Below are 560,477 nucleotides of genomic sequence, written 5' to 3'. Positions count from 1 at the left end.
ATGTTAACAGCATAGTTTTTATTTTATTTATTTATTTATTTATTGCGGTGCTGGGGATTTGAACCCAGGGCCTTGTGCTTGCGAGGCAAGCACACTACCAATGGAGCTATATCCCCAGTCCCAACAGCATAGTTTTTAAAGCAAAGAATTTTACCAGGGAAAAAGAGAGTCATTTCATAGTGAAAAAGGGGTCAGTGCATCAAGAAAGCATAATTCTTTTTTTGTGTGGGGGTGTGTACCAGGGATATCCCCAGCCCTATTTTGCATTTTATTTAGAGACAGGGTCTCAGTGAGTTGCTTATTAGCACCTTGCCATTGCTGAGGCTGGCTTTAAACTCGCAATCTTCCTGTCTCAGTCTCCTGAGCCACATGCGCCACTGCACCCAGCAATAATTCTTAATGTTTATATATCACTCTATTTATAAATTTTTAGATAAAGAATTTCAAATCATACAAAAGCAAAAACTGGTAAAAATGAATGAAAAGGGCTGGGGTTGTTGATCAGTGGTAGAGCACTTGCCTAGCATGTATGAGGCAGTGGGTTCCATCCTAAGCACCACATAAAAATAAATTTAAAAATAAAAGGGAGGGCTGGGGATATAGCTCAGTTGGTAGAGTGCTTGCCTCACAAGCACAAGGCCCCAGGGCTCAAACCCCCAGTACCGCAAAAAAAAATAAAATAAAATAAAATAAAGTATTGTGTTCATCTTCAACTAAAAAATTTTTTTAGACTGAATGAAGAAACAGACAATCCATAATCAATTAAAGACTCATACTTTACTCTCAATAACCAACAGAACAAATCACAAAAATCAGTAATGATATAGAAGATTTAGATAAGGTTAACCACACGACTTAATTGACTTTTATAGAACACTCTGCAAGATCAGCAAAATATTCATTTTTAACTACTCAGGGAATATTTATTAAAATAGACCATCTTCTCAACTAATAAGTTTCAATAACTTTTCAAGAATCCACAAAATACAAAATATATTTCTAAATGTTAGAATTAGAAATCAATAACAAAGATATCTGAAAAAATCCCAAAATATTTAGAAACAAATAGCAAAGGAAATTGCAAAGTGTCTGGAATGGAAATGAAGACATAATATCAAAATTTTGTGGGGTGCAGCTTAAACAGAGCTTAGAGGGAAACTTACAAAATACTTATATCAGAAAAACATTTAAAAATCTAAAATCAATGACCTACACAACTCATTCGGGAACAGAACATTTCCAATGAGGCCAGCAGTACCTTAGTACCAAAACCAAAAACATGAGAAAAACCAGACCAATGTCACTCATGAATGGACACAAAAATCCTTTTATAAATCTCAAAACAATGACTGAAGTTTCTATTTTAAGAGACTAGAAAAAAGAGCAAATACATAAATTAAGCAGAAAAATAAATAATAAAGAACAGAAAAAATAACAGAAAAATATTAGAATCAGTGACAACAAAAGTTGGTACTTAGAACAGACCAATGAAATTGATAAACTCCAAGCCCAGCTGATCCAGAAAAGGTGAAGACAAATTATCAGTAACAGGAATGAGAAAAAAGATAATTATTACTGATGCAGAGATATTTCAAGATAAATATTGTAATTTTTTGTCAATAAATTCAACAACAGATGAAATAGACAAAAGTTTTGAACATGCTACCAAAGTTCACTCAGAAGGGGTAGCAAGAATAAAAATAAAATAGGCAATCCAAATGACCACAAAAAGATCCAGATAGGGCTGGGATTGTGGCTCAGTGGTAGAGTGCTTGCCTAGCATGTGTGGGGCACTGGGTTTGGTCCTGAGCACCATATAAAAATAAGTAAAAAAAAAAAAAAAAAAAAAAAAGATACAGATAATTTTAAAGAAGGGTATTATTTTTCCATCATGTAACTATGCTCACCATCATGGCTCAGAAATTTCAAAACATTTCAGGTTATTTCTAAGTTCCTAACCCCAACACTGTAAACTTTTTGTCTTTAAGTTCCTTGTAGCAGCCTAGAAATTCTGCTTCTTCTTTGTACACTTAAGGCAAATGATAGTTTAACGTTTTTTTGTTTTGTTTTCAGTACTGGGGATTTAACCCAGGGGTACTCTACCATTGAGCTGCACCTTCACCCCTTTTATTTATTTATTTTTAATTTTGACACAGGTTCTTGTTAAGTTGCTCAGGAAGTCCTTGAACATGCCACCCTTCTAGCTCAACCACCCAGGTAGCTGAGGTTACTGGCATGCACCAGGCCAGATAATCAATTTGTGATGAGGCTCTGGAATGTATTAAGTGGGGTTTTGAGCAATTTCTGTTACTGGGATTTCCATTAACACAAACCTTTCTAACACAAAGGAAAAGTACTTGTAATGTTTTCTTACAGATCAGTTCTTTTGGTTTATATTCACCACCTCCCACCACAACAAAAAATTCCCAATTAAATAATTTAACTAAGTAACACACACTTTTTCCTTTTCTTTTTTTGCCATGATGAGGACTGATTAAGCATTTCAACTTGACTGTATCATACCAACAATGGTTGAATAGCTTTTTTGAAAGTGCACTAATTAATTGATGAATCATCATTTTGGTTGGCGTTTTTTTGCATGTGTGATGGTAGGGATGGAACCCAGGACTCATGCATGCTAAGCAAGCACTTTGCCACTAAGCCACATTCCCAGCCTGTCCGTGTGTCTGTCTGTTTCTTTCCCTCTCTCTCCCTCTCTCTCTCTCTCTCTCTTTCTCTCTCTCTCTCTCTCTCTCTATATATATATATATAGATATATATATTTATACACACATATATATGTATGTATATATATATTTTTTTTTTTTTAAGACAAAGCCTTTGCTAAAAATAGTAGCTTCTACAATGGTAAAATGTATACATTTCTTCTATTCTTGAAGGTATATTCCCTTTATATTTAGAATAATTCACCTTTAAACTGGGTGTGGTGGGGCACACCTGTAATCCCAGCAGCTCAAGAAGGCTGAGGCAGGAGGATCTCAAGTACAAGGTCAGTCTCAGCAGTTTAGAGAGGCCCTAAAAATCTTAGTGAGACCCTGCCTTAAGTAAAAAAAAAAAAATTAAAAGGACTGGGGATATGGCTTAGTGTCCTCTGGGTTCAATCCTAGTACAAAAAAATTCACCTTTAAAAGTTGAGCAGCTTGATTCCATGCTCTGTCAATAAGCAAATAAAAGCCTCAAAATTAACTTTTACAGAGGCAAAATGCCAAGATTAGTCACTGTATATTTTTTATAGTCGTGTTTTTTTATGAAGTTTGAAAGTCATCAAACTATATTCTGCTGGACACAGCAGTACATGCCTGGAATTCTAGCTACTTTGTAGGTTAAGGGAGGAGGATCGCAAGTTTCAGGCCAGTGTAGACAATTTAGCAAGACTGTCTCAAAACAAAAATGTTTCACATGGATGGGGATGTAGCTCAGTGATAAAGTGCTTGCCTATATATGCAAGGCATTGAGTTCAATCCTTAGCACACACAAAAAAGAAAAAAACTTCATAAATTTTAATTTGAAGAGGAAATTGAGGCTGAAAGGACTGGCCATCAGCCTCAGTTTATTGGGGACAATTAAAACTGGACCCATGGGACTAGGGTTGTAGCTCAGTGCTTGTCTTGCAAGTGTGAGGCACTGGATTTGATCCTCAGCACCACATAAATAAATAAAATAAAGGTATTATGTCCATCTACAACTAAAAACAAACCAAAAAAAAAAACTGGACCATGTAAATTTCTGTAGAACAGTCTTTCTTGTGTCTTTCCACATAACACCATCTTTTGTGTGTACATTTGTTTTGTTTTCTTTTATTCATTCATTCATTCATTCATTCTGGGAACTGAACCCAGGGGTGCTTTACTACTGAGCTACATTCCCAGTTCTTTTTATTTTTTTATTTTTGAGACAGTGTCTTGCTAAGGTGCTGAGGTTGGCCTCTATCAGTGATTGTCCTGCCTCAGCCTCTGGAGTAGCTGGTATAAGAGGCATGTGCTACCATACCTGATGGTTGTGTGCCACTAGTTTTAGGTGTGCACAAAGGCAGAGCTGTGGGTTGGGTTCCACTGATGTGTGAACTATTAATGTATTAATTCAACGGTTACCTACTAGATATCCATGAGCTGGGAATATAAAAATGAACAGAAGCTCTCCCTTCTGTGGGACAACAGGAATCCTCATTTATTCTTGATGGAAAGGAATCTGACAATATCTATAAAATCACAGACATCTATTTCTGGAATCTCATGCACACCTTCACTATGGCACAGGTAACTCTCTGCAGCTTTCTGTGTAAAATTATTAGAAATTACCCAAAGATCCAGTGAAACAGGCAGGATGAATAAACTACAGTAAGAAACAGCCACACAGAGAATACTATGCTGCAGTAAATGGTGCAATTTTTTCCCCTTCCTGGTACTGGGAATTGAACCCAGTGTTGTTCTACCACTGACCTACATCCCTAGCTCCTTTCAATTTTTATTTTGAAAAGAGATCGTTAGATAGCTAGATTACCCAGGTGGCCTTGAACTTGCAAACCTCCTGCCTTAGCCTCCTGAGTTGCTTGGATTACAAGTGTGCACTACCGCGCCTGGCTAACAATGCAGACCTTTACATACCAATTTAGAGAAAGCCTACTGGGTCTTTCACTATGTTGCTCAGGTTGTTCTCAAACTTTTAGGCTCAAGTGATTGTCCTGCCTCAGCCTCCTGAGTACCTGGAACTACAGGTACTCACTATTGCACCAGCAGGACTTCTTTGTACAATGAAAAAGCAAAGTTATCTCTAGTACAAAAAAGGGGAGAGAGAATAACCACACCTATTCCCGTTTGTTTGGTTTTGCGTTTTTTAAAAATTGGAAGTATAAACTACAACAAAACTCTAATGGAGGAATGGTGTATTTCCAGAATACACCATTTTCCATTATTCTTATGTAAAGACGTTGTAAATATTACCTGTATTTGAAAATGCCCTCGAGAGGAGCTCACAATTTTAAGGGCAACACTGTTGGGGAAGGAAAGGTCAGGAAGGGTTCTTGGTTGCTGCGAAGCGAGCAGGAGGATAGGCAGAGGGCAGCGGACACTAGTCGTTGTGTGCTCAGTCGCCGTGTGGAATCCATACTCCTCCCGACAAGAGCCAGTGTGGCCTCCCAGGGGCAGTCCTTAGTGGTCTCGCCACTGTTCAGATTCACTCTGGCTCCCTGCATCCCAGCTGTCCCTCCCAAGCCAACCCAATCCCTCCAGCTGACTGCTTACCATGATAGTTTCCTCCCCGCAGCACGTTGTGTTCTCACCTTCTCTCAATTCAACGCTCCGCGCCCAACTGCCCGCTGCCACGCAGTATGCCAGGTCCCCATTGGATTATCGCCCACAGGACTGCCATTGGCTCCAATAGCTCCAGGGCGGACCCCAGGCTGAGCCCCCAATCATGATTGGCCACCTTCTTTGACTGGCAAAGTGATCCTTCTGATTGGTCTTCATTTTAGGCGGGAAAGTGTAGTGCCTGATGGGGGGAAGAGGTGGGGCTAGGGGGACCAAGGAGGAACTCTGCCTCGGGGAGAGGGACATTTTACAGTTGCCTATATCACCCGAACTCTATCTGTTCATCTGCAAAATCCGTCTTTACTGAGCTTTACTGGGCGTCGGGATTATAAGGGCGGATAACCAGGAAAAGGCTGCGGGTTCAACTTTGTGCAACTACACATAAGGACTACTTGGCAATCTGTTACAAGCGCTGATGATGTTAGTGTAGTGGGCTGATACGAATTTTAAGTCCCTCAGTACCCCCACTCTTGTATGATCATATGATGCAATCACATGATAAATTCCAGGAAAAAAGTAACTGGGAAGCTTTAGCTGGGAGGAAAGGGCTAATTCCGCTTTTCAAGAAACTTAGAGACATGCGGGGGGGGGGGGGGGGGGGCGTCCTTGAAGAAAAATTCTCGAGATTTCCAGTAGCAGGTATGAAGGATGTCCATACATGACCTGTTGTAATTTCTCTGAGGTTTATATCAAGTTTTCCAGTTTTAGCTTGTTAGAACTTCAGGAAGGTCTTAGTTTTAGTTTTGTTTTTGTTTGAGACAATGCCTTACTATGCTGCCCAGGCTGATCTCAAACTCCTGGACTCAAGTGATTCTCCTGCCTCAGCCACCCAAATAACTGGGACTACAAGTATGAGACATTGTACCTGGCTAGTAGTTTTAGGGTTTGTTTTTTTTTTTTTTTTTTTTTTTTTTTTTTTTTGTGGTGGTAGGGATCAAACCCAGGGCCTGGTGTTTGCTAGGCAAATGCTCTGCCATGAGCTATATCTCTAACCCATTAGTTTTAATTTTTAGTGATTCAAAGTCAGAAAGGTGAGAGAAAATGCCAAAATTTTAATTATTGATGAAATGCACAAAATGACAGGTGTCTGTTTATAAAGAGGAAAAAGCTTAAAGTCAGTGCCCATAATATACACGTAAGGTTTAATATACCTAATATGGGTATATTATATGTAGTTTTCATTGAAAAATAATTTCCCCCCACATTTATCTCCCTTATGATCAAATATAATGACTAACTTTTTGTAAAATAAGTTTAGTTTCATTAAGTTTGGCCTGATTATTTACATAAGTATAGCAAGAATAGTTGTTGGGGGCTGTGCCATGTGGGCGGCGCCGGGATCCGCCTGATCACATCGGCAGCGAGGAGGTTAATTGACATAAGCACACTCAGGTGATTTTCTCCTCCACACACACAATGTATGTGCATGTGTTCTCGAGCACTAATTGCCTGCTAGGGAGCGTCTCACCTAATCTTTGCGTAAGAGGCGTGGCCCTGCTCTCCACGTCCTGGAGGTGATATAAGCATAGGCTGAGCGAGACAGGGATGAACAGCAGCCATTACCAAAAAAGCTAGTAGAAGAAGACTCGCGTGGCAGCAGCCAGAGGGAAAAACACGCCACAGCAGCCATTAGCAGAGAAGCAGCTAGACACACGAGGCAGCAGCGAGTAGGGGCAGCGGCGGAAGGCAGATCACAGAATGGAGAACTAAGACGCATCACTAGGGCACCTTAGGTAGACATACCTTTAGTTCACAGGATGCAGGACTTTAAGGTGTAGCAAGTCTCTTCCTCTAAGCTCTAAGAAAAGCCTGTCCTTCTTTCAAAATCTCTCTTAAGCAAAGTCTCTTTCTCTCTGATAAGCAAAGTCTCTCTCTCTCTCCTCTCAAAGCAAGTAAACCTCATTTCCTCTATCCTCTATAAACAAACAAGCAAGAAAGCAGTGCACTAAAGAGAAAGATAGAAGTGCCTCAGTTTCCACTCCACCACCCATAAGACCCGTGCAAGTTGTTGCTGCAGGCGGTGACAAATATCCACGGATTTTGGAACCGCAAAGAGCCAGCGACAAATAGTGATTGATCATAGAGGTTCTTTTTATGTGTGATTTGTTGAACAGAAATAATAAAGAATTTCAGATTGGAGATGAGCATCTATTTTAGGGTAAAAGTCAAGCCACTGATTTGACATGACATTTCACATGTAGTACTTATTTTTTGCGGTACTAGGAATTGAATCCGGGGTGCCCAGACACTGAGCCACATCCACAGCCCTTCTTAAAATATTTTATTTTGAGACAAGTTCTCACTAAGTTGCTTAGGGCCTCATTAAATTGCTGATGCTGACCTTGAACTTGTTGTCCTCCTGCCCCAGTCTTCCAAGTCGCTGGGCCCCTGGCAAAGCTCCAGATATTTAAAAAACTCTTATAATGAATTTAGTCATCATAAACATACAAGATCCTCTATTTTGTTTTCTATTTTTTCAACTTTTATATCTTTTCAGTTCTTATTTGATTCATTCTGAAACAACTTTTTTTTCCACATTTTTTTGGGGGTGGGTACCAGGGATTGAACTCAAGGGCACTCAACCACTGAGCCACATCCCAGCCCTATTTTGTATTTTATTTAGAGACAGGGTCTCACTGAGTTGCTTAGTTCCTCAACACGTTGCTAAGGCTGGCTTTGAACTCGAAATCATCCTGCCTCAACTTCTTCCCTAGTGGCTGGGATTACAGGGGTGCACCACCATGCCCCGCTTTTTTTTTTTCTTTTGCAGTGCTGGGGTTTGAACCCAGGGCCTTGTGCTTGCGAGGCGAGCACTCCACCAACTGAGCTATCTCTCCAGCCTTTCCCACAATTTTAATTGGTGCATTATAGTTGTACATAATGATACGATTTGTTGGTACATATTCATACATGCACACAACAATATAATTTGGCCAATATCACTCCCCAGCACTTCTCTCCACCTTCTACCCATCCCACCCCTTGGTCCCTCTGAAACAACTTTTAAATAAATCCTTTAAATAAAACAAAATTACTCTTTTCTTAACAAAAACATCTTTCACATCATATAGGTTTCCTTGCCAAAATATATCTTATTCTTCTTATACTTTGCACAGAGTTGTTTTCCTTTATTATCTCTAGTAGTTTTAATTTTATATGCATTAATTGGAATTTTTACTCTTAAATAACCTAAATTTCTAGTGAAAACTAGGAAACAAGTAATTATGAACTATCACGTATGTCATCATTTTATAGACTAACACCATTTTATGATTTCTAGAAACATGTTTCTTCATACCATAATTTATCAGTATGGCACAGGACATATTTGTTAACGGACCCAAATATATTTTGTTCTTCTGTAATAAGAAGCTAAAAGTAGCCAGGTGTGGTGGCACATACCTGTAATCCCAGTTACTTGGAAAACTGAAGCAGGAAAATGGCAAGTTCAAAGTCAGCCTCAACAATTTAAGGGGAACTTGTCCCAAAATTTAAAAAATGAAAAAGGGTTGGGGATTCAACTCAGACATAGAGAGCCCCTTGGTTCAATCCCAGTACCAGAGGCAGGGATAGGTGGGAAGAAGAGCTTAAAATAACCAGGCATGATGTTGTATGCCTGTAATCCCAGCGACTTGGAGGATCCCAAATTCAAGGCCAGCCTCAGGACCTTAAGTGAGGCCCTAAGTAACTTAGTGAGACTGTCTCAAAATAAAAAAAATAAAAAAATAAATTAAAAAAAAAAAAGGGCTGGGAATGTAGCTCAGTGGCAAAGCACCTCTGGGGTAAATCTCCAGAACAAGAAAAAAAAAAAAAAAAAAAAAAGGTAAAAGTAGATAAGGTTAACCTTATGTTTCAGAATTGTATCTTATTTAGAAAGGATCTAGATCTGGTGCTCTGGCGCAGGCCTGTAATACCAGCAGTTTAGGAGGCTGAGGCAGTAGGATCACAAGTCCAAAGTTAGCCTCAGCAACTTAATGAGGCCCACAGCAACCCAGTGAGGCCCTATCTCAATATAAAATATAAAAAAGGGCTAGGGAAGGCTGGGGATGTGGCTCAGTGGTAGAGTAGTTGCCTAGCATGTGTGGGGCACTGGGTTCAATTCTCAGTACCACATAAAAATAAATAAAATAAAGGTATTGTATCCATCTACAACTAAAAAAAAAATTTTAAAAGAAGGGCTAGGGGTGTGACTCAGGAGTTAAGTACCACTGGATTCAATCCTCAGTACCAAAAAAAAAAGCATCTAGATATCCAACAAATACCATCCAATTTAACTCCTAGATATTCAACAAACATCCAATATTTATTTTTACTTAGTAAAACATTAAGGTTTTATATTATCAAAAAGATTTTGGTCGCTGATAAGCGGATGAATGACACATAATCAGGGGGTGCGAGGGGGGGCAAGAATGGAGGAAGGAGGGGCTGTGTAGAGGAAAAAAAGGGGTGGGAGGGGTGGGGGGAAGGAAAAAATAACAATGAATTAAACACCATTACCCTATGTAAATGTATGATTACAAAAATGGTATGCCTTTACTTCATGTACAGAGAAACAACATGTATCCCATTTGTTTACAATAAAAATAAATAAAGATTTTGGAAACTATTTTTATGTAGACATATTTTATAAAACAGAATCAAGTTGACAGCAGTAGTGGTGCACCTGTAGTACTAGTTACCAGATCGGCCTAGGCAGGTTGCCAAAACCAGTCTCTAAAAGCAAACAATTGTTATTTAAAAGTTCATTTACAAACTTCTATCCCATTTCCATTTATGTTAGCTTACTTTAACAATTTAATTTAATAATTATAAGTTAAGTTCTACTGGGTCCTTTTTTTTTTTTTTAGTTGTTGATGGACCTTTATTTTTGTTTATATGCAGTGGTGAGAATCAAATCCAGTGCCTAACACATGCTAGGCAAAGGGCTTTACCACTGAGCCACAACCCCAGCCCACCTCCATCCTTCTTAACCCACACTCCTTCACCCAGCCCTTGCAGCCAGTCCAGTCTGCTTGGTATTCACCACCAGGGGCAGACACAACCAGCACCACAGCCTCAGACGCCCTTAAGAAGATGCAGATGCTGAAGCTGGACAAGGAGAATGCCATTGACCATGCTGAGCTGGCTGAAACTGACAAAAAGCAAGCTGAAGACCACGGCGGGCAGCTAGGGGAGGAGCAGCAGGCCCTCCAGAAGAAGCTAAAGGGGACAGAGGATGAGGCGGAAAAATATTCTGAATCAGTAAAGGATGTGCAAGATCAAACTGGGGTAACCTGATCAAACGATGGTAACGGGAGGACAGGACAGATGTGAATCAAAAAGAAAAACTTTATTGAGACGGCTCCCAGCGAACCAACAGTCCAGCAACGTGCTGGACAAGAGAAATCGCATGTGGCCCGGATGGGGCGGTGTTTTTATAACCCGGGGTAGGGTGAGGGAAGCTTGAGGACTACGTATCCTCCTGGGATTGGCTGGGGACGTTTGTCAGTGCCTGATTGGTTGCCCCTTTGGGCATGCGCAGGCTACATTGTTTCTCTGTGCCTGTGCAAGCTGCTTGATGCCCTGCCCCCATCCAGCCGCCTTGAACCGCTCTAATAGGATGCCCAAAAGAAACTGGCTAAGAAGGCCCGTGTCACTGAGGCATTTGTGGCCTTCCTAAACTGCAGCATCCAACTGGTAGAAGAAGAGCTGGACCGAGCACGGGAGCGCTTGACTATAGCAATGAAAAGCTGGAGGAGTCTGATAAGGTTGCCGATGAGAGTGAGAGAAATGAAGGTTAATTGAAAACCAGGCCGTGAAGGATGAGGAAAAGATGGAGCTGCAGGAGATGGCAGCTGAAGGAGGCCAAGCATACTGCTGAGGACTCAGACTACAAATATGAGGTGGCCAGGCCGCTGGTGATCCTGGAAGGAGAGCTGGAGCACTCAAGAGAGAACCGAGGTGGCTGAGAGTAAATGTGGGGACCTAGAGAAAGAGCTGAAAATTGTTACCAACAACTTGAAATCCCTGGAGGCTCAAGCAGTCAAGTATTACATCAAAGAGGACAAATATGAAGAGGAGATCAAACTGCTGGAGGAGAAACTGAAGGAGGCTGAGACCCGAGCAGAGTTTTCGAAAGGTCTTTGGCAAAGTTAGAGAAAACCATTGATGACCTGGAAGAGACCTTGGGCCGTGCCAAGGAGGAGAACCTGGAGGTTCACCAGACCCTGGACCAGATCCTGCTGGAACTCAACAGCCTGTGAGGGCCAGCCCTGCCTGTAAGCGCAAAAGGACAGGAATCAGACTTCGATGAATTCAGAGAAGTCTTTATTCCTTCGCAGATTCGGGTGCCATTCGGTCTCATTTTCCAGATGAGAAAATGACCCCCAGTTACAGAAGGGATTTTGGTTTTATAGGTTGCAATGATGTAATCATTGGGAGCTGTGTATGTGCAGTTTTGACTGTCAGGGACTAGTTGAACAGGTTAAAACTTTAATTTAGGAAGGTAATTGTGAAAAGGTTGAAACTCAGTGTTGTCTGGGGAGATAAGAATCCAGATCCCAGGGATGAGTACTCAAATCTTGCCCATTGATATTTTCTGTGCTTCCGTTTAGGACTAATTAGCCATGGGGTGGGGGAGGTCATGGTGTAGGGCCTAGCATTCAGTATCCCGCCCCTTTCCCCAGGGCCCATTGTTCCTTTGCTAGTTTTCCCTCCCTCCTCCTAAGCGGCACCTCTCTCCATTTTTCTTTGGGGGCTATGTTGCAGGAATATTATTTTCCATAACCCCTCATTGCCCCCAGCCAGGTATAGTTGTCACCTCAACCCAGTGAAACTGATTTACCAGAAAAAAAAGAAAAGAAAAAAAAAATATATATATATATATGAAAAGTTATTTATGAAAAACTTCATGATACATTAAAAAAAGCTGCTCATTATCTTAATTTTGCTGACAAATTTTGTTATGTACATGATATATCATGTTTATATATATATCATGTTTATATATATATTTATTTATATATATCAATGTTTATATATAAACATTGAAATAAAGCACCTAAAAAGTTAAACATTAAATTTTTTCTTTTGGTTTTTCTTTTTAAACCCTTAAAGCAGGTATAGGGATTGATTTAGTTTACTCCACAGATATTTAAGTTTCAAATACATGGAAATAATATTTTCAAGAATGTGAGTTTTGGGCTCGGGTTGTAGCTCAGTGTTAAAGTGCTTGCCTAGCATGTGTGAGGCACCGGGTTCAATCCTCAGCACCACATAAAAATAAATAAAGAAAAGGTATTGTGTCCATCTACAACTAAAAAAAAAAAATGTAGGTTTTCTACAAGAAGGAGTTTGGGAGCATTATGTTTATTCTTAGAGATCTAGGGTAGTAGCGAGATATTTTTGTTATTTTGTGTTTTGCATTGGTTTTTTGTTTTTAGATTTTCTCCAGATGTGGAACAGGGCATGGTTCCCATAGTTCACATGGTTGCTAGACATCCATTTTCAATATAATTTGGACTGAGGCAGGATTTGGAGTTCAAAGCCAGCCTCAGCAAAAGAGGCACTAAGCAACTCTGTGAGACCCTGTCTCTAATTAAAATACAAAATAGGGCTGGGGATGTGGCTCAGTAGTTGAGTGCCCCTGAGTTCAATCCCTGGTACCACAAAAATAAATTAAATAAAAAAAAGTTGGACTTTCTCATGCTAGAAGTCTCAGTCACCATTGATACAGTTTCCAGTTCTATACATAACCCAGTCCCTCAATGTGGAAAAGCCAGATATCTGCCTTATATGTCTGCTCCCTGGTGACCACTTCCCTATAGGACAGCTAAATACAGTCTTCTAAAATGACCCTGCTTACCCTCACACTTTATTCATGGATTGCAGATATGCAACAGTGACCACTTCTGTGTTAGTTAGCTTTCCATTAGGATAACAAATAACTAAGACAATCAGTTTATAAAGAAAGAAAATTTATTGTGGCTCATAGTTTTGGAGATTCCAGTCTGATGGGGCAGATCTACTGCTTTTAGGTATGGAGGGGGCACATCACAATAAGAGCAGATGGAACAAAACTGTTCACCTTGTGGTGGAGAGACAAAAGATAGAGAGGAAGGGGCTGAGTCTCTGTAACTCTTATAAGGGCATACCTTTAATGACTCTCAGTAACCAGAAGACCGCCCACTAGGCCTCACCTCTTAAAACTTCCACCTCCTCCCAATAGTGCCATCTTTCAGTCTTTAGGGGACATTTTAGATGCAAACTGTAACAACTTTTCAGTCACAGTGTGAGCTCCTTTAACTCTTGCCTGCTTCCTTTAAACCCACCAACAGAAGCTCCCCACAGGAAACCCGTTTAGATAATGACCTAGGCCCAAGAAAGAGGTTGGCCCACACACTCTGCCTGTGCTCCCTGACCTCTGTGTTCATAGCCTCTAAGCATGCAATGTACCCCTCCAGGACCTGTAAATAATAAAGTCTTTATTTCTATTTTGTGTGTCTCCTAATCATTGAAAGGATGCTCTCCATCTTAAAGATTCTAAATTAAGGACTGGGGATGTAGTTCAGTGATAGCATGCTTGCCTAGGAAGTGCAGATCTGGGTTTGATCCCCAGAACTGAAAAAGAAAAGGAAAAAAAATCTAAATTAAAACAGTGCAATGAATGTTTTCTTTCTATTCTTTTTTTTTTTTTTTTTTTTTCTGTGTGTGTGTGTGTGTGAGAGAGAGAGAGAGAGAGAGAGAGAGAGAGAGAGAGAGAGAGAGATATTGGGTCAAAAATACAGAAAGAATTACAGGTGATGTAGTTTGATTACTGAGCCTCAGTAAGTAGGAGGATATTTATGACACAGTAAAACAAGCCTGGTTGCATGTTCTTGGAGTCTGTCGGGCTCATTTTCTGGCTGTCAGCATTTACATTAACAACCTATATATCTTGGACCTGGAGTTCAGGCTGTCATGCTTCCTATAAATTTTGCAGGGAAAAGAAAATTAAAGTAGGCATCTGGGTATTTAAAGGATAGTTGGAAAAGTTGGGAGGAATTTTAGGAATAAGAGGAATTTGCTAAAGAGATAGGACAAGATTTTGAGAAGATGTTTGATCTAGGGACCCAGATATCCAAAAGATCTTCTGGGGAGATCAGAAGTAAAGGGGAACATAGGTGGGCAGAATAGAATTTATGGTGGATATGAACTTTAACTTTTGTTCTATATCTAATTTTTGTTCTTTAATTTTGCTAACAGACTCCCTAAGGCTAACTGTTAGAAATAACCAGATGTCTCAAGAAATCAAACGTGCTCAAAAGTGGGTGGGTAAGGCAAACCTTTACTTCTGCCAGGAGGGTATCAACAGGAACCTGGCTAGCAAACACAACTGGGTGCACATTCCTACCAGTTTATATAACTAACGCCACGCTGCCCTTCGCCCTGTTCGGAGAGGAGAACTCAATCTACACAATTGGCTAATTTTAGAAATAGGGTGAGCTAAAGGGAAGAGCTACTACAATTGGATCTAATTAAGACTGAATACTATGTTCTGAAAATGGACCGCTAGACTTTCTATTTCCCACATAACCATTATATATTCCTTTGTGTGCTTTTTAAAGTTTGATCTTTCTATATGTACCAATAGGATAGATTTTTGGATGCAAGTGGTCTTAAAAAAAAAAAAAAAAAAAACACTTGGGACTGGGGATCTAGTTGAGTGGTAAAGCATTTGCCTGGCATGTATATAAGATCCTGAGTTTGATCCCCAGCACTACAAAAAAGAGAGAGAGAGAGAGAAGGCGAAGGAGGAAGAGGAGGAGGAGGAGGAGGAGGAGGAGACGGGAGAGAGGAGGGGGAGGAGGAGGGAAAGGAGGAGGAGGAGAAGAAGGAAGGACAGGGAAAGAGGGAAGGAGGAAGGAAGGAAATGGGCTGGAGGTGTAGCTCAATGGCAAAACATTTCCCTAGCATGCATGAGGCCCTGGGCTTGATTTCTAGCACTGCATAAAACAAAGAAAAACAAAAACAAAAACAAACAAAAAAAAACCCCACAATCTTTTAGATACAAAAGGCCAAATCTTCAAAGATATACTTCTTTGTGACTCAAACCAAGTGGTCTTCTATGGCTCAACAAACTGTGGACACAAGAAGTGCATTCCAAAGTGCAAAAGATGCAGTCTTCTTTAAGATCCAAAAATCTCTCCCAAAATAGCCTAAGAAAGCAAAGACCCTTATCGTTAACAAGGCAAGGAAGGTTGAGATAATTAAGACAAACTCCCCTGAGATCTGACACCTTTGGACAAAGAGACCCTTTGTGTTATTGATTTCAGCTGGCTAGCTGCCTGGTATCAGCCTGACAAGCTGCACCCCTTAGCTGGTGAAGACCAGAATGACATCTGCTTTGGTCACAAAGTCAAGATCTCCTTAAGACATAAAACAAAACAAAAGGAGAATCTTATCTTTTCCTGCTCATTATATAAACCACAATAGAAATCATAAGAGAGCAATTCTTTACTACATAGGAGTTGCCATTGTATATTATTAAACATGTCACACCAAGTAACTGATGATGGGCACAGAGGCAGGGTGTTCCCATGGGAGAAGTTTATTTCCTACATAACATGGAGTCTCAGAGCAAAATGGAGTCTGTTTAGTCATTTCCCTCAGAGTTTGGCCTATAACATTCTCATGGAGTCAGATCTGTCAGCCCATCACATTCCCTACTGGTTTTATGTACATAATCATATCATTGATTTATTAGTAGTGCATAGATGATTGTAGTGAGTGTGCAACCCCATTAGCTTAAAAGACTGGATTCTATCCCTAATATATTTAAGTCCAAATCTATTTGTCTACTTAAAGTTTTGAAATTCTGGTTTCCAGTAATCAGGGCAGTGGTTCCTACAGCTGTGGAGTCCATTATACCTATTTCCACTAGGAGGGGAACTAAGACAGGGGCTGCTTATTTAGATATTAGCCCCATATGTTCCTTTTATTCCTCCCCATCATAATAGTATACAGAATTTAGCCTATTTGGCAATCTCAAAAAGTTGAATGGTTAAGCACAGAGTTATTCCTGATGTAGTTCAAGCAAGAGAAAAAACACGATTAACATTTTTTCAGTCTTATCTTTAGATGGTGGTTGGGGTCTCTGAGGGCTGTCCATTTTTCTGTTGTCTTAACTCACATGTGATGAGCTCATGTTGTGAGTAAGGTCCCTTCCATTTCAGCCAGGTGTTAGTCCTTTCTGGAACAATTTGATGTAGACATAGTTTTCTGACTGAAATGGGGGTTGGAAATCAGTGGTCTCTTGGGACTGGTTCTCTCATAAGTTGAACCTGTTAGACTTAACAACAGGTTAGAACAGGAGCAGGTTCTTGGTAAGGGTGGAGGAAGGACTCTGAAAGCATTAATCTTTTAATCTCTCAGAGGTCATTTGCCTCCAACTTTCTGGACTCAAACTGGCCCTTCTAAACCCCCAATTTTTAAGACTAGTTGTTCTAGATAATAAAACTTAACAGATACAATGTTAAGGGTAAACTAATGCTTTCAGAATTATTGGTCATCTTAGTATATGGACTGAAATTTGGTTTATACAGTACATTAATATTTGACCTTAGGAAAAAAACCTTGAATAGTTTTAAATTGTGTTACTTACTTATACATGTAAACCTTTTAAAATTTACTCTTAATTAACATTTTTTAATCACTTAGACACTCTTGTTTACTTAGATGTATTACAGCCTTATTTTATCACCTAAAGACTTTTTTATCTAGAAACATTTTTATTAAATATATTTTTATATCTAAAACCTTGTAATGTTTTAATTTGTTGATCCCTTTTTTAAAATTTATATTCTGAAACAACCCTTTTAAATTTCTGAATTCAGATAAATTACTCCATTTTAATCTGATGAAATACTTTGTTACTTACAGAACTCTATTTAAATACAGTTGAAACTTTTGGACCCTTTATATAGAATAATACCTGTTAAGACTTTTAGTAACCATGTTTTCAGTGATAACATAAAGTAAATTTAAACCCTTTTTTTTATTTACCAATTTATAAAAACACCAAAAATGTTTTAAGTATGTTACCGTGTGGAATTTAAGGAGTTAAGAGTACTTGATGTTATATTTAACAGTTAGCATTTTAACCTTTTAAACCAATCAGATGTCTCCAATAAACACATCCACGATCAATTCCATATATGTTAAATCTAATTAAGTTATTTTTTAAAAGCCAAGATAACAGAGAATTTTATTGAGCCATATCAGTCATTTCTTTCCTGTTGAAGAAAAACCTAGAAACAATGGATATTAGACATTTTATGAAACTAACATTTTATTTATTTTTTTACCACCGGGAAACAAAACTGTGTTAGTAACTTGAAAGCCATATTTTTATTTACCCAATTTAAAAACCTTTTAAATTATGTAAACCAAAAGCATTTAGATCCATTTTTTAAATTTTTAATTTATGAGCTCATATGTCAATTTTGGTACCAAATATATGTAGACATGACAATACACTGGTGTACATATACATAAAATAAACAGAAGGACAAAGACTTGTAGCTTATTTTTTAAAACCCATTAGATTGAGAGTTAACCCTTGTAAACTGGCCTTTGAATGAAACAGAGCATTAAGAAAACTTTATAATTGGATAAAATAGGTCTGATCAAAAATTAACCCAGGCACACCAGATCAAAATTATGAACTCAAAAAGATAGAATTTTAAAGTCTTTGGCTTCCATCCTGATGTGGTCCCTCTTATCAGAGATGAAAAGGAATTAAGAGAATATAGACAAAGGTTATGCCCTATCCTTCCCTGAGTTTCCTGAAGAGACAGCTTCCATTGGTCTCCTTGGGAGAGCCCCCTCAGGTTGGGGTCTTGTTCTAAACTGGTTTTTCTGGTCTCTTGGGTAGCAGCCATCAAAATTTTAGCCTGGCATTTTGGTGGACCAACTCCAATATTTGGAAGTTCCTATTGGCAGCAATTTACATTTTAATGTAAGCTTTAGTGAACATGGTTAAAAACCATTTTAACTATTTTTTTTTAACCCAAATTTGACTATAAAACATTTGATCAGGGTATCCAGGCTGCCCAGAGACAATTTGGTGGTCTCCTGAGGAGGCCATCTGACCTCAAAAGTTGGTCATTCTCTCTCACAGAATTTAGAGAGAGAAAAGACATTGCAGCCAGTTCCATAGTCACTGACTCTCTTCTGGAATTCCTGGAAATTAGTTAACATGCACTGGAGAGGAGTACATGACTGACGTGAGGGAGACTGACCCATGCTTACACTTAAAGGCAACAACAACAACAACAACAACAACAACAAAAAGACAGAAAAGGACAAACAAACACAGAACAGATAAAACACCAAAGACAGAGACAACTGGCCACTCCAGATTCTAGACCAGAAGAACTGAGCAACATCTTGCCAGTCCCGGACTCGGGAAGTAATGCTGCGTCCAGCCTTCCTCAGAGTCCCCAGAGGTGGATCCACCAGAAACAGACTTGCCAGTCCCCCAGGGGTGCAGAAATAGGTGATTCTCTTGGAGAATTTAGTTCAGTCCTGAGGCGGGGCTCCACAGACCGTGCAGCCTGGGGCTGAGGAACGTCTCTCAGAGGCCTTCCCCTAGGAGCAATGTTGTGGCCTCTCCCCTCTGCAGGAGTTCCCAGGTCAGTGGTGAGCGGTGGTTACCCACCAGGCAGCGAGGCCAGCTGACTGTCTCACACAATGCCCCAAAAAAGGCTATTGGGAGAACAGCCCCAACCACAGGGTTGTAGGGGTTCTTATACCAAAAATCACATTAATCATAAGTATTTGTTGCTGTGATTCTAAATTACACATTAACATCATTAGATCATCGACAGAGGGGGACGTGGGTCAAAACGACCCTTACCTAGGTATAAACTAAAGAATGGTTGCTAACATTCACACAATCACTGTTCACATGGTACATTGTTTAGGAGCAATAGGAATCAAAAGAGAGCAATTCTTTACTACATAGGAGTTGCCATTGTATATTATTAAACATGTCACACCAAGTAACTGATGATGGGCACAGAGGCGGGGTGTTCCCATGGGAGAAGCTTATTTCCTACATAACATGGAGTCTCAGCAAAATGGAGTCTGTTTAGTCATTTCCCTTAGAGTCTGGCCTGTAACATTCTCATGGAGTCAGATCTGTCAGCCCATCACATCTGTAATATGTTTTCTTCTCTTCAGTTGAATGATAACATATCTATCTAAAAGGGACATGCAGATGCTGGGCCCAGGAAGTTCCAGTTTCTTTTTTTCTTTTTCTTCTTCTTCTTTTTTTTTTTTTTTTTTTTTTTTTTTTTTGCTAGGGATTGAATCCAGGGGCACTCTACCACTGAGCTATATCCTCAACCCTTTTTATTTTTATTTTGAGACAAGGTATTGCTGGCCTTGAACTTGAGATCTTCCTGTCTCATTCTCCCAAGTAGATCAGATTACAGGTGTGTGCTACTGTGCCCAGCTTTACCAAGCAGTTAACACATGAATCTTTGAGGGATACTTATCCAAACCATAGAACCAGTTTTTGTGTATTATGATTAACACTGCTGTGAAAATTTATGTACAAGTTTTTTATGCACATGTATTTTCATTTCTTTTGGATATATATCCCTGGAAGCAAATGGCTGGATAATAAAGAATCTTAATGTTTAACAATTTGAGGAACTACCCAACTCTTTTTCAAAACAATTGCATTTCCATCAGCAGTGTATAAGGGTTCTAACAATTGCATTTCTTCTCCAAACCTTATTATCTGACTTTGTTACTCTAGCCATTTTAGTATTCACTACTAAGTTTTTATTTCCTTAATAATTAATGATGTCAAGAGTCTTTCTATGTGTTTATTGGATATTTGTGTATTTTCTTGGGAGAAACCTTTCTTTCAGGTCCTTTGCCCACTTTTGGATTGTACTGTTTATATTTTTATTGCTTAATCTGAGTTCTTTATATATTCTGGGATATGATCACCCTATCAGATATATGATTTGCAAACAATTTCTCTTGTGCATTAACTTTTCACTTTCTTTTTGCAGGGGTGTGCTGGCTTGATAACATGCTAAGCCTGTTCACTTTACACTTTGAAGCTCAAAAGTTTTCTATTTTGACAAAGTTCAATTTATCTACACTTTTCTTTAGTTGCTTAAACTTTTGGCATCATATTCAAGAAACCATTGCCTATCCAAGGTCATTGAGACAAAACCCTATTTTTTTCTAAGAGTTTTATAGTATTAACTTCTATATTTAGATGATATATTTTGATTAATTTTTGTGTGGTAGGAAGTAGGGGATTCATTTGCATGTGTACAATTTGTTGAACAGACTATTCTTTCCCCTACTGAATTGTTTTGGTATTCTTATAAAAAATTAGTTGTCAGCGCTCAGGATGTAGCTCAGTGGTAGAACACTTGCCTAGGCACTGGGTTCCATTTCCAGAACCACACAAAAACAAACAAAATGTACTGTGTCCATCTACAACTAAAAATATTTTTTTAAAAAATTGTCCATCAAGAGAATGAGAAGGCAAGACACAGACTGGTAGAAAATATTTGCAAAAGTCACATATGATAAAGGACTGTTATCCAAAATATACAAAGAATTCTTCAAACTTGATAATAAGACAATGAACAACCTGAGTCTGAGGTTGTAGCTCAGTGGTAGAGCATTTGCCTCGCACTTGGGAGGCACTGGGTTTGATCTTCAACACCACATTAAAAAAATAAATAAGGGCTGGGGATATAGCTCAGTTGATAGTGTGCTTGCCTTGTAAGCACAAGGCACTGGGTTCAATCCCCAGCACTGCTAAAAAAAATAAATAAATAAACTAAATAAAGCAAAGTTATTGTGTCAGTATACAACTGAAAAATACCTTTTGAAAAATGAATAACCTATCAAGTCATATATGGTGCCATATCCCTGTAATCCCAGCGATTTGGGAGACTGAGACAGGAGGATCACAAGTTTGAGGCCAACCTGGGTAACTTGAAGAGATTCTGTTTCAAAAAACAAACAAAAAAGGCTGGGGATGTAGCTCAGTGGTTGAGTAGCCTAGGTACAAGTCCCAGAAGCACATAGAAAGAAAGAGAAAGAAGAATGAGGGGGGAGAAAAAAAATAAATGAACAACGAATATAAATTGAACAAAGACAAAAAATCTGAATAGACATCTCACCAAAGAACATACACAGGTAGCAAATAAACATATGAATAGATGCTCAACACCACATGTCATTAGGAAAATGCAAAATAAAACAAGATACTATCATATACCATATATCTATGAGAATAACCAAAATCCAGATCACTGATAATACCAAATGCTGGTGTGGATGTGGAGCAACAGGAACTCATTGGTGGTGGCAATGCAAAGTGGTACAGATACTGAGGAAGACAATTTGATAGTTTCTTAGAAAATTAAGCATAGTCTTTTTTTCAACCTTTATGTTTAATTTTTTGTGGTGCTGGAGATTGAACCCAGGGCCTTGTGCATGCAATGCAAGCATCTGTCAACTGAGCTATATCCCCAACCTTTATTTGTTTATTTTTTTATGTGGTGCTGAAGATTGAATCCAGTGCCTCTACATACCAGGCTACCACTCTATCACTGAGCCACAACCCCATCTCTAAACATACTCTCAATATTCAATCTAGCAATCATTCTTCTTGGTATTTACCTAACTTAGTTGAAAACATATCCACGCAAAAGCCTGCACATGAATGTTTATAACAGCATTATTCATAATTTTCAAAACCTGGTGACAACCAAAGATGTCCTTCGGTAGGTAGATGGGTAACTAAATGATAGTATGTTCAGATGATGAAATATTATTCAGTATGAAAAAGAAATGAACTATCAAGCTATGAAAAGGCATGGAAGAAATTTTTTTCTGTACCAGGGATTGAACCCAGGGGCACTTAACCACTGAGCTATATCCCCAGCCCTTTTTATTTTTTATTTTGAAACAGGGTCTTGCTAAGTTGCTTAGGGCCTCCCTAATTGCTGATGCTGACCTTGAACTTTAGATCCTCTCACCTTAGCCTCCCAAATTTCTGGGATTACAGGTGTGCACCACTGTGTCTGATGGCCTGAAGGGACTTTAAATGCATATTACTAAGTGAAAAAAAGCCAATCCGAAACTGGCATTGTGGTGCACACCTGTAATCCCAGTGGTTTGGGAAGCTGAGGCAGGAGGATCTCGAGTTCAAAGCCTCAGCTGACTTTGAACTTGTGATTTTCCTGCCTTGGGAAGGGCAAGGAGCTAAGCAACTCAGTGAGACCCTATCTCTAAATAAAATACAAAATAGGGCTGGGGATGTGGATCAGTGGTTGCGTGCCCCTGAGTTCAATTCCTGCTACAGAAAAAAAAAAAAAAAGCCAATCTGAAAAAGCTACACACTGTATAATTCCAACTATATGACACTCTGAGAAATGCAAAATTTATGGACCTTTATTTTGTTTATTTATTTATATACAGTGCTGAGAATGGAACCCAGTGCTTCACACATGCTAGACAACTGCTCTACCACTGAGCCACAACCCCAGCCCCTAAACTATGGAGACAATAAAAATGATTAGGGGTTCCCAGGGATTGAGGGGAAGGAAGATGACTAGGTGGATCACAGACAATTTTTAGGAGAGTGAAACTATTCTGTATGTTACCATAATTATATAAATGTGTTGTTATACATTTGTCAAAACCCACAGAATGTGAAACACCAGGAATGAACCCTAATATGAGGTGTGGACTTTGGACTTTTATTAATGTGTCAATATAAGTTCACAAATTGTAACAAGTACACCACTCTGGTGCTGGATATCAAGAGCAGAAGAAGGCATGTATCTGGGGACAGGGAGTGTATGGGAACTCTCTGTACTTTCTACTCAGTTTTACTATGAGCTTAAAATGTCTCTGATAAATAAAGCCCATTTTTTAAAAAATCAACTGTTCATAAACCTAAGGATTTATTTCTAGATTCTCAATCCTATTTCATTAATTTCTATGTCTACCCATATATCAATACCACAGTCTTTTTTTTTTTTTTTTTTTTTTTTGGTGGTGCTGGGATTCGAACCCATAGCCTATATGCTTGCAAAGCAAGCACTTTACCAACTGAGCTATCTCCCTGGCCCCCCACAGTCTTGATGACTGTAACTTTGTAGACAATTTAGAAATCAAGAATTGTGAATCCATCAGCAATGCGAAGAGAGAGCCTACAGAGTGGGAGAATATCTTTGCCACTCATACTTCAGATAGAGCACTAATTTCCAGAATATATAAAGAACTCAAAAAACTCTACACCAAGAATACAAATAACCCAATCAACAAATGGGCTAAGGAAATGAACAGACACTTCACAGAAGAAGATGTACAAGCAATCAACAGATATATGAAAAAATGTTCAACATCTTTAGGAATAAGAGAAATGCAAATCAAAACTACACTAAGATTCCATCTCACCCCAATTAGAATGGCGATTATCAAGAACACAAGCAACAATAGGTGTTGGCGAGGATGTGGGGAAAAAGGTACACTCATACATTGCTGGTGGGACTGCAAATTAGTGCAGCCACTCTGGAAAGCAGTGTGGAGATTCCTTAGAAAACTTGGAATGGACCTACCATTTGACCCAGCTATCCCACTCCTCGGCCTATACCCAAAGGACTTAAAATCAGCACACTACAGAGATACAGCCACATCAATGTTCATAGCGGCTCAATTCACAATAGCCAGACTATGGAACCAACCTAGATGCCCTTCAATTGATGAATGGATAAAGAAACTGTGGTATATATATACTATGGAATATTACTCAGGTATAAAGAATAATAAAATTATGGAATTTGCAGGCAAATGGATGAAATTGGAGAATATCATGTTAAGTGAGATAAGCCAATCTCAAAAATCCAAAAGAGGAATGATCTCACTGATAAGCGGATGATGACCCTTAATGGGGGGGTGGGAGTGGGACAAGAATGGAGGAAGGAGGGACTGTATAGAGGGAAAAGAGAGGTAGGAGGGGTGGGGAGGAAGGAAAAAAATAATGGAATGAATCAAACATCATTACTCTATGTAAATTTATGAATATGCAAATGGTATGCTGTTACTCCATGTACAAACAGAAACAACATGTATCCCATTTGTTTACAATAAAAATAAATAAAATAAAATAAAATAGTTTAAGAGAAAAAAAAAGAATTGTGAATCCTCCGATTTTGTTCTTTTTTAAAAAATTTTTTAGTTGTATATGCTTTTACTTTATTTTTATGTAGTGCTGAGGATTTCCCAGTGCTTCACACATGCTAAGCAAGCACTCTACCACTGAGCTACAGCCCTAGCCCCCAATTTTGTTCTTTTTCAAAAGTGTTTTGGTTATTTTGGGTTCCCTGCATTTCAATATGAACTTTGAGATCAGCTTGATACTTTCTGAAAATTAGGCATTTGGGATTTTTTTTTTTTTTTTTTTTTTGCAGTGCTGGGGATTGAACCTGGGGCCTTATTGCTTGCAAGGCAAGCACTCTACCCACTGAGCTATATCCCCAGCCCAGGCATTTGGGATTTTGATAGGAATTGCACTGAGTCTGGACTAATTTGGGAGAATACTGCAATCTTAACAATAAAAAGTCTGACACTTGTGCTGGGAATGTGGCTCAGTGCACGAGGCCCTGGGTATGATCCCTGATACCATGGAAAAAAAAGTGAGAAAGAAAAGAAAAAAGTAGTAGTCAGAGAAGAAAAGTCTTCCAGTCTATGAACATGAATGTATTTCCATTTTTTGACTGTCTTTAATTTAATAATGTTTAGTAGTTTTCAATGTACATATTTTACATTTATTTTGTTAAATTTATTCTGGTTTCCCCCACCCTAACTGGCACTGGGGATTGAACCTAGGGAACTTTATCACTAAGCTATATCCCTATTTATATTTTGAGACAGTTTATTGCTAAACTGCAAAAGTTGGCCTGGAACTTGCAATCCTGCTGCCTCAGCCTACCAAGTAGCTGGGATTACAGATGTGCATGACTCTGCCCAGCATATCATTAGTATTTTTGTAAATAAATACATTCTAGGTATCTTATTCTTTTTAGTGTAATATGAACAAAATTGTTTTCTTAATTTCATTTCAAACTAGTTCATTGCTAGTGTATATAAATCTAATTAAAACAAGTGCTATGGTACACACCTGTAATCCTAGCAGCCAGGAGGGATGATTGAGAGTTCAAAGTCAGCCTCAGTAACTTAGAGAGGCCCTAAGCCCCTCAGTGAGACCCTGTCTCTAAATAAAATATTAAGAAGGGCTGGGTGGCTGGGGTTGTGGCTCAGTGATAGCGTGCTTGCCTAGCAGGTGTGAGGCCCTGGGTTTATCCTCAGCACCACATAAAAATAAAATAAAGGTATTATGTCCACCTACAGCTAAAAAATATATTTAATAAAAAATAAAAAAATAAAAAGGGCTGAGGATATGGCTCAGTAGTTATGTGTCCCTGGATTCAAAATTGCTCCAAAACCGCATTCTAGCTCTAACAAGTCTGTTACTAAATATCTGGGGGAACTCCCATTATAAAATTGTCAAGCCTCTTGTTCTGAAATATGCTTTTCTAGACTTATGTGGAGGCATTTCAGGACAAGGGAAATCTGCTCAGTTAAGTTTAGGCAGTACAGAGGTGGGTTAAAGGAGATATCATCTCTACAGGAAGTGGGAGACCATTTGAACAGTTCCTCAAGACAATAATATCAGGCAAATATCTGAATAGACCAAGGCAGTTCACTAAAGCAAAGTGTTCCAAGAGGCATTGCCTTGTCTGGGAGTCCACTATCCTGTCACTAGTCCACCATGCTATACAGGCAGCAAGCAGAACTAAGATCCAAACTGAAAACACATAAAAAGTTCTGCGGGGATGCTTGCTTTGCAAAGTTCTGCTTGGTTTGGCTGGATTGTTATCATTTTGCTGGGAACAAGTTAATACCTTGTACCTTATTACACCAACTTTTTCCTCTTTCTTTTTTTCCCCCCTTTTTCTGTAGTGGAGATTGAACCCAGGGCCACTCTACCATTGAGCTACATCAGAAGCTCCCCCTCCCCCCCTTTTAAGACAGTGTTTCCCTAAGTTGTTGAGGCTGGCCTTGAACTTGTTATCCTCCTTCCTCTGCCTCCCAAGTTGATTCTTACAGGTGTGCACCACCACACCTGGATCCCCAGCCCTTTAATTTTTTTCTGACAGGATCTTGCTAACTTGCCCATGTTGGCCTTGAACTTTTGATCCTCATACTTCAGCCTTCCAAGAGTCTGGGATTAAATTTTTCATTAAGAAGTGAGCACAAAACAGAAGGAAAAAGTCTCCTTGGACCCAGGAATAAATGATCCTGAAAGGAGTCTGATGGTAACACATGGGTTTCCTCATGGTGTGGCAACTAGTACAAGGCACTCTTGAGGGCAGAGTTGCCATTAGGGTCCCCCACGGTTCTCCAAGGCCTACCAGGTGCTCCTTGACTAGGAGAGACTGCTATTGGCATCTGAGGGGCTTTAGGAGTACCCCCAATGGAGGACTGCTGATTGCCTCTGGAGGCTGCTTGCCTACTTACAGGACATTATCTGTAGCTGGAGGCTCAGAACAAACAGTGTGAATTTTGCCAATTTACAGAACACTCCCAACAGACTGCACTCTCTTGTCAAAGCATGGGGGTAACTTCCTGCCATTTGTAGTTGAGAGGTCAGGGATTACCCAGGGCCCCTCAGCCAGATCCATGACCTCATCTCACAATGTCAAAAGATGCAGACTTCACATCACCTTGTGTTGGGGGGCCTGGATGATGCCCAGCTGGATGGAGTACATGTGCTGGGGTGAATGATCAAGAACTGTATCTGATGCAATGGAAGCAGGGTAGGATTCTTACCTGGGGACCAACCCTTGGCCCTCAGTGAAGGCGGCTAGTCACTTATCTTGTGGCTTGGACTTTCTCATCTGTGAATCAGTGATAGAGCTATTCTAGAACCCAGTGAGCTCTGCTCTTGATCATGTGAAGTACAGGTAGGGTGGGATGTTTGGGTGTGTAATGGCAGGTGAAGCCGGGTGCTGGGTCTCCCAGGGAATGCGAGCGGTGGAGCAGCGTGTTGAATCCAGCGCCTGGGGGCGGGGGAGGGCCCTGCGCGCAGGCGGGGTTAGCAGGAGGGGCGGGCACAGAGCTCAGAGCGGTGGCTGCGGTGGCGACAGCAGGTGGGTTGCAGCGGGTTTTGCGCGGATGGGCTCAGGCCTTAGAGCAGGTGAAGGCTCGGATTTCTGGGCAAAAGGTCGCGCGTAGGTGGCTGGGGCGGCCGCGGTAGCCGCAGAGGCTGAGTGTATCAGCGCCAGCAGGTGCACCCGGTCTCTGCTCCGGATCCGGGGCTCAGGGCCCAGGGAGCCCCTGCCTCGCAGTCGCGAGAGCTAACACTCTGGCCTGGCAGGTGAGGGTGATCGCCACCCTTTGAGGCCAGGTGGTCTCTTCAGCCCCGTCCCGGGCTGCACAGCTGCTCCTGTTCCGGGTATCGACGTCCTGGCCCAGCTCCCAGGAAGCCTCCCATTTCACCTTGCTCTTGGATCTCAGACCACTGAGCTCTTCCCAGAGTCTCTGACTTTCTGAGGCTTCCTCCTCCCTACCCTTAGGAGTACCTTGCTGGTATCCATGGGCTTTGCCTTACCCCCTCCACTGCCCTAAAGGCAGACAGGACCGCCAGGCTTCCTTGTAACCTCCTGTCCTCTGACCCTGACTCCTGACCCATCCTAGCCTTCCAGCAGGCCCATGATGCAGGTGTCCTAGGTCCCCAGAGCCAAGACAAGGAGAGCACTGGGGGTAAGCAGTACAGAAGGAACTGAAGGTTGGCTAGTACCTGACTGAATACCTTGTCATTGCCCTCTGTATGGCCCTACTAGGTACCAGTGGCTAGTTTGGTGCTCCTCTTAGCCACCCATTATGGCCTGGGGACTGCCTAGTGCTTCCATCCTGGCACACTTCTGCCAGAAGCTGAATCGACTGAAACCTCTGGAGGAGTCCAGCATGGAGACATCTCTGCAGCGCTGCTTGTCCACGCTGGACCTGACCCTGCTGGGTGTGGGTGGTATGGTGGGCTCAGGCCTCTACGTGCTCACGGGTACAGTGGCCAAGGACATGGCGGGCCCTGCTGTACTCTTGTCCTTTGGTGTGGCTGCTGTGGCCTCCCTGCTGGCAGCCCTATGCTATGCAGAATTTGGAGCACGTGTACCCCGCACAGGCTCTGCATACTTATTCACCTATGTGTCCATGGGTGAGGTGTGGGCCTTCCTCATAGGCTGGAATGTGCTCCTAGAATACCTCATTGGGGGTGCTGCTGTGGCCCGAGCCTGGAGTGGCTATCTGGATGCCATCTTCAGTCATGGCATTCGCAACTTCACTGAGTCTCAAGTGGGTGTCTGGCAGGTGCCCTTCCTGGCCCGCTACCCAGATTTCCTGGCTGCTGGTATCCTACTTCTGGCTTCTGCTTTTGTCTCCTGTGGAGCCCGTGTTTCCTCCTGGCTCAATCACACCTTCTCAGCCATCAGCCTGATTGTCATTATCTTCATCATCATCCTGGGCTTCATCCTGGCCCAGCCCCACAACTGGAGTGCTGAGGAGGGTGGCTTTGCACCCTTTGGCTTCTCTGGTATTATGGCTGGCACTGCCACCTGCTTTTATGCTTTTGTGGGCTTTGATGTCATTGCTGCCTCCAGTGAGGAAGCCCAGAACCCACGACGGGCTGTGCCCATGGCCATTGCCATCTCCCTTGGCCTGGCAGCTGGTGCCTATATCCTTGTCTCCACTGTACTAACCCTCATGGTGCCCTGGCACAGTCTGGACCCTGACTCAGCACTTGCCGATGCCTTCTACCGGCGGGGCTACAGCTGGGCTGGCTTCATCGTGGCAGCTGGCTCCATCTGCGGTAAGGGGCCCTTTTGGGTAGGGTGGGAGGGAACAGGGCAGTGGGGTCCTATCCTGAGCCTCTTAGAAAACCTCCGTACAGGTCTCAGTCTTACCAATTGCATAATGGGCCTGGGAAAGGGCTAATTATTGGAGACTTTCTCCTAGGCTTTTTGGAGGGACTTCTCCTTTGGGGCTCCTCCCCCAAAATTGTACATAGAGTGTCAATTTTGGGCTTGCACTTACAAACCCTTTCCTTGGCAATGAGACTCAGTTTTCACCATCATCAGATTCTCCAATGGTCCTATGACTTAAACTGGAGTGCCCCATTCCTGGTTGGGATGATGATAATCCAGTACTCCACACACAATCATACTGAAAGCCCAGACAAACTCATACCCATGTCTCCAAAGGAGCCACCTATGCCCCAGACCCCAATAGTGCCCCTTGATGGGCTTAACCATCATGATGACTATTGTCCTACCCTCTGCTACAGCCATGAACACTGTTCTACTCAGCAATCTCTTCTCCCTGCCGCGTATCGTCTACGCCATGGCTGCAGATGGGCTCTTCTTCCAGGTGTTTGCGCGCGTGCACCCTCGGACACAGGTGCCCATGGTGGGCATCTTGGTATTTGGTGTCCTCATGGCTCTCCTGGCACTGCTGCTGGATCTTGAGGCACTGGTCCAGTTCCTGTCCATTGGCACTCTACTGGCCTACACCTTTGTGGCCACCAGCATCATTATTCTACGTTTCCAGAAGGTTTCTCCATGCAGCTCCCCAGGACCAGCCAGCCCTGGCCCCACAGCCAAGAAATATGATTCCTTCTCAGACCATATACAGCTAGTGGGTGCTACGCAAGCCTCAATTCCTGAGCCTGGGCAACTGAGACCAGCCCTGAGGCCCTTCTTGGGCTTCCTTGATGGGTACAACCCTGGAGCTGCTGTGACTTGGGCACTTAGCATCTTGGTGATCTCAGCCATCACCCTGGGCTGTGTATTAGTCTTCGGAGACTCCGCCTTGCACCTCCCACGGTGGGGCTACATCGTGCTTCTCCTGATCAGCAGTGTAGTGTTTCTGCTTTGCCTCCTGGTCCTCGGGGCTCACCAGCAACAGCACCGGCAAGACACTTTCCAGGTACCTTCCCCAGTCAGGACCTGCTCAGTCTTAACCCAGCCAGCTCCCTTTGCCCCTTCCTCTTCTGCCATTCCATAATGAACAAGGGCTCATGAGGTTGGGGAGGCCAATCCACCCATCCTCACCCTGTCCATCTTTCCTCATGGTGAGGAAGTACATTACCTCCAAATTTTCCAGAGACAGACACAGGCTCTGTGAAATTGCTGTGAAGTCAGACTCTGGACTGGAAGGTCTTTCCTGCCACCCATCTGAGCCTTGTCCTTATGCCCGCAGATCCCCTTAGTGCCTTTGACTCCAGCCTTGAGCATCCTCCTCAATATCTGCCTCATGCTGAAGCTGAGCTACCTGACCTGGCTGCGCTTCTCCATCTGGTTGCTGATTGGTGAGTGGGGGTGAGGCTGGGACACCCAAGCATGCTACAGTGGGAGGACAAAGAAGGCAGATAGGTCTGGGACCTATCTCTCAGGCTCATTCCAACCTTGCAGGACTCACTGTGTATTTCGGCTACGGCATTTGGCACAGCAAAGCGAACCAGCAGGACCCACCAGAGCTGACCACCACACGATATGTGGTATTCCCCAGCGGCAGCCTGGAAGAGACAGTGCAGGCTGTGCAGCCCACTAGCAGGGCACCAGCTGAGGAACCTGGCTGCATGGAGTAGCTGACCAGTCTGTGAGGCCAACTCATGCTTATTTTGCTCTCCCCATCTCCTCAAGAGGCCAAAAGAGCTGGGAGCTGCTTCTGTCCAGGGCAATTTGGGTTTGTAGTTCTGCCCAGTCTGATGGTTCTCAGGACTTTAGGACCCTAACCCAGTTACTACATTTCTCTGGTCTTCAGATAATGAGTCTTGGCCAGTGTTGGTACAGTGGACTCTTTGCCCAACACCTTCCTGTTTCTGATCAATTCCAGCCATCTGGGTGGTGGGTAGGGTGGGCAGGGAAGAGGTTGCAGTCCCAGGAATTAATAATAACTGTTCAGCCAGCTTTATAGTCAGTCACCATGTCCATTGTGGAATTCTCTGTGCTACTGAGTCCTCACTTGCCTTTGAGAATCAGGCAATTGTCAAAATCCATAGCAAAGACTAAAATTTCTACAAAAGTCACCCTGGGACTACCCTGAATCAGGGACACAGCCAGGCCTGGGTTCAGGGATTCTCCCTCAGGCCAGTACTCTCTACTTGGCTTAGAGAGAAGCCCCACACACCAGGCAAATAGGGGATCAAGGAGCAGAGCCTGGCCCTCAAAGAGGTTGCCTAGAGAAGGCAGTGGGGTTCTAGAGTTCTCTTGGTTTTTCAGGGCTCCCATAGAGCATAGCATATTCCTGAGGCCTACCTAGGAACATCAAAGCACACCTGCACAAGGCATATACCCCTTTGGGACAAACACACCCTCAGGCATATGCCTGCATGGCTCACATGGATATCCTGCACGCCCATGTGCAGACTGAAGCAACAGCTGTTTCCAAACTCAGGCCCAGCCCACAGCTCACTTGTCTCTCCCTGCACACTCTGCCAGGGTTTTGAAATGAAGACTTGAGATGGTGCACATATGATTAGTTCACATGGATGTTCACAGATGCATAAGAACCTGGGCCTGCCCTCACTACCTTCCAGTCCACTTGGTGGATTATGGGAGCCCTAGCCTGGGAAGGACAGAGTTCCAAGAAAGGCCCTAGATCCACACTATACCCTCCACTGGGGCTCCCTGACTGTCCTATGCCTACTGTAGTTGCATCCCCCTTCCCATTTTTACTTGTAAGGACCACATAGGAAGCTTCTGGCTTTTGCAAGCTTTACTCCAACAGTGACGTCAGCTTTCTCTGGACCTTGAGAACAATCAGGAACATGTGATTCACCTCTGATAATCAGGCTTCATGAGCCATGCCTTCCCAGTCTACCCCTTCGAAGCCCACCTGCCCATGGAACTACTGCCCTGAGGATTGAGAGGCAACAGGGACCCCCAAGGACTGAGGCCAGATGACTCCAGGTGCTAGTCCAACTTCAGCCTTAGCCTTGACCTTCTCATGATAAAGGCATCCATTATAAAGCAACCCTTAACCTCCCTTAGGTGAGTATTCCCAAATCCCTGCCATACCCAGGACCAAGAGAGGTCTTGGTTCCTGCAGCCCTAATCCTCCCATCCTGACCTTGGGCCCTAGGGAAAATCTCCATCAGGCAGAATTTAGGCCCCCCAGGAAGATTCCACAACCAGAACCTGGTCAGCCTTCAGGGGACCTCAGTGTCCTCTATTAGGGACATTCCTTACAGCCACTGTTCTCTGCCTGGGGTCAGGTTTAGGGCCTCCTGCATACATATGCCTCAGGCTAGGGTGGGCAGGTACCCAGACAGGTTACTAGGTATGACTTAGATGGCAGTAAATTCCAGATATACAACCTCCCCACCTCCAGGACTCCTGGGAAACCTGTTGATCAGATTCCAGGGGGTTAGGCTGGGTGATCTCCAAAGGAATATTTAGAAGAACCAAAAGACTCAGGGACCACCAATTTAGTTCCATTGTCCTCTTCTCCCTGTTTCGGCCCTTCAAAGCCCAAAGACTGTCACAGGGAACTGACAGGTGGGTGTAAGCTGAGCATATGTGGGACCTCTTTCTATGATGTAATGAAGATGTCCCAAACTCACCCCACCTCCATGGCTTGTGTTCTACATATGTCTCTAAACAAAACTGGCTTCCATGGCTCCCCTACTAAGGCTGGATTCAGGAGGGAAAAATCTTCCTGGGACTTTAAGAGTTAAATTATCCTTCCATTCCCTACTCCAGTTCTGTTAGACTTCTCATCCTTAAGGTCCCCAAGTCAGGACCTCCATCCTTCCCAGCCTCCAACCCCCAACCAACAGGCTCTAGGCCTCAGGAATAATCAGAGTGGGTCCCAGAGCCCAGACAGAACCACTCCAGCAACCATGTCTGGCTCCCAGCAGCAGCAACCATGAGGGCAGGTGCTGGCACTGTCTAAGGCACCTGGGCAGTGGGGCTTGATGGTGTGAAAGCCGATGTGGTCCACTCAGGATTGGCAGCCTCCTTTGGTGCTTTTGCCTAAAGACAAAGACAGCAGGTCAGGGATCTGGCCAACATCACCTAAAGCAGAACCCAGTGTCGAGACAGAGTGGCCTCAACTCTGGAACCCAGGCGGGCCCTCACTCACCTCCTCATACTTTGTACTCCAGTAGAAATGGGCTTCTCTATCCACATACAGTAGCAACAGGTCACAGAGGAAGGTGATCTGGGAGAGTCAGTGCCCACCATGTCCTGGTTCCCCAACTTCTCCTGCCACCACCCAAACCCCACACTGAGACACAATGTGCAGGCTCAGAGGGCTCTGGCAGACCCAGGCAGGTGCTCACTATAGCCGGAGGGAGCCCGTCTGTGGTAATTGTACTTACCACACCTAGCCAAGCAGCTCCAGTGCCCACTGTGATGGCTGTGGGGATGAGTCCAAACTTCCCTGCCTGAGAAAGACCTGGGCTGAGCTTCTCAGGCCATGACTGTTACCTCAAGCTTCTTCCAGGCCCATCTGCCTGCCTTCCCCATCCCCTGGATCCATCCCTACCTGCCCAGTGACAAGAATGTCAAAGCGGATCCCGTAGAGCTTGAGCAGGCTCCGAGCTTCCACACCTGGGGCTTTCCACCAGTGACTGGCTGTCCTGGGGTCAGGAGAGAGGGCTCTGGTGGTCTGTGCTGCCCATTCCCAGTTTGGGCTGGTTTTCCCAGACTTCCACTTTACTTATCTGTTGGATCCATAAACCCCATGACCAAGCCTGAATCCTGGGTCTTGGCCCAGCATAGTTACTAAGGACATAGGGAAAAAGCAAACCAGGACTGGACCCAAGGAAGCTCCCTGCCTGATCGGGTGTGGGGGTCTCAAAATAGACATCAGGAATGGGAGGAGTAAGGGTGGGCAGTGGGATGAGAGGAGGAAGGAAGGGTGGAAAAGGAGGAATGAAGAGTGAATTTGGAGGCAGGCCCAGTACTATGAAAACCCTGAGGCGGGAATTCACTTTCCCCTGGGAACTGGAAAAGAATGTACCTGCAAATAGTTTCCCAGTGCTCAAGGAGTTCTAGAAAGAGAAAGTAGGGCCAGCGAGAACCCATGGGTGGGAGGAACAGGACAGGAGGGGAGCCAGCCCCATAAAATTCCCAGCCCTCTGGGAAAGTCAGAGAAGCCAGACAAGGGTACAGTGAACTGTGACAAGAGACATAATTCCCAGTCCTGATGGCTATGTGCACACATAGGTGTTTCTGTGTGCACATCAAGGTGACACTAGGTGAGACAGAAGGATCCAGGGCAGGGGGAGGTCTGTGTAGGAAGACAAAAACATGACAGTAAGTGCAATTTAAGACCCTTGAGTGATTCCTGAATTGGAAAATATAAAGTTTTTTTGGGGGGGGGTACTGGAGATTTTAACCCAGGGGTGCTTTACCACTGAGCGACATCCCCAGATTTTTATTGTTGTTGTTGTTGTTTTATTCTGAGACAGGGTCTCATTAAGTTGCTTAGGGCCTTGCTAAATTGCTGAGGCTGGCCTTGAACTTGGGATCCTCCTGCCTCAATCTTCCAAGTCTCTGGGATCACAGTGTACTCTGCCACAACTGACTTGGAAAATATAAATATTTAGCACATTTTTGGCACATCTGGGGAAATATAAATATTAGATTTAATCTGTTAGTGTTCAATTTCTTGGGTATGACAATAGAATTGTGGTCACATGGAAAAGGTCCTCGTGCTCAGGATTGTGTTAAGAAGGGTGAGTATCTATCTTCCATTTTCAAACAGGTTTTTCATTTTTTTTGGTGGTGGCAATGGTGCTGCTGGGAGTCAAACCCAGGACCTTGAGTGTGCTAGGTAAGAGTTTTGCCACTGAGTCACACTCACAACCCAAAATAGTTATGTCTGAAATCTATCTAAATATATCCAGCTCACTCTAGCACACACATAAACTGGTAAGGCCCGGAGAAAGGTATACAGGTGTTCACAGTACTGTTTTTTTCTTTGAACGTTTCTTTAATTTTTTTTGACAAATTTTAGGTAAAACCATAAGTGGAAAGAAAACATCCGCCCCCCGCCCATGCCATGGAAGGAAAATGCTGGAGGCCAGGTGGGTGGAGAAGGAACCAGAGTCTATAAGTAGAGAGTCCACACTAAGCAGAGGGTTGGGGACATGGGATGGAGGATTCAGGAAAAAGGCTGAATGAAACCTGTGCTGGAGGATGAGGAATTGAGAATACCCTCTCTTGCCCATGGGACCCCCACTCACAAACAGAGTGGAGTATCCAGAGGGCTGAATAGGTGGTAGTCTGTCCTCACATTGGCCTGTGAACAGCAAGTAGGCACTAGGGACTGTGGGGGTCATACCTGAAGTTGTAACTCCTCTCCTGCAGCTGGAAGGAGTAATGGGGCCAGCAGTCAGAGCCCCCAGTATCCAGGTCACAATCCCAGTGGACGCTGATGCCCACAGCACCACCCTGCACACAGCACATCTCTGTTGACACAGAACTAGGGAGTGGGCCCAAGACCCTCTCCATTAACCCTTAAGGAACCCTGTCTCCAAGAACCCACCAGCAATGCCAGGTCCTCAAAGTCCCCACCAGCTGCGGTTATAAGGTCTCCTATGCCAAATACTGGGCAGTAGGGGCTGGAGAGTGCATCATAGCGACAGTGCTTGAAATAGGCGGTGTCCCAGGTATCTAAGGCATTGGTCCTGCAAGGAGTAGGGATAGGGATCCAATGATCTAGGGGGTCATGGAGGACCTGGTGTTAGCCAGCACCTGCCCACACTCACTTGGAAAAGTTGAATTTGCTGAAGGTGACAGTGTTTTTGATGAACAGTGTGAAGTTCTTGGCCTGGATCAGCAGGGGCCTCCTGTAAGTAGAAGGTACAATGCTAGAATTTTGCCTGTGCTATTGCCTTGCTTTGGGAGTCAGAGGAGACTTACCTGGGCACAGTACCACTCTCCACTGGACACCAGCTCTGGATCTCACAAGTCCTGTGGGTCCCGTTGAACACCACACACTGACCTGTTTTTATGCCTTGAAAACAAAAGATGTACTCTAGGCCCTCAAATCTCCATAGGGCCCGGGGAGGACGTGGAACAGAGGGTTGTTAATAGAACCACACCAGAGTCCCCTCCCACCCTCTGCCCTGGTGGAGGTACTGAAAGACAGAGCCTACAGTTACCATGGCTGTGTGTCCCTGTCTCCCCTTCAGGACAGTCTTCATTGACCCAGCAATTAGCCAGTGGAATAGAGGGGTGCTAAAGTAGACAAGAGACTCCAGTTACCCAGAGCCCAGCAGGGGTGCCTTCCCTCAACCCTTCTCCCCATGTTAGCTTCCCATGATACCCTGGGTTTGGAAGCACACGGCAGAAATGTGACCAAGGACTGGCAGAGGAAGTAGGAACCCATTTGAAGGCTCTGGCAACCTTACCTCTGGGCATTTGCCCTGAACTTGAGCTGGCGTCACAAGGAAATTGGTGACCAAGAAGAACACGTTCTCTCCCTAGGAGGCAAATCTCAAGGTTGATCCCTACTTGGTTCCCTCACCTGTGGAGGCCAGAAGCTGATAGCCTGGTTTTGTTTGTTTAGGTGGTGCTGGGAATGGAACCCAGGGCTGTGCACATGCTAGACAAGCACTCTACTGCTGAGCTATATCCTTAGGTTTGGAAGTCTAGTTTTTGAGGGGAGAGTTCTTGGTCCAATCTAGTAACCAACACTGCCCCTCAGGAAAATGCCTCCTCTAGTGAGGCAAGTACAAACAGAAAGCTGGCTGGGTTTCTGACCATTTCTGAACCCAAGGATCCTCATGCCCATGTTCATCTTTTAATTACCATTTTATTTCTCACATTCATTCTCATTCACTCAACTGAAATTTTCCAAGAGCTTCCTGCTTCTAGGCACTAAAGACAAAGAGGTAAGTTGAAGAGAGGTGGACCCCTTATCACATGCACATCAGAGCTGGCATGGCAGGGGATTGGGGAAAGCATATGGTAAACTTGGCCTGGGGTCAGAGTGACCAAGGACACTCAGAGGTGCTGCTCCTGAGAGCATGGTGCACTTATGGAAAGGAAGAGAAAGGCTAGGCAGAGGGAAGTGGGGCATGGCAACAGGATATGGAGGGACTTGATGGTCACCATCATGGGAGAGGAGCGTTCCCTCGGCAGGGAGCAATGGTTGAGGCTCTGATGATGTTAAGTGTAAAAGTTCAGCCTGGCTGCTTCGTGTGTACACCTGGGGGCAGGGAATAGGGGAGAGAAACAAAGGGCCCACTAGGAGACCAGGCATGGTAGAAGCTGTGGTGAAAAATATTGGGACAGGAAGGTATGTGGCTTTAGCCCTGGTGGATATCACTGCTCTCATTAGATGAATAGAAGCCAGAATGCCAGGAGAGGTAAATGATTTATCTTGGGACATGGTGGGTGAATCTGGAATCAGCTTCTATTAAGGCAGGTGGTCACTAGGGCTATAATTTGACCATCAGTGGAACAGAGGTGTAAATTGGGAATATAGGCCAGATGGGTGGAGGGATAAGGGAAATAAGAAGGCAGAGGAGGAACACCTGACAGTGGTGCTTCAGGTGAGGAAGCTTAGGCTTTGGACCCAAAAGACCCTCCCATCTCATCCTCAAGCTCAAGCCTTGAGTCCCAAACACCACAATCCTTTCCAGATATGACCTTTATCAAGGAAGTTCTTTGGCTTGGCCTCCCTTCTTGTTCACCAGGAAACCTCCTACACAATTCCCAAAAGCCCCATATAGGCAGATCTACATGACCCTTCCAAAACCAGATGCCCTCTGGCATTACATGCCTCTCTTGTGCATAATTTGTATTACAGCTGTCAGTAGGGGAAGGACTCCTGCTACCCACAGCAGCGCTAGGAACTCACCTGTGGTGGTTTCACAAAGTCAGCCACATCCCATAGCCGGTTCCCAAGCTCCTTGATCTGAGTCACAGAAACCCCTTTGAGTTTGGTGATGACGGAAATCTGGGGGTCCAGGTCCCGTTCTTGGTAGCCTTTTTTGGCAAGGAGGGCCCATCTGGGGAGTAAGTGATGAACAGTATGGTATAACTCTAGCAAAAATGAGCAGTGGAGGAACTGGATCCTATAGGCTCCCCATACTCCATAGGCTCCCAGCTCAGCATCAAAGGCTTCTGACTTCTCTCCACCTTCCCCTGTCATCCCAGATATCCTGAACAGACCAGAAGCTCTGGACAATGAGTGGAGAGTCAGCATCTACCACAGTGACTTTTACCAGACAATATCCCTACCCCTACCCCAGCTAGACACAGCTCCCTTCTTAAAGACTCCTCTGACCCCCAGCTAGAACTGGTGGTTTCTCTAGGGGGCCTCAGTGCTCTAGCTCTCATAAAATGTCAAGGACAACTACCTCCTGCCTCACCAGGGTGCCTCCTAGGCAGGGATGGGACTAGGAATAAGGCCCTGGAAAGGAAGCATGACCAATATGGGACTAGGAATAAGGCCCTAGAAAGGAAGCATGAGGGCAGGCAGGAACACAAACCCAGATATTGTTCTGAAAGTCTCTGAATGGACAAAGATTCCCTCCTTCTGCTTACTCCCAACCCTGTCCCAACCTGCCACCCCACCACCAGCAGCCTAGCCCCTGAAGTGCCAAATTCAATACCCTCAGCCCAACAGGACCAGCCATAATCCCTTCAGCCAATATGGCCAAAAACTATTCTCTTACCCCACCACGTAGGCCACAATCCCGAGCTGTAGCAGCCTCTGCAAGGCACCCACCCGCCAGTTCCTGGTCATCACATACTTCTCTGTCTTGTAATCCAGAAGCCCCCAGCTTGATGAGGTCCCTGAGGAGCCCATGCCCCCAGTTTCTGCTGGCTATTGGGGCAATGAGTCAGCACAGAAGCTGCAGCAACAACTGAACCGGAGGCAAAGAGTGCGTCCAAATGGGCCAGGCCAGCTGTTGTTAAAGGGACACCTCCACTTAGGGCAGGAACTAGCCTCCACCCCTGAGTCCTGGACTCAGTCCCAGGCCCCAGCTGTCCTGGGTCTCTCATAGGCTCCAAAGGCCCTTTGCTGGTCCCTAGGCACTCCAAAAGGAGCAGCTCTGCCCCTGCCCTCTGGCTTCATTTCCTTATAGGAATTGTTACAAGGATTGGGAGAGGGTGGCATGGGTTCAGAAAGAGCCCAGAAGAGGGGCCAAGGAAAGTTTCAGAAAGAAATCCTTTCCAGGTCTGGGTATGTGGCTTAATGGTAGATTGCTTGCCTAGCACATCACTGAGGCACTGGGTTTGACACTCAGCACCGCATAAAAAATAAACAAATAAATAAATGTATTGTGTCCATCTATAACTTAAAAAAAATTAAAAAGAAGAAATCCCTGTGAGCTGATATTTGCAAATTCTGAAATGCTGCAAGAGAAATTGGGTAGAGATATAGGGTGGAGGGAGCAGCATAGCAAAGGCCAGAGCATGAGAGAGAACTGAGAGCCTCAGAGTGAGAGTGTGGTTCTGACTCCAGAGAGGAGGGTAACTGAGCTCTGAAGGTTCCCCATGCCATCCCATAGAGATGTCCCCCAACCCCCAAGTATAGTGACTAAAGCATAAGCTCTGGGAACTGGTGCGTTTCCCTTTCGGTGAAAGGGGGAGATGATGGAACCTCATAGGGCAGCAAGAATGAAGAATACCTTCAAGGTTCCTACCCCTATGCATGGCCAATGGAGAGTGCTTTTGTCGCTTCTGGCTAGGGGCCCACTCAAGGTCTCCTCAGGCCAGTAGCTGTTTCTGCGGCAACCAAAACACAGGGTTGCCCGGCAACCGCCTTTGGGGAGTGCGCCTGTATTAGCCGAGGGGAGAGTCTGTTGTCTGTATACAATATTCCATTGGTCAACTAGGCCGTAAGATCCGCCCACATTCCCGGTTCGACGCTGAGTTGGAGCAGAGGATTCGTTCACTTTCTAGGTGCGGCGCTGAGCTGTCCTGGCCTCAGAGCTCGCCTCTGCAAAATGGTCGTCCCCCTGAGAGGTCCTTGTGAGAGGACTGGGGAGAATAAAGATCTGAAGGAAGAGGCGATAGCAGCCGCAGGGTGTTTTGCAGGGATCCCGGAGGCCGACAGGGGTTCAGACGCAGATTTGGACTCTGACTCGGAGACAGAAGGTGCTCTGAAGCAGGGGGCTTGACTCCTCACCTCGGGGACTTCTTGGCAGATGTGGAGGGTGGTGGGCTGAAACTGAGTGGGAACTCACCCTTCTGTAGGGTGATTTCAGGGCAGCGGGTGGCCCTTCAGGTCCATGCCCACCGCTCCTGGCGACATTCAGGAGGTCCATCATGAAGAACATGCTTCCAACAGCTGGGGATGTGACAGTGGTAGAGTACTTGCCTCGCATTCATAAGACCCTGGCTTTAATTCCCAACACTGCAGAAACAAAACAAAACAAGAACATGCTTCCAGAAGGAAGAAATGCAAAATCCCACCAACGGTGTAGGAAGAGGCAAATACTAAAATAAGTTCAGGCTCCCAACCCTAGGAAAAACTAAGCTGATGGATGTTTAGAATTGTTTCATAAACTGTACATAAAACCTTGGGGCAGGGGGTGGGAGATAGCATGCATTTTGGCATCAGACAGGCTGTTCTAATGCTATATGTTCCTAATTCTGTCTCTGACTAGTTGTATGATTTTAGGGGAAAAAAATTGCTTTCTCTGAGCTTTGATGTTCTCATCTTTAATAAGAGGAAAATAGTCCCACCAGTATGGGAAGAAATGCCTCTAGAAGGGAAATAGACAGGATAGTAATGGAGGGTAGGAAGGAGGCAGGTGGCTGTGCTAATGAAGGAATACACATTTACCCCCCTTGTCTCCTTCTAGGCACCCACAGACTTAGAGAACCAGTCAGGGATGTCTTCTACTTGGGGTCTTGCCAGACCCATAGCATTGTGCCCACCATCTGTTTTCTCCACCAAGGGTGTGCAGAATTGAAGCTGAGGCACCGTGGTCTGGGACCCCAGGTACCTGTGGAGGGACATTGGAGTCAGGTTTGAGGGGGAGCAGGAGATAGTAGCCATGGGAGTGCCTCTCACTGAAACCATCCCACACACTCACTCCCCAGCTGTCCTTTCTGCCAGGCATGTCCCATCCCCCACATCTGGATGACAGATAAGATGGAGGCTGGGACACATTAGCATGAAGGTTGGGGAGCCTACAGGCTCCTAACCTGCTGGAGAGTCAGAGAAGACTCTAGGATGTGAGATCTGGGTAGAGCCTAGAGGGAGAAGAAGGTGTCCCCTCAGAATGTGGGAAAGAGAAGGCTTTTGGGTTGGAGGGCACTGAATAGGCTGAGCCCTGGGAACATGAGCCAGAAGATGGCTAGATGTGTTTGGTGCCTTCAGCCATGAGAAGAACCAGACCTCTCAGGCCCTTCTGCTCTGTTCCAGGGGGCACGGGCTCTGACTTCCACGTTGACCTCCAATCCCTACATTAAGCGGCTGGATCTTCGGGACAATGGGCTCTGTGGGGCTGGTGCAGAGGCCTTGGCAGATGTCCTGAGCAAAAACAGAAGCATCTGTGGTAGGTGCTGAGCCTGGGGCAGGTGGGCAGGCATGAGTTCTCCCTTTTCTCAGTGATGTGCCCCGCCACAAGTCAGACCTTTTGGGGCCTACTGGTATTGCTGGTTGAAGGGGGTGGTTATCACAGGGTGGGGCACATGAGGGTGGAGTTAGACCCTCTAAAGGTTCAGCCTGTGGAGCACTCAATGCTGGATGCCATTCCTTTCCTGACCACGTCTACCCTATTTACTCCCCTCCTCCACTGACCAGCAACCCCCCCTCCAGTATAGGGTAGACTCCCAGTGCCTGAATGTAGAGAGAGAGGCAGGGACTAGACTGTGCAAGAAGCAAGAGGGCAAGGTAGGAATTCATTGAGGCTGGATCCATATACCACTCTGAGGGAAGACCTGGGCAAGCAACTCAATCTTGCTGAGCCTGTTTCCAGTCTGTGAAATGACCCCAACAATACCACTTAGCTGTCAGGTTTTGGTGAGTATTAAATAAAACTGGGTATGTGAAGTGGTCAGCAGACTATCTAGTCCATGAAAGAGCTCCCTTTCTGGCCACCTGGGCTAGTATCATCAGTCCCTGGCAATAGAAGAGAGACCAGGACAGAGATCAGTTAGCAATGTGGTGGCTATTCCTCCAACAACATTATCCACAGCACCACAAGGTAGGTGAATTTAACCCCTTGGCAGAGAAGTTTATAGACATGCAAGGCAGGAGAGGTCAGGGGCCCAAGGGGACCTAGCCAATGGGTGGCAGAGCTGAAACCCTAGGATAGTCCAACCACAAAGTTCCTTCCTCTGCCTTAGGCATGGAGGTTTGAGAGATGTAGGAAGGTGGATAAGGGTAATCTTGACTTTGGATCCCACTGACTGAGGAATGATGCTGGCCCCCAGATGTGGATCTGTCGGAGAATCAGCTTGGAGTGGCAGGAGCACAGGTCCTCTGTGCTGCCTTCAAAGTGAACCAGGCTGTGCAGAAGATACAGCTGGCAGGGAATGGCCTGGAGGAGAAGGCAGCCCAGTACCTTGCTGAACTTCTGCTGGTCCACACGGGCCTGAAATCCCTGGATGTCAGCTATAACCAGTTGAATGACCAAGCAGGTAACCCCTGGTCTGGGCCACCATGGGACATGATGGCTCATCTTCCTCTGGTGATAGGGGAAGGAGGTGGCAGGACCACATTGAGCATTCATGTCTGCCTTCTGCTCCCTATATATACCTTGGTTCACTCCTTGTCCACTCTAGGCACACAGAGCCCTTAACTCATTCCACAAATATCTCATTACCCACTGTTGTGTGTACTTGGTATTGATTTAGCCACTAAGGATCTAGAAGTTAAAAAAACAAAGCCCCTGTCGTCAAGAAACACATATTAACATAAGATAATTCTTAGTCATTATTGGTGCTCCAAAAGAAACAATGTATGCTTTAGAGAGATGGCCAGGGAGTTCTCTTCGAATAGGTGATATTTAGGCTGAAATGTGCAAGGTGGGAAGAAGACATTGCAAAACTAGAGGGAGAGAATTTCAAACAGAGAAACAGTGAGTATGTAGGCCTGGATATGTTGGTAGATACCAACATGATTTAGTCTAGTGATCTAGGGGAGAGTGACTAGGTTATGGTATAGACAAGAGAGGGCTGCATGGCTGAAGGTCATGGCAAAAGGTGTGAAATTTTTATTCCAGGTACTGTGAAAAACATAAGTGGGATTGCTTGACCTTTTCTCTTTCTTTCATGCCCCAGGGCCTTTACATGGGCAGTCTGCTTTGCCAGGAATATACACTTCCACTTATGCCTGTTCCCAAAGGTTCCAAACAATTGGAAGAATCATCTATAAGCAGGTTGGGGATGTAGCTCAGTGGTGGAAAGTTTGCCAGCATGCTCAAGGACCTGGGTCTGATCCCCAGCAGCAAAAAACAAACAAACAAACAAAAACCAAACAGAGAATCTCCTAGAAGCAGGCACAGTGGCACATGCTTGTAATCCTGGCTAATCATGAGGCTGAGGCATGAGGATTGCTTGAGCCCAAGAGTTTTGAGACATCTTGGGCAACATAATAATACCCCCATCTCAAAAGAAAAGAAATGATAAAGAATAACCTGGGATCCTGGACCTGTTGAATCAAATTTTGCAGGAATGCATATGTATTTCCACTTTAATAAATGCCCCAGGAGAATTGTCTCATTTGGAAAGTTTTGGAATTAATTGATAATCTGTCTTAAGCTGTTAAATGGGGTGGCACTAGCCTTGGCCTGTGAGAATCAGCCCTGGAGTTTAACTGCCACTCAGTTTGCCTTCTAAGAAAATCTTATTGTGGGAAGTCAGTGAAATTAAAGGATAGGCTGGTTTCTGATTTTGACAAAGTATAGGTGTCTTTCTAGACCTTCACAATTAGGTGGTATATTAGTCAGTTTTTTATTACTATAACAAAAATCTGAGATAATTAACTTATAAAGAGAAAAGATGTATTTTGGCTCAGTTTTAGATATTTCAATTCATGATGAATTGTCCCATTAGTTTGGGTCTCTGATGAGGCAGCACATCGTGGCAGGGGCAGAACTACTCAACTTATGGTCACAAAGCAAAAAGGCTAAGAGGAAGAGGCCAGGGTCTCAAAATCCCTTTCAGGGCATACACTCCAATGATCTAAAGACTTCCCACTAGGCCCCACCTCTTAAAATCTCTATCACTTCCCAGTAGTGCCACTGTGGATATCAAGCCTTTAAAACATGGACCTTTGGGGGCCACTTAAGATAGAAACTATACCAGAGGTCGAGCAGCAGAGAGGTAGTTGGAATGGAGGGACTGTAAGCTGAGGCCCTACCAAAGTGATACAAACATATGTACACAAGGAAGGCAGAATGGGGCCTGGGAAAAGAAAGGTCATTTTGTTTCTCCAACTGGGGACTTAAGGGTATGGCTGACTCCCTTGAGTGGTGAAGGAACTTCAGTCTCAGTCTCCACCTCAGGTGATGGAGACCAAGCATTAGCTATTACAGATGTATAAAAGAAAGAACCCTCTCACCCTCCAGCTATTCAGCAAAGAAGTGACTGCCATAAAGTGAATGACTACCACCCTCCCCTCCCAGCTCTGGAAATTTCTGAGGAAGGAAGAAGTACCCATATCTAAGAACCTGGTGTGTCAACACTGGAGTTGGATGCTGAGTCTGGCTCTTGGAGGGGCAGTGTTTTAGCGCTCACACCTTGGAGCTCTCCAAGGTGCTAAAAGTGTCTGCCACTGTGTGTGCACATACGGAAAGCTGACTGAGTGCTCTGATTAATCCATTTTTTCCCTCTCTACACCTCTTTAAACCAGCCTTACAAGACATGTACCAGGTGCTGGGATCATGGAGAGGGGTCAAATTCTTATCCTCAAGGAATTCCTAGGCTGGTGGCAGAGATTGGTCAGACAGAAAGAGATCTAGTGGCTAGAGCTTGGAAGGATCAAAGGATTTTTAGGGTTCCTGGGTTCCAGGGAGGCCCAGACCAGCCTGACCAGGCAGGAAAGTCTTCTTGAGTCTATGAAACAAGATTAGAAGGATTAGAGCTATTAGAAAAGTAAGGAAGGGGATTCTAAAATGGGGGATGACCAGGAGACATGTCAGGGCTGGTACTCTGGAGAACTAGGAGCAGATAAGACTGGTCAAGTACTGACAGATGGAGAGCAGTTTGTGGGGTGGGGTTCTTTCCATTCTACATGCTAAATATCCCTCAGGATTTTCTCCCTACACAGCCACTTCCTTTCAATATCTCCCTGGCCTCCTCTCCATCACAGCTGTGTCTGCCTTTTCAACTCTTACCTTCAGTAGGTCACCTGACCTCTGTCTTTGCTGGTATCTATCATCAGACACTAGGAATCTTGCTGAAATGCTATTCTAGCCTTCTCAAACTCCCTGACTCCTTGGCTTATTATAGGGCAGAGTCTGAGTCCTGTCTTTGGCTTAGAATTAAAGACTTCTGAGCCTTTCTCAAGTACCATCTACTCCCTAACTCATTGCACCTGCTTCCTCAATCACCTGCAGACATAAGTGTGTTTCTCAGGTGTCTCTGCACATCTGCTCTTTCCTGTGTCTACTGTATATTATGCTTTCATGCATGAGTGGTGGATGTTCAGTTCAGGGTTATAATCACTTTCATGACCCCATCAAGGCCACCACTCTGTTCTCACTCCTCCCTGTTTTAGTTTATACTAGTTTATACTAGCTTGCATCCCATTAATTTGTATTTCTATCTCCTGTTAAATGTGAATTCTGTGAGGGCAGGGAAGGCCTATGTTGACCTCATATCTCTTCAATTCTGCTGCCCAATAGAGAGTCAGGCATCAGTATCTTTTTTTTTTTAAGGAATGAACAGAGTGAATAACAAAGTCTATTTTGGTGTTCTAAAGGAGAGACACTTGGACCAGCCTTGGCAGAAAACCCAGGACTAACAGAACTTAACATAAGCTGGAATCACCTCCGAGGTCCAGGAGCCATAGCGTTTGCCAGGGGACTAGAGGTATGAGACCGCCACCCAGTCAGTTCTTGGGGTGTCTCCTTTGGAGGAGGTCACTCAGGTGACAACTCCTTGTCTTTGTAACTTTTCAGATATGAATCTTAGATATTTTTTCTTTTTCTTTATTTTTAGGGGGTGCTGGGGGTAGAACCCAGGGCTTTGCACATGCGAGGCAAGTGCTCTACCACTGAGCTAAATCCTCAGTACAAAATTAGAATTTTTAAGTAGAACTTTAAAGTGAGTTTGTTTTAGGTAACTTTATTTTCCTGGCCCCATCTGCTGATTACAATACACTGGGCCCACTATCATGTCATTTACTGCAGTGTCCAGATCTGAATGTCTTGTACCTTCTCCAGATATAACAAACTCTTGGCTAGTAGGGAACATCTGTCAAGTCTAGAGACATGTTTACTATTTTATTTTTTTAAACTGATTTGTAGATGAATACATTACATTTACATAATTTATTTTTATATAGTGCTGAGAATAAAATCCAATGTCTCACATGTGCTAGGCAAGTGCTCTACTACTGAGCTAAAAACCCAGACTCACATATTTACTATTGACAAAAACAGATGCTTTCCTGAGAAGACATCTTTGCAACCTTGGATGCCTGCACACTGACTCAAACATCTCACTTGCTCCCCTACATTTTGAGGTTTATGACAATTGAGAATAGAGCCTCAAGTCATGCTGGGATGGCACAAGGCATATTCAATGTTCCCGTAACAACTACTCTCATAGAGGACATTCAAGACAAGGTTGTAGGTCAGGATTTTTCTTCTCAGAGCACCGAAACATCTCTTCCCATCAGACACTTGGAGGAAGATTTTATCCAACCAAGCTTTGCTGGACTCCAAGGTCCCTGGGACTGCTTTATGTCTCAGGGTCCCTGATATTAAGAAAATCCTACATGACCAGGTGGGGTGGTGCACACCTGCAATCCCAGTGGCTCAGGAGGCTGAGGCAACAGGATCCTATTCAAAACCAGTCTCAGCATGTTAGTGAGGCCCTAAGCAACTTAGCAAGACCCTGTCTCAAAACAACAACAACAACAAAAAAAAAAAGAGCTGGGGATGAGGTTCAGTGATAAAGTGCCAATGGGAAAGTCCCCAACACACACACAAAAAAACCCTTCCCACGTGTACTGGGATCTGATCATTGTGTCTTGGGACCCACTACTGCCTGGTCTCTGAGGGTCCAAACACCAGGGTCTAGAGTTCCAGCCTCCTCTGTTGTGCTTGGGACTGTTCAGCTCCATTAGTCATCATCCTCTAAGCCAGAGCTAATGAGGGTCAGTACACCACTTTTCCTCATCTCTGCCCTTTTTCCTTTTGTCCCTAATCTGCACCTCAGGCCTCCTGGGTTCTGAGAATGTGGCCCCCAGGCTTCCTGCACCATCAGATGTGGTCCCCAGCTTCATTCTTTATGTTCTAGGCAAACATCTTCCTGAAAGTCCTAGACATCTCTTTTAATGGTTTTGGAGATTCTGGAGCCTCTGCAGTGGGTGAGGCCCTCAAGGCCAACAACGTGTTGGAGGAACTCAACATGAGGTGAGAAGTACAGGGGTGTCATGCAGGGACCAGGGCACTGTGATTTCACTGCTGTTCATTTCTGATCCTATGGCAGTCTACTCAGGAAGGGGTTTGGCTACAATCCTAAGACATCCAGCTCCATCCGTCTCACTCAAGATCATACTTATACTTTGGGACTTATAATTCCCGCACTGAAGGCAGGTAGTTAGGGATCCCAAATGTAAATGTGAACAACATTCAGAAGGCATGGCACAGGATGGTGCCCTGAGAGAACTTCCCTCCCTACAGTGGAGCCTATTCTGGATGGAGCAAGGCCAGGCTCTGACAAGTGGCCCCATGGGCATGCTTTGGTCAGCACACAGCTGCTATGGGCCAGCTTATGAGGTTCTTCTCCAGGCCAGGCAGCATCCCAGCCTTCTACAGGTATATGCAACAGAAGCTCCAGAAGAGTCACTGGGGCAATCAGCCCTGCACAGCTGTTTGGAAGGCTGCAAGATGAATGGTCTTTTTGGTGGGGGTGCTATCATGCCTTAATTGTATAAAGCAATGGGGTTCTGTGTGATACTTCCATACTCACACTGACCAATTCCAATCTTTTTGTTCCACCTTCCCCCTTCCATACTCTTCCCAAACTCTAGTAATCACTAACCTATTTTCAGGTCAATATTTCTTACCTTCCACACATGAGAGAGAACATGTGATATTTGTGTTTCTGTGTCTGGCTTATTTCACTTAACCAGTGTCCTCCAGTTTTATCCATTTGCTACAAAGGACAAGATGCTGTTCTTCTTTATGACTGAATAATACTCCATGGTGTATATATACCACGTTTTCCTTTTCCATTCACCTGTTGATGGACACCTAGGCTAATACTATATCTTAGCTATGACTCATATTTTTTATTTCAGCAACAACCGAATCTCTACCATGGGAGCCCAGAGCCTGGGATTGGGCCTCCGGGTCAACCAGACACTGAAGATTCTTGTTGTGAGTGCTACCCTCAAGAGGGAGGCCCCAGCACAGACCTGCCCTACCACATGCCCTACCATGTCCCCCACACCATGAACACTGGATGGGCAGGAGTACACACAGGCTCAGGGCCCGGATGGGGTCTCTGGGAGGATTACTTTTGTTTTGTTTTTTTGTGGTGCTGGGGATCGAACCCAGGGCCTTGTGCATGCAAGGCAAGCACTCTACCGACTGAGCTATCTCTTGTAACCACTTCTTCCTTTTGCCATCCACTCTCCCACCTCTGGCCTGACCCATGCTGAGTTTCATACTCCTCTTTTCTCCACCTATCCCTCCCAGTACCACCTCCCTCACAACATCTTGCTGACTTTCCTCCTTTTCCTTTTGGGGTGCTTCTCTGTGGATAGTTGTCCAAGAACCCCTAGCTTGGCATGCATCTCCCCTGCTCTTCCTCTCCCTTACTGGAACCCAGGGTCAACAAAGGTGTACTGATTTGTCACTGCTCAGACCTATCTGAAGTCTTTGTGTCCAAAAGGAATTTCCTTCCTCCAGGGTTGCAGATGGGGAGAAAGCCACTGAGCAGGGCTGATAGTGGAAGATGAAGGGAGGGAGCCAGGCAAATGTGGAGAAAATTTCTGAGGACTGTTGTGCCAACAGAATGTGCTAGGGGACAGTATCACCAGCTCTGGGCATGGGGTCGGCATCTGACTGTCAGGCCCTCAGCTCCCCATCTTCAACCTTCCCAGTGCTTCTCTCATTCACTCCTTGTCCCTCAGAAACTATGATCTCTCTCCCAAGCTTACATCTACCTTTCCAGTACTGATAGTCCCCAAATCACAATGAACTCTTGAGAGTTTATCGTGAATGCTTCTAAGGATTACCCCTCAGTGGGAGAAACCGAGTCAGAAGATGGAGGCAAGAGCCTGACCATTCCTCCCTTCCCCACATTTCCCCTCCAGTATCACCTCCAGTAGAGTGCTCAGACTGTTGGTTCTCCCTTTTCTCAATTTCCCAGGTTCTGTTATGCTGTTTTCCCAGTTCTGTCCTTCCTTCTCATCTGCTGCCTGATCATCTTTCTAAACCAACACATGTCCCTGTCAGTTCTTTCACTTCTGATAAATCCAAGCTTTATAGCACATCATTCATAGTACATCATAGAGAATCTGGGCTCTGCTAAACCCTGCTTCCAAGTTCACTGCTGTCCCCCAGTCTCTTCAGAATTTGCATTCACACACACACACACACACACACACACACACACACACACACACACGCAGAGGATGCTCTTTCCCGCCTTGGCTTTGGCTCCAGTTTTTCTTGTTGATATGCCCAGATCCATATCTACAACTGTAAAGCTTGGTTCTGGGGTTTTACTCTCCAGTGACTACCTCCCAGGTGGGATTGGCATGCACCTTTGCTTGAATTTTTTGAACTGAATTTTATATTTCTTTTGCCTCACCTTCCCTGAGCAACTGAACTATTTAAAAGTCCAATGTGTTTTGTGTCTGTTTCTTTGGCTCCCAGCACAGAGCCAAACACTGAATAGGTGCCTGAACAGCATTCACTCCATTCCTCTCTTGCCCAGACCAGTATTCTTACCCAGGGCAATATGGCACACAGAGACACCAGTCGAGACAGTCGGGCCTTCCTACCACACTGTCAGAGAAAAGTTTCCCCCATTCCCTTGCAGGTCCCTCTCAGCCTCCCTGGACTCAGCTTCTCTTAGTTCTTTGGTGTCTTTCATAGGTATCCAGGAATCCTATGCAAACTGAAGGCTGCTCTCATCTCCTCAAGTCTGTCCGGGACAATCCAGCATCTGCACTAAATCTGCTAGATTTCTCTGTAAGAGCTTTTCTTAAGCCATTTTCTAATCCTCCCAACAGCCCTGTTTTCACCTCCATTTTAGAGGAAAGCAATGGGAATTACAGAAATAAAATGCCCTACCCAGATACACCAGTGGCAGGTGAGTTCCAATCCAGGTCTGAATGTAGGTCATGACACCACTCCAGCTCTGCTCCCACTCTCGGCTGGCATCTTTAGCCTGTTCAGACCTTGGGCTCCTGACTGTGTTCTTCCTTGGATGAAAGAGAAGAGGTGGAGTTTGGGGGCACCATGCTTAATATGCATGGATGTTTATATCTACAGGTTCAGCATTTGGCAAGGCTTCTTCCCTCCCCTAACTCAGCCAGTACTGATGCCGGTGGACTGTAGTGCTAGAAAATTCATTTGTGTGTCAGTGAGGGAACTAGGACCCACTTTTTCATTCTATTTTTTTTTTTTTTTGGTAGATGGACAGCTTGCCTTTATTTTATTTGTTTATTTTTAAGTGGTGCTCAGGATGGAAATTAGGACCTCACATGTTTTAGGCAAGCACTCTGCCACTGAGCCACAACCCTAGCCCCATTTTGCTTTTTTGATTTGGGAAAGAAAAGTCAATCTTTTCTATTCTATGTCAACTCATCCTTAAGGAAAGACTACAAAATCAATGTGTGGTGTGTGTGTGTGTGTGTGTGTGTGTGTGTGTGTGTGTGTGTGTTGTGTGTGTGTGTTGCAGGGGATGGAACTCAGGGCCTCACACATGTTAGGCAAGCACTCTACTACTAAGCTACATATCCAGCCTGGCAGAATATGAAGTTTTAAAAGTCTGGTTACCGGGGCTGGGATCATGGCTCAGTGGTAGAGCACTTGCCTCTCATGTGTGAGGCACAGGGTTTGATCCTCAGCACCACATAAAATGAGTAAAATAAAATAAATGTATTGTGTCCATCTACAACTAAAAAAATCTTAAGCATAAAAGTAAATAAAAGTCTGGTCACCAATCAGTGCTTATTCTAACCTAGATTATTTTTATTGAGTCAAAGTCATACCAGAAACACATTTTGTGTTCTAGTCTTTCTAGATTGTCCCTACAACTCTAAAGCCAGAAATTAACATGACTTAACCATATTCCTTCAGTTCTGAAAATGCTTTTCAACACTGTAGCCAATCATTCTAAAATAAGGGGGGAGGATAATAAGTACATTCTCCTGCCAAATTACACATTTATTCCATACAATACATGGTCATTAGCAGAGGCCTCTAATATAACAGAAATAGCACAGGTTTTGGAATCAGTTCATGCCTGGGGCCAAATCCTGGGTTCATCAGTGTGGGATCTTGCATGAGGTTCTGAACCAAAGAATCATCTCATGAGCCTATTTTCTAATTTTTAACTGTTACCTTATCCTGTTTTGAGGGGTATGCTTATGACTCTTTGTAGTTGAAGTAAACCCCTTCCCAGAGCTCAGCCTTTTCTTTATGTGAAATGGGGCTAATACCTGCTTCTCTGAGGCATTGTGGACATGGGATGAGAACCAAGTGTAGTCGTGTGCATCTGTAGTTCCAGTTACTCAGGAGACTGAGGCAGGAGGATCTTTTGAGCCCAGGAGTTCAAGGCCAGGATTGGCAACACAGTAAGACTCCATCTCAAAAAAATGATAGTAAATTTTAAAAAATTTAAAGTGAAAAAGATAGGATGATATGACAGACCCTGTAGATAGGACTTGCACAGAGAAAGGCTTAATTAATGTGCTGGTTCTCTTCTCCTCAGCCCTTTCCCCAAAAGAGTTCACAAAGATTAAGGGTGGATCTTAGGCAGCATACACCCATGCAACTCTCCCCCTACATCGAGAAATAGAGCATTCCCCTAAAAGCTCTCCTTGAGTCCCTTCCCTTTTCTCTTTTCATACTTTGGGGAGTGTGAAATTGTCATCCAGGGAGCGAAACTGCCCAGAGGAACTTCTTGGAGACCTTGTATGCAAGTAGACACAACCAAGTTCTCAGAAAGTAAGAATGCACTGTCTTGTCATGGGTTTTTCCTTAGGATATGCAGGTGAACAGAGAGTTTGATGACCTTGCTAGCTCAGTGAAGGTGATTCTTCCAGGCCTTTACATAAAGACTGGCACTTGCAGAGTGGACTATAAGAAAGAGTTGCTACCAGTCTTCAGACCATCCCCACCAGCATCTGCTCCTAAATAACTTTGGAGTATGGCTTCCTCATCTCCAGTAAGCCACTTCAGTTTCTGCACTGTGGACTATTCGACTCTTGACACTTGTACCTTCCTCTCTGCTCCATGGACCTATAATCTGGGCCTTTGTCTGCCATGTTCATTCATGTAACACACCGATGTGGACACGGTGAAAGCTGTCCCTGTTTATCCTCCATATGTTCCTATTTTGGTGACCTTGGGAGACAATATATAAGGAGGTGTACTTATCTCACTCCCAAACTGTACTTGCAAAAATGCAACCTGTCACAGTCTTTTGGGAAGGCAATTTGTTATTATGCACTGAGAGTCATCAAATTGTCTGTCCTTTTTGATCCAAATGTTTGCATAATCTGGTCTACAGAACTAATCACAGATGCACAAAAAATTGTTGCCTGAAAATGTTCGCTGAAATGCTGTTCATAGTAATGAAAGCTGGAAGTAAGTTAAATGCCCACTAAGATTTGGAGCTCTGCAAACGTTAAAAGTCCCATCTCAAAGAACATTAAAGAATTCATGAAAATACACATGATTAATCTTAAATGAAAACATCAGGATCAAAATCTCCTATGGTTTTTGTTTTCCTTAAGAGTTTAATCACAGAATTACCATTAATTCCATCTCTAGCTATATACTCAAGCAAAAGGGAAGCATATCATGCAAAACCTTTTTCAGGCATTGTTCATTGCAACTTTAATCATAATAAAGTGGAAATGTACATACAATATGGCATATCCACACAATGGAATGTTATTCAGTAATAAGAAGGAATTATGCATGGAACTGTGGCTCTCACCTATAATCCTAGCTACTTTGGGAGACTGGGACAGGAGGACTGCAAGTTGGAGGCCAGCCTATGCAAGGTAGCAGAAACCCTGTCTCAAAATAATTTTTTAATGTATTTTTTTATTGTAAACAAATGGGATACATGTTGTTTCTCTGTTTGTACATGGAGTCAAGGCATACCATTTGTGTAATCATACATTTACATAGGGTAATGTTTGATTCACAATTTTTTTATATTTATATTTTAGTTGTAGTTGGACACAATCTGTTTATCTTTATGTGGTGCTGTGGGTCGAACCCAGTGCCTTGCACATGCTAGTCGAGCGCTCTACTGCTGAGCCACATCCTCAGCCCCAAATAATTTTTTAATATATATATATATATATATATTTTAGTTGTCAATTGCTGTTCATCTTATATATTTATTTATTTATTTGTTTGTTTATATATGGTGCTGAGAATCAAACCCAGTGCCTTATATATGCTAGGCAAGTGCTCTACCACTAAGCTACAACACCAACCCTCAAAATGTTTTTTTTTTTTTTTAAAGCTGGGGATGTACCTCAGTGGCAGAGCACTTGCCTAGTATGTGTGAGGCCCTGGGTTAAATCCTCAGCACAACACACACCCATACACAAAAAGTCCTGGGTATGTAGTTCAGTGGTAAAATGCTTACATAGCATGTATGATACTCTGGGTTCAATCCCTAGTACTAAAAAAAAATGAAATTTGTGTGACAAAAATTTTCTTAAATTGATTTTGGTGATGGGTATACAACTTGTGAATAAACTAAAAGCAACTGAATTGTATACAGTACTTTGAGAGAATTTTATAGTATGTGAATATTATCTCAATAAAACTGCTTTTTAAAAAGGAAAAATATTGATACATGCTACATGGATGGAACTTGAAAACACTTAATTAGAGAAGATAGTCACATATATTGTGTAGAATATACATGTGATTCTGTTTTTTTTTTTTTTTTTTTTTGTACAGAGGATTGAACCAGAAGTACTTTTCCACTCAGGTATATCCCCAATCCTTGTATTTTTTATTTGAGACAGAGTCTCCCTAAGTTACCAAGGATCTCATTAAGTTGCTGATGCTGACTTTGAATTGACAATCCTCCTGCCTCAGCCTCCCAAGTCACTGGGATTACAGGCATGCACTAGTACACTAGGCTATACAATTCTATTTGTATAAAATGTCTAAAATAAGCAAATCTTCAGAGAAACAAAGTAGATTATAGGTTGCCTAGGATTAGGGTAATGAGGAAATTAGGAATTGAAAGTTACTGCATATGGGTTTCTTTTGGGAATGATAAAAAAAAAATTCTAAATCTGATCATGATAATGTTGTGCAACTCAACAATGTTGTGGAATCAAGCCTAGTCCAGTGGTCTCAGGGAAGCTGATAAAGGAAGATCACTTGAGCCCAGAAGTTTGAGACCAGTCTGGTCAACATAGTGAGACCTCATCTCAAAAAGAGACAACAACATGGATATGGATTGTGGCAGCGTTCAGTGGTAGAGCATTTGCTTAGCACATGTGAGGTACTGAGATCTATCGTTAGCACCACATAAAAATAAATTAATTAAATAATGGAACTATGGACTGGGGTTGTAGTTCAGTGGTAGAGTGCTTGCCTAGCATGTGTGTGGCATTGGGTTCGATCCTTAGCACCGCATTAATTAAAAAAAAAAAAGCAAAGGTATGCAGTCCATCTACAACTACAAATAAAAAATTTAAAAATAAATATATTGTGTCCATCTACAACTAAAAAATTTTTTAAATCAAATTATACAATTTAAATGAGGGAATTGCACAGTATGTCAATTATATCTCAAGAAAACACTTAGAAAAATATTGTTTGATTTCAATCTTATGCAAAAATGTATGAATGAATATACACAGGAAAAAAGATAAAAACAGACCCACAGAAATATGAGTAATGTGTATCTCTAGATTGCGGGTTTATGGATGGTTTTTATTTTCTTTATAGTTTTTGGTCATTTACACACTATATACTCTGAATGTGTTAATTTAATAACCAGAATAATAAATATTATTTAAAAACACAAAGTGATACAGACCACAATTAAGTTACGAGCATAATAGCATTGCATCTTTGAGAAAGGTGGGTGCTGTAGAGTGGATTGAATTTTGTCCCCCCTGTATGTTGAAGATCTATCTTCCTACGTGACTGTATATGGAGATGGGTCTTATAAGGAGAGAATTAAGGTTAAACAAGGTTTCAGGGTGAGGACATGGTACAATAGAGTTGGTATCAAGAGTTCACAGAATTTGTATGCTTCTCCTTATAGATAAAATGACAAGGTGGCTGTTCGTTATAATATAAGGATATGGTAAGAAGGCGGCTATCCAATATGATGCGAGGACATAGAGGGTAGCTCTCTAAAAGACAGGAAGGGAAGCCTCTGGACTTTCTAGGCTTCATAAATGTGAGAAAAGAAATTTATTTTGTTTCAGTCACCTAGTCTATTATAGTAGCTAGGAGATACCAAAATGATCTTTCTAAGGACACAACTGAGCCCACAGTTCAGAGGCTCCCCGTACATTGAGAGAAGTCTGAACTCATTCAGTTTGGTCTGTCCCATTGGTATCAGAATCTCCTATAAAGAGGGAAAGTCTGGTTCCATTACTTTCTAAGGAGATGCCAGAGCAGTAGTTTCTATTCTGGTAATAAGCTGAGAGTACACCTGGACTCCTCCTCACATGCTTTTTCCTAAAGTTAATACATATTGGGTTCTAAAGGAAGTTGAGATAATCTTTAAGAGAAGAATCTGATGATGGTTCCAAAGTCCTCCAAAATGAGGAATGGGTCCCAACCCAGCTCTTCCAGGTTCAGAGTGTACCCACCTCCATCCCCAGAAACACACTTGTCAGGAAAGAAGTGTTCAGTTGGGATGATGGCTCAATTCTGCAATTCCAGCTACTCCCAGCTACTCCAAAAATGAGGCAAGACAATCTCAAGAACTAGGCCAGAAAAAAATAAGGGCTGTGGATGTAAATCAGTGGTTAAGGGTTTACCTAGCATACACTAGATTCAATCCTCACCACTACAATAAAAAAAAAAGAATAAACAAATCCATAAATGAGGGGGATGTCTAAATTCTGGCCCATTATGGTTCAGGGGTGCTCAATGGGAATGGACTTTCTGCACCAGGAAGGGGTAAAAGAGGGCACGAAGGGAGTTTGGTGATTGTGGGTAATGGCAGGGGACGCCTCTAGGTATAGACCCAGTTTTCGAATCCTGAATAAAGAGCAGGGTGGCCAGAAGGCATAGAGCAACCAAGAAAAGGTCTGAAGCACTAGGTAATCCTCTCCTCATTTAAGATTCACAAGCCAGGGTTTTACTTGCTCAATGATGTCCTGTATCCCAATGTGGAAAAGCCCAGGCTGTCCCAACCTCAGGATCTGAAGATGATCCAGAAAGCCACAGACCCACAGCAGCTGTCAGTGATTCTGCAGCATTCCCGCCAAAGCCCCATCCAATTGGAAAGTGCCAATAGTTAGAGTCGAGTAACTGCCAATCAGAAACGGGATCTGGGGCCCAGGCCCGCCCTTAGGAGTTCTGAACCAATGACTACGTTGGCAGAGGCGGTTTAATAATCACAGCTCGCGCACTGCTGGGGTGGTTGGGCACGCTGCGACAGTTGAAGTCAGCTAGAGTATTGCGGCAGCATCTGCGGAGCTCACCATGGTGAGGTCGGGGACCTGTGGGGGTTGCTGAGACCAGGTGGGAGGGCATACAAAGCCAGTGGCCAGGCAGAGGGATCTGTCCCAACACCGAGTGTTTGGGTCTGGGCAGGGACAGGAAATGGAATCAGGAGATCTATGGAGGACACATGAACACGTTGGCCAGTCCTCTGTTTTCATGCCACGAGTGCAGGGATGTAACCCTCATGGAGGCATATACAGAGTTTCCAGAGCATGAAAGCCCACTTACAAGTATCATCAGCTCCCCAGAGTTGCGATGTAAAGAGCCAGGATAGCAGCCGGGTTGTTTGAGGGAGGGTTTTTGTTTTAGAAGATGTCCGTGGCTTAATTTTTCACAACAGAGATGGGAAGGCGATCTCTAATAGAACAAACATACTGCTGGGGAACTACAGACAGAAGGGCAGTTCCACAGCTTTCTGATCTAGGATCTTTGCTACAATACTAAAAATTATTGAGGAATTCAGAGACCTTCTGTGTGACTAATAGGTACAGATGGTTGTCATATTAGAAATTTAAAAAGAGAATCTTTTGAAATATATATTTGGGGCTGGGGATATAGCTCAGTTGGTAGAGTGCTTGCCTCACTTGCACAAGGCTCTGGGTTCAATCCCTAGCACCACACAAATACACACACACACGCACACTATATATATATATATATATATATATATATATATTTGCATAAAAGGAATGCATGATAAAATAAAAAAGCAAGTAACCAACATTTGTCAGTTATTATTATTTTGTTTTCAAGTGAAAGTAGTGTTGTAGGTTGGGTGTCAATAGTCCAGTCTAATCTGGAAGCTGAGGCAGGAGAAACACTTGACCCCAGAGGTTTGAGACCAGCCTGAGCAACATAGCCAGCCCCCTCCTCAAATTTAACACACACACACACACACAAAACAATGCTATACTATTTACTATTTAAAAAAATGGCACTTCAGCTTGCGATTAACTCAAGTGCCTTTTCTCAAGGAAACTATATAACGAGAACATGGTTTTATATAACAGTTCATTATGCTACTTAAGAACAGAAATGTAATAGAATTAGTAGTTTTAAAATCGCTTCCTCATGCACACTCTTCACTGAAACTGATTTTTTCCTTTTTATTCTCAAAGTGTACAGGATAGGGCCACTGCCCTGACAACTGCTAAGGTGTCAGCAGTTTTACCCACCTTTGTGCACCCACTAGAGACTGGGGAGTTCCACTGGGGACTGTTTTGGAAAAGGAGGTCAGTAAAAACAAAAAAGTATTGATTCGAGGAGGCACAGCTTTTATTGTAAGTCAAAGGAAGGGCGGTTTGCAGATTTGGTGGCAGGAAGGGATACACTTGCATAAGTAGGAAACAAGGTCAACTCCCAAGAATATAAAGTCAGAAGATTGGTCTGGGTTTGAAAACCTTAGATGAAATTTCAAATAATATTTTCCTGCAGTGCCTGGGATTGAACCCAGGACCTCATACATGCTAGGCAAGCACTGTACCACTGAGCTACATTCCCAACACTCAAATAATTTATTTTCAGAGGAGGCAGAGCTGACCAAAGAAATGTAAAGTTTAAAGGTGAGTGCGAGGGTGGCAATGATGAATTTACATGGATTTCTCTTGAAAGCAAGGGTGGATTTTCCTGACTGCTTGGATTAGTTTCATTGGTTAATGGAAGATGGAAGTGACCTCTCAGACCACTGAGTGGCTGTTTTCATTTTCTAAATGAGGAAATTAAGAGGGCTGGGAATATAGCTCAGTGGTAGAGGACCTGCCTAGCATGTGGGAAGCACTGGGGTTCATCCCTGCATAACAACAAAAAGGAGAGGAGATGAGACCGGAGGGGAGGGGAGGGGAGGGGAGGGAAGAAAAAAGAAAGGAAGGAAGGAAAAGAAAAGGAAAGAAAAGGAAGAAAAGAAAAGAAAAACAAAAGTAACTGGGAGATTTGCCAAATCTGATCTTGTTGGTACAGGGTGAGCGGAGTGCCAGTGAAGTCATTCTGTGAAATACAGAGTGTCCGGATTTCAGTAAGGGCAAATACTGCATCGTTGGGTGGCTTTGAAAGGATTTTTCCAAGAGTGCTAAGGAGTTTCCTCAGAAGAGCAAGTTCTTATGTTCAAGGGAAATTTCTTGGGGGCTGGAGTTGTGGCTCAGTGGTAGAGCACTTGCCTGGCATGTGTGAGGCCCTGGGTTCGATTTTCAGTACCACATATAAATAAATAAAAGATCCATTAGCAACTAAAAAATATATTTAAAAAGGGAAATTTCTTGATGCGGTTAAATTATGTAGAGTTTATTTGAGCTAAGGAAACATCACCTGTATAGTTCCCAAAACCAGAGCAGGTTCTGAGAACTCTGACAACATGATCTGAGAGCATGCATTGAAAAACTGAAGTGAAACACACACACCAACTTAATTGACAATAGCCTAGTCAATCCAACAGCGAAGTGGTTGCAGTTTAACCACTTACTTGTTTATAGGCGAGTCAGTCAACTGACTCCAGGGACTTCTGCAACCAGCCAAGGATTAATTACTGAGATTGAATCCTGAATTGGGTCGGTCTGTTGAGCCGACTGCAGGTGCCCGGTTCAGATGTGTGGCCTCCTACAAAATATCCTTTAACACTTGGCATTGGAGAAGTTCTTCCTGGAACTGAATGCTCCCTTCAAGGATGATGGGGGATTGTTTTACCATGTTGATTTTTCATGCCCCCGCCAACTCTGAGATTTGGTGCTCCAATAATAGGAAATAACATATAGAGTGGATATAGTTCCTCAATTTTATTTGATCTCCTCTATGTATTTGTAAGGGTGACTTGTTTAGAGTTGAACAAGTAGCTAGTGAGTGTGCAGGTAGCCTCCCTCAGGAAATAGGTGCTTCATTTAAAATAGGTGTTTTTCATAATGCGGGGTGGGAGGGGGGCAAGAATGAAGGAAGGAGGGACTGTACAGAGGGAAAAGAAGGGTGGGAGGGGTGGGGGGGAAGGAAAAAATAACAGAACGAATCAAACATCATTACCCTATGTAAATGTATGATTATGCAAATGATATGCTGTTACTCCATGTATAAACAGAAACAACATGTATCCCATTTGTTCACAATAAAAGTAAATTTAAATAAATAAAATAGGTGTTTTTGTTTTTTGAGAAGATTCTAAAAGGGTACAGTTGATATAGTTATGGTGAGGCTTTTTATTTTTTTGATGGTAAAGAAACCATCAAACGACTGTAGTGTAACAGCACTTGTGATATCTGGGAACCATTTGACTCCTAGACTTGAAGGAGAGGGGAGGGAATGATTACTAGAAGTGAGAAGGTACCTTTTTGAAGAATATTGACTGTTGAAAGTAAGTTGTGGCCTAGATAAAGGGACTCAGGCAGTCCATTGTATCTGGCAGGGAGGGAGCATCCTGACCACACTTGCTGTAATCTGAGGTTCCTGCCACTACTTGCTACTGGACAAACCAACCAGAAGCCATAGGGCAAGAGGTGAAGATGTCTCAGTATCCAAGCACAGTGGCACATACCTATTATTCCAGTCACTGAGGAGGCTGAAGCAGGAGGGAGGCAAGTTTGAGTTCAGTCAGGGCAACTTATTGAGAGCCTGTCTGAAACAAAAAAAGAAAAGTGTGGGGTTGTAGTTCAGTGAGAGAGCATCACAGGGTTTAGTTTCCAGTACCCCACCCCCACACACACAGAGTCTTAACCTCTGTCTTCTAAAGTATCAGACAGGTAATGCTACCTACCCATGAACCAGAGTAGTAGGTGGGGTGGTGATTGACAGAGGGTCAATCTGTGTAGGCAGATGGAAGACACACAGTGACTACCTGGGCTTAGGCCATGGTAATGTGGAACCTAGTCAATCTTTGCCTTGCTTAACTCATTACATTATACATTGCCCAGTGCACAGACGAACTGCTATATATTCCACAGACATACTGTAATAGGCCACAATCAGAAGTTCAATATTGGCATTACTTGGTTTGCAGGATTCTTTTTTGGCAGTGCTATGGATTGAACCCAGGGTCTTGTGCTTGCTAGGCAAGCACTGTGCCAACTGAGCTATCCCCCCAGCCCCCGAACTGCTATATATTCCTCAGAGATACTATAATAAGCCACAATGAAGAGGTCAATATTGGCATTACTTGGTTTACAGGATTTTTTTTTTTTTTTTTTTTTTTGCGGTGCTACAGATCGAACCCAGGGCCTTGTGCTTGCTAGGCAAGCACTCTACCAACTGAGCTATACCCCCAGCCCGGTTTGCAGGCTTTAAAAAGAATCTGGTTTTGCATAAAGGCTTTAGGTTCTGTGGCTGACTCTGCCACTTAGCCCCTAGAGTGGTGTAGAGCAATTCAGGTGGCACAGGGATAAAGGGGTAGAAATTGAAGTTTATGAAAGTGCTAGTCACTGAGGTATTTGAACAGTACCTCAGTAAATTTTAATGTTTTGCATCCTATGTGGTTTCTTTGGTTTCATGTTTTATGTTCTGGTTCCCAGCGCGAGTGTATCTCCATCCACGTGGGGCAGGCGGGTGTCCAGATCGGCAATGCCTGCTGGGAGCTGTACTGCCTTGAACATGGAATTCAGCCCGATGGTCAGATGCCAAGTGACAAAACCATCGGTGGCGGGGATGACTCGTTCAACACGTTCTTCAGCGAAACCGGGGCTGGCAAGCACGTGCCCAGAGCAGTGTTTGTGGACCTGGAACCCACTGTGGTTGGTAGGTGCTCAAGCCCACAGGGAGGCCTTCCTGGGAGGGTGGGAGAGCCTTGGCAAAGCCCCACATGGACTTCTTGAATCCCTCTGCAGAAAGGAGGGATGTTCAAGCATATGCTCCCAACATTGCTGGGTGTGAGAAACTAACTGGTGTGGGACCGCAGGTTCTTGGCTGTGGGACTCAGGCACCTACATCAGGAAACCTGCCCTGCAGAGAAAAGCTGCTTAGCCAGCAGTAAGCTGGGCTGTGGAGAGAGTCCCTCCTGGCTGGCTGTCCTGATCAGGTGGCTCCCGTGCACACCCAGTGCAGGATTTACAGCCTTGGTTCCCTCCTTCATGCCACACACTCTGATATGCTGGCATACTACAGTCCTGCCCTGCGTGTAGATGTGGAAAAGTAAGTGTAGAAGACTTATCAGGTTCCTCTAGATTGGAAGTCTGAGGTGGTTTCCAATAGGAGGCGGAAAAAAGAGCACCTTTCATTGCCCCCCCCCCCCAGGACATAAAAGAATACCCGTTTTCCATCCTGTGTAACCTGGGCCACATACAGTGTCCTGATGGCCCCATCCCGCTGAAGTCACGGTGACCTGGTGACTGCCAGGGTTTTAATCATTCCCTTGATGTAGCTAGGGGTAGGAAAGAAAGATGTACCTGCAGAATCCCCCACATGGGTATGTGAGAGCATTTTGCCTTCGGTGGGAACTGGTCCTGCTGGCATTTGTACAACCTTGACTCTCCCTTGCTAGAGCCATAAATGACATTTGTGGTTTGTGTATCACACAGAGATTTTCCAGCATGTGCTTTGTAGATTCAGCCCTTCCCTGGCCCTGTCGATCTTTAGTGAGTACTGTAGGCCTGAGAGACTGTCACTCAGAACACAGGTTTTTTTTGGTAGATGAAGTGCGCACCGGGACCTACAGGCAGCTCTTCCACCCAGAGCAGCTGATCACCGGGAAGGAAGATGCAGCCAATAATTATGCCAGAGGCCATTACACCATTGGCAAGGAGATCGTGGACCTGGTCCTGGACCGGATCCGCAAACTGGTAAGAAGAGCGCCGAGAAGCTTCTTGAAAAGGTTCCCAGGTCGGAGGGTAGGTCTCGGATTGTGAAGGGGAGGTCATTTGGGCAGGTCTTAAGTCAGATTCGGGCACCAGAGCCAGTTTGCAAAGTTATTGCATGGTGTCTGCTGTGATGCCTTTACAGATCTCTCTTGTCTGCTTTGGCTTCTGAGTTAATGCCTGCTGCTTAGGGACTTTATCTGAGTCCACGTGAACTTGAGGGAAGTACAGAGAAGTGAACCTGGCCTGCTGTAGGTTGGTGGGGTGTCTTCTGCAGACATTGGCTCACATTGTATCCTTTCTTTTTTTCTCTCTCTTCTTTCTTTATTTTGCAGTGTTTATGGGCTGTTTTTATTTGTTTCTGTTAAGTCTTGGGCTGTTTAGTGAAACGTACATTGTATGGTTTGTTGCAGGCGGATCTGTGCACGGGACTGCAGGGCTTCCTCATCTTCCACAGCTTCGGGGGCGGCACCGGCTCTGGGTTTGCTTCCCTGCTCATGGAGCGGCTGTCCGTGGACTATGGCAAGAAGTCCAAGCTGGAATTTGCCATCTACCCAGCCCCGCAGGTGTCCACGGCCGTGGTAGAGCCCTACAACTCCATCCTGACGACCCACACGACCCTCGAACACTCTGACTGTGCCTTCATGGTGGACAACGAAGCCATCTATGACATCTGTCGGCGCAACCTGGACATCGAGCGTCCCACGTACACCAACCTCAATCGTCTGATCGGGCAGATCGTGTCCTCCATCACGGCCTCCCTGCGGTTCGACGGGGCCCTGAACGTGGACCTGACGGAATTCCAGACCAACCTGGTGCCATACCCCCGCATCCACTTCCCCCTGGCCACCTATGCCCCGGTCATCTCGGCGGAGAAAGCCTACCACGAGCAGCTCTCGGTGGCTGAGATCACCAATGCCTGCTTTGAGCCGGCCAACCAGATGGTGAAGTGTGACCCTCGCCACGGCAAGTACATGGCCTGCTGCATGTTGTACAGGGGGGACGTGGTCCCCAAAGACGTCAATGCGGCCATCGCCACCATCAAGACCAAGCGCACCATCCAGTTTGTGGATTGGTGCCCCACTGGCTTTAAGGTATGACTGGGTGCTCTCTAGTCATCAGGCTACTCATGGAGCAGCAGGTGCAGACTTGTGCTGACCCTCAAGACACACCTCCTTAAGGGAGCTTGCCTCTTTTCACGTTAATGAGGCTGCAAGGAGAGCAAGTTTAGTGCTTAATTTGCTATCAGCCTCATACTTTGTCAAATACATTCTGTGCACTCCTTTCTTTAAACCACCCTTTAAAGTTGATGGTGGGATTGGTGTTACCAGTTTCTCAATAGTTTAGAAGACTGAGGCTGAGACCCTTTTAAGTGTCCAAAGCCTCAGGGACCCAAAAGTGGTGGGAAAGAGAATTAAGAGATGGTCTGACTACAGACCCTCACCCTGCTGGCTTTAGAGATTTTTCAAGGCCTATGATTCCATTTGGGGTGGTCAAATGGTAGGGTTTTGGTTTTTGTGGTTTTTTTTACTTTACTTGGCATTGCTCACTTATTGTCACTGAATTTTAGGCATTACTTATGTTTTTGTAAATGGATTGTTAAATGTGTATCACAGGGTTTAAATGTGGGGTAGGTTGCTGTTGCCTCTCCAAACCAGTGTGGGATCTTTGCCTCACACACAAAATCACACTGAAATTTTCATGGCCCCTTAGGCATGTTTTTAAAATATATATATGCACACACATACATAGGCAAACACAATACTTTTATTTTTATGTGACGCTGAGGATGAAACCCAGGGCCTCACGCATGCTAGGCGAGGACTCCACCACTGAGCCACAACACCACCCCGCCTTTTATGTCATAAGGAAATGTCTACTACGGGGAAAGCACCCTGTATGTGGAAGCCAGATCACAGACTATCAGGCTGTAACACCTGTTGGATTACCAGACTAAATGCTTCCCCATTCCTGTGTTCCTCAACTCTTTGCCCTCTGCTTTGTGGATATCAGTCCTTATCCACAGTAGTCTGTAGTCCTCCATTGAGACAAAGCTCTGGGCCCACGTTTTTTTTTTTTTTTTTTTTTTTTTTTTTTTTAAACCGGTAATTGAACCCAGGGGCTTTTAACCACTTAGCCACAACCCCAACACTTTTTATGTCGTATTTTGAGACAGGGTCTGGCTAAGTTGCTTAGATACTCGGTGAATTGCTGAGGCTAACTCTGAACTCAGTCCTCCTGCCTCAACCTCGCAAGTTACTGGGATTACAGGCATGTCACCACCAAGCCCAGCTGGGCCCTACATTTGTAAGCCCTGATGCATTCCTGAGGTGTTGGGGGAGGTAAAGTTCCAGAGTCATTCCAGATTGAAAACATCACAGGAATCTGTGCTAATCTTCTTCTTCTGATATGGAATGGCCATGGCTTGCCTGTTACAGGAAACTTTTTGAAACCTCTCATCCCCGGTTCTCAAAGTCACCTGCACACAGATTATCGGTAAGAGGGTATTTTTAATTTGACATGTTTAAAGTAACTCATGGAAGCAGGTAAAATCTGCTACAGACTTTACTGACCTTGCAGTAGTCATCAAATCTTATATAGAGGTTTGCAGACCCTAATCCTGTTTCTAATTGTTAAGCCTTTGGTTTGAGCAGAGAAAACATTTTTCAGTAAGTGAGACATTTGGGAGTTGAGGACATATAAAGCAGCCTCAGTTGGGAGGGGATGTGCAAGATGCTTGCCCAGGTTTCCCATCCTGATGGTTCAGTGAGCCAGCAGGGAGGCAGCTCTGCGGGAAAGTGTATGTCACAGCTTCTGTTGTCCCCCTCCAGAAGACCACACGGGCCTCTTCCTTGCTCTAAGTTCCTTTTTTAAAAAAAAAAAAACAACTTTTTAGTTGTTAATGGACCTTTATTTTTCATATTTATATGTGGTGCTGGGAATTGCACCCAGTGCCTCACCCATGCTAGGCAAGTGCTCTACAGTTGAGCTACAACCCCAGCCCTGTAAGTTCCTTTTTGTCAGTCACAGTGTGACCTGCACCCATTCTCTTGAAACATTTCCTGAGGGATACACTATTTTTAAGGAGTCTCTTCCCTGCTTAAAACCATTTGGCCTTTTTATTATAAAAAATTGGTGACAAAAATATTAAAACAACGTGGAAGGCTGAAAAGTCAAAATCCTCGTTCTCTTCTCCTGAGCTTTGTTGTCCTTTGAGAGATGTCTGTGCCTCTACAAGGCATGCTATGCCTCTTGTAATACTGCTGGCTGACAGAGAGGTCACAGACATGGGCAACAGAAGCATGTTTCTTTCCTGTAGATGGTAGACCCAAGTGCCTGCATATAGGTGGCCACACCAAAGGGGAATCTGGAGCACTGCCACTTACAAGCGCTAGTTGGCTGGGCTTTAAAGTTGTGGGAGGGCACCCCTTGATCAGGGTTTGAGCTCCTGTGCCCTTCCCTCTACCCCTTCTAATTCCTCTGGAGCCTGGCTATGTGTCTAGCTACTGCTAACTACCTGATCACCAGGGTAGTGTAGGGTCACCGACTCAACACACTCCCAGGTATTTATGCTCTTTAGTTTCAGTGTGAGTTCCCCTAGCCTCTGAGGCTCTACTCCAAGTTTATTGCTAACCGCATAGGTTTCCCTTCCCCACACACATAACTACATAGATTCAACTGACTCTTTTCTTTAGTGAGTGTACATCGAACCTTGAACAAATTGATATACCTGAACCTGGTTCTCATTCATTTTCATGTTATACTTTAGAGGTGGAATTCAATTTTGCTGGTTCCCTATGATGGGGGTTCATTTCTAGTTTTGCTATTAAGAAATAAGATTCAACTCTGTACATAAACACCTCCAACATCTTTTTTGTGCTCTCCTGTGGGTGAAATCTAAAAGGAGTATTGTAGGGTCAAAGTATATTAAATGTTGACAGTTTATGCCCAAAATGCTAGTACCAGTTTTTACAGGGCATTTTGGTTGTTTTTAATTTTTTTCCCTAAGAATTTAATCTTTATTTATTTGTTTTTAAGTGGTGCTGAGGATAAGTGCTCTACCACTGAGCTACAATCCCAACCCCAGGGCATTTTTTAAACTGGGACCTCTGCTCCAGTTTTCAGTAAACTATCATTTGTGAGACCAGTGTCGGTTTCACTCAGTGTTCCTCTTCTCTGGCAGGTGGGCATCAACTACCAGCCCCCCACAGTGGTGCCCGGAGGAGACCTGGCCAAGGTTCAGCGGGCTGTGTGCATGCTGAGCAACACCACTGCCATCGCAGAGGCCTGGGCCCGCCTGGACCATAAGTTCGATCTCATGTATGCCAAGCGGGCCTTTGTGCACTGGTACGTAGGAGAAGGCATGGAGGAAGGGGAATTCTCAGAGGCCCGAGAGGACCTGGCAGCACTGGAGAAGGATTATGAAGAGGTGGGTGTGGATTCTGTGGAAGCAGAAGCTGAAGAAGGGGAAGAATACTGATTGGGAGAGTGTGAGTGGCAACTCTCCCTTTCTCTCGCTCTCTCTCCCGGGCGCACACACTGTAACATTTACAGGATATATTTACCTATTAAAAATTTGTATATTGAGTCATTATTTGTCCTGTGTGCTGTACTTTGATCAAACTCCCTGTCTAGATGCCTGCCTTTTCCAGTGGATTCCTCGGGGGAAAACATACCCATTTGTTTCTTCTAAGAAATTGGTAGGCATGTCTATGCTTAGTTACTGCATTTCTCCCAGAAAGGCTTCTGAAGGGTCGCCCAAGGGAATTAGAAATGTCTTAAAGCATTCTTTAGTCCCTGGCATTCTTCACTGGCAGACACAAACATTGGTTTGTTTCCTGGATCTTCGGGACCGTTAGTCATTTGGGGGTGAAGTGGACTCGGCCTAGACCGTGTGCCCAAGGGCTGTGTAAACGCATTTCCTATCTTCCATTTCCACAAACGTCCTTAGCCTTCCTCCACTACTCGCATGCTGCTGTGGGAGGTGCGACAGAACCTCCAGACCTACCCAAAGTGTATTCAGAAGCCACAGCCCGCGTGAACCCTCTCAAACCCTCGCCCCTGGCAAGATGATTCAAGTTTCGAGCACGGGCTTTCTGTTGGGTGGTTTTTCCTCACAAGAGTCCTAGAACCGTGTGTGTGTTGTGTGCGTGCGCGTTCTTGGATTAGAGAGTTTTTCCTTCGGGTGATGGCGTTGCGAAGATCCCGGGGCACCGTGGGCGCGCCATACCGACCATCGCCGGGAACCGCTTCAAACGAATGCGGCACTTTACGAAGGGTTAACCTTGGACAGAGGAACGACCCAAGACAGCGACGAGTATCCCAGGGAGTTAGGGTGACGCAGGCGCGACAGAGGACACGCCCGCAGCTTCCGGCGCCAACCCGCCCCAGCTCGCGAGCGCCGTTCGTTCCCGACGCTCTATGGTACGGACTTCCGCTGAGCTGCACCACTCGCGAGAGTTCCGCGACGCAGCAATGGCGGGACCGTGAGTGCCGCTGACGGGACTCAAAGGAAACGGGCTGGACGGGTTTGGGACGAGATCGGGCTACTAGGGTCCCTACGGGCCATTTTTCCCTGGAGGGTGTGGCGGCTGGGGTCGTGAAGCCACTGTGGGGCCCGACGGCCGCCGGCGACCTAGCTCCCGCCTCTTCCCCAGATGCCTCGCCACTGCTCTGCCGCCGGCTGCTGCACACGGGATACGCGCGAGACGCGCAACCGCGGCATCTCTTTCCACAGGTCGGCGCGCGTGCGTGTTAGTGCGCGAGGGCTGGCTAGCGCATGCGTTTTGTTTTCCGCCGCTTGGAGCCGCGACGGCGCCTTCGTCCCTCCTTCCTCAAGGCCTGTGAGGCTTGAACCTGTGGGTGGGAGGGTGAAGGGGTCGGACCGTTTGCGCCTGAGTCCGGTCCCGAAAGAAAGACGGGCCGCCTACCAGGCTTCGACTTGGTCCTCTCTCTTACCAGCCAGCTGACGCTCAGCACGCTGCCTGCTTTCTCCAGGGCCCAGTGTTATCGTCTGTGCCAGGGGTAGCGGGGATGCTTCTCCGCCAGGGTCAAGGGAGGTCTCCTGGCGGCATGTGCAGGGCCTACTCTTCCTCCCTGGGGAACTTGAACAGCATGAGCCCAGGGGCTCCGGCAGCCTGGTTCTCACAGGTTTGTGGTTCTGCAGACTTCCCAAGAAGGACAATCCGAGGCGTAGCCTGTGGCTGGCCAACTGTCAGCGCCTGGACCCCAGCGGCCAGGGCCTGTGGGACCCTGCCTCTGAGTACATCTACTTCTGCTCCAAACATTTCGAGGAGAACTGCTTTGAGCTGGTGGGAATCAGGTGGGCTTCCTTGCCAGCCAGCCTTGGGGCAGGGTGTGGGGTGTCAGAGTAGTAGACAGCAGGACAGCAGTGTCCTGAAGAGGCAGTCGCTGAGCAGCAGCCATGAGGACAGCTTGCCAGGTGGACAGGCAGACATGATTCCAAGAGTGTTTCCTCTTTCCCTTTTGTGTACAATAAAGCCTACTTCCAGGATCACTTTGCCAGTGACACCAGAGAAAAATAGCTGTTTCAGGGAGTGTCGTCACCGAGGCCTCCCAGCAAGCCCACAAATAAAAATTCTTTTTGGCTTGTCCACTCATCCCTGTTGGTGGAGCTTCTTCGCCCATCTCAGCTTTTAAGAGATTGGCGGGAGTCTGCCTAACTTGGCATTTTTTTTCAAACTTGTTAGTTGTGTGCCTTCCATCCTGCCACCATCCCAGTACTGGGGAACCCATGTTGGGTACCAGGGGGAGATGGCCCATGTGGCGGCACTTGTTCTTCAGCTCACTGGGGCTGCTTTTCCCCACAGTGGCTATCACAGGCTGAAGGAAGGGGCGGTTCCCACCATATTTGAGTCTTTCTCCAAATTGCGCCGAACAACCAAGACCAAGGGACACAGTTACCCACCTGGGCCCCCTGACGTCAGCCCGCTCCGGAGATGCAGGAAGCGGTATGTGCTATGGGTGTTAGATGTTCCCCACTTTCTCCCACCATGAGACTGAGGGAGTGGGCTTTAGGGTGTTCGCCAGCATTTAGGGTTCTTACTGCACTAACTCTCTATTGGGTTTCATATGTTAGGGCATTTCTTTGAAATGAGGTCTGTCTGTCAGTCCCTTTTTCTCTCTCCTCTGCAGTTGCCCTGAAAACCGAGGACCCACAACTCCATTTTCTCCACCTCCTCCTGCCGATGTCACCTGCTTTCCTGTGGAAGAGGCCTCTGCACCTGCCACTTTGCCTGCCTCCCCATCTGGGAGGCTGGAGCCTGGCCTTAGCAGCCCCTTCTCAGACCTTTTGGGCCCTCTAGGTGCCCAGGCCGACGAAGCAGGCTGTAGTGCCCAACCCTCGCCAGAACAGCAACCCTCCCCTCTTGAACCTCGGCCTATCTCTCCCTCAGCCTACATGCTGCGCTTGCCCCCACCTGCTGGAGCCTACATCCAGAATGAGCACAGCTACCAGGTAGGCAGTGCTCTCCTCTGGAAGCGGAGGGCTGAAGCAGCCCTAGATGCACTGGACAAGGCCCAGCGCCAGTTGCAGGCTTGCAAGCGGAGGGAGCAGAGGCTGAGACTGCGATTGACCAAGCTGCAGCAGGAACGGGCTCGGGAGAAGCGGGCACAGGCAGATGCTCGTCAGACTCTCAAAGAGCATGTCCAAGACTTTGCTATGCAGCTAAGCAGCAGTATGGCCTGAGGTAATGGCCACCATCAAGACTTCGTCCTATTTCTGCCTCAAAATCTGCTTGGAGATCACCTGATCTGAAGTGAATCTACCAGACCACTAGATACCATAATAAAGTGGATTCTAGAAGGTGACCCTGCTGTCTGACTCAGCTTTGGGTACCAGGCTAATTCCTCCAGTGTCTTCAGGCTCCAGAGGGCTCAGACTTGGGTTCAGACTCTGGATGTGGAGAGCTGAAAGTCTGGTTACTAACCACCCCTCCTTGCCACAGAGGCAAACAGGAGGCAGGTATCCCTGCCTGTGCAGCTCTTTGCCCTACAGGGTTCTCTGAAAGACAGAATAGTATTAGCATAGGTGCCAGTATTAGTAGTGCAATGCTAGGCACCCTTCCTTGGATCCCGAAACAGATTTGACTTAAGAAGCCAGTCCCTTTGAGAACATTCATAAAACCCTGCCCAGACTTGATCCTTATTCAGGGGCATAGCAGGCTTCTGTACACATCCAATCTACCTGGGAGTTTAGAAAGTTGTTCCAGCCACCATTGGATCTATCTACATCAGAAAAAAATAGGATGATGATGATTATCACTGACCTCTTGGGGCTCCTCGGTTCAGCTAGTAGTGAAGCCTATCAAAGAATTTTATATCATTGAAATGTAGAAAAAAGTGGGTAGGTCTTGGGGACAAACATGCAAATCATGACTTCATTGTTCTGTTTTTTCAACTCATGGAAACCTAGAAGGCTTCATACTGAATTTGACTGTTATGTATAGCTGAGAGTACACAGGCTAATTCTCATTGACAGTTTGACCTTCTCCTTGCTAGTCATTGGCCATACAGTGCAAGGAGCACACCTGACTTTATTCCCATATCTGGCACACAGTTCTCAAATTCATTTTTTCTACAGTCCATGGTGTTTAAATAAGTTTATTCACATCATGTTTAGAGGAGATAGTCAAGGGGCCATTTGTGGGTATACATAGAGCAGGGTTTGCAAATTATTGTTCATAAAGTTTGAAGTCCCACCACTCCAAGACGGGGTTTGGATGAGGCTACCTTGGGGACATGACAAGACCACGTCTGATGTAAACTGCGAGGATGACTGGCGTACTGATTCACACCCAGCCTTTCTTGCTGCCCAACCCAGGCTGCCTAGTGTCTTCTGGCTGCTGATGTGTATCCCTTCCATGCTCCCCACCCCCAAAAAATTCTAGCCTATGGCCCCTCAGCTCCTGCTCCACGCGCCCCTCACCTCTCAGCTCATCTTGTACTAGGTCCCTTCCTGGCTGGCTGGTTTTATGGATCTGCTACACCTGGCTAAGGAGTAGTCAACCTGCCACCAACAACCCCCACCATCACCTACTTGTAGCCATCTGGGTCCCCATGGCAGGGTGGAGCCAACCAGAGGAAGGAAATGTCCCCTAAGACCAGAAAGAGAACAGATGTTTCTCAAGGTGAGTTCTGGCTTCCTGACAGGACAATGCAGATCCTGTAGTCTGGTTCCTGCAAAAGCACAACTCTGCCTCCTCCCTCAGAATGGATTGATACAGGTTGTAATCTTGGGTAATAGGAGAAAATTCCCTGAACTTTCCTTCACTTCTTGCCCAGGCAAGAGGGGAGAGTCTTCCTTGGGACCCAACAGAGATATGCAGGAGACAGAGAAACCCCACTGCTAGGCTCTCAGAGAGGGGCCGGTCTGAATGCCTCCTATACTTTTTTCCACCTTATGAATGGGTGACACCAGGTAGTGTCAGGGAGTTGTGGATAGAGAGGCAAGACTGACTGAACCTGTGTTGGGGGGTCAGCCAAGCCATCAGGCTGCCACACAGCCTATGCTGCACTGTGGGAGGGCACAGAGGCTGAGAACCACAGGCTAGTGTTGGAGACTATGCCAGCTTGGCACGTGTAGGTAGCACTGCTTTGGCTTTACTGGAGGCATGTCCATGACAGAATAAATACTTGGGGACATCTCTGCTGACTTCTCCTTTGCCCAGATGTACACAGAGATGAGCTGGGAATCTGCAACCCCTCTGGAAGCCAGGCCCAGCCCAGCATGACTGTGCTGTGCTGGGAACTGACCTCTGGGCTCATCACTCCAAAATAAATCTGCGGAGTCAGAGCAGACCTCCTGTCATTGGTCTGTATTCACAAGCTCCTGGGGGGTGGAGGGTTTCCTTACACAGACTACTTGAGTGTTGTGGGGCTGTATGTAGAAGGACTCCCTTATACCATAGTAATTCTACCAAGCCCCCTTCACCATATCAGAGGGGCCTGTACAACAGGAAATCCATGACACCAAAGGGGCAAGGCTAAGCCTCCCAAACCCTATGCCCAACCAGGAAGTCATACTCCCAACCTAGGAGATGACCATGTCCCTTGCTTCCTATAGTTTCCTGTAAATGCTGCCTTCCAATCAATGAGGGTTATAACTGAAAAGGGTGATATGCTTCAATAGTATACCCCATTGCTCTCTTGTCAGAATGCCCACCCCTTTCAACATTTACAGACCTTTATTTGGACTTCATCCAGCTGATGTGTTTAGAACCCTAGGTCTCCTCTTTGTTTTAGGAGCACTGTCATTGAGAAACTCCCACATGCATGGGAATCTGATGACTGTCTCTGGGTTCTGATTTCTGAATGGTCTCTGAGGGTCCAGAGCCCAGGGTCCAGAGTTCTGGCCTCCTCTGTTGTGTTTGGGAATGTTCAGCTCCGTTAGTCATCATTCTCTAAGCCAGAGCTAATGAGGGTCAGTACACCACTTTTCCTCATCTCTGCCCTTTTTCCTTTTGTCCCTAATCATGCACCTCAGGCCTCCTGGGTTCTGAGAATGTGGCCCCCAGGCTTCCTGCACCATCAGATGTGGTCCCCAGCTTCATTCTTTATGTTCTAGGCAAACATCTTCCTGAAAGTCCTAGACATCTCTTTTAATGGTTTTGGAGATTCTGGAGCCTCTGCAGTGGGTGAGGCCCTCAAGGCCAACAACGTGTTGGAGGAACTCAACATGAGGTGAGAAGTACAGGGGTGTCATGCAGGGACCAGGGGCACTGTGATTTCACTGCTGTTCATTTCTGATCCTATGGCAGTCTACTCAGGATGGGGTTTGGCCACAATCTCAAGACATCCAACTCCATCCGTCTCACTCAAGATCATTACTTATATACTGGGACTTAAAATTCCCACACTGAAGGCAGGTAGCTAGGGATCCCAAATGTAAATGTGAACATTCAGAAGGCATGGCACAGGATGGTGCCCCTCCCTTACAGTGGAGCCTATTCTGGATGGAGCAAGGCCAGGCTCTGCTCGGCACATAACTGCTTGGGGCCAGCTTTGCATGAGGTTCTTCTCCAGGCCAGGCAGCATCCCAGCTTCCACAGGTAATGAATGGGGTGGGGGCAAACCCACTGGTTAAAAGAAAAACAGAGGTCAGTCAAGTCATAGGCTGTTGCAACAGAACCCCTCCCCAGAGGCTGCACCCTGCAGGCAAGAGGTCCCACTCAGTCTAGCATACCTTTCCTCCCCATGGGAAGGGTCAGGGTTGGAGGCAGCCACAAGAGATGCTGAAATTCATGGCACAGCCAGAGCCAAAGTGTGAGAAGTCAGAAGTGGCCCAGAGTTGAAGCCTAAAGGTGGGTTTAGCAGGAGGAGAAGAGAGGATGGGTGATTTCCCATAGCAGATGCATGGTGATGGGCATGTACTATGGAGCAGAACACATGGGGGCACTGGCTAAGCTAAAGGGCCAGGGAGTGACAGCTGGTCTCTACCACAGAGAGGGACACTCTGACCTGCTTTCTGGGTGATCTTCCTGGAAATGGAGGTACCCATGAGGCAGCATTATACTCATCTTTTACATCTTGACTTGCTTGGAAAGCTTAGGCATGAATGGAGGGTTGGAATGAGAAGCTAAACCTGGTGGATGCATCCGAGCTCCAGAAGAGACACTGGGGCAATCAGCCCGGCACAGCTGTTTGGAAGGCTGCAAGATGAATGGTCTTTTTGGTGGGGGTGCTATCATGCCTTAATTGTATAAAGCAATGGGGTTCTGTGTGATAGTTCCATACTCACACTGACCAATTCCAATCTTTCTTTTCCACCTTCCCCCTTCCATACTCTTCCCAAACTCTAGTACACTAACCTATTTTTAGGTCAATATTTCTTACCTTCCACACATGAGAGAGAACATGTGATATTTGTGTTTCTGTGTCTGGCTTATTTCACTTAACCAGTGTCCTCCAGTTTTATCCATTTGTTGCAAAGGACAAGATGCTGTTCTTCTTTATGACTGAATAATACTCCATGGTGTATATATACCACGTTTTCCTTTTCCATTCACCTGTTGATGGACACCTAGGCTAATACTATATCTTAGCTATGACTCATATTTTTTAATTTCAGCAACAAATAAATCTCTACCATGGGAGCCCAGAGCCTGGGATTGGGCCTCTGGGTCAACCAGACACTGAAGATTCTTGTTGTGTGTGCTACCCTCAAGAGGGAGGCCCCAGCACAGACCTGCCCTGTGCCTGCCACACAGATCACTCCTCTACCACATGCCCTACCATGTCCCCCACACCGTGAACACTGGATGGGCAGGAGTACACACAGGCTCAGAGCCCGGATGGGGTCTCTGGGAGGATTACTTTTGTAACCACTTCTTCCTTTTGCCATTCACTCTCCCACCTCTGGCCTGGCCCATGCTGAGTTTCATACTCCTCTTTTCTCCACCTATTCCTCCCAGTACCACCTCCCTCACAACAACATCTTGCTGACTTTCCTCCTCTTCCTTTTGGGGTGCTTCTCTGTGGAAAGTTGTCCAAGAACCCCTAGCTTGGCATGCATCTCCCCTGCTCTTCCTCTCCCTTGCTGGAACCCAGGGTCAACACAGGTGTATTGGTTTGTCTTTTGTTACTTCTCAGACCTATCTGAAGTCTTTGTGTCCAAAAGGAATTTCCTTCCTCCAGGGTTGCCGATGGGGAGAAAGCCACTGAGCAGGGCCCAGAACCACACACACACACACACACACACACACACACACACACACAAAATTGCGAACAGAGGTGGAAGATGGAAAAGGGAGGGAGCCAGGCAAATGTGGAGAAAATTCCTAAGGACTCTTGTGCCAATAGAATGTGGTAGGGCACCATTCCACCAGGCCATGAATCCCATGTAAACTGAGGCTGCTCATTTCCTCATGCCTGTCCAGGACAATCCAGCATCTCCACTAGATCTGCTGGTTTCTTCTGAAAATCTTTTCCTAAGCCATTTTCTGATCCTCCCAACAGCCCTGTTTTCACCTCCATTTTAGAGGAAAGCAATGGGAATTACAGAAATAAAATGCCCTACCCAGATACACCAGTGGCAGGTGAGTTCCAATCCAGGTCTGAATGTAGGTCATGACACCACTCCAGCTCTGCTCCCACTCTCGGCTGGCATCTTTAGCCTGTTCAGACCTTGGGCTCCTGACTGTGTTCTTCCTTGGATGAAAGAGAAGAGGTGGAGTTTGGGGGCACCATGCTTAATATGCATGGATGTTTATATCTACAGGTTCAGCATTTGGCAAGGCTTCTTCCCTCCCCCAACTCAGCCAGTACTGATGCCGGTGGACTGTAGTGCTAGAAAATTCATTTGTGTGTCAGTGAGGGAACTAGGACCCACTTTTTCATTCTATTTTTTTTTTTTTTGGTAGATGGACAGCTTGCCTTTATTTTATTTGTTTATTTTTAAGTGGTGCTCAGGATGGAAACTAGGACCTCACATGTTTTAGGCAAGCACTCTGCCACTGAGCCACAACCCTAGCCCCATTTTGCTTTTTTGATTTGGGAAAGAAAAGTCAATCTTTTCTATTCTATGTCAACTCATCCTTAAGGAAAGACTACAAAATCAATGTGTGGTGTGTGTGTGTGTGTGTGTGTGTGTGTGTGTGTGTGTGTGTGTGTGTTGTGTGTGTGTGTTGCAGGGGATGGAACTCAGGGCCTCACACATGTTAGGCAAGCACTCTACCACTAAGCTACATATCCAGCCTGGCAGAATATGAAGTTTTAAAAGTCTGGTTACCGGGGCTGGGATCATGGCTCAGTGGTAGAGCACTTGCCTCTCATGTGTGAGGCACAGGGTTTGATCCTCAGCACCACATAAAATGAGTAAAATAAAATAAATGTATTGTGTCCATCTACAACTAAAAAAATCTTAAGCATAAAAGTAAATAAAAGTCTGGTCACCAATCAGTGCTTATTCTAACCTAGATTATTTTTATTGAGTCAAAGTCATACCAGAAACACATTTTGTGTTCTAGTCTTTCTAGATTGTCCCTACAACTCTAAAGCCAGAAATTAACATGACTTAACCATATTCCTTCAGTTCTGAAAATGCTTTTCAACACTGTAGCCAATCATTCTAAAATAAGGGGGGAGGATAATAAGTACATTCTCCTGCCAAATTACACATTTATTCCATACAATACATGGTCATTAGCAGAGGCCTCTAATATAACAGAAATAGCACAGGTTTTGGAATCAGTTCATGCCTGGGGCCAAATCCTGGGTTCATCAGTGTGGGATCTTGCATGAGGTTCTGAACCAAAGAATCATCTCATGAGCCTATTTTCTAATTTTTAACTGTTACCTTATCCTGTTTTGAGGGGTATGCTTATGACTCTTTGTAGTTGAAGTAAACCCCTTCCCAGAGCTCAGCCTTTTCTTTATGTGAAATGGGGCTAATACCTGCTTCTCTGAGGCATTGTGGACATGGGATGAGAACCAAGTGTAGTCGTGTGCATCTGTAGTTCCAGTTACTCAGGAGACTGAGGCAGGAGGATCTTTTGAGCCCAGGAGTTCAAGGCCAGGATTGGCAACACAGTAAGACTCCATCTCAAAAAAATGATAGTAAATTTTAAAAAATTTAAAGTGAAAAAGATAGGATGATATGACAGACCCTGTAGATAGGACTTGCACAGAGAAAGGCTTAATTAATGTGCTGGTTCTCTTCTCCTCAGCCCTTTCCCCAAAAGAGTTCACAAAGATTAAGGGTGGATCTTAGGCAGCATACACCCATGCAACTCTCCCCCTACATCGAGAAATAGAGCATTCCCCTAAAAGCTCTCCTTGAGTCCCTTCCCTTTTCTCTTTTCATACTTTGGGGAGTGTGAAATTGTCATCCAGGGAGCGAAACTGCCCAGAGGAACTTCTTGGAGACCTTGTATGCAAGTAGACACAACCAAGTTCTCAGAAAGTAAGAATGCACTGTCTTGTCATGGGTTTTTCCTTAGGATATGCAGGTGAACAGAGAGTTTGATGACCTTGCTAGCTCAGTGAAGGTGATTCTTCCAGGCCTTTACATAAAGACTGGCACTTGCAGAGTGGACTATAAGAAAGAGTTGCTACCAGTCTTCAGACCATCCCCACCAGCATCTGCTCCTAAATAACTTTGGAGTATGGCTTCCTCATCTCCAGTAAGCCACTTCAGTTTCTGCACTGTGGACTATTCGACTCTTGACACTTGTACCTTCCTCTCTGCTCCATGGACCTATAATCTGGGCCTTTGTCTGCCATGTTCATTCATGTAACACACCGATGTGGACACGGTGAAAGCTGTCCCTGTTTATCCTCCATATGTTCCTATTTTGGTGACCTTGGGAGACAATATATAAGGAGGTGTACTTATCTCTCTCCCAAACTGTACTTGCAAAAATGCAACCTGTCACAGTCTTTTGGGAAGGCAATTTGTTATTATGCACTGAGAGTCATCAAATTGTCTGTCCTTTTTGATCCAAATGTTTGCATAATCTGGTCTACAGAACTAATCACAGATGCACAAAAAATTGTTGCCTGAAAATGTTCGCTGAAATGCTGTTCATAGTAATGAAAGCTGGAAGTAAGTTAAATGCCCACTAAGATTTGGAGCTCTGCAAACGTTAAAAGTCCCATCTCAAAGAACATTAAAGAATTCATGAAAATACACAAATACACAGGATAACCTATTTTTTCCTGTTTTGGATATTAAAACCAGCGGTGTTTTACCACTGAGCTTCATCCTCAGTCCTTTATTAAAATATTAACTAACTTTTATTTATTGACAAGCTCTAGCTTCGTTGCTAGGGCCTTGCTAACTTGATGAGGCTGACCTTGAACTGTGATTCCCTGCCTCAGATTTCTGAGTTGCTGGGATTGCAGGTGTGTGCCAACATACCTCGTTTATAAAATTAATTTTAAGTAAGAAAATCAAGATTGCAATCTCATAGGCTGGACTTGTGGCTTGGTGGTAAAGCACTTGCATAGCATGTGTGAGGCACTGGGTTTTATCCTCAGCGCCACATAATAATAAGTAAAATAAAGGTATTGTGCTCATCTACAACTAAAAATATTTTTAAAAACTCGTGTTTTTTGATAGTTCCTCAAATGGTTAATCATAGAATTGACATGTGAAGCAGTAATTTTATCTCCCAGGTATATACGCAAAAGAAACAAAAACATATGGTTCATGCAACAACTTGTACATGAATGTTCTAGCTGAGTGGTATGGCACAGGCCTGTAAACCTAGTGATTCAGGAGGTTGAGGCAGAAAGATCACAAGTTGAAGACCAGTTTCAGCAATTTAGCTAGAACCTCGGCAACTTTGCAAGACATACATCTGCTTAGTGAGACCTTGTCTCAAAAAAAATTTAAAATAAGGACTGGGGAATGTAGCTCTATCATAAGTCATCCCTGGCTTCAGTACCCATTATAAAAAAATAATGTTTATAGCAGCATTACAGAAAGTGGAAATATTCACCCATGGATAAATATAATGTGGCATAATCATCCAATTGAATATTATTTTGTAATCAAAATAAAATTTTTAGTGAGCAAAATAAAATTTTTAGTGAGCAGAATGTTAATTGATTTTGGTTATGAGTACAATTCTGTGAATATACTAAAAGCAATTAAATTGTATACAGTGTCTTGAGAGGATTTTATGATATTTGATTTATATCTCAATAAATCTGTTTTTTAATAAATGTGAAGTCTTAACACGTGCTATATGGATGAAACTTGAAATCAGTATCCTAAATCAAAAAAGTCAATCACAAGACCACAAATCATGTGGTTCTATTTATATGTAAAATCAAGGACAGGCAAATCTTTAGAGAGAGCACATTATGGGCGATTTAGGGGTTGGCAGATATAGGATATGGGTTTCTTTGGGAGATGATAAAAATATTCTGAAACTGATTGTGTTCAGGTTGCACTTGACTAATAAAAACCAAGTCCAGTATGGTGGTGAGTGTCTTTAGCCTCAGCTACTCAGGAGACTGTGGCAGGAGGATGACTTGACTCAAGGAGTTTGAGACTAGCCTGGGCAACATAGTGAAACCCCCCATCTCAAAAACAAACAAACAAAAATTATTGAGTTCGACACTTTAAATGAGCAAATTGTACAGCCTGTGAATTAAAATTCCAAGAAAGTGGTTAAAATGACAAAAACAGCTCCACTGAAATGTTAAACTAATCTCTACAATATGGATGATTTTTTTTCTGTTATTCTGCTGTTTCCACACTTTCTATTCTGAATGTTTTAATTTTATAATCAGAAAAATAATTATTACTTTAAAACATAACATGATACAGACTACAATTGAGGTACGTACATGATGCAGGTGGACCCTTGAAGAAGGAGTGTGCAGTAAACTGAACTGAATGTGTTCCCCCAAAATAATATGTTGAAAATCTAATCCCCTATGTGCCTGAATTTAGTGACAGGGCTTATAAGTAGAGAATCAAGGGAAAATGAGGTTAAAAGTATGAGGGGCTTATAACCTCATTTACCCTTAAATAATACAAAGGATTAGTGTCAAGAGACCAGATATTTTGCATGCTACTATTTGAGAACACGATGTCAAGTGACCATGTGCTACCATATGAGTACACAATGAGAGAGTGCCTTTCTACCAGAGAAGTCTCTTTTCCTTCTACCGTCAGGACCTGTGGGAACATAAATTGCTCTTGTTTCAACCAGTCTATGGGTATTCTGTTATTGCGAGCTGGGGCTGACTAATAAAGAATTTTCTCTCCTTAATAGAAGAGGAGGGGAGTACCATAACTTTTTGCTTTCCCTCCCAATCATCAGACCTCCCTCCATCCTCCTCCTTGTACCAAGGGGATATTTCTAAAGGTACACCTGATGGTATTGTTCAGAGGCTCCTCTTCAGGAAAGTCCCTAGTTCTTGATCTGATATACTTCATTGCAATGGATGAGTTCCAAATGCTTTTTTAAACAGAGAGTTAAAGGTTTACCCCATCACCCTATCAGGAGACACCAGGAGGCTCCCTTACAGTGATGAGTAGGGGATACACCTGAATTCCTCCTCTCATGCTTTTCCCAAAAGTGAACGCATACTGGATCTTAAAGGAATCTGAAATGATCTTTAAGAATCGAAGTATTGATGATTACTCCAAAGTTCCCAAAAAAGGCACTGGGTTGCAACCTAGATCTTCAGCGTGGAGGGTGTACCCTCCCTTCCCTAGTGCCTGGAAATCCATCTCTTCTTTCACTAAAGAAGTGTTCAGAGGATCCAAGATGGCAGACTACAGGGAGGCTGCGTTCCTTGTCGCTCCGTAACTCTGGTTTCAAGCAGAGGATATCTGTTTCTTGGGGAGGCAGTTTTTTCTGCTTATCGATCCCCTGCTGTTTACCCCATTTGTCTTCTGTGATGACCTGCAGTCTGCCAGCATATTGACACCTTTTTTGAGTGCAGATTATTCACTGTCAGGAGCCTATCATCCCCCATTTGCCTGCCTCTCACCTGTCCATCGCCTGCCTTACACCTGTCCATCACCCAACACATGAGGTTCACCTCCTGATCATCCAACAACAGTCAGCAAAACGATCGCCAACCACCAGTGGAGCACCAGCTGCCTGCTGTTGCCTGGAAGTTCTCTGTCACAGTACCTACAGGTTTGATTACACGTGGCTGCCGCCATTTTGAGACAACAGCCAGGCCCCATAGGACCCCTGGCCAGACTGACTGAGCCCCGTCTCCAGGATCCCTCAGCCCACCCAATCACTCCCTGCCTCTGGGGCCCTTACATCGACTGACTGCTCCCTTCTGCCAGGAACCCCAGACCAACTGACTGAGCCCTATCACCAGGACCCCAGACCCACTGATTGCACCCAGGCTCCAGGATCCCACAACCACACCAAACACACCTGACCTCCAGGACCCCTGCCTGACCAACCGCACCCCGCCTCCAGGACCTCCAGCTGACCAAATCCACACCCTGAGCTGCAGCTCCCCATTTGCCAACACATTTTGAAGCCAGAGCAGCTATCTTGGATAATCCTGGAAGCCGTAGCTCTGATTTTTAGGTGGGGCAAATCCCATCCTGAGATGCCTGCTGGAGACTTGAAGCTCATTGTCAGGTATCTCTCTCTCTCTCATGCATCAGGCTACTGAACACTGCGAGGTTTCATTACTATATGACTGTTATACTGTAGATTTTTTTTCTTCTTATTGAAAAATTTTAAGTTCTTATTTCTTTACTTTTCTTGCTCTCTTTTCCTTTTGTTTACCTGTTCCCTCAGAGTCTCTTTCTCCCTTTTTTGCTAACATCCAATTTCTTTTGCTTACACTTTCACCCTTTCTATTATCTAGAACTTCTGTATATTCTTTTCTTATCCCATTAACAGCTACATTCTACATCCCTCTGCATCCTCCTTGTCCTCCATTAGAAACTGCAGACCTTATTGCAAATCTGTTTGTTTTACTGAAGATAATATTGGAACTCATTCTGTTTACTATGACAATATTGTCATTGTCATCATAGGGGCTATTAGGTCTAGGATTGCATAGTATCTGAATTGGTTACTGCTAATATTGATCTCCCCTTAAAGAAAGAGTTTTGGAAACCTATAGGGCCACTATAAGCCTATAGGGGTGAAACTGTAATTCCCCAGATCTGCACTGCTAGAGGGGAAGATACATGAACAACATGAAAAAGCAAGGGAAGAAAATGATCCAAACAAATCTAGAGTCTATATTAATAGAATCCAATGACAGTATGATAGAAGAAATGTCAGAAAAGGACTTCAGATTATACATAATTAAGATGATTCACGAAGCAAAGGATGAGATAAGAGAGCAAATGCAGGCAATGAATGATAATACCAATAAGCTGAAAGAGCAAGTGCAGGAAGCAAAAGATCATTTCAACAAAGAGGTAGAGATTCTCACAAAAAAACAAACGGAAATCCTTGAAATGAAGGAAACAATAAACCAAATAAAAAACTCAATGGAAAGCATCACCAAAAGACTAGACCACTGGGAAGACAGAACCTCAGACAATGAAGACAAAATATTTACTCTTGAACATAAAGTTTCCCAAACAGAGAAGATGGTAAGAAATCATGAACAGAATCTCCAAGAACTATGGGACATCATGAAAAGACCAAATTTAAGAATTATTGGGATTGAGGAAGGCACAGAGATACAAACCAAAGGAATGAATAACCTATTCAATGAAATAGTATCAGAAAATTTCCCAAACCTGAAGAATGAAATGGAAAAAATACAAAAGGCTTACAGAACACCAAATGCACAAAATCACAACAGATCCACACCAAGGAATATTGTAATGAAAATGCCTAACGTTCAAAATAAAGATCGGATTTTGAAGGCTGCGAGAGAAAAGCATCAGATTACATATAGGGGAAGACCAATACGGATAGCAGCTGACTTCTCAACCCAGACTCTAAAAGCTAGAAGGGCCTGGAACAACACATTTCAAGCTCTGAAAGAACATGGTTGCCAACCAAGAATCCTATACCCAGCAAAACTAACCTTCAGATTTGAAGATGAAATAAATCCTTCCATGACAAACAAAAGTTAAAAGAATTTACAAATAGAAAGCCTGCACTACAGAATGTTCTCAACAAAATATTCCATGAGGAGGAAATGAAAAATAAAAATGGAGGTCAGCAAAGGGAGGAACTACCTTAGAGAAAAACCACTCAAAGGAGAAACCAAGCCAAATTAAAAACCAAAAATAAGCCCAAATGACTGGGAATACAAATCATATCTCAATAATAACCCTGAACATTAATGGCCTAAACTCATCAATCAAAAGACATAGACTGGGGCTGGGGAGATAGCTCAGTCAGTAGAGTGCTTTCCTTGTAAGCATAAGGCCCTGGGTTCGATCCCCAGTACCCAAAAAAAAAAAAAAAAAAAAAAAAAAAGACATAGACTGCAGAATGGATTAAAAAGAAAGACCCAACAATATGCTGCCTGCAAGAGACTCATCTCATAGAAAAAGACATCCACAGACTAAAGGTAAAAGGATGGGAAAAAACCTACCATGCACATGGATTCAGTAAAAAAGCAGGGGTTTCCATCCTTATATCAGATAAAGTGGACTTCAAGCCAAAGTTGTCAGAAGGGATAAAGAAGGACATTTAGTACTGCTTAAGGGAGACATAAATCAGGAAGACATAACGATAGTAAATATTTATGCCCCAAACAATGGTGCATCCCTGTATGTCAAACAAATCCTTCTCAATTTCAGGAATCAAATAGACCACAACACAGTAATTCTGGGTGACTTTAATGCACCGCTGTCACCATTAGATAGATCTTCCAAAAAAAACCAACCAAAGAAACCATAGAACTCAATAACACAATCAATAACCTAGACTTAATGGACATATATAGAATATTCCATCCATCAATGAGCGGATTCACTTTCTTCTCAGCGGCACATGGAACCTTCTTGAAAATAGACCATATGTTATGCCACAAAGCAGCCCTTAGGAAATGCAAAAAAATAGAGATACTGCTTTGTGTTCTATCAGATCATAATGGACTGAGAGTAGAAATCAATGACAAAATAAAAAACAGAAATTACTGCAACACCTGGAGACTAAATAATATGCTCTTGAATGAAACATGGATAACAGAAAACATCAGGGAGGAGATAAAATAATTCTTAGAGATCAATGAAAATGACGATACAATGTATCAGAATCTCTGGGACACTATGAAAGTGGTACTAAGAGGAAAATTCATTGCATGGAGCGCATTCCAGAAAAGACTGAAAAGTCAACAACTAAATGACCTAACATTATAGCTCAAAGCCCTAGAAAAAGAACAGAATAACAGCAAAAGTAGTAGATACAGCCACATCAATGTGCATAGCTGCTCAATTCACAATAGCCAGACTGTGGAACCAACCTAGATGTCCTTCAATTGATGAATGGATAAAGAAACTGTGGTATATATATATACAATGGAATATTACTCTGCCATAAAGAATGATAAGATTATGGCATTTGCAGGCAAATAGATGAAATTGGAGAATATCATGCTAAGTGAGATAAGCCAATCTCAAAAAACCAAAAGACGAATGACCTCGCTAATAAGCGGATGATGACATATAATGGGGGGTAGGAGGGGTTAGTGTTAGGGTTAGGGTTAGGTTCAGGGTTAGGGTTAGGGAGGGTGGCAAGAATGGAGGAAGGAAGGACTGTATAGAGGGAAAAGAGGGGTGGGAGGGGTGGGGGGAAAGGAAAAAATAACAGAATGAATCAAACATTACCCTATGTAAATTTATGATTACACAAATGGTACGCCTTTACTCCATGTACAGAGGAAAAAACATGTATCCCATTTGTTTACAATAAAAATAAATAAATGAAAAAGGAAAAACACCTAGCTCATACAAAAGAGCCATTGGTAATATAAAACAAAATGGGTTATTACAAAAATTTCATAGGAAATGTATTTGCCTCCATTTTATTGAAATTTTATTCAGGAGGAGGGAGGAAGAGGTTATTTAAAAGTTATATGCATTACACCCAAATGAACCTTAAGTATTTTACAGGGCTTTCCCAAATCCTGTGTCATGTACCTAAACTGTTACCTGAAGTTTCATGGCTCAGGCTGCAGCCAGTGAACCATTATCTGTGTTCTTAAGGAACACCTGCTTGGTTTCCATCTTCCCTGCAAATGCATAACTGGTTAAATGTACACTGAGATTTAGGAGAAAAGAACAGGGAATCAAGAGAGCTATACATTAATTATTTTATTTATCTCCATTTTTCATTAAGTATAACTATGTATTTTATACACACACACACACACACATACCCTGGCAGGAGGATCATAAGTTCAAAGCCAGCCTCAGCAACTTAGCAAGTTAACTTATCTCTAAGCAACGTAGTGAGACCCTGTCTCAAAAAAATAAAAATAAAAAGGACTGGGGATGTAGCTTAGGAGTAGAGTACCCCTGGTTAAATTCCCAGTACCTAAAAAAAAAATTATACAAAATATGTAGGTAAACATGCACTAGTGAAATTCAAACACATTATCACTTTCTGACTAAAATGTCTGAAATAAACTTAAGAAACTTCAGATTAAAAAAAAGTAGTAGAAGACAGGACATAATTAAAATCAGAGCTGAAATCAATGAAATTGAAACAAAAGAAAAAATTCAAAAAATTGACAAAACAAAAAGTTGGTTGTTTGAAAAAGTAAACAAAATAGACAAAGCCTTAGCCACACTAACAAAGAGAAAGAGAGAGAAAACTCAAATTACTAAAATTCGTGATGAAAAAAGAAATATCACGACAGACACCACTGAGATACATAACATAATGAGAACCTACTTCGAAAATCTGTATTCCAACAAAATAGAAACTACCGAAGACATTGACAAATTTCTAGAGACATATGCTCCTCCCAAACTGAACCAGGAGGACATACACAATTTAAACAGATCAATATCAAACAATGAAATAGAACAAGCCATTAAAAACCTACCATCCAAGAAAAGCCCAGGACCAGACGGATTCTCAGCCAAGCTCTACAAGACCTTCAGAGAAGAACTCATTCCAATACTTCTCAAAGTATTCCAGGAAATAGAAAAGGAGGGTACCCTACCAAACTCATTCTATGAAGCTAATATCACTCTCATACCCAAACCAGGAAAAGACACATCAAGGAAAAAAAATTTTAGACCATAGATGCAAAGATCCTTAATAAAATATAGGCAAACCATATCCAAAACCATATAAAGAAAATCGTGCACCACGATCAAGTGGGGTTCATCCCTGGAATGCAAGGATGATTTAACATCTGTAAACCAATAAACATAATCCATCATGTCAATTGACTTAAGGATAAGAATCATATGGTTATTTCAAATGATGCAGAAAAAGCGTTCAACAAAATACAACACTCCTTCATGCTCAAAACACTAGAAAAAATAGGGATAGTAGAAACATGACTGAACATTGTAATGGCTATTTATGCTAAGCCCATGGCCAACATCATTCTCTTTTTTTTTTTTTTTTTTTTTTTTTTTTTTTTTTTTTTGGTGCTGGGGATTGAACCCAGGGCCTTGTGCTTACAAGGCAAGCACTCTACCAACTGAGCTATCTCCCCACTCCCCAGACCCCAACATCATTCTTAATGGAGAAAAACTGAAAGCATTCCCTTTAAAAATGGGAACAAGACAGGGATGTCCTCTTTCACCATTTCTATTCAACATTGTCCTCAAAACTCTAGCCAGAGCAATTAGACAGACTAAAGAAATTAAAGGGATACGAATAGGAAAAGAGGAACTTAAGCTGTCACTATTTGCTGATGACAGGATTCTATATTTAGAGGATCCAAAAACCTCCTCCAGAAAACTTCTAGACCTCATCAATGAATTCAGCAAAATAGCAGGGTATAAAATCAACACACATAAATCTAAAGTATTTTTATACACAAGCGACGAAACAGCTGAAAGGGAAATGAGGAAAACAACTCAATTTGCAATAGCCTCAAAAAAAAATAAAATACTTGGGAATCAATCTAACAAAAGAGGTAAAGATCTCTACAATGAAAACTCAAAACATTGAAGAAAGAAATTGAGGAAGACCTTAGAAGATGGAAAGATCTCCCATGTTCTTGGATAGGCAGAATTAATATTGTCAAAATGGCCATACTACCAAAAGTGCTATATAGATTCAATGCAATTCCAATTAAAATCCCAATGGTGTACATTACAGAAATACAGCAAGCAATCATGAAATTCATCTGGAAGAATAAGAAACAGAGAATAGCTAAAGCAATCTTTAGCAGGAAGAATGAAACAGGGGGTATTGCAATACCAGAACTTCAACTATACTACAAAGCAATAGTAACAAAAACAGCATGGTATTGGCACCAAAATAGACAGGTAGATCAATGGTACAAAATAGAGGACATGGACACAAACCCAAATAAATACAAATTTCTCATACTAGACAAAGGTGCCAAAAATATGCAATGGAGAAAAGATAGCCTCTTCAACAAATGGTGCTGGGAAAACTGGAAATCCATATGCAACAGAATGAAACTAAACCCCTATCTCTCACCCTGCACAAAACTCAACTCACAATGGATCAAGGACCTTGAAATCAGACCAGAGACCCTGCATCTTATAGAAGAAAAAGTAGGTCCAAATCTTCAACTTGTTGGCTTAGCATCAGACTTCCTTAACAGGACTCCCGTAGCACAAGAAATAAAAGCAAGAATCAATAACTGAGACAGATTCAAACTAAATATCTTTCTCTCAGCAAAGGAAACTATCAGCAATGTGAAGAGAGAGCCTACAGAGTGGGAGAAAATCTTTGCCACTCATACTTCAGATAGAGCATTAATTTCCAGAATATATAAAGAACTCAAAAAACTCTACATGAAGAATACAAATAACCCAATCAACAAATGGGCTAAGGATATGAACAGATACTTCACAATAGAAGATCTACAAGCAATCAACAAACATATGAAAAAATGTTCACCATCTTTAGTAATAAGAGAAATGCAAATCAAAACTACCCTAAGATTCCATCTCACCCCAATTAGAATGGCGATTATCAAGAATACAAGCAACAATAGGTGTTAGAGAGGATGTGGGGGAAAAGGTACACTCATACATTGCTGGTGGGGCTGCAAATTAGTGCAGCCACTCTGGAAAGCAGTGTGGAGATTCCTTAGAAAACTTGGAATGGACCCACCATTTGACCCAGCTATTCCACTCCTTGGCCTATACCCAAAGGACTTAAAATCAGCATACTACAGAGATACAGCCACATCAATGTTCATAGCTGCTCAATTCACAATAGCCAGACTGTGGAACCAAACTAGATGCCCTTCAACTGATGAATGGATAAAGAAACTGTGGTATGTGTGTGTATATATATTGTATGTGTGTGTATATATATACACACACACACAATGGAATATTACTCAGCTATAAGGAATAATAAGATTATGACATTTGCAGGCAAATGGATGAAATTGGAGAATATTATGCTAAGTGAGCTAAGCCAATCTCAAAAAGCAAGGGACGAATGATCTCACTGATAAGCAGATGATGACACATAATGGGGGGTGGGAGGGAGGCAAGACTGGAGGAAGAAGGGACTGTACAGAGGGAAAAGAGGGGTGGGAGAGGTGGGGGGGAGGGAAAAGAGGAGTGGGAGGGGTGGGGGGGAAGGAAGAAATAACAGAATGAATCAAACATCATTACCCTATGTAAATGTATGATTACGCAAATAGTATGCTGTTACTCCATGTGCAAACAGAAACAACATGTATCCCATTTTTTTACAATGAAAATAAATTAAAATTTAAAAAAAGAAGAAGAAATGTTCAAATATTGCCCAGTTACCAAGTACTCAATGGGAATGACTTTTCTACACCTGGTAAAGCACAGAAGAGGGGGTTGTCATGATTTTCCATAGTTGGCGGTAAAGCCTCTTGGAGACCATCGTGTTTGCAAAAACTGAATAAAGAACGGGGAGGCAAGCACACTGGGGCTCCCAGCTAAGTGTTGGAGACAGAACATAATTCCCTTTCAGGATTCACAAGCGATCACTTGCACGATAATGTCCTGCTGCACAACGGTGCCAAAGGTGCTCCAACCTATGGATCAGACGCTCTTAAAGGCGCTTTCGCACTGCTGCCATCAGCGACTCTACAGCCTTCCCGCCAAAATCCTATCCAACCAGAGAGCTCCATCTCTCGGCATCGAGTAATTACCAATCAAAATGGAATCTGGGGCCTCGGCCCGCCCTGACGAGCTCTGGACCAATGAACAACTGGGCATTGGGAGGGTTAAGACACCCCAGCGCGCGGCGAGAGTTGTTAAACGCATTTCAACAGTTGAGGTTGGCGGTGTGCTACGAAGGTATCGCGGAACTCAACATGGTAAGGTCCTGTGACCTGGCAGAGGGCAATGCAGACCAGGCGGGAGGGCATACAAAATCTGCTAAGCAACCAGGCGGCTGGGCAGTGCCTAGGGTGAGGGGCTGAGCTGGGAGAAGCGCCAGGAGGAGGACACAAACACATTGGCTATTCCTTGATGTTCTCCGGCCCGAAGGCAGGAGCGATCCGGATGGAGCGAGGTGTGCAGTGGGGAGGTTAGAAAGCGTGCGGTAAATACTTCTGCTCCCAGAGTTGAGCTATATAAGAACCAGGGTGGCAGCGGCGTTTAAGAGTTTTTGTTTTAGAAGAAGTCTGCGGATTCACTTGGCAAAACAGAGATGGGTAGGCAGTCTCTAAGAGAACAAAAATACCAATGGGGTCCTACAGAGTGGAGGGCGATTCCACAGCTTACTGGTCTAGGATCTACTAAAAATCGTGAGAAGCTCAAAGAGCTTCAGTGTCGTTAATACCTACTGAAGTTTCTCATATTCGAAATTAAAACAAGACAAAAAATTGTCTTTAGAAAAAAATTAGAGGTTGATAGACCTTTATTTTATTAATTTATTTACATGTGGTGCTAAGAATCAGACCCAGCTGAGAATCACACATGCCAAGGAAGCACGCTACCAATAAACCACAACCCCAGGCTCCAAGACAAGCTTTTAAGATATTTACATATTTGCTTAAAAGGAACACATTAACATAAATAATAACTGTTTGGTCTGAGTATCAAATGTTCGTCATTTTTCCCCACTCAAATATGGTATCCTAAAAGGGTACCTACAGTTCAATGTACTCGAAGATGAGGCAAGAGGATCACTTGACCCCAGAAGTTTCAGACCAGGTTGAGCAACATAGCCAGCCCCCTCCTCAAATTTAACACACACAACAATGGTATACTGTCAAAGTGGCACTTCAGCTTGCAATTCACTCAAGTGCCTTTTCTCAAGGCTACTGTGTTTTGTACCAGGACATGGGTTTTATATATTAGTTCATTACTCTACTTAAGAACAGAAATATAATAAAATTAGTAGTTTTAAAATCATTTCCTCATGGACATTCTTCACAGAAAGAGATTTTTTTCCTTTTTATTCTCAAAGTGTACAGGATAGGGCCACTGCCCTGACAACTGCTAAGGTGTCAGCAGTTTTACCCACCTTTTTGCACCCACTAGAGACTGGGGAGTTCCACTGGGGACTGTTTTGGGAAAGGAGATCAGTAGAAACAAAAAAGTATTGATTCGAGGAGGCACAGCTTTTATTGTAAAGCAAAGGAAGGGCTGTTTGCAGATTTGGTGGCAGGAAGGGATACACTTGCATAAGTAGGAAACAAGGTCAACTCCCAAGAATATAAAGTCAGAAGATTAGTCTGGGTTTGAAAACCTTAGATGAAATTTCAAATAATATTTTCCTGCAGTGCCTGGGATTGAACCCAGGACCTCATACATGCTAGGCAAGCACTGTACCACTGAGCTACATTCCCAACACTCAATATATTTTCAGAGGAGGCAGAGCTGACCAAAGAAATGTAAAGTTTAAAGGTGAGTGCGAGGGTGGCAATGATGAATTTACATGGATTTCTCTTGAAAGCAAGGGTGGATTTTCCTGACTGCTTGGATTAGTTTCATTGGTTAATGGAAGATGGAAGTGACCTCTCAGACCACTGAGTGGCTGTTTTCATTTTCTAAATGAGGAAATTAAGAGGGCTGGGAATATAGCTCAGTGGTAGAGGACCTGCCTAGCATGTGGGAAGCACTGGGGTTCATCCCTGCATAACAACAAAAAGGAGAGGAGATGAGACCGGAGGGGAGGGGAGGGGAGGGGAGGGAAGAAAAAAGAAAGGAAGGAAGGAAAAGAAAAGGAAAGAAAAGGAAGAAAAGAAAAGAAAAACAAAAGTAACTGGGAGATTTGCCAAATCTGATCTTGTTGGTACAGGGTGAGCGGAGTGCCAGTGAAGTCATTCTGTGAAATACAGAGTGTCCGGATTTCAGTAAGGGCAAATACTGCATCGTTGGGTGGCTTTGAAAGGATTTTTCCAAGAGTGCTAAGGAGTTTCCTCAGAAGAGCAAGTTCTTATGTTCAAGGGAAATTTCTTGGGGGCTGGAGTTGTGGCTCAGTGGTAGAGCACTTGCCTGGCATGTGTGAGGCCCTGGGTTCGATTTTCGGTACCACATATAAATAAATAAAAGATCCATTAGCAACTAAAAATATATATTTAAAAAGGGAAATTTCTTGATGCGGTTAAATTATGTAGAGTTTATTTGAGCTAAGGAAACATCACCTGTATAGTTCCCAAAACCAGAGCAGGTTCTGAGAACTCTGACAACATGATCTGAGAGCATGCATTGAAAAACTGAAGTGAAACACACACACCAACTTAATTGACAATAGCCTAGTCAATCCAACAGCGAAGTGGTTGCAGTTTAACCACTTACTTGTTTATAGGTGAGTCAGTCAACTGACTCCAGGGACTTCTGCAACCAGTCAAGGATTAATTACTAAGTCTGAACCCTGAATTGGGTCGTTCTGTTGAGCCGACTGCAGGTGCCCAGTTCAGATGTGTGGCCTCCTACAAAATATCCTTTAACACTTGGCATTGGAGAAGTTCTTCCTGGAACTGAATGCTCCCTTCAAGGATGATGGGGGATTGTTTTACCATGTTGATTTTTCATGCCCCCGCCAACTCTGAGATTTGGTGCTCCAATAATAGGAAATAACATATAGAGTGGATATAGTTCCTCAATTTTATTTGATCTCCTCTATGTATTTGTAAGGGTGACTTGTTTAGAGTTGAACAAGTAGCTAGTGAGTGTGCAGGTAGCCTCCCTCAGGAAATAGGTGCTTCATTTAAAATAGGTTTTTGTTTTTTGAGAAGACTCTAAAATGGTATAGTTGATATAGTTATGGTGAGGCTTTTTATTTTTTTGATTTTAAAGAAACCATCAAACGACTGTAGTGTAACAGCACTTGTGATATCTGGGAACCATTTGACTCCTAGACTTGAAGGAGAGGGGAGGGAATGATTACTAGAAGTGAGAAGGTACCTTTTTGAAGAATATTGACTGTTGAAAGTAAGTTGTGGCCTAGATAAAGGGACTCAGGCAGTCCATTGTATCTGGCAGGGAGGGAGCATCCTGACCACACTTGCTGTAATCTGAGGTTCCTGCCACTACTTGCTACTGGACAAACCAACCAGAAGCCATAGGGCAAGAGGTGAAGATGTCTCAGTATCCAAGCACAGTGGCACATACCTATTATTCCAGTCACTGAGGAGGCTGAAGCAGGAGGGAGGCAAGTTTGAGTTCAGTCAGGGCAACTTATTGAGAGCCTGTCTGAAACAAAAAAAGAAAAGTGTGGGGTTGTAGTTCAGTGAGAGAGCATCACAGGGTTTAGTTTCCAGTACCCCACCCCCACACACACAGAGTCTTAACCTCTGTCTTCTAAAGTATCAGACAGGTAATGCTACCTACCCATGAACCAGAGTAGTAGGTGGGGTGGTGATTGACAGAGGGTCAATCTGTGTAGGCAGATGGAAGACACACAGTGACTACCTGGGCTTAGGCCATGGTAATGTGGAACCTAGTCAATCTTTGCCTTGCTTAACTCATTACATTATACATTGCCCAGTGCACAGACGAACTGCTATATATTCCACAGACATACTGTAATAGGCCACAATCAGAAGTTCAATATTGGCATTACTTGGTTTGCAGGATTCTTTTTTGGCAGTGCTATGGATTGAACCCAGGGTCTTGTGCTTGCTAGGCAAGCACTGTGCCAACTGAGCTATCCCCCCAGCCCCCGAACTGCTATATATTCCTCAGAGATACTATAATAAGCCACAATGAAGAGGTCAATATTGGCATTACTTGGTTTACAGGATTTTTTTTTTTTTTTTTTTTTTTTTTTGCGGTGCTACAGATCGAACCCAGGGCCTTGTGCTTGCTAGGCAAGCACTCTACCAACTGAGCTATACCCCCAGCCCGGTTTGCAGGCTTTAAAAAGAATCTGGTTTTGCATAAAGGCTTTAGGTTCTGTGGCTGACTCTGCCACTTAGCCCCTAGAGTGGTGTAGAGCAATTCAGGTGGCACAGGGATAAAGGGGTAGAAATTGAAGTTTATGAAAGTGCTAGTCACTGAGGTATTTGAACAGTACCTCAGTAAATTTTAATGTTTTGCATCCTATGTGGTTTCTTTGGTTTCATGTTTTATGTTCTGGTTCCCAGCGCGAGTGTATCTCCATCCACGTGGGGCAGGCGGGTGTCCAGATCGGCAATGCCTGCTGGGAGCTGTACTGCCTTGAACATGGAATTCAGCCCGATGGTCAGATGCCAAGTGACAAAACCATCGGTGGCGGGGATGACTCGTTCAACACGTTCTTCAGCGAAACCGGGGCTGGCAAGCACGTGCCCAGAGCAGTGTTTGTGGACCTGGAACCCACTGTGGTTGGTAGGTGCTCAAGCCCACAGGGAGGCCTTCCTGGGAGGGTGGGAGAGCCTTGGCAAAGCCCCACATGGACTTCTTGAATCCCTCTGCAGAAAGGAGGGATGTTCAAGCATATGCTCCCAACATTGCTGGGTGTGAGAAACTAACTGGTGTGGGACCGCAGGTTCTTGGCTGTGGGACTCAGGCACCTACATCAGGAAACCTGCCCTGCAGAGAAAAGCTGCTTAGCCAGCAGTAAGCTGGGCTGTGGAGAGAGTCCCTCCTGGCTGGCTGTCCTGATCAGGTGGCTCCCGTGCACACCCAGTGCAGGATTTACAGCCTTGGTTCCCTCCTTCATGCCACACACTCTGATATGCTGGCATACTACAGTCCTGCCCTGCGTGTAGATGTGGAAAAATAAGTGTAGAAGACTTATCAGGTTCCTCTAGATTGGAAGTCTGAGGTGGTTTCCAATAGGAGGCGGAAAAAAGAGCACCTTTCATTGCCCCCCCCCCCCCAGGACATAAAAGAATACCCGTTTTCCATCCTGTGTAACCTGGGCCACATACAGTGTCCTGATGGCCCCATCCCGCTGAAGTCACGGTGACCTGGTGACTGCCAGGGTTTTAATCATTCCCTTGATGTAGCTAGGGGTAGGAAAGAAAGATGTACCTGCAGAATCCCCCACATGGGTATGTGAGAGCATTTTGCCTTCGGTGGGAACTGGTCCTGCTGGCATTTGTACAACCTTGACTCTCCCTTGCTAGAGCCATAAATGACATTTGTGGTTTGTGTATCACACAGAGATTTTCCAGCATGTGCTTTGTAGATTCAGCCCTTCCCTGGCCCTGTCGATCTTTAGTGAGTACTGTAGGCCTGAGAGACTGTCACTCAGAACACGGGTTTTTTTTTGGTAGATGAAGTGCGCACCGGGACCTACAGGCAGCTCTTCCACCCAGAGCAGCTGATCACCGGGAAGGAAGATGCAGCCAATAATTATGCCAGAGGCCATTACACCATTGGCAAGGAGATCGTGGACCTGGTCCTGGACCGGATCCGCAAACTGGTAAGAAGAGCGCCGAGAAGCTTCTTGAAAAGGTTCCCAGGTCGGAGGGTAGGTCTCGGATTGTGAAGGGGAGGTCATTTGGGCAGGTCTTAAGTCAGATTCGGGCACCAGAGCCAGTTTGCAAAGTTATTGCATGGTGTCTGCTGTGATGCCTTTACAGATCTCTCTTGTCTGCTTTGGCTTCTGAGTTAATGCCTGCTGCTTAGGGACTTTATCTGAGTCCACGTGAACTTGAGGGAAGTACAGAGAAGTGAACCTGGCCTGCTGTAGGTTGGTGGGGTGTCTTCTGCAGACATTGGCTCACATTGTATCCTTTCTTTTTTTCTCTCTCTTCTTTCTTTATTTTGCAGTGTTTATGGGCTGTTTTTATTTGTTTCTGTTAAGTCTTGGGCTGTTTAGTGAAACGTACATTGTATGGTTTGTTGCAGGCGGATCTGTGCACGGGACTGCAGGGCTTCCTCATCTTCCACAGCTTCGGGGGCGGCACCGGCTCTGGGTTTGCTTCCCTGCTCATGGAGCGGCTGTCCGTGGACTATGGCAAGAAGTCCAAGCTGGAATTTGCCATCTACCCAGCCCCGCAGGTGTCCACGGCCGTGGTAGAGCCCTACAACTCCATCCTGACGACCCACACGACCCTCGAACACTCTGACTGTGCCTTCATGGTGGACAACGAAGCCATCTATGACATCTGTCGGCGCAACCTGGACATCGAGCGTCCCACGTACACCAACCTCAATCGTCTGATCGGGCAGATCGTGTCCTCCATCACGGCCTCCCTGCGGTTCGACGGGGCCCTGAACGTGGACCTGACGGAATTCCAGACCAACCTGGTGCCATACCCCCGCATCCACTTCCCCCTGGCCACCTATGCCCCGGTCATCTCGGCGGAGAAAGCCTACCACGAGCAGCTCTCGGTGGCTGAGATCACCAATGCCTGCTTTGAGCCGGCCAACCAGATGGTGAAGTGTGACCCTCGCCACGGCAAGTACATGGCCTGCTGCATGTTGTACAGGGGGGACGTGGTCCCCAAAGACGTCAATGCGGCCATCGCCACCATCAAGACCAAGCGCACCATCCAGTTTGTGGATTGGTGCCCCACTGGCTTTAAGGTATGACTGGGTGCTCTCTAGTCATCAGGCTACTCATGGAGCAGCAGGTGCAGACTTGTGCTGACCCTCAAGACACACCTCCTTAAGGGAGCTTGCCTCTTTTCACGTTAATGAGGCTGCAAGGAGAGCAAGTTTAGTGCTTAATTTGCTATCAGCCTCATACTTTGTCAAATACATTCTGTGCACTCCTTTCTTTAAACCACCCTTTAAAGTTGATGGTGGGATTGGTGTTACCAGTTTCTCAATAGTTTAGAAGACTGAGGCTGAGACCCTTTTAAGTGTCCAAAGCCTCAGGGACCCAAAAGTGGTGGGAAAGAGAATTAAGAGATGGTCTGACTACAGACCCTCACCCTGCTGGCTTTAGAGATTTTTCAAGGCCTATGATTCCATTTGGGGTGGTCAAATGGTAGGGTTTTGGTTTTTGTGGTTTTTTTTACTTTACTTGGCATTGCTCACTTATTGTCACTGAATTTTAGGCATTACTTATGTTTTTGTAAATGGATTGTTAAATGTGTATCACAGGGTTTAAATGTGGGGTAGGTTGCTGTTGCCTCTCCAAACCAGTGTGGGATCTTTGCCTCACACACAAAATCACACTGAAATTTTCATGGCCCCTTAGGCATGTTTTTAAAATATATATATGCACACACATACATAGGCAAACACAATACTTTTATTTTTATGTGACGCTGAGGATGAAACCCAGGGCCTCACGCATGCTAGGCGAGGACTCCACCACTGAGCCACAACACCACCCCGCCTTTTATGTCATAAGGAAATGTCTACTACGGGGAAAGCACCCTGTATGTGGAAGCCAGATCACAGACTATCAGGCTGTAACACCTGTTGGATTACCAGACTAAATGCTTCCCCATTCCTGTGTTCCTCAACTCTTTGCCCTCTGCTTTGTGGATATCAGTCCTTATCCACAGTAGTCTGTAGTCCTCCATTGAGACAAAGCTCTGGGCCCACGTTTTTTTTTTTTTTTTTTTTTTTTTTTTTTTTAAACCGGTAATTGAACCCAGGGGCTTTTAACCACTTAGCCACAACCCCAACACTTTTTATGTCGTATTTTGAGACAGGGTCTGGCTAAGTTGCTTAGATACTCGGTGAATTGCTGAGGCTAACTCTGAACTCAGTCCTCCTGCCTCAACCTCGCAAGGGATTACAGGCATGTCACCACCAAGCCCAGCTGGGCCCTACATTTGTAAGCCCTGATGCATTCCTGAGGTGTTGGGGGAGGTAAAGTTCCAGAGTCATTCCAGATTGAAAACATCACAGGAATCTGTGCTAATCTTCTTCTTCTGATATGGAATGGCCATGGCTTGCCTGTTACAGGAAACTTTTTGAAACCTCTCATCCCCGGTTCTCAAAGTCACCTGCACACAGATTATCGGTAAGAGGGTATTTTTAATTTGACATGTTTAAAGTAACTCATGGAAGCAGGTAAAATCTGCTACAGACTTTACTGACCTTGCAGTAGTCATCAAATCTTATATAGAGGTTTCCAGACCCTAATCCTGTTTCTAATTGTTAAGCCTTTGGTTTGAGCAGAGAAAACATTTTTCAGTAAGTGAGACATTTGGGAGTTGAGGACATATAAAGCAGCCTCAGTTGGGAGGGGATGTGCAAGATGCTTGCCCAGGTTTCCCATCCTGATGGTTCAGTGAGCCAGCAGGGAGGCAGCTCTGCGGGAAAGTGTATGTCACAGCTTCTGTTGTCCCCCTCCAGAAGACCACACGGGCCTCTTCCTTGCTCTTAAGTTCCTTTTTTAAAAAAAAAAAACAACTTTTTAGTTGTTAATGGACCTTTATTTTTCATATTTATATGTGGTGCTGGGAATTGCACCCAGTGCCTCACCCATGCTAGGCAAGTGCTCTACAGTTGAGCTACAACCCCAGCCCTGTAAGTTCCTTTTTGTCAGTCACAGTGTGACCTGCACCCATTCTCTTGAAACATTTCCTGAGGGATACACTATTTTTCAGGAGTCTCTTCCCTGCTTAAAACCATTTGGCCTTTTTATTATAAAAAATTGGTGACAAAAATATTAAAACAACGTGGAAGGCTGAAAAGTCAAAATCCTCGTTCTCTTCTCCTGAGCTTTGTTGTCCTTTGAGAGATGTCTGTGCCTCTACAAGGCATGCTATGCCTCTTGTAATACTGCTGGCTGACAGAGAGGTCACAGACATGGGCAACAGAAGCATGTTTCTTTCCTGTAGATGGTAGACCCAAGTGCCTGCATATAGGTGGCCACACCAAAGGGGAATCTGGAGCACTACCACTTACAAGCGCTAGTTGGCTGGGCTTTATAAAGTTGTGGGAGGGCACCCCTTGATCAGGGTTTGAGCTCCTGTGCCCTTCCCTCTACCCCTTCTAATTCCTCTGGAGCCTGGCTATGTGTCTAGCTACTGCTAACTACCTGATCACCAGGGTAGTGTAGGGTCACCGACTCAACACACTCCCAGGTATTTATGCTCTTTAGTTTCAGTGTGAGTTCCCCTAGCCTCTGAGGCTCTACTCCAAGTTTATTGCTAACCGCATAGGTTTCCCTTCCCCACACACATAACTACATAGATTCAACTGACTCTTTTCTTTAGTGAGTGTACATCGAACCTTGAACAAATTGATATACCTGAACCTGGTTCTCATTCATTTTCATGTTATACTTTAGAGGTGGAATTCAATTTTGCTGGTTCCCTATGATGGGGGTTCATTTCTAGTTTTGCTATTAAGAAATAAGATTCAACTCTGTACATAAAACACCTCCAACATCTTTTTTGTGCTCTCCTGTGGGTGAAATCTAAAAGGAGTATTGTAGGGTCAAAGTATATTAAATGTTGACAGTTTATGCCCAAAATGCTAGTACCAGTTTTTACAGGGCATTTTGGTTGTTTTTAATTTTTTTCCCTAAGAATTTAATCTTTATTTGTTTTTAAGTGGTGCTGAGGATAAGTGCTCTACCACTGAGCTACAATCCCAACCCCAGGGCATTTTTTAAACTGGGACCTCTGCTCCAGTTTTCAGTAAACTATCATTTGTGAGACCAGTGTCGGTTTCACTCAGTGTTCCTCTTCTCTGGCAGGTGGGCATCAACTACCAGCCCCCCACAGTGGTGCCCGGAGGAGACCTGGCCAAGGTTCAGCGGGCTGTGTGCATGCTGAGCAACACCACTGCCATCGCAGAGGCCTGGGCCCGCCTGGACCATAAGTTCGATCTCATGTATGCCAAGCGGGCCTTTGTGCACTGGTACGTAGGAGAAGGCATGGAGGAAGGGGAATTCTCAGAGGCCCGAGAGGACCTGGCAGCACTGGAGAAGGATTATGAAGAGGTGGGTGTGGATTCTGTGGAAGCAGAAGCTGAAGAAGGGGAAGAATACTGATTGGGAGAGTGTGAGTGGCAACTCTCCCTTTCTCTCGCTCTCTCTCCCGGGCGCACACACTGTAACATTTACAGGATATATTTACCTATTAAAATTTGTATATTGAGTCATTATTTGTCCTGTGTGCTGTACTTTGATCAAACTCCCTGTCTAGATGCCTGCCTTTTCCAGTGGATTCCTCGGGGGAAAACATACCCATTTGTTTCTTCTAAGAAATTGGTAGGCATGTCTATGCTTAGTTACTGCATTTCTCCCAGAAAGGCTTCTGAAGGGTCGCCCAAGGGAATTAGAAATGTCTTAAAGCATTCTTTAGTCCCTGGCATTCTTCACTGGCAGACACAAACATTGGTTTGTTTCCTGGATCTTCGGGACCGTTAGTCATTTGGGGGTGAAGTGGACTCGGCCTAGACCGTGTGCCCAAGGGCTGTGTAAACGCATTTCCTATCTTCCATTTCCACAAACGTCCTTAGCCTTCCTCCACTACTCGCATGCTGCTGTGGGAGGTGCGACAGAACCTCCAGACCTACCCAAAGTGTATTCAGAAGCCACAGCCCGCGTGAACCCTCTCAAACCCTCGCCCCTGGCAAGATGATTCAAGTTTCGAGCACGGGCTTTCTGTTGGGTGGTTTTTCCTCACAAGAGTCCTAGAACCGTGTGTGTGTTGTGTGCGTGCGCGTTCTTGGATTAGAGAGTTTTTCCTTCGGGTGATGGCGTTGCGAAGATCCCGGGGCACCGTGGGCGCGCCATACCGACCATCGCCGGGAACCGCTTCAAACGAATGCGGCACTTTACGAAGGGTTAACCTTGGACAGAGGAACGACCCAAGACAGCGACGAGTATCCCAGGGAGTTAGGGTGACGCAGGCGCGACAGAGGACACGCCCGCAGCTTCCGGCGCCAACCCGCCCCAGCTCGCGAGCGCCGTTCGTTCCCGACGCTCTACGGTACGGACTTCCGCTGAGCTGCACCACTCGCGAGAGTTCCGCGACGCAGCAATGGCGGGACCGTGAGTGCCGCTGACGGGACTCAAAGGAAACGGGCTGGACGGGTTTGGGACGAGATCGGGCTACTAGGGTCCCTACGGGCCATTTTTCCCTGGAGGGTGTGGCGGCTGGGGTCGTGAAGCCACTGTGGGGCCCGACGGCCGCCGGCGACCTAGCTCCCGCCTCTTCCCCAGATGCCTCGCCACTGCTCTGCCGCCGGCTGCTGCACACGGGATACGCGCGAGACGCGCAACCGCGGCATCTCTTTCCACAGGTCGGCGCGCGTGCGTGTTAGTGCGCGAGGGCTGGCTAGCGCATGCGTTTTGTTTTCCGCCGCTTGGAGCCGCGACGGCGCCTTCGTCCCTCCTTCCTCAAGGCCTGTGAGGCTTGAACCTGTGGGTGGGAGGGTGAAGGGGTCGGACCGTTTGCGCCTGAGTCCGGTCCCGAAAGAAAGACGGGTCGCCTACCAGGCTTCGACTTGGTCCTCTCTCTTACCAGCCAGCTGACGCTCAGCACGCTGCCTGCTCTCTCCAGGGCCCAGTGTTATCGTCTGTGCCAGGGGTAGCGGGGATGCTTCTCCGCCAGGGTCAAGGGAGGTCTCCTGGCGGCATGTGCAGGGCCTACTCTTCCTCCCTGGGGAACTTGAACAGCATGAGCCCAGGGGCTCCGGCAGCCTGGTTCTCACAGGTTTGTGGTTCTGCAGACTTCCCAAGAAGGACAATCCGAGGCGTAGCCTGTGGCTGGCCAACTGTCAGCGCCTGGACCCCAGCGGCCAGGGCCTGTGGGACCCTGCCTCTGAGTACATCTACTTCTGCTCCAAACATTTCGAGGAGAACTGCTTTGAGCTGGTGGGAATCAGGTGGGCTTCCTTGCCAGCCAGCCTTGGGGCAGGGTGTGGGGTGTCAGAGTAGTAGACAGCAGGACAGCAGTGTCCTGAAGAGGCAGTCGCTGAGCAGCAGCCATGAGGACAGCTTGCCAGGTGGACAGGCAGACATGATTCCAAGAGTGTTTCCTCTTTCCCTTTTGTGTACAATAAAGCCTACTTCCAGGATCACTTTGCCAGTGACACCAGAGAAAAATAGCTGTTTCAGGGAGTGTCGTCACCGAGGCCTCCCAGCAAGCCCACAAATAAAAATTCTTTTTGGCTTGTCCACTCATCCCTGTTGGTGGAGCTTCTTCGCCCATCTCAGCTTTTAAGAGATTGGCGGGAGTCTGCCTAACTTGGCATTTTTTTTCAAACTTGTTAGTTGTGTGCCTTCCATCCTGCCACCATCCCAGTACTGGGGAACCCATGTTGGGTACCAGGGGGAGATGGCCCATGTGGCGGCACTTGTTCTTCAGCTCACTGGGGCTGCTTTTCCCCACAGTGGCTATCACAGGCTGAAGGAAGGGGCGGTTCCCACCATATTTGAGTCTCTCCAAATTGCAAAACAGGTAAGAATAAAAGACACAGTTATCCACCGGGTACCGTCAGTGTTACCTGATTTTAGAATTCAATAAACTGTATGTGAAGGGATAGTGCTTGCCTATAATCCTAGCAGTTCAGGAGACCAAGGCAGGAGGATTCCAAGTTCAAAGCTGTTCTGAGCAATTTAGCAAGACCCTGTCTCAAAAAAAAAAAAAAAAAATGCATAGCGATTGCCTAATGGCTAAGTACCCCTTGATTCAGTCCCTGGTACCAAAAAAAAGAAGTCAGAAGCAGTACGTGCTGTGGTTAGGAGATTCCCCCCACTTCCACCTCAAGACTGAGCAAACAGGGCTTTAGTGTCTACCCAGATGGTACACTTACGGCACCAACCTTTCCGTGGAGATTTATATGTTAAGTCAGTACTATAAAATATGGTCTGTCCATCTTTTTCTCCTCTCCAGCTGCTCTGATGATGTCCACATCTTCATTCTTTTTACCTCTTCAAGCTGATGTCACCTGCTTTCCTGTGATAGAAGCCTCACCACCTGCCATTTTGCCTCTCAGCTCATCTGGGAGGCTGGAACTTGCCCCTCGCCTTAGCCATGGCAGCCTCTTTGTAGAGTTTCTAGGCCCTTAGGTGCCCAGCCCTCACCAGAGCAGCATTGTTCCTCTCTCAAACTTTGGCCTTTCTCCCACTAAAGTTTTTTGGTATACTTTGCTGCCACCCATTAGAGGCTGTGTTCTAAATATCCAGCTTCCAGATGGGCAGTGTCATGTAAAAGACCCACTGCCAGCTCCATGCTTGCAGGCACAGGAGCAGTGATTAAGGCTGCAGCTGACCAAGCTGCATCGGAGTGGGCATAGGCAGATGCCTGCCAGACTCTGAAGGAACATGTAAAGGACTTTTGCCATGCAGGTGAGTTGCAGTGTGGCTGAGGGAAGAGTCACTCATCAAGACTAAAGCTTCCATCCTTAGTATCTGTCAAGCACATGATCAAAATTGCATCCATGGGCTGGAGTTGTGGTAGAGCTCTTGCCTAGCTTGTGTGAGGCACTGGGTTCAATTCTCAGCACCACATATAAATAAATGAATAAAAGGAAGGTCTATCCATATCTAAAAAATAATGCATAGCGATTGCCTAATGGCTAAGCACCCCTTGATTCAGTCCCTGGTACCAAAAAAAAGAAGGTCTATCCATATCTAAAAAATATATTTTAAAAATTGCATCCAGGGCTGGGGAGATAGCTCAGTCGGTAGAATGCTTGCCTTGCAAGCACAAGGCCCTGGGTTCGATCCCCAGCACCGCAAAAAAAAAAAAAAAAAAAAAAAGTTGCATCCATAGGACCCACCAGATGCCATATTAAAATAGATTCTAGAAGGCTGTCTGCTATCTGGCTCAGCTCAGGGTACAAGGCTTATTCCCACCAGTGTTTACAGTCACTAGAGGGATCCAAAATGTGTGGCTGTGGATAGCTGAGAGCCTGGTTCCTAACAACCCCTTCAGTGATAGGGGTGAACAGGTGTTAGACACTCCTGCTTAAACAATGCTTTGCCCCATACGGTTCTCTGGACAGTGCCAGGCACTCTAACTTGGATCCCAAAACAACATTGAAGCAAGCTAGCCCCTTTAAGAACATTCATAATATACAAAGGCACAATAAGCTTCTGTCCACCTGCCTGGCAGGTCAGAAGGCCATCCCCTGCACTGCTAAATACTGGGTTTTTATCCATAAGGAAAAAGGGAATGATGATGGCTATCACTGACATCCTGTGGCTGCTGTGCTTGGCTGATAATGAGGCCTATCCAAAGAAGTTTTAGATCCTGGAAGTTTAGGAAGAGGTGGGTAGACCTTGGAGGCAGACATGCAGATCCTGGCTTCAGTGACATTTTTCTTTAGCTGATAAGAATTTGAAAGGCTTCACTTTGTGTGTGAACTGGCAAACAGCAAAATGCATGGGCTGATTGTCAATACCAGCATGACCTCTCCCTATTAGTCCTTGGTCTCATAGCACAAGGAGCACACCTATCTTTCTAGTCCCCAAACTGATACATGATGTTCTCAAATTTGCTTTTATTTATTTAATTTATTCATATCTTGTCTGGAAGAAATACTCAACGGTCCAGTTAACAAGGGTCTGCATAGAGCACGGTTTAAATGAGGCCTCCAGGCCTGCCTTTCCAAGACAGGGTTGGCTGAGGCTGCCCTGGGGGTGTGATAGGCCTACATCTGGTAGAAACTTGGCAGGTCACTCAGTGGCACACTGAGTCATTTATACCTGGCCTTATCGCCCAACCCAGGCTACCCCTTCTCAATTCTAGCCTGCTGCTTCTTCATAGGGACTGCCCCTCAGCTCAGCCACCTTCTTCAGTTTCTGCTCCACACCTCCTTCACTTCCCCTGCTCATCTTGCACCAGGTCCCTTTCCAGGTGTCTGGTTTTATGGATCTGCTACACCTGGCTAAGGATACCCCACCTCCACCTACTTGCAGCCACCTGGGGCCCTATGGTAGGGTCATATCTAGGTGGAGCTCAACCAGAAGAAGGAAATGTGCTCTAAGGCCAGAAAGAGAAATGATGCCCGAAGGTGTACTCTGGCTTCCAGAGACACGACAATGCATTCTGGTTCCTGGAAAAGCACAACTGAACCTCCTCCATCAGAATGGACTGATATAGGTTGTAATTTTGGGTGACAGGAGAATTCTCTGATCTTTCCTCAGCTCCTTGCCCAGGCAAGAGGGGAGAGTCTTCTTGGAACCCAACAGAGATGTGCAGGAGACAAGAGAAACCCCACTGCTGGGCTCTCAGGGAAGGGCCCATCTGAATACCTCCCATATTTTTTTCCACCTTATGAATGGGTGACACCAGGTGGTGTCAGGGAGTTGTGGATAGAGAGACAAGACTGACTGAACCTGTGTTGGGGGGTCAGCCAAGCCATCAGGCTGCCACACAGCCTATGCTGCACTGTGGGAGGGCACAGAGGCTGAGAACCACAGGCCAGTGTTGGAGACTATGCCAGCTTGGCACGTGTAGGTAGCACTGCTTTGGCTTTACTGGAGGCATGTCCATGACAGAATAAATACTTGGGGACATCTCTGCTAACTTCTCCTTTGCCCAGATGTACACAGAGATGAGCTGGGAATCTGCAACCCCTCTGGAAGCCAGGCCCAGCCCAGCATGACTGGGAACTGACCTCTGGGCTCATCACTCCAAAATTAATCTCTGGAGACAGAGCGAACCTCCTGTCATTGGTCTGTATTCACAAGCTCCTGGGGGGCACAGGGACTCCTTACACGAAATACTTGAGAGTGTTGTGGGGCCTTATGTAGGAGGACTCCCTTATGCCACAGTAATTCTGCCAAGTCCCCTTCACCATGTGAGAGGGACCTGTACAACAGGACCTTATGCCTGAATCCATAGGACCACAGGGCCTGGCTGTCTCCCAAAGCCCATGCCCAGCTCTGGAGCTACTTTTCTAGTCTCCCCATTACTGATTGGTCCCCAGGTCCCCTGTCTCCTGTAGTATTGCAGTCACTTAAGAATCCTGGCCTCCCACCCAGGAAAAAGTAGCAGCTTAGAAAGGGATCTACTTCACTATTCCAGCCCTATGAGCCCTTCTACATTGATGAAATGAGGCATTTGGGGTCCCCTGCACCTGCTGAGCTCCATTTGGAGGTTCTGACCACACTGATCCTGGACTCCACTGGTACTGCAGGTACATGAATGGCCAGAGCAATGGTCAAGCAATCCGGCATCATTTTCCATGCTGGTTTGACACCAGTGGTGCCCTAAATGTCAGCACCCAGCTCTGCACACTGCTTGTCAGAGATGTGTGAGGCCAGGGAGTCTATAATGTCCAACAGCAACTGCTGGCTCAGTGACCGCAGCGTGGGTAACTTGGAGACCTGTACAGATGACCAAAAGGCCAAAATGAGATAGAACCAGATTGGTATAAGGGCCAGTGTGGTAGCTAAGTTCTTTGGGGGCCCAACTTCTCAGGGCTTGGGCTGACTCAGAACTAGAGTAGTGGCCAGTAAGTACAGACTTTGCTTGGCCCAGCCCAGGCGCACCGCCCCCCCCCCCCCACCTCCATGAAGTACTGATGTGGGTGAGCTCTGGATCCAGACAGACCCTGACCTTGGTGAACTGGTGCACAATGATATGAAGGCAGTGCCGCTTCATGTCCAGTGCCTGTGTCTTGTCAGCAGCCTCCAGGATCTGCAATGGCAGGAATTCTAAAGCACTGTCCCACCTCCCCCACCCACAGAGGAAGAGGTGTGGCCTGGAAGCACCAGGGGCTATACCTGGAGCACATTCTGCACAGTTACGTTCATCTCCAGGTTCTGCTTGCAGTATGCCTGCAGCCGGTTGTTGTAGAAGCCATAGTAGTAGGGGGCAGCAAACAGGTAGCTGGGGACTGGTTAAGGAGCAACTGGCCAAAGGAAGCCCATTTGCCCATCCAGCTGCTCTCTCCATTCTCCCCCAGGAATGTGCTGCAGGAGTCTCACACACCAGAGGCCAGGGCTTCATCCAGATGTAGACACTGGCTTACTCTCTAAACAGGTTCTGAACCACCAAGTGGTTCAAAGGCTCCATTCAAGATCCAAAGAAAACCACAAATCTCATTCTTATATGCATATTTGCAGAACTCCATAACCTCACTGGCTCAACAGGCATTCTAGTACCCCATGTTTAAACCCCACTGAAGAAGCTGGAATGTAGCTCGGTGGTCAGGCACTTGCCTAGAATACATGAGGCCCTGGGCTGGATGCCCAGCCCTGCAAAGAGAGGGGGAAAAAAAGGTTTTGACACCACTGATGTGAAGTAAGAGAACAATGGCCAACACCATTCTCCCAGGCTATGAACCCTGCCTACCAGCTGTCCACCTGCTCTAGAGCCCTTGGAGAGAACCAGGCCCAGCACTAGGCACTGGGTAATCTAGAATGGGGAGGTGGGCCACCCCCATCTAGCCAAGACAGGGCAGAGGGGCCCAAAGTAGTCCAAGGGGTGCTGTGACCCCTCAGTGATGACCAGAGAGTGTCCTCAGAGTTATGAGGATACAGGGAGTCCTCAGGCGGCATGTTGACTTCTCCATAGTAGATGTAGCGCAGCATGGACTCGAAGGCCTGCCTGCTGGGCACCATCTCCCCAATGGAGATGTTTACCTGACCATCCTCAGGCATGAAGGACCGGAACATGGCCTCAAAGTAGCTGTGGGAGGGGGGTGCAAATGCCCATCTCTCAGAAGAAGGAAGCCAACACCTGGGCCCTGCCCTGCCCTTTTGTATAGGCCTTCGACCCACCTAGAGCGGGCTGCCAGGATGGCTTTGTGAGCTGGCCGTGGATGCCCATCCAGCAGTAGAGTGATGTCACAGAATTCTGCACCTGCCCCCTCCAGGTATGCTTTCATGTCCTGGATCAGAGATGTGCCTGGGGAGATGTGGAGGGACCCTGAACAGGTGGCCTCTCCATACCCGAAGCAGATACTGAGCAAAGGGGCTATTGTATATTCTAGCCTAAGGACCTCCACAGGCACTGCCTCTCCATATATCAGCCCACAATGCTGCCCTGCACAAAGCTTCCCAAGGCCAGATGAGTTTTCAGTCTGTTTTCTCCTCTCAGTTCCTCAGGTTGACTGAACCACTACATCTCCAAAGGTAGTCCCGAGGCTGCCACCACCAACATCTGATTTCCCACAACTTGACCACTATACCCTTCTTTGGGCCTATCACTTGACCTCTGATGTCTCCAGATATCACCAAGGACCAGTGGCCAGGACCAGCATGGGCCCCAAGGAACACTGGGAATACAAAGGAGCCTGTGACATCTCTTCCAGAGTGAGAGGGGACAAGAAAGCACTGGAAGTTTATGAGGCTGCAGGATGTTCACAACCCTCACTGTGCCTGAAATAGATACTCAGCAGCTGATCACTGACCCTGAGTCATCAGACCTGACAGCCCAGGCAGAAAGAAGTACCCGTGTTCAACCCAGAAATGGGCTTAGGGAATCCAGGCTCACTGCTGCACAGCCTGCTATGGAAAGCCCTGTAGGTTTTGAGGAAGTCTGCCTTCCCCTGTCCATCCCTGCCCTTGTGCCCAGGAGCACATGGAGCACAGACACACCTCCTGCCCCAAGGGCTTAGCAGGTGCTGTCATGGCTCTGAAGTGTTCTACCCAAGATGAATACCATTCCCTACTCCCCGCTGTACAGGGTAAAAGGGTTACCTACCAATGTCCATGGGCTGGTCTGAGGAGGTGCGAGGGGGTGGCTGCTGCTTCCGCCGCACAATCTCCACAATCAGTGGGGATGAGAGGCGCTCAAACTCCTTCATCATGATCACCTGGTTGAAGTGGGACTCCTTCACCACGAAGTTCAGGCAGTGTTCCTGGGACAGACAGGCCCGGGCAGGCAAGCGGGGTCAGGCCAAGGTCCCAAGCTGGGCAAGGGGCTTGCTGCAGGGAGCAGAGTTGGGACCCAGCCTGAACATGCATGACCCACCCCATCCAATAGAGTCCCTGGCTGGCAGATGGTCCCAGCTGTAGCACTAACCCCTGCCCGCACCTTGAGCTGTCCCAGCTGCAGCCTTGCAGCACTCTCACACACAACGAGCACATTCTGCAGGTCCACCCCTGCCCGCACCTTGAGCTGTCCCAGCTGCAGCCTTGCAGCACTCTCACACACAACGAGCACATTCTGCAGGTCCACAGAGGCCTCAATGTATTGCCGACACAACTGTTCCAGGCGGCATAGCTGGAAACTCAGCGCCAACTTGTATACATCCATGATGAGCAGCACATCCTCCACATGACCTGCACCCAAAAGTCCTTGAGCCTCCGGGATCCCAGAAGGGGAGACCTAGGGGTCCCTCCACAGATGGGTGTGGGTCAGGGCTGCCAGGTGTCAGCTGGGTCACATGCTGGCAGTTGTGATCACAGGTGATCAAGGGTGACCACAGCTTCTGAGCCTCAGGGGGCCGTCTAAAAGGCATGACTAGCATACCCACTTTCTGGCAGTGCTATTCACCCCCTCCCCTGTGACTATACCACCCACACCCCAGGCAGACCTTTCCTTGGGTACTTGATCTTGTCGGTGTAGAGAAACTGCATGAGCACCTCAAAGGGTCGGGCCTCAGCCTCCCGAATGGCCACACGGAGCAGGGGAAGCCGTGTTCCACAAGGGGCTTCCCTGGGAGCAGGAGCTGCCTCCTCCTCCAGCTTCTGAGGGGAAAAGAAGGAAACTCAAGGGAACCCCAGTGAACAGTGGACACAGCTACCCAGTTCAGCAGTGGAGGGGAACCTTACCTGGGCCAATCGCTCACGTGCCTGCATGATCTTCCTGCGGAGCCAGCGGCTCCTTGCAGTGACAATGGCCACATGGCCCTGCACACACTCTTCCTTCTACACAAAGAAGGATATGTGAAGGGTATAAGATCTGCATTTCAGGGGACAAAGGCCAGCTGGCTGGCTAGGACAGTCACCACTATGTAGTCAGCTGGGCCTCTAACAGTGAAGTTCCCACTCTGTAAGCAAAGCAAGTGGGGCTGGGCTTAAGGAAGGGCACCCACCTCTCCCAGCACGAACTCCACATCACAGAACTGGCGGCTCTCCCATAGCCGTCCATAGTCTTCATGCAGCGTGCACTTGGGGTAACAGGAGAACTGCAGAAGAAGACCCCAGCGCTGCCATGTAGGCCAACCCTGAGGCTCCTGTCCAGCCCATGTGAACCCACAGAACCAAAAGGCAGACAGGCCTGGCTGAGGAGAGGGAACAGTTATCTCTCTACCCACAGGCATGCCCTGCTATCCGCCTTGGTGCCTACAACTGCCCATTGGTGCCACACCCACAAGCTACTCTCACTGCTATTCCTTGCCTTAAGCTGGTTCCCCAGACTTTGGCAGGGCTGTGGCATCTCCATTGCCTGGACCCATGTATTCATGCTGGCTCCACCAGCACACCTCTGTCTTCCTCCAGAGAATTGTCCCTTACTCCACTGTCCCATGGACTCCTGCTCTGACCACCTGTTCTTCCAAGTGTAAAAGCTCCCCTGGGAAGCTAGTGTCAACCCTGACTCCTCCAGTCTATGGGTGTCCTGGAGGTCCGAGTGCTCAGTCTAGCCAGGCTGCCTCCACTAGGTCTGCTGTTAGTCCCTCGCATCTCCCTACCCTGCTGAGGCTCTGCCTGGTTCATTCTGCACTGAAGGTGACCTACTCCTAGTGTCACCTCAGCCTTCCCTCAAAGCAGAGCCATCACCCCCACCACTGGCCTTAAAGAGGTTCCTATCCCATCAGGCTCAGTACTATCAACAGGCACCCTTGGACAAGCCCTGCCCCTGCTTCAGTTTTCTATCACTGGGGCTTCTCCATTCCAGCAGGCCTATAAGTCCATGAGCCACATACCTGGAACCTGTACATCTCCCCACTGCGGATGTTGTTGTCCACGGTGCCCCCAAAGATGTACATGGCATCAGAAATCACAGCAGCTGCATGGAAGAGCCTCCCGCTGGGCAGCTGGGAAGGGTGACAAGTGGGCAGAGGGGAGCAGGTGGGGCAGGGTCTCCAGCAGTGGGGTTGGAGTGGGCAAGGATATGGCTGTAAAGGAGAGGCCAAACAGTCCAGTCCCTGAGGTTACAAATTTCCTGGGTGCCAGGGCCATGGTAGATGAGTGGGACAGGATAGGCTCTATGACCCTCAGGATGAACAGACCCTAGAAGGCAAAGTCTGAAGTCCCCAGGGACCACAGTCCAGCCAACAGTGCTTGGACTCCTGGGCCTGTGACTCTCTTTGTGTGTGTGTGTATGTGGTGCTGGGGATTGAACCCAGGGCCTTGTGCATGTGAGGCAAGTACTCTACCAACTGAGTTATATCCCCAGCCTCCCTGTGCCTCCTTTGATGGGTGACCCTAATAATTTTCAGAACTTCCTTCTCCCTACCTGTGAGAGGTTAACCATAGGACCTGCTTCAAGGGGTGATGGAGCCTTAACAAGGGTCCTTGGCCCTTACCTCTGATGCTGGCTGGGTGGGCTGCTTAGGTAAAGTGGTACCAAAATCCAAGCCAAACACATCTCGGGACTTCTTGAAGCTACCCCGCTCCTCAGAGGTCAGGGTGGGTGCCTCCTCAGAAGTGGAAGCTCGCTCAGGCACCTCAGCCCCACCAACCTGGTGGGGAGAAACATGGGCATGTGACCAGTCAATAAGGGCTGCGTAGGCTGTCATCCCTGCCAGAGCATGCTGTGGGTTTAGAAGGAAGGAAAAGGAACAGGATAAGGGCTGTGAAGATGAGCTCAGTCAAAGCAGGCTTCGTCATAAAGATTTGTAGGATAGCAGCACAGCGCAGATGGGATGAAACATGGAATATTAAAAACCTGCAGACTGCAATAAGGGTTAGAGAGTCAAAGAGGCAGGCATTCAGGGGCTGAGGGCCCAGGGTGTCCTGGCCTTGCTCCTCTTGACTGCTTGGAGCCCTGGGAGTCTCCTGAGGCTGTGAGAGTAGGATGGGTGCCATTGGCATCCAGCCATTGGGTCAGGACTCCCTGGAACTCCCACTCCATAGCTTGGCAGTGCTCACCTCACTGTCAGAGCTGGGCTGGACAACCTCCCAGGTCTGGAAGTCCACATCGTAGCAATGCAGTTCATTAGGAAGAGTGTTGTCAGCTGCACCCCCAAATACATATAGGTGGCGGTCAAAGGCCACCATGGTGTGTCCATATCGCCGCTGTGGGGGCGGCGGGGAGCCCCGGAGCAGGTGCTCGGTGGGGATGCGTGTCCACCTGGGGCACACAATAGTAAACCACTACTATGGTAGGTAAGGCTGTTCCTTACCACAGCCTCCCCACAATAGATTCCTCCTATGAAGTCACCCTGCAACTCCTGTGGTGACCAGCTCAAGGTTCCAAGGGAGGGCCTAGGTGTGGGTCCCCAGAATTCCATGCCCTGTTTAGCTTTGGCACCACTAGCCTTGTCCAACTCCATGCGATCCTACACAAGACCCCCTCCCCTTAACAAAAAGCAGGAAGCAATAATGGTATGAGAAGGGTGTCATCTGACCTCTGGGCAGTTTGCTCTCTGGGGAATGAAGTTGTGCATAGATATACATGTGCCACTGTGGGTTGCTGCCCAGACTGCCAAGTCCCTACTCTGGACCCCACATGCTAATGCTGCTCCTACAAATCCCCTCCAGCAAACCCCCTTTTTTGCTAAGTTAGTTGAAGAACCAAAATAGATCCTGGCTATGCCATCTGGCAGTATGCTAACCACCCCCTGCCCATCACCCAATGAGGTTTCCCTCAACCAGGGATGCTAGCCCTTCCTCCTGCTTATCCCTGATCTAAAGGACAATTTCTGAGTCCCCTTCCAAGCCCATGTTTTCTCTCTTCCATTCACTCCCAGGAACAGAAGACAGCACCATCACAGGAGAAAAGTCAACGGGCAGCCAAGGATAGTGTAGGCCACTTCTCAGGGCCTGGGCACCCTTCCCATCTTCTGCCATCACAGGACAGCTGTGCCAGTCACATTTGTTACTGGTGGGACTGACCAAGCCAGTCACAGGGTAGGCGTTGCCCTTTAGAGGGAGGCTCAGCCAGGGACCCTGGACCAGATACTATCTTGCTGAACTACAGTCAAACCTGAGGAGTCTGGTGGGTGTGCCACACATCTCTGCTCCAGGCTGTGTGTTCCTGCTATATGTGAGAACTTGGATAGATGGGCTACCATGGCTACCAGAAACAGGGTAAGGCATTAACCATGCCTCCTCCCCAACCAGGGTGCTTACGTCTTATCCTTGAATTCAAACTGGAAGAGGTTGTTAGTTATCTTGGCTCCACTCTGTCCTGAGAATACAAACATCTTGTCCCGGCACACAGCCACAGGGAAGTTGCAGCAAGATGGTGGGATCTCACCACTCTGGGCCACCTGGGATTGGGGTACAGCTCAGACCAAGGCCCTCACAGGACCTTAGCTCACATTTCTATGTACTTAATGGGGGGACCTTCATTCCTGTAACTTTGTGAATGACGGTTCATAGACCAAGATTTGCTGAACAGCTTATAGCCCATCTCACTTACATGAGTCTGGTTTTTTGACCAGTGGGGGCTAAAACCACAAGGGTAAATTCATTAGAGGTTAAAAATCATATAGAAACAAGGGAAGGAAAGTCCCATGGGAAACTCCAATGATCAGGACACAAGAGAGCAAACTGTCCTATGTTCAAATAAAAGTAGATTAGAGCAAAATAATATTCATCATCACAACACACAGTACTCTGCCCATTCAGAACTCAGTGCACCCCCTTTTAATTTTCAGTGCTGGGGATCGTATCCAGGGCCTTGCACATGCTACACAAGTACTCTACCACTAAGCCACATCCCCAGCCCCAGGACTGAAGAGTCTTCAGTCACTGTGCAACTGTTACTAGAATTGGTCTTGAGGTTCCTAGCAGGTCATGGAGAAGAGTGAAGCTGGGCTTTGGCAAGGGCAAAAAAGCAGACTCCATTGTCATTCTACCCTGACTTCCTGCACCCCTCACCAGCCCTTGTCTTTACCCCAGCAGCTCTCTGTGCCCTTTACCTCCTCCCAGCATGTGAGCTCCCGGTCCTGGAGGCCAATCGTCCACATGTCATTCAACCTGCATTAGGAAAAAGGGATCAGGGGTCTGGCTGTCAGGGTAGACCAGGGCCTGGCCAGGGCAGATGATTGCAGGGAAGAACAACCAGCCCAATCTGTGAAGCTATGAGGTGGGAGCTAGGCTTGAGAGCAGAAACTGCACCAAATCCTTGCCATTCCAATCCCCTGTCCAGCCCAGATAGGAACAAGTAGCCTCATATACAACATCTGGGGCAGTAGGGCAGGGCCACTATTTCCTCAGCCATTCTCCCCCATAGCAGGGAGTGGACTGTAGATATCACAAAAATCACCACTACCACTATACCACTAGGGATTTCTACAATGCTAAAGTTTCGGATAAACACATGCTACTTTTGTAATCAGAAAAATACAGCAAAACTAATTATCTAAAATTAGAAGGAAAATGCTTGTGACATAGGCAGGAATCCAAGGCTGGGTATGCCCTGACACTGCCCACCCACCTAACCCACTGGGCCTCTCAGGGTCCCTCCTCCCTGGGTCCCCAAGTATCCTCATCTGACTAATTCAAGGGATCACAGGGTTCCACTGAATGGCTGAGGGTTCCACTCAGTAGCCCTACCACCATTTGCCCAAATTCCTCTCCCATAACCATGCTCCCTTCAGGGAAACCCCCAGAGTAGCAAGTACTCAAAATCCACCAGGTTGATTTTTCCCAGCCTAAGCCCTCAAATTCCAGGAAAGCTCACTGTGTACCCATGTACATTCATAGGTCGGGTACATAGACCAGGCCACTTCCTACCTGGCATTGCCATCATAGCCAGCGAAGATCCATAGCTTGTCACTGTAAACCGTGGCTCCATGAGCTGACCTGGCAACTGGCAACCTAAAGCAAGGAGGGAGTGAATAAGGAAGCCATCCAGTATAGGACAGAGCTTACAGCCCCAGCTAGTGGGACAGAAACCACAGTTGGGCTGCTGGAGTCACATCTGACTGACAATGGGGCTCTGAGGGCCACTTCTGGGGCACTGGGAATAAGCAACAGAACAGAAGGTAAGTTTGTGAGGCCTGGGTGATAGCTGGATAAGAAATCTAGATGTAAGGTTAGGGATATGGCTCAGTGATAGAACACTTATCTAGGATGCATGAAACCCTAGGTTTGATATACAACATCTCAAAAACAAAAATGAAACTTGGATGTTCATGGAGGCAGAGCATCATCTTTTGGCTGCCACAAAATAGCAAAGAGAGTGCTCACAAAGCAGTACATCAGGACTCTTCTAAAAGAAGGGCATCTAGAACTGAGAGTAGGCCATGGGCACCTGGGGTAAGTGACCACTCCTGGCTACCTGCCTGCTGCATGCCTTCAGGCCTCTCCCAGCCTCAGGCTCCCTGTCTGAAATGTGATAGGAGGTCAAGTTCAAGCCTGTTGCCACCCAGGCCACTCCTGATCCCACAGGTCTCTCACCGGCCTTCAATTTTCCACTCTGTCCACTGGCCAGTTGCAAACTTGTATTCAAAGAGGTCATTTTTATTCTTCAAGTTAGAATTGGAATAAATGTCTCCAGTGTAGCCCCCTGGTAAAGAGAGTGAGAATCATGACATATCTTCAAACTCCAGGAGCTGGGGCAGAATCTGGCCCTACTGGAAATGTACCAACTGGGACTCCACCTATAAACTACTGGACCTGCCTGCCTTGGTGTTGGACTCTAGGGACACAGAGATGACCATGACACTGTTTCCTGCCCCAATCCTCACAGAGGTAGATTACCCAACCCCATGGATTCAGGACAGTTAGGGAAAGGGGTTCTCTGCCCAATAGAGGAATTCAAAGCAGATCAGTGGACAAAGGTGAGGAATGGACAGTACCTGCCAAGTATAGGATATGAAAAGACCCATGTTAGGAGGAGGCTGGCAGGAGGACAGGGCAGCTGTGGGCCCACCAGGAAGAAAGCTACTTACCAAAGACAAACATGCTACTCCCATAGACGACAGCAGAGTGGTGGTATCGAGGGGCTGGTGGGGTGCCAGTGGTAAAGGCCCTACAGTAGGCACAAGGGTGGTATATCACCAAGGATCAGCCAGATAGTCAAGATAGTCCATGTCTAAACAGGGTGGCAACCCTCATGCTTCAATTTTTAAAATGTCTCTTTACTGCCCAGGCTGGCCTTGAGCTTGTAAGCTCAAGAGATCCTCCTGCTTCAGACTTCTGAGTGCTAGGACTACAGGGTATGCCATGGTACCCAGTTTCCTTTTATTTTTGCATTTCAAAGGTGACCACTTGCTGAGCCTGTGATATCAGAGGAACACAAGTTCACGGCCAGCCTGGGCAATTTAGCAATAACCTCTCTCAAAATTTCACAAAAGGATTGAGAATGTAGATCAGGGATAAAGTGACTCTGGCTTCTATACCCAATCCCCAGTACTGTTAAAAATAAATAAATAAATAAATAAAATAAAATAAAATAAAATAATAAAAAAATTAAAAAGTGGCATATCTCTCATAGAAACTTTATTTTTTATTATTTATTTATTTGGTACCAGGGAATAAACCCACAGGTGCTTGCTTAACCACTGAGTTTTACATCAAATTTTCTTTTTTGAAACTTGGTTCTGCCATATATTTCTTTTTTGTTTTAATGGATCGTTTTTATTTTCATTTATTTATTTGTATGTGGTGCTGAGCATCGAACCCAGGGCCTCACGCATGCCAGGCAAGTGCTCTACTTCTGAGCCACAACTCCAGTTCCATTTATAGCAAATTTTGACAAAAAATTACAAAGTCTTCAGAGTGATTTCTGTGCACCCCAACCCTGCCCTGTACTGGGGATTACTGCCAGGGTCTTGCACAGGCTAACCAAGCACTCTACCATTGAGTTACATTCCCCAGCCTTTTTAATTTTATTTTGAGAGAGGGTCTCAGTAAGTTATACAGGCTGGCCTTGAACTTGGAAACATGTGTCTTGGCTTTCTGAGTAGCTCAGATTACAGATGTATGCCACTACAGCTCGCCTTAAGAATGATCTTTTTTTTTCTTTTATCTTTTGATACTGGAGATCAAACCCAGGGTGCTATACCTCTGAACTATATCCCCAGTCCTTTTTATTTTATTTTATTATATTTTATTTTTTGGTACTGGAGATTGAGCCCAGGGGGCGCATAACCACTGAGCCACATCCCCAGCCCCTTTTTTATATACTACTTAGAGACAGGATCTCACCAAGTTGCTCAAGGCCTTGCTAAACTGCTGAGGCTGGCTTTGAACTCATGATCCTCCTGCCTCAGCCCCAAGCCACTGGGATTACAAGCATGTGCTACTGCACCCAGCTTTATTTTATTTTTGAGATATGGTCTCGCTAAATTGCTGAGGTTGGCCCAGAACTTGGAATCCTCCTACCTCAACTTTCCCAGTTGTTGGGACTGATTTTAGCTGCAGCCCACATCCAGCTCTTCAATGATTTAAAAATTAATCAGTTAACAGCTGTATCATAAAGAGAGAAACAACATATCCACTTCTGCAGCTATTCCAAGTGTGACAAGAACTCCTCAGCAGATGGTATGTGGTGCCAAGTGGTGCTGCCCTGTGTGGCTCAGGGTTCTGGCATCTTTTGAACACTGATATTCTCCTCTGCCAAAGAGGACAGAGACCCCACCCCAAAGGGCTGCTGAGGACCAAGGTGATGGCCCACAGACAGTACCTGCCAAGTATGGTCACTGAGAACAGAGTGTGGTCACAATGGGCTCCATGGGTTTGTGTTCCTGTGTGAGCAGATGGTAAGAGTTCAAAAAGCCCAGTATCTCTTGCTCCTAGGATCTATATCTCCTCCTCAGCTATTAGCTGCTTCTAGGCAGCAGCTGGACTGTTACAGATGGGCACAAGTAGGCAGTGCTCAGAAAGGGCATTTGTCTCTCACTGGTGGTCACACAGCTGAGAGAGATGTCTCTGTGGAAGGGGTTGGTCAGGCTGAACATGCTGCCTACTGCAAGTGTGGAGTCTCCTGGCAGACAATGGGCTCCATGGGGCAGGGAGGGGAGAAGAGATGTTGCTGCTAACCTTTGGGTGGCATCCTGCACCAGCACAGGGTCAATTCTGAGAAGACTCATTAACTGATACCCTCCCCTGCCCTTGGTCAGATCTCATAGGAGCCCCGGGTCCAGGAAGTCTGGTAACTGAGGGGCTCTCCTGCAGAATTTGGGGACTCAAAACTAGATAAAAAAAAAAAAAAAAAAAAAAAAAAAAAAAAAAAAAAAAAACACTAGATCAAACAGACCGCTTAGTTTCAATCACAGAACAATGGTAACTAGAAGAGAAACCCAGGAAATGGAAGAAAATACTCAAGAGATTCTGGTTGTGGCACCCAAGGGCCCAGGGGCCCTGGTTCTTTCCTCCTTGATCCTTCTCTCTGATTCTCTAAGCCCAGCTGATTCTACCAGCAACCAGTCCCAGCAAAGCATTGTTGTGTTCCAGGAGGAAGGACAGGGTCTTAGAGCATGGGAAGCTGCCCACCTGCACCAGGAGCAGTCCTTCACATCGAAACGCAGAAGGTCATTGAGCATCGTCTTCCTAAAAGGCAGCCAGAGAGAGGATGGCATTAGCCAGGTGTGCTTTGTGGGGTATTACCCCACCAGGACTCTAAAGGTGGGCACTACATGCAGACCTTGCAGGGGACAACAGAAAGGGTCACTTTGGGCTAGCTCACTGACCTCTGGGACCTGGCCAGGGCAAGGCAACCAACTGATGACTGAGGGACAAGAGTGATGACTAACAAGAAGGCTTCCCAGTTGATGTGGGAACAAGGGCTGCCACACAGGCAAGGCTAACCCACCTGGAGTTAGGACCAAAGTATGATCCCAGCCACCAGGAGCCTAATTAGAGGCTGCCATGAGGACAGATTCATCATTTACCCCAACCTCTAGAACCTCCACTCACTCACCTCAATCCCCCTCCTCTGAGGCTGCACCACCACAATGAGATGCTTCTCTCTGATCTTTCTAACACCTCTTTATTAATTGTAAAACCAGTAAAACAACTACATTAAAGATACAATAAAATCAGAAACAAATTCACTACCCATTGTACCTCCTTACAGGGCTGCCATATTACCACCTAACTCTTGTTAGTCTGAGGGAAAAGAGCAAACCAACAGGAGACCAGCACCAGCTTCAGGTGGAGCCTGTACCAGGTGCCCTCTGCGGTCTTACTCAGTCTACACCAGGTGGGAGCCCTCCCCAACTCCATTTCTTAGAAGAACAAACAGCCTGGGAGATAAAAGGTTGTGCCTCAAGTTATACAGCCAGGAATCCAGGAGGTTGGAAGTTAACCTGGCTAATTATTCCCCCTCCTCATTCTTTTCCCACCTCATCCCCTAATCCTGCTCCAGTCTACAGAGTTGCAATCTAAGGGAGATAAATTTCCTGTTTCCTTTTTTTTTTTTTTTTTTTAACCAGAGATTGAACCCAGGAGCATTTTACTGCTAAGCTGCATCCCCAACCCTTATTATTTTTTATTTTGAAACAATGTTTTGCTAAATTTATGAGGCTGGCCTCAAACTTTCAATTCTCTCATTTCAGCTTCCAGTCAGTGGGACTACAGGCATGCACCACAATGCTTTTTTTGCATCACCACACCTTGTATCCTGTTTCTTAGTGTCTCCTTTGTTAAACAAAATTATGGGAAGCCACTGTTTTGGAATGACCTCCTGTATTAGGCCCCCAACAGACTAAACCAAACCAAAATAGAAAGGTACTTATGCCAAATGTCTCATAAACTGAAACTTTAAGGAAACAGATCTCAATACAGACCAGTTTTTCCTGAAAACAGTTGATTCCAGTCTACCCGATTTAGTGTAATAAGGAAATCCCCTCTGCTTTAACCTTTATAAAAAAGGTAACCTGAAGTAACCTAATGTTAACCAATCAGTTTTTGTTCAGTTTCCTTGTTCCTGCCTTATATGACCCACTGTGTTGCTCTTGTCCAGGGAGAACTCTCATTCTATTCTGTAGAATAGAGGTTGCCTCAATTTATGAATCAAAAATAAAAGCCAAACACCTCTATAATTAATTTGTTATAATTTTATCTTTTTAAAAAAATAGTTTTTTTAATTTTTAAAATATTTTTAGTTGTAGGTGGACACAATATATTTATTTATTTTTACAATATCTTTATTTATTTATCTTTATGTGGTTCTGAGGATAAAATCCAGTGCCTTGCACATGCAAGGCAAGTGCTCTACCACTGAGCTACAGCCTCAGCCCCAATATTTTCAGTTGTTGATGGACCTTTATTTACTTATATGTGGTGCTAAGAATAGAACGGAGTACCTCAAACATGCTAGGCAAGTGCTCTACCACTGAGTCACAACCCCAGCCCTGTTGTAATTTTATCTTTTGATACATCATAGCAAAGACTTTTCTACTTATTGCTCCATAATTGTTACACAACTCTACCTGCTACAGAATACTGAGGACAGAAGTTCCCCATTTCCTATTACCGCCCTGTACTTGACACCAAGGCCTTTTTTGGTTTGGGAAATTCTTGTTAAGTTTCTAATAAATATTGCTGAGTAAATGCCTCTTTCTTATTTCATTTCCTTTTTCAACATTTATTGAGTTGTCTAGGTGCTAGGATACAGGGGTGAAGGGAGCACAGGCCTTGCTGTAGCAGAAGACACAGATCCTAATCAAAATCTGTGTGCTTCAAGGACAAATGGAGGTGGCAGAGGTAAGGGAGGTGAGGAAAGGCTTTACTCAAAGGGAGGAACAGAAGAGAGGAAGAAAGTGTGGGAAGGAGGGAATAGCCAGTGCAAAGAGCTATTGTGGGAGGGGAGTGGGAACAATCTAAAGGTAGCAAGGCAGTCAGCAGGGTCCTGTGCAGCAAAGGAATAGGCAGAGAAACAGTGGCATCACAGACTGTCATGAGAACTTGGGCTTTTACTCAAAGAGGTGGGGAGATATCAGAGGGTTATGAGTTGAGGAGGAATATGCTTTGACTTGCATTTGTAAATAGATCCCTCTGACTGCCCTTTGGAAAAGAGACTGGCAGAAACAGGCTGGAAGCCAGGGGATTATGGCCAAGGAGGCCCTTCTGCCCAGCATGCAGGTTCTGGTAGGATCGCAAATCACCCACCAACCTCAGATCATCTCCCGCAAGGAGTCCTGTAGGACCAGGCTGCAGTGCCCTTTCTGGACTTCAGGCCAGGTTCTGAGGCGTGGGCAAAGCTAGGACTCATGTGCAGGATGGATCATGTACAAACACTCCACTCTCACCACAGGAAAACTAGCTAAACTTAACTGGTGGCAGTTTGTGTGAATGGAAGTATGACCACCAACTGAACATCAGGTCATTATCAGGAGGTTATTTCCCAGGAGCCTATGCAATAATAAAAACCTTCAAAAAAGTGGAAGATGCACAAAATAAATAAAACTGCTCCATACTTTTTGACTACAAAGTAAGCATGTGGATAAAGTCAAGAGGGAAGTTTAGGGAAAGAAGAAACTGGCAGGGCTGGCAGCAAGGATACATATGTCTTTCAAAGCTACATCTACTCATCAAAACAAAAGGGACATTTCCACATACTGAGCATGAACTACCCACCAAATGCTGTGAGGAGGCCCTTGAGGGTAGGATCTCATTTAATTCTCACCACAATCTGGTAACCTCACAGAGGGAAAACTGAGGTTTACAGTGCTTAGCTAACGTCTGGAAAGAGAGCAGTGGTGCTCCACCGGCCCAATCTGAGATCGCACTGCTTCTCCCTACCTGGTCCAAACACCTGATGCTCACACTCACCCGTTGTCCCCACCAAATACATAGATGGCATCTTTATAGGCCACCACTGTGTGCTTGCTGCGCCTAGAAAGAAAGAAGGGGTGGATGGTGGTGAGGCCAGGACACTAGTGGGTAGCACCCAAGGAATGGGATTACGTGCGGTACTGCCACAGAAGTTGGAAAATACCTCTCAACTGACAAGGTCTACATAGACCCCAAAATTCTACCACCACCCCAATGACCCTGCACGTGAGGATGCTTGACACCACCAGAGGATTCTCTGGACTTCCCACCTCAACTCGCAGTTGGTGGGACCCCAGTTATACAGAAACACAACAGCTCTAGGGCCTGCTTAGAATCACCCAACTCTGGGATTCCCTAGGAACTCCCTTCTCTGCCCTGGACACCACCCGCCCCACTACCATATTTCATTCCAGGGCACGATGCCCGAGCCTCGCCCCTAGGCCCGCCCTGGGACCTCGCTCCCAGCGCTTTCAGAATCCCCTGAATCCTGCCGTACCGGGCACCCACGAACTCGTCGCAGGGCGGGAGGCGCCGCCAACGATGGACTGTTTCGAAGGGCCCGAAGTTGAGCGTCAGATATTCGACACTGTCTGAGCAGCTGTGGTCAAAGTCCACACTTGGAGCTACCTTGGAGCGCGCCCCACCTGCCAGGGCCCCGGCCCCGATCGGGCCCCCAGAGCCACCCGGCCCAGCCATCCCTGGTGCACGCCGAATTGGCCACCGGGTCTGCAGGACTTGCGGCCACCGCCCCAGACAGCCAGAAAAGACAACATTTCCCAGGGAGCCCTGCGCCAACGGTGCTGCACTTCCGTCCAGTGTCACGATTACGGCAGCCCACACTTCCGGACAAGTCTAAGCCCTCCTCGTGACTGTGGAGGCAAACACGGATTTTGGTAGCCGACCTGGCCGGGAGCGTTTAACATTCCGGAAAGCATTTCTGGCGAAGTACAAGGCCCAGGTTCCCCTGTCAGTAAATGCGGTGGCCTGATCCCAAATCTGTTAGGACAGCGCTTTCCGGCGCCTGCTAGGTCCACGCCACAAGTAAACCTTAGGCGGAGGCGGACTCGATGTTCCCGGCCTGCCCTGCGCCAACGTGTGGCTCCTGTTTGGATTTTCCGCCGCTCCCGGGATCTCAGATGGAGGGTTCCGGCATCGCAGGCGGCCCAGCTGTTCCCTTCCTGCTTGCTCCCCGAGATCACACGCGCGCGCACCCCATCCCCCGCCACTGCATCTCCCCTCTGGGAACCAAGGCTAGCTCAGAGCCTCTGAATTCTTATTCCCCTTAATAGCAGATCCTTTGCTTCTTCACCGGCAAAATGAGGATTCAGAAAGCTCCAAGTGCTATGAGAAGCGTGGTGTCTGTCTCAGGATCCAGCTCCTACAGCCCCCAAAGTGCCAGGAATGAGCTGCCGCTGATGTTTGAAGAAGTATGTTCTATCTCAAGCCCTTTGCACATGCTGTCCCTTTTTAACTGGAGTGCTGTTCTTTTAAAAATAAAGATCCAAAGACACTTGCTGGAGACACTTTGCCTAACCTTGTGGAGAGGAGGGCATCAGTTGCTACCTCCTCTGGGTGCTCAAACAGGCCTAACTTCCTTGGTTGACCTGTTTATCCTGTGGTCTGCTTTCTTCCTTGTGAACGTTGGCCCAATTACACTGGAAGTCACACAGATCTGCAAATATATGCATTTTAATTTTATGATAATGTCTAACATGTTGCAGGGACCTCCAGGGAACCAGTCCCAACAGAGGGAAAAGAGGCAGGGTTTGTCCCACCTCCAGTGCCAGCTGTCAGTGGCAGCTGAGGCCCTGGTGTCTGAGCATCTTCTGGAGGCAGCAGAGGCCACTCTGGAGGGGAGCCAGGCAGCCAAAGGCAAGCATTGGGAAGGCTCAAATTCTGCCCTGAGGGATGCTGGGAAATTGGAGATTGGCACCTGCCCCCAGGGCTTGGCCTTTGTCCCTGGTACCCCACCGTGCCTGCCCACATCCACTACACTTGAACTCAGGATCCTTTCCCTGTGAGCCAAGACATGTCGCCAGTCCTGCAAGAATGAAGGGAGATATGGTCAGGGCAGAAGAAGGCAAGTTCCCTACTCTGGGCACTCTTCAGAACAGAGGGTGGTCTGTTCTGTCCCTGGTGCCCAGCAGGGAAATGTATTTGGGGTAGATCATTGAGTGGAGGCTCTGGGGTGAGGTGGGAAAGGCTCAGAATGATTAACAGGAAGGACAGAGGACACACGTACTTGCTGTGCAGCATAAACAGCCTTTGCGAAGGCAAGAAGGAGAAACAGAGAAGGCCAGGGAAAGAGCATGTCATTTGTCATGTCTGTTCTTGGTCCCCCATTATTTCCAGCCTAAGGCCTAGCCTGACCCATGGCCTTTGGCACCCTGGTAGCCTGCAGGCCTAGTCCCTAGGAGCTCTCTGTACACAGAGGACTCTCGCTGGCACCATATTGGAATGAGGTTAATGAATGGTGTCCAGTTCTTCCCAGACCCAACCTACGCACCCCACATCTCTATACAGGGTGTGCCCAGGGGCATTGCTAGCTGTGTTTCCCCATCTAGTTTCTTCCAGGTTAAGAAAAACCACATCCAATCAGAGGTCCCAGGGCTGGTGAGGTGTGTGAATGCAAGTGTGGACCTTGACTCCTCCCTCAGCAGTGGCAGTGCCCTGGGACACACACCCCTTTCTCTTCTCTCCCTTCTGAGCACATATAACTAGCTTTCTCCCAAACTATAATTTATGCTGTCTTAGCCCTGGAAACTTCAGATTGATGGGGACCAAGAATAAGGGGAAGGATTATGGATAACAGTGGGGGCAATTGGCTGCCATGACAACTTAAGCCAATCCTTCAGGGTATTTTTTCCTTCACCCCAGACCTCCCAAGCCCACACTCACTCCACCTCCCGCTTCCGGATGGCACGACCAGAGCCCAGCACCTCAGCCACCTTGGATACGATGGGATCATAGTTCATGCTGGCCACAGCGATCACCTCATCACCTCTGCAGAGAGAGGGTGGCTAAGCCTAAATACTGCCTGGCAGCAGCCTTCCTTCTTGAAGACACACTCTGTCCACTGGAACCCAGGGAGGGATCTTTCCTGGGGTAACAAGAATGGCCTAAGCACCTATCCCTCCCTATTTGTCCCAGCACAGGCATCTTTTCTCTAGGGAAGCTCTGATCCTCAGCAGGGCTCAGGACGAGGGTCCTGTTCTGACATCACCATTCTGTGTGGCTTTTCTTGTTGTAAGTGGGCTGTCAACACCCACCTCAAAGAGCTGTTCTGGCCCAATTACTGATCCCTTTCTCACCTTTCCTCTGCAGTGCCTCGTGCCCAGCTGCTTGCCTCCCTTTGCAACTTGGTCCACCTTTGGACTAAGCCCCCTCCTCAGAAGCAGAACTTTTCTGGGTTGATTCTCCATTCCCAACCAAGCAGCTCTGCACCCCTACTGCACCCGATAGTTCTCACTTGGTGTAAAAAGCCACAAATTTCAGCTCTTCCAGATCCCCTTGGATGATGACGTCATCAAAGCCTTCTCCGTAGCCTATAGGGTCAAACAGGTGGGTGATGCCATGTGAGCCAGGAAAGGAGACGGGGATTTCACAAACTCCCCACCCTGTGCCTTATTAACTCCTCTCAGGACACCCTCCCTGCTCCTTTACTCCCTTTAGGTAGTCCCTAGGACTGCCCCAAGAAAGCTGCTAATTTGCTTTTTCCTTGTGTGGTCACGATCCCACCCCTAAAACAGTCCAGACTCCGCCCCATCTGAGGATCTGGTTACCTGTGTAGCGCAGACTCTTGCCGAACATAGCAGTCCACAGGTAGGGCACTGTGCTGATCTCCGCCTCCTGAGCCAGCATGTTCTGGGCCGCCACGCGCCCTGCGGGACCCAGGGCCATGTGAACCCTGACTGTCCTCACCATCTCCACACTGCCTGCCCCAGCACTCTAGGGACCCCTGTCAGGCATGGCTACTCCTGGATCCCCTAGAGGTCCAGAGGTGCATTGTTAACCTAGCTGGTGGCCCACCTGAGGTACCAAGGGGACACCTGGCTCCAAGCCAACCACTAGATTGCTTCTTTGGAAAATTTGAATGACAGACATGTCCTGCCTCTCTGGAAGGTCTGCTCATTGGAGTTGTGGGCTGCCTCATCATTTCACTTGTGTACACACACAACTAATCAGGCACATTAGGACTGAAGAGGGAGGAGAATGGAGACAAGAGTCAGAGAAGCAGAAATGACAGCCACATGCAGGGTCCCAAGAGAACAGCACAGGTGGCTTCTCAGTTTCTGTATGCCCCCACTGGACCCATAGCTGGATATACATCAGAATACCCTGGACCCTCCCAATTTTAAATCCTAAATTCTAATTATATTTGTCTGAGGAATAGCCTTTGTTTCCTTATAATGTAGCAGCAACTTTAGACCTTAAACTTGAACATTTGAACAGAAATCAGCACCAGGAATGGGGTTTCAGGCAATAGACCTTCAGATAATGGCAAAGGCAGAGGAAAGGGAAAGTGAGTGCAGGGGCTAGTCCCCATCTCAAGCTGGGATCTGGAGTTCCTCTCTATGAAGCACTGAGGTGGTTAATTTGCTGGCACCTGTAGCTTCAGTCCAGATCAGGTGTGTGCAATGGGTGAGGTTTGGGGAATTAATGGTTACTAGTGTGAAGAAGGGAAACTATTCCACAGAAAGTACAGTATGCCCACTGAGCCTGGACTAGATGGGGCCTGCACAAAACAACTGAGTTTACAGAGAAGTTGAGTAGTCCAAGGGAGATAGAGGTACTGACTGGGAAGCTGGCCTACTAAATCCCTCTTTCCCTCTCCAGGGTACAGGTAAGTCAGAATTCTGTGGAATGTATCCTTGAGGACAAAAGGAAAGGAGACTAGTGAAGAAAAACTGGAATGGGTGGTTGTCCCTGGCTAAATGGTATATCCACATGGTTCTGGAAGAGGGTCTCTAGAGATGAGCCACAGGGCTTGTTGTGTGAACTGGTTTGATCACCTAGATGAGGCTGGCTGTAAGGCCACAACAGAGCCTTGAATGCCTAACATAGGATCCAGGAACCCAGACCAACTGAGGCATGACCCTGGGGGAGGCTGAGACCCTGGGATAGCCCCCCAACTTGCCTCAGGGCTGGCCATACCCTGGGCATGAGCCATTTGCCAGTGGGGGATGTTCACTTTCCGATTGTTCCTCCAGGCAAGGGGAAAAGTGACAGCATCACCAGCTGCAAACACACCTGGGACATTGGTCTGCATCATCTGTGAGGAAAGGGCCAGAGCTTCATGGGTGGGACAGGGGACTGACCTGGACCTCTAGCCACCCCCAACCCAGCACCCTTCCCAACCCATTCAGCCCCACCTTGTTGACAGGGATGAAGCCTCGGGAATCCAGACCAATGCCACTTTGCCTCAGAAAGCCCGTTGCAGGCACCGCACCTAACAGGACACAGGCTGCCATGTACACACTCTGGTTCCACCCTTATTTGGCCTCACTGCTCTCTATGTTCCACACCCTTCACCTGCTGTACCTGCCCCAGACATCACATCCACGGGCTCCCCACTCCTGGGGCTTCATGCATCCTGTCCCCTTTTGCTTGCATTCTACAGACACCTGTACCTCCCATCAGGCCTCAAATATTGCCTCCTGCAAGAAGCACCCCATGAAGCCCCCTGGAGGGGTCAGGAGGCCATGCTTCTCCAACCCCTGTGCTACTTCCCAGCTTTGCCCTTCTCCAAACTGCCACTTCAGGTGGAGTAGGAACAGTTAGAAGCTTGTTTTGCATCATGCATCCCACACAGAGCATGACATGGAGCTGATTATTAGTCTGCAGCAGTCATTGAGCACATGCTCCATGCTGGGCCTGGGCTAAGCCAGGTACATGTATTTTCCACTGGCCCTAGGAAGTGGGTACTGTTTGGGTCACCATTTTACAGATGTGGAAAGTAAGGGTCAGGGAGGGAAAGAGACTAACTCAAGGTCATTTGTGAACTTGTGCAGGTGGCTTTGATGATTCACGCCCACCTGCCCATCCACTCACCAATGCCCACCACGCAGACATCAGCCCGAATGACCTTGCTGCTCTTCAACACAACCTCCTTCAGCTGTAGGGAGTGGGTGGGTAAGCAGGTAGGCTCAGCTCCTGGGCTCATGGAGAGAAGATAGAAAACAGCAAAGAGACAGGAAAAAGGCCCACCTTTCCCTCCTGAGCCCGTAGCTCTGACACCTCTGTCTGCATATAGAACTTCACCCGGTTGTTCTCAAACATCTGTCAGGGCAGGTAGGCAGGTGGGCAGTAGATGAGAGCCTGGTCAGGGTCTAGTGGACACTCAGGATATCAAGGGGCAAGGGGGTGGGCTCACCTTCATGAGGGCACGACCAACACGCTCCCCCAGGAATCTCCTGAAGGGCGTTTCCTCCAGCTCCACCACAGACACAGAATGGGCCTTCTCAGTTAGATAGGCAGCCACCTCCATACCTGAGATGGTGGGCAGGGGCTGGCAGATCTGGTGCCTGCACCTAGATCCAGCATGCCCAGGGACTGGCTATGAAAGCCTGAGCACCACCCCTTACCCCCAGCTCTCACCCAAGAAGCCAGCTCCCACGACAACTGCATTGCGGCCCCGGGCCAGCCTCACCACACGATTGGCATCCTCAGGCGTCCGGATAGTGAACACATTCTCTACCTCTTTACCTTTGCAGCTCAGGGTCTTAGGGCTAAAACATGGCAGCTTCAGTGAGACCCTCCCATTGTGGCTGGTGCCTCACTCAGTGTACAATGGAGAGCAAGAAAGACACCCTCCCACCTGCTTCCTGGTGCCAACAACAGTTTGCTATACTCCAGCTTGAAGCCATCCTTGAACACGACCTTCTTGTTTCTCACATCCACCGTGACCACCTGCAACCCCCGAAGGCAGGGTGTGGGCCTGAGCATGGACCTGTATCTTTTATCCATTTATGGGTCCTGCAACATGCCCAGAGCCCAACCAGACCTGAGCATGTCTCATGGGGTCTGTTCCAAAAACTTCCTAGGATTCAATCTTGAAGCTTAAAACTTTGCTTCTTCTCAAAGCCCTCTACATACTCCCAAGTCCTACCAGGCTCTCCCATCCCAGTCCTGATCAGATCTTCTCTCTCCCCACACCCTAGGCCCTGTGAGTACTCATGATCATGCTAATAAGAAGGTCCAGTGCTGCTTCCCAGGCCTAGGCAGTGAAACTGCAAAAGGGACAGCACCTCCAACATTCCCAGGTGTCCATATGGCCCAATGCTCTTCATGGTTTCCACTAATCCATTCTCTGGCCTGTTTCTCATCCTCAACCTCGTACCTGAGCTTCAGTGAGCACCTCGATGCCATAGGCTCGGAAGAACTCCTTGGGCCTCAGGGCCAGTTGCTCAGGTTGTGCATCCAGGGACTGCAGGACACAGCCAGTGTGAGACAGGGTCAGGCAACCATTGTTTCATTTTACAGCAAAGGACATGGACCCCAGGAAGGGTGAGGACAGCCCTGGGTTACATGTGGGTTGTAGGACAGAACTCAACACACGGAGATCTTTTGGGGGCACCACAGGTAAGCAGATTTGAGTGTAGTTGGCAGTTGGCAAGTCCCTGAAGAGGTGATAAGCAAAGCTCCCAGTAGGCGTGACAGGAGACCCCAAGGGTTAGGGATCCAGGCCCTGCCTTGTGCTGACTGTCCCCTGCCTGATTGTTATCATTTGCCCTACACCCACACCTTGCTGAGCTTTGGCCGGTCATAGGGGAGATGCCGGTCCAGTGTGCATAGGACGATCCGGTCTGAGAAGCCCTCCTGCCGCAGTGTCTCTGCACACACCAGGCCAGCAGCACCTGAAGGGAGGGAGCCATGGCCAAGAGACATCTTATCTCCTACCATCCACCTCCACCCTCCTTATGATAATCTCAATACTAACCTGCACCCACAATGAGCACATTGGTGCTGCCACTATGCCCAGCACTTGGAGAGATACACTTGGCCATCACCTTGGTCCTTCGCTGCAGCTGTAGGGCCTGGGAGCAGGGGGCAGTTGGGGTCATCTTAGCAGATCAGGTTCTGCTATTCCAGCCCAGTCTCATCCCCACCATGAAGTTCTTCACTCTGCTCCTAGTCACACATTCCGGACTTTCTTGCACTGCAGGGCCTTTGCACATGCTGTTTTCTGAGCTAAGATGACCTCCCCACCTCTGCCTGGGCTCTGAGCCACCCCTCACCTGCTTGCTGGCCCGGACGTACACCTTCTCCTTCTCAATCTTCACCTGCAAGGGCAGTGCTGCTCAGGATCAGACTTCGGAGTGCTTCAGCCCCTGACTCTGTGCCCCCAGGCTCCCACCATGCCACACTCCCAGTCCCACCTGGAACTTGTGCAGACTATCCAGGCCTGGGAAGTCCTCCAGGTCCCCAGTACTGATGTTGAAGCAGGCACCATGCCACGGGCAGCGCACCCGGCCACGGGATAATACTCCTGGAACAGTGTGGTATTAGGTTGGAGCCACTAACATGGTTCCTCTCCAAGGATCCTTGCACCTTCTGGTCTTCATAGCCCAGGAGACCTCACTAATAGATGAGGACCCAGGGCCTATGGAGGAGTCAAGTGGACCTGGGGGCTGGTGAAGCTGGGGCATGGATGGTGCAGGAGCTAAGCCCCCTACAGGGAGGTCCTTCCCCCACCTCCCATATGTACCCTGTACTTCTCACCTTTCACCAGGGGTGCACCGTAGTGTGGACACTTGTGGCCCAGGGCATGGAATTCCCCATTGTCTTTCACCAGCAATACCTTTCCCCAGCCCAGTTCCACTTCCCGCATCCTGGAGAGAGACTGCACTCAGAAATCAGGCCAGACAACAGGCACCTCCTCCTGGGGGCCCCTCTTCTCAGGATCCAGCCTCATAGGTAGCAGGCCCAGACCATCAGAAACCCAAGGACCATGACTCAGGCAGAAGCAGGTCATAGGCCCTTCCAGATCCCCCCACCCTAGTTCACCTCCTCATCCATGGCCTCTCCCTTGCCCTCCCACCTTGGACCTTCTGACCCCTCCTCCCAGGCCCAGCACCCACTGGCCATTCTCCAGGTCCTTGACATGGCAGACAGCAGCCTCCACGCAGTCCTGAGGGCCGGGGTAGGGGTGGGGGGCTGGCAGGCGTTCTTCAGTGTGGAAGTGACGGGCTGTGCCATTGCCCTGGTAGGCCCGGGGGCTGCCTTTCCCACTAGCTGACAGTTCCTCCTTGCCCCGCTCCTTTTCAGGCAGCACCACCTCAATCTTGAGTTCCACTGTGGGTAGGGCCATATCATGAGCCCCTTAGCCCAGCCCATCTTCTTGCCCACCCCAAAAGCTGGGGGCAGAGGCCAGCCCCTCTGAGTTCCAGGAGGCTCAGCCTTCCCCTCAACTTCTCCAGAAAGTCTTTTGTACCCCAGCAAAGCGACAGAGGAAGAAGGGCACCAGAGGGTGGCTTTCTTGGTCAGCTTGAATTCATTTCTGCATGTTTTCTTTTCTTTCTTTCTTTTCTTCTCTTTTTATCCACTGCTGGGGATCAAACCCAGGGCCTTGTGCATTTAGGTAAATGTTCTACACCCCCAGTTCTGCACATTTTCTTTTTCAATGTCAAAATTAATGAGAGGGTTGCAGAACAGTTTCTTCAACCCTGAACCTCCCCTCTGTCCAGGAATCTCTGGAGGAAAGAACCTTGATGTCTTATGTCATGCATATTCTGATGGATGACAATTTCCCTAGAAGCTCAGGGACACATTTAAGGGATGATTCATGTACATTCAAATATGGGGTCCAAAACTGGGTGTAGCTCAGTTCACAGTAAATTCTGGATGATTAGAAATTGAAGATTCATTGTATTATTCTTGTAACTTTCCCATAGGTTTGAATTTTTTTTTTTTTTTAATTAAAGGTTCACAGGGCTGGGGATTTAGCTCAGTGGTAGAGTGATTGCCTAGAGTGTGCAAGGCTCTGATTTCACCACCAAAACACACACACACACATGCACACACACACACACAAATTTCAACTTTTTTTTTTCTTTTGGTATTGGGGACTGAAGTTGGGCACTTAACCACTAAGCATATCCCTCAGTCCTTTTTTAAAAAAAAATTTAAATTTTGGGACAGAATCTCACTAGAGCCTCGCTTTGTTGCTGGGGTTGGTCTTGAACTTGCAATCATCCTGCCTCAGACTCCCACGTTGCTGGGATTACAAGTGTGTGCCACTGTGCCTTGCTTCAACTTCTTAAAATAGTTATTCTCATCAGTTTGAGATTCATCCATAATTTCCCCAAGTCCTGGGTTTCAGTGTCTATGTGCAAGAGTCTAGGGCTCTGGGAATAAATGAATCCCATGAGGAGAAGGAACATGTAGACAGTTCTGGACAGTGCAGAAGGCAAAGTGGACCCCCGTGCATGGCCTCCACACAGAAGACACTTCCTCAGTGTACCCATATGGCCTACTTTAGGAGGTAGCCAAAGACTGTCATTTTCTTCTTTATACTTTCCCACATTTTCCAAATTCCCTATGACATGCCTTGGGTATTTTTCTAATTAGAAGGGAACAGTAAACAGAATTTTTAGCAGTGATAATCCGGCCTCCTGGGCTGCTGCTGCAGGGAGGAAGCTAAGCCCCTGGCACAGCATGGGATGATGTGGGAGCAGGAGGTGCCTCTCTCAAGGAATCAGAGCCTCCAGACCTCTGCTCCCTTCTACTTCAGACCTAACACTCCTGAAAAAAGAACTCAAGAACTAGGGATGGATACTGAGTCACATCCCCTGGCCTTTGTCTGTACCATTTGCTTGACCAGGGCTGCCATCCTTCTAGGCTTTGGCTAACTCCTACCCATCTACTCAGACACAGCTCTGGTGCTGCCTCCCTTGGCAGCCCAGCTCCTGCAAGGCCCTCCTCTTATGCTGAGCTAATTCACTCTGTTTAGACCTCCTGTCCTCCATCTGCATGTCCCATCCCCCAGCTCAGGCCTAGGAGAGGCAGGGGATAGTGGCAAAGGTCAGTCAGTTCCTGACTGGGACTGAGAGGGAGGGTGTATGAGCACATAGCCACACTGAGGCTGTCCTGTCCAGTGGGGAGTTTTCCTCCATTTTCCACACTTTATGTAATGGTGTTAGAATGTTTTTGGAAGAATTAAAAAGAAAAATATTTCAGACTCAGCTGACATCAGCTATGACAGCTGTGAGAGTCCACAGGAACAGCCTGGCGGGAATGCCAGATAACAGCCAAGCCAGGCAGTTTCATCCTCCACCTCCTTCCAGAAAGCTCCAAGGCACACTTACTGATGCACGTCTAATGAGAAGACATTAATTCAGGAGCAGCAATAGAAGGGTGGATGGGGGGTATTTGCTCATTCATAGAATCAGGGTCTTTCTGTTGTCCCTTCTTACCCCAGCTGAACACTCATTCCCACACCCTGAAATTTCCTGGGCTCACACCCGACCTGTCCAGCTTAAGTACCTGGGGACTGAGCCTCCACAGGAGAATCCTGGCAGAAGGAAATCCAGCTCAGAGAAAAAGGGCCGATACTGTTCTACAAGTGTCTCCCAAGTGCAAGGTCCTGTGCTAAGCACAACCTCATTTTATAAATGAGAACAAAGATCAGAGAGGTGTAATCACCTGCCAAAGCCACACAGTCTGGAAGCGACAGTGCTGAGTTGAGGCTCAAGAGCCCAAGTTCTTAACACTATCCCTGGGAAAGTGAAAATGGCTAGCCCTCATACTGGAAGTACTGGGGCCAGGGGTCCCAGGCAGGCCAGCCCTTTGGGGTCTTTTAAAAGAACCTGTAGGTGACATCTTTTGCTCAGGACTTCCTGCCAGCCCAGCAGGTGCTTAGTTTGGGGCCAACTGGCATCTTCCTGTCTATTTCCATGGTAGGAAGGCTAAAGTCAAAACAGTGGACGTCATTTTCCTAAGCCATACTTCCAAAAGAAGGGTAGTAGAACCTGGCCCAGATCTGGGTGTCCATAGCACAGCCAGTGCAAAGGAGGATTGTGGTTTCTGGGGCAGGTGCAGGTGGGTCCCCCTGCCTGGTGGGGCATAAACATCTCTCTTCCCTCCCTCAAGTTCTCCCTTGAACCCAGGAAAAGGAGAACACACTCACAAGTTCCAAGGTAATGGAGCTGATGGATATCAGATAAAGGGAGCCCGGGTGAGCTGGCAAGGGTAAGTTGGCCAGGGCAGGGTGGCTTAGGTAGATGTGGGTGGCACATTGGTTGAGTTCTAAAGGACTCTTTAGGTCTGTTTCTCCATCTGTGACATGTCTGCATGCCCTACCTCCTGGGATGTTGTGAGAAGGTAGGAAGGAAAGTGGGGGCCTGAAGGACAGCCCCACACATAGGGTCTCCAGTGGAAAGTAGATGTGGATTCCCCCAGCACCCTTGCTGAAGCCAATTGAGCTAGACAGGGTAAAGATTTCTTGTACAAATGGTAAAGCATGTCCAGGTGACAGCCTAAGTCTCAGAAGGGGTCAGAAGAGGTAGGGACCTTCTTTGGTAATAACCTGCCCACTGCACCCTCTCAGCAACTTCAAGAGGTCAGGGAGGGTAGAATCATTTCAAAGAGAAGGAAACTGAGGCTCAGAGAGGTCACACAGTAGCCAAAGGCATTCCTAGAGCCCCGCTTCCCTAACTCAGCCATGGGAGGAATCCTTTCCTCCCCTTCCAAAGATCCAGCTGCTATTCCCACCACCAGCCCCAAATAAAGAGAGGCTATTACTGGAGGGGCACCTGGAAAACCTCTCCAGATGCCCCTACCCACCTTCTATCTCAGCACATTAACATTCCGGGCTCCTGCCTAGTCTGACCTACTTTGGAGGCCATGCAGAGTGTAGAGGAGACGGGGAGGAAGGTAGTGGAGGAGGGAGAGAGGCAGGAGGGAGGGAGGAGGCAGTAAGAGAGGAGGAGGTACCTGGCTTGGGCTTGGAGAAGCAGCCGCCCATGGTGAGTGACCTGAGGACCAGCAGGCAGGCAGGGGCACAGATGGTTGGTCTGTCGGAGGTCTAGGGTGCCCCCCATGGGACTGGGTCTCCCGCTGCCCTTAGAAATGCTGGAGTTGGCATCCCAGTTGGAACTGCCTCTAGGACCTGCAGGGGAGACTGGGCATATTAGGACAGGGCTTTCATGGGGTGGGGGTGGGGGTGGATGGAGACAGAGAGACAGAGACAGACTGGGGGGGTTTCTGGGAGAGCCCTACATTTGAGATAAATCTTGCATGTAGGGGACCCTGAAGGGCACCTCTCCTTTGAGGCCTGTTGAGACTCAGCACCCCATGTCCCCCCTCTTCCTGTGCATGACTTATGCCCACTGTCAAAAGACCCCTTCTGTTCCAATGTAAGCCACCCTCTATCAAGTCCCATAGCTGCCTTGTATAAAAATCATACCTGATTTCTGCTAACTGCTCGGGCCCCTAGCCCTTGACTTCCCTTTTCCAAATCCCTTTTCCAAATTTGGGAGGAAGCTCTGGGACCATCTATTTTCCCAGGAGGCCACCATTCTTAGGTCAAACCTTGGGTTACCTTGGGCAAGACAGAGCCTTCCTGGTCCTTGGATTTCTTCTTATTCCAATGCGAGTGACACAGGGTTCTCTCTGGCCTCAGCCTCCACCCTGGCTGGCAGTCCCTGGACACCTACCTCCTCCAAAAGCAAACACTATTCCTTCCTCTTAGCCCAGCAGTGGACGGAAGCTGCTGGGCCTTGAAAGGCAGGGCAGGGTCCAGGAGGTGGCTCAGTCTCTACCCCTCCTCCCAGTGTGAGCTGTGGCCAGGAGGGGCTGTGGCAGGGGTGTGGGGCTAGGCCAGTCCACTGGTCCCCAGGGAAACCCAGCTTTGTGGTGAACAAGAGCGGGCGGCCAGCCCGGGACTAATAGGGTTGGGGGAGAAAGAAGCCAGGCACACAGCCCTGCCACAGTCCGTGCCTAGCAGCCATAAAGGTTCCCCCACCCCCACCCCTGGCCCAGTGGTGCTAAGGTCATGCCCAGCAGAAGTCTGAGAAACTGAGGGGCCAAGGTCTCATCAAGGTCAAGCAGCAGGTCGGGGAGTGGCCTCCCACCCCCTTCCCCACCTTAGTTCTAAGAAGAGCTGGGCTCCAGGATTCCTTATCACTCTAAGGCCCTGTGAAGCATTGGGCTGGGGGATGGGGCACCTATTCAGCCGAAAGATCAGTGCAGCAAAGGTGTACTCAAGGCATAAGGTGGGCCTTCTGGAAGATGCAACTTATGGGTGCACTTTGGAGGGCCCAGGACAAATGTGCAGCTGTCTCGTTTACAAATGACCTTTCCCCAGTTCGTCCCACTGCCACCCTCACCCCATTTCCCCTGGAAGTTCTTTCTGAAGTCTAATTTGAGGTGGGGCTGAAGTACCCTTGGTCTAGTCCAGATTCCACGAAAGGCCTTGGGGGTGCCTGAGAGCAAAGGGAGCAGGAAGAAAGAAGGACAAAGTTGGGGAAGGTCCATCCACTGCCTGGTTTCTGATCTTACCTGTCCTTGAGACATCCATTTCAGGTGAGGAGGCACCCAAAGTCACTGGGTGTACCTTTGCTCTTTCCCCCACTTGTCACCAAGGCATGTCTATAAAACTCAGCTGCCACCTGCTCCACCTGCCCCCTCCCTGGGCACCAAGGAGCCCTTCCTCTGCTTCTGGGTTCACTTGTAGCTCAGCCCTGCCCACTCCTTCCTGCCTGTTCTCAGGGTTCACTCACTGGACCATAAATCCCAGAAATGGTCAGACCTGGTCTTGCAACTGTGCGCTTGACCAAGCTGTTCCCTACTTTCCCAGGTGTCAGGGGTTGAGGCTCTGAGGTGGGCCTTCCACCTACAGTGTGCTAAGCCAGCTTGCCTTTGCCCACTCAAAGGCAAAGGTCCTTGCTATGAGCACGGTAGGAGGCACCCCCAAGTTTTGGAGAGTGCTGTCTCTTGCTTACAAGATGCCCACTGCTGTGAAGTTCCAACCGTGCCCAATGCTAACTACCCACCAGGATCTTGTGTCTTGTCTCAGGGATTCCCATTAACCCCTGAGGGAGGTACTGAATTATCCCTACCTCACAAAGGCGCTCCTGTCTTTCCCCCAGGGCTCCCAGGGTCCCAGAGGGTGCAAGGCTGGGTAGGAACCTCTTTGGATCTTTGGCATAAGTCAGTTCCCACTTCTCTGCTGTCCCCTCTCCCTGGTCCCACTATTCCCGGGTGTGGGCCCACTGCCCAGCTTGGGCCTTCAGGGCTTTCAGGCGCCCGGGGATGGCATCTGAGCTCCTCAGCCCTACATTCAAGTTGGGGGGGGGGGGGGTTCCACCCCCGCCCTTCCCCATGGGGCTCAGGCGCCAATCTGTCCACTCTCCCTGCTTTTGCACGTGCAGTTATCTTGTTCTGGGAATCCGTTTCCATCAGCCTTGCCGGCTGTGTCCCGGTACCGTGCCAGACTCTGCAGCCCAGGAAGAGGAGACTGGCACACAAGATTCTGCTGGGAGCCGGGAGGGAGCGCCAGCACAGGAGGGAATAAGGACGAGGGGTTCTCCAGTCGACCGCCTCTCTGATCAGGGCTTCCGAGCCCCCGCCCCCAACGCACGGGTCCCGCACCCGGGACCCACGGGCGCATGAGTGGGGACGGCAGGACCCGTACACTGGGTGGAGTCGCGGGTGTTTCGGGGGCTAGGGTCCCAGAGGTGGGCACTCACCTGGATCTGCGCGGGCCTGGGCTCTGGAACCGCTCCGGGCCGCGGCTGCCGGGGGTAGGGTGCGGGGGTTGGGGGAGGAGGAGCGGGCGGGGGCGGGGCTGGCGCTGCGGCGGCACTGCGGCCGGGGAGCCCGTGGCGCCCAGCACCGCCCAGCCGGGCGGAGCAGGTGGGGAACCACCAGGGGTCAAGGGTCAGTCTAGGGGCCTTGGAGTCGCGATGGAAGCCTCCGGGCTTGGAGAGGCTGACTAGGGCTCCTTTGGACGTAGACTCTCCTGGCCGCGGAGAGTCTAATGTGGGTCTGCTGTGATCCTTGAGACCCCCACAAGCGACGCCAAACTGGACCGCGTGCCGGGCCTCTAAACCATCCGTGGGCTGCCTAAATTGATTCTCTAGGCGAAACCTTCCCAATCAGGAAAACCTAATTCACGCTTTTCAGCCCCTCAGAGACCTTCACCTGCTTGGGGAGTTAAGTTTCCCAGTTCCCTTCACTCCCTCCAACCCCATCATCACACACCACATACCAGGGTCTGTTTTAAATTCTATTTTATTACATTTTCTTTTCCCACCTGTCATTATTCCAGAAGAACTTCCTGGTTCTCCATAAATAGTGGTACACCCTGTCGTGCTCCCTCCTCTAGGAAGTGCTCCCTGATGAGTCTCTATAGACCTGATCTCAGGCCACCTTGTTCTGGCTCCCAGAACCTGGATGTTTCATTGTTCTGATTATGTCGATCTCTTCTGATCCATCCCCATCCTGTGGTCAGGTAGAACTTGTCCCCCACAGCACAATGGAACCATAGTTACTATTGGAATGAATTAATGAATGACTTCCATACCAGGAAAGTGAGGTCACATCCATCACTAAACACATCAGGACCCAAGAAGTCTGTTGTGAGGCAAGCATGACGGTCCAGCTCCTCCCAACCCATTTTACAGATGGGAAGGTAGTTGGGGCCACAGTTGCTGAATCTTAGCTGGTGGCAGGACCAGGGCCTGCATGGATCACATTCAGGGTAGGTGATATGGGACCTTTGTGGCTAGGCTCAGGACAATCTTTTGTGGCTGTGGATTTTTCATGGTGTGATTGTTTCTACTGCCATAGAATAGGTCCCATCACTGGGTCACTGACTCTGCTAGGGCCTGGTGCCCTTGGCCTTCAACCAGCCAGTCTTGGTGCCTTACCCCCACAACAACCTTCACCCTAGCCAAAAAGACAGTGTACCACATAAATAACATGATGTGACTTCACATGCATTTATTATTTTACCCTTCACAATAGCCCAAGGAGAAAGCCTCTCTTTGTATCATCTCCATTCTATAGATGGGGAAACTAAGGTTCCTTTTGTTTTGTTTTGGCAGTCCTGGGAATTGAACTCAGGGCCTTATACATGCTAAGCAAGTATTCTACTACTGAGCCACATCTCAATCCTGAAACTTAGGGATTCTCCAAGGGCATCTGAATGGGACATGACAGAGCCAAGACTTGAACCCTGTCAGGCTGGTTCTACTGTGCTGGGCTAAATGTAGAGGTGTGGAAGTAGTAGGGTAGAGGCCTTCCAGGGCTGCATGGTCTATAGTGCAGAGTTCAAGTTTCTCTCTGTGATACTGGAGTGAACCCCTTCTGCCCCAGCTTCCCCAGGACACATGGTATAACTGTAGTATCCTCTCCCTGGGACTGCCATCAGGACATCCTCACAGGTGCTGAGCCAGGCATAGAACATAGGGGGTACTCAGGAAGTAGGGTGCAGGCTGCTGAATTTGGGGTGCCAGTGATAAACTGTGGGGACAAGTCAGTGTGGGAGCTGAGGAGGCCAACAACCTCAGGAGACATTCTGACATGGTGCAAGTACAGTCCCCGATATAGGTCAATTTTACCATGACACCATTGGCCCTGGGACTGGGCTTAAGATTCCTGCTGCCCCAAAGGGCAGAAGTTGCAAGATCTTCACAGAACAAAAGCCGTCTAGGAAAAGTGCCTCATAAAGGGTCTTCCAGTTTGGGGTGGTACATGTGGACTAGAGAGCCCAAGAGGACCTAGGAAGGCTCTAAGCCTTGGGCATCCTGTAGTCCTGACCTCACCCCATGGTTAATTTTAGAAAGGCAATAGCATTCTAGCAGCCTTTACAATATTAAACGTGGTAAGGTGACCTGGGGTGGCTGAGAGCCCCCAGATCCAGCAGACACCCCAAAGATATGGTGGGGGATGCTGAGGTTGGAGAAACAATGACAGGAATCAGCATATAGTTTGGGAAAAGGACGAATCCCTAGGCACCTTCAGTCCTGGAGCATGTCCACCATGCAGCAAGCTTGGCCTGGACCTCTTTACCTCTACTCCCTTCTGTCAGTTTCCCCTCTTCCCCACTTCCCTCACCCTAGTGTCTCCAAGCAGAGACATACAAGTCCTTTTTTTATTTTTACTTATTTATGTGGTACTGGGGATTGAACCCATAGGCATTCAACCACTAAGTTACATCCTCGGAACTTTTTTGAGACAGTGTCTCACTAAGTTTCTGAGGCTCAAACTTGCCATCCTCCTGCCTCAACCTCGACAGTTTCTGGGATTACAGGCATTCTCCACCCATAGGATTGCAGGTCTTTTTTTAGCTAAGAAAATAAGGAACTTCAATAGCTGAAGTTGGGATTGACACTAGTGCCCCCTGGAGGCCGGTTTGATGTCTACAAGATCCCAACCTGAGCTTTGGGATCTGGTGGGAAACAAGATTCTGGCCTCTTTCCTAAAGCTGAGGTGGATTTCCAGATGGGAAGATATCATTTTAGCTAACTAATCCCTAGTAAACGGTCAGAGGCTGATACAGCACGACCACCATCTGAGCTATATTGAGTGATGCTCCCAATAGCCTGGTTATTCATTCATAGGTTGGAAGATTCCCCAGGTTGGGGAGATTGGGCCAAGCCTCATCTCCTACCCCAATCCATGACTCCTTGCCTCACCCTGGCTACTGCAGACCAGCTCTTCCCAGGCCAGGTCTACATGGACTGACTACTGTATCCTTAGCACCCACCAGATTCTCTGGAGCTCTCCAACTGGTGCTCCAGGCCAGTTTCAGTTTCACCAACCTCTTTAGCCCAACCTTAGCCTTCCTTGAGTTGCTAGCTTTGTTGCCTAGTCTGTCCTTTTCCCAAGCTCTGGGATAATCAGTCCTAATTCCAGTCCTCTTAGAGGGGTGGCAGGAACTGAGGGCAGATAGGCCTATAGGAATTCATTAGAGAGGAGAAGGCCAGTATGGCAGAGGGAAATGTAGCTCAGTGTTGCAGTGTGGCTGGGTTCAATCCCCAGCACATATATGCATATTGAAAAAGAATATTAATAATATACAGGGGCTGGGGATATAGCTCAGTTGGTAGAGTGCTTGCACTGCAAGCACAGAGCCCTGGGTTCAATCCCCAGTACTGTTAAAAAAAAAAAAAAAAAGAATATACAAGAAGACTGGGGTTGTAGCTTAGTGGAGGAGCACTTGCCTTGTATGTGTGATACACTGGGTTTGATCCAGTAAATAAAATTATTGTGTCCATCTACAACTAAAATTAAAATATACATATATATATAAATATATATATATATATATATGGATGTATCTACTTATAGGTCACTAGAAAGATTAAGGGGGAAAACAGGGCAATTCTAGGGCCAGTTACACATATTCATCTTTTGAATGCTGTTTTTCTTTCAACCTGAATGCCTAAGCAGAACTCCTCAAATTCCTTGGAGGTGTCTTTGAGCTCAGATGAGCTGAAACCCACCATTCCCAAAGGGCTGCCACAGGAACCTGGCTGAGTCCCACTTCTTGAAGCCCTGACCCTTGCTCCTCTTGGCACCTGCCCTGGAGGCAGTTTCTGGGCAGAATATCTACTCTCTCCTTCCTGGACTTTGCTGCTGGGCAGCTTCCCCCTAGCTGACTGGGGACTGTCCTCTTTGGACTCCATCCCAGCCCTCCAGTGCTTGTGCCCATTTTAGTGCTCCCCCATAACCTCCCTTTTTGGCACCAGGATTGAACCCAAGTATGCTTAATCACTGAGACACATCCCCAGCCCTTTTAATATTTTTATTTTGAGACAGGGTCTCACTAGGTTACGTACAGCCTCGCTAAGTTCCTGGGACTGGCTTTGAACCGGAGATCCTCCTGCCTCAGCCTCCAGAGCCGTTGGTGTCACCACAACCGGCTTTAGCGTTTGCAGAGCCTGGCGCTCCTGTGCCTCTTCTCTGATTTCAAGGGCACAGGTTACTTAGGCCTAAGTCTACAAAAAAGTGAAAAGCCAAATGCGATATTCCAGGAAGCTGTGCGAGAGAAGTGCTGGGCCTCACCTCTGTCTCCATCACTTCTCACTCCCTAACCCACCCCACCGGAGGCCCACTGCTACCGGGGACGCAACCTGGCGAGTGGCAGGCTTGCCGGTTCTGCTGGGTTCGAGTGGCGGCTGGACTCCACAAACCCCCATCTCTGCAGCTACCAACGTCTCCCAGCTCCATGGACACCGGGAGTTGGGGAGATTAGAAAACATCAGAGACCAGTCAAATTAGTTCTGGGGTCTGAGGGCACCGACTGAGCATTCAGAAAGAACTGGGCTTCCAGTGCTCGGGCGCCCTCCACCCTCACCCTAAGTCGGGTTGTCCCTATTACTACCCCAGTCCAGGCCAGGGTCCTCCTGTTTCTCCCCATCCAGAGGCGAAGTCATCCTTCCCAGGACCAGCCTCTTGAGATTCTCACACCTTGGCTACCTTGGGGACAGACAACTACAGCTGGATCTGGGGTCTAGGGGCTGAGTGTAAGGAGTCCGAGGACGTGGAGTACGGCATGGAGGTGGTAATCATAAGAAACTTCCAGTGAGTCGGGAGTCTAAATTCGGGTGACATGGGAGCGCCGGGATAGGTGTATTGGTGGAGGTACTGAAGGTGTTTCAGGGACCCAGCGAGTGGCGGCCCACATTCTGTGCAATCCTTCTCATGCCATCCCAAATTAACCCCGTGGATGGATGGTGCTCTGGCTCCCGGGGTCTTCTCCTCTTGTCCCCAATAAAGGGAAGTGGGAATAAGGAGAATGCCTGGACAAGTACCTCGACTTCGTGTGGGGCCAGGATCCAGCAGCAGTAGCCGCATTCCCAGGCCTCCTGCTGAGCCAGTTCAGAGACCTGTGGATCTTGGCCTTGTTCTAAAACATTATGCGGCAAAAGATGAACCACAGCCCCTTGGAGATGGCTTCCATAAGTTTGAAGCAGCATAGAATGAACAGGTTCACTGGCACAGTAGTTCTCAAATTTCATTGCCAATAACTTAAAAACATCCAGCGCTCAGGTCCATGAAATCAGGCTAGAGTGGGACTATGGGTCTCTATATGCTGGGCTGGAAAGTCAGTGGTGTTAAGGTCAAAGGGATGGAGGTCCTGCAGTCTGGATTGTAAAAGAGAAAGGCTCATTAAGACAGCCAGGGTAGCTCCTGGCTGAAGAGGGTTTCTAGGCCTGCATTCCCTGTATTTTCCCTTTTCTGTGCAAGCAAGAATCTTTCTGGAACCAGGATGGACTCCACAGCTCCCCCATGTAGTTTGCGTTTGTGTGCATGCTGTTTAGGGATTGAACCCAGGGATGCTTCGCACTGAGCTACATCCCCAGCCCTCTTTCTTTTGGACAAGGTGCTGCTGGATCTCCGAGCACAAGAGCTTAGGGTAGTGCAACTCCTGTGAATAGGGCCCACCAACTCCCTGCCCTCAAGGGAAAACCAGTTTGTGTGTGAAATACTGCAGTCTGGTCATAATAGGATGGGAGGAATGTGATGGTCTTGGCCGGAAAGAGACTCCCAGAATGAAGGGTCAGGGGGCCCTGTGAGTGAAGCGTAGGGGTGTCAAGCTTTACCCCAATGCTATGGGGTAAGATTTCTAACTCTGGTCACTGGCCTCTGAAGTTAGTACTAACCTAGCCGCAGGAGAAAGGAGGGAAAGACATACATTATTAGATCCACATTCAGGGATTGCCACACAGGAACCCAACATTGTTGGCCAAGACATACCTTTCCAAACTGCTCTTCACAGGTGTCTCTGGAGTATTGTTTCTTCCAGAATTTCAAGACATGTTTTGCTGGTTGCAGTGGCACAGACCTGTAATCCCAGCAACTGGGGAGGCTGAGGCAGGAGGATCGCAAGATCCAGGTCAACCTCAACAACTTAGCCAGACCCTGTCTCAAATTTTTTAAAAAGGGCTGGGGATGTGCCCCTGGGTTCAATTCCTAGTACCAGAAAAACAAAACAAAACAACAACAAAAATACAAGAACAAACTGGGAGCTTACAAGGCTGAGGCAAGAGGATTGCAAGTTCAAAATCAATCTCAGCAACTTAGCTAGGTCCTGAGTACTTAGCAAGACCCTGCCACAAAATAAAAAAAATCTTAAAAGGGGGAAGGGATGTGGCTCAGTGATTAAGCATCTGTGTTCAATTCCTGGTATCATTTAAAAAAAAAAAAAAAACTGGGGAGTGTAGTTCAGTGGTTTAAATCTCTACATTTTAGCAGTGTAGTTCTATATAAATGGTAACTGACTGGCATTGAGTGTTGTTTTTTTTTTTTTTTTTGGTACTGGGAATTGAATTCAGGGGCATTTAACCACTGAGCCACATCCTCAGCCCTTTTTTGTATTTATTTAGAGATAGGGTCTTACTTAGTTGCTAAGGGCCTTGCTAAATTGCTGAGACTGACTCTGAACTCACAATCCTCCTGGGATTACACAGTCTGCTGGGATTACAGGTATGTGCACACCTGGCTTGGCACTGAGGTTTTAACATAAGAAAATTGGACTTTTCAGCAGGCACAATAGCACACACCTATAATCCCAGCAACTTGGGAGGCTGAGGTTAGGAGGATTGCAAATTTTGAGGCCAGGGCACAATCCCTAGTACTGTGTGCATGGAAATATACACATAAAATTTGGACTTCTCAATATAAAGTTATCAGAATAAAGGGGAAGTCAAAAATAACAGGAATGTGGAGGACAGAGCCCTGGCAAAAGGATGTGTAAGCCTTTCAGGGAAATTAGAAGGCTCACCAATATTTTGTGTCCCTTCAAGTTCCCCCAGAGTTCATCAGGAAGATCATATATAGACAGAAACAGAAAAGAATTTAAGCCAGACAGGTTGGGTGCAATGGTGCACACATGTAATCCCAGCAGCTCGGGAGGCTGAGGCAGGAGGATAATGAATCCAAAGCCTGCCTCAGCATCTTAGCAAGGCCCTGAGCAACTCAGTGAGACCCTGTCTCTAATAAAATATAAAATAAAAAAGGATGGGGATGTGACTCAGTAGTTAAGTACCTCTGGGCTCAGTCCCCAGTACCAAAAAGAAAGAAAAAAGAAAGCGGGACAGATATCCCACCCTGCCTGGGATAGGGATACTAGCTTTCCAGGATTTCTGCTTGAAACCATTTAATTCTGGTTAGCTTATGTTCAACAAATACTTAACAGAAACCTTCAGATATGGTTTCCCAGGAGGAAAAAAACCCCAATTTCTCCATGGTGGTACAACCACTATCTTATGCTCAGAAGGCCAAGAATGAGCACCAGGCTCTCCTATAGCACCCATATGCCCTCACAATGGGAGAATATTCTTTTTCTCTTTTGGAGAGCCGACCCAAATATCTGAGTTTGGGAAAGGGGATGTTTTTGCCTGGCAGTAGGGGTGGGAAGGGAGGGTCTCTGAGGAATATCAGGGCTTTCACCACTTAAGTGCTGGGGAACTTGGTGGGGGCTGACTGAGTAGACACTGAAACACCAAAGCTGCCACCACCACGGGCTGATGCAAATTTTATTGAGACAATGTACAAACAGGCCATGGAAACAAGGGTTTTGATGCTGGGACCAGAAACGTAAAATGGAATACAAAAATAAAAAGGCACTAATCTGTTAAGAAAAGACACTCAATGTATTCTAAGAATATAAGTCATTTAATACTGTTAATTTTATAGCACAAAATAAAACAAGCTATGATCCCCAAAAATAATTTTAAAAGCTTACACAGAAAATATTATTGCCTGAAGTTTATGATCTTTAAGTTACAGGTCAAAAGAGTTTTACGTTGTTGTTTTAAAACACACAGTGAAGACCGTCAAGAAGCAAGGCCACTGTTCCTCCTGCAGGGACAACGATCCTGTCTCAGAGAACTGTCCTTCTACTCCTTTAGAATATACAACCAGCTCAGTGTTCACACTGACAGTAGTTACCAGGGACATGGCTCTCCAGTCCCAGTGGGTGGAGTTTGAGGCAGAGCTCAGTGATGTCCACAGAAAGCATTAGTCTTAGGTACTGTGTTAAAACAATCAAGAATTCACTCATTTTAAGAGGTTAATGAACATAATATTAAAGGATTAAATTATAAACACCTGGCACAAAAACACATCATCCCTTTTCAAAAAATAAAATGTTCATATTCCTCTGAGCAAATGTTACAAGAGCAGTGGCCATCTTATCTCAGGCCTGTCTTGTCTGTAAACAGCTGTAAAGGAAGGCCAGTACAGTGCCAGGGGTACAAAGTTCCAAGGAGGGTGCAGCAGTCCTTTCCTCTTTCCATGAGCACAGAAGGTGTTGAGTCTGGGTGGCCAAAGTTAAAATCACCAATGGCAGCTGGTCAATGCACCCTCTTTGTTAACCATATCATTATGTGGTTACCAAACAGTGCACGAATGACAAGGATGACTCCGGTAGTAGAGGTTCTTTCCAGGACAAATACATTTTTAATCAGACTCTCAATACCTTCTAGTACATAATTTGTTTCCTTTCCAGGTGAAAAATCATAGTGAATTAATTTAGAACACAGTATTTTCTATAACACAGGAAAGAAGAGCAAGTACTAATAATGAACGGTCATAAAAGGAAACCCACCCCTGGGTCAAATCTGCAGTGCTCTATGAAGTACTAACGTCTTCCTAGTCTGGTGGCGACCAAGGCACTGAAGCCAAGGCAAAGGTGCAGCTTCCCATTATTTAGTGTGAAAAAACAGAATTTCTCCACCCAATTAAAAACAAAACAAAACAAAACAAAAACCTGATAAGGTTCTTAGTCAAAAAGTTACTTCTTTTGGCACACATCTTGAGAACTCAGAATTCAGGACTTTTGAGCTGACTCCCCTAGGCAACCCTGGAAACATTATCAGCTGAAGTAATTCATTATGGAACCAAACTCCAGGTTTGTGGGGTGTTTTCTGAAGCACTTCCCTACAGGGTGGGTCTTGCTATTGGTCAGTAGACCTGGCAGAAAGGAAACGCTGCTTTCTAAAATGGCCATTTACTGCTTATAATCTGAGCCAACTGCTATAGTCAAAAGGTGCCAAGCCCTTCAGCTATGTCTGGTTTTAAAAGACCTTAGGGTTTGTGCCCTCTCTGATCAAGGCTACACACTCCACTCAGACGAAGATGCCAACAAGGGCAGGGTAGAACCAGGTCACTGGCTAAAAGGCAAGCAGTGTTTTTAGGCAGTTTAGAATTTTGTCATATTCCCACCACCTGTGGGTGTAAAGCTGGGCTGAACTCAGAACAAGCCACTAAACAGACTTAGCCAGAAAGGGCAACTGCCAAGAGATGGCCAGATTTCTCACTGGGTAAGAGGCTGATCTCTTAAGCATGTTCCAGGAAAACCACAGACAGGCAGCCACAGTGGTATTTTTTCCAACTGATTGCTATCAAGACTCTTTAAGATTCTTTAATATGGCAGTTATCAGCCTGATGGAATACTGATTTAAAGAGAAAGTGATAGAGAAATGGAAACACTGGCTATTTTGCTGATTCTGTCACCAGAATATATTGCTCTGAACCTCAAAACCTAAGTGCCTCCAGAGATAGGGCTATAGTTGCAGCAGATGCCCCATAAATGATAGAATTACTTATTAGGTTGCTGCTACATTTCTGCAGTATTCATTTTGAGGTGAAGCTTGTCTTCACCAGAGTCCAGAAGGGAGAGCAGAATGTACTACATAAAGGTTCCAGAATTCTTATCTGCCATGCTCAGCAGAGGAGCAATCAGTTGCACTTGGACCAGCTGGCTTGTATAAATAGGTCTCTTTTAACTAACCGGGAAATACTTTAGTATCAACAAAGTAACAAATGGTTAATGGTAAACTGGTTAAGGGTTCTCCCTAGTCACAACACTAGACCTCAAGTGTATGAACCAATTTCCAGTTTGCATATCCTTTGCTTGGAAGCATCATGGACGACATAGTCTGTGAAATCAACAGCAGCAGCGCCACCTTTCTCCAGCAGTCCAGGAAGGTTGAGCTGGGGCAGCAAGGACTGGGTGGGCTTCAGTGAGTGGAATTCAATGATTCTATGAACCTCACTTTTAAAAGAAATTTAAGTTGTATAACTTAAAAGGGGTACATTTACTAAAAATCGGGACAGAAAATTGGCCAAATGTTCCATTCCCTCACCCTCACTCTTGTCACTGGCAAACAAGGTAAGCAAAGGTTTCCCCAAATCACACCTGATTCTGATGCTTTTGGGGACAAAGTAATCCAACAGGCTGTGCAAATAGCTTGGCACACCATGACTGCTGATTTATTGTGAGTGTTATTTTCCATATGGCAAAACAAGGTACTATTGACAACCAAGATAATAAAGGCCTTCACACTTCAGACTTGTTCTTTTCATATTCCTTTAGTTACAGCAGCTTCAGTTTAGCTCAGAGGCAGTGCCATTCCTTGGACTATCACAAAAATTTAACCTGCTACTTAAAAATCTGTTCAGAACACACAAGTCCAATTAGTCTTCCAAAACCAAACCAAACCAAAAGAAAATGAAAGAAAATCCAGATTTTATGTGTGGAGGGGGTGTTTAGGACAGAATTCTCTCTTCCTTAAGTTTCACTTCCTGTGTTGTTCAGGAAAAACAAGTTGGTGGTGGAGCCACTGCTTTGTAGAACAGCGACATGCAGGATCTCTCGCTATGGCCTCTAGCGATGAACATGACAGAATCGGTCCCAAGTACAAATGGGGCAGCGATGAGAAGGAAGACCCTTTCCTTGTCAACTTCTCTCCACTTGTGTGCTTCCACCAGTATTTCCAGTTTATGATCCAAAAGAACTCTAAAATCGGCTACTCTGACAATACGACTATGATACAGATGTCAGGAGTCAGCCACTGTGTGCATTCCAATGTGTATGAGAGATCATCAGTCTGCAGAAAGCTGGACGCTGGCAATGCAGTGTAACTTGCCTATGAGAGAGAATGCTTTCCCACTTCAAAGACTATGACAGGCAGAACAACAAAGCAGCAGAAAACAGGGCAACAGCAATCACTCATTTTCATCTGGGTTTTGAGGGTCAATGATTTTGACGTGTGTAAAGGGAAAAAGCCCTTTGCGCCCATTCACCTCACCTTCCCACTGGCCATTGATATTCATCCTGGTGACTTTCACAATGTCACCAACCTACAGGGATGGAGAAAGAAAACAAAGTTAGTATTGCTCTGCAAATAAGAAAAATCACAAGCATTATCCAAAGGAAGTGATTAATTTTTCCCCTGACAGGGGTATGTCTTCTCTATTCCAATTCATATCAGATGGGAACTGTTGTCACCAAGACTGAGCAGCAATGATGCCTCCCTGACCTATACATTTCTCACTCCCTTTATGGGAAAATCACTGGGAAAAGCCCAGTTCTGAGCATCTTAAAACACAGGGTGATGGAAATTCTACCTACTGCCAGATGACAGGTCCCAGATAAGGTCTGCTCAAGAGAAAGGAGGAATTTGATTTGGCAAGTGGTTTTCAAATTGTTCTGGAGATCCAGAACAGAGTTCTAGGGAGGTGCTTTAAGGGTCCAACAAATGTCTGTTTGGGACTTCTAATTTTATAAAATTAAATTTTATAAAGTTATTATAAAAGCACATTCAAATTTGCTATAGTCTCTGACATATTAACCTGTGCTGCCCTAGTAAGCTGCTTTTTATGCAGACCCTCCTTGGAAAAAAAAGTTTGTCTTTACAAAACAGCAAGGTCAAAGCTTAAAAAAGCCCCAAATCTACCTTTGTGTTTTGTAAAACAAACAAACAACAAAAACCTACCACCACTTGCAACAAAATAAAGTCAGAAATAAACTGGATGCTAGATGGCAATATAAGACCACATCCCTCTACTACTTAGCTACATTCCCAGCTCCTTCTCATTCCTTTTTAAAGTAATTCTTAGGTTTGGGTAGCTCAGAAGCAAAACACATGCTTATTGGCACACCTGATTTAATTCACAAAACCACCTTAAAAAAAAACAAAACTTTCCATGTCATAATTTGGGATCCATGTAATATTTCATTTTGACAAGAGCAGGTAAGATTTAGAAGTCCACTTGCCACAGCTGGGGCCATTCAGTGTGAAGGCCAGCCCTCCTGGAGCTTGCCACTACACTGCTCTAACACAGGACTTGGGAGGAGTTACACCTGCTTTTCCTCGTTACTAGGTGGGTCACTGCACTTGGAGGGTTAGATTCCAGGTGCCAAAAGGGCATATATCTTGCCTCAAGTTTGTTAATTTCAGTTGGCCTAAGTTACATATGGTAAATCTGAGAAACAAAATAAAACCTGCCTTCCTGAAAATCCTGCCCCAGGCAGCCTTCTCCTATTTCTTGGGTCAACTTATTCCCGCAGCCTAAGTGAATGTGCTCTCACCTCTTGCTAATCATTCCTACCTCAGGTTCCCCCAGACTCTTACTGCCTGGTTCTACCAATCAGTCACCAAGTGTTGAGTCATCTGCCACCATCTATGTCACATCAGCCCAATCATCCCAACTTTCAACCTCCTCTCCTACAACTAAACCCCATATGCTGAATATTGCTCCCATTCACCAAAGCTCTCCTGGTGGTCCAATTCTAGTGCTCTACCTTTATGATGTTCTGTGATGCTTTACATCAAAGATTTCACTCGCCTCCGTCCCTTCCCTCTGCCCCTCTTTTGTGTGGTATTCTGTAAAGTAACCCTACCAGGTGGGATCCCACTGATACTTATAGAAAGCAAGCTTCTGTGAGGTCAGGTCCTTGTCCTCCAAGACATCCCCAATGAAGCTCCATCCTCTGTTCTTCCAGTTACCTCTTCACTCCTAATACACACCACTACCATATGGTAGTCTGAAGGAGGGGAACCCGCTTTATCATTCTGTACTCTGTGTATGTTACAGATCTCTTGTAAACTATTTTCTGGGAAGGTATGCAGAATTAGGCAAAAGATCAGAAACTAGTAAGCCAATATCCCCAGAAGTTGGGGATAGACAGTCAAGCAGTGTTCTCGAGGGCGAAAGTGGCTGGTTTAAGGATGTTGGGGCAGAAAGAATGACCTTTTTTTTTTTTTTTTTTTTGCGGTGCTGGGGATTGAACCCAAGGCCCAAGGCCTTGTGCTTGCAAGGCAAGCACTCCACCAACTGAGCTATCTCCCCAGCCCAGAAAGAATGACCTTTTAACATATAAAAGAAAACCAAATCATTGCTCTACTTTGTCAACCCCCTCTAACTCCTCCTTTCTGCACTGATCTTCATGCTCTGCCTAATCTGGTTCTGCCACCTCATTTCATGCCACTCTGCCCTTCCCCTCCAACCACAATGACTTCTATTTCTCAAACTTGCCAAGCTCTTTTCTAGATACATACTATACGAGAGGTGCAAGGGTATGCCATTATACTTTTAAAATCTCAAGAGGTTAAAAATCACATTTCAGAACTGTGGATGTAGCTTAGCAGTCAAGTTCTTGCCTAGGCGGTATGTCTTAGACTCCATCTCCAGCACCACAAAAAAAATTAATAAAAACCTCTCACATTTCTCGCTTTTGCCTGGAATTGCCAAGCTAATAAAAAGAAATCTTGGATCTGCTCTTTCACACTTCGAAGACAGAAACATAAGTGACTCTTAGCAAAATCAAACAAGTCCTAAAGACTACTCAGAGGTCCTCAATAAAGCCTCTCTTGCAGACAATGAACACAGGAAGGCCCTTCAGGCAACTCCCAGTAGTCTTTGCAAACAAGATGTTTACTCTGCTCAGAGCCCTGGGTTATGTTCTACATTGTGTACTTAGGATACGTAAAGGCACAACTTGAGTATCAGACATATCTAAACAAAAATAAAGATCTAGGATCTATGATTAAAGTATATAAATTTTTGTCTCCTTAGAACAAATATAAGGTAGCACGGTGCAGCAGTCTGTCATGAGCTTTAGAGCATGATAGAATTTCCTGAAAGTTCAGGTGCTGCCATTTTTAGTGGCTACTTGACTATGGCAAACTGCTCAAGTGACTCCAGGTATGGTTCCTTCTGACTTTAGAAGATTCTTACAATATTTAATTGAAAACTACACGAGAACTATTAACTAGAACACCCTACAAAGAAGATGGTAACTGAATAGAGCTCCCTCAATTGGTCATGCCCTTTGGAAGCACCAAAGCAAGAGTCAAGCACAAAACCTTGTTAGTAACAAAGGTCCCCTCAAAAATGACGAGGGGACAGGAAAAATGACAATTTAGAATGAAAGATGACAGGGAGGCCTAAAAACACAAGTCTAATAAATTACTGTGATAGATATAGCAGCTGAAGAAGACAATGGGAAGATGGAGAAAAAGGTGAGCCACATACAGAAACTTGCCAGGAACATTCATATCTCAGTTAATTGCTGATTTTGGCACTTTATAGGATATTCTCCACATAATCCTAACTAATTAATTTAATAAGATTTACTAAATATTTATTGTATGGAAAATGAACGGGTCGGTTCCTATTCTCAATAGGTCGGTTCCTATTGTCCATTGTGGGATGGACAATAAATAATCCACTGTCCAGACATGGCACATACTCATTGTTATGTAACAACACAGTATAAAAACAGCGGTACTGAATTAACACTATAGAGCTCAGAAGCAAGAAGTTATTGCTTCAACGGAGAGAACTTGGACCTGCAACACAGGTCAAAGAGCAGCCTAGGAAAAAAAGACTGGCATGGGGTTTTCTAATAGTCATTCTGGCCTTGCACGAGTTTCTTTCTTTCTCTTTTTCTCTTTTTGGGTGCCAGGGATTGAACTCAGGGTCTTGTGCATGCTACGCATACCCTCTATCACTAAGCTTCACATCTAATCCTAGGAGTTTCCCTCGGTTGGGTCCTTTTGCTATGAATCCAGAAGGGCACTGACTCATACTACAAAAAGGAATAATGAATAGAGCAGCAAGATGGCTGTGAAGTAACCATTTTAGAATCTGAGGTTGAGTGCTATTTGATAAAACTGTGAGAGAAGTTGGTCTATAGTCAGGTCTGCACAGAACTGTGGGCGGCAGGCTATATAACATAGTCAGGAGGACATCTTTCAAGTATGAAACTTACTTTGGAGGGTATCAAACCGGTAAAAGTAAACTTAAGCCTAGACAATGTCACTGACCTTATCAATGGACCAAGAGAAGGCATGTAACTGATGCACCATCTGTATGAACTTTCACCATATAAAACTGGACAATCCTAATCATTATTTGAATTGTCCTAAGGGAAGGTAGCTCCATGGTAGAGCACTAGTTTGCCATACGTGAGGCCCTGGGTTTCATCCATGGCACTGGAAAGGACATGACAGGACAGGAATGTTAAAATGGTATGTTTTTGCTTGACTACACTTAAAATGGGGAAATAAACATTTAAGCATATATACTAGGAGCAAAAGCCCTGTTCTTTGTCTGGTAAAGACCTCGCAAAGAGAAGACAAGAGGGCATGTACTTCCTGCTGTCAGCAATAGTTTCCTTCATTCCTTTAGTCCAGTGTGTCCTAGAAATAACTACTGTATGAATTCTGGCACTTGATTAAAAGAGTAGTCAAGGCCCTGGAAGGCCAAAATACTGGTTGTCCATTTGTTTTTTGGCTTTCCCACCAGCCTCCACATCCCATACTGATATTCTCAGACTGCATCTCTCAAATTACTGAGGCTGGCCTCAAACTTGCAATCCTCCTGCTTCAGCTTCTTAAGTTGCTGGGATTACAGGTATATGTCACCATGATGAACTCTATAACTCATTTTTAATACTAAAAAAAAAACAAAAAACAAAAAAACAAAAAAAACACCATTCACCATTATCCTTCAAGGATCAAAAGGACTGCTTACTGGCTAACACTTCTTGTGAAAACACAGGGATTTTATTTTAGAATTAGGCAGAGGTCAAAGGAATCACAGGACATTATGCTGGGATGTAAGAGAATGTAGGTTTTAAGGAAGAAGTGAAATTAGGAATGGTGGTGCATGCCTGTAATCTCAGCAACTCTGAAGATTGAAGAAAGATTATAAGTTTGAGGACAGTGTTGGCAACTTAGCAAAATAAAAAATAAGAGGGGGGGCTGGGGAGATAGCTCAGTTGGTACAAGGCTTCAATCCCCAGCACCGCAAAAAATAAATAAATAAATAAATAAATAAATAAATGGGGCTGAGATGTAGCTCAGTGGTACAGTGTTGCTGGGTTCAATTCCTAGCACCACAATAAACAAATTAATTAGTTAATTAACTCTATTCAGAGGACACAATCCTACATACATAAATTCCCAAAGATTCCACATGAAAAATATAAAAATAAAATTCAACAAAGTTGCAGAGTACAAGATGAACACACAAATATCAGTGATGATTCCATGTCTAATGAACAATTCCATTTATAATACATCTAGAAGAATAAAATAACTGCAACAAAATGATCTACCTCCAGTAGCAAACAACAACAAAGATGAAGAACTCAAAGTTCCAGATCTCAAAATTATTACACAAGGTTACAGTAACTAAAACAGTATGGCATTATCATATGAGAACTTATACAGAAAAATGCAAAAAAACGGAGTTCAGAAATAAACCATACATATATGCCAATTGAGTGTGTGTGTGGAGTTGAAGGGGGGAGGGGGAGGGGGAGGGGGAGGGGGAGGGGGAGGGGGAGGGAGAGAGAGAGAGAGAGAGAGAGAGAGAGAGAGAGAGAGAGAGAGAGAGAGAGAGAGAGAGAGAGAGAGAGAATGAATATGGAGGAGACAGACACTGGGAATGGAACCCAGAGGCATACTACTACTGAGGTACATTCCTAGTCCTTTCATTTTTTTGGTTTGGGATGGTCTTGTGAAATTGCCAAGGCTGGCATTGAACTTGCAATCCTCCTACTTCAGCCTTCCAAGTTGTTAGAATTATAGAAGTGCACCATGGTGCCTGTTCTTTGCCCATTTTAAAAATTGGGTTGTTTGGGTTTTTTAGTTGTTGAGTTTTAGAAGTTCTTTACATATTCCAGACATTCAATTTTTTGACAGATATGACTTCCAAATGTTTTTTTTTTTTCCATTTTGTAGGTTGCCTTCTCAGTCTCTCAATAATATCCTTTAATACACATTCGGAATCATGCCAAGCCTTCAATTGTTGTTTTAAATGGATGAACCATATGATATGAATTACATCTGACAATTGCTTAAAAAACAAAAAACAATTGAGGAGCTGGGTGCCATGGTGCACACCTGTAATCCTAGCTACTTGGAAGGCTGAGGGCTCAATGGTAGAGCACTTGCTTTGCATGTGTGAGGTCTGGGTTCAAATCCCAGCACTGCAAGAGAAAAAAAAAAAAAAAAAAAAAAAAAAAAAAACCTGGCTCAGTGGGGGCTCTGCCACATACTACCTGGAAGACTTCCAGAGAATGATACAAATCTCAAGTTCTAAGTGTGTAAAAAAATGAGGTTGGTGCCATTTGCCTCTAGGGCAAGAATGAAAATAAAACTGTGAGACCCCTTGCTGATGGTTCTTCTTACTCAGCAGCTATTACCAGATACAGAAAACAGAGGAGGTCAGCATAAAGGACTAGGCTGGCTGGGCATGGTGGTGCACATCTGTAATCACAGTGACTCAGGAGCCTGAGATAGGAGAATTACAAGTTCAAGGCCAGCCTTAGCTACATACTCAGGCCCTGAGCAACTTAGTGAGACTGTCTCAAAATTTAAAAATAAAATAAAAAAGGTTGGGGGATATAGTTCAATGGTAAAGCACTCCTGGGTTAAATCCCCAGTACCAAAAAAGAAAGAATGAATGAATGGATGAATGGACTAGGTTGGAACAGGCCTTACCTGAAACCCAGTAGGGTCCCAACTTCATGGTATTTTCACCCAATTTACACATTAAGAGAAACAAAGATCTTTTGAAAATAATTATCTCTCATCCTGGGGAAGGTATCTATTCTGAGGCTGGCGGTAGGAAGATCACAAGTTCAAGACCAGCCTCACCAACTTTTATTTTGTCTAAAAATTAAAAAAAGGGCTGAGGATGTAGCTCAGCAGTAGACTGCCCCTGGATTAAAGTTCCAGCAGCCCCCCCTACATATATATATACATCTCTGATTCATAACCCACTGAGAATATGATATGCTAGAAGAAAAAAGTGTTATTAAAAACATGAAAAAACAGACAACCCCTACCACCAAAACAAAACAAAACAAAATCCTCAAGAGTCAGGCAATAGTGTTACATATCCAATAGTCTCAACTAACTGGGAGGCTAAGGCAGGAGAATTTCCTGAGTTCAGGAGTTCAAGATCAGACTAGGCAACATAGCAAGATTCTGTCTCTTTAAAATAGAAACAAAACAAAAACACCTAGAACCTTAAACTCTGAAGGACTTTCTGAATATTCTTACTCTTTTTTTTTTTTTTGGTACCAGGTTTGAACTCAGGTGCACTCAACCACTGAGCCACATCCACAGCCCTATTTTGCATTTTATTTAGAGACAGGGTCTCACTGAGTTGCTTAGTGCCTCACTTTTGCTGAGGCTGGCTTTGAACCTGCTTCCTCCTGCCTCAGCCTCCCAAGCTGCTGGGATTACAGGCGTGTGCCACCACACCTGGCAGTATTGTCATCAAGGATACATAAGTACTTTTGGCACTAAAGAAAACAAGTAAATAAAATTCATAAAACTAGATGCTGTGAAGGACAACTGACACATCAAAGACAGAAGGATGGAAGTGATACTTATTCAGTACTGACAAAAAGACCAAGGGTAGGATTGCTGAATCTGTGAGGTGGCAACTACTTGATTCCCAGTGACTTAGGAGGCTGCGACAAGAGACACATAAGTTTGAGGCCAGCCCCCTCAACTTAGTGAGACATCAAAATAAGAGAAGGCAAAGGATGGAGCTCAGTGGCAGAGCACCCCCGAAGTGGGGCGGGGGCGGGGGAAATCACAGGAGCTCTGGATGTCAGAGAATGAGCAAAACACACTACAGATTATTTTCCCCGCCCCCAGTACAAGGGACTGAACACAGGGGTGCTCTACCACTGAGCTACATTCCCAGTCCTTTCTAACCAAATCAAACAAAAAACTCTAAGAAGGTGGTGATCATACATAGGCCTCTGGGGATCACTAGTAAGATGCTTCATAATGACCTTGAAGAGACCTAATATACTATGGAGAATAAGCTATAGGTCACCCAGCCTAAGGAAATCATCTGAGGGGGAGAAAAAATAAATAAATAAAATAAAACAAAATAAAAACCCAACCAGTACCACTGAAATCTAAATTTGCTTTGCAGGCTATCTCATCCCAGTAAGTAGAAACGCAATAAAGAAATGTTAATGTAGGGCTGGGGTTGAGGCACATGTGAGGCACTGAGTTCAATCCCCATCACCCCATTAAAAAAAAAAAAAAAAAAAAAACTAAACAAAATAAAGGATTATGTCTATCTAAAACTAAAAATTAAAAAAAAGAAAAGAAACTGTTAATGTAAATTTAATTCCCACAAATGAAACATTGATTGGTAAAGTGGAAAACTAAGAATTCCAGGACAGAAGTGAAAGAAATTTATACCATAGGACTTGGGAAAGATTCAGAGACCAGTTGGGTGGAGCACATCTGTAATCCCGGCAACTCAGGAAACTAAAACAGAAGGATCAAAGTTCAAGGCTAGCTTTAGCAACTTAGCAAAAATTAAAAAGGGCTGGGATGTATACCAGTGGGAAATTACCCTTGGTTCAAAAAGAAAAAATACAAAAAGAAAAGGGGGGAAAAAATTCAGAGACTACATGCAAATCCAATGGCTAAGGTTTCAAAACTGGGCAAAGACAATCCAAGAAGAGCATACAATCATAGATGACCCCGAGGGGAGCAAAGAGCAAGTATCTTAAGGACAATGCTAAATTCATACTAAGAACCCTGAGAGCCATAATACATACATACACACCTACATACCAAAGATGGAAGGATACTCTTAGGCTGGTAAGGTTAGATATACATTAAAGTGTTGGCAAGCAGGAACCAAAGTCCAAGATTGGTCTTCTGCCACAGAACAATCACTGGTAGACCTAGGAAGGGCTCTCTGTTTCACATCAAAACAGAGAATATGGGCTGGGGTTGTAGCTCAGTGATAGTGTGCTCGCCTAGCATGCATGAGGCCCTGGGTTTGATCCTCAGCACCACATAAAAATAAAGGTAGCGCTGGGGTTGTGCCTCAGTGGCAGAGTGCTTGCTTAGCATATGTGAGGCACTGGGTTTGATTCTCAGCACTGCATATAAAAAAATAAATAAAGGTCATCGACAACTAAAAACATATATTAAAAAAAATTTTTAAATAAAGGTAGTGTGTCCACCTACAACTAAAAAAAATTTTTTTAAATACCCCAGAGAATATAACAAATTCTATAAAAACAAACTGGTCAGTCTGAAATCAAACCTGGACAAAATTCTGGATGTGATCGGCAAACAGATGGTTTATGAGGATTTAGAATGGAAAAAAGGAGTTTGGAAGTAGTATAGGCTCATAACAGACCAACCTCACCTGTCTTTTCATAGATATGTGACATAAATCAGATGAGGCTGCCTAGAAGGACGTTAGTTCCAAAACCTAAATAATTATTTTACAAAACCTGCAGGTAACATAAAATTGAGGGGCTTAATCAACCTGCTACATGATATAATCAGGATTAGAAACGATTCAGAAATGGTGTACATATAGTATAACAAAACAACACAAAAATTCAAGAAGGCCAACTCTAAGATCATGGACTTGATTCCAATCACTAAAGTCAGGCATACACTCCCACTGAAGCAAGAGTTCAGAGTTAAATCAGGTGTGGTGGTGACACTGTGATCTTAGCAGCTCAGAAAGCTAAGGCAGGAGGAGACCCTGTCTCAAATGAAAAATGAAAAGGTCTGGGAATGCAGTTCAGTGGGAAAGCATACCTGGGTTCAATTTCCAGTACCAAAAAACAAACAAAAAGAACACTGGGCTAAGTAAACATAGGAAAGAGGCTGCTTGTAGACTTTTTCCTGTAGATTGCTAGAATGTAAGAACTTATTAACTACTGGAGTCATACAATTCAGAACAAATCACCTTAAGAGATTATAAATTCCAGAAATTCCACAAGGACATAAATATGGTTTTGTTCACTACTATATCCCAAGTTCTAGTCTGCCTCTTAATCAGTACTTGATAAAGCTCTAACGAGTAAATGTTTTAAGAGGTGTCCAAGTTGAGATTAGAGTGCCAATGGATTTTGACATGTATAAGGCTTATGCATTAGGAAAATGGCTAAATGACCTAAAGGGCTTTAAAATTTTAGTTAGCTAGGCAGGGCAGCACATGTCAGTAACTCAGCAACCCGGGTGGCTGAGGCTGGATAATCCCAAGTTTAAGGTCAGCTTCAGCAACTAAGCAAGGCCCTGTCTCAAAATAACGTAGTCCAGTAATACACCACCCCTGGTTTTGATCCCCAGTACAGGGGGTGGGAGATAGGGGATGGGATGACAAACTTGTTTTTCTCCTTGATTTATATCATTCTATCCTGAATTACTTTTTAAAGTTTCACTTGCAGTCTAAGTAATTGTTATTCTCCCTCCACAGAATCTGTTCCACTGACTGATTCCTGCAGACCCCCAGCTCATATCACCAATTATTTTCTTAACTCACAGCATCAGAAATGTGCAACAGACTTTCAATTTAGATACTTGGATACAAAATTTCATACAGTAAACACTCTTTACAAGAATGTGGGTACCCAAGACTAAGCACAATTTTAAAGATGCTAAGAAATTTCTTATTCAGTCAGAAAGCATACTGGAATACCAGTGAGAATATTATTAAAGGGAAATCAAGGATCTGCTGTAAATTTAAAATCAATAAATAAAAAAGGCAAATTGCCTACAAATTTCAGAATTTCCTTCAGTTGTGGGAAACTGGCTGCTTCATCCTGCAAATGAAGGCATTGCAAGAAAATTGTTACCTCCTCAGTTCATGTGGTATGGCAAAAGCCCACTTTCCCCCTTTGTCTTCTGCTTCTTCTGTCCTTTGCCTGGCATGCTGAATGTGCTGACCTACTTGCAGACACTCAGTGGTGTTAATCACTTTCATGCAAGTTCTTCCCTCTCAGGAATGCCTTCCCTCACTTTGCCCAGCTAGCTTCTATTCATCTTTCAAAACTCATTTCAAGCCAGGAGTAGTGGTGCATGCCTGTAATCCCAGAGGCTGGGGAGGCTGAGGTAGGAGGATCAAAAATTCAAAGTTAGCCTCGGCAACTTAATAAGACCCTAAGCAACTCAGAAGACCCTGTCTCTAAATAAAATATTTAAAAGGTTGGGGATGTAGCTCAGTGGTAAAGTGCCCCTGGGTTCAATCCCTGGCACCAACCAACCACCAAACAAACAAAAAAACTCACTTCAAGGGTCATGTCTCCTCCAAGAAGGCTTTCCAGACCGTTATCTACCTACATTGCCAACGTCCCCACCTACTCACACTGCTGGCTTCTGTCTCTGCCCTTTCACTAGATGGTAAGCTCCTTAGTGCAAGCACCCTACTGGGTGGCTAAATAAATGGGTCCTTAATGAACAAACATCAACTCTTAGAGCCAGGCTGCTTTTTAGGTTAGCCTTACATAATTCGCTTAAGATTACGCAAGTAAAAGCAGGTCCACAATATCTCCCTAATCACCTTACTTCTTCAATGTCAGGGAAAACAAAAAACCTAACAACAGCACCCTTCCTACAAGTATTTTCTGCTGGTCAATGGTCTTTTTTTGGAAAGGGCTACATTGCCTTCCTCAGCCTGATAACTTTCTTATAAGATGTGACCTGCTTTTCCTAGGAGACCTTCAAATCCCACTATATATTCAGGGCATTAGAGACCTCTAATGTTTTCTGGGGTAGCAGAGATTGAATCCAGAGGGGCTTAATCACTGAGTCACATTCCAGCCTCCCCCACTTTAAAATCTGCAGGGTTTGTAAAATAATTATTTAGGTTTTGGAACTAACGTCCTTCTAGGCAGCCTCATCTGATTTATGTCACATATCTATGAAAAGACAGGTGAGGTTGGTCTGTTATGAGCCTATACTACTTCCAAACTCCTTTTTTCCATTCTAAATCCTCACAAACCATCTGTTTGCCAATCACATCCAGAATTTTGTCCAGGTTTGATTTCAGACTGACCAGTTTGTTTTTATAGAATTTGTTATATTCTCTGGGGTATTATAAAAAAAATTTTTTTTAGTTGTAGGTGGACACACTACCTTTATTTAAAAATTTTTTTTAATATATGTTTTTAGTTGTTGATGGGTCTGTTTTTATTTATTTACATGCGGTGCTGAGAATCAAATCCGATGTCTCACATGTTCTAGGCAAGCCCTCTACTGCTGAGCCACAACCCCAGCCCCTATTTTTAAATTCTGAAACAGTTTCACTAAATTGCTGAGGTTGGCCCATTGCAATCCTACTGCCTCATCCTTCCAAGTTGCTGGGATTAGAGATGTGCGCCACGGTAGGTGGTGAGAGTTCTGCTGTTCCTAAGGATTGGGGACACCCACCTTGATTTACCTTACACTGGTCACCATGTATTCCCATTCAAATCAATTAACAGGACCAATTCATTTATTGAAAAGCAGCAAGAATGATGACAAGAAAGAAAGAAAGAAAGAAAGAAAGAAAGAAAGAAAAAAAGAAAGAAAGAAAGAAAGAAAAGAAAGGGAAAATGGCTAAACATAGATCAGTTTTTAATTTTCTCTACTTGAAGGAAGATTTTTACAAGAATCAAGGTTTATGAAAAACAGAACAAAATAAAACAAAAAAAACCTTGTGAAATAATTCAAGGACTACAGTTCACCTAAGCCATCCTCCTCTTCTGCAAATACTATCAAGGGGAATAAGGAAACTTCAATTACTGGCACATTTTGTTCTACTGTGTCACTGTTTCTCATTTTCATTTTAATACTTTTCCTGGTAACCTAATTGCATCAGTCCCAAAAGAGTTGTTTTAAACAGGATTAGACATCATTATCCTGATAGTTTTAGAAGATAACATAATCATAGAAACATTTATGTTACAGCTGAGTCTCATTTAAATACACAGAGAAATACCACTAAGTGAAGTGTAGCAAAGGGTTTTTCTTGGGTTCAGTGAAACACTCAGTGGCCCATTATAAAGCTTGGATGACTAGGTTAATTTCATGAGGAGACAGGTGTGGAGACTGACCTCTGGGGTTTTAGAGACTAGAAGAGCTGCGTAATGGCCAAATATGTGGGTTATCTTAAAATATACACTATTAACTAGGCTCTCACTCCTGGGCCTCTTAGTTACCTACTACCTAGGTAACTAAGGTACCTAGGTACCCCATCAAGGTTTAGACCTTGACAATACCTGTTTTCCTCCCTATAACTCCCTTGTACACACTCCAAGGAACACACCCATACAGTAGATACAGGTGTCTAAAATGCATAAAATTCTGACTGAGCACCTCAAACCTCAAGATTCTCATCCTGGTATGCCAACAATCAGTAGTCTAACACACAAGTCACACCTACTCTGAATCCCATGATGAGATGAGAATTCATTCATGTCTCAAAAAGCTGAAACCACAAAGCAAACTGGAAGGTATTAAGAGCCAAGTGTGTCCATTTATTCAAAGCTAATGAAATGTGGACCAGGCCAGGGATAGGTCTATGTAGTGGTAAGAAAGCTGAAGAAGGCCTGCTCAGATAGGATTATCTATGTGTGGAAGCAGCTTATTTTGGATTCTTTCTTGTTCTTCTGTGAAGTATACAAGCATCTGGATCCTTTCCAGTCTCTGATCCCTGTTGCAAGCCCTCAGGTGCTTGTTCTTTCCTTACAGTCAACATGAAAGAGTTGTAATCACCATCCTGAAACAAAGTTTCAGGTATAGTTCATTCAGACATTACTTCTGGTCCACAGAAAACTGAGGACCACCAATGGAAAAATATACATGAAACAAATTAAAGCTAACTTTTCCTGTGTGTAGGCTGTTTGTGGTTTAAATTTTGCTTTCTTGAAGCAACTGGCTCCATTACATCACCCTATTGTGATGCACCAGGGCTCTCTCAATCCTCCCCTATTTTGACCTTCAGGTGAATACAAAGGGTATAGTTACTAACAATCTATTTCTCTAACACATATGCAGTTTGATAATGCTAAAGAAGAGCAATAGCACTTTGTGGTTTAAACAGCATTTTCACAAGCATCATTTTATGTGATCTTCACAATAGCCTACTGAGGATAGCAATAAAAGCAATTTGCACATATTATTTTATTTAATTTTTTTGTAATTTGGATTTTACCGGTAAAGGTCAAGAAACTCAGAGATAGAGTGATCTCCCCCAGGTAAACAATAAATGAAAGACCTAGGCCCACCCCCCACCCCTGTTTTTTGTGGTACTGAGGACGGAACCCAGGGGCTATCACTAAACTACATCCATAGTCCCTGTTTACTTTAAGACAGGGTCTTGCTAAGTTTACCAGGCTGGCCTCCAACTTGGAAGTCTACGGCTTTAGCCTCGGGAGATGCTGGGATTACAGACATGTGCCACTGCTGCAGAAGTCTTTTTTATTATTTTTTAATCTTTTTGATACTGGAGACTGAACCCAGGGCACTTTACCACTGAGTTACAGTCCTATACCTTTTTATTTTGTATTCTGAGAAAGGGCCTCACTAAGTTGCTGAGAGTGGCCTTGAATTTGTGATCCTCCTTTCTCAGTCTCCCAAATCACTGGGTTTATAGGCATGTACCACCACACCCAGCTATAAGTCTTTTTGAAAAAGTAGTTAATGTGGGCTGGGAGCGTACTCAGTGGTGGACTACTTCTTGTGTGTGACCCAGACTCAGCCCCGAACACCATAAATAAGCAAATAAATAAATAGCAGTTAATGTTTACTTAGAAAATCACTCACAGTAATTAAAATGTTCAAGTTCTAGTTCCTGCTATAAATTATAAAATCTATAATAAGCAAGAACTGATATATTTAGGACTGATATATTTTAGTTTTTGCAGTGCTAGGGATTGAACCCCCAAACACATGCTAGGCAAGTACTCTTATCACTAAGCTACATCCCCAGCCCTGATATTAACTGATATTTTAAAACCATTCCGCTGCCTAACTGAAGACAGAATCTAAGAGATTTATCCATATTTCTCAACTGAACCCAGGTGTGCTTTTACCACTGAGTAAGTCCTCAGCCCTTTTTATTTTTTATTTTGAGACAGGTAGGTTCTCACTAAGTTTCTTAGGGTCTTGCTAAATTGCTGAGACTGGTCTTGAACTTGTAATTCTGCTTCAGTCTTCCAAATCACTGGGATTATAGCAAAGCACCATTGCACCTAGCCCAATGTTAGAAATATTGACCCACTCAAGTGGCTATGAATGTGTGTGCTGATTTTGTTCTAGGTAATGGGGGTTTATATGATTATCAAATTTCCTTAATGCAAAGAAAAATAGCCAGGCGTGGTGGTACATGCCTATAATACCAGCGGCTCAGGAGGCTGAGGCAGGAGGATTGACGTTCAAAGACAGCCTCAGCAACAGCAAGGCACTAAGAAACTCAGATCCTGTCTCTAAATAAAATGCGAAATAGGGTTGGAATTGTGGCTCAGTAGTAGAGTGCTTGCCTGGCACGTGTGAGGCCCTGGGTTTGATCCTCACCAAAACATAAATAAAAAAATAAAATAAAAAGTCCATCAACAACTAAAAAAAAATTAAAAAAAAAAAAAAAAAAAGAGAGAGAGAACCAGCTACTGTTGAGACTAAATCTATGAAGATTTAGAAACAGGAAAAAAGAGCAAGCAGGTTAAGAATCCGGGAGATGGACTGGGGATATAGCTCAGTTGGTAGAGGGCTTGCATCGCAAGCACAAGGCCCTGGGTTCAAATCCCCAGCACCGCAAAAAAAAAAAAAAAAAAAGGAATCCGGGAGAAACAGGAAACAAGAATCAGTGAGAAATACTAACAGCACAGCTCCCAAAAAAATCACCCAGTTCTCTAATTTTCATGAATATAATCTTAAATGAGCAGTCATTACTTTCAAGAATCTAAATTAAAACAGGTGCAGTGGTGCACACCTGTAATTCCAATGGCTCCAGAGGCTGAGGCAGGAGGATCACAAATTCAAAGCCAGCAATTTAACAAGACCCTGTCTCAAAATAAAAAATAAAATGGGCTGGGATATGGCTCAGTGGTTAAGCACCCCGGGTTTAATCCCTAGTACATAAAAAACAAAAACAACAACAACGAAAAACCCAACCACTAAAAATTAAAAACCAACGTCAAAGGACCCACAACGTCAATCTTAATATATTTTACCTCTAATGCCAAAGCAGTCTTGTCATAAGCACAGGGTACTCTTTTCTGGATTGCTTTTGCAAAGACAGGTCCATTCTGTGTGGATGGCAAAGGGTTGATCGCTGCTCCAGGAGTACTGGAAACTGCAGGTAGAGGAGTTGTGGTCTGAGGTTGAGCATATGCGTGAGCAGGTTCTGGGATGCCATAACTGTTGGAATTCCTATTTCCATGCTTTCCATGAGGTGAGGACCTCACCAGCTTTTCAACATAAGGGACAGGAATCATCCCAACTCGGCCATCCTTGTTCCGGGCACTCCACCACTGTTCTTCAGGCTTTTCTATTATCACCAGGATCTCACCCTTTTTAAAGGGCAGGTCTTCAGCATCATTCCCAGGAAAATCATAGAGAGTCCGTACATATTCCATATTTTCTTCTGCTGTAGGCAAGTTGGGAGCTGAGACAGATCCCACTGGTGGGCTTGGATACCTTAAGACAGAGAGAAAAAAAAAAAATCACTGTAGAGAAAAATCTTACTCTATACTAGTATCAGTCACATTTAATAAGCCACTCTTCTCTATAATAAGTATCTCCCTCTGTAGTCACAGTAGTTAAGAAGATTCTGTCATACTGTCCTTTCTTCAGTCTTTATTGTAACAAAAGTTAATATCCTGAATGTCTTTTCAAATTACATGTCATGTGCACATACACACACACAAACTCTGTTTTATAAGAACCTTTTATTCACATCATGTACAACCACAAGAATGGAAACCTAATTCGAATAAGTTATACTCCATATATGTATAATACGTCAAAATACACTTTACTGTCATCTCTATCTAAAAGGAACAAATTTTAAAAATAAAGTTAAAAAAAAAAGAGCCTTTTATTTTACATACAGATAACCTGATCTGAATTTATTTTTAAAATCTCAAGTATGATAGCTGGCTTCCTTTGAACCCTGTCACAACCATTACAAACTCTTCCACCCAGCCCTAATCTCATGGCTCACATCCTGCACACTTCCCTGGGCACACAAAAAGATGATGACAAAGGCCTCTGTCTCCTGAAAATAAGAACCAGAAAAGGATTTATATACTTGCCAAATTAAAAAAGTAAGCCACACATCCCATCTTGTACAAGAATTATCACCTAATCTTTAAAATAAACACTTGTACCAGGTGTGGTGTTGCATGCCTGTAGTGCCAGCTACATAGGAGGCTGAGATGGGAAGATCACTTCAGCTTACAAGTTTGACCAGGCTGGTCCACATAGTGAAAACCTGACACAAACAACAAAATAAAACAAAGTTTCACTGCAAATTCACAAGCATGAACTCTCAGGTAAGCATCAGTCCACAGGCACCACCACCTTCACTTTGCTTCACCACCTTCACTTTGCTTATCGATGCAACATGTATTTATTTGCTCAGTGCCTTGCAGAAAGCACTCCCAGAGACAGCTACAAAAGCAAAGTCCCAGCTGGAAATGTAGTTCAGTGCCAAAGAGTGCTACAAGAGTTTGATCACCAGCACTTTCCACATCATCCCCCAAAGGGGAATGGTGACAAGGAGAGGCAAGAGAGAGAAACAAACGTGTAGTTTCTGCCCCAAGGAAACTTCAATTATCATTCCATGTTCTCTGCTCCTAAATTCCAACTGGCCCAGTTTACAGCTTTCTTAAAATAAGAGTCCTGTATATACCTGTGGTGATTTCTCTGCCTAATATCACAGCACAGATGTCTCCACACATTTCTGGCTTCATCATGATCTCTTTTATGGCAAGGAAACATTTCATTCTGTGGGCTTACTCAGTGATGCATCCAAGAATATTTAGTCTTTCTAATTCTCCTTATTTAACCATAATTATTATAAACCCTTTTGAACATTATTTTATTCTTTCTTTCCTTTTATTTCTCTTCCTTGGTGCTAGGGATCAAACCCACATACATCCTCAGGCATGCTAAACAGGCATTCTAACACTGAACTATACCCCCAGTACTGGGCATTATTTTCCCTATAAAAGGCTTTTTGTAAAGCCCAGGTTCCTGAAACTCAAATTACCAGATTAAACAACAAGAACAAACTCATAAATGAATTCAGCAAAGTAGCAGGACATAAAATCTACACCCATAAATCTAATGCATTTCTATACGTAAGCAACGAATCCACTGCAAGAGAATTTAGGAAAACTACCCCATTCACAGTAGCCTCAAAAAAATAAAATACTTGGGAACCAATCTAACAAAAGAGGTGAAAGACCTCCACAATGAAAACTACAGAACACTACAGAAAGAAATTGAAGATCTTAGAAGATGGAAAGCCCTCCCATGCTCTTGGATAGGCAGAATTGTCAAAACAGCCATACTAAAAAAGTGTTATACAGATTCAATGCATTTCTTATTAAAATCCCAATGACATTCTTCATAGAAATAGAACAGCAATCATAAAATTCGTTTGGAAAAATAAGAGACCCAGAATAGCCAAGGCAATCCTTAGTTAGAATAGTGAAGCAGGAGGCATCACACCACCAAACCTTGAACTGTACCACAGAGCAATAGTAACAAAAAAAAAAGCATGGTATCAGCACCAAAATAGAAATGTAAACAACAAAAACAGTGGTGGGCATGGAGGCACATGTCTGAAAGTCCCAGCAAATTGGGAGGCTGAGGCAGGAGAATCCCAAGTTTAAGGCCAGTCAAAGCAATTTTTTAAAGATGCTCAGTAACTTAGTGAGCCACTGTCTCAAAATAAAAAAATTAAAAGGACTGGGGATATAGCTCAAATTACATGTCATGTGCATACAAACACACAAATTCTGTTTTATAAGAACCTTTTTTTCACATCACATACAACCACAAGAATGGGATCCAAAGCACCCATGAGTCCAATCCCCAGTTTTAATGGTCCTTGGTACATATCGTCACATTGCTTTCCAAAAAGCAGCCTTCACAATGTAGCAAAACTTACATCTTTCTTTAAAGCAAGCACCTCAAAGGCCTTGTTTCTTATTAATCAAGGGTCAATTGCTTAATATCAGTCCATCCAAAAAATGGATAACACAAGGAGCAGAAGTACCAATAGTAATAAAGAGTTAATATTTATTATCTGTCAGCCACTATTTGCAGTCTTTGAAGACAATAAATTTAATCCTCATGGCAATCCTAGGAGACAGTTATCCCCATTTTACAGATGAGAAGGCCAAAGCAAAGGTTAGAGTTGCACCCAGGCAGTCTGGTTCAAGAGTCCTCACTGTTTATTTTTATGTGGTGCTGAGGATCAAACCCAGTGCCTCATATGTACAAGGCAAGCACTCTACCACTGAACTTACAAACCCTAGCCTGACAAACTACTTCTCTCAGGTGCAAGAGAATTTGTCATAATGTGTGAAATATTTCCCACAATTCCTAACTAGCATATATGCACATATTCAGGCACCCCTGAAAACACATCCCTCTTCCTATTTCAAGAGCCATAGAGATTCTGTGAAATTTGTTGGGTACCACTGATTGCAGACAATTTGCAAAATGAACAATCAGCTCTATCTCAGAACCTATCCAAGGGTATTTTATTACAATTAATTTGTATAGGTAGAAATATGGTAGAGCCTAGCATGCACAAGGTCTTGGGTTCAATCCCCAGCACTGTCAGAAACAAAATAAAAAACCCACAAAAACAGTTCTACCAGCAGGGCACAGTGGTGCATGCCTATAATCCCAGTGACTAAGGAGGCTGAGGTAAAAGGATGATAAGTTCCAGGCCAGGCTCAACAACTTAGTGAGGCCCTAAACAAGTTAGTTAGACCCTGTCTCAAATAAAAAACAAAGACTGAAGATGTAACTGAGTGGTAGAGTGCCCTGGGTTCAAACCTCAGTCTCTCCCACCCCAAAAAAGAAGTTCTATAACAGATTATTATAGCTTCAGTGAGGATTAAAATAAAATCCATTTGCCGAGGTATCACTGGTCCTACTATGTACTAAGACTTGGAACCAAGTTCTTGATCTCAAAAGACAATTTAGTGCTGTGTGCACATGCGCATGCCTATAATCCCAGCAACTCAGAAGACTGAGGCAGAAGTATCAAAAGTTCAAGGCTAGCCTCAGCAACTTAGTGAGCCCCTGTCTCAAAATAAAAAGGGCTGAGGATGTAGCATAGTGGTATAGTGCCCCTGGGTTCAAACGTCAGTACCCAAAAATAGATAATTCAATAGAGAGTTGGAAGAAAAAGAAAAGCACCTAGTGTAATTAATGGGTATCATGACAGACATCAACAGGATCCAGAGGTACTCAAGTTTTTTGCTAAGGGTCAGGAGAACCAAGTAAGGAGGTGATTCACAAAAAACTCCTAAAAACTAGCCCCACTCTGAAGTTGAACAATTCATTAGAGAGGATATTATGAATTTGGTTCTGCATTAGAAATAAATCAGAGTCCCAAAGGTTGAAAACGTCCTTTCCTGGTCTCCCTATAGACTGCAAAGCACACTGCAGTTTCTCACAGGAACAGACCAAGAGTTCTGCTGGCCAAGGCTTTCCAAAGGTCAAAACTTCTGTGAAGGACCATATGGTACATAATTTAGGCTTTGCAGGTGTCTCTGCCACATATTATTTTTCAAAAACAATTTTTTAAAAAATAACCACTGGGCATGGTGGTACACACCTATAATCCCAGTGACTCAGGAGGCTGAGGCAGGAGGATTGAAAGTTTGAGGTCAGCCTGAACAACTTAGCAAGCAAGAGCCTGCCTCAAAATAAGAAATAAAAAAGGATTGGGGGAGCTGGGGCTGTGGTTCAGTGCATAGAGTGCTTGCCTGGCATGTATGAAGCCCTGAGTTCAATCCTCAGCACTGCATATTAATTAATTAATTAGTTAATTAAAGGTCCATCAACAACTAAAAATAAAATTAAAAAAGGATTGGGGATGTTGCTCAGTGATAGAGCACTTGCCTAGTGTGCACAAGGCCCTGGGTTTGATCCCAACACTTATTAATTAATTTTAAAAAGGACTTGAGGATATAGTTAAGTGGTAAAGTTCCCAAAGATTCAATCCCCAGTATACCAAAAAGGAATATGTGGGCTGGACACAGTGATGCATGCCTGTAATCCCAGCAACTCTGGAGGTGGAGGCAGGAGGATCTCAAATTCAAAGCAAGTCTAAGCAACTTAGCGAAAACCTGTCTCAAAACAAAAAATAAAGAAAAGGGCTAGATGTGGCTCAGTGGTTAAGTGCCCACGGGTTCAATCCCCAGTACCAAAAAAAAGGAAAGGAATACATGGATGATAAAGATGTTTTATTATACACATACATTTGTATATGTATGAAATATTTCAGTTAAAAAAAGTCTTGAAAACACTTGCTAGAGCAATCAATTCCAAAAAGGCTAAGTATTTAGGTAATGAACTGTCCTAGGTAACCATTCTTCATCATTCACTGAATTTATCTTTAATTTTTTTTATTATTATTTTGGGTGCTAGGGAATGAATGCAGGGCCTCTTGCATGCTAAGTACATACTCCATCACTGAACTACATCCCCAGTCACCTTAGTGGCATTTAGTACCCAGTTCCCCTCCATTTTTTCTCTGAGCATTCAGGCCATCACTACCTCCTTCCACAGCTCCTCCTCCTCAGCTCATTCCCAAATCTATATATTCAGTCCCCATCTCTCTTTTCAGTAACAAACCCACCAGATTGCTAAGTAACATCTGGCTCCCTGAGGCTCCTCAAGAAAACATTCTTCCTATTGAAAACAATCCCCTCACCCTAATCCCTTCCCTCCTCTCAAAGGCACCACTACTCAATTCTCTATGAAGTTATACTCTTCTTTTACCGTCTATGTACAATATCCCAGAAAGGTTCTAAGTTCCCACTTCCACATTCCCAGAACAGTTGAGCTTAGTTCAGTTTCTCATGGACCCTCTCTGTTAACAGTCCTTAATTAGCCCCATCCTCTAGACTGTCTCCTACTCAGCTCCAAACCATAGCAGTTTTTAAAAAGTAAAACTGATCCCCAGGCACAGGCAGATGAGTGAGCATGTGACGCACAGACACACACACAGAGTAAAGCTGATTATGACAATGCTTTTTAGAAACCTAGATGATTCTCACTGTTGAACTCATTTACAAGGCAGAGGAGGCCCTTTACGATATCCTTCCTGCCTAGCCTCCTGTTCATCACTCACATTAATTACAACTCTGTCTTTCCCAGCAGGCCTCTTCCACCTCATATACTTGTTCTTATTTTCAAGAATTAGTTGAATTAGAAAAGGCTGTTTCAAGCCTTACCTGAACCCTTAGGTAAAGCTGACCTCCCTACTATGGCATTCTATTTTAATTTTCTCAATAGATTTAGTTTCTCAAAGGAAAAACCATGGTTTACTCCCATATGCCTTAAGTGTATTTTGGGTTTGGTGCACAGTAGGTCTCTATCTTCTGAAATCACAAAAGCTCAGGCATGCCAAACACCTAACTTTAGTTTGTTATACATAAAAGGAGAACCATTGTGTGCCACATGGTGCACCTTCCAAGTCTCTTCACCTTACTATTCTTCCATGGTATTCTCACATGCTTAGCTATCATTCCAGGCAAGCAACTGGGCTGGTGGCCCTAACTTCTTTAAGATCTCAGATCAGAATAATCTTTTCTCCCACTAATAAACAATGTCCCATTTACTTACTAAAAAAATGACAATACTTTAGCCTTAAGGACACTTGTAAATAATCTAGTCCAACAGTTCAAAGTTAAAAAAAAAAAAAAAATATATATATATATATATATGTATGTATGTATATGTGTGTGTGTGTGTGTAAATTAGACTGGGTCTTGCTATGGCTGCCTAGGCTAGCATCCAACTCCCGTACTATTCAAAGTGATTCTTCTGCCTCAGCCTTCCAAGTACTGAGACTACAGGTGTTAGCCATCATGCTCTGCTTTTAAAGTAAAAACTGTTACATAAAAATTCTCTGGATTGGAATCTTTACACACACACACATATATTTTAGTTGTAGATGGGCACGATATATTTTTTTATGTGGTGCTGAGGAACCCAGTGCCTCACACATGTGTGCACGCGCGGCAAGCTCTCTACCACTGAGCTATAGCCCCAGCCCTGGATTTGAATCTTAAACAAGAGAAATGTCATAAAACAAATAGCCTCTGGTATTTTACATGCAATCAGAACACAACTCTACAACTGAACAAACTCCTATTCTCAGCATAATGGCAATGTTCTTGTATCTCACCTGAATCAAATTAAGATGATTTAAACCACTGGTCAAAAGAAATGCAAAGGAGTTTATGAACAGTGCCAAATTCTACACTGACCAAAATTACTGGCAAACCTTCTCTCCTATTCCCAATTATGAAAATTCAGATTTGCGTTTTCAAATATTTAGAACTGACTATATGGGGAAAAGACTTGGTAAGGGCCTGCCCTATAGCGTGAGGCCCCCTGCAAAGGCTCTTAGTTAGACTGAACACTCTCTTCCTCACAGCCACTTGACCATGCATGAAAATGACCTTTTAAAAAAACCCTGGTAGCCAGGTGAGGTAGTGCATGCCTGTAATACCAGAGGTTCAGGAAGCTGAAACAGGAGGATTGTGAGTTCAAAGTCAGCCTCAGCAAAAAGGAGGTGCTAAGCAACTCGAGACCCTGTCTCTAAATAAAATATAAAATATGACTGGAGATGTGACTCAGTGGTTGAATGCCCCCCCCCCCCCCCCCGAGTTCAATCCCCATACCCACGCCCCATACCCACGCCCCATTGGTAACCAGAAAGCCCCCAAGAGCATGAGAAAGACTGTTCAACTGAACATTGGTTCTGTATTACCAAGTATAAGTAATGGTCAACGTTTGTTGAATAAAAAACATGATTTTCTCAAAGGGTCAATTTTCCTGTTCTTTTTTTTTTTAATTTTTAAAAAATTTTTTAGTTGTAAATGAACACAATACCTTTATTTTTATTTATTTATTTTTATGTGGTATTGAGGATTGAACCCAGTGCCAGGCGAGTGTTCTACCACTGATCTACAACCCTAGCCTTCCCTCAGTTTTTAATGGTAAATTTTTGTCACAATTTGTTTTTCCTAGCTTGCATTTATCTACATACTTTAGAACTGGAAAATTTTATAAGCAAAGCAAGCTATACAAAATATACGTTCAAGTTTCTAAACCAGAAGAAATGTATTTCATATCCAAGCAATTCACCCAGAAATCCTTTGAAATATTCCGATTCTGACTGGAAATAGACCATATTAAAAAACACTAGAGCCTACATGAATACCAACTACAACTTAATATTTTTTTTCGAGACAGGGTCTAGGTTACCCACACTGGCCTTCAACTCCCAGGCTCAAGTTATCCTCCTGCCTTAGCCTACCAAGCAAGAGGAACTACAACAGTATGGCACCATGCCTGGCCCTAAACAAAATCTTAAAAATGTTTGTGCCCAGGGCTGGGGATATAGCTCAGTTGGTAGAGTGCTTGCCTTGCAAGCACAAACCCTGGGTTCAATCCCCAGTACTCCCCCCAAAAAGCAAGCAAGCAAACAAACAAACAAAAAGTTTGTGCCCAAAATGAAGGGGAAAATCACCACAGGATTTCTGTTTATCAACAACAAAAAATTACACTAATGTGTACAAAGAGAATATTTTAGGTTCATTCAAAATCAACAAATGCTATCCAACATGATACACTTTTGGGGTAAAATAATTCAAAATATACAATAAGAATTATATAAATACAAAAATAAATTAATAAGGGGGTTAAATAATTTTAAATATACAATAATACCACAGATAAATATAAAAATAAATAAGATGAACCTCGGGGCTGGGGTTTTAGTCTAGTGGCAGAGGTCTTACCTAGCATTCCTGAGACTGTGGTTCAACACCCCTGCCTCCAGAATAATATGAACTGATGTCCTTAGCTTCTCAGGTAGATGTTTATAGTTATGAACTTGAGCAAAGCAAAATGAAGAAAAAACTATTACCCAAGGGGCACGAAACTCAGACTTTAAAAGCTCAGTTTTGATACCTGAAAAGTTAAAACTACTTAATTTATCCTGTATGAAGATATGAAGAAGCACTGCATTAAGTTTTCTGTTTGGCCAAGGCTCTACTAACCACTAGCTTTTTTAAAATTTTTTTTATTTATTTATTTTTGAGTGTCTCACTGGGTGTGGTGGTATACACCTATAATTCCAGCTATTCAGAGGCAGGATTCCAAGGTGTAGGCCAGCCTGAGCCATTTAGTAAGACCCTGTATCAAAAAAATAAAAATAAATAAATAAATAAATAAATAAATAAATAAATAAATAAATAAATAAATGGGTTGGGGATGTAGCTCAGTGGAACAGTGACCCTGGGTTCAATCTCCAATACCCCCCAAAAAAGAAAAAGAGAATTAAAGAGAGAGATAAGGGATCTTGCAATGTTATGTTGCCCCAGCTCATCTGGAAACCTCTGGGATCAAGCTACCCTCCCACCTCAGTTGCCAGAGTAGTTGAGACAATAGGAGTATACCACCACGCCCAGCTTAACCACTAGCTTTATATTAGAGACTAACATGTTAAATCTATTCCTGAATTTCAGACATCCGAGTGGCATGTCAATGATTCAGTACAAAAATAAATTCAGATGGGGTCCAATTGACCATCTTCAGAGTTATCAGGGAAAATGAAAAACAGCAACATGCCTGGGGCAGAGGGCACAGAATAGGAGAAACAAAGCTGAATTTGAGGAGGATAAGGAAAAAGCCCTATTATTTATGACACTAGGAACAACAGGTAGGATTTCAATAGGTGGAAAATAAAGTGGAGTGAGGCAATGAGGAGTCAACAGCTCCAGCAAAGGTGCAAAGGTATAAGTAGGTAAGGATAGCTAACAGAATAGGTGGGCAGCCCTGTAAAGTTTCACTGAAGAGATGACAAAGAAAATTATATCTGGTATCTGAGAAGACATGTTTCCAGGGAATATTGGTTTTGTGGGTAGTGGGATGCCACTGTAGCATATTCCTTTTCCTCCTTCTAGAAGAGGATCAAGCCATTACTTCACTTTTGAAACAGCAATATTTAGGATCTGTCACCTCAATGTAAGCACATGCCTTGCACACAGCATGGCTTAATAAAGACCTGAATTATATTACCAATCTCATTACATTGGGTCTAACTCCTCATATAGGAATTACATTGTGCTCAAAGTTGATTACACTTACCAGAAGCTGTTAGGACCACCAAATTTCAACAATATGATTCTTGGTGTCCTGGTCTTTGTTATTCAGAATTTGATTTATAATTACTTTCTCCCTGTTTTTTTTTTTTTTTTAAGTCCATTTAGATTAGTAGTTAATCTTGAAGTCATCATACTGTCATGTTTTTCTTCCTTATCTCTTTCCCAAAGAAACATATGCTTCCAGTAGGTGCTCTTAATTATAGCAGTTTCTAGGGTTTAAAGTTCAGAGTAATACTTTGTTTGCAAATCTATAAAATCAGAAACATCTCACCCTGAAAAATACATACTAATCCTTTTTAAATAGATGCTTTAAGAAAGAAACTGGGCAGGAAAATAACTTTTATTTAAAAATTCTAGGTTGGAGATGTATCTTAGTGGTAGAAGACCTATGTAGCATGTGCCAGGTCATGGATTTTATCCCCAGCACCACAAAAATAAATTCATTAACAGAAAAATCTAGGCAATTTTTCAACTGAAGTTTGGTATAATTTAAATAAAAGAATTCACTTATAAGACAGCCCCCCCCCCAAAAGCAAATAATCAAATAAAATAACATATTTTACTTGGGAAAAGAATGCTTGATAGTATCACTCTGAGTTCTTTAACTTTAAAACAGACATTAATCTGTTAGACTTAATACAGGAAGTATATATGAAATCGGACTGGTACAAGAATAAGGTAAGTGCCATTCCATCTTGATAATTCACCAAAACGATGTCTCGCCTAGTGATGGTTCACCTCTGGAGGGGGAAATGCAAAGTTTCCTAAAAATGTCATGTCTGAAACCAATGCACCTTTTCGTTTCTTTCTAAGTGTACAGTAAAAAAGGTCATCTGGCCCTTCAAACCTGGCATCAGAACATCAATAAATAGTTCTGATATTTCAATTAAAGGTTTTTGTTTTTGAACAATAAAACAACTGTTTCAAAGGCTGTAGTCCATTTCTTAACCTTGTAGTTGTTGAGATCTCGCCTGGGGTCCAAGAACCCTGCAAGACTTGTATGTGAATTTTCGGGGAGATGGGGTGGAGGCATAACGCCGCAAAATAAGTCTACGAGTCAGAATAGAGTAATTTAAAAACAAACGAAGAAAAAAGCTCTCTATATGAGAGACAGCAAAAGTGACAAGACAAAAGGAAAAAGCTTGCATTTGAACTATGCAACCACCGTTAAATGTTTAAAAAGCATCCTCTCTTATCCAGTGACCCAGATCCTAAACGCCCTCTGGTTCAGAATGGATTCACCCCCGCCCCCTACACTCTACAACAGAGCCCATTCTCAACCCTCCTCAGTAGTTGGGCTGGTTGCACGCCCGGGAACCCCAGGCGCTCGCGTACCTGGGAGCTGGCTCGATTAGGGTGGTGGTGTCCAGGTAGTGGATTTTGTAGAACTCTAGCAATGCCGGCAAATGGTCAAACTCCTGGTCCCCGATCTTAAAACGGCGATTAGGCAAGGAGTTGATGATGTAGTGGGAGACGCGCGAGTTCTCGGATACAGACAGCACATAGTCCCCGGGACAGGTGGAGGAGTCGCGGACTAGGAACATGCCGTGGCGCTGACCCTGGAGCCGGGTCTGCGCCTCCTGGCGAGACACCGGTCCCATGTACCAAGCAGAACGGTCTGAGGAGTCAAACCTGGCGGAGGACATGGTGCCGGGCCGGGTTCTCTGGCGGGTCGGGGCGATGGCTGCTCACGCCTGCTCTGGAAACCTTTGCCCGGCAGACGGCTTTGAGGCCAAGAAAGGGGCCTCTCCGCACACCTCTATGCGAGCTTAGAGGGCCGGATAAGCACCTGCCTCTCGGCTCCGGGCCCGCAGCATCCTCTGCCGCCGCCCGCCTGCTCCGGGGCCGCCTCACGCAAAGAGCCGGCCCAGGGAATGCAGGGAAGAGCCCGGGTACGGGGTGGGCGAAGTCGAACAGCAGCGGAGGCCGCCCCGGGGTTCTTGGGCTGTCCGACGTACCGGGGGTGGTTCCCGGGATCAAGACCTGGAAAGCGCCGGCTCCGTAGCCGCACGGGTCTGCACTGACCACAGCCGTCACACGAAGCACAGGACTCCAGGGAGCGTCGCGCCTCTGGCGAGGCTTTGCCCAGCCTGTTCCCAATAGCCACAGCAACAAAATGGCGGACGCGGGAGAAGCAACCAGCCACCTCCCCCTCGTCTCAGCGCACTCCGTCTGCGCACGCGCGGGACCCCGGCTCCCAGCGGCCGTCGGGGCCCTCCCCATGACGTCGCTCGTCATAGCCAATCAGCAACGCGGTTGCGGAGGTCGGGGCGTGGGCTTCTAGCACCCGCTCCCGCGTTCCGGGAGGAGGCTTAAGGAGGCGTTGACCGCGGACACTCCCTTCCCAGGCCGCTGTGCGCCACCAGGGGCGCTGCCGCCACCGAGTCTCTCAGCGCTGGCAGGAAAATAGCTGGAGCTGAGAGGGAGCGGCGTTCCGAAAAACCTGCTTCTGGGAACAAAGCGTAACGTGCTCGCCGAATCGCGGGCCAGGGAGGCGTGGCACTGAGGTGACCTGGACGACCAAGTGGCCAAAGGGAGATTTAAGGGCGGACAGGCCCTAAAGGGCGGAGATTGCTCTCGGAGATGACGACCCCGGGAGCGAGGTGACCCCTCGATTACTGAGTGACGCACACTGTAGGTGGTCTAATAGGCTAAGAGACTCTGGGTGGTTAGGTGACCCAGCTGGCACAAATGGGGGGTGGGGGAAACGAAGATTGCATTCCCGAGTCTACAGCCTGCTATAACCTGGCCTATATTATAGGCTCTGCATCGCTGCTAGTAAAATGCAAACGCCTCTCGGGCGTGGCCTGAAGGCTTCGCCTGCTCCGGGTTCTGCCTGCTTCCCTCAGTTAATTTCCTCCCATTCACTCCTGCTGCGCTTTCCTAACCTATATCCTCCTCCGACCCCTACTTGAACGTAAATTTTAAGAAACCAGGTATCTTGTCTGTTTTGCACAATGCCTGGCCCTGAGCGGATGCTCAAATATTTGTTGAATGACTGAGTTATGAAAAATCATCAGGCCATTAGTACCCGATTATTGGTAATAACATCCCTGAATTGGACAGACAAGAAAGCATGTCCAGAAAGGGGGAAAGGCAGAAGCAGCAAATCATACTTATATCCCTCTGCCAATGAAATGTCTTTGGCCACTGTCATCCCCCAGGTTCAACAAATTGTGGACTGTAGGGAGATAGATGATGTCCATTCTAGGGTAAGTTAAAGGGAAATGTCAAGGTATAGTGCCTTTTTGTGAATTCGCAAAAGATGCTTTCATGTTGTATTAATCTCAGGTGCAGTTTGAATACCACTGACAATGATGCTGACTACCTGAGTTCAAATCCTGGTTCAGTCGTCTAGCTGAATGACCTTGGGCTATTCAATCATTCTTTGCCTCATCTCGGGGATAATAATAGCACACACTTCATAGTTCAAAGTAAATGTATAAAACAAGCTAATACATGAAAAGTACTTGGAAGAGTGGCTGGCACATATTAAGCATCACGTAAGAGTTTTCCACTGTTATTATTCACTCTCTCCCTGGGCCTCTACCTCCATAGTCTTAAAGTGTGAGCAGATCTTTCCATGGGTGGGGAGAATATTTTCCACTTGATTTTCCAGCTCCTTTTCACAGCTAGATTTACCATTTCCTCATTACCTACTCTTTGCCCACCTTCCTGATTTGGCTTCTACCCTTGCTTTGACTGAAACTAGACTTTTGAAGGTTGTCAGTTATCTCCATAAAAATTATCATTCTCTTTGATCTTTCTGGCCTTTTTAAGTTTCTGTGACAATAACATAACTTTTTTTCTTCCTTTCTAAATATACCTTCTCAGTATCTTTTGTTTTGTTGTGTGGTGCTGGGAATTGAACCCAGGGCCTCATGTATGCCAGGCAAACACTCTACCACTGAACTACATCTCAGGATCTTTCTATAGCATTTTTGTCTCCAGCCACTTAAATGTAGAAGCTCAGTCCTTCACTTCTTTATAGCTTTTCCTTTGGCAGGTTCATAATCATCATGAATACTTTAGGGGTCACCTCTGGTGACTCCAAACACATGTATTCTAAAAATAGAACTAGGGTTGGGATTGTGGCTCAGTGGCAGGGTGCTTGCCTAGCTCCTGTGAGGCACTGGGTTCAAACCTAAGCACCACATAAAAAATAAATAAAGGCATTCTCTACAACTACAAAAAAAAAATTAAATTAAAAGAATAAATAAAAATAGAACAAAAACCACACCTGTGATTACTGTGCCAACAACATTGCAGTCACAGTGTAAATTAATTCTTACCACTTTCATTTCTTTTTTTGTGCTGAGGATTAAACTCACAGGCACTCTACCACTGAGCTACAATCCCAGTCTTTTTTTTTTTTTAATTGCAGTTGCTTATAAATACTTTTTCCTAATCTGAGCATCTTGAGGGTAGACTATAATTTTTTGGATTCCCAGTGCCTGGCACAGTGCCAGTACATAGTATATACTTAAATGGTTTTTTAATGTAGCTGGATAAAGATGGGAAGAAGCCAGAGAAAAATGAAAATTTAGTTTAATAAAGGTAAGGAGATTATAATTGTTTTCAGGTAATAACATAATAAATATATTTTAAAAATATATATAGATAACCAAGTGCACTGGCTCAACCTAATCCCAGCGGCTTGGAAAGCTGAGGTAGGTTTGTGAGTTCAAAGCCAGCCTCAGCAATTTAGCATGGCAACTTAACAAGACCCTGTCTCTAAATAAAATATAAAAAAGAGCTGGGATACAGTTGGGTGATTAAGTGCCCCTGGGTTCAATCCCCAGTACCAAAAAAAAAAAAAAAAAAAAAAAAAAAAAAATATATATATATATATATATATATATACACACACACACATATGGAACTACAGTTTGTTAGTTTATTACCTTCCCCTTTTCTGTCAATAGTATCACTGTTTTCCTAATTCACAGGCTCAAAATATAAGTTATCTTTTACTTAAATAAAGAACTTAATACCTAATTTATATGGCACTTTTCAATTCACAAAATTTCATAGACTCTCGTTTTACTTAATCTAACCAAAATCCCATGAAGTACCCCTTTTATAGTTAATCCAGAGCTGGGCCTGGTAGTACAAGTATATAATCCTAGCTAGTCCTAGTTACGTGGGTGGTAGAGACAGGAGTATCACAAATTCAAGATCAACCCAGGCAATTTATCAAGACCCTGTTTCAAAATAAAAAATAAAGAAAGGGATGGGGATGTAGAGTGCCCCAGGGTTCCTTCCATGGTACCAAAAATAAATAATGATCCAAAGGCTCAGAAAGGCTGACTGACTTCAAGTTATGTAATTTGTAAGAGGCAATTCTGGCAAATCTTGAACCAGGTCTTTTTGATACCTGATCAAAATCTCATATATTTTTCCCCCAGTACTGGGAATTGAACCCAGGGGTTCTTTACCACTGAGTTCTACCCCCCAGCCCTTTTTATTTAATTTGAAGTCTTTTTGTTCTTGTTCATTTTTGTAGTGCTGGGTATCAAACCCAGAGCTTCACACTAAACAAGCATTCTATCACCAAGCTACAGCCCCAGCTCTTTGAGACTGGGTTGCACTAAATTGATTTTAAATTTGTGATCCTCCTGCCTCAGTCCTTCGAGTTGTGGTATTATAAGTATGTACCATTTTGCTTGGCAAAATTCCGTATTTCATTGTAACAAGATTGCCCATGATTTAGTCCATTTTCCGTGAACTAAATCTGAGGCTCTTAAAAGTAATTTTTTGGATTCCTGGGGACTGAACCAGATCCTTGCACATGCTAAGCTCTACCCATGAGCTATGCCCTGACACTTCCTTCAAAGTAAATTCTAGGGCCAAAAAGAATATCAGTCCTACCTGGGTGTGGTGGTGCATACCTGTAATCCCAGCAAATAGGAAGGCTGAGGTAGAAGGTTGAAAGTTCAAGACCAGACTCAGTGATTTAGCAAGACCCTGTCTTTAAAAATAAAAGGGCTGGGGATGTGGCTCAGTGGTTAAGTGCCCCTGGATTTAATCCCACTGCAACAAACAAACAAACAAACAAAAAATCAGTCTTGGGCTGGGGAGATAGCTCAGTTGGTAGAAGTGCTTGCCTTGCAAACACAAAGCCCTGGGTTCGATCCCCAGCACCGCAAAAAAAAAAAAAAAAAAAATCAGTCCTGAAATAAGAAGACTGGATTGGATTTGTGTCTTTTTTTTTTTTTTTTTTTTTTTTTTTGACAGGGTCTCACTGAGTTTCTTAGGGCCCTGCTAAATTGCTAAGGCTGGTCTTGAACTTGTGACCGTCCTTGCCTCAGCCTTCCTAGTTACTGGGATTACAGGTGTGCATTACCATGCCCAGTTGGATTGAATTTCAGATGATATTGCCAAAGTGCCATGTTTCCCTGCTTAAGAATGCTTAAATGCTTAAATATCTTTCCTTTGGTTTCAGAATAGTCTAAAATGGAATAGGGGAACTGTGGCTATGGTAAAGTGCTTGCCTGGCATGTGTGAGGCACTGGGTTCAATTCTCAGCACCACATAAAATTAAATAAACAAAATAAAGGTATTGTGTCCATCTACCATTAAATATGCAAAAAAAAAAAAAAAAAAAAAGGAATCGGGTGCAGGTTAGATAAGGGTAAAACAAGAAGCTGGAATGGAACATGGTGGTGTAAGCCTTTAATCCCAGCAACTTGGAAGTTTGAGGCAGGAGAACTGCAAGTTTGAGGCCAGCCTCAGCAACTTGGCCAGACACTATCTCAAATTAAAAAAAAAAAAAAGAAAAAGAATTAAAAAGGGCTGGGGATATAGCTCAGTGGCAAAGAACCCCTGAGTAAAAAAAAAAAAAAAAAAAAAAAAAATCCAAAAATATACCTAAATGCTAAGAGATAACAAACATGGAAATGAGTGGAGCTATACACAGAAGCATACAAAGAGGGACTGTCATGGATAGGCTTATAATGCTATCTTACCTTGTTCATTCCCAGGTTTTCCAGGTGGTATACCGTCTTCTAAAGTGATTATAGTCTAGACAAAGAACTGACAAGGCATTTTGAGCAACTTCTCTGGATTCCTTACTTCGTAGCTCTGACACTGCCTCTTATAAAGACCACAACTCTGGAACTCTTACTGATTTTCTATTCTTCGTTACCTAGACAGGCCCAATCTTTTGGGAAATGGTTCAGGTCAGACAGTCTTCATAGATTGCTTCCTTAAAGGCAGTAGAACAGGCTAATATCCTTTCCTTTTGCCTTTGATTCTTTTTCAGCAATGATGCTAAAGATAGAGGAGGTATGACAAAATGTAGACATGAAATTACATGATGTATTTACTTTAGTGAGTTGATAAGATCAACAATCCTCATATGCTCTACATAAGGATTTGGTTGACCTGTTTCATTTCTGTTGCATTTACTAACTTGATTCCTTGATTTCTTTGACCCCTGTGCAAAAAATGTTCCCACTTCTCAATTCTTCTCAGTCACTATTACCCATGTTTTGCATATATTTCCTATTTTTTTTCCTGCAGTGCTGAAGGTTGAACCCAGGGCCTCACATGTTAGGTAAATGCTCTATCACTAAGCTACACCCCCAGCACCTCACATATATTTCTAAGTTTAACTCCCTAAAATAAAAAGGAAACTCATTGATGACTTTCTTTCTTCCTTCCTATTATTTTACTACAATCCTACAAAGTAGTGTTCAGATCCCAATTATAATTTCTATAACAAACTCCCAGCTTAGTAATACTTCTGAGCTGAGGATGTAGCACAGTGGTAGAGTGTTTGCCTAGTGTGTGCAAGGCCCTGAGTTCAACCCAGCACTGCCCCCCCAGCAAAAGACAAATTTAAAAAAAATTCTGTTATGGAATGCTGTCTCTGAACTAGGCTTAGCTGCTATATCCAGAAACTCTACTAGAAAGCACTAATCTTTTTTGACCATGGGTTTTGAAGCAATATGGTCATTTTTCAGCAATTAGGTAAATACAAATCAAAACTATATTGAGATTCATCTCATTTCAGTTAGAATGACAGCAATCAAGAATATAAAAAAGGTGCCAAAAATGCATGTTGGAGAAAAGATAGCCTTTTAAACAAATGGTGCTAGGAAAACTGGATATTCATATGTAAAAGAATGAAACTAGATTTCTCTCACCCTGCACAAAAGTCAAATCAAAGTGAATCAAAGACCTAGGAATTAGAACAGAAATATTGCAACTTCTAGAAGAAAACATAGGATCAACACTTGAACATATTGGCACAGTCACCAACTTCTTTAATAAGACCCTGAAAGCTCAAGAAATAAAACCAAGAATCAATAAGTGGGATGGAGTCAAGTAAAAGGCTGCACAGCAAAGGAAACAATAAGGAGCCATGTGCCATAGTGCACACCTGTAATCCCAACATCTCAGGAGGCTGAGACAGGAGGATCTGGAGTTCAAAGCCAGTCTCAGCAATGGTAAGGCACCAAGCAACACAGTGATATCCTGTCTCTAATAAAATACAAAATACGGCTGGAGGAGAAAATCTACTCCTCTGATAGGGGATTAATATCTAGAATATAAAAAGAACTCAAAAAGCTTGACACCAAGAAAACAACCAAATCAAGAAGTGGGCAAAAGAATTAAATGACATTTCTCAAAAGAAGAAACACAAATGTCCAACAAATACATGAAAAAAATGTTCAACATACCTACCAATCAGGGAAAATGCAAACCAAAATTATACTGAAATTTCATCCTACTCCATCAGAATGGCAGTTACCAAGAATACAATTAGTAATAAATGCTGACAAGGATGTGAGGAAAAAAGGTAGACTCATACATTGTTGGTGGGACTGTAAATTAGTGAAAACACTTTGGAAAGCAGTGTGGAGATTTCTCAAAAAACAAACAAACAAAACAAAATAGGAATGAAACCACCAAATGATCCAGCTATTCCACTTCTTAGTATTTATCCAAAAGAACTAAAATTAGCATACTATATTGATATAGCCACATCAATGTTTATAGCAGCACAACTCACTATAGCCAAGATACGGAACCAGTTAAGATGTCCATTAATAGATGAATGGATTAAGAAAATGTGGTATATATACACAACAGAGTTCTAGTCAACCATAAAATTGAAATTATGGCATTCGTTGGTAAATGAGTGGAGCTGAAGAACATCAAAGTAGTTGAAATAAGCAAGACTCAACAAATCTAGGGTCAAATGTTTTATAAGCAGAAGCTAGAACAAAGTAAAGGAAAAGAAGGGGCAATATAAAGATAGGGAAGATGAGTCGAGTAGAAGTAGAAAGGAGGGACAGGAAAGGGAAGAAATGTGGAATAAATTTGACAAAATGGCACTTATATGCATGTATAAATAAGCCACAGTAAATTCCACCCTATGTATATCTATAAAGTACCAATTAAATATTAATAAATATGTCAGGCACAGTGGTGCACACCTGTAATCCCAGCAGCTCACAAGACTGAGAAAGGAGAAGGCCATCAACAGCAATTTAGTGAGGCTTTAAGCAACTTCGTGAGACCCTGTCTCAAAATAAAAAATAAAATGGGTTTAGGATGTAACTGGCATCACAGGTGTGCATCACCCACACCAGGCCTCTAATGTAGTTTGTGTGTGTGTGTGTGTGTGGTACTACGGGTGCTCTACTACTGAACTACATACCCACTACTGGGTATGTAGTTAATGTTATTGTATTTTTATACATTTATTCATTCATTCATTTATGTGGTGCCAGGGATCTAACCCAGTACCTCACACATGCTAGGCAAGCACTTTACCACCAAGCTACAACTGCAGCCCCATCCCCAGCCCTTTTATACTTCATTTTTGAGACAGAGTCTCACTAAGTTGCTGAAAGTGGCTTCAAATCTGTGATCCTCCTGCCTCAGCTCCAAGTTGCTAGGTACAGGCATGGGCCAACACATCCAGTTTCTAGTATAGTTTTAATAGTTATGTCATCTGTTTGATAGGTGTACTATTTTGGGGGGGGGTACTGGGGATTGGACTCAGGATCACTTTACCAATGAGCTATATCCCCAGTCCTTTTTATTTTTGTGGTGCTGGGGATTGAACCCAGGGCCTTCTGCATGCAAGGCAAGCACTCTACCAACTGAGCTATATCCCCAGCCCTCCTTTTTATTTTTTATTTTGAAAGATAAAGTCTTGCTAAGTTGCTGAGGGTCTTAACTGAATTACAGAGGCTGACCTTGAACTTGGGTTCCTCTAGCCTCAGTCTCCAGAGTTGCTGAGATTATAGGCATGCCACACTGGTGATATGTGTACTTCCTTATGCTTAGCTACTTCTGAACTAAAAGGCAAGCTTTTCTTCTTTCCTTTGGTTTCAGAACACAGAAGTGTCATTGGTAAAGTTCTGAGCAGGATGAACCTTCCACTAGGGGACACTGATTCCCTCTCACACTTAATCCACTTCTGTGCATCTCTTTGGAGCAGGGGTTTGCAAACTTTTATTGTAAAGGGACAGTTAGTATCATGTTAGGCTTTATGGCCAGAGCCCACAAAGAACATTACATAGGTACTTGTATAATGGGAAAATTTTCTACAGACTTTTTATTGATTAAAAATAGTTTATTATAAAGCAATTAAGTACAATTGTGTGTGTGTGTGTTTGTGAAGATCAAATGGCCTTGTATATACTAGGCAAGTGCTTTAGCACTGAGCTAAACCTTCAGCTGGGTATAATGTTTTGTAATCTAGATACACTAATGAGATGAATGGAATTTTTTTTTTTTTTTTTGGTTTGGCATCACATTCTGTTTAATTAGTGTTCAAAAATTAGTGTTTTCTACCATTTGCTGAAGTGTATCAATGTTGATCTATAATGAGAGTTTACATGTTTCATCTTTGAAAATGTTTTTCACATAAATGGTACTGCTAATGTTGATAGTCAATCTGTGAGCATGATTTTAACTAAGCATAATCTTCATTGTTGGATGGTATTTATAGGATTGTTAGATTTTCTCTTGATATTTGCCTCTTAGCATATTGCAGATTAATCACCTTCAAATGGAGGTTAGGTGGAAGCTACTCAATTGCACAATTACATGAATTCTGAAATATGGGAATTTCCATTTCCATTGCACTTGGCATCCAGTTCTAAACAATGTCTGTGCAACTGTAGTTTAAGCTGAAAAAATATATATACCACAAAAACTGTGTGAATGGAGATCTTGCTTCTTAGTTTAACTCCGGATAATACAGAAATATTTAAAGCAATTTAACATTGCTTGTGATTCAAAATAATGTTAGTTATCATTGAAATGGCTTTGCTGTAGTGTACATTTTGCATATAAACACTGTTTTGAACCATAATTTTAGGTTGAATTCATTAAGAAACATCAAACTTATCAGCAATGCGAAGAGAGAGCCTACAGAGTGGGAGAATATCTTTGCCACTCATACTTCAGATAGAGCACTAATTTCCAGAATATATAAAGAACTCAAAAAACTCTACACCAAGAATACAAATAACCCAATCAACAAATGGGCTAAGGAAATGAACAGACACTTCACCAAAGATCTACAAGCAATCAACAGATATATGAAAAAATGTTCAACATCTTTAGTGATAAGAGAAATGCAAATCAAAACTACCCTAAGATTCAATCTCACCCCAATTAGAATGGCGATTATCAGGAACACAAGCAACAATAGGTGTTGGTAAGGATGTGGGGGAAAAGGTACACTCATACATTGCTGGTGGGGTTGCAAATTAGTACAGCCACTCTGGAAAGCAGTGTGGAGATTCCTTAGAAAACTTGGAATGGACCTACCATTCGACCCAGCTATCCCACTCCTTGGCCTATACCCAAAGGACTTAAAATCAGCACACTGCAGAGATACAGCCACATCAATGTTCATAGCGGCTCAATTCACAATAGCCAGACTATGGAACCAACCTAGATGCCCTTCAATTGATGAATGGATAAAGAAACTGTGGCATATATATACAATGGAATATTACTTCGCCATGAAGTATGACAAAATTATGGCATTTGCAGGCAAATGGATGAAATTGGAGAATATCATGTTAAGTGAGATAAGCCAATCTCAAAAATCCAAAAGAGGAATGATCTCACTGATAAGCGGATGATGACACTTAATGGGGGGTGAGAGGGGGACAAGAATGGAGGAAGGAGGGACTGTATAGAGGGAAAAGAGAGGTGGGGGGTGGGGGGGAATGAAAAAACGGAATGAATCAAACATCATTACTCTATGTAAATATATGAATATGCAAATGGTATGCTGTTACTCCATGTACAAACAGAAACAACATGTATCCCATTTGTTTACAATAAAAATAAATATTAAAAAAAGAAACATCAAACTTGTATCAAATGCTAACTTTCAAATAATTCAGTATTAATGGTTTAGAATGATGCTTTCCTGTTCTGAAGTCAATTTTGGTCCTGAACTCAAAAAACAAAGAAGTAGGCTAAAGGTGTAGCTCTGTGATAAGAGTTCCTGTTTAATGAACCAATGGTCCTAGGTTCAAATCCCTGCCCCACAATAAACGAGCTGAAATGCTGTGTGTGATAGGAATGTTAAACTTCTATTTCTTATGAAAATTCACAGATCTGAGGATGGTTAAATATGTGAGCAAATGAGATTCATTTGATACTTCTTGTTGAATTACATGAGTGAAATATTTTTTGGAGATTAGTTCCAGATGAATAATATAATGAAAGCTATATTGGCTAATAGAGGTATTTTGAACTAGACAGGGGAGTGAAGGGAGAGGAAAGAGTATGAGGGTAGGAATAATAGTAGACTGAATTGAACATTATTATCCTATATGCATGTATGATTTCGTGACCTATGTAACTACATCACGTACAAGATGAATAAGAAGTTATATTCCATTTATGTATGATGTGTCAAAATGCATCCTACTGTCATGTATACTAATTAGAACAAATAAGAAAAATGTATTAAAAAATTATATGGGCTAAACATCTTACATTTTCTAGAAACTTACAAATTTGTTCAACTAAGTCCTTTTCTATTCACATATTTTTACCACCATCAGTTGTAACATCTTAACAGATTCCAATTCAGATTCCATTTATTGTATTGAATTGGTATTTTCTCAATTTCTTTGGAAATATTATCCACCTCTATAGTTGTTCCAAAGACTGAAGATGTAACTCAGTGATAGAATGCTTGCTAGCATGCTCAAGACCCTGCTGTTCCATCTCCAGCACCATGAAAAAAAACATTAAAAAGGGCTCCACAGTGGCACACACCTGTAATCTCAGCTGGACAACTTAGCAAGACCCTGTCTTAAAAAAATAAAAGGGCCAGGTGTGAGGGGCATGCCTGTAATTCCAGCAGCTCGGGAGGCTGAGGCAGGAGGATTGCATGTTTAAAGCCAGCCTCAACAACTTAGATAGGCCCTAAGCAACTTAGTAAGAACCTGTCTCAAAAAAACAAAAAGTTAAATAAATTAAAAAATAAAGAATGGGCTGGGGAGGTGGCACAGTGGCTGAATGCCCCAGCTTCATTCCTTGGTACCATAAATAAATAAATAAATAAATAAATAAATAAATAAATAAGAGTGTAGCTCAGTGGGAATGCTTACCTACCATGCACAAGGTCCTGGGTTTAATCCTCAGTACCACACCAAAAAGAAAAAGTGTTAACGCTGTTGTTGTTCCATACAGACTATTCAGAGGGGCTTATTTTTTGGTCACTTCAAACTTTATATTGACACCTCAAATAATCAACAACTAAGTCAGGCATGGTGGTGCATGCCTGTCATCCCAGTGACTAGAGAGGTGGAGGCAGGAAGATTAGAAGTTTGAGGACAGCCTTAAAATAAAAATAAAAAGGGCTGGGCGAATAGCTCAGCAGTAAGAGGGCCCCTGGGTGGTTAAATCCCTAGTACTAAAAAAAAAAAAAAAAAAAAAAAGCAGATAAGCAGTATTGATAACATCTACAAACTCATTGATAATCTAGGAAAATCACTCCAAATCTCTTTTCTTATTGACAGTCTTTGATAGTCCTTCTAGTGTCCTTAGGTCTTTGAGAATTGTTCTCACTGAAGTCTAATTAGTCTAAAACAAGTTTATTTTCTCAACACATTTCTTCAACTATAATCAAACACAATTTAATGAACTCATCACCAGTAAGTAAGCAACTTTCTTGACTTGCAAATAGGTCCTTGAAAACTTACTTTAAAACTTCATTTTCATTTTTTATTGCTATGTTGATGAGTTATTTCATTTGAAATTTTCTGATTTTTCTAACTTGCTTTCCTGTATATTAGGAATATTGTGATGACTGCTTAGTTTAAGTGATACAGATATTATTTTAGACATAGAGTCATTCCATAATAAATACAGCATTTTGTCATCTTATTCAATATCACAATAATTTATATTCCATTTTGCCTTACAAGTGTGACATTCAGGGGCTAGAGTTATAGCTCAGTGGTAGAGTGCTTGCTTAGCATGTGCGAGGCACTGTGTTAGATTCTCAGCACTGCATGTAAATAAATAAAATAAAGGTCCATTAACAATTCAAAAAATATTTTAAAAAAAGTATGACATTCAGGCCATGTATGGTGACATGTGCTTACAGTCTCAGCTCCTTGGGAGGCTTGAGCCTAGGAGTTTTTTGTTTATTTTCAAGACATTAAAACAATATTTCTTTAGTTGTGGTTGGACATAATACCTTGATTTTACTTATTTATTTTTATGTGGTGCTAAGGATTGAATCCAGTGCTTCACACTTGCTTACAAGTGCTCTACTATGGAGTTATAACCACAGCTCTAAGCCAGGGGTTTGAGAACAGCCTAGACAACATAGCAAGACCCAGTCTAAAAAATAAATAAAAATTAAGGTGGGCTTGGTGCTTGGCTATAATGCCAGTTACTTAGGAGACTGAGGCAGGAGGACACCTTAAATCCAGGAGTTAAAGACCAGCCTGAGCAATACAGTTAGTCCTATCTCTAAACATATAAATTAAAAATTTTTTTTTCTTAGTTGAAGATGGACCCAATACCTTTGTTTTATTTATTTTTATGTGGTGCTGAGACTTGAACTCAGTGCCTCACATATGCTAGGCAAGTATGCTACTACTGAGCTATAATCCCAATCCCATAAATAAAATTTTTAAAAAGTGTGACATTCAAAGTCCACTCTTTTTTTTTTTTTTTTTTAACTGAGGATTTAACCCAGGGGCCCTTTACCATTGAGCCACTTTTTTTCAGACAGGGTCTCACTAAGTTGCTTAGGGCCTCACCAAATTACTGAGGCTGGTCTCAAACTTGTGATCTTCCTGTCTGAGCCTCCTGAACGGCTGGAATCACAGGCATGTGTCACCTCACCTGACCACTTTTCTTTTGATGTAATGGATGTACACTGGCATTTGAATAAAAAAAATGCTGAGGTATAGCAACAACATGTGGCTTTTTTTTTTTTTTTTTCCTTTTGGTGCTGGGGCTTGAACTCAGGGCCTTGAGCATGGTAGGCACATGGTTTACCACTAAGCTCCACCCCCAGCCACATGAAGCATTTAGAACACTGTTGTAACTGCATCACTGTGACTTGTAGTGCACCAAGTGGCAACACAAAGGGATGAGAATATGGTCTGTGCCACAACTACTCATTATAAAGGGAAAGCAGCCATCAGCAATATGAGTTTATCCCAGTAGGTGAACTTTATTGCAATAAAACTTTATTTATGGACCCTGAAATTTAAATTTCAGGCAATCTTCACAAGTCACAAAATAAGTCTTTTGATTTCCCCCACCAACCGTTTAAAATGCAAAAATCTGCCCAAAAGGCATACAGAAAGAGTCACCATGGGCCATTGTTGGCCAACTCAAGACCAAAAAACTCCCATATTGAATGTGTGCCTTTTGTGCTGCTCTCAGTGTGACTACCGCAAGTTGGTTTTGTTTTTGTTTTTGTTTTTGGTATCAGAGATTGAACCCAGGAGTGCTTAACCACTGAGCCACATTCCTTTTTATTTTTTCTTTTCATGCTTGGCACCTTGCTAATTCACAGAGGCTGCCTTTGAACTTGTGATCCTCCTGTCTCAGTCTTTGGGATTACAGGCAGGTACTACCACATCTGGAGACTACTACAACTTCTAATAGACCTCTTTCCTGAAGAAGGTGCCCAATTATAATCACTTCCCTTATAAATAAATTCAATACTGGTTTGCATTTTACTTCATCTCTGTCTGATCAAGTTCTGTTTCATAGTATTCAGTCCCAGACAGTCTGGCATCTGATCCATGGTAACATTCCATAGCACTGTCAACATCTAACTCAGTTGGAGTTCTCTCATCTAGTTATAGCATTCCATCCATGAGGGGTGACTTGAGTCATCAGGATTAGGTTCTAGAACACAGAGCCAAAAGCTAAATACCACCTATTCCTACAACACAAAAACTTCCTCTTTAAGGGAAAAGAGGGGTGCGAGGGGTGGGGGGAGAGGAAAAAAATAACAGAATGAATCAAACACCATTACCCTATGTAAATGTATGATTACACAAATGGTATGCTGTTACTCCATGTACAAACAGAAACAACATGTATCCTATTTGTTTACAATAAAAATAAATTTAAAAAAAAAACTTCCTCTTTAGCTGGATGGTGCATGATTGTAATCCCAGCAACTCAGGAGGCTGAAGCAAAAGGATCACAAGTTCAAGGCCAGCCTGGGCAATTTAGCAAGACTTTGTCTCAAAAAATAAAAATGGCTGGGGATATAACTCAGTGATAGAGTGCCCCTGGGTTCAATTCCTAGTACCAGAAGGAAAAACAAAACCAAAAAAACCATCTCTCTGATCCTTTGTTTCATTGGAGACTAAGGCATAAAGCAGTGATTCTCCATGCTGACTGAGCATCTCTGATCCCAGAGGCTAACTTAATTGGCTTGGGTAGACCTGAATAATTGTGTGTATATGTATGTGGTATGTATATTTGTTGTTGTTGTTGTTACTGAAGATTGCCACTGAGCTATACCCCAAATCCTTAAAAAAAAAATTATTTTAGCTGGGTGTGGTGGCCCAAGCCTGTAATCCCAGCAATTTGAGAGGCTGAGGCAGGAGAAACTCAAGTTCAAGGCCAGCGTCAGCAATTTATCGAATTCCTAAACAACTTAGCAATAGCTGTCTCAAAATAAAAAAATAAATTAAAAAGGGATGGGAATGTGGCTCAGTGGTTAAATGTCCCTGGGTTCAATCTCCAGTACAAAAAAATGTTTCGGGGGGACTAGGTCTCACTAAATTGCTGAAACTAGCCTTGAACTTGTGATCTTCCTGCCTCTGCCTCCTGAGTATGTGGGATTACAGGCCTGGGCCACCACGACTGACTCTCAGTAATATATTTTTTGGAGAGGTAATGTGGGCCTGAGGATGTAGATCAGTGGATTCATGAGGCCCTGGGTTCAATCCCCAGTACAAAACAAACAAACAAACAAACAAACAAACAAAACAAAACCAAAAAAACTCCAACAACAACAAAAAACTCAGCCATCACCACTAAAATTAAAGGTAGGTAATATAATAATTTATATGGTTCAAGTAGAAAAGTGATACAAATGGTATTCATTGAGAGGTCTTGCTCCTTGGAGAACCCTATAGCTAACCACATTTTTTTTTTCACCTCTTGTGTATTCTTCATGCAGGTAAAAATAAATAAGAATATCTTGATTTTCCCCCTTTCTTGCAGTAAGGGAAACATATCTGTGCTTCTGCATCTTATTTTTAAAAATGTATAATATAACCTGGAACTATTTTCATACTTATATTTTTAAAATATCCTTGATTTCTTTCTTTCTTTTTTTGTTTTTGGTACTAGAGATTGAACCCAGGGCTACTTAGTCACTGAGTACATCCTCAGTCATTTTTATTTTTGAGACACTCACTAAGTTATTGAGGGTCTCACTAATTGTTGAGGCTACCCTCAACTATGGGTCCTCCTGCCTCAGGCTCCTGAGTTGCTGGAATTAAAGGACATGTGCCATAGCACCCTACAGAATGTCCTTGTTTTTATATTTGTATCCTATTCCATTGTGAAGCTATACAATAGTTTATTTAACAGCCTCCATAGGTAGATATTTAAATTATTCTCAAATTCTTATTACATTGCCACAATGTATAGCTTTATGTATATACATAAATATATGTATATGTATTTATACATATGTCATATGTATAAATTCCCACAAATGAAATTGCAGATTAAATGATCCATGTACATCTACTAATATGGTCAAAAGGTTATTCCATTTTTTTATGGTATCATCAATATTAAAGAATATCTGGCTGGGTGTGGTGGCACAAACCTGCAATCCTAGCAACTCAGGAGCCCAAGGCAGGAGGAATCACAAGTTCAAGGTCACAAGTTCAGCAATTTAGCAAGGTCCTAAGCAGCTGAGTGAGCCTCTGCTTCAAAATTAAAACATAAAAATGACTGGGGAAGTGACTCAGTGGTTAAGTGCCCCTGGGTTCAATCCCTGGTACCAAAAAAAAAAAAAAAAAAGAAAAGAAAAAAAAGGCTGGCAAGGGCACTGGGCTGATGCAGCAGTGGCTTAACAAAATACAAGTTTATTTCTGATATGGATAGGGTAAAATTCCTTCATGAAGCGACTCAGTGATCCAGGCTGGTGAAGCTCCATCCTCCTGAGGCTACACCAAATGATTTTTTTTTTTGTACTGGAGATTGAACCTAGGGGTACTTAACCATTGAGCCACATCCTCAGTCCTTTATTTTTATTTTGAGACAGGGTCTTGCTACATAGCTTAAGTCCTCATTAAGTTGCTGAGGTTGGCTTCAAATTTGGGATCCTCCTGTCTCAGCCTCCAAAGTTACTAGAATTATAGGCATGTGCCACTGTGCCCTGCTACACCAAATGTCAACATGTAACTTTATCCCTCTGCAGTTGAATTGGGGAGCAAACTGGGGAGTCCTTATATTTACTAGTACCATCTATTAAATCCTTCAGCCCAGAAGAAACGTGTTAACTCTGCTCACATTTCAAGGACTAGAATGAGTCACATACCAAGCATAAATTCAGGAGGAGCAAGAAATTGTATTCTCCATATTCTCAGAAGTAGAGAAGAACTGAATATTAATAAAATTCTATGTTCAACTTTTAGATTCTTGCCAATCTGGTAGGTGAAAAAATATTGAGTGGTTTTATTTTTTATTTCTCTTATTGTAAGTGTGATAGCATGTTTTCATGCATTTAAGGGCTATCATCAATAGTTTTTGAAGTTTCTAGTTAATACTAATGTGAACCAAGCTTGCACCTCCTTGGGATTTCCTACTCAGTCTAGATTTTCCATTTGAGAGAAATATTCCCTTTGTGATTAGTAGGACAAATGTGGCTGACCCAGTGAGAACTTGTCCTACAGCTGACACCCTGCCTTTTATGTAATAGCAATGATTTGAGTCTTACAATTAAATGTCTTTTGATCAGTAACCATGGGATTCATCCTCTAGCTTTGTACCATAATGGGTGACTGGATGATCATTCTGTAACAGAGTCAGAATCAGAAATCTTTGCCTAAAACCAAGCAAGATTCAATGTTTAGTAAGAGTCCTACATTGATGCCTGTGATCATCTCTATTTGAAGGGCATTACAACTTGGAATTGTCTTCCAAAGGTCCATGTACTAAAAACTTGGTCCCAAACTTGGCACTATTAAAGTCCTTTTTATTTTTATTTTTTGCAGTGCTGGGGATTGAACCCAGGGCCTTAGTGCTTGAAGCACTCTACCAACTGAGCTATATACCCAGCCCTAAACTTGGCACTATTGAGAGGTGGTGGAACCTTTAAGAAGTGGGTCTAGTGGGAAGTTTTAGGTCACTAGGGATAGTGGGATCCTACCCCTTTCCTTTTCTCTTTCTTTGCTGGTTGCAAAATGAAGGGGCTTCCTCTGCTACATGCTCCCTTCTATGAAGGACAGTCTTGCCACAGACCTGAAAGCAATGGAGCCCACCAACTATGGACGGCAACCTCTAAAACTGAGCCAAAATAAATCTTTCCTATTATTAAGTTTATTATCTCAGATATTTTGTTATAGCAACAGAAAGTATTTTATAATTCGCTTTCACTTTACTCATCTCTTAATAAGTTTATTTTAAATAAAATATTTAAAAGATTTGTAATTGTAGATGGGCACAATGCCTTTATTTTATTTGTTTATTTTATGTGGTGCTAAGAATCGAATCCAGTGCCTCACATGTGCTGGGGAAGCACTCTACCACTGAGCTACAGCCCCAGTCCTGGTAAAATCTTTTAATGATTTAGAAAGCAGAATATTTCAACTCAATCTACCTTTCCTAACACAAGACTAAAACCCCAAAAGCTGGTATAAAATAATGAACATATTTTTGGGGGTCCCTATTTACACATTTTTATTTTCTACTCATCATAAAGCTGTTCCTCTGGACATCTTTCCTTCTAAAACCAAAGTTTAAACACTCAGATTATCTAGAGTCCTCCAACTCAATTCCTACTGTCAAGCCTATTCAAAAAGTAGTCATCCCTTTTGTGGTGGCACATTCTTGCACTCTTGTAGTCACGGTGACTTAGAAGGCTGAGGCAGGAAGATCACAAGTTTGAGATTGGCCTCAACAATTTAGCAAGGCTCTAAAAAACTTAGTGAGATACTGTCTCAAAATAAAATAAAAAGGGTTTGGGAATGGGGTGTGGTGGTAAGTGTTCCTGGGTTCAATTCCTAGTACCAAAAAAAAAAAAAAAAAAAAAAAAAGTAATCATGACTGAGGTCAGGGTCTATCCTTCCTGGGATTAGGCAATCAGATTAGTCTATACCTGCAGTACTAAAGTGACTCAAGGTTATCTTACAAAAGTTTACTCAACGTGCATTCATGACACAGTCATCTTCACCAGTCAAAGTATATACTAGCATGATTTTGTATTGGAATATTAGAAACCCCAGTTTGAAAGAGTTGAAGCAAGTAAGGACACATATTCCCCATAACATGAAATCTGTAGTAGGGCTGCACAGAATGCAGGATGTCCAGGCCCTGGGACTGCTTCTGTGTGATTTTCCTGTTTCTAACTTCCTTCAGATTTTGTTCTTATTCTCTGGCTGATAGTTAGAGGGGCTGCAGTCATCCAAGGCATCATTTCTAGTCACAATAATGTCCAGTATGTCCTTAGGTTCTTTTTTCTTTTTGGTACTAGGGACTGAACTTGGGTGCTTTACTACTAAGTTACATCCCCAGACCTTTTTTTATTTTGAGTCAGGGTCTCACTAAGTTGCTGAGGCTGACCTTGAATTTGCAATCCTCCTGCCTCAGCCTCCCGAGTCACTGGGATTACAGACATGTGTCATAATCCCTGCTTTATGCCCCCTTTTAAGAGCAAAGAGCACTTCTTGAGAAATCTTTGAGAGGTCTCCCTTCATATCGCCATCTCATGAGATCACATGACCATTCTTTTAAAAAAATTTTTATTGTTGATGGACGTTTATTTCATTTATTATTTATATGTGGTGCTGAGAATCAAACCCAGTACCTCGCACATGCTAGGCAAGTGCTCTACCACTAAGCTACAACCCCAGCCCCACATGCTCATTCTTAAGGCAAGGAGTAGCAGGAGTGGGGCCACATGTGCTTTACTTAGATCAAATTAGACTGTGGCTTTGCCATCAAGGAAGAAGAAATATTCACTTTTTGGGTAGACTATGAAACAAATGTGAACTAAGACTTCTCCCTGCTTATTTCAAGAAAAGAAGCCCTTCCTAGGATCCTGAGATAATGAACATTTAGATGAATAAACTCATCATACCTGTATTAAGCATCATCTGGGATGTAAGACTGGGGGTGCAAAGGTGAATATGATACACCTGTGGTGCTCAGTCTAGCAGAGGTATAAACACTAAGGAATTTTCTGGGATATCCCCCCCTCCCTCTTCCTTTTACTAGCCATTTGTTTGAGTCAGCTTTTTTGCTACTGTGACTAAAAGATCTGACCAGAGCAATTGTAGAGGAGGAAAAGTTTATTTGAGGGTTCACAGTTTCAGAGATCTTACTCCATTCCTTGGGGCTCAAGGTGAGGCAGAACATCATGGGGGAAGAGTGTAGAGGAGGGAAGCAACTCACCTGAAGATCAGGAAGCAGAGAGACATCTACTTGCCTGATACAAATATATACCCCAAAGCCATGCCCCCAATTTCCAACTCTTCCAGTCACACCCTACCATTTCACTTATCACTAGGTTTATCCCTATCAGGGGATTAATTCGCTGATTGGGTTACGACTTTCACATCCAATCACTTCTCCTCTGAACCTTCTTGCATTGTTTCACACGGGAACTTTTGGGGGACACTTCACATCCAAACCATGATACCAGTATTTCCATCAACTTAGACTCATTTTTGAAATAGGAAATAAAAAGGGGGCTTGGGATGTAGTTCAGTGTAGAGCATCCCTAGATTTGATCCTCAGTACAGAAAAGAAAAAAAAAAAAAAAGACTTGGTGCAGTGACACACACCTGTAATCCCAGCAATTTGGGAGGCTGAGGCAGGAGGATTCCACATTCAAAACCAGCCTTAGCAACTTAGTGAGGCCCTAAGCAATTTAGCAAGACCCTGCCTCAAATTAAAAAATAAAAAAAGGGCTGGGGATGTGGCTCAGTGGTTAAGTGTCCCTAGGTTCAATTCCTGGTACCAAAACAAGGGAAACTTTAAACAAAGCACATTAAACCAATGGGTTGCTATCTCTCCTTCTGGAGATAGCCTGCATTCTAGCCTGCATTCTTCTTTGAGTGCAAATTCCTTGCTTTACCCCCAAGGAATCTCTCTCTCTCTCTCTCTCTCTCTCTCTCTATCTCTCTCTCTCTCTCTCTCTCTCTCTTAGTTGTAATTGGACACAATACCTTTATTTTATTTTTATGTGGTGCTGAGGATCAAACCCAGGGTCTCACGTGAGCTAGGCAAGCACTATCACTGAGCCACAACCTCAACCCAAGCATCTACTTCCTAGATGAACCTCTGTCTATACTTTTGTGGAAAAAAATGCATTACAAAAAAGTCAACCCACAATAGAGGTTGGTTTTGATTTAATTTCTAAGGGACTCAGAGGTGCTCTTGGTTAAAATTTGCATCTGACGTCAGTGGGTGCTATACCCCTTTAAGTGCCACCTCTGTGGGGTGAGTAATTTCTTTCACATCTATAATGACTTGCTTTTCACTCTTCATTCTTAGCCTCTTTTCAAGTCAAGTCCTGCCTAGAATTTGGGACATTCTTTTGGGAAAATATACTTGCCCTAAAGTGTAAAAGATAAATGTTAATTCAGTTTTGCTCTTAGTTCCTCCCTGATCTGAGCTCCAGTTCTGTCAAGTTGACTTTTGCCCTCTGACTCTAGTTAAGGAACCAGACCCCTGCCCTATGTATGCTTTAGGCCAGAGCTCTGACTTCTCATTTTGCTTCCTTGTCTTTGCTAGCTGGTGCAGGGACAGGAGGCCTGCTCTTGAACTCCAACCATGCTGTGGGGCCTTCTCCTACTTGCTGTCAAACAGCCATGAAACTGACTGCTAGAATACTGGAGTGATCAGAATATAGTAGTGGCTAAAAACTCCACTGCTCTATTTTTATAAATCCGATAATTGTAGTCATTACCAGTGTTCCTTAGTCTCTCATCTCCATTGGGTTTGCAATAGTCTATTCCTTATTGATTATATACTCTACCAGCTCTTACCAAGTGCACACTTGCGAAGAAAGTAAAGACCATCCATCTACAAACTTACTGGTATCTCTTAGGAGTTGAATCATACGCCTCCTGACAAATTAATATGTCGATGTCTTAATCCCCAGTACCTCAGAATATAACCTTAATTGGAGTTAGAGTCTTTACAGAGGTAATCAGCTGAAAAATAAGGTCATTAGAATGGGCCTTGACTGGTGATTCAGTCTTGAGTAGGTTATGATTGGTCTTTTCTCCTCTTTCTTTTGGCAGTATTAGAGATTGAACCCAAGGGCTGTATACCACTGAGCTACATTCCAAGCCCTTCTTATTTTTATTTTGAGGCAGGGTCACTGTTAAGGTTTAGATATGAGGTATCCCCCAAAAGCTCATGTGTGAGACAATGCAAAAGTGATTAGATGTGAAGTGATTGGGTTATGAGAGCCTTAACACAATCAGTGCATTAATCTGTTGATAGAGATTAACTGGGTAGAAGGAGGTAGTTTGACTTATTTTGCTCAACATATGGTCTCTTTTCATCCATTTTCCTGAAAATAACATAATTTAATTTTTCTTTATGGTTGAATAAAACTCCATTGTGTACATATACCACATTTTCTTTATCCATTCATCCACTGATAGACACCTAGGCTGATTTCATTGTTTAGCTATTGTGAATTTTGCTGCTATAAAAATGGTTATACATATATCACTGTAGTATGATGATGACTTTATTTCTTCAGGCTAAATACCAAGGAGTGGTATAGCTGTGTCAAATGGTGGTTCCATGCCTAGTCTTTTGAGGAACCCCCATACTGATTTCCATAGTGGTTGTACTAATTTACATTGCTATCTCCACATCCTCTCCAGCATTTATTTGTGATTTTTTTGGAAATTAATGTATTAATTTGCTTTTTATCAAAATTGGGAAAATACTATAAAATCAGTTTTATGTCAGTAGAGTTCACAAGGCCTTTCTTATTGGGACTTGCTGCCTTCCTTGTGTTCTCTCTCAAAAATCAAACCATGGCCTTTTCCCTACTTGAAGCTCCCAAATATAAGCCACCTTGATTTTTTTTCACTTGTTTTTTCCTCTGTAATGTCCTGTGCCTTGTCTCCCCTGAAAAGAATACCTGTGTTCAACCTTCATCATTCCATATTTATAATGATGGTGAAAGATGATAACCTCTAAACCAGAGAGGTTTCTGGGAAATGGGTAACTAGTCCATTGATTGATAAAAACTTCCAAGATGGTCTGGGTTGGCCTTTAGGTGCTTTTGGATCAAGAATTAATTCCCAGACTTATGGTTACATATGAATATGGAGGCAGGTAAAGCTTGGCCTGTTTTCCCATTCTTGGCAGGCTGCAGTGTTGACCAGTAAAGGTAATGGGAGCTCCAAAGGGGAACCAACTTGTAGATTAAAATGGTCAGACATCTTTCTTCCCCCAATCCCACATATGTACCTCTCAGCAAATGGATGCGGCAAACTATGGCCCAGGGGACAAATGTGGCCTGTCATCTGTTTTATACCTTCCAGGTAGTAAGTAGTTTTTATATTTTTAAGTGGATGCAAAAAACCTAAAAGAAGTGTCATGACATGTGAAAATTACATAAAATTTAGATTTGTTTATAAATAAAGTATTGGAACATAGGCACTCTCACTTATGTATTCTCTTTGGTTGCTTTTGTACAATGGCAGAGTCATTTCCACAGAGACCATTTGGCCTGTGGGCCTAAAACATTTGGTCTCTGGTCCTTTATAGAAATTGCTAAATCATAATCTCCACTAACTAGAGGACTCTCACTAGGTAGTACCTTAACCTCACACCTCTTAGGCTCCAAAACCATGAGCTGAATAAACCTTTAATTTTTTTTTTTTTTTTGGTACTGGGATTTAACTCAGGAGTCCTTAACCATTGAGCCACACACCCAGCTCTTTATTTTTTATTTTGAGACAGGGTCTCACTAAATTGCTTAGGGCCTCACTAGGTTGCTGAGGCTGGCCTTGAACTTGCAATCCTCCTGTCTTAGACTCTGGAGTTGCTGGGATTACAGGCATGTGCTATCATGTCTGGCTAAACTTTTATTCTTTATAAAGTACCCAGTCTATTGGACATGGTGGCACACACCTATATCTCAGTTTCTTGGGAGGATGAGGCAGGAAGATTGATATTTTGAGGCTAGGCTTGGCTATTTAGTGAGATCCTGTCTCATATTAACCATTTTAAAAAGGTTGGGTAGAATACCTGAGTTCAATCCCAAATGGCAACAAAACAAAAATTAGTTTAGTTATAGCAACAGAAAGTGGATTAAAACAAATGATTCTAAGAATTTTGTCTTGACCTGTAATCTCAGCGATTTCAGAGTTGCAGGTAGGATTGCAAATTCAAGGTCAGCCTCAGCAATTCAGTAAGATCCTCAGCAATTTAGCAAGACCCTGTCACAAAATAAAAAGGGTTGGGGAGATTGTTCAATCCTGAGTACCCTCCCCCCAAAGAATTCTGCAGTAAGTTGGGCATGGTGGCACATGCCTGTACTCCCAGTCAATCAGGAGGCTGAGAGGTGGTACCACTCACTGAGACAGATGACAAGGGAATGAAACAACAACAAATCACTCAGAAGTTTGCTAGGTCTTGGTCTAGCTACAGAATGACCAGGAGATAGAAGACAGAGTTAAAGAGCTGTCTGACGACATGAAATTTTTTTTTTGTTTTTTTACTGTTTGTGTGTGTGAGATATTGGGGATTGAACCCAGGCCTCACACATGCTAGGTAAGTGCTCTAAAAACTGAGCAACAGCCCAAGGACTTTTCATTTCATTCAGGGTCTTGTTAAATCGGTCAGGCTGGTTTTGAACTTGTGGTCCTCAGCCTCTGGAGTTGTTGGGATTACAGGAGGATTACAGGCATGCACTACCGTGCCTAGTGAAAGAATTTCTAAACTTGGTTCAAGAATCAAGCACCAAAAGACTCAACAAGTATAATCCCCTCCATCAACTCTTTCAAAATAATTATGTAGGAGACAGACTTTGGTTAAAAAACAACTTCACATTTTATTTTATGGAATATGTTCATCTGTTGAGTTGAAAGCATGGAGGATGCTATCTGTTCTGAAACAGATTCTGAAAAAAAGTCCCCACCCCAAGATGATACCCAAGATAAGCACTTTCAATGACTGGCTCATCAATATGCATATGATACATTTCATTCATCATAACTTAAGATACTTAACAACATTGGTAACTTTAAAAATTTTGCAGGAAAGGCTTGTGGAAGATTTTTACTAATGCTTAAAATTACATATTCACAAAAAGAAGTTAAGAGAAATGAAAATCACTGCTATATTTTTTGTTACCTGAGTTCAATTCAAAGTCACCTTTCCTAAAGAATTGGGAAAAGATCCTATGAACTGACTCACTGCTGTTAAAACTACAGATTTTTTTTTTAAACTAGGGGTCAGAAATAGTATTCTCCAAAGGAAAATACACTTTTTTTTTTTAAGTAGCACACTTAGCATAAAACCAAGTCATTTTTTTTTTTTGAAGGCACGACTTATTCCCAGTTCAAATGTGATAATCAAAATCTGTCTTGTGGATCCTATCTGGCAAGAAAAACAAGTTTGCTGAATTGACTGGGGTATCAAAATCTACCCCATAATTAGCCCCAGCCATAAGCACCTTTGTGTGTCTAATCCAGAGGCTAGTATTCTTTCTTTTTGATCATAATCATAAAGATTTATCATAAAGATTCTGGGGCCTCCTCAGGTCTTCATTTCTTCTCTGTGAAAATGAAAACAATTTTGCTTTGTAAAGTAGCATCAGCAACCAGTCCTTCATGCACTAGGGAGTAGGAGAAGACTGGAAGAAGCAGCAGCCAGCTGTCAACAGCATAGGGACAGTCCTTCAGGAAAAGCCTTTAGAATAAGATGGTCTAAACAAGAACAGGCCCTCTAATGTCAGAGGAAGAGATATTTACAAAAGTGAAGACAATTCTCCTTCCATACACCTGGCATTAAAAATAATAATAAAGCTGGGTGTGGTAATCCTAGCAGCTCGGGAGGCTGTGGCAGGAGGATTCAAGTTCAAAGTCAGCCTCAGCAACTTAGCAAGGCCCTAAGCGATTTAGATAGACCCTGTTTCAAAATAAAACAATGAAAAGGACTGGGCACATAACTTAGTGATAAAAAGAAAAAGGGTTGAAACCCCCATACCAAAAAAAAAAAAAAAAAAAAAAAAAAAAAAAAAAAGGTGGGGTGGTGGAGATTGGCTTTATTACCCCAACAAAAGAAAAGATAGAGAAAATTCATGAAATGTTACTTTGCTTCAAAGTAAGATGAATCACTGATTCCATAATGCAAAGGGAAGGCTGCTGTTGAAAATGTTTGGCAGTGGCCATACCTGTATTTATTTTTTGTGGTACTGGGGACTGAACTCAGAGGCTATCTTCCACTGACCCCATGCCCCAACCGCCCGGCCTTTTTTTGGTGCTAGGGATTGAACTCAGGAGCCCTCCACCACTGAGCCACATCCCCAGCTCTATTTTGTATTTTTATTTAGAGACAGGGTCTCACTGAGTTGCTTAGTGCCTTGCTTTTGCTAAGGCTGACTTTGAACTCAAGATCCTCCTGTTTCAGCCTCCCCGAGCTGTTGGGATTGCAAGTGTGGGCTACCACAACTCCCCCAAATCCTTTTTTATTTTGAGATAGGGTCTTGCTAAATTGCCTAGGCTAGACTTGAACCTGCGATCCTCCTTCAGTCTCCCAAGTTGCTGGGATTACAGGCATGCATCACTGTGTGTTTATTTAAAACAACAAAAAAGCTAAATCTGAGGTATAATGATTAATCTCCACAAGTCTATGACTGATGATGGTAAAGAGAAACAGTTACTATTATATACATGGAAGAAGTTGATAAGAGGGAAAATCAGAAACCATTAGGAGGTTTTAAAATATACACAAGCTGGTTTGCATTTTTTAAGTAGAAAAAAAATTTTTTTTCAGGGCACTGGGGATCAAACCTGGGGCCTTTCATATGCTAGACAAATGCTCTAACTCTGAGCTACACCGCCAGTCTGACTGCCACTACTTTTAGGAAGATTTGAATAGGTGCGATAGAAACGTCTACAAATTGCTATATAGATGGTCATTATGGTCTGGGGATGTAACTCTGTTGGAAAGTCTTGCCTAACATGCATGAGGCTCTAGGTTTAATCCCTGGTACTGCAAAAAACAAAAAACAAAACCCCCAAAACCAAAAACCAAAATCAAACAAAAAAACTAATGTGCTATTGTACTTCTTTATTTTTGTACGATAGGAATTGAATCTAAGGCCATAGGCAAGTGCCCTATCACTGAGCTATACCCCCAGCCTTGTAGCAAACAATACTTTATAGACTACAGACTCTAAAGGAGAGCATCTTGAAATGGCACAGGACCCACAGGGTGGTGCCATGTTTTAAGTGGAGAGGCACTGTTATTTCAAGTTTCTGATCTGTCTTACTATTAAAATCAGTCCCTTTCACCATCTTCAAAACATTTTGTTTTAAAAAAAAAAAAGATAAGGGTAGACTGAGGATATGGCTCATACCCAGTTTTTTTCCTTCTTAGCCAAATCCTTCTATATAAGGTCAACATCATTTGTGGAATTTTATTCCTAAACTGGGTGACAGAGAATCAATGTGATGATTCAAATGTCACCTTGTAGGAAGTACAGAAAAGTAGGTGAGACTCCTGGATGGGTCAGGAGACTCCAGACACCAAATAAACACTCTGCCATGTTGAGGCTTGGCAATGGTGATTCCCTAGTCAGGTAGAAGACTCAATGAATAAGACCACTGGTAGTCCACATGGGTATACCTCATTTCCATTAATTCTACAGTGACCTTGTGTCAATCAGCAAGGTGTCCTTGAGCCAGTGGAGAATCTGTTTCCAAACACAGATGGAGAATATAAAAGCAGGTGGGGGCCAATTCCCTGCCCATTCCAGGCACCACCTTGAGCAGTGCTGATCTAAAGCCCATCTACTGAAATGTATACCAAGGACAGAGCTCAGTAGGGGAACAGATGACATCTGTCAACAAAAGAGCAAAGAATATGCCATATTGTATGTCTGGATCTAAGATTGATCTTTTTCTGGGCGGCGGGAGGGAAGAATCACAATGTGCTCAATATTATGTGTATGCATGCGTGTATGTGCAATGATTTCCATTACAAGGGTGTGGGAAGGACCCTCCTCCACAAACACAAGGTTTCTTTTTTTTATTACTTGGAATTGAACCCAGGGGTGCTTTACCACTGAGATATAACTCCAGTCCTTTATTCTGATTTTTTATTTAGGGTCAGGGTCTCACTAAGTTGCTGAGACTGGCCTTGAACTTGGGATCCTCCTGCCTCGGCCTCTCAAGTTGAGAACAGGGTCCCTTGATACTCTGACTTACACAAGGCCTAGAAATGATAAATATAGCAAACTGGGGAAACATAGGGTATAGTTGCCAGACTGAAATTCTGCCCATATCTTCCCATATACTGATGAAAGTAAGAAATGCAACTTTTTCTACTTCCAGGATGGTAATCAAAGGTCAAAGATATTCAGGCCTTGACTACTGTGCTCAGACTTAAATCTCAAAGTTATGCAGCTGAAAGAATTTAAGGCAGGTGTCGGCTCTAACAAAAAATTTTACACATTTCTTCATCTCGACAAAAATCTCTTAAGATTCATTCTGTTATAACGTTTGCAAACACACATTAAATTACATACTAAATAATACATGAAATTTCTTGAGAGTTTAAAATGAGATTTTTCCAATCTTTTTATCACAATGGAATGGAACTCCTCTATCTTTAAAGTTGTCGAACTTTTCTTTCTGTGCTTTTTATGTTGATATCTAATTTGTCCACTTTAGTTGTTAGTCGGTCAAGAATGTCATCTTGCTCCTCAATTTCTGTCTGCATCCCCAGGGCTATGTCCTTGAGTCGGCCCAGTCCCATGGACAGTTCATCTGTGAGAGAAGGAAATAATAAGCAAGTCTGAGCAAAGGCAGTCACAGTACGTGGAAATGCTCTTAGTCCCTCCCAGTTGCTCAGCAACGTCTGGATTGTTCAGTCCTCTTTCTTCTAAGACAATCTAAGTTCCAGGGAGTTGATTTCCAAAACATGTCCAAATGAGAAAAAAATGTTTACTCAATAAAAAGTAATATGTGCTTATATAGAAGCCATCCCCTCTCCTCCAAGATAACAAATGTTAATATGTTTGGTTTTCCAAAAGAAAAATTTTGGGGGTGTTACTTGGGACTTAACACAGAGGTATTCTACCACTGAGCTATATTCCCAGTCCTTTATATTGTTTGTTTATTTTTTGCTACTGAGAATTGAAGTTAGGAGCCTTGGGGACTTTATCATTGAGCTACATACCTAGTTCTTTTATTTTGAGACAGGGTCTTGCTAAGTTGCTTAAGGCCTTGCTAAATTGCTGAGGTTGGCCTTGAACTTGGGGTCCTCCTGCCTCAGCCTCCTAAGTTACTGGGATTACAGGTGTGTACATTGTGTCTGGCTATTTTTTTTGTTTTGAGAAAGGGTCTCCCAAAGTTTCTGAGACTGGCCTTGAACTTGTGAACCCTTCTGTCTCAGTCTCCTAAGGTGCTGGGATTACAGGTGTAGGTTCAGCTAATTTTTTTTTTTTTGAACCAGGGATTGAATCTGAGACACTTCACCATTGAGCACCATCCCAGTCCTTTTTATTATTTTTAAATTTTGAGAGAGGATCTCACTAAGTTGTTTACAGCCTGTTTTCAATTTGTGATCCTCCTGCCTCAGCCTCTTGAGCTGCTAGGATTACAGGTGTGTGCCACTGTGCCCAGCCTAACATTCACTTTTAAGATGGATAATAATCTATAAGGACATGGCTTAGGAATGTGTAAGAGATGACCCCGGCACAAGATGATATGAAGAGAACTGAGGACAGGGCTGCGGGAGAGACATACCAAGGAATTCTAGCTTTCCCTGGTAGGTCTGCACCGACTATAGAGATAGGTCTTAACTGGTTCTGCTGGAAGACTTGTATAGTCTCATTCCTAGTTTTGTGATAGAGTGTGTATGTGTACTGGGGGTGGAGGACTCGACCAGGGCTGATATCTGCCCTTGTACTGTAAACAGCAGGCTGGGAAAGAATTGAAAGTGAGAGAGAAGAGGTGGTGCTTTGTTAACCTTCTTTTTTTGCAAAATTAAAGATTATTAATCGAAGAGGTCAGCACACATAAGTACTTAGCAGTGGCATCACAAAAATCAGTTTTTTGTTTTTGTTTTTTAAACAGTCTTTAGCTCTATGCTTCTTGAGGTCACTGAAACCCATGCTTTGTTTTCCAAGGAGAGTAAAACCTGTGTGGTCACCCCAGGCCTCAGGAAGTTTCTTGGCATCTGGTACTGCTAAGGAAAGGCAAAAGGTAGGCTGAGGTAAAAAGTATGGCAAAGTAGCTGGGCATAGTGGTGCATGCCTATAATCCCAGTGACTTGAGAAACTGAGGTAGGAGGATCACCAGTTTGAGATCAGCCTGGGCAACTCAGTGAAAACCTGTCTCAAAAAAAAAAAAAAAGGGTTGAGGATGTAATTCTGTGGTTCAATCCCTAGTATGGGGCAGGGGTGGGGGAGGAGGGGGAGAAAGAAGTATGGTAAAACAAAGCTACCAGGAAATAAGTCAAAAGTCAAGAGTTCCTGAAATAGGAAAAAGGTGTGATAAGGGAAGAGTATAAACAAATGTGCCTGTATAGCCTATGTTAGCAGGGACAGGGGGCCATAGGAACCAGTTGCCCACTTTGGGCCTTGGTTCTCTCCTTATTCTTTTATACTTTACCCTGTGGGGACTACCTGATCACAAGTCCTCAGAGCCAACTGCATCTTCAGCCTCCAGCGGTGGACAGCACTCAGTCCTTACCCTGCTCACTCCTTGAATTCAGCATCCTTCCTCAGTTTCCCTTATCCCTGTCCCTGCCAGCAGGTACCAATGGTACTTTCTCCCGATGAAGAATAAAGGGCTGTGGAGCACTGTTGGGTGTCTCTCTGGAGTGATCAGATCTGGGCAGACACATTTTTGGTCTTGCAGAAGTCTTTTACTCTGGAGGGCGAAGTCCAGAGGACAGAATCAAGAGGCGGCTATCTGGTTCTTTCCTGGGCTCTGGGGGTGAAGGAGAGTGGGGTTGGGGGGAGAAGCCTATGGGTGTGGAGAGTGCTGAAACGAGTCCTCTCCCCTGCCCTTGGTGAAAGCAGCTTCTTTGAGGCTGGGCTCAGTGGTAGAGCACTTGCCTTGCATGTGTAAGGCACTGGGTTCAATCCTCAGCACCACATAAAAAAATAAATAAAGGTATTGTGTTCATGTACAAATAAAAAAAATTAAAAAAAAAGCTTAAAAAAAGAAAAAAACAGCTTCCCTGATGGGCATGAGTCACATAGATCTAAAGTGCCAACAAGGAGGGCATAATGGCTCATGCTTATAATCCCAGCTGCTGGGGAGGCTATGGCAGATTATTTGAATTCAGGAGTTCGAGTTCAGCTTGGGCAACGTAGCAAGTCTCCATCTTAAACAAAAACAGAACAAAAAAATAAAGTACATTTTCATGGAGGGTAACAGTGGTGACCTGTGAGTGGCAGAAAAACATTTATTTGCTCTTGCTTATGTCTGTTCTTTAAAATTCATGTCCTTTTTGCATAAACATTTTTTTTAATGCTTAATGAGATTATATTTGCTGACTATTTCTACTAATCAAGCTACAAAATGTGGTCAGAATTCTGCTGCATGGGAATGGCTAAATGATGATTTATGGTAGCAAACAATGAAAATAACCCAAATGTCCAAGAGCAGGGGCTAGAATTTTTTTTTTTTTTTTTTGTACTGGGGGTTGAACTCAGTTGCTTAGGGCCTTGCTAAGCTGCTGAGGCTGCATCAAATTTGCAAGCCTCCTGCCTTAGTGGGATTACACCTTAGTGGGATTACAGGTGTGCACCATTGTGCCTGGTGGGAATGGAACTTTTAAAAGTGGTCTTTCAAAGAAATTCTGTAGTTTAGGAAGGCATTCAAACCTAAGTGAAAAAGCAGTATACAAAAGTAAATACACTGGTGACAGGGGGAGGAAGAGGGGGTAGGAAAGATAGAATGAGACAGACATCATTATCCTATGTACATGTATGATTACATGAATTGTGTGAATCTATATCGTGTACAACCATAGAAACGAAAAGTTGTACCCCATTTGTGTACAATGAATCAAAATGCAGTCTGTAAAAATAAAAAATAAAAGAGAAAGAAAGAAAGAAACTACTGGAAAAAAAAGTAAATACACTGGGCTGGGGTCCATGGCTCAGTGGTACAGACCTTGCCTAGCATGTGTGAGCACTGGTTCGGTTCTCAGCACCACATATAAATAAAATAAAATAAAAAGGTCCATAGGCAACTTAAAAAAAAAAAGAATATATATATATATATATAATAAAAAAGAACAAAAGTAAATACACTGAAATGATGCCAAGTACATCTGATATTGTAGATATGTGTGTACATACATACATGAAAAATGGAAAGAATTACACCAAATTAGCAAACAGTGCCAGACAGGAGGACTATGGGTCTTTTTTTTTTTTTTATCTCATGGCAATTATTTACCTAATTTTCATAATTTTCTATTAATGAATCAAAAACAAAGGTTAAGTCAGGTAGAGTGGTGTATACCTGTAGATCCAGCTACTTGGGAGGCAGCAGGAAGATCATGTGAGCCTAGCAGCTCAGGGTCAGCCTGAGCAACTTAGCTCTTATCTCTTAAAACAAAACAAAACAAAACAAAACAAAACAAAACAAAACAAAAAAAAAAAAAAAAAAAAAGAAAAAGAAATAAAGAAAAAGGAACAAAGTTTAAACTTATTATTATTTTTTGCGGTGCTGGGGACTGAACCCAGGGCCTTGTGCTTGCAAGGCAAGCACTCTATCAACTGAGCTATATCCCCAGCCCCTATTTTTAAAAAAATAATTTTAGGGCTGCGGATATAGATCAGTTGGTAGAGTGCTTGCCTTGCATGCATAAGGCCCTGGGTTCAATCCCCAGCACCATAAAAAAAAAAAAAAAAAAAAAAAAAAAAAAAAATTACAATTTTTTTTTTTTTAGTTGTCAATGGACCTTTATTTTTATTTATTTATTTATATGCAGTGCTGAGAATTGAACCCAGTGCCTCTCATATGCTAGGCAAGTGCTCTAACCACAGGGTAATAACCCCAGCCCTAAAATTATTAAAAAGAAAAAGACTTGGGCTGGAGTTGTGGCTCAATGGCAGAGCGTTCACCTAGCATGTGTGAGGCCCTGGGTTTGATTCTCAGCATAACATAAAGGTAAATAAAATAAAGATACTGTGTCCACCTACAACTAAAACAAAATACTAAAAAAGAAAGAAAGAAAGATTGCAGTCATTGTATAAACTAAGAAAGAAATAAGGGAAGGGAGGGAAGAAAAGAAGAGAGAGAGGAAGAGAAAAGGAACAGAAATTCATTGTAATGAGAAGTTTTCTGACATACCAGTGTAAGTAGGAAAAAACTAACAAGGAAATAAGCAGTTTACATAATACAAAAAAGAGTGAGCATTCAACTAATATGCCATATATGTTATAGGTTCAGACTGCTGGAATAAGCACCACTGTAGGTAAACAGGGAAAGGAATTCATTGGTGTGTCCCCTCTGGGGGTGAGCAGAAGCCTATGCATGGATAACCAACATGCATGAGTTTCAGTTGTGCCTTCTACTGGTTACCCTTAAAGCAGGGAGAATTTTTAAATTATTTGTCTCACTTACTTTGCCATCTCCTAACAAGTGCTGGGAGACTGACAGTAACTCAGATAGCTGTGATGCAGTTCCTGTTTGGAGAGGTAAGAGGAGGTAGCACATCTGAGATGTGGCTTTGAATAAACTCATGCCCATGAGCCAATTCCTGCTGCCTGAGTTTACCTCTCTACTTGGACCTCAAATGGGTGACTTCTCTTTTAATTAAAAAAACAAGAAAAAATTATCACCAAGTGTTCCTACTGGGCCCTGAAAATAAAGTGGTGATAGAACAGACACATTCCCATGCTCTCCTGAAATTGATTTTGTGGTCAGGAACACAAATGGATGGGCAGGACTGTAGAAAATCAGGGCCTTGAGTGATTATAAGAGGAAGTCAAGGGTTGGGGACCTAACTCAGGGGTACAGTGCCTGGCTAGCATGTGTGAGCCTCTGGGTTCAATCCCTAGCTTTATCCAAAGAGAGAGAGAGAGAGAGAGAGAGAAATATAGAGAGAGAGAGAAATAGAAGGCTATACTGAAACACAACTAGCTGTGTGAGAAAGGGCTAGCCTGCAAGGACACTCCAGAAAGATAGGGATGTGAGGAAGAAAGAAAGGCAAAAAGAGTTCATAGGAGCCAACAGTAGAAAGGAAAGGGGTTGGGGGGAGGAGGCAAGGACACAAAACCTGTACTGTGTTCCAAGTGTACAGAGATGCACACCAGAGAGTTTTGGAAAAATGCACCACCTGACTTCTGTTTTGAAAGATCACTCTGGCAGCTGTGTGGATAATGTGCCAATGTGACTGCCAACTTTTACCAAGCCAGGCACTTTCCTAAGTGCTCAGTATCAGTTCATGAAACTCTTCCACCAATCCTCAGGGCCAGCCAGTTTTACAGGGGCGTAAACTGGGGCTCCATGTAGCGATGTAGGAAGGATAGAGCAAGTGGTCACAGCAAGGCTGCGATGTAGGCCTCACAGGGACTCTTAGGTCTCTGCTACTGTCAGGATCCGAGCAAGAGGCTGTCATGGGAGCTGGGGTTGTAGATGGGCTGGGGTTGTAGCTCAGTGGTAGAGTACTTGCCTAGCATGTGTGAGGCACTAGATTCAATTCTCAGCACCACATATAAATAAATAAAATAAAGGTCCATTCACAGTTAAAAAATAAAAAAGAGGTAGGCATGACTTGGTTTAACTGAAAGCAGGAAATAGAAGTGGACAGATTCCTGAGATAGTGAGGTGGTGAGATGGCATGACCATGTGACACATGGTTAAAGAGTGACTAACTGTGGCTTTGTGTATGCTGGTTGTGCTTGGCATGAGCTACCTGGAAGACAAGTGATTTAGGGGCTGATGCAGCTCTTGGTCTTACCTAAGTTGCTGTCGATTTTCTGGTGATAGGCTCGAAGGTGTGGGTTCTTTGGGTAAGCCTCTGTACTCACGGCAGAATCAGGTCCTCCAAGGACAGAGTCTGAGTTTAAAAACACCAGGAGAATGGTTAACTGATATCCCTTGAAATGCTGCTTCTTCATGAAATTGATCTTTTCATTTTGGTACTAGGGATTGAATACAGGAGTGCTGTACTACTGAGCTACATCTCCAGCACCTGTTTATTATATTACACATTTTTTATTGGTCCACTCTAATTATACATAATGGTAGGATTTATTACACATTTGTACATGAACATGATGTAACAATATAACTGGGACAACATAATTCCCCAGTATTTCCTTTTTCCCTCCCATTCTCCTTTCCCTGGTCCCTTTCTTGATTGATTGCCTTTTGATTTTCAGGAGATTCCCCCTTTCCTGTCCTTCTTTTCCTTTGTCCTCTCTAGCTTTCACATATGAGAGAAAACATATGACCCTTGACTTTCTGAGTTTGACTTATTTTGCTTAACATTATGGTCTCAAGTTTCATCCATTTTCCTATAAATGACATAACTGAATTATGTATATATTATGTATATATATCAATTATGTATATATATATCAATTTTTTTTTTGAACCCAGGGGCATTTAACCACTGAGCCACATCCTTAGCTATTTTTGTATTTTATTTAGAGACAGAGTCTCACTAAGTTTCTTAGGGCCTTGCTAAGTTGTGGGCACCAGTCACTGTGTCTGGTCATAATTTAATTCTTTATGACTGAATAAAACTCCATTACTTGGCACCTTTTAAAATTTTATTTTGAGAGATGGTCTAAGTTTCTTAGGCTGACCTAGAACTGTGATCCTTCTGCCTCTGCCTTCCAAGTCACTGGTATTATAGGTGTATGCTGTCACACCTGGCTTTATTTTTGCAGTGCTGGGAATCAAACACAGGGTCTTGTGCATGGTAGGCAAGTGCTCTCTCTCTAAACTATACCCCAGCCCCATTATAAAATGTATAAAAGATACATAAAAGATAATTTAGTTGTATTGGGGATTGAACCCAGGGACACTCTACTACTGAGCTACATCTTCAGCCCTTTTTATTTTTTACTTTGACAGAGGGTCTTGGTAAGTTGCCCAGGTTGGTCTCAAATGTGTGATCCTCCTGTGTCAACCTCTGGAGTAGCTAGGATTATAGGTTTACCCCCTTGACATATGGCATGAAATTGGTCTTAACCTGGAAAATGGCTGGAAGGAATGAAGTAACTGGCTGAGGCAATATAGAATGACAGGGGTGAGAATGGATACAATTTATGAGGGAATAATGCAAAGCAGTCACATGGTTGGGTGTGGTGGTATAAGTCTGTAGTACCAGCTTCTTGGGAGGTTAAGGCCAGAAGTTTGAGACCAGCCTGGGCAATACAGCAAGATTTCATCTCTCAAAAAAACAAAACGACCCCTCCCCAAGAAGTTCCCTTCTCCCAAAAAAGACTCTTTCCATGGGTCAACTGGATAGATGATGGTACACAGACTCTGGAAGACACATTCATACAAGTACTGTTGTATGGCAGAGGAACTGCATCAGAGTAAAAACTACACAGATGCATGGACAAAGTCTAGGTGCACACCTGTAATTTCAGCGACTCTCAAGGTTGAGACACGAGGATTCCAAGTTTGAGGTTCAGTAATTTGGTGAGACTCTTTCAAAATAATTAATAAAAAGACTTGGTGATATAGCTCAGTGGCAAAGCACTCCTGGGTTCAATCCTTAGTATTAAAAGGAAAAAAAAAAACCAAAAACTTTTTTTGGGTACTAGGGATTGAACCCAAGGCCTGTGCAAGCTAAGTATACACTCAACCATTGAGCTACATGCACCCCCAGTGCCTTTTAGCTTTTTTAAAATTTTGAGACAGAGTGTTGTTAAGTAGCCCAGGCTGTCTTTGAATCCTGGGCACAAGCAATTTGCCTCAGTCTCCTGTATAGTTGGGACTACCAGCACATACCACTTTGCCCAGCAGAGATAAGGTTTAAAAATATAAATTGTAGCCAGTTGCAGTGGTGCATGCCTGTAATCCCAGTAACTCAGAAGGCTAAGGCAGGAGGATTCCAAGTTCAAGGTCAGTCTCAGTAACTTGGTGAGCCACTATTTAAAAAATAAAAAGAACTGGGGATGTGGCTCATGGTTGGAGTGCCCTGGGTTCAATTCCCAGTACTGAAAAAAAAAAAAAAAATCAAAGTTGTTATGTGGGCTGTGGCTGTGGCTCAGTGGTAGAGCACTTGTCTAGCAAGCGTGAGGCACTGGGTTCGATCCCCAGCACCACATAAAAATAAACAAATAAAATAAAGGAATTGTGTCCATCTAAAACTTAAAAAAAGTTATGTTACATAAATGGGATTATTGCTGATTTTTTTGTTCTTTTGGAAACTTATTTCTAGGCTGTCTTTTCACTTAAAATAAGCAAAAAAGAATTGTTAAATAGTGCACATTTGCCCCAAGAAATTAAACTTCAGTCTCCCCTCCCCCCAAGTACGAGGGATTGAACTCATGGGCATTTTACCACTGATTTATACTCCCCATCATTTTTAATTTTTATTTTGAGTCAGGGTCTTGCCAATTTGCTGAGGGTCTTGCTAAGTTGTTGAGTCTGGCCCTGAACTTGTGATCCTCCTGCCTCAGGTTCCTGAGTTGCTGGGAATACAGGTATGTGACATTGGGCCTGGCTTCCTTCCCCTTCTCCATTTTGCAGTACTGGGGTTGAACTTGAACCTTGGACTTCACAAATCCTAGGCATGCATTTTACCATTGAGCTACATTCCTGGCCCTTGAACTTCAATTTCTAAAGGCACACAGAAAAGCTCTGTCATCTCGATTTGCCTCTTTTGCTGGAAATCTCGCTCTTTAGAGTAGAGTACAGTCATCCTTTTGTATCATAGGGGATTGGTTTCAGGATCCTCAACAGACATCCAAAGCAAGGGATGCTCATATAATCTACTCATGTTTTCCTGTATACTTCTATACTCCCTCCTGACCTTGAACTGACTGAACCCAGGAGTGCCCTACCACTAAGCTACATTCCCCATACTTTATTTTCAGACAGGGTCTGTTTTTTATTTTTTATTTTTGTACCAGGGATTGAACCCAGGAGTGCTGAACCACTGAGTTACATTCCCAGCCATTTTTATTTTTTATTTAGAGGCAGGGTCTTGCTAAGTTGCTTAGGGTCTTGCTAAGTTGCTTAGGGCTTTGCTAAATTGCTGAGGCTGGCTTTGAACTCAAGATCCTCCTGCCTCAGTCTCCTGAGTCTTTGGGATCACAGGCATGCCACTGCACCACCTGGTGAGACAGGGTCTGGATAAATTGCTGAGGTTGGCCTCCATTTGTGATCCTCTTGCTCTAGTCTCCCAAACTCCTAGAATTACAGATGTGTGCTACTATACCCTCCTTCTGTATATTTTAAATAATCTCTAGATTACTTATAAAACCACACAATGTAAGTGCTATGTAAATACTTGTTACATTGTACTATTTAAAGGTTAATGTCAAGAATTAAGTCTGCATGTTTAGTGCAGCACAATTTTAAGAATATTTTGGACTGATGATTAAGTTGGATGCACAAATTTGGAACTTGCAGATATAGAACCTAAAAATATGAAGGACTGACTATTTCCTTTCCTCCAACATCAACCTACTAAAGTCAAACTACACATATGGTGTCCATTTTTTTTTTTAGCTCTCTTAAATTAAAATATACCACATAAATGAAAATTGCCTTAACTCCTTAAAATTTTATGTTTCAGGTGTGGGGCACTATTTTATTTCTCCAAGGTATGAGGCTCTTTGCATTTTAATGTTACCCTCACTTTCTCCCACGGTTTTCTCCTTTCTAAAATGAATTGTTCCCATGTTATTATGTTCCAACCCCCAGTTCTTCCTCTATCAGGTATTTCCTTAGCTATGTCAACTATGACACTGGTGGTTTTTAGTGCTGTTTGGATGCATTCTGACTTCTTCAAAGGTGGCACAGTTAGGTACAGTCAGTATTTGAATTCTACCATTATTTTAATGTGTATGGTTTTCTAGGGGCTCAAGGAGGTCCCAGGAGGCCTAAATTTCTTTTCAGATATGTTTCTGGGCCTATCATTTGACATAAGTAGGCTGATTCCTATTAATATCACAAGGCACAGTCTACCTTGCATACCTTGCCTATGCTGCTATGTCTCCTACACAGACATGGGGGTGTATTAGTCTCCTCCTACTGTTGTGACAAATTATAATAAACTTATTTTTCAGTTCCAAGGTTGGAAGTCTAAACAGGGTTTCAATAAATGAAATTAAAGATTTAGATAGGGCTGCATTCTTTCTGGAGGTTCTTGGGAGAGGATCCAATTCTTTGTCCTCACCTACATTCTTTTTTTTTTTTTTTTTAATCCTATGTAAATTTATGATTACACAAATGGTATGCCTTTACGCCATGTACAAACAGAGAAACAACATGTATCCCATTTGTTTACAATAAAAAATAAATAAAAAGGGCTGGAAATATGGTTTAGGGCTTGAGCACCTGAGTTAAATCCCCAGCAAGCCCCCATACCCCTGACAAAAAAAGGTGAGCCATAAACTAAATCAACCAGTGAGTAAAATGACATCAGAGAACACTTTCCAGTCTCTAGTAGCTCATGGTCACTTTACCAGTAGACACATGTACTTAGATGGGTCAGGTTCAGGTCAATCTTCTCTACCACAGAGATGGATGAGCCTCACAAGCAGGAAAAAAGGCTTGGGGCACCCAGTCAAGGGAGCCAGGCATTAGAAAGCACATGAGGGGCCTCTTGTGGGTATTTTCTTATATCCTCCTTCCATTCTCTTACTCTGTTAGCATCAAAGTGAGGAGAAAATAATCAGCTCACTTTATACTGCATCACACAAAGAGACCTGTTGACATAATGACACCACCTTGCTTCTAGTTTAAGGAAGACTACACATCTTTGACTGGAATTACAAATACATTTCCGGTTTTAAGTCCACACTGAAAACCCAGTTTGACTTTGTTTGGGGGGCAGGGACAGTACTGGGCATTGTATCTAAGGATGCTCTAACACAGAGCTATGTCCCTAGCCCTTTTTATATTGAGACAAGTTCCAAGTTGTAGAGGGTCTTGCTATGATGCTCAGCTAGCCTTGAACTTGAAATCCTTCTGCCTCAATATCCTGTGCAGCTGGGAGTAAAGGGGTGAGCCACCATGCCCGGCCCACAGTTTAACTCTTGATAATATCACTGAAGCTTTCTCCAGCCTACCAGGCAAGGGGGAAAACAATTCTCAAGCACCGAAGCATCTTGACAAATACTTTAATAACACACACTCTCAAATTCCTGGGATACAGTTCTTGAGACACTGCCCATGCTAAAGCTGCTGAAATGAGTGTTCCTGGGTCTTTCCTCTAGTTTTAAAGTCCCACAGTCCTTTAATAGAACTGGGTTTGCAGTACCTTACCCTGTCCACATCCCCACAGGGAGATGGGTCTCCTCTTAATCTTGCAGATTGTTGACACTTACTGCCTCTACAATGGCAGGGGCTCCTTATGATTAAATCAGAATGGAGAAAAACAGCATCGGCTGACCCAAAGAGAATTCAGGCTTTATTTTTCAAAAAGTCACTCTCATTTCAGTTCTCTCCAGGAATGGGCTGGAATATCTTCAGGATGAGCATAAAGATTCCCACTGCCGGAATATTCGGAATACTTTTCTTGATTTTTCAGAGAGACTCATGGAGTCTGTTTCAGCTGGCTGGTTAGACTGCTTATGGGCCAAAAGGATGGTCAGCACTGCCTTCCAGCCCAGCTCTGCTGGGGTGCTGGCATCAAGCTCTGTTCCACCATTCTCTCTGGATTCTTTACCAAGTGTGATATTCACCCAAGGGCACCAGTCTCTGTGCTGAGAGGTGGGACTCACCTACATTCTTTTGCAGGTAGTCCTTTCCTCCATCTTTAAAGCCAGCAGTATGGCATTTCCAAATCTCTCTCTTTGTATGTGTGTGTGTGTGTGTGTGTTTTTGTATTAGGGACTTGACTTAGGAATGCGCTACTCTGATATTCTCTTTTTATTTTTTCTTAAGAGGGATTGAACACCCAGGGGTGCACTACCACTGAGCTACATCCCCAGACCTTTCGACTTTTCAACCTCTGGGTCTAGCTAAATTGGCCAGGCAATCCTCCTGCCTCAACCTCCTAAGTACCTGGGAATATAGGTGTGTACCACTGTGCGCAGCTCACATTTTTTTTTGCCTCCATTTTCCACATATAAAGGACCCTTGTGATGATGTTGGGCCTAACAGGATAACACAAGATAATCTCCCCATCTCAAAGTCAGCTCCACGTATAATCATTACTCTCCTTTTGTCTATGACCTATCATATAGGTTCTAGGGATTGGGAAGTAGATACTTCTGGTATATTATTTTACTTACCACAGGGTCATTCCTGAAGTTAGTTTTTAAAAAAATTTTAAATTATTTTTATTTTTTAGTTGCAGATGGACACAATACTTTTATTTGTTTATTTTTATGTGGTATTGAGGATCAAACCCAGTGCCTCGACTGTGGAACCAACCTAGATGCCCTTCAATTGATGAATGGATAAAGAAACTGTGGTATATATATATACACAATGGAATATTACTCAGCTATAAAGAATAATAAAATTATGGCATTTGCAGGCAAATGGATGAAATTGGAGAATATCATGTTAAGTGAGATAAGACAATCTCAAAAATCCAAAAGAGAAATGATCTCACTGATAAGCGGATGATGACACGTAATGGGGGGTGGGAGGGGGGCAAGAATGGAGGACAGAGGGACTGTATAGAGGGAAAAGAGAGGTGGGAGGGGTGGGGGGAAGGAAAAAAATAACGAATGAATCAAACATCACTACTCTATGTAAATGTATGAATATGCAAATGGTATGCTGTTACTCCATGTACAAACAGAAACAACATGTATCCCATTTGTTTACAATAAAAAAAAAAAAAAAAAAACAACCCAGTGCCTCATGCATGCTAGGCAAGTGCTCTACCACTGAGCTACAACCCCAGCCCCTGCAGTTAGTTTTTGCTCTTGGAAAAGCTCAGGACTACATCGGGTGGGAACCAATGGCAGGCAGGATCATTTCAATATAACGTAGGCCCCTACTTCCTTAATCCACCCTCCACAACAGAGGAAGGAAAGTGAGGTAGGAGCCCCATGGTAACATATACCTCTGGTTCCCCAAGAGTGTACTGGATCCCTAATGCCCTTCAACCAGTATGTAGGATACCAGTAGTTAGAGCTCCTGCCTATCACCCAGAGAGGCTGCCAATCCCCAAATCCCTCAGGGCCAAACCCAAAGGTTTCCCCATAGGATTCAAATGTGGATGTGCATGTACAGGTCTCCACTTACCTACATCATCCAGCTTTCTGAGGTTTGGGTGGCTGGCTTGGTACTTTGTCTCCTGTTCTTTACTTGTATTTATGGCTTCTTTTAATCTTTGGATAAAAGAAAATTAGAACATTTAAAAAGAAAATGACCTATAATAGTGTCATTAAGTCTTTCAAGTGATGTGTGTGTGCCGAAAATCAAATGCTTCTGACCAAAGCAGGGATTTCAACATTGCCTTTCAGGAGCACAATTGGTCATACTAAGCTCAGAAAGGTCCCTGCCTTAGAAGATCAGCATTTCATTAGTAGGCCCCTCATTTAAGAAAATGAGTCTTAGGACCAGGTATATGAAAAGTAGTTATAATCACTAAGTGGATACTTTAGACCAGAGGTCAGTAAATTATGACCTGTGGGCCAAATCTGGTCTATCATCCTTTTTTTTTAAAATCCCATTTTAAAAATTATAGTGATTATACAGATAATATAAAATTGCCTGTTTTTGTATAGCCACAAACCATAAACAGCCTTTACAGATAACCACTGGCATTGGACAGGACAGGGAACATTAACTTTGAACCTTAAATGAGAATGTCATTCCCTTTGAGTGTGGGATGTAGCTCCGGGGTAGAGTGTGTGCCTAGCATGCACAGAATCCTGGGTTTTAACCTTAGCACATGCGCGCGCGCGCGCACACACACACACACACACACACACACACACACATACAAAATCTTCTGGTTAATAGAGCTATATTATCAAAGACTTGTACTTGACTATTACATTTTTATATTTTGGAATTTGTCACTAAAAATTTGTGGTCATTTGTCTCTTGTCATATAATTCCCCACAAAATATCTTTGATTTTGCTTCCTGGCCCATAAACTCTTGTTTCTGACTTTGACTGGTGACAGGGACTTCTCTTGCAACTCAGAGACTATCACACCATGCCTGACACCATGATGAGTCCCCAGGAACAAAACAAGTGCCTCCACGTGGGAACTGGTTCCCCACAAAATACTATTCTTCTCCATTTCTGCTCAGTGACAGCCTGACCATGTTATTTAAAAAAATTTTTAAATTGGTATATTATGATACATTATATAGTATGATTCATTATGCCATATTTGTACAAGCACATAACATAATTTGATCAATCTCATTACCTTCCCTTTCTCTCTCCTTCTCTGTCCCTGGATCCATTTGCCTGACCAGTTTTTTTCTTTCTAAACTACAGTTATTCTCTTTTTAAAAAAATACTTTTATTTATATGTATGCATTGCTAAGGATTAAACTCAGTGCCTCACATGTGCCAGGCAAATGCTCTGTCACTGAGCTACTACTCTAGCCCCAAACCCAATTATTGTTGATCTGTGCCCTTCTTCTCTGCCTGATACTATTCCTAGCAATTTGGGTGAACAAACATTCTTTGGATCTCCCACTTCCCAGGTATCCCAGAAATCTATCTCCTGCCCTGACTCTCTCTATACAAATTATACCAAGGCCTCTAAATTCAACCCAGGATTTTGTGGATGCAAGGCTAGAATCTATCACTGAACTATATCTCAAGTTCCCTTTCTTCTAAATTTTGAGACAGAGTCTTGCTAAATTGCCCAAGCAAACCACTGGGATTGTAGATATACAATCATGCCTGGTTTGCTAAAATATTATTTATGATTTTATAGTGTTTCCAGCCAAATTTTTTGAGGAAAATAATCTCAATTTTAAAGTGAAAGTCAATGAGCAAATTGGATTAGATATACAAAAAGTTGGATATCAAAAAGTTTTTTTGGGGGGTGGCTCAGGTTGTAGTTCAGTGGTAGAGCACAGGCCTAGCACAAGTGTGGCACTGGGTTCATTCCTCAACAACACTTAACAATAAATAAATAAGTAAAATAAAGGTCTAAAATTTTTTTTTTATTTGGGGGGCATTACTGGGGAATTAACCCAGGGGCGCTTTACTCTATATTTATATCCCTGGTCCTTTTAATTTTTTTATTTTGAGACAGGGTATCACTAAGATGCTGAGGGTCTCACTAAGTTGTTGAGGCTGACCTCGAACTTGCTATCCTCCTACCTCAGCCTCCCAATTGCTGGGATTACAGGTGTATGATATGGATTTTTATTTTCTATTTCTTTTTAAGTGAAATATTTTCATTTATAATGCCTTTTGTTTTTTAGTACTGGGTATTGAATCCAGGGCCTTGACATGCTAGACAAGCACTCTACCACTGAGTTATATCTCCAGACTTCAAATTTTTCATTGTATAGTAAATATGAATATGTTCATTGTCTACATTTAAAAAACAAATCTGTAAGAAGAATTAACACTCCAAACTCAGTATTCAACCCCTTTAACATACCTGAGAAGTGCTGCTACCAAAAACATGCTCATAAGAATATATTAGAAAATAAAGGATCAGGGCGAGGGCTGTGGCTCAGTGGTAGAGCATCTGAGTAGCACATGTGAGGCACTAGGTTTGATCCTCAGTACCACATAAAAATAAATAAATAAAATAAAGGCATCATGTCCATCTACAACTAAAAAAAAAATTTTTTTTTTTTTTTAAAGGATCAGAAGCTGGTGCTACAGTTCAGGGGTGGAGTGCTTGCCGAGCATGTGTGAGGCACTGGGTTTGATCCTCAGCAGCATCACATAAAATATTCTGTCCATCTACAACAACAGTAGCATCATAGCTAGGTGTGGTGGTGCACACCTGTAATCCCAGTGACTTGGAAGGCTGAGTAAATTCAGGATGATAAAATCTAGGAAGTGCCTGGGGTGAAGGGACAGTGAGCCCTGCACTATGGCTTTTTAAAAGCAAAAATTCACATTTGTACCAATCTTTCTCACGAATGTTCTAAAAGTACTAGGGTCAATTGGGTGTGGTATTGGAAGCCTGTAATCCCAGCAGTTCTGGAGGCAGAGACAGGAGGATTACAGGTTTGAGTCCAGCTCCAGAAATTTAGTAAGATGCTGTCTCAAAAATAAAAAATAAAAAGGACTGGGGATACAGCTCAGTGCTCAAGTACCCCCAGGTTTAATTCTCAGTATTGCTAGGATCATAATGAATGGAGTAGTAACTTAATGGAGATTCAATTTATGCAGAATTTACAGATGACATGCCAATCAAATGACTGTAGTTAGGAGCAGGGGAGAACAGTTTGTTTCAAGTCTGTAGGTGTATCCCTCCTAATGAGTAACTTATAGGTTTCCTGGATTCCTTGAAGGCACTGACAAGACCTGAAAGTCTTGACTATTCAGAGTAAACCTACTTCTGCTATTTTATATCTGTATGGTTGAAACTGTACTTACTTGCTGTTCTGCTGGGGAGTGAGGGTACCATTCTGTTCAGGTGGGGTCTCCATTGGTTTGGATTTGAAGTAATTGACGAGCCCCCCAAACACACTCTTTATGCTGTTGATGTGTTTCTGGCTAGTCTTCAAATCTTGATCCATTTTGTCTACCATCTTTTCTGTGTGTTCTAGGACTCCTCGCTGCCGAACTAGTTCCTGGGGAAAATAAGAGGTAGCAGACTTTATGTCTTTTTGTAATTCCCTCTTCTTGGACCACAACAGCAGGCCCTTCACAAATCCTTAGAAAGCATATGCAGGGACTGATGCTATCGTTTGTAGAAGGCACACTATCCCTTTTGATAACACACTCCTTTACTCCTCCCTGACTATCCTATCTCTACTTGTTTTCTTTTTTCTTGAGTCTTTTTACCCCAGAAGTGAGGGCACAGGATCACATTGAGATGGATGGGGATATGCCTGTGGGGGTCAGAGTCAGGGCTTGTGCTTGCTGCAGACCCTCTTTAGTACCCTCCTGCCTTCATAACACTTACAGGCTTGGTCCTGGCACTGCCCCCTAGACTCTAGTGGAACTCCTCATTCCAACAGCCTTCCCCTTTCCACCTGCTGTGGTTCTCTTTAAAGCATGCATATTCCTTGAAGCAGGACTTGCTCTGTTCACTGCCTAGTCTCCAGCGCCTAACTCAGTAGCAGCTTGCTATGATATGCCACACTGATACATGAATGATATTCTGCAGCTGTGGTGATAGCCTGGATAATAACCCTCTAAAGTTGATGGTTCTGGCTGAGGATGTGAACTCACCACAACACTAATACTATCCTTCATGTGTAACAAACTTGTTTCAGTCCTTATTTATTCATATTGTGGTGTTAAGAGTTGAACTCAGATCCTCATCCAAGATAGGAAACTGCTCTATTACTGACCTACATTCCTAGCCCATTACACTCTATTTCAGGATTTATTTGCAGCCTGTGAGCTGCATCTCCAGCCAGAAGACTCTCAAGTTTTTTTTTCCTACTTCATAAGACAGCTGTTGTTTTCAGCTCCCTTCCTCTGAATCTTCTATCTATGTACCTTCTTCTAGTTTAGCAATTATATTAACTATGCAAATGTTACAGAGTTAATTTCTTTTGATACCCAAAATGAAGTCCTGAACAATTCTTAAAACTTATCTAAAATCTGAATAACAGCTGAAACTACATAGTTGGCCCTCCATATCTGAGGATTAAGCCAACTATGGATAAAAAATATTTGAAAAAAGTCTGTAACTGAACATGTACATATTTTTTTCCTTCTTGTCATTATTTTCTCCCCCGTCCCTTCGGTATTGGGATAGAACTCACAGGTACTCTACTACTGAGCTACATCCCCAGCCCTTTTTATTACCAGGCAGCAACTTGTTAAATTCTGAGGCTGGCTTTGAACTTGCAATCCTCCTGCCTCAGTCTCCCAAATCATAGGGATTTCAGGCATGCACCACTGTGACTGGCTCTTCAGCCCATTTCAACTCTTTATTTTGAGACAGGGTCTCTGAGTTGCTGAGGATGGCCTCAAATTTGAGATCCTCCTGCCTCAGTCTCCCAAGTAATTGCGATTACAGGTGTGCACAAATGTGCCCCACTTGTCATTATTTCCTAAACAAAACAGCATAAGAACTGTGAACACAGCATTTACATTAGTTACTATAAGTAATCTACAGATGATTTAAAATATATGGAAAGCTGGGTGTGGAGTTGTACTCCTGTAATCCTAGTGGCTTGGGAGGCTGAGGTAGAAGGATTGCAAGTTTGAGGTTGGTCTCAGCAACTTAGTGAGGCCCTAAGCAATTTAGCAAGAACCTGTCTCAAAATAAAAAATAAAAAGGGATGAGGATATGGCTCAGTGGTTTAGTGCCACTAGGCTCAATCCCTGGTACCTAAAAATAAATGAATAAATAAAATAAAATAATAAAATATATGGGAGAGGGCTGGGGGTGTAGCAGAGTGCTTACTTAGCATGCACACTGTTCAATCCCTGGCTTCCCCTGCCAAAAAAAGAAAAAAAAAAAAAAAGAAAAAAAAAGAAAAGAAATTAAGAAAATGGCATGATATTTGCATGTAACCTACACAGATTCTCCTGTTTTGTTTTGTTTGGTTTGGAAGTGCTGGGGATTGAACCAGGGCACTCTATAACTGAGTCACGTCCCCCGCCCTCTTTATTTTGATAGGGTCTCACTAAGTAGCTGAAGCTGGTCGCAAGCTTTGAATCCTCCTGCCTCAGTCTCCTGGGGTGCTGGAATTACCACAGTGTGCCACTGAGCCTGGCTTACTTTTACTTTTTAAAATACACGGTACTGGGAATAAACCTTGCGCATGTCAGGCAAACATTCTACCAGTAAACTACATTCCCATTCCACTATTAAACTATTTTTTTCTTTGTACTAGGGATTGAACCCAGAGGTGCTTAACCACTGAACCACGTCCCCAGTTCTTTATATTTTTTGAGTCAGGGTCTTGCTAAGTTGTTTAGGGCCTCACTAAATTGCCGAGACTGGTCTCAAACTTGTGATCCTCCTGCCTCAGCTTCCTGAGTCACTGGGATTACAGGCATGGCTACCACATCTGGCTATGCCATATCAAATGGATGTGAACATCCAAGGAGTTTGATATTTGTGTGTGTGTGTGTGTGTGTGTGTGTGTGTGTGTGTGTGTGTAGTCCTGGAACCAATTCTCTGCAGATACTGAAAGATGACTAGATAAAATTGTTAGAGCTTATTTTAGATATAAAGATATCAATGGAAGGGACATTTAGAGACCCAATGTTTAGCATGAGTTTTTATTTAGTTAGTGAAATTTAAAAACAATATGAGTGCTGGGAATGTACCCAGTGGCTGGGTACTTTTCTAGCATGCTCAAAGCTTCAGGTTTGAGCCCCAGTAACAAGGAAAAAGAAAATGGATTCAAATGATCCTCTTACCTCAGCTTCCTGAGTAGCTGGGACTATAGGTGTGTTCCACTGTGCTGGGTTAAACTTTAAAGTTTTGAATGTTTGTTTATTTATTTATTTTAACCAGTTCAAGAGACTGAATAAATAATCTAGTAAAAATAAAAATGATTTTTTGGACTACATCCTTTAGTATGTCAAGCAAATCTTACAAGGGCTAATTTTTAGATGGGATAAAAATGTGCTGCTAATTTGTCTGGAATTTCTTCAAACACTTCAAGTTTATCATTTTCATATCCATACTAAGGTTGTCTGTTCTGCAACAAGGCAGAGCTAAACTATAAATTAGAATTAAACTTAATTCTCCAGGTGGGTGCAGTGGCACATGCCTGCAATCCCTGCCACTCAGGAGGTTGAAATAGGAGGATAGTAAGCTCAAGGTCAACCATAGCAACTTGGTGAGATCCTGTAAAAATAACAAATAAAAAGGTCTGGGGATGTGCCTTAGTGGTAGTGCAACCCTGGGTTCAATCCATAGTATTACAATAAAACAAAAACAATTAAAAAAATTTTTTTTAATACCAAGGATTAAACCCAGGAGTGCTTAACTACGGAGTATCCCCAACCCCCACTGCCAACTTTTTAAATTTTGAGACAGGGTCTTACTAAGTTGCTGAAGTTGCTGAGGCTAGCTCTGAACTTTGCGATACTCAGTCTCCCAAACCGATGGGATTACGAGGCATGTGCCACCAAGCCCAGCCCATGCATTAATTTTAAGTTTTTAATTTATGTTTATCTATTATGTTTGTGTATGTGTGATACTGGGGATTCAATCCAGGGTCTTGTGCATGCTAGACAAGTGCTCTTACCCCTGAGCTGCATTCCAGCCCATGATATGATATATTTTTAATAGTTTAATAGCAGATTATTTTGCAGGCTGCAGAGAACAGATGAATCTGAAGCTGGAAAGATACTCAGAGCAGTTGAGGCTGAGGTTGGCAGTTACAGGGTGGTAAAGGCTCTGCTTGTCATACCAGAAAGGAAGTTCCTGGTTCCTTTGACAATGATCTCATCCTATTGTGGCTTATCTCACTCACTCTCCTGTCTCAGACTACACACTTCCATTTGGAGAGTTGCAAGGGTAAGAAGTAGTTGATAGCTGGGTGCAGTGGCACACACCCGTAATCCCAGCAACTTGGGAGACTGAAGCAGGAGGATTTCAAGTTCAAAACCAGCCTCAGCAATTTAGCAAGGCCCTAAGAAATTTAGTGAGACCCTGTCTCAAAATAAAAAATAAATAGAACTGGGATGTGGCTCAGTGGTTAAACACCCCTTGGTTTAACTCTTGAGTACCAAAAAAAAAAAAAAAAAAGGTAGGTGACAAAACCTTTCCCAATTTGTAGTGAGATCTCATTTTCTTTTACTTGTGACAGGCTCTCTGCTGACCTGGAAACCAGGTATCTTAGGTAGATATTATGATGGAAACACAGAGAAATACATGGGGGTGGCTTGTCCAGCATGTGAGGCTGGGAGGCCAATGGACAGAGTGCTACTTTGGTCTCTGGAAGTTTCTGGGTGCTTGAAGTTGGTGTTCACTGGAGGTCAAGAGACCAGAAGAAATGGAGGGGCCTCTGCTAAACTCCTTCCCCAGAAGGCAGGGGAAATGTCTAGACTCAATGTGCTCATTCCAACCAACAAGGAAGAAGGGCTTGGGAGAGCAAAGAGCATGAGAGCACTGTTGGTCTATTAGGTTGGGCTCCTGAACCCCTATCATTTTTAAGACAGGTCTCAAAGGCTTCAGATTCCAAGGATACTTTCATGGCTTAGTAATTTAAATCTTCCCTCAGAACTGTGGCCATGTCACATCTTCTGTCTCTAAGAGAATTAGGTTGCCAAAGAGAGCAGGGTGGCTATGAGGGAAGCGAGGACTGGAAAATACTCTGTGTTAAGGTCCAACACACAAAGTACTTACTTGTTAGGTGATTATTAAGCATTACAGCTGATTCCTTCCCTACTTCATTTAGTCTCAAAAGTTTTCTAAATTTAAACTGGAAAAAGAAGTAGTCATAGAAAGGATCTAATTGGGTTGGTGGTACTATGCCAATAAAGAACAGAGTGAGGGTTTTTTCCATTCCTCTTTGGCTGTGGCTTTTTGTGAAATAAAGTGAGCCCTGAGAGAGCAAGGGGAAACAAGATGTGCAGATAAAGACCCTGAAAGTGGGCTGGGGATATAGCTCAATTGGTGGAGTGCTTGCCTTGCATGCACAAGGCCTTGGGTTCAATCCCCAGCACCACCCCCGCCACACACACAAAAAGACCCTGAAAGTACAAGTGCACAGGTTGCCAAAAGTGAGGTGAAACCCACTCAAGACAGGTAATGTTCAAGGTCACTATGAGTACCTGAAGTGATCAGGAGATCCTTGCTGGCAGGGAGGTCTTTCAAGACAGTCTTAGGGAGAGGTATGTGAGATTTCTGCCCACAGAAGTTATTATCAGTACTACTTTTGAGATGGGGTCTTGCTATGTTGCCCAGGCTGGTCTTTAATTCCCAAGCTTAGGTGAACCTCCCACTTCAGCCTCCTGACTTCTGGGATTACAGACATGTACCACTGTGCCTGATTTGCCCAAAGATATTATTGAGCACCCACTTTCTGCCAGGTAGCCTTTCAGGGTGCTAGTGATTCAGAGGTAAACTAAATAACCCAAATCTGTCCTGATGATGCGAACAGAGAACAAGATGAAGTTCAGTATGATTTTTAAATGTGTTGATGACTCTGCAGTGCTGGGAACTGAAGAAGGCAGATGGGTCTTTGTATCACTGAGCTTAAATTCATGGGCAAAATGAAAAGAATGTCAAGATACACAGGACTGTTTCTCTTCCAAGGTGAGTCCTGGGGCAAGGATTACTGCCTGGTTTAAGAGGGTGTGTGTGTGTCAAGGATGGTCCCCCTGAAGAGGTTGGAGGGGAGACTCCAAGCTGAGAAGTTAGGGAATCCAAAGTGTGGGGATGAAGCCAAGAGCATGGGGTAGAGGGAGAAGTGGTGGCTGGCCTGGGGTAGCTGGAGGAATTGAGAAGGGAAGTGGAACTGTGTGGTAAGAACAGAAGGGGAGTGGGTGGGGCTTCTTGGCAAGACACAGCAGGGAACACCAAGTGGATGATGCTAAGGTCTTCCAAGGGCAGCAGTGACCACTAGATTATAATTACAATTCACAGCCAAAGCAACTTGTAACATCGGATGGGCCTTGTTTACTCCTGGGGTACTAAGGTTCTTATGCTAAGATCATAATTAAGCTCAGGTATTAACTGATAAGTATATGGGTGTTAATCCAGTCAGAATCCAGAAATCTAGTCAGAATCTAGAAATCTGAAATTTAATCTGTGTTAGGTCTCTCCCCTCTCAAGGGAGCGCACACACATGTAGTAAGCATAGGCAGGCATACCTGAGCACTTGTAGGACATGGTCAAACCTGGGGCTCTGATGGTATTAGCCATGGCATGGTGTGGATTTGGAAACAAAAATCAAGCTGGGTGCAGTGACATATGCCTATAAATCCCAACTATTCAGGAAGTTGAAGCAGAAGGGTAAGTTTGAGGCCAGCCTGGGCAACTTAGAGAAAGCCTATCTCAAAATAAAAAATAAAAAGGGGTGAAGGTGTAGTTCAATGACAGAGCACTCACTTGCCTGGCACATACAAGGTCCTGGTTTGATCCCCAGTACTGTCCAAAACACACACACACACACACACAACTGGGTCTTTGGTTACAAGAAAAAACACTGGAGGCTGGGGGTGTATCTCAGTGGTAGAGTGCTTGCTTGTCTAGCATGAGTAAGGACGTGGGTTCAATCCCCAGTACCACAAAAAACAAGTGAATGAAACCCATTGAGGGCAAAACTGGTAATGCAAAGTGCTACTCACTGCATTTGTGTGCTCTATCAAAAACCAGTTCCGTTTTACTGATGTTGCTGGGCCAGCCATACAAACCCTTGTTTATTGTTTATAAAGAACTAGCTCAGCAGGTCTGGGTTATCCCCACCCTCCACATTCCAAAAAAAGATCTGGCCCTTCCCTTGTTCCTTACCCACAGTTCTATTTACTTGAGCGCTTAGGCTAGATCGGAGAACTTACGTTAACACTGTGATTTAATGTAAGTTACATGTATGGAGCCTTGAGCCACATGGTATCAGGTTGACTTCTGGAAGAGCTGGAGATTGCAGTCAGTCATCTCTGTGTGACACTCTGTGGTGGGGGGGAGGACATTTTGCTGAGAAGGGTGGAGGTAAAAAGTTGAGTAAGAGACTCCTCCTTTCCCATGTCTGACATTTAGAAATCTAGTGAGGAATTACTTAACCTAACAGCTGTTTTCTCCCTCTATCAGCTTTTGCCAAGAAATCTGCTTCATCAGAATCATTACTTGCTGCTTCAGAAGGATGGCTTTATTTAGTACAGATCCTCATTGGGAATGGGCTGCTACAAGACCAGTTTTCCAGAAAATGAGGCTACCACCCTGTGGCAATGTATCTACTAGAAGTTATAGGGAAATCCTAAGGGGGTCATCTCAACGACCACAGATCCTGGGAAAGGAGCCTTAGGAAAGGAAAAAGAAATCACACTTACCAAAAGTTCTGGAAAGTATTAATCAGGTCAGCCAGGTGGTACATGCCCCACTCTCATTTCTCTGTCCTTTGGTGATCAAGACCTGTGATCTTTTTCAGAAACAAACCTTGCCACGTTTCATAGTAGGAAAGGGCAGTTCTCCTTGCTAAAGGTGACTTGACTAAGTAATTTTTCCTATTTCTGCCAAGCTGGGATTGAATTATTATCCTCTCAATTTCATATTATTTTTAAATTCCTAATCCTCTATAAAAATCTATGTTGGTGAGCTGTGGACGTAACTCAGTTATGTAGAGCACTATAGTATGTGTGAGACCCTGAGTTCAAATCCCAGTACAAAAAAAAGTGTTAGCATGTTATACAGTGCTGGATATTTGGCAGGCACCCATTTAAGTTTGGAAGTTAGCAGGGTACACAGGACTGGGGTTGGTTGGGAGCACTGAGTGGCCAAAATATTTCACATTACCCACCCCCATCCTAACAATGAAGGAAACAAAAGAGTAATTAGAGTGACTGAAAGACAAGTTTATACAACATGAGTTAGAGTGATGGTACTAATAATTTCTGACTTGCAGGGCTTCTAATAATTTTTTAATTCAGGGGTGCTCTATCACTGAGTTACACCTCCCAGCTCCTTTTGATTTTTTATTTTGAGACTGGGTCATGCTAAGTTGCAGAGGCTGACTCAAACTTATGATCCTCCCACCTCTGCCTCCTAAATTGTTGGAATTATGGGCATGTGCCACCGTGCCCTGTTTTGGCCTCTAATAATTGAGAATTGCTTCAATCCTGGAAAAATTCAATGTGTAATCACTCCAGTGAGAAAGCCTATCACCTGCCCAGTCACAGTCATAGTGCACCTCTCCAAGCAACACCCAGGCCAAACCTATGTCAGAGGTTCCGGTGTCTCTGTTCTTACAGTCCACTGCACAACAAGAAGAATCTTTTGGGGTAGCATGGCACACGTCACCATAATTTACATTATACACTCATACCTATTGTGTTTTTGCCTTTCCTGAATTTTGATACCAAATCTTTTTCTCTGACCACCAGAGGTTCTTAAGCAGCCTCTTCCTTCCCCTTTCTTTACACATATCCTGTCTATCATGTCCTTGCTCAGGAGCCCAGGAACCCTATTTCTTTTTTTTTTTAAATATATATATTTAATAATATATATATATTTAAATTTATATATATATTTTTGTTGTTGTCAATGGACCTTTATTTATATGCAGTGCTGAGACTTGAACCCAGTGCCTCACACATTCTAGGAAAGCACTCTCCCACTGAGCTACAACTGCAGCCCCAGGAACCATATTTCTTTTATTTTTTTTTCTTATTATTTTTCTTTTTAGTTGTAGATGGACAACTAAAATTTATTCTTTTTTTTTTTTTTTGGGTGCTGGGGATCGAACCCGGGGCCTTGTGCTTCCAAGGCAAGCACTCTACCGACTGAGCTATCTCCCCAGCCCCAAATTTATTCATTTTTATGTGGTGCTGAGGATCAAACCCAGTGCCTCAAACATGCCAGGCAAGCACTCTACCATTGAGTCACAACCCCAGCCCCAGGAACCCTATTTCTAAGTCAATTCATTTACATAGTCCCCCTCTCTTCCCTGGGAACATCCTTCATCCTCCTCCTTGTTCAGACCTCAGTCTTCAAAGCCAAGTTCAAGTTTATCTTCCACCACAATATCTAATTTTTATCATTCTGACTTCCAACTTCATTTAAATCTCAGTTTCCAGAAATGTCTCTTCAGATAGTTCTTAGTTGGGTTCCTTGGGCTTGGGACCCCCAATCAAATGACCCTGCTAACCAGAGCCCTAAGACCTCAGGTGATCATCCCATATCTAAACTGAGACTTTCCATTTGGACTGGAACATAGGAATCAGTACAAATGAGATGTAAAAACCACAAGCAAAACTTCCTCAGTGAGATTTAAGAGAGGAAGGTAGATCAGGAGGGATACCATAACAGGAAGAAGTGGGGAAGGGAAATAACCCAAGAAAGTCAATAATAGGAAAATGACAAGAGATTAATATTTGAGAAGTTAATGAATATATTCATACCTGTCCAAGACCCTAAGTGATCAGGGAGAATGAACGCTGCCAGAGAAAAGTTATGAAGAGACCCAAGGAGAAAGACCATATTTTAGTTTCAACCATTGCATTTCCAACAACAAAATGCTTACGATTATTCTTAGTAGATCTACCAGTAATCTTCGTTTTTTTTTCTCTCTGCTCAAACAAAAATGTTTATTAGGCTGAGAAAATGTACTGTATTAAGAATAATCCTCATCGATCCTCGTCTCTGAAATCTATGGGTGGACAGAGCTGACAAAAATGAACTGCAGCAAGACTGTCGCAACCCATGTGCTGTCTGTGCAGGACTTGGGAAATACAGGTAAGGCTCTTGACTCAATCAAACTCAGGGTTTACTTTACTCAGCAAGTGTCACATGGGTCTTTAAAATCTCTACAGGTAAGGTGGAGTAATGGTCAAGGATGGAGGGAAGAACTCAAGGCCCATTTGTTCTGATGCCTCAGGGCATCACCTGACACCTTGTAGCACACAATCCTCATTTTCTGGGTCACTGGGGTGGTGGTGGGGGAAGGCCTAAGGCCTAAGTGTGAGGTTGCCCGGTTGGGTTCAATCCCCAGTACCGCCAAAAATAAAAAAATTAAAAATGATATAAAAGATACAAACACTCCATTTCCCTGACTCAGGGCCTGCTAATTGCAATTCTTACTCACTTGGACGGAACATAGCCTGGTGTTTACCTTTGAACTAGGTACACAGGGAAAAAAAAGAATTCAACTAAGTGGAGTAATATCTAAGGAAGATTCCCCGGGGTAAACTGCCTCTTTCAAGTACTCCAAATACATGTCTCTTAACATAGTTAACAGATTATTACAAACCATCAAGTCAAAAACCTACGGTAGACAATTAGGGAATTCTAAAGAACGTGAACAAAACATTTCTCAACCACGTCTAACAATGTAAAGACTGGTCAGTTTATCTCAGTCCTGTCCCAGGCTCACCTCGGAAGAGGCGACCCCAATCTTCTCGGACTCGTACATAAGGGACAGGGACCTGCTAGTGCTGGCGGCTGTGGCCTCTGCCCTGCGCAGCACCTCCTGCCGCAAGAACTGCTGTCTGTCTGCGGGTGCGTTGGTTCCGTCGGGGAAGTCGCGGACATCTCTCCACGGGACCGGACGAGAGTCTTCGTCTTCCACATCGTCATCGAAAGGGTTGTAGCTTTTGGGGTAGGCAGACATGATGCCGGTGATGAGTTTCGGTCGGGGAAAGAGGAGGAGCGCGGCCAGCAGCGGCCAAGCACCACGCCCCGTCCTTCGATCCTGCGGCCGTAGAGCGAGCTCCTTCCGCCCGAAAAGCGACCGCAGCCCCGCCTCAGATCGAACCATTGCGCACCGCGGCTTCGTGTGGTGGGGGGGAGGGCCACGTCCAGAGCCGCGGCAGAGGCCTACTTCACGGTGTCTCTCCCTCTGCAGCAATGGGACCGCCCTCACGGCCACGCCCCACTCACTGTGGGCAACAGAGAGGTCACGTGGCGGGGAAGCCGGATGCGGCTGCGCCTGCGCGGTGAGCCCGGCTGCTCGCTGGCCGGGTGCTGGAAGCCGGCTCCAGCGCCGCGGTGCGCGCGATGATGGCGGCGGCCGCGGCCCGCGGAGGCGGCAGCGGCTCGGGCTCCAGCTTCGGCTCCAGCGCCTCGCGGGGTTTCTATTTCAACACAGTCCTGTCACTGGCCCGTTCCCTGGCGGTGCAGAGACCAGCATCCTTGGAGAAGGTAATTTCGGTGGTCTCCGCAGAGGGCTGACAGGGGGAGGGGCCTAGGGCGCTGAAGCGGGAAGGCGGGGTGAGTGTCTGAGAAAGGCCGAATCCCGGACAGCCAGTGACAAGAGGGGGGACTGCTGAGTTGAGGAGCTCCGCGAGGGGAGGGTTCTAGAAAAGGGTCGACCGGGCTTGGTGAGGACACCGCGGGTGGGGAGGCGTGGGAGGATGGTTAGCTACCTGCGGAGGGGGTATCTTGTGACAACGTGGGGGCGGGTGCTGGTGCTGAAACTTGGGCACCAGTGAGGAGCAGTAGGGATGAGCCAAAGGACCCAGGGTTCACACCTGGGACTCTGGTCACGATTTCCCCTGGTTTTTAATCCTTGACCTTGGGGAGGTCTCTTTGTTTTAAAACGGAGTGATTTACCTGCAATCCCAGGAAGGGGGCAGTTGAAGCGCTGTTCTGAAAGCGCTTTCTGAACTGCAAAATGATTGTGCATTACTATTGAATGAGGCTGGAGGCATCTGGTAAGAGATTATATGTTTGGAGAAGAGAGGGTGGCAGAGAACTGAGCTTGGGATGGATTCAGGAGAGAAAGAACTCATGCCAGAGGAATCCTTGTCTTGGGAGAAAGTAGAAAGCCAAAGGTGTTCCTGGGATGGCAGAAAGAACACCGATTTTGGAGTCAGACCTAAATTTGTCACTGGACTGTCGCTTACTGTGTCTCTTCTTGGGCAAGTTCAAGTTACTTAAATTCTCAAAGCCCATCTCCTTATATGAGTATAGTCCCTCCCTCAGGACTAGGCACAGAGTGGGTGAACAGTAAATATCAACCCTCTTCACCTAAAAGCTTGTGACTGAGCACAGTGTGTTAGCCCTGAAGAGATGGGGTTGTTTGTCCCCTCAACTTTCTGGCAGATGAAAAGAGGACATTTTCTGACAGAAGAGTAATGGTGATTGTAGACCTGCCTGCTGCATCTGGTATAGCTGAAAGGATATTTTAGGCACTTTGGCAGTGTTACCTAGGTTTGTATTTTCTCAGACTTAATTTTACCACTTATCGGAAGGATGAGCAGGTCCTAGGAGACTAGGCTGACTTCTAGTTAAAGAGAGTTAAGGAGAATTGCTTGAGCCCAGAATTTGGAACCAAACTGGGTAACATAGCAAGACCCATCTCTTAAAAAAAAAAAAAAAAAAAAAAAAAAAAAAAAAAAAGGAGGATGTGAATACAACAAAATGAAAAGGACATGAGTTTGGGTGATAGGACTATCTGAATTTAAATCCCATATCACTTGTTTACCGTGATTCTGGGCAGGTCAGTTTCTCACTGTGGTCCTCTGCTTTCTTCTGTAAAAACAAAACAAAATAAAATAAAACAAACAAAAAAGCAAAACAAAACAGGAATGTACTTGATAGTATTGTGAAGATCAGCAAGATGACTTGACTAGCTGGGCATGGTGATGCATGCCTGTAATTCCAGCAACTTGGGAGGCTGCTGCAGGAGGATTATAAGTTCAAAGTCAGCCTAAGCAATTTAGCAAGACCCTGTCTCAAAATGAAAAAAAAGGGCTAGAGATGTAGCTCAATGGTAAAGTGCCTCTGAGTTTACAAAACAAAACAAAAGGGATATGAATAAAGACAGGCCTATGGGTACTTAATTGAATGATCACACATATCCTTAGATGAACCTCATAATGGTCCACAGTGCTGGTTTATTAAATCAAATTCATGCCAGCTAGTTGGGATGTTTTCCTCTAAGGTGGTTGGTCCTCCTACTATCAGAAATTTGATTGTTGGAGTTGGAGAAGAGGATGCAGGGAATTAGATGATCTTTTTTTTTAATTAAAATTTTTTTTTATTTTTACAGACTGCATTTTGATTCATTGTACACAAATGGGGTACAGCTTTTCATTTCTATGGTTGTACACAATGTAGATTTACACCATTCATGTAATTATACGTATACATAGGGTAATACTGTTTCATTCTATCTTTCCATCCCCCACCCCCTCCCACGCCATTTTCCTCTACACCATCCAAAGATCCTTCATTCTTCTCTTCCACCCATCACCCCCCCCCCTCGTTATATATTGTCATGCACTTACCAGAGAAAACATTCGGCCTTTGGTTTTTTTGGATTTGGCCTATTTCACTTAGCATGATATTTTCCAACTTAGATGATCTTTAAGAAAATGGTTCAGCAATAATAGCACCCTGTCCCACTCAGTGACTCTGAAAAGTGCACTTTGAGTTCAGCTTGCCTTCTGCCTGTTCACTAGTCACAAGAACATGAGGACTTGGGGTGTAGCTCAGTGGTAGAGTGTGTGCTTCATAGAGCTTTAGCACAGTGTAAAGCCTGGAGTTTGCCCCAACAAAGATGCTGTAATTTCAACATTGTTGACTTTGTATCTTGTCATAACTGCTTCAATAGTCAAAATATATTTTACAATAAATTAACACTACCTTAGGTTGACGGCTTCTTAATACCACTTACTTTGGGAGGCACTTCAGCCTCACTGGCAATAATGACCAGTCACTTCTATGCAGAAGAGTTAACAGCAGGTCTGAGGATGCCTTCTTTATAAGGGCCTGCTTGCAAGATTGGCCTTTGACTAGACTCTGGGCACTTGGCACTTGAACTGTTCCCTCCATTCCCTAACTGATAAGGGTGGTGGATCACTGTGCTTAGACTCTTTGTACACACTATATGACATATTCCAGTCACTTGCTTTCCCTCCAGGAATCTGGAATTATGATAGTTGTGAGGCAGAAAGTTTCTATATGACCAGACCTAATAAAAACCTTGGGTGCTAAAGTCATTAGCGGATTTATCTGGGTACAAACATTTTACACATGACTGCATATTTTGCTGTTGTGGCAAGGATCAGAGTCATGTTTTCCTCATAGTATAGAGAGAACATAAAGAAACCTATCCATTGGTTTCTCCAGGTACTGCCTGTGTCCTTTTCCCTTGCTGATAGCCTTGCCCTATAATAAAATTTAGCCATGAGAACAGCTATACATGTGTGGACATTCTTTTTTTCTTTTTTGGTACCAGAAATTGATTGAACCCAGGGGCCCTTAACCCCTGAGCAACATCTCTAGACTGTTTTTATTTTTTATTTAGAGACAGGGTCTCACTGAGTTGCTTAGGGCCTTGCTAAGTTGCTGAGGCTGGTTTTAAACTCACAGCCCTCCTCCTTCAGTTTCCTGAACTGCTGGGATTATAGGCATGATCCACCATGCTTTGCTCTTAAGGAAAAAATTTCATAAGGTTCTTAAGAGTTAAAGAATTTAGGACTGGGGATATAGCTCAGTTGGTAGAGTGCTGGCCTCACAGGCACAAGGCCCTGGATTCAATACCCAGTACCGCAAAAAAAAAAAAAAGGTAATAGAATTTAAAAAAATTTATTTGTTCTAATTAGTTGTATAGGACAGTAGAATGCATTTGTACATTTTGATAAATCATTCATAAATGGAGTATAATTTCTTATTTTTCTGATTGTACATATTGCAAGATCACATCAGTCATGCAGTCATATATATACATGAGAGTAATAATGTCTTTTTCACTATCCTTCTTACCCCCATATCCCCTCCCCTCCCTACACTCCCCTCTACCTAATATAAACTTACTCTGTTCTTCCTTAGTGGGGGCCCCCCATTGTGAATTAGCATCCATGTATCAGAGAATACATTGGACCTTTGTTTTTTGGGGGTTTGACTTATTTTGCTTAGCATGATATTCTCCAACTCCATCCATTTACTAGCAAATGCCATAATTTCATTCTTTAAAGCTGAGTAATATTCCATTTTATATATATATATATATACATATACTCACACACACACACACCACATTTTCTTTATCCATTCATCTGTTGAAGGGCATTTAGATTGGTTTCATAGTTTAACTATTGTGAGTTGAGCTGCTGTAAACATTGATGTGGCTGTGTCACTGTAGTATGCTGATTTTAAGTCCTTTGGGTATAAATTGAGGAGTGGGATAACTGGGTCAAATGGTTGTTCTGTTTTGAGTTTTCTGAGGAATCTCAATACTGCTTTCCATAATGATTGCACCATTTTGCATTCCCACCAGCAATGTATGAGTGTACCTTTTCCCCCACATTCTCGCCAACATTTATTGTTTCTTGTATTCTTTTTTTTCAATATCTTTATTTATTCATTAATTTTTTTATGTGGTGCTGAGGACTGAACCCAGTGCCTCTTGCATGCGAGGCAAGAACTCCACCACTGAGCTACAGCCCAGCCCTTTTTTTAAAAAAAGGAATGTTTAGTTGTAGATGGACATAATACCTTTATTTTATTTATTTATGTGGTGCTGAGGTTCGAACCCAGTGCCTCACACGTGTAAGACAAGCGCTCTACCACTGAACTACAACCCCAGCCCCATTGTTGCTTGTATTCTTGATTTGCCATTCTGATTGGAGTGAGATGAAATCTTAGAGTAGTTTTGATTTGCATTTCTCTAATTGCTAGAGATGTTGAACATTTTTTCATATATCTGTTGATCGATTGTGTTTCTTCTGTGGTGTCTGTTCTGAAATTTTTTTTTTGGGGGGGGTTAAGTTTTTTGAGTTCTTTGTATATCCTGGAGATTAATGCTTTATCTGAGCTGAATGTGGTAAAGATTCTCTCTCAGTCTGTAGATTCTCTTTTCTCACATTATGGATTGTTTCCTTTGCTGAGAAGAAACTTTTTAGTTTGAACCCATTCCATTTATTGATTTTTGATTTAACTTCTTGTGCTTTAGGGGTCTTGTTAAGGAAGTCAGATCCTAGGCCAACACGGTGAAGATTTGGGCCTACTTTTTCTTCTAGTAGTTGCAGGGTCTCTGTTCTAGTGTCTAAGTCTTTGATCCACTTTGAATTGAGTTTCATGCAGGGTGAGAGATAAAGGTTTAATTTCATTTTGTTACCTGTGGTTTTCCATTTTTCCCAGCATCATTTGTTGAATAGGCTATCTTTTCTCCAGAGAATGTTTTTGGCAACTTTGTCTAGTATGAGGTAACTGTATTTATGTGGGTTAGTCTCTGTGTCTTTTATTCTGTACCATTGGTCTATGTGTCTGTTTTGGTGCCAATACCATGCTGTTTTTATTTCTGTTGTTCTATAGTATGGTTTGAGGTCTGGTATTGTGATGCCTCCTGCTTCTCTTTTATTGCTAAGGATTGCCTTGGCTATTCTGGGTCTCTTATTTTTCCAAATGACTTTCATGATTGCTTTTTCTAGTTCTATGAAAAATGTCATTGGGATTTTAATAGGAGTTGCATTAAATTTGTGTAATTCTTTTGGTAGTATGGAGTAAAAGAATTCTGAGTACCCACTGGGATAATAAAGATTAAGAGGGAGGTGAGTGTTGAAAATAAATTTCCCTTCTTTGTTTATATTTTTCTTTCCCTTTCCTTTTTATTTTATCCTATTTGTATTTATTTTTTATTTTTTGGCAGTAATAGGGGCCTCACATAAGCTAGGCAGGTCCTCTCTGAGTTACATCCTCAACCCTTTTCTGTTTATTTTCAGAGAGTCTTGCTAAGTTGACCAAGCTGTCCTCCAATTTGTGATCCTCCTGTCTTCAGTCTCTCAAGTAGCCGGAATTACAGGGGTGTGCCATTACACTTGGCTTCTTTTTTCTCTTCTTCCCAAGTGATATTGAAGGACTTAGAGAGAAGACTTGGTCCATATAGGGTTCAGTTGGGGACGTCTCAGATTACTGGACAAAACCTGATACCCAAGCTCATACAGGTCACACAGGCAACCCTGACATGCTTTTAGTACATTTGAGGCACCTTAATGACACGTCTTCTATACTTTTGTCTCTCTACGTTCCACAGTTATGTTTACTTTAGCACCCACTTCAGTCCCATGCTATGATATCAGACCCGTCACTATTTGGTGGAGTTTTAATTTTTTCTCTTTAATAACTTAATTCACTTGTTCATTCAGAAAATAGAAAACATTTATTGAGTTCCCACTTTTGATTGATATGTGCTAGGCTGGGTAAATAAGAAACATTCCTAATTATTTGGTTGCTCAGATTACCAGCAACAATTCAGAGTTGTATCCTGAGCCTAGTAACCAAACTCCTGCCATGTTCAGACCCTTGGGCATCTATCCTATGATTCATGTCTGAGCCTTTTCCTGCTAGGCTGTCCCTATAACTGCCCCCACCACTTCTGAGACTCACCTCTAGGATTGGAACCCACATCAGATGACACTGTGAAGCCTTTTGGACCAAGCATCTTTCTTTAGTCCTTAGTCCTCTCCTTCTGGAGAAAGATGAAAGGAGAAAAGTAGATGAGAAAATAAGAGGCTTTTCAATACTCTCTGGGATCTTGATATAGGTTGGTTTCTAGACTCCCGCTCTCTGATTTCTAACAGCCTGCTAGTTTTGCTCTACTTTCCTGGTTCTCACCTGTCTTCAGTACGTTGCTGAGCCACCACTTTTAAGCTTCCCCTTGACCCTACCTGGTTACCCTTTCTCTGCCTCCAGGAAATCAATGACCTGTGTCTGCTTTTCCTCCCCTGGCCTGTGCCATACCAATGTAACCCCCAATTCTGGAACATTGAGAGTCCTTGGCAGAGCTGCAAAGGAAGCAGCACCACTTGCCCTTTTATTTCTATACCCACTCTCATGAAGCTTTGATCGGAGTTCTTTCCTCCTGTTCTGGTATCCTCTATCTTTCTTCAGTTAGAATGCCAGAATTCCTAGGTGTCTTGGCTGTTGATAGGATTTTTTATTTAGAGATCAGGTGTCACTATGTCACCCAGGCTAGTCTCTAACGCCTGGGCTCAAGTGATCCTCCTGCCTCAATCTCTCAAGTAGCTGGGACTATAGACACAGGCCACTATGTCTGGCTTGATCTAATATTTATGTGGCTCCGTGACATTAGAGACAAGCTGAACTCTCCCTGGTGAACATATGTGCTCCCAAAGATTAGCTGGTAACTGTAATAGGAGGAATGTGTGACTATGTGCTTAGGGCAGAGGGCTTTCTGGAGTCCATGTCTATTGAATCTGTCCTTTGGAATGGTCTGCTATGGAGCTAAAATCATGATATTCGCATGCTTTCATCATCATGAAGCTGAAAAATTTCTGTCATCTTTCCCTTTCCTTTGCGAGGCCATTTTAAAAGAACTCGCCAAAGAAAGGAGAAAGAATTAAGGTTGTCAGAGGTTATTCATGTTGCTAGAACCACCATTATTATTATTGGTGGTGGTGTTCTCCTCCTCCACCACCTCCCCTTTCCTTCCACCCCCACTTCTTGCCCTTCTCCTTCTGTTAGAACCCAGGGCTTTGCTTGTACATGCTGGGCAAGTGCTAGTCCACTGACAGCCATGTAGCACTAGCACCATTATTATAAAATGAACTCTAAAATATTTTAAGAAGAGATTGGAAGAAAACAAAGTGTTACCCATCATTCTACATTAACTATATCAGTTTTCTAGGGATGCCATGACAAACACATTAATTTTTTTTATAGTTCTAGAGTCTAGAGGTCTAAGATCATGGTGTTGGTTTCTTCTGAAGCCTCTCTGCTTACCTTGTAGATGCCCACTTTGTCTTTATCTTCATATAGTGTCTGTCTGTGTCACTACTCTTTACTTCCTAAGAGGGCAGAAATGTTCTATTTTTAACTTCCTATGATAGATTTTCTTTTCTGCTTTTGGTGTTTGCAGTTTGTACTCAATGGAGATGTGTTTGCCTCCAGTCCTATTATGGTTTGGATATGAAGTGTCCCCCAAAGACTCATATGTTGAAGGCTTGATCCCCAGTGCAGCAATATTCAGAGGTGGGGCTTTTAGGAAATGATTGGATTGTGAGGGCTCTAACTTCATTAGGGGATTAGTCCATTTGATGGATTAATGATTTGAAGAGGTGATAGAAACTATAGGAGGTAGAGCCTAGTTGAAGGGAGTGAGTCCTTGGTGGCATACCCTTGGAGACTATATTTTATCTCCAGTCCCATTTTCTGTTTCCTGGCTGCCACGAAGTGAATGACTTTCCTCTATTAAGCCCTTCTGCCATGTTCTGCCGTATTTTAGGCCTAAAGCAATGGAGTTGACCAACCATGACCTGAAACCTCTGAAACCATGAACTAAAATAAATATTTTCTCCCTTAAGTTGTTTGTGTAATGGTATTTTGGTCACAGCAGTGAAAAGCAGACTAATACAGATTCCTTTCACTGGTAGCTTTCTCCATCATTAAATTTTTTTGTGGTGCTGGGGATTGAACCCAGGGCCTTGTGCTTGCGAGGCAAGCACTCTACCAACTGAGCTATACCCCAGCCCCACCATTATTAATTTTAATTGCTGAAATGCATTCATGTATTTCATGTTTCTAATTACTTATTTATCTATTTATTTATTTCGAATTTGCTTCTTTTATATATCTTGGCATAGTGGAAAAATGCTGGGCCTTTCATGAACATTGCCACACCAGCTGGAAGATCAGTTTGATTTGCACGGTAAATACAGGGTTGAGGCAAAAATCCTGCATTTATTTGCAGAATTCTGAGTTTTGTTTCTGCTGCAGAAGCCATTCTCTTTTCCTGAATGTTTTGTATTTAGAATTGATCTGGAAGCCAGGATTCAGGACAGCCAAGGTTATACCATTATGAAAACAAAAGATGTTGACCTTCATTCATGTAATAAATCTTTAAGTGCATACTGTGTCAGGCACTGTGCTAGGCCCTGGTGTCAGAGGATTGAAGACATAAACAACTTAAGTTGTTTTTAATGAGTGATTTCAGTTCCAAGAAACCATAGGGGGATTCCTTTATTCTTATTAAATTAAAGGTCCAACCAGATGTGGCAGCACAAGCCTGTAGTCCCAGCTAATTGGGAGGCTAAGGCAGGAGGATTGCTTGAACACAGGAGTTTGAGGCCACTTGGGCAATATGGTGAGACCCTGGCTTAAAAAAAAAAAATTAAAGACCTATCAAAAAAAAAAGAACAACTTTCTAAAATGTTCTTTTACATTTTTGTGACATATATATATATATTTTTTTTTTATTTATTTATTTCACTTCATCTACATGAGATTCATCCTCTTAACTTTTTTTTTAACATATGCTGGGGATTGAACCCAGGGCCTTGTGTATTCTAGGCAAGAGCTCTACAAGAGAGCTCCAATTGACCCACCTCTTAAAAAAAATTTAGAAAATGGACACGAGTTCAACTCTGTCAGTTCCTCATACTCTCTTCAGTTTCCCTTGGTTTCCAGCCTCTTGTGCATACAGGCAAGGTAGCCCATAAGCAGATCTGTTTCTCTTTTTTTTTTTTTTGGTCCTGGGGATTGAACAGAGCTATATCCCTAGCCGGATCTTTATTCTTAACAAGTGCTTTGATAATCACTATGAGTACCAGCATGTCATATTACCTAGAGGACTCCTCAAACAAGTGACCAAAACTATCTGAAGAAGAGTGGAGGAGATTTGGTGCCCAACAGAGTCTAGGTTAGGTTCATTACATGATTCACGAACCAGAATTGCATATTCTTCTCTTGTGATGTCTTATTCCAAAAGAGGAACAAAGATGAAGTGTATCTGGGATCATCAACTAAATTGTTTGCAAATTTAATGTATATGTGTATATAATAAAGTGAATTTTCAGTGAAATTTCAGCAAATACTTGGAAAATGTACAATCATTTATCCATACCTGTGCACAAACTGTATTTTTCACAGCAGCAGAGCTCAGGTAAGTGGAAGTTCTAGTAGGTTACATTTTAGAAAGTTACTGTAAGGTATTTAAGATAAAATTTCTAGGGGCTGGGGAGATAGCTCAGTCGGTAGAGTGCTTGCCTTGCAAGCACAAGGCCCTGGGTTCGATCCCCAGCACCTAAAAAAAAAAAAAAAATTTTCTAGTCAGTTTTTCCTCTTAATATAAGCACCTGTTTGACATTACCTGCTATTTTTATTAAATAAAGTTTGTTGCATTCAAAAAATTTCAAATATACAATAAGTCAATCTTTTTTTGCTGTTATGGAGTATACCATGGTGAGAGACAATAAACAAGCATTAAACAATTATAATTAAATATGATTTAACATAGTTACAAGTGCCAAGAAGCAAAAGTAAATGGTAAAGTTGGGGCTGTAGCTTGGTGACAGAATACTTGCCTTGCATGGGTGAGGCACTGTGTTCAATCCTTAGCACCATGTAAAAATAAACAAGTAAAGGTGCTGTCTATCTGTAACTACAAAAAAAAAAAAAAAAAAAAAAAGAAGAAAGTAAATGGTGTTGCCAAATTTTGTTATACGAAATTTGTCATTAATTAATTAATTTGTTACTGTTATTTTTTGTGGTCCTGGCGATTAAATCCAGGCTCTTGTTCCTACAGGACAAGAGCTCTATCACTGAGCTACATCTTCAGCCTTATCTTAAGAAAGGGATAAATGGTGTGCAGAGAGATAAAATAGGATCTTGATTTATAAGGATGACTTTAAGCAAAGCTAAAAGATGAATAGGAGTTGGCCAATGCAATGTGTACATTTCTTTGCTATCTTTCTGGCAGAGGGTGGCACAAACCTGTAATCCTACCTATTTGGTAGGCTGAGGCAGGAGGATTGTATATTCGAGGCCAGCCTGAGCAACTTAGTGTGACCCTGCCCCAACATAAAAAGAACTGGAGATGTAACTTAGTGGTAGAGCACCCCTTGGTTCAATTCCCAGTGCCAAAAAAACAAAAATTTTTGACACTGAAAAATTTTTGATTCATTGGATAACATTGAAGAAGACTGAGGTGATCACAGTTTAGGGAGCTAGGGTGGCACAGAATAGGCTGGGGAGGTAAGCAGGATTTGATCACTTAGGCAGTTCATGAGAATGGTTTAGACTTTATCCAAAAAGCAATATAATACTTTAGTAACTTTTAGGGGATTAGAGAAGAATTTAAAATATTAACAACAAAGTAAAATAAGATATCAGTTGTAGTTAGCATGTAAGTGGAAATATTTTAAGGTTACCTGAAATAGATTTATAAAAGTTACGTTTAGTATCAATGTTTTTCTAATATTGTTTTTGTAGATGTAGATACCTTTTCTCAGTGTAGCTCAGTGATAGAGCTCTTGTCCTGTATGAACAAGACAATAGTCTGTTAGATATCTGGGGGGACAGAACCTGTGCTCTGCCACTCAGTTATATCCCCAGGCCCCAATTGTTACATCTTTTTCATGAATTGACCCTTTGATCCACATGACATGTTCCAATTTATCCTTATTACTATTCCTTGTTCTGAAGTCTGCCAAGCAGTTCACCTTTCTTCTTAATAGTGTTTGCTTGGTATCTTTTCCTATCCTCTTTCTTTTAGTTAACATAACAGACAATATGAAGTTAGGTTTTCTTTTTCCAGTCTGAAAAATCTCTGCCTTTTAGAATGTTTACACCATATATATTTAATATAATTACTGATGAGTCTTTAAATCTGCCACTTAATATTTATTTTCTGTTTGTTCATTTGTGTACTGAAACTCCTCATCCTTCTGCCTCAGTCTCCCTATCTTCTGGGATTACAGTGTGTACCACTGCACCCAGCTCATTTACAGTTTTAATTACCTTACAACTGTATATTTCATTTCTGCCCTCTCTTTTTTGTATGATTGTCGCTGTAGTTCTTTTTTTTACTTCTATGACATAAACACAACAATATATTATTATAATCATTTATATAATCATCAAAAGATGAAAACATACATATTTGCTTACTTACCATTTTTCTAATTTATTTTTATTGTAAACAAATGGGATACATGTTGTTTCTGTTTGTACATGGAGTAACAGCATACCATTTGCATATTCATAAATTTACATAGAGTAATGATGTTTGATTCATTCCATTATTTTTTTCCTTCCCCCCCACCCCTCCCACCTCTCTTTTCCCTCTATACAGTCCCTCCTTCCTCCATTCTTGTCCCACTCCCACCCCCCATTAAGTGTCATCATCCGCTTATCAGTGAGATCATTCCTCTTTTGATTTTTGAGATTGGCTTATCTCACTTAACATGATATTCTCCAATTTCATCCATTTGCCTGCAAATGCCATAATTTTATTACTCTTTATAGCTGAGTATATTCCATTGTATATATATATATATACCACAGTTTCTTTATCCATTCATCAATTGAAGGGCATCTAGGTTGGTTCCATAGTCTGGCTATTGTGAATTGAGCCGCTATGAACATTGATGTGGCTGTATCCCTGTAGTATGCTGATTTTAAGTCCTTTGGGCATAGGCCGAGGAGTGGGATAGCTGGGTCAAATGGTAAATCCATTCCAAGTTTTCTAAGGAATCTCCACACTGCTTTCCAGAGTGGCTGCACTAATTTGCAGTCCCACCAGCAATGTATGAGTGTACCTTTTTCCCCACATCCTCGCCAACACCTATTGTTGCTTGTGTTCTTGATAATCGCCATTCTAATTGGGATGAGATGGAATCTTAGTGTAGTTTTGATTTGCATTTCTCTTATTACTAAAGATGTTGAACATTTTTTCATATATCTGTTGATTGCTTGTACATCTTCTGTGAAGTGTCTGTTCATTTCCTTAGCGCATTTGTTGATTGGGTTATTTGTATTCTTCATGTAGAGTTTTTTGAGTTCTTTAAATATAGAAATTAGTGCTCTATCTGAAGTATGAGAGGCAAAGATATTCTCCCGCTCTGTAGGCTCTCTCTTCGCATTGCTGATAGTTTCCTTTGCTGAGAGAAAGCTATTTAGTTTGAATCTATCCCAGTTATTGATTCTTGCTTTTATTTCTTGCGCTATGGGAGTCCTGTTAAGGAAGTCTGATCCTAAGCCAACAAGGTGAAGATTTGGACCTACTTTTTCTTCTTTAAGATGCAGGGTCTCTGGTCTGATTTCAAGGTCCTTGATCCATTGTGAGTTGAGTTTTGTGCAGGGTAAGAGATAGGGGTTTAGTTTCATTCTGTTGCATATGGATTTCCAGTTTTCCCAGCACCATTTGTTGAAGAGGCTATCTTTTCTCCATTGCATATTTTTGGCACCTTTGTCTAGTATGAGAAAATTGTATTTATTTGGGTTTGTGTCCGTGTCCTCTATTCTGTACCATTGATCTACCTGTCTATTTTGGTGCCAATACCATGCTGTTTTTGTTACTATTGCTTTGTAATATAGTTGAAGTTCTGGTATTGCGATACCCTCTGTTTCATTCTTCCTGCTAAGGATTGCTTTAGCTATTCTGGGTTTCTTATTCTTCCAGATGAATTTCATGATTGCTTGCGCTAATTCTGTGAGGTATGTCATTGGGATTTTAATTGGAATTGCATTGAATCTGTATAGCACTTTTGGTAGTATGGCCATTTTGACAATATTAATTCTGCCTATCCAAGAACATGGGAGATCTTTTCATCTTCTAAGGTCTTCCTTAATTTCTTCAGTGTTTTGTAGTTTTCATTGTAGAGATCTTTTACCTCTTTGGTTAGATTGATACCCAAGTATTTTATTTTTTTTTGAGGCTATTGCAAATGGAGTTGTTTTCCTCATTTCCCTTTCAGCTGTTTCATCGCTTGTGTATAAAAATGCTGTAGATTTATGCGTGTTGATTTTATAGCCTGCTATTTTGCTGAATTCATTGATGAGGTCTAGAAGTTTTCTGGAGGAGGTTTTTGGATCCTCTAAATATAGAATCCTGTCATCAGCAAATAGTGACAGCTTAAGTTCCTCTTTTCCTATTCTTATCCCGTTAATTTCTTTAGTCTGTCTAATTGCTCTGGCTAGTATATCAAGGACAATGTTGAATAGAAATGGTGAAAGAGGACATCCCTGTCTTGTTCCCGTTTTTAAAGGGAATGGTTTCAGTTTTTCTCCATTAAGAATGATGTTGGCCATGGGCTTAGCATAAATAGCCTTTACAATGTTCAGGTATGTTCCTACTATCCCTATTTTTTCTAGTGTTTTCAGCATGAAGGGGTGTTGTATATTGTCAAATGCTTTTTCTGCGTCAATTGAAATAACCATATGATTCTTATCCTTAAGTCTATTGACATGATGGATTACGTTGATTGATTTACGGATGTTAAACCATCCTTGCATTCCAGGAATGAACCCCACTTGATCGTGGTGCACAATTTTCTTAATATGTTTTTGGATACAGTTTGCCAATATTTTGTTAAGAATCTTAGCATCTATATTCATCAAGGATATTGGTCTAAAATTTTCTTTCCTTGATGTGTCTTTTCCTGGTTTGGGTATGAGGGTGATATTAGCTTCATAGAATGAGTTCGGTAGGGTACCCTCCTTTTCTATTTCCTGGAATACTTTGAGAAGTATTGGAATGAGTTCTTCTTTGAAGGTCTTGTAGAGCTTGGCTGAGAATCCGTCTGGTCCTGGGCTTTTCTTGGATGGTAGATTTTTAATGGCTTCTTCTATTTCATTGCTTGATATTGATCTGTTTAAATCGTGTATGTCCTCCTGGTTCAGTTTGGGAGGAGCATATATCTCTAGAAATTTGTCAATGTCTTTGGTACTTTCTATTTTGTTGGAATACAGATTTTCAAAGTAGCTTCTCATTATGTTCTGTATCTCAGTGGTGTCTGTTGTGATATTTCCTTTTGCATCATGTATTTTAGTAATTTGAGTCTTCTTCTCTTTGTTAGTGTGGCTAAGGGTTTATCTATTTTGTTTACTTTCTCAAAGAACCAACTTTTTGTTATGTGAATTTTTTGAATAGTTTCTTTTGTTTCAATTTCATCGATTTCAGCTCTGATTTTAGTTATTTCCTTTCTTCTACTACTTTTGCTGTTATTCTGTTCTTTTTCTAGGGCTTTGAGCTGTAATGTTAGGTCATTTAATTGTTTACTCTTCATTCTTTTCTGGAATGTGCTCCATGCAATGAATTTTCCTCTTAGTACCGCTTTCATAGTGTCCCAGAGATTTTGATATGTAGTATCCTCATTCTCATTGACCTCTAAGAATTTTTTAATCTCCTCCCTGATGTTTTTTGTTATCCATGTTTCATTCAATAGCATATTATTTAGTCTCCAAGTGTTGGAGTAATTTCCTTTTTTTACTTTGTCATTGATTTCTACTCTCAGTCCATTATGATCTGATAGAACACAAGGCAGTATCTCTATTTTTTTGCATTTCCTAAGGGCTGCTTTGTGGCATAACATATGGTTTATTTTCGAGAAGGTTCCACGTGCTGCTGAGAAGAAGGTGTATCCACTCGTTGATGGATGGAATATTCTATACACGTCTATTAAGTCTAGGTTATTGATTGTGTTATTGAGTTCTATGGTTTCTTTGGTTGGATTTTGTTTGGAAGATCTATCTAGTGGTGACAGCGGTGCGTTAAAGTCGCCCAGAATTATTGTGTTGTGGTCTATGTGATTCTTGAAATTGAGAAGGATTTGTTTGATGTACAGGGATGCACCATTGTTTGGGGCATAAATATTTACTATCGATATATCTTCCTGATTTATGGTTCCCTTAAGCAGTATGAAATGTCCTTCTTTATCCCTTCTGACTAACTTTGGCTTGAAGTCCACTTTATCTGATATAAGGATGGAAACCCCCACTTTTTTTACTGGGTCCATGTGCGTGGTAGGTTTTTTTCCCATCCTTTCACCTTTAGTCTGTGGATGTCTTTTTCTATGAGATGAATCTCTTGCAGGCAGCATATTGTTGGGTCTTTCTTTTTAATCCATTCTGCCAGTCTGTGTCTTTTGATTGATGAGTTTAGGCCATTAACGTTCAGGGTTATTATTGAGAAATGATTTGTATTCCCAGTCATTTGGCTTATTTTTGGTTTTTAAGTTGGCTTGGTTTCTCCTTTGAGTGGTTTTTCTCTAAGGTAGTTCCTCCCTTTGCTGACCTCCATTGTTGTTTTTCATTTCCTCCTCATGGAATATTTTGTTGAGCACATTCTGTAGTGCCGGCTTTCTATTTGTAAATTCTTTTAACTTTTGTTTATCATGGAAGGATTTTATTTCATCTTCAAATCTGAAGGTTAGTTTTGCTGGGTATGGATTCTTGGTTGGCAACCATGTTCTTTCAGAGCTTGAAATATGTTGGTCCAGGCCCTTCTAGCTTTTAGAGTCTGGGTTGAGAAGTCGGCTGCTATCCGCATTGGTCTCCCCCTATATGTAATCTGATGCTTTTCTCTCGTGGCCTTCAAAATCCTATCTTTATTTTGAATGTTAGGCATTTTCATTATAATGTGCCTTAGTGTGGATCTGTTGTGATTCTGTGCATTTGGTGTTCTATAAGCCTCTTGTATTTGATTTTCCATTTCATTCTTCAGGCTTGGGAAATTTTCTGATATTATTTCATTGAATAGGTTGTTCATTCCTTTGGTTTGTATTTCTGTGCCTTCCTCAATCCCAATAATTCTTAAATTTGGTCTTTTCATATTGTCCCATAGTTCTTGGAGATTCTGTTCATGATTTCTTACCATCTTCTCTGTTTGGGAAACTTTATGTTCAAGAGTAAATATTTTGTCTTTATTGTCTGAGGTTCTGTCTTCCAAGTGGTCTAGTCTGTTGGTGATGCTTTCCATTGAGTTTTTTATTTGGTTTATTGTTTCCTTCATTTCAAGGATTTCCGTTTGGTTTTTTTTTGAGAATCTCTATCTCTTTGTTGAAATGATCTTTTGCTTCCTGCACTTACTCTTTCAGCTTATTGGTATTATCATTCATTGCCTGCATTTGCTCTCTTATCTCATCCTTTGCTTCGCGAATCATCTTAATCATGTATAATCTGAAGTCCTTTTCTGACATTTCTTCTAACATACTGTCATTGGATTCTATTACTATAGAATCTAGATTTGTTTGGATCATTTTCTTCCCTTGCTTTTTCATGTTGTTCATGTATCTTCCCCTCTAGCAGTGCAGATCTGGGGAATTACAGTTTCACCCCTATAGGCTTATAGTGGCCCTATAGTTTTCCAAAACCCTTTCTTTAAGGGGAGATCAATATTAGCAGTGCCCAAATCAAACACTATGCAATCCTAGACCAAATAGCCCCTATGGGGACAATAACATCATGTAAATAAGGGAGAAAGCGACTATGAGGGAACAGGTAAACAGAAGGAAAAGAAAGCAAGAAACAAAGAAATAAAAACTTAATTTTTTTTTAAGAAAGGAGAAAAAAGAAAATCTACTGTATAATAGTCATATACTAATGAAACCTCCCAGTGTTCAGTAGCATGATGTATGAGAGGTACCTGACAATGAGCTTCAAGCCTCCAGCAGGCGTCTCAGGATGGGTTTTGCCCCACCCGAAGATCGGAGCTACGGCTTCCAGGATTATCCAAGATGGCTGCTCTGGCTTCCAAATATGTTGGCAAATGGGGAGCTGCAGCTCAGGGGTGGACATGGTCAGCTGGAGTTCCTGGAGACAGGATGCAGTTGGTCCGGCAGTGGTCCTGGAGGTCGGGTGTGTTTGGTGCGGTTGTGGGATCCAGGAGGCCGGGTGCAATCAGTTGGTCTGGGTTCCCGGTGATAGGGCACAGTCAGTTGGTCTGGGGGTCCTGGCGGCAGGGAGCAGTCAGTTGATGTGAGGGCCCCAGAGGCAGGGAGTGATCAGTTGGGCTGAGGGATCCTGGAGACAGGACTCAGTCAGTCCGGCCAGGGGTCCTATGGGGCCTGGCTGTTGTCTCAAAATGACAGCAGCCACGTGTAATCAAACCTGAAGGTACTGTGACAGTGAACTTCCGGGCAGCAGCAGGCAGCTGGTTCTCCACTGGTGGTCTGCGGTCAATCTGCTGGCAACTATCGGATGATCGGGCGGTGAACCTCCAGCGTTGGGTGATGGATAGGTAGGTGTAAGGCAGGCGATGGACAGGCGAGAGGCAGGCAAATGGCGTTACTTACCATTTTCATATGTATATTCTTGTTTACCCTTTGTATCATTTAACATTTTTTAATGTATGTATTTTTCCTAATTGTCAATGGACCATTATTTTTTATTTATTTGCATGTGGTGCTGAGGATCGAACCCAGTGCCTCACATATGCCAGGCAAGCGCTTTGCCACTGAACCACAGCCCCAGCCCCTAACATTTTCTTTAGTACAAGTTCTGCTAGTGTGATAAATTCTCTTAGTCACTGAGGTTTTTTCAAGTTTAATTTTTGCTTAGTATGAAATTCTAGATTGATAGATGTTTTAGCACTTACAAAGTGTCATTTTGTTTTCTTCTGGATTTTCATAGCTCTGACTAGAAGACTGTGGTCAGTCTTTGTTTTTTGTATCTGTTGTGTTTGTTCCTTCTGCATAGTTTAAAGATTTTTTTATAGGCTTGCAAGAATTTGATATGACTTGGTGTGGTTTTGTTTATTCTACATGTTGTTCATTAAGATTCTTAGATATGTGTATTTATAATTTTATCAAATATGAAACAGTTTTCAGTCATTTTTTTCTTTCCACATTTTTTTATTGGTGAATTATAGTTGTACATAATGATAGGATTTTTGTTACATACTGGTACATGCACACAATGTAACAATATAATTTGGTCATTATCACTTCATGTAATATAATTTGGTCATTATCACTTCGCCAGCACTTTCCCATTCCCTCCCCATCTTCCATCCCCTCATACCTTTCCTCTATACTCATTTCCCTTTGCTTTTCATGAGATTCCCATCTCCTCACCTTTATTTTCCTTTTTCCTCCCTAGCTTCCACATATGAGAGAAAACATGATCCTTGACCTTCTGAGTCAGTCAGTCATTATTCTTAAGATTCTGTCCCTTTCTCCCTGGGACACTGATTACTTGCATGTTAAATCTCTTGATATTGTCCTACATGTTCCTATATTTCTTTCTTTTAAATTTCTTTTAGATGTTAATAGGTGTTTATTTTATTCATTTATTTATTTATATGTGTGGCCTAGAATTGAAACCAGTGCCTCACACGTTAGGCAAGTGCTCTACCCCTGAGCCACAACCCCAGCACTATTGCTATATTTCTTATAATCCCTGCTTCATTTTGGCTAATTTATATTGCTGTGTCTTCAAATTCATCCTTTTCTTCTGCATTTATTATTAATCAATCAATCCAAGTTAGTGCCTTTTTTCCTTTATAGATACATTATTGGGCTCAATGGTGTCGCTGGCTCTTTGCGGTTTCAAAATCCGTGGATATTTGTCACCGCCTGCAGCAACAACTTGCACAGGTCTTATGGGTGGTGGAGTGGAAACTGAGGCATTTGTATCTTTCTCTTTGGTGCACTGCTTTCTTGCTTGTTTATAGAGGATAGAGGAAATGAGGTTTACTTGCTTTGAGAGGAGAGAGAGAGAGACTTTGCTTATCAGAGAGAAAGAAACTTTGCTTAAGAGAGAAACTTTGAAAGACAGGCCTTCCACCGCTGCCCCTACTCGCTGCTGTGTTCTTTCTTCTGGCTTTTTTGCTAATGGCTGCTGTCCGTGTTTTTCCCTCTGGCTGCTTCTAATGGCTGCTGTGTCTCTCTCGCTCCGCCTACGCTTATATCACCTCCAGGACGCGGAGAGCGGGGCCACACCTCTTACGCAAAGATTAGTTGAGACGCTCTGAGCAGGCAATTAGTGCTCGAGAACACATGCGCATAGATTGTGTGCGTGGACGAGAAAATCACCTGAATGTGCTTATGTCTATTAACCTCCTCTCTGCCGATGTGATCAGGCGCCATCCTGGCGCCGCCAACATGACACAGCCCCCAACAAATGGTACATGTCTCTGATTCCATATTCTGGGTAGATGGAGGCAGGAAGATCATAAATTCCAGGCTACCCTAGTTAGAGAGACCCTGTTTCAAAATAAAAACCAGAAAGTGTTGGGGATGTAGCTTAGTGGTAAAGTACCCAGGGTTCAATCTCTAGTACTAAAATAAATAAACAAGATACAACAGTTTCATCTCTACAAATTCCATGGGCATTTTTTAAAATTTCTTCCATTTCTCTTTGCACTGTGTTCGTGTTTTCCTTAAAACATAGTTAAAATGATTATCATCATCTCTTTTACCTGGGTCTTTTTATTTTTTGCAGACACCAAGACCAGCCACATATTTAGTGATCACTAGAAAAAGTCACGAGATTTATTGTGTAGTTGTACTTGTGGTAGAAGTTTATTGCAGTGAAAGCATAAATGATAGGTTGCTAGCAAGGGAAAAAGACACAGGCAGAGGCTGGAAAAACCTATGTACAGATTTCCTTGTTCTTTTTCTCTCTGTTGAGGAGACATGCCAGATGTGCTTCTTTCCCTTGCAACAACAATAGATGCAATAATATGTATAGAGTTGTTTCTGACCAGGGAAGCCAGTTAGAGATTCAGTACTCAAAGATTTTATAGGTGAGTGGTCACATAGTTACCCTATGCCGAGCAGTTACCACATTTCCATAACTTTCCCAAAGCAAGTTGGTATTTAGCACAAATTACATTGTATAGTCTAGGGATAGCGGACCACCCTATTTATAGGAAATGAAGGGAACTGTTCAAGTATCAGGTTCCTGGATCCTATCCAGGGGCCAACTTCATAAGCAGGACCTTCTAAATAACAGGCCAGCTTTGTGAAACCTTTTTTTTTTTTTTTTTTTGGTGGTGGTGGTACTGAGAATTGAACTAAGAGTCTTACTCACTCATACTAGGCAAGTGTTCTACCACTGAGCTACCTACCCAGCCTTTTAAATTTTGAGACAGTGTCTTGCTAAGTTGCCCAGGCTAGTCTTGAACTTGTGATGCTCCTGCCTCAGACTCCTAAATTCCTGGTATTACCGGCATGTGCCACTGCACCTGGCTTTCTTCCCCCTTTCTATTGATGGATTTTCCTTGTGGTTTTCTTGATATCTTCAGTTTGCTCATTGCTACTATATAGAAAACAGTTGATTTTTGTATATTGATCTTATAACCTGCAACCTTGCTGAACTTACTAATTCTAATACCTTTTAGTGGATTTCTTAGGTTTTTCTTTATATAAGATTATGTCATTTGGGCTGGTGATGTAGCTCAATGGTAGAGTGTTTGCCTAGCAAGCACAGGTCCTTGGGTTCAGGACCACCATAAGTAAATGAATAAGTTAGATTTTCTTCCCCCCTCCCCCGCGAAGTTAAAATTCATGAAAAAGATTATGCTATTTGTACATAGAAATGATTTTACTTCTTTGCCAATCTGGATATCTTCTTGTATTTTAATTGTTTTTGCTAACTGCCCTGACTAGAACCTCTAGTATTGTGTTGAACACAGTGGTGAAAGTGGAAATCCTTGTCTATCTCTGGTTTTGGGAAAACTTTTTAGTCTTTTATTAAATATTCTGGGGGAGGTATTGGGGTTTGCTCAGTGATACAGCACCTGCTTAACACACATAAAGCATGCATGAAGACCTGGGTTCAGTCCCCAGGATTGGGGAAAAAAAGAGGGGGGGCTGTGGGTTTTTCACAACTGGTTGATAGGTTGAGGAAATTCCCTCAACATTCAAAAACATTTTTGAATGTTTTTATTTTTTCAGTACTGGGGATTGAACCTAGGGGCACTGTACTGCTGAGCTACATTCCCTTATCCCCTTTTTAAAAATTTTTTTATTTTGAGACAGGGTCGTGCAAAATTGTCCAGGCTGGCCTTGAACTTGCCATTTTCCTGCCTCAGCCACCCAAGTAACTGAATAACTGGGATTACAGGAATGCACCACTGCTGCTGAGGGTTTTCTTTTTGTTTTGATTTTTTTGTGGTACTGGGGATTGAACCCAGGAGAGCTACATCCCCAGCCTTTTTTATTTTATTTTGAAACAGGGTCTTGCTTAATTGCTGAGGTGTGCCTTGAACTTGTGACCCTCTTGCCTCGGCCTCCCAAGTAGTTGGGATTGCATGGGTGTACCACTGTGCTCAGCTTGCCAGGTAGCTTTGTTTTGGTTTTCCTTTTTTTGTGGTGCTGGGAATTGAACTCAGGAGCATTCTACCACTGAGCTGTATCCTCAGCCCTATTTATTTATTTATTTTTCACAGTACTAGGGATCCAACCAAGGAACTCAAGCATGCTTGGTAAGTGCTCTACTACTGAACTACATCCCCAGCCCCCATTTTATTTTTTATTTTGAGATAGGGTCTTGCTAAGTTGCTGAGGCTGGCCTTGAATATGTGATCCTCCCAAGTTGCTGGGTTGACAGACTTCTGGCTTGAGTATTTGTATTATGAAGGAGATGTTGAATTTCTTTCTTTCTTTTTCTTTTCTTTCTTTCTTTTTTTTTTTTTTTGTGCTGGTGATTGAATGCAGGGCGTTGTGCTTGCAAGGCAAGCCCTCCACCATCTGAACTATATCCCCAGCCCCGAGTTGTTGAAGTTTGATAAATGTTTTTTCTGTCTCTGTTGCAATATCCCCCCTAACCCCTCACCCCGGCATTGCTGAGGAATCAAGCTAGGCAAGGACTCTTAACACTGAACTACCCACCCACACCCAGGCCTTGAAGCTTATTTTAAAACTCTTTTCCAGCAGGTCTAACAGCTTTTGCTAAAGGGTGCTTTATACTACTCAGGTGTGACCCTTCTGAAATCTCTGCTGAATATTTTGAGAGCTTTCTCCTGTGCCTGGGAGTATTCAAACTCCTCCAGCTGTGTGTAAACTCTGAGAACCATTCAGTTTACAGTTGCATTTGTTCTTTGCTCAACTTCATGAATTATCACCCTTTACTGATGTATCTTAGTGTTCATCAAGACTCAGGGGAACTTTACAATAGATTTCTGGAGCTTTTTTATGTTTGGCTCTCTTTAGAATTTTTAGCTGCCTTAGACTTCCTGTATGTGTACTTCTGTCTTCCCAACTTAGTAAGAAAACCATGATTTGTTTGGGATGCCCTTCCCACTTTGTGGCCTGGATATGTCTCTGGCAGAAAACCAGGGCAGCGATAGGTCTCATTTTATTTCCCCTTTTTCACATATTACATTCCAGTGCTCTTAACCAGTGCATGAAGCCATTGTTTTCATATATTTGCCCATTTTCCTAGGATAAATCTAGATCCTGTTATTCCCTCATTGCTCCAGCGGAAGTTCTTGGATCACGATTGAAAAAAAAAACAAACTTATTTTTTTTAGTTGTAGATGGATACAATACCTTTATTTATTTATTTTTATGCAGTGCTGAGGATCAAACCCAGTGCCTCACATGTACTAAGCAAGCACTCTACAACTGAGTTATGAGCCTAGCTCCCAGATCACAGGATTTTATTACTAGAAGAGGCATTGCAAAAGTACTTACCTGGTCATATGTTTATACATAAAAAAAGAGAGACTCAGGGAGGATGACTTGCTAATTTTGCATAGCTTTAAGATGCAAGGAAGATTGCATCCACTGTCCATACACTTGGCATTTTGTCCACATTTTACAGAAGAAAATACAAGTAGAGATGTTCAGGTAGTTTGTCACTTATTTGGGTCACATAAGAAACTGGACAGAAAGTCTCTCCTCACTTCCCTGGTTACTGGAATATTGTCCATTCAGAGGTATCAAGAATCAGATGTGTACAAGTGTCTGTGCTATTCCCCATCAGACATTTGAGCAGGGCTCAGAAATGGTGGCTTCTATTCATTTATTTCTCCAGCTTTAGTCTTGTTAAAGGTGTAATGCTGCCTATGTGGAATGTCATAGAAGTCCATGTCAGTTGTTCAGAAGGTTGCTCTCCATCTGCAGGTGACCAAAAGGACATTTTAAGTGAAATTCTGAAGGATTTTAAGTTTGAGACCAGTGTAGACAATTTATTGAGAATTGTCTGAAAATAAAATTTTAAAAGTAGTGGGGAGTAGCCCATTGGTAGAGTCCTTGCCTAGCATGTGCTAGATCCTGGGCTCATTCCACAGCAACACACACACACACACACACACACGTGTTAGTGTTTATTTGGAGAATGGCACTCACCAGAACTGGATCTCCCTTATTTGATATGTAAAGACTTCCTTAGAGTTCAGGTTCAAATCTTTAGATGTTTTCCTCATAGGAACTCAAGTTTCTGAGGGCATTTGCATCAGAACTGTGGCCTTGTACCAGGCTTTTAGTCCTTTGGTTTTTGACTTCTGTTATATCCTAGTTGTCATTTATTTTAGTTTTAAAACCTTGCTAGATTATAGCACTTATGAGAGAATGACTGTTTTACATATCAGTTCATTTGAGTATTCTGTCTGTTCCTCCATTCAGTGATGAATCAGATACAAATATCTGCTTCAGCAATAGTAACAACTGCATGTTAGCATCCTGCCTGATACAGCAGTCCCTCTGCCCCCTTATCCCTAATTTTGCATATATTGGTTTCAGTTACCTATGGTCAACTGTGATCTAAAAACACTAAATGGAAAAGTCCAGAAATAAGCAATTTATATGTTTTAAATTCTGCACCATTCTGAGTAATATGATAAAAATCTCACATTGTTCTGCTCTGTTGTGCCTGGGATGTGAAGCATCCTTTTGTTCAGTATATCCATGTTGTATATATTACCTAAGTTAGTCATTTAGAGCTGTCTTGGCTCTCAGGTCAACTATCATGGTATTGCAGTGCTTGTATTCAAGAAGCTAAGTGTCTTCTGTACTTCTTAGTTTACTTAATAATAGCCCTGAAGTAAAGAGTAAAAATTGCCTGATGTTGACAATTTGGATATGTCAAAGAGAAGTTGTAAAGTGCTTCCTTTAAGTGAAAAGGTGTGATTATTAAGGAAAGAAAAAAATTGTATTTTGTGGTTGTTAAGATCTATAAGAACAAGTGTTTTCCCAAAAGGAATTAAAAGAAAGGTACCTAAATTTTTTTGAGTAAATAATGTCAAAAATTAAACTTTAATTTCTGATTGTTTATTGATAGTACATACAAATACATTTTTAAAATTTTTGACCTTCATCTATTAGCTTCCTAAACTTGCCTGTTAATTTCAGAGGCTATTTTTCTTTTTTCTTTTTTTTTTTTTTTTTTTTTTTTTTTGGTGCTGGGGATCTAACCCATGGCCTTGTGCTTGCAAGGCAAGCACTCTACCGACTGAGCTATCTCCCCAGCCCCAGAGGCTATTTTTCTAGATTTCATAATATTTCTATAGAAATAATCATGATGTCTACAAATAAAGACCATCTTATTTATTTAAAGAGAAAAAGAACAAATCTACCTGTGAAATTGTGATGAAGGAAAAGAATTCATGCTAGTTTTGCTGTTGTCCCTCAGACTGAAAAAGTTACAACCATAGCGTGTGGTAAATGCTTAGTTAAGATGGAAAAGGTGTTAAATTATAGGGTTCAATGCTGTGTGAAGTTTCAAGCATCCATAGGAAGCATTTAGGAAGCCTGGGTTCCTGTACCTCTTTCTTTTCTCACCTCATCAAAGGTCTGTAACATTGTCCCTGTTCCTTCCACTAGTTGTTAAAGTTCTGAATTATGTCAGGTACAGTGGATGCAGCAATGAGGAGGACACAGTGAACAGAAGGTAGGTACACAAGTAACTCCAAAATAATCTATAAGGAAGATAATTAACTCAAGAGAAGTACAAAGTGCTAAGTGGGTTATTGAGAGATAACAGTGGAAGAGATCATACGAAGTTCCTGGGGTCTGGAAAATGTTCAGAAGACATTTAAGATGGATTTGAAAGGAATTTTGGAATTTTTTTTTTGGGGGGGGGTGGTACCAGGGATTGAACTCAGGAGCTCTCGACCATTGAGCCACTTCCCCAGCTCTTTTTTGTGTTTTATTTAGAGACAGGGTCTCACTGAGTTGCTTAGCGCCTTACTATTGCTGAGGCTATCTTTGAACTTGCAATCCTCCTGCCTCAGCCTCCAGAGCCACTGGAATTACAGACATGCACCACTGCACCTGACTGAATTATGGAATTTTTATAGGAAAGGTAGAGCAAGTTGGGTGAAAGGTGCCAATCAGTGAAAAGATCTGGCAGGAAGAAGTGGAAGTTGATACATAGGGGCTTGGGTGTACAGGAGAAGCCACCAGGCTGGAAGTGTCCATTCTTTGTGACACTGGAGAGCCATGAAGGCGTGTGAACTAGACATGTTAATATTATAGTAAGGAGTGGCAAAAGTGAGGGTCAAAGAGGGGATCTAGTTAAGAACCTGTTGCCTCACTTGTACTTGACCTGTCTAGTCCTAGTTAATTAACTTGTAAACCAGGATAGGAGAACACATGACCTACCTAAAAGTAGATGATCAGCAGTTGGGTCTGTGTCACCTCTCCCAGCCACACAAATGTGCTTTTGGGTACATTTGGAAGATGTCATTGGTCCTTAGGCCTTAGGTGAGCATAATCTCAGTGTACCAATTGAACTTACGTGTGTTGCTTTACCAAAATTATACCGAGAAAAAACTCAGTGTCACATTCCTTTTCTTTTTCTGTGATTTTCTTTTCTTTTTTAATGGCACTGGAGAATTGAACCCAGGGCATTGAACATCTGTGATTTGGTGGGGTGGGTAATGAATTACTTGATAAATTTTTATTTTGTTTACACAGAGCTATGGAATATTTTCAAGATAGTTTTGTGAGATTAAGCTTTACATTCCTAGGTCTCTTTACATTCCTAGGTTTCAGGTGTTGTTATCTCATTGCTTCTGCCTCTGCTGTGCCTGTTGCAGTCATGGGAGTCTAAGTTCAGGCTGGAATAGCTAGCAGCATCTCTTGTCCCATTAAAAAGAGAAAAGCATTGTATTTAGATTAAGACTCTTGGGTAAATTTTATTTAAATAGGATATTAAGATGTTGTGCCATTGTAGGAAACATTTGTTTTGCTTATTTTGCCCAGATCTTCTGTCAGTTTTATGTTACTTCTTTGTTCTCACATTACCCAGATTCTGTTTATTGAAATATTATATGCTTTTTCCTCCTCCTCCTCCTCCTCCTCCTCCTCCTCCTTCCTCTTCCTCTTTTTTTTTTTTTTTTTGTACTGGGGATGGAACCCAAGGGGTGCTTTACCAGTTCTTCTAATTTTTTGTCTTGCTAAGTTTCCTGGGTCTCACTATTAAGTTGCTGAGGCTGGCTTCAAATCTGTGATCCTCCTGCCTCAGCCTCTTGAGAAGTTGGGTTATAGAGGGGGGTACCACTGTGCCCAGCATTACTGTCTTTTTAAAAGTAAATTTTACATTAATGGCAGATTGTTTCTACTATTTAAAGGTTTTTTTCTGAGTTATCAATGTTCTCTATAGAAAATATGGAAAACAAGCGGGGCACAGTGGTTCATGCCTAGAATCCTAGTGGCTTAGGTGGCTGAGGCCGGAGGATCTTGAGTTCAAAGCCAGCCTCAGCAAATTAGTGAGACCCTGTCTCTAAATACAAAAAAAAAAAAAAAAAATGTAAAAAGAAAATATGGAAAACAAAAGAATGCAGAAGAAAATAAATATTGTCTGTAATATGACTGATTGTTTCTGTAATATGACTGATTGTTTTGCTTTTTTTGTGTATGGGGGGGTGGGTACCAGGATTGGACCCAGGGTCGCTCATCTACTGAGCCACACCCCTAGCCCTTGTTTATATTTTATTTAGAAACAGGGTCTTGCTGAGTTGCTGAGGCTTGCTTTGAATTCTTGATTCTGCTTTAATCTCCTGAGTCACTGGGATCATAGGCATGCACCACCTCACCTGGCTTACTTTTCTTTCTTGATAAACAGGTTCAGGCTTTGAGTTTTTAAAGACTCTTGCTTCTATTTATATTAGTTCCTTATTGTTGCTTTAGCAATGTACCACAATCCTGGTGGCTCAGAACAACATATATTTATTACTTTATAATTTTGTAGATTAGAAACCCAAGTCTCAGTAGACTAAAATGAGGTGATGGCAGTGCTGCATACTTCTCTAGAGATTTTAGGTGAGAACTCACTTTCAGGACTTCACAGATACTACAAGTGGCCCTCTATAACATTTCTTGGTTCCTGGTCCCTTCCTCCAGTTTCATAGAGAGCAGTGGTGGGCAGAGTCCTTACATCACATCACTCTGACCCTCCTCTTCTGCTTTTAAGGACCTTTGTGATTACAGTGGACCCACTCACATAATCTAAGATAGGTTCTCCATTTGAAAATCCTTAATTTAGTCACACTTGTGGAGACCCTTTTGCCATGTAAAGCAACATATTCACAGGTTTAGGGATTAGGACATGGACATCTTTGGCAGGACCATACCAGTGTAGTTCATAAATTGCTGAGTCATTTTATAGATTTCTGAGTTGTTCACTTTTTCTTTTTGGTGTCTTCCCTTTACATTGTAAAACTGTGGGCCTGGGCTGGGCATGTGGCTGAGTGGTAGGGTGCTTGCTTGGCATGTGTAAGGATCTGGATTCAATCCCCAGTACCATACACACACACGCACACCTCAAAACAAGCAAACAAAAATACTATGGGCCCATCTTTTAGGGTAGTTTCTGAATTGTCAAATTCTTTCTTTCTTTTGGTGATATTAGAATTGAACACAGTCCCACTGAGCTACATCCTCAGCCCTTTTTATTTATTCTAATTAGTTATACACGACAGGAGAATGCATTTTGACACATTGTACACACATGGAGTACAACTTCTCATTCCTCTGGCTGCACATGGTGCAGAGTCACATTGGTCATGTAATCATTCATGTATATAGAATAATAAGGTCCATCTTATTCCACTATCTTTCCCACTCCGACACCCCCTTCCCCTTCCCTCTGCCCAATCCAAAATTTCTCCCTTCTTCCCTAACCTCCTCTACACCCTTTATGGATCAGTATCTGCTTATCAGAGAAAAGTTTATTCAGCCTTGGTTTTTTGGTTTGGCTTATTTCATTTAGCATGATAGTCTCCAGCTCCATTCATTTACCTGAAAATGTCATAATTTCATTCTTTAAGGCTGAGTAATATTCCATATTGTATATATACACATTTTCTTTATCCATTCATCTGTTGAAGGGCATCGATGTTGGTCCTATAGTTTAGCTATTGTGAATTGAGCTGCTATAAATATTGATGTGACTGCGTCACTGTAGTATGCTGATTTTAAGTAGGCCCAAATCTTCATCATGTTGGCTTAGGACCTGGTTTCCTTAACACAACTCCTAAAACACAAGAAGTAAAATCAAGAATCAATAAATGGGACAGATTCAAATTAAAAAAATTTTTCTCAGCAAAGGAAACAATCAGTAACATAAAGAGAGAGCCTGCAAAATGGGAGAAAATCTTTACCGCATGCACCTCAGATAGAGCACTAACTTCCAGGATATATAAAGAACTCCAAAAACTTAACACCAAAAAAACCAAATAATCCAATCAATAAATGGACTAAGGAACTGAACAGATACTTCACAGAAGAAGAAATAACAATCACTCAACAAATATATGAAAAAATGGGGGCTGGGGTAATGGCTTAGTGGTAGAGCACCCACCTAGCATGCATGAGTCCGTGGGTTCGATCCTCAGCACCACATAAAAATAAAATAAAGGTATAGTAACCACTTACAACTAAAATAAAAATATATATATATGAAAAGGTACTCAACATCTCTAGCAATTAGAGAAATGCAAATCAAACTGCTCTAAGATTTCATCTCACTCCTATCAGAATGGCAATTATCAAGAATTCAAGCAGGGGCTGGGATTGTGGCTCAGTGGTAGAGTACTTGCCTAGCATGTGTGAGACACTGGGTTCCATTCTCAGCACCGCATATAAATAAAGAAAATAAAGGTGCATCAACAACTTAAAAAATGTTTTAAAAAAAGAATACACCTGCTGCTGTGTTCTTAAGTCTGGGCATACTCTTAGATAGCAAGGTCTAACAGCCCTAGGGAGAGTGAGTGTTTCTGTTGCCTGTATGTTCATCCGTATCCATGGTGTGTGGCATATGAGTATCCAAAGATGGTAAGAAATTATTATTGTCTTGGAGGTGTTGAGTGGGGAAACAGATAAATGTACTAAGAATTGTATAACCTTAATATTAGAGTAGCTGATACTGTTGGTGTTATTGGGACCCTTCATATAGCTCAGGACAGCAATTATATTTATATTTAACCTTATTGAATCCAGGCTAAACATTCATTTAACTGTTCCTTGCATGGAATATTTCTAGACCTTACTCCATGACCTGGATGTTGGTCTTTGGATATTTTTCAGTGTGGCAAAGAGGCAACTGAAGTAATCTTTGAAGCCTGGAACAATGATGCGTGTCTTTAATCCCAACTGCTTGGGAAGCTCAGTCAGTAGGATTGCAAATTTGAGGCTAACCTGGGCAATTTAGCAACACACTGTCTCAAAATAAAATAAAGTAAAACAGGGACTGGGAATGTAGCTTTGGTGGTAGAAGTAGAGCACTTGCCTAGCATGTGCAAGTCTCAGTACTTCAAAAAATAAGAAAGTCTTTTTCTCACTTTTCCATTCCGTTATCAAATGCTTCAAAACATCTTCTGAACTGACCTGTTTCCATCTTTGCTTGTTCAGGTCACCACCAGTTTTGCCTGGACTGCTTCAGGGTCTCCTATCTCATCTCTCTGCTTTTATTCCTGTTCTCCAAAATCCATTCTCAATAAAGCAGCCAGAGGGATTCTTCTAAACCTCAGTTTTAAACTCAAGAGTCTCTCAGGTCTCTATGTGCCCCACTGACTTTGACTCCCATTGCTATTAGAGTACAATCAGGTACCAATTTGTCCCCAGAGTCTTTGGGGACTATCATTGCCTATACTTGAATTTCTAGGCATCCCTGCTCTTTTTTCCCACTGAAAACACTCTTCCTTGGTTGTTCTTGCTGCTTCCTTTTTTTTCAGATCCAATTTAATGGGCATCTTCTTAGGCCCTCTTTAATCACCCCATCAAAAGTAATGGAGAAATATAATTAAAAACAAAATCCCCTAACGCAGGAACACTTTCCACAAAGGTAGTAGAGAAGGAAAACACTTTTATAACTGAATAAGCATTAAACCAAAATGGGATGTACATCAGACAATCTGCCAAAGACAGAAAGAAATATCATCCTTTATATGGCCAAGCAGGTACAACTCATTACACACTTTTTTCAGCATTATTAATAACTAGTCCTCAAGAGGACATGATGGTATCATGTGTCATGCATAGTTCATCCTAGTTTTACTTGATAATTGGAGTGACCATCTGTGTTAGCTATTTGGCTTTGCCTAGAGGAAAAGCAGACTTCTCATATCTTTTTTTTTTTTTTTGACTGACTCCTACAAGATCTAAAAAACTTAACCTGAAAAGGTTAGAAAGTAAACCCATCCAAGTCTTCTTCTTATGACAAAAAAATGACAAATAACTTTTATTAAGGGGTTGAGGTTACCAGGGATTGAACCAGGGGAATTTAACCACTGAGTCACATTCTCAGCCTCTATTTTATTTTTTATTTTGAGACAGTGCCTCACTAAGTTGCTAAGGGTCTCGCTAAATTGCTGAGGCTGTTTTTTTTTTTTTTTTTTAAATCATAAATTTACATAGGGCCATGTTGTTTGATTCATTCTGTTATTTTTTTCCCCTTCCCCCCCCACCCCTCTTTTCCCTCTATGACTTCTCATATCTTTTTGACAGAAGTTTTGCACTTTGGAGTGAGGCAACTGTGGAAGTTAGAATACTACCCTCTCATAGAAACTGGGTTGTTTGCATTCCAAAGAAATGACTTCCAGGTCCTTAGGAAAGACATTCCTAGGTCAAAGATCTGTCTAGTTAGCAAATGGATTCATATTCATTTCCAAAACAGAAGGAAGTCTGTGCAGTTACAAATTTTGTAAAGTAAATGCTCAAAAGAGAGAGGAGGCATTCGTTTATTTTCAACAAAGAGAATTGAACCTCTTATTTTGTATTTGTCTTTTTACTCTCATAGCTACTGTTTTTATTTGTTTTATCTGGAATGAGAGCTAGGGCCTTTAAACTGCCTGGTTGCATTGCATCCACAGTACCTGGGACAGTGCCTCACATTACATTTGTGCCCAGTGAACAGTGAATAAATGAATTAAAGGCATATTAACCTGATTGACTCTCAGTATAAGTCACCTGAAGGAGATCTTTGTAGAGCAGTGGCATGGAAAATGCCTGTGTTGTGTTGAGTAGTGACTCCGGATAGTGACTGTGCCTTGTACCAGGCACATTATCTCCTCCAACCCCATGAAAGTTGCCCTATAGATAGGAAAGCTGAGGCTCAGCGTATCACCCAACTGGTGTGTGCCAGAGCCAGGATAGGACTGCAGATCTAACTCCAAAGTCTGTGTGCCTTTCACTCAGCTAAAAGTTGTCAACATTAGATTTAATTGTATACAACAGAAAAACAAAGCATGATCCTTACCCTGCCCCTGAAAGAAGTCTCTAGGGTCAGAAAAGCACTAAGAGTAAAAATATTTAAAAATTTAAGTGTATCTGGACACGGTGGTACACACCCGGAGTTTAGCTACTCAGGATACTATGGCAGGAGAATTCATTGAACCCAGGAGTTGCAGACCAACCTGGACAACATAGGGAGACTCCATCTCAAAAATGAATAAGTGAACAAAAATTTAAGTGTTTATGTGTATGACATGTGGGAATATTAATGAGCTATCTTTTTTGGTGGTAATGGGGATTGAACTCAGGGCCTTACTCATGCTAAGCAAGTGCTTTATTGTGGAACTGTATCCTCAACACTTTTTTTAAAAAAAATTTTTGTAGTTGTGTACAGACAGCGTGCCTTTATTTTATTTGTATATTTTTATGAGGTGCTAAGTATCGAACCCAGTGCCTCTCACACACTAGGCAAATGCTTGGCCACTGAGCTACAGCCCAGCCCTCCTTGACCCTCTTTAAATTATATTTTGAGACAGGCTTTGACCACTAACTTGACAATCCAACTGACTCACCCTCCTGAGTAGCTAGGATTACAGGTGTGTACCACTCCACTTGGGAATGAGTTGTCTTTTTAAAAAATAACTTTTCTGTATTTAATAACCATGTTGCACAGTTTTGACAAGTTTTTGAGTCTCTGTGCTGTGTCTTAGTACATTAGCTTCACCTCCCAGGTATGTGGCTCAGTGTGTCTTGTGTGTGTTGGAGCAGGATATTGATTGAACAGGATAGGGCAAAGGACATAGACTTTGCTAGGACCTTGGATTCTTCCCTCCAGTTTGGTTTGATATTGACTCTGATAACATTGTTTGAATCTCATTGACTCATTCTGTTGTGATTCTACCTTCTTTTGATTTTTAATTAATGGGGATACTTTTTTGAAATATTTTTTTAAAAATCTCTAGAACTGGAGTGTGGCTCAGTAGTACAGCACTTGCCTGGCATGGATAAGGCCCTGTAAAAATGAACAAACACATAAATAAAAATTCCTGTTAATTTTTTTTTTTTTTTTTTTGAAAGCCGGAAGCAGTGGTGCACTCCTGTAATCCCAGTGACTTGGGAGGCTGAGGCAGAAGGATTGCAAGTTCAAGGCCAGCCTCCGCAACTTAGCAAGGCCCTAAGCAACTTAGTGAGACCCTGTCTCAAAATAAAAAATAAAAAGAACTGGGGATATAGTTTCATGGTGAAGCACCCCTGGATTCAGTCTCCAGTACAAGAAAAAAAAAATTTTTTTTTCTTCCCAAGAGACTTTACTTTTTCCTTCAAGATGTAAGATGATTTTCTGGTAAAGATCTTCCAAAGTGACTGGAGTCCCTGAAATTTATAACTCTTCATGTTGTATTAATGGGATTTTTTTTTTTTTTTTTTTTTTTTTTTTTTGGTGTGCTAGGGATTGAACCTAGGGCCTTGTGCTTGCGAGGTGAGCACTCTACCAACTGAGCTATCTCAGCAGCCCTTCATGTTGTATTTTTCCTTCTATGAAGGAGGAACACTGAAGAAAAGTGGGGATTTAGCCTTATGTTCTAATCTATTACTGTATCCTTTTTTGTCTAAGCATGTATCATTAAAAGCATGGATTTCTTTCCATATGTACATATTTCTATTTTAACTTATTGGATGTTTTTCCTGATTACATAAACAATGTTTTCCCATGAAGCATTTTGGAAAATACCAAAAAAGTACTTTATAAAAAAAATTAAATAAAACTTCTGGTTACCCTACCTCTCAGAACTCCTTAACATTTTGATATATTTTTTCCAGTAGTTTTTTTCTGTATTTGTCAATAAGATCATTTCTCTCATAGATTTATAGAACACTTTGAATATTATTTCATGTTATTGCTTATTAAAAAATACTGTTACTCAACTTTCCATTACTGTTTTCTGTTAAGTTTTTTCTATCACTATAAAAAAAATACCTGAAATATCAAGTTAAAAAGAGAAAAGGATTATTTTGGCACAAAGTTTGGGAGGTTTGTGATCCGTTGGCCTTGTGGCTTTGGGCTTGTGGTGAGGTGGTAGTAGTACATCATGGTGGGAACATGTAGCAGAGCAAAACTGCTCCCTTCATAGCCAGGAAGCAAAAGGGAGAGGAAGAGGCTGGAATCCCCATAATCCTATTCCAGTTTATGCCCCAGTTACCTAAAGACTTCATACTAGTCCACACTTCTTACAAGTTCTACTATCTCCTGATAGCCTAGGGACCAGACCTTTTAGCACCTGGTCCTTTGGATTTTTCAAGATCCAAACTGTAGCAAATGCCATTTTTAATGGCTGAAATATTAAAAGTGAACCTTATGAAAACATTGGTTTTGTAGTCAAGTAATCCATTTTCATGTGGTTCAACCTAATATTGCAACAAGTGGCTCAGTCACTTTATTTTTCTAGTATTTAATGTTTAGATTGTTTTCAATTTTTAAGTGTGTATATAACATTGTAATGGATGCATTTCTACATGATCTTTGCCTGAGTTTCTAATTGTTTACAGTCATTCCTAGAAGGAAAATTACTAGGAAAAGAGTCTAGTCTTTCTTCAGATGAGAAGATGCTTTTCTTTCTTTTTTATTTCTTTTTCCTTTGCAATGCTACAAATTAAACTGAGGGCCTTGTGCATGCTATACAGCCATCTAAGAAGATGCTTTCTTTTCAAGTCTTTGTGATTCCTTTGTATTTGCCTGTTTAGAATCTAAGGTAATGACTACAACAATAAAGCAAAAAAAAAAAAAAAAAAAGTAAAATCTAAGATAACCAAAACAACCTTCTTTCTTTTAAAAAATTAATTTTGTAATTAATTTTGTCATTAATGTAATTTATTAATGAATTTTCAGGGCATAACCTCAAGCCCTGATATACTTGATCCACTGTTAAAACATGCCACCACAACCATATGAATGTCAGTAATATGACTTTTTTTTGAGGCTATCACAAAATAGCAAGGTTAGGGTCCTTGTTTTTCTTAATGCTTTGATGGGTGATTCTTGTGGCAGAATTCTCTTTAAGATTGACATCACCTTTGCTATCTTTAGTTGTGTAAAGACAGACATTTGCTGTTGGTGTGTTTAGAAGATAAACCTAATTTTTCCATGTATTCAATACATTGCTCACGTATACCTACTTTGCCTTGTGGTTGCCACTGTTTGGGCATATCACAGTAACAGTCAATACTATTTATTGAGCTCTTGCTGTATGATGTGTATAGTTCCAACTGCTTTACACATATATGGTTTCAATTAATTAATTAATTAATCAGTCAGTACTAGAGATTGAATGCAGGGACATTCTACCAGCTCTCTTTTTTTTTTTTTGGAGATTGAGTCTTACACTAAGTGCACTGAAACTTATAATCCTCCTGCCTCAGCCTCCTGATCTGCTGTAGTTGTAGGCATGGTCCATCCTCTAAGCCACATATTTGGTTTTTGTAAAAGCTGTCAGAAAAATTATTACCACAGATCAGGAGGGGTAACCTGTTTAGGGAAGCACAGGGAGTAGACACTCTGGAGTGTCTTGATGGCAAACCCCAGACTACACACTGAGCCTTACCCTTCTGTAGATATCATATTTCATATGTTGCTCTGAGTGTATGTATTTTAGGGCATGTATGTGATTATTTTAACCTCTGAAAATGTCCTTTTTATGATGTATATATGTGAAGGGCAGTGCTGGGAATCAAACCCAGGTTCCTACCATGGTAGGCAAATGCTTTACCATGTAGCTATCCTGCATGCAGCCCAATCCTTCTTGTTATGATCTTTTAATTCTTTTATGGACTTTTATGGGACTAGTTTGTTCTGAATGTGGCTTTATAGTTTTCTAAAGATGTCTATCTATCTGTATTTTTTTTTTTTTTTTTGCAGTACTGGGGATTGAACCCAGGGCTTTGTGTGTGCTAGGCAAGTATTATACTACTGAGCTATGTCTCCAGCCATATATCATATGTGTGTATGTGTGTGTGTGTGTATGAATTTTTTTTTGCTTTGTTTTCTAGGTCCAAAAGTTGCTTTGCATGTGCCCAGTAGATTTCCATGGAATCTTTCAACTAGATGAAAGACGGAGAGATGCAGTGATTGCACTGGGCATTTTTCTCATTGAATCTGATCTTCAGGTAATGCTTTACTAAATTTTAAGTTTCTGCGGCGTAAAGGGGGCATAATGATCATTTATATTTGTATCTGCTTATATTTACTTAATGCGGTACTTGAAGAATGCATTCCCACCTAATTAAAATGGTTAAGTGGGAGGGAATGGCAGGAAGAACATGCAACTGGTGGGAGTACTGTGTTTTTGTTTGTTAGTTTATTTGATTTTTCAGTCCTGGGGATTGAATATTGAACCTGGGGTGCTCTACCACTGAGTTACACCCCCAACCCTTTTCATTTTATTTTGAGATAGAGTCTCACTAAAGTTGCTGATCTTAAACTTGGGAAATCTTTTATTTATTGATTGTTTTATTTTTATCATTATCACTTTTTAAATTCTAAGTTCAGTCATGCCATTAGGAAAATAAAGATGGTTGATTTATATAAATTAGCTTGTATGTCCTAGATATTTTACTCCAACAAGCACTAACATTTTTTGACAAAGTATTTATACATTTGCAAAAATAAACATTTTATTGGCACTTATTTTATCCACAGGAGCATGGTAGTTCAGCTTTTAATAATTAAACAGGTTGCCTGAGCAAAATCACGTGAAAAACCAAAATGAGATGCATAAGCTGCATTTATTTTTTCTTCTGCATACTTATTAACATGAAAAAAAAGAAAATTATTTCTACTTTTCTGTTTGCCAAGTTCTATTTAAATATAAAAACAATTATAGAGGGCAGAAAAAATTATATGTATATTTTTTGGGGTACCAGAGATTGAATATAGGGCCTCTCGACCACTGAGCTACATCCCCAGTCCTATTTTGTATTTTATTTTATTATTATTTTTTAAAATTTTGTATTTTATTTAGAGACAGGGTCTCACTGAGTTGATTAGTGCCTCACTTTTACTGAGGCTGTCTTTGAACTTCTGATTCTCCTGCCTCAGCCTCCCAAACCCTGGAATTACAGGCATGTGTCACCACACCTAGCTATTTTTAAGAATATAGGAAACTACTGTCGAAATGTTTAGTGGTTGAAAATATCCTTGGCAAACACATTACCTGTTAGATTTATCTGTAAATCCCCAAAATGTTGTACTCATATTAGACTTTTTAAGATGACCAGGAGGAGAGGAGTACAAATTACCTTTGGTGTAATTTTGGTTCTGAGTGAGGATTGGGAGGGTTCCAGATGGCATATAATGTTATCCTTTGGATCGTATAATTTGCTTATGCTTCTAGGGAAAGTCCTTGGTTTCATGGATACCAGGAAAGGAATCCAGAATGCTTTGTCAGTCCCCTGAGACCCCAGGGACCAACTTTCTCTTGGTTCACTTGGTATTTATATTCTTTACTTCCTTCCATGATGGGCTGTGCATTGGCCTCCTTGTATCTATATGGGCTAACCTGGTTGCAGCTGTGACCCAATGTAGTGGAGATGGTTTTACTCATTACATCCTACTAAAACCATCACAGTTTATATAGGGAAGAACCAATCAGGGCCATTTCTGCCACAGGGAGCCAGGTAGTGCAGGCCCCTTGGAGCTTTGTGCCTTTTAGTACACTAGGATCCTAGACAGCTGTAGTTTATCATTTATTGGAGAAATTGTTTTCTTTTTACTAAATAAAATTTTCTGTTTGTTGGTTATTGTGATATAACAAACTCCCCAAACTGGTTAATACAATCATTTTGTTTTTTGTTTCCTTTTGTTTATTTTGTTTTGTTGCTTACAAATTTGCAGTCTAGACAGGCCTCAGAAGAGTCACTGTTTACTCTATTGGGTGTCACTAGGGGAGGGTCAAAAACTGGTAGTGAAATTATGTGAAAACTCATTCATGGACATACCTGGGGGTTGAATCTAGGGTCTGTTGACCAGGATACCTCTGTATACATGGACTCTCCATGTGGCCTGGGCCTTGTCACATCATAATGTCTGTATTCCAGGGCCAGTATCCTGAGAAAGAAACAAGTGGAAGTTGCATTACCATCTCTAGTCTCTGAAGTCAGAGTTACATTTATGCTCGTTTCTATATATACTAAAAGAAAGTAACTAAGGTGGACAGTTTCCAAGGGGAAGTCAATTAGACTCCACCTTTGAGTAGGAGGAGCATCAAGGAACTATTTTTTTAACTTGGAGCTTTTTTTTTTTTTTTTTTTTTTTTTTTTAAGGATTCTATTTCAAGAATCCTGTAGTTTTTGGGGCTGGGGAGATAGCTCAGTTGGTAGAGTGCTTGCCTTGAAAGCACTGGGTTCCATCCCCAGCACCACAAAAAAAAAAAAAAAAAAAAAAGAATCCTATAGTTTTAATTTTTTTTAATTGTCAATGGACCTTTATTTTACTTATTTATATGTGGTACTGAGAATTGAACCCAGTGCCTTCCACATGCTAGGCAGGTACTCTGCCACTGAGCTAAAACCCCAGCCCCTTGGAGCTGTTTTTAATACATTAAGAGCATCAAATCTCCTTCTCTGGAGCATGCTTACCAATAAACCAAAAAAAAAAAAAAAAAAAAAAAAATGATGGAAGATTATGAAGCTGTATATTATTGGCTCATTTGATTGAGAAAAGTAATTTTTTAATTGGGTTAATGAAAACTTGAACAAGAAGAAAAATGAAGCAGAAAATTTTTTTAGAAAGGAGGAAAAGAAAACAAGGGATATGAACAATAAAAAGCATCACCAAATTGAGAAGCTTGTGATTGGGAGCTTCTCTCTAGTCCCAAAGATCTTATCCTAGGGCCTGTAGATGAGTTTTGGGTGATCTGAAGTCATCTCACTGAAGGTGACTTTAATTGTGTACACATGCATATTTTCTGAAGAGGCTTTCATAGGGATCTACCACCCAGAGAAGGCACAATCTTGAATACTCAGCTCCAAAGGACAGGTTAGAGCACTTCTTTTAGGCCCTCATGGTATAAGCTCAGATAATAGCCTCTGGACTTTGCTTTGTGGAAACAAAGTGCAATGCTGTGTAAACTTGTACTTGATTTACATTATCCCTGGAGAATCTTTGAGATGATTGGGATGTGGCTATGCTTTGGTTTGAGCTTAATCTATGTTAAAGGGGCTACCAGTCATTTATTAAATCTAATTTTTTTTTTTTTTTTTTTTTTTTGTAGCACAAAGATTGTGTGGTTCCTTACCTTCTTCGACTTCTCAAAGGACTTCCAAAAGTGTATTGGGTAGAAGAAAGCACAGCTCGGAAAGGCAGAGGTAATTTTGTGTAATGTTTTCCCTGAAAACAAGGAAAAATATGTTCAGCATCTTTAAGGGTCAGATGTTTATTTGTATTAACATACCAGTTAGGATGCTTCTAACTGATCCTGCTCCTGGCTGTGAAACAACTAACTGCCTGCAGCAGTGTGGGCTGAGCTTACTCATCATTGTCCAGTGTGATGTGTAAGGGAGGAAAAAGGCAAGTGGCTTGCCAGCTTTCCATTGTGCTCTTCAAAGAGTGAGCAAGAACTTTGAGACCTTCAAGAATCTTTTCTCATATGTTGTTAGTTGGAATTGGGTCACCTGCCCATCCTCAAACCTTAGTCTAAACCCTTAGTCTAAACTCACTCCTGAAAGGAGGTTTTTCCACATTGCATTGAAGCTGTGCCAGAAGGGTGAGATGAATGATACAGACTCAGCCACAATATTCACTATAATTAATTTTATCATTTTGTTGCTGTTGTTAAGCTTCAGTTAAACTTTGTACCTTTAGAAATTGAATAAATTCATATGTGTTTCTGTTTAGCTTGTGTTTTATTTTAATATTCTTTTAGGGGCCAGTGTGAAAGTAATAGTCTTTGCCTCTCCTCCTGTGTACTGCCCTCTCTTCCTTCCTCTCTCCTTACCTTCTTCCTTCTGTCCCTTTCCAAATATTCACATAGGTTCACTGTGTGCCAAACCTGGTACTAACTACTAGCAACACTGATGTTCTTGTATCTTTATTTCCCAAGACTCCAAATTCTGCTTGGAAGACCTCCAGTATTTTATGGTTCATGATGTATAAGACTGAAGTTTTTTTTGGAATCTACCTCTGTGAGGCCTGATATAGCACCTTTGGATAATAGCAGAAGTTAGTGTCTATAGTTCTCAAAATATCGTCCCAGATCAGAAGCATCAGCATCACCTGGGACTTGTCAGAGACGCACACTCCCAGTCCCCACACTAAAGCTCTCCTGAACTAGAACCCTCGGGGTGGCATGTGGGCAGTTTTAACAAGTCCTCAGAAAATTCTGACATACACTCAAGTTTGAGAACAATCTAGAACTAATTTTAAAATTCCCAGTGCAGAAATAAAAATGTAATAATCTGCTATGTACTATGAATATGTCTATAAAATAGTGAATACTTATATGTCCTGATTCAGTATTAAAATTGACTACATATTTAATCGTGATTGAACCAACTCACATTGTTTCTAACATTTGAAATTAGACCTGGTAAAAGAACTGCATAGCTTTTGGTTTTTTAGGCAGAACACTCCCTCCAGTGTTGAGGGTTCCTAAAACCTTCCTGATAGAAGTCTTAGTGCTGGGAGGACTTAAAAGCTCAGGGAGTGGAGATGGAGTTGTCACCCAGTAGTAGAGCTTATATTTAGCCTGCAGGAGACCCTGTTTTTAATCCTCAGAACCAAAACCAAAAAACTTTTGTGGAAAAGAGTAAATCTTTTGTGGTACTGGGGATTTAACCTGGTGTTTCTGCTTGCTTTGCAAGCACTCTACCACTGAGTTGCATTCCTAGCCCTAGAGCAAATCTTTGGAAGCTCTTATTATGATTTTTCCTATTTGTCAAAACAAAGTACAAAAGAAAATGTAACCAACATTTCATTCAGCTTAATGTTATAGTAGTGTGTGCTTGATAGCTTCCATGTACCATCTTATACATCAAGACTGATTTCTCACTTTTATTTAGGAAGATAATAAAAAATGAAATCTCACAATTTCAGTAGGCTCTGTAATCTCAAACTGTAAATTAAAAGGAAACATTAAATTTATTAAGCCAAAGTATTTTGTTAAAAGAAAGAGGTATTTCTTAACAAATCATTAGGCCCATATCTCTCCTGTTGAGACTTATTGAGGGCAGCCACTATAAACTGGTTTCTTGGCAAGTCATGTAAGAGGGAACATACTGAATTGGATGGCTAGCAGGTGTGGCCCAGTGTCTTGTTTCTAATGATCTGATTCCTGTCTTCACATCTTCCAGGTACACTCCCAGTTGCAGAGAGCTTTAGCTTTTGCCTGGTTACTTTGCTGTCTGATGTGGCTTATAGGGACCCTTCTCTTAGGGATGAGGTAAGCATGTGGTAACTTACTCATTGCTATAAGATCAAAAAGAATTCCAAAGTGGTGAAGAGGGAGAAAAAATATTGAAGTGATTGGATTGTGTAGGGTTTTTTTTCATATGATTAATAGCAGACCTAAGAAATATTTCATGATTGCTTTTGGTACTTTTCAGCTTGCTTTGTTTTTCAAGATCTCATGAGTCTTACCATATTCAGCATTCCCCAAAACGCTGTGAGGCAGGCAGAAAAATGCAGAGGCAGCTCATTTCTCTTCTTCTAGTTTAGGGATTGAAGTCATTTATAGAATAAATTTTCTAGGTAGTTTTTACTTCTCAGTGCCCAGACTTTTTTTTAGTTCTTGTTAATTTTGTTGGAAATGCTACCAGCATATATTTCAAACTTCCTTTTTTGGGGGATGGGGGTGCTAGGGTGCTAAGGAGGTGTTCTAACCTCAGTCCCTTCCCTCCGTCCTTTATAAACAAAGAATATCACCATAATTTAAACTTTTTCCTAACTCAGTTTTTCACAAAATTTCATAAAGTTGGTTTTTGTATGTTACTATTGTTAGTTTCTGTGGAGTGCCTAGTTGCCTTACTACATGCTAAATGTTCCCAGCTAGCAGTGTTTTTGCAGTTCTTTCTAATTTAGTTTCTTCATTTATTTTTAGGTTTAAGGTCTTGAATAAAATTTATCAAAATAAAAAGGTCAACACTGCAGCAAAAAAAAAAAAAAAAAATGACTTTATTATGTGAAATGGGCAAAAGTACAAGTTGTGTCTCCTTTACCTAAAAATCCAAACTATGAAATGTTGCAAAATTTGAAACTTTTTGAAGGCCAATATAATACAACTCAGTTACAGTTAAGATAAGGACATATTAAAAATATTGTATATATTACCATTTAACTATGTGTTTAAAGTATATATGAAACAAATGAATTTTTGTGAGGACTTATGTATTATCCCCAGCAAATCTCCTTATGTACATCTAAATATCCCAAAATCTTAAAAAGTCTGACATTCAAAACACTTCTGGTCCCAAGCATTTTAGATAAGGGATACTCAATCTGCATTGATTTTTAGGCCTTCACAGGTTATGCAACATTATTTAATATTAGGAAAATGAAGGAAATTTAGGTTATGAACAAGTCATGGCAGACCAATTTAATTTTGTTCTTTACCTGGGTTTTCTAAAACTCATAGTCGAGAGAAATAAGTAGATGCTATCTAGTTGAACTTCATGAAGAATTTGGTCAAGCACCTCTCTTGACTTTCTGGACCAATTATATGGCCTAAGTGCCAGATTCATAGGGTTTTCAGGTCTGCCTAAAGGAGTATCCCAGAGGATGATTGAGATATTGGCCTGGCAGGAACTTCCAGTGGCCTGCCTACAACCATTGGAGCAAAATGAACCAGTGTTTTGAGTGAAGATCTAAAAAGCAAGTTGATTTCATTTGAAAAGAGCACAAAACTGGGAATTGAAGACTAGTCCTATAAGCTAACAGTAATATAAGCTTTTGTGGGGATAAATAAAAAGTTAAAAATAATTGCAGAAGTAAAGGTATAACTTTAGAGCAGTATGTATGAAAAGGATTTAAGCATTTTATTTGTCTGTAAGCTCTCTGAACCAGCATTGTGAAGTGGCTACTAAAAAGTTCATACTTCAGTCTAGAATCTGTGATTAATTTGGAGACTATTCTGGGCACATTCCTGCATTCCTGGAATATTAACGTATTTTATTCTGAGCATCATACTGCCAGACAGGGTAGACAAGCTGGATTATAGTAGCAACATAAACAGGCAATTAGTGTCATAATTAACTTTTATCATAAGGAATAAGATTGGAAAGAGTGAAGGCTATTTAGCTATGAAAAGAGAAGATGTGGAGTCTTAATCACCAGTTTAATGAGTATGCAGGAAGAAGTAGCTCTAGGGGCTGCTACGTACAAGCCCCAGGAGGACTGCATGACACATTTTTAGGAGGATTTCTGTACTAGCCTAGAGAGTCAGGGTTTCTGTCTCTGAAGTCACTATTTGACAATAGTGGAGGGCTAAGTCAAGATGATACCTGAAGCTTCTTTGAATTTTGATTTAATTTTGTGGTATTTATTCAGTTTTGTGTATAATTTTGTTCCCTTGACTGTTACAGATTTTAGAGGCACTTTTGCAGGTTTTACATGTCCTTTTGGGAATGTGCCAGGCCTTGGAGATTCAAGAAAAAGGTATGATTATAGATCTTAATGCTTTTTTCTCTTTCCTTGTCTTCATCTTCATCTTTGTCTTTACTTTGTTTTTTCCTAGTCTTTGCTTTTCTTTTTTGTTTTTTCCTAATCTTTGTTTTTCTTCTCTTGTTCTTTGTTACCTAATGTGCACCCCGATGGGTGAAAACCTTTCTGTATTAGGTTACGTTTGCTGTGGGTTAATATACTGAGAGGCTGCATGAAGTCACAAGCACAGTTCTATACACAAATGCCAAATGGCCTTGGACAAGGCCTCTGAACCTCAGTTTTTTCACCTATAACGTGGGTAGTTTAGTTGACTTCCAAAGATCATTTTTTCCATAGTGTAAATAAGGCTACCAATATGATCCTAGGATATATGAATATATTTTTAGATTCGAGATACCTGAAAATATGACCTAAGTATATTATTGATTTGGATGTAACATGAATAGATCAAGACCTTCCAAGGAGATTAGCTGTAAGGGAAACATAGTCTGAAATTGTTAATGATAGAATGGAAATATCACTGATTAGCCCTTGGGGTTGACCCTAGTACTATGGCTTATTCAACCTTCACATTTGTTAGGTGGGTTGTGAAATATTACAAGTTGGTATAGCATGGCTCTCTTACAGGTAAACTATCTCATCATAACATTCTCATTTGGTCTTCTAGAATACCTTTGCAAGTATGCAATCCCATGCCTGATAGGAATCTCTCGAGCGTTTGGGCGGTACAGCAACACGGAAGAGTCTCTCCTCTCGAAGCTCTTTCCCAAAGTCCTTCCTCATTCCCTGCGAGTCCCAGAAGAGCTAGAAGGTGTCCGAAGGCGTTCCTTTAATGACTTTCGCTCCATCCTCCCCAGCAATCTACTGACTGTCTGTCAGGAGGGCACCCTAAAGAGGAAAACCAGCAGTGTGTCCAGCATCTCTCAGGTAGGGCTGGGCTCCTGGGAGAAGAGCAGGGGAGAAGGATCTCATTAAGTACTCATGTGAAGAAAATACCCCTTGTCTGTAGTTTAAGGAAATTTAAGAAACATGGAAGGTTCTCACTAGAATTCTCTTTAATCCTAGGGGCTTGCCTTGTCTTTTTTAAGATTTATAAGTGATTTCATAACTGGGAAGAATTTGTTTCATAGTAGTTGGGTATCAAACCATTATGAGTGGGAGATAGTTGGTGAAGAAGTATATAATTGAAGGCTGGGCTTGTAGCTCAGTGGTAGAGCACTTGCCTAGCATGTGTGAAGCCCTGGTTCAGTTCCCCAGCACCAAGAAAAAGAGCTACATAATTGACTAATGGAGAAAAGATAGGAACACAAAACACTAAGAAAAATTCAACTCAGTAATCGAGTATAAATATATGGCTATAGAATAGATATTGAGCTGGTGGAGTGAACCTTGCCTAAGACAAACCTGTCTCCCTGGCCTTTTCTGATCTGTAATTCTGGTTGTGTTTCAGGTCAGCCCAGAACGTGGCATGCCCCCTCCAAGCTCCCCTGGAGGATCTGCCTTTCACTATTTTGAAGGTGAGCTTCACTTCTCTGCCAGGAATATTAACCACTTAGTACTCAGGCTCACAGTGTCTTCTTGTGATGTTAACTCTAAAAGGGTTGACATCACAAGAGGTCACTCTGAGCCTGTTTTATTGTCATGGATACAGAGTGGCAAGCTTTTTTAAAAGCATTTATTTTCTATTTTCAAATATTATTAATAGAAAAGTACAGAGAGTAATTTACTGGCGCCCAAATGCCTGCCATCAGAATGTAGATAATACTACTTTATGGAGCTTTGCTGCTCAAAATACTTTCATATAATTTATTGAACTTTATTGATGTGAACACCCTTGTGCTGAACCAGACACATGTTAAAATTACATCTTACCCTTGAGGGGATTTAAGTGATAAGAAATGGAGAAACCAGAATTTCATGCCTCATAATGTAATCTTTTCTAGTTTTGATTGATTCTAGTTGCTAAAAGAACATGTCTCAAGGCCATCCTGAGAGATATAAAGAATTTTTTGAAAAGGAGGGGAGTTAGTATCTGAATTCAAATAAACATGGGCAACTTTTTGTATAGTATCTTAGATGTTTGAGAGTATAACATGTTCCATGAGTTTTTTTGTTTCGTTTAGTTTTTTGTTTTGCACATTACTAGTTACTAAACCCAAGAGTGAATCTGCCTCAGAGTTACATCCTCAGCCCTTTTTAAATTTGATTTTGAGACAGTCTTGCTGAGTTTCCCAGATTGGCCTTAGCCTTGTGATCCTCTTGCCTCAGCCTCCCTGAGTACCTGGATTACATGTACATGTTACATTTTATGTACATATTGGAACTAAAGGCCAAGTTCACTCACTTTCCAAAGAGATCCAGTTGTCCATGTGTAAAATATATCCTCTAGGCCTTAAAACCCTTTGTTACCCCTAGGCCTTTGGGGCTTCTGAGGATAGCTATGATGCAAAACCTTCTTTTTCCCTTGTAAACATCTGTCTACCTATTTGGCAAGGCCCTCCCGGCAACCCATTGTGGCTGCCCTTTAAGCATATTTAAGTGACCAGATGGAGGCACACTTGCGTACTACTGACTGTGCAAGCTCTAATGTCCCTTCAGTAGATCTGCTACCTATTGGTAGGCTTGTGAGCAAAGGGATAATGTATACCTTTTAAGTGTTCCTCATTGTAGGAGAGGCAACAGCACATACTGCTTTCTTCCATATTTGTTCATACACTTCTAGTTTCACTCGGATTCTTCTTATAGTAGGTCCTCTCCCTTTCTAGGCCTTCCACAGTCCTGTATGAATATATTTTTTTCTGTATGAATATTTTTTAAGAGTTATTTTTAAATTTCTTTCTTTTTTAAAAAAAATGTTTACTTGTTTGGTTTTGGTACTGGTGATTGAATCCAGGGGCTTTTCTTTTTTTTTTTTTTTTTTAAACCACTGAGCTATATCCCCAGTCCTTTTTATTTTTCACTAAGTTGCCAAGGCTAGCTTCAAACTTGTGATCCTCCTGTCTCAGCCTCCTAAGTTTGTGGGATTACAGGCATGAGCCACTGTGCCCAGTTTTTAAAAATTTTTATTGGTGCATTATAATTTTATATACAGTGGGATTTATTGTTGCATATTCATAGATGCACTCAATAAAACAATATAATTTAGTCAATTTCATTTCTCAGTACTTTCCCTTTCTTTTCCCACCTCCCTCTCTCCTCCTCCTCCCTTTCCCTGCTCCCCTTTTTCAGATCTACTGTTCTCCCTATTTTCATGGAGCCACCCACCTCTTTTTTCCCTTTTGTCTCCCTAGCTTCCACATATGAGTGTGAACATGATTCTTGGCTTTCTGAGTTTGGCTTATTTCATTTAACATAATGCTCTTAAGTTGTATTTGTCCTGCAAATGACATAATTTCATTCTTCTTTATAGCTGAATGAGATTCCATTGTGTATATATATATCCCACATTTTCTTTATTCATTCTTTTATGGATGGATAAGTAGGCTGGTTCCCTAATTTGACTATTATGAATTGTGCTGCTTTAAATATAGATGCATGTATCACTATATATGCTGACTTTAATTCTATGGGATAAATAACACAGAGTGGTATAATTGGGTCATATATTGTTTCCATAACTAGTCTTTGGAGAAACTTCCATACTGCTTTCCATAGTGGTTGTATTAATTTATAATTCCACAAATAGTATATAAGTGTTTCTTTTTCCCTATGTCCTCTCTAGCATTTATTATTATTTGTATTCTTTATGGCTGCCATTCTAACCTGGAGTGAACTGAAATCTCTGTAGTTTTGATTTGTATTTCCCTGATTGCTAAAAATATTGAATATTTTTTCATATATTTGTTGGTCATTTGTATTTCTTTTAAGAAGTGTCTGTTTAATTCATTTGTCCATTTATTGATTGGGTAATGTGTTTTTGGTGGTGAGTTTTATGACTTCTATATATATTCTCGATATTAATTCTCTGTTGGAAAAGCAGCTGTCAAGGATTTTCTTCCATTCTGTAGGTTCTCTCTTCATGCTCTCTGTTGTTTCCTTTGCTGTGCAGAATCCTTTTTATTTGATGCCATTTCATTTATTAATTCTTCTTATTATTTCCCAAGCTTTAGAGGTTCTATTGGTGTTGCCTGTGCCCATAGGTTGACGTATTGACTACCTTTACATTATCTTCTAGCAGTTACAAAGTTTCTAGTCCAATTCTTAGTTCTTTGATAGTTTTGAGTTGACTTTTGTTTAGGGTAAGAAATAGGAATCTAGTTTCATTCTTCTACATATGAATATCCAGTTTTCCTAGCACTATTTGTTAAAAAGACTATATTTCTCCAATGTATGTTTTTGGTGCCTTTGTCAAGGATCAGATGACTCTGTGTGTTTGTCTCTGTGTCTTCTGTTCTATTTGTCTATGTCTGTTTTTTGTGTCAGTGTCATGCAATTTTTGTTACTATAGCTCTATAATGTAATTTGAAGTCGTCCAAGTATTATGATGTCTCCAGCATTGTTTTTGTGGTTTTTTTGTTGTTGTTGTTTTGTTTTGTTTTTTGCTTAGAATTTCTTTGGCTATTCCGAGTCTTCTCGGAATTTTAGAACTGTATTTTTTCTGCAAAGAATGTCATTGGTATTTTGATGGGGATTACAGTGAATCTATAGATGGTTTATAGTAATATGGCTATTTTAACAATGTCTTCAGTTTCCGTCTTCAGTGTTTTATAATTTTCATTGTAGAGGTCTTTCACCTCTTTGGTTAGTTGGTTTTTTTTTTTGTTTGTTTGTTTTTGTTTTTGTTTTTTTTGTACTAGGGATTGAACCCAGAGGCACTTAACCACTGAGCCACATTCCTGGCCCTTTTTTTTTTTTTTTTTTTTTTTTTTTTTTTTTGGGTGCTAGGGATTGAACCCAGGGCCTTATGCTTACAAGGCAAGTGCTCTACTGACTGAGTTATCTCCCCAGCCCCCCTGGCCCTTTTTTATATTTTATTTAGAGACAGGGTCTCCCTGAATTGCTTAGGACCTCACTGAGTTTGTGAGGCTGACTTTGAACTCAGTTCTCCTGCCTCAGCCTCCTGAACCACTGGGATTATAGGCATGCACCACCTCACTTCCTTGGTTAGATTTATTCTTAGATTTTTCTTTTTTCCCCCCAGCAAATTAATTATTGATATACAGGAAAACTATTGATTTTTATATTGACTATGTATCCTGCTACATTGCTGAATTTGTTTATTAGCTTTAGAAGTCTTCTGGTGGAGTTTTTTGAATCTTCAAAATATAGGACCATATAGTATCTGTGAACTGACAATTTGGCTTCTTTTCTTCTATTTATATTCCTTTTATTTCCTTTTCTTGCCTAATTGCACTGGCTAAAATTTGAAGTACTGTGTTGAATAGGATTGGTGAGAGTGGACATCCTTGTCTCATTCCTGATTTTCAAGGAAATGCTTCCAGTTTTGCCCTATTGAGCATGATATTGGCTTTTGTTTGTCATATATTGCCTTTATGATATTGTGGTTAAATTCCTCCTATCCCTAGTTTTATCATCACAAACATCCAGAAATCCAGGGGATCATTAGGGATTATTTTGAAAACCTATACTCTAATAAATGAGAAACTCTAGAAGAAATAGATAAATTTCTAGATAACATATGGACTCCTCAGGTTGTACCAAGAGGATATAGAAAACCTAAACAGGCTAATAACAAGCTAATGAGATTGAAGTAGTAATAAAAAGTCTTCCAACAAAGAAAAGCTCAGGACCAGATGGATTCTCAGCCAGATTCTACCAGGCCTTTAAAGAAGAGCTAATGCCAATTCTCTTCAAAATATTCCATTAAATAGAAAGGAGGGAATACTCTCATAATCATTATAGGATGCCAGATATCAAAGTCAGTTAAGAAGATATTAAGGAAAAAGAATACAGACCAATATCCCTGATGAACATATATCTAAAAATTCTTAATAAAATATTAGCAAATCATATTCAATAACACATTAAGAAGATTGTACATCATGAGCCAAGTTGATTTCATTCTAAGGATGCTAGGATGGTTCGACATCTGCAAACCAAATGTAATTTACAACACAGATAAGATTAAGGACAAAAAGCACAGTCATCTACATAGATGCAGAGAGAACCTTCAACAAAATTCAATACCACTCATTTTAAGAATTATTATTACTATTTGTAGCGGGGTATTGGAGTTTGAATCCAGGGGTGCTTACACACTGAGCCACATTCCCAGCTCTTTTTATTTTTTATTTTGAGACAGAATCTTGCTAAGTTGCTGAGGTTGTCCTTGAACTTGAATTCCTCCTGCTTCAGCCTTCCAAGTCACTGGGATTATAGGCATGGGCCACAATGACAGGCGAGAATTATGTCTTAAAAGCATAATTTTTAAAAATATTTTTAATTGTAGATGGACACATTGCCTTTATTTTGTTTATTTAGGTGTTTTTTTTTTTTTTTTTTTTTTTTTTTTTTAATGTTCGTGCTGGAAATTGAACCCAGTACCTCACCCATGCTAGGTGAGTGCTCTACCACTGAGCCACAATCCCAGCCCTTAAAAGCATAATTCTAATCCTTTACTTTCACCTTAACTTTCAGTAATACCCTGTCACAGAAATCCAAGATCTTAGGTCTTTGGTTCTTCTAGTTCCCACACTGGCTCAGCCACGTATCACTTTGTCTTCATCTCATGTTGTCTTTTTGAGAAGTGCTCTCTGATCACACTCTCCTTCCTCGTCTTAAACTGTCTGTTCTCTCCCTCCCTTCTTTTCTCATTTGTCTGCCAGTTCTTACACTGCCCCTTCAGAAGTACTGTTACCATGTCCTTCTGTTGTTCTAGGTTGTTGGTTTGTATCCATTGGTAGTACGTCAACAGTGTTGTACTATGTTATGCCCCACTTTGACACAGTTGGGGCTAACTTCAACTCTGCTTTTTCTGTTTCTCTAGTACTTGAGAAAGACTTAAAATTTATTATTGGGTTCTTTATAGATTGATATTGTTGGTCACTATTTACTATGAAAACATTATAGACTTATTTTCTAATGATAAGTTTTCTACTAATGTGTTTTAATAATGGACTCTAATTATTTGCTTTTGGATTCATATTTATCAGATGACTCAATGACTTTTTGTTTTGACTTTTTTCCTTCAATTTTTTTATTATGGTGAAATATACACCATAATATTTCCATAATGGAAAAAATTGCCATCTTTTACCATTTTAAGTGTACAGTTCAGTGGTGTTAAATTTATCGTTAATATTGTGTAACCATCAACCAACCCTCCCATCTATCTTCAGAAATGTTGTTTATCTTGTAAAACTGAAACTCTGTACCCACAATGCCCCATCTTCTCCTCATAGCTCTTGGCAGCCAGTATTCTACTGTCTGTATGATATTGACTACTCTTAAGTACCTCACAGTAGTAGGTATTTTTCTTTTTGTTTTTAAATATTTTTACTTATAGATTAACATGATACCTTTATTTTATTTATTTATTTTTATTTGGTGCTGAGGATCTAACCCAGTGCCTCATGCATGCCAGGCAAGCACTCCACCACTGGGCCACAATACCAGTTCCTGACTTTTTTTTTTTTTTTTTTTTTTTTTTTTTTGTTGTAGATGGACACAATACCTTTATTTATTCTTTTATTTGTTTTATGTGGTGCTGAGGATTGAACCCAGTGCCTCACATGTGCAAGGCAAGCACTGTACATTGAGCTACAACCCCAGCTCCCAGTATTTGTCTTTTTAAAATTTTTTTTATTTTTAGGGCTGGGGTTGTGGCTCAGTGGTGGAGCACTTGCCTCACATGCGTGGGCACTGGGTTTAATCCTCAACACCCCATAAATTAATAAAATAAAGGTATTGTGTCCTAGTTGTAGATGGACAGAATACCTTTATTTTATTTATATATTTATTTTTATGTGGTGCTGAGGATCAAGCCCAGTGCCTCATATGTGCTAGGCAAGCATTCTACCCCTGGGCTACAACCCTAGCCCCAGTATTTGCCTTTTTGTGATTGGCTTACTTTGCTTAATTGTTCTAATTTTGAAACTTCTAGTAGTGTGCATTTTTGTACTATTTGGTAACAAAACATTTTTGATGCCCTATGGACCTCAAACTTTTAACATCTCTGAACCTTTAAAAAGGTGTCATTCTCTGGATGGTTGTGGCACACACCTGTAATCCCAGCTACTCAGGAGAATTGTAAGTAAGTTCAAGGTCAGTCTGGACAATTAGTGAGACTTATCTCAAAATAATTTTTAAGAGGGCTGGGGTGTGCCAAGTGCAGCAGCATATATACTTGTAATACCAGTGGTTCAGGAGGCTGAGGCAGGAGCCTCAGAGTTCAAAGCCATCCTTAGCAACTTAGTGACACCCTAAATAATTTAGCAAGACCCTGTATCTAAATGAAAAATTTAAAAAGACTGGGGATGTGGCTTAGTGGATAAATGTTCTTGGATTAAATACATGGTATCAAAAAAAAAAAAAAAAAGGCATAGAGTGTAGCTCACTCATGGAACTTTTGCCTAGCACATATGAGACCCTGGGTTCAATTCCCAGTACCCAAAAAAAAAAAAAAAAAAAAAATAGCTGCTCAATCTTTTTCTCCCTTTACATTGAAGTTACATTATCTGGGTTGAAAGTATTATGACATGATACATGATCACATCTGAGTCTTTGATACGCAGCCTTTACCTCTTAATTAAAAAAAAAAAAAAAGTCAAGGATCTGTGTGTGATGGCACATGCCTATAATCTCAGCCAGTCAGAGGCTGAGGCAGAAGCATTGTTAAGTTTGATGACAGCCAGCAACTTAGCAAGACCCTATTTCAAAATAAAAAATAATTGAAAAAAGAGGACTGGGGGATGTCGCTCAGTGGTAGAGCACCTCTGAGTTCAGTACCACAAGAAAAATATTTAAAAAATAAAAACAAGCAAGGAATTGGTATATAAACAAAGTAAAAAAAAATTTTTTTTTTTTTTTTTGGGGCGGTGCTGGGGATTGAACCTAGGACCAGGCCTTGTGCTTTCAAGGCAGGCACTCTACCAACTGAGCTATATCCCCAGCCCAAAATCTATGTTTTTGTTGGTTGTTAGGAGAATCTGGTTGAGGAAGTATCCAGGTTATATGTGCTCGTAGGTAACTTTCCCTTTTTTCTTTCTTGCCAGCCTCCTGTCTGCCGGATGGGACTACTCTGGAGCCCGAGTACTACTTCTCCACTATCAGCTCCAGTTTCTCAGTCTCTCCTCTGTTCAATGGCATCACCTATAAGGAGTTCAGTATTCCCCTAGAAATGCTTCGGGAACTTTTAAACTTGGTAAGCAGAGCACTAATGGATTAAAAACAAACAAACAAACAAACAAAAAACCAAAAAACTGACCATGAGATATCAGTGAAATTGCCAGGGATGGAAGCCCATTTTTCTTTTCTCTTTCTTTTTCAGTACTGGATATTGAACCCACAGCTTTACCACCAGCCCTTTTTATTTTTTGAGACAGGATCTCACTAAGTTGCTGAGGCGGGCCTCAAATTGTGATCCTCTTGCCTTAGTTTCCCCAATTGCTGGGATTACAGATTATAGGTGTGGACCACTATACCTTGGAAGCCTGTATTTTTTCAGAGGAGAAGTACTTGGGAGCAAATGTAATTCAGATTTAGGATTTTTGGGGGCTTTTGGAATTTAACATATATGTAGTGGGATATTTTGAGGATGTGACTCAAGTCTGAGCATGAAATTCATATGTATTTCATAAATACTTTATACACACAATCTGAAGATAATTTTATACAATTTGAGTTTTTTGTTTTGAGATATGATCTTGGTGTGTTGCCCAGGATGGCCTTGAACTCCTAGGCTCAAGTATTCCTTCTGTCTTACCTCCCAAAGTACTGAGACTAAATGCATACCACTGAACCCGGCTTGTATAGTGTTTTTAATAATTTTGTGTGACTCATTACATGAAGTCAGGTGTGGAATTATCCATTTGTGGCAACATGTTTGTGCTAAAAATGTTTCAGATTTGGAACATTTCAGATGTTCACAACAGGATGCTCAACCTGTGCCAGTATTTCCAAGTACAATTTAGAAGTCATGAATTTGCAGATTAAACAAGGAAGAAGGGTAGCATTTATAAAATCATTGTGTATGATTTAATCCTTGCAGGAAGCATGTACAGGAGGCACCAACATCCCCATTTAGAAGTAAAGAAATCATTGTCAAGTTCATCAAGGATATTCAGACCAGTCAGGCTTAGTTCAAGGATTCAGATTCCACTAAGTCCAGTGCTTTTTCAATTATACTTGACTCTAGAGGTACAGTTTTGAATTACACAGAACTATAGCCAGATTCAGCGACCCTTAAGTTCTTACTTTAGAACTGTGTGGTTCAAGACAGATTTGAGTGGGTATGAATGACAACATCATTGAGGAGAGATTCTAAAGATCAGATATTCTGTTTTGAAAATGAGGAAATGAAAACACTAAAACATGTACCAGAGAGAGCAGCCATCTGACTGCTATGTGGAGGTGAATAGAAATCACTTGGAAAATGGCGTTATTTAGACTGAAAACGCAAGAAGATATTAAAACATAGGTGACAGAGGGTGGGTACAGCTCAGTGGTAGAGTACAGGCCCTACATTTGATCACCAATACCGTAAAACAAAACAAAACCAAAAACCCTACGGGGTAATTAAAAAGGATGGAGTCATAATGAATTGCTCAATGGCTTAGTTTGGCTTTTATTTTGTTTGTGGTAGGGATTGAACCCAGGGGCATTCTACCACTAACCTACATCCCCAGCACTTTTTATTTTTTATTTCAAGACAAGGTCTTTTCTGAGACTGACCTTGAACTCCAGATACTCCTGCCTCAGCCTCCCAAGATGCTAGGATTGCAAGCATGAGCCACTGCACAGACCCCTAGGATGTTTTTGAAATTCTGTCCAGAAGGAATTTTCTATAACTGCTTCTCAGTGTGGATGTCCCAGGCAGAATGGTGGCCCTAGTGGGCCAGGGCCTTCACAGATGGCTCTTCCTTGTACCATGTCAGAAATCCTGATTAAAGCCTAAATGTTTCATATCCTTTCTTGGGGGAATTTTTTTTCAAGATATTTTAACTTCGTAAATATTAGGTTTTCTCTGGGGAGTTTTTATTTATTCTGGTATGTTATTATTTATGTATTTTGAAAATGACCTTCATCATGTATTACAGTTGTAAAGGTGGGGCAGTTTATCAAATGATTCTGTAGCTGACTGAACAGTCTGTTCCTATACTAAATTCTATTTAGAGAACAGAGGAAAATAACTGCTTCTGTTTGATACTTAGCTGGATATGGTGTCATTTACCTGTGATTCCAACTACTGCAGAGTCTGAGGCAAGAGGATTACTTGAACCCAGGAGTTCAAGACAAGCCTGGCCAACATGGCAAAGCACAATCCTATCTTAAAAAAAAAAAAGTTAGAAAGTACAAATGGGTGCCTAGCTTTGGGGTTTTGGAGTCTAGGGATGTAGCTTAGTGGCGGAGCACTTGATTAGCATGTGCAAGTCCCTGTACCAACAAAAAGGAAAATAAAATGGAATTCAAAATTGTGATGTGCAGTCCAGTTTAAGAACTTAGAAATCTTCAGAACTGCCAGTGCACCAGGACCTAGGGAGGAAGGGAGAGTCCTCAGTGACTGAGGACTGGCTGGGAGGGTGTTCCGCATGTCTGAGAAGGAATTATTGGAGGATATCACACAGATATGCTTGTTAACTGTGAATGGATGAAATGTCAACAGTGCCTGGAATCTGAACACTTTCACATCCTAGAGATGGAAATATAATGGCAAATTTGAGGAAATTGGTTCTTTTCCTTTGTTTTTAATGTCATTCCTAAATAGGGTAAGAAAAGAAGTCCCAAGTGATACCACAAGTAAGGGGATTTTGTACATATAGTTTGACTTATAGCCATAATCTGTATGTTGTTGGCCTGTTATTTTCATTGTATTTTTCACCACATGAGTTCATATGTTTTTTTGTTTGTTTGTTTTGTTTTGTTTTGTTTTTATGCTGGGGATCAAACTCGGGGCCTTGAGTATGCTAAGCACATCCTCTACCACTGAAATACACCCCCAGCCTTACTTTCTGAACCTTATTTGCACTTTGGTAGAAAGAGCTAGTGTTCCTGTCTCTTTTGTCACGTCAATTGCTTCATGAGATTTTGTCTTCCTGATAGGTAAAGAAAATCGTTGAGGAACCTGTTCTCAAATCCTTGGATGCAGTTGTAGCCAGTGTGATAGAGGTATGTCCCTTCTGAGGGCATTACTACAAAATCAGCCTAATTTAAACATCTAGAGGGAGAAAGCGGAAAGATTCATGTGGGGGTTGGAGTGAAAGGGATTAACAGTTTTTAGCTTAATTTAACCATAGTTCCATGTAATAACAGCACACCTGCCACCTGAGCCCCTGTTCTATACTTGGCTCTTTTAAATATATCACTTCACAGTGCCCCTGACAAGTAGTTGTTTTACTCTGTTTCATAATTGGAAGGTAGAGGTTCACGGGGTTAACCAGTGTGCTCGCATCAAATACTGTGGGAGCTTGGAGTCCAGCTTGTGTCTATGACTTTTATTTTCCTTTCTCCTTTGGTACTTCCATAGCTTCTCCAAGCTGAGAACTGTACTTCATAGGCACAGTATGCCCTGACTTTTAAGTTAAGGGGTGTGTATCTGGGGAACTAAAGCCCATAACTTTATTTTTTAAAATCATTACTGGGAGTTCTTAAAAACTCAGGAAACATTTGAGTCAGGCCCCCTTTGAGTATGAGTTTCTAGAGTGGTTGTTGTTTTCTAGGCTGATTATTGTCATGAGGGTATGCCAAACACAGATTCTTATTTAAGCCTATTGTGCTTTTTCTCTCCTGATTCTGAGATGCATAGTACTTAATGTTGCTGGGGCTCGGGTTTGAAATGGGGAAGGAACTTCCAGGGACCAAATCTTAAGTTACAATCTGATACTTGCTACCTTGCAGGTTGTAGTCCTGCCCACGAACTTTGAACTGAACTTGCAGTCTTTGAGGCCTCTTGGTGTCTCTTGTCTGAGTGGTCATGTATGACTAAGGGCAGGCTAGGGAGACCAGGACTAAGAGTTAGCCAGGGCAGTCTGACAGAGACTTGTTGGGACTATATTCCACCTCTAATGAAGATCTTCATTTTGGGTCCTAAGGGTAGAGTTGAAGCTCAATGGGGATTCCTTTTAAGGCTTGTGTTAGGGTTGCAAAGGGAAGCCTGGTAAATTGGGACTCTCTACTGAAGCAGAGTGTGTCTGGTATTTTTGTTTTCCAATTTGAGTTTTAGTATAAACATCCATTTGAAAAAATGGTTTTATGTCTACAAAAAAAACCAAAGATGTTTGACATGTTGGCTTAGTGTTACTATAATATATTATTAATTCATAATCACTAGTGGTTTTATGTGCTTATTATGTGCCAGACACTATAAAATTTTACTCACTGACTCTTTGAGTCTCCCAACAATCTGTAGTGTACAAAAAGGAAACTGAGACTTAACGGACTTAAGGAATTTAGGGTACATAGCTAATGAGTGCTAGAGCTGGGCTGCGGATATTGGGTGGTGGGACTCCAAAGCCTCAGACTTCACACTTGCATTATCTAAATCTCTGGAGTCAGATCCCTGGGTGATGTCAACTCTCCCAGTCTTATTTCTTCATCCATGTCCTGCAAGGGTGTTATATGAAGCCTTTGTGAGGTAATGTCCATAAAGCCATTATTGTAGAGCCCATCAACAGCACTTGGTTAATTATTAATTAATATCAGGGCGCACCTGAAAGCTGGCATGCTTCTTACACCCTCTTCATCATTCTTGTGTTCTTCATGTGACTTTTGTCCCCTCTAAGGGATTCTCCTGTCCTCTAGCCTTGCACAGTGTACGCCTCCCCATCCACTCTCCTCTGGCCCCTTTAAATTGTTATAGTACAGATGTTAAGGAGATGTTAACTTAATTCATTAGGGCTTGTGTGAAATTTTTCCCCACCGCTGCCTTTCTGATGAGATTGCTAAAGAATAATTCAAAATGAATTTAATTATAAAATGTGAGTTGAATCTGAAGTTGCCTTAGCTGTAGTGTCTACCTATAGAGTGATGGGCAGAATTTGATTCCTTGGTTTGGTAGCCCTCTATCTTTTCCCGCTTCCTCTTCCCATGTCCCTATTCAGGCCATTGATTGTGAGCTGTCATGGATAAGAAGGGCAGTTCTTTTGTTAAGGGTATAAATGGTTGCTCCCTGTAGGCATCTCTGCACTGCATGAGCCTCCTCATTCTTTGGCCTCATGCTTAAGAGGGTGGAGAGAGTAATTAAAGTTTCTGAGTAATGAGTCATGATAAGTAGTTGTTCCATTTTGATTGCTAAGTAATGAATATAATAGTCTGCAGGGACTCTGCATACAAGGCAAGGGGCATCAGAAGAGAATTTCTGCTCTGTGATCACTTGCCCTTTTCCTCTGCAGGCCAACCCCAGTGCTGATCTCTACTACACAACCTTCAGTGACCCCCTCTATCTGACCATGTTTAAGATGCTGCGTGATACTCTATACTACATGAAAGGTGAGGACCATTGGCACGTGTGTGTGCATGCAGGAGGATGAGCTCCTCAACTGCCATTACAGACTGGTGCTTGCTTTCTGCTGGGGCACTTAAAAAACAAACACAAAAACTGGGCACACTGGCCCACAACTGTAGTCCCAGCTGCTTGGGACTACTTGAACCTGCAAGTTTGAAACCAGTGTGGATAACATAGCAAGATCCTATCTAAAAAAATAAAAAACAAAATAAAGAAAATATCACACATATGAGCAACATGGTTACATGACTGAAATTTTAGGGAAGAAGCAAATAAGAAAAATAAATCTGACCATGACCTAAGGACCCTATTACTAGGAATGATGGCTTCTTTGGTGGGTTTATTTCCTAAGGCATTTTTCAACACATACATATTATATACATATATATATACAATATATATATATACAGACATATATATATATTGTCTGTTTTACTCATTTTACACATCTGATTTAGACATTTTAAAAATTTTTTTTAAAAAAGGAAATGAGGGACTTACAATCACTTAACTCAGATAAAATATCTTAACTAGTTTGGCATGCACATACAAAATATTTCACTGAACTACATCACAGCCCTTTTCTACTTTTTACACAGTCTCTAACTTGCCAAGACTGACTTTGAATTTGCAATCCTTCTGCCCCAACCTCCTGAGTAGCTTGTAATCATGTGCCAGCTCTTTTGCACATTTTAAAACCATTTTTTTCTACATTTTTCCCTCACACTATTAAATGTTCTTCGTAAACAGGTTTTTATGATCACGTGATAGTCTTTAATACAGATATGCCTTAATTTAACCATTCCTCATCTGATTCTGAGGACTATGGGAAATCTAGTCTGTCAGAACCACAGCAAGGGTTTGGGTTTATGTGGGAGAGGATCAAGGATGACTAAGCCTGGCTTCACCTCCAAGAGCCCTCAAGTTCTCCCTTTCACCCAGGCTATGTGTTGCTGGCTTCCTCAACTGGTCTGGCTTGTGCCTGTCACAGTAGTTGCCTTGAATTTTCCTGGCCCCATGGATAAGAATTTGAAAAGTCTACAAACTCTGGGGAGTCCAAAGATCTAGGGGATTTTCCTCAGCCTCCAAGCACTTTTTTTTTTTTTTTCCTTATCTGGTAACTGATAACCTTTTTGTTTTGTTTTGTTTTGTTTTTTACTATTGTAAAGTACTTCCTATTGTCAGTTGAATCAGTTCCTGTGATTACACATCCCTTTTATGTGTTTTAGGTTTTCGTATATTGATTGCTTAAAACAAAGCTTGGTGGATTGGGGATGTAGCTTATTGGTAGAGTGCTTGCATAGTATGTGTGAGTTCTGTGTTCAGCACCACTGAAAAACAACTAACCAACCACAACAACAACAACAAATAACAAAACAAAACAAATAACAAAACAAAAACAAAGTAAGAATTGAAAAAGCATGGCTTAAACTTCCCTGGAAATTATAATTTCGTATGGCTGCCAGGTGGTTTGCATATGGAGCACTATTGTGCATCTTTTCCTGGGTGTTCTTGAAACCACAATAGCCAACATCAAATGTTACCCTTCTTTTTGTTAGAGAGGGAAAGGCCATAACCATTGACAGCCACTTCTTGTTTTCCAATTCAGTTTTGTTTCTAGCTATGACACTTCCCACTTTCCCACAGACCTCCCTACTTCCTTTGTGAAGGAGATCCATGATTTTGTGCTGGAGCAGTTCAACACAAGCCAAGGGGAGCTCCAGAAGATTCTACATGATGCAGATCGGATCCACAATGAACTGAGCCCCCTCAAACTGCGCTGCCAGGCAAATGCTGCCTGCGTGGACCTTATGGTGTGGGCTGTGAAAGATGAACAGGGTGAGCCTAAGCTGCCTGTCTGGGATCACAGACTGACTGCTTTCCTTGCCCTGTGAACTCTAGGTTCTTCCTCACAAGAGCTTCCCAAAATGACTTCTAGAATTTTTTGCTCTGTTACTAGCATAGGCAGTCACATTAGGAGTGGCCACCTTCTGGGCATGTACAGAGCTGGGCATCAGCTTCTGCTGTGGGCTGAATATCTGCAGTTCTGTCCTAACAGTGTAGGACACTAGATCTGAAAGGAAGGGAAAGCCCAAAGCTACAGGACCTGTGTGTTCTTTTGGCAGTTTTTTGCCAGTTCTTTAGGCTTTTCTATGAAGAGGTAGGTGCTCAGATCTGGAGGATGTGGAGTTTGTTCAGGGTAGATGTGGAAATGGGAAGTGTTCTTGCAGAATGGAACACTGTAGAATGAGGGCTTAGGACAAGCAGAGAAGATGAAGTCATGCATAGTACAGGATACCTTCCTCCAAACTCATTCTGGTGTGGCCTCCTACTCACCTTGCAACAAGTGTGTCTCTGGGGCTTAATTAAAATTTATGATTAACAATGAGAGACTATTTTGTAAATCTTGGACTTTGATGATTATTTGTACCCTCCTCTGGTTTTGAGTTAAGGTGCAGAAAATCTTTGCATCAAGCTGTCTGAGAAGCTGCAGTCTAAGACATCCAGCAAAGTCATCATTGCTCATTTACCCTTGCTTATCTGCTGCCTGCAGGTCAGTCTCATTTAATGTATGAAATACTCAATTCCTGTCCACAGGGCATCCTTCTTACCTGTTCAGGCTATGGTTGATTGTCCAGCAGCAGAGACAGACTGTGTAGTCTGAGCTTTTGTCTTAAGTACTTTTACTAGATCCTGTTGTGGACACAGTTCATCACTGAGTGTGGGCTGCCCCCTACAGGATGCCAGGGACTTTTGCAAGTGGCATCCAGGAGCAGCTTGCCTTGAAGAGGGCCTTCCTTTATTGTGAAGCTACTCTGTATCTGCTGGGCAATGCCCAAGGCCAGCAGATGAAGAGCTGTGTACACGTGCCATAGGGCTTCACAAGAAGGAGGCATATTCACCCACAGTACTTGGTCTGGCTCTGCTGAGACTCTTTACTTGATGCAGTTCCCACCACCTCCATACCTGCCATTGTTTAAAAAGCATATTTTGTATCCTTTCTCCCTTAATTTGTTTCCAAAAAAAAAATGAGTACATATTAACAATATATATTTACTTTGGGTGGGAAAGAGTAAATACCATCCTACTTCCTTGTCTTTGCCTTATGGGCGGGTGGCCTCTGGGAGCTTTGACCTTGGAAGTTTTTGTCAAACTTGGGCATTGGAAGGTTTGAGCATCTCACTGTTTGGGGACTTCTCAGATGGTTTCTTTCAGGCTATGTGACAGATTGATGTGTTGCAGGGTTTGGGCCGCCTATGTGAAAGGTTCCCAGTGGTGGTACACTCAGTGACACCATCCTTGCGAGACTTCCTGGTCATTCCATCCCCAGTGCTGGTGAAGCTGTATAAGTACCACAGTCAGTACCACACAGGTAATAGACAATTATAGCTGATGACTTGTTTCTAGCATCTAGTCCCTATCTGCCCTTGAAGCCCTAAAAAAAGGGGGGCCAAATATGTGTGATCCCTACATGAATTCAGTGACTCCAGTTGAACCTGTTCCTCCTCCATGCCTTTCCTTCTGTCTTTTCCTACATGTCCCACACTATCCCTGGTTTCAGACCTTTCCTCTCCCTGCCTCCTTGTTCTGTCACCACCAAAGGCCCCTTCTAGTTCCATTTTCTTTTTGGCATCTTCTCTCACTGAGATAGCCTACAGTGAATCCTGCATGCCCCGGTGTTGGGCTAGGGAGCTTTTGCATAGCCACATCTAATCCCCACTGTGCTGGGGACAGTGGCTCAGAGCAGATCTAGCAATATAACAATAATTAACATTAAACAGCTGCTGTGCAAGAGATGCTAATGTGTACTCCTCATCCTACTTGTAAAGGTGGACATTGATATCTTCTCCCTTCAGATGACAATACCCAAACTCTGATTAGTTGAAAGATCTCCCCCTTTCCTCATAATGGGAAGGGGGTCTCTCAGGCCCCCACTGTCACACTTGTCTCTATCTTTACCTTTGTGCATATTACTTAGATCACTCCCAAGGACAGAACTGTGCTTTACTGACCATCAGAACTGCATTTATGAGGGTGTTTATCAATACTTCTGAATGATTTATTAAGCAGTTGCTGGTTTCCTGCTTAATCAGTTTGCAACCTAAATATTATTCCTTTTGATTTAAGCTTGTTATTTTCATCCTTCCTGTCTGTCTCAGACTTTGTTTCTGAAATGTTTGGTCAGTTGTTATCAGAGTACTTTCTTTTACAAGATAAAAAACTTGGTTTTTGAATATCAAAGAACAAGATGGACAGTGAACCAAACAGATTTGAATTTTTTAATTTAGTTGCTGGCAATGATATAAAAATCAGTGTCACCAATGAACATTCTGAATCGACCCTGAATGTCATGTCGGGCAAGAAGAGCCAGCCCTCCATGTATGAACAACTCCGTGACATCGCCATTGACAACATCTGCAGGTGGGAGGCTCTGAAGATGGAGGTTGGACCTGGGAAGAGGGAAAACTGTTTCAGATAGAGACCAACTACAAAATAAGGAAGTTTTAAAGTTTCTGATTATTTTAAAACTACACTTGGGGCTAGGGTTGTAGCTCAGTGGTAGAGCACTTGCCTAGCATGTGTGAGGCATTGGGTTCCATCCTCAGATACTTGCTGTGTGAACTCTTGTTCTCCCAACTCAAGAACCAAATACTTCCTGATTTCCATGAAAATGTCTTTCCCTCTCAGAAGCCAAATTAGTACAGTAACTCAGCTCTTTGTCAGACTCACGTTGTTCTCTGACACTCTCGCTTAGGAGCCAAATAAGTATGGAGAACAAGACACACCTTTAAGATATTATGTTCTTTCAAACTTGATCACTACCTCTGCATAATGTGGCAGAAGCTAAGGGAACCAGGTTTGCTAAAGTAACTTTGGTGATAGGAATGTATTAGCTTTAGAAACTACTGCTGCCCATTTTATCCTTGTACAGTATAAAAATAGATAAATAAAACAAAAATAAATAAATAAATATTTAAAAGAAGATTTTGTATTTTAGGGGATTTTTAAATTTCCCAAAGCTTTGCCCAATTGCATAAGCATTTCTCTTTACCATTAAAACCTTGATAGTGTCTAGCTCAGTGGCAGAATTCATGCTTACTTGGCATTAGCCCTGATTTCAATTCCCAGCACCAAAAAAAATTTTTTTTTTTAAATTCAAAACTCTTGATGTATCATTGCAATATTCTTATCTATCCTGGAACCATCTAGCTTTTGAATGAGTCACTATAACTTTGTTAAGTCACTAAAACTTTTTTAGGAAATTTAAAAATGCAAATAGGGTGAGTACAGTATTCTAAAGAAAATGGTTTTGGGCAAAATAATGAAGTTATTGTTTCTAGCTGAGATATTTTATCAAGTGGACAAAATTTACAGTAATTCTTTGAATTCGTTCTACATAATGATTTTTTTTTTCATTCAGATTTCTGGGATAGAAAATTTAGAGTAGTTATTTAAACATTGTAAACCTGAGAAAGGAAAAAAACAAAACAAAACTGAAAAGCTCCATCTTATCATTTTGATGACTAACGTCACATGGATTTCCTTGATCCTCAGATGCCTGAAGGCTGGCTTGACAGTGGACCCAGTGATTGTGGAGGCCTTCTTAGCCAGCCTCTCCAACCGACTCTACATCTCTCAGGAGAGTGACAAGTATGTTCCTGTCGCTCAGGGGCAGCTGTTCTCTGTGGTCTTGGCACCCAGCATTGTACATGTCTGAGTCTCTTTTCTGGTCACAGTGTAGGCATGCATTGGGTTTGTCACAGGTTTAAGGTGAAATCTACATCAGAATGTTCATCCTGAACAACTGTGTGAGTAGAGAAATATCATTGTCCTCCCAACTACTGCTTGGGGCTTTGTCTTTCTGCTGGTAAAGAGCAGCAGGTAGTCATTTTCAGATGAATGCTCTACTGAGACTGTAGTGAAATCAAGGTCTGGATCATAGCCTCTGCATTTTGTTTCATTACTGCATACCAGAGGACTATTCATCAACTGCTTCTGTTCTTTCCTTCTGTAGGGATGCTCACTTGATTCCCGACCACACCATCCGAGCCTTGGGACATATTGCTGTGGCCCTACGGGACACCCCAAAGGTCATGGAGCCAATTCTGCAAATTCTGCAGCAGAAATTCTGCCAGCCCCCCTCACCCCTTGACGTACTCATCATTGATCAGCTGGGCTGCTTGGTTATCACTGGAAATGTAAGGAAGGCCCATACAATGAGGCCAGAGCCATAAAACCCACTAATCATGTGCAAACTTAATTAACCTCCTTTGACTATATGAAATGTAAAATTATAGAGTAAATTTTCCTGGCACCTGAGCTAAATACTTACAACTATTTCAACACCAAATAGTGAGTATAATAATATAGTGGTTCCATGAGTGTTGGAGAAAAAGAGGTTTAAACTAATTTCTTGTCAATGTAAATGTCATAAAATAGAATTTGAATTGAAACATTTCCCTTTTAGCTTTAAATTTGAAGTTTGCTTAAAGTTTTATAAATGGATGCTCATGAAGGTATTTTATGGTCCTTGAGATTCTAGAGCTTTCCCCCAGCTAATGACAAGAGGGACCTTCTCCCATGTTCGGGAAGGGTCTCATGAAGGAGTCATGACATGATGACAATGCCTCTTGCTCTCTTCCAGCAATACATTTATCAGGAAGTGTGGAATCTCTTCCAGCAGATCAGTGTAAAGGCTAGCTCAGTTGTGTATTCAGCAACCAAAGATTACAAGGACCATGGCTACAGGTAATGCTTTTGCACCTTGCTGTTGCTTTGGATTCTGACAGCATTTAACTCCCTTTGAAAATGTGAGGTTTGGTGATTTTTCCTTTAATTTTTTTTTTTTTTTTCTTAAAAAAGCACTACATGCTACGAATAAGTGCACAAGGTGGGAAAATGAAAAGCCAACCACTACCACTACCACATAGATCACTGGATATCTCAGTGCACCATAGTCCTATCCCTTCTTCCTTCCCTCTTCTAAATAGGCCCAAACTGCACATCCTTGTGATCTGCTTTTTTCTTTTCTTTTTTTTTTGAGCAATACATCAACTGTGCCATAAATGTTTCTCTTCATATCACCTTTTAATAGCTGCCTAGCATCCCATTGTATACCTGTGCTGAGATTTGCCTAACCAACCCCTAGTTTGAATGTTAGGTAGTTTTCTGCCAATAAGTGCTGTATTGAATTACCAATAGCTATATATCAGAGCATCATTGATGTTTTCCTTAGGTTCGATTCAGAGAAGTAGGATTTGGAAGGGTGTAAGGGAATAGGCATTTTATGTCCTTGAACATTTTATTTTGTTTGAAACCCAACCAGTTTTCCCTGGAAGACTGAGATGCTTCCTTTTCTTTTCCTTGCCCTTGCCTGGGAATTCCTTGAGGAAGGGACATGTCTCTCCATGTTTGGAGGGTCTTACAAGAGTTTGTCACATCAGCAAAAGAGAGGGAATGGGAGGAAGGGAAGTCAGACAAGAACAGGAGGTTGGCAGAGGGAAGAAGAGAATCCCTATTGATGTCCTGTTCTCAAGCTCCTCTCTTCCTGACCATTAAATCCAGACCTCAGAGATTCTCTCCAAGTCAGTTTAGTGGTCAGTAGTGTAACTTCATGACCTTAGAAGATGCCCAACCGTTTTGTTCCTCTCTTTTCTCTCCTGCCAAAGAAATCCTATCTCCAGTTGTATTGGTAAATAAGATTGTGTGTGTGAAAGCTCTCCATTGTTGTGAGCATTTGGCTTTGTTACACAGTCGATCCTCCAAAGGTGCAGATTCAGCATCTGCAGTTCTGGGAATTGAATGTTGAACCTGGAATGCTTTACCATTGAACTACACCCTCAACCCTTTTATTTTATTTTGAGACAGGGTCTTACTAAGTTGCCCAAGCAGGCTTCAAACTTGTGATCCTCCTGCCTTAGCCTCCTAAGTAGCTGGGATTATAGGCATGTGCTATGATGCCCAGCATAGAGCAACTTCATTGCCATCAAAAATGAGTTATCCTCTTCCTCACCAGTGGAAGCATTTGCTGACCTTTATTTGCCCTTGACCAACCAGGTATATACCTAACTAACTAGGAAAGGAATACCTTTTGTTATGGCTACTGTTTTTTCTATAATTTCTGGAGACTAGACAGTGTTCTCAGTGCTTCACGTGGTGTTTAATTCCTTTACTTCTACTTTTGCTCAGGAAGAAACTGAGACTCAAAGACAATTGATAAACTCAGGGGTATGCAGCACGGAACTGTCAGAGTCTGACTGCCTTCAGGGCCACAGAAACCTACAAGCCTCACTGATTTGTGGCATATGGCTGAAGGGGCAATGTCAGACTAATATCCAGTATTTATGTGGTGCTGGCCACTATCCTGAGGCAGGTGATCCCAGGACCCTTGAGCACTTCCTGAGTGTTTGATATGGCTAGTATTAACATCAGCTCTGGAGTAGGGGGAACTCTGGAGAGATGCTGATCATCAAGTAAATATTTTATGGGTAGTAAATGATGAATTAAGACTCTTGGTGATTTGAGGGGGGAAAAGCAGAGCTCAAGCAAGAATTGCCTGGGGTGAGTATTTCCATGTTCAGCTGTGCAATAGACCCTGGATATTCAGAGGAAAGTGTTGTGAGCCCTTTTTGGGTTTCTAATGTGCAGTTTCTTGGAACTTAGTCCCTTAGAGTCCCTCAGGGCACCTCAAGACTGCAATCATTTCTACAGCAGTTCACTTTCTTTTTGGGGTTGTTAGTCTGTCACAAAGATGGCATGTTCATCACCTCTTGAGAGTTCTTTGGTTCACAGCATGATAAGATTAACCTATTGTCACCTTGCTTTACCCCTGCAGCTCCATACCCTGAACATAGTCGCCTAGTTATGGCTGTTATTTTGCTCTTTTCCCCTCAGGCACTGCTCCCTGGCGGTGATTAATGCCCTGGCCAACATCGCAGCCAACATCCAGGAGGAGCACCTTGTGGATGAGCTACTCATGAACCTACTGGAGTTGTTTGTGCAACTGGGGCTGGAGGGGAAGCGAGCCAGTGAGAGGGCGAGTGAGAAGGGGCCTGCACTGAAGGTAGGAAGGAGGTGGCTACCACTTGCCTTCCCTACCAGTGCCTCTGTCCTGCTGACTAGGACTGAGTCTTGAGGCATTGTCTTGGTTGAAACATGGTGCTGACTTTGTTAAGTGATTTAAATATATCTGGAGAATGCAAGAAACAAGGGGGTGGGGTTCAATCTCAAGAATGGCTGACAGGAGTTGGGGAGAAAATGACTTTCTTATCAGATTACATCTGGCTTATGACAGTCACTCCCCCAACCCACATGACAGCATGCAGCCTAGCATGGCCTTCTTCCTAGATGCCTCTCCCTTCTCTTATCTATTCTGAAGTAGGGGGTGAGGGAGAGGACTGTGGCTGCCCCTAGGAATACTTTAAGGGCTAATCATTGGAGCACAGTGACAGCATGAGAAGGGCCAGATTTGACCTAATCTCAGGCCATCCTAAGCAGGTCTTCTGGGACAGACAAAATGGCATGTCTTAAATTCCTAAGTAGACTGATTGGGGGTTGGTCAAGGCAGGGAAGGCCTCTTACCCCATAATCTCCCCATTGACATTTTGTGGTCACCAGGCCCTCTACTGTATTTCCACTTTCATTGTCCTTTGTAGTTTACTATTCCCCTGTCCAGTTACTGTTCACCTACTATATGCCAGATTCTTTCTAGCACAAGTTAGCCCAGTGTTTCTGTAAAGGGCTAGATTTAAACATTTTGAGCTTTGCAAACCTAGAATGGTTTCGGTTAACAAGGGACATTTTAGACTGGAAAGGTTAGAAATGCCTCTGTGAGGAGGTGACATTTGAGTTGACAATGGCATGAAGAAGCCCTACATTGAAAATCTGGCTGAGAGAGTGGCTAGTAGAAAAGAGATTGTAAGACCTTGGCCCTGTTTCAAACTTGCTCTGCTGAGCCCCCTGACAGTGATTTAGTGACTGATTTCTCAAGTCTCCCAGGATAGTGCACAACTGAGACCATTCCAATGCACAGGAGACAAAGCATCTCTTGCATCCAGCAGAGTCCCAGACGTCAGGATGTAGGCTAAGCAATTGAGAAGGCAGAAACTATAATGTATCAGAGGCCTTCTTTCCCCTGGGATTTGGACCTCAGTGCCCCCAAAGGACACCTGGGACCCACGGCTGCTCCCATCTGCCTCATTTGTCAGAACTCTTGGTATTTATTTAGTACCTCCTTCACTACTGTGGGTTGTGCCATGATAGCAAATGCAGGGATCCCCTTTGCTATCCACTGAGCTGGATACAAAGCCTTGAATTCTAGTCTTTGAAAAGTAGTTCTTGCTTACTGACCAAGTGGTGAATAATTGTTTATTGAGCAGCTGCTGAACTTTTCCCTCTGGGACAGGACTTCTGTAATAAGGGCCACCTGGAGTAGAAGTGGTAGATAGTGCTAGCAAATATACCATCCTGTTGATTTCTTATTACCTGAGATTGAATTGTAGCATGCTCTTAAATCCTGACTCTTTTTCCTTCTTTTATGTGAGGATTCAACCCAGGGCTTCATGCATGGTAGGCAAGCACTCTACCACTGAACCACATTTCCAGCCCATGATTTTTTTTTTTTTTTTTTTTTTGGTGTTGGTGGGAACTGAAACCAGGAGTATTCTACCTCTGAACTACATCTACAATCCTTCTTTTTGTATTTTTTTTTTTGAGACCACATATAAGTTGTTCAGGCTGGCCTTGAACTTTGTGAACCTCCTGCCTCATTCTCCCAAGTATCAGGGATTGCTGTGATATTTGCCACTAATTGATGACAACCAAGCAGTAAGGATTACAGGCAAGCACCACTGTGCCTGGTTTGGATGAGCATCTCTATACTTCTCTTTGTGTACATATCTCTGATCATTTCTTTTAAGATTAGGGAATTACAGGTTTATATGACACTGTGTCATTTTTTAAGTAAGTACATACTCTTTGGTGACACCAATTCTATTCTTTCTAGGCTTCTAGCAGCGCGGGGAACTTGGGAGTACTCATTCCTGTAATAGCTGTGGTGAGTATTCATTAATCTGATGGTTTAAAATTCCAGGTACTGCACTCATGCACAGTTTATTTCTTAGAAATATGCTGTATTGAGATCCCAGTGATTCTGTACATGTAGCTAGTTCAGCCACCACTAGCTCTCCTTGACAGCCCTAGAGGTATCACTCTTTCTCTGTGCCCTGTCCAAACTTCCTCTGCCAACTTACCTGGGAACTTGCCTCAGTTTCCCTCTTGCATGACACCAAGGTCTTGGCCTAACTCTGTTCGTATCCTATATTATGACCTGCATTGATGCCTCTGACCAGTGCTAGCCCAAGATTTGTTTCCATCCCTTCATCAGCCCCTTTCTATGAGATGAGGTCTGGAGTCCTCTTGTTGGTACTTAGGCTATGGAGCTGTAGCCCCAAGTTTTTTCTGGAAGCCATTGTTAGCACACTGGCCACAGGCCCTGTGTCTTGTCACATTAGTACCAGGGTAGAGACCTCATTTCCATCTTAATCTTGTTTCAGTCTGTGTCGGTTTTTTCCAAGATAACCTTTGTAGAAGTGGTTTTTCCTGTTCTTAGTGTTTCCCAGCTCCAGGCCTGAGCATGGGGCCCCATGTTCTACTATTTTTATCCCTTATACTCTTTCTTCCATTTAACCAACCTTCTAGTCTTCCCTAATCTGCCTACCAGCTTTTTCCCATCTCACTCTACCCCAAGTAGTTGGGGTTTAGAGCACTTAGTTAACATTGTGTACTAGAGGGGCTCACGCGACTGCAGAGCTGCAAGGGATAGCTTAGGGGTGAGAAGGTTGGGCAGGCAGGTGGAGTAATACACCCAGAGATGCCTCTCCCCATCTTAGTGAAGCATTTGTGTTCTATACCAGTCTTGAGTGTTCATCATTCCAAACCTGGGGACTCCTAGGCAATCCAGTTTTAGCATTATTAATCTTTAATAGTAAAATGTCATATATTGCATTTTGTAAAACAGCCTGCTTCCAAGTCACCTTTCTTCCGTCTATATATTCCTTTCCTCTCCAGCCCCTTCTTTCAGCAAGTGACTGATTCAGGATAAGGAGCAGGGTCTACATTAGGATAACTCTTCTTCCTGAGTGTGTTTGAGGGGACAGGAGTTGGGCCTGCAGCACTATGAACTTTAACTGCTTGTCTCATGGTTTTGTACAGTTCCCTGGAAACCTGACCACCTCTTGCAGCCTTGTGGGGATATCAGGTTTGCTGAGGACTCTCTGTAATATAGTAGTATGGTATTCTTCATCAGCACCTACATTGGTTAATTTTTTAAAATATAATTTTTTCCATCATATAATCAATGTTGACTAGTGCCCAGTTGTGTTTTATTTATTTATTTTTTGGTACTGAAGATTGAACCCAGGGGCACTCTAACACTGAGCTACATCCCCAGTCCTTTTTATTTTTGTTTTGAGGCAGGGACTTGTTAAATTGCTGAAGCGGTCCTCGAACTTGCAGTTCTCCTGCCCCAACCTCCCAAGTCACTGGAATTATAGGCATGTGCCACTATGCCTGGCTCAGTTGTGTTTTAAAGTGGCATTATTGTGGGCCTTCTCGGGGCATGGATGGAAAATTTGATGGACATCTCCCCTGTTAGAGGGGAGATAGGCCAGGCCTCCTCCACAGAGGAGTAAAGTTTAGGTAGATAGGGAGAATGTTCAGGGTGTCTTTCAATCTGTGAGTTCAAGAATCTTTGAACATGAGAATTGTGCCCACATTCCTGTTTAGGTTTTCTATTTTAATTGTTCTTGTTTTGTTTTGGTACTGGGGATTGAACCCAGGGCATTTTACCACTGAGCTACATTTCAGGTCCTTTTTTTTATTTTTGAGACAGTATCTTACCAAATTGCTGAAGGTCTCACTAAGTTGCTGAGGTTGACCTGGAACTTGTGATCCTCCTGCCTTGACCTCCCAGATTGCTAGTCATTTATAGTTTAATAAGTGCGTACAAGAAATTTGCCAGGGGCACTTTGTACCTTTGGGGAGCAATGATGAATGAAGTTGGCTGGAAGCACTTGGGTTTTAGGATCACAAGGGCTGGAATTGGACTCCTGGTCTGGCATGTAGAACCCTGCAAGAGCTCCTGAGCCTCTCCCCAGGGTCAATGTAGGCATAACCATTATCAGTGACAGTTCAGAAAATATACATACTCAAATGCCTGCTCACCTGATCTTTTACATGAATAGAATAAGTATTGTATTTTTAACAAAAAGTTAATGGTTATATTATGGGGGAGGAAACAAATATTTGATTTTATTGCTCAACAAAGAGCACAGGGACCATAGGTTCTTGCATTTGCTTTGTGGTTACCCCTTGAACCTTCTGGTAGAAACTGATTTCCAAAGAGGTTTTTTTTTTTTTTTTGCACTTTTTTATTCTTTAAGTGAAAGATGTGCTCTCTTTTCCACCTTTGGTGACACTGTCTCAAATTACTTTGTTGAGTAAAAGGGCCAGTGGATATGGGACATGAAGGCTGGGTTTTGGCTTTAATGCAGCTGTTTACTTCTCAGTGTCCTTGGGAACCTGGAGTCACTGGCAGGTTGGGTCATGTGAACTCTGAGACTACTTCTTGTTTATATTTAGTGATCTTTGTTTTGAAATTTTGTGAATATAGTATTCTTTCAGAAATATCATTAATTAAATTGATTTTTTTTGTTGTTGTCTAGCCCATTGATAAGCTAGACAACAAATGAAAAAGTTATTTCATACTTAGAGACCTCATCACTCCATTGTGACAAAGTAGTGGTTTAATAAGATCTGTCCCTTGCTCAGAAAACATTACTTTTTGTAGATTAGTATTTTCTGGACCATGGAACCTTTTGAAACCTGTACATTCACTTTCCATAGAAATGCCTATATCTGGGCTGGGGATGTATCCTAACCCAGTGGTAGAGCTCTTGCCTAGTAAATATAAGGCCCTGGGTTCAATCTCCAGCAACACACACACACACACACACAAACATATTCTCAAGACTCTGCATTTTACCTTAGGAAATTAAATGGGACAAACCTATCCAGGGCCTCCAGTTAGAACTCCTTGTTGAGATACTCTCTTAGATTAAGGCAGAAAATCCTGACCTGGCTCTTGCTAAACACCCATCACTGATCTAGACCTTTTATAGACATTAATGTAGATGTCAGAGTCAGATTTCAAACCCAGGCAGCCTGGCTCAGATCCTGTGCTCTGATTTAATACTCTACTGCCTTGAGAAATGAGTGGACTGGTTTCTGTAAGAGGGAATTGGAGGGATTCCAAGTGAATATGAGTGAACAAAAAACAGAGACAAGAGGGTTCTGACCTGTGCAGGAGTATGAAGGAACCCAGACAGGCTGAAGCAGAGGTAGGGCAGAGTAATTGAAAGTGACGTGGTAAAGGGCTAAATACAGAGGGTTTTGTGTGTTTGTTTTGAGATGAAGTCTGCTATATTGCCCAGGCTGGCCTTAAACTCCAGGACTCAAGCAATCCTCCTGCCTCAACCTCCCAAATAACTGAGACTACAGGTACACACTACCATGCCCAGCTTTTTAAGACAGAATTTTTAAGACAGAATTTAGAAATGGGAGGAGTAATAACTTCACATCATTGTACAACCACAAGAATGTGAAGTTATATTTCATATATGTATGATATGTCAAAATATATTCTTCTGTCATTTATAACTAAAAAGAACACTTTTTTTAAGAAGGATGGGGATGTGGTTCAGTTGTTTGAGAGCCCCTGGGTTCAATCGCCCGAATCCCCCCATCAAAAATTAAAGAAATGGGAAGAATAAGAGGAACCAGCAACAAGATAAAAAATATAGGATAAGTATCAGAAAAGAACAGTATTAAAGCACATTGGAGAAGGAATGGAATAATTGGGTCATCAGCTCTGTCAGGCTTCATCAAGAGACTGAGAGGGTATTATGGGAAGTTTTGGTCTCTACCCTGATCTGTTCTTTTCTCCGTAGAGTGCTGGAGCAAGGTCTGGTATAGAAGTTGTAAAGAAAACAGGTGAGGAAAGTTAGCAAGGAAAAGTAGGCTCCAGGTCCCAGATGTCTAGGTTTGAATCTAGGTCTGGGGCAAATCACTTCCCTTCTGTGAGCTTGAATTGCTTCCTCAGCTATAAAAAGGAGGTGATACCAGTGCACACCTCCTAGAGTTGGTATGAGTTCTCAGCAAGATCACCCATGCAGTGGCAATGCCTGCATTCCCTTTCTGCTGCTTCCTTACTGGCATTAGCCTCATCTGATCAAACGTCTTTTGTGACAACACTCCTTGGGTGACCTTGCAGGCAGGCCAGCCTATTCTTGAACCCCAGTCCTACCACATACTGCAGCTGCATTGTGGGCAGGTTTCAGAACCCTTCGATCCTCATCTTCCTCACTTGAAAAGAGGGGAAGGTAAAATTTCTCCTGCCAGGCTGTGGGCATTACAATGAGATGACCTACACACAGAACTTGTGACTGCTGCTCTTGTAACAGTGATGGTCCCCTAATTGAAGGCTCACCATAACTCTTGAATTCTGAGCAACTTTTCTGGATTTCAGGCACCCTGCCCAGGTAGTGAGGAATCCAGAAATACATTCTTTGAGTGTTGCCTGCTTTATCAAACCATATCTGCTATAGAATCATGTCTGAGGGATGAAAGCTGAAACATACACCCCACATAAAGACTGTGGAAAGGTGGGGATGACTTAGAGCACTGTCTCAGGGATTCCAAGCAGACCACATTCAGTGTCATGCCTCATCCTGGTCAAGAGAGTATGCCCTGCTATAGCTTAATAGCCACAGGATAGCACTTGAGTGACTCTCTGTCAACCTTTGTCATTCCTGGGTATTTTTTTTTTTTTTTTTTTTTTTTGGTGGGGTTTTTGTTTGGTTGGTTGGTTTTGGTACAGGGGATTGAATCCAGGGGTACTTAAGCACTGAGTCACGTCCCCCGCCCTTTTTATTTTTTATTCTGAGTTAGGGGCCCATTCAGTTACTGAGGCTCATCTTAAACTTGCCATCCTCCTTCGTCAGCCTCCCAAGTCACTGGAATATGCCACCATGCCCAGTAGGATGTAGCTCTTTTGAATTCAGCCTTTATTAAAGAAAATACTAGAGACATAGTAAATGTGGCTATCTTTATTTATCTCTAGGGTAGAAGACATGACCTGTGTACACACACTGTCCTCTGAGTATTAGTGAGGCAACAGTAGGACATTTACATGGCTTTGGAAGGTTAGACCTTGAGAGAATTAAGCCCCAATGCTCAGGGAACCCTTTGTATGTCTCAAGGTTGTTTCTCCCCTGGGCATTGGGAATGATAATAGTTGGGCACCCTCTTTGGGAGAAGTGAGAAATTAGTCATGTAACTCATTTCTGTGTTTAGATGAGGGTCCCTGGTTGAGAAAGGCTTTCAGTAATAGGACCAGATGAGCATGGATGAGGCTGTCAGGGAAGAAGGTGCTTGAGTGCACCTCATAGGTTTGCTATGAGGAGTCAGGAAGGAGGTGAGGCAGTCTGTTTTCGAGCCCCTTTAGGGAACAACTGACACACCAGCTGGTTATACTAACTCCTGTGGATTCATAGCATTGTTTGCTGTGCATAATTGATACCCATTAGCTTCTCAGTTGTTGGTAGATTTCTTCTTCCATAAGAGCCTTGATTCATTTTGGTAACATAAACCATGGAAGTCTTGGTACCAAAACATCTCTGTGCTCATTGATAAAATGGAAATAGAATTAGAGTGCCCCCAAAATGTGTCAGGTGCCCAGATTGCCATCTTTAAGACCTGGTAGGGTTGGCCACTCTGCCCATGAAGAGCAGACAGCTGGTGCGGTGCTCGTAGACCAGGAACAGAAAGGGTCTGTCGACAGTGAAACGAACTTGAGTGGACAATGGCATGAACCCCACTGTGGTCACAGCCGCAGCCTGGGTGCCCTCTTCATTCACTGTGATGGTACCTTGGTGCTTGAACTGTTTCAAATTGGAAAGGAAAAGTGTTAGATTCTGTAGGTTGGCACACAGAGGAATAGAGCATCTGGTGGAGTCTAATCTTCAGAAAAAAAGGTCCAAAAACCACACATGTAGCAAAAATTACAATTGGTCAAATACCCTTGAAAATTTCTTTCATCATATGTCAATTGCAGTTAATTGTGCTTAGAAGCCATGTTATATCACAAATACTTACCTGTACACTCTAGAACCACATTCATCTTGGTTGCAACCACAGTCTGAGAAGCTTTGGGAGCCAGGTCAGCTGCTGCTGACCCCTGTATCCTCCTCAAAGTCTGGGGTGCACATCCACTAGGTGGACAGGGGCCTGAATTTGCCACAACATTTGGTCTGGTATTCACTTTCTTTTGCTGAGTGCCTATTTGTTGGATTATGAAGTTAAATGTAATTTGACTGAGCATAGCTATTTCACATATAGGAGCACACACCTCTCCTTGCTTGGGTGTAAGCAGGAACAGGACTCATTCCAAGGCTGTTCCTGTGACCACCCTGCCCAGTAAGCAACTGTCAATTGTGCTGCCTTCCCTAGCTGGTACCTACAGAACTGAATACTTTGTGTGCTACAGCTAGACCCAGGAGCAGCTTCAGCAGCCCTGTCCTAGGAAATAAGACTGGGTGGAGGTAGGCTGGGAAGGGACAGATGGAGATGGGAGTTGGGCTGTGACTGACCCTTAAACCAGTGCAGACAAAGGAGCGGTTACCAGGTCAATGGTGATCCTTTGGTCTGATATTCCTGACATGTTGCCATTTTTGCCAAATAGCTCTATGATTCCCATTGACTTCAGGGCCTCCACCAGATTGTAGTTCTTCTCCAGCTTGAATTTAGGCAGAAGTACTTCTCGAGTTCTAGTAAGAGAAAAAGAAGAGGCTCAGTTTTAGTGAATCACAAATCACAAAAGAATCATGTTTTTCCTGTTGAATGTGCACACCCTACCATGGGTTGCATTTACCATAGAATTAACATATCACTTGTTAAAATTTATATCCTGGTACTGTCAGTTGAGGATTTTGGAAAGACCTCTTACTATAATTCCAATTACAGTCAGCCCTTTGTTTCCATGGGTTCTGTATCCATGGGTTCCATCAACCACAGACTGAAAATATCAGGAGGCACAGTTGCATCTGTTCTGAACATGTATACACTATTTGTTCTCATCTTTGTTCCCTAAACAATTTAGTACAACAACTATTTACATAGCATTTACATTGTACCAAGTATCATATAAATAAGGTAGAGATTCTTTAAAGTATATCAGAGGATTGCATAGGTTTTATACAAATATATATCATTTTATATAAGGGACTTGATTGATATCCTTTACCAGGGGATAGTTTCTGAGAATGGGAGGATGGGAAGGGTTTTCTGGGAATGTTGATCTGGTGGGTGGTGTGTGGGTAAGACTAAGAATGGCACTGGCAGGCTAGTTTGGCCTTCTTGGGTTCAGGGTAGAAGTAGGGGCATGGAGGTTAGGAACGAAGTAGGTACAGAAGAGACATTTTAAAGGAAAAATCCATAAGACTTGATACTGAGAGGCTACCTGGGGAAATTACCTTCCTCTAAGAACATGCTTCTTTTTTAAAAAAATTTTTTAGATGTTGATAGGCTTTTATTTTATTCATTCACTTATATGTCGTGCTGAGAATCAAACCCAGTGCCTCACACATGCTAGGCAAGCACTCTACCACTGAGCCACAATCCCAGCCCCAAGAATGTGCTTCTTGGTTTTGCTGCATTTCTCTGTATTCTTGTTCTATTAGGCACCCTAAACCAGATTTTCTTATTCATACTGGCCTAAGTAGTATCCAGTAAAACAGAAGTGTGACTGACCTCATCATTCATTCTGCCATGATCCAATAATAGTCTCAGTAAATATTTAAAATCTGCAGTTTTAACTATCGAGTAGTAAGTAATAATAGAAGAAAATCATGAATCACAAATCCTCGGTGAGTTAAGAGAACTTCAGAATTACCTGGGTAGAAAAAGGGAGAGCTAATCTTTGTTGAATTCCTCCTAGTGATGTCCTAGGGTACATCACTTAATTCTGTTTATTTCTCACCTTGACCCCCAGCAAGTAAAAGAATTATCACCATTTTTAGGTTCACGGAACTGGGCTTAAAGTCACAAAGCAAATATGTAGCAGAGCTGGAATAATTATTCCCAAGATAACTCGAAACCACCTGCCTTCTGAAATTGACCTATGGAAAGCAGATGTGTTGCTCATAAGTGCTCTCTGATCGTCTCATTGAGCAAGAAATTTGGACTGAATTAGAGTGGCCTGTATGGCATTCTTGGGTAGTTAAGCATATTTCTCCCTTTAAAAAAAAAAATGACCAGAGTTTCAGTAGTCCTGGGCACCTCCAGCCTCTAGGAACTCAAAAGAACAAACACCTGGAAGTACCTGTTTGTCATGCTTTTTTGCCATCTTTCTACCACCTGTGGTGTCAGCTGTGCTTCAAGGGTCTTCATCCCTGATAGTTTGTGCGGGACCACAATTAGCATGCTGATACCTCCTACATACTCCAACTGAAGAACATCACAGTCAAGTTCCTGGTCATTTGCTGCAAGGAAGTTCCCCTTGGTCTGCATCATGGAAACCTTGACCACCTCTCGCTCATTCAGCCGGAAGTTGTGGTTGTGTGTCATTTCCACTGGGAATTTATTCACCCAAGATCCTTAAAATCAAAAGAAGCAGGGAACTATTAAGATGTTTCTTTAGAACAATGGTCCCCACCCTTAATGATGTGTCCAGATTCCTTGGAGGGCTTTTCAGGGCCCATCTCCAGAGTTTCTCATTCTCAGATTTGGTTTGGGCTGAGAATTTGCATTTCCAGCAAGAGATTAAATAGACTAGAATGGATTTGGGGTTAGATTCTGACACTAAATAGCTGTTTGACCCTGGCAAGACACCTAACTTGCCTGGGCCTCTTGAGGCAAGTTACTTGTAAAATGAGTAATTTAGAGCTTCTTTTAGCTCTGTTGGTGGCTCTCATCCCTCACACTGAGATTTAGTAGCATTTGGCAGGACACATGGGTGATGTGGTATTTCCCTCAGGATCTTCACTGTAGATTGTGTTTCTTTGCAGTACTGGGAATTAAACTTAGGGGTGCTTTACCTCTGGTGCTCTACCCAACCTTTTTTTATTTTATTTTTTATTTTTTATTTTGAGACAAGTTCTCACTAAGTTGCCCAAACTGACCTCAAACTTGTGATCTTTCTGCTTCAACCTCCCAAGTTGCTAGGATTATCAACCTGTTACACCATGCCCAGCTTCACTACAGATTTGGATGCAGTGCTGTGTATACAGTAATAAGTCTGTTCTATTTTAGCTCTAAGATGCTAATAATAGCTCTAAGATAACTAGTAATAATTGGTGACACATTGATGACTGGTGATGTGCCACTCATCTAAGCACCTTTCTGTATTATCTTCATTTTCTGCTCCCAGAAACTATATGAGATGGGTGCTTTTATTATTATTCCCTTTTTGTGAATGAGAAAACAGACACAACTAAGTGAAATAACTTGTTAAAGATTTCCAGCTGGTGGGTCAACAACCTAGATAAGATAAGCAGGCAGTGTCTATGTAGGTCTAACACCAGACAGCTTCTGTCTGACCATAGCTATAGCTTAGATGCCTTTTCTAAATCTGCCTCACCCAGGATTTTCTCAACTACAGCACTATTGACATCTAGACCAGGTAATTCTCTTGGTGTGGAGAGTTTTCTGTGTATTGTAGAGCATTTAGCAGCATCTATGGCCTCTCTCCATGAAATATCAGCAGTGCTTCCCCTACCTCCTCAGGTCATGATAATCCCAACTATCTCCAGACATCTGTCCTGGACCCCACAGGGAAATCATTGCTCTTTCCAGCTTTGATAGGAAGAAAGCCCTTGAGAAGTTATATTAAAGTGGTTCAAACATTTGTAATTAAAAATCAAATTAGTAATAGATTTGGGAGCTAGAAATTGAAATTATACTTCTAGAGTCTCCTCTCCTTTGAGAGGATTTGTTGATACTAGCAGTTGATCTTTTCAATTCCCATCATTGGATTAAGTGACCATGTCAGTGTGATCAGGATGTTGAGCATATGTTTGCCTATTAACGCTTTGTTGTCATATGGGTTACTCTGTTCAGGAGATAAACTGACCACACCTAGTCATTTCTCTACCCCCATGCTGACAGAAATGGCCACCTGTCCCTGAACTCAGGCCAGGGCTAATGCAGAGGCCTCAAGTGATATGGAGGCTCCTGACAAACTGGTAAGACTGAGGACTTTGATGCTGTCAGATGTTTTCCACTTACGTGTTCTAAAGTCATTTATTTTTAAATTATTTTTTATATATTTTTAGTTATTGATGGACCTTTATTTTATTCATTTATTTATATGTAGTGCTGAGACTCAAACCCAGTGCCTCACACATACTAGGTAAGCACTCCCACTACTAAGCCACAGCCCCAGGCCTAAAGTCATTTTTAAGCATAGGTTAATTGCTTCTGAAATAAATGTCAGTAGCCATGTTACGCTATTATTATAATGTGTAGTTTGACTCACTTGAATTCATTGCCATTTGCCCCACACTGTGCTGAATGTTACATCATAGTCTCTTTGGATCTCCCCCTACAGCCCTGTCAGATGCCTTTTCTAAATCTGCCTCTATGATATCACCTCTGAGATAAAGATAGGAAACCAAGTCAAAGTTGTTGAATGACTTGCCCAAGTTCACACAAATGAGAAGTGGTGAAACCAGGGCTTAGGCTCCTGTTTGCCCAATATAAGAATTTATAACCAGGGCTGGGGTTGTAGCTCAGTGGTAGAGCACTTGCCTAACATGTGTGAGGCACTGGGTTCAGTCCTCAGCACCACATTAAAAATAAATTAATTAATTCAATTAAATAATGGTAATAAATAAATAAAAACTTATAACCAGTGATGAAACGAATGTATGTTCATCATATACACTATATGTGTGTGTGTATGTTGCTGTCTTTAAGTCTGTTGCAAACCGGGTAGACACTCAGCCTTTGATTCCAGCTGGCATTGTGCCTGGCTCAGGGTGGAAGGCCAGGGGTCAAATCTCAGCACTCTAGACCATCCTGAATCCTTGGCCTCCTTAATCCTATTTCACAGCCCATCTGGCAGGATGCCTGCCTTGCAGAGCTGCTGGGGGACCTTAGCCTGGGCACAGAAAAGGATGTACCCCTCTCTGTGGGATATACCATGAGGTCTTAGCCTTACCTCCACCAAGCAAAAGCTGGGAGACAGCCTTTGTCCTTTGCATTCCTGGGTTGCTGTACAATTGTTGGAGCTAACAGGAATCATTGGCCTCCCAATAATTGTGTCCTCATTGGTGTCTGGTAGCTATTGATGGCAAAGTGGAGAGACCTGGTCATTCAGGTTCCAGTAAGAGATGTGGATATTACAAATACATGTTCCTTTATTTCTAGGATTCCAAGGCATGTGTGTATGCACGTGCATGTGTGTGTGTGTGTGTGTGTGTTGGAGGGGTAGTAACCTCCTTAAAAAGTGTCCTTATGCCTGGTCCAGAACCACTGCTCAAGAAATAGTGGTTCATTTCTCTACCTCTACCTGCCCATAAGAACAAAAGTATCTTGAAACAGAGTTTTAGTTTTTAATGTTATTTACTCTACCTGAACAGTTCAGAGACACATGTCCTTCACCTTTTGTCCATATTTCTGTTTCCTGATAATTAGGATAAGAATGAAGAAACTGAAATCCAGGTTGGCCAAATGCTAATTTTTTTTTTTTTTTTTTTTTTTTTTTTTTTGCATTATGTCTTCTAATTTAATCTCTGGAGATGGCCTCCCTGGGTACAATATTGACTCTGCCCCTTACTAACCATGTGCCCTTGGAACATCCTCCTAATTCTTGGTGTCTTGGTGGCTTTGTCTGTAAAATAGGAACCCCATTAATCATGTTGACCTCAGATATGGTGAAGTTCCAGTGAGCATAAAGCTCAGAGTTAGGGCTCAGTAGCTGTCACCTCATTGTAATCTTCCTTGTCCCTGTATTTGAGTCAACCCTGTAGACATAGATCTGTTTTCTTGGGAAAATTATAGCTAGAATATAGCTTTTGACATTCAGTCTAGAAAGAGCCCATTTTGAATTTGCTTTGAGAACTGTAAAGCTACTTCTTACCTTTGAAGTATATGCAGTTAAGAATCATCATCTGAATAGTAGGGTCTATATTTGCTAGAGCTTCCTTTATGAGACCTTTGGTGAGCTTCAGAATGTGGTCGTTAGTTTTAGAAATGAAGGCAGGATCTGAGAAGTCAGCTGCCTGGGCCTCAGCGAAGTAGTATTCTCTCACTTTAGTTTTGAAGTCATCCAGGATAGGAAACTGCTCTTTGACATAAAGGTTGTTGACTGACCGAAGTGTGTACCCAAAGTTCCTCCTGAAGAGGCGATGAGTCAGCTTGCGGAAGAGATTATGAATAGTTGTGATCTCATACTTGTTACTAGCATTAACAAAGTCTTTAAAATGCAAAACCGAGTGCACTTGTTCATGGGTCTCCCCCTTCAGGCCTAAGGAAATCATCCCCATTGCAGTTGAAATGCCAACAGGTGCTATAAAGATGTTATCAAAAGTGTTGGTCAGGTCCTTCAGTGATCTGTAAAGGTTGAAGGCAAACTTTGCATTAAGGATGTTAAGACGCTGGATCCGGCTCTTGCCTTGGAAAAGCTGCAGGATGTTCCCAGCACTTGATTCTATTGGGGAAACTGCATCAATTATATAAATGTAGTCATCATCTTCACTGAATAACTTTTCCAGATCCAGGTAATCGTCATCTTCCTCCCCCTCTGGAATCCAGTCATTGGTGACTGTGTTTTCTTTGTGAAAGTCAGCAGGCAAAAGGGGCATGCTCACATTTTTATTATTGAGCTGACCTGTGAGATCTTTGCTTTCACCAAACACAGATGTTATGATGAGGAAAATGAAAAGAGGGTAGAAGGGGTATTTCATTTTGGCAGAGCTAAAGCTGTGAGGGAAAATAAGATGACATGTTGAAAGGTGGCCTAGCTGGCCCCCACTCTGTTGCAGTTCAGATGGCAGATTAATTGCAGCTTTGACCCAGGAAGAAGCTCTCCCTTAAAGCATCAGTTCTTAAACTGTTGAGGATTCTGAACTTAAACAGAATCTGATGAAAATAAACATACATCATACATTTTATGTGCTTTGTAAATCTCTCATGGGATTCATGGGCCCCTGGATGAAAATCCCTTCTCTAAAAGTTTGCAAAACTAACATTCTAGAATCCCAGGGGTTCAGAAAAGCCAGAAAGAAGTTTCTTTTTCATTCATTCACCAAACATTGTCTTCTGTCTCCAAAAAGCATATCAGGTAATAGAGGCATGAAGGTCTTCCCTACTGAGAGCTTCATGAGCCAAACTCATGGGACAGATGTGTAGTAATTTGAGGGTTCTTAAAACTCAAAGCAAAGCATGTGGGACAGGAAAAGGAATGTGACTTCACTTCATGTAGTGATAGTAGGGGTGCCCAGTCACAGAATTGTGGAAGCTTCACCTAAAGGTGAAGCTTGAGTGGGCACCTGGGACAGGAGGGGAATTTCCAATAGAGGGACTCAGTCCTGTCTGTGCAACCCAGACACCTATACTCCACCTATACTCCACCTATAGGATAGGGGTGTTGTGGGAAAATGTTCATGGGTTAGGCTTTCTGAAAACAGATATTCTAAAGATATTCGAAATTTGTGCAGTCATTTGGGGTTAATTTGTATAAGATCTGGAACTTGTCTGTAATGCCAGGACTCCCTTAGGGCCTGGTGAGGATGTGATTGGTGGCCTGGCAGCCCCAAAGGCTATTAATAAGGTTATGGAACTTGCTACAGGTATACTTTGCTGTCAGGAAAAGCCCAGTCTTTTCTACTGCTTCTACTGTAATCTCAGCAGGCAGACAAGGTCTGTGTGAGGGCAATGTAGGATGTCCCTAAAGACCTAGGGACACTCCTTTTATTTTAAGTAAACAAGATAAGTATTTAACATATATCTGTGGTTAGCTTATCTTTATCTACTCATCCCCTTCCTTATTCCAAAGAGGTTTTGTCTTGGCTTGTGAAATTTATTTTGGCTGCCAAATGGCTTTGTCTTGCTCTTTCTTACTTCCCATTTATTAACTGCATCCTGGGTAGATGAGCAATTGTTCGATGCTTCCTTATTTCACCAGATAGTGGCCATAAATATTTGTAATGCTGACCCAGGCAGGTAGTCCATAATCCCAACTTTTTCTGATCTCTCCAGAAAGAAGTATTGCATTTTGTTAAGCTTGTTGTGTGCTTGTTCCTATTTCCTGTTGGAATATCTACTACCAGTCTAAGCTATGTAAGAGTTACTGCCTCCTATTACATATTTAAACTTGTTAGGTCTGAGATTGTTAGGGACTAACTGTACAGAAACCCTATTTGAATGCTCATAGTTTTGTTGATGTTGATAATGGCAAGGACAAATGATGGAGCCTCTATTGGATGCCAGGCACATATAAGGCATTTTGTGTAAATTAACTCTACCCTTCTATTTCATATATCAGGAGATTAAGCCTTTTTTTTTTTTTTCTGTTGCTAATAAATGGCAGTGGTTTGGACTGGGGGTGTAGCTTAGTGGTAGAGTGCTTGCTTAGCATGCTTAAGCCCACGTTTGATCTCCAGCACTGCAATGAATGAATGAATGAACAATTCGATTAGAACCAAGTTGGCTGAGTACCCCCACACTCACACTCTGCCTGCCTTGTTTGTCCTGAAGTACCAAGACACTCCCAAATTGGTTGGGGAATAGTTCCTACCAGTTTTCCAACTTTGATCCTCTCCCTGCAATATTGTTTAAAAAAAAAAAAAAGTCAGCTCCAGCATTGTTTTAATAATAACTGAGAGACTTTGGGATTGCACATTTTGGAGAAGAAAGTCATAGTTTCTGAACTTGAGAATGTCTGTTGTCTTTTCCAACCTTCCATCTTAGTCCCTTACTGAGGCATGGCCTCATGTAGTTTGCATGGGTGAAGCAATTTCTAGAAAGGATTTCTAATGTGTATGGCTGCAAATAGAATGAGACTCAGTTTCCAAATTGAATCAGGCATGGGTATCTTTGGCAATGAACTTCATAAAGTTAGAAGTAAAGAAAATGAGTAACTTTAGTGGAAGTCTCCTCACTTGACTAAACTTTAAAGTATTCTTTTCAGATAAAAAATAAGGTTAAAGAAAAAACAGAAACCAACTTGCATTAATAAGGATTCCGGAAAATGAATCTGAGGCCAGGCAGGGAGACAGACTGAAGACATTCATGTTCTTTTTTTCTTTTTCTTTTTTAAATTTATTATACTGGAATTGGACCCAGGGGACATTCGTGTTTTTTTTCCTCATATTCAGAGTGTATTTTTGGAAACTTCTTATACCATAGTCCTACATTATATGATTAAAAACCAAAAATAGTTTTCATTTGCCCTGAGGAAGGAGAAAATATCTCTGATTTTTTATGGGTTGAAAAATTTAAGAATCTACAAATTAAATCTTCCTACCATTTTGTTATTTAGTATAATAAAAACTATATATAAGAAATTTAAAAACTGTCACTAGGTTATGTTTAAATTCAGATTACTATCTTTGAAGAGAAGCAATATTCTTTTACATTTTTTTGTTTTAGTTGTAGATGGACACAATACCTTTTTTATTTATGTATTTTTAAGTGGTGCTGAGGATCGAACCCAGTGCCTCATACGTGCAAGGCAAGTAAACTACCACTGAGCTACAACCCCAGCCCCAAGAAGTAATATTTTTTTAAGATAAATTTTTCAGACAATAATTTTTCTAAGGACTTCATATGGCACTTTGTCTTTAGTTACATGCATCAGAGCAGAACACCTGAAAACTGTCATCCTTCTCCATGCAGCTCATTAACTCCAGGTCTAAACAGAGCAAGTGGAATAGGAGAGAAATAGCTGCCAGGAGTTTGGAAAGTTTTATTTTGAAATAACTTCAAACTTACTGAAAAGTTAAAAGAATAAAGTAGTAGAGCAATTCCTGTACCCCCTTTTCCCAGATTCACCAGATGTTTACATTTTGGGACATTTGCTTTATACTTTCTCTCCATATATAAGTGTATATGTGTATGTACAAATGTATATACACACACATACGGGAATACATATGCAAATTATTTTCTGAACCATTTGAGATTAGATCTCTTCTCTCATGCCCCTTTAACCTTTAATACTAATACTTTAGGGGAAAATGTGTAAGACAAGATTATTCTCATACATAAAGCATAGAATAGTTATCCAATTTGAATAATTTAACATAGATACTTTTATTTCTTACATAGTTCCTATTACAGTTTTGTCGATTGTCCCACTGTTGTAACCGATAGAATTATATAAGGGACAGATTAAAAATTTTAAACATTTTTCCACTTCTTAGTATGGAAAGCTTCTGCATTTGCACATTGATAAAGAAAGGATTGAGTTGCTCATCTCTAAACATCAAAAATTAGAATTTATAATCAGCAGAAATGTTAGAAAATGAACTTACCTCTTTCCTTCTGAGCAGCAGCTTTACAGAGATGAAATCTACCAGGGTCACCAGTGGAGTTCCAATGTGAACTTTGGTGCTGGGCTGTTGCATATTTTCCAAAGTAAATATGTCCCAATTCAAACACCACCCAACTAGCTTTGTCAGCACAAAACACCTCAGCTGTGTCTTTGATCATTGCTTAGTGACTGGCGACTCCCAGGCTCCAGTTTTTCTGTCACCGAGATTTTTAATGTGAGTGTCATTGTCACACACAGCCTTGGTTCAGGAGCAGCCTTCATTGAAGCTCGCACATAATCTAAGGCACTCTTCAGACTTCTGGAGGCTAGGCTGCACTTTCAGAGAGGTTGTAATGTGCCCCACAAAATAGAGGTCACAAGTGTGACCTACTATTGTGTCTTCCCTCTCTGAGGTGATCATCTTCTGACTTAGCCCTGACCACCAAGGCAGATGTGACTGTTTTGGCTGTGAGGTGGGTGTCCCTATTCTTCTGTGAGCTTATTTCTCAGTGAAAAGTGGAGCCGGAAATAAGATCGGTGTCTTATACAAAATAAGGATTCTATTGCATAGGCCTTTCTTCAATCAAGGGTCACTGTTCATTACTAGAATCACAGCCCAGCTCTCCTGACTATTGTGGGGCAGTTAAGGATATTGCTCAGCTGTTATTCCCAAACCCAAGTCCACTTAGATAGTCATGGGGATCTGTGGAGCTGTAATTTTTTAAATTTATGTTGTTATGATCTAAAAAGTTATCAGAATATTCTATATTATGTAGGAAACCAGCTTATTACAAAACACTGCTTTCTGATTTGGGTACCTATGAGTGTGTTTGGGAAATCAACTAGTTTGAGTCTCAGGCAAAAGCATGTACAGGTGTTTGAGGGACTATGGGTGTGTCTCAGTTGCTACTTGAGAGATGCTAACATATAAAGACCATTGTGCTCAGGACATGGAAAGTGTGGTTGGGTCTGGGTCCAGCATAGCATACTAACTTTAGTCAGATCTGTTCCCCAGAGCCTTTATCTGCTCTATTCAGTCCATCCAGCATGGACACCATTGTGCTGCTCTGAGAGGCTCTTCCCTGTGTCCAGACTCCTCCTGGGGCTCAGACTCACAAACTCTGCTCCCTGTTCTTAACTTTCACTCACGCTAAGCCTGGCCCCAACAGAGCCTTGGCAACTGCAGTTCTTTCTGCTTGGAGCATCTTCTCTGCAAAATGGCACACGGCTGCTGATCTCCCACTTTTCATGAAACCACACCTACCACCCTGGCTGAAATCATTCTCAGTGTTCTTCCTTCCAAACTGAGGATGGTAATTACACCTACTGTGTGAGGGGGTTATAAAAATTGAGATAAAGGAGTTGGGGGTGTGACTTAGTGGCAGAGTACTTGCCTAGCATATGTGAGGCATTGGGTTCAATTCATAAATAGGAATTTTTTAAAAAAGGTTCATTAACAACTAAAAAAATATTTTAAAAAATTTGAGATAAAGAATGTGAGGAAAAGCAGACTGGCACCCAGCATACAGTAGACGCTCAGCAAATGGTAACCTTTCTCATTTCACAGAACCTGTATGTATTCACAGAAAAGGTGAGGTAACATGTTTTCACTTTGTTCTCTGGATACTTCTTTGCTGGAATTTCTGTTCTAGGAGTACATATTACTTTTTTCTTTTTTCTGAGTGGTGGAAATCAAACCCATAACTTTACTCATACAAGTCAAGTGCTTTACCACTGAGCCACACACCCCTACCTCTTACTTATTTTGGTGGAGGTGGTGGTACTGGGGATTTAACTCAGGGGCAGTTTACCACAGAGCTACATCCCCAGCCCTTTTTATTTTTTATTTTGAGACAGGGCTTCACTAAGTTGCTTAGACCTTCACAAAATTGCTAAAACCGGCTTTGAACTTGGGATCCTCCTATCTCAGCCTCGCAAGCCACTGGAATTATAGGCATGTACCAGCTTGCCTGGCTATTTTTTTTTTAATACTATTAATGAGTGATGTTTCCTGCATATTTAGCTTTCTGGTTATGTAACCCACTTTTGAAAAAACTATATTTCAACCCTTCTTAACACCTTGATGTTTTTGAATCTGTTTCACGTTTAAAGGTAAAAGATGTATGTGGTTTGAGCCTCCACCGTAAAGTGGTACCACCTGTCACACATACTGCATTGTTTTTGTTCCTGTTTAAAGGTTTGCCTCATGGTCAGATATTTTTTCCCAACTTTTTTTTTTTTTTTTTTTTTAACTGGGAGTTGAAATTGGTGGCCCTTAATAGCTGAACTACATCCCTAGCCCTTTTTTTTCAATTTTTAGACTGAGTCTCAATAAGTTGCTGAGACTGGTCTTAAACTTGAGATCCTCTTGCCCCAACCTCCCAAATTGGGATTACAGGCATGCACCATCACATCTGGATTTTCCAACTTTTTAATATGAAATTTAGAAAATTTACAGAGAAGTTGGAAGAATTAAATAATGAACATTCATATGCCAACTGAAAGCACATGGGGGGAATGCAAAAAGAAAGAAAAAAATGGAGGCAGACCTCATGGACCAGCAATGTTTTATTCAGCATCAGAGGGGTACATCTTTGGGGACAAAATGGCTAAAGCCTACCACGAGGGTCTGGTGTAGCCTTAGCAGCGCCAGGCCATGGGAGGAGTTAGTTAACTATATCCTTCATTCCAGACTCTGAAAAGGGGTATAATGAATTGGGGCATTGATATCATGTCAGGCTGTTTCCTGCTGTAAAGGGCCAACATAGGGGAACCCCCTCTCAGAATTCTGGGAGAGGACACAGGGATTCCAGTGGTTGGCGTTGAACAGGGGTATATGTAGAACAAGCTTTGGGGTAACTGCAGGCAATATTTCCTTGTCATGGTTTCAGGAACTCAGATTGTGAACACGGGGAGAATGGCTTTGAGATGTTCCTGGGAGCAGATTTGGTCTAACTGGGTCTCCTTACTAAAAGTTGTTTCTGTATAAAAAGCTATTAAAAGAAGGATGACTATTAAGGAGGATAGAAAGGGGAGTAACCAGGAGGACCACCAGGAATCAGGCATTTCTTGCCTCCATTGTTTCAGATCTGGTGTGACTATTAAAGATGATATGTAGGAAACATGGAGAAGGGAGACATTTGGGAGGGGGTCAAACAGTGAATGTCCCTTGAAGCCCGAGATCCCAAATGAAGTCTAGTGATTGAGGAGAAAGGTGAAGGGGAAGTAAATATAATAAATTTAATTTGTCTCTGAGTGTTGTTAAGAAAAGGTGAAAGGACATCTGAGAAAGTGACATTAGGAATTTTGGGCAAGAGGATCAGCAGCTTCAGTTAAATGGGAAGAGGGGGTTATTAAGAAATCAAGGTATCCAGGACAAGAGTGAGAAATCACAGGGGCAGAGGGGTTTTTGTTGGAAGAAGAGTGGCAGGGTTTAATGAAGTCTTGCTGGAAGGTAGTTAGGGGATCCAAGAGTTGTGCCTGCAATATTTGGACTCTGGTTGGGAGAAAAGGGAAATGAAGGGTGACTGAGAAGATCTGCAAGAGTGTGTGTGATAAGACCGGTAATGGCTAATATAATGTAAATTTTCTGGCTTCAGGGATAAGGAATGCTGTTGTCACTGAAATATTGAGGCATTTGGGCCAGCCTTGATAAACTAAGTCTAATTGTTTTGATAGGAATGCAGTGAGGTGGAGAGTATCCCTTGTCCTCTAGTAAAGAACTCCAAAGCTTACCCATGTTCTGAGTAGAGTGATAGGAAAAAAGGCTTGTCAGGGTTTGGTAAGAGAATTCTGGAGAGTAGAAATGGTAGTAGAAAAAGAATGGAAAAATGGAAGAGGATCTAAAAGGTTCCCCTTGGAGACCTCGTAATGAGGTTTGACTATGAGGGAGAATTTTGGTATCAGATGCAAAAATATTTTAAAAGGCCTAAGAGGGACAACATGTTCCTTTTGGTGGTCAGCAGGGGAATGTCTTTTAAAGTTTGGAGTCTCTCTGGGGTTATGGTGCAGGAGGTAGGGGTTAATAGGATGCATGAATATTATACCTAAGGGGAGCAGAGTTGAGCCTGAAATTGAGAAACCTGGTGCCCCCAGGAGGCCAGGGAGTTAAGCAGGATGCTAGTGTGATGTGTGAAATACTCTAGTGAAGGGCTGCAGAGCAGAAGATGATCTACATACTGCATAAGGTGGCTAGGGGAGAAATTTAGGGTGGCCAGGTCATGTTGGAGAGCTTGGCCAAAGTAGTAGAGACTATCTTGGAAGACTTGAGGGAAAACAGTCCAGGTGAGCTGCTGTGAGTAGTTAGTGTCTGGGTCTGTCCAGGTAAAGGCGAAAAGTGGGCATGAGGGAATGATGAAGGTGTCTTTCAGGTCTAATACTGAGAAATGTGTGGTGGAGGCTGGGATATGAGATAAAAGGGTATAGGGTTGGGCACTACAGGGTGTGTGGGAACAACTGTCCCATTGATTTTTCTGAGGTCCTGTACTAGCCAAAATTGCCCATTGTATTTTTTTATTCTGAAAATGGGAAGTTATAAGGCAAGTGGGTTGGTATGAGGAGTTTGGCCTATAATAAATGGGAAATGATGGGCTTCAAACCTCTGAGAATTAAGGTGTTAAAGGATATTGGGGAAGGGTTACATAGTGGGTGGGGTCTCTTACTTGGATATGACTGTAGAATGATGTCTTGCTATTTATTTTTTAATTTTTTTGGGGGGTGTGGGTACCAGCGATTGAACTCAGGGGCACTCGACCACTGAGCCACATCCCCAGCCTTCTTTTGTATTTTATGTAGAGACAGGGCCTCATTGAGTTGCTTAGCACCTTGCTTTTGCTGAGGCTGGCTTTGAATTTGTGATTCTCCTACCTCCCCACCACTGGAATTACAGGCCTATGCCTCTGGGCCCAGTGGTGTCTTGCCATTGTAGGTTGAGAATTATCCCAGATGGTATGGTTAATCCCAGCAAGCAAAGGATAATTAGAAGGTTTAGGGAGGGAGGGGTTGGGAGGAAGGGGTAGTAGTTCGGGACAGGGCCGCACCTCAGCAGGGTAGCAGCTCTCCCTGTGCAGATTCAGGGCTCCAGCAGCAGCCCAACTACACAACTGAAGGCTTTTGGGGGAAGGCGAGGAGCAGGGAAGTGGGGCCAGTTCATGCAGACCTAAACCCATATCTTCATTCTCCCCAAGACATACCTTACTGAGGGCAACACTGATGTGTGCCAGGCAGAAAGTGGCCTCTGATTCGGAGGTCTCATAGAAAAACTAGAGGCTCGTTGAAACCAGGAGGGGTAAAAAGAACCCATAAAACATCTCCTTTCCTAGTCAAGGAACCAAGTAAAAGCATGTAGAAGGGAATACAAAAAGAAAAATGGAGGCAGACCTCATGGAGCCTCTATGATTTATTCAGCACTGGAGGAGCCACATCTTCAGGGACAAAATGACCATGGGCCACCACAAGGGTCTGGGTTTTATATGCAGTCTTAGCAGAGCCAGGCCATGGGGAGAGTTACTTACTTTTGCCAGGCCCTTGTGACAGACAGTGGGCAGGGCCAGGTCATAGGAGGAGTTTTGGTAGCAGGATCATTTAGGGCTGGGCGGGAGGACAGGTAGGTAACCATATCCTTCACCAACCACCTCCATAAAACAGTAAATATTTTGCTGTATGTGTTTAACTACATATGTTTATTGGGAGAATACCGTTTCCTGAAGTGTCTAAAGATGAGAGGACAAGAAACACTTCAGCTCTGGACACCTTGTACTTTCCTGGGAAAATCACAGTCTTTGCATATTTCAGATTTGTAGTCCAAGTCAGATTTTTCTGTGGATTTAAAATTTTAAATCTAGGGTCCAGTCAGGATACATGCATTGCATTTGTCTGTCTTGTCTCTTTAGATTTCTTTATCTATCTTAGTCTTCCCACTTGTCCCCTGACCTTGACTTTTCCTTTTTAGGCACAAGCAATCGTCTCATTCGTCTCATAGCCTTGCCTTTCCTGTCTTAGGGGGCTAGAAAGGACCTTTTTCATATTACAGCCCTTCTCTGGAAACATCCCAATTCCTTCCTTTTTTTTTTTTTTTTTTTTTTTTTTTGTACTGGGAATTGAACTCGGGGTTGCTCTACTGCTAAGCTAAATCCCAGTCTTTTTATTTTGAGACACGGTCTTGCTATGTTGCTGAGGCTGACCTTGAACTTTAAAACCTCAGTCTCCTGAGTTACTGAGATTACAGGGATGTGTCACCATGCCCGGTTCTAACTCCTTTCTGTCTCTTGAAGCACAGGAATACTTCTCTGCACAGAGTCCTAAACCAGCAACCGCTGCGTCATGTCTTATCTCTAGATATATCAAAGCACTGCTAGGGCCTTTTCTGAAACTAGCTCAGTCTTTCCTTCCTGAGGACTAGAGCAGTCTTAGCTGAGATGATAACGGAGGGACCTGGAGGAGTCAGAGGACAGGAGAACCCACAGGGCACTTTCAGACTGAAACCCTTCTTTCTCTTACCTGTGTCAAAATGTTGATCTTGCCAGCCATTTAAAGCCTCTGTTCCCATTGGGAATGAAGCATTCTGGAAGCCTAATCTTTTCTATAACTACCAAAGGTAAATTCTCTTTACGAGACATTGGAACCTCTTAGCCACATAGACCTTGAAATCTATTGTCTGGAGATCCCATTGTACCTCCACCATCAATTGGAACCTCATCTTAGGAGGGCCTTTCACTGCAAAAACAATCACTTATTCTTGTAATCACCCTTAGTGTCCACTGGCTGAATTAGAAATCCCTTATCAAAATGTCCTTTTGTGGTCAATGTTCTGTGCAGCCCTGGACTTCTTGTCTTGACTCTTTCATCCACTGTTGTCCTCCCCAACAGCCCTCCTCAGTGCTCCCTACTGCCTTAGTACCTTCTCAAAGTTCTCCCTGCCCTGCCAGCACCCAAACTCTCTCCAAAGACACAGCACCCTGGTAGCTTCCAAGGAGAGACCAATCTTCCTATATAGGTTGTTAGAACCCTAAACAAGCATCTGTGTTCTCCCTGTGATTATAAAAGGAACATACTTATGGCAGAAGTCCAAGAAATACAGTCAGTGTAGCTGGGAATGGTGGCACACACCTGTAATCCCAGCACTGAGGCAGGTGAATTGCAAGTTCAAGGCTAGTCTTGGCAACTTAATGAGAACTCACCAACTTAGTAAGACCCTGTTTCAAAATAAAAAGAACTAAGGAGGGGCTAGGGAGATAGCTCAGTTGGTAGAGTGCTTGCCTTGCAAGCACAAGGCCATGAATTCGATCCCCAGCACCACAAAAAAGAAAAAAAAAAAAAAAAAAAAAAAAGGACTAAGGATATAACTCAATGGTAAAGTACCTCTGAGTTCAATCCCCAGAGCCTAAATAAATAATTAAATGAGGATGTAACTCAGTGGTAGAGCGCTTGTGGGTTCAATCCTCAGTATCACACCAACAAAAGAAAGAAAGAAAAAGGAACACAGACAGTGTTAAAGAAAATAGAAATTCTTGACAACTCAGTCACCCAGAAATAATCTGTATTAATATGTGGCTGGATTTTCCCTCTTTGTTCTCATCTATATCAGTTATATATTTTGCATTTTTTCACTTGACATTGTGCTTTCTTCCTATGTCACCAAATGGATGTGTAAAATATTTATTTAAAATATTTTTGGCATACCAGGGATTGAACTCAGACATTGTACATCCTAGACTAGTGTTCTGCCTCTGAATTATATCCCCAGACCTTTTATTTTTCAGTTTGAGATAGTCTTCCTAAATTGCCCAGTCGACATGGAACTTGTGATCTTTTTACCTCAGCCTCCTGATTAATTGGGATTACAGGCATATGCCAACAGACCCAGTGAAAATGTGATTTTTTTTTTTTTCAATTGTGCTGGGGGTCAAACCCAAGGCCTCACGCACACCAGGTAAGCACTCTACCACTGAGTCACATCCCTAACCTGAAATATAATTCTTAATATTCTCTTACTTATTTCAAGTTGACATTGTTTTTCTATTTATTTTGCTGTTATAACAAACATTACAACATTTTTGTGCCTAAATCAGCTTATTGTTTTGATGAATTCCTAGAAATGGGTTTGTATAGGTGAAAAGTGTTTGGAAATATTTAGAATTTGATGCATATTACTAAATATCTTCTAGAAAGTGTGCCAGTTTATAATTTCACCAGCTGTATATGAATCTGTCCAGTAATGAATATCATCCATCATCTCTTTCTATTCTGTCCCCCTGACCTAAGTCCTGGCCCAGACTTGACAGTTGTTAAGTGTTTGGGTAGCAAAGGCTCCCTCAAAGCAGTTTGATCATTACTATATATATGGATCAGTGTCCTCTGGGGGTTCTGTGAGTATTGACCTATTCAACTAAGCATTTTACACAAACTTAACCTTTTTATGTAACTGATGAGGCACTCCATGCCTTAAATCAGGCAAGATGCTATCTCAAATAAGGATGCAGGGAATTCAGTTCCTTACAACTGTACCTGAGCAACTCTTCTTTTACCTGTTTTATATATTGGAATTCTGCTCAAGATTACCGTTTGAAAAAGTTGTGCTGCTGAAAAAAGATTTTAAAGTTACTTGTGTTCCACACACAAAATTTCTTACAGTCTCCCTAGCACTCTTGAAGCGCTTGACAACTTCTCCAGTAACTCTGCCCCACTGTGATTGTTTGCTACATTCCTCCCAAACAAAAGCCCTTTGAATGCAGAAATGGGGATTTTTACCTGCCAGGCACAGTGCCTGCTACTTTAGGTACTCAATAAACAAGTGAATGAATGAGTGAACTACTAATTGATAAAATTATTGAGAAGCAGTATCAACTACTCCTTAGTGTGCCTTTTGTTATCGAATCTGACTAGCTGAGTCTGAAGAATGCTGTTGGAGAATAAATCTGTGCTTGATTTTACACTTGCATGTGTTAGGGTATGGTGAGCAAATAAACTTTCTCTTTCTTGGCGAATCAGCTCACCCGGCGATTGCCACCCATCAAGGAAGCCAAGCCTCGGTTACAGAAGCTTTTCCGGGACTTCTGGCTCTACTCTGTACTGATGGGATTTGCTGTGGAGGGATCAGGTAGGAGGATAATCTTTGTCTCCTAGGAAAGACAGATTGAGGAGTAGAAACAAGCAGGAGGTCAGACTCAACCTAATTATAATATGAACATGTTCAAAATAAGTTGAAATGCAGCTGTTTCTTCCTATAAGTATTTGCAAACATTATACTTCCCAGATGGAGTTTAGAATACTTGAATACCACATACCTTAGGGAAAATCTGCCCAAGTTAGACAGCAGACTAATTTTGGCAATAATTATCCCAAAGGGCCCAGGACTCTAGAAATTATCTGAGTCAGTACCACTGTAATGCTTCTCAAGCCAAGAACTCTCCTTTCTTGCTTTCTTTCCTTCTTCCTTTTTTCTTTCCTTTTCTTTCCTTTTTTTCATCTTTCTTCCCTTCTTTCTCTTTTTCTTTCTTCCCTTTCCTTTCCTTTCTTTCTTTCTCCATCTTTTTCTTTCCTTCTTTTCCTTCTTTTTTCTTTCCTTCCTTCCTTCCTTCCAGGGGATCAAATTCAGGGACCCACCCAGGCTAGTCAAGCACTCTACCACCAGTCTATATTCCCAGTCCTTGTCTCACTTGTATTCAATTTCTCACAGGACTCTGGCCAGAAGAGTGGTATGAGGGGGTCTGTGAAATAGCCACCAAGTCACCACTACTCACCTTTCCCAGCAAAGAGCCACTGCGGTCAGTCCTCCAGTACAACTCAGCCATGAAAAATGACACAGTTACCCCAGTAAGGATTCTCCCTTGTTTTTGCTAAAATCTGTGGAACCATTAGGGCAGATCGTTTCAATGTCCTTATGAACACATTGCCGGCTGCCACAGCCTTTTTCTCTTGGGGAGATATGCTTGTAAGTCTGTGAGTGTTTCTTTCCCTCCAGGCTGAACTAAATGAACTCAGAAGCACTATTATCAACCTGTTGGACCCTCCTCCTGAAGTTTCTGCCCTCATCAACAAGCTGGACTTTGCTATGTCCACATATCTCTTGTCTGTGTATCGGCTGGAATACATGAGGTACACAGGTCTTCACTTCCCTGCACATTCACATTTGAAAGAATTTTAAAATTTTTGTACCTTCTAGACGTGGAACTTCTTTTTCAGCTCCTCCCAAGACATGCAAGCTTTCTAAACAAAAACAACTAACAAAAGCACCATCTGCTTTTCTCTTGTGCCCCCCTTCATAGGCACCAAAATGCCATATCTTTAGATACATCCCAGTGTCTAAATTCCATTTTTGTCCCCTTTCTCATAGGAATTAGGCTTCTGAGCAGTCCTGATATTGCAAACTCAGTCCTTTGATATTGGGGACCCCTCTGAGAAGCCAGTTCTCACTTGAGAAGGGTCCTAAGATACTCACTAAGCTGGTTTCCAGGAACATGGCTAAGTTCAAAAAGCAGTGTTACTTAGGAATGGTCCAGCTCCATAATAGTTCTGCAGGTGGCCCGACTCTTAGTATGTAGCCACAGCAGTCCTAATCACTATAATGACTGCTGTTATCTGATGAAATATTTGTATTGTACCAGATACTGTACCAAGTCATATATATTAGCACACTCTCCAGCAAGCTGTTGAGGTTGGCAATATGGTCTACCCAGTTTGTAGATGAGGGAAATGAGACATGAAGAAGTTAAGTAATCCCTAATGTAGATTGAAAATCAAATGTTTTTTAATAAAATATTTATTTATTTTCCCTCCTCTCCTGTACTGGGGATTGAACCCTCATGCATTCTAGGCAAGCACTCTACCACAGAGCCACATCCTCACTCCTCTAAATGGTGTTTTAAGCACTGTGCCCTGCTACCTCTTGTCAGTGAATGTCAGAAGCTTCCAAATAATAATGGAGGGGGAAAAAAAAAGAAATAATTGATCTCACCACCATCCCCACTAACATGTTATATCGCTCTTTCTAGTCCTTTTTCAAAATAATACATTTTCAAAGAAAAACAGGTCAAAACAAACCACGCCAACCTAAACAGTGAAAGTATCGTTTCAATGCTAATGTGCATGACTAGAAGAGGTGTGTTGAGACTCTTTCAGCCTTCTGTGTTGGAAGGCAAGATTGTCTCTCACCCGCCACAAGTGTGCTCCTGAGTGTTCTCAGGTTCTCAGGACCCTGAGCTGCCCTGAGAACCTGAGAATCCTGTGCTAGCATGGAGAAGCAACCAAAAGCCTTTATACAAGAATTTGCCTTAGATTCCCAGCCACGGTTACTGGGAAATTTTTTAAATAATAAAATAGAAAATGTGAGAAGTCAAGTTAAAGCCATGTGCATGTGAGCAACTGAGAAAGCATGTGCTTAAAGCCCCCTGGCCTGCCCTAAGGAGGCTTACCTCTTGAAAGGCTGATGGATGCACATCACCAAACCCCACTAAGTAGATCCTCTAAAACTCTGAATGGCTCTTTGAAGGGGCCATGGTTTAAACTCACACATTTCTTTTGTTTTTTCCTTTTCCCCAAAGGTTAAAGATATTTTTCACTATAAAAGTCAAAATGTGGACTGGGGAGGTTGCTCAGTGGTAGAGTGCTTACATAGCATGGCTCAAGGTTCTGGGTTCAAACTATAGCACTAAAAAAAAAAAAGGGTAAAAACATCAGAACTGATATGTATTTCAGTGGCAGAATATTTGCCTAGCATGCACAAGATCCTAGTTTGATCTCCAGAACTGAAAGAAAATACATAAATAAATAAAATGTCCACAGCACATGAGATTTTCAAAGGGAATAGTACAAAAGATGCTAAAGGTGAAGAAATACAGGTCTGTCTTACCTAGCTTTGAGCCCCCACATTCCTACTGTTAATTGTCCTATTTTTCCCTCTAGAAATTTTCTCTCCATAGGCAAACATATATATTCTACATATAAACACACACAGACAGGCCTTTAGGAAACCTGTCAGAGAAATTGTGCTCTACCTATTTCCCTTGTACCTTGCTTTTATCACTTAGTAGTATATCTTGGATGAATTTCTGTAACAGCACATGACAGCTACCTCCCATTTTGGTGGCTATGTTATATGACATTGAATGGGTATGCTTTGGCTTATCTGACCAGTTTCTTGTTGATGGGCATTTAGATTGTTTCTGTTTTGGGTAATTCAGTCAGCACTGTTATTGAGAATCCTTGCACACATAACCCTTAAGATATGTAGCTAGTGGCAGTGCTCCAAAAAAATATTGGAGTGTTATAATAGGTGGTACACATCACCCTCCAGAAAATCCAAGTCATGTTTGCCCCTATAAATGACAGAGGATTTCCTTTTTTCAGAACAGTTCTCAGTTTCTGTTTCTCAGAATAGTTGCAGCAGTCTGAGCAGTGTTAAAATCTCTGACAGGGAGAGCTTAGATTTTTGAAAATTTATTTAAAGCTGTTTTCCTTATTAGGGTACTGCGTTCAACAGATCCTGATCGCTTCCAGGTAATGTTCTGCTACTTTGAGGATAAAGCTATTCAGAAAGACAAATCTGGTAAGCTTTTTATTATGATACTCCCATGATGACCTGAACTTTAATAGGATAAAAGGGATACCACTTTCTGTTTTCTATCAACAAAGAGAAGTTTATCAAGTTAAAAACTGCATTGGAAGGATCAGCATTAAATATGTAACCTTAGAAAACATATCTTTCCAGCTCTGCCATTGTTTCAAGGAGACTCAAAACAGAAGGAGCCTCACCATCAATGTTCAAGTGTGCTCCAGCATCCAGATTCTGGTTCTTAATATTATTCTTTGCTATAGAGAACCATGGCTCCTTGAATAGTCATCAGTGGACTTAGAGCATCTTACTGTGGCCAGAGGGCAATCATACTTTTTAAATGTCAGGAGCAGGCTAAGCGGACCAAGGAACCAATTTAAAGGGACTCCTAATGGACAAATTATAATAATTTGAACATAAATAAAGTGTTTATTTTTTGCTTAATTAAAAAAAGTTTAGATTATGAAAGTTATGAGTTAATAATGATACTCTTTAAGAAGAGTAGAGGTTAATATAAAATGTACAAGAAGGTTTAATTACAAAAGAAGGGTGAATACACTGGGAGATATATATATATATATGTATATATATATGTATATATAGTTGTTATGCTATTATGCTATATTATTTACAGAATAATAAAGAGGTGGAAAACCTGTACATGTTCAGTACAGATGTAATATTTCCCCCATCCTTTTTTTTTTTTTAAACATGTTCTTGCTAAGGTATAGACTGGCCTCAAACTTATGATCCTCTTGCCTCAGCCTTCCAAATTACTGGGATTACAGGCATGCAGATCCATGCCCAGCTTTCCAAAGTATTTTTTTTTCTGCTCGGATGTGAAACCCACAGAAACAGGACCAGTTATACATAAAGCTTATTTCTTCCATAAGGCCTTGTGAGGTGGAGGCATGTAGTTGTTTCTGCTTCTCTTCACATAAACAAGAAAAAGGAAACACCAGGAAAGAGCCTCACAGTCCAGGAAAAGGTTCATTACCAGTGATTGCAAGACTAGTCATGCCTGGTGACTAGGTAGACAGGGTTTACAGTAGATGATGAACAGAAAAGTTCCACAGGTTAACCAGTGAAGCTCTGTGAATCAAGGCCTCCAGAGAAAGGTGGCTGCATGCATAGCCATTGACTTGAGTATTTCTACATCTTTGTATCCCTGCCGATTAGGAGGAACACGGGCCAGGAAGGAAGACCTCACTTGTTAGGCTATCCCCAGGCCAGGGTCTGCATCATTTCCTGGGAAATTTCAGTATATAAACATTTCAGTATATAAACAAGTCTCACGATGCAGTGTGTTCTCAAACCCTGAGTGCACAGAGGGCCTCAGCTGTTACAAGTTCCAGCCAAGAAAACTAAACTCCTAGGGTCAGAAAAATAGTGGAAAGTCTATGAAAGCATGAAAATCTTATTTACCAAAACCACAAGTAAGGCAAATCCAAGTTAGGAATAGGAATAAAAAGAAGAGATAGAAAACTGGAAAGAAGTGACATTAAATGGAGGCAGCAAAGAAAAAGGTTTAATGTATAGAATAATCACTTTTTGACCAATTTTAGTATAAGCGCACTGATAAGAGTGATATAAAAGGTGTTTAAAAATGTAAGGGTTCTCGGCTTCCTGGTACCTGAGCTGAACAGTTTTCCTGTACATCTGCCATGGAGTTTGGCTTTGTGCCATGATGTTTTTGGCCTTACCTCAGGCTCAAAATGACATGGTCAAGCAACCATGGACTGAAATTTCTAAAACCAGGAGCCAAAATAAATATTCCCTCCCTTTAAAAAAATAAATAAATAAATACTCAGCAACTTAGTGAGACCCTAAGCAATTTGTTGAGACTATCTCTAAAAAACAGATGGGGCTGGGGAGATAGCTCAACTGGTAGAGTGCTTGCCTCACAAGCACAACGCCCTGAGTTTGATCCCCAGTACCGCAAAAAAAAAAAAAAAAAAAAAAAGGTGGATAGCAGGACTGGGGATGGAGCTCAGTGGTAAAGCATTGGTGGGTTCAATCCCTAGTACAATAAATAAATAAATATAAAAATTTAAGAGATGCTAAAATATTAGACCTACTGTTTTAAGCAAATGTTTAGAATCATTTGATTAAATTTATAGTCAGGGAATTAATTTGGTAGAATACATAAATTTTGATTAATCATGTGGGTAAATTTTTTGAGGAATACTGATTGATAAATTCCTAAGATTAGCAAATTTAATATTAATAAAGTACACGTAGTAATGAATAGTCCTTTCCATGCCAAAAGCCACTGGGACATTGGTGGATCCATCAACTTGTTCTTGCCAATGGAAAAATCATTCCCAGATACTTCTAGTACTGTTTTTGTCTTTTGTTGGAAAATAAATGCTTGAAGAAATGTTTTTAAAAATCAGCCCAGGGGAAAAAGGTACACTCATACATTGCTGGTGGGGTTGCAAATTAGTGCAGCCACTCTGGAAAGCAGTGTGGAGATTCCTTAGAAAACTTGGAATGGACCCACCATTTGACCCAGCTATCCCACTCCTCGGCCTATACCCAAAGGACTTAAAATCAGCATACTACAGAGATACAGCCACATCCATGTTCATAGCTGCTCAATTCACAATAACCAGACTGTGGAACCAACTTAGATGTATGTCCTTCAATTGATGAATGGATAAAGAAACTGTGATATATATATCATATATATATATATATGATATATATATATCATATATATACACACAAACAATGGAATATTACTCAGCTATAAAGAATAATAAAATTATGGCATTTGCAGGCAAATGGATGAAATTGGAGAATATCACGCTAAGTGAGATAAGCCAATCTCAAAAATCCAAAAGGTGAATGATCTCACTGATAAGCGGATGTTGACACATAATGGGGGGTGGGAGGGGGGCAAGAATGGAGGAAGGAGGGACTGTATAGAGGGAAAAGAGGGGTGGGAGGGGTGGGGGGGGAAATAACAGAATGAATCAAACATCATTATCCTATGTAAATGTATGATTATGCAAATGGTATGCTGTTACTCCATGTACAAACAGAAACAACATGTATCCTATTTGTTTACAATAAAAATAAATTTTAAAAAAAATAAGCCCAGGAACTCTAAGATGCTGCTTCATGTAAAACTTTGATGCAATGAGTCTTTTGCAGAGCAATTCACACTGCTGCTCAGCAGAGTCAGGAAATCAGGTGTGTGAATTTGTTTTTGCAGCTGGGAGCCAATAGAGTTGGCCAGGAAAGATGATACAAGGATTCTAGAAGCTCCCTCTGCTGGCAGTAGGGGAAGGATTATAGTGAGCATGGGACTTGTTTGAGGCCTCAGGTGAAAAGTGGAAGCAGGCATTTTCTACAAAGGAATCCTTTTCCAGTCGGGGTACAGAGCACAGGAGTGGGTGGGCATGCTCAGAGGATCTCACACACATGTCTCAGGACTACTTAGGCCTGGGATACCATCAACCACTGGCCAATTCATTCCCCTAATTCATCCACCCAGTATTAATTTGTGTAGCAGCTATTTTGTTCAAAATTCTGTGCTAGAGAATTGGCTTACTCTGAGATCCTTTGATTTTAGGAGGGAGAATAAGCAACCAAAAAAATTGGAAGTGCCAATTCTTAAAAGGCCTCAGAACCAAATTGATTGGTTTGGTTCTTAGTAACTAGTTAAGCCAATAAGGGTACAGCTATTGAGTTTACTTCCCACTTCTTTTCGTTCCTAAAAGAGATAGATAGAAAAGAGTTGTTTTTGGAGACATGTATTATTCATGAATTTTTGGAACTGATCAGGAGAGAGGGTATTTGAAACATTAAGCAGCCCACCTAAAGGGGAGGGCTTCCACCTCCTTTCTGCAGGTGTAAACCAAAGCTCTGTATACACAAGATCAGGAGCCTACTTGCATACCCAGATGCCTAGTTAATCAGTACACTAGTAATCTGGAGCTTACTGTAGGAGCAAGAAGAAGGGTGACTTTTTAAAGTAAAAATCTCCTTAGATATTACCTCATGATTTTGATTGACTTCTGATCACTATGATTATTTATTAGGAACTCAGAGACTTAGTTTCTACAAATATAAGAGCTACATATATGAAAAAATATTATATCAAACCACACCCACAAATAAGTTTTCACTTACCCAACTCGGCCTCTTAAGAAAATTGTCTTGCTGAGCATGGTGGCGCATACCTATAATCCAAGCAGCTTGGGAGTGTGAAGCAGGAGGACCTCGAGTTCAAACCTAGCCTCAGCAACTTAGCAAGGCCCTAAGCAACTCAGCGAGACCCTAACTCTAATAAAATACAAAAAAGGGGTTGGGGATGTGGCTCAGTGGTTCAGTGCCCCTGGGTTCAATTCCTGTTACAAAACCCCACCCCCCAAATAAAACAAAACAGTCTTTACCCTTGTGTTTGTCTCCAGGACACATTAGTCACTTTTCATATTGGTGAGAGCTGTTTTGAGACCTGTTCATCCTTATAACTATTAACTATGAAACGCCTCTGTGTCCCAGGACTCCATTCTGGACCCAGAGGTACAAAGCTGATAACACCTGCCCGGTCTCTCTCCTTTTTGTTGAGCTATCCCTAAAGGCATGTATAGAGGGGACAGAATGTGGAGCAAGAATTGTACTTCCTTACCATTCTGTCATCCATACTAAATTCTCACTGCATTCTGTTGCTTTTTAAAACCTGCTTTGCACCCTGTAATGGTGAACACACCCCATGCTCAGATGTTGGTTTCTAAAGGCCATTCCCCAGTAATAGGAACTAGGGCTCCAAGAAATGGTCTGTTCCAGGGAGAACTGGGCCAAAGATAATACAGGATAAGCCTGGGGCACTTTGTAGAACACATTAAGTATCCCTTATCTGAAATGCTTGGGAGCCAGAAGTTTTCTAAATTTCAGAATTTTTTGGGTTTTGGAATATTTGCATAGACTTCGCCAGTTGAGTATCCCTAATCTGAAAATCAGATATCAAACTCTTCAAGTTCTGCAACTGTTTGAACATCTTGTGAGAGTGCCCAGTGGCCACAGCTGGAGTAATTTAAACAATAGTATTAGATTATAGCCCAGTGAATAAAATGAATATTTATGAGTGTATACTGATTAGATTATTAGATAACTTTAAAAAAAGAGAGATATGAAAAAATAGGGAAGAAGGATGAACCCTTCCTTACAGAACTCCAATTACAAAAAGTCGAAGGAATGAGGAAAAGAAAATCCCCATGATAGCCACAGTAATTACTGTAGGCAGAATCCACTGAGGGATGTTAAAATTAGTGGGCAAATTTTGAAAAGAAATTAAATAACCATGTAGAATTTGGGGCTTTTTTTTTTTTTTTTTTTTTTTTTTGGTACTGACTGAGAATTGAACCCAGAAGCACTCTACACTGAGCCACATCCCCAGCCATTTTTACTTTTTTTTTCTTTAAATTTTTTTTTTTTTTTTAATTTTAAGACAAGGTCTCACCAAATTGCCAATGCGGGCCTCAAACTTGTGATCCTCATGCCTCAGCCTCTCAAGTTGCTGGGGTTATAGGCATGTGTCACTGCTCCTGGTCTCTGGTGGTGACTCCCTTCTACAGTGTAGAAAGGAAAGAATAGTCAACTCAGACTAAGTGATCAAGGTTAACCTTAACAGTCATAAGAGATATGGATATTATAGACCCCTGATATGATGTGACAAGAACAGCATAGTGCCTCTGTGGTATTATCTCTCAAATCATAGTCTAATCTTGAGCAAGCATCAGACAACTAAGTTGAGGGACCTTCTGTAAGATTACCTGTACCTTCAAAAGTGTCAAAAGATAGCAGAATGTGGTAGTGCATGCCTGTAATCCCAGCGGGTCAGAAGACTGAAGCAGGAGAATCATAAGTTCAAAGCTAGCCTCAGCAGCTTAATGAGGCCCTGAGCAACTTATTGGGACCCTGTCTCAAAATTTTAAAAAATTAAAAAATTATCTGGAGATATGGCTCAATTATTAAGTGTATCTGGGTTCAATCCCTGGTACTAAAAAAATATATATATGTCAAGTTATGAAGTTCAAGGACAGACTTAAGAATCAACACAGACTAAAAGAGACTAGGAGATATTATGAGCTTATACCACATGTTTTCCAGGCTTGGATTCTGAAACATAAAAGGGACATGAATGGGAAAACTAGGAAAGTACAGATAAAGTCTAAAGTTTAGGTAGTAGTATTCTATCATTGTCAGTCTTCGTTTTGACAAATGCATCCTAACTACATAATAGATGTTAATATCTGGGGAAGTTGGTGAACATGGGTACATGGGAACTCTACTGTCTCTGCAATTCTCTGTAAGTCTAAAATAATTTCAAAAGAAAGTGTTTGGAAATAGCTAGGCTTGATCCCTTTCTGTGGCTCCACCTGATCCATGGAAACCTTCTCATTTCAGGGATGATGCAGTGTGTGATTGCTGTTGCAGACAAAGTATTTGATGCCTTCTTGAACATGATGGCAGATAAAGTAAGTCTCAGCAAAGTGCAAGCACATGCCTGCCTGCTGGAAGCACACAGGCGTGCTATCATACCTATCTCTTTTGACTGTAGGCCAAGACAAAAGAAAATGAAGAGGAACTGGAGCGGCATGCTCAATTTCTGCTGGTGAACTTCAACCATATTCACAAGAGGATAAGGAGGGTAGCTGACAAGTACCTGTCTGGTCTGGTGGATAAGTAAGTTTCATTTCCCACTAATGCTTTGTATATATGTGTGTAAATGTTTGAGATTTGAAATGCAGGGGGAAATCATTCTTACATCATCCATCCAGAAAGCAATGGCATCAGAAGGAAACTTCTCATAGGTGATACAGACTCCACCAGAATGTCAGGGAATTTGCTATGGCCTGAATTTTAGTTTCGAAACCTCTGTTCTTTTTGAACTATTGATGTTATTTACAGTACCTCTCTTGCTAATTAGGTGGTCACATCCCTGTGTTTGAATCCTGCCCACCCTACCATCTCCTATCCCAGGGTCCAGTCATAGGTCCCCAAGTAGAATCAGTATCCTATGGGCTTCTCAGAAATAAAACTCCACACTGAGACCCTTTCCTAATATTTGTGCTGGGAGCCCAAACAGATCCTCTACAGTACATCTGCACATTGATAAGGTGGGCTTGGTCAGCATCTCTGAAGTTTGTAAGCAAGAAGCAGTAAACACCCACAGTGGGCCTACCTGCAATTCCCTGAGGGTATCAAGGGGTTCTGGAACCTTCCACACATGCTGAGTGCCTGCCTGGTCCAGGCAGCTTTGCCATCCAGTGGTGGGTCAAGAGCTAGCCAGGGGTCATGAGAGCAAGTCTAGCATACATGTTGTATATGTCTGAGCCAGGCCTCCTGAGCATTAAGTCATAGATGACTTACAGCCACATAAAGGTGCTGTTCCTTCAGCCCTGACGCCACCAGAGCCCATGGCCTATCACTTTCAGGAGTAGGCAGCAGCTTCTCTCTCTACACCAGAGTGTCATGCAGATACTTCATTTTCCTTTTGTGCCATTTCATGAAGAAATATTGGGGAGCCCTGTTTGAAACATGGTGGCACAAACCTGTAATCCCAGTGACTCAGGAGACTGAAACAGGAGGATTGCAAGTTTAAAGCCAACCTCAGCAACTTAGCATGGCCCTAAGCAATTTAGTGGCACTCTATCTCAAAATAAGAAAAAGGGCTAGGGATATAGCTCAGTAGTAAAACGCCTGTGGGTTCAATCCCCAGTACCAAAAAATTTGAGGGGGAAAAAAAAAGAAAATAGGATTGCTTTGGGGATGGAGTGGGTGTGGCCTGGCTAGGGTAAAACCAATATGGTTGATCCTTGTCAGGGTGGGAGCAGACCACTTGGGGCATGTCTGACATTGAGGGATGGGATTAGAAAGCATTTCTGACCAGGCATTTCCTACCTCTCTATAGTGGTGCCCTGCCTCAGGGATCTCCTGAGACCCCACTTCAACAATCAACAGAAAATGTAGCTTGTGCTGGTGCAGGAAAAGGTGACAGAGGTGCCCCCTCTCAGATAATGCAGACAGACTCCTGGGAGGCTCAGCTCCTAGACCCTAAGAGTCTGTTCTTGATGCAGGTTTCCCCACTTGCTGTGGAGCGGGACTGTGCTAAAGACCATGCTGGACATCCTACAGACCCTCTCGCTGTCACTGAGTGCTGTGAGTGTTCCTGGATGACCCTAGTGACCCGGGGTTGGCTGACACTCCTGCCATTTATTCTGTGTTGTGGCATGCCCCTCCAATTTGATATGCCTCAACCTATTTAATGCTGTAAGTGATAAATTTGCAGTGGCAGGAAGTGGGGATTGCCCACATCCCACTCTATTGTTTCCAAGTAAACTGCAGCAAATCTGAAAGCCCTTCATAGGTTGGACATGTGGGAAGGAGTGGCAAACATGCTGCCCTAAGTCAAAAGCTTGGCAGTGGCAACCTCAAGAAAGCTTATTGGAAGAGGGAATCTTGCTGTGCTTGCAGGATATTCATAAGGACCAACCTTACTATGACATCCCTGATGCACCCTATCGGATCACAGTTCCTGACACATATGAAGCCCGAGAGGTAGGTTTCACCTGCACCTCTTGGTGCATGTTTCCACACTTGCTCAAGCCAGGCTGTCTTAAAGACCATGCCAGACATCCTACAGACCCTCTTGCTGTCATTGAGTGCTATGAGTGTCCCCCAGTAACTCTAGTGAGCTAGGACTGACTGACATACCTGTCGTCTAGCCTGTGTTGTAGCATGCCCCTCTGATGATATTTCTCAGTCTAATATATGCTTTAAGTGGCAAATTTATGATGGCCAGACCATTTTCTTAGCCAGGTCATTTTCATGACCATTTGATGAATATGTGTGCTCAACATACATTATTCCCCAAGTCCCCAGCATTAAAGGTATGAGTAGTCCTAACCCCATCACATGTTGAACACTCTAAGCAATGCTTGGGTTCTCCTGAAGAGAGGGCAGGTGACTCACCCAAGCCTTGTCTGTCTTCCAGGCCTATGCCTGCCAGCCAGCCACCCTGACTCTCAGCTGTGCTCCTGCCTTAGATGCCAAAGAGGTTTCCATCTACCAGTCAGTTTATAGCCTCTCAAATTTGCACTGAGCAAATGTGATTTTCAGACAAGTTCACTTTTCTGAGGCATACTGATTTTTTGTTATTGTGATGGGCTGACATGGCTGTGGCATTGTTATACAGTGGACAAATAGGCAGGATTAATAACTCCAAATGAGGAGAATGTACTAGTTGTTTCCTATCCCTGACTCAGTCTAACTTGGAACCTGTGCTGTGGCAGGACTGAAGCTCAGCTCAGCCCTGTGTTCTTCCAGCCTGGCGCAAGGTCATGTCCTAATTCAGGCCTCTTAGCTAGACTAGCTGTCAATGTAGAGTTTCCCTCATGCAGTGATGGGACACCCATGAGGATTTTTGCCACCTGGAACCTGCCTTCCTCTTTAGTCACTGATTCAGGACATGTTGCACAATTGCCCTATGATATGCCATTTGTGTAGGTTCTGCCACACAGCTTTGTCCAAGAACTATAGAAGTCTGTGCAGAATTCCTGTCCCCTAGCAGACACAGAATAAAAATATGACAGTATATGACAGGAAAGAGTTGCCTTAATGTTAGAACATGATCACTCCTAGGGCTGCTGTAGCCAATATTGGATGCTTAAAGAACAGAAATTTATTTCCTCACAATTCTGGAGGCTAGAAGTCTAAGATCAGAATGTCAGCAGTGGTGGTTTCGTCTGAGGCCTCTCTTCTTGGCATGTGAATGGCTGCCTTCTAACTGTATCCTCTCATGGTCTTCCTTCTATGGGCACATATCCTTGATATTTCTTTGAGTCCAGATTTCTTTTTCTCATAAGGATACCAGCCATATTGGATTAGGGTCCACCCATATTGTCTTTTAATTTAATTCCCTCTTTAAAAGTCCGATTCTGAAGTACTGAGGCTTAGGACTTCAGGTTGGGTTTCTAGGGAAAACACAACTCAACCCGTGGAAGCCACTACAATGGCCCAGATAGCTGATTTCAGGTTGTTGAAAATCAGTCTCATCCACTTCCAGAGCATCGTGAAGGACTTCGCTGCACGCTGTGGAATGATCCTTCAGGAAGCCATGAAATGGGCACCCACAGTCACCAAGTCCCACCTACAGGTACTTTCTTGAAATCATGAAAAAGCAATCTCAAAGCATGGTGCAGTGTTACTTACCTGTTGTAATTCCAGCTACTCAAGAGGCTGAGGTGGGAGAATTGCAAGTTCGAGACCAGACTGGGCAACTTTGGGAGATCTTGTCTCAAAATAAAATTTAAAAATGGGTGGGAAAGTAGCTTAGAAGTAGAGTACCATGCGTGAGGCCCTAGGTTTAGTCTCCAGTTCTGTATATTTAAAAAAAAAAAAAAAAAAAAAAAAAAAAATCTCAATAAGCTCCTTTGAACATCCATACAGAGGACTCAAAATACAAATAGTACTAGTGTGAATAAACAGAGACCAAAAACATTAATCTAGAGCCTGGAAATAGTAGACCCTCAGGCGCTGCTCTGTTTGGAGACTTCTTGTGGGGTAAGCATGCTAGTCAGTACAGGAGGAGAGCAATTGGCCTTCAGATGGGCAGGCCCTGACCACTCACATCAGGTATGGTGTTGGGTCTATGGCAGGACTTGAAGCTCCTTAGTCGGGGCAGTGTGATGGGTGGAGGAGGTTGCCAGGAGGCAGGAGCTCTGAGAGCTGAATGCATTGTATGCATCTATGCAGGACCTTAATGGAAGCTGATGAGCAGAAGCAGAATGGGGGATTTAAGTTCTTTTCTAGAAATTAAAAAAAAAAAAAAAAAGCTCTAGTCTATACATGTAGGTACATATGAGTTTTTTCAGCAAAAGCACTGGCTTGTCATTGTGGGTGACTGAGAGGTGAGCTATTGTTCTAGAGACAGTCAAGCAGACGCAGAATAAAAATATGACAGTATATGACAGGAAAGAGTTGCCTTAAAGTGGGTTAAAGATAAGAAAAATGCCACACTAAAAGGAATCTAGGTTAGCAAAGGGCAGGTGTGAAAATGGCCTCAGCACTTTTCAAAGTGAGGACAGTTTAAAAATGCTTTGGGGCATGGAATCTAGGAAGGGTAGTGCAACCGCTTCAGAAACTCTAGAGACTATGTGGAAATGTACTGGCAAGAATCAGTTCCAAAAGTTGTGAGGTTCCTCTTTCTACTGAAGGTTTAAGCAGCAAGGATTAGGAGGATGAAGACCACATGGACACATTGGAGCAAACCCACAGGCTAAGCAGATAATTCAAGCCTGGTAAACTAAGATAGCCTGCCGTTTGATGCCTTATAACTTCTGAATTTGCACACTAGAATTCTTCAGATTATGGTAGTTTCTCAAACTTACTATTGGGGAAATGTCTGATTCCTTCATTTCATGTAGAAGAAAACATCCTCAGCTCGAAGTGGTTTTTAAAGGGGAGGAACCCTTTAATGCCTAAAAGGTTTCAGTGGACAAAAAAAAAGTCAATAGACCTTTTCATTTTCCCAAGCATTTTGTCAGGCAGGACTGGATTAACAAGGAAGTAGAAAATGAAATGGTCTTGATATTTTTACCAGGCATTCCATTGGCATTCCCCTGGCATCCTTTCTAGTCCCTCCTTTCCCTTTTCCCTAGCAATCCACCCCTCTGAACCCTAGCCTCACCACCTCCCTCCTTGCCCTCAGCTTCAGCCTTCCCAAGACTGACCTCCTTAATTCTATTCCAGTTGTGTTTTTTTTTTTGGTGTGTGTGTGTGTGTGTGTGTATGTGTGGTTTTGTTTTTGTTTGTTTTTTGTTTCTGGTACCATAAATTGAACCAGGGACATTTAGCCACTGAGTCACATCCCCAGCCCTTTTTTATATCTTATTTAGAGACAAGGTTTCGCTGAGTTGCTTAGGGCCTCGCTGAGTTGCTGAGGCTGACTTTGAACTTGTGGTTCTCCTGCCTCAGCCTCCTGAGCTGCTGGGATTACAGTCTGGTCCAGTTTTAACAGCATACTTTGTCAATGTAATTTCTTTTTAATTTTTAAACTTGATCATTAGTCATTTCCCGTCACTGTGGGGTCCATGGATACTTTTTGGTTTTCTAGGAGCTCCCAGAACCATTGGTACAATTTTGTGTATACATGCTCATGTGCTTTCTTTTGTGGGGATTTATGTGGTTTAACCTAAACTCCTTTTCCTTGCCCAGAGGTCCCTTGTGACCTGGCCAATTTCTGGCCAGTCTTGTCCCCTGCTTCCTTACCCCTTTCACTTGATGCTCCTGTGGTGCTGAACCCATGTGGTCCCCAGAGCAGGAGGCCTTCCTCCCACCTCTTTGTCCTGCCCTATGTCCCTTTGCCTCAGTGCCCCTTCAGCTTGTCATTCAGGTGGGCTCAGGTATTTATTATAGGCTCCTATCTATCACAACTGCAGCCATGGTGCTGTAGCAGAACAGAGGTCCCCACATGGACTCCACACCACACTGCCTACACATTGACAGTAGAACTGAGCTATGCAGCTCAGAGATTGGCATAGCACTTGGCAAACAACAGAGGCTCGACAAGAAACATGTGACCTCCTGTTGGCTGTGTGACATCACACCTACTGTGTGACAGCCATTCTGGGAATTGGGCCTTTTCATTTGTAGATGAGCAGTAGCTAATCATAGAAGGATTTGGCCTTATTGATGGTCCCCCAGTAAGACTTATAAAGATTCGTTTTCCCCTTTAAGTGAAATAACATGTTGTCTTCCTATTTCAGGAATATCTGAACAAACATCAGAACTGGGTGTCAGGACTGTCCCAGCACACGGGGCTGGCAATGGCCACTGAAAGCATCCTTCACTTTGCTGGCTATAACAAGCAGAACACAACTCTTGGGGTATGTGTATGTCTCCTGTGAAGCAGTGACCCCTTAAATCATGGAAGCAATATTGTAGGGGAAAGGACTCAAGCTTGTGAGTAGCTTTCATGAATGGCCCCTTGGCACCCATAGCCTATACTTGGGTATGTTGATATCTGTTGAAAAATAGTAATTGGGTGGTACCTAGATCCAATCCCAGGTTCAATCCCCAGTACCACCAAAAAAAAACAAAAAAATTAATCTTTGCCCTCAGAAAGTTAGATATAAACTAGGTTTTCCCCTCTCTCTTGCTGAATTGGAAAGGATACCTTTGTTATGTGTCCAATTGTTGGTTGTGCTCCATATCCTGACTAAGGTGCCCCAGCCCCATGAAAAACACAAAAGACTGCTTCCTCTCTCCTACCCATCACACAATACTGCAAGGGAGGGGCCATCTCAGAAGCAGGATTTCAGGCCAGCAGAACTAGAGAACTGAGTCAGAAAACCTCTTCAGGGCCTTCCCACAGCACTTCTCAGTGTCTACTCTGCTGTCCTCTGGCAGACTGAGTTGGGGTACCCTGGGTACCTACGGGCAATTGGGAGCAATTTTGGAAGGGAGGAAGCTAGCTTGCATTTTGGCCATTTGCTGCAGGGGCTTTATATCGCTTATGTTGATCCCCATAAAACCTTTTTGAAAGGGACATGATTATCCCCACTTTTCAGGGAAGCACATCCAAGTTCAGATATAGTAAGTGACTTTCCCCCAAGTCTCACAGCTGGTCATTTTCATGCCTTGTTTGAACACAGGCCTGCGTGATACTAGAGGCCACAATGTCTCCAAAAAATGTGAAGTACTTTTATATGATTTAAAAAATAAACCAGTTTAATAATGTTATATAAGAACCATATAATTTTGGTTTTTTGCTGTTTTAGTTTTTTCCATAATTTATATTTTCTTCACCCCCCAAAAAAAACTCTCTAAATTGCAACAATTGAGAAATTCCTCTTCCTCAGTAGTATCTGTATTATAGGAAGTTGATAGATTATATTGATTTGTAGTAAATAACACTAAAGGGAAAATGTGAAAGACTGGCCTTTTAAGTGCATGCTGTAGTCTTCAGTGCTATCTGGACAAGTAGGAGCTGCACAGCTGACAGCAGCAAAAAGCAAGGATTAGGAAGAGAAGCTGCCGAAGCCACTGAGGCCTTTAGGTCCAGGTGAGAGGGAAGTGGGGTGGGGAGGCTGAGGCTAAAGCAGAGGATGTATGTGTTGGGGATGATTTGCAAATATTTCTCTCATTCTGTGGGTTGCCCTGTACTAAAGGGACATGCTTTTCTGTCTTCTGCTGCTAGACGTTTGGGCAACTATTAGATATTTAAAGGCTTTGTTAGCTTTTGCTCCTACCTTTAGTCACCCTTACAAATTACCTTCCAGAAAGAATTTCTTACATCAGAATTTTAAAAACTTTTTCACATGGGATCTATCAGACTCCAGAAGGTGTTCTAGAATATATTATTGTATTTACTTGCAGCACTGAAGATGTTCAATAGTCCCTGAATGTGAACTTGATTCCTTAATCGGATTTTTCCTTCACCATGGTAAACAGGAGGAAAAGATGATGTTTTGGCATTCTGCAATAATTGTCATTATTTTTAGGCAACTCAGCTAACCGAGCGCCCAGCCTGTGTGAAGAAAGATTACTCCAACTTCATGGCATCCTTGAATTTGCGCAACCGCTATGCAGGCGAGGTACTTCTCTTGCCTTTGTGTTCAGTGTCCTTCAAAGCATCCTCTTATTTTGATGCCATTTGGCTCCTTCCCAGTGGAACATGAATAAGGAGTCTGGGAAATGTGGAATTTTCTCATTTTAAGTGGCTTTTAGAGCATGGGGTCCTGGCATTCACTGGTGCATTCTGGAGTATTTTTGACAGTTACTTAACACCTCTGTGAGAGGGTGACTTTACACATGCTCTTATTATTCTGAGGCATTATATTTTTTGGCTGTATTCTTTAAGTGGTAGCAAACATCTGTTGAGTGCCTTTGTTATGATGTACAAATTATGATTCCCATTGTAGAGATAAAGAAACCAAGGCTTCTCAGATTAGGATTTTCCAGTCCCTGGATCACACAAGAACAGGATCAGGAATCACATCTGTCACCCACCATACTTCAGTTTATTCTAGTAGCTTCATCTCTCTGGTCCTCAATTTCCTCCTCCACAAAGCTCAGAACCTAGTTGACACCATTATAAGATGCTTGGCAAACCAGGCTCGATGGTCCATGCTCCCAGTGACTCAGGGTGAGGCAGGAGAATCACAGGTTCAAAGCCAGCCTCAGCAACTTAGTGAGACCCTAAGCAACTTGGTGAGACCCAAAATAAAAAATAAAAAGGGTGGACCGGGGTTGTAGCTCAGTGGTAGAGCACTTGCCTTACATTCGTGGGGCACTGGGTTCAATCCTCATTACCACATAAATAAATTAAATAAATAAAATAAAGGTATTGTCCATCTACAACTAAAAAAAATTTTTTTTAATTAAAATTAAAAAGTAGGAAAGTGGCTCAGTAGTTAAGTGCCCTGGATTCAATTCAGATACCAAAAAAAAAAAAAAAAAAAAAAAATTCAGGTGGCTGCCAACTCTGTACGTTCATCAATGACTGGTCTAAATGGAACTGCCTCCTCCTGAATACTCTGCCACTTTCATATTCCAGTGACTGCTCTTCTCCCATGAACCTGGACAGGTGAGACCCAGGCTCTGCTCAGCAGTCACTGACCACATTGGAAATTGCTCTGAGAATCTGTTCCACATTGTTTTGAATATCCTGGTGGCAGTGGGAGGTCATTCTTTGGGAGATAGGCTTCTTTTTTAGAAAGAATCACATATCCGGGGCTGGGGAGATAGCTCAGTCGGTAGAGTGCTTGCCTTGTAAGCATAAGGCCCTGGGTTCGATCATCCCCAGCACCCAAAGAAAAAAAAAAAAAGAAAGAATCACATATCCTTTACAGTCAGTCTTATGAATAAACTGTGGGAAAAAAAAATATATATATATATATGTTTGGTACTAGGGATTAAACACAGGGGTACTTAATCACTGAGCCACATCCCCAACCCTGTTTTGTATTTTATTTAGAGACAGGGTCTCACTGAGTTGCTTAGTGCCTCCACATTGATGAGGCTGCCTTTGAACTCTATCGTCTTGCCTCTTCCTCCCAAGCCACTGGGATTATAGGCATGCTCCACTGTGCCCACCTGGGAAAAATAATTATTTCTAACTTTAAAAACAATGATGCAGAGTTGCGGGTGTAGCTCAGTGATAGAGCACTTGCCTAGAATGTGACCCCCAGTACCTTAAAAAAAAAATGAGACTGATCTTCTTGTTTGAGTCATCAGTTGAGGATAGAGAAAATTTATCTAACTCAGGTTCATGCAGTCCTGCCATGGGTCAGACCTCAGACGCAGTGCTGAATACAATGACAGGAGACCAGATCCCAGCCCTTGAGGAACATCTGTAGAGGTGGGAACACCAGCATGCATTTCTAGAAGAAAAGGTCTTTCAGAAAAAGTTGTAAGAGCTAGGTGGAGTGGCTCACACCTATAATTCCAGCTATACAGAAGGCTGAGGGAGGAAGATTGAGAGTGCCAACTTAGCTTGGGCAATTTAGCAAGACCCACCCATCTCAGAAAAAGAGAGAAAGAGAAATGTATAAGGACTGCAGTATAGCTCAGTGGTAAAGAGTTCATATTTAACATGCATGAAGCCTGGAGTTCACTTTCTAGCACCAAAAAAAACAAAAAAGGAAAGAAAGAAAAAAGCTGTTACTAGTGGTGGTAACATCACTGAAATTAGCTTTAGTTGGACCAGTAAGGCACTGTCTAGTCCTATCATGAGTATGATAGGTAGCTGCCATCGCTTTGCCCACATACCTGTATTACATACAAGGCAGTTTAACAAACATGCTTTTTGCAGGTATATGGAATGATTCGGTTCTCAGGTGCCACAGGCCAGATGTCTGACCTGAACAAAATGATGGTTCAGGATCTAAGTACAGCTTTGGACCACAGTAATCCCCAGCACTACACTCAGGCCATGTTCAAGCTGACCGCGATGCTCATTAGTAGCGAAGGTAACAAACAAAAGCTCTGTGGAATTCTGAGTTTGTTTCTAAGTGAATGTTCACCTTAATCATCCTTAATAAGCTGAAGTCGGGGCTGGAAAAAGAGCTGGAGTTCCCCCAGCAGAGATCTCTGTGGCATCTCTTATGAGTGGAAAGTAAATAGAAAGCCATTGTTGGCCCCAGCCAGGGGTGAACCTTGTCAACCCAAGGAAGCCATGTTTCAGGTCCAGCCAAGTTTGGAGGTCTCTGAATAGTATATGTTTGGTTCCAGATTGTGACCCACAGCTTCTCCATCATCTGTGTTGGGGTCCCCTCCGGATGTTCAATGAACATGGCATGGAGACCGCCCTGGCCTGCTGGGAGTGGCTACTGGCTGGCAAGAACGGAGTGGAAGTGCCGGTAGGACCATGGTCAGCTCTGGGGACGGTTGGGATAAGAGATGGAAAGAGGCTTCCCTGGAGGCACCACCAGTCATCATGTAGACCCAGAGCAAACCCCTCAACCTCTCAAGATCTGATCTCCCTTATGGATTGTGTTATTCATGCCTGACCATATAACTGTCATGGAAATAGAAAGAACATAGTGTATATTTTAAACCATGGTGCTTGTACAGTCAGTATTTTTCAAAAGCTCAGTAGGGGGAGCCATTTCTTTACTGAAATTAGAGGAGTGTAACATGAACACCTGTTGGCTGGATCTAATTGGGAGCAGGTGCATTTGTGACAAGGATATTTATGTTGACATGCTAGCTTTGGGATCAGCCACCTTTCCCTGAATCTGTATTTCTGGAGTTGCTCTTATATGAGGCTTACAAGCAAGATTATACGGGTTGAATACCCCTTATCCAAAATGCTTGGGACCAGAAGTATTTGAGAATTTGGATTCTAGATTCTGGAGTATTTGCACGTACATAATGAGATATCGTGGGTGGAACCCAAATCTAAACAAAATTCATTTGTGCTTCTTGTATACCTTATGCATACAACCTGAAGGAAATTTTATACAGTATTTTTCCCGTGTTTCTTAAGATCATCTTAGTGATCAAAAGGAGTCTCGGTTTTCTTGTTCCCTCAAGGAAATTGGAGTATTTCCAAAGATGAAATTAGAATGTTCTAGGTAGAACTGGATATAGTGGCACAGCTACTGGGGAATCTGAGGCAGAAGTATCTCAAGTTTGAAGCCAGCCTAAACAACTTAACAAGTTCCTCAAAATAAAAAGGACTGACAATGTAGCTTAGTGATAGAGTGCTTGCCTAGCATGTGTGAAGTCCAAAGTTCGATTCCCAGTACTGTAAAAAAAAAAAAAAAAAGTGTTCAAGGCAGGTGATGGTAGCAGTAATCATAGCACTTCACATTTGCTCAGTATTTTATAACTGTATGGGATTTATATCAATGGCACCATTCATATTTCTAAGGAGACATTTGGTCCAATAGGCCTCTGTGGTAGATCACTTTGTTAAGATGCCCACCTTGCTTCTCCAAAAAGGAATATGACTGAGATGCTAGGCCATGGACCCAGGGGGCTCTTTTTCAGTGGAATTTAGGAGGGCACATGTTCTCAGCTTGGCCACCTCTGCTTTCATGACAAATATATGGAACAGCCTTTGGAAGTCATATTTGTCCTCAAGGGCTCTGACTCCAGAATAATGTTACACAGGCTCCTTATCTGCATAATGAGAATCATAACAAAGGAACCTGTGTTCTAGTGAGCAGCCAGTAAATGTTGACTGCTGCCCTTAGGATGATTCAATTACCAGGAAGAGAATTCTACAAAGACGGCAATATTGCCATTATATCCACCCAATACACCCAACTTTTCCCCCACATATTTCATGTCTTGTTTTCATCTCTTTCACTACAGCACTGTTATGCCTTATAACATTGCTATTTTTGTTCTGATAGTCAAAACTCTTCTGAAGAAACTAAGAAAGGAATTTTATAAGTCTCATTAATTTATAGTAGCATCTTCCATTTCTCACTTTCTTGAAGTCTTCCTATAGACTTAAATTTGCAATTATTCTCTTCACCCCAAAGAATTTCCTCTGATATTGCCTGTTATATAGGTCTGCTGGAAATAAACTTTCGTGTTTATCTCACCTTCATTTTTTATGCATCTGATATTCTTGGTTAACAGTTTTTTGTTTTATTGTTTAGCATGATAACTTTTATTTTTGTTGTCTGTTGATTTGCATTGTTTCTAGAGAGAAGTCAGCAATCATTCTCTTATTTTTCTTTGGGCTACTTTTAGGATGTTTGTCTTTAATTTTTAGTACTTTTTTCTTCTTTTTTGGTACTAAGGATTGAATCCAGGGGCACTTTGCCACTGAGCTACATCCCCAGTTCTTGTTTTTTATTGTTTATTTGGGGACAGGATCCTGCTGAGTTGCTGAGGGTCTTGCTAAATGGCTAAGGCTGGCCTCAAACATGCAGTTCTCTTGCCTCAGCCTCCAAAGTCATTGGAATTATAGGTATGCACCTCCATGCCCAGCTAATTTTTAGTACTTTGACTGTGGTATGCCTAAGTATGGTTTTCTGTGTATTTATCCTATTGGAATTTATCAAGCTTCTTAAATTAGAGATGCAGGTTTTTCATCAAACTTAGAAACTTTAGGACTGATGTTGTGGCTCAATGGTAGAGTGCTTGCCTGGCATGTGTGAGGCCCTGGGTTCGATCCTCAGCACCGCATATAAATAAATTAATAAAATAAAGATCTATTGACAACTAAAAAAATAAAATAAAATTTTTAAAAACTTAGAAAATTTAGACCAATATGTCTTTAACTAGTTTTTCTATTACTCCTTTCTTTCATTTGTAATTCTAGGTATAAACATGTGGGTGACTTGATGTCATTCTAGGCCACCAACATTCTCTTGCGTCTTTCTCTTTCCCTCACTATCTGTCATGCATGCTCTATCTTGCTCTCTCACTCACTTGTTCTCTGTTTTCATTTTAATTACTTTATTTTTCTTCAGTGTTGGCAATTGTGATTGAATCCAGGTCTTGTGCATGTGAGGCAAATAATCTTCCACTGAGGTATACTCCCAGTCTGTTTTGGTTCCTTTTGTTTGTTTGTTTTTTCCTGAGACAGGGTTCCACTGTTTCCCAGGCTAACCTTGAACTCCTGCTCTATTGATCCTCTTGCCTCAGCCTTCCAAATAACTTGGACTACAGTCAACCCAGTTTTCATTTTGGTTACTTTATTTATTTATTTATTTATTTATTTATTTAGGGTACCAGAGATTGAACTCAGGGTCACTCAACCACTAAGCCACATCCCCAAAACATTTTTTGTATTTTATTTAGAGAGAGGATCTCGCTGAGTTGTTGAGACTGGCTTTAACTCATGCTTCTCCTGCCTCGGTCTCCTGAGCTCCTGGGTTTGCAGGTGTGCACCAGCATACCAGGCTCATTTTGGTTACTTTTTATTGACCAATTCGTTGATCCTTTCTTCTGCTTTATTCATTCTGTAAAACCAAGTGTCATGTATTTTTTATTTAATACATAGTTCTCAGATCTAGAATTTTTTTTTCAGTATTTGTGATTAAACCCAGGAGCATTCTACCAGCTACATCCTTGGCTTCTTTTTATTTTTGAAATAGAGTCTCACTAAGATTCTGAGACTAGCCTCAAGCTTGTAATCATCCTGCCTCAATCTCCCAAGTTCCTGGGATTACAGTTGTGTGTACCCATGTCCAGCTTATTTGTTTATTTTGTACAGTTTGTATTTTCTGCCATTATTCTCAATATCTTCACCCATTCTTTCCATAATTTTTTTATAAATCATTGATCATATTTATATAGTAATTATTTTTAAATTCTCGTGTCTTGGTTCTAGTATCTGGGTCATCTGTGGATCCATTTCTATTGATTTTTTTCCTTTGCTGTTTCAACATTTTAAATTGCATATTGAATATTGTTTGTAGTTATCTCTTGGTACCCGTGGGGAAGTGGTTCCAGTACCCCTCCCTGCAAATTTAAAAATCATCAAATGCTCAAGTCCTTTATACAATATGGAGTAGCATTTGCATACAATCTATGCACATTGTCCCATCTACTTTAAATCATCTCTAGATTACATATATGCCTAATACAATATAAATACTATGTAAATAGTTGCTATTCTGTATTTTTAGAGGATAATGATTGGGAAAAAAGACTGATTTTATTCAGTACAGACACAAATTTTTGTCCAAATATTTAAAAATCTGTAATTAATTGAATCCACAGATTTGGACCCATGGATAGAAGGGCCAACTGTATATAGAAAAATGAGCAAAATGAGCAATTGGGGCCGAGGTTGTAACTCATTGGTGGAGCACTTGCCTAGCACATGGAAGCACTAGATGTAATCTTCAGCAAGACATATAAATAAATAAATAAAATAAAGGTATTATGTCCATCTACAACTTGAAAAAAATCTAATGCTTTAAAAAGAAAGAAAGAAAATCTGGCTGTTTTAGAATATTGCTGTTTTGTTTTACCAGAGAGTAGGGGGGTCTTTCTTATGTGTGATGGCTATACGTCCTCCCAGGAATGAGTCCAAGAAGGAGAAATGGGTTCTTTCTGCTTCCCTTTCATTTCTTTCTTTTCCCCCACCTCTAACCAAGTTGAGAAAGGGATCATGGAAGGATTTTTACTACATTTTTGGGACATCTTACCCACACCTAGGTATATATGGGCTCTTCTAGGTCTCAACCCCATGTTCTGTCTGTGGAAACTTTATTTTTAAGACCATCAAATCTTCCAGTTCACCAGAAATTTTCTCAGAGACTTTCAGAGATACTGGAGGTGTTTTTGGTTGACATATTGATCTAGTGGCTAAGGGTGTTTAGTTGGTGGGGCCAAGGACATTTAAGCTATAAAATGTAGGATAGTCTACGCAGGGGAGCATTGCCCACCTATAGCCTTTCAGTTCCACCAATGCCTGTGCCTCCTAGAATCTCTCAGGGGAACTCTCACTTCTCAGGCGGGACAGAGATCACCCTCTTCTTATGCTTTCTTCTGGAAGCCCTGTTCTTAACATGAATTGTGGCTTTAAAGACAACATTATTATGTTCAGGATTCCTTTCCACATGCTGCTTTATGGATCCTCAAACTTCAAGCCAGCCCTAACAGTACAGCATTGTAACTGTTACTATTTCACAGTACTGGGTAAAAGCTCCTAACCACTGTAGTTGGCATTCACATTGTGCCTGGAGCTCTGGGTACCCTTGCACATCTGACCTCCCAGTCAGTCCTTAGATGGGATGGGTGTTTGGAGGAGCCCCTGGGGATCTCTGGTGGTAGGGAGCAGGGAATATAGATCTCACCTAACAAGACCCAAGCAGTAGAGGGACAGCTTAACCCAGAGAAAGCTACTGACAGTCCCCTTTAGATCTTTGGGTTCTGCACCCATTTATTGGGATATGTTGTTTTTCATTGCTCTGATCAAAATACCCAACATGGACAACTTAGAGGTTCAGTTCATAGTCAGACAACTCCATCACTTTGGGCCTGAGATGAGGATGAGATAGAACATCATGGTGGAGGAAAGATGCTCAGTTCATGGCAGCCAGAAAGCTGAAAGAACAGGAGGATCCAGGGGCAAAATATGTAAATTATCATCAAGGGCATGCATACAACGATCTACTCCCTTCATCCTATCTGCCTATAGTTACTACCCTTTAGGCTTTTCAAATTATTAATCCATTTTACTAATTTTTATTATTTGAAAAGCTATGAATACACCTGCATTAACACATGAGCTTTTGGGGGGGGGGGGTATACTTTATCCAATAAACTATACCAGGGCACCTAACTTCTTCCCAGGGACTCCTGGCCTTTGTAAATTCTGTAAACTTCTTTATCCCTCTGAAGCAAAGGAGCTCAGTCAGGAACTCAGCACAGGCGTGCCTCAGGACTTCTTTTACCTGTTAAGGCAGTTTTACCAGCACCATCATCTATCCTGGTCCAACCCCCACTCTAGGTGCATTCTTCTGGTCACCTGCCCCTAAGTTCCATGTGTTTAGCTAATCAGCACCGCCAACTTCACATGTTCAAACTCAGTTTCAGACTCCACCCACCCTGGTGCATCCACATATCACTGTAATTGTCAACATCATTATTCCCTCTGTTCAGAACAAATTCCTTATAGTCAAGTTCGATTCCCTGTTTTTGGAATTCCCCAAAGTGACCCTCTTCAAATTGTGTCAGCTTTATCTTTTCACCTTTAAATAGATCTAGAATCTGGCTGCTTCCCAGTATCCCAGCTACTCCCTCAACCCTGGGCTCATTTGTCTCTCCCCTGGATCTCAGAGGTGGCTCTTGGCCTCCTGCCCAGCCTCCACCCTCTCCACATGCAATCAGAGCATATCAGTAAAACCTGAGTCATATCAGGTCCTTCCTCTGCCCCAGACTTGTCAGCACCCCTTGCTCATTCAGAGTGGAGGGAAGACTTGTTTCTATGATCTGCAAGCCCCTCTTGCCACCCTGCCTTTGCCTCACTGTCTTTCATTTGCTGTTCTGTAGATATGCTGGAGTCCTACTGTCCCTACCCTCCTGGGTTTGCTCCCCTTGAGCTGCATCCCCAGTTTCCTCTTCTCAGACAGGCCAGTCACCCACCTCATTCTTGGTCACTTCCAGGTCTTGTCTCAGATGTCTTCTTCCCACCAGGGCTTTCCTGGCCATCGTATCTAAAACATCTCCTACATAGTCTCATTTACACTGCTGTTTTCCCTTTATTGTTTATCAGTGTTCTGTATCTGAAGCTTACTTCTTATGTGTGGCCCCCATACTAAACTCTGTGGATGTGTTGTCTGTTTTCATGACCCTGACTCTATTCCTAGAGCCTGGGAAACCCTGGCACAGACACAGCTGTCAGGACATGGCAGTTGGAAAACAAATGGAGCTTGGTTATGCTTGGCTTCTTGGCCCTGTCGTTCCCTCACCCCCAACACATACACTTTTTTGCTCCCTCGTCCTCTACATAAGACATGTGACTGCAGGAAAGCCAGACTCAGAAGGAAGTTATAGACTAGACGACTCTTTGTAGCCTGGGATCCTGTCTGCAACAATGCCACCCTTATTGTGGGTGACCTTCATCTTCATCCTTACAGCCTCCAGATGGTTTCTAGACCTTCAGGAAGGAGGGAGGGCAGAAGGTGGCAAGATGCCTTCTTATAAAACATGCCCTGGCTTTCCCAGGGCCTCACCTAATTGGCTCCTACCTTGCTCATTGGTGGTAATAATGGGGGGGGGGGGGGGGAAGGGTTAGTATTAGGGTTAGGGTTAGGGAGGGGGGCAAGTATGGAGGAAGGAAGTACTGTATAGAGGGAAAAGAGGGGTGGGAGGGGTGGGGGGAAGGGAAAAAATAACAATGAATCAAACAACATTGTTCTATGTAAATTCTATGATTACACAAATGGTATGCCTTTACGCCATGTACAAACAGAGAAACAACATGTATCCCATTTGTTTACAATAAAAAAAAAGATCCAAAAAAAAAAAAAAAAAAAAAAGAACCTAAGACCAACCCAACCAGCAGGGAGCCTGAGTGCAAGTGCTTCTGACTGGCCACTTAAAGGTCCTGAGCCATCACCTTGACGAAGGAGAGAGAATGGTGTCTTTCTCCATGGAGAGGGATCCATGGTGTCTATCCTACTTACCAGGCCTTGTCACCACTCTGCAGGGGGGTCTCAAGCCCTTGAAGAAGCTAGCTGATTTTGTTGGACCAACACAGGAAGGGAAACTCTTGCTGATCCAGACACTAGCTGTTCCTTCCTGGTTTTTCCTGTGAAAAACTCAAAAATTGTGAGCATTTTCCAAGTCTGAGCTGGCCAGCTCCTTACTGTGTCTAGTACCCACATGTCTTCTCGGCCACCACTCTGCTCCACCTAGGCCCTTCTCATGCCTCCACACAGAAGGGGACCTGGCTGAGTATGGCCAGACAGTGGGAGTAACTCAACCCACAGCAGTTACAGGCTACCCTTAGCTCCCTGGGTCATTCTGGGTCTGTTTAGCAAGATACAAGCATTGTGCAGAGTCTATAAGAGGTATGAAAAAGGAACCAAATTCTAGAGCCAGAACTCCTTTGCTGGTTCAGAGACCCTAGGCAAGTCACCTCACCTCCTCAACCACTGGCAGTTTTCAGAATTGTTGGGAAGGTTCACCAGAATGGAGCCTCTTTAGGGCCCACATGGCATCAGGCAATACAAGAATGCTGCCACCTTGCACCCTGTTCCACCTAACACCACCAACTGGGACAAACAGAACCTAGCCTGGAAAAAAGTCTGGAAGGAAACACATCAAATGCTAATATGACTGGACACTGTGGTACATAACTGTAGTCCCAGCAACTTGGGAGGCTGAGGCAGGAGGATCTCAAGTTCAAGGCCAACCTGGGCAAAGTAATGAGACACTATCTCAAGGGAAAAAAAAGAGGGAGAGAGAGAGAGCTGGGAATGTAGCCCAGCTACAAGACCCACTAATGTGGATGGGCCCTGGGAAATGGGGTTATGGATGATCCCTTTTTTTTTTTTTTTCTTCATACTTTCCTTGGTTTCAAAATTCTTAATTTTTTTTCTAGTTTTAGAAAGATTAGATTGTGTCCACAATCCCTTCATCTTATTTGTTTATTTATTTATTTTTATGTGGTGCCAAGGACCAAACCTAGTGCATCACATGTGCCAGGCAAGCACTCTACTACTGAGCCACAACCCCAGCCCTGGTTTCTAAATTTTTTTCAGTGAGCATATATTCCTTTTATAATTTAAAAATGAAACCGTAACCCCCTTCTGTGCTGAGGAGCTAATATTTGTTCTATATTTGCAGTTTATGCGGGAGATGGCAGGAGCCTGGCACATGACAGTTGAGCAGAAGTTTGGCCTGTTTTCTGCTGAGACAAAGGAGGCAGACCCCCTCGCAGCATCAGAAGCGAGTCAGCCTAGACCCTGTCCCCCCGAAGTGACCCCCCACTACATCTGGATTGATGTATGTGCCTTTCCCCACTGCTTCCCCTCAAAAACTCTCCTGTGCTCTGCCCCTTTGATTTTGGGGACCAGGGCCCTATCTGAAGCCAGGCAAACCAACCTGGAGGGAGGGCCAGACTTGAGAGAGAGTTTAACTGGTCCAATCCTCTCTCCCAACCCTGCTAGCTCTTATGTTAGATCAGAGCCCCTTAGCGACCTCCCTGGCCGATATTGGCTGGCCAAGCTCCATCATTGCATCATGTTTTTCTTCTTGCCCAGTTCCTGGTACAGAGGTTTGAGATTGCCAAGTACTGCAGCTCTGACCAAGTGGAGATCTTCTCCAACCTGCTGCAGCGTTCCATGTCTCTGAACATTGGTGGAGCCAAGGGGAGTATGAACCGGCATGTGGCGGCCATTGGACCCCGTTTCAAGTAAGGGCTCTCCTCTGGGGGATACTGACATGTCCTGTGACTGGCATGTGGGGCATATGTGGACTAGTATATTTCATGTGTTGTGTCAGGTGCAGTGTGGGTTGTATGTGTCCCTGCAGCCCACTGGCCACCCAATGGAACTGCTTCTCAAACAAGCTGAAGGGAAGGACCACTTTTCTTTTTTGTGAACATCTAATCTGTTAAGGATTAGTACTTTTATAAAACCTAACAGGAATGATTTACTAGGAAACAATCTGCACTAAACCATCCCAACAGAGTGCAATTGCCATAGATATGATCAATCACTCTTTTTCAGTATCTGCCTGCACCAACATTCAATGAGCATGTAAATACAGAGAAATTGCCTTGCCTACAGTATGCCCTCCACCTGTCTTCTCTTCCTGTCCTGGATGGCTCTCTGTCCTCTACCCTCCTATGTAGCCAGACACAGATACTTTTGGTTCCCGCTGTAATATGTCTGGCCTCTTACTTCCTTTCATATTCACAGCCTCACTTCTCCCTCACCACTCTGACTTGGCCCAGCCAGCTGTCTGCATTCCCCACCACAGGTCCTCCATCCCCTTTGTGGGATGACCCTCTTTGGAATGGGCTTGGTATGTGTTATGCTCCTCTTGCTCAGCCTGACTACCCATGTTGCCCCCCAACATCCCCAGTCTTGGCTCCTACAGCTACTTTCCCTGGAGCCTGGTGACCCTGTTATGTGAGAAGCTATTCCTCCTTAGGGCCCATCTCACTGCCAGGTCTTCCAGACCTCTAAACAGCTGGGGTCTACCCCTCTGTGAAAGCCCCTGTTAGGACTGTATTTCTCTTTTGTGGAATTTCCATGGCTTTTTACTCTATAGAGATTTCTGTCTCACCCATCAAGGGGACTCATAATCTCTCCAAATCCAGGATTACAAAATCCCTGAAGAAAGGAATAGTGCCTTCCCTACCTGAGTCTCACATCACCTTGCTCGGGCCTAGCCTAACAGAAACCAACTGTGTGGAAAATTTCTCCTCCACCCCCTCTCTCTCTGTCTCTCTGTCTCTCTCTGTCTCTCTGTCTCTCTTGAATAAATATTCTTACTTCATTGTATCTTCAGATGACTGTACCTCAGAGTTTAGCCTACAGATAGTTTATGAGACTGAAATTTCTGACCTAGGCAGAATAACACATTGTTCACTTTTCTCCCAACAAAAATGAAAATTTTTTTAAAACTTTATTCCTGGGCTGAGGGTATAGCTCAGTGGTAGAGTACTTGCCCTAGCATAGGTGAGGCCCTGGACTTGATTCCCAAAATAACAAAGAAAAAAAAAAAACTTTAGTGTGAAAGAAATATATGATAATTACCTGGCTGATGCTGCAGTCCATGCTCTACTGGCCAGAAATGTGCCCTGAGCTCTAGGGCTACATGGTTTGCTCAGGTGGAAGGCAGGCACCCCCTGAGACTTGGCCCCCGAACAAAGTTCCCACTCTAACTCAGGCCTGGGGTTCTCTCTCAGACTGCTTACTCTGGGGCTGTCCCTCCTGCATGCTGACGTGGTTCCAAATGCAACCATCCGCAATGTACTTCGTGAGAAGATCTACTCAACTGCCTTTGATTATTTCAGGTACAGAACAAATCCCACCCCATACAATGTGCTCTTATCCCAAACCGTAAGAAGTCGCAAAAGGACAGTTTGCCTGGTTCATGCATACTGACTTTGTAGTTCATTAACCTTTGTGCTGCTAAATTTTATTATCACCAGCCCTGTGCCCTGTGTCTGCATGTGCATATGTGTACTCAAAGGTAGCCTCCCAACAAAATGCAGATTTTCTTAGTTCAATTGATTTAAGAGATTTAAGTTCCACAAGGCATGGTGATGTGCTCCTATAGACTCAGCTACTTAGGAGGCTGAGGTGGAAGGATCACTTGAGCACAGTAGTTCAAGACCAGTTTGGACAACTTAACAAAACCCTGTCTCAAAAAAAAAAATTTTTTTTAAAGGTGGGGCAGAGAGAAGAAATAGATTAAGTGCATGTCATTTACCTTTTCTGGTGATATAAGTGGTTATTGCGTGAAAAACTGCAAATATGTTCTGCCTGGGTCTTGGCAAACATGGACTTTGTTATTGTATATGAATAGCTCAGTTGTCATGACCTGCCTCAAGCACATCACTCAGTTGAAAGCTTTAGACATTGCAGAGGGTAGTGATGAAAGTAGGCAGGAGAGGGCTCTTAAAACCAGCACACCTTACTATGGGAACCACTGAGATCATCATTGCTGATGATTAGCTCCAGGCTAACCTCTTAACATTAAGGGACCACTGTGTTCTATCACCTTTCACCATGTTATGTGACTGGCCTCTAGGCCCTAACTCCAGAAACTCAACTCTTATCCTCTTGTGGTTGTTTGAAGTTGTCCTCCAAAGTTCCCTACTCAAGGAGAGAAGAGACTACGTGAAGACATAAGCATCATGATTAAATTTTGGACCGCCATGTTCTCAGATAAGAAGTACCTGACTGCCAGCCAACTCGTTCCCCCAGGTAAATATTGCCCTCAGCAGTGCATCTGCTGAGGGTGGGAGGACAAGGGGACAGGGGTATACCATGTACAGCCCTGGAGAAGCCAACTAGAATAGCAGTTGAGGCCCAGAGCTGCCTGGCTGCTACTACTACTACTTCAGCCCAAGCGAAGGCACATGACAAGCACAGGAGTCCTGTGAGCAGAAACCTATCACCTTCACTTTTCCCCATACCAGTTCAGTTCTCAGGTGCCCTACAGGCTGGCATTGAGCTAATAAGGCCAATGAACTCAGATGAATCCAGCATGATCTAATAGGAACCTATCAAATGAGGGCAACTTCAGTAGAGAGGACCATGGGAACCAGACCTTAAGGACAGGCATTTGGCCCAGCCAGAGTAGTTGGAGAAGTCAGAGATGGTTTTCTGGAAGCAGTGACATCAGAGATAAGTCTAAAAAGATGCATAGGAGCTAGCCAAGGCAGATGGGGACAAAGAACCTTCTGGGGCCAGAGAACAAATTGCTCCAGGAGAAACGCTAGCAGCAAAACTCCAAAAGGAAACCACATTCCTATTCTTCTGATTAAAAACTACACATTAAAATGCAGTTTTTTTTTTTTGTTTTTTTTTTTCTGGTACTGGGGGTTGAACTCAAGGGTATTCTACCACTGAACTACATTCCCCAGCCCTTTTTAATTTTGAGACAGGGTCTTGCTAAGTTGCCCAGGCTGGCCTCAAACTTGCAATCTTTCCGCCTTAGCCTGCCAAGGTGCTGGGATTACAAGAGTGTACCACTGTGCCTGGATACTTTCTAAGGTTCATTTCTGGCTCCATTTAGAACAGGGCAAACAGCTCACATAATCTGCCACCAGAGGTCCTCAGTTTACTGCTGTATCAGAGATCAACACATTGCCAGTGATCAGATAACTACCATCATTTATTAAAATGTATTTATTTATTTGTTTTTTGGCAGTGCTAAGCATTGAACCCAGGGCCTTATGTATACTAGGCAAGCATTCCATCACTGAGGTACAGCTCTAGTCCCCTCATCATTTATCAAGAAAATGATACCTGTTTTATTGTATTTTAAAAGACTAGCAGGGATATAAATTTTAGAAAGCTTTCTATCTAGTACAGTTAGAATAAAAAACTTCTCAGTGGGGTGGGAGGTGGTGGGGGAAGGAAAGATAGAATGAGACAGATATTATTACCCTATATATATGTATGATTACATGAATGGTGTGAATCTACATTGTATACAACCATAGGAATGAAAAGTTATACCCCATTTGTGTACAATGAATCAAAATGCAGTCTAAAATTTTTAAAAATTTGAAAAATTAAAAATTTAAAAAATTTTAAAAAACACTTCTCAGGTGTTTGGAAAACTTACTTTCTTGAAGGGTTTACCTGGCAAAATCCTTCTCCATCCATTCCAGTGCTACAGAAAGTACCTGGCCTACCACTGTTTGCCTTATCTGTGGTAAAAATATATGTTTCTCTTTATGATGCCTTTCCTTGAGCCTCCTCATCCCAAAATCAACAATATATTTGCCCACAGATAACCAAGACACCCGGAGTAACCTGGATATAACTGTGGGCTCTCGGCAACAGGCCACACAAGGCTGGATCAACACCTACCCCCTGTCTAGTGGCATGTCAACCATCTCCAAGAAATCAGGTCTGTGGAAGATTGACTCCTACACTGTCATATCTGAGTCCCTATCCTGGCGGCCTGATGGACACTTACTCAGATAACAGAACAAAACACCGATAGACATCTTCCCTAGGTTCTAGAAACACAAGGTGGGCAGGTGGCCTCCAGGAACTGCATCTGTGTTTGTCTTTCCTCCCTAGGCATGTCTAAAAAAACTAACCGGGGCTCCCAGCTACACAAATACTACATGAAGCGTAGGACACTGCTGCTATCCCTGCTGGTAAGGCCCATTGGTAAGGCCACTGCCTACCATATGCCAGACACAGTACCCTGGGGTGGGGTGGCATGTGAGCACCTGCAGAGAATACATTAGGTATTGGTGTCTGGTGTCACCAGGCCACCGAGATTGAGCGTCTCATCACTTGGTATAACCCGCTATCGGCCCCAGAGCTGGAACTTGATCAGGCTGGAGAGAACAGCGTAGCCAACTGGAGATCCAAGTACATCAGCCTGAGTGAAAAGCAGTGGAAGGACAACGTGAACCTCGCCTGGAGTATCTCTCCTTACCTGGCCGTTCAGCTGCCAGCCAGGTGGGCTCGTATCATCCACCCTAACCAGAGGTCCTCTGCAGGGGCCTGCCAGCTGGGTCATGAATGCTAAGGAGCATGATGTGGTCACATCATGATGAGGACATCAAGCAGACCAGTTCTCTCAGGACACCCACCCAGTCTTTCTGTGCAAAGTTTACACAGTGACCCTTATGATGTTGTCAGACTTCTCCCATTGCACCCCAGAGATTAAGGAGATAACAACAGAGTAAATTCAGGGTCACAGTATAATTCACAGAAGCTTCTGCTTCCAGGAGGCAGACTGCAGAAACAGACTTGGGAAGCATTTGATATTGTTCATGGATGTCATCTTTGAGCACAAGTTACTCCAAGGAGTCACGCGCTGCACCTGACAGCCAAGTGTTCTGTGAGCTCTCCCCTGGGAGCTCTGACAGGGACAAAACTCTTAGACTGGTGGTAGCTTAGAGGGACTGCAGAGGTCCACTGTGATGTAGTCCCAAGAGATGGCTTCCTGGCTCCTGTGGATATATCAGGGGCAGATGTTTTTTCACCAAGAACCCAAACTTGCCTCCTTTCTGCTTTCTCTGGTCCTAATTTGATTTCAGGAGCTAGACCACAGATGGGTTCTCCTACACTGTTTCAATGCACATGTTTATGAAATACCCGGGGCAGTAACACCTGCACACTCATGCCTGTCCTCTCACTGAGTAAAGTGCCTTGTAGCCTTAGACTGTAGACTGAGAAGATGACCAGTGGATGGGCTGCTATGAAGGGTCAGCACAAGAAGATATGGGACTGAAAAGGAGTAAATGGTGAGGGGTCTAAAGAAAGGACTCTAAAAGGATGCCCTTTGAACAGTGAGTGTAGGATAATTCTTCTTTGAGAAAGTTCGGGCATTTCTTCAGTCGACCTATTAATGCTATTAATTTTCAAACAATTGTGTTCATACTTATTAATACTTTAGTAGTAGAGAACATTTACCTGTTACTTGGTATTGACCTCAATCCCTCTAGTTCAGCATTTCCCTCTGGCTCCCCTCTTGTGGCCATGGGGGATTGTATTTGCTGGTGAGGCCACCCCACTCACACTTGCATACCTTAGGTTCAAGAACACAGAAGCCATCGGGAATGAAGTGACCCGTCTCGTTCGGTTGGACCCAGGAGCTGTTAGTGATGTCCCCGAAGCTATCAAGGTATCATAACCCTGACACCAGGCCTGGTTTAAACTGCTTCCAGAAATGCCTGGAAACTAGACAAAAACAGTGACCTGGTGGTATCAGTGGTATGAAGTAATTCCCTGTATTTTCCACTTCTGTCGTATAGCATTTATTTTGTTTATCATGGAAAAACAGTTAACATACTGCAGTTATGCAGTTAGGTTGAAGTAGATTAAATGTATCGGAATCATTTTCCATATTGTTATAAGTGGTTTATAATTATCACTTTTTGTGGCCATCTTTGTGGGGTGGACCATGGGTTGGCTATTTCAAGAGGGATTCCAGGGACTGCCTGACCATCCCACATCCCTATTTTCTCCCCAGTTTCTTGTCACCTGGCACACTATTGATGCTGATGCACCAGAGCTCAGCCATGTCTTGTGCTGGGCACCCACGGATCCACCCACAGGTCTCTCCTACTTCTCCAGCATGTACCCACCACATCCTCTCACAGCACAGTATGGGGTGAAAGTCCTGCGGTCCTTCCCCCCGGTAAGCCCAGGGGCCTGCCAGAGCTGGCTCTGGTAGGACTATCCAGAAGTGATTTAGTGAAGACAAAGGACAGGGTTCCATTATCAACCTGGAAGGTACCTAACTGTATGGGTCTATCTTAAAAGACATCTTCATTCCCCATCTTTGTTCAAGTAGTTATAGAGGATAGATTTTTTTTAGTCCTAATTCAGTTGTGCTTTCTTTTTTTTTTTTTTTTTTCCAGATGCGTTTTCTAATCATATTTATTTTTCAATGAATTTGAGTTTAAAAAAGATAGTTTGAGTTTGGTTTCAGAGATGAAAAGACTCCCCACAGCAATGCACCTGTGCCTCTTACCCCAAATATCAAAGTGTTAGATACACCAGAGATCCCAAATGACAGCCATGTGGAGGGAAAGTCTATAGAATATTCTAGAGCCCCAGCACCATGGAATCTACTATAAATTTCAAGCCATTTCCATGAAGCAGACTGTTTTTATAGGTGAGGGAGGCTTGCTCCATTACTTTTTCTTCATTAATCATGTGTTTTAAGCCTTTAGTCTGTGCCTTCTTCTGGGCTTTCCCCAGTTCTCAATCCTGCTATGGTACTCCAAGAAGGGCAGAATCCTGTGGACAGAGCAGAAGCAGGGAAAATTCCATTACCTATCATTATGCATTAGGTGGGACCCTGGAACATCATCTCTATTGGTTGTTCTAACCTTAAGATCATGGTCATTTCTCCTCCTCTGCAGGATGCCATCCTGTTCTACATCCCCCAGATTGTGCAGGCCCTCAGGTATGACAAGGTAAGGCTGTGCTAGTACAAGCTGTCCTCACCTCTCCCAGAGCTGTGTACATTCCTTCCCTCACACCCAATCCGTTCTCCAGCCTGTCTCCAGCTCTCACAGGCTCTTCAGGGCCTCCCTTGGGAGCAGGGCTGCCCAGCTGTAACTGCATTCCCTGTGCTCCTGTTGCTGTACCCTGAGGCCGTCATGCTCTGCAGAGTGAGTGGGTTCTAGGACTATTGCCAGCTACTTCATCAGGGTGGACCTCCTTTTCTGGCTTCCCCTTTGTTGGATGGGGGTCATGACAAAGTTATATGAACTCCCTGAACCTCACTCCCTTGTCTCCTCATTGAAAGTGATGAGCAGGATTAAATAAGATGGTGTATGTATTAATCAACTCAGACTGCCATAACAAAGCACTACAAACCAGATAGCTTAAACAACAGACATGTATTTTCATACAAACCTGATGACTAGAAGTCCAATATCAAGCAGAGCTTGTTTCTTCCAAAGTTTTTCCCCTTGACATGTAGGCATCTTCTGTTTTCCCATGTTCTGTTTATGTCCTTATCTCCTCCTATAGGACACCAGTCATACTGGATTAGGACCTACCCTAATGACCTCATTTTATCTTAATTAACTCTTTAAAGACCCCATCTCTGAATATAGTCACATTCTGAGGTTCTTTAACATGTGCATTTAAGGGACACAATTCAGCCCATAAAAGTATACATGTGCATAAAACGAGTAGCATAAAGTATGGCACAGAAAACACCCATCAGAGTGACCACAACCAGGACCCCATACTACTCATACCCCAGGGTGGTGCTTAATGTAACCTCATTCCATCTGTGCACCACACCCCATCTGAACATAACAGCATGTATTTCCATCTTCTCCCACCCTGTGTCTAGCCTCATTTCCGTGGCTACATTGAACACTGGACTCAGCCCTCTCTGCATCAGGCAGCCTGGTTATGAGCCCTGTGGCCAGGGTTCCCAGGAACTGACTTCTTCCCACAGACTGGTGTAATGCTTCATGTAGGGTTTGTAGATAAAAATGCTGTAGAACAGAAGCCAACCTCTCTTCAGAAAACAGTCTTGTAAAGAACAATTCACTGTCCTAACTAGGTAGCTGCCAGCTGTCCAACTGAGTAATGATACCATGGAGATACCATGTTTATGCCATGTAGATTGGGCCTTAGCACTGGTGCCAACACTTACAGTACAGCCCTGAGGCACCTTTTCTCCAGAAAGCCATTTCCCTTCCACATCCCCCGACCGCATCTCCAAGGATGTTCTCCCTTTACTGCTTAGTGTTTATGTGGGGGCCTAACCAAACTGCCTAATCCACTGGAAGAAGCAAACAGGAATCACTGCCCAGGGTCTCTGTGTGAATTTTGGGTATTTACCACCAGAAAATGCAGTGAAAGCATTGAGCACATGGAAATTTAGACAGCTGCAGTTAACTTGTAGGTGAAGCCAAGGTTAGCATAAGGAAATGTAGGTGGGCTGCAATTTCTGTTATTTGACTGAAAATTTACATCTGCTGCTTTTTAAATTTTTTCTTATTTATGCCAGAAGTAGTGGCACATGCCTGTAATCCCAGCAACTCAGGGGGCTGAGGCAGGAAGATCACAAGTTTGAGACCAGGCTGGAAAACAGCAAGACCCTGTCTCAAAATTTAAAAAACAGGCTGGACACAGTGGCACACGCCTGTAATTCCAGCAGCTCTGGAGGCTGAGGCAGGATGATCACAAGTTCAAAGCCAGCTTTAGCAACTTAGTGAGGCCCTAAGCAACTCAGCAAGACCTATCTCTAAATAAAATATAAAAAGGGCTGGGGATGTGACTCAGTGGTTGAGCAACCCTGGGTTCAATTCCTAGTACAAAAAAAAATTTTTTTAAAACAGCCAGGGGTGGTGGCACCTATATAATCCCCATATAATCATGAGATCATATTGATGTTCCCAGTTCAAATGTAGGATTACAGGGTTTTTTTGTTTGTTTGTTTTTTGGTGTTTTTACTTATTTCATTTTATGTTTGAATATTTTAACACTGATACTATTGGTTGTTAACTACATTAAGAAAGTACTTTTTTGCTTTATCCCACTATATAATACTTAGTAGCTTCAAAATAGTAGCAATGCCAATATTGTTACTAACAATTTGCTTACTGAAAACTAGTTGAGATGGTTTTACCTTTTTGTCCTTATATTTTCCACTGGGGACATAATAAATTATGCTCTCTTATGTGAAAGTCATTTTCTCTTTGTGGTCATACCACCTCAGGACTTAGCTAACTTTGTTGTTGTTATTCTTGTTTCTTGCTTACTATTATAAGGGAATTTTTTTAAAGTTCTAAGCCTGTGGGGACACAAATGTGTATACATATTTGCTTATACTTTAAAAAAAAAAAAAAAAAGGAAGAATAAGGCTGGGTACTGTGGTACATACCTCTAAGTCCCAGCTACTCAGGAAGCTGAGGCAGGAGGATAACTTGAGCCTTAGAGTTCAAGGCCAGCCTGGCAACATAGTAAGACTCTGTTTAAAATTAAAAAAAAAAAAAAAAAGGGATGGAAGAACAAACCAAATCAAAAGCTAATAAAAGTTTCCAGGGAAAGATAGTGGAATGAGATTGACATTATTACCTTAGGTACTTGTGTGATCACACGAATGGTATGACTTCATCATGTGCAACCAGAGAAATGAATAGTTGAGCTCCATTCATGTACAGTGAATCAAAATACATTCTGCTCTCATGTATAAAAATAACAAATAAAAATTAAAATGTTATAAAAAAATTCCAGGGAGGATGGACTGGGGTTGTAACTCATTGGTGGAACACTTGCTTCCCACATGTGAGGCACTAGGTTTGATCCTCAGTACCACATAAAATAAATAAATAGGGCTGGGGTTGTGGCTTAGTGGCAGAGCACTTGCCTAGCAAGTGCCTAGTGGCACTGGGTTCAATTCTCACCACCACATATAAAGAAATAAAATAAAGATCCATTGACAACCAAAAAAATGTTTTAAAAAATAAAATAAATAGGGCTGGGAGATAACTCAGTCGGTAGAGTGCTTGCCTTGCAAGCACAAGCCCCTGGGTTCGATCCCCAGCACCGCAAAAAAAAATTAAAATAAAAATAAAATAAAATAAAATAAATAAATAAAATGAAGGTATCGTGTCCATGTACAATTTATATATATATATATATATATAAAATTTCCAGGGAGAGAGTAAATAAGACGGAGTGGTAGAATGTTCCATGTTTAGTAATTTTGACTTTGGAACTCTCAGTGTTTACATAATTAAAAAGAAAACATTTAAAAGCTATAGATTATTCACTGTTTACCTTTAGATTTATTTGTTGGGTTAGAATTTGGAAACACCCATAGCCATGAATTTTGAAGTTTTTCCTATGCTAAGCCCAGCCATCCACAATCCAAGTTGGGAATATCCATCCAAGGAATACCAGATGGTTGGCCTCAAACTGCTAAAGGAGAGGCCTCTTTGGGGAGTCTTCCCTGAACAGGCCAGTCTGCCTTTCTTAAGCCCAGGACATGGTCATTAAAACTAGAGTTACCAAGCTGGATGTGATGGTGCATATCTAATCTCAGTTACTCAGGAGGCTGAGGCAGGAGGATTGCAAGTTTGAGGCTAGTCTGGGCAATCTGTTAAGATCCTGTCTCAAATTAAAATTTAAAAAGGGGCCTGGAGTTGTATCTCAGTGGTAGAGCACTTACCTAACATGCACGAGGCCCTGGTTTTAAGCCCTGTACTGGGGTTTGGGGTGGGGGGCAGTTGAGTGGTAAGAAATGACCAAAAAGGAAGAGAGATAAGTCCTTAGGATAGTGACTGTGTCAACTTATGCAGAAAATAACTCTACATTAGATAGGACTTTCTGGAATCTGCCCATCACTTTACTTTGAAACATTGTTCTAAACAACCTGCTTACAAATGAGCTTTTGGTGCCTAGCCTACTCGTTTCTCAATACTTGACAAAAGCAGAAATTGCTTTTGGCGGGCTTTGTTCATTTCCGTGCTTGCAGTACTGGGGATCAAACCCAGGGCTTTACACATGCTAAGCAAGCTCTCTTTACCACTGAGCTACATCCCCAGCTCCAGGAACTAGTTTTGAGAGTCATGGTTTTTAAATTCAGTGTGAGGAAACAGGAGACATATCCTGGTTCAGGCCTGTATTGCAGACTTCTCCCACTTGGGTCCCAGCTCACCAGCTACCAACCAGCTGAAACTTGGCCTTTCCCCTGGGCTAGTTTTGACACAAACCCTGGCAAAACTCACCCCACTGTTAGTAGCCAAGCATTGGGAGTTAACTCTTTGACAGTTAGAAAATCTTTCCAGGCCTGGGGATGTAGCTCAGTGGTAAAGCACTTGCTTAGCAATGTGAGGCACTGAGTTTAATTCCTAGCACATCACTGCAAAAAAAAAGAAGACTGCCATTTCTGATAGTGAGTGGATCCCAAGCCTGGGCTGACAGTGGCTTTGCTTTATTGCAGATGGGCTATGTGCGTGAGTATATTCTGTGGGCAGCATCCAAATCCCAGCTTCTGGCACACCAGTTTATCTGGAACATGAAAACTAACATCTACTTAGACGAAGAGGGGCACCAGAAAGACCGTGAGTATTTTGTTCTTTCTTCAGGCCTCTCTCCCCATCCTTAATGCCTTTAGCAGCTACCCCAATAAGTAGATCATTCTTTGGTGAGACACTTCTGGCTATTTAACATCACAGGCAGAGGAGGACCTTCCCTTCATAAAACCTTTGTTAAACATCCTATCCAGGTACCACCATGAGTTGAGAACCCCAGATTGGGCAGCTCTTTGTCTGATCACAGTCCAACACAGACTCTGCCTGTGTCTGACACAGCCTGTGATTCTGTGTAAGGGCAGCAATTCTTAGAGAAGCCTCTGGACTCTTCTTGCTCTTAAAAACTGTTGAGAGGCTGGGGAGATAGCTCAGTTGGTAGAGTGCTTGCCTTGCAAGCACAAGGCCCTGGGTTCAATCCCCAGCACCACAAAAACAAACAAACAAACAAACAAAACTGTTAAAACCCTCATGTGCCATGGACCTAAGTCTAAATAGCTATATTTTGCCTGTCATTCTTTGAAATAAAAAATGAAGTCCTGCTGGGCTACATAATCCCAGCTACTTTGGAAACTGAGGAAGAGTATCACAAATTTGAACCCAACCTTGGCAATTTAGAGACCCTGTCTCAAAATTTTCAAAAGGGGGAGTGTAGCTCATTGGTAGAGAGTCCCCCAGCATTCAATACCCAACACCACCAAAAAAAAAAAAAAAAAATAGTTTCATGGAAAAAAGAGGTGAGTTCAGCTTGAAAGTCAGACAAACACTGTTCTCAGATCAGGACAGTGCAGGCTTTAAATATAGCAAGGTCACTGCTTGAGCATCCTATTTTCACATAGAATATTGAAAAGATATGTACTTGGCTTAACAAAATTAATTTGTATTACTTCACTGGGGACATTCTCAAGCAACACTGGCTTTTTTCTTACTGTGACTATGCAGCAATGAGGAATCCATGACCACTGGTGCATGTGGCCCTGTCTTGAGCTCCACGCAAGTGCAGCAGCTTTTCCCATCAGCAGGGAAAGGGGAAAGGATGGCTTGCATACCAAGTCCACAGAGCACATTACAGATATTGCTATTAGGATGCTGGGAGACCCCTGGCCTGAGTAGCAAACATCCATGGATTTTTACTGAAGGGCCCTCTATGTCAGCCACTAGGGTTCAACCTTTTTGTTTCCTTGTCAGCTGACATCGGTGACCTTTTGGAGCAGTTAGTAGAAGAGATCACAGGCTCCCTGTCAGGCCCAGCCAAGGATTTCTACCAGCGGGAATTTGATTTCTTTAACAAGATCACCAATGTATCAGCCATCATCAAGTAAGTGGCAGCACTTCAGAATCCGTTTTCTGCAATGTCTCATTCCAGTCCCTGCCACTCATTGAAATTGCCCTAGGGAGCTTTAAAAACACCTGTGCCTGGGCCCAAGTTCCCATCCCAACCAGGTAAATGAGAGTCCCTGTGGTGGGGCTGCTGCTGATTCTGATACACAGCCAGAATAAGAGACCTCTGCTCTGGGTGATTCAAGGTAACATGCACTGCTGTATGATTTTAGGAAAGACATCTTAGTTTTATTCCCTGTTTTGTCCCACAGTTAGGTCACTCTGCCTTCTCCAAGCACTGAAGGATCCTTAGTGGTATCAGAAAAACTAGACATCCTTCCAACTTTCATCATTATTGGCCTGGGCCTCAATGCACATGGATCTAACTCCATGCTTGGCTGTCAGTGGCATTGCCATTTGCATGGGATGGAGCCCTGGAGTTGTGGACATTGGCCACAGGCTCAGGGTTACCCAGGCAGGGGAGGACTAGGCACAGTTCTTCCCAGCCTTGTTCCCGGGCTAGCTCCATCACACAACTTCTTCTGCCTTGGTCATTGCAAGGCCTGACCATGTCTCCAGCAGCTCTTTCCTGGGCAGCAATTCTGGCAGCTTCTACCCACAGAGATAAATGATTGGGGAAGTGTGTTAGACAGATTTGCCTCACTGTAACAAAATACCAGAGATAATCAATTTAAAAAGAGTAAAGGACCTATGGTTGTAGCTCGGTGTTATAGTGCATGCTTAGCATGCGTAAGACACTGAATTTGATCCCCAGCACCCCCCACCCCAAAAAAAGAAAAAAGAAAGAGGAAAGGCTTATTTTGGCTCACAGTGTCAGAAGTTTCAGTCCATGGTTAGTTAGCCCTATTACTTTTGGGCCTGTGGCAACAGGAACACATAGCTACTCACCTATGGTGACAAGGAATCAAAGAGACCAGCATTCTACAATCTCTTTAAGGGCACACCCTCAATGACCTAAAAGCTCTCACTAGGTCTTACCTTTTAAAAATTTCCACCAGTTTCCAGTAGCACTAAGCTCAGGACCAAGCCTTTAACACATGTACCTTTGGAGATATTTCAGATCCAAACTATTGGAAGAAGGTAGCATTTTTGGGTGGGATCATGTAATAGGTGCATGACTCCAATTACCACCTTCTGCCCTTATCCTAAGGCCGAAAGTCTAAGGGATCTGGAGGAAATAAATTACAGAGACAGCATTTGAATCCAGACCCCACAGCCACCTGTCCTTCCCAGTGCCTCATACAGCAACACACACACACACACACACACACACACACACACACACACACACACACACAAAGCAAGGGACAGAGACAACTAGAACACAGCTCCACTTTAGTCCCCCATTGGCCATCTAGGCTTCTTCATGAGAAATACCAGACGGGCACTGCTGCAGATAGTCTCCTGACAACTTGTGTCAGGAGTAGCTGGAACTGGAAAGAGAGAAACAGAAAAGGGAATACAAATGGGATGGTCCCTGGTTGTCCGCCAGAGGCCAGTTCCTGCAGGAGACAACAAAGCATTTGAATCTTGTTTTTCAGGCCCTACCCTAAAGGCGATGAGAGAAAAAAGGCTTGTCTGTCAGCTCTGTCTGAAGTGAAGGTGCAGCCCGGTAAGCAGGTAGCCTCTGGAGGCCAGTGAAACAGAGAGGAACTGCTACTCTCTCCAGGGCAGCCATGAAGACAAAGGCCTGGCCAGCCACACACACACACGCTTGGGCCCTTGGGCATCCAATGCTCTAAGAATGGTGTTTCCTCTTATCCTATTACACATTTACAAAGAAAGAGAAGCCCTTGACTGTGGAACAAATACAAGAATGGAGGGGTGTTGGGAGAAGTGCTGAGACTAGTAGAGGCAGGGTGGTAAATTTCCACGTGGAGAGCAAAATTCCACCAGGGTTGGTGGTAGATGGCTTCTCCAAAGTTGAGACTCAGCACATCCTCTTTCATAAGCATCTCCTGAGTTGGTGGTTCATTTGTTAGAAGTCTGGAAGTATCTGTGAAGGGTCAGTCAGCAAGGACAGATCTTTGTATAACAAAGTGTAAGAGGTTGCTGGTAACCCCAGATGAAAAGTAGTCCTCTGCAAGGTGGGGTAACTGCAGGTTGGACTTTCCATGTAAAGTCTGTGTTGGGAACTGCTGTGGCCTCCACCATGATCACACCTGGGCTCCCTGTCCCTCCCTTCTGTCCCTGCACAGGCTGCTACCTGCCTAGCAACCCTGAGGCCATTGTGCTGGACATTGACTACAAGTCTGGGACTCCCATGCAGAGGTGAGTGCCTGCCTTGTTCACGTCTGCAGTGTCCTTACTTAGAAGTTTGCTGTATCACATGTACCATGTTCTTTATTTATTCTTATTTATTTATTTATTTATTTATTTATTTATTTATTTATTTATTTATTGTAGTGCTGCAAAAGCCCCATATCTAGCTAAATTTAAGGTGAAACGATGTGGAGTAAGTGAACTTGAAAAAGAAGGTCAGTACAGAATTCTGCTTTAATTTGAGATCTAAATGCTTTTCCTTACTAGTGCCAGTTTCTTTTGGCATATTTAGTTTATTACCAGGTCCCCATAAAAGATGATGACTGCTACCTCTCAATCTCTTTTGGAGATGACACAGAATTTGTATATAAGACAGACATGCCCCACCTTGGAAATATGCCCTAACTCAACTGGCATGTCCAGAAGGCCTCTTTAGGACTGAGTAGCTTGGGGCTTTTGTGAGTTTCCTCTGGCAGCCTTATAAATGATCATAGACTGGTGCTTCAACAACAGAAATTTATAGTTTCAGAGTTCTGAAGGCCACAAATCTGACATCTAGGTGTTGGCAGAGCTAGCTTCCTTTGAAGGCTCTAGAGCAGAATCTTTCCTTGCCTCTCCAAGCTTCTGGTGATCTCCAGCAATCCTTGATGTTCCTTGGCTTATATCAGCATCATTCAAACCTCCACCTCTGTCTTCACATGGCCAAATTTCCCTCTTATAAGGATACTAGTTGGGACTGGACTTGTGGCTCAGTGATAGAGCACTCATCTAGCATGTGTGAGGCTCTGGGTTCGATCTTCAGCACCACATAAAAATTTTAAAAAGCTATTGTGTCCACCTATAACTAAAACAATTTTTTTTTTTTTTTTTTTTACAAAATGGATGCTAGTCATTAGTTCAGGCCCCCCTGATCCAATATGACTCATCTTGACTTGATTATACCTGAAATGACCCTATTTCCAAATCAGTCACATTCTGAAGTTTTGCGTAAGAATGAATTTTGGAGGGACATCATTCAACCCTTCAGAGGGGATGTGACCAGCTGCACAAAGAGGCCTCTGGCTGTTGTGGGGGCATACCTTCATTGGCCTTTCCACACACTCTGGCTCCTAAGGCCCCCAGGAACTCCATTGTGCAGACATGCTCCTCTTGCCCCATTGACTCATAGTGCCTGACACTGATCTCAGGCATATCTGAGACCTCTCTGTGGATAAAAATGGGACTCCTTTTTTCAGTTTCACCTAAAAATAAATATTCTTAGGAAAAGACTCCTGACCCAGTAATTCCACTGACCCATGACATTTGGGGGCCCTCTAGGGTCCCTGTTTAGCCCCATTGGGCTTTGTAGAATTGATTCCCAAGATTCCTGGGGTTCTTTCCAGGCTCATGAGCAGTACTTGCCCTGAACCCTTATAGGATTTCTCACTACTCTTAAGCTAACAGGCAGCCTCTTTACCCCACTCACAGGTCTGCGATGTCACTCGGACTCTGAGGATGAGTCCTGCAGTCAGAATGCTGATGATCAGAAGATCTGCTGGCAGGCAGCTATCTTCAAAGTGGGGGACGACTGTCGGCAGGTGACAGAACTGGTCTAGCAGGGCCACGCCCTTTCCCCCCAGGTTCTAGGTGCACTCAAGAGGCAAGCCTTACATGCAGAAATATGAATCTTTGTTTCCCCTCATTTGGTTCAGATACGATGGAGTAAATTAGGGCTGTGCAAAACCCAAAGGTCTCTCCTTTCAGCCCCACCTGCTCTACCTCCAGTGCTCACCCAGAGGGAAATGCCCTGAGGCCAGCAGGGCCCCTCATTCACATCCTCCAGGCTGCAGGGCCTTATGCCTAACCCATCCCCAAGTGGGTAGTGAGGCAAGGCCCTGCTCAGCTATGGCCTCCCTTCTTCCATCACGGGCTTCTCAGCTTCCATGTGTGAACTTCAAGGAATACTAGGAGCTGTGTGGGCTAGGGACCAAGGGGAGGCCAGCCAACTGTATCCCACACTTCCTCGGTTCCTAGGACATGTTGGCCCTGCAGATCATTGACCTCTTCAAGAACATCTTCCAGCTGGTTGGCCTGGACCTCTTTGTTTTTCCCTATCGGGTGGTGGCTACTGCCCCTGGGGTAAGTTCACTGAACAGGAGCCCCACAACAGACCTGTCAATGCCTCCCACTTGACAGGCCTTAAGATCCATTTCCTCCCTAGTGCGGGGTGATAGAGTGCATCCCTGACTGCACTTCTCGAGACCAGCTGGGCCGCCAGACTGACTTTGGCATGTATGACTACTTCACACGCCAGTATGGGGATGAGTCTACCCTGGCCTTCCAACAGGTAGCCAGCAGGGCCTCTGCCCCAGGGCTTGTTTGCACCCATCCCACCTCCACCATTTACCTGTTAATCAGCACTACTTTATTCCTTCCCCCACTCTTCAGTCCTCCTTCATTAGGGATACCTGTAACCTCCCTTGGCCATCATAGAGGAGCCTAGAGCTGACTTCCCCAGCAGGAAGTGAAACCCTGAGTGTGGAAGGTCCTGCACCCCAGACCCAGCCATGCTCACTTCTGCTGTTGTGTGGTCTGCCAAGGTGGAGCCACAGAGCCAGGCCGTGGGGTCCTAGGTGCAGAACCCAGGAGAGCTCCCACAGGTCCCAGAGCCATTGTAGCCCTCTCTACACAGGCACGCTACAACTTTATCCGAAGCATGGCTGCTTATAGCCTCCTGCTGTTCCTGCTGCAGATCAAGGACAGACATAATGGCAACATCATGCTGGACAAGAAGGGCCACATCATCCACATTGGTCAGCCGGGCCACAGTTATAACCTCCTCTCCCTTCACCCTTCAGACTTTAAGGGGAAGAAGGGGGCACCCCACAGAAAGTCAAGCATACCCAGGACCACCCAGCAGGGAGGGCTAGGAGGGCATTCAAGTCTAGCTCTGAGATCCAAGCTTTTGGCCAAGAAGCCATCATATTGTGGAGGGTACCCAACTGGACACTGGAAAGCTGCCACCCTAGGGGTGGCAAGCGTGGTAGCAAGGACCTCCAGTTCAGGAGCTGGGCTTGTCCAAGCTTGATGCAGGCCTCACTAAGCCAGCCTGGATCCCACCTTCACTTTCTTCCCTCTCTCTTCCTCTGCCTGTAGCTCCCCTGCTGTCCCCAAGAAAACCTGACCCATGACCGGCTTGTGGGTTGTAGTGGCTGCTGGTGTCTGAGTCCATTTCTCCTCCTTAAAACAGATTGCCCCATCCCCACCTGCCCTCACATCTGCCCCAGTTACAGGTGGCTTTGGGGTCTTGCAGACTTTGGCTTCATGTTTGAAAGCTCACCGGGTGGCAACCTTGGCTGGGAACCAGACATCAAGCTGACAGACGAGATGGTGATGATCATGGGAGGCAAGATGGAGGCCACTCCCTTCAAGTGGTTCATGGAGATGTGTGTCCGTGGCTACCTGGCTGTGCGGTGAGCCCTTGGGGATCAGAATATACAACCCCTCAAAAGTGGAGAGGAGAGAGGTGCCAGCAGTGCCTGGTACCCCAGACTTTACCTTCTGGTCACCTCTCTTCACTTCTCCTAGCAGCCTCTCCTCATATCCTGCCAATGCCCCTCAGCCTTAGGCTTCCCCTTCAGGGCATCCTACCTACCCTTTAACAATAGCCTGAGTACCTGCTATCCCCCAAACTGCATGCTGTAGACTGGCATTGTCTGGTTTCATATGGTATGTCACTTGGCCAAGTCCACACAACATGGGAGAACATCTAGGCTCTAACCCCTCAGTACCTCCTGCCCTGCTGGACAAGGGAGGGTAAGAGCATCTTTGAAATCATGGCTGGAGGCCTCACATGGTGGGGACAGGTGGAACCACTCAGCCATCTAGGGCTGTGTGTGAGCAACCCAGTCCAGGCATGTGCCAACTAGGGAGCAGCAGATTGCATGTGAAGGGGGCTACCATAGAAGGAAAGGTACAGTGGAAACCCAGAGGGAGGCTGTTGGAAACAGCCATGCTACAGTACTACAGACAGTGCCACCTCCTTAATCTGACCTTTGTCTGCCCCATTACTCCCCATCTCTCCACAGGCCCTACATGGACGCAGTCGTCTCTCTGGTCACTCTCATGTTGGACACAGGCCTGCCCTGTTTCCGTGGCCAGACAATCAAGCTCCTGAAGTAGGTTCCTTAACAGACACACAGACCATCTGGGGGACAGTTGTCCATTGGCCTAGGCTCTACCCAAATGGGATCCTGTTATGTGATTGTAACTGTGATTATCATCTCCTTGCCACTCCAGAGCAGACAGAACTGTGAAACTGTCATCAGACCATGTTTGCAGAACTACCCAGCTTCTGTTGGCCATATCGAGGTCATATGCAGGCATCCTTTAGTTTCTCAGTGTTGCTGTGCTGACTCTGAGTCCTGGGGCTGCAGCAGCTTAGCTGCCCCATGCTTAGTCCTCTCAAGCCATGAGGCCACCCTAGAAGCTGCAGGAATAGGGACAAGTCCATACTAGGCCAAATATGACCTCAGCACTATCCCCAGCTTCTGGAACATGAATTCTAGAGGGCACATTTCCTTCAGGGTATGGCCTTCAGCTAAACAGATTCCCACAGATGTCATAGTTCATTCCACAGGCAGGACTATGTCATACTGGAGGTGGGGTCAGAAGGAGCTATGGCAGCCAACAGCAACCCCCTTTGATCTTTCTCCCAGGCATAGATTTAGCCCCAACATGACTGAGCGAGAGGCTGCAAATTTCATCATGAAGGTCATCCAGAGCTGCTTCCTCAGTAACAGGCAAGTCACACCACCTGCCAGGCCAGTGATATGGAACCTGTAGTTCCACAGGTCTCTTGTAGGAGACCTAAGTTTACTTGAGCCTCAATGGGAGCTCTCAAGGAGTAACAGGTGCTGGTTTAGAGAGGCTTGGAGATGCTGAGGAGAACACCTGGCAGAGGTCAAAGGCAGGACTTATAGGGATTTTGAGCTTAAGGCACACCGGACCATGAGGAGCAGGGAGGGAGCTCCAGATGGTTTGGGCCCCTTGTGCAAGTGCTGTGTTAGCACTGACAAGAGGGGCCAGCTGGGGACAGTTGTCACACATTGCTGTGATAGGCATGATGGAAGGTTGGGTGTATGTGCTAAAGGAGAGCCCAGGCTAAGGGGTTCATGTGGGTGAGAGTCAGAGGTGACTTTGAAGTGTCCACTCTGAACAGGGAGAAGGTGGTTCCAACAGTTAGGTGAAGGCAACAGCTCTGAGAATCTGGGGGCCACCCACAGAGGGGGTCTCCTAAAGATCGGGAGGGTGGGAGGCTGGGGTGCTTAATTGCGTGGTGGGTCACTCCATATCCAAGCAGGCAGAGGGCCGGGGGTGTAACCACCTGATCAGGGAACTGCTGGCTGAGCCTGAGAGAAAGATGTTGAGAATCCACCCACCCAGAGAACCATAGGGTCTGGTGCCCTAATAGGCAAAAAGAAAGAAGCCTGGAGAACACAGCAGAGAAATGGGAGGTAGCTCAGGATGGATGTGGGGAGCACCCAAATATTGTCAAATGACTTCTCTATGAAAGTGGTTTGTGGAACAGAATAAGGAGGATCTAAGATGAAATAAGACAGGTATGTGCTAAGAGTGAGGAGCAGGCTGGGAGTAGAAAGAGGATTACACCTCCCAAATCAGAGAATAACAGGCCACGGGGCTGAAGTGTGGGTCTATTTTGGAGTCTACTGCCAGTACATTCACACCTTCAAGTTGCTGGGTGGTGAAGGAATAAGGGTTGAGCAGATAGGGAGGGCTCCCCAGAGGTGAGGGGGCCCTGACTGAGCAGACTCCTTACAGCCTCCCTTTACTCTCTCCCCTTGACCTTCCAGGAGCCGGACCTATGACATGATCCAGTACTATCAGAACGACATCCCTTATTAAGGAGGGGCCCTCTGAAGCCCTCTGCCCTATGTGGCCCTTCCCAAAAGCTACCCCACAGTCATGGAGCCTGAGAGCATTTCTGCCCCCCAACTGCCCCTCAAGAAGCTCCCACACTATGGTCAAAATGGGTGAGCTACTGATGGTCCTGCCGTTTCACCCAACAGAGTTGTTTTATAGGAAAAAGAACTGAAGCCCTAGAACCTGGCAACCACTCCTTCCTTAGGCATGGCCCCTTGTGACAATGTTTGGTGATGCCAGAGAGACTGAGATGACAATCATCTGATGGTGCTGTCTATGCACAGGTGTGAATCTTTTTGTTTGCACTGGACACATTCCCTACTTGTCTTATTATATAGGTACATGAAGTATTTTCTTGTGTATAAAAAAATTATATGCAACTTAAGAGTGAACTAACATGGACAAAATAAAAACTCCAAAAAATGCTGTGTTGGAATTTGTCAGAATTTTATTTTTGCAGTACTGGGGATTAAACCAGGACGCTCTACCTCTGAGCTACATCCCCAGCCCTTTTTATGTACTAAGTTGGTGAGGCTGGCCTCAAACTTGGGATATTCCTGCCTAAGCCTCCCTGGTCTCTGAGATTACAGGTATGCACCACTGTGCAGAGTTTGTTGAATTTAACAATGTGTCCTGGGCTTTGCTTCTGAAGGGGAAAGACTCAGTGTTACCTGCATTTTCCCCTTGTGTCTTCTACAGAGGGGAAAGACTTACCTGCTGGGGAACTGCCATCATGGGACCCTCTCAGCTGGTGGCCCAGGACACACCAGTTATGGCTTTAAGCCTCGCACAAACACCAGAAATAACACTGTATTGTCCTGAACTGATTCCTGCTAGCTCATGCCAGGACTACCAAGGAGGCTACCCCATTTGTCTTTTTCCTATGTGCAGGCTTCATTCATTTGCATCTGCTCCAGTCATTCCCATGCTGGATAGTCACTTCTGCTGTCATCTCTCTCTTACTCATTTTGAGGTACTGTGCTCTGGGACTCCAAAATCATTGCTTGACTGGCTCCTAATAATTTTTATCTAATCCAACCTGTTATGCCTCTCTATCTTAAGCAAATAAGAAGTAAAGACTAAGGCGGATACAGTGGCACATGCCTGTAATCCCACTGGTTTGGGAGGTTGAGACAGGAGGATCGTAAATTCAAAGCCAGCCTCACCATCTTAGCAAGGCCTTAAACAACTTAGCAAGACCCTAGCTCAAAATAAAAAATAAAAAGGGCTGGGAATGTGGCTCCACAGCTAAGTGCCAAGGGCTGGTTCAATCTCTGGTACCAAAAAAAAAAAAAAAAAAGAAGTAAAGAAGCTAGAAAATTAATTTATTTAATTCAAAAATTGCTAAATAATGGGTCAGAGGTCAAGATAAGACCAGTTACCTGAAAGGACAATGGAATTACCAATTACAGTGGAATTACTAAAATTATGAAATTACCACAGTGCAGCATGAAGACAAAGATAATACCTTTATCTTTTTATTTTTACTTGCCTGGGTCCCATTCCCAGCACTAATATTTTTTTGAGAAAACAAATTTGTTTAATCAAAGTATTAGATAATATGGGCAACTTAAGTGAAGACAGAAAGAGCCAAGAGAAATTATTTATGCTTCGGCTTGATGAAATATGAACAACTGTGTAGAAATGTGATTGGACAAAATGTGATATAATAGACTGAAGGGAGAAACCCGGTAAGACCTGTCTACATTCTTCTTGATCTCTGTCTGATATTCCATCCTCCCAGGTATGGAGTGGGAATCTCTGGAATGAGAGTCTTAGGACCTACTGCAATTTTTTAAATAGTATCATAGAGACAAGGAATAAATTAACAAATTACATATATAATCTTTTCTAGGCACAGTTGGCATAGTAGTCCCAACTTCTCAGGAGACTGAAGCAGGAGAATTGCTTGGCCCAGAAGTTCAAGGCCAGGCTAGGCAACATAACAAGACCCTATCTCAAAAAGAGGAAGAAGGGAGGGAGGAAGGGAGGAAGGAAACTTATTCAGAAATAGTATTTGTGTACATAAAAATTCAAAGTTATAATCTATAGTCAAGTTTTTAACATGCAAGCCAATATAGAAAACAATTTTGTGGATGTGATTGTATCCAAAAATATTCTGAGAAATAAGTCTAATGAAAGATTCATAAGAAAAATTAAATGTTAACAGAGTAATAGGTATGTTCATGGATTGGAAAACTCAGTATTATATATACATGTTTATTCTCTTCAGATTGACCTGTTTTCTTGCTGGAAATCTCAAAGTTTTGTATTAGAAATTGACAAGGGATTAAAAACTTATATGGGAATACAAAGGGCAAAACACCTATTTCAGTATTGAAGAACAGGGGCTGGGGCTGTAGCTCAGTGGCAGAGTGCCTTTGCCTAGCATGTGTGAGGCACTGGGTTCGATCCTCAGCACCACATAAAAATAAACAAAGGCATTATGTCCATCTATAACTACAAAATTTTTTTTAAATACTGAAAAACAAACCTAGCTATCAGGACTTATTAGGACATATAAAGAGACTTATTGGTCTATACTAATCAAGTCATTTTGGCCTTTTGGTACAAAGAAAGACAACAATGAAAGAATATATTTGACTCTCAAAACCAGAGTCAAATATTGCAGGGATGATGGCATTAATAGACACAAAATTTAAATTAACTATGACAGAGATGCTAAGGGCTTTAATGGATGCACACAGCATGCAAGAACAAATGGTCAGTGTAAACAGAGAAATGTAAATCCTAAGAAAGAATGCCGTCAATGGACTTATTAGTAGACTGGATATATAGTTGAGGAGAAAATCTTGAGCTTGAGGATATCTCAATAGAAACTGCCAAAGGCCTGGTTGTATAGCTCAGTGTTAGAGTGCTTACCTAGCATAAGGAAAACCTAGATTTGATCCCCAGAAACAAAAAAATGAAAAGACAAAAAAAATCTCAAAAAAGCCATAGAAGTTTAAAAAAAAAAAAAAAAAAAAAAAAAAACAACCTATACAGGAGCAAAGAATTACATCCAGCTTCTCTTCAGAAACCATGAAAGCAAGAGGATGGAGTGAATTGTTTAAAATGTTGGGAGAAAAACCTACCAACCTAGAATTATGTATCCTGAAAAATTATCCTCCAAAAGTTAAGAAGCTGGGGCAATGGTGCATGCCTGTAAGCAGGATCAAAAGTTGAAGTCCAGTCTGAGCAATTTAGCAAGACCCTGTCTCAAAATAAAAATTAAAAAGGGCTGGGAAGGTAGCTCAGTAGTAAAGCATCGCTGGGTTCAATCCCCAGTACTGAGGTGGGGGGGGGGGGGAGCATTAAATAATAAGTGAAGGTAAGAGAAACTTATTTTCCATATTAATTGATCTAATATATAAGAGCCTAATCAAAATAGTAGTAGCATAACAATGTGTTCAATTATGATTTACATAAAAGAAGACATGACAGCAATGATACAGAGATGAATGGAGGAATTAAGATTATTATAGGTACCTGTACTACCCTTTGATTTTTTTTTAATTGTTTTGTCTTTTGTGGTGCTGAGAATTGAACCCCAGAGCCATAGCTGTGCTAGGCAAGCACCCTACCAGTGAGCTACACCCCAACCTGCACCACCTTTTAAGACCCTGGCTCAAAATTAAAAATAAAAGGACTGGAGATGGAGATCAATGATAAAGTACCCCAGGGTTCAATCCCTGGTACCAAAATTTAATTAATTAAAAGTATAATTGAGGGAAGAGGGTGGGGGGAGGAAAAATAACAGAATGAATCAAAAACTATTACCCTAGGTAGCTATGATTACACAAATGGTATGCCTCTACTTCATGTACAGAGAAACAACATGTATTCCATTTGTTTACAATAAAAATGAGTTTTAAAAAGTATAATTGATATGCTAAGGAGAGAAAATGGAATCATAAAATATTAAATTAAAAGCACAAAAGGCAGAAAAAGTGGAAGACAAAAATAAGAACAAAAACATGATAGTTTATAAATCCACCTATATCAATAATCACTTTAAACATCAATGGTCTGAGTGCATCATTAAAAATATTTAGAAGAAATTAGGGTGCGTTGGCCCCAGACCTGTAGCCCCGGCTACTCCAGAGACTTAAAAGGGGAGGATCAAGCACCCAACAATTCAAGGCCAGCCTGGCAACAGAGCAACACCCTGCCCCGCCCCCCGCAAAAAAAAAAAAAAAAATGATGTTAAGAAAATACGGGGGTCGGGGATTTAGCTCAGTGGCACAGCGCTTGCCTTGCCCGCGCAAGGCCCTGAGTTCGGTCCTTGGCCCTGAAAAAAGAAAAAAAAAAAAAAAGTAAAAGAAGAAAATACAGGAATGTTTTTATGACTTCCAGGCAAGAATGCCTACTGAGAACTCAAAGCAAAATTTTTAAATTTGGAACACAGGGGTCCATAAACAGATTTAACAACAAAAGCCTTAAGAATGCCTACAGATTAGATGGGCGCGGTGGCACACGTACCTATAATCCCAGCGTCTCGGGAGGTTGAGACAGGAGGGTCGCTAGTTCAAAATCAGCCTCAGCAAAAGCGAGGTGCTAAGCAACTCAGTGAGCCCCTGTCTCTAAATAAAATACAAATAGGGCTGAGGATGTGGCTCAGTGGTCGAGTGCTCCTGAATTCAATCTCTGGTACCCACTCCCAAAAAGTGCTTATAAGGTTAATAAGATGATTTTTTAAAAGTTATTGCAAGAAAGTATGTGTGTACAAGGAGATCCATTAAACAACTTCACTGCTTAAAAAAAAAAAAAAAAAGAATGCAAATGGCTAATTTCCACTAAGAATATTTCTCATGAATAAAAAACAAAAATTCTCCAGGAAGCCCTCAGTCTGAGTACACACAACCAGCTGTGCTCAGAAGTAAAGAAGGCAAAGCAGACCACAGGAAGGAAGCCCACTGCACAGGTCGGGAGAGGGATCTTACCCAGAGAGAACGAAAGGATGCTGCAAGAATCTGAATGACCGACCACACGCAGCGGGACAAAAGGAATCACAGACCTCCATGGAAAAAAATCTGACCGACCAGCACCACCTCCCAATCCCTAAAGCCCGGGCAAATTCACTAATAAGATGCCGACCAACTTCAGAGTTGGCTAGTCTGTGCAGCAACCGAAGCTGTTGGAGAAGGCCAGCCCGAGTGAGGCCTGGGACCCTGAGCTCTTTCCGGAGATTCAGGCCCTGCTGGAAGAACGGTCGTTTTCTGAGCTGAAGTGCCAGGGTCGGTCGCTGTGTCTGGGAAGGGAGAGGAAAGGACACCCAAGCCCCACTCCTGGGTTCTCCCCTCAGGCGCCCCAGAAACAACACGAGAGACAGAGGTGCAGGCGGCCACGGCCAGCGTGATGGCTCTAAGCAGGCAGCAGCCCGCGCGCGCGCAACTCGAGCAGCGGGGACAGCGTGTAGCGCAGGCGGCGGAAGGCAGCATCCGAGCTGAGGTGCGGGAGGCCCTGGTGGACGGCGTCCGGCTTCACTAGCACCACGTAGAGCAGTGGCAGTGCCAGGAAGCCAAGAGGGAGCAACAGCAGCGTCTGCAGCGCGCCCAGCGCCCACAGCCTGCCGACCGACAAATGGATAGAGGGGTGGTTGGAGAAGGAACTCAACAGGGGAACCCGAGCCCCACACGCTGGCCATCAGGCTCACCTGATGCCCCCGGCCCCCGCGCCTCCGAACAGCCGCTTCTCCTGAAGGGAAAGGGAGCCTTGTCCCTCTCTGCGCCGGAGGAGGGGGCGCGGCGCTAGCCAAATCTCTCCTGGTAGGACCGGGGGATGTGGGAAGGTGGCATCCCAGCTCCAGCCCGCCAGCCCGGGCCCGTGCTCACACAGTCCGCCCTGGCCACCTCTTCCATTAGCGAGCCCGAGCAGTCCTGCACCCGGCGAAACTGAGAGTCCCACCTGCGGGGGACAGGCACCGAGATAGGCAATCCGCTCTAGCACCACAGCCGCCCCGACTCACTCAACGGTACCAACTCCCTTACGGTTCTAGGCCACCACGCGAGGTGTCCAGCGCAGCCGCCGCCTCCATCACCTTCCCCTGCAGTTCCTGGAGGGAATGGGAGTGAGGATTCAGGGTAGAGGCCTGGTGCTGGCTGCCCCAGGTCTGGGAGAGGTGGGTTGGAGGCCGCGGTGGAGTCAGATGTGAGTGGCTCTCACAGCCGAGTGAGCCCCACCTGCAGGACTCCGCTCTGCTCCTGGAAACTGGCCCAGGCCTCCTCGGTCCGTTGCGCACCCTGGGGTACAAAGAGCCTTAATTAGACACACCTAACCCACCCCTCTGAAAAGGCCCAGGCCCCACTGACACCAAAAGCCGACCCTTCCCACCAAATTCCTGGCTCCTCTCGCACCTGCCGCAAGTCCTCCGCCTGCATGGCATACTTGGCCTCCACCAGTTCCAGCTGTTTCTTTGGGAGCATTCAAGAAATGTCAAAAGTTTGGCATGCCTTGCACCCTGTCGCGCCTCAAGGCCATGCCCTGGGCCTCGGGGTCCGCCCTACGCCCCACTACGGCCCCGCCCACGTTTCTGCTCCTCCCCTATGGGACCCTCAGGGTTAAGCCCAAGCACCTGCAGTGCCACCAGTTGGGTCCCGAGCTCCTGCTCCGCGCGCTGCTTACTCCGCTGTTCCCCTCCGTAGTAAAAGAGCTGGGGGCGGGGCTTGTGAGGGCGGGATTTACGGGGCCTCTTGAAGTGTGGGACGTTTTGGGGGACAGGGACTGGGCGGCAACAGCGGCGGGGACCAGAGCGGGACATTCACCAAAAGACTGGAGACCAACCCACCCCCTGCACATACCTGACTTGACAGCTCCTCCCACTGCTCCTGCAACTGTTGATTGTGTTGCTCCTGTGAAAAGGGTCGAGGGGGCGGACCAGGTTTCTCCCTTAGCCCCGCCTCATCCTTCCCCCGCCCTTCCGGCCACGCTCCGCCTTGGGGCACTCCCCCCCAAACCAGGTCCAATTTGTGCCGCTCCGCTGCCTCCAGCAGTCCACGCGTCCTCTCCGCACGCTCCCGCGCCGCCTCGCGCGCTTCCCCTCGTAGGGCCCGCGCCGCCTGGCTTCGCCTCCGTTGCAGACTGCAGAGGGAAACTGAGGCAGGTGCTACAGCGGGGGTGCGGGGCGCTCAGGATTCTGCGGCCCCCGTTGCACCGAGGAAGGACCAGCTGAGGGTCAAGGTCAAAGAAGTACTCGCCCAGTCCCTGGCGGGCCAGACTCCAGCTTCCCTTCCGGGGGACCCCCTGGGTGAATCACCCGGGTGCCAACGGCCTAGAGCGGAGGTTAGGGCCTGGGCAAATCAGCCAGACCCTTCTGAAACGCACCACCGCTCGAAGGACCGACTTGCTCATGCCCGCCCGCCAGGTCGAGCAGGACTCTCAGGGCACCTGCGCTCGCGCTCGCGCAGTTCTTGTAGGCGCCCGGTGAGGCTCTCGCTCTCGGCCTCGAGCCCGCGCACCAACTCCTCTAGCTCCTGCTTCCGCATGCGACCATCTCGGTTGTCCTTCTGGAGCTGCAGCAACTGCTCTTGCGGCTCGGCCATGGCTCCCCCGGCTCTGCCTCAACTCCAGCATCCTAGGGGACCCGCCCTGCAGCCGGCGTCATAATGGGCAACAGGGGGCGCCCAAGATCAGTCCCCCCCCAGGGAGTGAAGCAGGATCACACTTGGTTCATCGTCTATAAAAATATTATCAAAACCACAATCTGATCAATAAAAGTTAATAAAATGTTAATAAAAGACAACTGCCTAATGTAGGCAATTTGAAGTAAGATTGGTTTCCCAACATCGCAAATGAAACCTACTCGATCTTTCCTGTGAAAAAGACTGCAAATATATATCATGATCCATAAATAAGTTCGTTATCTTTTTAACCCAATAATTCCACTACTGAGAACTTACCCAGAAAGAAAAAAATTGTTAAAACCCACTATGCATTTAATGGTTCATTGAAGTGGTTACAGTAACCATCAAAAAGGAAACAACTGTGATTTTAAATGATTTTGAATATTATGTAACATACTATTATTCTATTATGATATCCTAGTAAAAAGTAGAATTTATGATTAGCATTTATGTTGAGATAAAGATTATAAGGTTCATGGGCAAGATCTAGAAAAAAACAATAGAAACTTTCATTTGTGAGACTACAAATTTTTAAAATCTGCCTTTATTTGGTCAATTTCAATTATGAATAAAATGGCTCTTATGTAAACCACTAACTTATGGGGGTGTTTTGTTTTCAGCAATAGGTCTGTTACCTAGCAAAGAATTGCTAGATATTCAGGTTATTAGCAAAGAATTACTAGTTACTATAGTACCCATATGAATGTGACACAATGCAGGAACCAGATGACTTTGTGTGAGGTAGGTGTGGGTTTACATGGATTAATCTTGCCATCTCTTTTTAAAAATATTTTTAGTTACAGATGTATACAATATATTTATTTTTTAAACTTATTTTTATGTGGTGCTGAGGATCAAGCCCAGTGCTCACACATGCCAGGCAAGTACTCTACCACTGAGCCACAACCCCAGCCCCTAATCTTGCCATCTCTTGAGCTGGAATCAGGTAAGGTGGAGGCTGTAGCAGGTCAGGGGAATTCTGTACCTCAGTAAGAACATGATCTCTTCCTTTCTTTCTCCCTTGCCTACATCCCAAGCCCTTTTTATTTTGAGACAGACTCCCTAAATTGCCCACAACTTGCAATCCTCCTGTCTCAACCTCCCACCTGGCAAGGGATTATAGGCGTACACCACCAAGTCTGGCAAAATTTGTTTTGTTTTCCTCTTTTAAAGTGCTAGAGATTGAACTGAGGGATGCTCTACCTCTGAGGTTCACCCCCAGCTCTTTTTATTTTTTCTTTGAGATAGGGTCTCCTTATTTTGCAAGATAGACCTCAAACTTGCATCCTCCTGCAAATCAGCCTCCCAAATCACTGGGATTACAGGTGTATGCTATGACTAAAAATTTGTATTTTCTAATGGCTACCACGACATACTTGTGTTACGGCATAGTGACCACTCCCCCTCATCACAGTTTTATACATTGAAGTCTTAATCTTTAAGATTTAACCTCTGAATGTGACTGTATTTGGGGTCTTTCCAGAGATAATAAAGATAAAATTGGAAGGCAGGCATGATGGCTCATACCTGTAAGACCAGCAACTCGGAACACTGAAGCACGAGGATCTCAAGTTGAAGGCCAGCCTGGGCAACTTAGTGAGATCCTGTTTCAAAATAAAAAGAACTGGGGGTATAGCTCAGTGGTAAAATGCTTGCCCAACATACACAAGGCCCTGGGTTCAATTCCAGCACAAGAAGAAGAAAAAAATGGGTTCCTTAGATGGGGCCCTAATCCAAAGGGACTGCAGTGCTTATAATAAAAGTGAACTTTGGCACAGGCTCACACAAAGAACAGTGTTCTGTATAAAGACTGGAGTCTGCTGCAGCAGTCAAAGATGTACCAGAAGCTGGAAGAGAGGCCTGGGTCAGAGCTTCCCTAGAGCCTTCAAAGGGAGTACAAGCCAGCTGTCACCTTCTAGACCTCCAGTTTCCAGAGCTGTGAGACAACAAATGTCTGTTGTTTGTGGAATTTTGTTACAGCAGCCCCAGGAATTGAATCCATCACATTGCACCATTATATCTGTCTATAAGGAGCCCATTTGTGCAAATATTTTTCCTGGGTGGTTACTACTCCACATATACAGAAAGGAATGAAGCCTATGCACATGTCTTACGGCAGGAGGCCGCAGTCACTCCAGGGACTCCCAAGGGTGGCTTCTCAGGGAGCACTGGGGGTCACATTAGCATGGCCATGCAGGTCTGAGTCTAACAGATGGGTGTTGGGGCCACCTCTGATGCTTCACACCAGAGGCTGACCATGAGATTAGTTTGAAAAAAAAGAGACATCCTGAGTGGGTTTGTAACTCAGTGGTAGAGCACTTGCCTAGCACAGGTGAGGCACTCAGTACAATCACATAAAAATTTTTGAAAAGGTATTGTGTCCATCTACAACCAAAAAAAAAAAAAAAAAAGAAAGACACAAATGGGGTGGCCATGGGTACTTCGTAATCCATGGTGTGGGCATAGAGATGACAGGGACCATAGCACTGAAAGTGTGTGAGGTCAATTTCACCTGCCTATGCGAGGCACACAGAGTTCAGGGTGCAGGCTGACAAAGGTGCTGCTGGTCAGTGATGTTTAGATTGGCAGTTTGACTCTAGAGTCCCACGTAATCACCTCTTCTATTAGGACTCCAACCTGCATATCCTTCTCCTGTGATCTCAGCAGGTCTCCAGACCCCATCACTGGATAAGCATTGTGATCCCTTTTTACAGATGCAGAAACCAAGGCTCAGCGTGAGAGTTGTCTGGACAGTGGCAGCGGAAGTGCCCACCTGTCCCCATCTGGGTTACAAGTGAAAAGTTGGAATATCTAGCCATAAAAGACAATGATGGGGCTGGGTTTATAGCTCAATGGTGGAGCGGCCTGGCATGAGTGAGGCCCCGGGTTCAATCCTCAGCATTCTAAATAAATAAATAAATAAATAGAACCTTGTCTTAACAAAAAAAAAAAAAAAAGACAATGACATTGCCTTGGTCCCTTGGTTTACTTTTCTGAAGCTTGGGAGGCAGGTGGGATGGCAATGAGTGTGGGTTGAGTCCATCTCCACCCAGACCCTGCATCTGGATCCTAAAATCTCAGCCTGTTACTAATTATGCCTTCTGGAGAAATCTGGGCTGCATGGCTGCCAAGAAGAGGCATGGGTGGCAGGAACCAAGGAAACAGAAAGTCTCCTGACCTCAGTAACTTAAAGATCCATGAGGAATTGTGGGGAACCCCTACTCCCACCCTACCCACAAACCCTGACCACAGTCCACTGGGTTAGTCCTGAAGCCCCAACTCTCCCACACCCAGGGGTGCTGTTGCTTTCCCAACATCTAGACTTCTGTGTTGCGGTTTATTGATCACCCTGCCAGAAATATCTGCCTCCACCCACCTACCTGTGTCTATTTTGGACAATTTCTGCTCTTTTTTCAGGACTCAGTTTCAATATCCTCCTTTCCATGAATATTTCTGGTTAGGAGCTGTCTCCTCCCTGCATGGCAAAGCCCACTTCCTGGACATCCCTCTAGGACACCAGTTGCTCTTGGGCACAGAATAGGAGCGAGGGTGGTCATTCAGGCCCGGCCCTAAAGATTTCTTAATGGTTTAATGCATTCAGAATTATAGATGATCATAAACAGCCAAGTATTTGTGGACTACTCACCTCTAACATTCATTAATGGGACTTTATGAATGTTTTTTAATCATAGAAAAGCAGTCAGGTAGGATGGTGGCGTGCTGATAGTCCCAGCTACTAAGGGAGGATCACATGATACCAGAAGTTGGAGGCCAGCATGAGCAAATTACAGAGACCAGGTCTCAAACCAAACAAAACATTAAAAAACTGGGAGAATTTTAGGACCAGGGCTATAAATCGGTGGCAGAATGCTTGCCTAGCAGGACGAAGGCCCTGTTTCCTATACTCAGCCCAACAGAGAGAAAGTGCACATGTTGGCATGCTAGATTATATTTTGTGTGTGTGTGTGGTGCTGGGAATTGAACCCAGGGCCTTGTGCTTGACAGGCAAGCACTCTACCAACTGAGCTATATCCCCAGCTCTTATTTCTTATTTTAAGATAGGGTCCTTCACAATAGCCAGATTGTGGAACCAACCAATCTAGGTTGCCCCTCAACTGATGAATGGATAAAGAAACTGTGATATATATATATCACATACATACATACCATGGAATATTACTCAGCCATAAAGAATAATAAAATTATGGAATTTGCAGGCAAATAGATGCAGTTGGAGAATATCATGCTAAGTGAGATAAGCCAATCTCAAAAAACCAAAGGATGAATGATCTCACTGATAAGTGGATGATGACACATATAGGGGGTGGGAAGGGGGCAAGAATGGAGGAAGGAGGGACTCTATAGAGGGATAAGAGGGGTGGGAGGGGTGGAGGGAGAAAAAAAAAAACAGAATGAATCAAAAACTATTACCCTAGGTAAATGTATGATTACACAAATGGTATGCCTCTACTTCATGTACAGAGAAACAACATGTATCCCATTTGTTTACAATAAAAATGAATTAAAAAAAAAATAGGGTCTTGCTAAATTGCCCAGGCTGGCTTTGAACTTGGAATCCTCATGCTTTAGCCTCCCAAGTAGCTGGGATAACAGGTGTGCACCATCACACAGGAGAGAAGTGGGAAATTTTTAAAGAAAACTAGTATAAATCAAGTACCTAGATTTCATAGTTGTGGGGTTCCTCCACAGGTGTCAGACGCATCCATCCATCTCTCCACTTCAAAGGAAGCTGAGGCTGGACATAGTGGTGCACACATGTAATCCCAGTAATCTGAGAAGCTGAGTCAGGACAATCACAAGTTCAAAGTCAGCCTCAACAACTTGGCAAGGCCTTAAGCAACCTGGCCAGACCCTGTTTCCAATTTTTGAAAAAAGGGCTGGGGATGTGGTTCAGTGGTTCAATCCCAGGAAGGAAGGAAGGAAGGAAGGAAGGAAGGAAGGAAGGAAGGAAGGAAGGAAGGAAGGAAGGAAGGAAGGAAGGAAGGGAGGGAGGGAGGGAGGGAGGGAGGGAGGGAGGGAGGGAGGGAGGGAGGGAGGGAGGGAGGGAAGAGAGAGAGAAAGGGAGAGAAGAAAGAGAGAGAAAGAAAAAAGAAAGAAAGAAAGAAAGAAAGAAAGAAAGAAAGAAAGAAAGAAAGAAAGAAAGAAAGAAAGAAAGAAAAAGAAAAGAAAGAAAAAGAAAAAAGCTAGCTGTGTGTGGGGGGTCGATCAATGCTGGTCTTTATTGTTAAAAGCATGTCTGGTATTTAATGTGATATTTTTATATAGTCTTCTGAGACCATCAGGATGGTGCTAAGAAGTCAATTAATGTCTGCTCAGCCAGGCACAGTGGCTATAATCTCAGGTACTTGGGAAGTTGAGGCAGGAGGATCAAAAGTTTGAGGTCAGAGGATCCAAGATGGCGGACTAGAGGGAGGCTGTATTCCTTGTCGCTCCGTAAGTCGGGTTTCAAGCGGAGAATATCTGTTTCTTGGTGAGGCAGTTTTTGCTGCTTACCCCATTTGTCTACTGTGATCACCTGCAGTCAGCCAGCATATAGACACCTTTTTGAATGCAGATTGCTCACTGTCAAACGCCTATCATCTGCCATTTGCCTGCCTCTTGCCTGTCCATCGCCCACCTTTCACCTATCCATCATCCACCACCCAAGGTTCACCTCCCGGTCACAGACTGAAGACTAGGAGGTTTGAATACTATATGACTCTAAGAGTGTAAATTATTTTTTCTTTTGTCTTTTTTTTTTTCTCCTTTTTGAAAAATTTTAAGTTTTCATTTCTTTACTCTTCTTGCTCTCTTTTCCTTTTGTTTATCTGTTCCCTCAGAGTCTCTCCCTTTTCACATGCTAGCAACCAACTTCTTTTGATTATACTCTCACTCTGTCTATTATCTAAAACTTCTATATATTCTTTTCTTACCCCATTAACAGCTACATCCTACACCCCTCCGCATCTCTTTGTCCTCCATTAGAAACTGCAGACCTTATTGCAAATGTGTTTATTATACTGAAGATAATAATTGAACTCATTCTGTTTATTATGAAAATATTGTTAATGCCCTCATAGGGGCTATTTGGTCTAGGGTTGCATACTGTCTGAACTAGGCACTGCTAATATTGATCTCCCCCTTAAAGAAAAGGTTTTGGAAACCTATAGGGTCACTATAAGCTTATAGGGGGGAAACTGCAATACCCCAGATCTGCACTACTAGAGGGGAAGATACATGAACAACATGAAAAAAACAAGGTAAGAAAATGATCCAAACACTCCCAGATTCTATATTAATAGAATCTAGTGACAGTGTGGTAGAAGAAATGTCAAAAAAGGACTTCAGATTATACATTATAAAGATGATTTGCGAAGCAAAGGATGAGATAAGACAGCAAATGCAGGCAATGGATGATAATACCAATAAGCAGTTGAAAGAGCAACTGCAGAAGCAAGAGATCATTTCAACAAAGACATAGAGATCCAAAAAAAAAAAAAAAAAAAAAAAAAAAAAAAAAACAAAAAGGAAATCCTTGAAATGAAGGAAATAATAAACCAAATAAAAAACTCAATGGAAAGCATCACCAACAGACTAGACCACTTGGAAGACAGAACCTCAGACAATGAAGACAAAATATTTAATCTCAAAAATAAAGTTGCCCAAACAGAGAAGATGGTAAGAAATCATGAATCAAGAACTATGGGAGATTACCGTCACCCAGGACCCGGGAACATGCACAGGCTGAAAAGCTTGGGAGCCGACGGACAGCTACGCGGGACAAACTTCATTACGTGTGCGTCTCTGCGCAGACGCAAGAAGAGATGATAAGAAAGATGGCTCCAGAGCATCTCAGGAATTGGCAAGATCATATCCACCTCAGACTAAAGGAAGTAAAAGTAAAATTCTTTTGAGAAGAGACCAGTGGGGTACTCTTCTTGCACAAGGGGACCTAGAAAGTTTTTTCAACATACTGAGCCGTCCAGACACTAGAGGTGCTGCAACCATGGTCCCTGGAAGTTTTAAGTTTGCTTGAGATGGCAGCAGACTCTGGCATCAACCACTTGGTGCTGGTTCTGCAGGTCATGGAGGTTGATGGAGGATTCCACCAAGATTTCAAAGAAAGGCCTGGGAGGCCAGGCAAAGTGCAGCAGGGACAGAGTTCCTGGAGGCATCCCTGAGAGGGCGAAGTGTGGAGATATGAAGAGGAAGCTGAAGCTGCATTGGAGACCTTGAGATTAAGAAATGCCAGTAACATAGGAAAGCTGCTGGAATTGAGCAAACACAAGCCAAAAGAAAGGCCCTGGGCTGAAACCAACAAGGATGTAGGGGCTGTACACGAGCACTCTGGACAGAACATCACCATGCCATGTGCCCCAGGGGCCGGATGTGGGCTACAGGATTTGTTTGCCCAGCTGGATTTCAGTCTTGTTTTGGTCCCATCCCTTCTTTCTATGCCCCTATTCTTGTGAATGGAAATGTTTACTCTGTACCTTTATATATTGGATACTTGTAAGTTGCTTTTGACTTTTATAGGAGCTTACAATGCAAGCTTACCCTGAACCTTAGAGGAGACTTTGGACTTGTACTTTTGGGCAATCTTGGAACTGTTGAGACTGTGGGGACTCTTGGAAATGGACAAAATATATTTTGCACTGTGAGATAGTCATGAGCTTTTGGGGGCCAGGAGTGGAATATTATGTTTTGGATGTGAGGTGTCCCCCAAAAGCTCATGTGCAAGACAATGAAAGAAGGTTTAAGGGAGAAATGATTGGGTTATGAGAGTCTTAACCCAATCGTTTAATTAATCCCCTCATGGGATTAACTTGAGTGGTAATTGAAGGTGGGTAGTGTGTGGCTGGAGGAGGTGGTCCCTAGGGGTATGCCTCTGGGGCATATATTTTGTAACTGGAGAGTGGAGTCTCTCTCTCTGCTTCTAATCATCATGTGAGCTGCTTCCCTCCACCATACTCTTCTGCCATGATGTTCAGCCTCACCTCCAGCCTCAAGGAATGGAGCTGGTCATCAATGAACTGAGACCTCTGAAATCGTGAGCCCCCAAATAAACTTTTCCTCAAATTGTTAAAAAAAAAAAAAGAAAAAAAAAAAAAAAGAAGAACTATGGGACATCATGAAAAGACCACATTTAAGAATTATTGGGATTGAGGAAGGCACAGAGATACAAACCAAAGGAATGAACAACCTATTCAATGAAATATCAGAAAATTTCCCAAGCCTGAAGAATGAAATGGAAAATCAAATACAAGAGGCTTACAGAACACCAAATGCACAAAAGCACAACAGATCCACACCAAGGAACATTATAATGAAAATGCCTAACATACAAAATAAAGATAAGATTTTGAAGGCTGCGAGAGAAAAGCATCAGATTACATATAGGGGGAAACCAATACGGATATCAGCAGATTTTTCAGCCCAGACTCTAAAAGCTAGAAGGGCCTAGAACAACATATTTCAAGCTCTGAAAGAACATGGTTGCCAACCAAGAATCCTATACGCAGCAAAACTGACCTTCAGTTTGAAGACAAAATAAAATCCTTCCATGATAAACAAAAGTTAAAAGAATTTACAAATAGAAAGCCTGTGCTACAGAAAATTCTCAACAAAATATTCCATGAGGAGGAAATAAAAAACAACAATGTAGGTCAGCAAAGGGAGGAACTACCTTAAAGCAAAACCCATTCAAAGGAGAAACCAAGTCAAGTTAAAAAACAAAAATAAGCCCAAATGACTGGGAATACAAATCATATCTCAATAATAACCCTGAACATTAATGGCCTAAACTCATCAATCAAAAGATATAGACTGGCAGAATGGATTAAAAAGAAAGATCCAACAATATGCTGCCTGCAAGAGACTCATCTCATAGAAAAGGACATCCACAGACTAAAGGTGAAAGGATGGGAAAAAACCTACCATGCACATGGACTCAGTAAAAAAGTGGGGGTTTCCGCCCTTATTTCAGATAAAGTGGACTTTAAGTCAAAGTTAGTCAGAAGGGATAAAGAAGGACATTTTATACTGCTTGAGGGAAACATAAATCAGGAAGACATAACGATAGTAAATATTTATGCCCCAAACAATTGTGCATCCATGTACATCAAACAAATCCTTCTCAATTCCAGGAATCAAACAGACCACAACACAATCAAATAGACACACCACTGTCACCACTGGATAGATCTTCCAAACAAAAACTAAACAAAGAAACCATAGAACTCAATAACACAATCAATAACCTAGACTTAACAGACATATGTAGAATATTCCACCCATCAACAAGCGAATTCACTTTCTTCTCAGCAGCACATGGAACCTTCTGGAAAATAGACCATATGTTACGCTACAAAGTAGCTCTTAGTAAATGAACAAAAATAGAGATACTGCCTTGTGTTCTATCAGATCATAATGGAATGAAATTAGAAATCAATGACAAAATAAAAACAGAAATTACTCCAACACCTGGAGACTAAATAATATGCTATTGAATGAAACATGGATAACAGAAAACATCAGGGAGGAGATAAAAAAAATTCTTAGAGGTAAGTGAGAATGACAATACAACATACCAAAATCTCTGGGATGGGCTGGGGAGATAGCTCAGTTGGTAAAGTGCTTACCTTACAAGCACAGAGCCCTGGGTTCGATTCCCAGCACCGCAAAAAAAAAAAAAAAAAAAATCTAGGACACTGTGAAAGCAGTACTAAGAAAATTCATTGCATGGAGTGTATTCAAGAAAAGAATAAAAAGTCAACAACTAAACGACCTAAAATTACAGCTCAAAGCCCTATAAAAAGAAAAACAGAAAATAGCAAAAGTAGTAGAAGAGGGGAAATAATTAAAATCAGAACTGAAATCAATGAAATTGAAACAAGAAATAATTTTAAAAATTGACAGAACAAAAAGTTGGTTCTTTGAAAAAGTAAACAAAATAGACAAACCCTTAGCCACACTAACATAGAGAAGGAGAGAGAAAACTCAAATTACTAAAATTCGTGATGAAAAAGAAAATATCACAACAGACACCACTGAGATACATAACATAATGAGAAGCTACTTTGAAAATCTATATTCCAACAAAATAGAAAATACCAAACACATTGACAATTTTCTAAAGACATATGCTCCTCCCAAACTGACCTAGGAGGACATACACAATTTAAACAGATCAATTTCCAGCAACAAAATAGAAGAAAACATCAAAAGTCTACCATCCAAGAAAAGCCCAGGACCAGATGGATTCTCAGTCAAGTTCTATAAGACCTTCAAAGAAGAACTCATTCCAATACTTCTCAAAGTATTCTAGGAAATAGAAAAGGAGGGAACCCTATCAAACTCATTCTATGAAGCTAATATCACCCTCATACCCAAACCAGGAAAAGACACATCAAGGAAAGAAAATTTTAGACCAATATCCTTGATGAATATACATGCAAATATCCTTAACAAAATACTGGCAAACCGTATCGAAAAACATATTAAGAAAATTGTGCATCATGATCAAGTGGGGTTCATCCCTGGAATGCAAAGATGGTTTAACATCTGTAAATCAATAAACATAATCCATCATGTCAACAGACTAAAGTTAAGAATCATATGGTTATTTCAATTGACGCAGAAAAAGCGTTTGACAAAATACAACACCCCTTCATGCTCAAAACACTAGAAAAAATAGGGATAGTAGGAACACACCTGAACATTGTAAAGGCTATTTATGCTAAGCCCATGGCCAACATCATTCTTAATGGAGAAAAACTGAAAGCATCCCCTTTAAAAACAGGAAAAAGACAGGAATGCCCTCTTTCACCACTTCTATTCAACATTGTCCTTGATATACTAGCCAGAGCAATTAGACAGACTAAAGAAATTAAAGGAATACGAATAGGAAAAGAGGAACTTAAGCTGTCACTTGCTGATGACATGATTCTCTATTTAGAGGATCTAAAAATCTCCTCCAGAAAACTTCTAGACCTCATAAATGAATTCAGCAAAATAGCAGATTATAAAATCAACACACATCAATCTAAAGCATTTTTATACATAAGGGATGAAACATCTGAAAGGGAAATGAGGAAAACAACTCCATTTACAATAGCCTCAAAAAAATAAAATACTTGGAATGGGAATCAATCTAACCTAAGGGGTAAAAGATCTCTACAATGAAAACTTCAAAACGTTGAAGAAAGAAATTGAGGAAGACCTTAGAAGATGGAAAGATCTCCCATGTTCTTGAATACACAGAATTAATATTATCAAAATGGTCATACTTCCAAAGGCGCTATACAGATTTAATGCAATTCCAATTAAAATCTCTATGACATTTCTCATAGAAACAGAAAAAGCAATCATGAAATTCATCTGGAAGAACAAAAGACCCAGAATAGCCAAAGCAGTCCTGGGCAGGAGTGATGCAGGAGGTATCACTACACCAGACCTTAAACTCTACTATAGAGCAATAGTAACAAAAACAGCATGGTACTGGCACCAAAATAGACAGATAGATCAATGGTACAGGATAGAAGACACAGAGACATATCCACGTAAATACAGTAACCTCATACTAGACAAGGGTGCCAAAAACTTACAATGGAGAAAAGATAGCCTCTTCAACAAATGGTGCTGGCAAAACTGGAAATCCATATGCAGTAAAATGAAACTAAACCCCTATCTCTCATCCTGTACAAAACTCAACTCAAAATGGATCAAGGATCTAGGAATTAGACCTGAGACCCTTAACCAAATAGAAGAAAAAGTAGGCCCGAATCCCCATCACGTTGGCTTAGGAACAGACTTCCTTAACAAGACCCCCATAGCACAAGAAATAAAAGCAAGAATCAATAAATGGGATAGATTTAAACTAAAAAGTTTTTTCTCAGCACAGGAAATAATCAACAATGTGAAAAGAAAGCCTACAGAGTGGGAGAAAATCTTTTCCACACACTGCAGATAGAGCACTCATCTCCAAAATTTATAAAGAACTTAAAAAACTTTACACCCAAAATACAAAGAACCCATTCAATAAATGGGCTAAGGAACTGGGCAGACACTTCACAGAAGATATACAGGTGATCAACAAATATATGAAAAAGTGCTCATCATCCCTAGTAATTAGAGAAATGCAAATTAAAACCACCCTAAGGGGCTGGGGAGATAGCTCAGTCGATAGAGTGCTTGCCTTGCAAGCACAAGGCCCGGCCCTGGGTTCGATCACCAGCACTGCAAAAACAAAACAAAACAAAAAAACCACCCTAAGATTTCATCTAATTCCAATTAGAATGGCTATTATCAAGAAAATAAGCAATAACAAGTGTTGGCGTGGATGTGGGGAAAAAGGCACACACTCATACATTGCTGGTGGAGTTGCAAATTGGTGCAGCCACTCTGGAAAGCAGTATGGAGATTCCTCAGAAAGCTTGGAATGGAACCACCATTTGACCCAGCTATCCCACTCCTTGGTTTATACCCAAAGGACTTAAAATCAGCATACTACAGTGATGCAGCCACATCAATGTTCATAGCAGCTCAATTCACAATAGCTAGATTGTGAAACCAACCTAGATGCCCTTCAGTTGACAAATGGATAAAGAAACTGTGGTATATTTACACAATGGAATATTACTCAGTCATAAAGAATAAAATTATGGCATTTGCTAGTAAATGGATGAAGTTGGAAAATATCATGCTAAGTGAAATAGGCCAAGCCCAAAAAACCAAAGGCCGAATGTTTTCTCTGATAAGTGCATGACAATATATAACGATGGGGGGTGGCGGGGGGAAGAGAAAAACGAGGGAACTTTGGAAGGTGTAGAGGAAAAAGGGGTGGGAGGGGGTGGGGATGGAAAAACAGTAAAATGAAACACAGTATTACCCTATATATATGTATGATTACATGAATGGAGTGAATATACATTGTGTACAACCATGGAAATTAAAAGCTGTACCCCATTTGGGTACAATGAATCAAAATGTGTCTGTAAAAATAAAAAAAATATTTTAATAAAAAAAAGTTTTATTTTAGTTTAAGTTTTGGAACATTTTTGAATTTGGCATTTTCAAATTAGAGATTGTACAGCCCATGTGTGATTTATGTAAGAGACTAAAATGTAGTTCACTCTGGAAGTGAGAGAGTATCAGTAGACTGGAAGAGGGGGAAGGACTCAAGTACTAGAGAACTTTGGGAATGGGAAAGGAGATTTTTAATTGAATTTTATTTTTTTTCAGTGCTGGGGATGGAACACACTGAGCTACATCCCTAATCTCATTATCTTGATATAGCACAGATAACTTAAAAAATAAAGTTATCTCCCCAGTAGTTGGGACCATAGATACGTGCTACAACACCAGGCCTTAAAAATCCAAAACTTTTTGAGTGTGGTCAGCATATTTCCATTTCCAATTTTTGGATTAGGGATGCTCAACTGGTAAAGTCTATGCAAATATTTCAAAATCAAAACAAACTTTGGTAAATCTGAAATGCTTCTGTTTCCAAGCATTTTGGACAAGGGATACTCAACCTTGACCAAAATAGGGATATTTCTGTTGTTTTGTTGTTTGTTGTAGTGCTGGAAACTGAGCAACGAGCTAAGCAAGTACTCTATCACTGAAGTACAACCCCAGCACTCAACCTGTAATTTTTTGTTGTTATTCTTGTTGTTTTGTTTGTACCAGGGGTTGAACCAAAGCACTTAACTACTGAGCCACATCCCCAGTCCTTTTTTAATTTTTTATTTACTTTTTTAATTAATTAATTATTTTTGTGGTGCTGGGGATTGAAACCAGGGCCTTGCACTACCAACTGAGCTATCTTCCCAGCCCTATTTTTTATTTTGAGATGGGATCTCACTAAATTGCTTAGGACCTCACTAAGTTGCTGAAGATGGCTTTGAACTCAGGATCCTGCCTCAACCTCCTGAGCCGCTGGGATTACAGGCAAGTACCATTGCACCTGGCCCTCAATAATTTTCATATGCTGTTCCATATACAGGGAAAAGCTTTACTTTGAATTAAGACCCCTGTAAAGCCTTTTTGATCTCTTTAGTTTTTGTGCCCCTATTTGATAAATTTCAATCATCAGTCTTTATTCATATAGACCTCCCTATTTTAATTGTTGAGGATTCAATTATATGTGATGGGGCAGTCACTTATAAAGTTTAGATGATTAGATTTTTTATTTATTGCTTTTTGCTTACTGGGGTTTTGTTGTTTTGTTTGTTTTGTGGGTCTGAGGATCAAACCAAGGACTTTGTGAATGTCAGGCAAGTACTCTTTTTTTTTTTTAATTTATTTGTATTGTAAACAAATGGGATACATGTTGTTTCTCTTTGTACATGGAGTAACAGCATACCATTTGCATAATCATACATTTACATAGGGTAATGGTGTTTGATTCATTCTGTTATTTTTTCCTTCCCCCCACCCCTCCCACCCCTTTTTTCCCTCTATACAGTCCCTCCTTTCTCCATTCTTGCCCCCCTCCCACCCCCCATTATGTGTCATCATCCGCTTATCAGCGAGATCATTCATCCTTTGGATTTTTGAGATTGGCTTATCTCACTTAGTATGATATTCTCCAATTTCATCCATTTGCCTGCAAAAGGCAAGTACTCTTGAAATGCCCCAAGACATGATCTCACCATCTGACCAAGGAATCAGTTCAGTTTACCCATGTTCAGAACAACAAAGAGGAGACTCTTTGGATCTCAACTGGAGACTCAAATCTCTGATACTTTGGACACCTTGACTGTCAATGCTAATCCATGGCTACAGCTTGGCCTGCCAGGGGAGACCCAGCCTCCAGAATCTCTTAAAACCAGGCTTGCCCTTGGAAGAGCAAAGAGCAGCCCCTGGTCCTGAGGGCTCACCTGAAGGAGAAAGGAGTTCTTTTCCTTGAGTAAGGCTTCTTGGATGGAGTGTTTCTCCTCTACTTACTTGGCAAGGGAAAGAGAGAGGAAACCAAGATTCCAACCAGGATTCATTTAGTTGCTCCCCCCAGGTTCAATTCTAGGTTCTCCCTGACCCACCCACTCACCACATTTAGCCAGGTGACACTGGCTCTCTTTGACTCTGGTCCCTTCCAGTTTCAGCCATTCCTCAGGGCTCACTTTTCCTCACTCAGTGTCCTCTCTCACTCACTCAGTGTCCTGGGGTTAAGCCATCTCTCCACTGTGATGCCCAAATCCCACCTCAAGACTGAATTCCCACCTATCTAACTCCCTGCTCATCCCCACAGGAGGGCCTCAGCCCAGCCCACAGGAATTCCCTTTTTTGATCCTGCTACCTCTCCTATAGCTTCTAGGCCTAGAATCCCTGAAGGTATGCTTCCCCATCCCCTAACAGACTCCTCCTGCAACAACCCTCCAATCCTGGGATCCCCTGTCAAAAACTCCTGACATATCTGTACCTCCACCTCCTTGTCTATGAGTGGGGAGGTCACCTGCCACACCTAATATTTATGAAGAGTAAACAAACTGCTGCATGCCAAGCACTCAGACCTCTGCTGCTCAGTCAATGACTCCAAAGTATCTTTTAAATAGGCTTTCAGAGACACCCAATTCTGCCCTCTTCTTACCACCTCTGATGCCACCACACTGAACTGGATCATTCATGAATCCCCTAAATAGTGTGTTTCCCCCCCACATCTTCCCACAGCAGCCAGAAGGGTCACTAAACCCTTCAGTGGCTTCCACTTTATGAAGTACTGGTCTAAACTCACAAGTCAGTAAGGCCCAACACCAACTAGATGGTTCCTTCCAGTGATGGACCACAGGGCCCAGAAAATTGCCTCCTGCCACTCCTCAGATATGTATGCCTGCTGCAGGGCCTGTGGCCTCTGTAACTGCTCCTTCCCCTGCCCAGTTCCCCATCACTTCTTTTGGGCCTCACCCCAATCCCATTTCTTAGGGAAGCCTTCCCTAAGGACTTCCTCCCTGCAACTTCCTCTGTCTCTATGCACATGGCTTTCAGTACTGCCCACCTGGGTACATTTCTTAATGTCTAGAATAGGAACTTGACTGGGATGGAGCCTGGCACAAAAATTGGTATTGAATGGACAAAGGAAGAGCCTGTCTACACTGCAGAGTCCTGGTATCTAGACCAAGGGCCCAGGCCACTGTTGGGAGGTGCTGAAACTCAAAGTATTGGCAGGTATGGCCCCAGGTCATGTTCTTCTGATGAACCAACAACCAACCCCTTGCCCATGTATGGAAAGTCTGCCCTTCACCCCAGGCCTCCCTTTGCCTCCCCTGCTGTCTGTAGGGACATACCTGGACACCTGTGTCCCTGACACATACATGCCTATTGGGGTCACTGATTATCAAGGTAGACAGGAGGCAGACTATACAGCTGTCCCTCCTTCCAACTCTGAGCAAGTTCCCCAGTAGTGCCTCCTGCCTTCTCCCAAGGGATAGAGACTGGACAACATGTATTTCCCTTTGTCTGCTGTGCCCCACTCCCCAAGAGCAGACAGGCCATGTGAGAACACGTGAAAGTGAGATCTCAGGTTTGCTATAGTGCACTGTACAAGCAGGGCAGGAAGAATAGGGGTGGAGGATCAGGTACCCACACCCTAACCTGGAGAACACTGCTGTGATAATACCAACATGGGCCAGGCTCCTGGTGTCTCTCAATAACTAAGATGGAAACAACCACCTCCCTGCCAACTCAAATTCAGGGTCATATCTGCCTGCACTTTGAATCTTAGTCCCTCCCTGCAGTGGCTACTGTAGGTTCCTGGTGGCCCTACTACGCATCAGACTAAAGCCCATCTTTGAACAGGGTACCCTCGACACTGCCCTGAGAGCATCCCCTGGGGATGCCCTGATGGTAAGAGGAAGGTAAATTTGATTCCTTCCTCCTCTGATCAAACCCTACTATGATTTGGCTTTTAAAGTTCTTATGACCTATATGGGACCTGGCATTTGTTTCAGTTGCAGCCCCTCACTGCTTCTCCAACCATACAGGTAATCTTCCAGCAATAGGCAGAGAAGTCCACCCCACCTTTCTATACTATGTTTTTAGCCTAGGACATCACTACCACTGTATCAGGTAGAACCTCCTTGATGAGGAACAACTATGAGTGCCCATCCCAGGCAGTGCTCTTGAAGAGGTGGCTTCCCTATGAGTTTCATCACCAGCAAAATGGACCCCTAAGTAATGAGTCAAGCAAATGAGCTCAGACTGTTAAGCATCTGGAAGAGAGGCTTGATAAAGTGAGATCAATGCATCTATTCTTATTTATTTCCATTGTTGTTATCATCATCTACCTGGCTCTCCCATAGAAACACAGGATCCAAGAAATGAGAAACACATTTGTGTATAGCTTCTCTCCATCAACAACTTCAGGAATCAACACAACAGACATATGATGATGCTCCCAAGCTCCTCTGAGATGACTTAGACGCACAGCCTTCTCACAGGTCAGCAGTGACTGGTGCTGGCCCTAATTTCATACCAGGGATGCTCACAGGTGATCAGCTTTGTTACCTGTGACCAGAAAAAGGAGCTGAACATGAAATAGATTAATCCCTAAATTGTTCATGGCTAACATTTTCCTAAATTCAATGGTCAGCAGCCCAAGAAGCAGCTGGGTCAAGGAACATGCAAGCTTATCCACCTGATAAGTCACCCAGGGAGGACGGCCAGACAACTGTGCCTCCTGCACAATGCTGAGGACAGCCCAGGTTCCCAGGGCAGACTAGCCTCCTGTATATTGCCAATGCCTGCCAAGGTCCTAGACTGTCCTGGGAATCAGACCTAGCCCTCCCCACTGGTCTGATTTCCATAGGCCAGAGCTCTTCTTTGTTGTTATTGTTGTTTTTAGTACTAGAGACTGAACCCAAGGGGTGCTTAATCATTGAGTCACATTCCTAGCCCTTTGTATTTTTTGAGACAAGTTCTTGCTAAGTTGTTGAGTGCCTTGCTTAGTTGTTGAGGCTATCCTCAACTTGCAATTCTCCTGCTTCAGCCTCCCAAATTGTTGGGATTACCACCACACTTGACCAGAGCCCATCTTAAGGACTTGGCTACTGCATATCCCCGGTCATCTAGGGCATGCAGGTCTTTTGGACTCTTGGGGAGCTTGAATCCTACAACACTGCCTCAACCTGCATTCCCTTTCGCCTGACCATCATCAGCATTCTTCAGCCCTGGTCCCCATGCAATTACTTGGTGACCTCTCCCTTCTGTGCACTTTCCTGGTCTGTGGGAGCTTCCTGCTGCCTTCCAGTTGGCTCTTTTCTCCCCCAGGCTGGGGCTGAGGTACACTGGCAGGCAGCATGACTGGATGCCCAGACAAGAGCAACAGGACCACAGTCTAGTCTGTTGGGCTTAAGTATTGTGCACATCCATATTTTCTTATTCAGACTCTGAAAAGGCAATCTGTGTGGGTGTCACATATTACCTAATAATAGATGGACCAGAACTTCAACTCTACTACAAAGCAATAGTAACAAAAACGGCATGGTATTGGTACCAAAATAGACAAGTAGATCAATGGTACAGAATAGAGGACACAGACACAAACCCAAATAAATACAACTTTCTAATACTAGACAAAGGTGCCAAAAATATGCAATGAAGATAGCCTCTTCAACAAATGGTGCTGAGAAAACTGGAAATCCACATGCAACAGAATGAAATTAAACCCCTATCTCTCACCCTGCACAAAAATCAACTCACAATGGATCAAGGACCTTGAAATCGGACCAGAGACCCTGCATCTTATAGAAGAAAAAGTAGGTCCAAATCTTCAACTTGTCAGCGTAGGATCAGACTTCCTTAACAGGACTCCCACAGCACAAGAAATAAAAGCAAGAATCAATAACGGGGATAGATTCAAACTAAATAGCTTTCTCTCAGCAAAGGAAACTATCAGCAATGCGAAGAGAGAGCCTACAGAGTGGGAGAGAATCTTTGCCATTCATACTTCAGATAGAGCACTAATTTCCAGAATATATAAAGAACTCAAAAAACTACACGAAGAATACAAATAATCCAATCAACAAATGGGCTAAGGATATGAACAGACACTTTACAGAAGAAGATCTATAAGCAATCAACAGATATATGAAAAAATGTTCACCATCTTTAGTAATAAGAGAAATGCAAATCAAAACTACACTAAGATTCCATCTCACCCCAATTAGAATGGCGATTATCAAGAATACAAGCAACAATAGGTGTTGGAGAGGATGTGGGGAAAAAGGTACACTCATGCATTGCTGGTGGGGTTGCAAATTAGTGCAGCCACTCTGGAAAGCAGTGTGGAGATTCCTTAGAAAACTTGGAATGGACCCACCATTTGACCCAGCTATCCCACTCCTCGGCCTATACCCAAAGGACTTAAAATCAGCACACTACAGAGATACAGCCACATCAATATTCATAGCTGCTCAATTCACAATAGCCAGACTGTGGAGCCAACCTAGATGTCCTTCAATTGATGAATGGATAAAGAAACTGTGATACATACATATATATATATATATATATGAATATTGCTCAGCTATAATGAATGATAAAATTATGGCATTTGTAGGCAAATGGATGAAATTGGAGAATATCATGCTAAGTGAGATAAGTCAATCTCAAAAATCCAAGACGAATGATCTTGCTGATAAGCGGATGATGACACATAATGGGGGGTGGGAGGGGGGAAAGAATGGAGAAAGGAGGGACTGTATAGAGGGAAAAGAGGGGTGGGAGGGGTGGGGGGAAGGAAAAAATAACAGAATGAATCAAACCTCATTACCCTATCTGAATGTATGATTATGCAAATGGTATGCTGTTACTCCATGTACAAACAGAAACAACATGTATCCCATTTGTTTACAATACAAATAAATTTTTTTTTGTTTTTTTTGTCTTTTTTTTTAATTGTAAACAAATGGGATACATGTTGTTTCTCTGTTTGTACATGGTGTAAAGGCATACCATTTGTGTGATCATAAATTTACATAGGGTAATGTTGTTTGATTCATTCTGTTATTTTTTCCCTTCCCCCCACCCCTCCCACCCCTCTTTTCCCTCTCTACAGCCTTTCCTTCCTCCATTCTTGCCCCCCCAACCCTAACTCTAACCCTAACACTAACCCCTCCCTCCCCCCATTATGTGTCATCATCCACTTATTAGCGATATCATTTGTCCTTTGGTTTTTTGAGATTGGCTTATCTCATTTAGCATGATATTCTCCAATTTCATCCATTTGCCTGCAAATGCCATAATTTTATCATTCTTTAGGCTGAGTAATATTCCATTGCATATATATACACCAGTTTCTTTATCCATTCATCAACAAATAAATTTAAAAAATAAAAAATTTTAAAAAATAATAGATGGATAAGGGTACAGCACCCCATAATCAATAGTAATTTGTAGTCCAATACTTGAGAACTTTTGTTTCTTACTTGATGACACGGGGGATTGAACTCAAGAGAGTATTCTGCCGCTACATTGCCAGTTTTGTTTTGCTTTGTTTTGTTTTTCATACTGGGGATTGAACCCAGGGGTTCTTTACCACTGAGTTACCTCCCCAGTCCTTTTTTTTTTTTTTTTTTTTTTTTTTTTTTTGTAGTTGTAGATGGATAGCACGCCTTTGTTTATTTTTGTGTGGTGCTGAGGATTGAACCAATGCCTCACACATACTAGGCAAGGCAAGCACTCTGCCAGAGCTACAGCCCCAACCACCCAGTTTTTTTTTTTGAGACTGGATCTCATGAAGTTGCTGAGGCTGGTCAAACTTGTGATTCTCCTGTCTCAGCCTCCTGAGTTACTGGGATTATGGGTTGCACTGCCACGCCTGGCCCTAGTCCTTTATTTATTTTTTTAAATATTTTTTCTGTTGTCAATGGACTTTTATTTATTTATATGCAGTGTTGAGAATAGAACTCAGTACCTCACACATGCTAGGCAAGCACTCTACCACTAAGCCACAGTCCCAGGCCCCCAGCTCTTTTTTTAAATTTTCACTAAATTGCCCAGCCTGACCTTGACCTTTCAAAACTCTTGCCTTTGCATCCCAAGTACCTGGGAGGACAGTTATATGTCACTATGCCTAGCAACACCTGATAACTTTTAGTGACACCACCTGTTTTTTTGTTTTGCCAGATTGTTTTGGGAAAGAGCCATTCAAAAGCTTCCTTCTACTTTTGCTGCATAGCTTAATAAATGTCCTTTTAGAAGGGCACCTTCAAATATTCCAATCTACAATTTGATACACAAACTATCAATTCCATGTAGCTTAAAAGCATTTTCAACTTTCAACATTTCAAAAAACCTACTTCCCATGTACTCTTCCTCAGGATGGTACTAAAGGAAATGAGCTACCAAAACAAGAATGCAGGAAAGAGTACACATGGAATCCAGAAGACAGGGTTTTCAATGCAGGAACAAAGGCAGGAAGAACTCTGGCCCATACCTGTACAGGATACCCACAGGCTTCCAGAAAAAAAACAGAGTATCTATGTAGAAAGTTGTACCAGAGGCACTTCACAAAGATGGAGGAAGAGAAATCAAAGTGAGCAACTGAGGGCTGGGTACAGGGCTTGCCTAGAACCCATGAAACCTTAGGTTTAATCCCCAGTACTCCCCTTCAAAAGTGAGCAAATCAGATTATCAACCGCAACAAAAATAAGTTGCACAAAAAAGGAGATGAAGACCCTCCCCCTGGCTCAGCAGTAAATAAACAAACCTATGAGGTGATATTGAGTATGGATTGGCAAAATGCATCCTGCATGTATTTCTCTAAATGAAATTTAATAGAGAAGTTTGATAGAACAGTATTTAGAAATGTGGAGACAAATGTGAAAAAAAATGCTGAATTAAAAGTATTGGCTGTACAAAATGAGATGGGTTGAGGGGAACATCAAACTTTTGGGCTGGGTACTTTGGATTGAACCCAAGGGAATTCTACTGCTGATTACAACCCCAGGCCTTTTTACTTTTTTGAGACAGGGTCTGACTAAATTGCCAAGGCTGGCCTTGAACTTGTGATCCTCCTGCCTCAGCCTCCCGAGTCACTGGAATTGCAGGTATGTGCAATTTTATTTTGTTGTTGTTTTAAGCACCATTGGATTAAACTTCAGAAGTTACTTTGATAAAACAAACAAAAACCAATTCAAAACAATTGAACAGAACTTACCAAGATTTAAATTAGTAACATAAACATACTTCTTGAGGTCTAGGGTCATGGGGCTCATCTGCTGCTGCCATGGAGCTAACATGGATGTCTGCTGTCCAGTCAGAGGCCTATTTGGCAGTCATCTTCCTAGGACCATCCATGCTCCTCCTGCCAAGTCTTCACTCATTTGGGGATTTCTACCTCAGTGAGCCCAGTAGACAAACACATCCCCTTTTTATTCCTCCTCAGACCAAGTAGCAAGCAGCAGCAGAGAGTAGAACAAAGCCCTCCCCTTGCCTGAGCTCTTCTTTGGCACCAATCCTGCTACTGAACAGGGGTCACAGACTGGTCAGACCTCCTCATCCCAGCCACCAGGTCCACACCCACTTTAACCATCCACACATCTGCTCTTTCCTGGATGGCTTCTGCCTTCTCAGGTCAATGTTGCCCATGATGCTGACACCAAATGGTTCCCTGGCCCAGGACCCACAAACACCACTGCACCTGGATCCAGCTGTAAGGGAATGTGGTAGACAGAGCCCATCCCAGGTCCTACCCTCTTAGGACTGGGAAGCCTTCATCACTGCCAGAGAGAATGATCACATAAAACACAAAGGCCCATGCCACATAGTTTTCAATCAAGCTTTTAATGAAAAGATCATAAAATAACAGTTTCTCATCACTGTACATTAAGACTGCACGCTTCTGGAGAGATCAGTCGTCAGTGAATCGCTTTTCTATGACACTGGAGGGCTGCATACCTGCAGCTGACCTGAATTTATCCAAACTAGAGGGAAGTGAACTCAATATGATGAGTGACAATGGCGGTGGCCAGTACAGGAGTGCGATCCCAGTGTCCCTCCCCTTCTCTGGGAAGGGTATAAACTAGGACATGATCCCTCTTCCAGTTCCAATTAAACAAAACAGTTATAACCCCATCTCTTCCCCTCCCCCTCGAGGTATTTGTGAATGGGCCAGAGCCCAACCTGGGGACCCTGGGGGGAAGCAAGTGATGGGTGGGGTAGAGAGGCTCCCCTCAGCACCTGGCCCCACAGGGCCCCACCAAGTGGAGGGGGGGAGACCTGGGGATCCTCCCTGCCCCGAGTGAGGTCTGTTATGCAGCATTTTTGAGGTCAATAAATTACAGCAATAAATAGCAAGGTGAGGTAGGGGGAGGGGTTCCTGGTAGAAAATTAAACTGGGGTGACTGAAGCTGGGGGCATCCTAGGAAGGGGGTCCTGGGCAGCCTCAATTCCCACAGCTCCTACCATACCCAGTTTGGAATGTCAGACTGAGGCTCTGGCTAGGTCCCTCTCCATTCCCTCATTCCTGGCATCCAATTCACAGGTTCTGTAACGATGGCCCCAAAATGACTCTGGGGAATAGGACGACCTTGGTCCCTTCAGTGGAGAATGGCAGGGCTGAGCACCCCTATTACTCTCAGGCCTGGTGCCTATAGCTTTTGTCCCCCAAGTGTGGGGGCAGGACGGATGCAGCACTTGTTCCCTGAGCCCTGCCCATTGGCTGCCCAGGCCACCCCACCCCAACCCCTGGCCACCATCATCACTCAGAATGGCCACAGGAAGGCAGGGGGTCTGCCTGCCTGCAAACCCAGCCAGATCGCACTCCTGCACAGTGGCCTTAAGTCCAGTGAATACTGACAGTGTGAGGGCATCAGGCAAGTGGCCCACTGCCCCCGAGTGGTGACGGACGGGAAACACACCCCCGGCTGTGTTGAAACCGGGAGTCAGTTTGGGTCCAGATTGTTCCTTTCACAGGCTGAGGTGTATGGCTATGCTGCGAGTCTCTGAGATTCTTATTTGCTTAAAGGTTCATCACTTCTTCTTTTTGCAATCCTGAAGGAGCCCTTGCTGTGGCTAGGTCCAGTGGGAGCGGGTAGTGGCAGAGCCCGGCCTGCCACTTGCCTGCTCACCCCAAGTCTGAGAAATAAATACATTCATCACTGCACAAACATATTGATACAAAAACAACACTGTTAAGAGTGTTTGCACCGTCTGTGTTGTAAGGACCAGGCCCAATCAACCTCTTCCCCTGCCTGGTGTGGGGATGGGGGCCCAGTGGAGTCAACTGAGCTGTGCAAAGGTCTCTGCTTTTTGGCTTGAGTGAGACCTTCACATAAATTCACCACCAAGCATCACTGGCAGGGGGAGCTCACCTCCACCCTGGGGCCCAAACCCAGACTCAGGTCCTGTCGCCAGAGCCGATGGCCACCCACTGCTGGCCAGCTAGCCAGGACCATGGAGGTCCTGGCCAGGAGGTCCTGGGAGCTGATCAGCACTGGCCCAAGCTCTTTGGTGCCAGCTGGGCTTGGAGAGGCCCCAGGAATGGGGATGAAGGCTCAGGTGGATCCCAGAGAGGCTTCTAGCCCCTTCTCCAGCCCCTCTGTGCCCATGAGCCATTCCAGGGCTGACTCAGAAGGACCCCCAGCAGAAGATGAGGATTCCCTGGGACTGGCCTTACAGCTGCTGAGGTCTGAAACTGTAAAAGTTTATGTAAACAATGAGATAAATATATTAGCATCTTTTTTCTGAGCCCATTGAGGTTCCATACTCATTCAAAATGTGCTTTGGTTTAAAAAATAGGTTTTTGTGAATTTGGGTATGAGCTTTCCTTTTTTTTTTTTTTTTTTTTTCCTTTTTTCTCTTCTTTCCTACTTGACATTGACATCTGCTATTTTCTGTTTCCTGTTTCTCCGAAACATTCAGGAATTAAGTGACTAAAGCAGAGAACTGTAAGCCGCCTTGGCCTCCTACGGCCTAATTTCCTTGTGAGGCTCTTAACATCTCCACACACACACTCACAAGCACGCACCCAACATGGAATCAAAGGAAAAGAAAACAAAACTAAGTGTTGTGTCAACCCCACCCCGCCCCACAAACCCTTAAAATCTTAAATAGGAAACTAGTGTTTTGCTTTCTCATTAAAATACAGAAAAGGCTTGATACAATACTAAGGTGGGTACAATACTATGTCGCACAGACATTGTTGAGTGAGAGGGCTTTGCTCCCAGTCCCTGAAGTTCTGCAGAGGAATCACCTACTTTCGAGTCACCTCACAGATGCAGCTGCCCACGGCCCAGGAGGCCATGCAGGAGGCCAGGCGCGTGCACAATTCCCGGGCGGTACAGACTTTGTGTCGTGTGGCTTAAGTGCTGAGAGGTTGGGGTGGGGTAAAAGAGCAGGGAGTCTGGTAGGGCCCTGCTTCCTCCCTGGGTGAGCTGGAGCCCAGGGGTCTCCTCCACTCAGGTGTTCAGCCTGACTTGCTAGAACTGAGACCTAGGGTCCAGTTCTCTGTCTCCCATCCAGAGGGAAGTGGAATAAGCTCAGGACTGGAGGCACCACAATAGGGGCTCAGCCAGGAGCCCTTATGTGGCCAGAGCTCCCTCACTCCCAAGAACACACCATTTGCCACTTGGGTCCCTGAACTCAGGCTGTTTTCAGCTGGAAGGGAGGATCTCTAGAGGGTTGGGGTAGGGGATGACTCTGGAGTTTTTTGGTCTGAACTTAAAATTAAAAGAAACACTGACAAGAAATGAAGCAAAATGAATATAAAGCCTGCTGGCCCAACCCTGTGGCTCCAGTTAGCCAAGGACATAAGACAGAACATGATGACCTTGGTCTGGCCTTGAGCCTGGCTCAGGGCCTATGGAAGTGTCTTTCTGAGGCTGACTGAGAAATCTGATGATAAGCAAAGGGTGGGACTCCAGAAAGGGCTGAGCCCATCAGTGGTGGCAAGTCTCTCACAGGTGGCTGGGGGCCAGAATTGCTTGAGAAGTGCTAATCCTGTTCCCCAGTGCTTTGGTCAGCTCCTCCTCACACCTCACTGGCTAGGCAGGGGGCTGCTGCTCTCCCAAGCTAAAGACCAGGGGACAGGATGGGTGGGGGCTCACTTCCGCCTCATCCTGGCCCTGGCAGGTAACTGCTCAGAGCTGCTTCCTCCTTTAAGCTCCTATGTTGCTCAGGAGCCTGGTGCCTTGGGTGCCTGCCCCTTGTGAGCAGCTCATATTTCTCACGAGGCCCAGTGAGCAGCAGGTGCCCCTTCAGAGAGCACTGGGGCCCAGGAGGGACACTCGGGCCAGCCCGCGCCCAACTCACTTCCACTGGAGGAAAACAGAAGATCTGGGCCTCAACTGCCAGTCACCAACGTACTGTTGTCATGAATTCAAGAGGTAGCAAAAGGTCAGAAAGGTCAGAAGTCTCTCCACCTTGTTCAGTGAGGAAAGAAAGTGAAACATCTGTCCATACACGCTGCACATACCACACACTCGCACACACACTGAAATGAAAAACGAGAGTACCAACAGCCCTGGCAGCGAGTCCAGTCTCCCCCCACCCACCGAATCTTCCAGTTCCAACAGTCCCATAAATGTTACATGGGGGTTTCTCTTAATAAAAAAAACAAGTACCTCTAGACAAAGAATATTCCTCAGAAACTATAGGAAAAGCAAGCACTCCTGAGGTGGCCCAGATAGAACTGAGAACCAGGGAAGCCTTTAGGCAAAAAGAGCTTCTGGGGCCTGAAGAGGTGGGCTCACTGATGTGTCCCACAGTGCCCACCAGGGCTAGGGGAGGACAATGGGGAGGGGCAGCTGCCCCAATTACATTCAGTCTGCAGACCCAGGCTCAGCCCCAAAGGGGCAGGAAGAAAATAAACTATTGTTTGTTTTGGTTTAAAAAACAAAATTTGAAATTAAAAAAAAAAAAAAAAAAAAGGAACAGATCAGTAGGAATAACAGCAACATGGGCCCAGAGGGCTCTTTAGTTGTAGAGAGGTAGGCGGTGGGGTCACCCTGACTATCCCAACGCCAATGAGCAGTGCTGCCCTGGCTCAAGGAGGGAAGGAGAAACTGTCCTTCCAGCACCTGCTCCCCAGCGCCAGGGTCACATGCGCCCACACACAGACACAAGCACACGTGTACATACAAACAGACACAGTCCCTGCTTGGAGGGCCTCCTCCAGACACCACCCCGGCCACAGGCAGCCTTGTCCCCCACCAGCATGGAGTGGGACCCCCCCACACTCCTTCTCCAACCCAGCCTACAGGAAAGGGACCAGGTCTCAGTGAGACCCATGTGACCCACTCCCACTAGTTCTGCAGAAGCCCCTGCAGGGAGCTGGCAACCTGGATGGGACAGGGAGGTAGAATGGTCACCAGCACCACACACAGGGGACTGAGCCTGCAGGCTTCTCTCCTCTTGGCTTCCCTTGGTACAGACTGTAGATTAAAGCTCTGGGTGTGGGGAGGCTGGGCCAGTGGAGCTGACAGGAGCCTCCCACTGGACCTCAGGGTCCCAGCCCCTCCTGCCGTGCCTCCTTGCTTCTTCCGTGGGTTCCCAAGTGGCGAGTCTGCAGAGGGTGCCCGCGGGTCTTTGGCTTCTAGGAGGGGGAGGTGTGCATGCGTAGGTGGCTGATGAGGTTACGCTGCTGGGTGAACTTGCCCCCACAGAGCTGGCACTCATATGGCTTCTCACCCGAGTGCACACGCATGTGCTCAGTGAGGCGGTACTGGCGGGTGAAGCGCATGCCACACTCGTCACAGGCAAAGGGCTTCAGGCCCAGGTGGCTTCGCATGTGGCGTGTCATGGTGCCGCGCTGTGTGAACATCTTGCCACAGATGTTGCAGGGGAAGGGCCGTGTCAGCCAGTGTGTCTTCTCATGCTGCCGTAGAGTGGCCGGGTCCTTATAAGTCTTCTCGCAGACAGAACACTTAAAGGGCCGAGGCTCAGCAGCATAGGCTGCGCTGGGCGCTGACAGGTCCTCTGCCTCCTCCTCAGCACCCCCACTGCCTGTCTCATAGGCTCCTTCCTCCTTGATAAACAGTTCCTCCTCGGTGTGTGTCTCTACATGGGCATTGAGCTGCTCGGAGCTGGGGAAGCCCTTGGCGCAAGGGATGCACACATAAAGGTTGTCCCCATATGACACTGTCTCATAGCCCTCTTGCCGATACATGTAATGGGTACCAGGGTGGCCACTGCCCCCCTCGCTACCACTCTGCCCACTGTCCTCACTTCCGTCCTTGCCATTCTCCTCCTCTTCCTTGCAAGGGTATGGGGGCTCCCCATAGGGCCCACTGGGGCCACCTCCACCAACACTGCCAGCCAGAATGCCATTAGGAACCCTGTCCCCAAGCCCCTCACTCTCTTCCCCAGGGCAGGGGCCCTTGGGCCCTGCTTCTCTTCGCTCAAAGGGGGAGCCAGCCACAGGATCCTTCTTGCTCCATTCCTTCTTGCGGGATGAATGCCGGAGGCTCTTCCGAGGCTGCCCACCTGACCCCTCCAGCAGGCTCAGGTGGTTGTCCTCAGCCCCCTCCAGATCCATGGACTCATCAGGGGTGCCCCCCAGCTCAGCATAAGAGGCACTGTTGGCAATGGGAGGGGCAGAGGCTGAAGGTGGCGAGCCATGCTGACTGTCGCTCAGCTGGGCAGGATCATCAGGGGTGAGGTGGGGTCCGGGAGTTGTGGGAGGCAGGGGTGGGCTCTTCTTGGACAGGTCCAGACCCAGCTCCTGTTCACAGCCCCCACTGCTCCCATTGGTGCTGCTGCTGCAGCCCCCCAGGCCCACCTCCCCACTGGCTGGACAGACACCCCGACCCAGGCTATGTGTGCTCTCCTGGGTGGAGCCACTGAGGAAGAGCTCATCATCTGAGCCTTTGGCTGGTGGGAGCTCCTGGTGGGCGTGGGTTCCCTTACGCCCGTCCGCAAGCCCTGGATACCGAGCCTGGATAACAGAAGCTGTGGACAGACGCTGGCTACGGGGTGGTCGCCCCATACCAGCAGCCCCAACCCGTCCAGAGCCAAAGGGCTTGCCAGCTCGCTTGAGTTTGCGACGGCAGAGGGCTGCCAACTCCGGCAGCTGGAGGTAGCTGGCAGCAGTAAGGAGAGTGCTGAAGTTGGGCTCGGCTGGCTGGTCGCTGGGCAGCAGCTTGCCTGTGTAGATGAAGTCCAGGATCTGCTGGAACACGGTGGAGCTGACCATGTCTGTGTCCAGATTAATGAGGTTGTCGTGCAGGACCAGGGATTTGAAGTAGATGCTACTGGCAGCCAGAACATTCTTATGGGCCCGGAAAATTGAGTTCTCTACCATGATGATGACGTCACACAGGAAGCCCTTGGTCCTCTGCTGGTTCAGCTGTAGCAGGAGCTGCTTTGAGTGGCTGGGCAGCTCCATGTCGGGCCCCATGTCCCCGCGCCCTGCCCACGCACACCACCTGTAGGCAAGAACAGGCATCACACGTTAACTCACTCCAGGGTCCAAGGGCACAGTGGAGCTCTGGATGGCACTCAAGGAATTCTGCACTGACCAGGAAGCTGGGACCTACACTCAGTCTCACCCCTTTAGCCACAGAGAAGAAACTCACACTCCTGCTGTGTGCAGGTACTGTACATACAGATCACCTCACCAAGGACTTAAGCTATTTGAGAAAGGACAGAGCATCCCCCCAAAGCTATTTGCACTGATGAGAAAATGAAGCAAGGAGGGTGCCAATCAGAAAAACTGGGGCCTGAATTTGACTTTACAACATGGGCTACTGCCTCCACACTAAAAGAACTCAATCACAGGTCCACATGAACAAGCAGGTGGCTATGGAATTTGAGGAGCAGAGGCCTCTCTAGAGGAGTTAGAACCCTCGGTTAAAACAGACCCATCCCTCCTGGACATGCAGGACCACAGGGCCAGTCTCAACTTTCCAGACAAGTTAGAAATTCAGATTTTCATACATCATCTCCCTCTACTAAAAGACGGTTGTTTGAAAAAATACTGTGTGGGCCAAATCAAACACATCTGCTGGCCTGCAACTTCTGCTCTACACTGGGGCACCTCTTAGAGGTGGTCCATGCTTTCCAATGTGCTAAGAGTACCAATCCTGCTCCCTACCACCACCACCACTACACCCTTCCCATGGCTTCTGGTCTTTGCAGAGCCCACCTCCACTGAGGAGGACCTTGTTGAGGCACGTACTAAGGCACTCCCCACAACCCCTGAACCCTGCACCCTTTCTAGGAAGGGCTATGGCTGTCTGGGCCTGGGAAAGGCAGCCAGCTGGCCCCTGCCAGACAGGCTGGCACAGACACTAATTGAGGTCATTAAGTAATAAACACACCGATGCTTCTGGTCTCCACAGGAACTTACCAGCTCGCTGGTGCAGTAATGTGCCCATGGGGTCCAACCAGACTCCCAACCTGTACTAGGTAGTCCCTCTGCCAAGCAAGGCACCCCACAGAGAAAACAAGGGCAAGGATGTCTCCCACAGAGCAGAGCCCTGGAAGCAGTCATGCCCTCCACACCCTGTCCTCCCCTCCCATGACACATACACTCTTCCCAGATCCACACCTGCCCATATTTATAGATAATCGCATATATCCCAAAGATTCAGAGCTCACTGTGAGTGATCATGAGTGTGACGTGCCCCAAAAAAGCACTCAAGAGCCTCACAGCAAGAACCTGCCAGAGGCTCAATCTAGCTCCTCAGCTAGATTCAGCTAGCTCAAGCTGAAGCTGCTCAGAGGGGTGTTCAGAGGCTGGAGATGTCGGGAACCAACTCCTCCACTCCTTGTTCCCCTAAACTACTAGGCAGAGACAAACAGCTCAGGGCCTACATACCTTCCACACTGGGCCCTAGGGCAAAGCCAGTGTCAGCTTTGACAGGCCTCAGGATACCTAGTGCCCCAAACTTGGCAAGGGAACAAGCAAAGGGCAGAAGAGCTCACACATTCACAACTCCCCATCCTGGGCAGTGGGCCCCAGGCTGCATGCACACAAAAGACTTCAAGGCCAGAACAGAGGTCAAGCTCTGCAGGGCTGTATAAGCTGCCCAGAAAACCCGAGGTCAAAAAACAGGTGCTATTCTCCCTTCCCCAGGCCTCCACTTCAGCCTACCGGAGTGCCAGGGGCCCAGAAACCATGTGAGCAGCAGCCAGCGGGGGTGGCCTCCTTGAGTGCGTGGACTTCCTGGGGGTGCATCAATGCCTGGTCATCTGGGGAGAAGACAGATAATTATTCAGGCATCAGCAAGGGAAGGGAAGAACAAAGGGATTATGAAGGAGAGGCAACTGGTGGCCCTGAATCCTTCACTGTCAGAAAGGTCTGGAGGATGTCTTTGGCTAGAACACCCAGGAACAGTCAAGCAGGACAGTAGCCAGAGTACCCTGTAGTCATACCCAGTGGCAGGAAGGTTGAGAAGTTCAAGATCAGATCTGAGAAGCTAGGTGGGCACTAACTACCCACCAATACACTTACGCTAGAGATTTAGGATACCCCAGGGGCCACCTAGACCTGGGGACACTGGTGGCAGGCACACAATTCCAGGCAAGCAGATGAAGTGGCAGGAGGCTTGGGCAAGGCCCTTCCCAGGCTGGTCACATTTACATAACAAAAGGTCAAAATTGGAGCCACTTGTGCAAGGGCTATTTATAAGAACCAGTCTCAACCGCTTCTGGCTCCGCTGCCTCCTTCTCTCTCAGATGTGCTCTCAGCCCCCTCTCGGCCTAGAAGGCCCAGCCCCTCCTGTCCAGCCTGACCACATGGCCTTCCCTCTCAAGAGGTTTTGCTGCCTGAGGGATTGCCCCAGCATTAGGCTCAACCTTTCAATACCAGCACCCTGCCAAAGAGGCTGGCAGCTGCAGTCAGTAAGAGTGGACTCCCTCTCTCCTTCAGAGCTCTGGGTCCTGCAGGAAACGGATCCTGAGGTTCTGAGTCCCTGCACCCCACACAGGCCAGACTGGGCTCTCTTGGAATGGAGCCAGGGGTGGGGGAGGGGGCCTGCAACAGTCTGGAGCCCATTCCTGCCTGCCCTTCCCCCTACCACACCCCCAGGGCCAGGGAGGCTCAGCAGGTCCCTCAGGAATGTGACCAGACCCGGGGTGCCGGCCTCAGGCAGGAGTCTAGGCTTCAGGCTACCAGCTGTCTCTCCAGCCCCTGGTGCAGCTCCCATCTAAGGGGGAGGGGGACTGGTGGGAGAAGAATAAGGTTGGCCCAGGATCCCACCAAAGGCCCTGAGGGTAGCAGAACCAGCTCTGAAGATACAGAGGTCTGAGGGCCAAGAACTCTGTTGAATGAGGACTGGGGCTGGGCCCCTTACCCAAGAGAGCTCTGTAAAGGGGACAGGGCAGAGCACAGCCTTGGAAGGGGAGTGGAAACCATTAAAACACTGGTTGGTGAGTGTGGTCCTGAAGACTGACAGGAGTCACAGCTAGCATTTGAATCTGCTAGATACCCAACAGGCAGCCTGGGCCAGTTAACCTGCTCCTTGCTGGTTTCCCTCATATCTGAGATCAGTCAGAGTCCAATCAACATTCAGAAACCTCTGCCTCATTGCTCACCAGGTGAACTAGGGGTTACCTGTCCTTAGCAGGTCAGGCCAGCTACTAGACATTGTGCAGGGAGTGACAAAATAGGACTCAGGGGCACCTGAGCACCTTGGGGGGCGGGGAATGCCCTATAGGTGTCTGCTGCCTGGCTCTGCCAGGTACTTCACTAACCCAGGTTAGGCTGAGAGACTGAGTAAGGTTTCCCAATTAGGGAAGGACAGGACCCTAGGCTGGGTCAGTTGTGAAACCTAGCAGAAAGGGGCAAGGCTACCCTTTTCTGCACCCTCAACTAGAAATGCCCTCCACAGGGCCACCCTCCTGTTGAAAGCTCATAGCAAGCACAATGCTGCCCTCCCAATCTGCCAGTCTGGGCCATCACTGTATCTACAAGAGACAATATATCCTCAACTCCTAAGAAGGGAACCACACACCACCCTGCTATATACCCTGAATCTACAAAGCATTGCTCTTTTCTTCCCAACCCAAATGAAGACAGCCAGAGATCTCCACTCTACCCACTCTCCAACAGGCATAGTAGCACAAACAGCTCTCATGGAAAGGCCATAGACTGGGGGAATGTCAAGGACCTGGAAATAGGACCATGAGCACCAGCCCAAGAAAAACTTAGTACAAAGGTTAGTGTCCTGTGCTGGCAGGAGCCACACACAGGCGGCAGAGATGATGACAGGCTGTCACTTAGCAGACCTAGGCAGTATGCCTATCAGCCAAGGATAGCACATTCAGCCCAGACTCATTGCTGGCCAGAATGCTGGTTCCCAGGATGACCAAGATCCAGGGCAGTGGGAGAACAGACCTGGGATCTCACAGCTGGCCAGGTACCCCTCTAAGGCTGCCACCTGGTCCCTCCCAAGGACAGAACTCTCAGAACTGCCTACAAGAGGGTCAGGAAGAGGTGGGCATAGAAACAGCCTCCTTGGTTAGGAACCCTCAACTCCAGGTTGCCACTGTGGGTCGGTCCTAGCCAGGCTGACGTCAGCAGGCATGAGTCAGTTCACTCTCCTGTGAACATAGAAGGTATGGTGGAAAGAACAAAAAGATTCTGTGTTACCTTCCCAGAACCCCAATTAGACATCAGATATATGACCTTGTTGATGGGATGGTCACTACCCACCTGCCCTCCTTTTCTCCCCTCCCTATCCATACCACAGTGTAGAAGCCCTGTCCTCCACAATGAGGGGAGGCCCAGGACTCAGGGGCTGGTAAGGCACTGAGATGCCCTAGTCTTTCAAGCCACTGACAGCACATGCCTGGGTGGAGCCAGGCCTATACAGCTGAGCCAGGGAGTTACCAGAATCCACAACCCTACCCACAGACTCCTGTTCACCTCCTATAAGGCAGCCACTCTAGAAGTCCTGGCCCCATCCAACCCAGCAAGTCCCACCTTGGGGCATGCACACCCAATTGCAAAATAAGGTTATCTCTGGGGAACGAGACTATACAAAAACTAGTGTGTCTGTACAGATGTATCTTGACTTATAATGGGTCACATTCCAGTAAACCTATTGTGAAAAATATCGTAAATCTAAAAAGCACTTAATCCACCTAAACTATCAAACATCACAATTTAGCAACATAAAACACTGAAGACCATCAGTGGTTTTCCTTTGTGATCACCAGGCAGACTAGGAGCTATGGCTCTTGTTCCTGCCCAGCACTATGAGAGAGGGATCATACATACCACATTATTGACAGCCCAGGAAATGAAAATTCAAAATCTGAAGCATAATTTCTACTGAATGCTTTATCACTTTTGCACCATCATAAAGCAGAAAACTGTTGTCAGCAACAACAAATCCCACTAATATAATTATAATGCACCAACAAAAATTAAAAAAAGAAGTTGTAAGTCAAACTAATTAGTCAGGAACAACTGTATGTTCATTTCTATATTAGTCAACATTTAAAATAAGCATGTATTACCTACTCCCTGATACCAGGCACTGAACCCAGGGGCACTTTACCATCAAGTTTTCTCCCTAGCCCTTTTTATTTTAAGACAGGGTCTCATTAGTTGCTGAGGCTGGCCTGAGACTTTCAATCTCCCTGCTTCAGCCTCCCCAGGCACTAGGATTAAATAAATAAGTACATATTACTTTTTAAAAAGAAAAGAGAAAAAAGGGGGGCAGAATGAATGCATAAACATGGATGAATCTCAGTCACTGATAAAGTAGAAGTGTCACTGAAGAGTACAGACCACTTCACTTGAGTTAGGGATGTGGCTCAGTGGTAGCATGCTTGCATAGCATGCCCAATACTCTGGGTTTTATCCCCAGCACTATAAAAACAAAACAGAAAAACACAGACAACTTGACTCCATTTATATCAAGTTCTAGAACAGGAAAAAAAAACCTGGTCAGAAACCTTCTGGCTGGGTACGGTGACACATGCCTATAATCCCTGCAGCAGCTCGAGAAGTTGAGGCAAGAGGATTGCAAGTTCAAAACCAGCCTCAGCAAAAACAGGTACTAAGCAACTCAGTGAGATCCTGTCTTTAAATAAAATACAAAGTAAGGTTGGGGGTGTCAGGCTCAGCGGTCAAGTGCCCTGAGTTCATTCCCCAGTCCCCAGTCCCCCTCCCCACAAAAAAAGCAGATTCTGAGAGGCAAACTGAGGGCTGGGGAGGAGGAAATTTTTCAGTCAAGGGCACCTCTATCTTGCTGGAAGACTGGGTGAGGTAAATGTATTCTCAAAGCTTGTCAAGGCAGGTCATGGTGGCACAAGCCTATATATAATCCTGGTGACCTGGGAGGATGAGACGGGAGGATCACCAAGTTCAAGGCAAACTTGGTGAACTTAGTAAGACACATGTCTCAAAAAATAAAAAAAGACTGGGGATGTAGCTAAGTAGTAGAGTACCCATGTTCAATCCCCAGTACCCCCGCAACCAAAAGAAACAAAACAAAACAAAAAAAAAAAAACCAACCAGCTTCCAAAAGAGGGATTCTTATAACATTCTCATATCAGCAACTCAGGACAATGCCTCTTCTTCCTTCCCTCTAAGTCACAACACCAACTAACCTTTAGTGGGTGCTGCTGTATGCCCTTTCCATGCACTTTGTCATTTGACCCTACTGGACTCAGCAACCCAGGAGTCTATGTATTGCCCTCCCCATGAGACAAGGTAGACACCCCTCTCATCTTCATGCAGTTCAGGCAAGCCTCCAATCCACCTCTTACCTCCACACAAGGAAAAGACCTGAGTTGAATCATGCGCAGCGGTGGACATGGGTAACCCCTCCAACCTCTGGTTTCCAAGCCCACCCAGTGATACCAGTTCAGCTTCTGGCCCTAAGCCCAAGGGTACAAGGAAAGCAGCTCACACAGGCAGAGCAATCACTGCAGTGAGAGGTCCCAATACCTCCAAGGTTCCTCCCTGGCTGGCCCTTTGTACATTTTCTGAGTGTAGTAAAAGCCTCAGGTCTGGCTGTCTCTCCCTCTGGAGATAGTCAGTATTCTCCCTTGAATATATATCTACTTTCCTAAATAATCCTCTGTTTATGCCTTTTTTTGGGGGGTGCAGACCCAGGACATTCTTCAGAACCCCCTTTTCCCCATGTTCTTTGATTTGTATACCCATATCCTAAACACATACCATCCAAATGGCCAATGAGGAAAGCAGAGGACAGGACCTGTGACTTCCCACACTCACCTCACTGTGTTCTGACACTTCACTGGGGGTTTACCTACCCATAATCCCATGGCAGACAAGACCCCAACTCTGTCCAGGCCTATCAGTCCATGTAGCCTCAGTCACTGGTGAGGAGGGGGAGGCTGAATCAGGGGGAGGGGGAGGCTGAATCAGGCCACCTCCACACTTTTCTAGCACCCCACACTTTTCTAGCAAGAGAGCATGCTGTGACCTAACATCTTTCCAAGAATATGGGAGAAGAGCTTTTAAAAGCAAAAGCAATCCTTGCCTAAGCACAAAACCAAAAACTCCAACCCCATTCCAATGGTTGTTGCCCCAACTCAGTCTGAACACGCACCTTGTCCAGAGCCTTTGCTTCCAGAAGCTGTGCACTCCAATAACTGCTCCAGTTATTGGGTCTTTCTGTGGTTCTCTCTGGACACCAAACTGGCAGCCCTGCCTCTGGGACAAGAGCACACCCCCAAGCCCACCTCCTGGCCCAAGTGAGGATCAAACTCAGGGTGTGGTTTCAGGCCACATGATACTCCTCACCCTTCTCCTACTCAATGCTTGATCCCTGAAGGCAGGAATGAGCCCTCCTGGAGGCAACCCCGGGTACCTGGACTGGAATTCCTCCTGCCTCACACCATCAGGAGGCCTGAAGAAAAGGGTAAAAGCCAGGGAAGGGGATCCTTCTTAATGCTTAGCCCTTCAAAGAACCATCTCATCCACCCCACTCCTTTACTCTCTTATAGCCATTCCTCACTTCCCCCAGAAGGGCACTTCCTGTAGGAGGCCTGAGGGAGTTTTAAAAAGTTCCTACCTAGCCCATTCCAAGTAACCAAATGGCAAACACCTATTTCTACCTTAACCTCCCCCCAGGTGGTTCATTCCTTGGGAGGAATGCCTAACCAGAGTTAAGAAACAGGAACCCTTCAGCTGGTGTTGAGACAGCTGAAAGAGCAGTGCCACTCACTGACCATTTGAAGTACCACTGCCAGGTAGGAAGGGGCACATCATACTAGGCAGAAAGGCATTGCTGGGCAGAGTACAGTCACTAGACAAATTACACAACCCAGAGGCTTAAGCACATCTGACTAATGTCACAGAAGGCCCAGAACATGCCACCACTGCCCCCAATCCCGAATCTGAGGGCAGCACTGGTCCTGTTCTCAGACTAACACCAACCCCCAACAATGGTCATCTCATATTCCAGGTATGGTACTAATAGATGTGGCTGCAAGGGGCAGCCCCTCCCAAGCCACAGGAGAGACTGCCTAGAAGGGATGAAGTAGATCAGGATCCAGAAGAGTACCAGGATTAGATTCAACACCAGCCAGTCAAAAACACAAGACTGTTTTCCCTGTACCCCTCGCGTACAGTCCTTCCCTCCTTGAAGCCTTGCCCATTCTCATTCTCCACCAGGACCTGGGCAATCTCATCTGCCATGAGTGATGAGCTGCTGGGGGAAGGAGTTGAAAAGATCTGGTATCAATGAAGCCTCCCATAGGCCTAAGAAAAGCTTTATCTCCATCTCCAGTTGCAGATAAGAAAAAGTTCTTGGGGGTTAAGAAACTTGCCCAAGGTGACAAAAGCAAGTAGGTAGTGGAGTGAGGAGCCTCAGCATGACTCTAAAGGTCAACCTGCCTTCACCTTATGCCCTGGCAGGGCCAGGGAGGCCACTCACTGAAGGCCTATCTGTGAGCTGCTCAGAGGAGGGGGTGGCTGCCTACTACCTCCAGTACTGCCGACCTACCCACAGCAGGGCCTTACCTGGGCTGCATTCTTCTGAATTCAATGAGAGAACAGGCTTAGCTCCTCTACCAGAAGCAACAAGGCAGGGACTCCCAACATGCAGCTTTGGGGACCCCACCTGTTGCTCCTCTGAGAACACCCCCAGCCTTGGTGACCTCCTGCTGTGCCCCTCTAGGCATGGGCTGGTGGTGGGTGGGGTTCATTGCTCTGGGCAAGCCCAGCCATGTAATCTAGCCAGAACCTGGATGCTGGCCAACCCTCCTGGCTCTCCTCCCAGACCGTCCTGGAAAGCAACAGGCTCCATGAATGCCAGGAGCCCAGCCCTCCCTCTGCTGCAGCTTCTATGAAATAAACAATTGGGTTCACAGACTTGTATTAGTCTATGCAGTAATGGGAATCTGGGCTGGCCTCTGCTTTCTCTAACCCTCAGGTCTATAGTGAGGGAGATGGCATCTACACGAGTCCAATGACTTCCCCAATCCCATCCTGAAATGCCTAAGAGCCCTACTAGAGACTGTGCTGCTTATTTTGGGCTGAGCCCTGTCTGGTCCCCACAACCACACGCCCATATGTGCTCTTCCTCCATAGGTGAGGAAGCTTCTGGGTAACATCACCATAAGGAAAAGGGTAAAAGGACAGCTGTGAGGGGAGGCGTGGATCAAAGCGCTGCACCACACCAGGCATTATGGCCCCCAAGTCTTGCCTCCCTGAAAGGCAGAGTCCTGTCCCTTCCTTCTCCTCCTAGCACTTCTAGCTTTGGAGACAATGAGAAGTAGGGCCAGAATGTTTTGGGGGACCTGCAGCTGGATTTACCCTGTTGTACTCTCCTAGTAACAGTCCCAGGCCTGGTCCAGTCTGGCTCACAGTGCTAAGACCAGGATGAGGCTGTGAATGCTACTGGGAAGGGGCAGGTGAACACTGCTCAAAAAGCAGAGTAATAATTTAAGATTATGGTAAGTATTATAAAAACACACTTACCTCCAAACTCTGTCCCCAATTGCCCTGCCTACCCAGGAGGAACCTGAGCTACAGGTAAAAGACTCACTGGGACAAAAGAGCAGAGGCCAGGAGGACAGCAAAACGGGGGGGGGGGGGGGGGGGTGTCCTGCCATCCCTCCCATGCAAAGAGAAACTGGGAATTCAGGAGGCAAGAGGCCTCTCCAGCCCCAAACCTACCTGTTCTTGCTTGTGGGTAGGGCTCAAAGGCCTAGGGTAGCACCAGCACATGGAAGCTCTCCAGAAATGCAGATACTTGGGTTGGAGATATTGCACAAAGGTAGAGTGTTTACCTAGTATGAACAAGCCCCTGGGTTCAATTCCGTACACCACAAAGAACGAAAGAGAGAGAGAGAGAGAGAGAGAGAGAGAGAGAGAGAGAGAGAGAGAGAGAGAGAGAGAGAGAGAGAGAGAGAGGGGCAGATGTTTGCCAGGCAGTGTAATTCCAATGGCTCCAGAGACTGACACAGAGGGATCACAAGCCAGCCTCAGCAACTCAGCAAGGCCCTAAAAACTAAGAAAGACCCTGTCTCAAAATAAAATATAAAAAGGGCAAGGGATGTGGTTCGGTGGCTGAGCACCCCTAGGTTCAATCTCCAGTACCCCCCCCCAACCAAAAAAAAAAAAGCAGATATTCAGCCCCTGCGCTGAACAGCACATGCACTGGGCTTTTCAATCAGTACATTGTGCTAAACTGAGGGACTTCAAGTGGAAGAAGAAAGGTCTCAAAAGGAAGACACACTTCCCATGTCAACAAGCCCAGCAGGTGGTGACTATAAATGGTAGAACTGGAACATGAGACAGCCCAGCCTGGCACCACGGGCACCGTGGAGCCTGGACAGTGGTCATAGGTGGGGGGAGGGAGGGTTCAGGGTGACAAACCTGGCCAGAGAAGAGACACAGATGGTAGCACAGAAGTGGCTCCAAAGGCTGAGGGTGTAGCTTAATGGCGAAGCACTTGCCTACCATGCATCAGGCCCTGGGTTGGATTCCCAGCACTAAAAAAAGAAAAGAAAAGGGAGAGAGAGAGAGAAAGAAGCAACTCCATAGGGGTGGGAGAACAAGCAGAAAGAGAGCAGGCATACAGGCTGGGGTTGTGGTTAAGTGGTAGAGTACTTGCTAGCAAGTGTGAGGCACAGGGTTCAATTCTCAGCACCACATAAAAATAAAAGTTCATCAACAAACAACTAAAAAAAAGTGTGTGTGTGTGTGTGTGTGTGTGTGATATAAAGAGTGCAGGAGTAACTAGGTGAATTCCACCCACAAGGAGTTAAAAGGGCATCAAGAATCCTGAGCTACCCAGCTGGAAGAGACTATCCTGATCATCTCACCTGCCTGGGGACATCCTTTAAATGAGATAACTGAGTGCCAAAGGGAGGCACATGTCACAGATGAGTCACAGAGCTGCAGCCATCTAGCCCACGGCTTCAGGAGCCAGACTGACTTTTCAGTTTCAAAATCAACCATGGTAGCTAACCATGGCAAGAATTAAAAACAAAACTTCTATCACCACTACTTCATAAAAGAAAACATTTCAAAATCCAAAAACCAGCAAGAATCACCTCTGCAGTAGAGGAGTCCTCCCAAGAAAGGAAGGCTGACAACCCTTCATCCATATTGCTGTCCAGGACTGGTAAAAGTTCTGAGGCAAATCATTAGAAACTGCTGCCCTGCCCCAGGACACAGTATAGACAGAGATGGCATGAATCTTTTGTTTGGGTGTCAAAATCACTTCTCAGGCCCTAGACTCAGTTTCTGGCATAGAAAGAAAAGAAGGAAGGGAAGGGAATAGAAGAGAAGGAAAGGATGCTCAGGCCCCATTCAGACTTACCAACCAAGGCCTGCATCTTAGCCCCTGGAGATTCAATGTGTAGGAAAAGGGGGATATTTTAAAATGAGACAGGACTGTTCCAGAAAGAAAAAGAACTTCAAAAACCCAACAAAAACGACAGGTTAAACCAAATGTCAGCCAGGCAGTGAGGATACTGAATTCTCATGCACCTTAGAAAACCCTAGGATGGTATCTTTCTTTTTCTTTTTCTTTTTAAGTTGGCAATAAGTCATTATTTTATTTATTTATATGTAGTGCTGAGAATCAAACCCAGTGCCTTTGCACATGCTAGGCAAGCACTCTGCCACTGAGCCACAACCCCAGCCCAGGATGGTATCTTTTAAAGCTGAAAACATGCAAATCTTTTGGCCCCAAAACTTACTTAGATATGCACCAACAGGAATGTGTGCATATTCACCCAACCACAGGCAGTCATGCTCATGGAAACTGTTTACCAGAACGCACTGTCAGAACAACTCCTATACCCACGGGAAAAAGGGTATACTTATAACCTGAAACTATAAAGAACTATGGCCCAGTGAAGAGGATCAAATGTTTAGGTCAAATCATATGAATCTGTCAGTGTAGAAGTCAAAAACAGCTGGTTGAGTTGAGCATGGTGGCACACACCTACAATACCAGCAGCCTAGGAGGCTAAGGCAGGAGGATCGCGAGTTCAAAGCAGCCTCAGAGAAAAAGAGAGGTGCTAAGCAACTCAGTGAGACCCTGTCTCTAAATAAAATACAAAACAGGGCTGGGGATGTGGCTCAGTGGTTGAATGTCCCTGAGTTCAATCATTGGTACCAAAAAACCCCCCAAAAAACAGCTGGTTGCTAATTTCATAGGGTTTGACCTACACTAGACATAAATGAACCTCTCAAACACTGTTGAATAAAGAAGCCAGATCAAAAATAAGTACATGCAGTGTTTCATTTACATTTATTCAAAAGCAGGCAGCATTAACCCAGCAGTACCCATGAGAAGGGGGCATCAAGAGTAACTGAGGGCCAGGCTCAGTGGCAGAGCACTTGCCTAGCATGTGTAAGGCACTGAGTTTTCAGCATCACATATAAATAAAGGTCCACTGACAACTAAACAAATATTTTAAAAAATAAAAAAAATAAATAAAAAAAAAAAAAAGTGGCTGAAAGGGCACATCACAGAATTGGGAGGTTGTTTCTCCCCTGGATGCTGGTTACACCAGCATGTTCAAATGACAAATTCTTGAAACTATGTACACGTTTTCCATAGGATATACTGCACACATGCAGTAAACAGTAACTTTCTAGAGGGGAGACAGATTTACTTGATCCTGTTTAGCACGTAGACCTAGTCCACACTGTGACCTCCCCTGAACCTCCAGTCACAATACAGGAAGTGGAACACTGCAAGTCAGCTGGCAAAGTGGCAAAACAGTAAAGTCCAGAACTCAAAAGGATTAGCCAGGAACCCAAAGGAAACCTAGAAAGCACTTGAAAATATTAGAAGCAGGCTCAGGTCTGCTATCTAAAGATGAAAACAACCTGACAATGTGCTTTTTTAATTTCCTAAGGTCTGACACTTTCAAAGGGGACAGTTGTTAATCAAATCCTAAAAGGAAAGCCCAGGAAAGGAAAGAAAACTTGTTCAAAGAGGACATTGAAGAATACCCAGAAAGGGTCTCAAGAGGGTACCCAAGGTAGTGGGCTAAGTGTATCAAAAAGAGGAAGCCAAGACAAAAATGGGCAAGGCTCTCAGGAATTTAAAGTATAAAGGAGTTGCTGGGGAGAAGGAAACAGCTCACTTGTTCCTGTAAGATAATCCACCCAAGTGACTAGTCCCTCAAAATGGCTCAGGAGGTACAACCAAAGATCAGAAACCAGGTTTTTTTTGTCCAAATGGGGGTGGGAATGGGGAGCTAAGAGATACCTTGGACATGCATCAGTTTCATTTTTATTCATTAGTTTTATTTATGCAGCACTAGTGACTGAACTCAGGGCCTCATACATGCAAGGCAAGTACTCTATCACTGGGTTATACCCTTGGACTTATTTTTGTTTAGTTTTTAGACACTTTTTTTTTCTTGTGATGATGCTAGGTATCAAACCCAGGGCCTTCTGCACACTAAGCAGGTACTCTACAATCAAGCTACAGCCCCAGCCTCAGAATTTTAGAAAGCAATTTTCTGGGGGTGACGCTGGAGATTTAACCCAGGGGTGCTATACTACTGAGAAACATCCCCAGTCCTATGTTTTTGTTTTTGTTTTTGTTTGAGACAGGGTCTTGCTAAATTGTTCAGGGTTTCATTAAGTTGCTCACACTGACTCTGAACTTGGGATCCTCTTGCTTCGGCCTCTCAAGTCACTGGGATTACAGGTGTGTGAAACCACACCCAGCTTCAAAGTCATTTTTTTTTTTTTTTGCAGGGCTATGGATTGAATTCAGGGCCTTGTGCTTGCCTCACAAGCACTCTACCAACTGAGCTATATCCCCAGCCCTTAAAGTAATTTTTAAGGAAAAATTAAGAAACTGCTATGGAAAATATTACAATCTATGATCCTGAGTCAGAAAACCCCCCAGGTGTTATTATAATTTACAGAGATCTCATCTGTCCAGCAGGTAACTTGAATTTTTTTTTTTTTTTGGGGGGGTGACACCTGGGACTGAATCCAGGTTGAACCCATGGGTGCTTAACCACTGAGTCACATCCCCAGCTCTTCTTATTTTGAGACAGGGTCTTGCTAAGTTGCTGAGGCCGGTGTGGAACTTTCGATCCTTCCAGCACCTCACCTGGCTATAGCAGGTAACTAGAGCTCACCCAGAAAATCAGAATTCATTCAGATTTGGAGGAAAATGCTTGCAGTTTCACTGCACTTTAAAATTGTACTTCAGGAATGCTAAAAGCATTAAGGAACAAGGCTCAGAGATTAAAAAAAAAAAAAAAACTATAAAATAAACAGGCACTTGTTTGCCAAGAGGAACACTGCTCAAAGGTGAAAAGCAGACTACTCAAGAAGCAACAAGAATAAAAATGCTGAAATCCCCCAAATGGTCACTGGCTGGTAAAACATGCGATGATGTGTGGAACCCTCAGAACCCTTTAGAAGTTGGGGCAAGAAACAAAGAAACTATGGACACAAACATACCAAGGTCAGTCTCTAAGGGTACTTCTGGCTCAGTGTACACAAAGTGCAAACCCAGCCAAAACAAGCTGTCTGGTGTTTCAGAATCCAGACAGATGGCAGGAAACAAAAAAAGAAAAGCTAGGGAATAATTAATTCACAATTCAAAAGCATGATGACTTCTGGAGGGAGGCAGGATGGCTCAAGGAGAGGTGCCATGTGGGTGTCCAAGGAACTCAGGAAGGCTGCTATTTGGCAATGGGGGACCCAAGGTGTTCTGCTTAGTGAGACACTATTAACTGCATAGTAGGTTTTTCCTATATCCCTATATTCTTTTAAATTATTTATATATATTTATATTTATATATTTGTTGTTGTTGTTGTTGTTAATGGACATTTATTTATATGCAGTGCTGAGACTCAAACCCAGTGCTTCACACATGCCAGACAAGTGCTCCACCACTGAGCCACAACCTCAGTCCCCTATATCCCTATATTCTTTAAGATGTGTGTATATATGAGTACTTTACACCAGTCACTATCTTTGCAAATAACTTCTTAGAACTCAATCTCTAAGTGTACTAAGGAAGCTGAGACTGCTCTGTGAAGAAGCCCTAAAAGAAGGGGAGGTGGGGTTGAGATCTTCCTGATTCAGGTAGGAGCCAAGAAGACAAAGCTGAGGACCCTCCCAGAGTACCTCCCTCTTGCCAACTAAGAGATTACTTGATTCAGAGACCCAGGAAGCACAGCAGTTACCACAGCACTGAGGAACTAGGGAAATGAGAGTTTTGATGAGATGTTTTGATCAGATGAAAGTTTTGGAGGGCTCAGGTCTCACAGGAGATAACCCAGAAAATATCACTCTGTCCTAATAAATACAAAGTAATAGAAGCCAAGCCTTCTATAACCAGAAGAGCAGGTGCACCTCACCTAACAGAGTTGCCCAGGAGAGGAAAACCCTAGGAATCCTCCCAAGGACTGGACAAGGAGTTAGGGCAGAATCAGGGCTATTTTAAGTGAAAATATCAAGTCTAGAACACTTGGCTCAGTGATATAGTGCCTGTCTAGCGTGTGTGAGGTCTTGAGTTCAAAACCCAGCTCCACAAAAATTAAAAAATAAAATTCAACCAAAGTCTAGAACACAACTCCCCTTTGCAGTAACTCCAGCCAAGCCCTCTCACTGAGTTTGATTGGCATTTGAAGCCCATGTTGTCCTTCTTACACATGATCAAGTGGCCCCCTGCTTAAAAGTTTTAAATGGATTCCCGATGCCTAGGATAAAGTCCATGCTCCCACCTGGCATGCAGAGTTGTTCTCAGCAGGGCACTAAATCCACCTTTACCCTTCCACAATCTCACCTATAAGAACCCTACAGGCTATGCCCTCTGATAGGATGACTTTCCCACTCAGTCCCTTCCTATTCCAAGCAGGTCCTACTTTTCTCCTCCCTCCTCACATAACAGCAGCACTAGCTGCCAAGGTGCTTCTGTCTGCATACCTCCTCTCCTGTCCATCCTGATTCCTGATCCCCACTGAACAGCACCCCCAAATTAAGGGACACTGTGTTCCAACCAGCCCCAGCAGCAGCACTGGGCATGCAGCAAGTACTCATAAGTATTTGTTAGGTGAGCAAATGCCAAACAGGAAGAACCAAGGGTGAGAAGAAAGATGAAATAACACATGAAAGATGATAAAGAGGCACAGTGCCCTCCCTTGTCACCACTACAAAACTGTGTTGTTTACACTCTTAAAAATTAGGTGTCCCAAAGAGCTTTTGATTATGTGGTTTCTATATAACTGTGGATTATATGTCACTGTTCTAGTTACTGTACTGGAAAAAAAAAAAAAAAAAAGATAACTTTTTTTAATCACTTGATTTAAGCTGGGCCTTTATCTGCTGGGTACTGAGTCTGCTAAGATCTGTGGTTTTGACTAAAATTTACAAAGAAAGCTGGTCTTACCCAGAATGAAGGAAGGAGTATTTTAATCTTTTCAGATAGCTGTGGCTATTATTTCCTTGATTTTACATTAAAGCTTGATGAGTGATCATTTCTTAAAACTCATATCCATAGGTTTTTTGTTTTGTTTTTGTTTTATTTTGTTTTGTTTTTGGCAATATTAGGAATAGAACCCAGAACTTCCCACATGCTAGGCAAAGCAAGCATGCTATCACTGAGCTACATCCTCAGTTTCATGTTTCTGAGAGACAGTTTATGTTGCTAAGGCTGGCCTCAAGCAATCCTCCTGTCTCAGACTTCTCAGTAGCTGGGATTATAGGCATGCTCAGCATGCTCAGCAAAGATTCTATGACATCAAACACTGGTCATTTGGAAATACTGGCTGACTTGAGTTAATCAGTTTCTTGCAAATGTTATCATATTTCATCCTACAACACCAAGAAATTCCATGAGTCAATATCACTGCTCATCTTATCAGAGAGAAATCTGAGTGCCAAGCTCGCAGTGATAGATAATATTTTCCAAAATTCTCATTTTCCCTTGAAAGCTCAAATTTTTCATTGGTAACAAACAATTTTCCTTCAAGGGCAGGTTCACTTACTTCATCTGAGAAAATGTCTAACAAATTCTCCAGGTGCACATAAGCACTTTTGTCTGTCATTCTTTAAAATACAAATAAAATTCCATGAGAAAAAGCAGTCAGTTTGGTTCCTAGTTCAAACAAACATGAAGTGCTTTTCCTGGATACACTATTGTACTTGAGTCTATGGCAGAAGAGTCCCATGCTTTATTCCCACTTGAGCACAGAATGTTAAAAAGTCATGCTGGGCATGGAGGTACCTGCCTTTACTCCCAGCAACTTGAGAGTATGAGGTAGAAAGATCACAAGTTCGGAGCTTGCCTCAGCAATTTATTAGAACCTCAGTAACTTAGCAAGACCCTGTCTCAAAATAATAAATAAATAGATCTAGTCTCCTGCCCAGATAAAAAAAGTCAAGGATGGAGACTTAATGCTCAGCCACCTATACAGCCTCCTCTGAACAAGTGTATGATTGGCAGTCACAACTGGCTGCAGGTAGAAAACATGACTATGAAGAGGAATGCCAATGAAGTTAAATGTCAAACATGGGCCAAAGGCCAATAACTTCAAAGTATTATGAAAAGGGTCCAAAGACCTATAAACAATTCTTTGAGAATAGATGACATGCACTGTCTCGAATATTTCTAATAACCCACTTTCCAGGCAAGGAAAATGAGGTCTATAAAGGTTAAGGACTGGCACAAAGAAAAAACAAGTTTGACACTGGAGCCCTCTTCCCAAAAAAATACAAAAATCCTGGGCATCAGGCCTCCTACCAAACCTGAAGTGCCACTTCAAATGGCATCCACAAAAACTCTTAAGAGGCAGGGCCAGCAGAAACTATCACAAGAAAGGATCTCCGTCCTAGAAGCCTGCTAACTCACAGACCAGAAAAACTTCGTCTGAGCAATGTTGCTCCTGTGCCTGCTGGTTAGGCAAGCTGTGGACCTGTGGGCCTCGTGCACCTGGAGGCAGAGGGGCTCCATGGGAGACGGTGCTACCAGGAAGCAGGATGTGCATGCTGCTTGCTGGGGGCATGAAGTCAAAGTCCCCTCCTGCCCAAAGCAGCTAAGCCCGCCCTGCTGCCCTTATCAGGATCAACACATCCATGGAATGTGGGACTTTGGAAATAATTCTCTCCCCTTACCCTGCAAGGGAGCTGCCTGAGGCTCACACCTGGTCTTCTGGGGCTCAGGTTCACCTATCACAGTCAAAAGGCAACCCAAGCACACTGCTTGACACCCTGGTAACACTTCAGAAGGCCAAGGCTTAGTCCCTTCCCTCATGACTCAGACCCCTTGGGCCTATCTACCAAGAAGGCCCACTTTGCCTCCCACATCACCAACAGTCTCCCCTTACACCATCATCAGCAGTGCCTGAATACTTTTCATTTGCCCATATTGAAAGAACCCCAAGAAAGAAAGGTGCTCAACTCTGAGTTCCCTGCAACACACAGATTATCTCCACAGGCCTCTTTTAGAGGTGTTCAGCAGAGGCACATTTCCATTGAGCAAATTCCCACATGCCAGAAGGGAAGGAGCCAAGATAAAGGGTAAGGATGGCCCAAAGAACCCCTTCTCTGCTTTAGTCCTTGCGGGGAAGGAGGGCACTGCAAGGGATCACCCTCCAGCTCTACCAGGCATCTCCCAACCCCTCAAAATGAAAACCTTAGCTGTCCTCCAGCCCAAGCACTGCTCAGAGTAAGAAGCCCTCCCAATTGTGTTTAAGGCTTCCACACACACCTTACTGTTAGAATTTCTCTACCCATTTTATGACTCTACTTACTTAACTTCCCTGAATCCCTTGTACAATAGAGATTGAAAAAAGACTGAAGATGATTAGGACAAGTACAGTCCTGTGTTTATAAATTGAGATATAAAAATAACCAACCACAAGCCTAGAGCAGTAGCACACACATGTAATCCCAACAACTTGGGAGACTGAAGCAAGATGATTGCAAGTTCGAGACCGGCCTCTGCAACCTAATGAGATCCTGCCTTAAAAAGATAAAAAGCGGGGCTGGGGTTGTGGCTCAGTGGTAGAGCGCTATGTGTGAGGCACTGGGTTTGATTTCCAGCACCACATAAAAATAAATAAAATAAAGGTCCATCAACAACTAAAAAGAATATTTAAAAATAAAAGATAAAAAGAGGAACTGGGGTTGTGGCTCAGTGGTAGAGTGCTTGCCTAGCATGTGTGAGGCACTGGGTTTGATCCTCAGCACCACATAAAAATAAATAAATAAAATAAAGGTATTGTGTGTCCATCTATGACTAAAAAAATTAAAAATAAATAAAAAGAGCTAAGCACAGTGGCACATACCTGTAATCCCAGCAACTCCGTAGGAGGCTAAGGCAGGAGGATCACAAGTTCAAGGCCAGCCTCCTCAATTCAGTGAGAACCCAACTCAAAATAAAATATGAAAGGGGCAGGGAATGTGGTTCAGTGACTGAGCATCCATGGATTCAATCCCCAGTACCAAAAAAATAATAGTAAAATAAAATGGGAGGGATGTAACTCAGGGGTAAAGTGTCCCTGGGTTCAATCCCCCACACCTCCAAAAACAAAAATAAAAACAAGTTCGACCACCTATAATGTCCTATTCAAAATTATTCCCCATCTTATAATGAAAGCCTTATGTACGTACAATAATTAATAATAATAATAATAATAATAAATAAAACACACACACAAAGTCAGCCTGGTGGCACACACCTGTAACCCCAGTGACTTGGGAGGCTAATGCAGAAGGATTCCAAGTCTAAGGCCATTCTCAGCAACTTTGGAAGACCTTGTCTGAAAAAACTAAAAAGGACTGGGGATATAGCTCAGTAAAGCTACCCTGGGTTTAACCCACAGTACGAAAGGAAGGAAAGAAGGAAAGGAAAAAAGAAAAAAACAAAACAAAAAGCCTCAGCTGGGGCTGAGCACAGGGTAGGAGCCCAAAACAAATGATCACCCGTCTTCTACCACATTTCCTAGCACTGTGTCAGGAACTCTGAAAACTATCTTTCATTTACAAAGTTCCCAGAACGCCTATCAGACAGAAACCTATAATCTGCCTTCCACAAAAAAGAAAGGTCAGTAGGTCCTGGGGAGAGCTGGAGTGAAGAGGAAAAAGGGCCAAGGCAGGAATGCACCCCCAGGAACACTCATTCCCAAGACAGGACTCTCCAGACTCACATGCCAAATCTTACCCAAGATATACAGAGCAAAAAGGGAGTCATGAAGAAAGCCTGTGTTCCCACTACTACCTTGCTCCTCAGCACCCATCCCTCTTGACTGTCCCTACCCTGGCTATCCTCCCTTCTCTAAATGAGGGTACTCCCTACCTAGGACACCAACCGAGAACACACCACACTCAGGAACCTTAGCTGGGCTGGGGATATAGCTCAGTTGGTAGAGTGCTTGAGTTCAAATCCCCAGCACCGCAAAAAAAAAAGAAAGAAAGAAAAGAAAAGTTGTCAAGGAACCTTAGCTGTATAGTCACACAGAGAACTGCCCCAGTGGATACAAACTAACCCCCAGGGAGAGCCTATTGCTCTGTCTCAGCAAGAAAGTTAAGCTGAGGCCTGGGCCTTACCTGAAGCTCTGTCTCTTATACCTGTTTGAAGTCCCTCTTCCACTCTTCCTTCTCTGTTCCTTATTCACACACCTCCACCCATGCAATGCAGTCTAGGAAACCAACCTCAGGGACCAATCTCCTTTCTCCCAGATACATCAAAGTCAAAAGAAAAACCAGAAGTCCTAGGGGTTCCCAGTTATCCAGTCACACCTTAGTTGTGGCCACAAGCTACCCAAGGAAGCCACAAGGTACCCAAACTTCATTATGTCAGGTCCTGCCAAGCTACACAGAGGCCAACAGGAGCATAAGAAAGCAGCCAAACAACTAAGCAAGGCTGACTCTGGAAACCCTGGCTGCACAGTCAGCAGGACACAGTCCTGGGGCCAAGAGAAACAGGTGGCTCCCTACAGAACCTCCTAGGAAAGGCCCCTCAGTGCACATGGACGGGATTCCTCTGTTCCTCATACTCCCCTATAAGAAAACCAGCCCAATTTATTCGTCCATTCAATGGGTAACTGCTAATCCCACTGGCCCTCAGAAAAGTAAAACAGTTCTGAACACCCCAGGTTACAACAGTGGCCTACTCAGCCTTATCACTAGCTTGATTCTATTTATCAACAAAGATATATCACTTGTAGTAGTGGTTCTCAAACCTGGCCAAACACCTGATTAACAGTAGGAAAACCAGGTGCCAGGGCCTACCCAGAGATGTGCTGGGCTCCCAGGGAACCTGATTTATAGCTTGAAGTAAGAGTCAGGGCAAAAGCACAAAGGCTCTGCCAAGCAGCACAGGCAAGAGCACTGCTAGGAGAACATGAGCCTATGTTCATCAACCTGAAAAGCCCCAATATGTTCACAAAGGCACAGATCACTAAGATCCCAGGCCCTACTTTCCCTTCTCATTCACTTTGTGAGCAAGAATTCACCAAGAACTTACCATCTTCCAAGGCAGCAGAATAAGGGAGCTTCAAGGCCACAGGATGAGATTAGGGTTAGGACATTCTACCCATTAAAGGATCCACAAATGGGCTGTTGAAGAGGTCAATAGGGGGATGACCATAGTGTGGGAATGGAAACAGCCCCTGCCCCCTTGCCAGTAAACCCACCCAGAGGTGCTGCTAAGAATGAATCCTGAGGCCCCAGAACGAAATAAATAAGAGACCTCTACACAGCAGCTACACCCATGCCAGAGAAAACAGTCCTTCCATCTCCATAACAGGTTAACTCCCACCATAAGCATTCACCTCACCAAACCTTTTCCTAAATTAACCTGGGAATCCCCATGGGAAAGATGGGGGAGTGACTTGGTAGGACAGCCTGCCTTTCCATACCCCACATACTCCCTCCTCACCTACACCCACTGTGTGCTCAGAGGTAAATCACCCTCAAACAGGGAACAAGCACCTTGTTCCACAAGGAGTGCCAAGGCCCTCTGGCCTAAAGGTAGCTGGCTGACCCATCCCTTGTGGCCTTGGAGGGGATTTTGGAAGTTAGAAGAACTGCCAGTTCCCCTGCTCTAACCCCAAAGCAACATTTCCCCTCCCCTCCAATCACTGACATGAAGAAAAACATGGAAGTTGGTGAGGGGTTTCATCAAGCCTGGCAGCCTTCCCCAAAGGTCCCAGGGAGTTTCTTAGGGTTACTCTCCAAAAATGGTCCATCCACACCCCTATCAGGACCTTCATTTCTTGTGGGACCTAGTACCAGCTCTAGGCCATCCCTTCCAGATCAAGTTCACTGGGGTCCCCACCAGCTTTTCTCGCTTTGCCACTCCTGACTAACACTAGGCTCAAGGAGAGCAGTCCCTCCTCACAGGCCTACTCCAGCCCAGGTCTCTAACTCTTAGGACAAGGCCATTCCTAGCAGGAAGCAGTTCTGGTTGATTAGAGGTGGACTCAAACTGAACAGGTTGTATGGAAGCCCTAATGGGGAACCAGAACCTATTCTGGGAGGGGACTGTTTTCCCTACCCTTCCCTAGCAAGATCCCAGCTCTCTCCAGACATATTACATGAGCCCTCACAGGCTCTGAAGTGAAAGGCATTTAGCCTCCAGCCCCAGAACAAGTTACTCAACCTCCCAGTCTCACTTACTGTGGTAAAAAGGATTCATGATGAATAAGGAGGATTACAGGAAAAAAAAAAAAAAAAAAAACGCACAAGTGCCCCTATCACATGGCCTTAAAAGCCTACCACTAGAAGGCAAGTCTGTGAGCACCACAAGGCAAAGATCAGCACAATTTAGTCTAGCCTTGGGGTCCAAGCACCAAATTTGTAGCAGAAAATGTGGCTGAATGAATAAAAAGCTTGCAAAAGATCCTCACAAGGGCTGGGGTTGTCGTTCAGTGGTAGAGCGCTTGCCTCGAATGCATGAGGCACTGGGTTCAATCCTCAGCACCACATAAATAAAATAAAGGTATTATGTCCATTTGAAAAAAAAAAAAAAGATTCTCACAGTGCCTAAAAGGCAGTAGGTGCCCTTGGGCTGGATTCTTGACACATTTATGGATCTGCATTTTCAGTACTCTCCTGACCATGTCCCAAGCCCATTCTTCATGCTGCCTTTTGAAAACCCAGAGTAATAACTCCCTGGTTAAAATTGCTCATCTCCAAGCCAACAGCTATCCAGCATGACATCCAGGGCTCTGCTCCAGCCCAGGACTGGTTCCTCCCACCATGCCTCCACACCACACAGCACCCTGTGCCAGCCCTTAACATCCAATCTTATAATCGTTTGTCTGTCTGTCTTTCCCAGGATGAACCCTGGAGGACAGTAATAAATGGATGCAACCTCAAGTTGTTTCTATTTTATCTACAGGGCTGCTAAAGTATGGCCCGCTAAATCACTGTTCAATGCTGCACTGAAAGTAAACATACCAGGGAAAATGACAGAGTTAAGCCTGGCACTGCAGAGACTTCCTGACCATGACCAAATCCAGTTCCCCTATCCAAGGAGGTAGGAGGGGAGGAACCTGATTACTCCTTCCAAACAGTGAGAGCTGACTACCAGCAAACAGTCCAGGAAGAAGAGCTCCTACCCTCCTAGTGATCAGGTTCTGAGGGCAGTGGCTCTCAGCACCAGTGGGCAAGAGCAGGTATGGGGTGGGACTGATAGCTGCTCAAGGTCAATAGGCCAAGCAAAAAAGGCAGAGCCACAAGTCCCCTGGGTAAACTGAACTTTATTCCTTTCTCACTCCTCTAACTCTCCAGAATTCTCAGTCAGCCCTTCTCCAGGGTCTAGCTGCTGATTAAAAGGCACTCTCCCCAACCCCCTCCCTACACCACCCCCTCAGATCTAACCCTAACACAGACAATAAGTATTCCCAGGAAGGCAATAGGCCCTGCAGCTCAATAATGCAAAACCCTGTTGCTCTGAGTCCACAACAGCTGACTTCAAGTGGATCGGAGGTTGTGCTTATTAACAAAATGAGAAATCTGATCTATGGAAAAAAAACACTATGTGAGGATTAATCCAGGACTGAAGCTTATGGAGAAGGCTGGGCTGCTGGCCAAGGCCAGGGAGAGAGGACAGGATCATATCTACCTGTCCCCAGAGCAGGTACCACACAGCATGATAAAGTGCATCACCTCTGCCCCACCTGCACCTCCTATGCTTCTTAAAGCAATTGCAGCAATCATTTCAGTTTTGCTTTAATTAAAAGCCAGGCTCCCTCAGGCTGCTTCTTCCTCTATGCAGAGCCAGCAACCAGAGGGAGATTTTTCTTTTCAGGAATCGCTCGTAAAAACTCAGTGACTAATCTACAAGTCCCAACAACTGGCAAGAAAACACTGCAGGGAGAAATTCTGGGCATACAGCAGCAGTCAGTCACACTGCCAGAGAAGCAGAGCAACAGGCACTCCAAAACATCCCAAGACTAGCCTATAGGAAAACAGAAGCCTTAGGAAAGCCTCCCTTGTGGCAGGCAGGCAGGTGGAGAGGCTCCTCCCAGTCTTCTAAGTCTGCCTTGTGGAACCCAGAGATTTTCATAACCACCTCAATCACACAGGACAGAAAGTTCATTTGCAGGCAGGGCTGCTTATTCCTTGGAACAACCCTGCACTAAAGGACTCAGTTCAGCACCCTAATATCAGCCTCCCACTCCCTCCCTGGTGTTAAGAGCCCACTAAACCAGCAGTCTCACCACGCAGCTTTGTCTCTAGAGGCCAGCCTCAGGCTGGCCCATCTGTTTTTTTTCAGACCACTTCAGCAACCCTGCTCCACTGAGCATACATACACTCTTTCCTTGAGCCAGGACTACAAACAGACCACATGGCCTGTGCTCATGAAAAATGTCTGCTTGTAGGCCCAGGGAGTCCAGACACTGGCAGATGGGAATGGAAGTAAGGAAGCAAAGCCAGGAGCCAGGGAGCAATAATGCTGGATCCAGAAAGGTCTTCTGTTTGGGTGATCTAGCACTATCCCTCCATCAGTGGTCCCTGGTGGGTAGTACCAAGTGCAGCCTAGAAGCTCCAGAGGCCCCTCCACTACTTGCCAGTTCTCCCCATCCCCCAGGGGCAAGAGGCACAGCAATCCCCACATCAGTCAACAATCCACACCACAGGATTCCTATGGGCAAGGCTCTGCCCCTCCCCCCTCATATGTCAGAGGGGTGGCCTCCCTGGGTTACCCCCTTCTGCTGGTGGCCGGTAGGGGGCCGGGAACATAGGTTTCCAGATGTGTTTGGCAATTCTTACCAGAAAAGACACTGGGGATAGAGGGGAGAAGAAGACAAGGATAAATAAATAACTTCGACACCGCTCAGTCAGTCAGGTTCAGCACTGGGCTCTAGTCCCCAGTAAGTCCCATGCTGTTCTGGGTGGGGCCGCTGGGAGCATTATCTGGCCTTATTCCCTCCTCTCCGTAAGTCACTGCCCCCCAGGGAGAGACATTTTTCTCCCAAACACACACACCCAGGCCTATGTGAATATGAACCACCTTGGAAGATAAACACAGAGTGACAAGCTGAGGCCCCTTAGCCCCCTCCCTTAGCCAGCCGGTCCCCTCCCTTGCCAGCCGACCCCCTCCCCCCAAGCCCATCTCTCTTCCTGCCAAGCGGCTGCCTACAGAAGAGGTCTGGGGGCAGGGCAGCGAGCCCACCAGTCGCAGAGTCTGACCCTCTGGGAACAGCCCTCCAGACTCGACCTTGTCCCTGTGCGGGTCAGTCTCACTGAGGGGAAAGAGACAAGAGAAAAAGGGCTGCAGACGGTACTGGACAGCAGTTCTGGAAATCGCAAAATCTTTTAGCTTAAGGACGGCCGTAAGGCACAGGGCCGTTTGCATAATGGGAACCCGCGCGCCTGTCAGGCAACGTAGCTCGCCCGACGCTGTTCGGATTAGATTGCTAATGAAAAGGCACAAAGAGTCGGCGCCCGCTCGCCCGTCGACCCCCGCTCCAGGCCTGGCGTGGCCCTGGGGGCTTTGTGCCCGGGGACCCCGCCGCCTGCGCCCCGCCGGGCACTCGGGCCACAAAGCCCAGCCTGGCTGGAGGTCCCGCGTGCGCCCCCACCCAGGCCAAGTTGACGCGCGCGCCCTCCCACGCCCGCAGCTCCACGTCGCACAGGCTCGCGAGCGTCCACGCCCCTATCCCTGTGGGCGCGCCCGGTCCTCGGCCCCCTCCGGCGCCCCCACACTCCCCGCTGCCCCTCACCTCGTGTGCGTCAGCGGCGGCGCTCCGCCCGCCAGCCGGCCGGCCCTGTCTGCGGCCCCTCGTCCTGGGCGCCCGGCCCTCGCCGCCCGCGCCCGCCCCGTCCGCCTGCCGCCGGCCCGGCTCGGCTCCCCGCCCAGCGCGCCCCGAGCGCCGCTCACAGCCGCCCGCTCGGCGCCATCTTGGAAGCTTGTGACGTCGGTGCCGCCCGCTCACCCCTGACCCACATCTGAATGGGCGAGCGACGGGGCGGGGCCGGGGTGAAGGGGCGGGGCATGACGGGGGCGGGGCATGGCGAGGGCGGGACGGACCAGCGGTCGGAGTGCTGGGCGGGCCTGGTGGCCGCCGCGCGGCGCTGTGGGGGAGGGGTACGCAGGAGGACCCGGTGTCTCAGACCCCCGACTCCCAGCGGGATCCTGACCTAGGGGCCGGAGCTGGACCGCGACCTCGCCCCCGAAACACTCGAACCTCACACCTCTGTGGACAAGGACCCTCTATCCCTCCCACAGGTTCATACCTAGCCCCCAAGCTCAAGGCTGACTCCCTCTGCGCCTGACCCTGACCCTAATCCTGACCCTGACCCTGACCCCTCGAAGCCCCCAGTCAGGGACCCCTAGCCGTCTATGCCCAGTTTCCCCGACCTCTCCTTGCCCCCTGCTTTCCGGCCCCCGCTGTGGCCACAGTCTCAAGACTCAGCCCCCTAGGACTGCAGGTACTGTGGTCTGGGTTCCAAGGAAGGCCAGGGTCGTTCAGGTCCGGAGAAGAATGGGAGCCTTGTAACACCTGACCCCAGCCCCTCCTGGGAACCCCGCGCCCGCACACCGACAAGCTGGCCCTACCTGCTCAGAGGGCGCGGAGGTCCTGAGCACGCTTGCTTCAGCCAGCCCCTTCCGGTGACTGCAGCCCCTCGCAGGCCCCAGGGGTTAAACGGCGCGCCCAAGCTGGCCCTCTCGGACCCAAGTCTCGTGGGCGTCATTCAAAAGGACTTCCAAGTGGCTGGGGCAAGCCATGAGCCATGATCACTTCTCTAGGGAGTTACTTAATGGACCTCTCTCTATTCTGAACTCCAAACAAAGGAACACACCACTGTTAAGATCGGAGAAGTCTGAAAGGAGCCCTATCTGCTTTATAGGGAAATTGTGACCTAGCTCCAGTAAAGATTGAAATTCAATTCTATAACCCTTCACAGAGGCTAATTACGCAACCATTCTTTCCTTATTAATGTATAGGTTCAATGTAATCCTAAAAGGACGTTTCTTAGACTAAGTAAAATTGTAACTTCACCTGGAAAAATAAATAGCCAAATACAGCTTTCATCTCCCCCAACCCCTGGAAACAAAGAAAAAGAAATGAGGGTAGACTTGCCCTAACAGAAATTAAAACAAATTATAAGGACTGAGGATGTAGCTCAGAGGTAGAACACTTGCCTGGCACGTTGGAGGCCCTGGGTTAAATCCCCAGTAGAGAGGGAGGTCATGGGGGGGGGGGGGGGGGTATGTAGAGCTACTATAGTTCATTCAGTGCAGTACCTACCAAGAGGAAATAGAATAGAACAGCTAGAAACATCCTAGAAATGGTAAGAACACAATACATGAAAAAGGAAATATCAAACGTCTGTGTAAAAGAAGATATCAAACATTCGTGAAGAAGAAAAGAGATATTCCACAAATAGAAGAAAAGAAATGTTCCACAAATAGAGCTCAGTTTAGGATTCACTGTGTGAAATAACTGGAAGAAAAAAAAAAAAAAGCCAATCGATCTTCTAAGCAAAGAAATACAAATTAAATCTACAAGAGGCTATTTTCTTACAAAAATAAAAATTTGTTTCAAATGGTAACCGCTAAACAGGTAGAGGTCTGTTGGGTACTCACTTGCATATACTGTTGGAAGCATATAAATTACCTTAAAGGTTCTGGAAGAGAATTTAGCAGTATGAACCATAAATGTTTTTAAATGATTATACTTCCTTGGACAAGTATTCCTGCATTTCATTCTGGGGAAATTAATCACATTTGCAGATACTGTGCTTGATTGTATAACCAGGAGGTAAGCTTGGACTCCAGTAGCTAAGGGCACACCTGAGACTTAACACGCACTCAGTAGTCACTGTTTCATTGGCATTTGGAAATTAATAAACAATAATATTATTTCAAGTGTTATTTATAATAATGAAGAACTCATACACAAAGTAACTCTCTGACAATAGGAAATTGGTTAAATGGGTCACATAACAGAACTTCAAGCTGCCATCACAAATGGTGTTTGTTTATTTATTTTAACTGGAGGTTTCCCATTGTGTTGCCCAGACTGACCTGGAAGTCCTGGGTTCAAGGGATTCTTCTGCCTCAGCCTCCTGAGTGGCTGGGACAACAGTTGTGCTGCCATACCTAGCTTTCAATTTTTTTGAACTTGAGATTGAACCCTGGGGCACTTTACCACTGAGCTACATCCCCAGTCCTTTATATTTTTATTTTGCGACAGGGTCATGCTAAATTACTGAGGGTCTATCTAAGTTGCTAAGGCTGGCCTCTAACTTGCAATCCTCCCACCTCAGCCTTCCAAGTATCTAGGATTACAGGTGTGCACTGCTGCACCTGGCTAAAAAGAAAAATATATTTAAAAAATAGTCCTTGGATATGTATCTTCACACGCTCTTACTACTAGTAGAATCTAAGGGTTAAATGATGTGGGAATTTTCAATCATTATTTCTGTGTGTGTGGTACCAGGGTACTGGGTACCTAGGGGCTTGCACGTGTTGGACAAGCACTCTACCACTAAGTTGCATGCCAAGTCCTGGAATTTTCTATTTTAATGGACACTGCCAGATGTAAATTCCCCAAATGGTTTATCAATTCAATTCCTGTGGGTGAGCTTTTTTCCTCCTTCTTTAGTTTTTCTGAAGATTATGAGATATCCATGGTTAGTACTTACCCAGGGACACTTTACCACTGAGCCACGCCACCAGCCCTTTTTCATTTTTTTATTTTGTGACAAGTCCTGGTTAAATTGCTGAGGTTGGCCTCAGCTTCCCAAGCTGCTGGGATTACAGGTGTGTGCCATGGCACCTGGCTTGCATATTCCCTTTAAAATCAGAAAAAATGAATAAGAAAATAAAGTAGTATAGCCAATATGGAAAACAGTATAGAAGTTTCTGAAAATAAATAAGTAAAGCCAGGGTGTGGTGATGCACATCTGTAGTCCCAGCTACCCAGGAGACTGAAACAAAAGGATCACAAATTACAACTCAGTCTGGGCAATTAAGACCCTGTCTTGGAATTTAAAATAAAAAAGAACTAGGGATGTAGCTCAGTGGTAGAATGCTTGCCTAGGGTGTGCAAAGCCCTAGGTTCAATCCCTGATAACACACACACACACATTTTTCTCACAAGAATGTCCCATAGGAGCTGGGGGGATAGTTCAGTTGGTAGAGTGCTTGCCTTGCAAGCACAAGGCCCTGGGTTCGATCCCCAGCACTACAAAAAAAAAAAAAAAAAGAATGTCCCATACCTCTCAAGTTTCCACACCTCAAGCTTAGGCAGGCCACTTTGGAAAACTCTCAAATATGCCATGAAGTTTTCTCTCAACTCTGGCATTCACCTTCTACCTGTGTCATACTCTTCCCCACCTCTGCCTGGTAACTCCTTCTTAGTTTAGATACCACATCCTACAGGAAGTCTACTCTAATCCCGACCTACTCACCCTCAGATTATCTTAATATTGAGTCTACTCCTATAGACTCAGTACCTGGCTCATACCTGACACCAAGTAGGTGCTCAATTAAAAGTCAAATGAGCCAGGCATGGTGGCACATGCCTGTAATCCCAGTGGCTCTAGAAGTTAGAGCAGGAGGATTACAAATTCAAAGCCAGTCTCAGCAACTTGGCAAGTCCCTAAGCTACTCAGCAAGACCCTGTCTTGAAATAAAATACAAAAAAAAAAAAAATTGGCAATGTGGCTCAGTGGTAAAGTGCCCTTGGGTTCAATCCCTGGTACCAAAAACAAAACAAAACAAAAACCAGTCGAATGAAATTAATAAATTTTCCACAACCCTCCTTTCCCCTCCTATCTTAATACACTTCACCTCCTGCTCCCAAAGCCATGTAAATTCATTCACTTCCTATCATAAAGAATATGATGCATGGGGAACAGAATGGTACTGTAGAAGCCTGGTACTCAGGGTTGGGGGTTATAGGTTAGTAACAGATTGCTTGCTTAGCTTGCATAAGATCTTGAGTTCAATCCTCAGCACTGAAAAAATAAAAAAAGAAGAAGAAGAAGAAGAAAAGAAAAAGAAATATGGCCTTCTGGTCACCCACCTGGATGGCAAAATCTCTCTTTCAAGAGAAAGAGCCCCACACAAATTCTGGTGGTTAATTTTGACTCCCAGTATTGAGTCCTCATTCAATGCATGGGCAGAGCACTTTATAAATATGAGATTACTATCCTTCATTACTACCTAGGAAAGGGGTACTCTATAGTACTCCATTTTATGGATGAGAAAACTGAAGGTCAAAGAGATTTAACTGCTTGCCTGTGACCTGCCCAAGGTCCACAGACAAGCTCAAACTCCAGCCCCTGTGACTAACAGGAGCTGAGTTCTCCCCCACCTCTTTTTTTTTTTTTTTTGAGGAGTGGTACTAGGGTGTTCTACTTCAGGGATCATCCCCAGTCCTCCCCTAACCCCCATACTGGGGATTGAACCCAGGGGCACTTTTAACCATCGAGTCACATTTCCAGCCACATATTTTATATTTTGAGACAGGGTCTCACAAATTGCTGAGGTTGGCTTTGAACTTGTGATCTTCTGTCTTTCAGCCTCCCAAGACGCTGAAACGGCAGGTGTGGGCCACCATGTCAGACTCTAGCTGCTCTTTCTAAAGTCATAGCTTTTTACTCTCTACACTGTCTTCCTATTTCCAAACCAGCCCTGCATGATCATGACTTTATTGATGTATGTGCTTCCTTGCTGACTCTTTTTCACCCTCACTAGAATGTGAGATCTGTGTAAATCAAGACTGCTCACTACTTGTTCACCACTGTAACCCATGCCTGGGTCCTCTAAGATCAATAATGCTTTGGTGCTCTCGTAAATTAAAGATGAGGCAAAGGCCAAATACAAATAGGAGGTAGAGGGCTGCCTGGGAGAACCATGTTCAAAGTCCTAAAGAGAGAGAAGGCTTCAGGAGTTATCCAAAGGATGTTGGCCAGAACCGGTGTCATGGACTGTGGCATGGGACCATGGGGTGTGATGAGAAACAAAAAGTGGGGAATGTTGTTAGTTCAGGGCAATATCTGAGGTTTTTGTCCCAGTGGCCAGAGAGTATTGCTAAAGAGCTTTAAGTAGGTGGGTCAAGAACAATTTTGCAATGGGGGTGTGTGCAGGAGCCCCATCCACCAGGGAATGCAAGTCAATTCTGGAATCCCAGCTGAAGGATGGAGAGTGGTATGACCACCAGATGAGTAGCCCTTGCCTATAGTCTCAGCTACTCAGGAAACTGAGGCAAAAGGATCCCTTGAGTCCAGGAGTTCAAAGCCAGTCTAGGCAACATAGAGAGACCCTGTCAAAAAAAATGGAGAGGGATGTGGGTCAGTGGTTAAGCACCCCTGGGTTTAATCCCTAATAAAAAGAAAAAAGAAAGAAAGAAAGAAAGAAAGAAAGAAAGAAAGAAAGAAAGAAAGAAAGAAAGAAAGAAAGAAAGAAAGAAAGAAAGAAAGAAAGAAAGAAAGCTGGCAGAAAACCCACAGAGGAAGGAAGACGTGGAGGGTAATGGTGAGAGAGAAGTTTTCACATTTAACTCAATGTTCTGTGTTACTGGGATTATTATTCTGTTTTACTTTCATTATTTATTTAGTAGCAGAGATTGAACCCAGGGGCACTTAGCCACTGAGTCACATTCTCAGTTTTTTAAATTTTAATTTTGAGACAGGGTCTTGCCAAGTTACTTAGGGCCTCACTATGTGGCGGAGACTGGCTTTGAACTTGGGATCCTCCTGCCTTAGCTTCCCCAGTCAATGGGCTTGCAGGCAGTGCCACAACGCCCAGCTCTTAAATATTTTTATTGATTTATTTTTTATAGATGATGTCTTCATATGCTCCTCAGGTTGGCCCCAAACTCCTGGACTCTCGAGAGTTTCTTTTCTTTTCGTTTCTTTTTTTCCCTTGCAGTACTGGGGATTAAACTCAGGCTTCATGAGTTCAATGAGTTCAAATATGGTAGGCAAACCCTCTACCACTGAGATACATACGCCCCCCCAGCCCTTTTATTTATTTATTTATTTTAATTTTGAGTCAAGGTCTGACTAAATTGCCTAGGCTAACCTTGAACTTTCAATCTTCCTGCCTCAACCACCCAAATAGCTGGGATTATGGGTGTGTGTACCACCATGCCCAGCTTATTTTTTTAGAAAAATAATTGTGGGGCTGGGGAGATAGCTCAGTTGGTAGAGTGCTTGCCTTATAAGCACAAGGCCCTGGGTTCAATTCCCAGCACCAAAAAAAAAAAAAAAAAAAGAAAGAAAAATAATTGTGATATTTATTAATTTTTAATTTTCTGGTATTGGGGATTGAACCGAGGGGCACATAACTACTGAGGTACATCCGCAGCCCTTTTTTATTTTATTTTGAGACAGGGTCTCACTAAATTTCTGAAAGCCTAAATTGGTGAGGCTAGAATCAAACTTGTGACCCTCCTCTCTCAGCCTTCCATCTCTGGAATTACAGGTGTGCACTAACATGCTCATCAGTAATTGTGAAAATCTCAACAAAACTCCCTCATCCGTCTCCTCCAGGTCCTGGGTCTCCTGCCTCCATCATTATACTGGAAGGGTCTGTTCTGGAGTCCATCTGCAGAATGTTGTGGTCCCTTGTGCCTGGTCATTGCCTGGCCCAGGTGAATGAATATATGAAGGAGGATGAGTTAGCTATTTCTCTAAGATAGAAAAGTGGAGTAGAGGACTGGCCCACCCCTACTGGAAGCCCATAGATCAGTGGATGGGAATGCAAATCCTAGCCATGACAATCAGGCAACTGTCCTAGAACTGCCCTAGAACTCTGTGGGCCCCAACTGTAAAATAGGACTTAAAACCATATGTGCTTCACTGGCTTGTGTGACTGTGAGGTAATGAACACAGATAGGGTAGGCAGAAGCTCAGCAGGATCTTAGTAAAGGGAGAAGTGGGGGAGAAATGGGCAGAAGTTTCCAAGCACAAAAAGTGGGGCCAAGATTAGATGGTGCTCCATTTCTCTTGTAAAGTTCCTTTCCAGCAGCTGAAGGAGACCGAAACTAAACCTTTACAAGACCCTTTTCAATCCTGGCTGAGAAACAGAGTCCTGGGGATACCAGTAACCTCCAGGTGGCTCTGACTTGGCTCCCTAAGGGAATGGGAGTAAACCAAGGCCTCCTAGGGGGACAACATGGAAATTTCAAATTCTGGTTTTCCAGTTTTCTTTGGGGAACCTTTCCCCATCACCAGGGTCCAGCGAGGCCTCATGTGACAGTGGGGGAAGGGGCTATCTCCCTCATGGCCAGAACACCAGGAAGCCCCCGGGGGCTGGGACAGCAGGCTCTGGTCACCATCACGAGGGAGCTGGGCGCGGCAGCCCTTATCTTGCCTGACCTGGTGGAGGCTGACCACTCCCTCCTTCTGGAAAACGTGGCCCTCTGCTCTCTCCGAGGCCTCTTTCTCCTTGAATCCTAAGGGTCCTGGGGTGGACCTTCAGTGTCCAGTTCTACCCTTGATCCATCTTTTGGGGGTGCTTTTGCTGGCTCTAGCCCCAAGCTACCTCCCAAGACACCACCACCCAGAGTCCCCAAGGCATCTCTGACTCAGCAGGTCTGTACCTGCTTCCCCCTACCCTCCACCCCCGCCAGCGTGGCTCTACAGAACATCCTGTGGCCCAAGTCCTAACTGATGACCACTCCCTAGCACCTCCCCCCACCACCAGCCTTACCAATTTGAATTCCTGACTCTCCCTCCCTCTGGCCTCCTCCCTAGACCCAGGCCCGCCCTCAGGGTGAGGGAAGGAATCCTCCAGATAAGGGCATGGGGGCAAAAAAAACACACCTGAGTTCAGACACAGGGCTCTGCCACCAACTTGTTTAATGACCTTAACAAGTGACCTTCTCAGAGCTTGAGTTTTCCCATCTATAAAGGGGCAGCAGAACGGCACTCTGGATAGGACTGCTTTTATTAGGACATGAGCTAACACACAAGGTGAAGTTCTCAGCAGAGGTCAATTCTCAAAGGGAACCACAGCAACCAAGAATGCCAAGCCAACCCTTTCTTCGGGTGGTCTTAGTAACTAGCATATTAGTGCCTTTCATAAGTTAGTAAGGGATCAGTCCACACACCTTGTATCTATTCCACGCCATGTCCAGATACTTACATTGATGGAGCGCGTGGAGTAAGACAGTCTGATGGGGAAGGTGGCAAGTAAATGAGTAATTCCAGGGTGCGGGATCACACCTGGGGTTGTGCAAGCATGTGGGAGGGGCGGTTGTATCCAGGAAGGGAGGAGTAGATGAAGACAGTTTCCCGAAAGAGGTGATAGCACTTTTGAAGGGCAACTTGGAATGATTGGGCTAAAGGGACAGGGCAACTGGGAAACCAATTTTAGGGAAGAGGAAACAGGCTGAGACTCAAGCAATGGAAGAACTGCCAAGGTCACTCAACTTGGGAGTAAAGGGCCAGAATCTAATGGAGCCACCACCCCATTCTCTGTCTGAGCAGGAGGTGTCTAACTTCCAGGAAGCCACATTCTACCTGGAGTACCTTAACCAGTGGGTCCCTAAGACTGAGATTAAGGGCTGGGGGTGTAGCTCAATGTTAGAGCACTTACCACTTACCTAGCATGCTCCAGTTCCCAAGTTTGATCCCCACTGGAGAGTGGAGGGGGAGATCCCATGAAGCAGGCACAACCAGGCCAAACAGGAAGGTTTACCTGGGATTCCAGGGATCCCATGAGAAATGGGGCATGTGAGCCTGTAGCTCCATACCAGGGGCCAAGATTTTATGGGAAAAGTGAAGAGGCCTTGTGGGCAGGGAACAATTGGTGGCATTTCCTGTTGGGGAATAGACTCATTACAGATCTCATCAACCACCTGGTATGGGAACACCTGGTAAGCCTGGAAGTTGGCTGAACATATTGAGGTGTCTGCAGTGCCATCATGGCCCCAGGAACCCTTTATGCCCAGGATCCTAGAGCTAGCTCCACCTGGTAATAACCTTGGTTTCACAAGACAATTGGCCCAGGGTGTTCTCCCTTCCTTGGAACACCTGACTCTCTATGAGCCTCACTCAGCCTTCTCCAAATCTGACCTCCATGGGAGTGAGACAGGAACAGAATGATGTGGCCAAAAGGTGGATGTAGTTCAATGGTAGAGTACTTGCCTAGCATGTGCAAAGCCACGGAGGTGTCTCTGAGTCTTTATTTTTTGGTATGGGGATCAAACTCAGAGCCTAGTGCATGCTAAGCACATACTCTTCCACTGAGCTATGATCCAGCTCCTCTGAGCCCTCCTTTTTAAAACTGTGTCCTTCGTATTGTGTTCTTTTGACATCTTTTCCAGATCTTGAACAATGATTTTAAAATGGATCAGTTAGTCTTCCATTTCAAAAATACACAGTAGCATAGGGTGGGAGGGGCAAGTCAGGCACAAATGGCCAGGGATGGATGGCTAGAGGCCCCTGGGCAGAGGTGGATGGGTCTGAGACAGTCTCAGAATTCCTCTTCACTACCATCCCCCTTGCCCACTAGATAGACTCCTCTACCTTCTGGCCAATAGGGCTTCCCATTCCCCTCAGTCCCCTTCTGAGCAGATGTGGAATGGACAGGCTTAGGGTCTCTAGGTCATGGGGTCAGCCAGGGAGAGGACCCAGTCCAGGTGATAGTCAAGCACTCACCTTCTTCCTGACCCACCCTGTCTTCCAGCAACCTGCCTACCTTGTTATATCTGTGTGACCTTTCCTTGCCTCTGCTCAAAGTCTTTAGGTTTGAGGGGCCTTCAGGGTGCCAAGGTGAGCCTAGAACATGTTCCCCAGTCCCACTCCTGTGCCCTTGCCAGCTTTCTTGGTCTTTCTTTGGGGTCCCTAACCTCAGATAAAGTGTTCTATATACACGATCTGTTCAAAATAACCCTACCATAGATGAGAAAATGCAGACTCAGAGAGGTTTCCTAGCTGTCTAATATGGTCTGGAATTATTCACTGTCTAATACAGTGCTGTTTCCTGAGCCCAGTTGCTCCATGACTCCATGGCCCTGCCTTTCCTAGCCTTATACTTTATTCATTTACTAAAACTTCCCATGACCTCTGGGATTTAGGATTTAAGGTTGCAAGACTGTGTGAAGAGTGTAGCTCAATTTCAGATTGACCAAACCTAACTCTGGTTCCTGGTCCTCTGGAAAGATGGCCCCTATGAGTTTATGAGGTCCTCCCTAAGGTCCTTTGGGGAGTTAGCAGGGAACAAACAAGTGTGGGTGGGACTTGGATTCTAGGCCTACAGGGTCAAAAAGATATTTCCTGCTTTCTGACAGCAGGTCTAAGCTGGCAAGTGTGGCCCAGGCAGCCCTTTCCTGTGATAGCACATAGACAATAGAAAAACCTACGTATACTGCCAGGTGTGAATGAGGGTTACAGAGGGAAAATCGAGCAGGATAAAGGCTGGAGTGAGAGATGGGGTTGCCACTTCACAGTTTTGACAATCTGGAGCTGTCGGGGGAGAAGTTAAGTGATTTGGGGCAATGGATCAGGGAAGGTTATAAAATTAAGTAAAAAATTGGCTGGAGTGTAGCTGAGTGGCAGAGTATGCGCTTGGAAAGTCTGAGGCCCTGGCTTCAATACCCAGCACCAAAAAAAAAAAAAAAAAAAAAAAGAAAAAGACAAAAAAATAAAATAAAATTAGATGAGTGTAGGCCCTGGATTCTATCTCCAGTAATGAAAATAAAGTAATGGAATAACATGGGTAGCATGATCCTCATTGGATTGAATTTGTGATTCTTTGAAATTGAGTGTTCTTGTCCTTAATTCTTTGTTTTCCCCCAGTGCTAGAGATTGAACCCAAGTGTTTGACCACTGAGTTATACCCCCAGGTCCCTTGTCCCCTTGTTCTATATTCTTTTTTTTTTTTTTTTTAATTGATAATGAGTTACATTCCCAGTCCTTTTTATTTTTATTTATTTATTTGGTACTGGGGATTGAACTCAGGAACTCAGGGGTGCTTAAACACTGAGCTACATTCCCCAGCCCTTTTTTGTATTTTATTTAGAGGCAGGGTCTCACTGAGTTGCTTAGGACCTCGCTAAGTTGCAGAAGCTGGCTTTGAACTTTTGATCCTCCTTTCTCAGCCTTCTGAGCCACTGGGATTACAGGCATGCGCCACTACGCCCAGCACCCTATTTATTTTTTATTTTTACCCAGGTTCTCCCTAAGTTGCTTGGGACCTCATTAAATTGCTGAGGCTGGCCTCAAACTTGTGAGCCTTCTGCCTCAACCTTTGGAGTCACTGGGATTACAAGGGTGTGCCACCACACCTGAATCCCTTGTTTTTAATTCCGAAACTGTGTGAATTACAATTTCTTCTTTAAAAATATTTTTTAGTTGTAGATGGACACAATACCTTTGTTTTACTTATTTATTTTTATGTGGTGCTGAGGATCAGACCCAGTGCCTCACGTGTGCTAGGCAAGCGCATTACCACTGAGCCACAACCCCAGCCCCGAATTACAATTTCTATTCTCTTCCTAAACTGCCATTACTCTCCCACCCACAATGGGAATCATTTTTGTACCCAATCCTCTGTCAATGAAGAAAGTGCAAATCCCCCAGGCTGTCCTCTCCTGTAGAAGCAGCTCTCATGTTGCTCCTTGTCCTCAGACACCGTTCTAGGTTATGGGTCCACCAGGGATCTGGTGATTTGTAAGACTGTGAAAAGCCAAGTGTGGTGGCTCACATCTGTACTCCTAGCAACCCTGTAGGCTGAGGCAGGATGATTCTGAGTTCAAAGCCAGTCTTGGCAATTTAGCAAGGCCCTGATCAATTTAGGGAGACACTATCTCAAAATAAAAAAATAAGCCAGGTGTGGTGGCGCACACCTGTAATCCCAGTGGCTTGGGAGGCTGAGGTAGGATAACCAGTTCAAAACCAGCCTCAGCAAAAGGGAAGCACTAAGCAACTCAGTGAGACCCTGCCTCTAAATAAAATACAAAATAGGACTGGGAATGTGGCTCAGTGGTTGAGTGCCCCGGTACCCCAAAAATATATACAAATGTAAAATAAATAATAAAAAGGGCTGAGGAAAGTGGCTAGATGGTTAAGTATCCCTGGGTTCAATCCTCAGTACTAAAACTAACAAACAAAAAAAGAAAGATTGTAAAGAAGAGATATTCACTGGGCTGGGTGGGGTAAGCCTATAATCCCAGTGATCTGGGAGGTTGAGGCAGGAGGATCCCAAATTTGAGGCTAGTCTTAGCATTTAGATAGGCTTTAAGCAACTTCATGAGACCATGTCTCAAGATAAAAAACAAGAAGGGCTTGGAATATGGCTCAGGTTTATTTGTTTTTTTTCTGATGCTTTACTTTTTATTTTAATAAATCATCTGTATTTTCTTCTATAATAAGCATAAAAGATACTACTCCTTTGGTAATATTTATTTAGTAATTGAAGCATTAAATGACAATTTTTACTTTTAATATTATACTCATTATGTTTGAGATTATTTAGCTTTCATGTGGAGAAAAAGAGACCCAGGCACAAATCTTTACATTATGCACCAGCTAGGTCTGCAACACAATTTTAATAATATTTACTGATATGTGGGCAATTTCTATGAAGTGGGCAGAGAGGTATCAGTAAGAGTGACTGTAAAGTGGCCAGTCAAGTGTTTTGATCTTTGATTTGACCCACTACTCAATACACTTCAAGATCTTATTTATATTATCTTCTAGTTCTTCTGGTTTATTGCCAGGCAGTTGATGCACAATTTCTTCTTTGTAGGATACTATGACTTCTCCATAAAGAACTCGAAAAATCTCACACTGAATATTATCTTTTAATTTCTTCTCACCATAACCCCTTGTTTCAATTCTTTTGTACACTACACCGTTATTTGTTCTTAACACAAAAACCATACGAAACCAGCATTCAGGGAAGAAATCACAACCATGGTAATCAACAATAGTTCCACCTTCTCTCATTTGGTTTTCTAACTATCTTCATCTAAAATGGGACAATCATACTCTTGATCATAGCCATTATATTCTGTCCTTCTCAAGATAAATCACCCACACTCACGTATTTCATTCCTGATCTTGATGCAAGTTCTTTGTCTAGTGTAGTTTTTCCAACCCCTAGAGTACCTGGCCTTTTGTGACACATTTCCATTGCATGATTGGATCCAGAGGCACAATTCTGGTCTGCATTTTGGGTTGGCTCCGGTTTTTAAAAAAATATTTTTACTTTTAGATGGACACAATAACTTTGTTTTATTTATTTGTATGCGATCCTGAGGATTGACCCCAGTACCTCATACATGCTAATAAATAAATGTGGTATATCCATATAATGGAATATTATTCAGCCTTTAAAAGGAAGGAAATTCTGACACCTGCTACAACATGAATGAACCTTGAGGACATTAAGCTCGGTGAAATAAGCCAGTCATAAAATGACAAATGCTGTGTAAGTCCTCTCATTTGAGATACCTAGAGTAGTCAAATTCATAGAGATAGAAAATAGAGTAGCTGGGGTAAATAGAGTAGCCAGTGGTAAAGCACATACAAAGTCCTGAGTTTAATCCTAAGTATCAGAAAGAAACAAAAGTAAAATGACCTTTTAGTTCTTCATGTCCAACAATGCTCTCAGTCAGAGGGAGGACACTGCCTTCCCCAGTGTAGCCACAAATGACTGGAAGCACTCTGGAGCAGAATAATTGGTGCCACCAGCTGTTTCCATGTGAAGTTAGTGGTTGCCAGGAGCTGGGGTGGGGGATGGGGTATTATTGTTTAGTGGATACAGTTTCTGTTTGCAAGATGAAAAGAGTTCTGGAGACCTGTTGCACAACATGAATGCACTTAACACTACCAAACAGTACTCTTTTTTTTTTTTTTTCCCCAAACTGTACTCTTAAAAAGGGTCTCCACCCTGGAGATGGAGTTCTGTGGTAGAATGCTTGACACACAGGCACAGAGGCCCTGGGTTTGATCCTCTTGGAAGAGAGATTTTTTTTTTTTTTTTTGTGGGGGGGGGGGGGGGCAGTGCTGGGGTCCAAACTCAGCCTCTGTACATGTTAGGCAAGTGCTGAACTACAGCACCAGCCTATCATGGTAGATTTCTTTTGGGGGAATACTGTGGATTGAACCCAGGAGGCTTTTACCACTCAGTCACATCTCCAGTCCTTTTTATTTTTATTTTGAGACAGGGTCTCACTAAGTTGCTTAGGGCCTCACTAAGTTGCTGAGGTTGACCTTGAATTTGCAATCCTCTTGTCTTAACCTCCTAAATCTCTGGGATTACAGGCATGCACCACCACGCCCAGCCGATGGTAAATTTTGTTAAAAACAATTGTGAAAGAAGTTGCTTTCAGCTGTGATCATTGGCCTGAAAGGAGGAAAGGTGGTGGGTGCCTTCAAGGGCTGGCGGTGAAGTCCAGTGGAGTGAGCTGGTCTGAGTTCCTTCCCTAGGGTAGTCACAGAACCTGTCTGAGCCTGTTTTCTTGCTATAAAAATGGATTATTGTATGAGAGGGTATAACAGTGGCCCTTGATCCATAGATATTCAGGTGGATTTCCTCCGCTTGCTGAGGCCTGTGGCTTTCAGCTCACAAATAATGTGTCCGGGTATACACCAGAGTTCCTCAGATAGTTTAAGTATTCTTTGAGGATAAGACTGCCCATAAGTGTGTCAGGTTGGGACAGCTCTTGAGCCTGCCCCTTCCCTCTTCCCACCTTTAGCCCTAGGGTCAACAACCCTTTAGCCCCAATTCTGGGACTTGGTCATAGAACCAAATGGTAGCACCAATGCTTCTGCCCCAGGGGTGCTTCAGTAATTTCTGGCTGCACTGTCACCCTTTCTCTGACAGCATTGCTGGGTGTAGGGAACCAAAGCAGCATCAAACAGAAGCAAGAAAGGATGTAGTCCACCCTTCATCCCCACGCTCCTGGAGAGGGAGTCCTGGAAAACCATGGAAGAGGAAGTGGCTTTGAGTCATGTGACTTTAGCTGTGGGGAAACCCCCTGAGTCTCATTGACACTTATGTAAAATGGGACAAAAGAAAATGTGCTTCCAAGAGGATCCCTCACAAAGCACTTTGGGAAAGGGAGAATCTATAGAGTGAGACTTCCTGCTGGGTTCACCAGCAACACAGCCCCAACCCAGGGAACCCTTGGGAAAGTTCTGGCCAGGCAGAACGTTTTAGCCCTGGCTTTTGGCTGGATCCTCTGTACCAGCATGCCCTAAACAGGACCCACCCTAAGGAGTAAGAATGCAACTACTCTTCCCTGGCCAGGGAGACATTTCTGTGTAGCACTTGCTGATCCACTGGACAGGAGAGGGAAGAAGAGACATGTTCATGTTTCCCTTGGTTGTTCTTTAACTTCTAAAATATTCTTTTTTTTTCTATGAACATTTTAATGAGGGGTTGAACATAAAATAGAAAAATAACATTCTGATTCCTTTTTTTTTTTTTTAAGATGGAGACTTTTCTTAAGACTTTCATACAAGGCAATGGATGTATAATGTTAACCTGCTAAAGACAACACATATTGACCACAGAAAAAGGCACTTCTTCAAATACATATTATAGTTATTGACAACTTTGAAACAGTCAAACTCTCAGGGATTGGCTTGTTTTCTTTTGGAAACAACTCATACTTAAGCCCTACTTCTCCCAGAGGTTAGGGGACACCTAGGGACTGCCATCAGTTTCACACAATGGTGCCTGGAGCAAATGTTGCTTAAGGCGGCTGCAAGGAGGGATGTTGTGGGAGGGTGCTTATGCTTGCTTCTCATCCAGAGGGGTGTGGGAAGCCAGAGGCTACCACCCCAGCAGGGAGCCTTGCTTACTCTCCATGGATAGACAAGTCATCCAACAGGTGGGCTGGGACTAGGCCCCTGTGGCCACCTGACTCACCATAATAGAATCCTTTATCATCCACAGGCCCATACACTGTGACTGTGTCCCCAGCCCTCAGTGCCAGCTTGCCCTTTCCCCGGCATCCTGCTCTCCTGTCCCTAGGATCATAGTCCAGGGCTGCCGTCATGGTCTTTGGAGTCCACAGTGTGGGTCTCTTGGAGTTCCCTTTGGGCATGAGGAACCTACCCTGGGGCCTAGTGAGCCTCTCAAAGTCTGCAAGGTGGCCCACAGAGGGCAGGTGCCCCTGTGCTGGCAAATGCCACCTCTTGTCAGTCCACTCTGTGCCCACCTCCACCTCAACCACCAGGTGCCCAGGGATGTTGCCCACTTGTCCATTGCACTCACCATGGTAGAAGCCGTGGGGGTCCTGACAGCCCCATACTCTTAGCAACTGCCCTTTCTGGAAGGCCAGTTCCTTCTCTGCAGCCTCAGGGTTAGCAGACATTGTCAGAGGGTTATAATCAAATAGGGCCACAAAGACCCTGGTGGGAGTGTTGGCTTCTGTCCCCAGTTGTGGAGGACCACCCCTGGACATCTTAATGACTTTGTTGGATGGAGTTGGACACAGCACTGAACTGGGCTCAAGGAGCTGGCACTCTCTCTTACCCCCCAGAGCCTGACCTCGCCTATTGTGGGGCCTGCACTTCTTTTTCTGCTCTTGATTTTTTGTGCACCAAGGATCCAAGCATGCTACCTCTGCCTCCTCCAAAATGTCATGGAAATCAGTTGCATATTGCTGGCAGGTTCTTTGTTGGGGAGATATGAACACTTGGGCATCCTGTTTTTGCCTAAGGGCCTTCTCAAGGGCAGCCTTCTCCTGACTTAGCTCTTTCTTAGGTCCACACTCAGGTGACAGATGGCTGAATCCTGGAGCAGGACTTCTGCTGGCGTTCATGTGCCCATGGTGGTTTTCTTTCAACCTAGACCGGTCACTGGGCAGAAGTGATCTGTGGTGGTTCTGGGGACTCTTCTGAAAGGGCAGGTCCTTTCTGTATTTCTTCCAGACCTGTCTGGGCTGGGCTTTGTTGCCAGTCCCTTCTGAGCTTAGGTTGGACACTGGGGACTGTCTCTTTGGGGGTTCTTCAGGAAATGCTTCTAAAGACTTGGTCTGAGGCTCCCCACAACTTCCAGGAGTGTGGGGGCCAGCCTTGGTATTCAGAGAAGCAAGTAGTAGCTTCTGATGGCAGACAGGGAAGGTGACTCTGTAGGTGGATGGGTCACCACAGGTGTAGCTAAAGGACGGAGTCTCTGGTAATGTGTTGCAGGTGAAGTAGTCCTCAGGGATTTGAGCTGGCACTGAATCCATGGACTCGCCATAGAATGACATGGTTCTCACTGAGACCTTTTGGCATGTTAGGGGCACCTGCATCTGGGAAAATTCCAACAGGGTGCTCCCAGCAGTGGCATCAGTGACCTCTGCAACCTTGAGCCCATCTGCATATACGGCATAACCAGTAACCTGCACCCCATTAGAGGACCCAGCTGAGTCAATGGTCACAGGAAGCCAACTGACCACCAGGAAGCCTGGCAAGGTGTGATGCTCTACCAGGACATCTAGTGGAGGGTCAGGGGGTCCTGCTAAAGGTGTGTTGAAGATGATGGTAGAAGACATTGTTTCCCAGTGTTCCTGCAGCAAGTTCCAAGGCAGACGCACCTCCACCCGCACCTGGTATTGTGTGCTAGGATGTAGGCCTTGGAAAGTGTAGTAACTCACACCTGAAGGGGTCAGGGCATGCTCCTGGTCATTGAGGTACACCACATGGGGGTGTCTGCTACTGCTGCAGACCCAGGTAATATCAGCTGATGTGGCTGTGACACTCTGAAGGTGTAGTTGCATTGGAGCCACACACAGCACTCCTTTGGCCCCAAGAAGGGGTTTGGAGAAGCCCTGCTCCCCCACACTCTGTGGTGAGCCTAGCCAACAGGCTTTTGTCTTAGACTCCAAGATCTCTACTGCCATTTCGGTCTTGGAGGCCACACTTCCCTTCTGGCATGGCACTTTATCCACTGATTCCTGCATTTCCCCAGGTAATGAACTATTTTCCTCTGAGGCTTTGCTCTGCCCTGCTGGCAGTATAATGGGGGCAAGGTCAGGGTCCTTGGGAGACAGGCAGCCTAAGATGTCGCTGTCTGGAATCTGTTCCACCAAGTTCGAGGGCACTAGTCCCCGCCGGCCATCCTCAAGCTCCCCTTCATAGAAGCCATCATCATCCATGTCCCCAAAGATATATACATAGTCACCAGCTGTGAGGGGCAGCTCACCCTCAGGTTGCTCATTGGGCCCTTCTAAGGGGTTGTAGCTATACCTAGCCAAGAAGATCTTGAGCTTGGGAGTGGCAGCAGCCTCAGAGGACCTCACTTCCAGGGAAGGAGACACACTGTCTGGTTCCAGATCATCCACCTCACTGACTGTGTCCATGTCCAGAGTAAGGCAAGATGGCACTGTGGCCCACATGGATTCCACCTCTGAGGAGGAGGAGGAGTTTGACTGGGAACTGGTTTTCTTAGTCTGGGGCCTGGAGTCTAGAGACTGGCTGGCAGGGACTCTCTCTGACACTTGGGGGACACTGGATGGTTCCCCAAGAACTGGGCTCTCCTGCTGTGAGAGACAAACAGGAAACTGTTCTGACAGAGCATGATCTTCAGGACCTGGCTTGAACTTTGCCCTTCTACTACCCCTACCTTGGGATTCTGGGGTTTGGTTAGTCTCCCCCCGCTCGGGAGGGTGGCCAGGCTGACACTGCAGCGCCTGCATCTCCTTCCGGGCATCCTGCAGGTCACTCAGGGCCTTCTGTAGGTCGTGCTGCAGCTGCTGCTGCCTGTCTTGCCCGCGTGCCGCCTGTTGCAGCAGCTGCTCTGCCAGCAGGCCGGCGGCGTCGCGCTCCTGGCACGCGCGCCCCAGTTGCCCGCGCACGTCGCTGTTCTCCGCAGCCACCTTCCTTACCCAGTCAGCCTGGGCCTGCAGCCGCGCGTTCTCCTCCGCCAGCCAGGCGCCCTTGCGCAGTGCTGTCTGCAGCTGTGCTGCTGCCTCCTCGCCACGCCGCTGTGCTGCCGCCGCCTGCGCACCCAGTTCCTCACATTCTCTACGCCGCGCACCCAGCTCTCGCTCCAGTGCCTGCACCTGGTGTCGCGCATCTTCGCAGGGTACGCTCTGGCCGCCCGCCTCCGCCCGGGTGTCGCTCTTGCCCTGTTGCAGCGTCAACTGCTTCTGCAGACGTAGCACTTCCCGCTGGGACTCCCGCTGCAGCCTGTCCAAGTCACTGATATTGAGCCACTGCGTGCAGGGGGCGCCCCCTCCAGGATCAGAGGCACTGCTGAGGTCGGTGGCGACGCGTGCCTGTAGCAGGTGGCATTCGCGCTGCAGCTCTTCGATCTGCTTGTCCTTGGCCAGCAGTGCGCTAGCTTGCTCTGACAGATCCTGAGCACGCTGGCGGGCAAAGGCCTGGCACAGCTCCAGGCCAGCGCGGCTTTCACCAGGCACAGGCGCGCTCATTGCTCTCAGGTTGGTCTCCTGCAGCTTGCGAGCCCGGTCCTCCAGGCGCCTCGCGAGTCCGGTCAGCTCCGCGTGCTTCACTTTGAGCCGCTTCACCTTTTCGTCCGCCTCGACCGAGAAGCGCGCGCGCCTCAACTGCATGTTCTCTTCGTGCAGTCCAGAGCAGCGGCGCGCTAGCACCCTCAACGTTTCAGCAAGTTCCGAGTTCTGCTTCACCAACTTGTGGTAGTCCAAGCTCAGTGGTGAGGGCGTCAGAGCATCGCAGGGCTCCTTCCGGGAGACTTCTCCTTTCCCGGGATCGCTAGGGTTCCTATGTACGGATAGTGGCAGGGACGGTAGCAATGACGGTGACGGGGGACTTGGGGAGCCCTGTATGGAGGCGTCTGTCGAGGAGACTTGCGCCTCAGATTCAGAGGCCTTGGGGAAACTCGGTGTGCTGTCCAGTGAGCAAGAACGCTCTGTTGCCAAGGAATCGAGAGAGCTGGCGCGCGTGGGGAGCAGGCCAGTTGCGGAACTTGAGCACACCGCCGGCACCAAATCGAGGGAACGGGAGCGAACGCGGACGCGGGCACTCAGACCGTCCAGGGATGCGAGTCGACAGTCGGGCTTTGGAGTGAGATGAGCACTGCTTGCGGTTTCAGGGAGCCGCTCTTCGGAGGGATTCTCTGCCTGGGAGTCCGGGGGTCCAGACAAAGCCGGCTGCCAGCGGAAGTGTTCCAGGATGTACTTCAGGAAGAGCTGGCGCTCCATGTCCAGCGCCGCCTGCAGGTGGCGGATGCGCGCTGCCTGCTCGCTGTCGGTGTCCCAGCGCAGCTGTGCCAGGACGTCCTGCAGACGACAGCGGCATTGCGCGGCGGAGACCTCGGGCGCCCCCGCGCGGCCGCAGTAGCCACGATTCACCAACTCCTGGGCCAGCTGGCGTTGCAGCTCCCGGGCCTGGCGCACCACGCCATCGCGCTCGCGGTGCAGCAGCTGCTGCAGCTGCCGCAACTCGGCCTCCTTCCAGCGCAGCAGCTGCCGGATCTCGGCCTCGCGCTCCCGCTGCACCTCCTCCTGCAGCTGCCGCAGCTCCCGGAAGCGCTGTGCCTCCCACTTGGAGCGCAGATGGTCAGCCAGCTGCTGCCGCTCCCTCTCTGCTGCCTCCCGCAGCTGCCGTGCCTGGGCCGCGAAGCGCCGCCGTTCCGCTAACCCCCGCGCGCGCTCCGCCTCCAGCTCAGCCCGCAACTTCTCCAGCTCTCGTCTCTGCTCCTCCTGCACTGCAGCCGCCGGGCCGGGGCTACCTGGCTTCTTGGGCGACGCGCGGCCGCCACCCAAGGGGGTGGGCGAGTCTTTGGTCATTGTGGCCGCAGCCAGGCCATACGCCTGACCTCGCCTGGCAGGCCACAGCTCGCCAACGGCCGCCGCCCCGGCCGCGGCCAACCGCCCAGCTCGCCCCTTCCGGCGCACCGTGGTGGGACTCCACGCGCCCCTTCCGCTTCGGGATGGGTTCTTCTAGTCCCTGCCTCGGGTGTCTCTTCAAGGATTGTATACCTCTCCGTGTTGCCTAGGCACACGAGGACCCCTGAGCCTACCGAGATTCCCCGGGGGTCTTTCTGGCCCCACATCTTTCCTACTCCATGGCTGGATATTTTCCCAGCCCTAACAGACCAAGGTGCCCATGGGAAACCTTGGCGCTGCTCCTGGGCCTGGAGAAAGGGTCCAGGTGTGTATGTAGGTCAAGGTCACAGATGGTCTCCAAAATTCTTCCTCTGGAGTCCTTGAGTGCCTTGTCTCCAATTCCCTACCAGGGGTTCATGCAGTGTGTTTGACCTAGGTGGCTGGGAACTACAGCAAGAGTGCCTAAACTTGGGAGTTGAGCACTATACCACTCACGGGAGGGCGTATTTGATGTCTGTACTCCACTGCATCTATTCTTCCAAGAAACCCATGGTGCTAAGCACTAGCATACATCATCTATGGAATTCCTTTCATGCCCATTTTACAGATGAAAAGTATCAAGATCCACAACTTGGATTTGGTGACAGGAGAAGGGCAGCTGTGAGGATCAGAGCCCTGACTTGTGTTTCTTGTATTTTTTGGTTTCAGTGAGTTTTTTGTTTTTGGTGTGGTACTGGGGATTGAACCCAGGAGCTCACAAACGTTAGGCAAGCCCTCTACCACTGAGCTACATCCCCAAACCCCAGTGCTTTGTTGGTTCATCTTTTGTTCTTTTCTTTTCTTTTTTGCTTGAGAGGGGTGGGGGGTGTTACTGGGGATTGAACTCATGGGCACTTAACCACTGAGCCAGCCCTTTTTTGTATTTTATCTAGAGAGGGGGTCTCACTGAGTTGCTTAGCGCCTTGCTAAGTTGCTGAGGCTGACTATGAACTCCAGATCCTCCTGCCTCAGCTTAGCCTCCTGAGCTGCTGGGATTACAGGCGTGCACCACCACACCTGGCTTGTTGGGTCATCCTTACCATCAACTGCCAAGGATACTCAGAAAGATAAAGAACTCTTCATGGCCACACAGTTTGGGAGTAACTAAGGGGATTCAAACCTGCAAAATTCTCTCTCTGGAGTCCTTAAGGTACTCTGTCTCCAATTGACCAATCTGAGGTCAGCTGTGAGAATTCCTCCCCAATCTTTTTCCCAGAGAGAAGTCTTACATTTCAAAGCTTCGGACAGAGAGTGGTCAAGGAGAATCCAGAGATGTGGGACCATCAGTCAGGCAGTGAAGGAGGTCAAGGAATGGGCCTGCTGCCCCCTCAGGCACACCATGGGATCACAGTCCACCCTTTGGTCTGTCCCTTGGGTGCCTGGGGCTGTCCACTTCCCTGAAAGATAAAGCCAGGGACCCCTATAGGCCCACCTAGGTCCCTGTGCCACATCCTAGGAGACAGCGGTACTTGCCATGGCCGTCTATGGGGCCATTTAGTCAGATTGTTAGGGCTGGTAGGTCATTGGATTCCAAAAGGGTTTCAGCTTCCTTTACCACTTCCATGCTGTCATTTGTAAAAGGGCTAGTAATGCAACACTATCTGGGCTGTGTGACCTCACAGAGTTCCCTGATCTTTCTGAACACCCATGTCCTCTGTGTCCAATGAGATGGGAGAACCCAGAACAGAAAAAAGTATCCTGGTAATCAGCTCACTTATTTTAGTCTGAGTCCCTTTTTTAATCTCAAAGAAACTGAGGTCTTTGAGGAAAGGATTTTATTGAGGTTGGACAAAGCTGCCATGTGGACATAGGACAGGCAATGTCTATTCTCCCTGGAGCTCAGGGAGGAAGGAAGCATCAGAGAACTGAGTTTCTTTCCAGGTCATACCATTTTTTGGCTGAGTGACCATGGCAAGTTGCTTCATATCTGTCAGTCTCAACACAATGCATATAGCCATAGAACCAGCCTCCCAGAGAGTTAGAGGGACACAGGGACTCCACTGACCCAGGTGCAGGCAGGTCCAAAGTCTGTATAAGATCCCATTTCTCCTACCCAGGGCTTAGTCTGGATTTTCACAAGCCTTATCCAGGCTCCTGGCTCAAAGGTCTCTGGCATTTGCATGTGTGATTCTCTCTACATGGGTTACCCACCTCACCCAACAAAAAAGTGACACCACCACCACCACAGACTAAGAACCTACTATGTGCTGTGCTCTGTGCTTCACATGCATGCCATAGATTATTTAAACCATCTGTGCCCATTTTACAGATGAGAAATTTTAAGCCCCAACAGATCAAGAGTTCTGTTCAAGGTCATCTGGAATAGTGGGTTCCACTCAACCCTTGTTTTGTCCACTCATCTACTATTCACTTTGCCTTGTCCTTTGGCCTCAGCTTAGCAATTTCCTTCTCCCAGAAGCTTTTCTTGACTCTTTGAGCTGGGTCTGGTCTCCCCAGGACGCTATAGCTCCCATATCAACGGTGATTGCCCCATTCCTTTGGGGAAGGGATATGTCTGAAACATATTTGTGACTCTGTCCAGAATGGGATCAAAGGAGGTGAAAGTGAAAAGTTCCTCCTAAGCCAGGCAGCATAAGAACCCAGGACCAGACAAGCAGGAAACTCACAATGGGCACTAACCAACTTGGCTACCTAGCCTGCCTAGCTCCAATATTCAAATACCACCTGGAAGCAAGGGCTGGAGCACCAGGTTATAGTCTGCACACACACAAACACATTGCCTCATTATGGGGCCACTTATGGGGCTTAGAAGCTCAGGAACCCTACTTCAATCTGGCTCCTCTCTACCATTCCTGTGGAAGACACAGATGAATAACTGGTACCTCCAGACCAGATTAGAGGTGCTTTTGCTTCTCAATCTGTGGTGTCTGCCTGACAGGAAGCACCTGAGACTTTTCACCATTGCTGTGTTTGCTCAGCATCTGGCCCTCTGGCTCTACTTTTCCCACTAACCCAAGTTTTTCAAATCAGGTTCCCCTGAACCCATAGGAAATGTCTTTGGTTAGTGGTAAGTAACAAGAATTAGGAATTATGATTCCAGATGTTCATCCTGAGAGTTGAGTAGGATGTGGAGTGAGGGTGGGGGTGGCAGGTGGGGGGCAGAGATGGCTTTAGCTTTTAATTGGTGCTGGGCCCCTGGATGTGGTAGTCCCAGGGAGATCTGCTTTCATGGACTCCTCACCATATCCCTGTTTTACAGAGGGTGATCTGAGGCTAGGTGGAAGCAAGTGGCTTTCCAAGGCACTTAGGTGACTATGGCAGAGTTAGATTGTATTTCAGGGTGGTGGGTGAGGTTCCACAGGCTGGTGGTCCTGCTGCAGGCTTGAGTGGGAACTCAAACTGTTAGGTCAGGAGGGCAGGGTGAGTCTCTGGGATCCCCATGGTTACCATCTGGTAGCTGTCTAGGCTGATAACACTCTGTGGCATATCAAAGGTGTTCTGGAAGGTGATTGAGTGGATGAGAGAAGCAGGATTTCCCCAGTGCTGGGTTTCAACCATCCCTGTACTCATTGTGTTGCATAGTGATTGTCCAGTGACCTGCCTGTCACCCCCATCAATTTTGAACTTGAGAAGAGCAGGGACCATGTCTTCCTTGGTCTCCACTAAGTCCTTGCATTGAGCCCAAGCACATTACCATGCCCAGAATATATGAGAAAGAGTCACAGATTAGGAAGCAAAGCAGGAGGACTAACATTAGCTCACCACATTACTGCCTTCTCTGGGTTGAGGTTTCTCACTTATAAAATGAAAGGGTGGGGCTGGGGAGATAGTTCAGTTGATAAAGTGCTTGCCTTACAAGCACAGGGCCCTGGGTTTGATCCCCAGGACCAAAAATAAATAAATAAAATAAAATAAATAAAATGAAAGGGATGCATGACATCAGCAGTTTTATTTCTTTCTCTCATCCCCCCTCATTCTTTCTCCCCTTCCTTCCTTCCTTGTGTTTGGTGCTGGGGATTGAACCCAGGACCTGATACATACTAGTCAAGCACTCTACCATTGAACTACCTCCCCAGATCTCATGGATGATTTTAAAACTGGGTTCCTGGGCTTGGGTTGTTGTTCAGTGGTAGAGTGCTTGCCAGGCACATGTGAGGTACTGGGTTCAATCTTCAGTACCATATAATAAATAAAGTGAAGTTAAAAAAAAGAGATTTGCTCTCATTAAAAAAAAAAAAAAATTTGTTCCTTAGGGCTCTAGGATTCCTTTGAAATGCCACAGTTCTGTGGGGAATGGATATGTTGGGAACTGAAAGACACTCTCAGATTCAATCATTAGTGTCATTTATGAGGTTCCAAGGAGGACTTTGATTTAATAAACATGTTTATTTTGAAATGATTTTGAAAACTCCTGGGTTAGAGGCCTGTCTATTATGTAGATACACACACACACACACACACACACACACACAAACAAACAAACAAAAAACTTCATTCCAACACTCCATGATTTTGCTGACCCTGAGAGAAAACAATGTGTTCCCTCACATTGCCAGCCCTGAATTCTCTGTTGCTTCTTCCCATAGCTCCAGGCCTTTGGAGTTATGGGGGTCTGGGATCCTTGGTGACCTGACTCACATCCCTCCCCTCCCAGCCCAGCCCGGCTCCATTTCTGCTCTTCTTCTAAAACTCTGAGCTTGGTAGAATTTACCTGGCTTTGGAGAAGGGCACAAGTTCTGTCATGGAGGCCAACAGGAAGGCTTTAAACTTCTCAACCCCAGCTTTCCACTTCCCTTATCTTTGTTTCAGTGTGTTTTTTGTCTATTCTGTGCTGTCTCCTCAGTTTCTAGAGTAGTAACTGGTACAGCAGGGACTCCATAAATACACAACTGAAGAAGATAGAGGCAGACAGGCTCTCTGCCCTTGAGGGGCCATTCTAAGGAGTACACATGTAATCCTGGCTATTATGGAGGCTGAGGCAAGAGGATCATAAGTTTGAGGACAGCCTGAGCAACTCAGTGAGACCCTATCTCAAAAAAAAATAAAAAATAAAAAAGGTTGGGAATGTAGTATAGTAGTAGAGTATTTGCTTAGCATGCACAAATTCCTGAGTTTAGTATAGAGGGAAAAGAGGGGTGGGAGGGGTGGGGGGAAGGGAAAAAATAACAGAATGAATCAAACAACATTACCCTATGTAAATTTATGATTACACAAATGGTATGCCTTTACGCCATGTACAAACAGAAACAACATGTATCCCATTTTTTTTTTTTTTTTTTTTGGTACTGGAGATCGAACTCAAAGCCTTAGTGCTTGCGAGGCAAGCACTCTACCAGCTGAGCTATCTCCCCAGCCCCATCCCATTTGTTTACAATAAAAAAAAAATTTCTGAGTTTAATACCCAGTACTCCAACAAAACAAAACAAAAAACTATAAGGGAACATAGTAAAATCAGAGCTTGGACAAGTGCTGTGGGTAAAAAATGGGGAGAAGGGCCCTATCAGAGCAGGTTTTCCAGAGGAGGAGATAGACATATAAGCTGGGAGCAGAAAGAGGAGAGGGCCTGAGAATACGAAGCCCCCGAACCACTGTAGTCTGATCGTCTAGACTAAATCTCTCCTCTCCCAGGGCAGGCCCACACCCTTCTTGCATTGATACTTGACCATACTATCATGAGCCTCATTAAACTACAGCTCAGAGAGGGAGCAGCCCCAGCCAGACCTCAACCACGCAAGTTACTTTCACCCCCCAGCACTAACCCTTCCTGGAGGGGGCTGGATACCTGGAGGGGAAATGTGTCATTCTCTGCCCCAACGTCCTGGTTCCTTATGACCTGTCCTGGATGGGTGCATCCTCCTGGGCAGGGACTGTGGCACACATACTAGCTTCCAGGAAGGGGCAGTACATGTATCAGTTTTCCAGTTGGGGCTCCTTGACCCACGGGTTGGCTTCTTGCCCTGGTAGCCCTGGGCCAGTCCCCCAATGCATTTTCCTTTATAGGTGACCATTCCCTTTCCCACCTGCACTTTATATGCTTCATTCTTCAATCCTTAGTGCAGTCAAGGAGGCTGGTGCTATTTTTATGAGGAAACTGCTCAGGGTCACTCAGGGACTTGTGTCAGGGCTTTGTGACCTGTGTCTGGGATAGTAGAGCCTACCCCGCTGGTTTTTGTTGCCTGAAAGTTACTATGATCCTCAGGCCCTTGAACAAGTGGTTCCTATTTGCCTGAGAACCCTGTTGCTGTTGGCAGCATCACTGTTCTTAAGATCCCCACTGTGGCCAGGACAGACCTATCTTCCATTTTCTAGCACCTCCATTTCTTTCCCATTTAGATCTATTCCAATTACTTTTCCTTCTTCCATAGTCTAAAACACGAGGCTCTGCCCTCCTCCCCATAGATATCAATGGAAATGACCAATCGTCCTGTCATTTGGCTCTAACTCTAGGTTAGGGGATAGTTCTTCATTAAAATATTTGTTGAACATCCATTCTGGTGGGGGCATGGCAGTGAACACAGAGAATTCACCAGAGAAGAGAGTGAAAGAAAGGAGAGAGGATGGAAGGAAACCAGGGAAGAGGATAGGAAGGAATAAGAAAGGACAGAAGGAAGGAGTTCTTTAGGTCAGTCAAATCCCCCAGGCTTGACCCTCACAGTCCAAGAGCACACTTGGGTTTGAGCTTATGATCAGCCCAGTGGCTGAGAAGTTGAATAACAGCTTAAGACTCAATTTCTTCCTCTGTAAACAGACCTGACAGTAATTCCAAATTTAGAGGACTTTTGGGGCATCAATGAGGTGCTGAATGCAAAGAATCATAGTAAGTTGAGTCTTTGAGGATGAATAGCACTTTTTCAGATGGGTATAGGGGTACTGGGGCAGGGATTGACACAGGTATCCCCGGAACAGACAGCAGCATAGGAAAAGGCAGGGGATGAGTTGTGGCTGAAACACTGGTTGTGGGAAAGGAGGGATTAAAGGAGATGAAGCATTGGGTCAGCAGAGGAGGTAAAGACAGAGCTTCAACAATTATGTATCAGATGTGGGTATAACTCCTGGTACCCAGCTTCCTACTTGGGTGATGTGATACTAGCCACTTCTTTTTTGGTATTGAGGATTGAATCCAGAGGCATGTTACTATTGAGCTACATCCCCAGTCCTTTTTAAATTATTATTTTTATTTTGAGACAGGGTCTTGCTAAGTTGTTGAGACTGACCTCAAATTTGCAATCCTTCTGCCTTATCATTCCAAATCTCTAGGGTTATAGCCATACCCAGGAAACCACTTTCATAGAGTCTCAGCATACTCTTCTGTTTTCCTTGTTTTTTCACCTCCTGGGGAACTCCTTCCATCCCTGGCCTCTTCCCTAGCTCTGTCAGGCTTCTCCTCAGAGCTTCTATACCTCACCAAACCCTCATCACCCTCTGGCATTCTTAGCATCTCACGAGGATGCCTCCTTGGAGGCAGGTGCTGCCTAAGTATCTCCTTCTCTGGATCTAAGCCTAAGAACTAGTAGCTAAGTGCTCAGGATGCTGTGCTGATTGGAGGAAGGAACTCTATATAGTAAGTGTAAGTGGTGCTAAATAAGGCACAGTAAGAGGGAGTCCAGGAGGAAGGAAGAGAATGAGGAAGAGAAAAAAGGCACTTCTGATGGGAGACTTGGGAGGAGGCACAAAATACCCTGGTCTGAATAATCAAGGTTTGGCTAACAGGAGGGGAGCTGACCAGAAACCAGCCTTGCTACAAGGAACAATGAAAGTTTTAGAAGTTGAGAGAGGCACCAAAAGTCACAAAGGCCAGGAAACTTTTCCACTGGAGCTGAATACATTTCCTGTGTGTTTGTATAGCATTGACACCCTGAGACTCAGAACCTCAGCTCCTCACCTGCAAAAAGTGAATTCAAGGGAGTCATCTTGAAGGGTGGGGGGCGGGGAGAGAGAATATGCAGGGAGATGCTACAGCAAAGGCTTAGCCCTTGACATTCATTCTCTTCCAATCTTAACCTTTGTTCCAAGCTTTGCATGTTAAGGTCAAAGGTATGAATTGTACTTACTCAACTGGCTTGGTATTTCACAGGACAAGGGTTCCTTTCCCCCACAGAGGGAAGCTGTTCCCAATAAAGTGGTCTTCTTTATTGGACCTGGGCCTACTGAGTGCAGGCCCTGTGTTCACTATAGGATCACGGAGTCAGTCCCCAGGTTTCCAAGTCCCCCATGACTCTAGAAAGCTGGTGAAGTCCTTCAAATGTTTATTGAGCACTCAGTGTGCTGGCCCTTGGGAGAGGTACAAGATTCCCCTTATTGGATGGGGACAAATTCTAACACCCCCAGTGGATGGTTGAAATTGCAGATAGTACCAAACCCTATGTATGTCTTTTTCCCTTATAGCCATGTGTTGATTAGACACAGGGGCACATTCTGAGAAATGTAACATTAGGTAATTTTGTCATTTTGTGAACATTGTAGAATATATTTATACAAATTAGTTTGATCATACAGCTATAATGTCACTATGATATAATCTTATGAGATCATTATCATATATGTGGCCCATCATTGGGATGTTAAGTAGTGCTTGACTGTTTAGCTTATGAATTAGGCACAGTAAGAGATAAATAATGGTAACTAATAAAACAGAACAAATATAAGCCAGGTGCAGTGGCACAAGCCTGGGATCCCAACAGCTTGAGAGGCTGAGGCAGGAGGATCACAAGTTCAAGGTCAGTCTCAGCAACTTATTGAGCCCCTGTCTCAAAAAATAAAAAGGGCTGGGGATGTGACTTTGTGGCTCAGTGGTTAAATGCCCCTGGGTTCAATCCCTAGTACCAAAAATAAATAAATAAATAAATAAATAAATAATAAATAAAATAAAAAGGGCTGGTGATATAGCTCAGTGATAAGGGTTCCTCTGGGTTCAATCCTCAATTCTCACCCTCCAAGAGAACAATTAACAAAATACTGTAATAAAAGTTATTTAAACATAAGTTATTTCTCCATTTAATATTTTCAGACCATGGCTGACCATGGTTGACTATAAACTTGGCAAGTGAAACCTTGGATAAGGGGGGACTACTGTAAAAGGAAGGTAGGGTTTCTGATAGTATAAGGCTTGTCATCTCATTTCTCTCTCCCTCCTTGGGTCAAGCCTGGGTCTCCAGGATGCAATGTGGGAGGCCAGCTCTATTCTAGGCTATATTCTCTCTCTCTCTTTTTTGTTTTTTTACCATACAGGGATTGAGTTCAGGGTCTTGTGTAGTGCTGTGTAAATGATCTACTGCTGAACTACATCCCCAACTCTTTGTGGTTTATTTTGAGACAGGAGCTTGCTAAGTTGTCCAGGCTGGTTCAATCTTGCCACATGTTTCCCGCCAAATAGAATTATAGGCATGCACCACTGTACCTGGCTTAGGCTATATTATTCCAGTTTCCTTTCCTTCTCATCTTTTGTGGGAAAACTAGTGTTCTTAGAATGAAGAAAAACTCCTTAACAAGGCCTGTATGTGTCCTATTCCTTTCTCTCTACATTCACTGCCACCTAAGGTCCAAATTATCATCATCTGGATTATTGCAACAGGCTGCCAGCAAAGTGGCCCTTGCTTCCCATCTTATCTCCTACCCATTTCCATTCTCTAATTGGAGTCTTATCTTTAGATATGTGCATTGACCACGTGGTCCATACTTACACCCTAAAGACCTCTCATAGTACATGGAATAAAAACCCACTCCCATTTCTTTTTTCTTTTCTTCTTCTTCTTTTTTTTTTTTTTTTTGGTACTAGGGATTGAATCCCTGATCCACATCACCAGCCCTTTTAAATATTTTATTAGAGACAGGGTCTTGCTGAGTTGACTGGAGCCTCGCTAAGCTGCTGAGGCTGTGTTTGAACTCATGATCCTCCTGCCTCACCCTCTGGAGTCACTGGGATTACAGGCGTGTGCCATCAGGCCTGGCTCCCACTCCCATTTCTACAGGGCTTCTCATGGTCTATCACTTGCCTCCCTTCCCTTTAATCTTTCTTAATACACTGTGACCACTCAGACAATCTAATGATCCTTGTCAACACTTATTCCTCTGCTTGAAACATTCTTCAATCTTCTCAGCTGTTCTTCCTATTCTTCAGGTTCCAGCATTGGCTCTGAAACCAAAAGCCCAGCCTGGAACCCAGTACCTCTGCTCCTAGCTGGCTGATGATCTTGGGCAAGTCCCTGGCCAAGTTAGTTTCCCGCCACATGGGAATATTAACAGTAACCATATTATAGGGTGATTTCCAGTATTAGAGAAAAATAAAGCAAAAGGGGTGGGGCTGGCAATTAGTAGGTAGGTTCCAGTGTTAACTATTCTTATGCTATTTCTTCAGTGAGGCTTCCCTGACCTCTCAATGAAAAGTAGGTCCCCACAGTCACTTTCTCATGCCCCAGTTTTAATTTCTTCACAGAGCTTAGCAGTGCCAGATATAATCTTACTTATTCAGCTATTTTATGCAACCAAATTTACTGTGCACCTACTATGTGTCAAGCACTATTTGTAATTATCACATAATTGCTCCAAGAAGACTGGGTCTCTGCTTGTCTGCCGGTTCACCTGTTTACCCATGCCAACCCAGCCCTTTGACCCACTCACAGTAGGAGTTTCGCTTAGCAGGGGCACCTCGTCTCGCTCGCCCCTCCCCCACTCCAGGAAGTGCGGGGGCTCCAGCCGCCCGGCCGGCCGCAATGCATTTTGGGAAAGCAGCAGCACCAGATCCAAGATGGCGGCCAGCAGGAGGCTGATGAAGGTAAAAGCCATTCTCCGGCGCCGGCCGGGCGGGGGGCGGCGTCCCGAGCCCGGGGCTCCCACAGCGGGCCGGGGCTCCTCGGGGCGCCGCAACCCGGCCTCTCTTCCTGCGTGACTCTGCTGCCCCGCCGGGCCGCGTGCGAGTTGAGGAGCTAACCGGGCCGCCTAGGCCGCAGCCTGGGCGGGATCGCCAGGCCGCGCTGAGAACCGCCGCCCGCCCCTCCGCCCAGCCTGGGGCGTTCATGCCACCCTCCTCCCGGAGCCCAGGCGGGTCCCCATTGCGGCGGCTGCGGCCCGGGCTGGGGGTGCCGCTGATGCCAGGACCGGGCTGGGAGGACCCAAACCCTGCACTTGCGGGGAAGGCCCGAGACACGAAGTGCCGGAGACCCGGCTGGGAGCCCGCGCTGCGGAGCCGCCCCGCCCTGACCCGCGGTGTGCCGGACAGGAGCCCCTCTCTACCTCTGGAGAGGCCGGCAGGCTGGGAGGCCCGGGCTGGGGAAGAAAGGAGGCGGTCAGGCGGCCAAAGTTAGGTCAGTTTGTTGGTGGGTCGTTTGAAATTACGCTGGTCCTAGCAAACTGTCGCCTTGTGACTGCAGAGTCACACAGCGGGCTAGTTCCAACTCCATGAAGGCGTGGGGTCGGCCCCAATCGTGCCTGGTTACTCTTTCTAGATCTCCCCTATCTACCACTTAGTCATCCCAATCTCCTTTCCCTCTTGAAGTGCCATTTTTTTGGGGGGTGGGTGGGGGTTGGCTTCTGTCGTTCGAATCAAAACGGGCCAAAGTTTATAAAAATAACTTGGTACGCATACTTTGGATCCTGAATGTAGCGGGGTGTCTTCTCGCTAATTGGCTCTTTTGGTGAGGAACACAGGTGCTAAATTGATTTAGGTTGCTAGTGGATTTTCCGACGTCCTCCTGAGCCAACCCAGCTAACGTTTATTAGTCGGCTGCCGGGTAGTGCCACGGAACTGCAACCGAGCCGGAAATACAAAAGGTCAGGGACCTAGTTCCTGAGGGTGCATAAGGAGTTGGGGTTCATTCTGGGCAGACCCGTACTTGGTAGAACTAGATATTGAACTTGAACTTACAGTCTTTGGGCCTTCCTTCATTGGGAATGTTTCCTTTCTTCACTAAGGGCTAGAGAGTACATTAAACTTTATAAAATTGGAGTGGAAGTGGGCACAAAAGAATAATCAGCAGTTTCCAGACCTCTCCTTATCTTTTCTGCCAGTGATACCACCATATTCACCCTAATGAAAGTATTGTTATTCATTTATCCCCCTACATACCAAATGAGATTAGGAGATTTAATTTAAGAAAGATTTTTTGAGTGTGTGTGACTTGCTTCCTCATCTTACAGAAATTGCTTGAATCTAACCACCCTCCTCTCTTAGAGGTGCCCTCTTGAGCCACTCTTTCCCTGTCTTACTTTCATGGACCCCAGAGTTCTTTTTCTAAAGCAAATATTTAATCCTTTCTCTCCTGTTAAAAACCTCTATGGTTTTATTGTCCTCAGCAGTTAATCCTAACCTCTTGGCATGCCAGACCTTTCTTAGGCTGAAAGCATTTGTTCTCATCCTTTGCTTTTCCACTATTCCTCCACCTAATAGTAGCAGCTACCATTTTTCCAGCTTTTACTCTGTGCAACTCTGTACTTTATATTCATGATCATGCTTAATCCTCCCTTTGAAGTAGATATTATTATTCCCATTTTATAAATGAGAAAAGGGAATGCAGAGAGATTCCTTGACTTGTCACAGGCTACAAGGGTGAGAGTGAGCTGTGATCTAACTCAGTTCAAAACTTGTTATGTGGTCTCCCTTTACACATAGTGTTTGCTCACTTTTTCCTTCCAGGGAAGTGCTAGGTTCAGCTCCTAAGCCAGCTACTCTGTGAGCTCCCCATCCCTCATCAGAATGAGTTTTTTCCTCCTCTGTGTGACCACTGAAGTTATTTTATGTTTCTGTTTGACTCTTGTCAGAATCTGATTTGTATTACAGATTGTCTTTCCTACACTGGGCTCTGAATTTGAGTTGCAGGGATACCTAATTCTACCCAGTATCTCCTTAATCTAGTTCAGTCGATTCAGTTTGTAACCCTCCAGGCTCTCAGGGGTCTGAGAGGAGACTTATGGTTTTAAAATTATTTGTGCGTTTCTAAAAAATTTGAGCTCAGAGAAACATATGTAATACTGAGTTTTTTTTTTTTTTAAACCAGAGATTTAACCCAGGGTGCTTAACCACTGAGCCACAGTCCCAACCCTTTTCACTTTTTAATTGAGATGATCTTGCTAAGTTGCTGAGTCTGGCTTTGAATTTGTGATTTTCCTGCCCCAGCCTCCTGTGTTGCTGGGACACCACAGCACCAGGCCAGAGGTTTTTTTTTAACTGCAAGTCTAGTTACATAAATATTTCCTTTGTGTGTGTGTGTGTGTGTGTGTGTGTGTGTGTGAGGTGTTGAGGGGTACTGGTATTGAACCCAGGGCCTTGTGCTTGCTAGGCAAGCAGTCTACCACTGAGCTACATCCCCATTCCTTTTTCTATTTTTATTTTTTGGTACTGGGGATTGAACCCAGGGGAGCTTAACAACTGAGCTACATCCCCAGCCATATTTATTTTTTTGTTTTGAGACAGGGTCTTGCAAAGTTGCTGAGGGTCTTGCTCAGACTGGCTTTGAACTTTCTATCCTTCTGTCTCAGTCTCCTGAATTGCTGGGATTGCAGGCATGCACCACCATGCCAGGTCCCATTCCTTTTTAAAAATTTTTACACACAGGACCACACTGGTCTCAAATTTTTGATCCTTCTGCCTTAATAGCTGGGATTAGAGGAGTGCACTACTATGTCCAACTCTTTTTTATGTTTTCAACACTAAAAGTGTATTGTCATTTTTGTTTTCACACATAAAGTGAGACACTTGTGAAGTTTGGATAGATTAGGAGAGTTACCTAAAATAGAATAATAGAATGTTGGAGAGATGAGGCATATTTCCTGGCTCCCAGTCCCCAATTGCTTGTTCCTGGTCATAGTGTCTTCATTTCCTACTTCAAGGTTCCATGGAGGAGTATGTCCATTTTTTAAATTCATAGAGAATTGCTAGCTATATGCTGCTGATTATTATCTCTCAGAGACAGTGTTTAAGCCTGGTTAGTTTAAAAACAAAAGAAAACTTGATGCATGTTGGCCAATGATCTTTTAGTACTTGGAGCGGAAATAATAAAAGGAATTTTGGATGGTGAAGAATTAGAATTTAGTCAGTACAGTAGTGCCTCATGCAGAGCAAGCAAATACATTTTAGATGGTCAGATTAGCCAGGGTTGGTATAAGGTCCAGTAGCTGATGCAGGATTACCTGAGCCCAGAATTTTAAGATCCTATTTCAGAAAATGAACAACCCCCTTACTGCAACCAGGCTGGGAATCAGCTCAGTAGTAGAACACAACCTAGCATGAGTTCTAGCACTGCAGAAAACCAAATATAAAACAAATGATCAAATTAATTATGTCTTAAAGAATTTTAGATTTCCTCAAAAAGTCTTTTCCAGGATACTTGATATTGAAGATTTCTTTGTAACTCACAGTGGACTGTTTGCAGATAGTATAAAATACAATATTCAAAATAAGTAAAATAAAGGTTCACTGACAACTGAAAAAATATTTTAAAAATTACAATATTCGAAGTAGAGTAAACTGGGTGTAGTGGAGCTTGCCTGTAATCCCCACTAGTTGGGAGGCTGAGGCTGGAGGATCACAATTTCGTTTCTTTTCTTTTTTGGGGTGGGTGGGTACTGGGGATTGAACTCAGGGGCACTTAACCATTAAGCCACAGGGTCTCACTGAGTTGCTTAGTGCCTCGCTAAGTTGCTGAGGCTGGCTTTGAACTTGAGATCCTCCTGCCTCAGCCTCCTGAACTGCTGGGATTATAGGCAGGCACCATAGTGTGCTGGCAAGGATCACAATTTCAAACCCAGCCACAACAATTTCGCAAGACCTTGTCTCAAAAAATAAAAAAGGCTGGAGATGTAGCTCAGTTAGAGTGCCCCTGGGTTCAATCCTTAGTATTACAAAGAAGCATAAATAAATAAACAAATAATTTTAAAAAATTGAGTGGTTTGCATATATTAGTCTGAGAAGTTATTTTAGGTAAAGTGCGTATGATAAAGTCTTTAGTTTCAAAAACAATAACCAAAAAGATGAACCCTTTTTTCGAAACTTTTAAGGGATTACAATGTTAAAAAAAACATTAAGTACATTTTAATTTGCACACAGCTAATTCAGCATTGTTGGCAACACACAGATTGTAACTATTGCTTTAGTCTGGACAGGGAAATAGCTACAAAGCCAAAAGTAAAACCTCTGTGCCAGACTTAGGGAAATTGATTGCTGTTTGATCATTTATTTGTTTCTAGTCTCACATAGCACACATCTCCCCTGGGGGCCCTCTCATTGAGTAGTTTCCCAGAAGGGAAATTTGTGAATTTAGAGGAAGGGAGGGAATATTTTATTAGTTTTTATGGCACAATTGGTGAGATAGGAGTTTGAGAGTTGTAGTATTCTTTTAATGCTATTTAATAACATTCACTCAATTCCATATTGGTGTACTTTCTCAGTCTATAAGCAATGTGAGTAGGAGTAGCAGCTAAATAGCAGTTCATTCCTTGGAATTAATTTTTCCTAAGCAGTGAACCAGTTTGCTCTTGAGTACAGGTTTATATTCTTTGAGGTTGGGTAATGAACACTATAGAGCAATGACTATATCTGGTAGTTGTGTTAGGAGGTGAGAGAAGAGCTAGGCATAGTGGTGTGCACTTGTAATCCCATTTACTCAGGAGGCTGAGCCAGCTGGACCAGCAACATAGTGAGGCCCTCTCTCTCAAAAAAAAAAAAGAGGAGTTTTACAGATAAAGTTATACCTGCATAAATAGCCTGAGTCCATTTTGGAAATGAATTTTAGGGTTTTGGGGACTGAGGAAAGCATTTGTATTTTTTTATCCTTAAGTTGGGACTAATTCAGCCTTCCTTAATGGTATTCTTTGTAAATGTTTTTGTATGGAAAGAAGATTGATACAGGTGCTTGGAAAGAACATACACTTACTTATTGAAACATTTGGGACTTTTCCTTAAGATATACGTAAGAATAAAAGCACTTGTCTCAGAATAGTGGGGCTTTTCCTAATCTTGTTTCAACTCAAAGAAAAAGGGGCTGGGGAAGTAGGTGAACAGTAGAGTGCTTGCTTAGCCCATGTGAGGCCCTGGGTTTGATACCAGCATTGCAAAAACAAAACCCAACAAACAAATCCAATGTAAATTACGAAAGAGGCTGTTGATTTCATATTATTAGATGAAGTCACCTGAAAGTATTCTTATTGTATTGTGAACTGTCATGAAATGTTCACGACATATTTGTTTTCTTTGCTACAATAGTAAATTAGGAATTAAAACTTAGAGATATCCCTTTTGAGCCTAGGTTTTTTTTTTTTTTTTGTACTGGGGATTGAACCCAGGGGCACTTTACCACTGAGCTACTTTTCCAGTCATTTGCTATTTTAATGTTTTATATTGGGACAGGGTCTCTCTAAGTTGCTTAGGGCTTTACGAAGTTGTTGAGGCTAGCCTTGAACTTGGAATCCTCCTACTTCAACCTCCCTAGTCACTGGGATTACAGGAATGTACCACTGTGCCTGACCCAAGCCTAGGTTCTTGTATTCAACCATGTCAAGAGTTTTTGGTGAAGCTGGGTGTGTTGGTGCATACCTTTAATTCCAGTGACTTGGGAGGCTGAGGCAGAATTTCTAGTTAGAAACCAGCTTCAGCAATTTAGTGAGACCCTGTCTCCAAAAAAAAAAAGGACTGGAAATCTAGTTCAGTGGTAGGGTGCTCCTGGGTTTAGTCCCCAATACTGCACAAAAAAATTTTTTTCCTTGAAATGGTACATAGACCTGAAGCCGTATGAAATCCTGAGCTCTTTCTTGAAACTCCTTCTGACCCCTTACTTCTCATCATGTTTTGTTTTACTTAGTTAATGGTCTACTTGTCTACTCAGTTACCTAAGGAAGAAAACTGGGTAGCTGTCTGAACTCTTTCCTCTTATGTCTATCCACTTACTAGATTCTTCTGAACTATACTATCCAGGTCTGTTCTCTGCCTGTCTTCCAACAGTTCTCTTTGCTGCTGCTTAGTTCAGGCCATTCCCATCTGCATGGGCCACCTGCATCAGATTCCAGTCAGCCTGTCCTCTGTCCCACACCATTCCTGGCCAGCAGTTGATCAGTTGTGTGTGGAGCTGGAGAGAAATGCACATGCTCAGGCTCTGTGCTCAGAGATTAAATGTATGCAGTATAGCAGGGGTGAGACTGGGATGCAGGATTAACAAGTTCACATGTCCACATTCTTAAGCATGTTCCTTCAAGGTCTGATCTCTTCAATTTTGTCTCTTCCCCACTTGCCTGTGAAATCCCCTAAACATGGCATGCTTTGTTTACTCTGGATTTTTTTTTTTTTTTTTTTTTTTTTTTTTTTTTTTTTTTTAATTTTTGGTGGTGCTGGTCATCAAACCCAAGGGCTTGTGTATAGGCAAGCACTCTGACACAGCTATATCCCCGCCCACTCTGGGTCTTTTGATTGGAATTCCAGTTTTCTTCAGTACTGAGGATTGAACCCAGGAGCACTCTATCACTGAGCTACATCACCAATTCTTTTTTTTTTTTTTTTTTTTTTTTTTTTTTTGAGGCTGGCTTTGAACTTGTGTTCCTCCCCCAAGTAGCTGATACTATAGGCATACACCACTGCACTCTGTCCTATCTCTTCTATGCCAGGGTGACTTCTTGTCCTTTGAGATTCAGTTTAAGGGGCATCTTCTCTGGACCCAGCCCTTGAAGTGATCAGTGAAGAAGAAAAACAGCACACACCTGGAACCAAGAAATTCTGCCCTATTGGGATGAGTGCTGCATGGCCTGCTGAATGGTAGACTGCAGGGGAGAGAAAGACCCTGACATTGAGAAGGTGGTGGAATGTGATCTGGCCCTTTAAGAATGAGTAGGGTTTGGTGGGGCATGATAATACAAGCCTGTAATCCCAGTGGCTCTGGAGGCTGAGGTAGGAGGATCTCAAGTTCAAAACCACCCTCAACCATTTAGTGAGGAGGCCCTAAGCAACTAGAGCCCCTATCTCTAAAGGAAATATTTTAAAAAGGACTGGGGATGTGACTCGGTAGTTAAGCCTCTCTGGGTTCAATCCATGTGTTTTCTATAGCCAGCCTCAGCCTACTTGGAATATAGACCAGTGAGATTGAATCACTTTTCATCCCCAGAATGTGGGCAATGGTCCAGAGATGCCCTGAAGAGTCCCAGAAACTGTCTTACCAAATCCCCAAAACAAGCAGCCTGCTTCTGACTTTGTGCTGTTCCCTCCTTGAGTTTTAGTTAGGCTCACCCTTGAGGTGCTTTCGAGAAGCACAGGGGAACTGGCCTGGTTTTGCCCCAGGTTGTCATGTACAACACAGCTGACTCCTCCAGAACTAGGAGTCTTCAGCTTGTGAAGCCAGTCTTGGCAGGACAAAGTTCTCTGGAAGGGACATTATGGAAGGTTTAGGTACAGGTTGTAGAGCTTCCTGTAACCTTTAGGTTTGAGTTGCACTCTCCAGGGAAAGTGACAGGTTTTTCATTTGTTTTGCCTGCTTGTGTCTTGTCTAACTGGCCTTAGTCTGCCTGGAATATATAGATAAACCTAACTCTCCTCAGTAAAAACTTATAGAATAGGGACCTTCACTCAGGTCAAAGGTATTGAAAGGAAGACTAATGGATTAAGAACTAGTTACTGGGGCTACAGGCATGTGTCACCATGCCCAGCTATGTGTAAGTTTCTTTGTTTAAAAATGTTTATTTGTGGGCTGGGGTTGTGGCTCAGTAGTAGAGTGCTTACCTAGATGCCCTGGTTTGATCCTTAGCACTACATAAAAATAAAGCTATGGTGTCCACCTATACCTAAAAACAAAATATTAAAAAAATTTATTTGTGGAGGCTATTGCCTCCCCCTACACAGTAGTTTATCCAGTGGTTTATTTTGTATTACCTGTAAATAAAGCGTCTTTATTTAAAAAAAAAAAAAAAAAAAGTTTTCTTTACAAAATTGAACTCAAAATGTGCCTTTCCAGTATCTCACACTCTCACTGTTTTTTCCCTTCCCGACATGAAGGACTGTCTTTGAACTGTGTCCAAAGATGTGTACGGGTGCTACGGAAGGCAAGGGAAGGTGTGAATGAGGGAAGGAAGCCTTGAATGAGTTGTTACAGTCCCAGAAATAATATTGCTGCCTTTTGTCTTTTTTTTTTAGCCTTGAAGCAGAAGTTAAGAAAGTTGTTTCTGTTGCTGTTCAGTTTATCCTCCTGACTCCTGTCACAGTGTCTTTAAAACTCCAGAACTGCAAGGAACCTTGGAGAGCACACACTGATGGCCCCATTTTATAGATGAGATTGCTGTGACCAGCAACAGAGCCAAGCCCTCTGCCCAGCTACCCCTGCTCTCAGTGTCATGCTCTGATTGTTTAGATGACTGCTTTTGGTTTTTAGTGAGGGACAGGGTAGACAGTAGGAGGATTCATTTCAGGGTAGGTGGTTTTTTGTGTTTTGTTCTGAGGGTTTTTTTTTGTTGGGGGGTTGGATACCAGGGTTTGAACTCGGGGCACCTTGCCACTGAGCCACACCCCCAACTCTATTTTGTATTTTATTTAGAGACAGGGTCTCACTGAGTTGCTTAGCACCTCACTTTTGCTGAGACTGGCTTTGAACTTGTGATCCCCTGTCTCAGCCTCTCAAGCTGTTGGCATTACGTAGGTGTGCATCACTGTGCCTAGCTCTGAGGGTTTTTTTGTTTTGTTTGTTTTGGGGAGCTTGGGATTGAACCCAGGGTTTCATATACACAATGCAAATGCTCCACCACTGAATCAAACTCCAGCCCTGGATTTTTTTCCCCCTTTTTCCTGGTACTGGGGATTGAACTCAGGGGCACTCTACCACTAAGCCGTAACCCCAGCCCTTTTTATGTTTTTGAGACAGATCTCGTCAAATTGCCAAGTCTGATATTGAAATTGGTGATCCTTCTACCTCAGCTTCCAGAATTGCTGGGGTTACAGGTGTGTGCCACTAAACCCAGCCCTGTTCTGTTTTTTAACAATCTGGTCTCTGATGATTACAGTTTTCTGCCCATTATTATCTTGTCAAATTTTGCCTCAACCTTCTTAGCAGAGTTCAGCAAAGGGATAAAAGGATAAAGTTCTGTTTTGACAACCCCTAGCCTAGAAGGCACATTTACAACCAAAGCAGATGCTAATATCAAAGCCAGTGCTTGTGATGGGGCTCCATGTCTTTCTCAGACAGAACTCAGAAAGTGGGCAAGAGGGTATAACTTAGAAGTTGAATGTCCCTGAGCCTTTTCTGAGGTGGTTTGTAAATGTCTGTTTTACACCTTTGTACCTCTTACTGTGAAAACTTAACACAGCAAACCTAAGCTTACAGAAGGAGCTACCATGTATGTTTATTTTATTTTTTATTTTTTTATTTTTTTGTTGGTGCTGGGGATTGAATCCAGGGCCTCATGCATGCCAGGCAACCATTCTACCTATTGCTGACTCACATCTCCAGCCCCATGTGTTTGTTTTGTTGTTTTTAATGCTGGGGATTATACCCAGGGCCTCTTGAGCATGCTAGGCAAGTGCTGTACCACTTAACTACACCACCAGCCCCTGTGATATGCACACAGTTCCCTTTCTGCTTACTCATTCTATATTATGCTTTATGTCTCTGGTTCTGTTTTGGACAGACTTAGAGACTGATGGCCCAGTCCTTAAGGAGCTGTCAGTCTAGTTGGTGGTGCTGGATTCAGGATTCAGGAGTATGCAATGTAGGTCAAGAATGCCAGGCACACCCATGTTCAGATAGAGGCAAAAACACATTCCAGGAGTGAAGATTGTGAGAAGCTATCTGTGTGTGGAGCTGGTGCCAGAGCCTGCTCAGCTGGGGCCTTGGTCATGGTTGCCTTGGGATGTTGTAGGCAGTGCCTTTCTTTAAGCCTGTGTGCCCTCTGTTCCTTTTAGTTGTGTTCTCTTTGAATGACCTCCACAGTAGTGACTCGCCTGTTTAGAGGCATTGGTAGAGTAACAGGAACCTTAGTTTAAATGTTGATTTTTTTTTTTTTTCCCTTCCAACTCCTTTGTGTTGTTACTTTGAACCCATGTCCTGATTTTTACAAAAAGGATAATGAAATGACTTCATAGTTTTGATAATAGCTCTGTATATCAGTTGTGATAATAAACTAAGTATAAGATAGCTAGCTAGCATATCCTGGTCTGTGGAATGGATCATGTGTTGGCATGAGTCCTTGCCCCCTTTACTGAATATTAATTCTATTTATTATTTTTTGTAGTCCTGGGGATTAAACCTAAGACCTCACACATACTAGGCAAGTGCTCTACCACTGAGCTGCATCTTCAGCCCTATTGAGTATTAATTGAAATGAGATTTGTGTTCAAGGGCTCTGAATCCTTAGGTTTAGATTTGCAATGTATGGAATCATGTTAAAGTTGTGATTTAATGTCATTGCTCATGATTGTGTTGAATAAACCTGAAAAACTTGCATTTCTGCTAAAATTGGTCACTTTGAGTCACACAAAAGTAGAGATTTGCTGTTTCACATTATTATTTCCTACTGGTTGTGTGGCTGGTATTTGATAGTGACATTGTGCTTAGATTTAAGACAGTTCTGTGTACTTTTCCTCAGACATCTGGCTCATCTGCCAGGTGTTGTTTTGGCCAAACAGGAGGAGCCTAGAAACATTCCTGACACAACAGAGACACTTAATTAACTTTGGAGGACTAGGGAAAATACTGTACATGTTCATGTTTTTGTCATTGTGAATATTGATAAGTGCTATTCCAGAGCAAGCTAAACCCTCCTAGGATCCTACACAGGAAACAAGCACCTGCTTGACTCATTTCTTTTTCCTCACTGGGAGTTGAACTGGGGGCTTTCTACCACTGAGCTACATCCACAGCCTGTCCCTTTTTCCCTTTGGGTTTCTTTTCTCTCTCTCTCTCTCTCTCTCTCTCTCCTCTCCTCCCTACCTCCTTCCTGATACAGGGTCTCCCTAAATTTCCCAATCTGGCCTCAGACTTTCAAACTTGCCAAGAGTGGTCTTAAACTTGTGACCCTCTTGCCTCAGCCTCCTGAGTTGCTGGGATTACAGGTATGTGCCACCATGCCCAGCTGAGTTGCTGGGATTACAGGTATGTGCCACCATGCCCAGCTGCTCTGCTCTTTCTTTTTTTTCTTTTTTTGGGTACAGAGGATTGAACTGAGGAGTGCTTAACTATTGAGCTACATCCCCAGCCCTTTTTTACTTATTTTAAATATTTTTAGTTGTAGATGGAAGCACAATACATTTATTTAAAAAAAATTTTTTTAGATGTTGGTAGACCTTTATTTTATTCATTTATTTATATGTGGTACTGAGAATTGAGCCCAGTGCCTCATGCATGCTAGGCATGTGCTGTTTCACTGAGCCACAACTCCAGCCCCTTATTTTTTATTTTGAGACAGGGTCTCATTGAGTTTCTTAGGGCCTCGCTAAATTGTTGAGGCTGGCTTTGAACTCTTGATCCTCCTGCCTCAGCCTCCCAAGCTGCTGGGATTACAGTTGTGTGCCATGGCAGCATATTGGTTCTTAAGCAGGAATACACATTGCAGTCACCTGGGAAGCATTTCTCAGACATAGGTGCCCAGCCAGCTCTGGAAGTTGATGTGGTAGGGTATGATACCAGCTAGTCTTTCTGTCCTTCTTGCCCTCTCCCACCTCTTCTCTCTGCATGTGTAAGTTGAACAGTCCCCTAGGGACTCTAACATATACCCTGGTTGAAAATCCTGGACTTAATCATGACAGCCCAACATTAGTAAACAATCCAGCTCATTTCCTGGCTGCTTGCTTAACCCGTTGATTTCTTCCCTCCCATGTTTCTGTACACACATTTCCCACATGTGTTTCCCACATACTTGATCTCGTCTCAAGGTTTTCTCCATCCTTCATGCAGAGCCTCTTCATGTAGCTGTTTCCGCTTGGGGTCTTCTGGATTTCCTTTATTTTGACCTAAAGGTGCATAGAGCAGTATTTGTCAGCTCGTCTAACCCAACTTCAACAGCCAAGGAGGGACTTTAGACCTTATACTTTCTATAGTTCCTCTAGGGACATAATAATGCTCCTTTTTCCATTTAACAAATACAGTGTGACACGGTAGTATTGAATATGCTTGCTTATACTCAACAAGAACTGTAGTATTGAAAGTTGCTGTTCCTAGCATTGGTGTGACATCAGAAGCATCTCTGACTTGGCTCTGCTGATATTCTTCTGTATGTGAGTTTTACCTCCTCCTGAGGCATTGGTTTAAAGGGGACGTGAGCACTTTAGGCATAGTTCTTGTCATAAGTGCCTTCTTCCTGATAACCCTGGCCAGTAGCTCTGTCTCCTCTACCTATCTGAGTATCTGGAGTGATATGGCAGCTTGTTGCCTCCTGGTTAGGATGCTTGAGCCACATGGAAGTTACATTAAATATCAGAATATTCTAGCACTGAGCCAAAAGCTAAGTAACTGGTCCTGATTATTATTATTTTTCTTTCATTCATAGAAAATGAATCCTTTGACAGTTGAACCTTTTAGCTGCTTTAAGACAGATAGGTGTTTTGTCACTTTCAAATCTCGTTTCCAGGCTGAAAATCCTTGATTCTTTTTATTGTAGGGACATGGTCCTTGTGGTTTTGATTGGCCCGAACTGCCTCCATTTTATATGATCATGTAAAGTCCAGAGCCCAGAACTGGATGCAGCATTGGCTCTGAGTAACTCAGGTTAGCATGGTCATTAAACATACCTCAAATGTGTGGCCTGTGATCCAGCCTCTATTTATGTATCTCGTGTGTAAATGCCTTAGTGACTGTTGCGAGAAAGGAGCATCACTGTTATGTAGGGCTCTCAGGGGCTTTTTAAAAGAAGGGACTTTGAGGGAGGACTTGAAAGATAAGCAGGTTTGGGCCCTGGGGCTGGGGATAGGCAAGGCAGTTAGGGAAGTCCTTCCAGGAGTCATCCTAGAAAAGTACACAGAGGAGGAAGTTACCAGGCCAACATAGTGGCAGTACATGCTGCTCACTTAGGCTGCATTGAAGGGGACTTAGTTGGTATCATTGAATGGGGGATTCCTGTATATTTTGGTACTGGGGATTAAACCCAGGGGTGCTTCATCACTGAACACTTCTTTTATTTTGAGTCAGGGTCTTTCTAAGTTGCCAAAAAGTAGCTTCAAACTTGGGTTCTTCCTACCCTAGCCTCCCAAATAGCTGGAATTACAGGCATGTGTCACCATGCCTGGCCCTATACATTTTGAGGGGGAGGAGCCAATGAGTGCTTTGGATTTCTTTGTTTTCTTTTCTTCTTTAAAAAAATATTTTTAGTTGTAGTTGGACATGATTATCTTTACTTATTTTTTATGTGGTGCTGAGAATTGAACCCAGTGCTTCACACGTGCTAGGCAGGTGCTCTACCACTGAGCCTCAACCCCAGCCCCTGTTTTATTTTTTGTTAGTAGTAGAGATTAAACCTATGGGTACTTACTACTGAGTTACATGCCTACCTCTATTTGTTTATTTATTTAGGTATTGGGGATTGAACCCAGGGGCATTTACCACTAAGCAGCTTCCTGAGACATTATTATTTAAAAAAATTTTTTTGTAGTTGTAGATGGACAGAATGCTTTAAATTTGTTTTGTTTGTTTCTGTGGTGCTAAGGATCGAACCCAGTGCTTCACATGTGCTAGACAAGCACTCTGCCACTGAGCTACAGCCCCAGCTCATTATTTTTTATATTGAGACAAGATCTCACTAAGTTGCCTAGGCTGGCTTTGAACTTAGGATCTACCTGCTTCGTCTTCCTGAGTTGTTGGGCTTACAGGCAGATACCACCATGCCTGGTTTATGTGTTTATTTATTTAGAGAATATTAGTTTCTGTAATCAAACTCACATAGATAAGACCTTAAAATTTAATATAGTGCATTACCTCTGTACAAATGGAAAAATATTATGTATAAACTTTTGAGACAGGGTCTTGTTAAATTGGCCAGGCTTGCCTCTCACTTGCAATCCTTCTGCCTCAGCTGGGATTACAGGAATATACCACTATACCCAGTTTTTCTGATTTCTTTAAAAGGACCTTGACCTCAAACTGGTTAGGAATCACTGGACTCTGTGTGGACTTGAATGGGGATTGTGTGGGGGAGATTCTGAACAGTCAACTTTCTAGGCCCCATGGAAGAACCATACAAAAAAGAAACAGATTTTTTTGGCTACTTTTGTCAAAATGCAGATAGGTAGATCCAGGTTGGGTCATGAGTGCTGACTGTGCATTGCTTGACAATCTTCCTCTTCTAGATGCCCTCGGTATTTGAAGCAGTGGGCATCTGCAGGGGTTTCAGGGCCAGCGTTCAGGTGGTAACCCCTTTTCCTCTCTGCACACTCCACACTTTGCCACATGGTTGGCATGTGGGCATCCAGCTCTCTGAGCTGGCATTTAGGGAATGGGTTGTTCCTCTTTTTAAGAACTGTACAGGGTTGGGGATATGACTTGGTGGTAGAGTGCTTGCCTGGCATGCATTAAGCCCTGGGCTCAGTCCCCATCACTGCCCAAAGGAAAAACAAAAACTGGGCAGCATCCTTGGCTCAGAAAGGGATCATGTTTTGAAAAATATTGCCATCTTCCTCCTCTTCCACTTCCTAGCTTAGAAGTCTGCTGTTCTCTACCAGGAGAAGGGACTGGCAGGGTTGCTGGTTCTCCTTTCCTTTAGGCATCTCTTTTGGTTTGTCAGTACTGCACCATCAATTCTGAGCACTTGACCTCAGGCCACCTCTGGTTCTGATCAGAACCAAAATGAACTTTTATGGGAGTATTTTTTGTAAATTCCTGTCAGTCTTGGCTTTGGTCTTCCTGTTTTCCTTAGAGCTGGGCCACTCTACATTTTTTGTCAAGTCCTTTATTCCATTATTTGTAATTACCTTTCAAATTCAACCTCTTTGACTTTACATGGTTTCTTTAAAATTCCTTCCCCAGTTCTTCATTATCAGGACCATTCTCAATTATTGCCCAATAAGTGTCATCTTGACTTTTTGAGTCTCATGTCTTCAGATGGAACCTATTTTTTCTCTGCATGAATAGAATTCATCTTCCTCAAGTTGTTTTCCTTAATGGAGGAGGCATGATTGGTATTTTTGACTGAACATTTTTTCCTCCATGGCCATTTTGTGCAATGCAGGACTTTTAGCATCTTGGCCAGTGCTAGGTCCAGTGGTTCTCAGCTGGGACTCTAGAGGACGTTGGGAAATCTGGGTGGAGTGGTGTCACAGTGCTTAGCATCTGTCTCACGGGCAAGGCTCAGGATGCTGAAGTGCACAGTTAGGATGCTGGTGACACCCTGTTGAGAAACCCTATACTATGGATTGTTCAGCATTCCCTGAAGATGACAGGACTTGTTTGTTGGTTTCTCTCACTTCTGCCTTTTAATCAGTTCTTCCTTATTGGTTAGAGTTATGCAATGGAGCTTGCCTCTTCCTTGGGAGGACTTAACTTGACAGCAAGGTAAGTTGAGAGTTTATCTGATAACCCTGCTTTGAATTCCCTGAGCCTCCCAGCTCAGCCCTCATTAGTTTTGCCTTTTCTTCTGTGACCCCAGGCATGTGGCTTGCTCAGAATCGCTTTTATCTTTGTTTATGCATCTGCTTGATATCAAAGTACCAGTAGATGTTCTTACTGTACCCATGCCCACAGGTTCCTCTTTTTTCTTGAGGAAGATAAAATTTTTCACTGCCCTGTTACAATTGAGTCCACCTTGTGATACTTTTGTAATTCTTGTGAGATTTACCTTCTTGTGTTTATCATAATTCACAAGGTTAGTAGGTAGATTTCTGAAACCATTAAGTTTGTTGATTGTTTTAAAATTTACACAGTGTCACACAACTGTAATTCCAGTGACTCAGAAGGCTGGGGCAGGAGGATCACAAGTTCCAGGCCACCCTTAGAACTTGGTGAGACCTGTCTTAAATAAAAAAATAGACATAAAGGACTGGGAATGTGGCTCAGTGATAGAGTGCCTTTGGGCTCATTCCCCAGTACTAGGGGGAAAATTGTTTTCTCCCATGATATCTTCTCATTTATTATTTCTTTCTTGGTTGTCTAGTTTCAGAGTTTTTTCTGGTATATGTATATATTTTTTTCTGTCTGTATTTGGTTTAAAGCATTTCGATAGTTTAGTATGACTCAGCCAAGAATTGACTCCCTAGCCAAGAATTTTAATTCTAATATCTTGAGCCAAGGACTGAAAGCCAAAATACAGCTTTGATACTCTACTTAGAGAATACCAGGTCCTTTTTTTCCCCTCCCTAGGAAGACCTGGCTTCCTAGCCATTCACTAACTTCGTCATTAAGTAAATGTTTGAGCCCCAACAAGAGCTAAACCCTGGCACTGCTGGGGCTTTCTAGTCTCTGCCTTCACACCTGCTCTCCTGGAACTGATATTCTATTTGGGAAGGGGATGAGGCTGGTGGTAGTATGTGAGACCTTTTTACCTTCTTGAATTTACCCAGGCTTCATAATCTCCAGTGGAGTGTTCTGATGAATCTCTGGCATTAACAGAAGGACCGGACAGCGGTTGGCAGGTTGAAGTGGTCCCTCAGGCGTCATGCTTTCTCAGTAGGGGAACCAAGTCCCTCAGTGCAGAGGAGATCAGAGACCCTCTTCTTAGTGCTAGTTCTTTCTTAGAAACGAACCTGTCCCTCAATGTGGCAGTGCTTTTGCCCTCCTTGTGCTGCGTGTTAAAAATCTCTGTGTTCAGGCTCCACCTACACTTGCTGAACCAGAATTTCTGGATCTGGGTTCAGGTCCAGGTGATTATGGTGGGCACCAGGGATGGGGGAGGGATTTGACAAGCAGTGAGCAACCCGTGGGAAGACACTGTACCAGTTGCTTGCCATGAAGTACCTATTCCATGCATTCCTTCAATGTATTCTCCTCCGCTACTCACTCTGGGCCAAATCCTATTTACCCCAACTAAGAAAAACTGGCTCTGATTCCCCCTTCCTCAGAAATTGTTAATTTCACGCCTGTATAGTTCCAGTGTGCCTTATAAACTGCTGCAGTGCAGTCGAGTGTGGGGTGCAGAGGATCTTTTGAGCTTAAGGATATTGGACCTGGTAGAGTACCTTTGAGCTGTCCTGAGCCATGACTTTGCATAAAGAGAGACTTTCCCCATTCTAGAGGGTGTGTGGGCTGGGTCAGAGAGGAAGCAGCCTGGCAGAGGAGGCAGAGCTCAGTGGAGGGGGTGCTCAGAGTTGCAGAAGAGAAGACATTTGAGACGTATGGGAGGCAGTCTTGCCACTGGGCAGGAGGCTGGGTTGAGGCAGTGGGCTATGTCTGAGCATGAAGGAATGTTGGTAATATTACGGGAGGCTGGGAGTGTGCATATTGGGTGGCTTGGGTTATAAAGTCTGTTGGACATTCACTTGAGGTGTTGGGGAGGCAATGGGAAATGTTAGGCTAGTATATAGTCAAAAAGTGACAGACAGTTGTAAAGACATCTCAGACAGGGTCCTGAAGTAATTAATTGCAGTGGTTGTGCTTTCTGGGTGAAATGGCATTTGCCACATTGACTATTATATACAGTAACAACCTCATATTTGCAAAGAGTCCTGTTGTTTACAACATGGTTGCTCTTTCATTGTCTGCTGCTCTGGGTCTCATTACCCCTGTGTGGAATTGAGGAAACCAAGGCTTAGTGAAGGTTTCCTATCCCACTCTACATCCCAGTATGGATGGTGGTTCTCTTCGCTTGTGCTGGGATGGAGTCCTGAAATGCATTCATGGCAATGCATAGGAAAGTTTGTGTGTGTTTGCTTTTGATTGGCTCCTAGTACTCAGTTTTATTTATCTTTATATTCTCAGCATCTGGTGCATAGTCAGTGCTTAATAAATCTTAAATGGAAGGAGTTAAGTCTGTAGCATCTCAGGTTAGCCCCTGTTGTGTCTGCCAGGTGCAGGGGTGCTGAGAGTCTTTAAATAGGCATGGCCACCAACCCAGAGAAGAGTTGGTACATCTGCAGAAGTATGTTCGGTGGACTCACCAGGATGGGGGTTTGCTTGTCTTGGTCTGGGGCAGGGGCAGAGGCAATGACCTCACAGAGGGCTGGGCTCTGTGCCTCCTTAACCATGCTGCTGTGATCTGGTCCTCAATCAAATTTTGTCATTGGTGGTGTCATCACCTGGTTTAATTTGAGGGAGTCAGGAGGGATCTTAATATGTGGTGCTTTCCCTGATTTGACACCCCTTTATGCTTTGTTAATCAACAGGAGCTTGAAGAGATCCGCAAATGTGGAATGAAAAACTTCCGTAACATCCAGGTTGATGAAGCTAATTTATTGACTTGGCAAGGGCTTATTGTTCCTGTGAGTATTGAACACTTCCACTTCTTATCAGATTATTCTTTCAGGTGGTGTGTGTGTGCTGCTGAGCCTATCTCTGTGCTCCTAAGTAGGCTTGTAGTCTGGGTAGCCCACACATGCACAGAAGTGGGCTGTGACTTCAGGGATGACAGGTAGGGTAGGACATAGCTTTGGGCTCTTGAGTAGAATCACAGCTTTGCACTGATTTTCTAAAATTCTGGGGGTTTGCAAACTTTCCAGATTTGTAGTAATTGACACAGGGAAGAGGAATATGTATTTGTGCTCCTGTTCTCTCCTATCTTCCCTGGCTTCTGAATGCTTGTCTCTATCAGGACAAGACCAACTCCTCTGGCCTCTCTTAGTGGTGAGTTGGTGTTCCCATCTAGGTCTTCTTTTGCTTTTCCCCTTCATTTTGCATCTTTCTCTCTTAACTTTCTGGACACCTGTGTTCCAGGCTTTATTTTTGGTACCCTCCAACATGTGCCTCCCATTTATCTCCAGTCTTATTCCTAACTGACCACATGTTAGCCTCATTGACTTTTCTGGGGTTTTGCTTCCAGTGACTGCCCCCCACAGCCCCAGCCCCCTGTCTCAGAGACTTCTGCTTGGAGAGGCTTGGGCTTTGCATTGGCATTATTACCCTTTTGATTGTCTCCTCTTTTCTCCCTTCTTTGATCCCTCACCCCTTCGAAAACTTGATTTGTACTTAACTCCAGGATTCAGTTCTCATTTCTCCCATCTTCCTGAAAGCACTTCACACCAAGCAAAAGGGTTTCTTCCAGTTGTTACACTGCTGACCCTTGCTTGCCTCTCAAGCTTTTAAATCGTTGGCAGTGTCTCAGCCCAGTCCTGTAACCAGTACACCATTCTCTGCTGACCTGCCACCACTTCTTCCTCATTCTTAAACTTGGGTCTTTTCAGTCTCCACCTTTCTCTCCTGTTTTGTTTCTGGGGCTCTGCTTCTTCCAGTATCAACGATTATCTTCTTGTACATAAAAAGGTTTCTACATCTCTGTCTCCTTCCCTGCCTTCTCTCCTAGAACTGCACTGTTTGTCCACTCAGTGACTTCAGTTGGGCATTATATAGCCTTTCAGCCGCTCAGCCAACCTTGCCCTTCTGTAAAAATGCTCCCCTTCTTTCCAATTCTTACAAATTCACCTATCTTCTCTCTTTCTTTTCCACTTTGCTAATCTGAGCCTTAGGCCCTTTCCCTCTGTCTGATGTTGTCCTGTTATTGTTACATATAATTGTTTCTTGTGAGAGCTTGGCTCCTTTTCTAAAGCAGAACACAAAACACACTGTAGATGCTTTCTTGATGCTGCCTCATGCTTTTGTTTTTTTAAAGCTTCTGGAACTTAAGTGGCAAATACTGGATTTGTAGTTTATTTTAAGTCATTTGAATAACTAAGGAAAGACAGGCTCAGAATTCTTAAATCTGGGAACTTTTACTCTGGTTTTGAAGGTGAGTGCTTTGAATTTTTTGAGATTTGAAGATGGTACAGCTGAGGGCACAGAGTGGGTGGCTAGGAAACCCTGAATGGGAGGGATCGGCCTGTGACTACAGCCTGTGCCTGCCATTATGACCTGTTTATTAGGTGCTGAGTAGAAATATATTCTTGGCTGGTGACCTTCCCTGGGTTAACAACAGGACCTTGGGTCTTCCTATATCCTGGGGATGGGCCCAGCTCATCTGAGGTCTGCCCAATTAGGGTGGAAGCAGAACCAGCTGATAAAGCATGGCAGCCCTGCCCATTCCACCTCAGGTGTTTATATCAAGGTGCTGGTCCTTGAGAGTTGCTGAATAAATCTCTGGCTGAAGTGCAGAGAGAGGCAGAACAGGTGGAGGGGAAGCTGAGCGATGTTACCTAGAGGCACTGCACCGTGGCCCTGACAATTCAAGTTTATTTTATTTTATTTTTTTTTTGGTGGGGGTGGGATGGGGTTCTGGGGATTGAACCCAGGGGCATTTAACTGCTGAGCCACATCCCCAGTCTCTTTTTTATTTTATTAGATATAGGGCCTTGCTAAGTTGCTGAGTCTGGGTTTTAGCTCATGATCAATAATATAAATATAAATAAATATAAATACTTCATGTAAGTGAATATATACAATATTTTTTCTTTTATGTATGTTTTTATTTCACTTAGCATGATTTTTTAATTGTTATTAGATTGTACATGATAGCGTGTATTTTGACATTATACATATATGGAGTATAACTTATTCTAATTAGGATCCTGTTCTTGTTGGTGTATGTGATGTAGAGTTTCACTGGTGGTGTATTTGTATATGAACATAGGAAAGTTATATCTGATTCATTCTGCTTAGCATAATGCTTTTAAGGTTCATCCATGTTGTACTACGTATCAGAACATTATTCCTTCTTACGAATGGTTAATGTTCCATTGTATGGATATATCACATTTTGTTTATCCATTTATCTGTCGATGGGCACTTGGGTTGTTTCTAGCTTTTGTCTATTTTGAATAATTTTGCTATGAACATCGGCATGCAAAAATTTGCTTGTGTTCCTGTTTTCAATTTTTGGAATGTACATGTAGAAGTGGGATTGCTGGATTGCATGTTTATTCTATGTTTAATATTCTGAGAAACTGCCAAATTGATTTTCATAGTAACCATACAGTCTTATATTCCAACAATGGATGAGGGTTCTGATTTCTCCATATCCTAACCAATACTTTTTCAAATTATAATCTTCCTAGTTGATGTGAAATGGTATCTTATTGTGGTTTTGATTTTCATTTTCTTCACGATGAATGATGTTGAGTATTGTTTTTGTATTCTTACTGGCTATATTTATTGTGCTGGAGCTAAACCCAGGGCCTTTTACATCCTAGGCATTGAGCTACATTCACAGCAAACCTTTTTTTTTTTTTTTTTTTTTTTATACTAGGGATTGAACCCAGGGGCACTTAACCACTGGGTCACATCATGCCCTGCCCTTTCATTTTTTATTTTGAGTCAGGGTCTTGCTAAGTTTTGGGCCTTGCTTGCTTCATTGCTGAAGCTGGCCTTGAACTTGAGATCCTCCTGCCTCAGGCTCCTGAGCTGCTGGGATTACAGGTATGTGCCCCTGTGCCCAGTTCCAGCAAGCCATTTTAAAGCTGGTTGTCTCTTAAAAAATATTTTATTTTAAGGCAGGATCTTGCTAAGTTACTGAGGCTGACCTCAAACTTGCAATCATCCTGCCTCAGCCTTGAGAGCAGCTGGAATCACAGGTATGTGCTCACATGCCTGGCTAAAAGTTTTTTATTTTTTTGTGGGGGAGTACTGGGGATTTTAACACAGGGGTGCTTTACGCCTGAGTCACATTCCTAGCCGCCCCCCCCCCCCCCCCCCCCCCCCCCCGCTTTTTTGTTTGAGACAGGTTTTCACTAAGTTGTTTAGTGTCTTACTAAGTTGCTGAGGCTGACTTTGAACTTGTGATCCTCCTGCCTTAGCCTCCCAAATTGTTGGGATTACAGGCATGCACACTGCACGCTGGAAAAGTTTTGATTTCTATCGAAACCCTATTTATTTATTTATTTATTTATTTATTTTTGAGGTAGTCTTGCTATGTTTCCTGTGCTGATCGTGAACTCCTGGGTTTAAGTGATCCTCCTGCCATTCCTCCTCTACACCCTCAAATAACTAGAACTACTGGTGCAGGCCCTGCCTTGCTGCTTAGGTATGATTTTAAAGAAACCGTTGTCACAACATGAGTGGTCACGTAGATTTTCCTGTGTTTTCTCCAAGAGTTTTTCGTTTCAGCTCTTAAATTTGGTCTTTGATCCATTTTGAGTTTGTGTACATATATTGTATGAGGTAAGGGCCCAATGTTGTTTTTTATATGTGGGTAAACAGTTTTTCTAGTACCATTTGTTGAAGACTGTTCTTTCCCATTGCACTCTTGTCAAAGATCAATTGAGCATATATGTGAAGGTTTATTTCTGAACTCTCAATTTATTGGTTTGGTCTTATATGTGTATCCTTTTGTCAATGCTACACTGTTTTGATTATTGTCCCTTTGTAGTAAGTTTTGAAATTAGAAATTGTGAGTCCTCCAACTTCAGTCTTTTAAAAGATTGTTTTGCCTATTTAGGCTCCCTTGAGATCCACCTGAATTTTAGGATGAATTTTTTACATTTTGGAAAATAAATACTGTTGAGATTTTGATAGAGGTTGCATTTAATCTTGAGATCACTTTGGGTAGTCATCTCCTTTTTACAATATTGTCTTCCAACCCATGAGCCTGGGATGTCTTTCCATTTATTTAGGCTTTAGTTTTTTCTTCAGCAATATTGTATACTTTTCATTGTGCAGATCTATGTCTCTTTTAACTCAAGCTAACCTAACAAAATACCAAAGACCTGGTGGCTTATACAACAAAATTTATATTCTCACAGTTTTGGAGGCTTGAAGTCCCAGATCAAGGTCTAGCACGGTTGATTTATGGCAATGACTTTTTTCCTGACTTGCAGCCTTTCTGCTGTGGTCTTTCCTAGTTGCATGCACAGGGGAGAGGGAATTGCCTGGTTTCTCTTGTAAGGACATTAATCCTATTGAGTCAGAACCCCTCCCCCCACTTATGACCTCATTTAACTTTAATTACTTCTCTATTCTAAACAAAGTCACATGGGTTCGGGCCTCAATGTATAAACTTTGGGGGAATAACATTCAGTCCATGACAGCCTCCTTGGTTAAATTTATTCCTAAATGTTCTATTGTTTTTTGGTATTATTATAAATGAAATTGTTTGCTTAATTCCCTTTTTGGGTTATTCTTTGTTACTATGTATAAAAATGCTTCTGATTTTTGTGTGTTGATTTTATATTTTGTAATTAGCTGAATTTGTTTATTCTAACAGGTGTTTGTAATCTTTAGGGATTTCTAGATGTAAGATCAGGTCAGTTATGAGTAGAAATAGTTTTACTTTTCCAATTTGGATGACTTTATATATTTATGTTATTTTTTGATATAATTGTTCAGGCTGGAATGATCAGTACCATGTTGAATAGAAGTGGCAAAAGAGGGCATGCTTATCTTTCAGATATTATGGGGAAAACTTTCAAATTTTTAATCGTTGAGTATGGTGATAGCTCTGGTTTTTTTATGTTTCAGAAATTCCTTTTTTGTTGTTTTATTTTTCCCTGCCTGAGGGGCTGGGGATTCGAACCGCGGACCTTGCGCATGCTAGGCAAGCGGGCTCCAAAACAAGCTATTTCTTCAGCTCAGAAGTTCCTTTCTAATCCATAGTATTGAGTGTTTTTCTGAAAGTGTATCGGATTTTGTCAAATGTTTTTTCTGCATCAAATGCGATGATTGTGTGAATTTTTTTTTTTTAAAGTTAAAAAAATTTTTTTTAGTTGTTGATGAACCTTTAATTAATCAATTAATTAATTAATTAATATGTGATGCTGAGGATTGAACCCAAGGTGTCACACATGCCAGGCAACAGGTCTACCACTGAGCCACAACCCCACAACCTCTGATCATGTGATTTTCTTTCTCCACTTCATTCTGTTAATGTAGAACATTAATTTTGGGTGGCGGGTACCGGGAATTGAATTCAGGGGCACTTGGCCATTGAGCCACATCCCTAGCCCTATTTTGTATTTTATTTAGAGACAGGGTCTCACTGAGTTGCTTAGCACCTTGCTTTTGCTGAGGCTGACTTTGAACTCCTCGAGATCCTCCTGCCTCAACCTCCTGAGCTGCTGGGATTACAGGTGTGTGCCACTGCACCTGGCTTATTGAAGGTTTAAAGAAATTTTTTTTAGTTGTCAATGGACCTTTCCTGTATTTGTTTATATGTGGCGTTGAGACTTGAACTTAGTGCCTCACACATTCTAGGCTCTACTTCTGAACTGCAACCCTAGCCCCTATTGAGGATTTTAATAAGAAAAAACTACAAGGAATATTTGTACTTTTCTTCTGATGGCATTGTGTGGCTTCATTATTAGGGTAATACTGTCCTCGATTGTATGAGTTAGTCAGTGTTCCTACATCTTCAGTGTTTCGGAAAAGTTCAAGAAGAGTTGATGTTAATGCTATTTGGTAGAATTCACCACTGAAACTGTGTGGGTCACAGCTGTTCTTTGTTGAGGAGTTTGATAACTGATTCAGTCTCCTTAGTCTCCTAACAAATTGTCATAGGTTTATTTTGTTTATTTTCTATTTTTATGTGTGTTTCAGTGATATTGTTTATTTTTATGTGTGTTTCAGTGAATTTGTGTATTTCTAGGAATTTGTCCACTTTATTTATGGTTATCTAGTTATTTGGTGTACAACTGTTCCTGGTGTGTGTGTGTTCATTTATTTTGTGGTACTGGGGATTGAACCCAGGGTGCCCTACCACTAAGGAACATCACCAAAACTTTTTGTTTTTTATTTTGAAAAGGGTTTTAACTTAAGCTTGTGATCCTGCTGCCTCAGCCTCCTGAATAGATGGGGTTTATGGGTTTTAATAGATGGGGTTTACAGCTGTGGACCACTGTATTCTGCTTGCTTATTTTTTTGTGGTGCTGGGAGTTGAACCCAGGGCCTCAGGGATGCTAAGCACATGTTCTGCCACTGAGCTACATCTCTAGCTCCATGAGTGTTCTCTCATAACCCTTTTTATTTCTGTAAAATTAGTAGTAATGTCTGTACTTTCAGTTCTGATTTAGTGATGTTAGTCTTTTGCTTTTGTCAGTCTAGCTAAAGGTTTGTCATTTTGTTGATATTTTCAAAGAATCAACATTTGGTTTTATTGATCCCCCCCCCCCTTTTTTAGCACTTCATTTACTTGTTATTTCTTCTAATTTTGTGCTTAGTTTGCTCTTTTTCTTGTTCTTTAAGGATCCAGTTAGATTAATCATTAGAGATCTTTCTGTTTTTAACTTCATAGTCCCTGTAGATTCCCTCTGAGTATTACCTTTGCAGCATCCCTTAAGTTTTCGTATATCATGATTTACTTGTATGACTGAAGCAATTTTCCTCCCTCATCCTCCTGAGTACCTGGAAACCACAGATACTTATCATGGCACCTGACTTTCCTTCCACTTTGTGTTTTCTTCTTCAATCCATTTGTTGTTGAAAAGTATGTTTAATTCTCATTATAATGGTGATTTTCCTAGTTCTGTTATTGATTTTTCTTTCCATCCTTTGTGGTCATGAAAGTTACTTAGTCTGATTTAAATTTTTTTTTTTTTTTTTTTGTAGTTGTTTATGGACACAATACCTTTTTTATTTATTTTTTATTTTTTTAAGGATTTTAATTGTGTTTATTTTATTTATTTTTTTATTGTAAACAAATGGGATACGTGTTATTTCTGTTTGTACATGGAGTAACAGCATAGCATTTGCATAATCATACATTTACATAGGGTAATGATGTTTGATTCATTCTGTTATTTTTTCCTCCCCCCACCCCTCCCACCAATCTTTTCGCTCTATACAGTACCTCCTTCCTCCATTCTTGCCCCCCTCCCACCCCCAATTATGTGTCATCATCCACTTATCAGCGAGATCATTCCTCCTTTGGTTTTTTGAGATTGGCTTTTCTTACTTAGCATGATATTCTCCAATTTCATCCATTTGCCTGCAAATGCCATAATTTTATTATTCTTTATAGCTAAGTAATATTCCATTTATATATATACCACAGTTTCATTATCCATTGATCAATTGAAGGGCATCAAGGTTGGTTCCACAATCTGGCTGTTGTAAATTGAGCAGCTATGAACATTGATGTGGCTGTATCTCTGTAGTGTGCTGATTTTAAGTCCTTTGGGTATAGGCCGAGGAGTGGGATAGCTGGGTCAAATGGTGGGTCCATTCCAAGTTTTCTAAGGAATCTCCACACTGCTTTCCAGAGTGGCTGCACTAATTTGCAACCCCACCAGCAATGCATGAGTGTACCTTTTTCCCCACATCCTCTCCAACACCTATTGTTGCTTGTATTCTTGATAATCGCCATTCTAATTGGGGTGAGATGGAATCTTAGTGTAGTTTTGATTTGCATTTCTCTTATTACTAAAGATGTTGAACATTTTTTCATGTTTGTTGATTGCTTGTAGATCCTCTTCTGTGAAGTGTCTGTTCATATCCTTAGCCCATTTGTTGATTGGATTATTTGTATTCTTCGTGTAGAGTTTTTTGAGTTCTTTATATATTCTGGAAATTAGCACTCTATCTGAAGTATGAGTGGCAAAGATTTTCTCCCACTCTGTAGGTTCTCTCTTCACATTGCTGATAGTTTCCTTTGCTAAGAGAAAGCTTTTTAGTTTGAATCTATCCCAGTTATTGATTCTTGCTTTTATTTCTTGTGCTATGGGAGTCCTGTTAAGGAAGTCTGATCCTAAGACAACAAGGTGAAGATTTGGACCTACTTTTTCTTCTATAAGATGCAGGGTCTCTGGTCTGATTTCAAGGTCTTTGATCCATTTTGAGTTGAGTTTTGTGCAGGGTGAGAGATAGGGGTTTAGTTTCATTCTGTTGCATATGGATTTCCAGTTTTCCCAGCACCATTTGTTGAAGAGGCTATCTTTTCTCCATTCTATATTTTTGGCACCTTTGTCTAGTATTAGAAAATTGTATTTATTTGGGTTTGTGTCCATGTCCTCTATTCTGTACCATTGATCTACCTGTCTACTTTGGTACCAATCCAGTGCCATTTTTGTTACTATTGCTTTGTAATGTAGTTGAAGTTCTGGTATTGCAATACCCCCTGCTTCACTCTTTCTGCTAAGGATTGCTTTAGCTATTCTGGGTTTCTTATTCTTCCAGATGAATTTCATGATTGCTTGCTCTATTTCTGTAAGGTACACCATTGGGATTATAATTGGAATTGCATTGAATCTGTATAGCACTTTTAGTAGTATGGCCATTTTGACAATATTAATTCTGCCTATCCAAGAACATGGGAGATATTGCCATCTTCTAAGGTCTTCTTCAATTTCCTCAGTGTTTTGTAGTTTTCATTGTAGAGATCTTTTACCTCTTTTGTTAGATTGATTCCCAAGTATTTTATTTTTTCAGAGGCTATTGCAAATGGAATTGTTTTCCTCATTTCCCTTTCAGATGTTTCATTGCTTATGTATAAAAATTAGATTACGCATGCAGATTTTATAGCCTGCTATTTTGCTGAATTCATTGATGAGGTCTAGAAGTTTTCTGGAGGAGTTTTTTGGATCCTCTAAATATAGAATCATGTCATCAGAAAATAGTGACAGCTTAAGTTCCCCTTTTCCTATTAATTTCCTTCCCTTTAATTTCCTTAGTCTGTCTAATTACTCTGGCTAGTATTTCAAGAACGATGTTGAATAGAAGTGGTGAAAGAGGATATCCCTGTCTTGTTCCCGTTTTTAAAGGGAATGGTTTCAGTTTTTCTCCATTAAGAATGATGTTGGGGGCTGGGGAGATAGCTCGGTCGGTAGAGTGCTTGCCTTGTAAGCACAAGGCCCCGGGTTCGATTCCCAGCACCCCCCCAAAAAAAAATTATGTTGGCCATGGGCTTAGCATAAATAGCCTTTACAATGTTCAGGTATGTTCCTACTATCCCTAATTTTTCTAGTGTTTTGAGCATGAAGGGGTGTTGTATTTTGTCAAACACTTTTTCTGCATCAATTGAAATAACCATATGATTCTTATCCTTAAGTCTATTGACATGATGGATTATGTTTATTGATTTACGGATGTTAAACCATCCTTCCATTCCAGGGATGAACCCCACTTGATCATGGTGCACGATTTTCTTAATATGGTTTTGGATACAGTTTGCCAATATTTTGTTAAGGATCTTTGCATCTATATTCATCAAGGATATTGGTCTAAAATTTTCTTTCCTTGATGTGTCTTTTCCTGGTTTGGGTATGTGGGTGATATTAGCTTCATAGAATGAGTTTGGTAGGGTACCCTCCTTTTCTATTTCCTGGAATACTTTGAGAAGTATTGGAATGAGTTCTTCTTTGAAGGTCTTGTAGAACTCGGCTGAGAATCCGTCTGGTCCTGGGCTTTTCTTGGATGGTAGATTTTTAATGGCTTCTTCTATTTCATTGCTTGATATTGATATTGATCTGTTTAAATTGTGTATGTCCTCCTGGTTCAGTTTGGGAGGAGCACATGTCTCTAGAAATTTGTCAATGTCTTTGATAGTTTCTACTTTGTTGGAATACAGATTTTCGAAGTAGCTTCTCATTATGTTCTGTATTTCAGTGGTGTCTGTCGTGATATTTCCTTTTTCATCACGAATTTTAGTGATTTGAGTTTTCTCTTCTTTATTAGTGTGGTTAAGGGTTTATCTATTTTGTTTACTCTTTCAAGGAACCAACTTTTTGTTCTGTCAATTTTTTGAATTGTTTCTTTTGTTTCGATTTCATTGATTTCAGCTCTGATTTTAATTATTTCCTGTCTTCTACTACTTTTGGTGTTGTTCTTCTCTTTTTTTCCTAGCGCTTTGAACTGTAATGTTAGGTCATTTAGTTGTTGACTTTTCATTCTTTTCTTGAATGCGCTCCATGCAATGACTTTTCCTCTTACTACTGCTTTCATAGTGTCCCAGAGATTTTGATATGTTATGTCGTCATTCTCATTTACCTCTAAGAATTTTTTAATCTCCCCCCGATGTTTTCTGTTATCCATGCTTCATTCAATAGCATATTATTTAGTCTCCAAGTATTGGAGTAATTTGTTTTTTATTTTATCATTGATATCTAATTTCATTCCATTATGATCTGATAGAACACAAGGTAGTATCTCTATTTTTTTGCATTTCCTAAGGGCTGCTTTGTGGCATAACATATGGTCTATTTTCAAGAAGGTTCCATGTGCTGCTGAGAAGAAAGTGAATCCGCTCGTGTGGATGGAATATTCTATATATGTCTATTAAGTCTAGGTTATTGATTGTGTTATTGAGTTCTATGGTTTCTTTGTTTGGAAGATCTATCTAGTGGTGACAGCGGTGTGTTAAAGTCACCCAGAATTATTGTGTTGTCGTCTATGTGATTCCTGAAATTGAGAAGGATTTGTTTGATGTACAGGGATGCACCATTGTTGGGGGCATAAATATTTACTATCGTTATGTCTTCCTGATTTATGGTAGGATGAAATGTCCTTCTTTATCCCTTCTGACTAACTTTGGCTTGAAGTCCACATTATCTGACATAAGGATGGAAACCCCTGCTGTTTTACTGAGTCTGTGTGTGTGGTAGGTTTTTTCCCATCCTTTCACCTTTAGTCTGTGGATGTCTTGATGTCTTTTTCTATGAGATGAGTCTCTTGCAGGCAGCATATTGTTGAGTCTTTCTTTCTTTCTTTTTTTTTTTTTGTGGTGCTGGGGATCGAACCCAGGGTCTTGTGCTTGCAAGGCAAGCACTCTACCGACTGAGCTATCTCCCCAGCCCTTGGGTCTTTCTTTTTAATCCATTCTGCCAGTCTGTGTCTTTTGATTGATGAGTTTAGGCCATTAACGTTCAGGGTTATTATTGAGATATGATTTGTATTCACAGTCATTTGGGCTTATTTTTCGTTTTTAACTTGACTTGGTTTCTCCTTTGAATGGAATTTTCTTTAAGGTAGTTCCTCCCTTTGCTGATCTACGTTGTTGTTTTTTATTTCCTCCTCATGGAATATTTTGTTGAGAATTTTCTGTAGCACAGGCTTTCTATTTGTAAATTCTTTTAACTTGTTTATCATGGAAAGATTTTATTTTATTTTGTCTTCAAACTGAAGGTTAGTTTTGCTGGGTATAGGATTCTTGGTTGGCAACCATGTTCTTTCAGAGCTTGAAATATGTTGTTCCAGGCCCTTCTAGCTTTTAGAGTCTGGGCTGAGAAATCTGTTGATATCCGTATTGGTTTCCCCTTATATGTAATCTGATGCTTTTCTCTCGCAGCCTTCAAAATCCGATCTTTATTTTGTATGTTATGCAGTTTCATTATAATGTTCCTTGGTGTGGATCTGTTGTGCTTTTGTGCATTTGGTGTTCTGTAAGCCTCTTGTATTTGATTTTCCATTTCATTCTTCAAGTTTGGGAAATTTTCTGGTATTATTTCATTGAATAGGTTGTTCATTCCTTTGGTTTGTATCTCTGTGCCTTCCTCAATCCCAATAATTCTTAAATTTGGTCTTTTCATGATGTCCCATAGTTCTTGGGAGATACTGTTCATGATTTCTTTTTTTTTTTTTGCGGTGCTGGGGATCGAACCCAGGGCCTTGTGCTTGCAAGGCAAGCACTCTACCCACTGAGCTATGTCCCCAGCCCCTGTTCATGATTTCTTACCATCCTCTCTGTTTGGGCAACTTTATTTTCCAGATTAAATATTTTGTCTTCATTGTCTGAGGTAGTTTTTTATTTGTTTTATTGTTTCCTTCATTTCAAGGATTTCTTTTTTCTTTCTTTCTTTTTTTTTTTTTTTAGAATCTCTATCTCTTTGAAAGGATCTTTTGCTTCCTGCAGTTGCTCTTTCAACTGCTTATTGGTATTATCATTCATTGCCTGCATTTGCTCTCTTATCTCATCCTTTGCTTCATGAATCAATTTAATCATGTATAATCTGAACTCCTTTTCTGACATTTCTTCTACTGCACTGTCACTGGATTCTATTAATATAGAATCTGGGTGTGTTTGGATCATTTTCTTCCCTTGTTTTTTTCATGTTGTTCATGTATCTTCCCCTCTAGCAGTGCAGATCTGGGATATTGCAGTTTCCCCCCTGTAGGCTTATAGTGACCCTATAGGTTTCCAAAGTCTTTTCTTTAAGGGGGAGATCAATATACAGTAATCAGTCTTAGACCAAATAGCCCCTATGCGGACAATAACAATATTGTCATAATAAACAGAATGAGTTTAAATATTATCTTTTTTTTTTTTTGTGCTGGGCCTTTGTGCTTTGAACCCGGGCCTTGTGCTTCCCAGGCATGCACTCTACCAACTGAGCTATATCCCCATCCCTAAATATTATCTTCAGTATAACAGACAGGTTTGCAATAAGGGCTGCAGTTTCTAATGGAGTTCAAAGGGGATGCAGAGGGATGTAGAATGTAGCTGTTAATGGGATAAGTAAAGAATAAACAGAAGTTCTAGATAATAGAAAGGGTGAGAGTGTAATCAAAAGAAATTGGGGGCCTGGGGAGATGCTCAGTCGGTAGAGTGCTTGTCTTGCAAGCACAAGACCCTGAGATTGATCCCCAGCACCCAAAAAAAAAAAAAAAAAAAAATTGGATGTTAGCATGCAAAAAAGGGAGAAAGAGACTCCGAGGGAACAGGTAAACAAAAGGAAAAGAGAGCAAGAAAAGTAAAGAAATAAAAACTGAAAATTTTTCAATAAGGAGAAAAAAGAACATCTGCAGTATAACAATCATATAGTAATGAAATCTCCCAGTCTTTGGTAGCCTGATGCATGAGAGGTACGTGACAGTGAGCTTCAAGTCTCCAGCAGGGATTTGCCCCACTTAAAGATTGGAGCTGTGGCTTCCAAGATTATCCACAATGGCCGCTCTGGCTTCCAAATGTGTTGGCAAATGGGGAGCTGCAGCTCAGGGTGTGGATGTGGTCAGCTGGAGGTCCTGGAGGCGGGGTGTGGTTGGTCAGGCAGGGGTCCTGGAGGTCGGTTGGTTTTGGTGTGGTTGCAGGATCCTGGAGGCCGGGTGCAATCAGTGGGTCTGGGGTCCTGGTGATAGGGCGCAGTCAGTTGGTCTGGGGGTCCTGGCGGCAGGGAGCAGTCAGTCCATGTGAGGGCCCCAGAGGCAGGGAGTGATTGGTTGGGCTGAGGGATCCTAGAGACGGGGCTCAGTCATTCTGGCCAGGGGTCCTATGGGGCCTGGCTGTTGTCTCAAAATGGCGGGAGCCATGTGTAATCAAACCTGCAGGTACTCTAACAGTGAACTTCCAGGCAACAGCAGGCAGCTGGTGCTCCACTGGCTGTCGGCGATCAGTTTACTGACTGTTGTTGGATGATCGGGAGGTGAACCTCAGGGCGGTGGGTGATGGATAGGTGTAAGGCAGGCGATGGACAGGCGAGAGGCAGGCAAATGGCAGATGATAGGTGCCTGACAGTGAGCAATCTGCACTCAAAAAAGGCGTTGATATGCTGGCAGACTCCAGGTGATCGCAGCAGACAAATGGGTAAACAGCAGGGGATCGACAAGCAGCAAAAACTGCCTCACCAAGAATCAGATATCCTCTGCTTGAAACCAGAGTTATGAAGCAACAAGGAATGCAGCCTCCCTCAAGTCTGCCATCTTGGATCTCTTTATTATTGTTTTTTTAATGTAGTGCTAAGCCTCAAACCCAATGTCTCACATGTGCTAGGCAAGCACTCTGCTACTGAGCTATAGCCCCAGCCCACTTAGTCTGATTTTGGTCTTTTTTTAAAATTTATTAATACTTTTGATCTAACAAGTGGATGTATTCTGGAGGATGTTTTATGTGTACTTGAGAAGAATTTGTATTCTGTTGTCAGGTGGAATGTTCCATATGTATTTTTTGAAAAGGTTTCTGCAGGAATGTTCAAGAATTGTTTCCTTATTGATCTTCTTTCTGAATGTTATTAAAAGTAGGGTATTGAAATTGCCAACTCTTATTTTAGTGTTATTTCACAATGTATTTGTCCTTCAATTCTGTCAGCTTTTGCTGAATTATATTATGGGGTTCTGTTATGTTGTGTAAATGTTTATTTCTTTTACGTCACTGGAAATTGAACCCAGAGGCACTCTACTGAGCTACATTCCTAACCTTTTTTAAATTTTGAGACAGGGTCTCTAGGTGTTTGAGGTGATCTCAAATTTGCAATTCTTCTGCCTTGACCTCACAAGGCACTGGGATTGTAGGCATATACCACTGTACCTTGCTAGTTTTCTCTTTTTTATGTTTATATATATTCATAATTTTTATTATCTTATTAACGTAGCCTTTATCGATATATAATATCCTTTGCTTCTTGTGATCTTCCTTGATTTACAATCTACTTTGTTACTTGGGTGTGGTGGTGCATACCTATAATCCCACAGACTTGGGAAGCTGATGCCGGAGATTTGTGATTTCAAAGCCAGCCTCAGCACTTTAGGGAGGCCCTAAGCAACTCAGTGAGACCCTGTCTCTAAATAAAATGCAAAAAAGGGCCGGAAATGTGGCTCAGTGGTTAAGTGCCCCTGGGTTCAGTCTCCATTACCAAAAAACAAACGAAAAACCCCCAAACTACTTTGTTAGATAATAATATAGTCACTACAGTTATCTTCTTGTTACTGCTTACATGGAATATCTTCTTCTATCTTAATTACTTCCAGTATGTAAAGGACTTCTCTTGTAGGCAGCATATAGATGGGTCGTACATATTTTTTAAATTTATTTTTTGGTACCAGGGATTGAACCAAAGAACATTTAACCACTAAACCACATTCCCAGTCCTTTTTATTTTATATTTTGAGACAATTTTACTAAGTTGTTCAGGGCCTTGCTAAATTGTTGAGGCTGACATTGAATTTATTATCCTCTTGCCTCGGTCTCCCAAGCTGTTGGGATTACAGGCATGTGCCATCTGTACCCAGAGGATCATATTTTAAAATTTATTTTGGTGATATTTCTTTAAAGTGAGTTTCATTCACATTTCAAATAATTCTTGATTATAAAAAGGACTTCTGCCATTGAGGTATATGTTTTCTGGATGTCTTAGATACATTTTGCTCTTTGGTTCTCCATTACTGCCCTTTTTTTGTGTGTGTGTCCTGTGCCCTAGGGATTGAACCCAGGGTCTCTGCATGCTGAGCATATGCTGTACCTCTGAGCTACACCACAGCCTATTAACTTCTCTTCTAATTTCCTTTCTCCCTTGTTGTTTTCTTAGAGGTTACCATGGGAATTTCACTTAATTTCTTAAACTTTTAACGATTTAATCTAAATAATAGCAACTTGGTTTCAGTAATATGTATTCTGTTCTCGTGTGTGTGTGTGTGTGTGTGTGTGTGTGTGTGTGTGTGTGTGTGTGTGTTTGGTGGTACTGGAGATTGAAGCCTGGGCCTTGTCCATGGTAGGCAAGCACATTACCAATGAGATACATCCCATGCCCTCCTTTTTTGTGGTGCTGGGGGTTGAACCTAGGACTTTGTGCATACTACATAATAAGTGCATTGCTGCTGAGCCACATCCTCAGCCCCGGGCCCTTTTTATTTTATTTCGAGATGGATTTTGCCATGTTGCCTAGGCTGCTTTGAACTTGTGATCCTTCTGCTTCAGCCTCTTGAAAAACTGGAATTATAGATGTACATCAGCATGTCTTATTCTCATTTGGCATTGTTCCTTTCTTCTTTTATATGGTTACTGTTGCATTTTAAACATTATGTGTCCCTTAATATTTGTTTTATACATTTGCCTTTTAAATCAAGTAGAAAACATAGGAGATGTAAACCAAAAGTGCAATAGTAAGTGCTTGTATGTTTTCTTATGTAGTTACCTTTGCCACCATTTGTTATTTATTTCTTCTAGTGGCTTCAAGTTACTATGTAGTTATTTTCATTTCAAGACACCCTTTCATATGTCTTTTAGGACAGGTCTTAAAATGATGAATTATCTCAATTTTTGTTTATCTGGAAAAATCATAATTTTCCTTTCATTTTTTGAAGGACGAGTGTTACTAACAATGTCTTGAATATATCATCCACTGTTTTTTTTGTTGTTGTTTGTTTTTCCTGGTTTCTGGTGAGAAATTAGTTGGTTCCTTAATAAGTATCACTGTACATAACAAGGCACTTCTTTCTTTTTTCTAGATGCTCTTTTTTTTTTTTTTTTCCCCCTAGATGCTCTTTCAATGATTTGACTATAAAATGTCTTGGTTTGTATGTATTTGAATTTATCTTGCGTGGGTTTATTGAGCTTGGATTTGTAGATTTGTATCTTTCATGGAATTTGGGGCATTTGGGGCCATTATTTCATCAGATATTTTTTCAACTCCTCTTACTCTTATTCTTCTGAAATATTCCCATAATGTGTATTTGCTCTGATTGTTGGTGTCCCTCATGTCCTTAGGTGCTGCTCACTTTTCTTCCTTCAATTTTTTTTTTTCTGCTCCTTCAACTGGATCATATCAATTGTTTTGTCTTTTAAGTTTACCAATCATTTCTTCTACTTGCTAAATCTGCTGTTAAATCAGTTTAGTAAAATTTTTGTTGTAACTTCTTTTTCTTTTTCATGTTGCTGGGAATCCTGCCCAGGGGTCTTGAGCATTCAGTAGGCAAGCGTTCTATTACTGGTGCATATCCTCAGTCCCATTTATATTTCTTTATTGCTTTGTTCATAAATCATCTTCCCAGTTTAGTTTTTTGTCCATGGTTTCCTTCTTTGAGTTTAACGTGTGAGTTTGTGTCTCTCTCTTTTTTGATGGTGCTAGAAATCAAAATTAAACACAGGGCTTTGTGCATGTTAGGCATGCTCTACTACTGAGGTATGTGCCTAGGCTCCTGTTTGAGCATATTTAAGACAGTTAAGACTTTGTTAAATAAATTTAATGTCTGGGCTTCTTCATAGATGAATTCTGTCAATTTTTCTCTAAAGATGCCATGCTTTCCTGTCTATATCTATATATGTTTTGTGATTTATTCTTTCTTCATTCCTCTTTTTTTTATAACAATATTAAGACTGGATCTCACCCAGTTGCTGAGAACTTTGCTAAATTACTGAGATTGACCTTGAACTTGGAATTCTCCTATCTCAGATTCCTGAATTGCTGGAGTTGTAGACACGTGCCTCTGCACCCAGCCTTTGTGATTTCTTATTTGTTGAAAATTGGAAATCTAATATTATAATGTGGAAACTGCATTTTTTCCAATACTCAGAGTTTGCTGTTCTTGATTGTTGAAGACTTTGCTTGAGATCAACCAGTGTTTAGACTGGGATCCTTGAATGGCAAAAGTTTTTTTAAAATCACATAAAACATCCCTCTCAGTCTTTGCAGAATGGCTCTGTTGGGTTACTTTAACACTTTAGCCAGGCCAATTTCAATTCCTCAGCTCCACTTGTGCTTGCATTGAATTTTAAATTAGTCAGTCAGGGAAGCTTAATGTCATCTTACTCATTTTCTTTCTTTTTTTTTGGTACCCAGGATTGAACCTAGGGGTGCTTAACCACTATGCTACATCCCCAGTACTTTTTTTACGTTTTATTTAGAGACAGGTCTTGCTAAGTTGCTGAGGCTGAGGATGAGGATGAGGATGAGGATGAGGATGAAGCTGAGTCTGGCTTTAAACTCATGATCCTCCTGCCTCAGCCTCCTGAGCTGCTGGGATTATAGGCATACACCATCATGCTTGATGGTCTTGTTTCTGAGCACGTATCTTGTGGTAGGCATGTGTGTGTCTTTTCGAATGTTCCCATGTACCTGAGCTTGCTTTTTCTTTTGGTAGGGGGGTGGCAGTACTGGGGATTGAACTGAGGGATGCTCTACCACTGAGCTGTATCCTAGCCCTTTTCATTTTTATTTTGAGATAGGGTCTTGCCAGATTACCCAGGCTGGCCTCAAATTTGTAATCCTCCTGCCTCCTGCCTCAGCCTCCCAACTCACTGAGATTACAGGCATGTACCACACTTGGCCTGATCCTTTTTTTTGTACCTGGAATTGAACCCAGTAGCATTTAACCTTTGAGCCACATTCCAGTCCTTTTTTTAATTTTTTTTTTTTTTAATTTTTTTTTATTTTGAGACAGGGTCTCGCTAAATTACTGAGGCAGTTTTTGAATTCATGATCCGCCTACCTCAGCCTCTTGAGATGCTGAGCACTTTTAAATGCTTTAATTTCCTAAATTCTCTCCCCACCTTTCCTTCCTTGATTACGGAATTTATTCTATATTAATTGTTATCTTTTGTTCTAGGCAGCATGTTTTTGAGCAGTACCTGCTAGTTTCCAACCTGTGTGGTTTCCAAGTTAGATGAAATAGAAATCAGCATGTGTGTCAGTCCTTTAGGTAGTCCCCAGACAAGTTAAAACTGACAAACAGAAATTTGCTCTGGGATCAGGGACGAGTGGAAAGGAAAAGCTGGAAAGGAAAGCTCTATCTTTAAGACTGTCTGCCACCTAACTAGGGATGTGAAAAATCACCACAAAGCTTTCCTGTCACTGTTTTGTTGCCCTTTTCTGGATTCTGTCATTTGCTTGCTATAAACCTTTGACTTTCCCAGAGTTTTGTTCTGTACTGGGGATTGAACCCAGGACTACTCTACCACTGAGCTACATCACAATTTTTTTTTTTTTTATTTTTTGATACAGGGTCTTGCTAAGTTGTCCAGGATGGCCTTGAATTGTAATCCTCCTGACTCACTCTCCCAAATAGCCAGGATTACAGGTGTGTGCCACTTTCCCAGAGTTCTGACAAACAGATCTGACCTTTTTTACAGTTAAATTTCTGTGGAGGGAAGGGAGTTTGGAGCTGCTCGCTTTGCCATTTTTCTGGTGTCGCTCCCCAAGTTTTTCTTATTTTTCCCCCCCTGGAGATTGAATCCAATTCCTGGCAAGCACTTAACCACTGAGCCACATCCAGCCCCCCAAGTTTTTCGTTTTTCTCTCTTTACTCAGGAATGAATAGATTTCATTAAGAGCCACATTATTGCTAGTGCCATGGTGCATGCCAGTAATCCCAGTGGCTCAGGAGGCTGAGGCAGGAGGATTGCGAGTTCAGAGCCGCCTCAGGAAAAAAGTGAAGTGCTAATTAAGCAACTCTTTGAAACCTGTCTGTAAATAAAAATACAAATTTGGGCTGGGAATGTGGATCAATGGTTGAGTGCCCCCGAGTTCAATCCCCAGTACCAAAAAGAAAAAAACATGTGGGGGGCCTGGGGATGTGGCTTAGTATTTAAGTGCCCCTGGGATCAATCCCTGGTTACTCCCCCTCAAAAAAAAAAAAAAAAAAAAAAGCCACATTACTGTCAATTGAAGTTTTATGATAAAGTTTTTCAAAGTGACTTTTTTTTTTAATTAACTCCATCACATTGTTTACTATCTTTATTGTGTTTGCATCTGTGTTCATATGTGAGCTAGAGTTTTCTTTGTTGTGTGTTAATGGTTTTTAGTATGATAATTATACTGGTTTCGTGTATTATGAAGTAGAAAGTTCATTTTTTTCCTTCTGTGTTCTGATTGCTGTTTTGCTTTCATGGTAATTTCTGCTTTTATGCTGTGTTGTCTTCTTTATTGGTGTGTGTTAGTGTTCTTTTCAACTTCTTGATTTGAGTGCTGATTCTTTAAGGTGAAAATTTGTCCTGACTTGAGTTTCTTTCTTTTTTCTCTTTGTTTGTGAACTACTGTTACAATACCTTTATTTTATTTATTTTTATGTGGTGCTGAGGATTGAACCCAGTGCCTCAAATGTGCCAGACAGGCACTCTACCAGTGAGCCACAACCCCAGCCCTTTAGTTGCTTTATTATCTGGGCTGCTACTGTGTCCTGTGTTCTTCATTCTGAACCTGAGGTGGTTGTTTTAACTACTAAGGAGAAGATAATGCATGCAGAGGTAAAAACAACATTGACAGTAAGTCTTACTTCTAACTGTACTTCACATTTGTACAGTGAAGCTAATGATAATTACCTGCCTCTAGGAGTGGTTAAGAGGACTTAATAAGTTGATAATGCCACTGCTTCTGGAATGAAGGATGTGTTTTATTTAGCTAATGTGGTTTATGCTTCAGTAGGGATGCCCCTGGATTTCTCTGCCTTTGGTCTTTGGAAATACAGACACGAGTCATCTTTGTATCATCTGTATCTTATGTATCAAAAACTGCCTCAGTCACTAATTTTAAATAAAGTGAAGCTCTCTAGGAAGACCTTATTTTGCCTTGGTCTTCTCCCTACCCTTGGGAAGGGAAACAAAGTCTTTATTGTTATACAGTTTTGTTTCCCCATGGTGGCTCCTGGAGCTCACTGCTTCCCTTTCAGTGCCCATACACTCCAACTTTTTTTTTTTGGTGCTGCTGGGGATTGAACCCAGGGCCTGTGCATGCGAGGCAAACACTCTACCAACTGATCTATATCTCCAGCTCATACTCCAACTTCTTGTGACTCTTTTTAGAATAGTTCTGGGAATGGGCATCAGGTATACGTATAATGTACATTTCAAATCCTAAAACGGCCCTTGCCTCTGTATGGACGTCCCATCTCTGAGGTTATTTGCAGCACCTTGCAGGTTCATTCTTAGGTCTCTCCAGTCTGGGGTCAGAGACTAGCTTCTTCAGAGCAGTTCTTCTTGTTCCCTGGGCTGCAGGTAGTGCCCTGCACCACTTGATGGTGCAAGCTTGGGCACACAAAATGACTAATGGTTGAGTTGAGTACCTGTTTGTACCTGTTTGTTCCTTTATTATTATTTTTTTTTTTTTGCACTGGGGATTGAACCCAGGGCCTTGCATGTCTCTCTCTCACTGAGTCACATCCCCAGCCCTTGTTTATGCCTTTTCAATGAAAGACAGGTCTTCTTGAGTGTGGTCCTGCCACTACTTGTCCATAAAGACACAGATATCCCTTCCACTTAGGGTCCCAACCTTCTCCTGAGACTGTCCCTATCCCCTGGTCTCAGTAAGTCACTCCCTTCTCAGTGTTCCATTCAGTTATCATGCATACTTGTGAGGTAACCCCCAACTGAGTTTGGGTTAGAAAGGGGAGTTTACTGTACTTGGCACATTCATGAGGTAGCTGCTCTGTGTTGGTTAATCCAGCAGCTCAGTGTGGTGAGTGAGCCAGTACCTAGATTCCTCCTGTCTCTGTTCTTCCATCTTCCCCTATTCCATTCTGTCCACATCTCTACCCAGTTGTCATGTCTTTGGTATTTTGTATTTTGTTGGAATAGATTTTCAAAGTAGCTTCTCATTATGTTCTGTATTTCAGTGGTGTCTGTCGTGATATTTCCTTTTTCATCGTGAATTTTAGTGATTTGAGTTTTCTCTCTCCTCTTTATTAGTGTGGTTAAGGGTTTATCTATTTTGTTTACTCTTTCAAGGAACCAACTTTTTTGTTCTGTCAATTTTTTGAATTGTTTGTTTTGATTTCATTGATTTTAGCTCTGATTTTAATTATTTCCTGTCTTCTACTACTTTTGGTGTTGTTCTTCTCTTTTTTTCCTAGCGCTTTGAACTGTAATGTTAGGTCATTTAGTTGTTGACTTTTCATTCTTTTCTTGAATGCGCTCCATGCAATGACTTTTCCTCTTACTACTGCTTTCATAGTGTCCCAGAGATTTTGATATGTCGTCATTCTCATTTACCTCTAAGAATTTTTTAATCTCCCCCCGATGTTTTCTGTTATCCATGCTTCATTCAGTAGCATATTATTTAGTCTCCAAGTATTGGAGTAATTTGTTTTTTATTTTATCATTGATATCTAATTTCATTCCATTATGATCTGATAGAACACAAGGTAGTATCTCTATTTTTTTGCATTTCCTAAGGGCTGCTTTGTGGCATAACATATGGTCTATTTTCAAGAAGGTTCCATGTGCTGCTGAGAAGAAAGTGAATCCGCTCGTGTGGATGGAATATTCTATATATGTCTATTAAGTCTAGGTTATTGATTGTGTTATTGAGTTCTATGGTTTCTTTGTTTGGAAGATCTATCTAGTGGTGACAGAGGTGTGTTAAAGTCACCCAGAATTATTGTGTTGTCGTCTATGTGATTCCTGAAATTGAGAAGGATTTGTTTGATGTACAGGGATGCACCATTGTTGGGGGCATAAATATTTACTATCGTTATGTCTTCCTGATTTATGGTAGGATGAAATGTCCTTCTTTATCCCTTCTGACTAACTTTGGCTTGAAGTCCACATTATCTGACATAAGGATGGAAACCCCTGCTGTTTTACTGAGTCTGTGTGTGTGGTAGGTTTTTTCCCATCCTTTCACCTTTAGTCTGTGGATGTCTTGATGTCTTTTTCTATGAGATGAGTCTCTTGCAGGCAGCATATTGTTGAGTCTTTCTTTCTTTCTTTTTTTTTTTTTTGTGGTGCTGGGGATCGAACCCAGGGTCTTGTGCTTGCAAGGCAAGCACTCTACCGACTGAGCTATCTCCCCAGCCCTTGGGTCTTTCTTTTTAATCCATTCTGCCAGTCTGTGTCTTTTGATTGATGAGTTTAGGCCATTAACGTTCAGGGTTATTATTGAGATATGATTTGTATTCACAGTCATTTGGGCTTATTTTTCGTTTTTAACTTGACTTGGTTTCTCCTTTGAATGGAATTTTCTTTAAGGTAGTTCCTCCCTTTGCTGATCTACGTTGTTGTTTTTTATTTCCTCCTCATGGAATATTTTGTTGAGAATTTTCTGTAGCACAGGCTTTCTATTTGTAAATTCTTTTAACTTGTTTATCATGGAAAGATTTTATTTTATTTTGTCTTCAAACTGAAGGTTAGTTTTGCTGGGTATAGGATTCTTGGTTGGCAACCATGTTCTTTCAGAGCTTGAAATATGTTGTTCCAGGCCCTTCTAGCTTTTAGAGTCTGGGCTGAGAAATCTGTTGATATCCGTATTGGTTTCCCCTTATATGTAATCTGATGCTTTTCTCTCGCAGCCTTCAAAATCCGATCTTTATTTTGTATGTTATGCAGTTTCATTATAATGTTCCTTGGTGTGGATCTGTTGTGCTTTTGTGCATTTGGTGTTCTGTAAGCCTCTTGTATTTGATTTTCCATTTCATTCTTCAAGTTTGGGAAATTTTCTGGTATTATTTCATTGAATAGGTTGTTCATTCCTTTGGTTTGTATCTCTGTGCCTTCCTCAATCCCAATAATTCTTAAATTTGGTCTTTTCATGATGTCCCATAGTTCTTGGGAGATACTGTTCATGATTTCTTTTTTTTTTTTTTTTTTTTTTTTGCGGTGCTGGGGATCGAACCCAGGGCCTTGTGCTTGCAAGGCAAGCACTCTACCCACTGAGCTATGTCCCCAGCCCCTGTTCATGACTTCTTACCATCTTCTCTGTTTGGGCAACTTTATTTTCCAGATTAAATATTTTGTCTTCATTGTCTGAGGTAGTTTTTTATTTGTTTTATTGTTTCCTTCATTTCAAGGATTTCTTTTTTCTTTCTTTCTTTTTTTTTTTTTTTAAGAATCTCTATCTCTTTGAAAGGATCTTTTGCTTCCTGCAGTTGCTCTTTCAACTGCTTATTGGTATTATCATTCATTGCCTGCATTTGCTCTCTTATCTCATCCTTTGCTTCATGAATCAATTTAATCATGTATAATCTGAACTCCTTTTCTGACATTTCTTCTACTGCACTGTCACTGGATTCTATTAATATAGAATCTGGGTGTGTTTGGATCATTTTCTTCCCTTGTTTTTTTCATGTTGTTCATGTATCTTCCCCTCTAGCAGTGCAGATCTGGGATATTGCAGTTTCCCCCCTGTAGGCTTATAGTGACCCTATAGGTTTCCAAAATCTTTTCTTTAAGGGGGAGATCAATATTAGCAGTGCCCAGTACAGACAATGTGCACTGAAAACCAAATAGCCCCTCTGGGATGTTAACAGTATTGTCATAATAAATAATGAGCTCAGTTATTATCTTCAGTATAACAAATAGATTTACAATAAGGTCTGCAGTTTCTAATGGAGGACAAAGAGGATGGGGAGGGGTGTAGGATGTAGCTGTTAATGGGGTAAGAAAAGAATATTTAGAAGTTCTAGATCATAGGAAGAGTGAGAGTGTAATCAAAAGAAGTTGGTTGTTAGCATGCAAAAAGGTAGAAAGAGACTGAGGGAACAGGTAAATAAAAGGAAAAGAGAGTGAGAAAAGAAATAAACACTTAAAATTTTTCAATAAGGAGAGAAAAAAAAATCTACACTCTAACAGTCATATAGTATTCAAACCTCCCAGTCTTCAGTAGCCTGATGTATGAGAGGTCTGCAAAGTTTCTTATTATTTTCAAGGAGTGGACTTTACATTAAAAACCTTAATTGGACTGGTTATGGTGACACATGTCTGTAATCCCAGCAACTCTGGAGGCTGAGGCAGGAAGATCACAAGTTCACAGATAGCCTTGCTAACTTAGTGAAGCCTTAAGCAACTAAAGGAGACCCTGTCTCAAAATAAAAAGAGCTGGGGATGTGACTCTGGTTAAGCATCCCTGGGTTCAGTCCCTAATACAGCCCCCCCCCCCCCCGCGCCACAAAAAAATGTCTTAATTGGGGCTCATTCCCTGCCTTGTCTGATTCAGTTCTCTCTCTGAAGAAGTACCCCTAACTGGCCTTAGGGAGTAGGACAGTGACCACTCTGGCTACTTCAGGCTATAAAGGTACATTGAAAGGGGAACAGTAATCATAGTCCTTCTATAGAGGCCTACCTGAGGGCCCCCAGTAGATGGAGATTTCATTTTGAATTCCATCTGTACAGCTCTACAAATAGTTTTGGACTCCTTGTACATCAGGGCAGTCCAAGGTGGCAATTGGTAGATAACTGGGTTAAGTGTACATAGGGCAGGGATTATGCCTTCCAAAGGATCCCAGAGAAGCCCCTGAAAAATAAAACCAAATTTTTAGTCTATGCTGCTGTAGTGTTACATCAGACCCCAGCTATAAATCATGCCTTCTTTCTGGGTTCTTCTGTCTGGTTTTTCAAAGAGTGAAATTCATTGATGAGCAAGATAAAACATAAAAGGTAGGATTTACTCAAGTGAGAAGAAAATAGAGCTCCCACAGAGTGAAAGGGGCCTCAATATGGGTTGCCTCAGCTATGGTTTTCAAAAGTAGTCAGATCTGTTTTTATTTCCTAACAAGAAGTTGTAATTGAATCTCTACCTCTTAGGTTGGCCTTGAGGTTCTCCTACCTTCTTTTTTTACAGCCTTCATAAATGGCATTTGGCAGCTGGGATATCCAGAGATAAGACATTGATTTTCTTCTGTAGAATAAGTTTCAGACCTGGTTAGGATCTGTTATTGTGTTCCAGGTACATTTGTCTCTGAACAAAGATGTCCGTGGAGTGTTTAGTACTGCCACAGACACTTGTGATGCTAGTGATCTCATATTTACAAATGTAATGGGAGCTGGGTGTGGCCACACCTGTAATCTCAGCATCTTGGGAGGATGAGGCAGAAGGATTGTGAATTCAAAGCCAGCCTCAGCAACTTAACAAGGTCCTAAGTAACTCAGCAAGACTCTGTCTCTAAATAAAATATAAAAAAGGTCTGGGGATATGGCTCAGTGATTACATGCCCTTGAGTTCAGTTCCCAGTACCAAATAATAAATGAATGAATGAATGAATGAAGAAAGGAAAAAAGGGAGAACCAGGCATGTTGGTGCACACCTGTAATCCCAGCAGCTGGGAGGCTGAGGCAGGAGGATCTTGAGTTCAATTTAGGAAGGCCCTAAGCAACTCAGAGAGATCCTATCTCTAAATAACATATAAAGAGAGCTGGGGATATGGCTCCATGGGTAAGCACCCCTGGGTGGTGGGTTTATGGGAAAGACAATATGATACATCCAGATTGTAGAGTATACTGTAACCATGATGAAGAGCTTGGAACTTCCTGGTGATAAGGGCTACAGTCAGCATAAACTGTGAGGTGGAGAAAAGGTTAAAGCACCATGTGTGCAAGTCCACACATTCCTCTGTGTGTGCATGCATGAGACCTGGAAAAATGGTGCTCAGAGAGTGTGCGCCTGAGTGCTGGGCCAACTTCCCTTCTTTCTGCCTGCCTACAACCCATGTTTTGTATAATAAACAAACTTCTTTGACAGTAAAGAAAGTTGTTTTAGGGGCTGGGACTGTGGCTTAGTGGCAGAGTGCTTGCCTACCACATGTGAGGCCCTTGATTGGATCCCCATCACCACATAAAGTAAATAAGTAAAAAAAAGGTATTAAAAAAAAAGAATATTGTTTTATAGTTAAGAACATGAAGAGAGAGCCTACAGAATGGGAGAAAATCTTAAATAACCCAATCAATAAATGGGCAAAAGAACTGAACAAGCACTTCACAAAAGAAATATGATTGGTCAACAAATATGAAAAAATGTTCAACATCTCTAGCAATTAGAGAAATGAGAATTAAAACTACACTAAGGGACTGGGGTTATGGTTCAGTGGTGGAGCGTTTGCCTCACATGCGTAGGGCACTGGGTTCGATCCTCAGCATCACATAAAAATAAATAAAATAAAGGTATTGTGTCCATCTACAACTAAAAGAATAAAAAAAATTAAAAACTACACCAAGATTTTTGTCTTACTCCAGTCAGAATGGCAGTTACCAAGAATACAAGCAACAATAAATGTTGGTGAGGATGTGGAGAAAAAGGTCCACTCATACATTGCTGGTGGGACTGCAAATTGGTGGAATCACTCTGGAAAGCAGTATGATTTCCTCAGAAACTTTGGAATGGAACCACCATTTGACCCTGTTATCCCACTCTTCAGTATATACCCAAAGGACTTAAAATCAGCATACTACAGTGATGCAGCCCCATCGATGTTTATAGCAGCTTAGTTCACAGTAGATAAACTATGGAACCAACCTAGGTGCCCTTCAACAGATGAATGGATAAAGAAAATTGGTATACATAAACAATGGAGTGTGTGTGTGTGTGTACTGGGGATTGAACCCAGGGCACTAGACCACCAAAACACATCCCCAGCCCTGTTTCATATTTTATTTAGAGACAGGGTCTCACCGAGTTGCTTAGTGCCTCACTTTTGCTGAGGCTGGCTTTGAACTCAAAATCCTCCTGCCTCAGCCTCCTGAGCTGCTGGGATTACTAGACAGTGGAATATTGCTCATTCATAAAGAAGAATGAAATTATGGCATTTGTCAGTAAATGGTTGGAACTAGAGCTTATTATGCTTATGCTAAGTGAAATAAACCAGTCCCAGAAAACCAAAGGCCAATGGTTTTCTCTCTGATAATGCGGATGCTAACACACAATAAGATGGGGGGGAGGGAAGAATAAGTTCATTGGATTAGAAAAGGGAATGAAGGGAAAGGACGGAGATGGGCATAGGAAAGACAGTAGAACAAATTGGACATAACTTTCCTATGTTCATATATGAATACACAACCAGGTTAACGCCACATCATGTTCAACCACAAGAATGGGAAGTTATACTCCATGTATGTGTAATGTCAGAATACATTCTACTGACATGTATATGTAAAAAGGACAAATAAAATAAGGGAATGTTGTTTTAGTAAATATGGAGGCTGAGTTTTAGAAAAGTATACGCAAATGTATACTTTCTCAGCTGACCTAGGCAGTGGCCACCATATATTGCCCTCTCCCTAAGATCTCTCTTTAGGCCCCAGCTCCTCCTCCCCATTCCTCCTAGAATGAAGCCTGCATTGAAGTGGGTTAATTTATTCACAGCATTGTATTGTTTCAGTTTTCCATTTGTTAGTTGATGGGTACAGAGTTTATTTCTAGGGCCATGAAAAAAATCTTGAAATCAGGTAGAGATGATACAACCTTATGAAGACACTTAAAGGTCATGTAATTTTGGTCTTGGAAATAGTTAACGTATATTATGTGAATTTCACCTCATTTAAAAATCTCACCCCCCCCCCCCCCCCCCGCGGTGTTGGGGATTGCAAGGCAAGCACTCTACCAACTGAGCTATCTCCCCAGCCCCACCATTTGTAACAAAACCTAAAAACATGCCCATTAGAGTATTTGGATAGCTGTGACAGTTAAGGCATTTTGGTTTTACTTTTTCTTTTCCCTCCTTTCTCTTTTTTTTTTTTTTTTTTTTTTTTCTGTTGGCTTCCAATGATTGGTATGGTGTGCTTGACTTAGAAGCTCTTAGGGCAATACTGAGTGGGGACAATATAAAAACTTCTTTGATATCCAAAGTTAATTTTTCTGTTAATGAAGAAGGAAGGTCTCCCTCATCTCCCAAGAGTGCATTGTTCCTCCCTAACCTTTTTTGTTTAGTTATTCAAACCTACTTTTCTTCCTTTCCTTTCCTTTCCTTTCCTTTCCTTTCCTTTCCTTTCCTTTCCTTTCCCTTTCCCTTTCCCTTTCCCTTTCCCTTTCCCTTTCCCTTTCCCTTTCCCTTTCCCTTTCCCTTTCCTTTTCCTTTTCCTTTTCCTTTCCTCTCTTTTCTTTTTGTACGAGGAATTGGATCCACAGAGCCACATCCCCAGACCTTTTTGTGTTTTATTTTGAGACAGGATCTTGTTAAGTTGCTGAGGCTGGCTTTGAACTTGTCATCCTCCTCCCTCAGTCTCCAGAACCACTGGGATTACAGACATGAAACATCACGCCTGACAATTTTTTCAGACCTTTCTCCTTCCTTTCTGTGCTTACTCATGTGTACAGCCCTTTGCACCTAAGATCTCATGCACCACACCTTTCTTTCTCCCTACTTTATGCGCTGCTGCTTGCTCTGGCTTTGTATGGGAGCCGCAGCCTGACTTCCTGAGACATGTTACTGGCCTTTCTTCTCTCTTCTTCCCTGCTTCCTGCTAATTTTCAGTTGCTTTCCCTTCTTTCTGGCCATAGATGTAATCTTTAAGGCCAAGAAAGGGAAACTGTTTTTTTGATAAAGGATTACATATTTGAAATAATTTTTCTGTAAACCTCAGGGTATACTGGAGTTAATTTATGGAGAAAGAGCATGCCCTCATGTTGAGGGAGTTGTTGAGCTGTCACAAACCAAGTACGAGGATTGTGGATGGAAGCCATAGGGGTGCTGTCCTTGTGGAATCTGTAGTCTCTTAAGTGTTGAGTGTGGGTGGCTCCATCTTCAGGATACTTAGAACACAACAGAAAAGAGGCAACACTTCCGGAAGTATTGTGTCTGGATTGCAGAGTAGAAGGTAGTATGGCAGTTAGGGCAAAAGTAAGAGAGGTCTAGGGGTACAGCTCAGTGATAGAGCACTTACCTAGCATGTCTAAGGCCCTGGGTTTGGACTCCAAACAACAAAAAAAAAAAAGGTGGGGGTGGTGGTGCAAAAGAAAGAATATAGACAGTAGAACTTGAGTTTTGTAACTGCATATGCCTCACATGTGTAGATGTATGAAAATAAAGTCCTGGAGAATATTCTACAGCCTGTAGTATAGATGGAGCAGTGATCCTGGGTGATGGTGTCTTGTGGGTCATGGTTTGGTGTTTTTGTTTTTGTTTTTTTTTCCCCCTCTTTTTTAAAACGTATACTTGCCTCCCCCGCTTTTTTTTTGTTGTTGTTATGAAGTAATTTTTTGGTTCTGGGAGTGTGGAAGTGAATTATACTCTGAGTGGGTTACATTGGCTATGAGTTCACACAAGAGAAAGTTCCTTGGTAAATTCAGATAATGAAGTTTGTGGTTTTAAATTTAGATATAATTCAGAAGGCAGTTTAATCATGAAAGATTGGGAAAGCAGTTCTAAAAATATTTATTCCTCCTAATATTTATGTTGGAAGGGAATATGATTAAACTCTGTGTAATTTTGAATATTCACTGCCAGACTTATACTATGAAAAGCCCCACAAACCAAATAGTTGAAAGCAGTACAAAGAAGTCATCTTCAGAAACCAGAATTAGCACAAGATGACTCTGCTAATTTAGCAGATATTGTGATTCACGTAATCAGGAAGCTTGTTTTTCACAAAGGAAAAGAGAGAACAAAGAATTTACAAAGGGTAAGTCCATTTTGGAAGATCCATGAACTTATTTCAGATATTCTAGTGTGGTAAGATATTTCTTTTTTCTTTTTTTCCTCTCTCCCTTTTTTTTTTGTACCAGGGATTGAACCCAGGGGTGCTTAACTACTGAGCCATATCCCCAACCCCTTTTTATTTTTTATTTTGAGACAGGGCCTCGCTAAGTTGCTGAGGCTGGTTCTGAACTTGTGATCCTCCTATCTCAACCTCCCAAGTTACTGGGATTATAGATGTGTGCAACATGCCCAGATATTTCTTATATTCTAGAGTAGATGGGGAAGATATGAGGGCATAGAAACTGTCTGGGGCTTTCAGAGCAGGGCAGGCCACCTGCCTCCCATTTCCTTTAACAACTAGAGTGAATTTTAAAGGGATAGGCATCAAGGTAAACATCTTTGTGGTAGAAATGCTTGGACTGTGGTAACTTCCTGGGTGAAAGAATATTAGACATAGGGAAAGGATACTGTTGAGGGAGGCCTCCTCATTAAACTATGCATAAGAGCCTATTGTCCTTCTGATGCTTGGAATGAAGAAGGGGCAGCAAATTTGTGAGATATAAATCATGATCCAGGTGTCTGAGTCAGCAGCTGTGAGTCCTTTGCGTGGTGTAGATAGTTGATTACACACACACCATGGGAACACATCATGTCACAGCAGTCCATGTCTGGCAGTCAGGACTGCTGACTTCCTTTTTTGGCTGCCAGAGCACTATATGGTGATTTTTGTTGCTTTACAATGGTGATACCAAACTGTGACTTCTGTGGGTCTTTTAAAGGATTCAAAGAAGGAAAGACATGAGGTGGAATTGAGTCTTGGGATTCTTGAAGTCTTGTAGTCATGTGAAAAGAAAGAATAGATTGACCACAGGATTAGAATTAGGACACATAAGAAAAAGACCCAAATGGTTTGGTGCCATGTAGTAAAGAGCTTTTTCAAGGTCTTAGTTGCTACAAAGTAGCTTTGTGCCTTGGAGATTGTTGTCAAGAACTGTAAATAATCTGAGATTTTTACCCTTTTCAGGTTAATAAGGTAGCCTGCCAGTTACTGGATGTTATCTAGACATGTGGCCTCTAAGAGTCAAAGATAGTTACTGATGGTACAGTAGGCTGTGAACATCAGTGCATTTGTGTTTGTGTTTGAAGGGATCAGTTTCCCTTGGCCTCAAGCTCCACAGAGGTGATGAAGAAGGGCCCAGATGGATGCTTTCAGATGCTTTGGGTTGTGTTAGAGGAAGCTTGAGTTCAGGGGTCTCAGGCCAACCATTTAACCTTTACCTCATTTGCCATCCATCCAAATGTGGGTAAGGACAGCATCTTCCTCTGAGGGTTGCTGCCAGGGGCAGATTGGTTGACATGAAACAGGAAAAAGCACATGATATATATATAACAAGTGCTTAATAAACTTTGGTCAGGTCTTATTTATACACATGCATATTGTCTTAGTTACCTTTCTATTATTGTAATGTGCCTGAGATAATCAACACATAAAGAGAAAAGGTTTGGGTTTGTATAGCTCAGTGGTGGAGCACTTGATTAGCACGCCCAATTTTAATCCCTGGTGGGGGTGGGAGTGAGAAGCTCCCTTCCCTAAACCTTTCCTAATCTCATCCTTTAAGACCGGGCGCCGCCCCCCCCCCCCCCCCCCCCCGCCCCGTGCTTCTCTTCCCTAGGCAGGGTTAGAACTCTGAAGATTATGGAGAACTGCTGAGTGCCAGCTTCACCTGCACCCGCAAGAGAGGAACTCTTATTTAATGGAGAGTGCCCACTTAGTTTGGGGCATGAGGAGGTGGGCTGTGGAGTAGGGCTACCAATTACGTTGGGTTGGTGTGACTCAGGAGAGCCTGAGTATAAGAAAGGCAGTATAGCATGAAGAGCTTCCACAGTTCTGGAGATGGTAGGGTGGGAGAAAGATTGAAGGGCTCTCTCTCCTGGGGCTCTGGGGCCATCACAGTTTCCAGGCCCCTTGGGATGGACTTTTTGGTGTCCTAGGGCCTGGGGTATGGTTCTGACTCTGCTTGGAAACCATCTACTGATCAGATCAGCTCCCCAGGATTTAGCCATTGAACTGGGTTTTAGCTCCATCCTGGGGCTGAGCTGCCCATATTTGGAGTTCAGCTCTCTTTGACCTGTCAGCACTCATGGTGTATTCTGGGTTGGGTTATTATTTACCTCTGGGTGATTATTTTCATAGCTTAAAAAAAGATAAAGAAATATTTGCAAAAAACATCTGATAAAGGACTGTTACCAGAATATGCAAAGAACTCTTAGAACTCTGTAATAAGAAAACAGGGCCACCAGAAAGAGCAGAACTTGCTGGAAGCAAGTGAGGCAGAGCTACATTATTGTTGGTTGAGTACCTTGCACCAAAGCTGGAACTGAACGGAGGAGGTAAAATGAAAGATACCTGAGGATAGGATCTCCTTATAGAACTTCCTCATCTATGGGATTTGATGCCAATACTACCTTTTTTATTTTTATATATATATATATATATATATATTTTTTTTTTTTTTTTTTTTTTTTGGGTACTGCAGATTGGACACATGCTTTGCCACTAAGCTATATTCTCAGTCCTTTTTTTTGAATTTTTAAAAAATTTTGAAATAGGATCTCACTAAATTGCTGAGCCTGGCCTTGAACTTGTAGTAATTGCTGGAATTTCTGGCGTGTACCACCACACCTAGCCAAATTTACTATTTTGATAAGGGATCTTGATAGTGGAGGAGGCTGTGTATGTTGGGAGCAAAGGATGTGTGCATTATCTATATACTTTCCTCTCAGTTTTGCTGTAAACCTAAAGGAGCTCTAAAAAAGCCTAGTTTTTATTTTTTTTTAAGCAAAGCATAAAGATGTGAACATATCAATCTCAGACTTTTTCACAGTTAACAGAGATCTTGCTCTAGAAGTACTGGCTGATTATTGGGTTGCCCTGCAGGTGATACACCATTTGAAATAAATTAATCTCTTTTTTTATTTTTTATTTTGTTAATTTGCTGGTCTAGCCTTGAACTTGCAATCCTCTGTCTCAGCTTCCTGAGTCACTGGAATTACAAGCATGTGCCACTGTACCCAGCAATTAATCTTTCAAGTGAACAATTTGAATAGTCCTATCTTGGCCACAGGTGTGTAAATTATGATGTATTTATTTTGGTCTCCTCTCTTTGCTTCCAGGACAACCCTCCATATGATAAGGGGGCCTTCAGAATCGAAATCAACTTTCCAGCAGAATACCCATTCAAACCACCGAAGATCACATTTAAAACAAAGATCTACCACCCAAACATCGATGAAAAAGGGCAGGTCTGCCTGCCAGTAATTAGTGCTGAGAACTGGAAGCCAGCAACCAAGACCGACCAAGGTAAGGCATACTTCCTTATCTGCTTTGGATGGAACTGTACTGGGGATGCTACTGTTGAGTAGGGACTTGAAGGTTTCTTCTGATACCAAGTGAGGGTCCAGAGAAGTCTTACTGCATGCAGAAGTATTACTGAGGTTCTACCAGTCCTGTGGGGATGGTCGCCTCAGTTGAAAAGTTGACCTGTGTAGTATTGAGGAGGCCCTTTCGGGGCTTCTTGCAGCGCAGTGAGACACAGATATCCTGACAGTTTGCTGAATGTGCAGTGATGGGTGTGGGCACTGGTCCCTAGAAGTGATGAGGGATTGCTGGACTGCCTAGAAAAGGAAGAGAGAGAGTGGTGTCTAAGGTGGGCTTACACAGCAGGTAGCGCCTAAACTTAGGCTCTAAGGTAGAAGAGAGGTTGGTGAGTGCCTTTCAGGCTAACAGAAGGGCATGAGCCAAGACCCAGTGGCTCAGAATGGTGGGTTTGGGAGAGGTAGCCAGGTCAGACTTGAGAGCAATGTTCCTGGATGAAAGCATATAGTTGGCTGTGGAACTCTTTGAATTTAGACATGGTTGTGTATGTGTTCATTTGTCTATATGAACACACACCTGTTTTGCAGGAAAAGTATTTGACTCAGTATTATGGTTTTCCTCCCTTTTTGTTTTGTCTCCTGGGAGTAGCAAAACAATTAGAGACTCTCTTACAAAGTCCTGACATGATTTTTTTCATGGCTTTCTAATGAGAAGTAACTAAACCAATAGAAGATCTGTTTATATTATAGAATGTGGGGAGGCTACAGGTGGAGTTTTTCATTGACAGATTAAAAAGTCACTTTTTGGTGGAAGCCCCCCTGGAAGATGGAGTTAAAAGGCTTTCACAAGAAAAATTGAGTCTTAATCTTTGGAAATAATCACTATGAAAGGTGTCTGCTGGGCCTCCACATCTGAGTAGTTGATAGGGGTAGCTGCTAAATGTTTAGAGAGTGAGCTCCAACGGACTGGGCACATGGTAGTATACAAGTTGATGTTTGTTTGTTTATTTTTTGCGGTGCTAGGGATCGAACCCAGGGCCCTGTGCTTGCAAGGCAAGCACAACTGAGCTATCTCCCCAGCCCAGAAGTTGATGTTTATAACAGCTTGACACAGTTGTTCTCAGTTCATGTGGCCTGATTCTCCCCCACTCAAAGTTTTAGTTCTTTGTTAGAAGCCTGTAGCTGCATTTGTTCAGGAGCATCATATCAATCCTCACACAGCTCATGGAGACCTTGCTGAATTGTCTCTGTTCAACTACCTTGTTGGAGCATGGCAGGAGGGGGAGTTGTTCCAGGCTAGGCTGCCCAGGAAAGCCCTACATCTGATTTTGGCTACAAAGATTTTAGGGTCTCCTCCCTTGCCTGAGAACTGAAGGCATGGCAGCCAGGACTGGGGATGCTTGTAAGAAACAGATGTAGGTGCTTTGCCACCTCTTGCAGGAACTGACTGCATAAGAGGCCATGGCAATACTATTCCTATTTTAGCTTCAGATCTAGGTACATAGCTCAGATGTTCTGCTTTTTCAGGATGGGACTGCTCCCCTTCCCCATCACAAAGAGATAACTTAGTGGTGGCTTTTCATTCTTCTGTAAAATGTATCTGTTGATTTAGGATTTAAAAGGTAAAAATTTTGGTGTAGTTTCTGTGTTCCTATTTCATGATTTGGGACTATTTGGGTTTCTTCATAGATAATTATTTTGTGGAGTCTTTGTTGCATGACCTTGATCCCATTCTTACATACATCAGGAATGATGTCCCTGGCATTTTCTCTTATTTGTTACCTGTTTCTGATTTACAAATCCCCTCAATGCTTAGTGGCTTAAAGCAACAAGTTTATTGCTCATTCTGTTGGTTGTTGGGTTCAGCTGGGTGATCATTCTTGGGGTCACTCATGTGCCATATTCAGCTGGGAGCTGTGCAGTGGATGGATGTGCCAGTGGTCATCATTCACATGTGTGGCAGTTGATGTTAACTCGACTCCTTAGTTCTCTTTGTGGCCTCTTATAGGCAGGATTGGACTTCTTCATATCATGGTGAGGTTCCAGGGCAAAAGCAGAAGCTGTCAGACCACTGTGGCATAGGTGCAGAACTGGTAGAGTGTCATTTCTGCTACATTCTGTTGGCCAAGCAACTCAGAGAAGGGAAATGGACTTTCCATCTTGACAGGAGGCAGAGCAACTTTGAAGAGAAGAGATGGTTACAGAGGTAGAACAAGTGGGCAGTGACACTGAACCCCCTTGCTGGCTCCTCAGGCCTGTTTGGGGCCACATGTCCCATTGATGGCTGTCCTGGACATACTGTTGCTGTTTCCACTTGCCAGATCCTTTTGTGTTCTATATCCCATTTTTTTCTGGCCCTATTTACTGATTGCTCTTCAACCACCACCATTCTGTAATTTATTTTCGTTTTATTTAATTTTATTTATTTATTCACATATTCATTTATTTGCTTTGCTAGGCATAGAACCTAGGGCCCTGAGTATGCTAGACAAGCTCTCCCCCATTAAGTCACACCCCAGGCCCAGCATTTTCTTTTTTTGATGCCTTTCCATTTCTTCATTCATTTCCAAAAGTAATGAAGTACATGCCACCCCTTTGCTTTACACTCCCTCTGGCACTCTTCTACTGCCTTCATAGCATTCTGCTTATGATTTTCTTCTCTTGCCCTTGTCCTTAGAAAGTTAGCATTCCCATCTCTCCAGTGCTCTATTTCTTGCATTTTTGTTCCTTTTGTTGGCAGTTTAAATTTTTTAAATGTCCCCCAACATGCTAAATTGCTGTGTGGTATTCCTAAGCACAAGAAGGTTATGATGCATCTTTTGGAGAAAACACATAATAGATAAGCCTTTTTCAGGCATGAATTAAGTGCTGTGGCCATGAATTTAATGTTAATGAAAAAATGTTATGTATTAAGTAAGGCTTCTTTAAACATGAGTAATAAATGGTTGTATATTAATAAGTTAACAAAAATGTTGTGAGTACAGGCTTGTAGGAAACTGATCCTCTGTTTCCCTTAGAGCAGTGATTTAGTGTAATTCAGTGTTCACTACAAGTTTGTAGAACATAATTACTGCAAATAACAAGGTTCACTTGTATACGGGATGATCAGAATAGGTGAATCCATGGACACAGATTACAGGGTCTTAAAGGAAAGGAAGAATAGGAAGGAACTGCTAATGAGAGCAGGTTTTCTTTTGGGGGGATGAAATGTTCTGGAATTAAGTGGTGGTCATGTCACAACTTTGTAAGCATACTAAAAACGTATTGCTTTTAGCTGGGCCCGGTGGTGCACGTTTGTTATCCCAGTGATTTGGGAGGCTGAGACAGGAGAATTCACAAGTTCAAAACCAGGCTCTGTAAAAGCACTAAGCAACTCAGTGAGACCCTGTCTCTAAATAAAATACAAAATAGTGGTGGGGATGTGGCTCAGTGGCTGAGTGCCCAAGTCCAATCCCTGGTACAAAAACAAACAAAAAAACACCACTTTATGCTTTTTTAAAAAGGTTTTTCATTTTGTTTTTTTGGTATGCAACTTATATGTCAGGTTTTTAAAAAGTAAAGACTTTAAGGAATTGTTAAATATTGAGCAAGAGTGTAATGAGAAAAGTCAAGAAACATGACAAAACTGTATCAAACAGAAGGTAATACTAGAATAAAAAATTTAAAAAACAATTTTGTTCAGCACTATTTGGTTCTAATAGATATCTTAGCAACAAAACAAGGGCTTAGTTTGGTGGTTAAATGAGATTTTACTATACAAAATACAATCAGTAGCCTGGCACAGTGGCTCATGACTATAATCCCAGTGGCTTGGGAGGCTAAGACAGGAGGAATACACGTTAGAGACCTTCCTCAGCAACTTAGCAAGACCCTATGCAAGTTCGTGAGACAAAGATCCAGGTTATATAAGTAGCTGTACTGCCTTTTTAAAACTCCAAGTAAACTCGCAAGAACAACAAAGGGGAACAGTTTCCCATCTTAGTGGAAAAGCTTGGTGTGCACCGAAATATACCACCTTGAGAGCAGGTTTTGTTTTATTTGCGGGGTGGGGGTAGGGGTGCCATTTTGGTTTTGTGTTTTATTTTTTTACTGGGGATTGAACCCAGGGGCACTTTATAACTGAGCTATATCCCTAGTCTTTTTTTAAGTTCCCTAGGATGGCCTTGAACTTGCCATCCTCCTGCCTCAGCCACCTGAGTTGCTGGGAAGTGCTCTAACACTGAGCTACATCCCCAGCACCCCCAACCTTTTAAAATGTCTTTTCAGAGATAGGGTTTTATTAAGTTGCTGAGGCTGACCTCAAACTTGTGATTCTCCTGCCTCAGCCTCTCTAGTAGCTGGGTTTACACATGTGTGCCACCATGTCTGGCTCTGAAAGCAGATTTTCATTGAAGCCATTCAAGTGTCCTTTGAAAGATTGTTTTCACCTAGTGTGGTCACTTCCTTGCATGGTCAGGATGACAGAAGGGAGACCCACATGATTATTTTCATGTTATTTTTCTTCTTTGCAGTGCTGGAGATCAAACCTAGGGCTTTGTACATGCTAGGCAGGTGCTCCACCACTGAGCTATACTCCTGGTCCTATTTTAATGTTTATTAAAACACTTTTTTATGACAAAAGTGATTTCCCATTTGAGTCACTGGCATTTCCTTGCCTCCTATTAAAGAGCTGGGGGTGCCTTAAGGAAATAGACTAAGTAAACAGTAAGGTAGGTTTTGTGTGAATATAGAGCAAACTGTGGAATGGGTGACATCAGTAGAATAAGAACAGAATAGCTTTATCATCATTTCTGCTCATTCAGATGAGAATAAAATCTGCAAAGGGCAAATCTTATAGTACTCTAGAGGTACTATATGTGGTGGGTACAGGGAGGGAGATGATAGTGTCTGCCCTGAGGACTGTGGAGATTGAATTAGAGACCTGCAGAAAGCCTTCCAGGTCTTTGACCCCTGCACATTCTTCAAGGTCCACACTCTGCACTTGGTGATCCAGCCACCATCCTCCCCACACAGCCTTGACCCTGCTTGGCCCTGCGTGTGTCAATTCTTCCTCATCTTTGTCCCAAGCCTTACTGTGGTCAAAAGAGCCTTCTTTTCCCACTTCTTACCTGGTAGCATTAATAGGAACATTGGGGCAGGTGGTCTTTGTGCTATAACCTTCACCAGCATATATTATTGGCTAGTCCTACCTCTGTGCATGAGGCAGCCTGTGTCAGCATTTCACTTCATTCCTTGTAATGCTGGGTGAAAAGCATGAATACCTTAGAGTAACCTATGGCATCAGCAATCCAGAGTAGTGTGGACTGTCATCCAGTGCTTTCTCTTAATTACAGAGGAGTGATGGGTTGAGTTTTGGTAGTCAGAATTTTGAATAAAGAGAACATGTTGTCTTAAAAGCACTAGATATAAATTGATGTTGAAGTCAGAGTTTCTATCCTGAGATTAGCTGCCTTTTGCCCATGCACTTTCTGAGTCTATTCTAATGCCCAATGCCTTGTCCTTCTTTTGGCAGTAATCCAGTCCCTCATAGCACTGGTGAACGACCCCCAGCCCGAGCACCCGCTCCGGGCTGACCTAGCTGAAGAATACTCTAAGGACCGTAAAAAATTCTGTAAGAACGCTGAAGAGTTTACAAAGAAATATGGGGAAAAGCGACCTGTGGACTAAATTCTGCCGCAAGTGATTCCAGCAAGTGTGAGCAGAGACCCCGAGCAGTGCATTCAGACACCCCGCAAAGCAGGACTCTGTGGAAAATTGACACGTGCCACCGCCTGGCGTTTGCTTGTGGCAGTTACTAACTTTCTACAGTTTTCTTAATCAAAAGTGGTCTAGGTAACCTGTAAAGAAAGGATTAAAAATTTCAGATGTTCTAGTTTTGCTTTCTTTGTTTTAAAAATCACTGCTTCAATCTACTTCAAAAGAATGGTGTTTCTTTTGTCCAAATTTACCCCAAATCTTCAAGTTACATTTAGCCCATAAGGTTAAAAAAAAATAATAATAAGGTTGTGGTTCCCCTTCTTCCCTGCCCTTGCAACTTCCACTTTCTCACATTGTTTATTTTTCATATATTTACTTCCTCAGAACCAATTACCCTGTGCTCCGCAAAGGAGAAGAAATGGCTCTGGTGATTTTTCTTCTCCAATATCACACTGCCCCGTGTGGGAATTAGTTCAAATTCTCCTGCTGCCAATTTATAACATTCTTTTAAAAAATTACAAAACAACCCCCCCCCAAAAAAAAAAAAAAAAAAAAAAAAAGCTGTGCAAAGGGAGGCCCACTCCTTACGTAAAAATCTGGCTAATGTTCCCACAACAGTGTGGATTAAATGGGCAAACCCTGAGGTCTGTGTAATGATTGAACTACAGCCTGGCTAGCCTGTGTAGGGAAACCCTGTAATGTGAGGTCTGTGGTGATCCCAGAGCGAGGGCCTGCCAGCCAAGGATGCTGTGCACTTGTGAAATGAATTTCTCACAGAAAGGCTCTGATCAGGCAGAAGGCCAGCACCCCTTCCTGCAGCCATGTTAGAAGATCTACTGGTCATCGCAGGCAAAGTAAAAGCCAGAATATACATTTGAAATTCTAAGTTCCACCTGAATGTGCCACGGAGCTCTCCGACTCCTCAGCGCAGCAGTCCCACCACAGCCCTTCATTGGCACAGTTTGACCCTTTGTGGGATCAGAATTGGCAGGACTCAGCTTTGTAACTGACAACAATCTGGGGTCACTGGGGTCTCTGTTGGCCCCTTCCTTCGGAGCAGCCGCTGGCTCAGCCCAGGAACAAGATGGCCTTCCCTCTCCCTTTGGACTCAACAGCCTTTGCAGAGTCAAGCTCCACTTGATGCTCGCTCAATAATATCCTTTCAATGTGTTTTATATTGTTTTGATTGCCTTTTTTTGTAGAAATAAAAATTGACCTTAGAGGTTATCATCAGATGAACTTTGTAAGGATTTGAATGTTAATGTCTTTTCAAGGCAAGTGGGACTGTCCCTGAAACAGTAGAGAATACATGGCATTCTGACACCCTGAGGAAGCTGATGATCCAAACGCCATGTCACCAACTCTGCTTCTACCACTGGCGGCTTTTCTTCTTGGCTACTGGGGGGACTAGATCCTCTGGAGAAGATGACTTCAAGAAACTTTGCTTTCTTTTTTGACTTTAGTTCTATAACTTGAGATCTTTCAGGGCTCACAGCCATGTAAGTCAGGTCTGGGTTTCGTCTGTGCAGATGTCAGAAGTAATGGATAGGTTAGGCAGCATAACACTGTTTAGTTATCTAAGCAAGTGGCCCCTGCAGGGTATAATGAGCTCACCTTCTTTAATCCTAGGTACTCGAGGGACAAGTTTCTGGAGACTCCCGTATGCCCAGGATGGCAAGAGTACTGAGCTAGCGTTTCCAAATCTGTTCATTAATAGAAAGGTGATAATGGATTTTATTTCACTCACACTCAGATTTGTAATAAAATGCCACATGGTTAGGAGATATCCAAACAAACCACCATTTGTTCTTGTTGCTTCTCTGAATCCAGAAATATTGCCATTCTTGGAAACTGTCCCATTGCTTCGTATTTCTGCCAACGTAGCTCTGCCTGCCTGTCACCCACTCACTGCTCTCTGCTCACCGTGGGAAGGTACACTTATGCCGGCAGCCCCTCTCAGGGACTTTCAGCCCTGGCACTGGCACCCCATGGTCTGCCCCGGCAGCAGAGGCCTGGCTTTCTAGTGGGTGTTCTTCCCTTTGGCCTGGGTGGCTTGTTCCTTCTGGCCGTGCCCCGAGGCAGGCTTTGAGCAAGCTCGTGGCTAGCCCTGGCTGCTCCAAAACCAAAAGCTGGATCCTCTGGAAATGAGGAAAGCTGTAGAGTAGCCACCTACCACTGACCCATGCTGGCTCAGGATTTCACATCTGCCTAGTTCTTTGAAGTGCCCCGGGTCCTCCTCCTGTCCCTCTCCATAATGATGGAGAATAGGCTTTCTAAGATGCTGCGATCCCATTCTGCTGCCCTTAATAAAAATGTTCTCCAACACCAGTTTGTGTGGGTTTCTTCCTTCCTTTGGAGGTGGGCATTGCCAGGGGCCTGTGCTCTTGGAGATTGGGGAGGGGTGGCTGGGGCCTCTGAGCTCTTTCCCTTTTCCCAGTCTCTTCATAAGAGGTGCACACGAGGTGTACTTATGTCCCCAGAGGGAAGCAAATGGGGTATAATCAACAATGGACAAGCAGAAGAGTCTAGATGATCAAGGCCTGCAGAGGAACCCTGTGGATGTCTAGTAAGGGAATAGCAACTTCCACACATGGGTATGTCACCTCAGTCCCCCTATAACCCCAAGAGAGTAGTGATGCTATGATCCATGTGTAGCAGAGGCGAAAATACTGAGAAGGGTGGCTTGATAGATGTCCTAATGAGAGTGGGCCTAAGTCATTTCCCTTAGGGGTTTCTAGCCAGAAACTGACCCAGAGTTCCCCCAGAAGGCTGGACGCCAGGGTGCTGCAGCAAAAGTGCCATCTTGGTGCAACACCTAGCCAGCTAGTGACACTTAGTTTTTTGTTCAGGCCAAGTTCCCTTTCTGGAACTGGATGCTAGATGAGACCAGGACTATCTGTCAGTCTCGGAGAGCAAAAGCTTCCTGTGGGTGTTACTTTATTAGGGACAAGAAGGGCCTTTGCCTTTAATTGCAGGTGGGCTGCTCTGCCACATGGATGTGCCATATGCTTTATCCTCTGAGTCTCAAGACAGCACTGTGAACACCATTATCCCTATCCTTGTTTTTATAGAAGGGAAACAGGTTCTGGGTGATGGTAAGCATCTGGATGTTTTTGCACTTATCCTGAGTTTGTTACATCCCACCAATCAGCACATTTCCTCCCAAGGGGTCCAGACATGGCCACAGACTTTCTCTCTCCCCCAAAAGTCAGAATCCTAGAGAACCCTATAGACTGGCTTCTCTGACCAAGGGCTTATGTCTTCCTCACTGCCAAACAGGCAGGCAGCTTCTATGCCTTGCTCCAACTTGCATATGGCTTTGCTTCTGTGCCCCTCACTTGCCATCCAAAAGCCAGATCTGGTCTTGATTCTTCCTGCCCTGGTTTTTCTTCCTCTCCTGGCCTTCCCAAGTTCACTGTGGGCAAATGGCATCATTCCAAGACAACAAAGTGAAGGGTGGGACTGTTAAGTGCGGCATGGTGCCTGACCCAGGTCATGCCTGGTAAATGTCTATTTTCTGGGTGACTGGGACATGTTATTCATAGGGATCTTGGGGAAGCAGACAGGCTTCAAGACCAGAGTAGAAATGACTTGCCCAACACCGTGCAGAAACGGGGAAGAAAGTCACCTCCTCTGGAGCACCTTTCTGACCCTGGTGGCTATTGGGCTCTCAAACTGTGGCCCCTAGCTGGAGGCACACTAGGGTAACCAGGACAGTACCTCCTGGCAAAACCTACCTTTGGTCTCATACATTACTATGGGCTTCTTTAACTTTATCTCCTAGTGTGGCCCTGATCACATTGACTGTTAACCATGAAAGCTGGGATGTGTCCCAGTATCCAGCCCTGCTGGCACAGAGTAGTAGACCCACCATATGTGAACACTGAGTGAATATATAACAGTAAGTCACTGCATAAGTGACTTACTTATGCAGTAAGTTTTGGCTTAAGAAATACCCCACCTCTATCCCAGCCATGCTAGTAGACCACCAGTAACCACTCCTATAACATCTCCTTATTACTTTCCCTTCTTTTGTGATGTAGCCCTTGGTTGCCTGATTCTCCTACCAGTCTGGCCAAGCCTTCTCATTTATCTCAGATTCTTAAGATCCCAAGGGTTGTTCTAAACTTCCATCTCTGCTCATCTCTCCTTGCCTCCCTGGGTATTAACAACCATTTCCAGTTTTAACATTTGTGCAGAACCCTAAGCCTTCTGCCTACCCTGTACCTCTCTTCTAAGCCTCAGAGCCACACCACACAGCCAGTGTCCATTCCTCTGAACACTCCATAGCAGAACTCTTCTTGTGGGAGCTGCCTCTGTGTCTACTAACTGCCCCTGGGCCACTCCAGCTAGCACCAGCTAGCAGCCTGAAGAAGTGTGACCACTAGATCACCCAGAACCAAAGAAAAGGAGGTAAAGGCTAGACAACAGATGGGACTAAACTCACACTGATTCCTCCTGTTCACAAGCATGAATGAAAGGAAGTAGTAATGGTGCTGTAGCTGTCAGAGTCAAGGTCAAGGGAAGGTTAGGATGGAAGACTAGCATAGAGACAGAAAAAGATGTGGCGGGGGGGTGGGGGGCTGGGAGATGGGCTGAAGTCAAGGGGATGGAGGCATGGAGTGCATGCCAGAAGGAGAAACATGATACCACCTTTACTCTTTCAGAAAGCTGGGTGCAGTGGCACATGCTTGTAATCCCAGCACCTTGGGAGACTGAGGCAGGAGGAATTCAAGTTCAAGGCCAGCCTCAGCAACTTAGCAAGATCCTGTTTCAAAATTAAAACTTAAGAGGACTCGTGATATGGTTCAGTGGCAAAGCAACCCCTGGGTTCAATCCCTAGTAGCAAAACAAAAACAAAAAAACCACCTGTCCCTTTAGACTGTGTTCAGTAAGAGCTCTCTAGGCACCTCATCCCATGATTGATACAGACTAGGGTCCAGTGCACTTTGAATAAATAAATCAGTCAAAGCCCTGCCCTACCACTCCAACCTCTGGGTCTATAAAATAAAGATACATGAAATTAAATGAGACAAGGAGGACCATGTGGTGTTCCATCTGTCTTTCTATCCTTTGGAGTGGGGCAGGAAGACTCTGTCCCTCAAACTCCCCACTGATAAGTCTCAGGGTCCCCGAGCCAATTAATATGGGAGCCCTGTCCATAGGGCATCCGTACATCACCAGGCCCAGTTAGGAATCCCAGGTTCCCATTTCCACAGAAGACTGCCCCTCCTGGAAAAATTTAAACATACTAATTTTTTAAGCTTCCAGGGGGGGCTCCTCAGACCTGTCCTATAGAATGACTTATTTAGAACAGATAACCTTGTTTTAAGCTAAAATTGAAGTACCATATACCTCCCAGAAGCAGCTTGATGGTACAATCCCATTCCCATCCCTCACAAAAAATAAAGAAAAATCAGGTGAAGGTGACACATGACCTGTAATACCAACTACTTGGGAGGCTGAAGCAGAAGAATCCCAATTCTAGCCCAGCCTCAGCAACTTAAGTTTTAGACCTTGTGTCAAACTAAAAACTGAAAAAGACTAGGATGCAGGTCAGTAGTAGAGTGCCACCAAGTTCAGTTCGCAGTACCAAAACAAACAACAACAAAAATACTGAAGTATATATGGATGCAGTACTCCTATAGCTACTTGGGAGACTGAGGAGGGAAGATAGCTTGAGCTAAGGAGTTTGAGGCCAGACTGGATGACATGGTGAGAATCTAACCAGTGAAGCACAGTAATACATGCCTGTAATCCCAGTGACTAGGACGCTAAGGCAAGAGGATGGCAAGTTGGATGCCAGCCTTAGCAACTTGTCAAGGCCTTAAGCAACTTAGTGAGACTCTGTCTCCAAATTAAAAAAAAACATAAAAAAGGGCTGGGGATATGACTCAGTAAAAGTGCCCCTTAATCCCCATTAACAAAAAACACACCTAAGCATAAACAAAACCAGAATACAGAATGTTTGCATATCTTTCTGGAATACTGACTTGGTCTGGGCCACAGAGGAGTTGCCGTGTCCATTCTTTTTTCTGTGGTTTCATGAGCACTGTTTATAAACCATCCAAATCTGAAAGACACATATTTTATTTACATGCCAATCCCTGTCCATTGCCCCTGAACAATCAGGTATTTATATTGCATTGTGAATTGTCACCAAATGTTCTGCAGGCCCAGATGTCATTAGCTGGGCCTGCTTGCAGCCAAGAGTGGCTACCTAATACCTGGCTGTCACTCTGAGCCATGACCTGGGCACAGAGCTGGCAGTGTTTCACTGTGGGAAGTGGGTTCCTGCCCCAGGCCCTGGTTCCAGGCTGTGCCAGAGCTTATTCTGGCCCCTTTACTTCACACTAAGGGGCATTAGTGCTTGGCTCACTGTCGGGCCTTAGGGTGGGGTAAGGCTCCAAGAAGCGTTCCAGAGTGGCCTCGCAGGGGACTCCTGGGGCCTCTTGGATTCCAGGTCGTCAAGGGCGCAGAGCTGCACACCATCTTGGGCAAGCTGGGCCCGCAGGGTGGGCGCTGTGAGGACCCGCAGTTCATGCAGCCGCTCCCAAGAGCAGGAGAAAGCATCCGGGCCCTCACCACAGCCCCCGGCTGGAGGCACACTGGGGTAACCAGGGTGTGCCATCAGCTCGGCTGTCAGGGCATGGTCTGCCGGAATACCTTCCAGGGCTCTTGCCAACGCCCCCAGCACGCGGTGAGCGGACATGTGTCTGCCGCAAGTGCTCAGGCCCACGAAGGCGTCCGTCCACCTGTAGGTGCTGGGGCATCAATGGCAGAGCAGGAAGACCCTGAAGGCTAGTCAGGGGTCAGGGCGGGAAGGAACTAGAGTGGGGCAACAAGTCAATGCCTGACCTTTTTCCACGTGAAAAAGGGACACAAGCTGGACAGGTGAGACCCTGGGGATAGGGTCGGGGTTGGGAGTTGGTGCTCACCATAGGCCATGACGGGAGAAAGGGCCCACAGCTGCCCTGGCATCTTGCTCCACTGTGCAGGCGAAGGCACGTGCTGGGTCTTCCAGCCACGCGCAACCACTCACACCACGTTCCAGCGGCAATCGTGTGAAACGCACGCCATAAGCCTGCAGCGACTCGGCAAACACCTGACACACGCCTGCTGAGGAAGCTGGCTCAGAAAGGAGTCTCCTCACCTGGGAGCAACGCCACCCAACCTAGGAGCATGAACCCACGAACCTGGGAGTACGTGCACATGCTGATGCCCGTTTACATGTGTAGGGGCCCTGCCCAGCAATTCTCGGAAGCGGCTTAGTTGGGCCTCTAGCTCTTCCCGCACCTGGAAAGAGAAGCATAGACAACTTGAGCTTCAGGGAGCAGCCCCAGAAGATTCCCTTCTTGTACAACTGTGTGACTGCTCCAGTGTTTGAATGAAGGAAGTATCTTGCACCCGCTCCTGCCCCTAACGACTTCACGGTATCTTCCGGTTCAGCTTAGGGGTCAACGCGAGTATTCTCCTGCAGCCGCGCCTCCGCACCTGGGGTAAAGCCACGTCTCCTGCAGCTACCGCCTCCCGGAATCCCATCTTGCCCAGAAAGAAGCCTTCGCGGCTGAGCAGCGACGAGGCGCCTTGACGGGCTGGGCCTACGGGTCGACCTTCTGACAGGTTGGCGTGGAGGCCCGTTGGGATGCTGTGCCTGTGGGCGGAGCAGGTTCTAAGCCCTGACGCCGAGAGGCAATGGCATCCCCAAACCCGCCGGATCCTGTAGGGGGCCGCCCTCACCTGCGGGCCAGCTCCGCCGCGCTCTCCGCGGCCGCGCCGTTGACCAGCAGGGACACGCTGGTCACAGTCCCTGCCAGAAAGGCCTCCACGATGCCCTCATCTCGCCGCGGACAGTAACCAAAATCATCGGCGGTGACTACCAGCCGCACGCGCGGGCCCGCCATGTCAGCCTCAAACCTTTGAAGGAGACGTGAGGGGGTGGTCTAGACAGCTCAGGCCCCGCCCAAGAACGCTGCCCGAGACCCCGCCCCGACGCACACGCCTAGACGCGACTGCACTTCGCCTTTGTTCTCGCCACCTAGTGGTTCCTAGTTGGCTATGCAACCACTCGGTCGACTGTGCTCTGCCTTAACTAGTTCAAGGCTGCATTTATTGCACCAGGAAGAACTTTCCTTGACCGCAAAAGTGAACGTCGAGCGGGGCGCCGAATTGCACGCCTGTAATCCTAGCAACTCAGGAGGCTGAAGCAGGAGGATTGCAAATTTAAAGCCAGCCTCAGCAATTTAGTAAGATTCTGTCTCAAAATAAAAAGGGCTGAGGAAGTGACTCAGTGGTTAAGCTCCTCTAGGTTCAATCCCCAGTACCAAAAAAGAGAGGAAAATAAAAGGTGAACGTTGAGAAATTATTTTATAGAAATAGCAACAGAAAAGAGAAAGAACGGAAATGAAAGGGGTGGTGGGAGAAAGAAAGGAAAAGAAAAAACTCCTGTACTCTTTCCAGAGGTCACCATTGCTAACTTTGTGGGTAATGTATTTCTAGTATTTTCTCTAAGCAAATAAATGCACCCAATTTCACTTCACCATCCAAAAATGATCACATCGATGCTACTGCTTTCTTGTAATATTTTTCTTTTTTCTTTTTGTTTTTATAGCAGTGCCTATGAACAATTTTGGTGTTATTAGCTATTTGACTTCCTTTTCAAATTGCCTATTGTCCTTTACTTTTTTTTCTAAGAAGAGACTTTTTCTTCATAAAAGCTCTAAACAACAAGAAAATGAACATGTATGTCATAATAATGACTTCATTTGAGAAACATTAGCCTCTGTGTCTCTCTGGAGTTCTGTCCAAAGTTACAACTTTTACATTTATAACTTCACTTTTATGACTATGTCACTAGTTACCATGGTGACAACCAGAGTTTTCATTTTAATGCTACTGTTGATTTTTTTTTCTCTACGGAAATTATGGTATTTGTCTTTGAGATTGGTAATGTCATTCATTTTTACAGATAAGGAAACTGAGGGTCAGAGAGGGGAGGTATGGTCCTTCAAGGAGTAGTGAATCTGGGACTGGTCTCTGCAGCTCTGGGCCTACACCTAGGCCTGCTCTGGTCCTTTCAGTCCCGTCTTCACCTCCTAGGTCAGAAGAAAAGAAGGTAGAGTAGAACTTGAGAATAACAAATAATACCTCATGGGGCCTTGTAAGTATTGGAGGACTCAAAAAACCCTTTAACCAAGCTTTTGATATATAGCCTGATGTTGTAAAGAGGAAGAAGACATTTGTTCAGAATCTTCTGGGTGCCAGGCACTGGAAGTATTAGAGATTAGGGTTGACTGTTTCAGCTCCTACCCCAAAGGAGCACCATTTGGTAGACAAGTAACTACATGGTGTGGTAGAATCTGGCATGGGGTTTGCAGTGACTCTGTTGGGGGTGGTGGTCAGAAGGGGAAAGGAGAGAAAACATTGTAATATTACATAGGGCCTCTCTTAGGGTGTCAAGTGTGTTGCATGAAGATTTTATGTAATCCCTATTCTCCCACGTGGAAGGACATTCAAGCCCATTTACAGATAAGGATAGGTTGAGTAACACCCTCAAGAAACAGCAGAGCCAGGAATTGAAGCTGGCCAGGTCTGTAACTGAGAGCTGGGACTCTTTCCTCTGTTCTCAGGGAAACTGCAGAAGAGGGCTCAAACGGGACGCTGTGGTCATTTACACTGGGCGACGGGAGCAGGCCCCTGGAAAGAAGAAATAAAAGCAGGAAGATGAGGGCTGTGCAACTACCAGGGAGGAACTGAAGGTGTGTTTGTGTTGAGGTTGGAGGCCATGGCTTTTGCCCTTAAGCTCCCCTTGGGGTAGCTGAGGATCAAGGATCCGAGCCCCCAGCTTCAGAGGTCCTCCGGCCAGAGAGCAGAATGCACGCACAGCCACCGACTGAAGTCGCGGGCGATTGTGAATGTGAATCGGAGCCTGGCGCAGTGGGGGCGGAGTCAACGTGGCCCCGCCCCAACCATTGTGTCGGGTGAAGCAAGTGAGCGAGAGGACAGTTGCTAACCAATCAGGAGGCGGAATCTAAATAACCAAGCGGGGAGGCCTCCCTGCTACTCCAGCTCATTGTGAGGCGGTTCTTATGTGCGCGAAGACAGCACAAGCTAGCCGAGGTAGGGTCTCTGGTGAGCGGGTTGATCATGATGAGCCTGGGGCGGACGCTAGGAGGCCCCGGGTCTAGGAGAAGAGAGGATCGGACACACCAGACCCAGAGACCACTGAGACAGGATACGAACGCCCCCGGGTATCCCCGAAGACTTCAAATGGGGCAGTTCTCGGACTCTTAGAGGGCTCAGGGCAGAGGAAGGGTTGGGCGCATGAAGGACAACAGAGTGCGGGAAGCGAGGTACCCGCGGACCACAGGGCCACTGACATAGTGGAGTACGGACGGAAAGAGACTTGGACTCGTGAGACCTGGACGGACCCTCACGACCCTTACACTATCTTCCCGCGTTCCGCAGAGTGGAATCTGTTGTGGAACTGAAGAGAGAAGGCAGACAGAGGGCTTGACTGCTCATATTATGGCCAGCTGCCGCCACCACTCAGGATACCTGGCGGACGATGAGGCTGGCCACAGCACATACATAGCTCGGGTAAGTGAGCCTAGCAGGATCCGACCCTGATGCCATGGACCACTAATACTCTTTCTCGTTTCCTATTGATCTCCTCTCTGGTCCTCTTAGTGAAGTCCTTATTATAGGCTTGACCTCTCCTACGACCCCTTGCTGGGCCCTGATCTCCCTTGATTTCATTCCCTATGTCCCCTGACTCCAGTGACACAAGAGGGACTCGGATTAACTAGGAACTCTGAGTATGAGCATGGAGTCATACTCAGGGTCCAGTACTCAAGTTAGAGAAGCAGCCACAGGAAGGGCAGGGCTCAGGACCTCAAGTGCTCCCTGCAGCACAGCAGTGGAGACAGGAACGGCTTGCTCCTTGGAGAGATTCAGAACCACAGAGTCAGAGGGGTTTTATGATTTGCCCAATCACATCGTCGGTAAGGGTAGAAGTGGGCTTTCACCTGGTCCTGTGTATGTGAAATGTAGGTTTGGGGAACATTTCGGGGCAATCCTAAATAGATCCTCATCAGCAAAGTGGAGATTGAACCTCAAAAGGTGCTATTGTGGACGCTGTCACACAGCCTGAAGATGGCAGAGCCAGGGTCCAAACCCAGAATTAGGATATTATAAAATGCAATTCCCAGGCTTTGGATTTAGTTCACTGGTGGAGCTCTTGCCTCACAAACTCAAGACCCTGGGTTCAATCCCCAGTACCACCAAAAACAAAAAACAAAACTAATTTCTTCCACTGCTCAATCTCCACCCAGCCTCCTAGCAGCATCTTAGGACAGGGACCTCCCTACCCTGCAGGGCATCCTGCACACTGTGAAAAGCTTGTCTGCTTAGGTGCAGCCACCCAAGAAGTCTCTGTTGCCAGAAATGGGGTCAACCTCCAGACTGGGTCGTATGCCCCACCCACCATCAATGGATGGCAACTCAGCATACCGGGGCCACCGCCAAACTGCTAAGGGCCCTCAGGCTTTTGGTAGCTTCCTGGATTTCCTGACTGAGGGCCAGGTGCTGGACAGCCTACAGACCGTGGTGGAGGAGGCAACAGAGCGCATGGCTTCCATGAAGACAGAGGCTGGGGTGCCACTGGTAGAGGTCCAGGACCCAATTGAGGTTCCAAGTGGTAGGCGGCAGACACGTGTGCGACCCAGCTTCAGCACTGTGCACCGACACCGTGCTCAGCCCAGCCTCTGTACTGGACGCCCCAACAATTACCCATCTTGTTCCAGCTCCATGTCTGACTCCCATAGCAGCATCACAGCTGGCTGTCTGGGCTCCCACAGCTGGAACAGTGACCTGGGTACTCAAGGCTTAGGCTCACTGCCACCCATGAAGGACAAATTGCTACTGGAGAAAAACCTCAAGCGACTGCTGCGGTTGGAGAAGAAAGGGGTGAGATGGGGGCCATGCTTGGGGCTAGTATGGGGGGTGAACAGGCCTGGGCCAAGCCCACTTGGCTGCTCCTGGACACCTCTCAGAATCCTTGTCTTTCTCTGCAGAAAGGACTGAGTCAGCCCTGTTCCCAGAGGGACTCCCTGCTGTGGGACTCACTGGACAGCCAGACAAGCAGCCAGTGGACCCGGGAACAGCCCTTGTCTTGGTTCTCAGGGCTGCTGGGCTCCAACTCAGGAACTCCTGAAGCATCAGAGATGGGACCTGGAGAACGAGAGCTGTTTTTCCTCAAACGAGAGTTCCACAAGGAGATGAAATCTTTGCTGAGCCAGCCAGCATCCTTTGAATTGCCTGGTTACTGTTCACTCCGTGAGCCCCATTGCACCCTGGACTTCCTAGCTAAGCACCACCTCTTTCCTGCTCTGCAGACTGTGGTCAACCAGGCTGTGGACAAGCTCAGTGGTGCCCGCCGCCCAGATGGCTGCCCTCTCTTCCCTGCCAACTGCGATCCCAACCCAGCATTGTCGTTTAACTTGCTGCCACAAGACTCCAAGATGGCCACACCCACTGGGAGAGGGGAACCCTGTGATTCCCTTCTCACTACAGCTTCCAACCCCAAGATAATTCCCAGAAAAATCAAGGCCAGACGGGGCTCCCCCCCAGTGTCCAATGCCCAGGTGGCCACCAAATTCAGGCTCAAGGTGAAACACACAGAAGAGACCAATGTTCCTAACCCCTCACTTCACCCCAGGCAGGGAGCCCCTGACTCAGATCCCAAATTACAGAAAACACCTGTGTCCCGGACCTCCAGCCAGAAAGCTCAGCCCTGGCATGGCTTGCACCTCACCCTGCCTGCACCTGGGATCACAGTAGAGTTGGCCTCTAGTCAGAGTTGCCTCAGAGGACCAGTCCCACCTCCACATGCCTCCTCCCACCCTCTTTCCTCCTACCTTCTCCCCATGATCTCCCCTTCTGCTTCACTGTGTCCGAAGGTGATCCCCTCAAGAGTGGGGCAGGGAGGCTTGGGGACAAATTTGAAGGGCAAGGGCCCCATCATCCACCATTCCTAGCAGCCACTGTTACTGGCAGGTGCCCAAGATTAAGGTCTCTCTTGACCTGCATTATGGAAACCTGCTGGGCATAGTACAAACTGCTGGAATACCAGGAGTCCTGGCCTAGCTACTACTAAGAGTTGTCAGAGATGAATAAAGGCTATTTTTTATCCTGGGTATTTTTTTTAATGTTTGTGAATCTTGGAGGTCCTCTATATGGGAGAGTCTTGACCCTTATAGACAGCAGCCTTTGCCCAGGGTGGGGACCTGTATCCTACAATTTAGTTCCCTCTAATTCAACTGCAGGACTCTCCAGTCTCTCTCTCTGCTTAGGCAAAATTGCCCAGGGAGACTATGTGGACAACATAGGTGGCTTTACCCTGGTGGGTCTCTAGCAGTGCCCTAATCCCTCCTTCACCAAGGTCCAGGCATGCTTCCCTCCGAACATGGGCTGCAGCATGAGCTTATAGAAGCCCAGGTTTTTGAGGCTCAGGTTTGCTAACTCTAATTGAGGTCACTGGCCTTGCTCCAGGCCTAATAGGTGAGGCAGGTAAAGTGAGCATGAGGGTTGGCTATTGAGGGTCACAGCTCAGAAAATGTGGTAGGGTTATACCCTTACTGTGACAAGTATGGCTTCTTTATTTGTGACAGGCAGGGCTGGTGGGCTGCCAAGGAGGGTGCAGCAGATGTGATGGGTGTCACAGGGCAACAGGAGAGATAAGATCAACAAGATGTGTGACATGTCTCCTTTTCCCTCCTTGGCTGCCACACAGAGCCCCAGTGCCAAGTTCACGAAGAAGAAGCCGCTGCCTTCCATTTCATCCAAGTCCAGCATGTCCCATCTCTCCAACCCCTGGTACGAGGAGCTCATCAATTTCTTGGTTGAGCAGGCAGTCTCCTTGCTCATCTGCAAGTACAAGTTTGAGAACAACCTCAATAAGCAGCTTGGCTTCATCTCCTTCCCAGTCACTGAGACACTCATGGACCTTTTCCTGGGTTTCAAGAAGGTGAAGGGTTCCCATATCCGCCTGTCCTCAAAGATTGACTGGAGCTGCCTGCTGCACAAACTGGAGGAGGACCATTTGGTACAGCAGGCCTCAAGGCAGGCCTCGAGGCTGGGAGCCCACCATCCCAGTGGCACCTCCCAGCTTGGTGCTTCCCAGGTCAGTGCCTCCCACCATCGTGTTCCCCATCTTGGCCCCTCCCGGCACAACATAGTGCCCCTCACTGCACAACCCACCATGCAACCTGAGCCAGTAACTGACGAGGACCAGGCCCAGGCCCAGGCCCAGGCCCAGGCCATGGAACCTGGCCCGTCCCTCAACACTGAGCTGTCAATCCACCAGCTACACAGCACTCAGGAGCCTACTACAGAAGAGGGGAAGATACCCACAAGCCTATCAGAGCCCAAGCTGTCTGTGTCATCCACCACCAGCATAGGTTTCAGTCCTTTCAAGTCCAAGGAAATGGTGAACATTGAGGACACTAACAGCAGTGGCGAGGACCAGGATAAGGGCAGTGATGCGGACAAGGACAAGGTTAAGGGCAGTGATGAGGACAAGGCTGAGGATGAGGGCAGCAGCGAGGACAAGTATGAATATGAGGGCAGTGATGAGGACAGGTATGAGTATGAGGGCAGTGATGAGGACAGGTATGAGTATGAGGGCAGTGATGAGGATGAGGGCAGTTATGAGGACAAGGATGAGGATGAACACTACTCTGTGTCTGAGAGTGAGTCCCAGAGGTTCCCTAAGCCTGGATTGGAGACAACCATTAACTACTCTGTGGACATGGGCCACAGTGATCCCACATGATGTCCCTCCCGATAAGCCACACCGAGTGCTCCATTCCCAGCTCCTCCTCCTGCTCCTTTGGATTGACTTTCTGCTCAACTGGCCCCTGCCCTGAGTAGGGGTCAGGATGGGCTGAATCCCGGCGAGAAGTTCTGCTGACACTCTCAGGGGAGCCAATGAGAGAAATATGTTTAAATAAATATGTTCATTTCTCATCCTGAGATTACTGCCTCCCTTTCTTTCCTTCTTTGCACCTGCCTCTTTTTTTTTTTTTAATCTTCAAGGAGATTTACCATTGAGCCACATCCCCATCCCGTTTTATTTTTTTATTTTGAGACAGGATCTCACTGAGTTTCTTAGGACTTCACTAAGTTGGTGAGGCTGGCTTTGAACTTGTGCTCCTCCTGCCTCAGACTCCCAAGCTGCTGGAATTACAGGTGTGTACCACCATGCCCAGCTGCACCTGCCCTTTAGTAGCACCTTTAGGGTGGGCCAGCTCTGGCTGCAGCTATCCTTCATGAAAGCTAGTATCACTCTTGACTCTGGGAACCTTATGTGTTCTGCCTTATAGTGCTCTCCTCTCCTGTGACCAGCCTCCTTGTACTTTCTGCCTGCTTTGTTGTGTGACTCTTCTCAACTCTAGTCTGCAATTTTCTCTTAGGACTCCTGGTCACCCCTCAGTCATGGCCCTTGTGCTTCATGGCTCCTGCTTTTTAGAAACTTTCTCTGCCTGGGGTAACTCCCTCCTTGCTTTGATATGCCACAGCCTCATATTGTCAGGCCCTGTGGTGCTAATTGCTGGTCAACTGGGCTGTGGATTGTCTGCATAGGGCATGGTTCTTGCTGTGATAGGCAAGTTTCCTCTCCAAGGTTTTCCTGGGATTTCTCGCTGTCTTGTGCTTTCAGCAAAGCATCTCCCTTCCCTTTGCCTACTTTCATCCAAAGAACAACTCAGTCTCTCCCCTCTAGACAAAAGAATGTGTAAAGTCTCTACACTATACTTTTCTTGTCCAGGTTGCCATTGTGGGAAGTGTGGTAGGTCTGTTTTGCCCCTCCCTGTATACCCCACCCCTCAAAGCATAGAGGCCAGGCTTGCTCAGCCAAGCTTGACTATGCTCAGGTATCCAAGGGCCCATATGTGAAGATACAGCAACTTGAAGGGCTTCCTCTAGAGTCTGGCAGGGGAGTCCTCTTGGACATCAGCCACATCCACACCCTACAATTCAGTAGACTAAGATCCTGAAGTGGGTAGGTCAGGGACCCATTTTTCCACAGAGCTCTCGTGGCAGAGATATTTTAGGGCACATGCTTGACTCAGTGCCTATTCCCTAAGGCCAACCACCACTACCACCACATCCATTTTGTTACATTATTGCATCCACTTGACCACAGTTGATTGGCCCCATTGGCATATCACTAATCTACAAAGCTTGGCTGATGGCTAACAAATAAGGATGCTATAGAGTAGTATATACCTGTCTAGACTCAAGAAACCTAACAGTAAAAAGGATCCAAGAAGAAAGCCCTCAGGCTCCACGAGACAGCAGCTGCTGTGATTCCCATTCACTTCTCGGGTCCTATTGCCACATCATCAAGGAAGATGAGAACATGGCCTCATCCCAGCCTCAGAGGCACATGTTCCTGTAAAGAATTGGAGCAGTACTTTTGGAAACTATTGGTACATTGTAGTAGAGACACGTGTCCGTAGCCTGTTTCAGTTATCTCTTGCTGTGTACAAAATATCCCTAGGTTTAGATAGCTTCAAACAAAAGATAATTTATCATGGTATTGGGATTGACATGATAGACTGAAGTTGCTCATGTGACTGCTTTCATCTGGGAACTGAAACATTCCAAATGGGTTCTTTCCGTTCAGGGTCTCTCTCCTTGTAGCCTCTCGCCATGCAGTAGTCTAGCTTGCACTTCCTTACAGCATGACAACACAATGACTTTCTAGAAGGAAGAAGCAGCAACCACTGGAGTTGCTATGACCTTTTTGGCATTCTATTGGTCAAAGAAAATCACAGTGCCTGCCCAGATTCAATTCCTCCTTTGCTTACAAGGATGAGAGGAATTTTTTACTTTGTGGTACCAGGATTGGAAACTAGGGACTCACACATGTTGGGCAAGCTTTCTAAGTTATACTTCCAACTTTGAGATGGGAGGAATTGTTTGTGGCCATATTTGGAGACTAGCTACCACTTTTCCTCCCCTCCATGGCTTGATGACTCTCAAACAGTCTCTGGACACAAGTTGAGCCAATCAGACTTTCTCTTGAGAATCTGAACCTGAAGACGAACTGTGATTGAAAGGTACTGAAGACGCTATGATTAACCCTGGGCCATAGGATAAGACAGGGGCCATTTTTCTGCAGGGGGAGGCAGAAGAAGAGCTAGGAGAAGCCAGAAGGCCACACAAGAGTCAATGGAGAAGCACCTTGGTCCACTGCACCCTGTTCTTGGGTATGGCTAATAATTTAAATGATAATCAGATTCACAAAAAAACCCACTATATTGATTTGGGAATTGCAGAGCATTGCAAGGGAAATATGTGTGTCATAGTAAACTATGAGTATACTCAAGGAGATAGAGGCAAAGGGAAGCTTTTAAGGTGAAATGAGATTCAGGAGTGTTAGTATACCAGTAGTCCCTGCAGTGGGGAGACTGAGGCAAAAGGACCACTTGAGTCTAGGAGTTCAACACCAGCCTGGGCAACATATGAGAACTTGTCTTAATAATAAAGTCAAAATGAGAATTATATGTGCTCTTTTGAAACATTTTTTTTTTTTTTTTTGTGGTGCTGGGGATTGAACCCAGGGCCTTGTGCTTGCAAGGCAAGCACTCTACCAACTGCGCTATCTCCCCAGCCCGAAACAATAATTTTTAAATAATATTATTTTTAAATAATTTTTAAATAATTTTTTAATATAACAAGAGAAGCACTGGTCTAAGATTAAACAGACAGTTGCTAGGCAGACATCCTCACAGAAGTATTTTTGTGTAAGGTTGTGGTGGTATTTATGAAAAACTGTGGTTCTGGCAGAGTCTTTTATGATAGGTCTTATTATCAAGCCTGCATGAGATCCCCTACTTCCTAGCCTCCTAGTTTTATTTATGTATTTTGGTTAGGACATTGCAAGTTACTTCATTTCGATTCTGACAAATTTGACACAGCTTACTTGGAATCCTGTTTCTGCCTGTCAGAAGGATTGCCATTCTCATGTCCTAAGTGCAACTGAGAAACCATTGGTGGCTTTCAGCAGAGGACTGGCATAATCTGTTTTCTTTTTTATTGGTACCAGGGATTGAACCCGGGGTGCTTAACCACTGAACCACATCCCCAACCCTTTTTTATATTTTATTTAGAGACAGGATCTCCTTAAGTTGCTTAGGGTCTCGCTAAGTTGCTGAGGTTGGCCTTGAACTTGCAATCCTCCTACCTCAGCCTCCTGAGCTGCTGGGACATAATCTGTTTAAGGCTTTCACTTTTTTTTTTTTTTTTTTTTTTTTTTTTGTAGATAATACTGTGGAGGGACTAGTGTAGTGGAAGCAGGGAGCTCTAATAGGAAGTGGTAGAAGATACTTGTTAGAGGGAGAAATGGGGTAGCTTGGATGGAGGTTTTGAGAGAGATGCCTTGAAATGTGTCTTGGAGTCAGAGCCATCAACACTTATTGAATTAGATGTAAGGAGTGAGGTAAAGAAAGAATCAAAGAATTCAAAGTTTCCGTCTTGAGCAATTAGTAAATGGAGATGCTATTTCCTAAGACTCAGAAGCCCAAAGGATGAACAGCTTTAGGGAAGAGACCAGAATTCTGCTTTGTACTTGTTAACTTTGAGATGCCTGTGGACATGTCCAGAAGAACATTTTCATTGCCTCTCAGATTGTACTGTTGTCCTTCTACCCTGGACGGGGGCTCCTCAAGTGCAGGGTCTGCCAAGTCCAGAGCAGACCTTTAGTCATTTAGACACTCTAAATGCCAAAAATATCAAGGTGCCTTATTCCATATGTAATTCAAAATAAAAATAATATTAAACATTGCAAACCCTTACTTGATCAGGGAATATAGTTAAGTGTAGAGTATTTGCCTAGCATGGGCAAGGCCCTGAGTTCAATCCCCAGTGACACAAAAAAATAAACGAACTGACAAAGCCTAAAATCATGTTGCTGTCATTTTTTTTGGGGGGTGGGGGTGGGTGCTGAGGATTGAACCCAGAGGTGCTTTACCACCAAGCCATATCCTCAACCCTTTATATTTTTTATTTTGAGACAGGGTCTTACTAAGTTGTTGAGGTTGGCTTTGAACTTATGATCCTCCTCCTTCAGCCTCTCTGATTACCGGGATTAAAGGCATGCATCACTTCACCCAGCTGTTACTTTCATTAGGAAAGACTTACCAGGCATGCCTGTAATCCCAGGCACCTGGGAGACAGAGGCAGGAGGATTCCCTATGGCCAGCCTGGAAAACTTAGCAACTTGGCAAGACCCTGTCTCAATTTTTTTTTTAACGGGCTGGGATATATCTCTGTGGTAAAGTGCCTCTGGGTTCAATCCCCAATAGTCCACCCCCCCCCCCCCCAAAGGACTTTACTCTTTTTTTCTGAATTCAAAATTCCGAATGAGTTAATTAAATATGAACTTTAATTGCTGCTTCGCTAGTGCCCCAAGTGCATGCTTCAGTCAGCCTCTTGGGTAATGTAGCCCAGAGTCAGTTCCTCTATGACCTCATGCACAGGATTGGAATCAAAATCATTGTAAGAAATTTCCATGAATGAATAAATAAACTGTGGCGTACATTTTCCTCCCTTGAAGATTGAACTGAAATGTGGCAGCATGACTGAAACCCACTCGTATCAAGGAGACCTGGGACACACAGGCTTTCTTCCCACAGTCCCTTTCTCCCTGGGTTGTCGTTTCCTAAGACAGTTTTGGGACTTTGTGTTGAAAATTTGCCATTATCCTCAACTCCAGCTCCCTGCTGCCCTCTACTGCTGTATGTCCCAGTAACTCAGTTCTGTCACCGAAGCAATCAAATGGTTGAGTGAAAAATTCAGAAGTCCCAGGATCCGGGGACTGAGGTGACACAGTCCGAGAGGGGGCCATAACCGAATGGCTGGGGAATTAATTCCTGAGTTCGGGGACTAACGTACCAGGGGATTCAGTTAACTCTATGATCAATTCACTTTAGGGCGACAAAATCTAGTGACCCAGCAACTTCAAGATCCTACAAGTTGCAAACCCAAGGTTCGAGGGGAGAGATACATGACTGAGGTCTCAGAGGCCCAGGATCAAGGGGCTTCCTGAACATATATGGGTAGGGTCTTAGGACCCACAGAAGGGTGTTCAGAGGCTCAGCGGTCGCAGGAATCCGCAAGAGCCCTCACCCTGTGCTTTCCTACCGCTGGGCGCCGCAGCCGTCTGTCACTTGACAGTCATTGGTGAGCCCTCGGAAGTGTGGACCAATCAAAATTCTCCTCGTGTCTCCGGTCCCATCCCAGCGACTTCTCTGGAAAGCTAGGGGTGGGTCCCTTTTAAGCCGACCCAATGGCAATACAGGAGGAGCGCCGCGCGGGATGACGATTGGCTGCTGTGAGCGGGCGCTGTCAGAGCCGGATTGGCCTGAGGCGGGGACGGAAGCAGCTCAGGGTCCCGAGCGGCTGGAGCCCGGCCGGGGCGAGATGTGGAGCGCGGGCTGCGGGAGAGCTGCCGGACCGGCGCTTCTGGGACTGCTGCTGGTACTCTTGGTGCCTGACGGTGACACTTCCAAAACCAGCGAGGGGCTAGTGACCTGCGGGTCTGTGCTGAAGCTGCTCAACACGCACCACAGGGTGCGACTGCATTCACACGACATTAAATACGGATCTGGTGCGTGAGGCCAACGACTGGGGAAGAGCCAGGGGGCGGAGGCTCGGAGTTAAGGGTTTGGAAACGAGTTGGTCATAGGGGTCTATGGGCCGTCAGGGAACTAGGTGCCTGGGGGTCTAGAGTCGTTGGGGCCCGCGAGAGTTTAGGACTGGGACTTTGAGAGGGTCGTTTGGATATCGGGGGCGGGGAGAATCAACAGGAAACTGTTGATTCTGTCGAAGGACGTGGAGGGTCAGGCAGGAGCCGGAGCTGGGAGCTGGGGGTGAACCGTTGGGATCCCAGAGTTGAAGTCTTGGGGGAAACTGTGGTGACAAGGGCAATTGTTGTTAGTTCTGCGATTGATAAGCACCCTGGGATTGGGTGGGATGTCACTCCTCAGGTAGCGGCCAACAGTCGGTGACCGGTGTGGAGGCATCGGACGACGCCAATAGCTACTGGAGGATCCGTGGCGGCTCAGAGGGCGGGTGCCCGCGCGGGATCCCGGTACGCTGCGGCCAGGCTGTGCGACTCACGCACGTGCTCACCGGCAAGAACCTGCATACTCACCACTTCTTGTCGCCACTGTCTAATAACCAGGTAATCACCCTCCTTGACACTCCCCTTCCCCAGGAGAAGCTCCTGGCTTGGTGTGAAGGGTGGGGGACAGAGCCTTGGGTCCCAATTTGAGACTTTTCTTCTCACCAGCTCTGAACCTCAGCTTCTGTGAAATGGGAATTTCAATTCAGAAATGTTTACTGAGTGCCCCCTCTGGGGACACAGAAATGACTGCCAGAGTCTACCCCCAGCATCTCCCAGCCTAGCAGATACAATAGGAAGGAGATGCATGTCCTCTTTTGGGGACTAGTGGAACTCTGGAGGGGCATCCACACAGCCTTTGCAGTGAAGAATAGGAAACTCGGCAGGGTAGAAGAAACTCAGGGCTGGGCTTGGAAGGACTATTAGGAGTCCTCCATTCCCCATAGGGAAGAAGAGGGGCTTCCCAGGGCCTGTGAAAGAGCTTATGCTAGGGCATAGAGGTCATTGTAACTTTGGGGGGTTGAGATGGAATTGAGGGTGGTTTAGGGGTTTGTGGAAGAAAAAGTTGGAGATAGAGACCTTGACTGTCAGCCTGAAGGATTGGACTTCAGAGAGCCTAGAACTGGGAGAACTTGGAGGAGGCCTTAGCCCCATGGGTGCCAGTGGTCACTACACAGAGCAACAGGGTATCTATGTGTAGTGAGGGGGTTCTGGGGGGATATCCTGCTGTCCCACTTTGTAACTGTGCAAACTGAGGCTCAGGAAAGTGCAGAGTAAGGATCAAAGGCCCAGTGCACTGGGTGCAAGTATTGCTGCCAGGCAAGCAGTATCAAGGGACTCTATACCCTCTGTGGTGATCACTGTCCCCACACCCATAGGAGGTGAGTGCCTTTGGGGAAGACGGTGAGGGTGACGACCTGGACCTGTGGACAGTGCGCTGCTCCGGGCAGCACTGGGAGCGGGAGGCCGCTGTGCGCTTCCAGCACGTTGGCACCTCTGTGTTCCTGTCGGTCACTGGTGAGCAGTATGGGAGTCCCATCCGTGGGCAACATGAAGTGCATGGCATGCCCAGTGCCAACACACACAATACATGGAAGGCCATGGAAGGCATCTTCATCAAGCCTGGTGTGGAGCCCTCTGCAGGTCATGATGAACTCTGAGCCATGGATGGATGAATGGAGGGTGGCAGGGTGGGGTAATTGCACAGCCACTCTCAGTAGAGACTGGGTTTGTAGGGGTCCTCAAGTGCCTTTGTGATTAAAGAATGTTGGTCTGTCATTGTGTTTGTTGTGAGCCTGGAGGTGATCAGGAAGTACCAGTCATCCCTGATCCAGTTCACCTTCTCTTCCACCAGCCCAGTCTGGCTGTTGAACATGTCCAAACCTTTTGGGAACCAGGCACTGAACCCAGGGCACTTAGCCACTGATCAACATCCCTAGCCTTTTTACATTTTTTTTTTTTTTTTTTGAGACAGGGTCTCAATAAGTTGCTTACTGTCTCACTAAGTTGCTGAAGCTATCCTTGAACTTGTGATGGATCCTCCTGCCTCAGCCTCCTCAATCACTGGAATTACAGGTGTATACTACCACACCTAGCTGTCCAAACCTTTTTGGTGTTCTGCCCTGAGCAATTTGCTCTTCTATCTACCTTTAGATGGTCTGATAGCAAGTGATTTAGTTCTCCAGCCACTGTGTTTAAAGAACTTTCCTATTGTTTGGGCTCCATGGTAGAATGAGTGCCAGCTGGGATGGGGCTCAAGCTATTCAGCCCCCTCATTCCTTGCAGTTGAGGACCCCATTCTCCTGGCAGTTGTGGCAGTCTTTACATCTGTCTTTGACCAAAAACCAGGTGGGAACTCTGCCTGTTTGCTGGAAAGTAGCATCACAGGCTCCTTTACTCTTTCTTTCCATTTTCTTTCTCTTTCTTTTCCTTTCCTTTTCTTCTTTCTTTCTCTCTTCTTTTCCCTCTGTTTTGGTACTGGGGATTGAACACAGGGTTCTCTCTCTCTCTCTCTCTCTCTCTCTCTCTCTCTCTCTCTCTATATATATATATATATATATATATATATATAATTTTTTTTTTTTTTTTTTTAATTTGGAACAGTCTCACTAAGGTGCCAGGCTGGCCTCAAACCTGTGATCCTCCTGCCTCAAACTCCTGAGTTGCTGGGATCGTAAGCATGCAGTCACCATGCCCAGTTCTCCCTTATAGTGCAAATGGCACCCCACCCATCCTCCCAGCCTACCCAGGCATGTAGCATATCAATCCCCACCATTCCTTTCCAAGTTCTCAAAGAACAGAACTTCTAAAGATATCTCAAGGGGATGTAGCCAAAAAGAATAGTTATTTGCAGATATCGGAGAAGCCTTCCTGGAAGAGGAGGCACAATTTTTTCAGAGTATTGCAATTAAAAGCTGGAGCAAATTCTTGCCTTGCATGTACAAAGCCCTGGGTTCAATCCCCAGCACCGCAAAAAAAAAAAAAAAAAAAAGACTGGGGCAGACAAATAGAAGGGTCCACATCAAGTAAAACCATTAGCCCTGTTAGCCTGTGAGATTGGCCTCTAAAGTTGATGGTGGGGATGACAGGTTTCTGGGACTTGGTAACTCAGCCAGGTTGTTGCTGCATGGGACAGTAGGAACATAAAGGAGCTGCTAGTGATAGAGGGTGCTACTGCTTCCCTGAAAGAGAGCAAACAAACAAACAAACAAAAAAACAAAACAAAACAAACAACAACAACAACAAAAAAAAAAAAAAATGAAGGAGAGGCTGGGGTGGCAACTACCTGGAAGGGATTTGGAATAGTATGGGGAAGGCACCTTGTATTTGGGAAGTCAGTTGACTTTATTAAAGGATGGGGTCAGGCATGGTGATCCATGCCTATAATTCTAGCTACTCTGGAGGCTGAGGTAGGAGGATGAGAAGGATCTCAAGTTTGAAGCCAGCCTGAGCAACTTAGTGAGACCCTATCTCAAAATTAAAAATTAAAAAAGGAGGGTAGCTCAGTCAGGACCACACACACAAAGGATGGAGTGGGAGAAAAGCTCTAGTCAATTGAATCCTGAGGGGAGCAGGTCATGTATGCCCTGGGTCCCTTACTCTCTGTTTCTTCTCCATGAGACCCTTCCTGGCTCCTTCACTGCCAAACTTCTTGAGTGTCTGCATTCCTCTCCCATCACTCTCCAGACCTGAGAGGACTGAATAGAAGTAGAGGTAAATGGAGGTGATCCCAGAAAACTCTGGGACAGAACAGTGTAGCTGGGAGAGGGCAAGGGAAAACAACAAATGTAGGGTATGCTATGAAGAAAATTATCCCTGTGTGTGCAACTGGAACTCAGTCCCATTGTGGATCTCATCAAAATTACACCACCAAGGAAGCTGGAGTCCTCACCCACCAAAATATCTTCCCTCATTCGCTGAAGGCTGCTTGGTGGATGTGGGCAATTAATCTGCGGTACTTCCAACTTGCCCTGTACATTAGATAAGGGGCTCCAATAGCCAGAATAAAGCCCCGAGACAGAGCCACAGGGGCTGGTAATGAGTATTCTGTCTGTAGAGGTGAGGGCAAAGGAATGTGGACGGAACACTTACAGTGTGGACAGCACCCTGGAAAATCCAAGGTGGTACTCTCCTGGTCCATGCGTGAGCATGCGTGCTTGCATGCGCGCGCGCACCCCCCCCCCACCCCCCCCACACACATACTGAGGTGAGGAATGTTAGAATCAAATAGTGCACTGCAGGTAGGAATCCCTGGGCAATCAAAGCTGAAGCTGTAGGAGCAGATAAGATGACTCCAGGCAGAATGAAAGACAAGACAAAAATAAAAGAAGCAGCAGCAGCGGAAATAACATTTATTGAACACCTACTAAGTGCTAGATTGTTTCTGGCAACAACTCTATGAAGCAGGTTTAATTATTGTCTCAATTTTGCAAAAAAGACAACCGAGGTTCATAAAGATTCAAACCCAACTGTCTGCATCAAAAAAAGTTTGGTCTTGTCATTGAAATAAAACAGGAGGGCTGGGCAGATAGCTCAGTTGGTAGCGTGCTTGCCTTGCAAGCACAAGGCCCTGGCTTCGATTCCCAGCACCGCAAAAAAAAAAAAAAAGAAAAGAAAAAGAAAACAGGAGAAGACACAGAAGGCACGGTCATGTAAGCGCACTACCCCCATATGCAACACACACTGGAGTTGTGCTAGGGTCGGGTGATATATATCTTTACCAGCTCATCGGTCTGGCCACAAAATGGATTGCAATCCCAGGAATCCAAGCATCCCCTTTCCCGTACCTCTCGGATCTGCAAGGCTTCATGGGCCTCAAGACCCGTCCTCCGCAGCCCAGCTCTACCGCGGAGGTTTTAGGCAAGCCCCATTTTCGGTGATGCGCTGAGGTTGGGCGGAAGGCACAACCTCTTGAAAGTCCACCACGACCGAATAATTTATACCATCCAGGAGGTAGAGAGAGCAATCTCAGTACACAGTATGAAATAGCATGCGACCCCATTTAACCGGCAGACTTGGGAAAAGGTTCAGACGCTTCCCAGGGGCCGCAGTTCTCTCCTGGGTGGGCTCGGCCACGCGGCGGGCGCCTCCCACAGTGCTTCAAAGCGCTCTAGCTGATACCTCTAGAAAACTTGCAGAGATTGGAGCTAAGAAAAGGCGGGCAAAGTTCCTTTTGATAAGTTATGAATGGGGAAAAGTGTAGAACTCCTTGTTAAAACCACGGAACCCAAGACTCGGGCGGCGCCAGACCAATCCGAGCCGGGAGGCTATTTTGAAATCGCTCCCGTAGCAACCAATAGGTGTGCGGGAGGCAAAGTCCTGCGTCGGCGCCAGCCAATGAGCGCGGTACTATGCTAAGGAGCCGGGGGCCCGGCCCCTCCGACTGTCAGCGGGTTAAAGATGGAGCCGGCAAGCGAGAGGGCGCCACGAGGTGCGGGGTCGTTGGGGTGGGGACTATGGGGGCGAACAACAGCCAGGACCCCCTTCCACTAACCTGCGTCTTGCCTATCCCCCTGAGCGGAAAGGGGTATCTGTCCGCGTGAGTAGATGGGTCTGGGGGTAGGGGGTGGGGTGACGGTGAGCAGCTCTGTATGGCCTGACTTGTGTAGGGGCCCTACCAGGACTCCTGGCGCCCTCTCTGGTCAGGGAACTCCGAAAGGGCGGGAAGCCCCTCATTCTTCTGCTCCGTTCTGGGCCTCACGGCAGAAGAATCTGTTAGGACAAAATACAGACCCCATGCTGGGGGCAAGAGGCCCGGGATGGGGTCCAGAGCCGGAAGGTCACATCGTCCCGGAGGGTCGCCCTTCTTGGAGTGCTCGTAGGCCAAGACAAGGTGCAGGGTCGTCGGACTGTATACACCCTGCTTCAGGCGCTAGTAGGTTTCGGACTGCGGCTGAGCGCGAGCCCCTCTCCTTTGTGTATGTGCTCCCTCTGGGTCTGTCCCATTAGTTCTTGCTCCAGGGCTGGGTTGTCTCCTCTTCCATACCTGAAGCATGCTGGGGAAGGTTGAGGTGCCCTGGGGTTCTGAAGGCCTCGAGAAAGACAGCACTGCTGGGATCCTCTTCTCCTCATGTCCTGGACAGGAGCTCTGGCCTCATTTACCCATCTGTAGTTGAAATTCCCACCCTGTACTGAGGACTATGGAACTCCCCTGCTGGCCGCAGGTGCTCTGACGAGGTTGCACTACTGTGCTCTGA

The 560,477-nt window shown here is 43.6% G+C and overlaps 19 protein-coding genes and 2 pseudogenes across 48 annotated transcripts; 10 read left to right on the top strand and 11 right to left on the bottom strand.

The window, feature by feature from the left end:
* The first annotated feature begins 8,551 nt into the window (after window positions 1-8,551).
* LOC306667702 lies at window positions 8,552-11,909 on the top strand (annotated as a pseudogene). The gene is made up of 3 exons: window positions 8,552-8,563; window positions 10,278-10,595; window positions 10,938-11,909. The product of its transcript is annotated as an uncharacterized misc_RNA (transcript).
* Window positions 11,910-24,820: 12,911 nt separating this feature from the next.
* On the top strand, window positions 24,821-32,527 carry SLC7A4 (solute carrier family 7 member 4). Its single transcript, XM_079149933.1, has 5 exons — window positions 24,821-27,550; window positions 28,244-29,265; window positions 29,740-30,380; window positions 30,654-30,762; window positions 30,866-32,527. Exons 2-5 carry the CDS (start codon window positions 28,284-28,286, stop codon window positions 31,039-31,041), a joined length of 1,908 nt encoding a protein of 635 aa, XP_079006059.1. The 5' UTR covers window positions 24,821-27,550; window positions 28,244-28,283; the 3' UTR covers window positions 31,042-32,527.
* P2RX6 (purinergic receptor P2X 6) lies at window positions 31,336-39,659 on the bottom strand. Of its 8 annotated transcripts, none has more exons than XM_079149935.1 (12): window positions 39,172-39,659; window positions 38,274-38,424; window positions 36,820-36,891; window positions 36,571-36,646; window positions 36,329-36,422; window positions 36,175-36,255; window positions 35,952-36,093; window positions 35,748-35,857; window positions 33,945-34,038; window positions 33,778-33,843; window positions 33,540-33,661; window positions 31,336-33,430 (listed from the first exon to the last, which is right to left on the bottom strand). In XM_079149935.1, exons 1-12 carry the CDS (start codon window positions 39,225-39,227, stop codon window positions 33,238-33,240), a joined length of 1,257 nt encoding a protein of 418 aa, XP_079006061.1. In that variant the 5' UTR covers window positions 39,228-39,659; the 3' UTR covers window positions 31,336-33,237. The 8 variants fall into 8 exon arrangements, 7 of the variants coding, with proteins under 7 accessions (XP_079006061.1, XP_079006064.1, XP_079006060.1 ...); XM_079149938.1 differs by having other exon boundaries at window positions 33,540-33,617; window positions 39,172-39,650; XM_079149934.1 differs by having other exon boundaries at window positions 39,094-39,649.
* LOC306667388 (tubulin alpha-3 chain-like) lies at window positions 35,433-67,795 on the top strand. 3 transcript variants are annotated; one of them, XM_079149930.1, is made up of 13 exons: window positions 35,433-35,490; window positions 40,328-40,522; window positions 41,233-41,372; window positions 41,799-41,931; window positions 42,812-43,018; window positions 46,305-46,414; window positions 47,849-47,964; window positions 48,855-48,933; window positions 50,662-50,757; window positions 61,950-62,172; window positions 63,064-63,212; window positions 63,641-64,321; window positions 67,411-67,795. In XM_079149930.1, exons 1-13 carry the CDS (start codon window positions 35,466-35,468, stop codon window positions 67,705-67,707), a joined length of 2,451 nt encoding a protein of 816 aa, XP_079006056.1. In that variant the 5' UTR covers window positions 35,433-35,465; the 3' UTR covers window positions 67,708-67,795. The 3 variants fall into 3 exon arrangements, with proteins under 3 accessions (XP_079006056.1, XP_079006057.1, XP_079006058.1); XM_079149931.1 differs by lacking the exon at window positions 42,812-43,018; XM_079149932.1 differs by lacking the exons at window positions 61,950-62,172; window positions 63,064-63,212; window positions 63,641-64,321; window positions 67,411-67,795 and adding an exon at window positions 52,778-55,524.
* Window positions 67,796-68,173: 378 nt separating this feature from the next.
* LOC306667392 (THAP domain-containing protein 7) lies at window positions 68,174-71,057 on the top strand. 5 transcript variants are annotated; one of them, XM_079149942.1, is made up of 5 exons: window positions 68,382-68,713; window positions 68,965-69,070; window positions 69,394-69,549; window positions 70,058-70,198; window positions 70,359-71,057. In XM_079149942.1, the coding sequence occupies exons 1-5, from the start codon at window positions 68,416-68,418 to the stop codon at window positions 70,933-70,935; spliced, it is 1,278 nt and encodes a 425-aa protein (XP_079006068.1). In that variant the 5' UTR covers window positions 68,382-68,415; the 3' UTR covers window positions 70,936-71,057. The 5 variants fall into 5 exon arrangements, with proteins under 5 accessions (XP_079006070.1, XP_079006068.1, XP_079006069.1 ...); XM_079149943.1 differs by having other exon boundaries at window positions 68,397-68,713; window positions 70,383-71,057; XM_079149944.1 differs by lacking the exon at window positions 70,058-70,198 and having other exon boundaries at window positions 68,174-68,713; window positions 70,383-71,057.
* Window positions 71,058-89,996: 18,939 nt separating this feature from the next.
* On the top strand, window positions 89,997-101,028 carry LOC306667617 (tubulin alpha-3 chain). The gene is made up of 5 exons (XM_079150367.1): window positions 89,997-90,128; window positions 94,350-94,572; window positions 95,466-95,614; window positions 96,043-96,723; window positions 99,806-101,028. Exons 1-5 carry the CDS (start codon window positions 90,012-90,014, stop codon window positions 100,100-100,102), a joined length of 1,467 nt encoding a protein of 488 aa, XP_079006493.1. The 5' UTR covers window positions 89,997-90,011; the 3' UTR covers window positions 100,103-101,028.
* A 15-nt stretch (window positions 101,029-101,043) lies between these two features.
* LOC306667701 (THAP domain-containing protein 7-like) lies at window positions 101,044-106,183 on the top strand. Its single transcript, XM_079150412.1, has 5 exons — window positions 101,044-101,358; window positions 101,788-101,943; window positions 102,452-102,582; window positions 102,954-103,594; window positions 103,682-106,183. Exons 1-4 carry the CDS (start codon window positions 101,279-101,281, stop codon window positions 103,127-103,129), a joined length of 543 nt encoding a protein of 180 aa, XP_079006538.1. The 5' UTR covers window positions 101,044-101,278; the 3' UTR covers window positions 103,130-103,594; window positions 103,682-106,183.
* Window positions 105,522-122,955, bottom strand: LZTR1 (leucine zipper like post translational regulator 1). Of its 6 annotated transcripts, none has more exons than XM_079150363.1 (21): window positions 122,761-122,955; window positions 121,856-121,918; window positions 118,574-118,630; window positions 116,029-116,108; window positions 115,535-115,643; window positions 114,869-114,952; window positions 114,052-114,109; window positions 113,258-113,397; window positions 112,055-112,256; window positions 111,490-111,645; window positions 110,887-111,078; window positions 110,056-110,148; window positions 109,793-109,888; window positions 109,555-109,708; window positions 109,119-109,300; window positions 108,720-108,876; window positions 107,795-107,921; window positions 107,553-107,702; window positions 106,796-106,901; window positions 106,629-106,709; window positions 105,522-106,396 (listed from the first exon to the last, which is right to left on the bottom strand). In XM_079150363.1, the coding sequence occupies exons 3-21, from the start codon at window positions 118,621-118,623 to the stop codon at window positions 106,280-106,282; spliced, it is 2,334 nt and encodes a 777-aa protein (XP_079006489.1). In that variant the 5' UTR covers window positions 118,624-118,630; window positions 121,856-121,918; window positions 122,761-122,955; the 3' UTR covers window positions 105,522-106,279. The 6 variants fall into 6 exon arrangements, with proteins under 6 accessions (XP_079006489.1, XP_079006484.1, XP_079006485.1 ...); XM_079150358.1 differs by lacking the exon at window positions 122,761-122,955 and adding an exon at window positions 122,355-122,744; XM_079150359.1 differs by lacking the exon at window positions 122,761-122,955 and adding an exon at window positions 122,355-122,744 and having other exon boundaries at window positions 109,131-109,300.
* Window positions 122,956-123,723: 768 nt separating this feature from the next.
* Window positions 123,724-137,624, bottom strand: AIFM3 (AIF family member 3). 6 transcript variants are annotated; one of them, XM_079150364.1, is made up of 21 exons: window positions 137,548-137,624; window positions 134,792-134,966; window positions 130,939-131,152; window positions 130,580-130,689; window positions 130,237-130,346; window positions 130,096-130,140; window positions 129,798-129,894; window positions 129,602-129,714; window positions 129,198-129,284; window positions 128,676-128,767; window positions 128,456-128,586; window positions 128,232-128,347; window positions 128,066-128,137; window positions 127,910-127,973; window positions 127,231-127,307; window positions 127,013-127,130; window positions 125,641-125,739; window positions 125,328-125,403; window positions 124,757-124,861; window positions 124,101-124,121; window positions 123,724-123,899 (listed from the first exon to the last, which is right to left on the bottom strand). In XM_079150364.1, exons 2-21 carry the CDS (start codon window positions 134,820-134,822, stop codon window positions 123,860-123,862), a joined length of 1,818 nt encoding a protein of 605 aa, XP_079006490.1. In that variant the 5' UTR covers window positions 134,823-134,966; window positions 137,548-137,624; the 3' UTR covers window positions 123,724-123,859. The 6 variants fall into 6 exon arrangements, 3 of the variants coding, with proteins under 3 accessions (XP_079006490.1, XP_079006492.1, XP_079006491.1); XM_079150366.1 differs by having other exon boundaries at window positions 129,602-129,690; XM_079150365.1 differs by lacking the exon at window positions 124,101-124,121.
* Window positions 137,625-145,320: 7,696 nt separating this feature from the next.
* CRKL (CRK like proto-oncogene, adaptor protein) lies at window positions 145,321-177,494 on the bottom strand. The gene is made up of 3 exons (XM_079152145.1): window positions 176,649-177,494; window positions 165,111-165,576; window positions 145,321-148,957 (listed from the first exon to the last, which is right to left on the bottom strand). Exons 1-3 carry the CDS (start codon window positions 176,957-176,959, stop codon window positions 148,823-148,825), a joined length of 912 nt encoding a protein of 303 aa, XP_079008271.1. The 5' UTR covers window positions 176,960-177,494; the 3' UTR covers window positions 145,321-148,822.
* A 7,307-nt stretch (window positions 177,495-184,801) lies between these two features.
* Window positions 184,802-233,952, bottom strand: SNAP29 (synaptosome associated protein 29). 2 transcript variants are annotated; one of them, XM_079152144.1, is made up of 5 exons: window positions 233,479-233,952; window positions 222,902-223,098; window positions 219,611-219,696; window positions 212,175-212,273; window positions 184,802-184,844 (listed from the first exon to the last, which is right to left on the bottom strand). In XM_079152144.1, exons 1-5 carry the CDS (start codon window positions 233,860-233,862, stop codon window positions 184,825-184,827), a joined length of 786 nt encoding a protein of 261 aa, XP_079008270.1. In that variant the 5' UTR covers window positions 233,863-233,952; the 3' UTR covers window positions 184,802-184,824. The 2 variants fall into 2 exon arrangements, with proteins under 2 accessions (XP_079008270.1, XP_079008269.1); XM_079152143.1 differs by lacking the exon at window positions 184,802-184,844 and adding an exon at window positions 204,562-206,011 and having other exon boundaries at window positions 233,479-233,948.
* Window positions 233,953-234,041: 89 nt separating this feature from the next.
* PI4KA (phosphatidylinositol 4-kinase alpha) lies at window positions 234,042-380,938 on the top strand. Its single transcript, XM_079152131.1, has 55 exons — window positions 234,042-234,245; window positions 270,452-270,568; window positions 273,673-273,766; window positions 275,750-275,838; window positions 277,976-278,048; window positions 278,722-278,981; window positions 279,505-279,571; window positions 287,228-287,376; window positions 290,274-290,339; window positions 292,562-292,658; window positions 294,322-294,513; window positions 295,128-295,228; window positions 295,918-296,047; window positions 296,964-297,096; window positions 298,231-298,326; window positions 298,691-298,874; window positions 299,321-299,424; window positions 301,570-301,738; window positions 303,680-303,730; window positions 329,255-329,363; window positions 329,943-330,079; window positions 330,228-330,361; window positions 332,728-332,810; window positions 339,234-339,304; window positions 339,388-339,512; window positions 340,907-340,988; window positions 341,304-341,387; window positions 342,895-342,984; window positions 345,596-345,715; window positions 347,333-347,425; window positions 349,645-349,801; window positions 350,064-350,191; window positions 358,602-358,760; window positions 359,018-359,169; window positions 360,673-360,780; window positions 361,569-361,696; window positions 363,234-363,353; window positions 363,530-363,609; window positions 363,726-363,919; window positions 365,000-365,090; window positions 365,439-365,606; window positions 366,337-366,390; window positions 370,890-371,010; window positions 372,166-372,295; window positions 373,860-373,930; window positions 374,517-374,589; window positions 374,725-374,795; window positions 376,048-376,157; window positions 376,594-376,698; window positions 376,781-376,906; window positions 377,252-377,372; window positions 377,873-378,032; window positions 378,648-378,737; window positions 379,278-379,361; window positions 380,433-380,938. The coding sequence occupies exons 1-55, from the start codon at window positions 234,102-234,104 to the stop codon at window positions 380,482-380,484; spliced, it is 6,297 nt and encodes a 2,098-aa protein (XP_079008257.1). The 5' UTR covers window positions 234,042-234,101; the 3' UTR covers window positions 380,485-380,938.
* On the bottom strand, window positions 308,826-320,370 carry SERPIND1 (serpin family D member 1). The gene is made up of 5 exons (XM_079152139.1): window positions 320,268-320,370; window positions 315,872-316,713; window positions 312,113-312,386; window positions 310,415-310,559; window positions 308,826-309,674 (listed from the first exon to the last, which is right to left on the bottom strand). The coding sequence occupies exons 2-5, from the start codon at window positions 316,695-316,697 to the stop codon at window positions 309,483-309,485; spliced, it is 1,437 nt and encodes a 478-aa protein (XP_079008265.1). The 5' UTR covers window positions 316,698-316,713; window positions 320,268-320,370; the 3' UTR covers window positions 308,826-309,482.
* A 3,378-nt stretch (window positions 380,939-384,316) lies between the features above and the next one.
* On the bottom strand, window positions 384,317-388,055 carry TMEM191C (transmembrane protein 191C). Of its 2 annotated transcripts, XM_079152147.1 has the most exons (10): window positions 387,889-388,055; window positions 387,459-387,582; window positions 387,303-387,353; window positions 387,077-387,154; window positions 386,859-386,915; window positions 386,685-386,744; window positions 386,493-386,557; window positions 386,337-386,409; window positions 386,159-386,199; window positions 384,317-386,071 (listed from the first exon to the last, which is right to left on the bottom strand). In XM_079152147.1, exons 1-10 carry the CDS (start codon window positions 388,041-388,043, stop codon window positions 385,867-385,869), a joined length of 909 nt encoding a protein of 302 aa, XP_079008273.1. In that variant the 5' UTR covers window positions 388,044-388,055; the 3' UTR covers window positions 384,317-385,866. The 2 variants fall into 2 exon arrangements, with proteins under 2 accessions (XP_079008273.1, XP_079008272.1); XM_079152146.1 differs by lacking the exons at window positions 386,859-386,915; window positions 387,459-387,582; window positions 387,889-388,055 and having other exon boundaries at window positions 386,493-386,744; window positions 387,077-387,417.
* Window positions 388,056-410,887: 22,832 nt separating this feature from the next.
* On the bottom strand, window positions 410,888-443,840 carry HIC2 (HIC ZBTB transcriptional repressor 2). Of its 2 annotated transcripts, XM_079152134.1 has the most exons (3): window positions 443,668-443,806; window positions 419,158-419,255; window positions 410,888-417,487 (listed from the first exon to the last, which is right to left on the bottom strand). In XM_079152134.1, the coding sequence occupies exons 2-3, from the start codon at window positions 419,181-419,183 to the stop codon at window positions 415,657-415,659; spliced, it is 1,857 nt and encodes a 618-aa protein (XP_079008260.1). In that variant the 5' UTR covers window positions 419,184-419,255; window positions 443,668-443,806; the 3' UTR covers window positions 410,888-415,656. The 2 variants fall into 2 exon arrangements, with proteins under 2 accessions (XP_079008260.1, XP_079008261.1); XM_079152135.1 differs by lacking the exon at window positions 419,158-419,255 and having other exon boundaries at window positions 443,668-443,840.
* A 12,478-nt stretch (window positions 443,841-456,318) lies between these two features.
* Window positions 456,319-457,127, bottom strand: LOC306668965 (adenylate kinase isoenzyme 6-like; annotated as a pseudogene). Its single transcript has one exon. The product of its transcript is annotated as an adenylate kinase isoenzyme 6-like (transcript).
* A 2,261-nt stretch (window positions 457,128-459,388) lies between these two features.
* Window positions 459,389-464,777, bottom strand: LOC306668610 (RIMS-binding protein 3B-like). The gene has a single exon (XM_079152132.1). The coding sequence runs from the start codon at window positions 464,623-464,625 to the stop codon at window positions 459,721-459,723; it is 4,905 nt and encodes a 1,634-aa protein (XP_079008258.1). The 5' UTR covers window positions 464,626-464,777; the 3' UTR covers window positions 459,389-459,720.
* Window positions 464,778-475,358: 10,581 nt separating this feature from the next.
* UBE2L3 (ubiquitin conjugating enzyme E2 L3) lies at window positions 475,359-533,766 on the top strand. Of its 2 annotated transcripts, XM_079152157.1 has the most exons (4): window positions 475,373-475,435; window positions 493,859-493,954; window positions 527,694-527,880; window positions 533,407-533,766. In XM_079152157.1, exons 1-4 carry the CDS (start codon window positions 475,409-475,411, stop codon window positions 533,559-533,561), a joined length of 465 nt encoding a protein of 154 aa, XP_079008283.1. In that variant the 5' UTR covers window positions 475,373-475,408; the 3' UTR covers window positions 533,562-533,766. The 2 variants fall into 2 exon arrangements, with proteins under 2 accessions (XP_079008284.1, XP_079008283.1); XM_079152158.1 differs by lacking the exon at window positions 493,859-493,954 and having other exon boundaries at window positions 475,359-475,435.
* Window positions 533,767-534,057: 291 nt separating this feature from the next.
* Window positions 534,058-542,057, bottom strand: YDJC (YdjC chitooligosaccharide deacetylase homolog). Its single transcript, XM_079152142.1, is given in 6 exon segments — window positions 534,058-540,042; window positions 540,045-540,346; window positions 540,530-540,707; window positions 540,788-540,887; window positions 541,086-541,245; window positions 541,332-542,057. Coding segments are annotated over 6 exon segments (1,002 nt in total). The 5' UTR covers window positions 541,496-542,057; the 3' UTR covers window positions 534,058-539,944.
* Window positions 542,058-542,121: 64 nt separating this feature from the next.
* Window positions 542,122-548,624, top strand: CCDC116 (coiled-coil domain containing 116). The gene is made up of 5 exons (XM_079152133.1): window positions 542,122-543,349; window positions 544,059-544,190; window positions 545,004-545,558; window positions 545,666-546,259; window positions 547,384-548,624. The coding sequence occupies exons 2-5, from the start codon at window positions 544,119-544,121 to the stop codon at window positions 548,422-548,424; spliced, it is 2,262 nt and encodes a 753-aa protein (XP_079008259.1). The 5' UTR covers window positions 542,122-543,349; window positions 544,059-544,118; the 3' UTR covers window positions 548,425-548,624.
* Window positions 548,625-554,018: 5,394 nt separating this feature from the next.
* Window positions 554,019-556,059, top strand: SDF2L1 (stromal cell derived factor 2 like 1). Its single transcript, XM_079151010.1, has 3 exons — window positions 554,019-554,265; window positions 554,645-554,841; window positions 555,660-556,059. The coding sequence occupies exons 1-3, from the start codon at window positions 554,079-554,081 to the stop codon at window positions 555,939-555,941; spliced, it is 666 nt and encodes a 221-aa protein (XP_079007136.1). The 5' UTR covers window positions 554,019-554,078; the 3' UTR covers window positions 555,942-556,059.
* The last annotated feature ends 4,418 nt before the right edge of the window (window positions 556,060-560,477 follow it).

The sequence above is a fragment of the Sciurus vulgaris genome, assembly GCF_902686455.1.
Source record: "Sciurus vulgaris genome assembly, chromosome: 8".
Lineage (NCBI taxonomy): Eukaryota > Metazoa > Chordata > Mammalia > Rodentia > Sciuridae > Sciurus > Sciurus vulgaris.
This window is presented reverse-complemented; position numbering and strand designations above follow the sequence as displayed.

What these genes read in the sequence shown, in the direction of transcription:
- LOC306667392 (XM_079149942.1), top strand. Translation starts at nt 68,416, where the DNA reads ATGGCGTTGCGAAGATCCCGGGGCACCGTGGGCGCGCCATACCGACCA. An exon ending in TTTGAGCTGGTGGGAATCAG is followed by an intron (nt 69,550 to 70,057) that starts GTGGGCTTCCTT and finishes TTTTCCCCACAG; the next exon opens with TGGCTATCACAGGCTGAAGG. An exon ending in CTCCGGAGATGCAGGAAGCG is followed by an intron (nt 70,199 to 70,358) that starts GTATGTGCTATG and finishes TCTGTCTGTCAG; the next exon opens with TCCCTTTTTCTCTCTCCTCT.
- CCDC116 (XM_079152133.1), top strand. Translation starts at nt 544,119, where the DNA reads ATGGCCAGCTGCCGCCACCACTCAGGATACCTGGCGGACGATGAGGCT. An exon ending in TGCGGTTGGAGAAGAAAGGG is followed by an intron (nt 545,559 to 545,665) that starts GTGAGATGGGGG and finishes CTTTCTCTGCAG; the next exon opens with AAAGGACTGAGTCAGCCCTG. An exon ending in CCACCAAATTCAGGCTCAAG is followed by an intron (nt 546,260 to 547,383) that starts GTGAAACACACA and finishes GCTGCCACACAG; the next exon opens with AGCCCCAGTGCCAAGTTCAC.
- SDF2L1 (XM_079151010.1), top strand. Translation starts at nt 554,079, where the DNA reads ATGTGGAGCGCGGGCTGCGGGAGAGCTGCCGGACCGGCGCTTCTGGGA. An exon ending in CGACATTAAATACGGATCTG is followed by an intron (nt 554,266 to 554,644) that starts GTGCGTGAGGCC and finishes GTCACTCCTCAG; the next exon opens with GTAGCGGCCAACAGTCGGTG. An exon ending in CGCCACTGTCTAATAACCAG is followed by an intron (nt 554,842 to 555,659) that starts GTAATCACCCTC and finishes CCACACCCATAG; the next exon opens with GAGGTGAGTGCCTTTGGGGA.
- UBE2L3 (XM_079152157.1), top strand. Translation starts at nt 475,409, where the DNA reads ATGGCGGCCAGCAGGAGGCTGATGAAG. An exon ending in CCAGCAGGAGGCTGATGAAG is followed by an intron (nt 475,436 to 493,858) that starts GTAAAAGCCATT and finishes GTTAATCAACAG; the next exon opens with GAGCTTGAAGAGATCCGCAA. An exon ending in AGCAACCAAGACCGACCAAG is followed by an intron (nt 527,881 to 533,406) that starts GTAAGGCATACT and finishes TTCTTTTGGCAG; the next exon opens with TAATCCAGTCCCTCATAGCA.
- LOC306667701 (XM_079150412.1), top strand. Translation starts at nt 101,279, where the DNA reads ATGCCTCGCCACTGCTCTGCCGCCGGCTGCTGCACACGGGATACGCGC. An exon ending in TTTGAGCTGGTGGGAATCAG is followed by an intron (nt 101,944 to 102,451) that starts GTGGGCTTCCTT and finishes TTTTCCCCACAG; the next exon opens with TGGCTATCACAGGCTGAAGG. An exon ending in ACCTGATTTTAGAATTCAAT is followed by an intron (nt 102,583 to 102,953) that starts AAACTGTATGTG and finishes TCTCCTCTCCAG; the next exon opens with CTGCTCTGATGATGTCCACA.
- SERPIND1 (XM_079152139.1), bottom strand. Translation starts at nt 316,697, where the DNA reads ATGAAATACCCCTTCTACCCTCTTTTCATTTTCCTCATCATAACATCT. An exon ending in TAACTGCATATACTTCAAAG is followed by an intron (nt 312,387 to 315,871) that starts GTAAGAAGTAGC and finishes TTTGATTTTAAG; the next exon opens with GATCTTGGGTGAATAAATTC. An exon ending in AAAGGATCACCATTGACCTG is followed by an intron (nt 309,675 to 310,414) that starts GTAACCGCTCCT and finishes AATTTGAAACAG; the next exon opens with TTCAAGCACCAAGGTACCAT.
- LOC306667388 (XM_079149930.1), top strand. Translation starts at nt 35,466, where the DNA reads ATGGAAGGAAAATGCTGGAGGCCAG. An exon ending in CGTTTGCCAGGGGACTAGAG is followed by an intron (nt 46,415 to 47,848) that starts GTATGAGACCGC and finishes TTTATGTTCTAG; the next exon opens with GCAAACATCTTCCTGAAAGT. An exon ending in AGACACTGAAGATTCTTGTT is followed by an intron (nt 48,934 to 50,661) that starts GTGAGTGCTACC and finishes TGTCTTTCATAG; the next exon opens with GTATCCAGGAATCCTATGCA.
- PI4KA (XM_079152131.1), top strand. Translation starts at nt 234,102, where the DNA reads ATGATGGCGGCGGCCGCGGCCCGCGGAGGCGGCAGCGGCTCGGGCTCC. An exon ending in ACTGCCTTTGATTATTTCAG is followed by an intron (nt 360,781 to 361,568) that starts GTACAGAACAAA and finishes GGTTGTTTGAAG; the next exon opens with TTGTCCTCCAAAGTTCCCTA. An exon ending in GCCGTTCAGCTGCCAGCCAG is followed by an intron (nt 363,920 to 364,999) that starts GTGGGCTCGTAT and finishes TGCATACCTTAG; the next exon opens with GTTCAAGAACACAGAAGCCA.
- SNAP29 (XM_079152143.1), bottom strand. Translation starts at nt 233,862, where the DNA reads ATGGTTCGATCTGAGGCGGGGCTGCGGTCGCTTTTCGGGCGGAAGGAG. An exon ending in TTGGGGTCGCCTCTTCCGAG is followed by an intron (nt 223,099 to 233,478) that starts GTGAGCCTGGGA and finishes TATTTTCCCCAG; the next exon opens with GAACTAGTTCGGCAGCGAGG. An exon ending in CAGAAAGCTGGATGATGTAG is followed by an intron (nt 212,274 to 219,610) that starts GTAAGTGGAGAC and finishes TTTTAAACTCAG; the next exon opens with ACTCTGTCCTTGGAGGACCT.
- LOC306668610 (XM_079152132.1), bottom strand. Translation starts at nt 464,625, where the DNA reads ATGACCAAAGACTCGCCCACCCCCTTGGGTGGCGGCCGCGCGTCGCCC.
- SLC7A4 (XM_079149933.1), top strand. Translation starts at nt 28,284, where the DNA reads ATGGCCTGGGGACTGCCTAGTGCTTCCATCCTGGCACACTTCTGCCAG. An exon ending in GGCAGCTGGCTCCATCTGCG is followed by an intron (nt 29,266 to 29,739) that starts GTAAGGGGCCCT and finishes CCTCTGCTACAG; the next exon opens with CCATGAACACTGTTCTACTC. An exon ending in ACCGGCAAGACACTTTCCAG is followed by an intron (nt 30,381 to 30,653) that starts GTACCTTCCCCA and finishes TTATGCCCGCAG; the next exon opens with ATCCCCTTAGTGCCTTTGAC.
- AIFM3 (XM_079150364.1), bottom strand. Translation starts at nt 134,822, where the DNA reads ATGGGCGGCTGCTTCTCCAAGCCCAAGCCAG. An exon ending in AAGGACCTGGAGAATGGCCA is followed by an intron (nt 130,690 to 130,938) that starts GTGGGTGCTGGG and finishes GTCTCTCTCCAG; the next exon opens with GATGCGGGAAGTGGAACTGG. An exon ending in CAAGAGTCTGCGCTACACAG is followed by an intron (nt 125,404 to 125,640) that starts GTAACCAGATCC and finishes TTGACCCTATAG; the next exon opens with GCTACGGAGAAGGCTTTGAT.
- TMEM191C (XM_079152147.1), bottom strand. Translation starts at nt 388,043, where the DNA reads ATGGCCGAGCCGCAAGAGCAGTTGCTGCAGCTCCAGAAGGACAACCGA. An exon ending in AGCGGCACAAATTGGACCTG is followed by an intron (nt 387,354 to 387,458) that starts GTTTGGGGGGGA and finishes CCCTTTTCACAG; the next exon opens with GAGCAACACAATCAACAGTT. An exon ending in AGGCGGAGGACTTGCGGCAG is followed by an intron (nt 386,745 to 386,858) that starts GTGCGAGAGGAG and finishes TTTGTACCCCAG; the next exon opens with GGTGCGCAACGGACCGAGGA.
- LZTR1 (XM_079150358.1), bottom strand. Translation starts at nt 122,554, where the DNA reads ATGGCTGGGCCGGGTGGCTCTGGGGGCCCGATCGGGGCCGGGGCCCTG. An exon ending in CCACCCAGCCAGCATCAGAG is followed by an intron (nt 111,079 to 111,489) that starts GTAAGGGCCAAG and finishes TCTCCTTTACAG; the next exon opens with CCATATCCTTGCCCACTCCA. An exon ending in AGCTCAAGGTGCGGGCAGGG is followed by an intron (nt 108,877 to 109,118) that starts GTGGACCTGCAG and finishes TGTCTGTCCCAG; the next exon opens with GAACACTGCCTGAACTTCGT.
- CRKL (XM_079152145.1), bottom strand. Translation starts at nt 176,959, where the DNA reads ATGTCCTCCGCCAGGTTTGACTCCTCAGACCGTTCTGCTTGGTACATG. An exon ending in CTAATCGAGCCAGCTCCCAG is followed by an intron (nt 165,577 to 176,648) that starts GTACGCGAGCGC and finishes CTCTGTCTTAAG; the next exon opens with GTATCCAAGCCCACCAGTGG. An exon ending in AGACTGCTTTGGCATTAGAG is followed by an intron (nt 148,958 to 165,110) that starts GTAAAATATATT and finishes CCATCCCTGTAG; the next exon opens with GTTGGTGACATTGTGAAAGT.
- P2RX6 (XM_079149934.1), bottom strand. Translation starts at nt 39,227, where the DNA reads ATGGGCTCCTCAGGGACCTCATCAAGCTGGGGGCTTCTGGATTACAAG. An exon ending in GACAGGGACACACAGCCATG is followed by an intron (nt 36,423 to 36,570) that starts GTAACTGTAGGC and finishes TTTGTTTTCAAG; the next exon opens with GCATAAAAACAGGTCAGTGT. An exon ending in ACATTCTTGTCACTGGGCAG is followed by an intron (nt 33,844 to 33,944) that starts GTAGGGATGGAT and finishes GGTCTTTCTCAG; the next exon opens with GCAGGGAAGTTTGGACTCAT.
- HIC2 (XM_079152134.1), bottom strand. Translation starts at nt 419,183, where the DNA reads ATGGTTTCTGGGCCCCTGGCACTCCG. An exon ending in TCTGGGCCCCTGGCACTCCG is followed by an intron (nt 417,488 to 419,157) that starts GTAGGCTGAAGT and finishes TCTTGCCTACAG; the next exon opens with GTGGTGTGCGTGGGCAGGGC.
- LOC306667617 (XM_079150367.1), top strand. Translation starts at nt 90,012, where the DNA reads ATGAACAACTGGGCATTGGGAGGGTTAAGACACCCCAGCGCGCGGCGA. An exon ending in CCTGGAACCCACTGTGGTTG is followed by an intron (nt 94,573 to 95,465) that starts GTAGGTGCTCAA and finishes TTTTTTTGGTAG; the next exon opens with ATGAAGTGCGCACCGGGACC. An exon ending in GGTGCCCCACTGGCTTTAAG is followed by an intron (nt 96,724 to 99,805) that starts GTATGACTGGGT and finishes CTTCTCTGGCAG; the next exon opens with GTGGGCATCAACTACCAGCC.